This window comes from Thunnus albacares, chromosome 1 (genome assembly GCF_914725855.1).
Source record: "Thunnus albacares chromosome 1, fThuAlb1.1, whole genome shotgun sequence".
Taxonomy (NCBI): Eukaryota; Metazoa; Chordata; class Actinopteri; order Scombriformes; family Scombridae; genus Thunnus; species Thunnus albacares.
The window spans coordinates 36,602,918-37,073,730 of NC_058106.1; the positions used below are offsets into that span (position 1 = coordinate 36,602,918).

At 39.1% G+C, this 470,813-nt stretch overlaps 14 protein-coding genes and 2 long non-coding RNA genes across 34 annotated transcripts; 8 read left to right on the top strand and 8 right to left on the bottom strand.

The window, feature by feature from the left end:
* The first annotated feature begins 35,816 nt into the window (after positions 1-35,816).
* On the top strand, positions 35,817-60,448 carry LOC122987305 (circadian-associated transcriptional repressor-like). 3 transcript variants are annotated; one of them, XM_044359117.1, is made up of 7 exons: positions 35,818-36,112; positions 36,200-36,305; positions 38,923-39,385; positions 42,016-42,091; positions 46,477-46,555; positions 55,503-55,617; positions 57,344-60,448. In XM_044359117.1, the coding sequence occupies exons 3-7, from the start codon at positions 38,963-38,965 to the stop codon at positions 57,767-57,769; spliced, it is 1,119 nt and encodes a 372-aa protein (XP_044215052.1). In that variant the 5' UTR covers positions 35,818-36,112; positions 36,200-36,305; positions 38,923-38,962; the 3' UTR covers positions 57,770-60,448. The 3 variants fall into 3 exon arrangements, with proteins under 3 accessions (XP_044215062.1, XP_044215052.1, XP_044215045.1); XM_044359127.1 differs by lacking the exon at positions 36,200-36,305 and having other exon boundaries at positions 35,817-36,112; positions 57,347-60,448; XM_044359110.1 differs by lacking the exon at positions 36,200-36,305 and having other exon boundaries at positions 35,820-36,112.
* A 108-nt stretch (positions 60,449-60,556) lies between these two features.
* On the bottom strand, positions 60,557-132,052 carry herc1 (HECT and RLD domain containing E3 ubiquitin protein ligase family member 1). Of its 7 annotated transcripts, none has more exons than XM_044357932.1 (79): positions 131,798-132,052; positions 126,242-127,218; positions 125,591-125,686; positions 125,221-125,415; positions 123,712-124,023; positions 123,499-123,595; positions 123,233-123,376; positions 122,544-122,671; positions 122,134-122,278; positions 121,645-121,816; positions 120,516-120,650; positions 118,890-119,055; positions 117,827-117,952; positions 116,394-116,615; positions 115,086-115,238; positions 114,481-114,613; positions 113,875-114,066; positions 112,555-112,779; positions 112,172-112,345; positions 111,968-112,082; positions 111,728-111,848; positions 110,339-110,510; positions 108,953-109,334; positions 106,833-106,953; positions 106,672-106,723; positions 105,548-105,819; positions 104,936-105,154; positions 104,688-104,808; positions 104,251-104,488; positions 103,975-104,147; positions 103,675-103,830; positions 103,473-103,579; positions 103,068-103,178; positions 102,802-102,972; positions 102,410-102,649; positions 101,512-101,595; positions 100,304-100,866; positions 98,923-99,568; positions 98,029-98,302; positions 97,642-97,852; positions 97,347-97,513; positions 94,458-94,574; positions 93,900-94,197; positions 93,229-93,350; positions 92,890-93,116; positions 92,194-92,462; positions 91,894-91,946; positions 91,575-91,775; positions 90,558-90,732; positions 89,733-90,000; positions 88,669-88,882; positions 87,811-88,070; positions 87,593-87,720; positions 86,156-86,292; positions 85,356-85,556; positions 85,075-85,205; positions 84,198-84,415; positions 83,119-83,239; positions 82,540-82,686; positions 82,180-82,281; positions 81,846-82,019; positions 80,173-80,472; positions 80,014-80,079; positions 79,781-79,906; positions 78,319-78,457; positions 77,723-77,904; positions 77,424-77,579; positions 77,049-77,171; positions 76,821-76,923; positions 76,221-76,390; positions 75,977-76,115; positions 74,318-74,487; positions 73,646-73,815; positions 72,951-73,116; positions 72,747-72,823; positions 71,353-71,605; positions 64,867-65,019; positions 63,115-63,420; positions 60,557-61,274 (listed from the first exon to the last, which is right to left on the bottom strand). In XM_044357932.1, exons 2-79 carry the CDS (start codon positions 127,190-127,192, stop codon positions 61,089-61,091), a joined length of 15,030 nt encoding a protein of 5,009 aa, XP_044213867.1. In that variant the 5' UTR covers positions 127,193-127,218; positions 131,798-132,052; the 3' UTR covers positions 60,557-61,088. The 7 variants fall into 7 exon arrangements, with proteins under 7 accessions (XP_044213867.1, XP_044213863.1, XP_044213869.1 ...); XM_044357928.1 differs by having other exon boundaries at positions 98,923-99,544; positions 108,953-109,358; XM_044357934.1 differs by having other exon boundaries at positions 87,811-88,019; positions 97,353-97,513; positions 108,953-109,358.
* Positions 132,053-140,097: 8,045 nt separating this feature from the next.
* Positions 140,098-150,965, bottom strand: dapk2a (death-associated protein kinase 2a). Of its 2 annotated transcripts, none has more exons than XM_044358959.1 (9): positions 150,853-150,965; positions 150,509-150,612; positions 146,917-147,138; positions 145,190-145,328; positions 142,341-142,470; positions 142,159-142,234; positions 141,896-142,048; positions 141,671-141,716; positions 140,098-141,549 (listed from the first exon to the last, which is right to left on the bottom strand). In XM_044358959.1, exons 2-9 carry the CDS (start codon positions 150,568-150,570, stop codon positions 140,893-140,895), a joined length of 1,485 nt encoding a protein of 494 aa, XP_044214894.1. In that variant the 5' UTR covers positions 150,571-150,612; positions 150,853-150,965; the 3' UTR covers positions 140,098-140,892. The 2 variants fall into 2 exon arrangements, with proteins under 2 accessions (XP_044214894.1, XP_044214903.1); XM_044358968.1 differs by having other exon boundaries at positions 150,509-150,643; positions 150,853-150,923.
* A 3,053-nt stretch (positions 150,966-154,018) lies between these two features.
* sh2d7 (SH2 domain containing 7) lies at positions 154,019-161,764 on the top strand. The gene is made up of 7 exons (XM_044357777.1): positions 154,019-154,630; positions 155,581-155,670; positions 155,762-155,927; positions 157,759-157,998; positions 158,622-158,667; positions 160,623-161,365; positions 161,449-161,764. Exons 1-7 carry the CDS (start codon positions 154,479-154,481, stop codon positions 161,491-161,493), a joined length of 1,482 nt encoding a protein of 493 aa, XP_044213712.1. The 5' UTR covers positions 154,019-154,478; the 3' UTR covers positions 161,494-161,764.
* A 2,806-nt stretch (positions 161,765-164,570) lies between these two features.
* Positions 164,571-176,536, top strand: rab11a (RAB11a, member RAS oncogene family). Its single transcript, XM_044359350.1, has 5 exons — positions 164,571-164,736; positions 168,685-168,880; positions 169,025-169,218; positions 169,853-169,933; positions 173,325-176,536. Exons 1-5 carry the CDS (start codon positions 164,697-164,699, stop codon positions 173,459-173,461), a joined length of 648 nt encoding a protein of 215 aa, XP_044215285.1. The 5' UTR covers positions 164,571-164,696; the 3' UTR covers positions 173,462-176,536.
* A 2,348-nt stretch (positions 176,537-178,884) lies between these two features.
* LOC122986866 (multiple epidermal growth factor-like domains protein 11) lies at positions 178,885-351,693 on the bottom strand. 2 transcript variants are annotated; one of them, XM_044358321.1, is made up of 26 exons: positions 350,978-351,693; positions 311,536-311,642; positions 307,452-307,585; positions 306,434-306,535; positions 304,616-304,716; positions 287,240-287,332; positions 245,935-246,181; positions 245,033-245,153; positions 244,268-244,404; positions 238,471-238,683; positions 237,299-237,473; positions 224,848-224,968; positions 219,196-219,359; positions 218,836-218,938; positions 207,673-207,819; positions 204,673-204,807; positions 195,228-195,356; positions 194,638-194,766; positions 191,862-191,990; positions 189,418-189,546; positions 187,381-187,614; positions 186,905-187,023; positions 185,571-185,640; positions 183,585-183,638; positions 180,598-180,819; positions 178,885-179,749 (listed from the first exon to the last, which is right to left on the bottom strand). In XM_044358321.1, the coding sequence occupies exons 3-26, from the start codon at positions 307,565-307,567 to the stop codon at positions 179,544-179,546; spliced, it is 3,396 nt and encodes a 1,131-aa protein (XP_044214256.1). In that variant the 5' UTR covers positions 307,568-307,585; positions 311,536-311,642; positions 350,978-351,693; the 3' UTR covers positions 178,885-179,543. The 2 variants fall into 2 exon arrangements, with proteins under 2 accessions (XP_044214256.1, XP_044214266.1); XM_044358331.1 differs by lacking the exons at positions 183,585-183,638; positions 185,571-185,640; positions 186,905-187,023.
* Positions 212,612-217,347, top strand: LOC122987659. Of its 4 annotated transcripts, XR_006404551.1 has the most exons (7): positions 212,612-212,716; positions 212,894-213,099; positions 214,635-214,693; positions 215,084-215,140; positions 215,266-215,333; positions 216,787-216,852; positions 217,047-217,347. It is a non-coding gene; the product is annotated as an uncharacterized LOC122987659 (long non-coding RNA). The 4 variants fall into 4 exon arrangements; XR_006404547.1 differs by lacking the exon at positions 216,787-216,852; XR_006404548.1 differs by lacking the exons at positions 215,084-215,140; positions 216,787-216,852.
* A 1,610-nt stretch (positions 351,694-353,303) lies between the features above and the next one.
* Positions 353,304-378,924, top strand: dis3l (DIS3 like exosome 3'-5' exoribonuclease). The gene is made up of 18 exons (XM_044358386.1): positions 353,304-353,635; positions 354,469-354,622; positions 358,541-358,669; positions 359,809-359,944; positions 366,078-366,245; positions 367,273-367,351; positions 367,517-367,696; positions 369,012-369,181; positions 369,558-369,719; positions 371,370-371,620; positions 372,193-372,285; positions 372,381-372,669; positions 375,613-375,848; positions 375,930-376,084; positions 376,358-376,536; positions 376,632-376,777; positions 377,197-377,368; positions 378,379-378,924. Exons 1-18 carry the CDS (start codon positions 353,506-353,508, stop codon positions 378,703-378,705), a joined length of 3,156 nt encoding a protein of 1,051 aa, XP_044214321.1. The 5' UTR covers positions 353,304-353,505; the 3' UTR covers positions 378,706-378,924.
* A 644-nt stretch (positions 378,925-379,568) lies between these two features.
* Positions 379,569-386,522, bottom strand: tipin (timeless interacting protein). Of its 3 annotated transcripts, XM_044359163.1 has the most exons (9): positions 386,442-386,522; positions 384,927-385,090; positions 384,714-384,807; positions 383,698-383,773; positions 383,442-383,564; positions 383,297-383,351; positions 383,078-383,196; positions 382,933-383,044; positions 379,569-381,692 (listed from the first exon to the last, which is right to left on the bottom strand). In XM_044359163.1, the coding sequence occupies exons 2-9, from the start codon at positions 385,060-385,062 to the stop codon at positions 381,376-381,378; spliced, it is 1,032 nt and encodes a 343-aa protein (XP_044215098.1). In that variant the 5' UTR covers positions 385,063-385,090; positions 386,442-386,522; the 3' UTR covers positions 379,569-381,375. The 3 variants fall into 3 exon arrangements, with proteins under 3 accessions (XP_044215098.1, XP_044215086.1, XP_044215090.1); XM_044359151.1 differs by having other exon boundaries at positions 382,933-383,196; XM_044359155.1 differs by having other exon boundaries at positions 382,933-383,196; positions 384,927-385,071; positions 386,442-386,513.
* Positions 385,652-391,491, top strand: LOC122987705. Its single transcript, XR_006404568.1, has 3 exons — positions 385,652-386,294; positions 387,927-388,066; positions 391,409-391,491. It is a non-coding gene; the product is annotated as an uncharacterized LOC122987705 (long non-coding RNA).
* lctla (lactase-like a) lies at positions 387,956-400,631 on the bottom strand. The gene is made up of 14 exons (XM_044358855.1): positions 398,862-400,631; positions 398,083-398,243; positions 396,842-396,929; positions 396,395-396,504; positions 396,164-396,292; positions 395,981-396,076; positions 393,524-393,578; positions 393,237-393,398; positions 391,399-391,673; positions 389,884-390,010; positions 389,585-389,784; positions 389,437-389,500; positions 389,238-389,311; positions 387,956-388,038 (listed from the first exon to the last, which is right to left on the bottom strand). The coding sequence occupies exons 1-13, from the start codon at positions 398,986-398,988 to the stop codon at positions 389,238-389,240; spliced, it is 1,668 nt and encodes a 555-aa protein (XP_044214790.1). The 5' UTR covers positions 398,989-400,631; the 3' UTR covers positions 387,956-388,038.
* Positions 400,632-402,405: 1,774 nt separating this feature from the next.
* crybgx (crystallin beta gamma X) lies at positions 402,406-409,494 on the top strand. Its single transcript, XM_044359372.1, has 6 exons — positions 402,406-402,612; positions 403,096-403,144; positions 405,546-405,667; positions 406,597-406,732; positions 407,141-407,280; positions 408,639-409,494. Exons 1-6 carry the CDS (start codon positions 402,569-402,571, stop codon positions 408,769-408,771), a joined length of 624 nt encoding a protein of 207 aa, XP_044215307.1. The 5' UTR covers positions 402,406-402,568; the 3' UTR covers positions 408,772-409,494.
* A 221-nt stretch (positions 409,495-409,715) lies between these two features.
* Positions 409,716-413,982, bottom strand: LOC122987276 (G2/mitotic-specific cyclin-B2-like). 2 transcript variants are annotated; one of them, XM_044359078.1, is made up of 8 exons: positions 413,831-413,982; positions 413,497-413,613; positions 412,223-412,498; positions 411,182-411,340; positions 410,827-411,063; positions 410,226-410,366; positions 410,027-410,137; positions 409,716-409,945 (listed from the first exon to the last, which is right to left on the bottom strand). In XM_044359078.1, the coding sequence occupies exons 1-8, from the start codon at positions 413,855-413,857 to the stop codon at positions 409,835-409,837; spliced, it is 1,179 nt and encodes a 392-aa protein (XP_044215013.1). In that variant the 5' UTR covers positions 413,858-413,982; the 3' UTR covers positions 409,716-409,834. The 2 variants fall into 2 exon arrangements, with proteins under 2 accessions (XP_044215013.1, XP_044215006.1); XM_044359071.1 differs by having other exon boundaries at positions 412,223-412,501.
* A 2,777-nt stretch (positions 413,983-416,759) lies between these two features.
* On the bottom strand, positions 416,760-433,871 carry cars1 (cysteinyl-tRNA synthetase 1). 2 transcript variants are annotated; one of them, XM_044358695.1, is made up of 23 exons: positions 433,755-433,871; positions 431,638-431,868; positions 429,231-429,322; positions 427,945-428,033; positions 427,747-427,843; positions 427,148-427,246; positions 426,521-426,670; positions 425,420-425,560; positions 424,587-424,675; positions 424,369-424,490; positions 422,828-422,940; positions 422,546-422,674; positions 422,257-422,386; positions 421,826-421,929; positions 421,631-421,728; positions 421,301-421,490; positions 420,147-420,215; positions 419,275-419,356; positions 419,071-419,151; positions 418,780-418,847; positions 418,329-418,388; positions 418,105-418,188; positions 416,760-417,693 (listed from the first exon to the last, which is right to left on the bottom strand). In XM_044358695.1, exons 1-23 carry the CDS (start codon positions 433,774-433,776, stop codon positions 417,565-417,567), a joined length of 2,469 nt encoding a protein of 822 aa, XP_044214630.1. In that variant the 5' UTR covers positions 433,777-433,871; the 3' UTR covers positions 416,760-417,564. The 2 variants fall into 2 exon arrangements, with proteins under 2 accessions (XP_044214630.1, XP_044214637.1); XM_044358702.1 differs by lacking the exon at positions 431,638-431,868.
* A 54-nt stretch (positions 433,872-433,925) lies between these two features.
* On the top strand, positions 433,926-452,151 carry pex16 (peroxisomal biogenesis factor 16). Its single transcript, XM_044359176.1, has 11 exons — positions 433,926-434,198; positions 436,353-436,388; positions 436,607-436,683; positions 437,111-437,244; positions 438,254-438,354; positions 438,633-438,713; positions 441,662-441,814; positions 443,745-443,817; positions 447,388-447,507; positions 447,949-448,013; positions 450,883-452,151. Exons 1-11 carry the CDS (start codon positions 434,066-434,068, stop codon positions 450,939-450,941), a joined length of 1,032 nt encoding a protein of 343 aa, XP_044215111.1. The 5' UTR covers positions 433,926-434,065; the 3' UTR covers positions 450,942-452,151.
* A 569-nt stretch (positions 452,152-452,720) lies between these two features.
* Positions 452,721-468,176, bottom strand: arfgap2 (ADP-ribosylation factor GTPase activating protein 2). 2 transcript variants are annotated; one of them, XM_044358865.1, is made up of 17 exons: positions 468,063-468,176; positions 466,002-466,120; positions 464,747-464,819; positions 464,484-464,615; positions 463,563-463,646; positions 462,977-463,082; positions 461,403-461,459; positions 460,740-460,784; positions 458,445-458,497; positions 458,145-458,281; positions 457,917-458,048; positions 457,541-457,669; positions 455,913-456,065; positions 455,691-455,817; positions 455,475-455,562; positions 453,752-453,876; positions 452,721-453,636 (listed from the first exon to the last, which is right to left on the bottom strand). In XM_044358865.1, the coding sequence occupies exons 1-17, from the start codon at positions 468,132-468,134 to the stop codon at positions 453,616-453,618; spliced, it is 1,653 nt and encodes a 550-aa protein (XP_044214800.1). In that variant the 5' UTR covers positions 468,135-468,176; the 3' UTR covers positions 452,721-453,615. The 2 variants fall into 2 exon arrangements, with proteins under 2 accessions (XP_044214800.1, XP_044214811.1); XM_044358876.1 differs by lacking the exon at positions 460,740-460,784 and having other exon boundaries at positions 468,063-468,175.
* Between the last annotated feature and the right edge of the window lie 2,637 nt (positions 468,177-470,813).

A 470,813-nucleotide genomic window follows, 5' to 3' on the forward strand; every position in this document is an offset into this window, starting at 1 on the left:
ACTTACTAGCAGTTTTCAGCATTTACTTGGATTGTAAATCATATTTATTCTATGGTTGTATTATTATGACTGAGTGGTTGTTTTTACTGTTAATGATACATGTGTGTAGTGTGTTTTTACCCATTACAGGATGTAAATCACCTGATTGTTCCCCTCTGGCACAAAAACAAACTGTTTTTTTTTTCTCCTGATTTGGGTGGATCACATTTCTGCCTGGTCACCATAGAGTCAGTACATTTACACCCACACCGAGGCTTGTAAACTGATATAACTGTAAAAACAAAAGTGATAGGGAGACAGCTGTTGTTTTTTGCTGAACTTTGTGCTGCAGGTTTCTTAATATTACAGATAATATTCATGTAAGTATTTGAGCCTGTTGAGTTAATCCATTACCAAATGTGGAGAAAACCTCTTGAACAGACTGGGACGGCTGCTCTGTACCTTGGACTCGTTCTGTCACACTTGGTTGGAGAAGGTAAGTTCATGGAGTAATTTGACAGGTAGAGTGTTTTTTTTCAAATATAAAGGCTTCACACTCCATGTGCACTAAAGGAATAACAGTGTAGATTTTTGTGTTTTCCTTTCTGTCCTTCTTGCTGGTTTCTGTCTATCTATCTGACTACCGATAGATATCACGGTTTGTTTCTGTATCACAAGAAGCCAGCGGCTCCATCTTGTTTCTAATTCTAATGTTGAGTTAGTCATGTTGCATCATGTGATTCTCTGCTTCCTGTTAATCACCTGACACACTGGAAGAAAAGAAAATCTCCAGAAAATAATCCCCCAGAAACATGTCAGCTTAGTTTACTTCCCTAATTTAAAGGCAGTCGGGTTTCAGCACAGTGTGAGAATCAACAAACCTTTTCCCCTTCACTGAAGTCACACTGTCATTGTGTGTTAGTGCAGTTAGTAAGCAGGAAACATCTTAAAAACTCTCTAAGATGATGCATTTATGGACACTCCTGAAAAGCTCTGCAAATAAGAGTCATTTTTATTATCAATTAATCTGGTGAACAAACCAATCATTTGGTCTATAAAATGAAAATTCAGATCACAACTTCCCAATAAAGCCTAAAGTAATGTCTTCAATTTGCTCATGTTGTCCAACAAACAATCCAGAGATATTTATTTTGAAATGATACAGAAAGAGGAAAAGCAGCAAATCCTCACAAATGAGAAGCTGGAACTAGAATGTTTTTGCCATTTTTTACTGATAAATGATTTAAAGCAGCTATAAATTATATTTGTTATATTAACAGTGTATCAAATGTCAGTGTGTAATGTGTTGGTTGTGGCTTGTACTAATGAACCTACAGAGAATTATCAGTGACTCTGCAGCTCCTCTCGGCTTTACGGAGCTTTATAGTGAGTTTCAGCTCATTGTTTATCTGTCCAGCAGCAACTTTACTGTTTTGGTTCACTCTCAGCGCTCTCATAGCATCGCTTTGGGCCGCAGCAGGCAGCTGTTTTCAGAGAAAAAAGCTCTAAAAAGCCACTGTACACTACCTGCTCAGCACCAAACAGCAAACAGACGCAGTTAGCTGTAGACTAGCTGGTGAACATAGTGGAGCATTTAGCAGCTAAAGAGCCAGATATTTCCCTCAGGAGTTGGTAGAGAGCAAAAACAGAAGCTAAAAGAGAGTGAATATTGGACTTACATTCACCAGGTGGACAGAAACACGACTCCAGATGAAAGATAATGTTGTGCCATAACTGCTGGATGTGGAAATAAGCAACTGTTTGCCTACTAGTTCAACATATAACTTAAAGGACCAGTGTGTACGATTTAGTTGGATCTATTGGCAGAAATGGAATATGATATTCATAAGTATGTTTTAATAAGTGTATAATCACCTGAAAATAAGAATCATTGTATTTTCGTTACCTTAGAATGAGCCCTTTATATCTACATAGGGAGATAGGTCCTCCTCCATGGAGATGTTTCTACAGTAGCCCAGAATGGACAAACCAAACACTGGCTCTAGAGAGGGACTTTCATGTTTCTCGCAAATTTTGTGGCCACCATAGGTTCTCCTACATGTTTGGAAGGGGAGGTGAAAGGTATTCAGTTGGTTGCAATCTATAACCTCACCTCTAGATGCCACTAAATCCTACACACTGGTCCTTTAAAATGTGATGATGATATGTTAAAACTTGTTTCTGTTGCCCCCAAGTAGACAAAAAGTCTGTAAATGCATGTTTAACTGGCTCTAATATTTACTGGCAGTCTTTAAGTATTCACAGTGTGATTTTCCGTCTCCAGGCAGTGTTGTTAAGGTGCTCTGTCAGCCTGGTCAGCGGGTCACTTTGCCGTGTACGTATCACTATGAAGACCACGCGCACATCTCTCAGCTGTCTATACAATGGAGGAGCCCAAACAATGAGCTGCTGTGTCACTACATCAAACACAAGGCTTTTGAGAACTGCACCACCGGCTACACCATCACCTACACCCCCGGCAGCATCACGCTCAACATCCAGCGGGTCAGGATGGAAGACTTTGGCACTCATGTTTGTTCTGTGAGCAAACGATTTGAGTTCTCTGACTTCAGCATTGAGCTGGCCATGACGACGGGTGAGTCCAACAGTTGGTTTATGTACTTTAAAGGATAAGGCTGGTGATTTTAAATGTTTTTCTTGTTGTCAACAAATCTCATGTGCAGAGCCAAACCAACAATGAATTGATCTACTTACAAGTAATGCATTTGTATCCAAAACCTGATATATGTTATTCCTCTGTGCCGTAGACCTCTGTTGTTGTCCAAAAACTATTAAAAACACATCAATGAGCCACAGCGCTGCATTGGGTGAAATGTTCCCTCATCATGAAGAGTTTGGTCACGTTAGTTTGTTTAGAAATGGCTCCAAAGACTAATAACAGTGATCTGCTGTACAGGAAGTGATGGAAGAAGTATTCAGATCCTTTACTTCAGTAAAAGTACCAATACAACAATGTAAAAATACTCCATTACAAGTAAAAGTCCTGCATGAAAAATCCTACTACAGTAAAAGTACATAAGTATTATGAGCTTGACGTAGTTAAAGTATTGCAGTAAATGTACATAAGTATTATGAGCTTGATGTAGTTAAAGTATTGCAGTAAAAGTACATAAGTATTATGAGCTTGATGTAGTTAAAGTATTGCAGTAAAAGTAGTGGTTTGGTCCCTCTGACTGATATATTATTATATATGACATCATTAGATTATTAATAGTGAAGCATCAGTGTTAGAGCAGCATGTTACTGTTGTAGCTGCTGGAGGTGGAGCTAGTTTCAACTACTTTATATACAGTTAGCTGGTTTAGTCCAGTGGTTCCCAAGCTAGGGGTGTTCTGATACACAGATCTGTTTTCAGTTTTTCTCTAATCTTTGATTTTTGCTGAAATATTGGATCATTTGAACATTTATTGAAATGAAAGCATGTGAGAAGTTTAGAGGGAAAAATCACTATTTGGTGGAGCTGTTAACAACTCATAGACATGTGAAACGTGACAACGACTACACACTGCTTTTTGTAAGACATCAAAAGCCAAAAAAGGTTGGAAACCACTGGTTTCATCTTTAACAATGTGTTGTATTTTAAAAGCTTGTTATATTATCCATTGTGTCAAATCTTCATCTGAAAAGTAACTAAAGCTGTCAAATAAATGTAGTGGAATAGAAAGTACAATATTTCCCTCTGAAATGTAGTGGAGTGGAAGTATAACGTAGCATCACATGGAAATACTTAGTTACTTTCCATCACTGCGTACAAGGAACTATTAGTCTTTGGAGCCGTTTCTAAACAAACTAACGTGACCAAACTCTTCATAAAGAAGGAACATGTCACCAAGTGTAGTGTTGTGGCTCACTGACGTGTTTTAGATACACACACAATACTTGTTAGTAGATCAGTTCATTGTTGGTTTGGTTCTGCACATGAGATTTGTTGACAATAAGTAAAATATAGAAAACAGCAGAATGATCCTTTAAAGACTGTGTGAGCTGTGACTGTGTGAGCTAACAGGATGTGTTGGTTTCTTTAGAATCTGTCACTTCAGCTCCAACAAGTGGATCCAATCATTCAGGTATGTTTACATGAAGCAGACGTCAGGCTATTTTCTCCTTACTTGTCAGTGTTAAAGGGATATTTCACCACAAATTGAAGTTTTAGTTACTACATCAAACACACAGCAAGTCACTGCCCTTCAGTTAGTTACATGTTGCTCTTTAAAACTTACTGGTGTGATCTCTATTAAATTTCTGCACATTTCTCCAAACAACATTACATTTTATGTTATCTTTCTGGCACAATATAAAATATAAAATAAATATATTAAGTTTAAAGTCATCAGGGACTTTATAGCATTATGCCACTTTAAATTGGAATTTTTCATGAGTTACTGATTAGATTTTATTTGATTTTAATCTAATAGTCTAATTTTATTTGACATTTCCGTCTAAAGCAGCATCCATCGTGTGAGCACAGTCTTTAACTAGAATATTATCACATTTGAAGTAAACTTTATTTCATTATGTGTTAAACTGTTCCTTTAAAGGATCTGGTAGACATTATTTATTATCAAAAAACTGTTCAAAGCTTTACTTTGTATAAACTGGACATAATGTGAACAAAATAAGAGCATTAATGTGTGTCTTTGTCTTTTCAGGTCCCAGCTGGAGACTCATTCTACTCCACACTTTGGTTTTGTGTGTTTATATAGGAGTTAAACAGTGATCAGATATATTTATTCAATGAATGTTGATGCAGCTGCAGACAGAAACACGCTTCAGTTCACTGAACAAAAATATAAATCCACACAGAAGATGCACCTGTCCTGAGCAGAGCACTCAATAAAAATCTGCTATGATATGGGATGTTGTGTTGGGTCTATGACTCGTGTGTGTGTGTGTGTGTGTGTGTGTGTGTGTGTGTGTTTGCACAGCCTCTCACATGTCTGCACACGAGAAGTGCATCATTGTTTCTGCTGTTTTGCTGAATAGAAACATCAGAGGAATTCAAAACACTGCTTCCTATTGGACAGTCTGTGTGTGTGAGTAGGTGTGTGTACATGTGTTTGTGTGTGTGTGGGCGTCTGTTGCCATCTTTGTGAGGACCAATTTCAATTTTAAACCATTGTCATTGTGAGGAATCCAGGTTTGGCTTTTCTATCTATATATAATACTGATATATTTCAATAAGGAGAGCTCAACAGAAAGTATATAATAATATTTATTGATGTTAGTGACAGAGAGATTTTTGGCTATTACACTTTGTTGAATCTTCATAAAGCCTAGGCCTGTATGAAGATAGCAGAGAGATGACAGGAACCCGTGGACTCTAGATGAGCGGAGCCAGCAGGTGGTTGATGGAGAAGGAGATGATGGAGGTCTGGTAGTGATGGGGAGGAGGTGGATTGTGACAGAATTGCAAGAACACTTAAAGAACAGCATCTGGGGACTGATTGGCTCGAGGAACATGGGCAGACAGATTATCGGTCAGGTATGATGATGACAGAATTATGAATGAAGGGATTTTTTCTGTGATGGAGAGGAACAGAACAGGGGTGGAAAAAAGGTAGAATGTGGAGGAAGAGAGCTTCCTTTTTGAACCTTCGGTCTTGGTTGCTGTAACAGTTATTACTCTCCATACTTCCCTTGACGCTGTTCTCTCAAAATGAGTCTACACTGTAAGCGATGGGGGACGAAATCCACCACAGTCCTCATTCTGTGCAAATATACATTTCTACGTTTGACTGAAGCTAAAAGTTGGTCTCTTCTAAAGGTAGAGTCAGTTTAGTACGACATTTTTACCACGAAAAACAACGATAATATGATGATGTATATATAAGTTGATGATCTTCCTCATTCATAAGAGGAGGGTGGATGGAGGCATTAACCCAACAGTGGAGACCGCTGTTCATTTCCTGTTTCCAACCACGAGTCGGGACAGTTAACTACCATCATCCCATAAACTTAACCATGTGGTTATTATTGTAGCCATGACGATGAAGGTAGACTAACTTTAAGGAAGTAGTAACTTTAACCCACACCACACGTTTCATTTTAACCCAAACCAATCTTTCCCTAAACCTAACCAGACCTTCACCACAGCGTCGTCACATCATAAAACATCATTATTGATTAACAGTGATGTGTGATGGTTTTGGAAAACGCAGACAAATGGTGACATCCTGCTGATTACTGCGGATAGAGGCGCCAGATTCTTGAGTCACATGGTCAAACCACGTATTTAATTTAATTTGGAGGACTTGTTGGAAACTCTTTGTTTATGTAAACCTGTGTACTAAAAATCTGTTGTGTGTATGTGTGGTGTTGTTCTTACTTTTTTATGTGAATATCTGTAAAGGTTTTAATCAGGTTTCCATTTATTTATGCAATATCTTCTTACATTATGTTGTTTTGTCTGCTTTTTGTTTGTCTTGTTTGTTTCTTTTAATCATTAACATCAACCTGTCCAGGGACTGCAGATAAAAATGAGCCTTTTGGCTAAATCTGACACATTTATATCATATTGGTGTTAATTAATGTATGTTGTCAGCACAGAAAATCCCTCATATGTGTACAGAGGTTATAATGAGATATTCATACACTGGTTGCAGAAATTAATCCTGGGTTTTCACATGAAATACAAGTGTTTCAGCCACAGTTTCTCTTTTTACAACAAAATCTTCAAGTATTTGTTGACTGTGTTCGGCTGTTACACTTGTCCTGTTGCAGTTTCCCGACTCTTCAAAGTATCGGTACACTGAGTGCCCTCGCTGCACTGGCACCAGCAACATTTCCAGGAATAGATAAAGATTTTCCTAGAAAGACTGCAGGAGGCTTGCAGCTACATAATTGAGCTTCCTGTGGTCCTGATACAATCTACAGATGTCTGGTGACAACCGATGCACAGCTTCATCTCCCCTGAGACACACAAACCAACCTCGCTGTGTTCAACCATCAAACAAAAATAAAAATAAATAAAACAATATATTAAGTGTAGATATAAAAAAAGCAATTATTAATAACTGGGAGATAAATTGAGGAGGATGTTCAGATTTATGGGCTCAAATAAGGGTCAATAAGATTTTGAGAATTTTTAAGCCTGTGTATGAGAAATTCAAGTTTGTAAATATGAAGAAAACATCTGCACGTTGAGTGTGTCTAAATAAACTCGTAGTATATATCAACGTATATCAGCGGTGAGATTATGCTGCTTTTGTGGGCATGTGAGTACAGATTTAAAGCAAAAGACTGTTGTGAAACTCAAGGCGAGCTGAAAATTCTAAAACTAAAACTACATTCAAACGCGATTCACACAGTTTTTTTCACAAGTTTACAAAGATTAATTTACAACCACAGGATTTGACTTTGTGTCTTAACATCATTTCACAAGCTCCAAATCTTTTTGACCCTCACATGAGCCTGTTCTCTCTATGTCTGAGTTTGTAAGACTGTTTATATAAACAAGATGTCACTCTGTATGTGGGAGTTTCATTGTCAATATTCACAAGTGAACAACAATTTTGATCCTTTTGAATTCAAATTCTTTATTATTTAAAGATCCCTTCAGACATGTTTCCTCTGCTTGGAATAACAAATACACTTCACATGTTTTTTCTACAAAAACTCTTCAGTTACCTTGTTAAAAAAAAAAAAAAAAACGTGAAAGGTCCTCTTTAGAGCCAGTTTTTGATTTGTCCGTTCTGGGCTACTGTAGAAACATGGCGGCGCAACATGGCGGGCTCCATGGAAAAGGACCCGCTGCCTCTGTAGATGTAAAGAGCTCATTCTAAGGTAATGAAAACACAAAAATTCTTATTTTCAGGTGATTAAACACAAATTAAAACATACTTATGAATTTTATATTCCATTTCTGCCAAGTACGTTCTGCTAAATGCCACTAAATTCAACACACTGCACCTTTAAATTTCTCTTCAAAATGATAAGGTTCAACATCTTTTCACAAATGTTTGACATTCGGTGTTTCACAACATTACAAATATGATCTGTATCTGTTTTTGTTTTTAATAGCTGCACCCTTATGTCAAGAAACAAATTGCCTAAAAATATTGCTTCATGCAGATTTCAGATTATTCTCATGTTTGAAATATGTTCGTGTTATTTCCCTGAGCAGATTATATACTGATATCATGTATATTTTATAGCTTATGTTTTAGTTTTTTATCCAAACTAATTCGACTATATTTCAAGGGCAGAAACTACAGGCTGTAATACTGAATTATTCCACTTGATGGCGATATTATCAAAACTTAAACCTGTAGAAAACCTGTCAGCGTCTGTGAACCTGAACCAGTCAGCAGACAACCAGTGAAGAAAAGGTTGAGAGTGTAACAAACCTTTTTCACAGCAGACATTTTGACTTGTCATTGTAGAAAAAGCTCAGGTGTTACTAATAACATTTATGACAGCGAGGCAGCAAGTGCAGTACGAGGACTCTGAAACTGAGACAGCTAAATGGGATTCAGCCATCATTAACTGTATTTATTTATTTAGTTTCCTGTTGTAACATGTCAACATGTCTTCTGTGGAAAAGGCCTGAATTAACTGAGCTGCTGTGGTCTGTACCGCAGCATAAAATATAAAAGGAACCAAGTCCTTTAACAAATGCGCTGTTCAGGCACAGCAGATGTCAACAAATTACACAAGGAAATATTTAAAGGAGTAGTCTGACAGGTTGGGAAATATACACATAAATGTCTTTTTGCAGCATGTTAGATGAAAGGATTGAGACCACTCTCATGTATTTACATCAAGTATGGAGTTAGAGTAAGGAGGCGATTAGCCTAGCTTAGCATAAAGACTGGAAACAGGGGGAAACAGGTAGCCAAAGCCTGTCCAAAGTTGAAAAATTAACCAACCAACACAACTCAATTGCAAAATGTTCTCAAAGGGAACATAAGATGCTTTTTGTGATTTTCTATCATTCACATCCTCTTGAATGAGAAACTATTGACTGGTACTGTTTATACAGTTATGATGTCGGATGTTAAACATGGTCAGAGGTTATGTTTGTGCTTCATATCACACACAATCAGTTAAATCAATACTAATATCAAACATATTGATTAATGCAGGTCATGTTTTATTCTTATACAGGGTCAAACTCACAGCAGTGGTATAAACAAGCATCAAGGAGGAATTTTCCAGAAGGACTTTTTCAAGGCAGCTAGCTTTGAAGAATTCTTTACATAAAACACCAACTGCGAGCACAAGGAAAGGTTGATATTGGGAACTGACCTTTGACTATCTGGTTTTCACGTAAAACATACAGAAAATAAAAATGTGATAAAAGCCAAAAAAGCAAAGTAAAAGGTACCACACTGAAATACATATACTGATACTTTGGTATTCTTGTCAAAAATAAGTGTATTTATGACTGCTGTGTGTGAAACTGTGGAGTCATTTTAAAGTTAATATGAAAAAAATACAAACTTATTTTTCCCAAATGATCGCTTTAAGTACCAGTTTTTTCTTTACATGTGTTTTTCCTATGAAGAAAAGATCACATCCTGGATTAAAATGCATTTTGTAAGTTTTTTTGCTGCAGCCTTTAAAATAAAACAGGAGGAAGTTTGTGGTTTAATACTCCCTTTGTGTTACATATTTGAGAAGTTAAGCAGTGAAAAGGGAACACACAGATCAAAACAAATGACAAGAAGAGTGTATCTTGACAAAATTATGGCCGCTGTCACAACGGAGCTGTAAAACCAGTGAGTTCCCTGTGTGATGGAGCTCATGGATCAAGTCTGTTTGTTTCATTTTATCTGCATCTGTAAAACCCACATTGTCAGCGCGGCCCAGAACGCACGATAAACGGCCTTATGTCAACAGCAGGATGTGGGGTTTCCTGAGGACGACCTGGACGGCTGCCAGCGCTGTGAGTGAATCCTGATGTTATATATACAGTGTGTCTGATTCGGCCACGTGAGCAACCTATTTTAGTTCAGTTCAAACCTATGGCACAGCTGGCTGCACGTTCCAGTTCAAATGAGGCAAAGCGAATCGTTTCTGTCCTTAAATCACATTTGTTTTTTTGCTGCAAAAAAAGCTGAAATGAAGAAATGAAGGGATCAAGTTTTTGTTGAGTGTGTTGTGATTTAAAGGAAGTTTTGATCTTTTAAAGGAAAAAAACTCTGTTGAAAGCACATTTTCTCAAGTGCTGTAGTTAAATACTGTTTGAGGAATTTGTACTTTATTGAACTCATTTACATTTTATGGTACTTTATACTTCTACTCCACCACATTTCAGAGGTAATTGTTACACTTTTTACTTCATTTTACATCTCTGACAGCCGTAGTTACTAGTTACATAGAAGGCATTTATCAGCTTATAAAATATCAAGGCCATTTCCACCACTGGAAACAACAAATATACCACCTTAGTGTGTTTTTGTATGAGATAAAAAACTCAGTACTTTAATAATTATGGGAATAATAATAACAATGATAATAAGTCATCATTGTGAAATACTATCTTATAATTATGAGATAATAAGTCAAATTTTGGGGGAAAAAATTACTTATTTTCAAGCGGAAACTGCTATCTCATAACTGTGATCTAATATTGAATATTCATATATATTCATAATTCATAATCATAAAACAAGTTGTAAGTGTGAGATTTCACAATGATGACTTTTTAATCATAATTATGAGGCATTATGAGTTGAAATTATCTCATAATTATAAAATAATATAAATAAAGTCTTAGTATCTGATAATTATGAAACACTGTCATTATGTGACTAAGTCGTAGTAACTAGTAGTGCTAGCTATACTCTGCATCTGCAATAATAATCCAATAATATAGTATATAAATTTCCAATGCAGGACTTTTATTTGTTCACTGTATTATTGATACTTTGACCTAACTGAAGGTTCTGAATATTTGCACCACTGGTCATCCCACCATTAAATATTGAAATATGAGAATTATAACCTCAGGTCATTCTCAAACTCATTGACAGATCTTTACCTCCATTCATTGATTTTTTGGCCACTTGAGGGCAGCAAGAAATGCAGGAAAACATAACACTGACATATATGACGTTATAAAGTTGTGATGGTGAACATGTTAGCGAACAGTTGCTTATTTACTCATCCAGCAGACAAGAGCTGGAACATTAGACCCGTGTTTATCTTTACCTTTTAGCTCTGTTTTTGGTCTCCACCAACTCCTGATCTGGCTCTTTACCTGCTAGTCTCTAACTTCATCTGCTGTTAAGTGCTAAGCAGGTAGCGTACAGTGTATACGGGGGTTTATCAGGGACTTTTTTGCTGAAAACAGTTACTGCTGGGTTGATGAGAGCAGTGAAAATGAACCAAAACAGTAAAGTTGCAACAACGAGCTGAAAGAAGCTACAAAGCCCAGCAGAGCTGAGAGGACCTGAAGAGTTGGGTGATGACTCTTTAATGTGAGTTTGTCACAATAAACAACCCTTTCTATAGTAAACACAATCATCTGATCCATTGTTAATATAAAAACATTGATTGGTGCAGCTTTAAACAAACAGAAACTAGAAAACAACATTTTTGAGTGTTTGGAACATATTGAGCATACTGATGGACAACAGAGAAGTGGATTCATTTGGTTTTAATGGTTTAATTAATGTTTTATTTGTGCTTTTTGTTTCATTTTGTACACTCTGAATCATTTTGTTGCAGTGTGTTAAATAAACTCTGTGTGAATATTTTTGCCCTTCGCTGCACATCAACCTTCCTCCTTAAAATAAAATACAGACTCTTCAGCTGAGGATCCATCAGAGGTTGTTTTCTCTTGTGCATGTTAGGCAGTGTTGGGGGGGTAACGTTAGAGTACTCAGATTACTTTTTTGTTTGATTGTAACATAATGCGTTAGTTTGTAATTGAAGTAATCTGTTATTTAGTTACATTTTGAAATAAGCGATCCATTACTGTTAAAATATTACTATATTTCCCTGCCACAAAAAAACAAAACAAAAAAATCCCTGATGCGTTTGCACTGTTTCTTTTCTGTTTATGCATCTATTCCCACTTCTTAGCTTCTGATTGGTGCGTATTAGTGGAAGGTATCCAATCCTGTTGTTGTGTCAGTGTGAATGTGTAGCTCAGCTGTGTTGGGCACAAAAGTACTCTTTCTCAATACATAACGCTGTAACCTAACAAGTTACTTTTTAATGGCAGTAATGTTGTAATGTAACTAGTTACTTTTGAAAGTAATGTTACCCCCCTCTGGAATAGTCTCCCAATAAGCTTAAGGTCCTTGGATACTGTGGACTCTTAAAAACCAACCTGTTGTTGCCTGACAGGCATTTGGGTAGTATGTGGTATTCTATATTTTAATTTGTCTATTTTGTCTGCTCTCCTTGTATATTTTATCTGGTGTCTTTGTTTTTATTTATTTTTGATTGTATTTGATTTTATTTTCTTTGACTGCGAAGCACTTTGTGACTGATGTCTGTGAAAGGTGCTACATAAATAAACTTTGCTTGCTTGCTTGCTACCCAACACTGATGTTCAGGCTACTGTGTTGAGCAGGACAGCTGTGTTTGTGTTTAAACACTGGAGAGAATGATAATCAGCATGATGACAACATGTAACACAGCATGTCGCTCAGAAGAGGAACAAAGTTCATCTGCGATTTCATATGTTTGATGTTTTTTCTCCAGTTGTTGTGTTGTTGTTTGTGTCCTAAAGCTTGTCCCCGGCGTCACAGTTCTTCCTGCCAGATGTCAGCAGAAATTACTCAGACAAATGACTAATTTAGAAGGTGTGTGTTCATTAATATCCCATTATCCTTCTCTTTCCACCCTTTAATCTTCTGTCATAATGAATAACAATTTCAGCCCATCAGTGTTCTTGGAGACTCTGTAGAAAAGAAATATCATCATGTACATTACACGACTGGTTAAAAAAATAGTGTGGCTCACATAAATGTTGTGACATTCTTAAGTTTTATTGTTAGATGGACTCACCTGCTGTTTGAAGTGTTAAATATTTCAGTACTCACATACAGGACTTCACTGTCGCTCCCACCGAGGGTCCTCAGTTTACATTGACATTGTACAGCTACATGCAAATATACTTGGTGGGCTTTTCTTATTATCAGCAATTCCATGAAAAGACCAAAACCATCAAATAATTGATCTACAAACAAGTATTGCATGTGTATCCAAAGCCTGATATATCTTATTCCTCTGTAGAGCGCCGCTGTGTCCAAAAACTATTACAAACACATCAATGAGTCACATCGCTGCACTGTGACATGTTCCTTCATTATCATGAACACACACACTAGTTTACTTTGATTCAATCCCACACACACACACACACACACACACACACACACACACTGTCCTGCTGCCAAGAAACACTCACTAGAGCAACAAGTCCTTCAAAAGAAACAACAAAATACGTCATCGGTCCATGAACTCTAGAACGACACGTGGAAGTGTTTTCTGATCTTTCGCCTGTATCAGCAGGACGAAACTCAAAAATAAATAAAAATAAATGTGTTTTATGATGTGATAACGCTACGGTTAAAGCTTGGTTAGGTGCAGGGAAACAGTGTGGTTTGGGTTAAAATGATGGTGAGGAAACCTACGTGGTCGTGGTTTAAAGAAAAACAATGTTTGTGGTTGGAAATGGAAAACAAGCAGCAATCTCACGTGTTAAAGTCTGATGTTTTGTTGATCCGTCCGCCTCCTCACCTCTGTACGTGGACTTTGTCGCTCTATGACACGATCACCTGATCGCCTCTTTTTCTCCCATCATAAATACAACAGCCGCTAGAGGGCGCTGTCACTTGGATGTAGTTTTAGTTTATGGATTTTTCAGCTTTGAAAGCTGAACTAGGCTCAACTTTGGCCGCAACGCAACTGGGACGTCATCTGGCAAGGTGCTGCATTGGCCAATCACATACATGCAAGTGCACGCTACATTTCTGCTGTTTACCGCACAATTGTTGCGAAAAAAGATAAAACAGTTGCCACTATGATAATTTTCCTCAGTTGTAAAATCCTGTGTGAGTATTACAACCCACTGCACAATGTTGTAGCGTCTGATAAACCTTTCAATGCATTAATCAGTAACTCCAACTTCCTCGATTGTCTTTTATTGTGTCACCAGAACCTCAAACAACACGCCCCCGCCGTCGCTGCCTCTTGTAATGTTTTAATGCAGGGCTGTTTTCAGTCTGAATGCTGCTTTACTTGGGAGAACAGTCTCCACAAGAGCAACAAATGCAGATTAATCCTCAGCTGGAAATAGTCCCCAACAAATGCACTATTTCCTCCTATTTGAATAACGTTTGCTTAAAACTACAGTGCCCAGCTGTTTTCCATCAATTAAACTAGATATTTGTGCCTTGTTTTTAAGAGTTATGTCTTCATCAAGAACAACTGGGCTTGGAGCTGAGTCTCACAGACAGAGTAGGCAAGTTAGAAAGTATTGAGACAGAAAACAACACATTGTTGTTTTTGGTCTATTCATGGGATTTGTTGACAGTAAGAAATATGAAATGGTGCCATTTTTACCCTTCAACAATAATGACACTGTCATACTAAAACAAATACTGTTACAGTAGCATGAAAGAGACACGTGAGCTTTAGTCAGTGTGGCAATTTCTGCTGTTAGAGGGAAAAACACATGATGTCTTTAAAGAAAAAGAACAGCTTCAGTCAAGCCAAGCAACACGTGCAGCAGTACTGTGTTGTCATTCAACTTCTCTTCACAAGTTGCATTTTCATGTCTCACTATCATATGGATATCCCTGACATTTCTGCAGGGAGTTGATTGTGTGTAGTGGAGAAAAAAGGAAAACATGAGACTAAAGCAACAGAGAGCTGCTTCACCTTCCCTCCGGTCCATTTGTTACTATGGTGAAACGAGGCGGCGAGCAGCAGCAGAGAGGAGAGCGCGCTCAAGGACGCTGTGTATTTAGTCTGAGCTGGCTGAATATCTAGAATAACAAACCTTGTTGGGCTGCTTTGTTATTCTAGATATAGAGAGAAGGCTCTGGGAAAAAATGACATACAGTACAGGTAGACTGGTCCAGCTGCTAAAACTCCAGATATTTTGAAGGACATGTCTCTGTATATCTCTGAATATCTTTGGGTTTTGAAGTGACAACTACCAGCTTGAGGCTGAAGCTTTAAAGTACATTTAAGTACCACTAGATGATCCAATTGACTCCCAGTCAAAAAGCATCAACCTCTCTCTAAAAATACCAAGTCAATCATCTTTTTCAATGAGTTGTTATGGCTCAATCTCTAAATTCAGGCTCTCTAATAAGTGTGCTGGTGGTCATTTTGGAAATTATTGCTCCGTTTATAAGATTTATGTCTGCCGTGTGGGTGTTGATTGACAGCTCTGATTGACAGTTGGCTCACCTGCTGCTCTCCCTGCTGCGCCGGGACTCGCACTGAGTCGGATTACTGTCACAATATTTCACTAAGTTTAATGTAGTTGATTATGATACCTGCCCTGTTAGCTCAGTTTAGCTGCAGCAGCTAACGTTAGCCCAAGTGTGCAGCGCTCGGTTCCGGGCAAGTTAGCGTTAGCTTGGATCTGAAGTAGCGGGACATGTTTCCACCCCACACTGCTTATTTGAAAGCTCCTGGCTCCAGATGGAGAAGATGGTGCCAACCTTGAGTCCTTGAGTTCTGACAATCTGTCTGCTGCTCATTAAAATGCGACTGGAAACATGTTTTACTGTTTCCTTTGATGTGACATAAAGCTGAGCCACAAATCAGACTCAAGGTTAGAGAGACACTGTTCTTCCTATAAGAGGACTAATATATTACTTAATGAGCAGAAAAACATTGCTGACCATTAACATGAACACGGCTGAATTTAAGCTAATGAAAATGTGAAAATTAGAGGATTTACCAATTCTTTGTTCAGATACAAATAAAATTTTCCCAACATTTAAAACTGTTGATGCATCAGTATGCACTGTGGATAAAACTGGAAAAGTTAACAGGAAATTATGACCTTGAGAAGTCAAAAGCCTCAGTGAGTTGATTACAATACCTGCCCTGTTAGCACAGTTTAGCTGCAGCAGCTAACGTTAGCCCAAGTGTGCAGCGCTCGGTGTTCTGGGTAAGTTAGTGTTAGCTTGGATCTGAAGTAGCGGGACACATTTCCACCCCACCCTGCTTATTTGAAAGCTCCTGGCTCCAGATGGAGAAGCGACCGACCATAAACTGCAACACTGGGCTTCAAACTGGCTCCAATGAAACCAACAAGTTACATCACATCTCGCTATGTTCATTTTTATACACAAGCTATGCATGTTTTTAATTGTTCTTCACTAGTCTGAATGGGCCAAAAGGACAAACAAAAAACAAATAAATGAAAAAAAAAAGATGTTTTATTCTATTTTCCATCGAGTATCTTTAAGAGTACTCACTCAAAAAATCTAATTTGAACAATAACAGCATAAAACGTTTTAAGTCTTATATGCTTTACAGGGTCCATTTGGGGCAATCACTCTCCACAGTCTCTCATTTACATCTTGTGCTTTCTAAGCAATGCTGACAGTTTTGATTTTTTAATTTAATCCTTATTTAAGTTAAAGTTATTGTTGGAAACCTCTTTTGCATGGGAGACCTGGCCAATATTTATTCAGATAATTCAAAGTAATTTGTCTTTCTGGAATCAGTGTTCATGTTATTCTGAATAACCACAGTTCACACTATTAACAGTTTTTACAGGAACTATTTCTTTGGTAGAAAGTAGTTCAAGTGAAAAACATCTCCATTGTTTTTATCTCAAAACCTGAAGAAGAAAAACCAAAACGATCTGCTTGGCTTGAAGCTTCTAGAGATTAGTAAGACAATATATTTTGTTGTTATTTGGGTAAACTGACCCTTTAATATGAACCTCGGATGATGGCTGACAATGTTCTTTGTTAGGATATTACGTACTCAAATGAAAATTACATCCTGAAGATTAAATTCTTAACAGCTGATCCTAATCTGATCAAAAAGACTATATTTCTCAGAGGACAATGAGGGAAACAGTAGACAGAAGCAACATTACATCACCAGAGTGTCTCTTCTTCTCTTATCTCATCTGACACATTTCCTGGTCAGGTTCTGACGACATTTTCCTTCTGTAGAGCAGCCAGAGTGCCTGGTCTAACTGGTGGTAATACAAGTAAGTCTGTTATGTAAGAGTATTAGCAGGATTAGCAGTGGTAGTCGTTTCACTAACAGGGTAAGTTATAATAGCAGCAGAACTTTTGAAGGTGATTTGATTGATAAGTTTGTTTTTGCCACTGCAGTCCTTTGTTGAACAGAAAAACCCATAAAAGACACCAGCCGAGCAGTGATCGAGCATTAATCTCGACATGATCCAGAATTTTCCTGGCATTGTCGTGAAGCTTCGATTTATTGCAACAAGAGAAGTCAAGAGTGTCCCGAGCTGATGGATGTGGCGTCAGAAGCTGCACGCCGCCCACGCTGACACACATCCTAAATGACTCCAGCTTTGTTCTCCAGATGGCCAGAACTTGTTTTACTGTTTTAGAGTTCAGAAGTGAATCACATCTCTATAAGATGAGACGAACCTCACAATGATAGGTGTCGTAAGGATTGGCCGAGTGGTGGAAGAAGGACACGTAGAAGCAGGAGCAATCTTCACCCGGTTTGCAGACAAAAGGAGGAGTTCAGACTGACTTTGCTATTTAGAAAAAAATTGAAAATATACTTGTCAAAAGAACTCAAGGAAACTCATCAGTCCACAAAATAAAAACCTAGCCTCGGCCCATGGCTATCAGGTACAAAACACACAGGTCACTGGAACATTAGTAAAATTCTACAGCAAAGAAAAAAACACAGTAAAGTTTCAACCTTCTGTGTTTCTTTATTCTTTCACCACTGTTTAGTTTGGACAAATTGTGATTTGAACAATACGAAACATTCACAAATGTTTAACTGATGGTGATAGATGGTGATCAACATCAGGCCGGAGCGGCTCACTTTGAGCTTCAAAACCGCTCTCCAGAAACCAACAGGTGATGTCACAGTAACTACGTCCATATTTTTATCATGGATGTATAAAGCAATGCATGAAGCAAAAAAAATCGACTTCCGGGTATGAAAGTACCCGGATCTTCCGCATTGTGTCACTTTCGCTGGCCGAGCCGGCTTCTTCCGGTTTCCCTCCGGCTAACTTGAATGCGGATAAAACAATTCAATCATATGGCTCTTCTAGGCTTTTGAACGGATTTAATTCTGATAGCGAGATGAGTCATTTCGCGGGGGTTGTGATGCTCAAATAAATGTACTTGCTGATTTACAGACGTCTCTTTCACAATGTAAGTCTATGGGAAAGTCTTTTTGGGCCAGTGTGCATCACGTGACGTTGTAATTACACGCTTTGGCCGCTATGTCAAATTGGCTTCAAAGCCTGGAGCTCTTCCTGTATCCAGTTCTCTTTATACATCCATGATTTTTATACAGTCTATGGTGCAGTAGTCGTTGTCCTTCTGGCTCTGCCTGCGAGTTCCCACTCAGCTATAAACTTTACATTATGATGACGTCACAGATATTAAAATCACTTTTCTAGGCTTGAGGAAAGTTTTACAAATATAAAACCTTCATGGATTAAAAACTCATAATAGAAAGAGTCATAATTTACCTTATTTGCAGTTCGAAGAGTCCTGTCAACAGTTTTATAAATGTCGGTTGGTGGTCTGTGGTGAAAATGCTTTTTGCATTGTAGGGGTTCTTTTTCCACATTACCTCAAGTGGCCTCTGGGAGAAATTGGCAGGAAGGCTGAGTGGAGGTACCGTATCCATCTCTCTTAGTACATCCATGGGTAATATAAAGTAGAGCCCATGGAGCACAACGAACATTTCAGTAATGTGTACATTATGTCAGTGTAAGCAGCAGGTTAGCATACAAAACTCCCTGTATGCATCATCCTAAATAAGCCTTAGAGGGCTACAATGTAATGTAAGAATGGTGCAGTGGTAAGTTAGCTTAGCCTCACAACTATAACTATAGATCTGTTGTGGCAGCAAGATATAGCTGTAAATAATAAGAGCTAAACTAAAAAGTCACACCTTTGCCCGTCTTTCCCATCTGACTGATGGGATGGCTCCATTAATCAAGTGTGTCCCAATGAGATCTGATATATAGATATACATGATATAAATAAATACATCACACAAGTAGACACATGTATACTTGCAAATACATCAAGTGTGGGGATTGTTGTATACCCTAAAAAATAGGTCTTGTGTTGATACAACAACTGATATTAGCATCTGCTAGCATAGCTTCAGACTGAAAATGAGGCCACCAGTGGCTGATTGATTGGTGGAAAACAAAACAAAAGTGAAAAGTGAAATGAAATGGCAAATTAGTCTGATTATCAGGCTAACAGTCGCTACCACTCCAGGATTATATGAGCAGCTCTGACTGCAGTCACTGTTATTATCGTATTCACTCGTCAAGCTGCAGCAGACACCGTTAAAGTCACCACAAAGTCATGAGGCTGATGGGAAATACTTTGTTTATGTTCATTGTGTCCTTGAGTTCTGACAATCTGTCTGCTGCTCATTGAAATGCGACTGGAAACATGTTTTTTTTTTACTGTTTCCTTTGATGTGACATAACGCTGACTCAAGGTTAAAGAAACACTGTTCTTCCCATAAGAGGACTAATATATTCTTTAATGAGCAGAAAAACATTGCTGACCGTTTACATGAACACGGCTGAATTTATGCTCATGAAAATGTTAAAATTAGAGGATTTACCAGTTCTTTGTTCAGATACAAATAAAATTTTCCCTGTTGATGCATCAGTATTTTGCACTGTGGATAAAACTGGAAAAGTTAACAGGAAATTATAACCTTGAGAAGTCAAAAGCCTGAGAAATAATGGAGTGCTGGACATTTATAAGAACAACAACAACAACGTACTGACTCATAAATAATTCATGAAAATCATTGTAGAGTAACAGACATGACAAGTTCAATTAGGAAAACTGAGTTTACCCTTGAAGAAAGAAAAAGAAAAAAATAAGCGCACTCTTTTTTAACATTAGTATGTGTTATCTGTAAACCATTTTTCATTTATATGGTTAATAAAGGAGATGATGCTGAGATTGACAGGAGTAACGTAGTTTTACAACAGTCGGGCGATTCATCTTGTACCAACAGCTGAGAAGAGAACTCACCAGCTCTGGTTTACCCTCATTTAGCTCATATTATGTGAAAATAAACATTTTAAAAATCACCTTGAAGTTCAGAAGTTTGTGAATTAATCTTGTACTTAACTTGAGTATTTCCATGTGATGCTACTTTATACTTCCACTCCACTACATTTCAGAGGGAAATATTGTACTTTCTACTCCACTACATTTATTTGACAGCTTTAGTTACTTTTCAGATGAAGATTTGACACAATGGATAATATAACAAGCTTTTAAAATACAACACATTGTTAAAGATGAAACCAGTGGTTTCCAACCTTTTTGGCTTTTTGACGTCTTATAAAAAGCAGTGTGTAGTCGGGGTCACATTTCACATGTCTATGAGTTGTTAACAACTCCACCAAATAGTGATTTTTCCCTCTAAACTTCTCACATGCTTTCATTTCAATAAATGTTCAAATGATCCAATATTTCAGCAAAAATCAAAGATTAGAGAAAAAGTCCAAAAATTGAAAACAGATTTGTGTATCAGAACTTTGTTTTTTCTTCTTTCCTCTCCCATTAATCATCTCACGACCCCTCAGATTTATCTGATGACCCTTTGAAGGGGCCTTAACCCCCTAGGTTGGGAACCACTGGACTAAACTAGCTAACTGTATATAAAGTAGTTGAAACTAGCTCCACCTCCAGCAGCTACAACAGTAACATGCTGCTCTAACACTGATGCTTCACTATTAATAATCTAATGATGTCATATACAATAATATATCAGTCAAAGGGACCAAACCACTACTTTTACTGCAATACTTTAACTACATCAAGCTCATAATACTTACGTACTTTTACTGCAATACTTTAACTACATCAAGCTGACAGTTCTTACCCAGTTAGCATATGGAATTGGGCCACTTCAGGCAATGATGAGACACTGCTGACCTTCTTCTGGCCCGGACAAAATGGATGTGAACCTGAAATGGCCCACATGTAAAATAGCAAATATGGCCCAAATGTCCCAAATCAAAAGTTGGCCTTTTTTTGGTAAAGCTGCGATGCCACTTCTGGTTCATCTGGTTTGCTCTTGGTTGACATACGGCTTTCTTGCGGCCCAGATCTGGGAAACAAGGGCGGACCGCCCAAGTGCCATCATTATACGCGGTATGTGGGCTGGATGAAAGGGCCAAAAATGGCGGGTGTGGGCCGGTTCTGGGCCACAGCAATTTTGCTGTCTATGTATGTATTTTTATTTAAGTAGGATTTTTCATGCAAGACTTTTACTTGTAATGGACTATTACTGTTTTTACTTAAATAAAGGATCTTACTACTTCTTCCACCACTGAGCATAACTCAAATGATCTGAATTTACTATTTATAGGCACAGACGTCTTAATTATGTTGCATACTTGCCTGAAAATATTGTAACATGTTGTTAAGTTATTCTATTTAACATGTATGTGCTGATAGAAATGTAGTTATGTTATCACATGAAACGTTTGTGTTTAATTTTGTATTGTTATAATGAAGACAATAAGTAACAAAGTAGTTTTTAGAGATTTAAGAAGAAAAGTAAATATTGTTAGAGTATCTACATTTTTAAATAACCTGCAGCCTCACATTGATATTGATTTATTACTTTTAATAACATCACTGTTTTCAGTGCACCTGCAAATTCTGTACTAATACAAACCTTGTCTTCTTTTTTCTTGTTTTTATCTAAAATTGCAAACACACGTAAACAGAGAAGGTTAACTAAAGGATCCAGGTTGCTGTAAATAATGAGCACGTGTCAGTCAGGCCCCAGATTATGCAACCAGACATTAAGATTAAGATTTCTTTTATTGTCATGTGTGTATTTGACCAATCCTACACACACACTAGGAGCAATGGGCAGCGCTCAGGACCAACACCAGTTATTTTTGCCAGTGCCAATGGTCAAGGGCACTGACAGGAGTATTAATCCTAACATACATGTCTTTCGATGGGAGGGAGAACATACAAACTCCACACACGGGACCTGAGACGGCCGCGGCGTGAACCCGGGACCTTCCTGCTGTGAGGCAACAGTGCAGCCCAGACGTTATTAAGATCATGTCATATGTGGACATTTACTGTTCCTGACATCACGAGACACTGAGAGTCTGAGAAGAGGGAGACAGAGAGAGAGAGAGAGAGAGGAAGGGAGGGAGGGATCAGAGTTACATAACTGTGTTGAAATATATCTGGAGTCACATGTTCAGAGTAAAGGCCTGCAGTGAAACACACACACACACACACACACACACACACACACACACACACTCTGGGATGTTACCAGACAGACATTAAAGATTGCAGTGTGGTTCGGAGCCATGTGAAGGCTGTGGAGGAGAGCTAAACATGTGACCAGGAGAGGGGCGGAGACAGGAAACTAAGCCCCGCCTCCTGCTGGGCGGAGCTCTACTCTGCTGTCCAACACAGTACTGACACAAGTTACTACTGTACTACTGAATACTACTACTGCTACTGCAGTATTACAGTTACTACTGTTCAAGTAAAGAATACTGAATACTACTACTACTACTGCAGTAACAGTTACCACTGTAACTGATAATACTACTACTTCTGCTGTCACTGCAGTAATATTTATACCAATACTAGAACTTCTATGTTGTAGTACTGCCGCTATAGTGCTTGTATCTCTACTACTACAAGCACAGCTACAAGACTAGTTCTACTAAAACTGCCACAGCACTACAGTACTGTATTAGTACCACTATTACTAATAGTATTACTCTTACTACAAGACAATTACAACCAGAACAACAGTACTAGGACTTCTAGTACTTGTACAGTACAGTACTACAACAGTATTAGCACTAATTGTACCACAGGACTAGTAAAATCAATACTACAGTACTAGGACTACTGCTGGACTAGTACAATAACAGTACTAGTAGTTGTAGTACCACAGAACTAATACAACAATAATGCTAGTATTAGTACTATTACAAGTACAACTCCTGCAGGAGTAATACCACAATGCGGCTACTGCTGCTGCTATAGTACTTGTACTACAAGAACTACTACTAGCTACTAATATTAGAGGTACCACAACCACTACTACAACTACTACTGCTTATTACTTGAACTACAGGACTAAAAATATACCAGTACTGCAATAGTACTGGTATATTGTTATCATTACTGCTATTGTTTTCTGCTAACTCAACTTTTAAAGTACTATTGTTTCTGTGACTACCATTACTTCTACTACAAATGTTACTACTGTGGCTGCTACAAGTACTACTGTTGGTAGTACTCTAACTTATTAAATTTTATTAATTCTACTGTTAGTTGACTGATACTACAACTGATACTGATACTACTACTACTACTACTGCTGATACTGCTAATATTCATGACATCATTGAACAGTTTATACCCAGCAAATAGTACAGTTATGGTTATATTTCTTGTCTCTATTCTGATTTTAATTATTCTATTTATTCTTTATATTTGATTCAGTCCATTTAGTTATTGTGCATAATTTAGCCTTCAAGTGTATTTGTCGCTTTTATCTTCCTCACTGTTTTTGTATTTTGATTTATGTGAAGTGGCTGCTGCAACACTTTAATTTAGTACTCTATCAATCTTTTAACTGCTGCTACCTACAACTACCCTGACAGCCAGTACTATCAAATAAACAAGGTTTTTCCTCCAACACAGCTTTATATCATATCATCATCCCAAGAAGCTGACAGAGTAATTAAACAAACATAATGACACTAACATAAAGACAAACTGTTCCTGGCTCAGATCTAGTTCAGTCTGTTCTGTTCTGATCTCTTCTTCATGTGTCTTTTGTAAAAGTCACTGGACGCGAAACCAGAGCTCATTCAGGCTGCGGCTGAACTCAGTGTTCTGACGAGCTACATTTAGCGATACTTGGCACGGTCTCACATGTTGTTGATGACTCATCGATGCTGGTTTATGAAAGCTATGAAAAAGCTTTTGAAACTCTGACTTAGACAAACTACAAAAATGTTGGACGGCCAAGTTAAGAAAACAGGACTGTGTTTCTTTGTTGTTGAGAAGTTGGCAGTGGAGAAGATACTGTAAGAGAGTTTGACCCCACGGCAGATTCTACCAACTCTGATACTATTACTGCCAAACAAGTTTTATAGTGCTTGATGTTGTACCTGAAATGACTTTTTGTGAAAGTTTACAGGAAACTAAGCTGCCTCACAGTAGCAAAATATCTGCTAATACTATAATTATCTTCATAACATGTTTTGGTTGTTAGTAAATGTGTAAACAGTTCCTGAGAATGGGCGGGTCGAGCAGAGGGAGGTGCAGGTGATGATGAGGTCAGTGAGTACATGTGTGAGGTTGCTGCTGCTGCCCAGGAAACAGCTTTTATTATATCGATGGCTGAGGAGCAAAACCTCCTATCTGAAAAATGCATTTTTTTGAGAAAACTAAAAAAAGCTTGTTGTTTTCTTGCAGAATGCTATTTGTTAAGGATACCCAATACATAATACACTGTTTTTGGACTATAATACTATATTATGTGTTAACAATACCGTAATAACCATACAAACATACCGTAAACAACACCACATAATATAGTAATATAGTCTAAAAACAGTGTATTATGTATTGGGTATCCTTAACAAATAGCATTCTGCAAGTTTTCTCAAAAAAGTGCATTTTTCAGATAGGAGGTTTTGCTCTTCGGCCATCGATATGTTTTTAAATTATTTTATCACCTGCTACATTTTTAATGGTTGGGTAATGTAGGGGTGCAAATGCGGCCTGAGGTATCTGTATTTTTAATGTTTTAATGGGTCTTACCATGATTTTATGTTTGCTGAAGGAAAAAGGAGAAAGGTCGTCTTTTAAATACCCAAACGACTCGAAGTAAGAACATTTTATATTTGTTGAATCTATTTTAATCATGTTAACATTGGGCCAGTCTTAATAGTGCTGTTTTTGTGTTTTTACAGGCGGTACTGGCTGCTGTTTATTTTAAGGTTTAAGTTTAGTTTTTAATTAGTGTTCTTATTTATTTATTGCTTTTAGAGTCAGTTTTTAACTCTGTTTTCTGTTTCCTTCTAGTACTGTGGTTGGTGGTCCAGTCACAGGACTAGTTGGGAGTTCACTCACCTGTGATAGTTTGGGGTGTGTGTTGGCACGTTATTTAGTTGGTGTTTCTTCTGGTTGTGGTGTTTTCTGGGGGTTTTTTTGCAGATAGTAAATTCCCAGACCCTCTCGCTGTGGTTTGGTGGACGTCAGGCCGCAGTACGACTGTCTATCAGCTCCCTTCTCTAGCTTTGGTTTAATTGTTTTATAGATTTTTAATTGGTTTTAATAAAAGCACGTTATGGCCTGACCCACACTGACTGTCTTGGTTTCATCATTGAAGCCCCTGCATTTTTACATTTAGAATAAATTAATGTGCACATGTTCACAGTTTTGGACTGCAAGTCTTCTCTAAGATCGATATCACTCTTGTGCATTAACTATGCAGCCATGAGGCAATTAGCTTAGCTTAGCACAAAGACTGGAAGGAGAGGGAAACAGCTAGCCTAGCTCTCAGCAAGAACGTCAACAAGCATACGTCCCAAAATGTCCAACAATTTACAGTCTTGGTATGTCATGTGAAAACAGGACACAGCTCTTGTGTTTCAAAAGTAGATCAACTTATGAGTGAATGTTTTTGATCATGTTTTCCTGCATCATTTGGAGTCTATCAACAGCAGAGTTTGGCAGTAAAGCTTTACTTTAAAATGTAATGGGATTACTTTTTTCAGTAAAGAGTAATGTGAGAGATTACAATGTGAAACTCAATCATTACATACCAGTTACTAACTTCAATAACATTCTGTTACTCAGACAGTTTGGGAGTGGACTTGTTTGTCGTCTTACTATTAGCTTGATGACGGTTGATATCAGTTTGGACAGACTGGTCTTACTGGTAGTTTGATGGAGGGTTGATATCAGTTTGGTATGTGCTAGCTTAGTGCGGGGGTTGGAGGTTTGGAGACATGGTTAGCCTCCACTGAAAGAGGAGAAATGTGTCTCTAGGTAACTCCAGAGTTGTCTTGAGTTGTCATGTATCTTCCATAGCTAATTTACTAATGTTAGCCACTGGTAAGACTACATTCAGGAAATAGCTGGTTTGGTCCACTGTCAGAGGGTTTGAGAGCAAAGCAGCTTCACTGAGAGAATGTTAATGCTAACATTAATGGATGGGTTCACAATTTTTGTCTTAAACTTTTGTCATAGTTTTTGTCAGACTTTTGTCTGTTTTAAAAACAACAATCAGGAGCCCAAATGAACCCAAATGAACAGTGAAACATGTTTTTCTTGCTGTAATCATTCCTCCTGTTCATGCTGACCATTAGAAGATCCCTTCATAATACACTTAAAATGTAAGTGATGGGGGACAAAAATGTATTTAAAAGTATATCTGAAGCTAATATGAAGCTTCCAAATGAGTCAAATCAAGTAGATATTTTTCAACATTACAGTCTACTACAGTTTTTAGTGCCAAAGTCTCTCTTTTTGCTACTATACTTCCACCGCAGCTCAACAAGGAAACACCGTCTGAGGAAACACAAAGAGGGAATTTGATGCTAAAAAGACTGTAAATGTGTCAGATATCCACTTGATATGACTAACTCAGACTTCTGAAGCCTCATATTAGCTTCAGATAAACTTTTAAATACATTTTTGCACAGAATGACTCTGTGGACACACTGTGGATTTTGGCCTCCATCACTTACATTGAAAGCACATTTGAAAGGGATATTTTAATAGCCAGTATGAACAGGAGGAATGATTACAGCGAGGAAAACCTCTTTCTGTATTTATCTGGGCAACTGACTGTTGTTTTAAGACACACTTGAAAAATTGTGAACCTGTCCTTGAAGCTAGCTGTTTATGGTCAGTAAATACCTCCAAACGGTCGGCTGGCTGCTTGTTAAACCACAACGTCTCCTTTTCTTTTTCTACACGTGTTAAACACATAACATGGAACATGTTGATGTGGAGGTTTTGTAATTGATCAAATTACTGTTGAGTCATCAGTAAAGTAATGTGATTACGCATGGTGTGTTCACATGATGGCATCATGTGAACACACCATACTGACAACACTGATGAAGTCACTTTGTCAGGTCACAACTCCCCTGTTGTCGCTTCAAATCCCCCTCAATTACCTTCTCCTCTCATGTTACTGTCATCACATCAAATTCAAAGAGCTTTATTGGCATGACCATAATCAACACAGTATTGCAAAAGCAGTGTATGAATACTGACAATCATTAACAATACATTTCAGAAAAGGGAAAAGTGCAAAGAAAGGAAATGTGTATATAAAGGCCAAATGCAATGATTAACAACTTAGAAAGCTGTGTTTGAAGTGTTTGAAACAACAGATTTAACTTCTTTCCTTTAAATAAAATTGTATCACATTTTAAACATTAGCCAAACATAATACATCACTCATTCACTCATTCACAAAAGCCAACCAGTGGAGGAAGTATTCAGATCCTTTACTTCAGTAGAAATACCAATACAGCAATGTATAATACTTCATTACAAATAAAAGTCCTGCATGAAAAATCCTACAACAGTAAATGTACATAAGTATTATGAGCTTGATGTAGTTAAAGTATTGCAGTAAAAGTAGTGGTTTGGTCCCTCTGACTGATATATTATTATATATGACATCATTAGATAATTAATAGTGAAGCATCAGTGTTAGAGCAGCATGTTACTGTTGTAGCTGCTGGAGGTGGAGCTAGTTTACACTACTTTATATACAGTTAGCTAGTTTAGTCCAGTGGTTCCCAACCTAGGGGTCAGGCCCCTCTAAAGGGTCAGCAGATAAATCTGAGGGGTCGTGAGATGATTAATGGGAGAGGAAAGAAGAAAAAACAAAGTTCTGATACACAAATCTGTTTTCAGTTTTCAGACTTTTGATTTTTGCTGAAATATTGGATCATTTGAACATTTATTGAAATTAAAGCATGTGAGAAGTTTAGAGGGAAAAATCACTATTTGGTGGAGCTGTTAACAACTCATAGACATGTGAAATGTGACCCCGACTACACACTGCTTTTTGTAAGACGTCAAAAAGCCAAAAAAGGTTGGAAACCACTGGTTTCATCTTTAACAATGTGTTGTATTTTAAAAGCTTGTTATATTATCCATTGTGTCAAATCTTCATCTGAAAAGTAAGTAAAGCTGTTAAATAAATGTAGTGGAGTAGAAAGTACAATATTTCCCTCTGAAATGTAGTGGAGTGGAAGTATAAAGTAGCATCACATGGAAATACTCAAGTTAAGTACAAGTACTTCAAAATTGTACATAAATACAGTACTTGAGTAAATGTACTTAGTTACTTTCCACCACTGAAATCAACCAAACCTGCCGACCACCACTGAGGCAGAACACAGCTTTGAGAGACACACACACACACCAACAGTAATACAGTAAGTTTGTGTGTTTGCACTTCAGGGTTAAGCTCCCACACGACTTCACTTAGTGAACATCATTAGACCTGACAAAGCATCGATCACCAGCTTTTCAAAGCCAACGCTGCAGGAGGGCAGCAGCTGAAATCCCTTTTAATTACGGATGAATGGGATTATGTTGTCAGAGCATTTCACCCCCTCAACACACACACATTCACACACATACAAGGCCTGACTCATGCTGAGATTAGTCAGACCAATATATCAATTTGCTGATGTATCAGGCCTTTCATTAAATATCAGATATCAGCTGGTTTTGACCTTTTGCCCAGTCGATGTTAGTCTGATCTGTCTGTAGGCTTCCAGTCTGCAAAATGTGACAGTAATACATTATGGTCTCAGCACTTTATTAATGTAACTGTTAAGTAATGTACTGTACTTTGTTAATTAATTATTGATTATAATGCCTAATATACACCACCATTTATATTGTATAGTTGAGTTGTTTCAGTAATTTATTGTCCTTGAAACCTTTAAATTATTTTGGGAATTAACATGTAAATAATACAGATTTTAACATAATGTTTTGATGCCAAAGAAAATTTATAGAAACTGAAAGAAATGTGAAAAAATATTCACTATTTGCAGCTTCAAACATCAACTAACCCCCCCAAAAAAAGAACATGAATTGTAAAGTGTTCAAAAACTAATCATCTGTAGGTGTCATTTCATCACATATATGACGTGTTTAAAATGCGATTATTACAGTTATGTAGCTAATGCTAATGCTAATGCTAAGAAAGTTAGTTGGCTAACTTTCTTAGCATTAGCTCGCCAGCCAAAATGTTTCAGCTGCTGTTGCAAGAGTTTACACAGCATCACTTCAGCAGTACACAGTGTATTAACAAATTACCTGCCTCAGTGCACTTTTATGATTGAATTAGCTTCAGTGAGGTAGCTAGCTTAAAGGGCTAGTAAAACCGGTGTTTCAGGTAATCTAATCACACATCCTCTCAACTGGAAAACTGGAAATGTGGTCGGAAAAATAGCTGTAGACGTTCTGGTGGGAACACAGGAGATAAATAAATGATTAATTACTGTGTACTGAGACCAAGTTTTATGTATTGATTAACTGGTTTATTCAACAGGAACAGTGAACATTGATAAATATTAAATTAAATGCGGCAGAATTAACTAAAAAGCTTTTTTTCTTTCTTTTTTTTCTATCTGCATTTCACACACCCTAAAAATAAATATATAAAGGGTTATATAAAGAGCTTGTTGAAATAGTTTATAAGCAAACAGAATGACAAAAATAGTATTTTACACATCATTATGCTAATTAATACATAAAACACAGAAACACAATAAACATCATATCATACATACATACTGTATCTTTCTATTTGACTCTTAATTTTAGTTATTTTACTGAACAGTATTGTTTATTGATGTATTCAGCTATGTCTGATACACTTTTACTGCCTTTTGCTGGTTTTGGGTTCCATCAATTCACATATATATCTGAAAATCACTGCGTACATTTACATTTATTATTGGCAGACATGTTTTCTCCAAAGCAACTTACACATGAAGTACAATGCAAGAAAAGTTATCACATGTAATCAGACAACCACATGTGCCTTCACTGTGTATGTGCAATAGTTTTCCACCTGTGATGAACATGTGAAAAATCTTTAACATGTGAAAAACAACATGTGCTTTTGTGAAAGTGATGTAACTGTATTGGTTGAACAGCTCTGTTGTCTTCTCCAGCAGCAGCAGCAGCGATCAGTCAAAGTGATAAATACACACGGCCAGGAATTTTCTCTGACTCATCAGATGACTCAGCTGCACTTAAATATCCACTATAACTGTAGCACGAAGGCTAAGACTAATATCCAGACACCAGCCTTTAACTTGGTTAGAAATCCTCCTGAGATTAACTGTGTAACAACCAAGATGTTTTATTTCTACAGAACACACAGCAGAGCATCAGTATGAAGATTAAACACACACAAGTTCTCCACAAGTGCACAGACCACTGAAATCCAACCCCCCCTTCTGCAAAAACTAAAAAAATAATTAAATGAACCCATTGTTTATTATACCTCAGTGAATAGCTGAATGTAAAGGGCCATTGTTGGAAAATATGTGCAAAGGGTTCAAGATTTCCCTTCTTCCCCGCTTATCCAGTATAATGTTATCACTAACAGGATATGACACACTTGAACAATTGTGGTTTCAGTGGTCTTAAGCTGAGTGGAAGTGCAAGTCATTGCCAGGCAGATGGAGCAGGGTGTGTAGAGGACAACTGATAGGCTCAGTGTGCCGGGGCAGTGAAAAGAGTGTAGATAAGATAGGAAGTGAGAGGCAGGAGGCCACCAAAGAGCAGAGGAATTAACACAAAGCTTTGTTAAGTCCACTGATCATACAAGGGTGTAACTTTGGTTTGTGAAGTGGAGGGAACACAGTAAAGTGGGGGGTCTGGTATATCAGCTGGTTTTGACCTTTTGCCCAGTCGATGTTAGTCTGATCTGTCTGTAGGCTTCCAGTCTGCAAAATGTGGCAGTAATACATTATGGTCTCAGCACTTTATTAATGTAACTGTTAAGTAATGTACTGTACTTTGTTAATTAATTATTGATTATAATGCCTAATATACACCACCATTTATATTGTATAGTGGAGTTGTTTCAGTAATTTATTTTCCTTGAAACCTTTAAATTATTTTGGGAATTAACATGTAAATAATACAGATTTTAACGTAATGTTTTGATGCCAAAGAAAACTTATAGAAACTGAAAGAAATGTGAAAAAATATTCACTATTTGCGGCTTCAAACATCAATTAACCCCCAAAAAAGAACATGAATTGTGACATTTCACATTCTGTAGGTGTCATTTCATCACATATATGACATGTTTAAAATGCGATTATTACAGTTATGTAGCTAATGCTAATGCTAATGCTAATGCTAAGAAAGTTAGCCAACTAACTTTCTTAGCATTAGCTCGCCAGCCAAAATGTTCAGACCTCTACCTATTTATACACCTGTAACACAGAGACAGCACAGCGTGTGACATGTAGTAGAACTTCAAAGGTGATTCTTGCTTTGCACTTTTCATTTATTGCCTATTTTTTACAACCTAACTTTGTGGAAAGGAGAAGGGGAACAACAGGTTATGGAGAGTCCCTTTGGACCCCTGATAGATATAACAGTGGAGCAGAGGAGAGAGACTGAGATAACGATGTAACCAACCTTTTTTTTCTTCCCAAAAACAAATAATTTTTAAAATATTTGTATGAAACAAATATTTGTAGAAAACCCACTATTTGTACTTTGCCGAATAATGTATTTCTATTCAGGCACACCCCTGATATATATATATGCATATAAGGTCTTCCAGTCAGTCAACTCACATTTCCTTTCTTTCTTTTCATCCCCTCTCCAAAGAAAGACATTAAATTTACCTGTGAGCAATTTTTCAAGTGCGCATGTACTATAGAACAGTGTTGGCAGGCCGTCTGTGTCTGCTACTTGTGCGTGTTAATTTTTTTGAGTATATCAGGGCCTTAAAATCAGCAGCTCAACTCACATTCTCAGCCAGAATCTGATAGCTGGCTAAAACAGTTGCCTACTAAGCACGATTTATGCTGTTAAAAAAATTACAGTGGAAATTACACCCCAGGATTCATGTCATCAGTCTCTCACTGAAGCTGTTTGGACACCTTTTACTTCACATTTTGGTAGTTTTTAAGTGTTAACACAGCTAAAATATTTAGATAAACTCAATAATTCATACTATGGTGCAGCTTAAACCAAAGATGCTTTTTCAGCCAGAGAAAAGTTTGGACATTTTAGACATAACTGGTTTATTTGACAAGGGCTGCAACTAAAGATTACTTTCTCAATTGATTGATTAATCATTCAGTGAAATGTTACAAAATAGTGAAAACAATAGAGGCTCCAGTGAACCAATAGTCCAGAATCTTAAGAAATTCAATCGACTGTTAAACAGTGTCGAAGAAAAACAGCAAATTTTCACATTTAAGAAGCTGGAAAAAGAAAATGTTTGGCTTGAAAAATAAGTTACACAATTAATCGGTTAGCAAAATAGTTTACAGTTCATTTTCTGTTGATCAACAAGAATTAAATTAACAGAAAAGAAATAATAATGAGTAGATGAATGAGTAATGAAATAGATAAGAGAGAAAAGAATTGAATAAGATTAGATTTGTTATTTGCATACTTCTCTTGTTCCCACTTTCCTCTCTGCTCTGTTTCTGTTTATTCTCCTGGGGATCAATAAAGTTTTATTTACACTTTCCTCTCTAGATCACAGGTTTAAACCCAAAAAGTGTGCAGGAAAGTTTCAGTATAACACATATGCTTTGAATAGAGAGCACATGCATCCTTTAAAATTAATTTGCTGCTGGAGTCACAGCTGAATAAGTTTCTCTCTCTCTTTTGTTTTGTTTTTATAGTATCGATTAAACAGTTTTAACACTTCCTGCTGCTCTCTCTCGCTTATCGCAGATCATTTGGCAGTGACACAGTTGGCAGTAAAGTCACATACAGGAAATGGGCCGTATCTCTTCAATTCTTTCTCCAGTCAGTTTAAAAACATGCTCAGTGGGCAGATGAGTCCTCACTGTGCTGGTGCAAGGACGAGTTATGAAACAACCTCTTGGCACAGACACCTAAGAGTCCGTCTGTCCGATCAGCAGCCTCCTCGATATTACAGCGTAAATTACATGAAGTCAGAATACAAAACCAGATTCTGTAAAATCCAAACATTTCTCAAATTCTTGATTTCTACAATATCTGTGCATGTTGAAGGTGAGAGAATGATTGTGACACATAAACTACATAACAACAGTGGGTTAATGTTACCCAGAGAGCCAGTGGCTCTCAGACACAAGGTTGTTTTGACCAAGTTTTAGTGTTATTTTCTAATTTTACTGTCGGATTATTTATCCAAACTAAAGCTTGTTATAGTCTACTTGACTCTTTTTGAATTTACATGTCACAGTTTGTTATTGATTGTTAATAACTTGTGTCTTTTGAATGTCATATGCACATTGTTTTGTACAAAAAACCAATAGATTGGTGACAGTTTTTAGCTAAAGCTAGTTGTGTGTAACGTTGGGTCAAAATAATGTTGTATTGGTGCAATATTGATCCAAACTGGGTACAATCTTAAGCCAGTGAGTTTTAGTGTGTATGATTAAAGTTTGTTTGGATTGGGCGAGTAAAACATGCTGCGGTTACAGTTAATAATAATAATAATGATATCTTTATTTGTGTAGCACTTAATGGTTACAAAGTGCTCCACAGAGCGATGGAACATAATAAATAAATTGTTAAGGATAATAATAAGATTAAGGCTCTTTGAGGTTGTGCAGTGCTGCTTTGAGCTAAATGGTAACACATGCTAACAGGCTCTGAATGCTCACATGACAGTTCAAACATACTAATGTTAAGTAGTATGTTTAGCATGTTAGCATGCTAACATTTTCAAGGTTAAACTTTATTGTCGTTATACAATACAGGATTGCACAGTGAAAGCCGAATGTTATTAGATTTTGACCAGATGGTGGCGCTATATGCAAAATGAAGGGATCACCACAGTTATCATGTTTGTCCTGAGGGGATCATGAATGTTTGTGCCAATTTTTGTGCCAGTGTATTTTATAAATGTTGAGATATTTCACAGGATGAGTGAAAACTGTGACCTGCTGGTGGCGCTAGAGGAAGTCTGTAGGATTCCTCCTCTGGGGACCATGAACATCTGTACAAAGGCAAAAAAAGGCAAATCTTAATTGTATTTGTGTGATGGGAGGCAGACGTGCTACATCACACTCTCACTCTTCGCCTCAGTGCATGAAGGAAAATCTATTTTTCTGCATCAGCACTGAACGTTGGCATTGGATGTAAAACGTGAAGCACTGAATCATCCAATATGGACCTAATTCACATGTTTCTGTAATAGGGAGCAGCTGGCCTAAACGTCATTAAAAATGTTTTTTTTTCTCTTTTTCTCTTTTTTTTATAGTTGTTTTCCTTTTTTCTTTCTTCTTTGCCTAATCGTCTCTAACATTGATTGCAGGCTGAAATACATTTCAAATAAAAAATAAAAACATTTCAGAGAGTGTGACGTATATCTAACTTTTTCTTGATGAACAACAGATGACCATTAGACCAGTGACTCTCTGCAGTGTCTTTGCTGGTTGCCTGGCAACCTCACGGTGACAACAAAACTCCAGGAAGTCACTGCTCCTGGGTTTTGTAACTCCTTCTGAAACCACAAATAGCCATTTTTACATTTCTGATAGTTTACGGATTAAACAAACAAATGACAACATGGTCATGACTGAGCTTCAGATGCATCTGTAGTTTAGTTTTTGAACTTTAGACAGAGCCAGGCTAGCTGTTTCCCCCTGTTTCAAGTCTTTATGCTAAGCTAAGCTAATCACCTCGTGGCTCTAGCTCCATACTCAACGCAGAGACATGGAATCAATCTCATCTAATTCTGTGCAAGAATGCGAATATTTCCCAAAAATGTCAAACCATTTCTTTAAAACGTTTGAGTCTAAAGTAATTTCCAGCTGTTAATATCTATGCCTGTTTTTGTTTTGCTTTTCAAAAAAACAAAAACAAAAACATCTTAGACCTGCTTCTAGTTATCTGGGATTATTTTATTGTTGACAATATGATGTTTTATGGCTGGTAGAGTGTAGAAACCTAAAAACTAAAGGTGATGGGACCTTTTTAAACTCACTACTTTAGACTTGCTTTTTTTATATGAATTTTACTATTTTTTAAATGATCTTTGTGGCATTTTATCATTTTATTATAATTTATTAATTGTTTGCTTTTATTCTTAATAATTCTTTATATGTCCTTTATAATTTTATGTAAAGCATTATGTAACTTGTTTTGAAAAGTGCTACGTGCATAAAGGTATACTATTATTATTATTATTATTATTATTATTATCTACTGTAAATGTGTTGAATCAATGACACTGACTCTTCCCGGAGGTCCTTTAACGCAGCATTAATTAGCCCCCTCTCTCGTCACGTGCTGCAGTGCGACTCTGATCCAATGGGAGACTTTAATTGAAAGGACACACGTGGTGACGCGCTACAGTGTTTCGTCACGACCAGAGTGATCACGTGCGTAGCCTACTTTTTTTTTTTTTTTTTCTTTTTTTTTTTGTTCCCATCTTTTATTTATTTTTCCCTCATAAATGTCCGGTTGACGCAGATGTGTGAGGCGGTTTCCTGCTCGTGTGTGTGTGTGACAGTCAGACCGGGGGAGGCGAGGACCGGTGGAAGAGGTTTGTGCCCCGCCCCTCTCGGACACGTTGCCCAGGGAGAGGCTGCACGGGCTGGATGGGACTCCTGCCCTCCTGCGTGTTGCGCGCTGGTTTCACTCCATCATCAGTCCGCTCGGTCCCGTCTGCGCGTCCGCACACGGGTCCACTTCTGGTAAGTGACGGTCGGGTCTGCCGCTCGCACACACCCGCCTCTCTCCCGCTTCTCACTCACTCACCTGGATTATTATTTTTTTGTCAGTATTATGAGAGAGGATCGATCCGTGGAGGTGAGACTCTGCTGCGCAAAAAAAAAGACGGATTTTGGAGGTGATGTTTGCGGCTTCTGCACCGCGCTGAACATGCAGGTCTGGTTCATTTCTGTGGTTGTTAAAAAGAAATCCTCTGCTGCTCAACTTCCTGCATTATTTTTTATTGCATAATTACACTGTGATGGTGCATTTCAGCAGTTGAAAGCTGTGTGTGTGTGTTTCTGGTTTTAATGGGAGTTGAGAAGATTATGCATGAAGCCACAGATCTTGTCGTTGCATCAGCAGTGAGTCTGCATGTGAACTGACAGGCGAAGGGAAACAGGTCCATGTGTTTGGATGTTTTTTCTTACATAATGTTGGACGACCTGCCCATTTGGAAGAGGCAGAGGAAGGTTATTTAATCTACTGGCCTGTATATTCAGTCATTTCAGGAAGCTGTGCAGTAATGTCCGTGAGTGCAGAATTCAGACTCACATGCGGGATGTTTAGGCTTAAATCCAGAGCTGAAGGCAGGAATTTAGAAATACTGAGGTCATGGGTCAACATTTTTACAGTGGAGCCACTTTTTGGACAAATGAAAGTCCGTAAAGTTTTCTGTTAATTCCAGTTTTTTTTTTCACATTTAATCATTAATTTAACTGGATTATATTTGACGGTCTAAATTAGAGCTGAAACGATCAGTCAAAATTAATCTGCAAGTCGTTTATTTAAGAAGAAATGCCAATATTTAACTGGTAACAGCCACTCAAATGTGAATATTTGCTTGTTTTCTTCATCGTCTGTGAGTCTAGTTGTCTTTAATATTTTGGGGATTTGGATGTTTAGTGTTCAGTTTAGGCTCTGGTGAACTGTGATGAACATTTTTCACTATTTTCTCGCATTAAAGAGACCAAATGATTAAATAATCAATCAAGGATATAACTGTCAGGTTAAAGGAGAATGAAAATAATCATGCAGCTAAATGAAAGTCTGGATGTCTCCTCACAACCAGGAAGATACTGTAGTTCTGGTGGAGACATGTAGAATCTCTTAATTTCATTTTATTTATTTATAGCCTACTTTTAGTTAACTTAGGCTCTGCATTAGACTACATTTGAATTTTGCGATCATCTCTCAGCTGTTAAAGCTTGAGTTTAGTCTTTGTTTTGTCTTTTTCTAACAATTCTGTGCTCCAGTTCCCAGAGCCGAGGACTGAAATCCTTTTTATATTCAGACCCAGATGTTCAACTGTCTGAAATGTTTACCGTGATGTAGGTTGAGTCTTTGTTCTAAAAGTGACAACAGGTTCTTAATGCAGGTTGTTCAACCTCTTTAACTATTGATCTCTGTCTTAAATTTCCCTGTGAGCTCCTGAAGCTCTGTTACCCTTCTGACCCATCGGTGCGTCAGTCATTACAATCTCACGCTGTGCTGCCAAACAGTGTTTAAACCCACAAAACCTCATCTTTCCAAAGTCTCCAAAGACACTAAATATGGCAGAATTTTTTTGGGAGATGTGTGTGAAATGTTAGAGCCATAAAAAACAGTCTTGGATTTAAATATTTCACTTGGTGTAAACATCTTAACTTGTAGATTAAATGAAGAGTTGGAACGAGCTGATACACAATATACATACAGTTTATGATACTGTCAAACAGTGCGGAATAAGATGATTTTTCAACTGTAATGCTACTTAATGGGAGAAACACTGGATTTCAAGGGGTTAAAAAGATCAGTTAGGGGTTAGGGTTATGGTTAGGGTTATGGTTAGGGTGGGTTAGGGTTAGGGTGGGTTAGGGTGGGTTAGGGTTAATAACAGTTTTCCATACTGTATATAGTTAAAGTTTTGGTATCGACAACACTCTGTGAGGGATAGAATGATACATTTCTGGACTTATTTCCATCATTGTCCTGCTGTTTTCACAAACTATCAACCACTTAAAGTGTCTGACATGAAGAAATATCACTAAATAAACACTGAAAGGTAGATAATTGAATCTCAAGAAGAAACAATCAATGATGTTTGATGATGATGTTTTAGTTCTTCATTGTTGAGATGATTACAATCAGATATAATCAGGTTCTTGGAGCATCTTTTGTTTTGTTTGGTGCATATAAAGACCACATCCTTGTTTTTAAAAGTCCTCATCCTGGTTCTGATGAACCTGGATACCAGCTACTCTGGACTCTGATAGAAACCAGAATACTGTGGCATGTAAACACCTCATCCAGGTTTCTGATTGTTCTCTCGTTACTTCTTGACATTGTTATGATGTAGAGATGCGACCATCGCTGGACGACATCACGATATTTTTGACCAAATACTTTGATATCGATGTTGCGACAGTATTGTTGGGATGATTAACGGTGCTTTCACAAAATATTTACACAATGAGATTTTTGATAAATAATCAGTAGTAATGTGGATATAATGACTAAGAAAAAGCACCGAACGCTCCCGTCTGAGAAGCTGGAACCAGTTTGATACTTTGACTTAAAAAATATCTCACATGATTATCAGATTCATGAAAACAGTAAAGGGGCGGCTGTGGCTCAGGAGGTAGAGCAGGTCACTGTTGTTTAACACTTTATAGACAAAATAACTAATCATTTGATCAAAAAAAATAATCCAGATTAATTGATAATGAAAAGAATTTTTAGAAAATAGTTTACATTCACACTTTGAAACATCATCTGAACATTTCTGCTGTGTGTTTGGTGTTTTTGGCGGCAGGTCCGTGATGCTCTCTGCTGGCTGATAATCTAGCTTCACCATGTCGACCTCAGACTCGGATTACTCCATTGACTGGCTCGCCAGCGACGAGGACGATTACGACGGTCCAGAGAGATTAACCCCTCAGCACGCAGATGCTCCGCCGGTACCCTCGTCGTCGTCATCATCAACAACCACGTCGTTAAGAGAATCTCCTTCGAGCTGTTTCCGCTCCGGAGCGACCCAGAGGAGGAGGAGTGACTGTAAAGACGGAGGCCGCTGCGGGGACGACGCCGACTCTCCGGCCCCTCTGGAGACCCCGGCGGTCAGTCCAGTTCAGGGATTTACCTCCGTTTGTAAGCAGCAGACGCTTTCTGTGGAGTCAAAGCATCACGCGGTCAGGAAGAGAGCACACAGCGCTGCTCTAGACGAACTCTGTGAAAAGCCTCAACCAGACACTGAAAACGAACTGTTCTCGCACAAGGTGAGAGGTTTTTAAATGATAACACGCAGACACTATCAGAGCTTTCAGGGAGGATTAATGTCTGTCACACTGAAATCTGCTCCTTGAAGCACATTTTTGCCTTGTATTTCTTCTGGTGGTGTAACCTCGTTCCTGTAGAAGACTGAACAACATTTAAACAACTGAACTTCAGATATCTGCCATGTAGGTTAGTTGCAGAAAATGTAGTGATGTAGAGTAAAGCTTTGAAGTCAATCTCAGGATCAGAGAGTGAGATCTTTCTAGAGCTGCTATTTAACATCAGTGTTCTCCTACAGCACACTATGTGGCCAGAAGTATGTGGACAACTGAACTATGGCTGCAACTAACAAAGATTTTCACCAGCGATTAATGTGTTGATTAGTTTCTCAATTAATCGATTGGTTGTTTTGGCTAAAAAATGTCAGAAAATGAACCCAGAGTTCAGTTTACTGTCACAGAGACCTAAAGAAACCAGAAAATGTTCACATCTGAGAATCTGGAATCAAAGAATGTGACTCCAAATGATTAATCAGTTATCAAAATAGTTGGTAATTAAATTAATAGTTGACAACCAATTGATTCATTGAATAAATCATTGCGGCTCTAAACTGAACATGTGATTGATGAGTATTAATCTGCTGCTGTATCAGCCTCCTCCTCCTCCTCTCAGCAGAGATTTTCCACCAGATGTTAGAACCTGCTGATTCAAACGTAGCATTAGTTTGATCCAGTGGAAGAATTTCTTCAACAAGTTAAGGTAGAAGTTATGATTTACTCCTCTCCTGAGCAGGTGTAAGTGATTTTTTTTGGATGGAGGAACAATATTTTGATCAAATTAAAGTATATTATAGTAAAAGTACAGACGGTTCAACTGAACAAAGAAGGGAGGTTAGTGGGAAACCAGCTTGTTATAATGTCAAACTGTGTACTAACTTTACACTCTGTGGAGTTTTCTCATAAACAAACAAAAGTTATTTTTACATCCAGCGTTACTCATCAAAACACTCCGTGTGCATCCGGGAGGTCCTGGAACAAAACTGTTGAGTGAATTTCCTTCCTTATAAAGCATTTGAAAAGCCAACTTAAAAAAAAAAAAAAAAAAAAGTATTTTAAATCCTGTATTGTTTACAACCGTGTTTACTTGCAGTCTTCTTGTTTTCCGCCTTTGTTGGCGCATTTCTGCATTTCTTGGCTCAGTGCAGCCACCTGCGGATCACTGGAACAGTGTGAAACATTTGGCAGGGCTGTGAACTGTGTCTCCTGCATGCATGAGTGTCCTTGTACATGTGCAGAAGACAAACAAAAAGGGAGATGCACTCATAGAAAAACTGCTCCGTTGGGCTATTAGAGCTCATAAACTCCACAGGGAACCTTTCATATTAAAAGCAAAATATGATTGAAAGCTGTAGCAAAAAGATTTACCTCAGCTGGAGCTGATGGTGTCCTTCGATTAATCTGCTGGTTATTTATTTGAGTAATCAATTTAACGTTTTGTCTATAAAATGTCAGGAAATAATAAAAAATTCCTGTTAGAGTTTCTTAGAGCTCAAAGTGACGTCTTCAAATGTCTTGTTTTGTCTGATTTGTTCGATACGACACCAAAAAGCTTCATATTCTCACATTTGAAAAGCTGCAACCAACAAATATTCTGCATTTTTCCTCTTAAAAAATGACTAAAATGATTATTTGATTATTGAAATAGTTGCTGATTAATTTTTTGTCAACTGACTAATCAATTAGAAGCTCTAATCAATTAGAAGCTCTAACCAAAAGTACACAAAAATTGGTGAACATGTACTCATACTTTTGGCCATATAATGTATCTAACAGTACAGAGAAAAACTCTTTGTAGAAGAAGCACAGAAAGCAGGAAATAGACCAGAATGCAATGCAGCGACAAGATCGTTCACACTTTGAGTAAATGGGCACAACTTTAGCTTCTTCTAGATTCTGAAAACTCTTCTGTACTTTAAGAAATCAATAACTGATGTACAGCAGAAGTTCACAGAAGTGGGAGAAACCTGAAAGTACAAACTCTAAATGACAAAGTAGCTTCAGGGAGGCATCGAACATCAGCCTGCCGGTATCAAACAGTGTAAGAGGATCTGATGGTGCCAGTTTTCAGGGTAGTCTGGTGTCACCGGGTCTCACGTTATCCGTCTGAGTGTCACAGTGACGCCGAGGGAAGAAGGCGGCAGCGCGACAGCTCGGCGAGACACGTGTGAAGTCGTCGATTGCTATCAGTTTCTCCATTAGCTTCTGTCAGCTGTTTAATGGCGACTCTCTTATTGAAGCGCCCGCGGACATTTACCTTCAGTGGTAACACGAGACTAATGGCATCAAATGGGAGCGGGTGTAAATGGGTGATCAGTCACTCAGCTGTAAATCAATACGTCCTTGACAAAATGAGAAATTTAAGGTATTCAGAAAGCTGTGAATCAAACTGTTGACACACTCAGACACACGCTGTTCATTACATTTACTGACTTATGTAATCCTGTATGCAGTTTTAGGAACGCCATAAGCAACGCTCTGCTGTGGATAGATACCCTTAAGTGGCTATTAGGAAGCACTTTAGGTGGTGCAGAGCTGATAGCATGAATGTTAACCTCATTATCTGTTCCACACAGTGCATGGAGCTGCAGTGCTACGTCCAGCCTCTGTCGTCCATCCTGCGCGGCCTGAGATCAGGCAGGTACTCCGAACGTAAGTGTCTAATCCCGGATCTCATAATCCCCCCCCCCCCCTCCCTCCTGTAAGGTTGCCGCTCTGCTCTGCAGCTCAGCGGCAGGTTTGTTAATGGACACATTTTGTTCAGATCAAACTGCTAAAGATAAACACATCATGCTGACACAAAGTGGGATGATTATTTCACTGGATGTTCTCCTGAATCAGACTCGCTCAGACTAACACTGAATGTTTTCTAGCAGCCTGGTGTTTGTTGGTTGGTCAGTTAGTCCAATGTTTTGGTCCAGATGATGAATTTTGTCTTAAAAGTTTGTCTTAAAACACTTCTTGTCCTTTTTTGCAAAAGTGTTTATTTGAAGCTAAAATGAGGCTTCAGCTGTCCGGATGAGTCTAATCAAGCAGATATATTTCAAAGTTTGTCTTTTTTGTGCCAAATTCCCTCTTTTTGTTTCTGTTCTTCCACTGCAGCTGAACAGGGAAACACTGTTGAGACACAAACAGGAATTCTTTACTAAAAAGACTGTAAATGTAGAAGATATCCGCTTTATCTACCTTCATATTAGCTTCAGATTGGATTGGATTTTCTCCTCCATTGTAAGTACATTATGAAGGGATCTTCTAATGGTCAGTATGAACAGCGGTTGTAGCTCAGGAGGTAGAGCGGGTTCAATCCTCGGCTCCTCCGGTCCACATGTCGAAGGGTCCTTGGGCAAGAAACTGAACCCCAAATTGCTCCCGATGGCTGCGCCAGCACAGCATATCTCACCGCCATCAGCGAATGGATGAATGTGGCTCGTAATGTAAAAATGCTTTGAGTGGTCGGAAGACTAGAAAGGCTGCAGTCCACTTACCGTCTACAGACACGAGAGTGATATCGATCTTAGAGAAGACTTAGAGTCCAAAACTGTGAACATGTGCACATTCATTTCTTCTAAATGTAAAAGTTTAAAATGCTTCAATGATGAAACCGAGACAGTCAGTGTGGGTCAGGCCATAACGGGCTTTTATTAAAACCAATTAAAAATCTATAAAACAATCAAATCAAAGCTAGAGAAGGGAGCTGATAGACAGTCGTACTGCGGCCTGACGTCCACTAAACCACAGCGAGAGGGTCTGGGAGTTTACTATCTGCAAAAAAACCCCCCAAAAAACACCACAAACAGAAGAAACACCAACTAAATAATGTGCCAACACACACCCCAAACTATCACAGGTGAGTGAACTCCCAACTAGTCCTGTGACTGGACCACCAACCACAGTACTAGAAGGAAACAGAAAACAGAGTTAAAAACTGACTCTAAAAGCAATAAATAAATAAGAACACTAATTAAAAACTAAACTTAAACCTTAAAATAAACGGTAGCCAGTACCGCCTGTAAAAAAAACACAAAAACAGCACTATTAAGACTGGCCCAAAGTTAACATGATTGAAATAGATTCTACAAATATAAAATGTTCTTACTTTGAGTCGTTTGGGTATTTAAAAGACGACCTTTCTCCTTTTTCCTTCAGCAAACATAAAATCATCTTATCATGACCCATTAAAACATTAAAAATACAGATACCTCAGGCTGCATTTGCACCCCTACATTACCCAACCATTAAAAATGTAGCAGGTGATAAAATAATCTAAAAACATATAATAAAAGCTGTTTCCTGGGCAGCAGCAGCAACCTCACACCTGTCCTCACTGACCTCATCACCCGCCCCTTCTCAGGGACTGTTTCCTGTAAACTTCCATAAAATGTCAATTCAGGTACAACATCAAATACTATAAAACTTGTTTGGCAGTAACAGTATCAGCGTTGGTAGAATCTGCCGTGGGGTCAAACTCTCTTACAGTATCTTCTCCACTGCCAACTTCTCAACAACAAAGAAACACAGTCCTGTTTTCTTAACTTGGCCGTCCAACATTTTCATAGTTTGTCTAACAGAGTTTCAAAAGCTTTTTCATAGCTTTCAGAAACCAGCATCGATGAGTCATCGACAACATGTGAGACCGTGCCAAGTATCGCTAAATGTAGCTCGTCAGAACACTGAGTTCAGCCGCAGCCTGAATGAGCTCTGGTTTTGTGTCCAGTGACTTTTACAAAAGACACATGAAGAAGAGATCAGATCAGAACAGACTGAACTAGATCTGATCTTTTTAAGGTATTTTCAGACCTGTTGTAGTTGTTTTTCGCTCTGGTCTGAATCTGTTTTTTCCTCTCGGTTCTGTTTCTTTTTCACACAGAAAACAAATAAAGCGAAAAAATGTCACCTCACAGTGAGTTTCGTGTTTAAGCTTGTCTCTTTATTCCTGCATCGCTCCCCGAGGAGTCTGCACATGTTCGTCTTGGCTGAAGATGTTAAATACTCTATATTTATGTCATAATTATAAAATATCTAATTATATACAGCATTCATCTCTACATGATTAAAGAGTTATGAACATTCTGTGCTGCCAGTGACATTGATATATTCCTTTTGATTCATTTTCTTTTCTCAATTAAGGTGTTCATTTAGAAATAATTAAAACTGAACGTCCACAGTAAAAGACTCAGGGAGGCACAGCACACACTGGCAACTACAGTAGCGGAAGAAAAGGGAAAAAAGGATCAAAGGCCTCACGAGTCATTTAACATCCGTTTTAAACTAAGACCGCTTCAGAGATGAAAGACCGGATCAAAGACGCTCGGTTGTGCACACAGTTTAGGTGAGATATGGACTTAAGAACGGCTGTTTGCTTTTCCTTCCTGCACGCAAACATCACTCTGCCAAATATTAGAGGGATTCAGTCATAAGTAGAGTTTGGGCATCGCTACTTTTTTTTTTGTTGAGAGTATATGATTCACTCACCACAATACCTATAACAATGTGTTCCTCTAAAGGCTTCATCATAAGATATTTTCTCAGTTAAATAATCACTCAAAATGTACCAAACACCACACGGTCATCATTTTATACATATCTTTAATATTACATCAAACCACTGGAGTGAACTCATAGAAAACCATACTTGAGTTCTCTTATTAAATTCTTAATTTAGCGCAATTGTGAAAATTAGAATATTTTTATGTTTGTGACTTTTTAAAGCAACACCTGTAGGTCCAAAAATTAGCGTGCTAACATGTTGAACTAAGATAGTGAACATAAACATTACACCTGCTTAACATCAGCATGTTAGCATTGTCATTGTGAGCATTAGCATGCTAACGTTAGCAGTTAGCTCACAGCCTCACAGAGCCGCCAGCATGTCTGAATACTCTTAGTCTCAAACACTAACGCTAACAGTTAGCATGCTAATGCTCACAACGACAATGCTAACATGCTGATGTTAAGCAGGTGTAATGTTTATGTTCACTGTCTTAGTTCAACATGTTAGCACGCTAATATTTGCTAATTACCACAAAACACAAAGTACAGCGGAGGCTGATGGGAACGTCATTAGTTCAAGATATTTTAGTTTCGTAGTTGAAGGTATTTCATAAACCAAAGTATCTTCATCCAGATGATGGTGCTAGATGAAAATTCAGTTATTAAAATTCATCCTGAGGGGATGAATGATTGTGTGTACTAATGTCATGACAATCTAACAGTTGTTGAGGCATTTCACTAAAAAACACAAATATTAACCTCATGGTGGCGCTAGAGGAAAAGTCAAAGGATCATCAGACTCATTAGGATTCATCCTCTGAGGAACATGAACGTCTGTACAAAATTTCATGGAAATCATCCAATAGTTAAAATATTTTAGTCTGGACCAAAGTGGTGTACTGACCAACTGACAGCTAACACGGCTAAAAATGACTTTTAAATGATTATCAAAACAGTTGCTGATTAGTTTTCTGTCGACCAATCAGCTAGCAGATTCATCGACTAATTGTTGAAAACATATTTTCTCACTCAGCTTGTTCTTATGAGCAGTGATATCCAACATGAACATTTTCTGCTAAAGTTTTGATTTTTGGGGGGATTTCTGAGCTTTTCTCACTGGTTTGAAGTGGGCGGGGCTCAGTACCTTTGCACCAATCAGAGTTTAGCAACATTTGAATCAACTTTTGAGATGTGGTTGAAAGCTTCAGAAAAAGATAGATCCCCCTAAATCTTACACACTGGTCCTTTAAAAGCTTAAGTCAGTGTGCAGAGCCAGTGCACATACATACAGGAGCCTTCCTGAGTGATTAAGAGAAGTATCTGTTGACTGTAAGCGTAAATTGTTTTTCTAATGATGCTGCTGTTGTGTTTTAAGGGAATCAAGCTGCTGCGGTTTGTGGTTTTAGCGTAGTCGAGGCTTTAAAGAATAAAGCTGATGAGCATGACGACACAGCAGAGGTCATAATTGGTACCGTGCTCAGACACAGAGCCACGTGCCTCCTCTCCTCATGCTCAGTGCAGATTTCTCTTTTTTTTTCCTCCTGCAGGTCTCAGCAGTTTCCAGGAGAGCGTCGCGATGGACCGTATCCAGAGAATAATGGGGGTCCTTCAGAATCCAAACATGGGGTAAATACCTTTTTAGAAATACTGCAGTAGTACGTACTCTGCAGTAGAAACAACAGCATGCTAGAAAATCCTCCAGGTTTGCTTTCTTCCTTTTTGTGTGTCTGATCTTTTTTATCCCGAGCAGCCGGATCACATAGTTTAGAGAAATAGTGTCCACATGTCAGATAAAAGCAGTTCGGACCACTGGAGGGCTGATTGAACACAGTCAGGAATGTTTGTAAGATAAAATACTTTTAAGGTGGATGAGAAAAAAAATCTGTTGGTTTTGTTCAGCGGCCACACTTCACTGCATCTGATTGATTATATGCTTACGAAGCTGCTTTTCTTAAACATTTATAGTTGTAAATACAAAATACCTTTAACACATTGCACCTAAGGGACACAGTATGTGTCAAAATTTATGCCCCTTAATCTCAAAACGATTCCCGTTGAACCATAAACACGCTGTAAAAAATCAGACAAACCTGCCCTTTACAAAAACGCCAGTTTCTTAGTGATCTATTACGGATAAGTATCAGTAAATCCGCTTTAAAATCATGGAAAGAACTTAGAACTTGGTTCATAATCATTAAATTTATGACATTTTCTTCAGTAAAAGCCTAGTCGATCTTTTTTTACAAGCAAATGCAGCTTGTAACTCTGGAGCTGATTAACAATCATGTAAACAAACGAAAGCAAAATATTCAGCAAAACAGTCAGAATCAGTGAAAACAGCTTCTGTATGTTGTTTTTTTGGCTATATTCATACATTTTTTTGTCATTATGAAGAACTCAGGAACACATCTGTCGATAAAAAAGGCTCTTTGAGCAACATCAGCTTTGGAGTTTTATCTGGTCTGAGCCAATAAACAATATTTATCACATTAATTGGCTAAACTTCCGAACCGTTCCCCGTTATTTCCTGTTTTACAGTCTTTAAAGTCTCTCTTTTCAAATCTGTCTTAATATAAAAAAATGTGTTATTTATCTTACAAAACATAAAAATCAACAAAAAACAAAATTCCTTCATGTTTCCCTGTTGAGCGGCAGTACATTTGTACTAAAAAGGCTTCAACTGTGGAAGATATCTACTGAATTTGACTAACTTAGTGGCTGAAGCTTCATTTAAGCTTCAGATAAACTAACATTCCTAAACAACAGGAGGGAGAAAGTGATCTTTTATGGTCAGTTTGAACAGGAGGATCATTACAGCGAGCTAAACCTGTTTCAATGTTCATTTGGACGCCTGACTGTTGATTTTAAGACAGACTTGGAAAAAGTGTGAACTCGTCCTTCGAGTCCCAACCTGCTCTGTTTGATGATGAGATGCGAGTAGGTTAACAGGACTGGATCTACTGGTAGCAAAAAGATTCAGTCATCTGAGGTTCTATTTGAAAAAAATATACAGTTAAGCACAAAGTCAAGAGGTTGCAACAAGCTAGTGAAGCTGTAAACAGAACTGTGTTCCCGCACATGCTCAGTAGCGTCGGCCTCACACACAACTACTCTCCAGAGACTGAAAACATGTTCGCTGTTATTAGTCTTTGGAGCCGTTTCTAAACAAACATGTCACCCACGTTTTTAATAGTCTTTGGACGATAACGGAGGTCAACAACACAGAGGATACATACACAATACTTGTTAGTAGATCAGTTCAGTGTTGGTTTGGATCCAAACATGATATTTGTTGACGATAAGAAAAATATAGAAAATCGCAGCCTTATCTTTTTAAGTATTTGGTACCAACTTTCTGTACTTCAGTTTTTTTTTTTCAGTGAGTCTACAAAAGCATCAAAAGGATCGTATATCTCCACCACTTCGGAAAATAAAATAAAACATTAATCTCAAAAGCCTGCAGACCCAAAAATGACTTTTAAGCTTTAACTGTAACAAAAAGGCCATTTTTGTTTTTATTTCAACATGAATAACTGTTAAACATTCATGTATTAAATGTTGTTGAAAGGACCCATTTCACACGTCATATATTCTTCCTGGACTTTCTACGACCTTCAGTAACGTCACAGACATGAAATACGACTCTTGAGTGACTTCAAACAGGTCGAACACAGTTGTTAAGAAGCTGTTTCCAGCCGTTTCAGTCATCTTGTGTTAGTCTTTGATGCCAAATGGGTGGAGTTTGTCTCTCCAGAAAAGTACAATGAACGTCGTGAAGTTTGTTTGACAATCACAGGAAAACATATGAAGGTCATTTAAGACACTTTCCTGTGATTTACAGCGTCTGTGACTCTATCAGCACTGAACAGACGCGGTAAACTGCAGCCACGTGCAGATTAAAACAAATGGGGAAAAACGTTTGGGAAGAGTAAAAGACATCTGACGTCATTAAATTTAATCTTCTGTGACGGCCTGAAGGATTCTGGTGAAACCACAGGATTTTATATATTTTCCCCTGAAGAACATTTTGCAGTTGACCTCCCAAACTCTTCAATTTTACTATTAAATTTCTTTTGTTTTTTTACATTTTGGAAATAAAATGTGTTTCTGAGTCTGACTGACGCTGGATTGATACCAAAATCGATGTCGATACTTAAAATAATAAAAAACTCATGCACAATGATGTATTGACCAATACATTTTTCTACATAAATTTTTTTTTTTTACACAAACAAATGTGATAAAGATATCTGAGTAAAAAGTATTTACACTTGAAAGACAAACTTCAATATCAAAAACGATAATAAAAGAAAATAGAACTGTTTAAGTATAATAAACGTACATTAATTGCAGTAGAAAAGTGTAAATAAAGACAAACACACAATAAACTCAAATAAATTTGAGTGTGAAACTTTATTCTTGTCTTTGGAAATTCCAGTTTGGCAAAAATAATCTTAACTCATTGTCTACTTAATAGCTTTTTCTGGATCTTTCAACAGTATGTCAACTGTTGGATGGCACAAAATTTCCTTCAACAATTCAAAAACAGAAGTCATACTGTTCAGTCCCCCTAATCTAAATAACCCCATCAGTCTCGGTCCCCTGTACACCTACATCAAGCCCACAGCCAGAAATCTCGGAGTACAGTTCGATTCAGGTCTGAGTTTCAAACCACACATTAAACGCACAATATGTAATTTCAGCCGCTAGGGGTCTCAATCAAAACAATAACAAGAGACGGAGTGTGATGACGGTGTGAAGTAGCAAGGGATCATGGGAGTTGTTGTCTTCCCAGCTTCACTGGGATAGGATTACTCCAGTGTTAATCATTCGGGATGTTTTTACCCGCAGAGGTCTCCTCCTCTCCAGAACAAACAGACCCGGTGATTACAGGTAAAAACACTGAATAAAGCTGTTTCACTTAAAAAAATCAGTGTTTCTCCAACGATGTACGGCGACCACCGGACGTCCGGTACGGGCTGTTAGCCGAGCTGCTGCTAACACTTGTTTGGTTTATTTCTCTGATAACTTTAGATCCAGACGTTCGGTCGGTTTCTACCGGGAGCCGAATTATCCGCAGAGGTCTCCTCCTCTCCAGAAACAAATGTACACGCAGATTAAAATCGTTAAAATACTAATTAAAGCTGTTTCACCTAAAAAAAATCAATATTTCTCCGACGATGTTTGGTGACCATCGGACTTCCTGGAGGGGCTGTTAGCCGAGCTGCTGCTAACGTTTGTCCAGTTTATTTCTCTGATAACTTAAGATTCAGACGTCGAATGACTAAAATCTTCTTCTGGCTAAAAGATATAGTTAAAAATGGCTTAAATGTATCATGAAAATGTGGCTTAAAACTGAGTAAAAGTCCATTTATAACAGTTTGTGTGGAACAACCACAACGCCGATGTATTATCTTGTATGTGTGTAAGTTACTCTTTGGTAGACGCCATTGTAGCGGACAAACACAGCGCCGCCGTCTGCATCTTGTGCGTGTTTACTCTTTGGTAGAGGAGGTATGACGCCATTGACATGCGACCAAATGAAACGGTCCGTTACTTTGATTAAATTACAGATTTCTTTGGGTTTGAAAATTGTTGGAAACATTTGGGATAATGTAAGTACACAACTCAACAACATATATAACATAGGTCTAGTTGTTTTTAGACATTTTACTGTGGAATAATTACATATTATACCTTTAACAAAGTTGTCCAGTCCTGCTTCCTCCAAATCGGAACCATTTCCAGAATTAAGCCAATGCTCCACCAGTCCGACCTTGAAAAAAATCATCCACACTTTCATTTTCTCTAGACTAGGTTACTGCAACTTCCTCCTTTCCGGTATAACACAAAAATCCCTGTTCCGCCTCCAACTAGTTCAGAAAGCAGCAACTCGGCTTCTTACTGGTTTTAACAGACAACATCACATCAGCCTGATTCTGGCTTCTCTCCATTGGCTCCCTGTTCGTTTTAGAATTGATTTTTAAGATTTTACAGATCACTTTTAAAGCACATCTGGGTCTGAAGCTCCAAGCTACATAACAGACATGCTGACCCCGTACGAGCCAGCCCGCAGCCTTAGATCCTCAGGTGGACCCTTCTGGCTGTTCCAAAGTCGAGGCTTAAATCTAAAGGTGACCGTGCTTTTGTCCATCAGGACCCCTCGACTTTGGAACAACCTGCCTGAGGAGATGAGGCTCGCAGAATCAGTGACTTCTTTTAAATCCCTTCCTAAAACCCATTTTTACAGTCTTGCTTTTATGTAATGTTGTCTTTCGATCATCTTTCTTTTAAACTTTTTATCATCTCTTTGTCTTTCTTTGCCTTTGGCCGCCATCTTTTTAAGGTCAGATCTGTTATTGTCTTCTGTTTCATGTCTTTGCTTTGCATTTGTCTGTCAAACCACTTTGTTTTTAAAAGGTGCTATATAAATAAGGTTATTATTATTATTATTGTTGTTGTTATTATCTCCTGGTCTTCATCAGTGGTATGTCAGTTTAGTTGCATCATGAGACCTAAGTATGAAACCTGAGTCATGTTTTCATCTCCGGCCACTGATGAAAACCATAAGATGCAGTTGAAAGCCCCAGAAAAAAGCTAGTAAGTAGAAAGTGAACCTTGAGTCAAGATTATTTTGTCAAACCTTATTAAATTTGAATAACAAATATACACAAGTAAACCTTCTCCTTTAAGAAGTTAAGGTCACAATGCAATCTAACTATAAAAGGTAAAAAATAAAAAAAAACAGTGACTGGAAATTCCATGCAGCCGTTTTTTACCTCTTTGTATCCTGATAATATATTTTTAGGCTCAATTATTCCATTATCAGAATCTGTTTTGACCATTAATCAGTCTAACTGCACAAAACGTCCAAAAAAATCACTGCAGAGAAGAATCATTTCAAACACTTCAGCACAAGATGATCCCGAAACTCCACCAACACACTCACGTAGGACTCCAAGTTTCTGTTCCTCTGAAACGAAACATTCGTTAGTCGCAGATTTGATGTGAAACGTTTTGTTCCTGGAAACTGAACTTTTTATAGAGTCACAGCTGAAAAACGATCTGGATGACGCACACTTTTGTAACATAAGGGATGGTTCTTTTGGGGCCAAAGCTGATCTGTCCGCCACATGACAAAGATTCATTCATTCATTCATTCGGTTTGTAAATTATATCCCGCTGACAGACAAACTAACAGGTGAGAGTCATGATCTTTGTGGGAGAAATGAAACATCCCTCCTGGAAACACAAACACGTTGTAAAGTAGGAACATTTATGTGCAAATCTGATCCAAAAACATACATAAATCTGCATTAACGGATATTTTTTTGTCCAGCAGAAACAAGTTATGAACACAACACTGACATTTCATGACCTTTTAAGTTGATATGTTAGCAAACAGTTGCTTATTTCCACATCCAGCAGTTACGGAGCAACATTATCATTCATTTGGAGTCCAATATTCACTCTCTTTTAGCTCTGTTTTTGCTCTCTACCAACTCCTGAGGGAAATATCTGTCTCGTTAGCTGCTAAATGCTCCACTATGTTCACCAGCTAGCCTACAGCTAACTGCGTCTGTTTGCTGTTTGGTGCTGAGCAGGTAGTGTACATTTGCTTGACACAATGAATAAAAGACAATAAAAAAAATCAGGTCAACAGGTTTCCTTTGCTGGCCAAGAATCTGACCCACTTTCTTAAACAAAAACAGAGCACATTCTGTACATTTTTTTTTGTTGCTTTCCGTTTGACACATAAACCTGACATGTGGGCTGTGAAATGAACGTCTATGTTAAACACATCTGAGGCTGGACCACACATGGAGCTCTGCAGCGTAGGTGGCATTAAAATGTGTCTCAATAACATCAGATTTAACACGCATAGGTCCTCCAGTGTTTGGGGGGGGGGGGAAGTATTCGACTCATCCGCCGTCAGAACACATGCAGTGTTTTTATAGGCTCCATTGTTTCCCATTTGGCAGAATGAGTTGCTGAAGTAAGTCAGGAAAATATGGCAACAAATCCAGTCATGTTGGCAGTCAGAGGCCGAGAAGAAAAGAAAAAAAGATATTTACAGCAATAAAGTCAAAGCTGCTTGTGAATACTGAGATATATATTACCTGCTGGGATTCATTCATTTGTTGCTTTCAGAGTGAATACATGGAAAATATCTTTAGTTTGTGTTCTAATGAGTTTAATGTGAAATTTTAAAATTTGTAGCAACAATACATCAAATGTTCTTCCTCTGTTAACATGTGATAGTAGTCTGAATATCTTTGGGTTTTGGACTGTTGGGCAATGTATTGTATTGTATTGATATCGTTATATCATAAGGCAGAAGTGTCTTCTCCTGGTTTTAAAGGCTGTTTTACAGTAAAATTTTGTAATTCTCTGAACTTACCAGACTGTCGTAGCTGTTCTATTATTTGCCCTTTACCTACTTAGTCTTTGTATCCACATTACTGATGATTATTTATCAAAAATCTCATTGTTTAAATATTTCGTGAAAGTACCAATAGTCATCCCTACAATACTGTTGCAACATCGATATTGAGGTATTTGGTAAAAAAGATATCGTAATATTTGATTTTGTCCATATACATTCAATTAATTGGTCGATATGCTCTCGTCTGACTAAATTCTCATTGGTGTTACTTTCATTAGGAGAAAAAATTAAGTCGATTGAGTTGAAGATTATGTACACTTTCAGTCGACCAAGATTTTCTTTGGTTGCCTACATCCCTAGATGTTTGCGTTGTCCACCTCATACTTCAGATCAGATTAGGGCTCAAACGTACAGATGTATCTGAGAAGTTGCCATTTTGAGTAAAGAACAATACTAGAAAAATAAGTTGTTGCTTCTGGTCGACACCATCTTCTCGGTTTGGACCTTCCTGCTACCTCGAGGAACGCTAGCTTACTATGAACACCCAGTGCTACACACTTGGGCTAATGCTAGCTGCTTTAGCTAAATTGTGCTAACAGAGCAGGTATCGTAACCAAGTAACATTGAACTTAGTGAAATATTGCGACAATAGTGTGACTCAGCAGGTGAGCCAACTGTCAATCACAGCTGTCAATCAACACCCAAACAGCAGACATCAAAGCTACTATAAGTCTTCAAATCTTATTAACGGACCAATAATGACCACGAACTCACTTATTAGAGGACCTGAATTTAGAGACTGAAACCATAATGACTCGTTGAAAACAAGTGTTTCTAGAGAGATGTCGGGTCAGTCGGCGGCACTTTAAGGTTCTTCAGCCTCAAGATGTTTTAGTTGTGACTTGCTTTGAAACCAGCGGAAAAAATTCTTAAAAATTCTGTAGCCTTGGTAGCTAAGGTTGTCCCCTCTTTTATTTCAGATCGGATTCAGACTTAAACATGTACGGATGTGTTTTTAGAAGTTTCCATTTTGAGTAAAGAAGGAGAAAAAGAAGTGAAATGCTACTATGATTGTCTGTTGATGTAGCCTCTGGAGTGGAGTTCATCAGGAGGGCGGCCCTTAAAGAGACAGGAGCTAAAACGGCCTCTTTCAGACAGAGGCTGAACTGAGGGGCTGCATAAAGGACCAGTATAAGATAAATAAGGAGTTTATTGAATTATAAATCAGGCAAAGATAATCCATTAGAGCCTCAGAATATAAATACAGACCTGGAAATGTGCAGAATATGTCCCCTTTTGATATATAAATACAGATTATAACCACTTTAAATATAATAAAGTCCAGCACAACAACTAAAATTAAGGACTCAGACATTTCATTACCACAACGTTGAATCACCATCTGTTTGACAGTATTACATGGTGTGTGGTGTGAAGTCATGTAGGGTGTGTGTGTGTGTGTGTGTGTGTGTGATGCTGTCCTGGCTGAAATAGTTGTTTTTTAAATCCAACTCATGGCTGTGAGCAGGTGGGCGGGGCCTCAGCGGGCCGCTCTAGGGCTTACTGCTCTATTTATAGCCTGTGAATGGAAGGAACGAGGGCCTTCCCCCGCTGCCACGTGTGGGCTGCAGCCTGCGTGCGTGCGTGTGTGTGTGTGTGTGTGTGTGTGTAAAGCAGCGCCGCAGCAGCAACTCGCCGCGGTCACATTTCTCATGTGGAACTGAACATGCCCTACTCGCCTTCCTCCGTACATGTCATGTGACCCTCGTATAGATAGCATCACACAGACGGCGAGGAATGCAGATATATAAAAAAAACACATACACACACACACACACACACACACACACACACACAGCACTCGCCCCCTCTCAGGCTTTTTATTTATTCAGTCTTTGTGCTATTTCATGATGTCCACCAATCAGATGAAGCCAGAGTGCTGAATGTGTTGGCAGAGGCTTTATAAGGCTTATGTAATGGCCATTGGCGAGACATCCCTAAGCCATCTGAGCTGCAGGGCGGCTCGTCTCCGACTCTCTGTAATCTGCAGCTGAAAACTCCTCTCCTGTTCAAATGTCAGATCCAGTCTGAAGTCTGAAGCAACACATGACTTCACCCCTCGTCTCCTGTCAGCAGCACGTCACTCTCTCTCATCACCTCGTTCTCTCTGTCTCCCGTCTCCTCTAGCGGACGCTTCCTCAGCATTATACTGAAAATAGAGGAGATGCTTCAGAGCTGGTTCCCCCATATCAAACCAAATCTGACCCAGAGAGACGACAGCACTCCGGCTAAGAAGCAAAAGGTAAATATATGTTGAAAAGTGACAGTAATAAAGATTAAAAATCCTGTTTATGGAGTAATGTGGCGCTGACGGTAAGGAGAGAGAGTCATGAATCAGATTATGTAACAGCATCCTGGAAGAGGACAGTGGAGGCATTAATGTATTTTTATTGGGCAGAGGAACTGGCAAAGATTTCCAACAGCAACAGTTTCACAAGAAGAGTTGGAGGTCAAATAAGGATGGGGGGGGGGGGGAAACCAGAGCGGCCTCGTGCTCGCACACAAGAATGTGTTGACTTCCCCCCCCCCCGATCGATAAATCCACGTTTGGAAACAACCGAACCAAATTTAACCGAGGATCTGGAAGGGATTCTCAGAATAGAAACCTCCCGAAAACCAAATAAATCATCGCTGTCACTCGGATACTTGAGTGAAATGTATTTATTGGCCCCGTAAGAACAAGCTCAGATCGCTGCTGTTCCCAGTTTCAGCTAAAAATGGCTAAAATCTCAGAACCCCAAACCCCCGACGTCCACACTCACAGACTTCGAGGCGTGTTCCCGTTAAGTCTGCGAGGGCTTAGGGCTGTCCCATCGTCAAATTGTAAAGTGCACGAGGGCTCTCTGGCAGACATTTTGAACCCTTTATGTACACCTTATGTAAGTCCGCATTGCTGTCACGGATGCACAAAGAGAACTGGATACAGTGTCGGAGGCCCTATGAAAGTCGCTCAGTGGTGCATGAAGCCAAAAAGCCACTTCCTGAACAGGGGACTATCTTCTCTGACTATATAAACCTCACAATGCCTCCGCTAAGTTTCTTTTATATCGCTGATATAGTACCTGCGTTGTGAAGATGGTGAACTAACGGCTGACAGTTAGTAGTTGACTCCAACGAAGATACACAGACAGCTCTGATGTCATACTATAAGTATTTTTTTTTTTATATATTTCAGAAGTTTAAGACGTCTCCTCTCAGTGTTTGTGCACCGGAGGCTTCAAGTTTCCACATCGCACTTGCGTGAGTCGCATACTGGACCACGATTGGCTCCAAACTAGTTGTGATGTCATAAACGATAGTCTTAAGTAAACGCCTTTCAACCCAGATTTGCGGCGAGCGCAAAGAAACTTTCCTCCTTCAGCAGATGAATGTGAAAAAGAGAGAAGAGGACAACATCCAAAACACATTTTTGAGTGGAGGAGGACTTTAAGTTATTGTTTGTCTTTTTTTTATTTTAAGCAAAATGCCAAAAAATTCTCTAGTAGCGGCTTCTCACATGTGAATATTTGCTAATTTGCCCAGTTTTCTATGGCAGTAGACAAAACATCTTTGTGTTTTTGACTGTCGGTCGGACAAAACAAGTCATCTGAATATGTTCTCTTGGGCTTCAGGGAACAATAGTCAGTATTTCTGTTTATTTTCTGACATTTTATACACGGAAATATCAACTGAATACTAAAGCAAATAATTGTCAGACCTATTGATAATGAAGATAATTGTTACAGTTCTCCTGTGATGGAATAATACGACCTGTTCCTCAGTTTTCTGTGTGCACTTTGATTAAAAACACAACTTTACAACAAAAACGCTCAATATAAACTAAAACTATTAAAGTCAAACTAGATTTTGACTCATATATTGCAAATTTCTAAACATTTGACTCAAATGATTTAAGTAAGCCTGAAGCTTTTGGCTAGTTTTTTGTTTTTGGATGCAGAAGCTGATGAAATCCTTCTTTTCTCCTCCAGCAGCATCATAGCAGCAGTGCCTCCCCTCCTCCATCCTCTCCGGTGTCGCTCTGCTCCTCAGACTCCGCAGCCTCCTCCACCCACCTCAAATGGTTTCACACTTCACCCATCTGCTCCCTGAAAACGCCTGAGTCAGCGCTCGGCCGCTCCGCTGCCGCCCCTGCCCCCACCACCACCACCGCCTCCTCCTCCTCCTCCTCCTCCTCCTCCTCCCCTCTGCCCTCGCGCTGCAGCCGGGAAGTGACCCAGGACAACGCCGTCTCCTCCAGCACCGACTCGCACACGCGCCGCCTCAGCGCCAACCCTCGTCTGAGCCGGGGGCCGCTGCCGTTCAAGATCAGCTCGCCGTGTCTGGAGAGACTGCTGCAGGCGAAGGAGAGCATCATCGCTCCCAGAACTGTGGGAGACGGCGGCTGGTTGTCTTAGCTGCCCGCGGAGCAGCGTGACTGTGTCAGCGGGTGATTTGGGGACAGATCCATGTGAGACAGGATCTCACCTCTCGCAGGCCCCCCACATGGCTTCCATACAGCCCGAAGATACTAAAAAGGCCTTAAAAAGCATGTTTCAAAGTCTTCTAAATCTTTTTTTTTTTTTTTAATCTACAGCTCACTTGGACTTCAGGTGGTCCAGGATGAGCAGGAAGAGTCCGAATGTGAGAGAAATAAAAACGGGGCAGTGGGTTCCAGTGTTTCGATGACAGCTGCTTGTGTCACGAAACACGGACCTCTAGGTTGAGTTTTCACTAGTTGTTTGAGTTGGATGGGTTTAATTTTCTAACAAATCCAAAGGTTAAAAAACAATGTTGGCAGGAGAGAAATACTCCCTCAACGAACGACTGACTTGACTGAACAAATAAGGCGGGAATCATGAGCTCTGGGTCTGACTTCCTCTGAAAACATGTACACGACTGTATTTATGGATCTAACTCTGAATGAATGCACATTACACTTGATAAGGAGACTTGTGGTTTTTTTTTCATACCTGAATACTTTTGACTGTTACCTTGTTTTTGATCTGCTTCAGTTTATAATGATTCCTCTACCTCATGCTGATACCACGTCACAGTTCGACGATCGCCGTCGAGTCAAACGCTGAATCCTAAACTCGTGAACTTTTACAAGAGCTGAGAAAAGTCACTTCTTGCTTTTTAAGGCTGAGTGAATCAATAACATGATTCAATCAATACTATGAATGTGGCAAATGCATCCAAAGTGAGTTTTTGACTAAAATGAGTCTAAAATCATTGATTTAACACGATACAAAGTAATATTTTATTATCGCTCAGCACTAAATAAACCAGTCAGTAACTTTTCTCAGCTCTCAGAAACACTTGATCCCTCAATACAAAGGGTCTCGTTTTTCATTCACTTTAAGTTTTCGTCTTTCACATCCTGCATGTGTGAGTTTCAGACTGGTTTAATTGGTAGGTTCACATTTTTTTCCCCCCAAGTCTGTCTTAAAACAATAATGACATCTGCTGTAGTTGTTCCTCGAGTTCATACTTGCTGCAAAAAAAAAAAAAAAAAAAAATCATGTTTTAAAGCAATTTTAATATTTTCTTATGAGGGAAAAGTTAATTCCAACGTTCAGCTGAAGTTGACGTGAAGCTTCAGAAGTCCAAGTTTGTCTTTTTAGTACAAAAATTCTACTTTTCCACATCGTAGCTCAGCAATGAAACATTTCATGGGAACATTTCAAGGAAACATGAGATTATTTTGCACTAAAAAAAAGACAAACTCTGGAACATAATCACTCGATTCACACACACTCACAACCTCACATCAGCTTCAGCTGAACTTCAGAATGTGTTTTTACTCAGAACGAGGACCATCGCTGACATAGATATTGCTTTAAAAAGCGATTTCTTTGCAGCAAGTACAGACAGGAGGAACACTAATGCTTTTTAAAAGTACAGACTTGAAAATATGTGAACGTACCTTTTTTTAAAGACTTCTTTAACAATAAATACTTGGTCACAGGTGGTGACGGTGCCTGTACACATTTTTAATTTTAACGCTGTTCAACTCCAGAGGAAATTCAGAAACCAGAAACATCTCCTGCCAAAATGTTAAGGTTCAGATTGAATTTTTAAAAAAAAATCTTGTTAAGTTAATCTTAGTAACTTGATGATTTATACATCGAGAGAGTTTTTTGGTCGCTTTTAATAATTCCTCCTCTTCATACTGGCTGTGAAATGATCCTTTACTAACGGCTACAAATCTTTCATTCAGCATGAAAACAGTTTCAGCTGAAAAGTGATCTGGTCTGAAATTTCTGATTCTGTCAGAATGTTTTTTTTGGTCGCCAAAGCTTCAAATCAGTCATCACAGCGAGATCCGTCAGCATCGTTTTTAGACCGACGACCAAAGATTTCACCACATTTCTCTCAACGATTGTCGACTGGGAATCTTCGTCCTGGCAGTCGTGTTGTTTGAATTTTATTGCTGGTGTGTGTTTTTATTTTTCTTCTTAGCAACAAACCTACATGTGACTACCAGGATGATTCACTTCATAGAAGCACAAAGAGAATTTCATTGTAAAAACACCGAACGGTTAGAAGATCCGTGTTTGATCTCCTGAAGCTTCTCTAGAAGACAAGTTTTGCAGATATTTTGTCACTTATTTCTTTACTTTGCGAGGCAGCAGGATTCACAAGATCACGAGAGAATCCATCTCGTCAGAACCACCGGTCGTTCTGTGAGGATTCTCGCATCTCTCACGTATTCCAGCTGCCTCGCAAACTAATACAGCGATAGACAGATGGTTCATCCAATCACCTGCCAAGTATTTTTTTTTTTTTTTTTTTTAAAAGTGCCTGCCCTTCTCCCAACAGGACGACTGACGGCTGCGTCATGTCTCTTATTTCTAGCAGCAGAACAGAAATTAAGATCATCTTCAGGCTGGTATGAAGAGGAGGAATTATTGCAGCAGCTATAAACTCTTTAAACAAAAGTATTGTTTTGAGATAGATGTGAGAAAATCCAAATCCATTGTTTAAAACAGCTTCTTGCCAACATGTACAGTATGAAACACACTGCGTAGACATGTTGAGGTTTTCCTTTATGTACATACTTTTCACAGTTTATTTACGCCCCCCCCCCCCCCCCCCCCCTAAAAAGATGGCCTTTGTGATATTTTGTACTTCTGAAATAAATGTGATGTCTGCTTTCTGAAAGGAAGTGTGTGTCTTGTTTTAAAACAGCAAACCACAAATCAATTATGCAGCATTTATTGTTGTTTTTTGTTTTTTTTTTGTATGCTTTGGGAAACTCGGCATAGGCAATGAAAACAATAAATATGGATATTATGCAAAACATTTTTCCTAATGAAGCATTTTACACAATGTACAATATTCCTTTTTCTTCCTCCATCACCTGCTTGAATATTCTATACACATGTCCAAACAAATAAACATACCTCCATGCAGAAACCCTGAAAATGGGATGTGGAGTAATGGAAAAAAAAATTAACACTAAATGCACTTCTCGTGTGGATTTTCGTGTCATTTAAAAACTGCTAATAAACCACAAGGAGAAATGAAACTTTGTGCTGTTTTAAAGTACATAAAATTAAAGTAAAAAGTGGCCCATCTGCTCAGGAGTTCCCTACAACTGGTGCAGTGATGGCGATGCATCTCTGGGGTTTGTGTGTTTGTGTGTGTGTGTGTGTGTGTGTGTGATAAGACAGTCCGTGCCCGCTCATTCCTGGGACTCAGTCATGTATTCAGAGTGTGGAACTGCCCGCGTCAGTAGTCCGTATCAGAGCCCTCGGCGTTGTCCACGTTACGGGAGAGCATGTAGTTGTCCATGTCGATGGAGCGGCAGTTGTTGATGGCGTAGCGCAGCCTCTCCGCCATGACGGCCTGGCTGGAGTACGGAGGCAGACGCAGCTGGAAGAAACAGGTCTGAGAGGTCGGCAGGCTGTCGTACGGCTGCGGAGAGAAAACGCAGAAAGTCACATTAAGATCCTCCAGATGTGTTTTAACCCTTTCATGCATGAATTATGATAACCAGTCAGGAAGTGTTTTTATTCCTCTTTAGGCATGAAAAAAAAAATTTAACTTTTTCAAGGAGTTTGTCCAACTTAGTGGACGGATGATTAATCATCATTTTCTCCCAACATAAAATCAATACTTGCAGATTTTAACAACTGTATCACTCCTTAGTTGTTACTTGATGTTACAAAATTTTATGTACCTGCAAGGGTCTATTACTATAGAAGGATTGGTGAGATGTTCCTGAGCTGATGAGTGTTTCCAGCCGGCAGTCGGCCATCTTGGTTTTGGGATATTTGTGTTGCACTTACAAAGGCCAATGAATGTCTGGGATGACACACACGAGTCCACTGCGTTGTGTAACTATACCATTAAAACTCGTGCATATATAAGAAAACAGCTTTTGAACAGCTGTCTGCTGCAGTGACCACGATGCATGAAAGGGTTAAATACATGAAAATGCTCTGCTTGGAAAAACACCAGACTGACCCAAATATCAGGTGATGTTTTATTATGAACTTGAAAACATTTGAAGAAGTCGAGGTTTTGTTCACAGGATCAGGGATCCTTTTTGAACGGAGAGAGTAATGGCTGTAACACCGGCTCCAAAGGAGAGAGGTGCATTATGGGTTGTTTGTAGCCTTAATGTTGCTACGCTAGCGGGTTTCTTGCAGTCTTAAAGCCCCTGGAAAGGCAAATCCATGATTGGCTATTAATCATGTAATTTGGGATGTAATGTGCATATAGTAAACACCTAAAAAGTACGAGAACAGCCTTTGACATAGTCTATGTAATTCTTTAGAAAGTTTCTCTCCCTTCCCTTGTTACTGGGTTGCAGTTGTTGGGCTAAACTAGGGAATTTATTACGTAATAAATCCCTGCCCAATCATATTTAGGAGAAAAATGATTGGCGTGGCTATCCGGCCGAGCTGACTTAACAACACTTACTCTCATTTCCTGCATGAGAAAACAATGCAGTGCACTTTTCTTTGCTTTTCGCTAGAATGAGAATTCAAATTAGCCTGATATAGTTTGAAAGTTACTGTGTTAAGCTAACTAGCAGACTTGGGTACATCATCCAAATCTGTATTAATCACTGAGTGGATAAGTAGCCCAAAAGTGTAGCATAGCAATGCTAATGCTAACCGCTTCATGTAAGTGAATGAAAGATGCTAAAACGATTAGCATCATGCTCCAGGAGTCTATAACGAGTCTGTTAGTCGGTTAGTTCAGTTGAACCTGCAGGAGTTTCTGGAGGCTCGTCTAACGTGTTTTTCTGCAGTGGAGGAAATAAATTCGTGACGAGTGAAAACGAACTGAAAGTTTTTAGAGCTTTTGCTCAGAAAACAGCTGCCGTCTGTGGTTGAAAGCAACGCTATGAGAGCGCTGAGAGTGAACCAAAACAGTAAAGTTGCAGCCAGACAGTTAAACAATGAGCTGAAACTCACTATAAAGGAGCTGCAGAGTCACTCATGACATTTTTTCACCTGATAAAATTTCTCTCCATCATTATTTATTCTAACTAACTACCAGAACTGAGCCCTTTAAACGATAACTCCACTTTATTGCAACTTGGGTCTTATTTTTGTACCTTTGAACATTGTTTCTTTCAGTTGTAACAACAGATGTTTCAGTTGAGGACAAATCATTTTACTATTCGACTGTTTTCTCCTCCAGTTAAGTTGCTCTAATCTGTTTACAAGCTGCCTGATTGTCTGACTGCTCGATAACGACTTTGCAGCGTTTCCAGATCCCACATAGATCCTGATTCACTCACCCTGTCCACCTTCATGATCTGAAACCTCTGAGAGATGTCGGCCGTGTTGGCGGGCAGCCTGGAGCGTCCGGAGACGAAGCGCATGAAGAGGACTCTCTCCTCGTTGGAGAACTCCTCCAGAGTCTGCCAGAACCACTGCACCAGGGAGTGCTGCTCGTCCACCTCTCGGTAGCGCACCACCTTCTTCAGCACGTCGCAGCAGATCTCCGGCATGCCGCACACCATCTGCTCCAGCTGCTTGGCCGTCAGCAGGGACAGCAGCGGCACCGGAACGATCCACGACATGCCTTCACGCACCGCCGCCACCTGACAGAGGAGGAGCATCGCTGCGTTTGAGTAAAGAGTCGCTTCACTCTTGCTTACCTCTACAGTAGAATCTACATATATAGTTTCTGTTTTACTTCTCAAAGCTTTGAGATATCTGTCTCCAATATAATGGGAGTGAAAGGAATTTCATGGCATAAACGTGCTCATAAATCCAGTTAATACAGTGTTCCTGTTACTGGATAATCCACAGACCTCACTATGAACACTTTTCATTAAAATTACTTTCTACTGAAGAAATATTTCCTGTAAAACTGCTGATTGTTATTCAGATGAAGGCTGAAACTTCAGACAAATAAAAACGCGGTTGAGCAGCACTAGAGGTGAAGTCTGGTGATCGTCTACGTTATAAATCCAACGAAGAGACTAAAAACCAACAATGAACTCGTCTACTAACAACTACTGTCTGTGCTGTAGACGTCTGTTATCCAAAAACTATTAAAAACACGTTAATGAGTCACACCGCTGCACAAACACACACACTGTGGTCTGTTTTACTTTAGTTTTTTTTTAACTTTATGGGATAAAAGCGTCGGCCAAATGACAAAATATAAATGTAATCCCACCCACACCGTCCTGCAGCCAGAAACACCCAGTTAGAGCAGGGCTGCAGTTAACTGTTGTATTTTCATTATCCATTAATCAGTTCATTGTTTGATCTATAAAATGTTAGAAATGTCCGTCACAGTTTCACAGACTCCGAGGTGACGTCATCAAATGTCTTGTTTTGTCAAAACCCAAAAATATTCAGTTTGTAAGCAAATAAATCAGAAAAACCCATAAAATCATCTTATTGGAGCACAAACAAGAACATTTTTGGAATTTTTGCTTGACAAATGATTAATCACTCAGCAAAAAAAGTTGTAGATTAAATTTCCTGTCGACTAGTATCAATCCACTGCTGAAAATAGTCCCCCCAAAAAATGCACTTTTTACTCCTGTTTGAGTAACGTTTGTCAAATCTACAGAATCCAGCTGTTCTAGGACATTAATTAAACCCTTTTTAAAAAATTAAACTATATATTTGTGAGCTGTTTTTTTAAAGATTTGTCTTCAGTCAGATCTGTTGGGTTTGGAGCTCCAGACAGAGAAAAAAGGTTTTATAGACGGACTAACACATTGTTGGCTTTGGTCTTTTCATGGGTTTTGACGACAATAAGAAAAATATAGAAAGTTATCAGCCTCATCCTTTAAACCAGATGTGTATAAATGACTGGTGACCTTCTACTGAACTAATGAAACCTATTAAACAAGAGGAATAAATGAAACCGGAGAGCAGAACTTTGAAACCTTCTGCTCCGGTCTGATGAACTCAGTGACCTCGTAACATGAGAACAGTGAAATCATCACCTCTGCATCTGCACTGATCTTTAATAATAATCTACACTGAAAAACGCTGCGTCGCTCACATAAAACAGGAAGTCTTACCTGTCGATCTATCTCGTGCAGCCTGTACTCGATCGCTCTTTCCACGTATTCCTTTCTGTTGGAGAAGGTGAGAGGGATGCTGTTTCCTCCCGGGATGATGGGCACCATCTTACCGTCTGCACTCTGCCCGACAAACGAATCCAGAGGAATCATCTGAAAAACAAAAACACGACCGATAATCAATACGACACTGAGATACAGGTGTCTGATAGACGGACCTGTGCTGCTGTTAGAGGACGATTCCCACTGATGGAAAATATGATCTACTAAAAAATAACAACTAACACAGAAATTTAAACATGTGGTAATATTTAATACAATCAATCTGCAACAATTCTGATAATAAAATCACCGTTTTTGTTCGTTTCTACGTAGTTTTTGTGCAGATTTAATGTTTTTCTTTGTCAAACATGATGGTGAACTGAATATTTTGGGAGTTTTGAGCTGCTAAAGACGTCACACTGGGAAATTATAAAAAAATATTTTCATTACTTCAGACATTTTATACACAAAATGATTGATTGAGACACTGATCATCAAAATAATTGTTAGTTGCAGCCTTAAATTCGACATTTAAAGACATTATTCTAGTGCTGATATGTTCTAAATAGTGACAAAATAATCAAAATATAAAAACATTTGTATCATAGAAACAAATGAGTCTTTTGACTGATCGTTAATATAAAATGAGAAAAAGTGCAGCTTTGAAGCTTCTGCACATCTGTATATTCTCATTTTTGATTTATCTGTCGGTTTTCTTCGATTAATCATCGAGTCTATTAAATGTCAGAAAACAGTGAAAAACGTTCATGTGTGTGTTTTCATAAAACTCGTCTATAAAAACGTTCCTTTGAGTGATTCACGTCGCTACTGATCGGTTACAAAAGCTGAAATTTATCTATTCTTTCATTCACTGGCCCGGAGAGCGACGCGAGATCGTAATATCACGGTGAGACATCTGACGGCTCGTCTGGCGGAATTCGAACCAACGCCAGCGGAGAAGCAGAAAAGGCAGACAAGGAGATTCTTTCTCTCTCCCACACTCCCTCCTTTCATGCCAAAGCAGCAGATGCAGCCCCTTCCTCCTCCTCCTCCTCCTCCTCCTCCTCCTCCTCCTCCTCCTCCTCTCCTCCTCCTCCCTCGGCCTGGCTGACAGAGCTGGCCGCGGCCGTGTTGTGGTTCCAAACCCCCTTCTCTCTCCTCTACAAGGCTGGGAGCGGCGCCAAGTCTCCACCAGGCAGGATACGCTGCATCAACAGTGGCCCTGGCATTCCTGCAGGCCGGGGGCTTTACAGTGCAGGGGTTGTGTGAGGTTGTTTGGACAGAAGAAGGGGCTCCGGGATGTGTTAGCTTTCTGCTGCTCGAGCCAGCCTATCTGCGGGGTTCGTGCGGGGTGGGAGGGAGGGGAGGGGAGGGGAGGGGGGGTGTGTGTGGTCTGTGTCGGGGCGGTTTTGTCAGTAATGGTTGGAGCCACAGATGCGAGGTTTTTAATCGGGAGCTGGGAGAAGAACAGAGTGTACCAGAGGAGAGAGGAGAGGCACAGCTGAGCTCTGAGTGCTGGTGTCTGAAAGCTAAACCACAGCCCCCCCAGCAGGACTTACATCAAGCTCTCACAAGGCTTAAAGGAGAACTACAAGATCTTTAGAGCTGCAGCGATCAGGCCGTTAATCGATTAGTCCATCGCCAGAAAATCAACTACTCTGATAGTCGATTAATCGTTTAAGTCACAGCTTCCACCACATCGAAGCTCCAGTAAATTTCAGTACAAAAACTGTATTTCTGTATTAATGGGAGACGTGACACCTTCGTTGTGTAACCATGTTCTTAAAGGACCAGTCTGTAGAGTTTAGTGGCATCTAGTGGTGAGGTTGCAGATTACAGCCGACTGATTACCCCTCCGCTCCCCTTCCAAGAGTTTAGGTGAACCTACGGTGGCTGTGAAAGGCCATTCTGAGCTACTGTAGAAACATGGCGGTGCAACATGGCGGCCTCCGTGGAAGAGGACCCGCTCCTTCTGTAGATATAAAGAGCTCATTCTAAAGTAACAAAGACACGATTCTACACTAATTAAAACATACTTATAAATATTATATTCCATGTCTGCGGAGTCCTGTAATTGTAATTTCATTTCTTTATCTACTTTCTCTTTGGTGTTTTTAATTATGATGTCTAGACCTCTTCAAATGTAAACACTAGACCTGCAGGATGCCTCCGGTGCGAACCACACCATAGGGTATGTGTGTCAAACTCATGGCCCGCGGGACAAATGTGGCCCGCCACATCATTTTATGTGGCCCGCAAGAGAAAAAGGTCTGTTAAAAGTGGGCATTGACCAAAAACTATATTTCCCATGATGCATGCCGATAATGTTACCCACGAAGTGATGGTATCCCGCCGCTAGACTGCGATGAATCCACATCTATGAGATTTTCCCAACAAGTGGAATTGAGAAATATAAATAATGACCCCAAAAAATGTCCAGAAAGAGAAAAACTGATGCAGATGAAAGAAAGACGGGAAGGAGAAAACATGTTTGTGCTCCAAGGAGAAAAACCGGTATTTCTTTTGTGTTATGAGGCGTCTGTGATCAAAGAGAACAATCTACCAAACACGGAGCGACGTCTGCCAAAAAACAGCCTTCAAGAAAAACAACAAATTGTCCAAAAACTAAACAGCAAACTGTGATCGCAGCAGAATTTAATAATAATAATTAGCAACAAGTTATTAATAATAATAACTTGTGTTTGATGTTAGTTTTCTTTATTCTCTTGGATAGTTTGATGGTTGATTGATGGAGTAATGTGGGTTTCATAACCTGACAAATTAAAGAGGTTTGTGTTATAATTACAAAGCAACAAGCAAACATATTTTTTTACACCTATGCAAATATTATATATAATATTTGCAACTTGAATAAGTAATACATTCAGAGTTATTTGACATTAATGAGTAGCTACATTTATTTTACATTACATTTAGTTACATTTAAAAGTTACATCTGGTCGGCTCTGATACCCACAGCAGACCAGACGGTGTGAAAACACATCTTTGGGAGGGGGGGTGGGGGTGGTCAACAGGTATAGATGTTTAGATCTCCTCATGCTCGGGGTGTCGCATGTTGAACGACCTTTTCTTTGCAAAGAAAATAAAACCTCGTCGGCCGGCAGAAATCTCTATTTCCTTCTTCACCAGCAGCGGAGAGTTTCCACTACGGTCCGTCCTGATAGACGACATTAAACTCTACACACTGCACATCAAAAAGTGTCCGAACTGTTGCTGATATCTGTCTGTGTTTCTCAGCCAGTTTAAAGTCTGGATTGAGAGAAACGTTTGGTTCGTTAATGTTAAACGCTGTCAGCTGTAAATAGGCTGAACCGCCAGTAAATCACATGTGTTCACTGCTGGCTGCTGCTGGCCGTCACTGGGTGCGGTGCCGTATGGTATGTGACATCATTTTGAAGTGTGTGTTTTGCTTTGTGACAGTCAGGTCTGGTTATGGGAATGAAAACAGGCTCATGAGGCTGTGAACTGACTGCTTATTACGTTTATAGCTGTTGCACGCATGTGATTCTGATGAGTCGAGCGTTCACATGGCGAGGAGAGGTAAAAAACACGCTGCCCCTCTGTCAAAACAAGACCGGGTCAAAACCTCGTATACGTCTATGATGTGAATTCCTGGATATTTGATGCTCATCTGTGATTTCCTGTAGTGGTCCCAGTGATATCTGTTGTTAAAGTGAGCTGGAGTAGCATCACATGACGAGATTAAACTACGTTTGAGTCAATAAATGCAGTTCTAAGACCGAGATTTTCCACTCATATCTTGGGATGTTTGATTTAATTCTAATTATATTCTAATTATCTGTTAACTCCTCCCGCTCTTACATCTGTTTCGCTCTGCAGATGTCTCTCGTTTTTCACTCTGTATTGAGTGTTTTGACAGATTGATGGTTATTTGGGTGCTTTAACTCTCCCTCCTGCCTCTATGAAATGGTAAATTAAAAGTTTTGACAGCATTTTGGATGCAGATTCAGGAGGTTTATCTCTGCCCGGTTTACTACAGTTAGTCGAATCAAGCGCACCTGCAGAGCAGCCGCCCCTCGCTAAACTGATATAACAGCTACAAGACGTGTTTAAATGCTGCTGTTCATCATTTGTGATGTGAAAACGTCAGAGAAATAAAAAGCTCGCATCCTGGTATTAGTTCAGTCATAAAAATCCAAACGTGCTGCGGAGCGTCTCTCCTGTCAGCCGGCGAGTCGATCACACTGGACGGTCGTCGAGGAGACGCAGAGACGCCGCTACGCGTCTGTTTAAACTGGAGTTTAACCGACTTCTCTGCATTTCACACCGGAGAGCTTCACAGAAACACAGTCGCTCTGTATCGCTGCTGTCCGCCGCTTCCATCATCTCGCATTTTGAAAGAGCAACGACCAATGAGGAAACTCCAACGCTTGTCCTGCCGACCAATGGTGTAACTCCATCTCTCACTCACTCACTCACTCGCTCGCTAACGGACGGCGGCGGCGGCGGTTTCAGGGCTGGTCTGTGGCCGGTGAGCCGTCAGCCAGCCAACTTCTTTATTGTGCTGTTGGAGCCTGAGGTTAATCCTAAATACAGTGTGTGTAATGTAGCTGTGATCAGCAGCAGGGAGGATACGGAGAAGTGGCGGCTGTGTGTAACCGGTATTTACTGCTCAGCCCTCAGGAGGAGGACTGGCACCTATTCAACTTTTATAAGCAATAAAAAGTTTCCAACTTGATGCGTCCAAGGACAAATTAACATTCACCACCGTAAATCCAGTCTGTGTGCAAACTCAGGCCGCTGGCTGTGATGTTTCTCTGTTCTGTAAATGTCTTTAGAACAGATTTCTAATATGTGGCAGCAAGATATTTGTAACTGTTACAATCAAACGACCAGTATTACAGACACTTTATCCCACCCAGATTTACTTCATCTTCTTCTTCCTGATTCATCAGTCTACCTCCCTCCTGTCAGACTGAGTGACGACGTGTAGAAATGAGACTAAATAAATGTGTTCAGTTTATTCTGAGGCGTCTGTTTTAACATCATCAATAGTATGAAGCACCTCCTTCAATCAGGTTTTCAATTTAGTGGAATAACTACAACAAACAGGCATTTCCATCATTTTTTAAACCAATAAACAGTTTCTCAATCATAAATCATAAGACTGAGAGATAGAAACCAGATAAACACTAGTCTAACAACTAAACTAACAACCAGTCACATCACAGAAACTCTTACATGAAGGTTCTTTAGGAACGTAAAGCTCACTTCACAAAATAGACACATCCGGGTTTCTAACGACAGGTAGATGTGAGGAGACGAGTTACAGTTACTTAGTTACTTGAGAGGAGCTGTTGTGGATAAACGTGATAAAAAGAGGCGACGCTTTGACAACTTAAAGCACCTTTTTGGTCTCAAAGTAGTTGAGAGACACTCGAACCGTTAAACCAAAGTCACAAACAACACAGACTGATAATGAAATGTTTATACTTCATATATTCATAAAGGTTTCTGTTAACTGAGCAGAAAACCTGCGACATCAAAGACAGGAAGTAAAAGTTTATCACCTGAAACATCAAATAAAGCAAACAGAGAGCAACCGCTTACAGTCTGACACCAGCAATTAGACCCATCCGCTGGAATAACAGCAAACCGTTCAAGAGAAAGACAACAAACAACAACATGATCAGCTGTTTCCAGCGTCAACATGCTGCTTATTACAACTCTCGGATGATCTGAACGGTCGATGAACACAGCTGACGAGATCTGAGCTTCCTCGTTATAAACATTTAACATTAATGGATTTATACACAAGATTGAAGATTATTGTTAATGTTTGTATAATTGATTTATTTATATAGATTTTCTGTTTGTAGCTCACACAGTTATTGATCATTTTTCAGGTTATTGATCTACTGCTGGCGAATTATAAGCTTAACAGAAATAGTGACTTAATTAAAATTATGATATATATCAATATTAATATAAAAAATATCATGAGAAAATATTTCCAGCTGTGCTACATCACAACTAACGATTAGTTTCATTATCGATTCATCTGCAGAATATTTTCTTGATTAATTGATTAATCGTTTGGTCTAAAAAGTCATGAGAAACGCTCGTCACAGTTTCCTGCAGCACAACGTGACCAACCAACAACAATTTAATATCACATAAGACCAAGAAAAACAACTAATTAACAAATTTAAGAGACTGGAACCATCTAACAGCTTGAAAATGATTCCAGTGATTAAATCGATTAACAAAATACTTGATTTATTTTCTTTTGATCGACTAACGTTGCGTCTTTAATCACAATATATACTGTTATTAAAATATGTAATTATATATATTGTGATTGGGGATTTTATCCACTCTGATGCCTTCCACAAAACAAACTCATAACAACACAAAACTGAAGACATGATCCACATTAACACCTTCATCCAGTTTTCTCACCTCATGGAAATTATCCTCGGTGATGCCGCTGTCTTCAATGTGAAGAATGCTTTTGAGCGTCTGCACATAAAGGAGGTCGACTTCCTCCAGGTCCTCCAGCAGCAGGGGGATGCAGCACAGCTGTTTCCACACCAGCGGCGCCAGGTGCAGGTCCAGAGGTTTCTTGGTACGGATGGCCACGCCCATCAGGATGCCCAGAAACTTAAACTGGAGCATGTGCTCGTCCAGACACGCAGACGGGTTGAAGAGAAACCTAGAAAGATTAAAAGGAGACGTGGAGATATTGAACTGATTTAAACTGGTTTAGATGATGAGTTTAAGATTACGCTCGTCATGTCAGGTTAGCCAATGAGCAGCGCGACGGAGCAGCAGATCCGGCCGATGACAGAGCTGGAGGCAGGTATGACAGGGTTCATATTTCACAGATGAAATGAGCACATAAATGGACATTTTGGAAACTTGGATTTTGCTGCTCGAGTACATGAAGACGTTTTTTCAGATGTTATAATTTTGTTTTACTGCTGCTTTTGGAGGCTCATTCGCTGCTGAATTAACTTTGTCATCCAGCATCACAAGCTGAGACTGATGAGTAATCACTTCCAATAGATGATGAAGATTCAGCAAAGATATTCAAGCATGTTTAACTTTATAAGAAGAAGAAGTTTTGTTCTTGTTTTCTACAGTTTATTTTAAACAACAGAGGATGAAGTTACATCTGCAGCTGCTTCATTTGACTGTTTGTGACTCACTCAATGTTACTAAGATAGAAGAGGCGACTGCAAAAGATACAAGAAGGTTGATGATGTAAGGCTTCAACCCAGGGTGTGAAAAAATGTAATTAATTTAAAATAAAATAAGAAACATTAAACAAATACAGAAAAAAGTCTAAAGAAATGAAAGAACATCTAGTTGGGGGAAGATGAATAAAGACGAAGGCAAAGAACATCAAGTGTCGTCTGTTTGGGGAATAAAAACACTTCTATAGATTCAATCTGCTGTATTATCAGTATCGATCGATGTCATATTGTAAAAGGAACATCATATTGATCCAATATAATCATACTGATGATATTTGACAGATTGTGGAACTGTTCAGTTCTGTTTGAGACTCTTTATAACTGTGACATTAATGACAGAACAACAGTATCTTTGGTTTTATGTCAAATATCTCTTAGTTACTTTAAAGTAGACGTGTCTGATAAGTTGAACTTGTGCTCACACACTTGTTCTTAAATAAATGCTGTTCAGTATCGGTCATCATGGACGGGAGAATATATTGATACTGATTTCAACGTCTCTTCTTGTACCTACAATTGATCCTAAATCTCTCAGAACAGAAGGATATTTAAGGTGGACAGTCAGAGTCGATGCCGACAGGTCGACGTTTTCCTCACCTGTCTCTGTTGTAGCCGACCTCTGCTGTGGCGTTGGGGGAGGGGATGAGCAGGTCAACCACTCCCGTCTCCAACTCCTATAAACACATTTCCAGGAAAATAAAGAAGTTATATCACTGTGTCACAGGACAACCAGTAAACTCCTGGTTTATTTAGAGTAACTCTGACATGTGCACGTTGTGTGCATGACGGATCCGTCCGTACCTGACACATCTCTGTGATGGTATCATCAAAGACGCCCCCTGCGTCGTCGGCTCCCTCTCCCACCAGTTTGACCTTCCAGGCCCTCGAGGGCAGTCGAAGGTCAGACGCATTCAGCTTCACAACCTGACGCGCGATCTGCACGAAGATCGGTTTGCACTTCCGTCCCCTGCAGAGAGCGAAGAGACCCGAAACCAAAAACAGAGAATCGTAAATTTAAAGACAATGACGCAACAAGTCACCCCCCCCCCACCCCCTCCTCCTCCTCCCCCCCGCCTCCATGTTTCCTGCCTGTTTCTATAAACCAGTCTGTTAATGTTTTTTCCATTGTTGGCAGTTTAAAATCCCATTTTAAGACCCTTTAACTTCTGCTTTTGAGTCTACAAATGTTATGAGGACATGATTATATTCTGTCTTTATTATATGATCTGTTTCTGTGATATATAATTATCTATTTAATAATCATATTATTAAATATATTTTATTTAAGATATTTTCATTATCTTTCTATACATATTAGAAACATTTTAGCTCTATTCTGCGTATCATAATCTCCTCTCCTGTTTCAAATAAAGGCATAAAAGCCAAACAAAGTACCTGACTGATGTATTTTCACTGTGACCTTTTGGTTTATTTCAACATGTTTGTCGGAGCCAAACTGGGAAACGTGTAAAAGGTTACAAACACACAGTACTGACCGCGTGGAGATCCGTTTGACGGTGATCTGGGGGCCGTAGTTCTTCCCCTGCACCATGGTTTTGCCGATGGAGCGCACCATGGGCAAAGTGTACACTCTGGGGGCCAACAGGGGCCTCAGCTGGCCCTGGACGATCCCCCAGGTACCAGCGTTGTAGTGGGAGGTGCAGCTCTGCATAAATAAATAAAACTTACCGTCATTACATAACAGAGTGAAACACACTGCTTACATAAAATAATCAAGAGAACTTTGTGCAAATTAGGAGCAAAATCCCTTCAAAACAGTTTGAATCAGCGTTTACGGCCTCAAAAACGTTAAAATTTGACATCTTAAAGTCATCAAGTTACTTTCTCTGACTTTATGAGAAAGGCAGTTTGTTCCCTGCAGTAAAGACAAAGCATGTCATTTGCTGAAGTTTGAGACAAAGTGATATTTTTCTCAAGTCCTGATCTGTATCCTGGACTAAGATTTCAAAGCTAACCCCTGATTAAAACTGGAAAACAGGTTTTTATATTTTACAGTCATTATATAACTTTCACCTTCTGTCTCATGTGCTCTGAAAGCACAAAACACAGTATGCAGCGTTTCCTGTGGCGTCATAATTATTGTAATGGTTACACATTCATCAACACTACCTCAACACTGTGTGTGTGTGTTGCGGCTCTTTGCGTACCTGGTTATTGGGGCTGAGGTTGAGAAGTCTCCATGAGGAGTACATGAGGTCGGAGAAGTGGTAGAGGAGGCGTAGACGAGCCCTCACCGCCTCGATGCTCACCTCTTTCAGCCCGCTGTACTGAGGAGGCACCGCCACGGGCAGACCCAGCTGCAGAGGAACCGACGAGCCTGAGGACCACGAGACGCACAGAGAGAGACGGAAAGATGACGAGAGGGTGAAGGGAGAGGAGGAGGAGGAGGAGGAGGACAGAGAAGGATTAGAAAAGGGACAAGAGGTGAGGGTGGGAGATAGAAATGGTAAAACTCTTGGGTCGCTGCTAGAAGTCACACTGAACACAGAATTCTTGATGTAGAGCGTAAAAACTAATTTATAGAAACAATCAAGGAAAAGTATTTTGTGTACTGTTTGTTGTTGTGTTGTTGTTTGTTTTGATTGTAATGGACTACAGATGCAAATTAGCTTCAAGCTAACTCTGGTGCAGTGCTTCATTTATGCTTAATACTGCACACTGTCCTGTTCAATAAATCAAATCAAATGTAAATAATAAGTAGTATACAGTATCAGAATCACAGATATCATCTTTATTATTCCACACATTCCTCTTCCTTTGCCTACGTTACCCACAATGCAACTCGACTGCTTTGTCTGATCGTGATGTGTTATGCTAGTAGCAGCTAACGTAGCGTGGAGCTGCTAGCCTCCAGCAGAGATGAGGAGCTACAGAGATCTGACTTCTTTCTGACTCCAAACCCTCAGATTTTATTTTATTTTTTTTTTAACTTTTCAAACTTGTAGTTTTTCAACCGACACCTCGGGGACCCTGAGGCGAGCGGGAACGATTATGGCCGATCCCTCCCACTCCAGACATAAACTTCTTGAACCACTCCCCTCCGGCCAGCGGCTGCGGTCCAGACCAAAAACCTCAAGCCACAAGAACAGTTTCTTCCCGACTGCAGCTGGCCTCATCAACAACAAGGCCTGTTTCACATTAACGGTAAATCTTATTATTAATACATCTGAAATGGAGCGTTACATTAATGCAAACTTTGTAGATTTACTATTATTATTTGCACATTTGCACGTTCCTGCTCAGTATTTTCTACATTTGATTCTATTCACTTGTAAGTTCTTTTCACTTAGAACATATTTTACACTTTTTTATTGTCATTTTTATTCTATATTATTGATTTTTGTGTATATTTTGATTGTTAGGCATCACAACACCAGAGCAAATTCCTTGTATGAGCGAACCTACTTGGAAATGAACCCGTTTCTGATTCTGATTCTCCACAACACCTGGAAACACACTTTGATGTGTAAAAATCAGTGAAGTTCCCCTTAAAATTTTATGAGGTATTCACATATTTTTTCTGTTTTACAACTACATGAAAATAGTCTTTCTGGCACGTACTAGTACTGGAACGTGGCAGCTTTGCATGAAATTCCTCAGTGTTTGTTCACCAAACAATGACGGTGCCTCATCTGACAAAAATGTGCCGTTTGTTGCTTTGGTATTTACTGCGCGTCCCAGCGGCACCGCAGGAAATCTGACCTCTGGGATAAAGTGTGTATCCATTAGAAAGCAGCAGCGGCGGCGGCGTGGCGGGAGGCAGGGCAGGGGGGGTGGGGGGCTTTATGTGTGTGTGTGTGTCTAACCTGGTGCTCGAGGCGGCACGGAGGGAGCCGTCCACGCGGCGCTGTGGCAGCGTCCAGCAGAGATCTGGTGGATGTTCTTGCCCTGCAGCACCGTCGCCAGCGTTGGTTCTCTTACATGGTTGGTGTGACCCAGACCCAGCTGCACCGCAAAGATACATTTATAATCAGGACATTTACTGGCCGGATGAGGTTATAAGTAGCATCCTGGCGTCATTAGTGGGGGTTCAGTGTGTCAGCAGGTTACCTGTCCCTCAGAGTTGCTGCCCCAGGTGTAAACGTCTCCTGTGGAGGAGAGAACCAGAGTGTGTTCGGCTCCTACAGCCACATCCTGGATGTGGATCCCTGACAGAGCTGGCACCTGCTGGGGACGGTTGTGGTTCCTGGCTCGGCCCTCTGGCAGGCCAATCAGACGGTCTGCCGCAGGAATGGAAAAAAAAAAGTGAATTATGTGTAAAAAAAACAAAACAAACAAACAATAAAAACCTCTATTGTGAAAATACTGCTATCTTGATCACTGCATGGCTTCTGGGAATGAAGTTGAGGCTGGTTTCTGTTTTTCTGGCCCTAAACTGTGACTTTATGAAACGAAACATGGCCGCTATCCACTCAAAGTGCATGTCATCAAGAGCTCACAATCTCTGAAAATGTTAAAAAGAAATCATTGATGAATCATTTATTAGCTCAGAGTTTATTTGGTTTGTTTGTTTTATTAAGTTGAGAGCCTGCAGCTTTTTGACCTAATTATATATACAGATATTCATCATTACCACTTATGTATCGGGAGCTGTCAAAAAGAAACTATTTCACTTAAAACAACAACAATAAATAAATAAATATTGATTACCTTGGCCGAACGTAAACACTTTGCCATCTTTGGTTAAAGCCACAGAGAACTGTGTCCCACAGGCCACTTTTTTGATGCCGATTCCACACAGAACGTCCACTTTCTAGGGAATCAAAATTCAAAATAAACCTACATTACATTCATTTAAAAAAAAAACTACAGCAGTATAATAGATGAAAGATTCAGTTTTTACAGTTCCAATCACCCAGCAGGCCTCACAGTGCCTACCTGAGGAGAGGACTTGGCTGTGGAATTGCCAAGTCCCAGTTTTCCATAATCTCCATCACCGAAAGCCCAAACCATCATTCCATCAGCAGAGACGACCAGAGTGTGGTTCAAACCACAAGCCACCTGAGGAGAGAGAACGGGCCAACGTAAACACCACGCTGTCTACATTCATCTGTGTTTACTAAGCCTGCAGATATTTAAGCTGTCAAACAAAAAATGAATGCCTCTTTCTGCAGCCTTGAAAGGTTCACTGGTGATTCTGTTTCACCATTAAGAGTCTGCGAGCACTAAATAACGATAGTTTACTTCAATATTCACACTAATCTTTAGATAAATGTCATCTGGTACTTTCTCAGACATGTATTTTTGTCCAACCTGTCCGACTTGGTAGCCCTCCAGCGCGGTGACTTTCTCTGGTAGCTTCTTGTTTGAGGTGTTTCCCAAACCCAGTCGGCCATAATCACCGTTACCAAATGTGAAAAGCTTCCCATCAGCTGTTACCACCGCCGAATGTTTGAACCCACAGGACATCTGGAGAGGAAAAACAGAAAAAATGTTGGCAGAAAGAAAAAAGAAAAGAAAGTATGACTGAACCCAAGCTAATGAAACTGTATATTAGTATTTAAACCCTTTTAACTAGATGATCCATCATCATTTCAATCTGACAGACCGACCTGCACCACTTCCTCTCCTTGCAGGGCTTCGATCTGTCTGGGTCGACGCTGGCGGTCGCTGTTCCCGTGGCCCAGCTTGCCGTAATCCCCGTCTCCCCAACTGAACACCTCGCCGCTCTCCGTCAGAGCCATGGAGTGGCCGTCGCTGCCGCATGATGTCACCAGCTGAGTCACGACAAAACCTGAGAAACAAACGGGACGGACGGACGGACAGTCAGTGAAGGAGTAACTACCACATTTATTCCTTTAAAATCTAGATATCCCACATTGGGTTTCGCCCTCTCGTCAATGCAATAAATTGGAAAAATCATTCATATTTTTTGTGGAGCAACTTTATGAGTAGAATAAGCTCCACTCTGTAGCATCACTGTATGACAGAGAGAGATATTTTGAGCTTGTATCAACTAAATAATTCTGCATCAGGACCTCCAGTACTGATCAAGTTGCTTGTAAAAAAAATCACCTAATTTCCAGGCTGCATCTACAGGTTGTGAAAATTAAAACTGTATTATTTCTGTCTTCTCAACTGATCTAACTGCTTTTAGTTTTATCACAAATATATATACTTGTACAAACAACAGATGATTCAGTTCCACCTTGCAGAGCTGAGATGACGGTGAGGACGTGCAGGTCGTCAGAGTTGCCTTGTCCCAGACGGCCGTAGCTGCCCTCTCCGCAGGCCAACACCGTCCCGTTAGGCTGGATGACGAAGGTGCAGTTCTGACCGCAAACCACCTGGAGGAGGAGGAGGAGGAGGAGGAGGAGGAGGAGGAGGAGGAGAGATGATGACAGGTAGACGAATGAGGGAATAATTAGGAAACAGATGAGGTTAGAGTAAAAGAGGAAACAGATGCAGGAAATGAGGTTGGTCTAGTGGTATATACAGAGTATAAATCATCATCTCATTTTATGACACTGGACAGAAACAAGGATCAGTTGTTAAGCTGGAGAATCCACATGCCAGTGGAAGCACCTGTAGTTTGGTCATAATTATTATTTTAGTATTATTTTAAGTGCTGTTGTTGTATTTTCTTTGAAGTATTTTTGAATTTTCTATTTAAGTCTTACTTAACTGAATGTCTTTGCTCTGCTTAACATGTTTCTTTTCTTTCTTACTGCAAACATATATATCTAATAGTGCTGGAATACGTATATAGTGTAAGAAAGAGATAATAAATACAGTGTTTCCCCTATAATTGCCCAACAGGCCCCAAAAAATATTTTTTTGCTGCGATGATGGAGAAACAAATATATCAAAACTCTGGAGTCAAGAAAAAATAGAGATGGGGAAGAAAGGAGAGGGACAGCTTATTTTTATGCAATAAATGCAGCTAATTAAGTCATCCTCTCCTTGTGACCACTTTGTTTAAGTCTTGAATATACTGAGCAAACAAAAATATATATACACCATCCCATGTGCCTCGTCCCTAAAGGGTTTTTTCAGTGCATATCACCAGGCCTGAAAAAAAATCTAGAGGAAACACTGAAATGTATTCTAAAAAGTATACATGCTGCTTGGAGGCTGTACTTTGGCACAGTGTTGCTTTGCGTTCAATGCTAATGTCGCCATGCTAACATGCTAACCATGCAAATGCAAACCTGCTGATGTTTAGCAGGTGTTATGTTTACTATTTCATCATCTTAGCTTTGCATGTTAGCATGCTAACATTTGCTATAAACCTCCAGACACAAAGTACAGCTGAGGATCATGGGAATGTTATCAGTTTTGTAGGTATTTGGTCATAAACTAAAGTACTGAAACTAAAAAACTGAAACTTTGACCTGATGACGGATCTTGAGGAAAAATCAGGGGCGTCACCAAAAGGATTATAATTTATCCTGAGGGGGGGGGGGGCATGAGTTTGTGTACAACATTTCATGGCAATCCAACCAATAGCTGTTGAGATATTTGGGTTTGGACCAACCGACCAGCTTTACCGTCCCTACAGCCTTGCTGCTAGCATACCTAAAAATAAGAACTACATCTAAATCCTTAACTGTCACGTGATGTAACTGGATGTGATGTGTGTAACAAAGACATGACAATCGTCTGTGTACCTGTTGTGCCTGAGAGAAGGACGGGGCAGTTGTTGGCACCAGGATGTTTCTACCAGCTTCTGCCAGCTGTCCGTGTCGCCCGGCACCCCACAGAAACACATCACACTTCCCTCCGAGGTGCCAGTCCTGGAAACACCCAACACGAGTGACAAACAAGTCAAAAGAAGTGGGTTAAAACAGCAGCAATCACCTCGAGAGTCAGAGTCTGATTGATTCCAGCTAATCTAAATCACCTCTGGTCTGGAGGTGGCCCAGGACATGATCTGTTCATCCATACCAGACGCCCATTTACTGTTGTCCTGGAAAAACACAGTTCAAAACGTTTTATTACACATTACACAGGTGTTCATTACATCATAAATTACAGTTTTACCAGCAGCAGCCTCCCTCACCATGAGCAGAGCCATTTCATCTTTGGGCACGGGCTCCAGGTCAGGAACGGAGAACGACTCGGGGAAGGTGGCGCCTCGAGCGAGAGCCTCGGCAGCTTTGACCGTCGTGGAGAAGCAGTCCAACCAAGCCCACTCGCTGGCGCTCCAGATGGCGGTGCCAGACTCCGGCGGGCAGTGTCGGAGGTGAGGCGGCACGGGGGGACGACACAGGAGCTGGTCCAGGTGGAGACCCACAGCCAGGGAGGCGAGGCACTGCATGTAGGGGCTGTGGACAAGCTGCTCCCCGCAGACGACGTGAGGCTGGAAGTCGAGGAGGAAAGACGACGTTAGAAACAATCAGAACGATGAAACTCAGCCTCAGGTGCTCTAAAACTCTAAAATACAGTTAATGATGATGAATTCTGTCTGTTTTACTTTATTGGTATGATGCCATAATCTTTAATGTTTTATCATATTGTTATTAAACCTTTTTTATTGTTAATCTTTATTTTCATTTTAGTTTTTGGGCTTAACTTTGTAGAGCTGCAACGATTAGTCGATGCCAGTTGCCAACTATTCAATTAATCGCCAACTATTTTGATAACTTATTAATCATTTGGAGTTTTTTTAAGAGGAAAATTTTCAAATTCTCTGATTCGAGCTCCTCAAATGTGATTTTCTTTTCTGTTTCTTTTGTCTTCTGACAGTAAACTAAATATCTTTGGGTTGTGGACTGTTGTTCAGGACAAAACAAGACATTTGAAGATGTAAACTTGGGCTTTGGGGAAACACTGATTGACCTTTTTTTCCATTTTCTGGCATTTTATAGACCAAACAATTAATCTATTAATAGAGAAAATAATAAAATAATCGTTAGTTGCAGCGTTGTAACTTTTGTGAAGCACTTTGGGCTTCATCTTTGCCTGAAAGGTTCTGTACAAATAAAGTTATGATTAATATTATTATAAAATTCTGGATCTTAAACAGGTGCATGAGGACTGGGAGGCTTTCTGGAGTATTCGTGGGTGGAAAATTTGGTCTCCGTGCTTCATCTGTGAACAATGACGCACTAATTCTCCTCTTATAAACAAGCCTACTTTGATTCTGAAACCCTCCGTAGGTCGGATTTGAAAAGACCCGAGGTTAATTAGACTTGATCCAAAATTCGGTCAACCCAAACGGAGCTAAACAGAGAAGATCAACCTCCTCCAATTAACGTCATTATTCCTGCACTTCACAGTTCACACATGAAACACATGATGATTCAGAGCTGATAGAAACTGCAGATCAACTCGAGTCTTTTGGGACTGAAATTGTGCAGATTGGAAGAATTAATTCCTTATTAAGACTTCAGTTTATGAGCGTTGAATAGCGGAGCTTCTTCTGTGTGTCACAGACCACCACGAAGAAACTTTAATATTGTGGGAAACACGCTGCACTGATAGCTCCGAGCACATTTAATTCAACAGAGCAAGGTTTCAATCTAACAGAGATCTTCAGGCGTTGAACAAACTATTTTCTGCTGTCGAAATCAATCAATCTGCTTGATGTTACGTTATGTAAACCTCGCCAGTTATCTGCTGAGCCAAATGTCTCAAATAAAACGTTTTAAGGTGGATTATTTCTCTAAAAACCAAGTACTGTTCTCCTTCGGCTATTTTTAAGATTGTTGAGCACAATAAACGTCTCTGTACCTTCTCGTAGGCGTACTGCTCCTGCAGCATGACAGGAAGTCTCTCCAGGAAAGCCCTCATGCAGGGCGCCATGTTGAGGCCGACTACGCCCTGCTTCTTCAGAGCTGTGCGGCAAGTGGCCAGCACATGGTTGGACGCCATGAACTCTTTGGAGCTGTTCACAACCAGCACATCCTGGATGGATGAACACACACACACACACACACACACACACACACACACACACACACACAGGTGAAGCAGACCAGGGAGTAAATAAATACTCAATTTTATTTTAGTGATGCGGCTAAAAATTGTGGAAAAGTTTGACTCAGGCGAAGGGAAAAGGTCTTACCTTTGACCTGTTGGAGCAGACAGCGACACCCACATCTGGGATCCAGACGATATTCTGGATCGCCCCTGAACCGGCTACTACTGTCTGGACGACTGATCCGTCCTGAACACACACACACACACACACACAGTGACTCCAGTGCAGAGGTATTCAGTGTCACTGTAAACCACACAGTGTTCTGTAGCTGCCAGTAAAGATGAGTATGTAATTAATCATTTGTTCTTTTATTCTTGCACGTCTGTGTATCTCTGTGACTTGTACCTGCAGTATTTACATATATCCTGTGTGGGTGTTTTCACCTCCATCTGTGTGTGTGTGTGTGTGTGTGTGTGTACTTCTTCTTCTTCTTCTTCTTCTTACCCTCAGAGACCAGATGTTCATGAGGCCTCCCACTCCTCCAGATGCCAGAGCCAGACCGTCGGGACTGAAGGCGAGCGTTCTTACTGGAGTGATGTGGCCCTTCAGCTGGAAAACGCACGTCGCTCCACCTTCTGACCACCGGGAGGACTGCAACGTAACCACAGCGACAGTATGTGAAGAGGAAGAATGCAACATGTCTGCTGTGCTATTGTCTGGATGTATGGTGATAACATTTAAGAAGTTATGATAGTTAACTTTATTCATGTAGCACCTTTCATACATAAAATGCAGCTTCAATGTGGTTAACATGTTAAAAAAAAAACAGATCAGACATTTTAAACAAATAAAATATGAGAATATATTTAAAGTAGGAAGGAAGTAAAATAATAAAACAGTAAAATAAATCCAGTTAAATGCAAAACTAACCTAAAAATGTCCCTTTTTTGCATTTTACCCTGTTTATACTGTAACATCATAAAAGAAAAAAGCTCAATAACATCTCACTTCATCAGTTCAGACTTTCATTCAACATGTCGGGTGACAATTAATAGTAACTGTTAACTAAATGAATAAAAGTACCATGAGTTTAGAGTTTGCTTCGTTCTCCCACCATCCCTCTGATTCAGAGGAACAGGATTCTGGGAAGTTGGAGATGACCTGAGGAACGGTCCAGACTGAGACCAGACCGTTCTGGCAGCATCTGAAAAAACACAATGACACATGAAAAGTTTCGACCAAACCAAAAGGAAATACTTCTCTATTTTGGGAAATATGTTGTCAACGTGCCAACGTGTTAAAAAAAAAATGAGAACGTTTCCTTGAGATTTCTTGAGAAATGGTTTGAAAAGCCTGCAGGCTACGACATCTCTTATGTTTCTGGAGCAAATGTGTTTCTGTGTGTGTGTGCTGGAAGTGAAACATCTGTTCTTTTCTTGCCTATAAGTCGCTTTGAGCTAAAAGCACCAAATGAAAATGTAAATGTTGTGGAGATTAGCTGAGAAGTTACTGTCAGGTGTGTAGAAATCTAAACGTGAGTCATTTAACATTTCAAATATGCCTAAACGTGTGGATGTTGACACTAATCTGCTAAAATATTTCAGTCAGTGGTTAAAGGAAGATTTTAGAGTGAGACACTGGATGTTTTAATGTACTGTACGATTATTTTCATCATCAATCAATTCATCGCTTTGTCTCAGAAACATCAGAAAACTGTGAAAATATGTCTTCATACGTCCTGTTTTGTCCGACCAACAGTCCAAAAATCAGTTTACTATCATGTCAAGTCAAGAAGACACATCAAAGTCTCACATTTGAGAACCTGGAACCGGTAAAATTCAGACGTCTGACATTTGACACCAACGATTAATCGACTAATTGTTGCAGCTCTGATTGTCTCTATCGTACAGTTCAGTCACTTTATCTGACATCAGTTAAAGGTATGATTCTGAAAAAACAATATGACGCAAAACAGGAGCTCTTGATGAACAGATAAGCAATCAGTGTCCACAACAAAAGGCAAAAAAGTGAATTAAGTAAAAGCTTCAATCACTTGTCTGATCAGTGTGTGATCAATACATCGGTCGACCCGGCTTTTTAACTTCTGTACCTCGACGAATCAGCGTGCACGTAAAACTCTTTAGTATCACAGAGCGACCTACATGGCCAGCATGCTGAGGGGATTCGGTCCTCGTCCCTGCAGGCTGCACCAGGCCACGCTGTTAACCAGGGAGGGTTGTCTTATACTCTGCAGGCAGTACCAGCCAGAGCCTGAGTCAGAGTGAGAGTCGGGACTGGCCCAAAGCTTCACCGTCTCTTCTTTGGCACAAGTCAGCAAGATCTGACCGGTAGGACTCCACTTCATACTGGTGATTGACTCCTGGAAAAAACAACATGCCAATAAGAATCCACCAATTTAAGGGCAAAACTACTTCTTTATTTGATGCAATTAAGTAAGCAGGTAACTGTAAATCTGTGTCCACATGCAGCACGTCAGTAACCACATTTCTCTCCTCTCTCTGAGCTTATTCTGGAAGTGTGTCTTACAGATTTTAACTGTATGAGTGATAGAAAAACACCGATTTCTGCCTTTTTAAAAAAAATGTCACTTATTTTCACTTCTACAGGCTACTTTGTATTAGTTTCAGTCAGACTTTGGATGGTTTTATGTTAAATAAGAGGAAGCATCGGTCCATGTCATGATCTCAGCTTTCATCCAGCCGCTATGCTGTTACTTTTCCTGTCTGCAGTTCTTTTGTTATACACATGAATACTTGTAGAAAGCCAATTAACAACCTGGTTTCTTGTAAACAATGAAAACAGCATTCTCCTGTAGGAATCTACCTCTGCTTCTCTAATCCTCTACTCAGATAGTTTGCAGAGGCGACTGTCGTCTGGCTCCTTAATACATTGATTGATTTCACGTTATTATCATAATATATTTCTGAAATTTGTCTTGCATCCTAAGGCATACACTGTCTCCAAACAACAAAACAAATACTGGTATATAAACGCAGTGTTTGTGCAGTACTGCTCTACCTTGTGTGCATCAATGACCACAATGGCTCCTTTTTCTAACGGCTCTTTGGATCCAATCAGCAGCTTGCCATCTGCGTAGCCCACAGCGAAAGGCTTGTCTTCACTGTACCAGGCTATGTGCATCACTGCCACTGAGGGAGGATGATAAAAGTTCACTTTGTCACTCACATGAATAATTATCAAAGACATTTAAACTACTGACAATCGCTCAGTTGTGTGAAATTATAAATACAAAAAAAACAGAATAATCACAAATAAAATAAAAACCCTCCTCTTCATACCGTCTTTCCTGTAGCAGTGCTCCAGCTCGGTGCGGTGCATACTGGAGGTGTCCAGCACCTCGATGAGGCCCAGAGATCCGTCCATCCGACCCACCAGCAGCATGTCCATGGGCTCCCCGCACCACAAAGACTCTGCTTCCTCTTCGGGCCAGGCCAGCGCCGACACCCAGTGAGGCTGCACGTCCAGAAGACCCTTACCACCTTAAAAGTAGAGAAGAGGAGATCAGAGTTTATGTAAAGCTGTTTTTATTACACTGAGAATATGTGTTTATTCTGTACACAAATATATAAGCTGATTTAAAATGTACTGAGAGGCAACATCATGTGGTTTGAACTAATTATACAACAATGCCCACAGAGAAATGCTAATGTACAGAGTTTCATTTGCTTGTGCAGTAAAGGATGCATTCATATTGCAGAGGCACAAGAGAAAATGCGCTCATGAAAGCTAATACTAATGTAATTGTGGACTTTCATCCTTGAAGCCATTGAAAGTGGCCAAGGACAGATGGTATGTGCTGCAGGGTGTGTGGTGGGAGGCAGGAAATGATGATTGGACCACATCCAGTCCCAAGGCATATTTATTTTTAATGGGCTATAAAATCTTAATGCCCTCTCATTCATATTCTGTGGACCTCACACACCAGTTATATGAACTGGGGCCACATACACACATTTTATGCTGAAACAGTTTCTCAAAACAACTCTAATGGAGCTCATCATTAACACAAAGTATATATAAAAAAAAAAACTAATAGAATTAAGACCCCGGAGGAGCTGGAAATAATAAATTTTTATACCATTAACTTGCCAGATGTTGACCATTTTTTCCATAGCGGAGGCCAGATATTTTCCAGTGACGCTCCAGGACAGAGGAGACAAGGAAACATCACTGGGGGATCCCAACCCTGACATGCCCTCCTCTGAAGAACCATCACTGATGACAGACGACAGACAAAAAAGCACAAATTAGACAAAAAGAAAACATTAATACATTTTTTTAGCTACTTATGGGGCAGCAGGATAACCTCAAAACACAACATCTGACATATTATCACCTTATAAAGTTGTTATGGGGAATGTGTTAGTTTCCTATTTACACATACAGCTGATGCGGAACAACATTAGCATTAATTTTAATGTACTGTAAGTCAAATATTCACACTCCTCTTGGTTCAGTTTGGCTCCTTAGCTGCTGGATGTTCCCCTTTATTCACCAGCTAGTCGCTAACTTTGTCTGATTTGCCTTTTAGTGTTGGGCAGGTTGCATACAAGGGCTGCAAATAATAATTATTTTCATTATCAATTAATCGATTAGTCCCAACCAAGAGTTCATAACTCAAAGACATTCAGTTTACTGTCATATAACACCAAATAAACCAGCAAATATTCACATTTGAGAAGCTGGAATCAGACAATTTGGACATTTCTTCTTAAAACAGAACTCAAAACAATCTATTGATTACTAAAATAGTTGGGGATTCATTTTCTGTTGATCGACTGCGACTAATTGTTGCAGCTCTTTTGCATTCAGTGGCTTTAACAGCTGCCTGCTGCTGGAAATGAGGTTGATGGGAGCAGAGTTTGTAGGCTGGGAACCAAAGAGCTCCAAGAGGCTTCAAACCTAACAATACGAGACCCCTTTCACATAACAGATAATCATCTGATCTATTGTTTAGAGAAAAATATTGATACTGACCTTTAACAGTCATAAAACATGAATCAGACAGACTATATGTACGGCAGACAGAACAGACTGGCTCCTGTCAGTCCCTCCGGAGTTTTTTGTGATTATTGTGGCCAAAATTATTTGACTTTGAAGTGGCTTTTCTCAAAAACTGTGATACATTTTGCAATGTTTTATGTGGTTTTTGGGGGATAAAATTGCAGGAATTGGGAAAACTACTAACAATGAAGAGTCATATTTAATCACTTCCTTCAATAAAAAGCAACAATAGAAGCAACTATATTTCAGTGCTTATTTATTTTCTTAACATGAGAACCAGAGCTGAATCACAAGCAGCCTGTTGATTTCAACATTTAATGTGGAAAAGTTGCAGTAATTTAGCAAAATAAGATTTCTTGAATTTGCGTTTATTGCGATTGCAAAAACAGAGTTTCCTGGAGGGACTGACTCGTCATTAACTGATAGAGATGCACAACGTTCGATAGCTTTTCTCTTTAAAATGTAACACACTGATGTTTCTGGAGGTTTGTGGTGTTTCAGAAAGTCTTACTCCTTATTGAAGATGCAGGTCTGCTGCAGAGTGTACTGGCTCTTGGTTACATTCCACACTCTGACTGTCCCATCGTTCCCAATAGTAGCCAGCAGGCCTTTCTTACTGCACCAACTACATGTGATGACCTGAGTGAAACAGAGAAAAATTTAATTTAACATGTTTTGAGTTCTAAACAAGCCAACAAACCGCCGTCTTGATCCCCGCTGCCGACTCACCCTGCTCTGGTGAGCCTCTAGCTTGATGAAGGAGCACTTTCGCAGATCGCCCGCCATGTCGGCGAAGGTTTGCGGCCGGCTCTGGTTGTTGTCGCGGTCGTGGGCGGCCAGCGTGCGGACCAGCTGCTGAGCGGCCCACTGACGGTGCTGCGAGGAAAGTCTGGAGGACAGACAGCAGGCCGCCAGAGCGTTGGCCAGTTCCAGAGGGCCTACAGCGGAGGGATTATGGGAAGGATGGGCATACAAATGCGCAATTAGACCTGCTCGACACGGAACACAAGGTGACAAGGTTGCCCCGGTGAGTGAGAGAAGGTGCACAAATGAAAAAAAAGACACACACACACCAAAAACATAAAAAGCACAGAAAAAAAAAACAAAATTTGACCCAAGTGGACAAAGAAACAGTGCAGAGCTACCACAAGTATGAGCCACGTGTGCATGACAGCTACACATAATATATGAATTATGACATGATTATGAACATGAATTATGACTACATGAATTACACAAATACATGCTTATTATAATGAGATGATTAACATTTAAGCCAGCAAAAAAAACAAAAACACATTACAACACATTGCTTTGACATTAAACTTTGTAAAAACACACACTGAATTAAATTAAGCAGTTTAAAGCTGAATCACAACGTATAAAATACATCATTCTGACAAATATTTGAAAGATAAAAGTATTGAAAGTGGCTTCATCAATCAAAAGGTGCCATATATGGTAGTTTAATTCATTTCAAATATCGCATCTCAACGTTGTATCTTACAGAAAACAAGGAAACAAGAAAGAGCAACAATGTTAAACCATCTTATTTCTATCTCCTGCACTCTCTAATATTCTACAAACCTCTTTTCTCCAGATCAGCCTTGTCATGAGCAGGCCTGAGTCTGGCCCCTTTATCTGCCAGCAGGGCCACCAGAGCCTGCGTGACCACAAAATTGGGTGAGGTGACGAGCTTGTTCTCCTCGGCGACGCCGCGCAGAAAGCTGGGCAGGAACTTCCGCTGGATCGGATCGTCAACTGTGGTGAGATTCATGCCTGTGGCTGCTGAGATCAAGTTCTGGAAAATGACGGAAAAATTGATTTAAGGCAGATGTGTTTGTTTTGATAAGCAAACAGCAGCGACAGTAATTAACAGGGAAAATATTAGAAATTATACTTCTAAAAGAAAATTAGTTCACAAATGTATATTATATAAATAAAGGCCTGTTTTTAATGAGGGCCTGTTTCTGTCTTCAGTTAAGATAAATACCAGTATTTTAAAATTTAGAACTTAAAATTTTACACCCATTAATTCTTTATTGAGTTGTCCTGGACTCGATATTATTCCTTTGATCACTCGACATACAAGTATTGAAGTGTTGAAGTGGCTTTAAATTGTATGATACACATCAATGTTTCCATCACTTGGATAGAAACCGACGACCTTCTGCTTGATTACTGATCAAACCTTGTAAACAAATCATCTTAATTGTGATTTTATCTCTATATATTGTATCACAGCTTGTCACAGACCATCAATAAATGCAATTTAAGGCAACAAACAAATATGTGAGTAGCGTTGCACTGGTGTTCATTTTATATTTGAATATTGGATGATTCTTACCGGCTGTGACATTTAAGAAACACCACATGACTTATAGTATGGAGCACAGAATCATAGGTTTCACGTTTTAAGGCAGTTCTGCACTGTTATATAACTAAAACACGATGACACACGATACAACTGACCAGATTTGGGATAATTGCTTAAAAACAAAGATTACAGGACATCCTGGTGGCTTTAAGACATCGACCATCTTACTGGAACATCCCCGGTTTGAGTCCAACAGACAGATACAACAGATCTCAAAATGGAACTATGTGGATCCGTCTTAAGAAGAGCGAGGCAGCTGAGTAACATCGTGTACCTGAGTGCACAGCTGCACCAGCAGCTTGGCGGCGTTGGGACTGTTGGAGGCCAAGCAGCCCACTGCTGTGCTGAGGTAAGCCAAACAGGAGATGGGTTTGCTCGCCTTGGCGGCCCCGCGGGGCCTTTCAGTGTGGCCGGAGCCCGCTGTAGGACTGGTGGAAAGACCGGCTCGGCCCGCTGCCGCCAAGCACATCAGCCTGACCAGAGTCCTGATGTCAGTCAAACCAAGAGACTCCAGACCTGCCGCGAGGCTGCAGCTCGAACCGCTGAGTGAGAGGGAAGGAAAGAGGAGGAGGAGGAGGAGGAAGAGGAGGAGGAAAGATAAATATATATTATCTAACAGATAGCTGCTTCTTTCATCTGCCTGTCAAATGGATTTAAATGTTTGTTTTCATTTAAAGGGTTGAAATGATTAAAATACTTTGGGATTATAACAGCTCACTTTATTCATCATTATTATGTCAGTTTTGGTGAGTTAAAGCTGCTGTATTTAGACTTTTTATGTAATTATGGCATCTTTTAAATTATCATAATGTGATACTTAATATGTAGTGTCAATTGTTTTATCCTATCATGAGGGAGGGGTTGCCAGGGTCGTGAGTTTTCACCACACAGTGGCTTTACATTACAAATAGCTTAATACTGTAGCTAGTGTGTTTGATGAGGCCAATGTTTCCCCTCATGTTAACCTCACACAAAAAAACAAGGAAAAAAGGAAAAAAAGAAAGAAAAACTGCAGGTCATATAGTCCACACACACACACACACACACGGACAGAGGGAGTGTGTAGAAATGTTCTTGCTCTTGTGTTGGTGAAGGTTACCTGACAGACAGCAGGGACAGGGCTCGCATCACCATGGTCCTGGCGAGAAGCACCTGGGCTGCAGCCGTCACCCTCCTCAGCGCCATCACTCGGTCATGTGGGTTCTGCAGGGCTGCGGCCTGCTCCCCGAGGGTCACCCTGCCTGACGAACTCTTATCCACCGAGGTCTGACAGCCTGGAAACAACCACACACTCACTTTACAGCTGTTATATATGATAAAGAATAAAGAGTTGACAGTTTAACTCATGAAGGTTTCTGAAGACTGATGACGACAACTCACAGCTAATATCTGATATTAACTTTGAGCTTAATAATCTAATTGTCATAGAAACCAGGTTAAGTACATGTTTCCATCTGTTTTTATGTTTTTTTATCTGCTGTTTCGTGATGATTTAATGATGTATTGTATGTCATTTATCTAATGACAGAGTTCAACATTACAAGACAGCATTTAGTACATCACAGCATGCACAGACACACTGTTGAAACCAGAATGTTTTTATTATAAATAGTACTGCTCAGTTAAGGAGCTGCAGCTAACAATTATTTTCCTTATTGATTAATCTGCCAGTTATTTCTCATTAATCGTTTAATCGCAATTTACTCACAGCTCAAGATGTTATTATCAAATGTCTTGTTTTGTCCAAAAAATAGTCTAAGGCCCAAAGATATTCAATTTACTACAGTATTAAAACAAGGAAAATCAGCAGTAGTTGTCTGTTTTTCTGTAGTAATAGTAATGTAACAGTTTTCTGGTCAACTAATTGATTAATTGACTATCGTTGTAGTTCTATTATCATCATCACCAGTCATCAGTGAAGAACACAGATCCAGGAGGAAAAGCTCGCAGATGTTTGGATGCCTTTGTTTTGTGTGTAACGGGCAGAAAATGACAAACAGGCATGTCACTGACAGCTTCACTCAAAAAGCTGAAGACAAAACATTCAATGGTTCCAAGGTTACTGGCCCCGGAGATCAGAGGTGTTAAAGGGAAGACAGTGAGATCATGAACCCACCTATCTGCAGCAGGGTCTCCTCCATACTGTTGGTGGCTGTCACCATAGCGACGGAGGCTCCCAGCGGGTCGCTGTCGGGGAACTGGACAGCTTCGGGGACGATCCTGCGCTCGCTCAGACCCAGCGGGCCGGCCAAAAGCTCGAACTCCTCCTCCCCCGTCAGCTTCTCGTCTTCGTCCACATCCAGCATGTCCCAGTCCTCTGTAGCGGGACGGTCAAACACGCATGATTTAAAAACAAACACATAACTTCTGTGTGTCACTGCAAGAAATATTAAATACATCACATGACATTTACAAGGATTCATAATGCATCTTACCTTCATAGACACTGTCCTGCTTTCCCAGGAGGTCAGGAGCCTGTCCTTTATATCTGAATAACATGAACAAGTTTAAATAATAAGATAATATAAAATAGTGCAGAAATAATACAGATCTCAACTACAGTATGTGACGCACCGCCCATACACAGAGGTAGGTGGCAAAAGTTATTATTAATACAGTCAGATAAAGATATATCTGTGTGTATGAGCATATTCTAGCTCTAGTGGTTGTAAGAACCGTCACAGAGAGGAAACATCCATAATGCTTTCTGCTTTCCTTTCTCATGCATTACATACCTCTCCACAATGGGGACTTTAGCCTTGCTTTTGATGGCCAAGTACTTCTCTCTGCAGGCGCCACACAGCAGGTAGTAAGGGTTTCCGCTGCCGCACTCCCCTCCGAACCAGCCGTCTACGTAGGAGCCGTTGCTGCGGTAACCCTGCCGGTTGGCGCTGCGGCCGCAGCCCGGGTGGCTCTTCTTCATGTGTTGATTGAAGTTGGCGACGTTGGCCTCGCACAGCTCGCACACCACCACTTCGTCTCGATCGTCTGTCTCACATACATGCTGTGAGGTGCAGAGAATCACACGCACACACACACATACATACATGAAGACAAACACAGACACACACACACACACAGGACAAAGTTGTCGGGCTTTAGCAATGCAGGAAATGAATCCGTGTGATGGATTATGTTAGAAAAATGAGTTGATGGCAGCTTTGCATTAATGGATTAATTTTCCAGCCACTTATCAACATCCAGAAAAATCACCTCTCTCTTCATGCCAGTTAGATCTATGAGTGAGTGAGTGAGTGAGCTTTCAGGGGAAATGTGCTTGGACGAGTGAGAGCGTTGCATAAACCGGGTTAATGAAGCTGGGATTTCAGCGTGCACATGTGAGTTAAGTGTGAGTGAGAAGTAATGCGCAGCAGGTTAGGCAGCAGAATGGAGATGGCAGCCCTCTGGCCATAGCATAAAGTCACACACACCCATGTTGGCCAGTCCAGTACCTCCGGGATCCACATTCCCAGAATGTCGGTGTCACTGGCAAGGTCCTGTCCAAACATGGCCTCCATCGTCTCCTCGTCCAGGTCCATCTCCAGCTCCTCGTCCAGGTTGAAGTCATAAAGGGCTCCAGGGTCTTGCTGCTGCTGGAGGGATGAGACCTCCCGACGTGACTGGCTGTGGTGGGCCTGCACTGAGCGGTACAGTCCGGCTTAGAGGGAGAGAGAGTGTAAAATGAAGTGAGGAAATGGGAGAGAAATATGCGCTTTGTTTAGACCAAGTGTGAAGAAAAAGTAAAAAAGGTATCTGTGGAATATTCTCACCAGCGCGGGCTAACAGTGTGCGTGCAGCCAGATCAAAACGATGTTTCCTACCGACAGCAGAGCGGCCTCTGAGAGGAGCGCCGCTGGAGGCTGATGCGCTGTCCTGCTCCAGACCCTCCGGACTACAAAGGTACACAAATATAGACTTTATTCATTTTTTTTATACATAGATTTTCCTAATAAACTCTGACTTTGCACACAAGTAAAGAAAAACACATTTGCCCTAAGACTAGATTCCTACATTACTATCTTCATTTAAATGTCCCTCACCCCAAGTACGACATATTCTAGTGTCTGTTCCACCAACTCAAAGGAAGGCCATTAAAATACTTCAACATCCTGCTGACGGTACTTAAAAACTATTCTGGGCTTCTCTCTTTGTTTACTCAGGTCTCTCTCCTGTTCTGCTTCCTGTAGATGAGACTCTGGATCAGATATTTATGTTGCTTTGCTAATGTTTACTTGCTACCAAATGTCAAACCTTCCCACAGAGCCGGAACCAAAGCATCACATTTTACTGAACATATTGTAAGAACAATTTGAACATGTAAGTCTATACTTTGCTCATGTATGATACCAGTAAATTAAGTTACTGGTGGTGAAACTGTGATTGTTTTCATCTTATTTAAGGTTAGGATAACGTATTAACTATTTGAGAGCTCCTCCTCTACCTCTCACTGAAGCCTTCCTCCATTTCTGAAGCGTCAGCACTGGCGATGTCTCCGGGTGAGCACAGATACGAGCTCCTGTCCAGAGATTTGCCTCCAGCGGACGCCGTCGCACCCGGACAGGACGAGTCAGATCCATCGCCGCCGACGCCGACGCCGCTGCCAACGCCGCTGCCGACGCCGCTGCCAACGCCGCTGCCTCTGGTGTGAGGCTCGTCGTGCTCGTCCTCTGTACCTGGATGCTCTATCATCCACATGGCGAGCACCGTGATGTTCTGAGCGTCTGCTTCTCCTCGAGCGCCTGGGGATAAGCAGGAATACACATCAGACCCCTTTAATGAAGATACCACTCATAGTCATATAAAACATTTCTTTGGGGAATAATGACATCCACCTACTGTGTTTATTACACACAAATTCCATGCTACAATAACGTAAACTCACCGTATGTCCTGTACTTTTTCCAAATTTGGTGAGAATAAGAATTAAGCTCAAATACACAGCATTAAAAGAAGCATCTAGGCAAGAACAATCCAGGCAAGCGGCTTGAGAAAGACTGACCAGTTGCCTCCAGAGCTTTGGTGATCTGGCGCAGGGAGAAGCCCATCTCCAGCAGGGGCACAGCGATGGCGGGAGGAGGGGGAGACGTTGACAGCCTGCTGCTGGGGTCTGACAGAGCTGCAGCAAAGATCAACCACTGTGAGTGAAATCTGGCACGTATGTTTGAATATGCCGCTAAAAGCATTTAGAAATATGTTGAGGTTTGTGTGTATCACTGTAAAAAAGGAATATATAATGTAATATTATAATGTGATTTTTCTAATCTATTTATCTATGCCGTCTGTTGTCCCATATGAAGAAAAACGGACGGCAAGATAACTCATATTATTGTGGCTGCTGCATTGCTTCCTGAATTGTATTATAGTGGAGGCGTCTCCACAAACGTAAGAAGAAATTACTACATTTTTGTGAAATATATATATTGGGCTTCGGGGGAAAACGAGCAGAAGTGCAAATTCACACAGTAAAGGCCATGTATCAAAGGACTGACTCATTTTAATATCTCAAACAAAAACACCAAACATTCTCTCGCCTCTTGATTCTGAGAATTTCTCGTGTTTTTCTTTGGTGTGTATGATGAAAAATACAATTATTTTTTAGTTTCTGACAGTTAATCAGACTGAACAAGCTATTTAAAGGTATTAATGTGGGGTTTAGGAGATTACAAAAGACATTTTTTACTGTTTTAGGGTTAGGGCATTAGGGTTAGGGTTAGCGCGTTAGGGTTAGCACGTTAGGGTTAGGGCGTCAGGGTTAGGGCGTCAGGGTTAGGGCGTCAGGGTTAGCGCGTCAGGGTTAGCGCGTTAGGGTTAGGGCGTCAGGGTTAGGTCGTCAGGGTTAGGTCGTCAGGGTTAGCGCGTCAGGGTTAGCGCGTTAGGGTTAGGTCGTCAGGGTTAGCGCGTCAGGGTTAGCGCGTTAGGGTTAGGGCGTCAGGGTTAGGGCGTTAGGGTTAGCGCGTTAGGGTTAGGGCGTCAGGGTTAGGGCGTCAGGGCATTAGGGTTAGGGTTAGCGGGTTAGGGTTAGGACGTCAGGGCATTAGGGTTAGCGTGTTAGGGTTAGGGTTAGCGGGTTAGGGTTAGGGCGTCAGGGTTAGCGCGTTATGGTTAGGGTGTTAGGGTTAGGGCGTTAGGGTTAGGGTTAGCGCGTTAGGGTTAGCGCGTTAGGGTTAGCGCGTTAGGGTTAGCGCGTCAGGGTTAGGGCGTCAGGGTTAGGGCGTCAGGGTTAGGGCGTTAGGGTTAGGGCGTCAGGGTTAGGTCGTCAGGGTTAGCGCGTCAGGGTTAGCGCGTTAGGGTTAGGTCGTCAGGGTTAGCGCGTCAGGGTTAGTGCGTTAGGGTTAGGGCGTTAGGGTTAGCGCGTCAGGGTTAGCGGGTTAGGGCGTCAGGGTTAGGGCGTTAGGGTTAGCGCGTTAGGGTTAGGTCGTCAGGGTTAGCGCGTTAGGGTTAGGGCGTCAGGGTTAGGTCGTCAGGGTTAGCGCGTCAGGGTTAGCGCGTCAGGGTTAGCGCGTTAGGGTTAGGTCGTCAGGGTTAGCGCGTCAGGGTTAGCGCGTTAGGGTTAGGGCGTTAGGGTTAGGTCGTCAGGGTTAGCGCGTCAGGGTTAGGGCGTCAGGGTTAGCGCGTCAGGGTTAGCGCGTTAGGGTTAGCGCGTTAGGGTTAGCGCGTCAGGGTTAGCGCGTTAGGGTTAGGGCGTCAGGGTTAGGTCGTCAGGGTTAGCGCGTCAGGGTTAGCGCGTCAGGGTTAGCGCGTTAGGGTTAGGTCGTCAGGGTTAGCGCGTCAGGGTTAGCGCGTTAGGGTTAGGGCGTTAGGGTTAGGTCGTCAGGGTTAGCGCGTCAGGGTTAGGGCGTCAGGGTTAGGGCGTTAGGGTTAGCGCGTTAGGGTTAGGTCGTCAGGGTTAGCGCGTTAGGGTTAGGGCGTCAGGGTTAGGGCGTCAGGGTTAGGGCGTTAGGGTTAGCGCGTTAGGGTTAGGTCGTCAGGGTTAGCGCGTCAGGGTTAGGGCGTTAGGGTTAGCGCGTTAGGGTTAGGGCGTCAGGGTTAGGGCGTCAGGGTTAGGGCGTTAGGGTTAGCGCGTTAGGGTTAGGTCGTCAGGGTTAGCGCGTTAGGGTTAGGTCGTCAGGGTTAGCGCGTTAGGGTTAGGGCGTCAGGGTTAGGGCGTCAGGGTTAGGGCGTTAGGGTTAGCGCGTTAGGGTTAGGTCGTCAGGGTTAGCGCGTTAGGGTTAGGGCGTCAGGGTTAGGTCGTCAGGGTTAGCGCGTCAGGGTTAGCGCGTTAGGGTTAGGTCGTCAGGGTTAGCGCGTCAGGGTTAGCGCGTTAGGGTTAGGGCGTCAGGGTTAGGGCGTTAGGGTTAGCGCGTTAGGGTTAGGGCGTCAGGGCATTAGGGTTAGGGTTAGCGGGTTAGGGTTAGGACGTCAGGGCATTAGGGTTAGCGTGTTAGGGTTAGGGTTAGCGGGTTAGGGTTAGGGCGTCAGGGTTAGCGCGTTATGGTTAGGGTGTTAGGGTTAGGGCGTCAGGGTCAGGGCGTTAGGGTTAGGGCGTTAGGGTCAGGGCGTTAGGGTTAGCGTGTTAGGGTTAGGGTTAGCGGGTTAGGGCGTCAGGGCGTTAGGGTTAGCGTGTTAGGGTTAGGGTTAGCGGGTTAGGGCGTCAGGGCGTTAGGGTCAGGGCGTTAGGGTTAAGGCGTCAGGGCGTTAGGGTTAGGGTGTTAGGGTTAGGGTGTTAGGGTTAGGATTAGGTCAAATGATTAATTGAGAAAATAACTGACAGATTAATGAAAATAATTGTTAGCTGCAGACCTACATCAGACAAGTGAACAAGCTTAAAACTACTTAATTTCCTTGGTTTTCATGTCTTTTCACCAGCACAACAGCGGTATTTACGTGCATATCAGTGCGGCATACTTACAGGTACCTGTTCTGTTCTGTGGTCTGGTGGGCTGGGAGTCGGGGGACGTGAGGCTCTGCCTGCGGCCGACCTCGTCTGATGGAGATGTTGGCAGAGACGAAACCGGAGGCGTCTGGGCTCGACGTGTGGGAACCAAGGTGGTGGTCGGGTAGCTGGAGAACATTTGCCTGTCACAACACAGAGAGGGGTCAAAATAATCATCTCAATTTAATAAAAAAAAACACAAGGCTAATCATTAACGCCGACTGTGTGTGTGTGTGTGACTGACAATATGTGCAGCCATCTGTTTTCTGACCTGAGGAGGCTGAGAGGCATGACCCCTGGCGACTCCGAGGCAGGGACGGTCTCTGTGTCGGTGACAGGTGTGGTAGCGGTGGTGGTGTCCTCCAGCGAGGAGCTCATGAAGGAAGTGGTGCTGGAGGCGGAGGGGCTGGTGGTGACTGGGGTTTGTGCCAACTGCTCTCCCTCTGTGCCTTCCCCCTCACCCTCTGGTTCACTTCTCAGTCCTAAGAGGGATCAAAAGACAGACTAAGCTGACGAAATGCCGTTTTATCTACAGCATATTGATATAATAGTGATCTTTCTGTAGTTAAGCAGTAATAATGATCAGTGTAGCGCTGAAACAATCAGGCTACTGTCAAATGAATTTATAAAAGCAGATCAAATCTCTGTATTTTCTCACCAGGCTTGGCTTTTCCCCCACTGGGTTCCTCCAGCAGTCCGTTGACGACTAGTTTGTAGATCATGGCCTGCGCCCTCTCCAGGTCTGCCAGGCCTAAGGCCCGCTTGATGGGGGAGCGCATCACCGCCCGCTTCACCATATGGCGCATTAGAAACTGAAGCGCCGCCCGCATCTCCACCTCCTCTTGGCACACTGGCGAGGTGGCAGCTGTGCTCCCACTGGTGCTGGCATTTAGATCAGCGTTGTGCCCGCTGGGTGCTGCTTCCGGTAACACCTTGATGTTAGAAGAGAGAATGAGTTATCATACAGTAAATGTGACAATATGTGACCTGAATGTGGAGCTTTCATCCACATCAGCCAGTCGTTTTGTACACAGATGTCCTCATTATTTAATTTATATAAAAAGTAACATATAAAACTACGATAGGAAGGTGAAAAACAATCACTTTTCATAAAGGAATAGTTTGACATTTTGAGAAATACGCTTTTTGTTGTCCAGAGTTAGATGAGATCAATACCACTCTCACAGGCTCATAGAGACTCATTTAACTCCAGAAATAGTCCTGAACAAGCTAAAAGTAAAATCACAAATTATACGGATTAAACAAAACGTTTTAATAAGAAAACTTCAGAGGTGCTAGTAGACGGACTAGCTGTTTCCACTTGTTTCCAGTTTTTATGCTAAGCTAAGCTAACCAGCTGCTAGCAGTGGCTTAACATTTATTTGATGAGATCGGTATCAATTTTCAATTCAAACTAAAATAGAAAGAGAAGAAGGAATTCGAATAATTCCCGAAATGCTGAACTATTCCTTTAATAGTGTCATCATCCAACTGGAGAACATGTCGGTGTTTAAACTGGTTTTGTGTGAGTAAACCTAGAAAGCTTCAGTACCTTCGGTATCAGGAGCAGCTCAGCGTACTTGCTGCAGCTAAGCAGCGCGCTGAGGGTCTTCATGGCTCCCAGGTAGAGGTAGGACAGCTGCACGGCGTGGATCTCTGATTGGGTGGCGACAGAGGCAGGCGAGGGCTCGTGGTTGCGGGTGCCGTGCTCGTGGCCCTTCTTCCTGTTCCCCTCGGCGGGAGCGTGAGGAGCTGCGGAGAAAAGGGTCTCGCTCCCACCTACCCCACCGCCGACCACAGAGGAGATCTCGCTCTCTGACTTTGAGTTGGGCGCCACGTGTGCTTTGACCTCATCCAGGCTGTGGGACACACGCAGGTCAGAGGTCGTGGTATTCGTAGCCGCTCCGGACGAGGCTCCGACGTTATCCTTCGGTTCGTTACGGTTGTGCCCCTCGTTGTCCGCCTTGTCTTCGTTACCGGTCGGCTCGTGCCCGGTCGAGGCCGCGTTGCGATGCTTCTTGTCGTGGCGACGCGCGCTGAGCTTAGCGGCGGTTTCCTCGTGGATGCTGGTAAGGTAGGTGAGATCCAACAGCAGCGAGGCGGTGAGGCCGCGGAAACGCGCCACGTCGAAGGGCAGCGGCTCACAGGGTTCCAGGTTGTATAGCGGAGTGTCACTAGGTGACCAGAAAGTTGGGAAGCTTTAATAGAAGGGAGTGGAGAGTGAAAAGAGACAAGGGAAGGAAACACAAAGTGAGGGAAAGGGCAGGAGAGAAAGAGCACGGCATGCATGACGAGAGACAAAAAAAAAAAAAGGAATAAAGGAATGTGTGGGTATAGCACAAAACCATGCCGAGTGAGGATTTATCGGGCCGTGCAAAAGAGTAATGGATTAATAATGATGCAAAAGGGCAAGTCAGTAACAGATGTGAAAGCAGCAAATTAGAGCGAAGGGGGAAAAAAAAAAACGGAGGAAGTGATAAAAGCAAGAGGCTAATGCAGAGTGTGTCAAGAGGAATGTGAATATACAGGCAGAAACATTCAGAAATCACATTCAACTCCATCTGTGTTTTCTAAACGCATTTCAATCAGCCATGTGGTCATACCGCTGATGACCGTATGCCTACACGGAAGCACACTTCATATTAGTAACCAGAACAGAACATCATGCATAGCACTGCTGCTGGACCCACATTCATGTGATCTTACTGTTGAGGAAGAACAACAGCTTTCTTTCCCCCATTAAAAAAAAGTTATTTGAAAGTATATTTTTTTTACCCAACAGCAGTGACAGTCAAGATCTTGGCTGATATTAGTAAAATCAAAATAAATTTACTTGCTGACAGTTTAAAATATCTACAAAAACATACCAGTAAATAAGAAATATAACAACATATAAGAAAAGAGGCCACAGCAAAACTTTTTTCCCGCAGTACCTGATGGTGATCTCCGCCTCGTCCCACTGCACCTTCGCCGAGGTGCTGCCTTCCTTCACCACGCCCAGCAGAGTAGCATGCCGCCCGGTCTGCTTGTGCACGCACCGTCCGCCGACGCGGAGTCCCGCGTCCGCCCCGCCGATCACCGCCAGGACCGGCCACACCTCTGTGCAGAGCGTTCTCAGGTGGTGCTCCGACAGCTCCCCCAAACCGTGCTGCCGTCCGTGGCGTCCTCTCTCCTCGTCCGTCCTCGTGGGGGTTTCTTGGCTTTCCCGCTGGGCGTCGTGCTCCTCGCGGCTCTGCACCGAGCGGCTCTTTTTCAGCCTCTGACCGCCGCCGCCGCCGCCAGACGCGCCGGCCGGCTCTCTGAAGCAAGGCTTGATCTTGTGAAGCCGTTCGACCATGGTCTTGTTGATACGTTGAGTCCAGTGGTCCGTGCGGTGTAAGATCCGGATCAGCTGTGTGGTGGCCTCGGCCAGCACCGTGGCCATGGGGCTGCAAACCGGGTCTCCGGGTAGGAGGTCTCGAGGTGTTCCCCGCATCTGCATGTCACAGATCTTAACCTGGAGACATTCAAACATTATCAGAATACAGATTCATGATATGAGCAAACATCCTGTAAACAAGTAAACAACATTAAACTTAAAAAGATATTCTTTATTAGAGATAACAAAGCCTTTATAATACTGAGATAAAGTCAGCTTTACCACACTAGACATAAAAACACTTCCTCGCTCTCATCGCTGGTATTTCTGACTTGAGAGTAAAATGTGCTGCTCAGCCTTCATCACTCAGCAAATAAAAGTCTGGAGGAGGAAGGTGTGTTTGTTTTAAGTATTGTTACTGTACTTCACTGTATTTACAGCATAAGCAACAACACACATTAATCATTATTGACATTTTAAAAAACAGCAATGTAAATGTGCTGAGATTAGCTTAAAAAGTTAATTTGCTCCTGTAGTCCCGAGTGTTTTATCAAAGTGTTCGTTCCAGAGAGAAAGCATGAAAATAAGTAACTGCTGAGTCACTGCTGTTTATATACAATCCAATTAATTCTCCAGAGATACTCTTTAATATGGTAATTTTCTGCTCATCAACAGAAATCTCACTTGCGGTAAAGAAAGTATAAACAACTAAAAGTGCGATGACTCCTCATGTTGCTCTTATGCAAAGTCTGAACAGGCAGCTGGACATTTATGTCGTCTCACCTTCTCTCCTGGGTTGCTGCTGTAGAACATCACACAGGGATATAACTCGGTTGCATCAACGTCCTCAAAGGCTAACTTTGGTTCCTGTGGAGTCACAGAAAAAAAACACAAAAAAAAGCTTTTTGTACCGTTTCTTTTATGGATCGTCTCTGTTCTTTCATTTGGTGTATTTGAATAATAAAGGTTAGATTGAAATTTGAAATCTCACTGAATCAATCAAAGATATTGTGTATGAGTGTGTAACCTGCAGGTGATTTTCAGATGGTGCTGGGTGATAAGTATGAATAATAATAATAATAAGCTTTATTTAAAGAGCACCTTTCATGACATAAAATGCAGCTCAAAGTGCTTCACAAAAGAAATATAAAACATATATACACACATACATATATGTATGCATACATTCATTCACACACATACACATTAAAATGGGATAAATATCAGTTAAGACAGTAAAAGAGTAAAAGACAAAATTCTAGAAGAGGGATAAAATCATAGAGATCATAGTAAAACTAAATGAATTAAAGGTCATAGGAGTAGGTTTTGAGTTGCTTCTTAAAACTGTCAGCTGAGGTTTCCTGTCCGATACGAGGAGGGGAAATGATAAAAGAGAAGAAGAGAAGTGGCTGAATACAACCAACAAAAGACTAATACTGAGTGTTTGCAGCAGGTTAGTGGAGGGAGTTTCTTAAAAGTACCTATTTCTTTTCATTAAAGAATATACATTATACACTATACATATATACTAGAGCTGCAACGATTAGTCGATTAATCCATTATCAGAAAATTAATCGTCAACTATTTTGATAATCAATTACTTGTTTTGAGTCATTTTTTATTGATAGTAAGCTGATAGTAATCTCTGGCTTGTTACGTGCCGTGGAGCCGTCTCTCTCACCTCTCCGTTCTTGCCAAAGGAGATGGTTCTGGCCTCCATGTCCAGGACGCAGGTGATGAAGTCTCCCTGAGTAAAGCTGCTTAGCGTCAGCGTTTGCTCCCCGTTGTGATAGAGGTTGCCGCTGTACGCTCGGTATAACCACATGTCTGACGTGGTGCGGTGGTTGAAGTCGTGCACGGGCCATCGCGAAACGCCCACGCATGTGCCTTCATTGCCTCGGTTCTCCTTCACGATGTAAAACTACGAGGACAAGAAAACGTGAAATGAATCAAAACCTTTGAGTAAAACACTTTCTCATCAATTAATGCTCGTTAATGCAATTAATTCAGCTTTTTTGATTATCTTCAGCCGAGTTTACAAGACTAGATTATCCTTTTCTTTGTGCCACTTACCTTCCACTGGTAGCATCCGGAGGAGATACCAGTGGAGGCCAGGCCGTAGCCTTTACCCCCACTGCCGTGCGTCAGCCCCTGGCCGTTTTCCACCACACAGCACTGAGCCTTCTCCGGGTCAAAGGACACTTCCTGGATGGGAAGGTTCTCGTCCTCCTCCTCTGCCTCTCCCTATATGGATTAAAGAAAACGGGTCAGTCCCTCAAACCAATAATGACGTTAAAGACACGTGAGCGGGAGAGAAGAGTTGTTGGTCGGTTACACACCTGGAGTTTGAGTTCCTGGACTTTTTCTTTAATCTGGTTCGAGTGTTTGGCTTGAGCGATGGGAGCTTCCCACATGCAGTCAGACAGCAGAGAGAAGAGCCGCTCAACCACCTGGAAGACAGTAAATTATATTAACCATAAAAGCAAATTATTAGTCAAAAAAATCCTGTGAAAAGACTAAAACCAACAATGTGTTGATGTGTCTCTCAGCCCAATCGTTTAAAACAGCTCACAAATACTTTAATACTTTCATTTTTAAAAAGGTTCAGTAATTTACTCAGACAGCTGGTCGCTGTAGTTCTAACAAACAGGAGTAAATAGTGTATCTAGGCTTCTGTTTGTTTGTTTTTTTAAAAGGGGAACGCCGCCCTTTAAGACTTGTAAACATCAAACTAACTGGCATACCTGTGTCATTTGGTCATCCTCCATATTGGCCTCGCAGGCAGGCAGCACAGCCTCCAGAACATGAAGAGCCAGAAGACGAGTTCTCAGGTTTCCCACCAGAGGGACCCCTAGAGCCGACAGCAATGGAGTGTGAGAGGCTCATCTGTTGTTTTCCTTTGTTAACACATTTATCTGTGTTGTGTTACATAAACTGGTTGGTTACCTGAGCAGCATTTCTGTGCAGCGATATTGAGCAGCACTTCAGTCCATTTAGGGGAGGCCATCTTGGACTGGATGGCCTTGGAAGACACCACTCTCCTTAAGAAGACCAGGAAGTCTCCGAGGTGCAGCTCAGCCGTGTGCTGCTTACGAAGCAAAGCTGAAAGAACAAAACAAAACTGGTTCCTGATCTTACAAACAACTGTGCATTTGTCTACTTCTCAAATTATTGTTCAGGTTCTTGTTGGGGAAATATGTATTAGCAAACACAGGGGAAGTTCAAAAAGGTGTTTTCCATCATCACCTCTGAGGTCTTTCTTTTCAGAGTCTGCACCGTCCTCGTGTTTGTTGTCCTCTTGGTCTTTCCCGGCAGACAGAAGGCTAACTCCGGCCTGAGACAGCAGATTCTTCAGCTGACTGCAGAGCAGGTCCAGCAGAGATTGGACAACTTTGGGGCTCAGTTTGTCAGCGTATGTGCTGCAAAAGCCAAAGGAGAGACACAGCTGTTAAAGTCATCTTTTCTTTCATGCCTACTCCATCTCTCTCTCTCTATAGTTTTAAACCCTCCTAAATCCCCTACCCGGTGCTGATGGCCAGTATCTGCAGGAGCCGTGTGGAGGCCACCTTCAGGGCGGTGCTGAGCTGGGACACTCCGGGTTTCTGTAGCAGCTGGAGGGGCTGCCCCAGCATGGTCTCTGTGCCGCAGAGCTGGGAGAGCACGTTGAGAAGCCCGCTGGAGATGGCCAGGGAGACGTCCACCGGCTGGTAGCGAACGCTCAGTGCAAACACGGTCACCAGCAGGAGGCGCTGCTGGGCTTCTAGGATGGAGAGAAAGAAACCAGAAGATTTGAGAAATGTGTTTTGCTCAATCGATCGTCTTCTCGTACACACACGAGTAAAATGAAATCCAAAGTTCTTCCACTTGTAGATGAAGCTGTCGACTGAAAATTTAGAGTTAATGTCAGTGGATTTTGTGTCTATGCACTACTATGGATGTTCAGGAGGAGTCTTTATTACCGATGTGGTGCTTGTTTGCCTGCAGCGCTCTCTCCAGTGTGACAGACAGTTGCTGGTAGATCTTATGAACAGCTGTCTGGATTTCCATCTGGAGGCTCCTCTTCGCTGCTTTTACACCATCCTGATATGTTAAAACACAGGTAGAGAGCACAGTAATATGATTATTCTTGTTGCCATCTGACCTGACTGAAAACGTATTAATCTACAAAACCCACAGATGGAAGTACGTGTCGATACCAGCCTCATACCTGATAATGATGCAGCTGCACGCTCTCCCTCTTCAGCCCTCCGGTGCCCACGGTGCCGAGGCCGAAACAACCTGCGAGGAACTGCAACCTGACGGAGGTGAGCAGGGACGAGGACTGGAAGGCACCGCTGGACCGATCTGCGTTCCCGGGCTGGCTGCCCCCCTTCTCCTCCATGCCGGAGATCAGCACCACAATCTGGTGAAGAGCTTCCAACCGCAGCTGTAGAGGTACAAAACAGTCATTCTAACAGGTGAACCTCTCCGACTATCTTCTGGATTTCATGTTTTTTTTGAGAGGGCTGCACGATTGCAAACACTGTGATGCTAATCTCAGATAATCCACTAACAAGAACAAACCTTACTTGCTTGATTGCTTGCTTGAAATACTCAGCAGAGCATCAAACTGGCAGGTGAAAAGTCTCTAATGAATGCACTCTGCAAAGGTTACAGCGCCTTGATGTTTTAGGATTTTTTAAAGTACACATTCATGACCCATTTACATCCTCAGCAGGAACTTGAGGCGCCACATGCTGGGAATCAGAAAGTATTGAGAGATAGACCAACACGTTGCTGGTTTTGGTCTTTTCATGGGATTTGTTAGACAGCCCCTCACCTCTGCCCTGCTCTGTTGCTGTTCCATAGCCAGGATAGTAGCCTGCGGACTGGTGGACATGCTCTCTTCTGGCTCCTTGAAGGCCGGAGCCAGGCCCACGTCGCCGCTGATGAAGCTGACCATGTTGTCGATGAGAGCGTGGATGCCCAGCGAGCGGCTCAGGTCCAGGTCCGACTCTTCGTACGAGTGCGCCGAGCTGTAGCTCCGCTGGCGGCTCAGTTTAGCCCGGAACCAGGACTCGGCCAGGGAGTCCGGCGAGCTGTGAAGTAAGCCTGAGGGAAGGGAGGAGAGGGAGAGAGGGAGCCTTTCAGATGCGTAAACACATAAAAAAAAAAAAAAACTCTACTGATGGATGGACCATGTTGCTTTTAAGTACTTTAGAGCTATGCGGTGCGATGTGATATTACTCCATAAGAGCTCATCTAATGATTAAATGCTGATTCTTCATGCGGACACAAGCCTTCATCAGCCATTATGAATTCATCTATAATGGGCGCACTGAGTTCTCCAATATCCACTGAGGAGGAAATGCTGCAGTTGGAACAGTGAAATGGTAACCAGTGCTGGCATTTCCAACAAACAAAATAACAACTGAAAGCACTGAAGTCAAAGAGTATCAGCACTGATGGTTTCTTTAAACGTGTCAACTGGTAATTCCATGAAATCTCTTCAGTGGGTCAAACCACATTCTTCACGAGGAATGACGTCATCTTTGTGCAAAGTAACAAGCATTCCGAGCAGAAGAATGAACTTTTATATCTTCTACGTTAAGATTTCTTTCTGCTGTTTATGCATTTGCACGCTACACAGAGAGGAGGAATATGAAGTGTCTGAGCTCAAAAACAAGGGCCCTCATCATGTGAGATGAATGGAGGGGGGGGCGGAGGGGGGCGGGCATCACAGTCATGGAGGTTATGAGCTAACAAGAGGAAGAAACATGCCATCGTTTACTTGCTTGGAGCTCCTCTTGTGTTTGGGGCTCAACTGCCCCAAAAGAAGCAAATAAACTATCCACAAAAGGGATCAGAAGACAGAGAGACAAGAGTAACATATGAAAGATGACAAACCAAACAGCTGCATCATCCTTACTCCGCAACGTCACAGTTAGATTTACTGATCTTTACCTCTCTTTTTGTGAGAGAACGCCAAGTCAAGGTCGACGTTTCTCCGTCCACTCTGGAAGAGGAAAACAGAAATCACGTCACCACGCTGTTGGAACTTTATAAACACAAAAATATAAATGTAGTGAAGGATACGTCTATGTTTGGGAGAGTGTGTGTTTTACCAGAGTGTAGCCCTCTTCATCTGACTCGGGCTGGGAGAGATCAGACTCGCTCCTGGACTTCATCAGCCTGTAGCTGGGGCTGCTCTGCACCGAGCGGCTCTCTGCGCTCAGACTCTCACTCCTACGTACACAAACACACCGCAGACACCAGTTAATCATATGTCAGAGCAACAGCTTATAAATACAACTCAACTAAATACATAATGATTTTACCCACTAAGACGCTACATAAAGCAAAAACAATTCCCACTACGCCACTAAAAAGTATAATATAAAGATCTAAACATGATAAATCTGATACTATAAAAAAAATTACAGCAAAGCAAAAGCATTTCATAAACAGTAGAGAACAGAAACCAGACGCTATCAGGTTCATGGTGCTCCGGGGGGGGAATGTGGAGCGTAAATATAGGTCAACGTTTAGATGAAACTTGTTGACACAAGTGAAAAGTAGGTTGAGAACGTCGAGGTTCTTTGTATCAGCAAATTTTTGATGAAACAGCCAAACGCTATAAAAACAGTTACGCCTTCCTCTGCTGCCTGTAGGCGAGAGACGAGGACGGGACGCTAACCTGTGTAACTTAATATCCCAATAAAAAATATAAAGGTTTACAGTAAAGTTTTACTGTTATTACCAGGCCAACAAGGAATTCTGATATATTTTCTGCAGATTTTCTGCAGATTTTAAACCAATAGAGATGCTGCTTGTAGGTTTTTTAGAGGTTACCAGTTATTTATTTATGTATTTGTTTGTTTATGTGTTGTAGTGTTAATTGTTGGGAGATGATTAATGGTTTATTTTTGTTCTCTCTCTGCTCCACATTGAATCTCTTCTGCATTTTAGTGGCCATGTGTCCTGTGCATTTTATGCTGGTCGAGTTTTCCAACAAACACTTTGTTTTGAACTGTTTGTGATGAAATAATAACGATTCTACTAAAAATCTACTGAATATTTCTTTCAGCCTGCTTGAGGTCATTTTAGGTTGTTTTAATGTGTTGTGTATATGTGCTTATTGTTGCTCAAAAACAATCTTTGTTGTCTTAAATGTATATTGTTCATCACATTACAAGCAAAAAAACCATTCTGCTGAATTCTGCAGATTTTCATTCTGGATCACCGATGAAAACTGTAAAAAAATCTGCAGATTATATATTATATTATTATTATAATTCCTGGTTATTACCATCGTTATGACGGTAACCAACAACAAACACAAGAAGAAGAAGAAGAAGAAGAAGCCTCTCCTACAGCACAGATTTTTGTTCATAGGCATCATATTTCCAGTTTTAGAAGATAACTGTAGTGTTAAACTTGTTATATTGGTGTGTATCTTGTTAACCAATTAGTCTTTTTTCCATTATGTACAAGCTCAAATATTAAAGAACAGGTCCAGATTTAAAACATCACTGAAATGCCAACATGAACACTGAAACAGTTTCCTCTTGTCTTTACCAGCCAGATGAATCTGAATATATCTGGCCGGGTGAGCGGGGGGGTGAAAGCAGTGCTCGCCCCGACCTCGTTACCACAATAATATTTATTAATTTGGCAGATGCTTTCATACAAACGTGGTACAATCTAAGCCCTTAAACCCCCCTCAGACTGGGGGGGGGGGGGGGGGGGGTTGTGCTGGGCAGCTTCCAGGTGTGAATGTGTAACTACGCGACTGTTTCCCCTGGAAAAATAAACAAGTCCATCCGACGCTTATATGAGTCTTCAGCAGTCAAGAGTTAGACAAATCATGTGGGCGGCAAAATTCCCTGTTTGTGTTTTCTTCCTAACACAAAGAGGAACTTTAAACTAAAAAAGATTGTATCACTGGAAGATATCAATCTGATTTGCCTAACTCAGACTGCCAAAGCTTCACATTATCCTCGGCTGAACTTTAGAAAGCAGTTTTATACAGAACAAAACAAAAAGGCCGGGGATTATGTCCTCCGTGTCTTCAATTGGATTCTCTTCAGTCTGGGATGTGTTCACGGCCGGTATGGACAAACAAGAACTGTTTTGACGCTCATACGGACATGTGAGTGTTGTTTAAAGATACACTAGAAAAAATGTGAAATCTATCCTTTATATTTTGTCAGAGGAGAAGGATCTGTGCGTCCAGTGCTCTGACCTCGTCATGAAGCTCAGACACTCCTGCGTTCCTGTAGCCGACTGGGTCTGACCCTCCTCCTGGTTCTGCTTGGTCAGTTCTCCCAGTACAGGGCTCACCCCCAACACCAGCAGGGCACAGCGGTGAATCACCGAGTTACAGGCTGCCGTGTACAGGTCTTGACCCTCTGGGAGACCCGTACTTCCCCTCCTCCCCTCCTGAGACAGAATGGCGTCCTCCTCTGTGCCTGCGCCTCCTCCTCCTCCTCCTCCTACTCCTACTCCTCCTCCTCCTCCTCCTCCTACTCCTCCTCCTCCTCCACTCCTGGAAACAGAGCCGGAGCCCAGGCCTGTGCTGCTGCTGCTGGCCCGCTCTCTGTCCCGACTGCGAGCCACCTCCCGCGCTGAGAGGAAACATTGAAAAATTTCTGTGTTGTGCGACAATGCACATACACACACATATATAAAACACACACGCACACACACACACACACACACAAAAGATGCTGGGTTAGAGGACAAGCAACAGCCACATAATGCACCATTAATGTTTATTCAAGTCCAAAACCAAAGCAACACACCAACATTGATCCTAGCGCATTTTAAGCCCCTAATATACAGTTGAATCATCTGTAAAAGAGCTAAGAAGTAACTAAAATGCATCTGTTTCCACCCGCCTGCATGTCAGAAGCCACATTGAGCAAAATCACACGCTAAGAAACTTCCATTAAACTAACTGGTGAACTGCTTCATCCCTGACAACTGCAAGACGTGCAGTTGTCAGCAGTGCTGCTTTGTCATATAGAAATCATTTGGATTGCACTTAGATTTAATGTGCATTTAAATGCTTTAAATAATAATGTAATATTCTGGTACTCTGTGCTTGTTTGTAAAGTGAGATGTGTCTGTTTTTTTTGTAATCTTAACCCAGTGTCTGCACATGTGCTCTTATTTAATGTGTTTTAATTGTGATGTTTGTTGTTGTTGTTGCAGCAATTCTCTTTATCAGAGCCTACTGGGTTTATACTGGGTTTATGGGGGGGGGGGGGGGGGTTAATGGATTTTTATGTATGAATGATTATAAGGATGCTGCTGAGTGCGTCTGGAGAGAAATGCTCTGTAATGCAGCGATGCTGAGCCAAAGAAAAGTTTCCCCAAGGGGACGATAAAGTTTATCTTTACCTCATCTTAAAAAAATATTCAAACCATTTAAACTGCTACACCTCAATTACCTGAATAAACTTGTCTTTTACCAGCACAATACATTCAACAGGTTACAGTGCAAAGCAAAAAATTCATCATTTTCAACCAGTTTAATAACTGAACTCATCAAGCAAAGATGTGGTGATCTGCTGATTTGCACACTGAAAGCATATCGTAGCCAACGACTCCAGGGGGATGTACTCACTTCCAGCCGTCATCACTTCGTGTTCCCTGTCCTCCTCGTCATCGTCTTGTTCCTGATGGCCTTCCTCTCTCTCACGGTCGGCTCTCTCCTCCAGCTCTGCCTCCTCATCGATGGTGCGTGTGAACGAGTGTTCCTGAGGGTCCATGTCCAGAGAGTCCTGATTGTCTGAGATCTGAGTGGGTGTAAACAAATGACATCCATCACATCCAAAAGCCGACCAATTCACACAGGAAGTATCTAATTAGAGAGGGAAACGTTAAAACTATAATATGTAATTATTCCACATTAAAATGTCTAAAAACAACTAGACCTATGTTATATATGTTGTTGAGTTGTGTACTTACATTATCCAAAATGTTTATAACAATGTTCAAACTCAGAGAAATCTGTAATTTAATCAAAGTAACGAACCGTTTCATTTGGTCGCCTGTCAATGGCGTCATACCTCCTCTACCAAAGAGTAAACACGCACAAGATGCATACGGCGGCGCTGTGTTTGTCCGCTACAATGGCGTCTACCAAAGAGTAACTTACACACATACAAGATAATACATCGGCGTTGTGGTTGTTCCACACAAACTGTTATAAATTGACTTTTACTCAGTTTTAAGACACATTTTCATGATAAATTTAAGTCATTTTGAACTATATCTTTTAGCCGGAAGAAGGATTTTAGTCGTTGGACGTCTGAATCTTAAGTTATCAGAGAAATAAACTGGACAAACATTAGCAGCAGCTCGGCTAACAGCCCCTCCAGGAAGTCCGGTGGTCACCGAACATCGCCGGAGAAATATTGATTTTTTTTAGGTGAAACAGCTTTAATTAGTATTTTAAAGATTTTAATCTGCGTGTACATTTGTTTCTGGAGAGGAGGAGACCTCTGCGGATAATTCGGCTCCCGGGAGAAACCGACCGAACGTCTGGATCTAAAGTTATAAGAGAACGAACAAGTGATAGCAGCAGCTCGGCTAACAGCCCGCACCGGACGTCCGGTGGCTGCTGTACATCGGTGAAACAGTTTTATTCAGTGTTTTTACCTGTAATCTCCGGGTCTGTTTGTTCTGGAGAGGAGGAGACCTCTGCAGGTAAAAACATCCTAAACTAAAATAATCCTATCCCGGTGAAGCTGGTTATTTCACAACAAAGACAACAATTCCCAGGATCCCTTGCTACTTCACACCGTCATCACACTCCGTCTCTTGTTATTGTTTTGATTGAGACCCCTAGCGGCTGAAATTACATGTTGTGTGTTTAAGGAACATCGGAAATGTTACAAAACTAGTTTCGGAGCTTTTTAACCACCTGCAAACTACTGAATAATTAGAGATGTCATATAAAGATAAATACATGTGTGTAGATGTGTTTATGTCTGCAATGTAGTTTACTCACCCTCCTCTCACGCGAAGAGGATCTGGTCTGGATGAAATCCATATTCTTACAGGCCAGCAGGCGGTTTCGAACTTTATAAACACTGCGATAGACTTCAGCCAGGGTCTTAGACGGCTGGTACCTGATGGAAAAATGAACACAATGCAGATGTGACATGTGATTTGTAATTCAGGCTGGTATTATGGAACAGTATCAACAGTTTATCCTTCATGTCATATACAGAAGATCATGCTGGATTACCTTCCCTCGCCGCAGGCTTGGCCCTGCAGCCCCGTGTGCTTCAATAAGGCTGCCAACACAAACCTGGACACGGTGTCTAACAGGGACTCATTACTGAGAGACGCATTGTCCCAGTCTGCAACAGAATGCACAGCACAGTCAGTAAAATTCCTCTCTAGAAAAACAGCCAATGTAATTCATTATGTGCTCAGTCCAAAGACAGACCTTTGCTGATGGCGTAGTCTTGCATGTTGATCCAGAGGCTGTTGGCAGGTTCTTTAGTGGAACCCAGAGCCAAAGCCACCAGGACACTCAAGTCAGGATGCAGCGTGCAGTCGAAGGGCTTCTGCTCCTCATTACCAGAAAGTGCCGCCTCCAACAATGAGCTGATGCAAGTGTCTAAAGGACAAAAGTGAACCAGCATTCATCACCTCAGCGAGTCAGTGAAAACAACAAATGAGTAATGGAATAAAAATGAGTCATTAGAAAAAAAAAAAAAACACTTTAATGAGACAGTCCAACTAAACGTCCCGCTGGAATTTTAACAACTGGGATCACTACATCATGTTGATAAAATGTAAACAGTAATCTATCCGTCCTCTGCCTACCCAGCTGTGGGATGTCCATCTCCAAGCCGTTGCTGAAGAGGGGGGTTTTGAGCCAGTAAGCAGTGTCCTGTTCCTCCAGCGAGGTGGGGGCTCCCTGCAGCATCCCGCCGAGGCAACGGCCGACCAGCAGGGCGACCGTCCTCTCCAGGTCGACGAGCCACACCCAGGAGAGCGCCGGCTGCGGCAGGGACATTCCTGAGGCTGGCTCAGCGAAGTCCGAGGTGCCTGGGAATTTAAAAAAAAAAAAAAAGGTTTTGTGTAGTGGAAGAGGGATAGGATCAATTATACTGCTGATTTTGAGGTTTAATGAGGTATTTAGAGCTATTGAAAGTTCTGTTATTTTTGATTTGTACAGTGAAAATGTGATGGATCACGAGAGAAATGTCATATGGTGGACACCTTTAAACAGCGTTAATGGGAACCAGACTCCCAACCTGAGTTACAGCCATGTATTATCTAGAAAACTACAAGATTCCTAAATAACTTGTGTGCTGTACTTTGCAAAAATAATTTAGGTTTTTTTTTTTTAAATGCTTGTTTTTTTTAGTAAAAGTATGTCCCTGTAACAATTTGTCTTTCCTACACAGAAACATGTGCAAAATCAGTTTTATATTAGCATTGCCACATGAAAATAACATTGTTTCAACTCTCATTTGGTAAGTTTGCAAATGCACTAAATTAACACACTAAATTAGGGATGCACGATATTGGATTTTTTGCCGATATCCGATATGCCGATATTTCCAACTCATTGTGGCCGATTGCCGATGCCGATATATGCAAATATTTTTTTTCCAGCTGGCTGAGGAGACTATTACACATGCAGTCATAGATTGTTCTAAGTATGATCAAGAAAGACAATTTATGAAGGAAGAACTCAGGAAGGCTGGAGTTCAGGAGTTCAGCATTAAAACTTTAATGAACCTGCCAAGTGGGAGCAGGCAACATATCAGCCTCTCATAATCAGCAGAAAATTTCGGGCTGATGCCAATATTTCATTTTAGAGCTTATATCGACCGATACCGATGACGTGCTGATAATATTGTGCATCCCTGCACTAAATCTTTGAGTAGAGCCAGTGCAACATACACACCAACTTAGCTTTGATGCATGTTCACTTTACTGTTTAAAAAGAGGACTCGACGCAGATCTAGTCTGGTTTACAGCACATGACATTGTGTAGTAAATGTGTTTAGATATAATAACTACACTAAATATTAATATGCAGCGATAAAGTATACAAAACCCTGGGGAAGCAGGTGTTTAATTAAGAGTGTCAAATATGCAGCACATTTTCAGGTTTTCATGTTTCGTGCTCACCATGAAGAGGCCACTGCAGCTCCTGGTCCTCCAGAGGGGAGGCAGCAGGCAGCAGTCTGTTGAGGCGGTCCAGAGGCGGCAGCAGGTCCAGCAGGTGGCTGAGCAGAGGCCTCGCCACCGACACGGGGAGCAGCAGCAACGAGTTGATGATCTGACACAGCATACTGCCCGCCGCCGACACGTAGATCACATCTGGAGACGACAGAGACATGATCAGCAGTTTACGACTGTAGTAAACAAATGTAGGGAGTTTTCGGCTGTAAAAAGCGAAGTGAAAAACAGAAGAAATATGGGAGAGGGTTGATGGAAATTATGTGGGTCACTTCCCATTACTGTGAGTAAATAATCCTCTTTAATTTACATAATTAACACCTTAAATAATTTCTGTGTTTACTTTTAATAATAGATTTAAACAGCATGCATTAATATTGTTTTCCCATCATGGTCTCAAGCTGCTGCTGCTGACTCTGAGTTGAGGAAAACATAAGTTAAGATTCTAATAAAGATACAATGAAAGTGTTTCATGATGAAAAGGCAAAAGAAAAACAAGCGGAGGAAAAGGTCAAGATAGTGACGCTGCTGAAATGATTAATTGCTCCTCTTCACCTTGCAGCTTCTCTCGTATGCTGCCGTTCCAGGAACTCTCTTTAATCAAAGTGGCTGAGCGGGAGAAAATGTCTGTGGCGTGAGGCAGCAGGAGCTGCAGATGCTTGTGGAGCAGAGCCACGCTGCTGGAGTTCTGGGAAAAACAAGAAGATATTTTAGTACACAGTCAGAGAAAATGTGATTTATATAAATACCCGTGGCCACTAAAAATCCATTCATTTTGTCGAGTGTTATCTTTAAAACAAAAAAAAGCTTTACAACTAGGTTTGGGTTCATGCATCAGTTATTAAACTGCTTCCAGAAAAACAATTTAATTTAATTTTACACCTCATTAACAAGAACATGCGAGTCCTGAAATTAGACATGCAATAAAAATTACATAACCTTATGATATTGAACATCATGACGCATCTGCCTTTCAAGTCTGCTTGATGCATAACTGCATGCATAACATGTAAGACATGTGTATTCCCACCAGTGTCTCAAGGAGACTTTTAAATAACTACATGATGACTTTCTGATTGTGTAAATGCCGTTTCACCAGATTATACAACTCTAATCTATGCAAGAGAGGCTGCACGTCTACAAACACTGAGCGTCCGGACCTCGGTGACAGAGTTGATGTGGCAGTATGCGAGCAGCTGCTTCTGCAGGGAGCAGAGGAGCTGGTGGAGGTGCGCTGGTTGGCTGCTGTCGGAGGAGGACATGCCCTGCTGCAGCTTATCACTGTTCTTCTCCAGCTCACCGAACGCCTGATCCTGCAAAACACAGAGCAAAGAAATCAGATACGGACAATTTACGGGTTCACAGGGATCGCAGGTATAACAGGTATCTTAATTTGTTGATCTAAATGTTCAAATGAAATGAGTAGAACTGCGTCGTAGCCGAAGGGAATTGAGTTCAGGAGAGGTGTTTTTCTATAGCGGAACGTTTCTCAGCACAGTTTGCTCTGGGCTGTCGATTTAATGAAAATTACAGAGGAGCTATTAAACGGATCCAGAATTGCCTCTGACGATGTGATTTTCATGTCCAAATTTAGCAGTTCGTTATAAAATGTTTTGTTTCTCTTGAACCTGGTTTGTCCTTTTTTTTTTTTTTTTAATTTTCACACCTGAAATCACTTTGCAGAACCGATATGTTCCCTTGTAATAACTTTGAATACAGCAGGGCAGCACACACATTCGACTACAAATGATGAGTTTAAGCTAATAAGCTCCAGAGAAGGATTTCTTTGTTCCACCACGGTTCGAAAAAATACTTTAACTCATAAGATACAAATACAATCTTGAAATTTAGACCACACAAATGTATTTCAGAGCTGTGTTGGATTCTTTATTATAGATGGGATTTTTCCATCTGTGATTTTTCCCCAAAACAGAAAACTCAAGAGATAAAGAAAAAAAAAAAGGAGGAAAATCCGAAAGGGGAAAATTCAGCGAGAAAGCGACGAATCCAAAAGATATTACTCAAACGCAGAGAGAGTCTCTCAGTCTAATCATCATTCATTGCTCAGGTCTGCATAATCACACACACACACTTGAAAACAGCCTGTGTGTGTGTGTGTGTGTGTGTGTGTGTGTGTGTGTATGTGTGTGTTAGAGTCAATAAAATGACGTCTAGAGAATGAGGCACAGGAACAAGCCCCTGCCGTGCCAGGAAAAAAGGCAGCAGGTGATAATAACAAAGGATTATGTATGACTCATGCTCTCTCTGCAGTACTTGAATATTGAGAGAAGCAGGAGAGACGATGGAGTGTAACAATCCTGCTTTATACGTTGACTTCGTAACGTCCGCCTTTGTCGATTCTAAATAGATATCATAATGATACCACAACTGATGCTTCGTTATTTAAAACACACACTGAAATCAATAAGAACAAACGTGACGCTCCTCTCACAGAGCCATCGACTTACGGTGTAAAAGCCCAGGTTCCTGAGCAGCGTCTTCATCAGGATCTCAGCCAGGTGGGTGTCAGGGTGGCCGGCTGCGGTGTTGTAGTTGGGGTCCGGGGAGGCTGTGAATCCCGGACCAGAGGAGAGGACCTCCGGGCCGTCAGCGGGAGAGCTGTAACCCAGGAGCGAGGCCACGTGGGTGTGATCCTGCAGACTGGTCAGGATGATGTCTAGCTGCATCCTCTGTGGAGAAAACGCAAACATTTCAATGAGGCTGCTGACAAGACTTAAAGGAAATATGATCCTTTAGCAAAACCAAGTCGCAGCACTGATAGAAAACTTGTTACTTGGTTCTACGTGTTCATACTAGGGAATACTAGGGATTCATGCACAGTAAACAGTATTATCATATAATCATCAATCTTTTCTGATATGCTAGTATACAGTAAAATGACTTCAGACTGTGATCAGCTTGGATTTAGTTTAAAAAAAACAAAACTAAACAGTGAACCGCCATCAAAACCAGTAAAAACACCACAAACAACAGCAGGTGAGATGATGAGATCTCGCTGCAACAGTTAGAAGACATTCAGTGACGTCACTTTGGGCTTTAAGAAAAAGTGTCATTTTACCAATTTCTAACTGATTAATCCAGAAAATAACGAGCAGATTAATAGATACTGAAAATAATCGTTGGTTGTAGCTCTAAAGAGTGTTTAACTATTTCATTAAGGGCAGAATGTTCCACAAGTTGATAACAACCACTCAAAGCTGAACCAGAAATTATTTATTCATTCGATTTACAGAAAATGTGCTATATCGGGATATGAGAATTTGGTCATATCGCACAGCTCTAGTCACAGGTGAAGGCTCAAGACTTTTTAATGCTGGACGTTAAAGCTGACCAACCAGAAACAGAGACTGACTTCTCTGTTGTTGAGATGTGTATTGGGAGGATTCTCTTAAAGCTTCTTGGTCAAAACTTTGTGGCTGGGAGAAACATCAAACACAACCTCTTACACCAACCACACAACCGACCAAACTGAGTGACCCATTAACCAAACTCCTCACGGTGTAAAAGCTGCATCCATCACTGATTGTACTTTTTCAAAATCTTTCAGTCTACAACAACAAATGATGCACCGAGTGATCTATACAAGCCCTCAGTACAGTCATTTACATCAGTGGCTCTTAACCTAATGGTTGTGAGCTAATCTTGATGTGTAATTAGATGTTTTATGGGACATTTAAAACATATTTCTACTACACAAATGCATCCACAGTTCTTACAGTAGAGCAAACGCTCAGTTTTCATCATTTACGCCTCCACTTATAATCAAAAAATAACAGTTCATGGTTCTACATGTGCATCCAGCGACACTGATACTGATATAAGACGGCTGTTGAAAGAGCAGGAAGGAAGCTCTGGCCGTGCATCAGGCAGCATGGAGTACCTGTCCTTTAGAGAGACTCTCCCATCTGTCGGGGCCCTGAGGCAGCAGCGAGTGAAGAAGCTCCATCCTCTCTCTCAGCGGAGGCAGCAGCATGGTCGCCCCCACCGACAGAGTCTCAATCACCGCCTGACGGGACAAACACACACCCACATATTGTCACAGCTTGACCCGATGATGGTGATAACAGCCTACAGGTTCAGCACTTGTTGACATTCGTTGTCTTAATGTCTTCCACACTTATCAAATTAATATGTTTATCAAGGCAGCAGAAAATGAAAAGTACAAGGCATTAAAAACATATTTAGTACAATGCCACAGTAATTAAAAGCATGTTTTTAGACAAAAAGAACAGCAAAGAAGACTACATTTTCTAAATATTTCAATTAATTAAAAGGATATTTATAAAAAAAAAGTAACCAACTTAATCTACAACTATTTTTGTAATCAATTAATCATTTAAATCATTTTTCATGCAAAAATACAAACACTGGTTCCAACTCTGCTTCTTTTTTTATATCATTAATTAAATATCTTTGGAGTTTGGACTGTTGGTCGGACTAAACAAGACATCTGAAGACGTCACTTTGGGAAATTGTGATGAAAAATTTTCACACTTTTTAATATTTTTACACCAAATGATTAATAGTTAAGGAAATTATTGGCTCATTATATTTTAAGTGAAAACTCAGGTTTGCAATTTGAAGACTTATTAAATCAACGTCATTTAAGCTAAAGTTTTGCAAGTTTTTTTCTTATATTTTTAGTTGAAATATGATCCAAACATATCTTAATGTGGAGACGAGTTATCAAAGACTTCCAGAGCTCATTAAACAGTCTGGCAGCAGTACAGAGATTTTCCCTTCTCAAGTGTTTTTTTTTTTAAGCGAGTCTCGCCCTTTTAACCAATCACAGAGGACAGAAGTCGGGGGTGGGAGCTCACAGCTGTCAATCAATACATGAACACGTTGATGCAAGAATAAGCATGTTTTTTTCTTTTTTTCATTGTCGCTTTTGTATGTTACTTTGCTGCAGACAGTTTCCTCTCTCTCTCTCTCTCTCTTACCTCCTGAATCTCATCTGGCACTGAGGAGTCCATCAGTCTGAAGAGCAGGTTCCTCAGTGGCCTGGCCTGCCGACCTAAGATACTGGTGGCCACGCCCCCAGCCAGAGCCAGAGCCAGATGATTGGACAAAAGCCGAAGGCACAGCTTGAGGAAGTTATGATGCTCCCTGCGAATACATAAAAACAGCATATATGTGGGCATAATTATAATTTGACAGTAATCTACAAAGGTGAAAAGGAAGGGACCTCGCACTCTGGCCCGTCGGGATCAGATCATTTTGCTTTTTAAAAATGAGGGATATTTCTTACAAGTGTGGTGTGCTTTTATTTTGAAAGTTTGATTGACATGTGTACTGTCAGGTGTGTAGAGACAATAAGTAACTGCAGCTGGACACAGAAAAATACTCATATATTTGAATGGAGAGTGTGAGTGAACCCACACCTTTTTGAACATTTATTGCTTCCACATAGTTTTAGATACAAACTTCATTTGAACTTTAAATGAGTCACGAGACTTTGACCTACAAATCTTGAATTTACATGTTTTTTCTATCTTTTACTGTTTTTGAGATATTAGAGTGTGAGTTTTAAAGTCTTTTCTTGCTCCTCCTGTGATTTTATAATGAGTGTGTATTGCAGAATGTTTCACAGCACTGAGGGAGTGACATCACCAGGAGCAGTTGGAGAGGAGGATTTTAGAGAACGCTTCTCGTGAAATCTCCTCATAAATCCCATGACTTTGGCCAAATCTTACATTAAAAATCATATTTTAATAGGAAATTTCATGGTGAATCCATTGATACAGGTTTAAAAGTGGTCAGACTTATAGTTTAGACGTCAGAAGCCTCTGTTTGACACAAAGTCCATGCCCAGAGATTGCCTCCCCATTGTTTTACATTGTAAGGGTGATGTGGCACTGCAACTTTCAGGGCTTATAAAATCCAAACCGTTTGAGTTATTACAAAGTTTTTAACAACTTTTTTCAGTATAGTGTCATAAGTCACCTATTAAAGTTTGAAGCCGATACTATTAACACCCTCAGAAGAGATAGCGTTTGTTCAAGGGCCAAAATTGGGGCAAAGTCTTATTTTGAAAGGCTGATTGTGGACTTCCTGTTGGATTTAGGTCAGGGGTGTCAACGTATGATTTGTAGGTCTTGATGAGACGAATAATTGAGTTCTGGTTTGATCTCTCTATGACATTCCTACGGGCCGTGGCGGCCATTTTAGTTACATAAGTGGCACTAGAGAGCACATTTTAGCACGTAATGGGGTTAATTTTTACATTTTATCAAATTTTTCACCAGACCTGATGTGCGTGCCAAATTTGGTGAGTTTTTGAGCATGTTTAGGGGGTCAAATTAAGGGTTTAAGTGGCGTAATAATAAAGAAAGAAACAAACAAACAAACACACGAAAGACAATAGGGTCGTCGCCCTTAGGAGACGACTACTGTAAAACAGCCTTTTGGGCTCGGTCCCTAACAAGTAAGTACAAATAATTTGTCAGTAAGACAGAGCACAGCCAGAAGTACATGAATGTGTTTTATTTTCTCCACAGTCTTCATCACTGTGCTTTATATCGCTGTCACTTGTGCTGATGGTGGCTTTTAGGAGTGAGTGACGTTACCTGGAAGAGGGGAAGGGGAGAGGAGGAACTTCACTGTTGATACCGTCACAGTAGCGCTCAAGGAAGGACCGCAAGTGGGAGAAGGTGCTTTCTTCGAGGTCGACGCAGTAGGGTCTGTGCCAAGCCACCACTTGCCTAGACAGACGTGAGTAAATATTTATATATCAAGTGCTCTAATACTTAAAATGGTAGAAAGAAAATACATCAAGTTCACCCCAAAGAGTCACAGTGATGTTGTTGAAACACATTTTTTCTTAACATTTCATATTTGCATAGACAAAGTTACAGAAGACTTCTGTGCTTCCTTCCTCCAAACTAACACAGAGATGAAGAATCATCCCTTCCCCCCGCCGTCTGCCGGTGTTCGTGCACTGTGTCACGCACACAATTTGTTAACTAAGCAGGAAATTTGACACTAAAAACCACTTCCAACTTAATTCTGGACTGTTAGCATTCTGTGTGGGCTGAATGATGCAGACTTTATTTCCTGTAAACTACAGCTGCATCAATTAGATATGAATATTTTCTGGTTTCTTTAGTGTTCCGGGACAGTAAATGCCAATAGTTTTTCACCATTTTCTGACATTTTATAGGCTAAATGATTATTTTATCAACTTTTACTGAGAAAATGTGCAAATATGGCAATATGGATAAAATCCTGTAGCCTGGTATATGTCATTTTATGCTGTGATATAGATAAATAAAGTGATATAGTAAATTTTCAGGAAAATCATGTGTATCATCTCATGGTATATATCTTTATATCATCATATTGCCCATGAATAAGGAAAGAAACACACACCAGCCCTCTTTTATATAAACAATGCTGGTGTGGTGTAAATCTAACCATGTGAGAATAAGCTGGTTACCAAAACATCTGCATCTGTACGGCAGGTCAGTGCAACGTGATGCTCGCAGTCAACTTTGTAACACAAACATGAAAAAGTCTGCTGTACATTTCACATGCAGTTATTGACCTTTCACTTATGTTACGCAATTCCACAGAAATCCAGAGATGTTGTGACATCACCCTCCCTCCCTCTCTCCCTCCATCCCTCCTCTACAGTACATGAATATCTTCTGAATAAACCCAGGTTATGTCAGTGTATTTACTGTGCTGGTAGCTCACCTGTCTCTGGGCAGGGCTGTCCAGGCCAGGCTGTGGGAAGTGCCGGCTGAGATCTGCTGGATAGCGACTCCATCCAGACCTACCACCTTCTTGGGCTTGGTGATCGGCCCCGTGGAGTTCCCCTGGCCGCACTGACCCATGGAGTTGTTGCCCCATGCGTATACTTCATTGTCTAGATGGTGGTTGAGTAAAGTATTTCAACATTAAACTGAATTATAATGTGTTAGGATTTGCTTCAGAGCTGCTTCAGAGGGTTACGTATTAGCTTAAACAAATTTAGTCTGTGTGTTTGCTATTACATCACGCTACTTGCGTCATGTTTAACAAGCACAAACTCTTGCTGTGTCAGCAAAACCACATTCATACAGTGACTGACAGAAGCAGCAGATCAGATTTAGCATGTAGTATTGAGCATTGATCCCTGACAGCATGCAAATGTCGCTCAATACAGATAAACGTTTAAACAAAAAGAGAGAGACAGTGAGGTACCGTGTGACAGGGCCAGACAGTGACTGTCCCCGATGGAGATGTCCACCACCCTGGTGGTAGCCAGCTCCTCGATTAGTTTAGGTCTGAGCGCCGTGGCCTCAGAGGAACCGCAGCCCAGACAAGCACCACAGCCCCACGCGTACACCTAGAAACCAGTCACATGAATGAATATCAGCAGATGATTTCTGATATTCACAGTCTGTCCTGTTTATCTTGACATCTTTGAGACAAAGCCATGGAAGAAGAACTACCGCGTGTTACGCAACAAGTCCTGACAATAACATACATCACTGTCAATGTCCAATCAGCTGCATAAAATTCCTTTCTCCGGGACAAGCCTCCATTTTTTCCCTCAACAAACAACAGCTTCTGTTCTGTTCTCGGTTAACAACACAGGAATGAAAGCTCACCTGTCCAGTCGAGGTTAAGGCGAGAGACGACTGGCTTCCTGCGCACACTTTTCTGATGAACATTCCTTGAAGAGCTTCCACTACTTTTGGTTTGTAGACCCGATTAGTATCACCATGACCCAGTTTACCTGCAGGACAACACATGGTTATTCTCAGACAGTAGATAAAATACTGTAAAATAAATTCTTAGACACACTACAAATTAAAAGCAAAGATTATGAGGAAATATTTGTAGAAATTCACATATTTTGGATAAGGCTCGTTCAAAATTCGAATTTCAGACAAATAATTCTATTTATAGCATCAGAGCTGCAACAATTAGTCAATTAATCAATAGTCGATCGGCAGGAAATTAATTGCCAACTATTTTGATAATCAATTAATTGCTTCTCTTGTTCCAGCTTCTTAAATGTGAATATTTTCTGATTTCTATGATGCTAAACAGAATATCTTTGGGTTGTGGACTGTTGAATCTGGACAAAACAAGACATTAAAAGGTTGCACTTTCAGCTTTGGGAAACATTTTTCACCGTTTTATAGACCAAACGACTGATAAACTAAAACAGAAAATAATAAAGCGATGATAAGAATTGTTAGCTGCAGCCCTTTATGGCACTAATTGTGATATAAAACATTCAAAATAGATGTTTAGGAACAAAGTAACTCATGGTGTTGAGGGGTTTACACACCATTGTCCCCTCCTCCGAAGGACCACACGGTGCGTCCATCCTTTGACAACGCAATCGTATGAGAGCTACCACAAGACACCTCTCCCACGTTGCTGATGTCTTTAACCAGGGTAGGAATGTTTCGGCTGTTGCTGTCACCGTGACCTGCATTCCCGAACAATGAAAAAAAAAAAAAGGGGTCAGGCTGATTACACAACACGAGTGTAGATTTCCCTTGTCTGAATTAGGAATGGGTTAAGAGAGGATAATTAAGTTAAACAACTTACCTAATCTACCAAAATCTCCTTCACCCCACGTGTAAAGCTCTCCATCCTCGCTGACTGCAGCACTGTGTCTGTAGCCAGCAGACACACACACCACCACCTGACACAAACACACATGTTATCAGACTTTATTGATGCTAGTAAATGCACAAAGCTAAAAGACTTTCTCTTGTCTGATTGCATGATACAGATAAAACACCACATGTCAAGTTGTACCTTTCCCTGTAGCGGCCCCTGGATAAGTTTCGGGTATTTCTGTGTTGAGCTGTTCCCGTGACCCAGTTTGCCGTAATCACCGTCACCCCAGCTAAACACCTCACCCTCCGTGGTGAAAGCCAGCGTGTGGCCATCTGAGCCTTTGGACGACGACACCTTCTTGATGGCGCGGTGGGGTTCAAAGGTCAGCTTCTTGAGCGTCGACTGGTTGTTGGAGTCCCCGAGGCCCAGGCGGCCGTAGCTGCCCTTCCCGCAGGCCCGCACAGAGCCGTCGGAGGAGATGACGAAAGTGCAGTACTGGCCTGCTTCGATCTGCACGGAAATGAAGGAGAGTTATGCGTCTGTGTGTATGAGAGACTGCAGCCTGACTCAGCAGTTTCACAACAATGACGTGCTGCTTGAGTGAGTGAGTGGAAGTCCAACTGGTATCCTACAAACAAAATACTATGATAATGATGCTATGCTACAGTATATCATAAGACAGTATGACATATGACCTATCAGCTGTAAAGGTTATGAGTAGCAGTTAAAGTTAAAGGATATTTCTGGCAATTTTCTATATTTTTCTTATTGACAACCCTGCGTCGGTGTGCTGCAACGCCTGATTTTGTCGGCATACGGCCTGAGACAAACAGTTAACAGAGCTTCGTTAGCTTTTTGCGCTACATTTCACAACCTCTTAACTTTGCTCTACATTGGTAATTTCTTAAAGAAAAGAAAAGAAAGACAGTTATTGGTCTTTGGAGCCGTTTCTATACAAACTGCCGTGACTAAAATCTTAGTGGCGAAGGAACATGTCACCCGGGGCAACGGTGTGGCTCTTTGATATGTTTTTTATAATTGTCAGCCTCATCCTTTAACGATGATTTATGAATTCCAGTAAGATATTCAATATCATACATAAAAAACAGTTTTGTGCAACCTCATTCGACAGAAATGCCCCAAAAGTCACAGTGCACACCTCGATCACCTGAGCTTCCTGATACTGGACAGAAATGTGAAGTGCAGAGGTAAAAAAAAGGATAAACATCAGGTAGGAAAATGATATGAATTATAAGGTGTATTCTATCGTCATAATGCTGTTTTTCTTTCCCTCCTAGCAGAAAAAGAGAAGACATTGCATGAAGGAAATATAAATTAGGATGCTGTCTGTTCCACCATCTTAAAGAGCACTTTAAGAAGAAGAGCACAGCGAGTCTCTGTCTCTATCTGTAACAAACACTGCATGTCACATTACTTTGATCTGCACTTGTACTTTCCCTGTGGGGGAACCAGTGTAATTTGAATTTGAATGCATTATGTCACCATGTTGATGTAACAGCCCTCTTTTATGCTGATCAGTGAAACATTATTTTCCCCCTTAAAAGTCAACAACACATTTGCAAAAACCTAGTTTTTTTTTGAAGCTCATGCCAGTTTTCTCTGCTTTCTATAATGAACGCAGGAGAACAGATGCTTCTTCTCTCTCGACATGAGCAGTCACGGAGCTCTACGGCGGACATCTCTTACCGTCTGAGCGTCGGCGAAGCTGGCGGCCAACTTGGGCTGCAGGATCTTCTCCTGTGTGCCCTCCACAAGTTGGTGGCTGCTGTTACTGCCCCACACGTACACCTCACAGGTTTCAGACACTACAGGCGCCTCGCCGGTCTGAATGCTGTCTGGACTGACACAGGTGCGAGAGTAGTCTGATGCCATGCGACATACCTGGAAGAATAAGATACGGTTAAGGGAATGAATTAGATTCTCAATATTAACCTTTTAGGTGACAAATAACAGCAGTCCTGGAATTTATCAACACATAAAGGAGGTTTGATGAAGGTGTTGTTTACAGTACAACGATACGAAGTCCTAAATGTAAAATACTGCTTAAATGTCTTACTTCCTCAAAAAGACAGAGTGCTGCCTCGTACAATGAGCAGAGGCCATCAGAGGTCCGTGTGGGTTCTCGCCACTGGCTGCGATCTGCTGAAGAGCCCTGCAACAAAAATCAATGTTTAGACCATAAATGGCTTTAAAACCTTATAACAGACCCTAATTAACCACAAAACTTCAGGGAACCAAGACCTTTTTATACCGATTACTATCATATATTTTTAGAAGGTAAGAAAACAAACATACATCTGAGACTGAACCTGAATCCTCAGTGGATTTTCACAAACGTTGATGAGAATTCACTGTGGCAACACTCTAAATAAGTGGCGCAGAATGCAAGTCACGCTTAACCGAGCATCTCTGAAAATGGTTTCAGTTATCACACCTTAAAAGCATACTCCCGACTGTTTCTTTGCATTAAGTTCCTACAATTTCCACTGATTTCCACTGGAAAGAGAAACAACTGTTTGAATGAATACTGTCTGATTTAATGCTTGACAGACGGTGCATGACATTTTAAAAGCCCATTTGAGAGCTAAGAGCAATAAAAAGCGAATGTGTCTTTGACGTAAGCAAAAGGCACGTTTACTGTGATCTGCTTCGCTTATCAAACCACTAAAAGCTCAACCTGCCTCTGTTGTTGTTACTGTTTACTTACCAGAGAGCGTCTCATCTGCATGAGGATGTTCATGAAACAATCATAGCCGATGAGGCCCTCTTGGTTCTGTAGCACCTTACTCTGCTCCATCGTACTGACCACGGCTGATGCAGCCAAGGCCATCTCGATCCACTCCAGCAAGTAGCGCAGGGAACCTCTCTGGGAAGCCAGCCCCAGAAGTAACTCAGAGGCGAGCCGTCGCCCTAAAATATCCGCCCCGGAGTTTGGCATGGTCACTCCCTTCAGAAACGTGGTGACCTGGGCCAGACAGTCCAGGCCCATCGGTGGGATCTTGCTCTCGTTGGCCAGAGAGAGGGGCGGCAGGGAACTAACGACATCGATGGCTGTGTGAATGACATCATTACACAAGTTTATATTGCCGCCGGGACCTCCTCCGGGGCCGGGTGGAGGAGGCATCATCCAGCTCTGCCGCAGCAGAGCGAAAAGGAGGCTGAGGCCCGTGCGAACACCCATCTCGATGAGCGCGTCGGTGCTGGAGCGCGGCCGCTCGCTGACGGAGTGCAGATCAGCCGAGCCCGAGTTGTTCTCCGGGGAGTGCTGCTGCTGCTTGACCTTTCCCTTGTCATGGTACTTGTTGGAAAGCGCGTAGAAGATGCGTTGGAGCACCAGCACGCGTTTGCGTAGGGCAGCTGCGAAGGGGGAGTCAGAGCAGACCATCTTGGCCAAGGCCAACTGGCTGTTGAGCAGAGCATCCAGGTAGTGTTCCTGCTCATCGCTGGAGAGGGATTCACGCTCAAAGTCCGGAAGCTGGGGACCCTTCAGACACAGCACCTGCTGGGGCAGCAGCACAACCTCTTTGTTGGCCAGCAGCTTCGAGTAGAGCACCGTAACTCCCTCCCGTGTGGCTATCGACTCGCTGTCCTCCGTGATCCATGAGCTGTTTAGGTGCTCCAGCCATTTCAGTTTCACCGGGGGGATCATTAAAGCCATGGCATGTCACTCCGGAGCCATCAGTCCTGGAAATATTAATTAGACATGATGTAAAATGTTAATGTCGACCCGTTGTTGTTCTAAAGGGCCACAAAAAATAACTGACAAATCTTTCTAGGAGCTTTCCTTTCCATTGAACACTACTTGTTTTACCAGAAGCCACATTCAAACATACTGTATGTCATAATCATATGACGTAGGTAAAATAAACTAAGATTTTCCTTTAAATAGACCAATATGCTATCAAACCAGTTGAGGTAAACAACTCATTACATTAGACAAAATATAGTCCAGGTTACTGTATCTACACAACCTCTAATGTCCGCTGACTGAATATTTCTGGTTCTATCTGATTTAGTTTGAGACATTTCTTCCGATTCGAATGAGTTTATGGGAACTTGACATGTGATTTATCTTTAACGGCTCATAATATGTTGAGGTCGGTCTTCCCTGAGGATCCCTGCTCATGTTTGTACACAGAAGCAGGATATTTTATACAGTTTATCATCTTGTAAACATACAATCTTAATGTTCCTGTGCTGCTCAAGTTCTCCTTTAACATTTATCAGAAATTGGCGTCACATAAGTGCACGAAGGCAACATCGTCTATACACATGCATCACTGAACTAAAAACACATCATGACAGTTCAGGAAATTTGATTTATTCCATGTAGGAGAAAGTCTGTAAAAGGTTTAGTTATGCACTCGTGTATGGTTACAATCAGAATATCTGACACCTGCACAGGCTGCAAGTCCTCGACCGTAAGAATAAAACTATACAAGGAATTAAAGTAAAAGGAATAATAGATATAAAGTTAACACTTGTGTTTCACATGGAGTTGCTTCTTTGTTGGTGAATTTGATAAATATTAGAGTTTGAGGCAAAGAAAAACCTGGTTAACCTTTCTTTAACTCCTTAAGATCATGAACATGAATCCTGGAAGCAACATTTTGAAAAGAGATATTAACTGATTCATTATAAGTGCTGCTTCTTGAGGTTATAATTTATATTTTATTGATTCTGATTCTCCTTATAAATTGAGAATCTGATTGATATCTGCAGATCATTTGAGTAAGAAAAGAAAGCAAAGACCATCTTAATTTTCATCTGCTTTAGGCAGCTATATAATAACTATACACAATGATTACAGTTCATCACTACTGTCTTTGGTGATGTTTAGCCATACTTTAGAGGACAAACTCCAGGCGCCACACTGTAAACACTACACACGCGTTGACCTGTACTTAACAGGTCAGAGTACTCCGACCTTTGCTTTCAAGGATCGTTAAGCAGGACTAATAAGAACGCTTCTCCATTAAATTAACATTTGAAACCAGTTTCAACATAGAACCGGTTCTCTGTACCCAACCCTGCTGCTCCTGCTGCCTCTGGGTTCATCTTGACAGGAGTGTAAGTCAGAGGTGAAAAATAGGTCAAAATCTCATTCAAACAGGTTTAAAAAAACCACCTGACGTGATGATGGTTCTTCATACCTGAATGAAGGGTGATAATCCGCAAACTCAACAAATTCTGTGGTTCACACTGTTGTGTGTGTGTGTGTGTCTGTCAAAGACCAGTTCATTGAGGACAGCTTGTTCAACTGTGGACAAAAACCGTGTCCCCAATTGGGAAAAAGCTGATTTTTGTGTCAGTGGTTATGGTTAAGGTTATGGTTATGGTTATGGTTAGGTTAAGTCTCCAGGGAATTAATGTAAGAATGAAATGTCCCAAAAAGTGACCCAGAACAACAAATACGCAGACGTACACGCGAAACACTATGTGCAAGTATAAAAGAACAAATGATTAATTACACATTCATCTTACTGGCAGCTACAGAACACTGTGTGGTTCACAGTGACACTGAATACCTCTGCACTGGAGTCACTGTGTGTGTATGTGTGTGTGTGTGTGTGTGTGTGTGTGTGTGTGTGTGTGTGTGTGTGTGTGTGTGTGTGTGTAGGATCCATTAAGATGTTATAAATAATCTACTGGTTACCAAGCATTTAATGCAAAACAATAATGCCTGTAAGTGTATTTCCAGTCGCCTGATTGAATTTTGCGTAATAAAAACCTGAGTGGAAACGCCAGAAATTCAAAAAAAAAAAAAAAAAAAACATTCAAAAATCAAAGGTTTTTATGCTTGGCTGAGGTGGTGTTTCGATAAAAAGAAAATGCGACAAAGTGCAATGGAAACAGATTTAACGAATACACAAGGATGTAAACGAGACATAGTGATTTAGCTCACTCAAGAGACAAAAGGCAGTGGATCCGAGTGGACCAAACCGATGAAAAGTTAGAAAAATTACTACATGAAACAAACTTAAACGCCATAAATACATCCATCTACCAACTGTTTATCTATCTGGTCCAATCATGTATGTGAATTAAGCATTCAAAACAATGCAAACCATCAAAACACCATCACCACCATGAACAAGAGCCTCACACATTTTAAAATCAACAAAAACTTAACATTAAAAATTGATTGCAGAGTTTATATAACCAATCACATGAGCTCCGGCAAAGACTTAATGTGATTAATGTGAATTGCAGCCAATGATCTTACAGCTGGAATAAACACTCCATTCAGACACGACGCCTGCATTTATCTATTCGACTTGTGAGCATTAAGTGAAACCGTGCCTGTGGATTGACAAGACAAGTGATCCGCAGACAAACAGATTGTGGGAGGCTTTGGCAGCCTTGGCGCCATCAGTCTGGTTATATCCTGTTAGGTTCAATGCAATCACATACAATTTCAGACTCAGAGCCTTGTACAGTTTTTTTGCAAATCCTAAGCAAAGTATAGAAACACAAAACAGCAATATTCTTGGCTAAAGCACACAGAAGCTTATTATAACTGTTTTATACTGAGCGAGCGAGCCTGTAAAACAGACTCAGGAGGGGATATTACAACCTGATCGCAGCGTGCATTTTGTCATTGCACTTGTCATTGTCATTTGTCACTGTCTAGCATCATGAGCCAAACATCGAGTCTTGTGCTAGCATTACCTAATCTGTCAGGAATTGTCCTGTCATGGTAACAGACATGATAGAGATTTTTTCCACATACGAAGCCTACATGTGAACTGCAGAACCACATACTTCAATCAAAGTGCACCAACTGACCCAGAACAGGCTGCAACTGATGATTATTTGCATTACCGATTAAATTATTTCCTTTTATTACTCAATTAATTGTTTAGTCTACGAAACGTCAAAAAGAAGTGAAAACCTAGCACCACCACAACTTCCCTAAACCCAAAGTGACGCCCTTCAATATGCTTGTTTAGTAAGACCAACAGTCCAAAACCAAATACAGAAACAGTCAAAAGTTTGGTTTTCTTCATTTTCACTCATTTCTACATTATACAACAACAATCAAAACTATGAAATGTGACATGTGGAATTACATAAATATGTTAACTACATACTTCCTCTGTTATTTCATAGTTACGTCTTCAGTGTTGCTTTATAATGTAGAAAATAATAAAGAGAAACCCTTGAATGAGTAGGTGTGTCCATCCCTCTTACTGGTGCTGTATATTTTAATAACTATCATGTATGACGAGCTGGAACCTGCAAATGTTTGACATTTATGCTGATTTATGTTCTTTCTGTGGACTTATCATTGCAGCTGTATATCAAAGTCATCTTTTCCAATCCTTCAGTGTGTTTTTGTGCAGGTCAAGAGGAACTTTTCTCTTCAGCCTGAGCTAAATAAATATGTTTTGTACTGACACATTGTGCATATTTCCTTTCTTAGTGCCTGTTTTGTCTCATGTTATCGTGAAAGTGAGTGACAGGAGACTCCCTGACCGTGTTGACAATCACACTGATAAGCTTGCAGGCAACACTAAGTTACAGTTGTTTAGATACAGTGTGATTATAGGCGGTTAGCAGCCAGCTAGCGAACTCATCCGTCTCAACCGGCCCGTGCTACCGCTAACACTGTGCTTTCGTTTCTAGCTGAGGGTTATTAGCAAAGAGCTAGCAGATAACATTAGACAGCTAGTACCATGACACAGCTGGCTTGAAAGCAGACTGTGCTGCTGCTGCTGCTAACCTGCTTGCTGTGTCAGGTTTAGAGAGGCAGCTTTCCTTAGATGACCGAGGTGATAATCACCAACAGCTAACCGTTAATTACAAATCACTGACTGCATAACAGGAGACTGACAGACAATTAACTTAAGACATTAAGGCGAGTAACGGTAACGTTAGCCTTTCTAGCTCTTTAGGCAAACCGGGACGTTAATGCTGAATGTTATAATGTTGACAGTTTGTTTTGCAATCAGCCAGAGAGGCAAATAACGCTACTTGTTTACGTTAGCTAACGTAAGCTAACTTTCCTCACGTCACTAGCTAGCGATGCAAAAAGACCTAAACATGGAGGTAACACCCTTATGTGCAGGTATGACAGGGGGCGAATACACAAGATATGCAGTCGTACACGTAAGTATACCTGTGCAGAAAGCCCAGCACCGTATACCGTGAGCTATTTTAGCCAGTATTATGTTGGCTTATCTGCTGTCTCATAGCGGCAAGCTGGTTAGCTTCCTGGCTACACTTTACTAACGTTAGCTGGAATAAAAAGCTCGCTTACCAGAAACTGTCAAAGGCCTCCTCCTCTCTGCGCCGAGCTTACACAAGAGCCTAACTGTGCCTCATTGCACAAACACGAACAGTTCAGTCAATATCCGTACGCTTTGATAACGTTACTGTGAAAGCAGACAGAGCCATGCGTGGATGTCCATGCCTCCGCCCGCCTCTCCCGTACCGTCCGCTGCAGCGAGTCCGAGCAGCAGGCTGCTCCGCTCAGTCCCAACCCCTCAGCGAGCCCCGGCCCCGTGCTGTGACGTCGGAACCTGTCTGTCTATCTGCCTGTCTGTCTATCACCCTGTCTCTCTCTCTTTCTCTCTCTCTGTCTCTGTCTCCTTGTCTGTCTTCCTACCTGTCTGTCTCCCTGTCTGTAAAATTGAAAGAAGTACATAACAAAATTATGCATAATATTCAGCATATCCCACCAACAAAAAGAACCAACAAAACATCTGTTTTATGAATGTCAGTACACATCAGGATTACTTATAAGATTACTTGGACACTCAAACCAAACATTCAGTTAAGCTGGAAGCCAAGGATGTAAAACTATAGTAGAGGGCTGACCAATATATTGAAAACATATCGATATTGTGATATGAGACTAGATATCGTCTTACATTTTGGATATGGTAATATCATGATAAGGCATAAATGTTGTCTTTTCCTGGTTTGAAAGGCTGCATTACGGTAAAGTGATGTAATTCTCTGAACTTACCATACATACTATAATGTCATACTTAGTCATTATATCCACATTACTCATGATTATTTATCATAAATCTCATTGTGTGAATATTTTGCGAAAGCACCGATAATCATACCTACAACACTGTCACGATATCAATATCGAGGTCAAAAATATCATAATATTTGATTTTGTCCACATCGACCAGCACGACTATGAAAACAAAAAACAGGAAGTTCAACACACTGTCGATTTATTAATCTTACTGGGAAAATTTCACATCCATAAATCCAATTACTGGTGGTCTCGACCATCATTTGAACTTTTCATGATTGAATTTAGAAAGTATTTTGAGTATATCCAACTTATAAACACAAAGAAATGTGCACATACACTCAGTATGCTCAATCATTTTTTAAAGATTTTATTGCCTACCTTTTTTATTGAGTTATTTTTTAAATTAATTTTATTATCATTACTTTAAACCCTATGTCCTGTTACCATGATGAATGTATCCACCGATAGAAATTGAAGTCATGCCTGTTATCTTTATTTCATTATGATGCCTCAGTGTTTTTTCTGTTGTCTTAATGTCACATGCTGTAAGTGACGGTTTCTATAAATAAAGAGATGGAGAAAAAAAGTCTCCCTTTCTGTCTGTCTGTCTCTCTCTGTGTCTTTTTTAAATTTTATTTTTCAAGAAATAACAAGACATGACAGGACAAACTGTAGCCTATCATTCATCGGAGGAGGATAGTAAACGTATTTACACAGCAAAAACCACGAGGCAAGGTAGGCAACTACCTGGGGCTCCGATCTAAAAGGGCCCCAAACAGCTATGGATTAATTATGATGTTTAGACATAAAAAATATTGAATTATGTTACCATTCTAGCTCATTTTACCCTGAAATAACCCTGAATTAAGGCCCCCAAAGCACTCGCAGATTCAGATTTTATGATGCACTATTATTGATTAAACTATCCAGCATTATATAAAACAGTTAGCATTAAAAGCTTCACTCTGAACAGACGTTAAGTAAATTAAAGTCTTGTGCTGATAAAACCTCTATTTCACTTCTAAGTAAAAAATTTAAATGCAGGACTTTTGCTTGTTTTTGTTTTCTTGGCTTCAGTTAATGCTATTAAGATGAAAGTTTGGAGTTTGGTTGTGCGTCTGTCTGCGTCTCCGTCTCTCTACCTGTATCTGCCTGCCTGCCTGTCTGTCTGTCTGTCTGCGTCAGCCTGATTACTTCGCTGCCTGTCTATCTGCCTGCATATACTGTCTCTCTCTCTCTCTCCGTACGCTGTGTGTTCATAGCAGAAAGTCAACAGTGGCTCACCCTCACTGTCATTCACGCCCACAAAGACAAAGACGTCCAAAACACATACTGCGATTTTGCACGGTCAGTGGTTTCAGCAATACGTGACCAACACCGCCATCACTGGTAACTGTTATAACACATATAGTGACGCTTTCATTATTGTCATAGTGTTGCAAGATCAATTAAAACGTGACTAAAGACACATTTTTATGGGTCCAAGTTGTCAATAAATGTTCAGCGGTAAAGAATTAATTAGCATTACCTGATCTATCCACAATGGTGTTGTCATGGTAACAGAAATAACAGAGATTTTTTCCCAAGTTTATACATGAACTGTAGAACCACATACTTTAACCAAAATACACCAATTGTCCAAGAATCCCGCATGGATTATATCAAAGTAAGGCTGCAAATAAAGATTATTTTCATTACCAGATTAATCTGTACATTATTTCCTTTGTTAATCAATAAATTGTTCATGGTGTGAATCACAACTTCCTTGTTTTATCCGACCGTCAGTCCAAAGCAATTAAAATATGACAAAAAAAGACACATTTTTACGGGTTGAAGTTTTTAAAAAAAAAAGATGTTTGTTGTCAGCAGGGATGGAAGAACTACTCACATCTGTTACTTCAATAAAAGTAGCAACACCACAGTGAAAAAAATACTCATTACTTTAAATAATCTTACCAGCAAAAGTATATAAGTATTATGTATTTAAAGGATGGACTCACAATGTTTCAAGTGTGTCTTAAAACAACAGTTAGGAGCCCAAATGAACATTAAAACATGTTTTTCTTGCTGTAATAATTCCTCCTGTTCATACTGAGCATTAGAAGATCCCTTCATAATATACTGTATTTACTAATTGTTGGATTTATTTTATTATTATTATCATTATTATTTATAAGGTTTGGTTAATTAATAGAAACACACACAGTGGTGATGTCATGTCATGTGGTGTCTAAAGAGGGTTTTGTGGTTATCTTGTTCTTGCAGACTCACAGAAGCCCAGCCTACTCTGCACTTTATCTCAGAAGCAGATGCTATTTACAGCTTTTTTTTTTGTTTGTTTGTTTGTTTTTAACTATGTTTAGCCTGCAGTTTTTGTTTTTAATAGAAAACTGACAGTAGAGAGCTGACAGGAAAGGAAGAAAGAAAGAGAGAAAGTTGAGGAATGAAATGAAACAAAGGTTCCCAGCTGGACCCGAACGTGAGACGCTGCAGTTACATAGTTCAGAAAACCTCACGGCCAGCAGACATGTTCCAGAATGTATTTAAACTTCATCACCAGTATAATCACTGGTTTCAGTTTCAGTGTGAGTGAGCTCTGGCAGTCACTCTGAAGACATAAACATCCTCACTTTATCAAACACAAACCGGTTTGGATGAGCAGAGGTGGAGATTATTATGGAACAGTTGCTTAAACACCAGTTTGTTAATGATTGCAGTGTTACTGGTGCTTACAGGCAACAGTTTACTGCATTATGTAAAGTTATTACCCAAAAGAGGAAACAGTCCCTGTCAGCAATATTAGAACTTTTCTATTGCTCATGTTTTTTTTGTTTTTTTTTTTTTACTTCCTGTGGTTTTTGTTCTTGTGTTACTCAGTTTTTCAGTTGACTCACATTTTGTTTTTGTTGTTGATCTTTCAGTTTGCAGTTTTTGTCATTTATCTTGATTATATTTCTTTCTTTATTTCTGTTCTTTCTTCATGTAACATTACTTTCCATTAGTTTAGCTGTTTACAAGTTGCAAGTGATGATTTTTAATTATCTGTTAATGCATTAATTTTTTTAATACAAATGCATCAAACATTTGGTAAATAAAGTCAAACATAATAATGACAAATAAGGATAAACATCCATCAAAGCTCAAGGTGACCCTAAATAATAAAAAAAAAACCCCAAATATTTAGAAGATATTTTATTCACAATAATATGAAACAGTCTGATTTCAAATGATAAAAATGCCAACTAGTAAACAACCACTCGATCGATTGGCCTTATAATTTCAGTAGCTTGAAGAGACAGTTTTGCGGGTTGCAGTAAGCCAGAAGAGTCATTTCTGTGTCTGTTTCAGTTCTGTTGGTGTGGACGGAGACCACAGGGAGGAAGTTCCCAACCACTAAGCACAAGTCTCAGCGACACCCTCATGTCACTAGTTGTCTTATCACCATATTTTTTATATCTGTGGGAGAGTGAACCACAGATGACTCCTTGGACTCTCACTTGAAAACAACAAACAATATTTTACACCACTTGACCTCAGTCTCGTTTATTCCTTCATCTCCATTTGTATGTCATGTCCAATAGAAATGCAGTACATCGTGTGGAAATGTCAACATTTTAACACATTTTGAGTCTGAAATGCATTCAGGATGTGGAGAGGCGGTGAAACTGTCACCTCACAGTCATATCTCATTGTTAATATCACAACTCAAGTTAACTTTCATGTCACTTTCCACGTTCATTACTGTAAAGACGAACCTTGCACGTAAGCTGCTTCCTTTAGCATTCAGCAGTGTTCATTTAGTTATTTATGTTTTTATTGGGACCGTGTACAGTGTTAAAGTTAAATGTTAACATTTACAGCTAATTTTGATCTGCAGTCCCTTATAATTAAAACATATAACAGCATAATAACAAACATACACAGGACACATTATACAAGCTACATACAACAGCTCATGTATTCATGAATCTGTTTTTGGCCTCTAAGGGGTAAAAAAAAAAAGATCAAACAAAAAGCTGACAGACACATAACCTTCACATATTATCACATTATATCAATTGTTATGGCTAATATGACAGCAAACAGTTGCTTACTGTCACACACACAGCACAAAAACAACATTATCATCCGCTTTTAGTCTCCGGTCACCTGACAAATATAAGGGACTGTACAGTTATTGTGTAATTTTTCTTTACTTTGCCCTTGACTGAGAAAAAAAAACAATTCACCTTTCCCCCTAATGTTTCAACATAATATAACAGCAATGAGTTGGTACAACAAGATTAAAAATGGGTGTCAAATATTCACCAGCAGGCCTCTGATGAAGCAGATTATTACAGTTTATTTATAGTTTATTACAGTTGGCAGTGGAACCGCTCTAATCAGGTTTTACTACTGGGACAAGCAGAAGTTAATCCTCCTCTGGTTAGGCAACATCTTATTTAAATATGAGCTTTGTACACTGATCACCTTTTTGTTGGCACATAAGCAATGAAACGCCGCCGTGTCATTCACAGATAGTTAAATGTTCTCATAACGGTGTGAAACAGTTTAACAGTCAGCACATGTTCAGTTCAGTAAAACACCTTTAACTGTGCTACTTGGAGTCGTTCCAGGTAGTAAACGGGCTTGATGTTTTATCTATGTAGGTTAAGTGTATTGGATTCATGCTCATATTTGAAGAGTGCATCAATTTTTGTGACTTGATTACATGTTTTTGTGGTGCTAAAATCGCTCTGAAACTGCAGGTGGTGGTTAAATATAGTGAGTGGGAAGTGTAGTGAGGAGTGCAAAATACTTCAAAAGCATAAAAAGATAAAAAAAAAAAATATACATTTAGCCATGATAAGTGCTGCTCAGATCCAGTCTCCCCCCCTTCAAAATGAGCGACCCATAAATAAATATGTGCTCTCAGAATAGTAGTAAGTGTCTACATATGGTGTTGTAGCTCTGCGGGTGTTGATTTCAGGAGGTCTCGGTCGTGTCCCAGCTGGTCATAGTCTCTGATCCGTTCCAGCGTTTCCCTGCAGGCAGCCGCTCTCATCTCTGCCGTCATGACTAACGCCCCCACGGCTGACACACTTGTTAGCTCCATGATTCAGCAGCTGGCCCAGAGTGTCTGCGAGTCGCTTTTTAAGAGCTTTTTAAGAGGCATTTCAAATGAATCATGAGACCATTTTCACCACACACACAAAAAAAAAAGAAAGAAAAAGAAAATGAAAACACTGTCTCATGTAGCTTTTTCTGCACAGACTGTTCAGAAAACTACTGAAACTGCTCAGTTTGTTTACGGCACTGAAGACATTTAAAAATATGTGTTTTTATTCTTGCTGCTTCAGTTGGATGCAAACTAACGTATGTGCAAAGTCTGACACTGAAAGGCTGTTTTCATAATCATCTGCTGAAAGTGGAAAGTTTCTCTGCGCTCCGTGAAAATCTAATTTTGTGCCTTTTGGGTATTTGAGCATGATATGTGACATCACGACTAGCTTGGAAGCCAAACGGTCCAGTATGCAGCTTACACAAGTGTGATGTGGAAACTTGAAACCTCCAGTGCACAAACACTGAGAATGAACTTTACAGTGAAGTTTCAACAACAAGGCAACTCAAAGTGCTTTACAGAGAACATAAAAGGCATCGAGACAGAATATAAAAGCAACACAAGACAACGTAAAGAGACATTTAAATATAGTTAAGTGTTTAAGAAGGAGACATCTGGTGTCCAGCAGTTCAACTGTTTTTCTTTTTTAACCTTTACTTGTTCAGGGGAATTTTCACTATGAGTAATTCTTTTATTTTTCTGGAACGTCTTGATCACATTCACACAGTTATACAATCATATCTGGAAGCTGCCCAGTACAACCACAGTCTGATCTGCTGCCACTGGAGCAGCTAAACTGGAGCGGTTGGGGTTAAGGAGGGTCTTGCTCAAGGTGGTAACGAGGGAGGGGCGATCACTGCTTTCACTTTCCCACCCGGATTTATCCTGCCGGTCTGGAGGATTGAACCAGCAACCCTCCAGTCAAAAGCTTGCTCCTCTAACCTTCAGACCACCACTGACCTTTGAAATTAATGATATTTGCATATTTATAGATTCTGGATTTTTTCATGAGGGAGACACACATTATTGTTCCCAACAGAGTATTTTTTATATCTCTTAATATATATCTGGCAGGTATCTTTAAATCTATTAAATAGTTTAAAAAACCCCTCCAGACATGTTTTTTTTTAGGTTTTTAAAAATACTAATAATTTGTGTCAGATATGTTGATATGATATGTTAAAAAAGTTCAATTACAAAAAATAACATCTACTTCTTCTTCCTCATTGAAAAAAGACACCAGATGTTTCCTCCTTCACTGTAAAGTCCATCTCAGTGGAGGCTTCAAGTCTCCACATCACACATGTTTAAGTTACATACTGGACCATGATTGGCTACAAGCTATGTGATGTCACAAATGATGCTCTTAAGTAAAAGCCTTAAACTGAGATTTAAGGTGCACAAAGAGAACAACATCCAACTGAAGGAACAAGAAGGAAAACTCATTTTTTGAGTGGAGGAAGACTTTAAGGAGTTTGGATATAGTAGCAGTATAAGTAAAGATATTTTATAGCTTTTCATGAGCTGTGAGCACATTAAATGCCTAAAATGATACCAGTTTTGATTTTGCACCGGCAGCCTTCTAGGAAAAATAGCCTTGACTCAGTGATGTGGATTGTATATTGTCAACAAGTCAACAAGTGAAGAATTTCTGTAAACAAACTCATACATTGATTCAGTGGATTCAAATGAACACGGTGCTGATTTTATGTACGTGCTGATACACACATATACTGTACACAGTATCCATGAGACTTCTCAGATAGCATTAATGTTATGGGAACTACAGTCTAGCACAAGTTTACAGAGCAAACAGTATTGTGCAAGCGTGCTTGTGTAAACGTCAGCTGAGGCTGTCGGTATGAATCAATCTGAACTTGACTGGAACTCACGAGTCTTTAATGTCTGAATGAATACTTTCATTAGAAAAATAAAATCAAAATGTGCAACAACTATTGCAACAAGTCTGTGAGCACTTTTGATAGGACACTAACAGTGAGCATTAAAAGGGAACTCAATTGATTTTATACATTAGATTCTGTTTCCAGGTCTCGGGGAGCACTGCTGCATGTGTGTAAAAGGTCGTATAAAGTCTTTCGTGTGTCCAGAGGGAGCTGTGTGAAATCTGATAAATTGCCTCAAGTGCTCAAAGGCTGAAGGCTACAAGTTTGAAAAGTAAAAGAAAATCTGGGGACGTGGAGTTAAAAAGAAGTGAGGTTACCAGACCTCTGTAGCTCCTCATCTCCGCTGGAGGCTAGCAGCTCCAGGCTACATTAGCAAGAGGGGTCTGTGTGCTACACGACAACCCCTGACCTTTGACCCCTAAACCCTAACCCTAACACTAACCATCTCACCACTCATGCCTAAACCTAACCAAGTGGGTGTGTCCTGTAGCATGGATGTATAATAAGAGCTGGATAGGGCGCCACTGCTCAGCCTTGCAGCCAATTTTTCCCAGTGGCCACTCACGGTATCGCAGCGAAAAATCCCCATGTGGCCCAAAAAGGATTTTCCCCGTCGACCGCCATTGTAAAAGAGACGCCTGTAAAACTGTTGACAGGACCCCTCGAACTGCACACAACATCAAATATGACTATTTCTGTTATGAACTTTTGATCCATGGAGGTTTTATGTTTGTAAAACTTTCCTCAAGCCAAGAAAAGCGATTTAAAAATCCGTGACGTCATCACAATGTAAAGTCTATGGGCTGAGCGGGAGCTCGTAGGCCGTACAACACGGAAGCAAACCCAGAAGCTAGAAACTTTTTTTGGTGTATGCACCAGGCGAGCAGTTCCTATAGGACTGAATGGGCGCCATTTTTAGTCCGGTATCCAGCTCTTATAACACATCCATGTCCTGTAGATACTGCAAGACATTAGCCGCTACTAGCATAACACACTCGAATCTCCACACGTCTATATCACCAACACAAATGTTCATACTGACCTATATTCAGTTATTATAGACAAAATGCACAGGAAAAAGTTGTCTTTGTCCAAAACACACAGCACAAAGGACATTATTGACTAAAAAATATACTTCAGTTCTTTAGCTGAGAATTGCGCTGTATGTAAAGACAGATCATTTTCAAAAAATAGAATCATTCTTCTCTGATGTGCAACTGTATTTTTAACAAATATTTGTGTGTATCAATCATCCTTTAGAGCCTGATACGGTCCTACGTATTGCAGCCTCTTGTAAAGGACCTGTACAAGTCACCGTTGTGATTCTGAATGGTTTGTGTATCGCTGATCATTTATCTTTGCTGTCCAGGTTCTGTGAAGTCCAGGTTGATCCCGGACAGCAGCTCTCCTCCACAGGAGCGGTTCAGCAGCTCTTTCAGGGCTTCATTCACGTCGTTGTTGAAGACAGTGGAGAAGTTACAGTTGGGGTAACCTCCACCACCTCCAACCATGGGAGATGAACCCATCACCTCCTGCACCCATTTCAGCTCGTTGCTAAGCTCCTGGCGCAGCGCGTCCAGGTGGTTCTGTCTCTCCTGGTAACGGTTGCCGATGGCGCTGAGGCTGGAGCTGAAGGCCTGCATGTCGTCCTGCAGGCTCCTCTTCATGGCCTCCACTTTGCGGAACTCGTAGCGGATTTGTGAGATGTCGTGACGCACTTCTTCGCTCTCCTCTTTATACCAGGCCTCCTTTTCATTGTATATAGAAACCATGGCGTCGATATCTTCCTGCAGATAGTCATGGGCTGCTGCCAGGCTGGCGAACGAGCTCTCCATCTGGTCAATGTCCTCCACCACCTGGGCGAAGCGTTCAAAGTTTACATAGGTGTTGTTGGGGGGCATGCTCGAGTGGGATTTGATAGTGTACTCCCTCAGGCGCTTCGTCTTCAGCTGGCGCCGCTCCTGTTTCTTCGGCTCTTGGGCTTTATTTTCCTCCTTGTGCTCGTTGGACTTTAGGGTTTAAAGAAGGGAAAGTTAGGAACTGTCAAACATTTAAAACATATGATAATAATACAATAATACAATAGACAAAACAAAAATAAAATAAAATGTAATAAAGTTTTCACTTTACCTTAATCCATGGGTGATTAAGAGCATCTTGAATTGTTAATCTTTTCCTGTAAGAGAAAGAAAAACACCCAAATCATGTTGCGAAACTTTCATAATCACTCATGCATTATGTGATTTTGGTGAGCAGAACAAATTTTAAAAACACAGAGATTACATTTCTTGTACTAACTAGCACAAGTGTGCCCTGAGGACAATGTAATTCAATAAGTTACACTTAAGCTCTTACTTCGTATCCTTCTCCAGCAACTGGCTGATGAATTTCTTGGCCAGCTCACTCGTATGGCAGAAGAACTCTTCATCAAACTCATAATTTATGGCCAAAATGTTCCTCAGGGTGTCTTGTTTGGTCTCCCCCAGGAAAGGTGAAGCACCACTCAGCCTGGAACAAAAAACATTAGAGGAAGTGCTGTTTATCATCCTGTTTGAGGGGAAAGTGTATGATATACATTAAGTGGAATTATGTTCATGTTTTTGTTGTGGTTCACTTGCAGGATGTAGGTGATGACCCCGATGCTCCACATGTCCGCTTCTAATCCCAGCGGCTCGTAGTTGACGATCTCCGGTGCTTGAAAGGAAAACAAACGGCAGGAAAAAAAATGATCATAATTTAAGTAGCAGAAACATTAATAAACTTGAGAAAAAGGAATAAATAACAGATGAACTCGTCTTACCTACGAACTCTGGTGTTCCGAAGATGTTTTTGAACTCAACACCAGCTTCGATCTTGTGAGCGAGACCGAAATCGATCAGTTTGATTCTTGGCAACGGCACATTCTTGTCCAGTAACATTATGTTCTCAGGCTGCAGAAAATACAAAAAAACCAGACATGACATTTACTCTACAGTTACAACATTCATGTTACATAGAAAAAATACAAAGAGGACTTCATACTGTATACATTCAAAAAGTGCAAAACTTTCAATGGGTCCATTATTTTTGCCACTGCACAGACAGAGAGTAGCTATTAGTTTCAGAGTCACTGTGCACCTCATTATTTCTATATCAAACACAGCTAATTGCTCCACCTAGTGGAACAAATCTCACTCATGTATTTTATTGTGTTTGTGTGCTTTCTGTATAAGAAACATTTTGTTCTACAGTCCTCTTCTCCTCCGGCTGCACCTGTCAGAACACGAGAAGAAGAAGAAGAACTCTGTCTAAACTGATACATCCTACTTAAAATGAGGGAAGACTGATCTGATAAATTTACTGAATAAAGGCAACAAGACAACAACACAGAATGACAAAGCCTGAAAAGCTGTTGGTTTAATCCACAGTTTAGTATGTCGAATCCTTTTGATATTATAAGATTTAGTTACAAAAAAAAGAAGCTATACCTTGGAAACATCAGCTGAGAAAACAATCTCCAAGTCCATTTATTAGCTGTTGTGGAGCTTTCAGTCATATTACACAATCTTCACAAGCAGATGAAGTTGTCAGAGAATTGTAGATGTTCAGTGAACGACTGTGTATCTACTATGGGATATTTTAAATGTGTTTCAATGTTCTGTATATGTTTTATGTCATTTCAGTGTGATACAGAAACAGAAAAATCAATCAGAAATCAAGTAAATGTATTTTGTTTTTACAACACAGGCCTGGACAGTCAAGTCAAGTCAATTTTATTTGTATAACCCAATATCACAAATCACTAATTCGCCTCTGGAGGCTTTACATGCTGCACAGCAACACAACATCTTCTGTCCTCAGACCCTCGATTAGATAAGGAAAAATTCCTCCCAAAAAACATATACTGGTAAAACAATGGAGGAAACCAGTATGGTGATTGGGTGTTAAAATGTGGTTATGTTCACTATCTGTCAAACACATCTTATCAATGTAACGTGTATCTTCTACAGGATTCAGGATTCATTCTACAGGAAATTGTTTGCTTTCCTTGTTGCATTTTCTTTGTTTGTTTTGCTGTTGCTGTGTTGCATTCATGTTCAGATGGCAGAGTACATGTAAATTTCACAGTGTAATCTACAACACTTTAATTAAGGGCTTAATTTAAGGGCTGTTCATCCATGTCGGCTTTAAAGCTGAAGGTTCATATAAGATCATGATCGAAAGCTCCAGAACAGTAAATGGATCTTGTGGTGAGATTGTTTTGTCAACTGCTGTTTCCGAGGTAAAGGATGAACTTTGACCCTCAGCCGACATGGACGAGATGTTTGTCAAAATGCTCAGAAAAATGGAAATTTGAACAATATAGGCAACCACCAGCTGCTGAAGAAGACAGTGCAATATGATCAAAAGCTCCAGAACAGCTTTATAAAAGGATCTTGCGATGAGATTTTTTTGTGACTAAGCTTCTGTTAAATTTTTTTTATCTTCTGTTACGGTGAACTAAAAGAAATGAAAAACAAGAAAAATATTGTGTAAAACAAATTTGAACTTGAAGTCACATGACATGTTTTACTGTTTTTTTTTTAAACAGTAAAGCAACAGAAACTGTCACATGTTTGACAGCTGTTTGTTATTTACTGATGTGACCTAAGGATAAGGATCATTATTTACAGCATGTGGTCTCTGCTGATTACATGTCATTCAAACATTTAAACAGCTGGAAGACGTGCAGTCACACACAATCTGCTGAATCATTCTGAACAATAAACTCTGAACTTTAACAAAATGTCACAGTTAAATTTAATGAGTTCATGAGATCTTCAATGTGACTCCGCCATGCTTTAGAAATGTCTCCTACACAGAGCTGCAATGATTAGTTGATTGACAGAACTATTTTCTAGGGGTGTGCCCGAATACAAATACGTTATTCGGCAAAACACAAATAGTGGGTTTTTTTTATGAATATTTGTTTCATACAATATTTTAAAAATTATTTGTTTTCAGGATGAAAAATAAATCATGTCAAATACCAGCATGCAGGTCGGTTACATCGCTATCTCAATGTCTCTCCTCTGCTCCGCTGTGACGTCTATCAGCAGGTCTTAACGAGGGGAGTCACATCCACCTGCTACATGACGCACATTTCCTAATTTGGACATCACTCCTGGGGTTGAGGATGTTCCCCAGAGATAAAGCTGAGCTACTGACACATGCTTCATCTAAAATTAAAAGCGTGATAAAAACAAAAACAGAATTTTTAAGCCTCTTTCCACTTTTATTCAAATACAAATACAAATAATTTTCCTGCCTCAACAAATAGAAATACAAATACTGGGCCCTCTGCACATCCCTACTACTTTCATAATCGATGAATCATTTTGAGTCATTCTTTTAAGAGAAATGCACAAATTCTTATTCCAGCTTCTCATATTTTCTGCTTTCTTTTGTCCTCTGACAGTAAACTGAATATCTTTCGGTTGTGGACTGTTGATCGGGACAAAACCAGTAATTTTAGGTTGCATGTTGGACATTTTATAGACCAAACTCCTAACCAATTAATCAAGAAAATAATCAACAGATAAATGAATCAATAATGATAGTTAATTGTTGCAGCCCTTCTCCTACATGCAGTTAATACAGATTGAGTGTGACATGCTTGTCTGGACAAACCTTGAGATCAAAGTGGGCTATTTTTCTGGAGTGAAGGTAGTTCACCCCCTCCAGGATTTGCTTGATGAACTGAGTGGCTTCTTCCTCGCTCAGAGACTCCTTCTGGGCCAGGAAGTCAAACAGCTCACCTCCAGAGACCCTGCAACACAGACGGTTATCATCCAGCTGCCTGTATTATTATCTGCATAAAAAAATCAGTTGGTTCCATAAATGAGGTGAAAGATGGTCACACCGACTCACAGATGATGTTTTGATATATTACAACATTAAAAACACAGGTTTATGGTCCTTTTATTGTGTGTGTTGGCTCAAAGTGACACTGTAGGGAATTTTGTACTATAAAAGCTAAAGATATGCTCTTAATGTGACTAAACTCAGACTGCTGAAGCTTCATATAAACTGCAGATAAACTTTAGAATTAATTCATAGCTGCAGGAACATTTACTAATGTACAGTATTTGTCAGCAATTCTAACTTCTCCTATGAAAATATTTTTTTTATATTATTACAACTTTTACTGTATTGTCATTCATTATCTGTTTATACAGCAGACTCCACTTATGGCTGCCCACAAGAGGACAAATACATTATTCATGCTTTTATTACCTCTCGGCTAGACTATTGTAATTCTCTGTATGTGGGTGTAGAATGGTCGACTGCAGTTAGTATAAAATTCAGCCGCTTCTCTTCTAACTGGAAAAAGAAAGCGTGATCATGTAACACCACTAGTATCGGCTTCACTCCGCCGGCTTCCTGTTCATCCCAGGATTGATTTTGAGATTTTTATTGCTGGCTTTTAAGGTTTTTAATGGGCTGGTTGCTGCCTTATCTAGCAGTACTGTGCATCATCATACTCCAGTTAGAGCACTGAGGTCGACCAATCAGATGCTCTTGGATGTTCAGAGATTCAGTGACAAAAATAGAGATGAACAAGCCTCTGCAGTGGCTGCTCCTAATCTCTGGAACAGCTTATCTATTCATATAAGAACTGCTCAGAGACCCTAGAAAGTCACTGCCGGAGACCCTCCTCTTCTCGTCAGCATTCAGTTTGAGTTGAGCTTGACTTCATCTTCTATTGTGCCACAATTCTTTTATTATAATTATGTTTATTGTTTTCTTTCATTCCTATTTGTTATTTAGTTTTATATTGATTTATTTTGGTATTTTAAGCCTGTTCAGCACTTTGGTCAACTGTGGTTGTTTTAAATGTACTATATTTTGGCTTGACTTGACATTATAGTGTTATTAAAGGTTTATTACGGTGGCCCTGAAGTGCAAAACACAACGACAAATAGGAAAACACAACAAATGACAAAACACAACAACAAATGACAAAACACGACAACAAAAGAGAAAGCATGACAACATATCAAATAATAAATAATAAACAAATAATGTTGTTGTGTTTTCTGCTTTTGCGGGTGTGTTTTTTTATTTGTTGTTGTGTTTTGTTATTTGTTGTTGTGTTTTTTTATTTGTTGTTGTGTTTTGTTATTTGTTGTTGTGTTTTTTTATTTGTTGTTGTGTTTTTTGATTTGCTGTTGTGTTTTGTTATTTGTCGTTGTGATCTGCGCTTCAGGGCCACCGTAGTTTATTTACTGCTTATAAATGTCAAACTGGGGACTTTAAATAAAGTGTTACCAATAACAACACACACATTATTTAGTCTTTCAGAACTGACAGTGTGAATCAGTGTGTGTCGTGTTGGACAGATTATTCCTACTCACAGCTCCAGGATGAGCACCACGTCGGTGCGGTTCTCGTAGACATCGTGCAGCGTGACGATGTTGGGGTGCTGAATCTGCTGCAGGATGTCCACCTCCCGCTCGATGTCCTCCCGTCGCACTCCTCGGGAGCTGGCCATGCTCTGCCGCTTCTTGATGAACTTGGCAGCGAATTCCAGTCCCGTACTTTTCTCTCTGCATTGCTTTACGATGGCAAACTGCCCGCTGAAACACAAGATACGGAATCACAGAGGTGCAAAGTAAAATCTCTGAGTGACGCTTGAAGTGACAGGGGAATAATAGGATTAGGGTTAGGGTTAGGGTCAGGGTCAGGGTTAGGGTTAGGGTTAGGGTCAGGGTTAGGGTTGGGTTAGGGTTAGGGTCAGGGGTTAGGTTTAGGGTTAGGGTTAGGGTTAGGGTCAGGGCTAGGGTTAGGGTTAGGGCCAGGGTTAGGGTTAGGGCCAGGGTTAGGGTTAGGGTTAGGGTCAGGGTCGGAGTCAGGGTCAGGGTTAGCGTTAGGGTTAGGGCCACGGTTAGGGTCAGGGTAAGGGTTAGGGTCAGGGTTAGGGTCAGGATTAGAGTTAGGGTTAGGGCCAGGGTTAGGGTCAGGGTTCGGGTTAGGGTTAGGGCCAGGGTTAGGGTCAGGGTTAGGGTCAGGGTTAGGGTTAGGGTTAGGGTTAGGGCCAGGGTTAGGGTTAGGGCCAAGGTTAGGGTCAGGGTTAGGGTCAGGATTAGCGTTAGGGTTAGGGCCAGGGTTAGGGTCAGGGTTCGGGTTAGGGTTAGGGCCAGGGTTAGGGTCAGGGTTAGGGTCAGGGTTCGGGTTAGGGTTAGGGCCAGGGTTAGGGTCAGGGTCAGGGTCAGGGTTAGGGTTAGGGTTGTATAGGTTGTACAGTACATTTTTTATTAAAATACAAGACATGTGCAGAACCAAACCAACAATTAACTGATCTACACAAGTATTGTGTGTGTGACCAAAAGCCTGATATATCTTATTTCTCTGTGCTGTAGACCTCTGTTGTTGTCCAAAAACCATTAAAAACATATCAATCAGCTAGGGGTGTGCCCGAATACAAATACATTATTTGGCAAAGCACAAATAGGGGGTTTCATATGAATATTTGTTTCATACAAATATTTTAAAAATTATTTGTTGGGGGTGTTCCCCAGAGATAAAGCTGAGCTACTGACACATTCAAAGTGCTCTCAAGAGACTCTCCATAACCAGTTGTTCCACTTCTCCTTTGCACAAAGTTAGGTTGTAAAAAATAGGCAATAAATGAAAAGTGCAAAGCAATAATCGCCTTTGTGACAGTGTGCTGTCTCTGTGTTATGGGTGCATAAATAGGTAGAGGTCTGTCTGCAGTGAGACGATGAGTAAAGTTTTAGCTCAGTAGTCAGCGCAGTCGTCTATGATCTGGGAGACTCCAGGTCCAGACCTGATGTGGGGACCTCATGAACACTTATTGTAACACTTTAATTTTCTAAAATTAAAAGTGTCATAAAAACAAAAACAGTATTTTTTTAAGCCCCTTTCTACTTTTATTCGAATACAAATACAGATACAAATAATTTTGCTGCCTAAACAAATATAGATACAAATACTGGGATCTCTGCACATCCCTACAATGAGCCAAACCTTCGCTCCAAAGACTACATTTATGGTAGTTTGTTTAGAAGCAGCTCCAAAGACTAATAACAGTGATCACATTTTCAATCTCAGGAGAGTATTTCCTTGCTAGCTTGTTGTGCTATCCAAACCTTTTGACTTTGTCCTGAAGTTCTTTGAGAAATTTACAATGTAGTAGTTAGTTAGTAGTAGTTTAATGAAAATAACCGTCAGTTGCAGGAAAATGGGACGATGATGCAATTACATCGAGTTATTTTGTTATTTGATAAGTTGTCCCGCTCACTGAATGTTGTTCACTCCACAACAACAACTGGTCTGCAGTGCTGCAGTTGGCTTGTGATCCTAGTTTGTCACTCAAATTTTCCCACCACCTCAGTCTATTTATAGTAGCACACACATTCTGCAGCAAACGGCACATGGCACTTCGTCACCGCAGACACTCGCTCGCACTTGCATGTTAAAACACAACAGAGGCAAAGACTCGCATGTAAATTTTCTGGGTTTCACGCTGTATTCAAAATTCAAAGTTTATATGACTCTACAGCTGCATCTATTTTTGTTTCCCGGTTCACATGAAAGGTTTGTAAGCGAACACTCTTCTACTTCCTCATCTGCAGCCGGTCTGAGAGCAGATACAGCTGCTGCTAAAGATAGACGACTCCTTTAAAAAGCAGCATGACATGCAGAACAGTTGTCTCCACCTGACAGCACACTGCAACAAAACTAGGCCTAAAATACATGCTAACTTATTTTTTCTTTATCTTTTATCTATTAGGAATATTTCTATAAACTATGATTTACTTCAACATTTTAAATTACTACTTGAAATTGTGCATACATGCCAGATATCTCCAGTCGAGGAAGCAGCTTTTGCACACAGTGTGACTCCTGTTATAGCAGTGAAAGAGACTTAAAAACACATTTCACAGGTGCTGAACATAGTTAATGACTCAGTGTAATTTCCATAATGTTACAGCACAGCAATAACTGCTTCGTGCAGATACCTGCATGTTGATTAATGCAAATTTCTGTTCTATAAATTGTTTTAATGAATAACATTTTGAAACCAACACTGATATAAAGGTTCAGTTTTTCTTTAATGTGTGAATAAATTAATGTGGTAACAACACGTGTCAATACAGATGATTAATGTTGCCGCACATTTATCAATATCACTGATGTTTGTGCCTGAAGTACAATACTGAAATAGTATGAGAGTTATCTGGAGAAATACCACTAGAGCTGCAACGATTGATTAATCAATTAATCAGCAACTATTTTGACAACTGATTTATTGTTTTGAGTTATTTTTATAAGAAAAAAATACAAAAATTCTCTGATTTAAGCTCCTTTAATGTGAATATTTTCTGGTTTCTTTAGTCCTCAGTGACAGTAAACTGAATATCTTTGGGTCGTGGACAAAACAAAACATTTTAAGTCGCTTCTTTGGTTTTGGGAAACAGTGATCAACATCTTTCACATTAGTTGCAGCTGTAAATAACACTATGAGGCTGTTTCTATGTTTACACGAGTATTTTGAAGTGATTCGTTCATACTGTGTGTCCTTTAACAAAAAAATGTTAAGAAAAACATCAGCTCACTTATAAGACAGATACCAATAATTTTATTTTTTATTCAAATTAAAGAAGAAAAAGGAAAAAAAAAACATAAGAGAAATTTTCCAATATTTGAATCCTGCTTGTTAGTGAAAAACAAAATAAATATAAAATCGTCATGTCCTGTTATTTATTAAATTAGCATAAAACTGACAGACAAGTGCATTCACACAATCTGTTATTTAGATTCTGATTTACAGTAAAGCCCCCAACATAATTCATTAAATTACGTGTAAAACACATGCAAATAATGTGTGCTTTGATACACATAAATTCACCATCCAGAAGTAAATGAGACACTGCATGTATGTGTGTGTGTGTGTGTGTGTGTGTGTGTGTGTGTGTACTGTACCTTCCCAACTCTTCACCAATTTCATAGAAATCTTCAACTTTCTGTTGCTTGAATAAATCCATGGCTGCTGTCACAGTTAGGCTGATAATTCTGCTTCAGTTAACCTGGAACAGCAGACCGCCATTATTTAATCATCTGGAAACAATTCTACAACTTATTAATAACATAATTTCAACATGGCAGTGCTAATAAAAGATAGTCTGTTATAAATTCAAAGTGTCACTGCAGTTTCTTTGGATCTGTTGCCAACCAGACAGCTTAGTTTACTGTAAACGCTGTCCGGAGTGACAAATGTTATTGTAAATGTCACCAGTAGATACATTAGTGAATAGAAAATGTCTTACCATGTTAAAAATACTTGGTGAACAGCATGTCCTCCTCCTGCCCTGCTGCGCTGCGTCCTCAGTGTGGTATACAGGCCAGGAGGGCTCTGCCATGTCCCGACACATTCCTGATCTATCACGGGGAGGGCGTCATGCTGAACCCCATTCAGAAAACTGCTAATTTAATGTGGCATTACAACAACTGTATGAAATCTAAAAACACTTAACTATATGTGTAATGTAGCATCAAGCAGTTAATTTGAATAATCAACATTGATCCCTGTGATACAAAGTGGAAATCTTATTTAAAAATATGAATCTGGTGTATTGATTACATGCAGAATTACACTCTCAAATTGTGGCAACTTAGAAAATACCTTCAACTATGTTAAAAGAGTTATTCTGTACCTTTGCCAATAACTGAGGACATGTTTATTTTGCAATGTTATTAACGGAGTTTGTTGTCACCACACTAACTAGAGGACCCGTGTTGCCTTCTGGCTCGACCATCTGTTCAGCAGCTGCGCTGAAACCGACACCTGTTGAGGCTCTTTAGAGAGCTCCTGAAAGTTTGAAAATCAGTGAATCAATTATTTAATGATTAATTTATCCTTATGATTTTTAAAATAAATCCAATTTTTTTTTTTAATTTTACTCCCTGAAAAACAGTGTAGGTATATTTATAACCTCATAGTGAACCACATATAATCTTCATATGTTTTAACTGATGTATAATCACTTGAAAATAAGAATTGTTACCTTAGAATGAGCCCTTTACATCTACATAAGGAGCAGGTCCTCTTCCACGGAGCCCGCCATGTTGCACCGCCATGTTTCTACTAGGGGTGTGCCCGAATACAAATACATTATTTGGTAAAGCACAAATAGTGGGTTTTATACAAATATTTGTTTCATACAAATATTTTGAAAATTATTTGTTAGGTTGTAAAAAATAGGCAATAAATGAAAAGTGCAAAGCAAGAATCACCTTTGAAGTTCTTCTACATGTTACATGGTGCGCTGTCTCTGTGTTATTTATTATTATTATTATTAGTTTTATACTATTCAGATCTGTAATATTTTCTTTTAATATTCCTTTGTATAGAAAAGATCATCCACCATTCACCAATTGCCATCCAACTTTTAACCATTTAATTCACCTTTGACTACAATAAATTGTTGGGACGTCCATTGGACTCTGTGTCCAACGCCACCACGATCAACACAACTTTTTCACAAACATCACAGATTTTCCATTTACACTTACATCCCTTCTCTTTAAATTAAAGAAACGTAAAATAATGTTATTTCTGTCCCAATCAAGTACAAAATCGCTCTTCTTCAATAAGGTTGTTTGATCAACACCAGCAACTTCATGCTTATATAACCACAACTGAGATTAAGCATCATTCAAAGGAGAGTGATGGCAGTAGATTTTCTGGTTTGTCTGTTGTTACATGCCAAGGAATCTGACAAACTAATGGTTTAGTTTCCATAAAAACAGCTGAAGATATTAATGGATATTAATCGCCACCAAATGATGAATCTTAAGAAATTTTCAAATGGTTGCCGGGCTGCAGAGATAACCAGGATAATGTTTTTTAACCAGCCTTTATTTGTTGTTTGTCCTTCTATGGCGCCAATTTTTTTGTAAACAACACACATGAAAAATGTAATACGTAATTGCCATAAAATGTATGAACACAAGAGAATGAACCCCTTCAATACTGAAAACACCACTAATGTAGCTCCACCTGCAGCCAATACTTTGTATTGTAGATTGTAATGATTGTTGAAGCCATTTTGGTTCAGACTAAAGTATCTCAGTAATTACAGGATGGATTGCCATGAAATTTGTTTCAGACAGTCATGGTCCCCAGAGGATGAATCCTAATGACTATGATGATCCTCTGAGTTTTCATTTGGCACCACATCAGATCAAAGTTTTCACTTTTCAGTGAAATAACTCAACATCTACTGAATGGACTGACACAAAACTTTGTACAGGCGTTCATGGTTCCCAGAGGATGTATCCTACTGACTTTGGTGATCCTCTGACTTTGTTGACTCTGTTTTTGTTGTTGTGTTTTCTAAAATGTTATGGTTCCTGTTTTGTTGTTGTGTTTTGTGGAATGTTGGAAGTTGGAATGAGTGAAGAACATGAAACTTGGCATAATAACTGGAAATAATTTGCATGTGCTTCTCAAGCAATATGAGCCCAATTGGCCGGACGGTGGTTCTGTAATTAATTCAATTTTTGAAAGGCAACACCCCTCACACTGTAAGCCTGATTGACTAAGCTCAATGTGGTCTACAACCATCAGCTCTTGGACCATAAAAGTCCACCATGATGGATATTTTGCTAATTTGCATAAACTGAAAAACAGTAAAATTAATAGAGCTTTTTGTTTTTTGACCCTGTCAACATCAAATTTTGTATATATACAGCATTGTGGGACGGAGATACACATTTCTATCATAAATGAGCAAGATCGGTTGAAAAACATATCTTTGCAAAGGGCGGAGCTTAGCAAATATTACTCATAGCCATACCTCATTAACCATTTGTCTGATCATCATAAATTTTGGAGCATAACTTCAGTCCGGGATTAGGACCGGGTCTACCAAAGCATTTTGAGCCTGACTTATAAGGGGCGCCACAATTGCCACAAACATGTATCTGAAAACCTGGTGGACAGAATTTTACCAAAATATGAAGCGCCATGTTGATCAGTGCAAGTGGGCGTGGCCTAGCACATATTGGCTCATAACTGAAGATGCCTTTGAGAAATACTGATTAAAATCACTGGAGACACATCAAGTTTCATTCAAATCTGATGAAGGGGGGACAAATGGTGAAACTTTGAGTGCGCAATCATTTAAATGCCGCAGGCTTTCTGATGATGAAACAAGTGTGTTATTGGTACCACTCTTTCTGTAAACGGAATTAAAGTAGCTGAAATGAGTTTGCTCACCTTTGTAAAGACTGAAACCCCCTCGTTGATGCTCACAGCTTTAATTTTGGCCATTTGAGCTGTTTCCTTCCGTTGACCACAAAAAGGTTTGAACCCGCAAATTGCCACTTACAGCTATATTTCTTTTTGTTGTTGTGTTTTCAGATTTATTCATGTATTTTTTAAAATGTTGTTGTTGTGTTTTTAGTTTTGTTCTTATGCTTTGTCCAAGGTATTTGTGTTTTGCACCTCAGGGCCACCATACCAATTGAAGGGAGAGTCTTGATAATATGTCTGACTGTGTGAACAGATTTTTGTTTCCACACAGTGATCAATAGAAGTACACACAAACCCATGTCCCTACTTCCCACATCAGCTCCTCCATTTCTTACAAAGTCAAATAACAAGTATATCAAACCAACAAACTTATAAAATGTACTACTGTATGTGACCAAACCGTCGAAGCTGAATCTGGGACAAGGAACACAGATAGTAAAATGAAACAGTCAGTGAGAGGCAAAGGAGTCACAGGTAGATAAACTGAAACAATACCACTTTTCAGATGGAAGAGACGCCCAACGGAAATAGTCAAATGAGGCACCTTTCCTTCCTTTTGAGAGATAAACGTAATTCGAGCAGAGAGCACACATGGTGTGCCAGTGCTCTGTCAGCTCCTGACTAAACGTAGTGAGGATGGAGAAGAAGTCAGGTGTTGACCTGCAGATGGAGACATCAGAAGGAGGCCTGAAGGAGCTGGTGCTGCGGTGGTTCACTGAGACGCAGGCGCCGCTCATCCTGCACAACGGAAACTTCCCGGACTGGTTTCAAGGCTTCGCTGCAAGAAAGTAAGCAACACCAAGATGAGTGTTTGGCATAGGAATCAGGAGAAATAACACTTTTCTTGTGAAAGTTTGCGTCATAAGAGTTGCATTTGTTTTTGGCCCTGTGAGTTTTAGTAGGTTGTTGCATTTTATTTGCCTTTATTTGAATAGATTTCTGCAGCACGCTGTTATGTTTTTCCCAAACTTGTTTACCTGTTAGTTGCAGGGCTGTAGCTACCTATGAAGACACTGAGGTCATGCAGTGGTGGAATATAACTAACTACAATTATTCAAGTACTATACTTTTATTGCAGTATTACCACATATTTATAGATATGACTACTTTTGGGCCAACAAAAAATAAATATAAAATGATTAAGTATGTCCCCAATTTATTCCTAGTAGTGTGGAGTGTTTAGATCTTCAAATATAAAATACAATATAGAATTAAACAGTTAACTGAATGAAACAGGAAAAAATCCAAACAAATTAATAAATAAATACATTTTCTGAAGGGTTGGGGGGGGGTGTGCATTTTTTTAAAATCCTAGCTACGGCCCTGGTTATTTAAATATCTGAAAAACCTCCAATTTGGTGGGAACATTTGTATTAAGTACTGTAGAAAAGTGCAGAATCCTTAAAGACAACAATCAAAAAATCAGGAGTAGTTAAGCAGTCCACTTAAACTGTTTATTCATGCTTTGCACAGACTGCCTACTCCTGATTTTACATTTCTGTTGAGGTAAGGAACAGATGATTTTCAGCTTGACATAAAGGATAAGTGTGCAGGGTGAAAAATCATCAGTTTAATAGGATTGAATGGACGTAGCATTGACTGATCTTTGTTTCCTCTGAGCGTTGGCATAAAAGAGAGATACGAGTTGGAGAGGGGTTTCATAACATGGCAGTGTTATTCTTAAATCTAATTTGCCTGTAAGTCTGTTTAATTGGTTCTGTCTCGCTCTCTGCCCCAGGGATGCGGAAGATCTATTGAGAGATAAAGCTCTGGGCTGTTTTCTCATTCGCCTCAGTGATAAAGCCGTTGGCTACATCCTGTCCTACAAGTGAGACAAATCAAGTCTGTTAAACATTGGTGTATTGTTTCTTCACGGTCTTTCTGATCTGTCTCACTGCCCCTGTGTGTTTCCTCCATAGGGGTCTTGACAGGTGCCGCCATTTTGTTATTACCCAGGACCAAGATGGACTGTTTGTCATATCAGGAGACTGCCAGACTTACCGCACTCTCACAGAGTTGATAGAGCACTACAAGGTCAGCCCCATCCAGCCCTTTGGAGAATACTTGACCTCCAGCTGTAATCAGGTGAGGAGGAGCCTGTTAGCCATGGAGAGGTTTACTTTAAGTCCCCTTAGTTAGCATTAATAATCAATATATAAACAGTTAATAAATGGTGTACAACACACTATAATGTAGCAGATATAAGTGTAAATTCAATAACTCCCTCTGTGGACACCCGTAAGTGGAGGCTGCTGTATAAACGGATGTGACAATATAATAAAACACAGCTGTAATAATATAAAAAATGTCTTCATAGGAGAAGTTATAATTGTTGACAAATACTGTGCATTGATAAACACTTGAAAATGTCCTTATATCTGCTTATAACTACATTATAGTATGTTACAAACCATTTATTGAATGGTTATATACTACTTAGAAATGCTAAATAAGGAGACTTTAAAGAAAGTGTTACTGATGTGGTGACTGGATCCCCCTAACCTTATAATAAATGTGTAGTTTTACATGAAGGAATACTTGTGTTGTGAGTGTTAAACATTAAATGTGGTTTATAGTTTTGTTTTGTTTTGTTTTTTTTCACTGTGGTCGGTCGACTGGTCCATCATTTTTGTTCAGACTGAAATATGATGGATTACTATGACATTTTGTAAAGACAGTCATGGTCCCCATCCTACTGGCACTGGCGATCCCCTGACTTTTCTTTTAGCACCTAGTACAACAGGTTTTACAATTATCCATTAAAATATCTTCACATCTACTCGTTAGATTGGCATAAAATTTTGTACAAACATCTGTGGTCCCCAGACGATTAAATCCTTTGGACTTTGGGTGATTCTTTTAGTGCCACCATGAGGTTGGTTTTGTTTTTTTCTGAAACATCTCAACAACTGGATTGCCATAAAATTTGGTACAAACATTCATTCATTCATGTACCCCACAGATTTATTAATTATAAGACATTTGGTGAAGCCCTGACTGTTGTAGCTGCACCACCAGGTCAAAATTTCACTTTGTCCAATAATTTGGTTTGTATTCAAATACCTGCAAAATCCCATCAGCCTCAACTCACTTTGTATTTAGTGCTAATTAGCAAATGTTAGCATGCTAAAACATCAGCATTTTAAAATGCTAACATGCTAAACTAAGATGGTAAATATGGTAAACATTAAAACATCAGCATGTTAGCGTGCTAACATTAAATTTTTGCTCAAAGCAGTAGCCTACTGTACCTAAGTACAGCCTCACAGAGCTGCTCACAGACTCAGACTTTAATGTTAGTTGGTGTAAAGACTGTTATTTCCCTCCAGTCTCTCTCCTTTTCCTCCTCTCCTCTCTGTACATTCATGAAGTACATTACAAAGCTCAAGTTGAAACCTTTTTTAACTTGCATGGGTGCATATTTGCATTGACCTTGTATGTAATCACACCGTGCGAAAAAATTTCTTTGCATTCTGTCTGAACACACCACAGATAATGCTGTAAAAGTCTGATTTTTATTTGTTAAGTTTGTTTGTTATTAAGTTTTTGATTTGCTTATTTCCAACAGTAATGTGATGATGACATGTCGTCCATCCTGTTGTGTGGATCCATTCTTGTTGCTTTATTTGGACAGTTTGTTTATTTATGCTTTTATAAGACAGACCGATAATTTTAATGACAGTAGGTTTGAATTATAATTTGGTATATTAGTTGCATCAAACAAAAACAAAAACAGCTGCATATTTCTGACATTAATAACATAAAGACACTACAGTCTAAATCTAAAAGCCTTAACTGCTACCACACTGGTTTAATTTGACTGGTGCCTGCATCATTTCCATGTCTCATCTGTTTTCCTTGTTGAAGCCAAAATGTGCTTTAAAGGAATCATAATAACAGTGGTTGTTGTTTTCAGGTAAACACAGGTGAGCTGTATGACGTGGTGAATTACAACGACAAAGAGAAATCAGGAGTGAGTGTTCAAGCTCTGCGAAACCTGTGGGACAAGAAGAATGATCACAGTGACCCGATCAATAATCAAAGGATCCATCAACAAATCGACCCTCTCACGGGGCAGCCACCTGCGCTGCCACCTAAGTCCAAAAGCAGAAAGCTGACAGGAACTGTGTCTGTGGACGCAATGTCCCTCTCTCAGGTGAGACGGAAGGTGGAGCCGACTGATTATCATTTCCTAGAAATACGTTCAACACAGTGTCGTTGGATAATTGTGCTGCATATAAAGACACTAAGAGTTCTTCACTTGTTCATAAAAATGTTTGATTAGATTTAAGGCGAATGTCTGACACGTAACATTACACTAAACTATTAATAGGAAACATTTAAGTTTAATTGCAGGCACATATACAGTATTGTACACTTTCTGTCTGTAATTTCAGATATACAGTAAATTTACCAATAACTTCCAAGAAGTTTCCTGAAAATAACTATATAATATGTTATTTTCAATTGGTAAACTTCCAATCTACAGTCTACAGACAAGCACACAATTCAACATCTATGATAATAGTGGAATAATAAGGGAATATTTATTCTCAGATAGCATATGGAAGTGGGCCACTTCAGGCACTGCTGGTCTACTTCTGGCCCGGACAAAATGGATGTGAGCCTGAAATGGTCCACATGTAAAATAGCAAATATGGCCCAAATGTCCCAAATCAAATGTGATACGGTGTTCTCAGGTATGTGTATTCTGGATGTGGGCCAGTTCTGGTTTATCTGGTTTGTTCTTGGTTGACATATGGTTTGCTTGTGGCCCAGATCTGCGAAACAGGAGTGGACCGCCCAAGTGCCATCATTCCACACGGTATGTGGGCCGGATGAAAGTGCCCCAAGAGTTGGGTGTGGCCCGGATCTGGGCCGCAACAATTTTGCTATCTGGGTTTGGTTTGAAATCAAACTTTTCTTGCAAGGAAATTACCATTTTTTCTTATAATTAGCATCAATTACATTATTCTTTCCAGGACAACTTCTAGGAAATTACAAGGAATTGTAATAATGTAATTATGATCATTGTTGTTCAGTGAGTATTTATGGATGTAGAAACTTCACCACTGTCTTTCAAATATTTTTTTTTATATTTTCAAATATATATCAGCTCACACAAAGAACACATTGCTGACATTGATAGGTGAAGCATTGATTGCAGTTGTATGTTCATTCATAAAGCTCAAACAGCTCTGTGGCAGCATGTGCTAACGTCATTATCACTCTACACTTGAATATTTTAGTTTATCGAGCACTCATGTACGTACATGAAAATCTTCCTTTGTGCTTTGATGTAGTGATTAAACAGTAAGAGTGAAGACAAAAATAATTCAGTCACTCATACAAAGAGATCCACATTCACAAACATTGGACCCATATAAACTGGTTAAAAAATAAGTGATATATAGATATTAATAGTTAACTGAGTGTTCAGTGGTTCAGTGGCAGTCATAAAAAAACTGGTGTTAGACTCTTCTTTCCATTTAGATCAAATAAGCCTACTGGCAAGAAGTGAGCAAGAGGCTACCACCTCATGTTGATGGCCGTTTAGTGTGAAGATTTTAAACTAAAATATTTGTTTCTTGTTTGTCTAATTTGAAAGAGATCTCCCTCGATTTCATAACGGACAGTTTAGGAAAAAAGGGAATCAAAATTGATGCAGCAGAACCAGATTTATGGTCTTTTTTTATTCCACACATTTAAACCCTGGCGCCTACATTACCCACAATGCAACCTGACCACCAACACTCAGAGATTTTGGTGTGTTATGCTAGATGCTAGTTGTGGCTAATGTAGATGTGAGAATGAGCTGCAGCCTCCAGCAGAGATGAGGAGCTACAGAGGTCTGGTCACTTCTTTCTAACTCCAAACCTCCAGTTTTCTTTACTTTTCAAACTTTAGTTTAACTGCCTCTAGTGACATCACTTGAGGCAGTTTTTCAGAAATGTGTATGTGGATGTGTTTATTAAAGTTCCCCTTTAGTAAAGTTACCCTTATTAAATAGTTGCTTCCAAGGTCAAGAATGAACTTTCAGTCTCAACCTTTAAACCAAAGTCCTTCTGGCCTTCGAGCCTTGAGGCCGTAACAACAAGGCTTCATTTTCTTTTGTTTCCATCTTGAATATTTTGTTTTTATTTTTATTGTAATTTTGTATCGTCTACCCTGTCATATGTTGAGTCATTTCACCTATCGTATGATCTTTATATTTGACTTGTTTTGCTTTTTCTTGTTTTACTGTAGAGTAAAAGTAAAAGTCAGCAACTATTTTGACAATCGATTAATCATTTTGAGTCATTTTTTAAGAAAAATATGAAAAAATTCTCTGATTCGAGCTCCTCAAATATGAATATTTTCTGTTATTTAGTCTTTTATGATAGTAAACTGAAGATCTTTGGGTGGTGAACGCAATAAGACATTTGAGTCACTTTGGGTGAAAAGTGAAATCGACATTTTTCACCATTTTCTGACATTTTTGGAACCAGTCGACTAATTGATTAATGAGAAAATAACCAACAGATTACAATAACGAAAATAATTGTTAGTTGCAACCCTATTTTATTATAGTTTTATTTTATTTTAAATTATCGTTTGTTCTATTGTTGCTGTTCTTGTATGGACCCGAGGAAGACTAGTTACCACTTTATGGAAGCTGATGAGGATAACAAATGAAGAGTAAAGTCTTCAAGTGTTTAAATTAATGTAAATTTCAACACCAGCAATGACAAACTGGGCAAACTCCTTCTGCTGAGGAAGACAGTGTGATATGATTGAAAGCTCCTAATGGCCCTTGTGGTGGTGAGCTTGTTTTGTCATCCCTGTTCTCACTGATTTGGTGTTTTGTGTTTCAGGGTGTACCTCCACTCCCAAAAAGAGGCATTCCTCTGGTCTTCACCCTGAGCGGATCTTTGCCCGATACGACATCACATCCAAGCGATGCCCAGAGCGACACAAACAGAGCAGAGAGACTCAGAGGAAACACAAACCCGCTGCTCATGTCTGACAGAAACTCATTTAACACCACAGACACAAAATATCCGGGTGATGTTTGTCCTGTGGGTCACTCGGAGCGGACACAGGTGGAGAGCAGAAGCAAATCTCTACCGAGGCTGGACAACAGCAACATGGAGGAGGAGGAGGAGTACTCCAACCAGCTGAGCAGCCCCTCTGTCACAACACCAACATCTCATTCTCCCTCTCCAGTGAAGAGGGTCACCTGCCACACCTACTCGCTCCATGAGCCCAGGCTGAGCAGCTCCAGGTCAGAGCAGCAGAGTGATGATCACGAGGTGCTGAAGTCCAACCCGCTGTACGACATCTCACAGGCGTCCGTAGGGAGTTCAGCTCAGCAGGGTGATGTCATGTACGCCAAGGTCTCCCAGAGGTCAGCGTCCGCTGCCGCTCTGCCCGACGACACCTACGAGCTGATCCCAGGGGAGGCCGCCGCCATGCAGGGGAACATGTACGAGTCGCTGGAGGACATGAAGACCAAGAAGTCTAAATCCACTTGGGGCAAAAATGTAAGTCACACACTGTGAGCAGAGATATTGATCTAATTGAGAGTAGAAAATATTTAATCTTTTTTCTTATTTTCTCTTTGCAGAATATGAAATGGAAGAAATTCCTGCCTGATTACAAGAAGAAATAAAAGTGACAAAAGGACTCACGTGGATAATTTGTGTTCAGATACAGAACAGACTGATGTTGATGTATGAAACAAAAAGAAATGAGAAGCAAATAGAAACTCGTTTTAAACACTCCATGAATCACACTCTACATACATTTTGTTAGTTTTCCTTCATTTATAATTTTTTGTATGTCTGGATTTGTCAACTAAGCTATTTTTGATTCTTGTTTTTGTGGTACAGTAGTGGTAGCAGTGGTGATATTTTAGTAATTGTATCAGTGGTGGCATTAAAAGTGGAATTTTGTCATTTGTTTATTTTGTCTTTACTGTATCTGCAACGATTAGTCCATTAATTGATAAATTGCAAACTATTAAATTAATCGGCAACTATTTTGATAATCGATTAACTGCTTGGAGTCATTTTTTAAAGAAAAAAAACATACTCTGATTCCAGCTTCTCAAATGTGAATATTTTCTGGATTCTTTAGTCTATATGACAGTAAACTGAATATAAGACATTTGAGGACGTCATCTTCACCATTTTCTGACATTTTATGGACCAAACAACAAATTGATTAAAGGGCGGGCTCACAATTTTTCAAGTCTGTCTTAAAACAACAGTCAGGAGCCCAAATGAATAGTGAAACATGTTCTTCTTGCTGTAATCATTCCTCCTGTTCATACTGACCATTAGAAGATCCCTTCATAATGCACAATGAAAGTGATGGGGACAAAATCCACAGTCCTCCTTCTGTGCAAAAAATTTATTTAAAAGTTTATCTGAAGCTAATATGAAGCTTCAGCGTCCAAATGAGTCAAATCAAGTAGATATCTTTCAACGTTACAGTCTTTTTATTGCCAAAGTTCCTCTTTTTGTTACCATACTTCCACCTGCAGCTCAACAGGGAAACACTGTCCGAGGAAACACAAAGAGGGAATTTGATGCTAAAAAGACCGTAAATGTGTCAGATATCCACTTGATATGACTAACTCACACTGCTGAAGCCTCATATTAGCTTCACATCAACTTTTAAATGACTGTGTGGACACACTGTGGATTTTGGCCTCCATCACTTACATTGAAAACAAATTTGAAGGATCTTTTAACAGCCAGTATGAACAGAAGGAATGATTACAGTGAGGAAAACCTCTTTCACTGTTCATATGGACACCTGACTGTTGTTTTAAGACACACTAGAAGAATTGTGAACCTGTCTAATCTAGAAAATAATTGACAGATTAATCAATAATTAAAATAAATTGAAGCCCTAGTCGTCTCACACATATTTAAATCCTGAGAAATGAAACAAAAAGAAGCCAAAACTCACTGGGAAGCTAGTGTCACTATTCGCAATTATAACTTGTGCTTTTCCTACAAATGTCTGCTGTGAAAAAGTGTATTAGATGGTTTCATGGTCTCATTCAGTCCTATCTGCAGAAGTCGTCCACACATTTCCATCTCTGGTACAAGGAGCTCCAATATATTTAGAATAAACAGCAGAAACATGATATCTGTATTGTCCGTAAAAACTACTGTAGCAATACCACACTACAAAAGTGCTTCACTACAAGTAAAAGTTCTGTATTCATAATGCAAATGTGTCCAAGCAGCTTTTTAGCAGCTTTTTTCTAAAAATGTTTATTGAATTTTGAATTTTCCACACTAGTGCTAATTAATTAATAATTCATAATGACTGTATACATTGTTGTGTTGCTTTTTAAGTCATTGAAAGTGAATTCCACATTAGGAAACAGTGGTCATGTCATTTATACAACCTGAACCAGGAAAGGTGAGTCTGTCCTGATTGGCTGAATGGGTGGTGTAGTGCAGGGAGTTGTGAACACATTCCTCTAACTGCAGGACCGAAATCATCCTAGCAATATGGGCAAATTATACATTTTCTGAATCCTTGCAATCTAGTGAATCTTCAGCTTTTTAAATTATGTGTCTGTGATGTTGGTAGTTGTCACAGTGCCAAAACAAACACCATAATTTAGATGAAAATTGTGGAAAAATGTATGTCTTTGAGACTTTTAATAGCTCAACGGAGCTCTGTTGTGCCAGACAGACTCATGAAAGCTGAGGATGTCCTTTCAAATGATACCAAACATAGTGAAACACAGTGTTCAGTGTGTATTCAGATCCTTTACTTCAGTAAAAGTACCAGAACAGCAATGTAAAAATACTCCATTACAAGTAAATGTCCGGCATGAAAAAAGTGTTTTTTTATTGGTGTATTTATTTGTTTGTTCTGTGATAAAAGGACTGTTCAAGGACCTTTAATTGTTTGTTGGAGATAAATAAAGGACTTTGATATCGTATATAGCATGAATTAGTTCATGTTCACATTTTTTATTGGTCATTCAGGAATACAGAGGCGGAGCAAACTGCATTCAAATGCTGAAAATGCTTTGACTGCAATATGTTTTTATTGTGTTATAAAAACACTCAAAGATTTTGATCGTTACATAAAAATAAACATGTAGATATATAGAATAAGGCCCATTGAGACTGGGAATGCTGGTATTGGGAGTAGAAGAAGTACTCATAATTTCCTGTAGTCCTGCATTCAAGTTTTTACTTAAAAGTGGAGAGTAAAAGAGAGGTGTTATCAGCACAATGTACTTAAATTTACTTAACGTCTGTTCAAGGTGGAGCTTTTAATTTTAACTATTTTATATAATGCTGCATAGTTTCATGAATAATAATGCATCGTATTTAAATAGTTATATTTTGTGAGTAAAATCTGAATCTGCAACATAACTGGTAACATTTATCTGTCAGGTAAATACAGTGGTACAATGTTTTCCTCTGAAGTAGAAGTATACAGTTGCATATTTAATTTTTAAGTGCTTTATTGGGGCCTTTTGTAAGTTATTTTGGGGGTATAATGAGTTAGAATAGTAACATAATACAATGTTGTTCATATCTAAACATCATAATAAATCTATAGCTGTTTAAGGCCCTTTTAGTTGGTTGGGCCCCAGGCAATTTGCCTTATACACTTGAATCTCAATAAAGACGTGTTGCGCAGTTCCTCTTTTTCACCACTAGATGTCGGAGGTCTGTGTGTGCTGCCATCAAGCTGCCACAGAAGAAGAAGAAGAAGAAATTACGGAAGTACGGCTTCCAAACAGATTCCCGTTGGAAGAGGAAAATACAGTATCGCCTCCCTGTCATTAAAACTAATTAAATCTTGGGCTAACCATTACTCAAAAAGACGATGGGCACTAGAGATGACGAATATGATTATTTGTTCAAAGGTAAAAGCTTTTTTCTCCTCATTATTAGCTGTCAGGCGAAACGGGCCAGCTGATTAACTGTCAGGCTATGCTAACTTAGCCGCCGCTAACCTTTGTGCTCTGCTCGGTTTTCACCGAGCTTTCTGGAAAATGTCAGCAGGTTTAATTAATTTCCACGGCACGGAACAACCCTTCTCTAAACATGTGAGCTAAAGATATGTGTTAGTTCATCACCTCATGTTAGTTATCGTTGAACGACCGGGCCTCCTGACCGTTAGCTCGCACTTAGCGTGTTAGCAGTGGGCGCGGAGCAGCTCAGCGGCGGACACACCTAACCGTTAACCGTTAACACGTCATCTTCACGGGGTACCACCGGCCCAGCGGGCAGGACCGATAAAGGATAGGTTCACAGCGGTCCAAGTTTGTCTTTAAACAGCATTCAGGTGTCTATATGAACAGTGAAAGAGGTTTTCCTCGCTGTAATCAAACCTCCTGTTCATACTGGCTATTAAAAGCTCCTCTTCAAATGTGCTTTCAGTATAAATGATGGGGGCCAAAATCCACATTAAAAGTTGATGTGAAGCTTGTATTCAGCTTCAGCAGTCTGAGTTAGTCATATCAAGTGGATATCTGACACATTTACAATATTTTTAGCATCAAATTCCCTCTTTGTGTTTCCTCGGACAGTGTTTCCCTGTTGAGCTGCGGTGGAAGTATAGTAACAAAAAGAGGGACTTTGGCACTAAAAAGACTGTAACGTTGAAAGATATCTACTTGATTTGACTCATTTGGACGCTGAAGCTTCATTTTAGCTTCAGATAAACTTTTAAATACATTTTTGCACAGGAGGAGGACTGTGGATTTTGTCCTCCATCACCTCCATTGTAAGTGCATTATGAAGGGATCTTCTAATGGTCAGTATGAACAGGAGGAATGATGTATTTTAAAAAAACATTGTAATTAAACCTTTATGTTACAATTTAAAACCTCATTAATATTGTAAATATCTTTTGAAAGAGTGTCCTGGCCAAGACAGGCAGCAACTTAACAACGTAAAAACAAGTAATACAGACAGATCAATCACAACCTCTTGTTAGTTAATATAAAATAATGAAATCATGAATAAAATAACAATGAAGAGAAATTAAAAATACAACCTTAAAGGTCCCATATTGTAGAAAGGGAGATTTCCAGTTCTTTTTTGATTATAAAGCTGGTCTAGATGCTATATAAATACTGTGAAAGTATCAAAACGCTCAGTCCAGGGAGAAATGCACACAGCCTGTATTCAGAAACTGTGGACTTCTGTAAGGCTGTGATGTCACAACTATACGCTCAGCATTTGTCTTGGAGGGGTCGCTCGCCCCTCCTGAAAGAAATAAAGTATATTTATTTATGTTATTAACCTAATTTATGTGCACTCGTTTCATGTCAGCTCAGTGTGAGAGTCTCTTCTGTGTCTTACGGTCATTTATGTTCGCACTGGTTTCTCTCCTCTGCTCTGCTCTCTGTGTTTCACTGAGGGCGGGGCTCGGCCCCCCACACACACACACAGGGAGCGGAGCAGAGGAGAGATGGTAGTGGAGGAAACACTGCATAGTTGTTGGATGTCAGGAAGCAAGTTTGTCTTTACACAGCCTTCCAAAGGTTGGTTAACATTATCCTCAGCGGTGGCCATCGCAATTTAGCGGTGAGTTTTACCTAGCTAAAGGCTAGGCTACAATCTGTTACCTGTGGATGGCCTGGGCGAGTGTCTGAAAACAGTTAGCCAATCAGAAGAGAGGAGCATTGAGCATTTTAAGAGAAGCTTAAGAGAGGAGATGATGATATCTTTTTGATATCAAGACTTCAAGTAAAACACCGGAAAAATATAAAATAAGGGACCTTTAATACTAGAATAGGACTGAGAAACAGCAGCAGTCTGAGGCATTAAAAACCTTCCAGCAACCACACTGACGCTGGCAGATGATGCACAGAGTTCCTGCAGATAGAAACCTTCCCAGAGAAACAAGTGACTGTAAATTATGGCAAGAAAATCTGATTTCAATGTTCATTTGGTCAACTGACTCTTGTTTGAAGAAAGAAAAATTGTGAACTCGCCCTTTAACGATACCAAAGTGTATAATATAAATTTAAGGAAGATACAGTGCTGCATGTAGCTACCTGAGTAGGCTAAGTGTTAGATAGTTGTTGATAGCTTGGTTTAGTAAACAATAAGGTTACTGAAATGTCAAAGTAAACAAACTACTGGTGTCTGTCTACATTTTAATATAACTAACATATATACACCTTCTATCTCAGACTGGCAGATTCAGTATCTTCTTTTAAGTTGCTTCTGAAAACTCACTTTTATCGTACTGCTTTCTTGTAATCTTTATTCATGGATTTATTTATATTTGTTTGTAATGATATATATGTGGGGCTGTGTGTGTATTTGGCATTCTATTCTATCCTTTTGTCTTTTTATGTCTGCCATGTCATTTAATGTGATTATTTTGATACGTACTATGTAAATAAACTTTATTATTAATACCTGGGTGTTAGCTATAATGTTAAGATATGTAGAATAACTTGTAATTATCATGTAACACTAGGTAAGATGTAGGGCTGCAACAAATGATTATTTTCATTAACAATTATTTTCTCGATTGATGGATTAGTTGTTCAGTCATACATAAACAATCTGCTGATACTGTAACACACATGTTAAACATTTAGATATCAGCACTGTGATAAACTGCTGAGCTTCTCATCTAACGTGAGCTCAGATTGACTTCAACCCTCCTGCAGGATAAGCTCATATTGATAACGGCTGGAAGTCAATAAATAAATGAGAACTATGAACTGGTTCATAGCAGGACTGCGACTAACGAGTACTTTCATTATTGTTTCCCAATTATTATTTTCTTGACTAATTGTGACGTCTTCAGTTTGCTTGTTTGTCTGACTAACCGTCCAAAACATTAAGATCTAACATTTACCGTCACGTATGACAAAGAAAAACTGCAAATCGTTGCATTTGAGGAGCTTGAAACAAAGAACATTTGGCATTTTTGTTGAATAATAACTGAGATGATTTATTATCAAAATCGTTGCAGCTCTGGTTCTAAGCTGATGAGTCAATCTGGGCAATTAAATTCTCGGAACAAGCCTATTTAAGGAGCTGCCAGGCATTACTCAAAGATGGCATTTTATAAGAACTATGAAAACGAAAATCTAGAGAAAAAAAATGTGTAAATTTGAAATAATAAAAAGTATAAATAAGCACCAGGTATAAAAAATAGATGCATGCGGGTACTGATACTGCTCAGAGCAGTAAGTAGGTGATATTGTCACTAATTGAATGTGACATCAATAATAGAACATTAATGTCATCCATTAATCTGCTGATTAATTTCACAATTAATCAAATCACATCACACATCATTTCCTAAAGCCCAGAGTGAGTCTTCAGCAAATCAACAAGCTGCTTGTTTATCGACCAACAGTCCAAAAAAGATTTTCAAAATAAAAGATATTCAAAACAAAAGATTTTCAAAATAAAAGATGTTCAATTTACGATCACATAGGACAAAGAAAAGAAGCTGGAACCAGAGAATGTCTTGAAAAATGACTTAAAACATTGACATTAATATCCAAATAATTGTTAAAAAAAGTATTAATCAACTAATTTTTTAATCAGATAGCTAATTGTCGCACCTCTAAGTGCAGCAAATTACACACAATATGTCGTACGTAATGTAAATAATGATCATGTGTAGCGATAAAGTTCTCAATGTCAAATTAAGTGATCAGAAAGTGAGATCAGTACATACATGTGTAATATAATAACATGTATGAACAGTAAATAAGCTATAATATCTAACGGGTATCATTTTTTAATGAAATTGATTAGATAGTGGACATTTAAGGAATGTTTTTATAAGACGTGATTGTTGAAGGTGGTGTTTCTTATCTCTGTCTCCTCAGTGGTCCTCATCGGTGACTCAGGCGTGGGGAAGAGTAACCTGCTGTCCCGTTTCACCCGCAATGAGTTCAACCTGGAGAGTAAGAGCACCATCGGAGTCGAGTTCGCCACACGCAGCATCCAGGTGGACGGCAAGACGGTGAAGGCTCAGATCTGGGATACAGCTGGCCAGGAGCGTTACCGCGCCATCACATCAGCGTGAGTGTAGTACAGCCGCAATACACTAATTCACTAATACGTGTCATAAATCACAGTAGAGCTGAAATCTTTAGTCAATTCATTGATCACCGGCTCTGATGAGAATTGTGTGATGATGATGATGAAACGAAACGTTTCCTGCAGGTACTACCGCGGGGCGGTGGGGGCTCTCCTGGTTTACGACATCGCCAAGCATCTAACTTACGAGAACGTGGAGCGCTGGCTGAAGGAGCTGAGAGATCACGCCGACAGCAACATCGTCATCATGCTGGTGGGCAACAAGAGCGACCTGCGTCACCTCCGAGCCGTTCCCACCGACGAGGCCCGGGCTTTCGCTGGTAACATTCAGTTCTGCTTTTATTATTTATCCTTATAATTAATGAGAAAACTTCCCAGCGTCCTGGCAGCGACAATCAGTTACAGAAAAACAACGTAAAACAGATAAATACAAAATCAGAATTAAAAAGAAATGCAATGACAAAACCCATGAATGTCATTTATAATATTTTTAAAAAATATTTCATCTTAAAAACAACTTAAATAACTTGTCAAAACAACTTTAGAGTGTCTAAAACCACAAAACTGACACTTCTCAAAACAAATGTTAAGGTACGGGAAGAAAAGTGAAGGCTGAAAATCAAAAAAACAGACTATAAGAATATAGTAATAAGATATCAAACATAAGAAACATACAAATGATTAGTAGGCCAGTTGATAAATATGAGTTTAAAGAAGCGATTTAAAGGAAAAAGGTGAATCATCAGGTGTTTCTAGTGTCTTGTCGTCTTCAGTAAAGTAAAGAAATTAAATTAATGATTTGTAATAATGCATAGAAGTGATTGTTGTAGTGAGATGTTTTCGTGTAACACACTGTGGTTGAGATGTTTGTGTGCAGCGGGTCAGACCGGCCTGTTATCTGAAGAATGCCACATATTTGATATACGCGCTCTGTTGCTCAACTTTACCCCGCAGAGAAGAACGGTTTATCTTTCCTGGAGACATCGGCTCTGGATTCCACCAACGTTGAGACGGCCTTCCAGACCATTCTGACAGGTGTGTACTCTCTCTCTCTCTTTCTGTGTGTGTGTGTGTGTGTGTGTGTGTGTGTGTGTGTGTGTGTGTGTGTGTGTGTGTGTGTGTGTGTGTGTGTGTGTGTGTGTGTGTGTGTGTGTGTGTAAAAATTGCTGTTAGTAGTGTTGGGTTGATGGACAGTCATCAACCACTGAGGCTTTAGCATCTTAACATCGTCTATCCATCTTATGCGTAGATTAAATTACTCTTATTGGCTTTTTCCTCACAAAGCTTTTATTGCACCTACAGTAAGGCAGTTAGATGTTAGTTAGTTATTAGTTGCCGTCAGAGTTGTTGCCGAAAACGAGCACAGAGACCCGGAGACATGAGAGTAGCTGCAAGCTAACAGCTAGCGATACGCTCATTTACAGCAGAGAGCAGGACGGAGAACAGACGTCTCACTCTGCTACGACTCTGCTGCTGCTGCAGACAGTCAGTTCATAATCGTAGAATCTCTCATTAGAATAATTATCGACTGTTACTGTAAGTGCAATAAAAGCTTTGCGAGTAATTTATCCCCCATTACGATGTTTCACCGTTGACATCGTCACATCCCAACCCGAGTTCTCACAGCAAGACGTGCGCTCATTTATAAGAGCAACTGCTGCCTCGGCTCTAAACACATTAACAAGTTTATTGAGGAAACGATACCCAGGTGTCGTTGTCACAGGTGTCTTTGTTATCAGAGAGCTTTTGGTTTTTATGAGGGTGATTACAGTGAGAGGAAAGTCAGGTGAGTGAACTTGAGTTGCTGGGAGAGATACAAACAGAAACACAGCAGCACTGGATTAACCTCATTACATAATGTAATGTATGAACAGCTTATCTTTGTAGGAGTGGCAAAAAAAAAACAACCTTTTGTTATCAGGAGTGAAGAGATGAACAACTGCAAAGATAATGCTGTTGTATGTTTTTGTGTGCTAATGGTCCTGCTAGTGTCTCTACATTATCTCTGTCCACAGAGTCAGACAGTGAGGTTCAGTGAACTCGACGCCCTCGTTTAGTTCAACTGATTACTGAGTTTAGAAGAAGAAACAGGTTTATTACCAAGAATGCCTTTGTGTTGCAGTGCATAACAATCAAAAAAGCAATGAAAATAGTAAGAACTTATTCTAAGTGAAAAGAGATGTTACAGTTTTAAGAATCTTTACCAGGAAGTGACATTTACTTCTCAAAAACATGTTTTTCTTCTCGTTCTTTGTACGTAAATCTTTAATAAAAAAAGGCCACAAATTTATAGCTTCTTTTTAAAAAGGCTCAGTAATTTCCTAGAACAGCTGGACACTCTTAGTTTTTAGTGAATGTTATTCAACCTGGTTCATTTGTGAAGGACTATTTTCAGCTGTGGATTAATTGGTGCCGGTGAGTCATGCTGCTCTGCTCTGCATGTTTAGAGAGTGTTTGTGGAGAACAGCGGCTTTGACAGAAGGCAGCTATATTAAACTCCAGGAAAAAAAACTAATCACTTATCTTCTGCCTCTTCTCGAAACCGTCTGTGCTTCACGTTCAGGCTTTCCTCCGTCTACACACAATAACTGATGGTGTGTGTGAACTGGAACTTGATGTATTTATAAGTATGTTGAATGTCCAGATATGTTTTTTTGTACCTTTCTGTTAGATTATTTGTAATTAACTAAATTAAAGAAAATGGAAACAAGTGAAATAGCCTAATAATCCAATTTTGATGCTCTAATAAAGTCAGTTTGTTCTATAAAGTTCATTTGTGTTCACATTTAACAGTAAACTCATCACCTGGATCTGAGCTCAGCTGTTAGTCTGACATTCCTGCTTTAATGGTTTTTGATATTTTGCATAATTAGAAAACGTTCACTGTGACTCTTTTGTCATCAACATCACAATCTGCTTCCTGTCAGTCACCGGGCAGCCGCGGAGAGAAACAGAAATCATCTTTACACACGACCTCGTCGTTTGTGAACCGGGACGGCGCTTCGTTTCAAGCTAAATAGAGAGCTGAAGTCATGACGTCACTTCCTGTCTGGCCTCTAGCTCTCATCCAGCGTCTCTTTCATCTGTCTTGCTGAAATAAATGAAGCGTGTTTCCATATTCTCCTCAGAGTGCCCGGCTCCACTCCAGCAGCTGCTGTTAAAGGTTCAGTGTGTAGAATTTAGTGGCTTTATAAGTATGTTATAATTAGTTTATAATCACCTGAAAATAAGAATCGTTGTATTTTCATTACCTTAGAATGAGCCCTTTATATCTACATAGGGAGTGGGTCCCCGTCCATGGAGCCGCCATGTTTCTACAGTAGCCCAGAATGGACAAACCAAACACTGGCTCTAGAGAGGGACTTTCATGTTTGTTGCGAGTTTCGCGGCCACACGCTCGGAAGGGGAGGCTTGCAATCTGCAACCTCACCACTAGATGCCACTAAATCCTACACACTGCACCTTTAAAAGCTCAAACTTTTTTACGATTTTAACAAATTTAAACAACAATTATTTGCTGGTACTTACATCATCAGACTTTGGTTTCGTCCATATTCATAAAATTCCTCAACGCTTTATTTAAAGTCATTTTTCAGTGTTTCTAGTTGAAATCTGTACAGTTAGTCCTCTATATCAGCAGATTAATCACTAAGTAGCGAATACAAGGAATTCAACGTGGTCCAGTAAAGACTGTGTGTGGCAGGGCTGGACTATGAGTTTACATGTTGACATTAAACTATTTGTGTGCAAAGAAGCAGAATATAAATAGAAGTATAAATATAGATGAGTTTTAATAAACTATGTGTATTAACAGGATATATAATGTACAGTTAACACATCCGTTCTCGCTCATGATCTCGTCTCCTTCGTCCAGCTGATATGTGGAGCTTCCAGGGCCGCTAAAAACATAAATACTGAATAAACAACGATATTTGGATGTTTTTGAAAAATTTGCTGTCCTCATCTAAACATATAATGTAGACAAAGACTCTGTTCTAAAGCTGCATCTTTACTTATGAGTACAGTTACAAATGTCAGCAGGATTTAAATAAGATTTTCTTACTTCTGGAACAGAACGCAGAGGTTCAGGTTTGACTTTGGCTCTTTATCAATCGATTAGTTGTTTGATCCATAAAATGTCAAAAAAAACTGTCCTCAAATGTCTCGTTTTGTCCACAACCCAAAGACATTCAGTTTACTGTCATAAAGGACTAAAGAAACCAGAAAATATTCACATTGAAGAGGCTGGAATCAAAGAATTTGCACATTATTTTTCTTAAAAAATGACTCCAAACAATTAATTGATTATGAAAATAGCTGGCAATTAATTTAATAGTTGACAGCTAATCGATTAATCAACTAATCGTGGCAGAAAGAATATAAACGACATGACGTTTCTTCTGGTCTCCTCCGTCTCTCCCCTCAGAGATCTACCGTATCGTCTCCCAGAAGCAGATGTCGGAGCGCCAGGAGAGCGACATGTCACCCAGCAACAACGTGGTCAACATCCAGGTGCAGCCCACCGAGAACAAACCAAAGATGCAGTGCTGTCAGAACATCTAGCCCAGTCCTGGATCTGCTGCTATCCCTCCTCCTCCTCCTCCTCCTCCCTGTCTCCCCCTCCTCTCTCTCTCCACAGTCCTGCCTCCCTCCCTCCCTCCTCCTCCTCCTCCTCCTCCTCCTCCTCCTCCTCTACCCAGCTCCCAGCTGCCTGACTCACCACTCACCCTCCTCCTTCCTCCCCCTCCTCAGAAAATAGACTGCCTCGGTGTACTGTGTGGAGTGGGAGGGACGAGCCACAGCTTCAAGGCTGTGACCCGAACTCTGCACCTACCTGTACCTGCCTCCCCCCCCCCACCCAGCCCCCTCCTCCTCCTCCTCCTCCTCCTCCTCCTCCCCTCCCTACCCCTGGTAAATATACCCCGTTATAAGAAGTCACCGCGTGGGGTGGCCCCCCAAGCAGAGCCCCTCTGTCTTTAGGCTACTGCAGGACAGCAGGCAGCAGGCATTTCATATCACTTTAGATTTCATTACTGTAGATGCGCTGACATGTCACAAAAATGTCTTAATATATGAATGTGATTTGTTTTCTTCTTCTTCTCTTTTTTTTTTTCTTCTTCATACTTTGTGCTCCTGTTGATTTCTCACTTTTTTATGATCTTTCTCTGTATTGTATCATATATCTACTATTAGGTATATATGAATTTAAAGCACATCAAAGTTGCTCTGAAGTGTATTCCTCTATACAAGCTGTCTGTCATTTTTAGGCTTCCCCCCCCTTTCCTCCTCCTCCTCCTCCTCCTCTTCCTCCTCCTCCTCCTCCTCTTCCTCTCCTCCTCTTTAGTGCAATGTACTGTTTGGAAACCATGTGGATGTATCGGGCACAGTGTAGACGCGTGTGCTCCGTCGTCGCGGTAGTGTCATGCCATTCTGATCTGATTGCTGTGAATATGACGCTAGTGAAACGTAGAACCTTTCGCATTTGCAGAGCTTCAGTTTGTGCCGTTGGGAGTGGGGGTGTGGGGGGGGGGGAGGGGGAGGGAGGAGAAAAAAAAGGGCCAGGTGTGAGCTAGCATTAGCATGTAGCGCGCAGCCTCGTGAAGTTGTTGTCGCCGTGTTTACAGCAAGGCGGCGGGTTCGGGGGGGGGGGGGGGGCAGCTTTTCTGCATGTTTTTTTTTTTTTTAAAAGATGGAACTCTGCTGCGCTGCATGTTTTTATCAGGCGAGAGAGACTCGATCTGGACTCTATACGGAACACTATCATTGCCTCCGAGGGGTGTGTGTGTTATATATATATATATATATTTTTTTTTTATAAAGGCTGTCATCATGAAAGCTGAACACGACTCCCGCACGTTCGGATTTTCACATCGCGCTACTTTTAAAGTCTCGGCGCGGCGTCACGCAGAGACGCTGACGCTCACGCTGAGAAGGATGTTCAGATTGAAGTTCAGCGTTAATCCATCGGGCTTTTCCCCCCCAGCTCCAACATTAGGAACACAGTATGCATTCATTATTATAAACATATTTGACTACAACTATGCAGAAACTAGTACATGGCTGTTTGGATTTTTTTTTTTTTTCCTCTTAGTGCACTTCTTATAGCAAATGAAGGAATTTTAAAAAAAAAACAGCAAAGGTAACTGAGGTAGTATTCTCATGTGACATTTCTATGATACTCAATAATATTATAATCAAAAAAAATTATGCTTTGCATGTAACCACAGAACCGTAGTTAAGACGCACTGAGAAAGTAAGAAAAAGTCTTTCACTCACTAAGTTAGATTTCATGAGCGTGAAATTGTCAAAAATCTTGCACTGAACCCTTAATAGTTGCTCTAGTAAACATGCTTTCTTGTCTGGGATTAGATTTTTTTTTTTTTACTGCACATGGAGAATCTGGACCTCCTCTGTCATATTTGACTGTTTCAAAAAAACCAAAATATATAACGTTCAACACTGCAGAACATACGCCGAGTCTCCAAAGTCTTTCCTTTTAAATCCTCAGTATTCCAACTGGCAGGAATAAAAAGGTTTGACGGCGTGTGTTTTGTTCAGCTTTATTAAAAAAAGCCAAACACATTCCTGCTAACGTCTGGTCACAGTGCCTCCTTCACCGCCTCCCATTCACCCGCTAACAACTTAACCACCATAATCCGCCTCCTCCTCCTTAACCAAACACCCAAGCTTCGTCGTCTGCCCCTCCCCCCTCCCCCCTCCTCCCGTCGGGGGAGAAGAGCAGACGTCTGTGTCGTCCCTGTCACATAAAGCCTACGTACACCGAGCTGCCTCTGACTTCAACACAATGCATGGCTTTTCTGTACGACCGCAACGTCAACGTCGTATCCCGCCTTACGTAGCTTACATTGTCTCATTACTGTCCATGAAATCTGCCTGAGGGTCAGGCTTGGCTAGCTAGGAACGACGACATGCTTTATTAACAAGCTAATTCTGTGTCCAGTGCAGCGTGTAAACCGGCAGACGCCTCGCTAACAACCTCCCAGCTAATTAAAAAAAAAAAACTCCAGAGTGTGTAGTCTGTTGACTTTCCAGGTTATAGTTGTGTCAGTGTGTGATGGTGTTAGCGGACATATACAATGCCTGAAGTTGGTGTGTGTGCGTGTGTGTGTGTGTGTGTTTGTATGTATGTGTGTGTGTGTGTGTTTAGAGGCAGAGGGTAGATTGGTAGCTCTGGAGTGTGTGTATGAGCCTGGCTGGCAGTGCCAATGGCGTTTCTTCGAACAGACGGCGCCGCCAGCCGAGCTTCTCCAGACTCACTAGCTGGCAATCCGGACAAGTCGAAGTGATTCCTTTTTATTCTGAAACTATGATTTCTGATCCTGTTTCATGTACCTCCATTGTTCTGTTTGTTTTTTTTTTTTTTTTTAAGAAGTGTGTTTTGATTTCTTTTTTTTTTTTTTTTACATATTTTTATTACAATTCTATAACTGACTGTAATTCCAGTGTAAACGTGTAAGAGTGAAATGATGTCATTTCAATGAATTTGGAGGGTTAAATGTGAGAGGGGGGTCAAAATGAATGGTTTTATGTTTTGTACAGATTGATAAATTGTACAATTGTGTCTATATCTTAAGTTATCAGTTCATCTTAATAAAGCGCACCAGTCATAAACCTTTATATGAGCTTGTATCTTACTTGTAATGTTGGTGATGTCATGCAGCTGACACATGGTTTATATAAACAGTATTTACATATATATATATATATACACACTACCGGTCAAATGTTTTAGAATACCTCAATTTTTATTGAAATTTACAGTTTAATGTCTCAATGTACAAATAATTGGAGATAATAAAAGAAATTACGGAATCTTTTTGTTTAATATTCACAGTCGACACCTTTTGCAGTGTTTCACTCCCAGGTTTCTTTCACCCTTTTGTCCAGTTCATCCCAAACCAGCTCGACGTCTGTACTGGTTCCATGATCTGAAGCAGACTGTCTTTTCTTTTCTTCTAAGATAGTTCTGATGTAGATGTAAACCAGAGGGGGGGACTGTGTGGGACACCGACTCCAGATCTAAGCAAAAGAGCCGCAGACCGTCATGCTTCCTCCTCCGTGATTTACACAGACAGACGGTTTGGAAGTTAAAGTTGGGACACTTGTAGGAATTGTTTGTCCGTTGCTGCAGAAAAGCTGTGAGATGTTTACCCATAACTTCATCCGACGTATAACGCTGGAATTTACAGTGTATTTCAGGTTTTGGTAACCTAAACTTTTTTTTGTTTTTTTACCTCTTGCAGTTCACTGCTCACCTTCACATCCTGTAACGTTAATCACTGGACTTGAACTGCTTAAATTTCAATAAAAATGTGAAAAAAGGGGGGAATTGTTCTAAAACCTTTGACCAGCAGAGTGTTTACTGTATGTTCATTTCGCCAGATCACAGCTCTCAATACCAGAAGCTGCTTCTCTGCATAAAATATTTAAATTATTATTAACAGTAGTGGAAGTTTTTTAGTTAACATTAACTCAATTACAATTTTTAGGTACTTGTACTTAAATTGAGTATTTCCATTTGATGCTACTTTATATTTCTACTCCACTACATTTATCTGACAGTTTTACTTCTCAGATGAAGATTTTACATGAAATAACATAATGATAATCTTATAAATTACACTGTATTATTTAAGATTAAACCACTTGTTACCAAACTTTTGTAGCTTTACAAAAAAACCTCTGTATTTGTGTCTAATAATCTGAGTTGACATTTCTCGTCTTCTTAAATGGTTTTAAATAAATAACTGTTTGAGGCCCAAAGAGTTAAAAAAAACAAACTAATATTTCACAGAAAAAGCAAAGATTAGAGAAAAATTCTGAAAAATGAATCCAAATGTATGTAACTTCTTTCCTCTTGTTAATCATCTCACAACCTCCCAGATTTATTTGTGATTCTTATAAAGTTCTGTAGCAGCAACAATAATAAAATGCTGCTTATGCATTGATTCTTCAGTATTAATTATGTACTTTATTAAAAGTATTTAATGTAAAATGAGTACTTTTATAACTTTATGTATATTTAGCCAATAATAAATTGTAAATTGTAAAATTATACAATTATAAATTGTACTTGTAATGCAGTATTTTTACATTGTGGTATTTCTACTTGTGCGTATTTGTGTAACCAGACATGACACCACTCCCCTGAGCTATGACGACTTTATTAAGCTTAAGAGCTTGAAACAAACAAAAAAACAAAAAACACAAGTAGCACTGGATACATCTACTATAGCTGAAACTATTTTCTGGATCAAAGATGAGAAAATGACATACGAGCAAGATATAAAGTCGGAGCAAAAAAAAAAAAAGGAACAAAAGCAGGAAAACAAATACGTTGAGAAAACAAAGCTGATAACATCTGATTGTCAACATGTCCTGTTATTGCTATTTGCCAAAGTTTTAGAATATTTAAAAAAAACTGGAAAATTAAGCAAAATTTCATCCATTTACGGCTCAATTTCATCTGGATTATAAGAGATAGTTGCCACAAGGAGATGAGAAATATTTCTTTGTTTTTAGGAGCTTTTATGTGAAGTAAATAAAAATTTTTAACTTTCATTGGCCTTTTTTTCCCTCACTATACCAAATACATCACAGCATATCCCTAAAACACATGTTCCAGATGTTTTTGGTTCTCATGTTGAGTCAGTCAGATGACAGTAATTTGCACCAAAGGACATAATAAGGGTTTTTTTCCTGGCTAACTATTAATATCTTGAATAATCTTTGGCATGCATGTGTATTAAGCTCGACACAACAAAAGAAAAAATTCACAATAATAACCACTACAATGTACAGCGAGTGTACATCCGATACACCACTTAGTCTACAGTACATACAAAAAGAGAGAAAATATGGATCCCGTCAGGATCTTTAAATATGTAAACAGGAAATAAGAAACAATGTGTAAAAATACCAGAACTATACAGGTAGTGTAAACCTGACCAGCATTCCTCAGTTCCTTTTTATTTATTTTTTTTGTTTTTTTTGGGAAGGAACATCTTTTTCTTGTACAAGTTTGTTTGCACTGCGAGCAACAATGTTCATATGATGCTTGTTCAGGTGTGAAGTCGGCGTCTCTCTCTCCTCTTTGGCACATTTACAGTTCAACTCCGCTAATTTTACACGAGTAACTCAGTCTCAGTTTTTCTTTTTCCCGTCGTCCTCCAGTTTCCGTCTTCTGACTCAGGATGTATCAAAAATGACAAAGACACCAGCATACCAGAAAAAAAAGGTATACTCGTGCGCGTATGTACGTGTATATTCCCTCTGTTGACGTTTCTGTTGATGAGGGGGAAATTTACAATACGACACAAATATGTAGTATTGACTGGCACGAAACAGCTCGAACAGTTTGGATATAATACAGTGATAAGATATCAAACAGCAGTGCGACGGTGTGAGCACTGCGAGAGGGAGATTCACACACACACACGCAGAAATAAATATTAGTCTCAACAAATCATATCTTTGTCCTCCTCCTGCGCTCATCAATCAAAAACCCTCCAACGTTGTGTCCCAGTTCACAGTTTCCTGTTTCTGGATGAACTGGGTGTGCACTGGGTCCCCCCCCCCCCCCCCCCCCCCCCAAAGGCGTCCAGTCTGTTGGGGTGTCGGGGGTCTAGAGCAGCGAGCTGGTGGGGCTGCCGGGCAGCGGGGGGCTGTGGCTGTGGAAGGTGAGGCTGTGGCTGTGAGACGGGCTCGGGCGTACGGGCAGCAGGTCGTAGTGGCTGGGGATGTGGCTGTTCCTGGGAAGGTCGTACGGGTTCTGAGGGTAACTGGGAACCACCACGCCGCCGGCTCCCTGGACGATACTGATGGTTGGTTCTGGGAGAGAGAGAGAAGAGAGGAAATGACTAAGAGTCTGCAGCCATGCTAGTGTTAGGAAAAGATTTTGACCAGATTAGAGCTGCAACAATTAGTCGAATAACTGATTTTGATGATCGATTAATCGTATAAGAGAACAAGTTCAACTTCTCTGATTCCAGCTTCTCAAATGTGATTTTTTAAAAATGTATTCAGTCTTCTATGATAGTAAAGTAGAAGTAAAGAACATCAAACAGGGGTGCTGAAACCAAAGTCAAAGTTCAAAGCACAAAAAAAAGTTCACACATCCAAATCAGTTAAATTGTTCCTTTTATTCCGTTTTCTCCAAATGCACAGATGTCTCTTCTTCTTCTTCAGTGTGAAATCTATTTATTCTATGACAGTAAACTGAATATCTGTGGATTTATGGACTGTTAGTTGGGACAAAATGACATTTAAGGTGTCAAGTTCAGCTTTGACAAACAGTGATCAACATTTTATGGACCAAACGACTAATCGACTAATTGAGAAAATAATCGACGTAATTGTTATTTGCAGCTGTAGATGGGATGACGGCACTAGAGGAAGAGTCAGGAGAACCAACCCATCCAACAGCTGTAGAGATATTTCAATAAAAAACTAAAAAGTCAGCCTAACGGTAGCGCCAGAGGAAAAGTCAGAGGATCACTTAAGTCAGGAGGGTTCATCCTCTGGAGGCCGTGAACGTTTGTACAAAACTTCATGGCGATCCATCAAATAGTTGCGAGGATATTTCAATCTATTTGTTTATCCCTTTTTTACTCTAATAAAACAGAATGAAAATGAAAATTATAAACAAATACGTCATTTTTGGAAGTGAACAAACGTACCCATGTCGTAGACGTTCTTGGCGGGCGCCGTGGTGGTGGTGGTCGTGGTGATGATGGCGGCGGAGCAGCAGTGCGTCATGTGTTCATGGTGAGCCGGCGATTTCATCTCCACATAGCTGCTCTCCAAGTGTTTGCAGGCCAGAGCGGGCGGGTCGTTGATGGTGGCGTACGGGTTTTCACTGTTGAGGGAGCAGGTGCTGGACAGGGAGCCCTTCATGTAGTCTGACGGAACAAAACCGACACGAACAGAGCAGAAGAATTTATTAACCTGAGTGGTTGAAGAGGTTCTTAACTGTCACTGAACGTCTGCTGGTGATGCTATATGAAAATAATGCTCTGCTACTATTGGATAGAACCTCATATTTCCACTTTCACCTTTTATATCGATTAAAAAATGATATTCTGCTCTATAAAACAACACTATAAACCTTTTGAAATGCTTTTAAAACCTCAGAAAGAAACTGAGAGCAACACAGCGGCTGAACAAAACCGTCCTGCTATTCAGCTCCAATAAAACAATCATGTCTGAAACATTTGCTGCAAAGTAGGAATAAAGAACAGGCTGCTTGGTTATTGCAAGAGTTACCATGGTGACCAATTTCATCCCTGATAAAAAAGGACCGGACAAACGGACGTCATGTCAGGAATTACATTTCAACATGTATGTTAGAGGAGACATTACATCACAGGACAAATAGAAGATGAAAACATGGCAGTAGCAGTTTAAACACACAGCGTTCAGTTTTAGTGGAGGAGAGATTCTCCGGGTGAGTTTTGGGAGTGAAAGCAGGAGGAGAGGATCCCGGCAGAGAGAGGGGGAAACACACAGAGGAGAGGAGTCAGATTCATCCTGCAAAGACACAAACACACCTGTAACACAGAATCACGGAAATCTGTTAAAAATGATATGTTATCACTACAGGGAAGCAGAGCGTTCAGGTTCATACTTGTTGGAGTTTTTCATGCTGCACCTGAAGAAACCACAGACCTGCTGTTCTTCTCATCTCACCCACTTCTCCTCCCGCTGCCTCGTCCGCATGTTGTTTTGTTTTATTTTGGCAGGAATTTTCTCATAAAACAAAGTATCGGACAAATAGAGAGTTTGATCCGATGATGAAAAGTCAGTGAACATGAATGTCAAAGGCGATATTTTACTAAAAAACTAACATGACGCTACAGCAGCGGCTCCATATTTACCATAAACTACTGATGAACTGACGTATTTTATGGACATTTCATATTATATTCAACTCATAACAATAACAGTACAGAACAATTAATAACTGTACAATGAACCCAAATATAAATTCCTGCAGGGAGTTTGGATCAAATTTTTATTGGATTATTTCCAGTTAATCAGAGATTAATTTTCCTTTTTTTATACAATTCTATGTTTGCATTTTTATTACTTTACTCTTATACTACCTACTGTACTGTGCAAAAGTTTCAGGCACTGAAAGTAAAGTGAGAATGCTACAAAAATATTGCTATAAATTGTTTTAATTTATCAATTAACTTCTTATAAAAGTTGAGTAAACAGCAGAAACCTAAATGAAATCAACATTTACTATGAGCAGCTTCGCCTTTAAAACAGCAGCAGTTTTTCATGGTAACTTGCAGGTTGTAGGTTTTTTTTTTATTTTTCTTCTATGGATTTATTATTTAGTGCATCTCAGGTGTTTCTTCATGTTAATCCCAGATTGACTCCATGATGTTGAGATCAGGACTCTGTGGGGGCCGAACCGTCCCATCTGTTGCAGGACTCATCATTCTTCTTCTTCTTTATGACTCTAGCTGTTTGCTTGGGGTCATTGTCATGTCATGAATAAATTTGGGACCAATCAGACGCCTCCCTGATGGTATTGCATAATGGATAAGAATCTAAACATCTTGCACAGTACTGTATATCATATTTAATAGGCTTCTTTTTGACACATTCAGTCATTTTTCACTATATTCTCATCATCACTGCTGCCAGTTTACTGAGGGCTTTTTTTTTTTTTTTTTAGATTTTATGATTTTTATCATCATATTTTGGCGCAGCAGCAGCTTCTGCTACTGTCAGTAGTTGTTGTAAACAGCAGCCTCAGGCTGTTTTCTGCAGCTTTCTGTCCAGCGTCATGTTGTGTTGCAGCTGACAAGTGTGACATCACCTGCTGTAGGCTGTAATATTAGCTCCTCTAACGTCTCTGTGACAGTCACATGACACCTCTCATGTTAGTCGTGGAGCGCTTTGCTTCAGAAAGATGTTTTTTTAGCATCTAACTTAATGTCAAAGCGTTTCCTCTTTATTTCTCTCTGATGGATTCATATTTTCTAATTGCTGTTGTGTTTCTGACAGTTGGAATTGGACTTTTTAGGAATATTTTTGTGAATGAAACTCATCCACAAACACAGCTGAACAGGTCGAGTGACAAAGGTTGAACTCCTCATGAACAGGTGACGTTCATCAGGCTGAAACGAGCGAGAGCTTGTTGAATCTGACTTGGAACAAACCTCACAGAATAAAGTCAGAGAGAGATTTAGAAGAAGCACATGAAACTGTTCTTGCATGAGAGCCGGTGTGTCTGGCAGCCATGAATATATGTACAAAAGCGATGAGGTGACGTGACGTGAGATAAAACCTCCAAATTCTTTCTCTTTGGTGAATGTAATGCACATCCATGGATATTTATGAACACAGAGAGAAGAAAAGAATAACTGATCACAGCCGTAAATCTCTTCTTCATATCTTCAGTGGTTATAACTGCATGAGGCTGCAGTATCTGCACAGTGTGGACGGTCAGGGCCTCCGTTACATGCGACATGCAGCGATCAGCATCCAGCAGGACTTTAAAACACAGAAAAAAACTGAGGGTTCAAGGTTCAAAATGCAAGAGAGACAGTCATTGGTTGAGGGGGGGAGGGCTGTTCGAGCAAGAGGATTGGTCCGGGGGAGTCGGGCGTGTGATGAGGTCACATGGGGCTCAGTCCACCTCACACTGTACCTCTGTAGCGCGGCTCCATGTGGTAACTGTAACGCCGGTCGATGCAGTAAACACCTGAAACCAGAGAGACGTTTATATACCGGTTATTAATATGAAGATTAAAAGGAGAATTCAAGTGTATTCATGAACTACTGTTATGATTATTACCAGTTTGCATATGCATGAACCAGTGAAATGAAGTCATGTGTCCCTGTGTTCAGTTGTTACATGTCAAATATAAATAAAACCATTTTTTGTGTATTTCTATATTAAAATCCCTCTTTTCTCTTCCTTTAAAAAAAAATCACTTTAAGTCAACATAGAGGGGTAATACAGGGGTAAACAAGACAAATAAGTATATCAAAAGAGAAAGAGTAAATAAATGTGAATAAATAAATAAATAAATAAAGTTAATGTTCAAAGAAGGAAATAAATAAACAGTTTTAGTTGCTTTTGAATCGGAGGAGGTCCAAATACATCAATGAATATTTAAATACAGTAAACAAAGGCTTTGTTTATGTGAATTTGCATTTATGTATGTGATATTTGGCAGGAATAAAAAAATGTGATTTATTATTTAAAGAATCCTTTATAATTATTGTTAACAACAGAACAAAAGGCGAAAATAAAAACAGTGTAGATGTTGATAAAATATGTGTGTGAAGTTACAGAAGCAGAATAAGTGAAAGTGTCTTTTTTTTACTTCCTGTAAGATGTTTTCATGTTGGCGTTTAAAACAATGTACACGCCACCCATCATATAAAACCACACGTGACCGTTTGTGGGTCGTAGCGATATCATGGAGTGTGTGATGTCAGAGGGCAAATTTCTACCTCATCATCCTCCTGATCTAACAACAACAGGTGAGGAAGATGTTTGTGGAGGCCAACAGTCCTCTACAGCTCAGTATTGTTCTGTATTTGTCACAAACACCTCTTAATGGTCCAATCAGATTCTATTTATTTTATTTTAATTAACCCTTTAACATCCACCCTTTTTATAGAATTTTCACCTATTTGGCCAAATGGAAAAGCTTATAACAGAAGAACTGTAAGGCCATGATGCATGTATTAGGCTTCATTTGACAAGTGACAGCTTCTAGTTTTGGGAAATGTGTTTGTTTAGCATGTGGCTAAAACACAAACAAAACTACATCAGTTCAAATAAGACTCAAAAAAGTGCCTCCTCGTTATAGTCAGTGAGTCATATTTGAACAACAGTTATTAGGACATGCTTTACGCCAGAACTATGCAGAGCACCATAAACCCTCTACATCTTGTCAACCTGTATAATATTCCAGACCTCTAGGCCTATCCTTATGGGAGCACTGGTGTCCCCGAACCTCTCCAGTTATCTCCAACTGGCCAAATTGTGCCAATTGCTTTTACTCATTACTGCGTGATGCTAAACCGGGTTAAATCCTTCTTGTAACTGCACCATCACTGAGAAATACGTCACAATACAGAAACTAAAGAGACTAACTAACTTCCTGTTAGTGATCCCAGCTCGACTCTGCTTCACTTTCATCCTCATTCTATTATGTTTCATATGAAATGAAGATATTACACCTAGACTACAACTACAACATGTTGTTACCGTATCAGGCTTAAATTGACCTGCTTGACTTCACCAATACTGAAATTCTGCTACACACTCAAATAAATGAAAACTCATAGATTACATAAAAATCCTCATAATTTTTCTTTTCATAACTTTCATTACAGTCAAATACAATAAAATAAAAAAGGAACTTAATTGATCTGCTAATCGTGGAGGTTTAGCTTATTAAAACTGGAAGATGTTTTTAATGTGAGACCAGAATGGACGACATCAGTGAGGAATTTGGCTCGTAGATTTTAAGCCGCTGTTTGTTTCCTTTGGTTCAAACAACAACAAAAACACACATCTGTTTCTGTTTGTCTTAAAGTACATCTGTAAGTGCGTCTGACTGAGGACGTTACAGCTGAAAACAAAGTAAGAGACGAAAGAGCAGAAACTCAGACTGACCGAGCTCACCGAGGTTACAGTAGGCTCCCCACTCCGGAGCGCTGTTCCTGTGTCGCTTCTTCCTCTTCATCTGGGAAAATCAAAGGAAGCCGATAAAACATCAGAAAGCACAGACGCCTTCAAAGAAATCAAAAAATGCATTATATGCTTGTAAATATCAATACAGAGAAAAAAAAAATGCATTTTGTAGATGAAACAGAACATGAAGATTTCATCTGAAAGTATAAACTAATGTGAGATAAATGTGAGTTCTATTTGTTTCCAGGTGCAGGCAGCTGTGTATTTACACTTTCTGGTCACCATTAAAGACTATTTTCCAGGAAGTAAAGCTGTAACACTATAATGAGGCTGCATGATTTAATAAATAGAGTCAAGCTGTAGATGTTAAAAGCTTCATCCAAAGATTTAATCAGGAAAATTTCCTCTTTAGAAAACAGTTCCTGTGAAAACTTTGGTGGATTATCAGGTGAAACCAGGACGTTGTTCCTGTATAAAAATGTTATTTTTGAATGTTTTAGTGTAATTTCTTCCAATTTCACTGTAAGCTCCATAAACAGACATTCAATCACCTCCGTTGTTTTGGAGTGGAGGCAGAAAACCTGAGTAAATAAAACCATTTGAGTTAAATGAGAAAATCTGTTCGTTTTTTAAAAAAAAAGTGAGATATGTAATATCTCTATATAAACTTGACAAAACTTGGCAGCCTTAAATGTGGAATAACTAATTTTTTGGCCACTAGTTTTCAGCAGAAACATGTTATGAACACAACACTGACATATCATCAGCTTGTAAGTTGATATGTTGAAGCAAACAGTTGCTTATTTCCACATCCAGCAGTTATGTAGCAACATTATTGTTCATTTGGAGTCATATTCACTCTCTTTTAGCTCTGTTTTTGCTCTCTACCAACTCCTGAGGGAAATATCTGGCTCTTTAGCTGCTAAATGCTCCACTATGTTCACCAGCTAGTCTACAGCTAACTGTGTTTGCTGTTTGGTGCTGAGCAGGTAGTGTACAGTTGCTTTTTACAGCTTTTTCTCTGAAAACGAGCACTGAGAGTGAAGCGAAACGGTAAAGTTGCAGCTAAACAATGAGCTGAAACTCACTATAAAGCTCCGTGAAGCCGAGAGGAGCTGCAGAGTCGCTGATAATTCTCTGTAGGTTCATCACTACGAGCCACAACCAACACATTACACACCGTCAGCTCAGACATTGTTATAAAAATATCAATTATAGCCGCTTTAATTAACAATAGCTGGTAAAATTTACACTACTGTCTTCTGTTAAAGTGTAACACACAAGCTGCTGCTGAGGAAGAGAGAACTTGGACCCACCTTGGCGGAGCTCCTCTTGTCTGGTTTGGCGTAGTGTGCGGAGTAGGTGCAGGGCCCCAGGGTGCAGTAGCTGGGGTTGGAGAAGCAGCGGCCTACGGAGCTGTTACTGGGAGAAGACTCTGCAGAGGAGAGCAGACCTGTGCACTGCAGCCTTTCTGTCACCACATCACATCACAACACTTTCTCATATCCTGCCCTCCACATATCACCTTCATATATACATGCATGTGCACCTGAAGTGACACTGTCGTCCAAAGCTGCAAATTAAAAATGAAGGAGCTTCAACTGGAACCAAGAGGAGGAAATTCACTGCTGATTTTTCCACATTTTATAGACTAAACGATTCATTGAGAGACAATCGTTAATAAAAGTGAGTTGCAGTCTAGTTCAGGTTGTCCAGTCTGTCGGGACGTGTGCGAGGAGAGAAAAGCACCTGGAGGACAAATGAAAAACATCCAGAGATGCGGACGTCTCACCTGAGAGGGAGTAGTCGGTGGAGTTGATGTGCATGGCGGGCGTGTAGGTGACGTTGGGCACGTGGTGACCTTTCTCTCTCTGCCGATAGCGGAACCAGACCACCAGACCCAGCATGGCCATGATGAGCAGCAGCAGGAAGATGATGCCCAGCACGGCGCCGGCTGACTGGCGCTCCGACGCCAGCGCCGGGCTGATCTTGGTGTACGGGTTCAGTTCCTCCATCATCAGGGCCGCTGAGGAAAACAGTCGACAGGTAAACATGAGAAAATATTTAACACCTGAACTCCTACAACGACCATAAAGTACAGCTACAGCTTACATGAGTCCTCATAGTAAGTTCAAAAAAGTCCTCACGTTTCAAGGTCATTTCTTGAATCTAATGTTGAGAATCACACTAAATTATGATATTTTGCTTCACTGAAATAACTGAAATCTAAAGGGGTTAAACAAAATAACAAACTCTTATTATACTCCTTGTACTATAAAGGCTCACATTCACAAAAATGGATCAAAATCAATGCAGCAGAACCAGAGATATCATCTTTTTTTATTAAACACATTCTTCTTCATTGTCAAAACCTGGCGCCTACATTACCCACAATGCAACTAGACTGTGGACAGTTTAGTTGAACATGTGGGTGTGTAGCCTCCAGTAGAGACGAGGAGCTACGGAGGTCTGCTAACCTCACTTCTTCAACCTCGACCGACCCTGACTCAGATGACATCATCAGTGACATCATCAACTCCCTCTGCAGACCGCAGAAAGGCTTTAAACTACTTTTTTCACATATGCAACATCGCTCCCCAAAAACCTAAAAAACACACTTTGATGTGTAAAAATCGATGGAAGAGACTTCAGCTTTACTACAACACCACTGCAGACACACACAGCTATAAATAATGAGGCCTCATGTCAAATTACAGCATATTTGTCTAATCCCTCATATCACGGTTGGTTAGTTTTAATTCCTTGTTCCCTGTTCCTCATTTAGTCTTGATTATTACACTCATTCTCCTTAAAGTCTCCCTTAAAAATGTGTTTTTCTTCTTGTGCCTTCAGCTGGATGTTTGTTCTTCTTCTCTGTGCAGAATTTATTGTCACGTTCATCTGCTGAAGGAGGAAAGTTTATCTGAGCTCACCTTAAATCTCAGTTTAGCGTGTGCATCTATTCTCTCAGATCATAGACGACTGCGCTGACTACTGAGCTAAAACTTTACTTATCGACTCATTGCAGACAGACCTCTACCTATTTATACACCCATAACACGGAGACAGCACAGCGTGTAACATGTAGTAGAACTTCAAAGGTGATTCTTGCTTTGCACTTTTCATTTATCACTATTTTTTACAACCTAACTTTGTAGAAAGGAGAAGGGGAGCAACAAGTTATGGAGAGTCCCTTTGGACCCCTGATAGAGGAGAGAGACTGAGATAACGATGTAACCGACCTGTGAACTGGTATTTGACATGCTTTTTTTTTTCTTCCCAAAAACAAATAATTTTTAAAATATTTGTATGAAACAAATATTCGTATAAAACCCACTATTTGTGCTTTGCTGAATAATGTATTCGGGCACACCCCCTAGTATCTATGATCATGATTTGTGATATTACAACTAGTTTGGAGCCAATCATGGTCCAGTATGCAAATTACACAAGTGTGATGTGGAAACTTGAAGCCTCCAGTGTACAAACACTGAGAATAGACTTTACAGTGAAGGAGGAAACATCACACAATCCTATTACTATACAGTATTACATGGTAATAAATGACAAACTAGTTTGCTAAAAATACAAGAACAAAAAGTTAAGACAAAAAGTTCTTACAAACTGTAAGATGAAGAACTCCTGCAGACATGTGAGTCCATCAGAGCACTTTTAGCACTTTCATCTTTATAGAAATATCATCTCACGCAGTTTTTCTGTATTTCAGTCTATCTGTTTACTCGTCACCTCCTGTTTTTATCATTCACATGAATCTACATTAAAAGAAAACCAGACGAAGCACCGAACACTCTCATCCATTAGTTCTCACCCTGGTCACAGCGGATGCCTTTGAAGCCGATGCTGCAGTAGCAGGTTCCCGTCACGTAGTCGCAGGTGGCGTTGTTCATACACTCGCACAGCTGCTGGCAGCCGTAACCGAACGTCCCCGCGGGACACTCTGGACACAAGATACACACATATAACAGTTATCACCTGAAAGCTGTTTGATGTCCCCTTGTTTGTGGGTCAAATTTCAGATTATGTGCATTAAATGAATATCATGTGGATGATAAACAGAGTCAGTAGTGCACACACGTTTGTTTTTAGTACAAAAAAATCTAATTTTCATTCTACTGCTACTTCCAGACAAAAGAGACTTTTCTCACCACACAAATTCAATCTCTTAAATGCAGTTTTTTTTTTTTTTACAGCCTCTCATGAGTCTTCTGGCACGAGTCTCTTAGTTGTTCAGGACAAAAACGTTTGGCGAGGCAGCTTTTAGTTTTTATGCTCCGAGAGGATCTGAGAGCAAAGTGCTGATGTCTTAAAGCTGTTTCTATTTTTTTATTGTTTCTAATCTACTTTATTGTTTTTATTATTCCTCTTTTATAATTTATATTTCCCCCTGATTTAGTGTCCAGTTGTTTTTAATTATCTTATTATCAGCTTGTCAGTCACCTTTGAATCACAATAACCTTTATTAAAGGTGCTTTATATATAAAGTTTGATTGACTGACTGTATTTACTTTATATGTGATTGTGAGGAAGCCTGACTATAGTGGCTAGGAAGGCAGCAGGAGGCAGACTCTTGTTGAATGAGTAAAACTGATTTATTCAGTCCAGCGTACCAAAAAAACAAACAAACAAAAAGGTGTCTCAAAAGAATGAAATGAACACAAGCAAAATCAAAGTTAACTTGCTTAACTCAGGATAAAGCAAACTAAGGCATGATCACGTCCTGCTCCCCCTAAACCTACATCTCTCCCCTTAAATAGGCTCCAATCTACCAGGCAGAACCATATTTATTGCAGGGGTGTCCTTTCCCTGAAACCACCTTGCTACTTGTATCAGTCAACATTGTTTACACAAAACACATCCACAACATTAAACCTCAACCTGAGCCAAAACAAGTACAAATCATATCGATACTAAACCAAGCATTTAATGAAATAACATGGTCTAACCCAGTGACATCACTGATGATGTCACCCAGTGTATAAATACAGGAAGTAGTTTGTTTGTAGAGCACATGGTGGGTACGGTAAATAACAAGAAGAATGATTAACTTATGAAATGCAGAAGTTAACCAATAAACAATAACTAAACTTAACAATACTCGTCTGTGTTTTTTACTTTACCCAAAAATGTTGCTGGTATGTGAACTGTGACCAAACATAATGCAAACCACAAACAAACCTGGGGTAGTCTGTGTCTGCAAGTTACAGATTAATGCTGGACAATTAATTACAAACAATTAACAAGCATGGTTAAATGAATAAGCTTTATGGCATTAATGGTGAAAATAGGGTGTGTGGTGTGTTCTCACCCACTTTGTCACAATGATTATTTATTTTTTTAATAATATATAATTGTATACTTACCATTACTACATGTGCAGTGTATTTGTCTACATGTGTGTATATACATATAGTGCTTCTTATTGTATTTATAATATACATAATATTCTAGTGATATTAGATTACTTCTTTTATCTATACTTGAGTGATATATTATTATTACTAGTAACAATTATAATAATATGAGGTCCTTCATATGAATTGCATAAAAACATTTCAGGCATAAAAATATTTCAGTGATTCAATAAAATAGGCAACAAAAATGTGAACAGTCTCGTTAAAAATGAGATTAAAAAGGTCTGAAGATGTTTTTTTAAATTAATTCACTGCAGCTGGATGTCAGATGTTTATGTTCAGGTTGTTCTGCAGGTTTGTTGTTCTGCAAACAACTATGAAGCTGATAAACTATTCAGGGTAAAGTAAAGTAAAGTAGTGATGGAATTTTAACATTGATTGTAAAAGAGACAGGAAGTCAGTGTAAAGAAGCTGCAGTATGGATGTGAATAAAATACTAACAAGTATATAAATGAATGACTTTAATATGTTAAATGTGATTAGATATCCCAATTTTTTATACATATACGTATTTATACATACTCTAACAGTTGAAAGATGTATAATGTTTTATGATATATATTTTCTATATTTCTATCTATAAATCTATATATCTGTTTACATGTGGGATCAATAAAGTTTATCTTATATCAATATTTACAAAATCATGCTAAAAATTTAATTAACGTTTAGTCCATTAAAGTACTTTTTTTAAAATATAATTTTCATTATTGTTGAAATATATGAACAGAACTATGTATGATTGTTCTTTTTTAATTAAATGATTCCAATAAAGACAAATATTGAGTGGGAGTTTTTAACATAATATTCATAACTATGTGCTGAACATGAACACACTCACTGAGTTCACAGCTCTGTCCTATGAAGCCCGTCCTGCAGGAACACTGTCCGCTGATGTGGTCGCAGTCCGCCCCGTTCTGACAGCGACACACCTCGGCGCACTGGGAGCCGTAGAAACCAGTAGGACAGCCTGGTGGGACACGACACACACAACAACTGTTTATGTCTGCGTCATGTGTTCACGACATCTGTCTCCAACATGAGCGAGAAATCTGGAAATGTGTCTGGAAGCAGCTTTTCTGGGATCGGCTAATCTGTTCTGTCTCAGTGGAACCAACACGGATCATCTCTGGAGATTGAACCGAACCCAGTTTTTGCGATTCAGGCGGATTTTAAAGAGTTGAGAAGACTGTTGAGTCTTTGTTTTTCCTCCTTCTTGTTTCTGAGGACGCAGCAACATCGCTACAGCAGACTTCAACAAGTCAACATGATGATCACACAGGTTGTAAACAAACCAGAAATATAGCAAACAAACATTATTCCCCAAACTATCTGTTATAAATATCTGTCTGTCTGGTGAGATGATTTCCCCCATGTGGGTCATGACATCATTAAAACTGTCCAATCAATGAGTTACCTGTCGGTCCGTATGACTACATGTTTACTGCTGTTGGTTCATATGTGTTGGTTCACAGTTAGTGTGAACTTGAACCGGACAAGAACTAAAAACCAACAACGTGTGAATGAACTGAACCTAAAGCTGGTTTTATACAGACTGGACATTAATGGATCAGGCAACAATAATAATACAACATGATAGGAAACAGTTTTATTTCCTCAAACAAGGAGTTTTAGAAGTAAAAACTAAGAAGCTGCTTATTTATTGTCAAACTGTATTTGAAGGGTGTCGCTAAAATCAGTTTCCAAGTCACAAAGGAAAGAAGAATTATGTAATCGCTGTATCCCAATTCCACACTACATACTGACTGTATACAGTATATACTGTATAGTATAGTACTGACTGTATAGTATATACTGTATAATATAGTACTGACTGTATAGTTTACTTTTATTTTGCAGTTAGTAGCTGTACAAGAAATGTGCTTCATTTTATACCAGCAGGAAATTATACAATATGTGTGATGTGCAAAGCCAATCAAACCTGCTACTGCCAGTTAAATCTGACCAAAAGACAGCTCAATGTTTTCTTTTGAAATGTGTCACTATATCACGATTAATTGTGTCCAGCTGTGAGCTCCTCCACTTCCTTTGAGTGGGCTCTTCTAAAGGCTGATTTATGGCAGGTCGCTCCACACTTTTGTTACGTGTCATTCAACAGAAATGAAAGAGTCAGGCAATGTTTTCAATTTATTGACTAATTAAACAAGGATGTTACAAGTTATCAGTAAGGAAGTTCAGTGAAAACTACAGTCTCCATGGCAACGTTAGCAATACTACTCAATCACATTGCATGATAAAATATGTGTCCACAACATAACAAAATTCTCCAGGTGGGCAACATGAAAGTCTTCCATAAATCAGCCGTATGTCACTGACACTGTGGACCCTTCTCAGACAAAACAAGAGCACTGCGCCCCTCACCCAACCTTTTTATTTTGGAAGGAGGTTTGCAGATGAAAACTAGCTGTAAACTGTAAAATCTGAAACATCAAATGGTAGCATTTATGGTTAACACTGTACATGGTCCCTTATAAATAAATACAATTGGCAAACTAAAAAGGTGACGATTCTCAGGAAAGTTCTGGAGTCCAAACTAACTTCTAGTTGTTTTTGTCACCAGCATGCAGCTTCCTCTGTCACCTGTATCTTTGCCTCACGCCAAACTACACTCATCCTTATTGTTCCAACAGCTACAACAGATCATTCATTGTTTTGTCTCCTCTTGCATCGATATTCTTGTTTAAGCCACGACACAGTTACACAACTACAGGTAGTTCAAGGATCAGTGCCACGACTCCAAAGCGTTCTCATATCACTGCGCGGCTGGCCTCACTTCACTGGCTCCCTGTTAAATTTAGGACTGGATACAAAATCCACTTAATTACTTTTAAGGCCTTAAACAAATTGGCACCAACGTATGTCAGTGAATTACAGACATATAGATCCATCAGGCCTCTCAGTCAATAGAACTAGGGCTTCTAGTGGTGCCAGGCTCAAGGATCAGGACCCGTGATGATCAAGTTCTTGCTGTCCTGGCTCTCAGGCCACATAACGGTCTACCTCCGGGGGTCAGAGCAGTGTTTTAAATCTCATCTTCAGACCTTTTCTCAAAGGCATTTTATTGATGCTTCATCCTCCTGATTTGTTTCTCGTTGTTTTTATTTTTCAATAATAAATAATAATAAAGTATCATATTATTTTGTTATTGTATGTTTGCACTTTGTAACCTTGGTTCTTCTTCTTCTTCATGTCGCTCCCTCTGCTCCCCCCTCCAACTCTCCCATGCACCTCCACCTTTGAGTTTTGCATTAGAGTAGAATAACAACACATTCAAAAGACTTTTTAGTGAATATACTTCATCTGGTCACCTTTCCAGTTTGAACAAACTACATACTAAAAAAAACCAGTTTAGAATCAGTGTTGGATCTGGGACACAGCTCTGGTCTTCAGGCTTGTAGTTCTACTATCCGCCACTAGATGGAGGTGAAGGTATGAGCTACTCAAGCAGTGACTCCGGTGCAAAAAGTGAAACTGCATCAATGATCTCACAGCAGCCAGAAAGAGCATCACTGTTTCCCTTTATTGCAACCTTATTCGATCTGTGTGTGCATCTGTGTGCGTGTGTGTGTGTGTGTGTGTGTGTGTGTGACACATACGCTGAGTACAGTAGAGTCCCGTCCATCCAGGGCTGCAGTTACACTCTCCATCTGTAGCGCTGCACTGGGCTCCGTTGTGACAGTTACATGTGTGGATGCAGTCTGGACCCCACGAGCCCTGAGGACACGCTGTCATAAACACACACACACACACAATTAGAGAAACACACACATTAATACACACAATCTCTTCTCAAAACACACCAGCAAACGTCATCCGCCTGAGGGCCGGAGATCAGGACGGTCTGCTCCTTCGTTTGCCTCACCAGTGATTGAGTGATTGTGTTCTGTTCAATGTAAGATGGACAATTATTGTCAGAGCCGATAAAGTAATTGTCTTGAGGTTGTTGTTTTTTTTCTTTCTTTAAGTCGTCTCTGGCTGGTTCATGGTCAGGCACAAGTGAGTAACAAGATGCAGAGAAAATTAATTTCAGTTGGTTCTCCTTTGGAAAGCAAAGACTTGAAGTCGATAATTGCTGAGTTGAGAAAGAGAAAACAGAGAGAGAGAAAGAGAGAGAGAGAGAGAGAGAGAGAGAGAGTGTGTGTGTGTGTGTGTGAAAGAAGAAGAAAGATTATTGGTTATGTCTTACGTTTGGAGCAGTCCTCGCCGATCCATCCAGGGTAGCACTGACAGGAACCGTCGATGGGATTACAAGTGCCGTTGTTGGTGCACAAACACGTCTCAGCACAGGCTTTACCATACTTTCCACTGGGACACACTGTGGAGATGCACACACACACACACATATATAAAGTTAGATAGATAGTCTGTTAAAACATTGAGAAATATAATAAAAACTATGTGGTCCAGATACATTTCCAAGCAAGTATGCAACATAGAAAAGACCTCCTATATAAGGGGAATTAAGATCATTTGCGCAATTTTTTTAAAAACCTGCAATAATTGATTTTTTTTGGCCACTTGGGGGCAGCAATTACATGTTATGAACACAACACTGACATATCATCAGCTTTTAAGTTGATATGTTGAACTCCAGTAGTTACGGAGCAACATTATCATTCATTTGGGGTCGTGTTTCTGTCCACCTGGTGAATGTAAGTCCAATATTCACTCTCTTTTAGCTCTGTTTTTGTTCTCCACCAACTCCTGAGGGAAATATCTGGCTCTTTAGCTGCTAAATGCTCCGCTATGTTTACCAGCTAGTCTACAGCTAACTGTGTCTGTTTGCCGTTTGGTGCTGAGCAGGTAGTGTACAGTGGCTTTTTACAGCTTTTTCTCTGAAAATGAGTGCTAAGAGTGAACCAAAACAGTAAAGTTGCAGCCGGACAGCTAAACAATGAGCTGAAACTCACTTTAAAGCTCCGTAAAGCCGAGAGGAGCTGCAGAGTCGCTGATAATTCTCTGACACACATTACACACTGTCAGCTCATACGCTACTATAAAATATAAAATATCGATTATAGCCACTTTAAGTCCTCATCTCTGCTCGAGACTAGTGGCTCCAGGCTACATTAGCCACTAATAGGATAACACAGCCGAATCGAGTTGTGGGTAATGTAGGTGCCGGGTTCTTAACAAGGAACAAGAATGTGTGGAATAAAAAGATATGTCTGGCTGTCCAAAAAAAACTGTCCATTGTGAGTCTGACAATGTTATAAGAGTGCAAGTCTCAGCTGGTGGAGTAGTCTTATTAGGAAAGAGGAGCTAGAAACAGAGCATATGGAGGAGTGAGGCAAGGACATGTGTGCATGTCACAGATAGCATCCAGAGAGGATCTGCTTTAGAAATATGGTAGAGTGTAGTACTTTGAACTGGAGTATAACCCTGGGTATAACAAATTCACCTGTCAATTATTAGTATCAGTATCTTGATGTCTTTAAAGTGTAACTGCACCCACTGCATAATTATAAAAGAATTATAAAAAGTGGACAAAAAGCTGAAAGGGGGTTGATGTGGATGTGTGAGGCAGGAGATGCTCAGTGACACGCCCTGGCCAGAGACGAATGATGATGATAATAATAATAATAATAATAATAATAATAATAATAATAATAATAACAATAATAATAATAATAATAATAATAATATATGAAGACAGTTTTAGCTTCAGCAGCTAACAGCAGCATTGACCAGCTGCAGAGCTGCGGTCCACAGCTGCTCCACAGCGGGCAGGTTCAGTAACGTTGGAGCTCTGGTTACGCAGCGATCTAACATTTTAAAACATGGTTTTAGCAACTGATAACTGCAGGAACAGACAGCTGGAGAGTTGAAGAGCAACAGGATGAAATGCAAAGAGGATTTCTGCTCTTTTTTGTGTATTTCAACAGTGTTTCCTCCCGCAGACAGTCACAGACGGAGAGATTTCCTCCAGCAGGTCAGTGCTGCTGTTAGCTGCTGAAGCTAAAACTGTGTCGATCAGCATATATTTGAAATGAACGCGGGGTTTGGGGAAGTTAACGTCCCAAAGGGTCGACTCTACGTCAGCGTGTTTCCGCCTTTTCGGGGCTGATTTTATACAGCAGATGACAAGTTGAGCCATTTTCAATCCATGAAATTTTTATAAATTTGGTGTTAATGTCAATATTAACACCAGCACTGATGTGTTTCATCACAGTAGAGTCATATAATTTAATTTGCAGCTCAAAAAACATGTTTAGGTGTGCAGCACCTCTTTAATCTCCGTCAATGTTACTCAATCTATCTTACTCTTACAGCCACTAAAACATTAACAAATGAGTGCCAACCATATTTTATAATTTAATTAGTGTTCAAACAGTAATCAGAGTGGATGGACAGACGAAAATTCTACCAAGAAATGTTGAAAAGAATAAAACAAGCAAATATAATTTGATTAAAATTAAGTGTAAAAAAGTGAAAAATATAATTTAAGGAGAATTAAAAATCTTTTTAATTCAACTTTAATAAAAAAGGAGAAGTTTAATAGCATTTTTTGTGTTTTTTAAACATATTGTGCAGTAAAGTCTGAAATAAATCAACATTACTGACTGTGTCTAATGTGATAAACTCACAGAAAACAAGACAAGGGAGTTAAAAAAGAGAAAAAACTGTTTAAAGTTTCTCTTCCAGATGCCTAAAAAGGGCTGAAAGAAGCTTTATACAAAGTTAGTTTGTTTTGCAGATAATCATTTTAGGGAAATGCACATCCTGTTGCTTAAGGATGTGATATTTCTGCTTTTTTTATATTCAGATTTCACTAAATTTAATGAAATATTGAGACAGATACTGTAGTTTCTGATGAGCCTGATAATATATTAACGTGCTCTGGGGGTTTTTTGATTATTGCCAGTAAACATGAGAGGACATACTGATATTACTGCATGTTATATATCAGCGTGGTGTTTGGTTTCATCTCATATTTATGAAGTTAAAAGACTGCTTATAAAACTTGACATATAGTAACGTCCCCGGTTTTATTCCCTGCAGTAACATCATATTACATTTTAAAGAGCTTAAAGTGTAAAAAGTTATAAATATTATGAGCTGGCATTTAACTTGACCTTAACTCATAACAGCAAATTTTAAAATGTTTAATGGTCCCAGTCTCATTATGCTCCTACTCTCTAGAATTAGGAGTTAGGTTTAAAGTACGTGGTTAATGACTAAAACATTAAGTTTGAATCAGTATTATTATTATTCCCTTTTTAATAAAATAATTATACCTCCTTATTGCATTCCCTTTTTATTGTAATACCTTCTTATCTTATATGTTTTGATCTTACCTTATGTGTTTTATATATGTAATACCTTCTTATCTTATGTGTTTTAATCTTAATTTATGTTTTTTATTGTAATACCTTCTTATCTTATATGTTTTGATCTTACCTTATGTGTTTTATATATGTAATACCTTATCTTACATGTTTTAATCTTAATTTATGTTTTTTATTGTAATACCTTCTTATCTTGCATGTTTTAATCTTACCTTATGTGTTTTATATATGTAATACCTTATCTTACGTGTTTTAATCTTAACTTATATGTTTTATATATGTAATACCTTTTAATCTTACGTGTTTTAATCTTAATTTATATGTTTTTTATTGTAATACCTTCTTATCTTATGTGTTTTAATCTTAACTTATGTGTTTTATATATGTAATACCTTCCTATCTATATGTTTTTGTCATGTATGATCTCATTTGTCTGTTTTTTGCTTTTTATCTTGAAGCACATTGAGTCTATGCTTGCTGTATGAAATATGCTTTATAATTCAATTCAATTCATATTCATCTGTATAGAACCATTACATACAAAAGCAGTTCAAAGTACTTTACATAAAAAAAGAAACAGCAAAAATGTGCAAATAAACACAAACAACATGCATACACATAAAATCACATACAGAAACATGCGCGCAAACAAACAGACGCTGTGTTCATTTAGAAAAAAATGAATGAAAAGGAAGGTTTGCTTTTACAAGAACAGTGTTGCAGTGAGTCTAAGTTCAGCAGGCACACTGTTCCATTCTTCTGGTGCATAAATACTGAATGTCATCTCACCAGACTGTAAAAAGTGCTCCAGGCACATGGAGGAGATTTCCACCCAGTGACTGCAGAGATCTGCTGGGGTTATAAACTGACAGCATGTCTGAGAAGTACTGTGGAGTCAGACCAGCGAGTGCTTTGTAAATCCGAGAGGTAGGATTTTAAAACTGTATTCTGAAAACAACAGCTGGTGATGGATCCAAAGGACTGGAGTTATACGGTTTTTGTCCTGGTTTGGAACTCGTGCAGCTGAGTTCTAGATAAATTGTTATCTATGATTGTGTTGTTCGGGAGACCTCATGAACAGAGAGGTGCAATATAATCCAGCCGGCTCATGATAAATACATGCATGAGTTTCTCAGACTGGGGGAAAAAGAAAAAAAAACCTCTGATTCTGGAAATGTTTCAGAGTTGGAAAAACTTTTGGTGACGCTGTTATAAATAAACTTGACTTTCATAAGGATTTGCGTTGCATAATAACGACAGTGAGATGCAGTGTGTGCTTATAGTCGGCTTCATAAAACATTACAGCCGTATTAAAATTTTATGAATGAGTGATATTTCTTCCTAATGTTAATGTTCAGGCAGGAGTTGGATAAGATAAATACATTAAACACACATGAGCTATGTAGACATTCATTATTCTTACATTACTCGTCTCCACTCATTTGCATTTTACTGTGTTTTCCACCTGTTACGTAAAATCTATTGTCTTCATTAATAGCTTCTGCCTGTCTGTGCTTATAATGGCCATTAGTCACCACACAAACACACTAAAACCCAGAGGGGCTTTCTTTGGTGTGAATCAGTGCAATAAAGATCATTATGAATGCTCTAATGAAGTCTCTACACTTATGTAACAGTTACCAATGTGTGACTAGTGTCTGTAAAGTTTGGATCAAAGTAATAATATACTGTATATACAGGACACATGAATAAAACCAGGAGGATTTAATGAGCATAATTAACAGAGGAGGGACTGTTCAGTAGCTCCCTGGTGATCTATTATCTTAGCACACAATTAATTTTCAGCCTGTGCTGAGGAAACATCTAGACAGCTGTTGGACATTTATTTGACAGCTTTAGTTACTTTTCAGATGAGGATTTGATACAATGGATGATATAACAAGCTTTTAAAATACAACACATTGTTAAAGATGAAACCAGTGGTTTCCAACCTTTTTTGGCTTTTTCACATGTCTATGAGTTGTTAACAGCTCCACCAAATAGTGATTTTTCCCTCTAAACTTCTCACATGCTTTCATTTTAATTAATGTTCAAATGATCCAATATTTCAGCAAAAATCAAAGATTAGAGAAAAAGTCCAAAAACTGAAAACAGATTTGTGTATCAGAACTTTGTTTTTTCTTCTTTCCTCTCCCATTAATCACTGATGCTTCACTATTAATAATCTAATGATGTCATATATAATAATGTATCAGTCAGAGGGACCAAACCACTACTTTTACTGCAATACTTTAACTACATCAAGCTCATAATACTTATGTACTTTTACTGTAGTAGGATTTCAATGCAGGACTTTTACTTGTAATGGAGTATTGTTACATTGTTGTATTGGTACTTTTACTGAAGTAAAGGATGTGAATACTTCTTCCATCACTGGAAAGGGATTCATAAAATTAAGTGTTACCGAAATTGTTGATAGTTGCTCACTCATTAGTATTTTCTACCAATTTATTAAGAATTTTTACAAATTATCAACTACATATGAACCCAAATATAACAAGTAGGCACTTACCAACTAAAGTAACTTAAGGAAGGTTCACAGTTCTTCAAGTGCGTCTTAAAATAACAGTCAGGTGTCCATATGAGCAGTGAAAGAGGTTTTCCTCGCTGTAATCAATCCCCCACTTCATACTGGATATTAAAAGCTCCTTCGAATGTGCTTTAATGTAAGTGATGAGGGCCAAATGCATGCATTTTAGTGCAAAAATGCATTTAAAAGTATATAAAGCTTATATGAGGCTTCAGCAGTCAGAGTTAGTCATATCTAGTGGATATCTGACACATTTACAGTCTTTTTAGCATCAAATTCCCTCTTTGTGTTTCCTCGGACAGTGTTTCCCTGTTGAGCTGCAGGTGGAAGTATAGTAACAAAAAGAGGGACTTTGACACTAAAAAGACTGTAACGTTGAAAGATATCTACTTGATTTGACTCATTTGGACGCTGAAGCTTCATATTAGCTTCAGATAAACTTTTAAATACATTTTTGTCCTCCATCACTTCCATTGTAAGGTCATTATGAAGGAATCTTCTAATGGTCAGTATGAACAGGAGGAATGATTACAGCAAGAAAAACATGTTTTAATGTTCATTTGGGCTCCTGACTGTTGTTTTAGGACAGACTTAAAAGATGATGAACCTGTACTTTATCACTTTTTGCACCACTGAAAATGTCCTAAAAATGAATCATTAAATACCTCAAATTCCCAGGAAATGATTATAAATTTAAAAGACCTGTAAAATAAAGCATTACCAAAATAGAAATTTCTTCATTTAAGTAATGGAAGCTCATTCTGTCTCAGTTAATGGTTCGTTCACAGTGAGATGTTTTCTTTAGAGATGCAGCAGACCATGTGAGAGTTTTCCAGTCAATAACATCATTAGTTTGTACAAAAGGAGAGAACAGGGACGGGAGCAGGACCGGCTCCTCCGGCGGTTAAAAGCCCTCCTGCTGGACATCTGATTTATCAAGCCTCACCCAGTTATGAGCCTGTTAAAAGATGCAGCGGCCAGCAGAATGGCTAATGTAGGACAGGGCAGAACTAAGGCCGTCTTCATGTTTAATGATGATGAATATTTCATGGCACACGCCTCCAGTGTCTCTATTTCGATTTGGCAACGAACCTTGGGCCATCTGCCTTCATCGGAGAGTTAACACCTGTTTAACCTGCAGAGGGGCTAAACCACACTGAAATACTGATGTACAAGAGGAACCCACAAAAAGATTATTCAGATAAAATGAGGTGGTAGACGTTGTATAAAAGGGACGCAGAGCGAGCTCAAGGTTTTTTTATTCTATCGCCTTCAATTCTAATGAAATGTAGACATTGTAGGGCTTCGCTTTGTGCACGGTGCGTCAGATACTTTGAGATATGAGGGTTTTACAAAAGAAAAAGCTGTGTAAATGAAGATGTCAAGAGGATCATTGTGGTGGTTCTATTGTACAGCAGCTGTTCTCTGTCCTGTTTCTAAATAAACAGAGTTGAGTGGCTGCGAAAAGTGTGAGAATGTGAGATAAATCCTCCTTTTTTTTTTGGGAAATTTGGGCATTTGATCAACTTAAAAAACTAAATATGGGTCCCTGTGCACAAAGCGTGCAAAACAGTGATCTTGCAGGTCACGCTATGTGAGATAGGTCTAAAAATATTTCGGTCACAATCTGTTGCAGAGTTTACAGTATCGGTTTGAGGCTGTGCGATGAATGGTTGGTCAATCATAGTGAGCATAGAAAAACAAAATGCAAGTAGTGATGTCATCAACTATTATATATTTAAAAATGCAGCAGAACTAAAAAACTTTGCCCAAAGCTCTGGCATTGTTGTGGTGATTACAGTATCACGTCGGCCATTATGGTAAATGCTAAATGGACTGTACTTGTATAGGTACAGGTAGGTATAGGTATGGGTAGGGTACCATGCTAGGTTCCAACCGGCCCATCAGAGGAATCTTACCATTCACACACATTCATACATTGATGACACAGTCATCAGGAGCAACTTGGGGTTAAGTATCTTGCCCAAGGACACATCGGCATGTGGACTGGAGGAGCCGGGAATCGAACCACCATTAGTGGACAACCCGCTCTACCTCCTGAGCCACAGCCACCCCATATGTTCTGCATCGTTTCATGTCGTATTGTTTCACAGTTTGGTCTCATATGTAGGCAAATAAGTAAAGAATAATTAATTTAGCAGTTTTAAAAAGTTACAAAGTGCTTAACAATAAAAAACATTTTGAACAAAGTAGTGAACAGACAAGATAATAACACAAATTAATTCAATCTAAAACAAAGAAACACATACATAAACGCATAAGTTATATCCTGCTGGTTAGCGACTAACCAGCCGTGAACAGGAAAGGAATAAATGGTTGTGATTCTCTGAGCAGCATGATGTCACCTCTCTGCTCTCTTATCAGACTTACTAACGTTACCAGCAGCTCTGTGTGTGTGTGTGTGTGTGTGTGTGTGTGTGTGTGTGTGTGTGTGTGTGTGTGTGTGTGTGTGAGGCAGTGAGTTAGCCTGATGTTTATACTCGTTGTGGCAGCTGATATATGGAATAAACCTCAGTCTTCCCTGTTACAAGTCCAAGCAGATCCAAGCAGAAAATAAGCTAATTTTGAGCAGAAAAAGTAGTTTTTAACACACAATATATTGTTGTTTTAACATCATATGCCCAACACAGACCTATGTGATTATGTGTACAGCGTAAAAATGATTTGCTGTGTAGTTACTCTGTTAGAGAAGGCAGAGAACACAATCAGGTCTTGAGTTGGATAGATATTAAAAAGGTTTCTTGATGCAGCACTCCACTGATTTTACACATCAAGATCAATTTAATCATCATGAGACGTATTACTCCGCCTGTGAAAACAGTCGTATAAAGTCCTTTGTGTCTCTGCAGTGAGCTCTCTAAAGTCTGACACCGTGTCCGAACTGAATGTGACTCGAGTGAGCGTCAAAATCAGTTTGATTGCTTTGTTTTCTATCGGAGCGTCCCGACCGGCGGTGAGTGACGCAGCTGTCAGACGCCCTGTTTCTGTTCACTTCCTGTAGCTCGTGTTGAAAGCGCTGTAGGACGCGGTGTCACGGATGAGGAACAGTTATCTCTGCTACCTTCTCGTTTCACTACAAAAACCCTAAATCAGGTAGCAGCTGTCTGGAGGGGGATCTGGAAGTGTCTGGTTAAGTCATTTCCAGAAAAGAAGCATCTAAATATCACATTATAAGAAAAAGTACGAACGTAGGACAGCAAATACTCGCCCATCTTTTACCTGAGTGGTTATATATGATCTTGAACGCACCGCTGATGCGTACGTGGTTTGTTTGCATGATGTAACACAAGTGCATGTGTGTGTATATCCTGTATTTTTTTTGTATATCTTATAAGATTCTTATTAGTTTAAATCAGAATTTTAATGTTTTATGCAGTTTTTCTTTTTTTTAATGTCTATTAATCATTATTGAATTACCCCTGTGTGCGTATGTGTGCTATAAAAATGAACTTGCCTTGGTGTATGTAACCCCATTAGAAATCTGTGATGTCATGAAGCAATAGTTAAGCAACCACCAAGAATTTTCCAGCTTGAATCTTTGCTAAAGTTCCAGTATTTAAAGAATTTCTGCACATCTTGAAGGTTTTTTTCATTTCATTTCCATTGACGAAAGGTTTTGCAGCAATTTATATATTTTTTAATGTAAGGACATAGAGTAACAATACATGAAAATAAAAACTTGAACTGTTTTGCCCTTAAAAAAAAAAAAAAAAACAGAGCAGCAGCAAATATTTTCTGTAACTGAAGGACTGAAGGAAGCTGGAACTGACCTTGGTTGCAGAGTGAACCGAAGAAACCGGAGAGACACTCGCAGTGGCCGGTGACATGGTGACACGCCCCGTCGCTGTGGATACACTGAGGACAGGACTGGCTGCAGCGGTGGCCGTAGAAACCGGGCGAACATGCTGCAGAGGACACACACACACACACACACACACTCATTGTTAGAAGGATGTGGGTGAACAGTGTGTGTGTGTGTGTGTGACAGAGAGAGAAAGATCCATGTCAGAGTCGAGGAGGGGAAACTTCTGATTAGTTCTCTGATTAGTTCTTTGATCATTTTAATAATGAATTTCATGGTCCGGTTAGTCCCAATTTAAACCCCTGTCTATATGAAAGCTTAATATCTGCTACCTATATATTTGTGCGTGCATGCACATGCAAAAGTGTGTCCAAGAAGCCCTCCGCCTCCTCCCTCGGGCTGCCCCCTTGTTGGCTGTATCAGCTTTGTTTTGTTTGTCCTTCCACCGCTGATTCCTCCCTCCTACGTCTTCCTCAGGCCTTTAAATTTGTTTTAATTGATGTTCCTCTAAGTGGGAAGACAAGCCGGTGCACGCTGGCCCAATGCTTCTCTCACGTTACAGGATTTTTCCTAATTAAGATAATTACCTAAACCGTGAACCGAGAGCTTTTAAATTCATCAACCTGATGCAAGGGAAGCAAAGGAAAAGTGGTGTGTGTTATATATATACACACATATACATCAATAGAACAAAGCAGGCTTGACTTTCATACATGTTAAACACACTGTGGATCTTCTCCTGAACTGTCCATTATAAATTAACTAAAGATGAAAAATAAACCATGTAGTTGCAGGATAAAAGCTTTAATGTTCACAGATTTGAACTGTACTGTAATTGAGTGAACAGTCAATATAACTTATTGATTAGTCTGGTGTCTATTTGGTTGTTTTCAGTCTTAAATCTTAAATAGTGAAACATGTTTGGCTTTGCAAAGCTAGCAAAACAGAGCAACCAGGAAGTTAATCATATCAAGTGGATATCTGACACATTTACAGTCTTTTTAGCATCAAATTCCCTCTTTGTGTTTCCTCGGACAGTGTTTCCCTGTTGAGCTGCGGTGGAAGTATAGTAACAAAAAGAGGGACTTTGGCACTAAAAAGACTGTAACGTTGAAAGATATCTACTTGATTTGACTCATTTGGACGCTGAAGCTTCAGATAAACTTTTAAATACATTTTTGCACAGACGGAGGACTGTGGTGCAACTGGTCATAGGTCATCATCCATTATCAGACCTCCACAATTAAATATAAAGTAGAGAAGATGCTGACTGGTGCCATTAAAGGCTTTTAAATAACTACAGGAGATCATGTCTCAACAAGATTAATGGTGCGTTCAAGTCAGAGGTCATAAACTGGAAGAGTTTCCTCACAACAAAATGCAAAATGTAAACAATCAACATGGCTGACTGTGAGAAACTTCTCTCCTCACGGCAGGCAGCGTACGACTATCTGCAACGTCAGCAGAGCTTAATGAGAAACATGAACGAAACGGAGGAAGATAGAGAGGTACGAGCCTGTCACAAAATATTAAAATCAATTTTTTTGGGTAGCAATACTGAAGGCAGTGATATTTGGCTTCTTCGAGCTCTGGTTCTATTTGAGTCCAAAATAAATATTTAGAATTGTAAAAAAAAAAAAAGAGAGACAGAAAAGAAAGATAAATATTACAGTCAATATTCTACCAAGTATTAGTAATGTTACATGTTTCTGATATTAGTGAGTGACATAAGAAAACATTGTTCATTGTGTGAGATTTTTATTACTTTAACACCAGTTGAAACGTCTGTGCTCGCTGCCTTATTATGTGCCGTCAGAGCGTCTGCTTCTCAGTGAAGTCGGGATGAAACTTGAGTTTCACAGTCGGAGCTCTGACTTCGAGAGCAGTTCCATCAAACTTTTTCAAGTTGGAGCTCAGAAATTTTCAAGTTCTTCTCGAGTTGTCTGGAATGCATCATACGAGTCTACAGCTTGGATGTATTATAAGAGCTGGATAGGGCGCCGCCGCTCGGCCTTGCAGCCAATTATTCCCAGTGGTTGCTCGCTGTATTGCAGCAGCCAAAAAGCATTTTCCTTTTGACTGTGCTGCATTCATTTGTTGGCTGGAAAGACGATCAAATGTTCTGCTATGATCAAGCTTTCAGTCATAAACCCTCTAAATCCTGCCTGCAGATCTGAAAGGGTCAGAAATCCATCCACACTTGTAGTATAAAGAACAACTTATGAAACCAACATATTTCAGCTTGTGGTCTTCATCAGAGTCAGTATACAACACAACACAAAGAAACAAAACCTCATTTACAAAGGTTAAAAAATACATAAAAGACAACCAATCATATACAAACACATACGTGCTAGCCAATGAGGTAGTCACATGTGTTTTTTGTTTCACACTCATCTCATTTAAATGCTCTTTGTAGTGTGTTGTATACTGACCCTGATGAAGAAGTTGAAACACGTTGATTTCATAATAAACTTGTTCTTTATGCTACTGCTGCCTGAGTCTGTCTTTCTCCATGCACCTTGGATGTAAGTACCAGAAATCCCTGCTCTGCAGATCATAGTATCCTTTTTATATAGACATTAATGTAATTTCTGTTAAAAAGCTTGTCCATAAAAGTGAAGTTATATCAAACTCTATAAATCCTTGTTTCAGCTCAGCGCACATGTACATCGCAGTACATTGAATGTAGACATTAAAGGGGTTTTAGAGAGATCACATTTCCATGTAAAGGAGCATGTAATCCTAATCTGAAAGCAGGAAGATTATTATCTCATTATCTAGAGGATTTCCATTACTGATGCAAGAGCATGTCTGACCGTTATTCACAATGAGTACTTTGATGCTTGAGTGTATTTGACTTTAACATATATGTGGTGATACTATGTTTTGGCCTCATCCTTGCTGCAATAAAGAAACTACAGTATATGAGAGATGAAATGTGTGTGAGCGTATCTGGTTTCTTTACTTCGTCTGCAGTTGGTGCCGCGGTAACCCGGAGCGCACACACAGGCGCCGTCCTCCGGCGAGCACGAGCCTCCGTGTTCGCAGGTGCAGCTGTAGGAGCAGTTGGGTCCCCAGCGTCCCTCCTCACACACGCTGTCACAATGGACACCTGCAGAAAACACACACACACACACACACACACACACACACACACACAGATTTTAGTCTGAGGTAAAGCAGGAGACTTTGTTCTGAGCTACGTGGCTTTAAAGTGAAGTCAAACTGACTTCTCTAACTCCACTCACAAAGTTTCAGATGTGTCACTTCAACTTGAAAAAAGGAGAGAAGAAGAAGTGCAAAAAGTGGCGGATGAGGGAACATTAGAGGATACCGTTTTTAAGCACCTACTCAGAGATGGAGTTAGCGGGGAAGGAAATAGTGTGAAGGAGACGTAAAGAGTGGAGGGAGGTGACAGATAAGAATGACAAAGATACTCTGCAAACTCCTCGATATTCTTCTCCCTGTTAAAGGATAAAGCTGGTGATAGTCTGCATCTTTTTATTGTCAACAAACCCCATGAAAAGAATTAATCTACTAACAAGTATAGTGGATCTTATTCCTCTGTGCTGTAGAGCTCCGTTGTTGTCCGAAAAACTATTAAAAACACATCAATGAGTCACACAGCTGCAGTGGGTGACGTGTTCCTTCATTACTATGAACACACACACACATTCATCCGCTGCTGAAAATAGTCCCCAACAAATGCACTAATGTTAATTTAAAGTCTCTCAGATCAGCTGACCAGTGTCTCCTGGATGTTTCCAGAGCTTGATTTAAAATGAAGGGAGACGGAGCGTAAACTTTGGAATAGTTTTGTCAATCTTGCTTATTTGATATTTAATGTTTTTAATGTTTAATTTTACTGCCAGACTTTGTGCTGAAAACAGACGTCACATAAGTTATTTTATCAACAAGAGCAAACTAAATACTTCCTGCAAACATACTAATACTTAATACTCTCAAACCAAAGCAGGAAAGTCTGCAGCTGTTTATTCTGTATGAAAAGCTTCTTCAGTGCAGCAGCACCTGAAGGCAGCAGGACAGATATGTTGATAAATCTGCAGCCGCGGCACCATTACGCACGGCTGTTCACTGTTATTACCTCCATTAAACCACCCGATGTCACCAGGCTGCTATAAGGTGAACACTCACACCTGTACGCACGTCAGGCTGGTCGGTTATAACTCCGTAATCTGCATTTTTATGCAGGAGACGTCGGGTTATCAGAGCTCCTCACTGCCTCCTTTCCAACTTTCTTTTTAGCAAAAGTAGCGTCTCGTGTTTTATCCTTGAAACACACTGCAGTGCAAACGCTGAATGTAACATTAATTACTAAACTATGTTAACGAGGTGAGATACATTTATGGCTATAACAGTGTCGGCGTCAACAAATTTATTTTTTATTTCTAGTTGTTATATTAACTAACTGATGATGACAAAACCTGCTCCGTCTGTCTTTGGCTGCAGATTTTGGTGATGTGTGTTCATGTCGTGATGCTCAGACGTTTCCTGAAGAAAAGCCATCATGCTTAACTGTGATTGGTTAAAACAAGTAAGGATCCCTTAGATTTGGTTATTAAAGAATTGTGTCCCAGATAAGTTCTGAGCAGGACATTCGACTTCCTGGTGGATAAACTATGTAACACAGAGACAGTTTCTAAATGACCTCGGACACATTTTTTGTTACTTATCAGCCAACACATGCACTGACACTGATATATCTTCCACCTGTTGTCACCAGAAAGAACTGTGCAAACAAATGATGTAATTATTAATTCTCAAATTATTATCTGCTATAATGTATTATCTATGAATATAGCATCTTCCTGAATTGCATTTTATCATTTGTGTGGATTTTACATCATGTTTATTGGTCCCTGCCTTTCTGCTTCAGACACCATTTTCCAGATTTGTGTCTACAGTACACCTACAGTGGCCGGCATGAAGGTGGGGCTAGCCCCTCTCTCACAATGCTTAAGATATGAATACTGATGCTCAGACTGTTAGTGAATTCAATGTAGATCCCATGAAATTGATGACAAGTGGGGCAGACTGTCTGACAGATCAACTGTGAAATATTTCAAATGATGCTATAGTGCGGCTACGGCGCTAGACTTTCTTAGCAAACGCCAGCTAACTTGAGAAAATTAACGAAGAGGATTTCATACTCGTTATGGAATTTTACATCTTTACAGGTTACAAATTGGGTTACATTGGGTCAAACTTGGCTTTGAGGTCACACTGTTCATTCTTCTCCTTGAGACTTCAGCTGTCTGTGATGTTTTGGGGGAGGCGGGAACCTCTCTGATAGAGGGTATATCAGCATTTCCATGGTTACCAAGGTCAGAGGAGGCTTCCCTAAACAACACAGATGGTTGGATGACACAGTCAGATGCTCAAACAGAAACTGCTGAAATTACACGCAACGTGACTTAAACGGTCCCTTGTTTAGAAACTAGTGAACCAATCAGACTAATTTTTCATATTGTAGGCTGATAAAGACGAGGACTCGGACCTTCAGGGAGCAGAACGGAAACTTGGCAGAGTGCTTCCATAAACATTTTCAGCATTAAGACATCAAAAGTCTCATGTGCGCCGTTTCTCCACTGCTGACCATCACTCAAAATATCCACAACAACACTAGTTTGGATGAGAAATTGGAATTAAAATGCCTTAAAACCCACCAGCCAGGGGATATTGTCATCACTCATCAAACTGAGAGAGGATTGCAAAACATGAGAGCAGCATGAGACCATCTGGACAATGGGTGTACTGGTCCAAATTGACAGTTCATACAGGAGCTCAAGTGAGCATCACAACAAACAAGTCACATGTATTAAACTGTGTGGAAAGCGTCTGAGACACAGTCATCTCTCAGGCGGAACAGAGGTTTTCACACAGTGACCCACCTGATCGCTGCAAAGCTGGTTGACAGCTCGCTCTCCCCGCAATTTGTCCTGTCGTTCCCTACGTCTGACTGTGCTGTGAAACTAATGAGGCCATAGGAAAAAAAAGCCTGTAGGAGAAGTCTGATCTGACCACACTGAGCTTCATACTGCTCTGCTCTGTTCAGTAAAAAGGAGGCTTTTACTGAAACCCGTCACTCTGCTGGGAAATTATCATAACAACTCCCATGACGACATCTGAGTCAGAGAGGAACTTTTTCCACCTTGAAGAGGATGAAATCTTTCGCTTCTAATACCACGGGACAGCCTGCGACTCAACTTATTGGCCACGCTGTCCATCGAAAACCAGCTGATTCAGCAGCTACATGACTTCATCCCCAAAGTCATCAAGAAGTTACCCAGAGGAAGAACTGCTGCGGCCTGCCTTTCTCTTCAAGTGAGCCGTCAGCTTCGGTGAATGAAAACATATTTTATGATCCTGCCTTTTGTGGTGCTGGTCTGTATTTTTGCACTGGATTGATTGATATTGATGGTGATGAGCGTCAGTGTGTCCATGCGTATCTATTAAAGTTGTTGTATTAATGGATCTGTATCCCTAAAAAAAAAAGTTGTCTTGTGTGCTTTGTTATGTGGCCTTCGGTGGTGTTGAGCTCTTTGCTGTTCGCTTATGGTCCTGTAGGCTCATTTGTTCTGAGCTTCTCTCTCTCAATCACTCGCTCGCTCTCTGTCACACACACACACACACTTCCTCTGTGTGTGTGTGTGTGTACAAGACCTGCTAGAGGCAAGTTGTTGTTGTTAAAAGTGTTTTGTGGAGTCATTCATGGACCCATGACGTGTTAAAAAAAAAGCACATCTGTAGTGAGAGATAGTACTGTAGTTCTCCTGGTATCTGTTGAAGTGGTTGGCGCCCCACCAATTTTTTTACATATAAAAAAAGCCACTGAATCTGTCGCTGACATTAACATTCAAAACTATGCAAAGTAGCTCATACAGAACCAGTTTTACACAGACGCTTCTTCTGCTTCTGTGAGAGTAAATGGCAAATTTTAGGGCCCTTTTACACCTGAAAGTCCGAACCAAGCTTCATGTTTTTGTTGCATTGTAAACATTTGATCCGGTCAGTTTTGGTTTCTTATTGCACTAAAGAACTTTCCTTCTACATCCTGTCGTCATCACCTATGCAGGCTGCGTCTCCCTATACTTGATATTGATTTGCAGACAACATGTGTCTGATGTATCCTTGTCGTAGCCTTATTACCATTTGAATTAAAGGAGGAAAAATTAATGAACAGATTCATTTCATTGCCAGTATACTATATTATTATATTATTATACTATATATACTAGTTTCTTTATCTTCAGGTGGCTTTGCGCTCCCGTCCTCTCATATCCTCTCTATCTCATCGTCTCTGAAAGATGATTTTTTTTCCAGTTGACTTTTTATAACGTCATCAGAATATATTTCAATTAAAACCTCGGTCTCCTGCTCTCCTCATGTGCTTTTCTGGTCCTATCGGAATTTCCTGTAATCACTCTGAAAGTCTGCTGAACCATCCAAGAAATTGTCAGGATGTAGCATTTATTTTTTGACGCAAGCATACAAACAAAAGGTGACGGGACAGGCTTGACAAGACCAAAAAACAGACGATCCAGCAAACTGAAAAGCAGACCTTAAATACAAACTAAACTAATCAGGGAACAGGGAACAGGTGACTAGACACAAGGGTAGGCTGGGAGTGATTGGCTGAGGGAAACGCAGGACTAACGAGGGTGATGCAGGGCAGGTGAGGGGAGGAGCACATGATCACAGGAAGAGGAAACACAGGAGAAACCAGGAAACCAAAACACACAATACTCTAAGCTACCAGAAACCCAAAAGAACACAAAAAGTCCAAAAACCAAACAGAGGATGTGACAGAAATGTTTTCACACTAGAAAAGAACCAAACCATGGTTCAGTTTGATCCGGACCAAGATCACCTCTTTCTGTCGGTCTGAGGTTCGGCTGTTTGGTCTGGATCGTGATCCGGGGGAAGTTTCACACCTGTAATGTTGGTTCGGATCAAACTGAAAAGCTTGAAAGTCCACATCGAACAAGGTACGTGTGAAAAGACCTTAAGACAAAAATCTTAATTCCCTAAATTCTGCCCGGGACTTTATGCCCTTTAATCATTTGCTGAAGTGTCTTCTTCTTTCATCAGTCTTGCATTTGTGTGTGTGTGTGTGTGTGTGTGTGTGTGTGTGTGTGTGTGTGTGTGTGTGTGTGTGTCCTAAGAGGCAGGAGTCTGTCTACACAAAAACTGGCTTGCAGAACGGATCAGAGCCCTCGCTGCTCGCAGGGGGACGGTCTGGAGACTGCAACGCCCGAGAGACTGACGTTACATTCATTCTTAGTTACACTCACCCACACACACACACACACACACACACACACACACATCTAAATATAGAAACAGACAGACAGCAGGACACACAGACAGAGTAAGTATCGAGTATGTGCAAATACAGTATTTCTCTCTCTCTCTCTCTCTCCGTCTTTCTGCAGCCTGGCGTATCTGCAGCTCATTAGAAACTTCCTTTGACATAGAATATGAGAGAATATGAGAGTGGAGCGCAGGCAGCCATTATTACTCAATTAATAAACTACCTCTGAGCCATAAAGTGAATGAAAATCAGAAGCTCTCTTCCTAAGGCTGTGGAGTTAAAACAAAAGGGAAGATGGAGGAGAAGATACGGAGCAGAAAAAAGGCCAGATGTTAATCCCTTCTATCACCTCACCACATCCTAAAGTTTTTGGAGAGTACGTTGCTACTGGAATAATCATTTCCCATGTGACAGCAGCGTTGAGAGAAAATTCGGAAAGCAGATTTGACACAAATCATATGAATGTTTCTGACCTAATTCAGTTGACGAGACACTTAATGTAGGAGAAGATAGTCTAAAACAAAGGAAAGCAAACACTTGGAAGTAACTTCTTTGTGTCTGGCGCTGCTGCATGTATATAATATATGTAATATGTCTTATTTCTGCTCACAAACAAGTGCTGTGTCAAAGTTTCATTCACTTCTATTAAATCTGAGTATGTACAGTAGTGTGTGCACACTGGGAGATTTATGGGATTTTCTTCCTATCTTTATTCGAGAGCGTGGTTTCTTGATTTCTCTCAAAACTCTGCCCTCATACTCAGACGGTCTCACACAGATTTGCTCTGCTCCTGCTCAAAACTGTACGTCTGCACTCAGATATACTGGTTAAGTCCTCCTGCTTAAACCCTTCATCCTACATCCAGGCTGCTTCTATGAACTCCTGAAACGTCTCCTCTCAGATTTCTGCTCTTGCTTTCGGATTTTCGTGCAAATTTACCAACAGAATGCCGGTTATGGTGAAATGATCACTGCCACCTCGCAGGTGTGTCTGCTTTACTACTTAGAGTGTCCCTTTAATCATGCTCATACACTCCCTCCCTCCAGGGTTTTATTATATTTACTTCCCTTCATTGCACGACTTTTGGAATGAAGGAATGGTTGATATAAACATTAGTTCCCCAATTTTTTTGCACTTCAACAACCTTTTAAAATACTTTTCAAAGTTTCACTGTGCAGTACATCTCTGCATGTTCTGTTACGCAATGCAATGCAATGCAATTCCCACAATGCAATGCACGAAATAAATAATAATAGTGAGACAGCTCGAGGGACATCTCTGATGCACATTTCATATACTTTCCTGTTATTACCAAGTGCATAAATGTCTTTTATACTAACTGTATAAACAGTACAATATACAGTTAATACTGCTTCAGTGCACAGCTGTGCACCACGGGTGTAATCACCCACCTGCTTCCTCTCTGCTTAATTAAACAAATGGTCTTTTTTTTTGGTCATTAGATTCTTTTATTCTTGACATAAAGTTCTCAAAGATTTATTACGCTGTTGGGAGTGAAAGTAGGGAGACAGCACATTTATTAAGGTTCAGGTATCTCCTCTGCAGTGAATTGTGCCTTTTTTTTACGACAGGATGTTCCTTTTTGAAAATGACTGCAATGAACAAAAAGACGAGTCTCATCCATCGACACGTACGTTACACGCTCATATTCATGTTACTTCTCATCATATTTGCAGTCTGTCAAAGTTCTGTCTAATGCTAGCATCCCATAAAATGTTAAGGCACTACAGTGGTATGACTATATGACCACACATTCATTCAAATGTTACATGTGTATCTTCTAAAAACGTGTTTTCCTCGTCCCTTTCCACAGCCATGTCTCTGAGTATGTTTTACAAATACCTAAAATACTAATGAGTCTGATAGTATTATAAACTGCTGCACAGTGTTTAAACACATGTAAATTTATCTTGTAATGTCTCATCTGTACCTGAAGCAACACACCAACACAGCTGTTTTCCATCTGAAGGCCCAGCGGCACAATCTAAAGTTTATTGTTCTCTGTATGTATCTAAATTAGCCTTTCTAGCTCAACAGATCAATATTTGAAAAGAGATACAAGACAGAAACAGCTCAGGTGAATCAAAAAGAAAACAAATCATAATTTTCTCTCTTTGCAATTTCTTGTATAGTTATATTGAGATTAAAATGAATAACAAACGGTCTAATGAAGCCTTATTGTTTTCTGTTTTCACCCACTAGGAGCATAAAGGATCATGGGAAAAGACTCACAGGACTAATCTTCATCCACCGTCATCATCACCCAAACTGTAATTACATGGATTTATCTGTTTCAGATTAGCATATACACACCATGTTTCTTTATTTCTTCAAACCAGACTACTAACCTTTGATCTAAACTTTGATCCAAATATATTAATCAATACATTGAAGTTTCTCATAATATCATTTCATAACTAGTTCTCCCTTCTGGCAAAACACCCTTTACATGTTAATCAGTGTATCAATCATTGCTCATCACGTCTCTACTGATTGACAATTAGTGGGTAAAATAAGCAGAGCTACATCTAGAACATGGCAATTAATACCGCTGCTGATGTTAATAAAAAAAGGTCTCGCCTAAAAAACACGTAAGACACACGTGTCTGAGAGGAAAGCCGAGTTTCACTTGAAAGAGGCTTTATCCACAGGGAACCTTTGAGAAGTTGAATTATTGAAGAGAGCTGGGCTGTCAGAGTCATTCAAGCTTGAATCTCCATCAGTTTTAGAATTATAGGTTTGAGTTTCGGCGTGTGTCACATTGATTAGTTGTCTCAGTTCATGTCATGGTGTCGCCTGAACCGCCTCCCCTCTTCCATCGGTTCGGCCTCAGACTCTTTTGTCTTCTCTCTCTCTCTCGTTCCTGCTTCACCTGCCCTCTAATCTGTGTCCCAGTGCAGCGGCTGGAAGTGGATCACAAAGGTGTGTCCTTCAAAGGACCTAAAGGCCAGACTGCCAGCATTTATTGATGTCCATCACTCACAGCTTCATGGAACACAAACATTTCAATTTTAAACCTGCATTAACTGATTTTTTTGGACACTTGGTGGCATCAGAAACAAGTTATGAACACAACACTGACATATCATCAGATTTTAAGTCGATATGCTGAACTCGCTTATTTCCACATCCAGCAGTTACGGAGCAACATTATCATTAATCTGGAGTCGTGTTTCTGTCCACCTGGTGAATGTAAGTCCAATATTCACTCTCTTTTAGCTCTGTTTTTGTTCTCCACCAACTCCTGAGGGAAATATCTGGCTCTTTAGCTGCTAAATGCTCCGCTATGTTCACCAGCTAGTCTACAGCTAACTGTGTCTGTTTGCCGTTTGGTGCTGAGCAGGTAGTGTACAGCGGCTTTTTAGAGCTTTTTCTCTGAAAACAGCTGCCTGCTGCGACTAAAAACGACGCCATGAGAGCGCTGAGAGTGAACCAGAACGGTAAAGTTGCACGGTAAACGGTAAAGTCTCCGTAAAGCCGAGAGGAGCTGCAGAGTCACTGATAATTCTCTGTAGGTTCATCAGTATGAGCCAAACACATTACACACTGACAGATCATACATCATTATTATAAAAATGTTGATTAAAGCTGCCTTAAGAAATTAGTTTAGATATCCAACCCACTGACTAAGTGATGCACATCTAAAAGTAACCCCCAGTGTTTTTATATTGAGTCTATATTCATAACCTTACTGTATCAATAATGATTGAAGGACCTTTCCAGTTCAATTACAGATATATCAGGTGACACAGGTCAGGTGGTTCTGAGGAGAGAGATGCTCTAATGAAGGTTTGTGTAGATTTAATGGATAGCTGCTTCAGTAACGTTTATGCTCCGCTGATGTCTCATTTTGTGAGTAAATTTGGCTTAAACCTGCATTTTCCAGAACGTTCTTCAATATATAAGCCATGTTATTGTTAAAGCAAGTTCTATTTGAACTGTGTGTACTTGGATTTTACCCAGAAGTTGTTGTTCTTCTGCAGCAATCATTGCTTATCGACTTTGGACTCCGGCAGGCCCGGAGGATAATTCTACTCTTCTGGAAAAATGTGGACTTACCTTTTGAAGGAACGTGGACAAAGGAACTTGCAGCCTGCGTCGCTCTGGAGAGACTGACTTACAATATGTTGTTAAAGTTAGAGACAAGAACTTTTGGAAAATCACATTTTCCTGTCTTGTTTTTTGTTTAGTTGTGTGTTTTTTTGTTTTGGGAGTGGGAATGTAACACTGTACAATGTCTATAACTTAAAAACATAAGAACAATATATGTTTTAAACTACGGTGCATTTGAGCGCTCCTTATCAATCATTTCCTCACTGTGATGCTTCTTTCAAATGATCAATAAAGTATCAAAACGGAGACAACTTTCATTATACACAATTATAGAGTATGATTTGTAATTTTCCACCTTCATGCAGGCACATGAAGGAACATGACATGGACAACTGGTAATAGTGTGAAAGATTAGTGATAAATAAATCCATTTAACTTTGCTTTTAACGCCGGGTTTCAATCATCTACCTCCTGCGACATCTTTTCATTAATTAGTCTGGTTTGTGTAACATGTATATTTAGCTGTGACGGATAATCACAGGAATGCAAATACCTGGTAAATGTGTTGTTTCTTGATTATCTGAGTTGATGAGGATCCACTAAGAATTGATTGGTGCATAATGGATTGTGGGATACTGAGCGCTGCAGGGGACCCATTACTTATCTTTTTCAAAGTTCAGAGCCTTTACAAATTTAACAGCCTTGTCAGCCTTTTATCACCTACTTGGTCGGATTGGTTGGATGCTTGGTGATGTAGTGACCACTCGGAGGGTTAGTTGGTGACCTGTTGTAGCTGGCAAGCTAACCACTAATTCACTAGCTGGCCCAGCCGGGCTAATGCTAGTCTGTTTTCTCTCTGCTGTTGTGTTTACTTCCCTCTGGCATTTTGTTCAGTAAAAGGTTACAATAAAGTTATTCAAGCTACCGAGCTTGCTAACAGTCGGTTATGATATGATATGATTTACTCAGGGATTACAGACATAAAACAAAATCCGAGGGATAACATGTTAAAGTGAAAACATTTCTTTCCAACATGGTCCCAAAAAACATTTGGACCAAAAGTTAGCAAACTTGTTTTCTCGTTAGCTTATCTTGGTCATTAATGGAACAATAACTTCACACAGTTTATTCAAAAGACGTATTTGTAACATCGACTCCTGTCTTGTAACACACTGCAAACTGTTGCTCTTTTGTGGAGAAGTTTTCACTCTGACAGAGGAGATTATATAAGAGTGAATGGTGCAATACAGTTGATAAGCTTTGATAGCTTCCTCTACTTTTAATGGAGTCCTGTTCCCTCAAAAGGTCAGAACTGTCAGGACGGTTTGCTGTTGTTCAAACGCACAAATTTGCAGGTTCACTAGAATTTAACTCAACAAGAAAAATCTGATTTACTGTACTTCACCCCTCTAGCAAATTCACTGATTGGGATTTCTCTGTAATTAATTATATTTGCTGGTGTATCCAAGGTTTTCTAAATGTTTGTTTGTTTGTTTGTTTTTCATGTTTGTACTGTTACCTGTTCTCATTACATTTTATCTGTGCTGAAGTTTTTGGACTTGTTCACCTGATCTGACTGCCTGTCAATTATGAGGTGGTTTATTTGACCTCTAAACCTTGTTGTAAACTGACTGAGACTCCACCACTGTGGTCTCTGTGTCTGCATTTGGAAAATCAATTCAGTGCCAATCGGTCCCGAACTCTGGCTGCACCACTGACCTGTCCAACCTGCGAGACAGCGGCATAAACCGGTCACTGGATCGCAGCCATCGGCGTTGACACAGTCACATCTCTCTCTGCAGTCCAGTCCGTATGATCCCTCCTAACGACAGCAAGAACACACGAGACAAATAAAATATAAATGCAAATAAACTGTGCTGTCTATACGAGGCATTAATGTTCTCATTAATTGTAACATACTAGAGAATTGGTGTTTTATTAACTCAGTTAAAACTAAACAAAGATTAATGAGCCTCCACCTCCTTGAACTCCAGCGCTTTCCTGCATGTGCCCAAGCGGGTGACTGAACAATAAATTCATATTTAAATGAAAGAAATAATGACTGCCCAGACCACTCACAGGACACGGTAAGTCGCAGTATTCGTCCCTCCAGCCCGGGGAGCAGGTGCAGGTTCCGTTGACCGGGTCGCAGGCCGCCCCGTTGGCACACTGACACGTCTGATTGCAGCTCAGTCCCCAGGTACCGCTGGAGCACGGGATGGAGCAGTCCACGCCCTGCCAACCTGGACAGAAACACACAGGCGAGACGGACCATCAGCACATAGCAAGGCTGGAATGCTATTGTGAATATCAGTGAAATTGTAATTCCAGTTTGTTACAATTTTCATAGTTTTGCTCATAATTTACATCGGGTATGATAACATTGTGCTCACCAAACTAGATCTGGAAACGCGATGACATCCAGAGAATAATGTGATTACCTTTTTCAGTTACAGTAGTTTAAGGGATTAAAGTTTGTTACAGCTTGTTTGCCGTCTTCCTGTTAGTTTGATGGAGTATACAGAACATCATCCCTCTAAGATTCCCAGAGATATCCTGTTTGATTTGTTTGATATCCTGTTCTCTTCCTCCTCTCCATCTGTATGCATTCATGTCACATCAATGCATGTCACTAACTTGGCTTCTTCCCCAGAGTTTTTTGTGCTTTCTCATCTCGCAGGAAACCCTGGGTTGCAGGCCGAGCCTTCGCAGTCCTCTTGGCGTCCTTCCCTGGCTGTTGCTACTGCTATTGTTCTTGTTATGATTGTTTGATTGCTGTTATTCTGTCCCCCCCCCACCCCACCCTTTCTTTCTCTCTCTCAACCCAACCGGTCGAGGCAGATGGCCGCCCACCAAGAGCCGGGTTCTGCTTGAGGTTTCTACCCGTTAAAGGGGAGTTTTTCCTTACCGCTGTCGCCAAGTGCTGCTCATGGGGGAATTGTTGGGTCTCTGTAAATTAAAGAGTACGGTCTTGACCTGTTCTAGGTGAAAAGTGCCCTAAGATGACTTTTGTTGTGATTTGGCGCTATATACATAAAAACTGATTGATTGATTTGCAAAGACCAGATCTTCTTATGCTTCTTTCTTTCATGCTTTGCTGATTAATTTCTCACCCTCTTCTGCTACTGTCTCCTGTGGTGTACCCCAAGGCTCCATCTTAGGCCCGATTTTATTTTCATTATGCTTCCACTGGGGCCAGATAGAAGAATAAACATCCATTATTACTGCTACGCTGATGACACACAGCTGTACTTAACTAAGTTAAACATACATTCTTTAGTCTCTGTTAAGTTGTCTTAAGGATGTGAAATGCTGGAATTCCCAGCTAAGAGGTCCTTCTTATGGGTTCCAAATATTTCAATATAGCCAGTTCTCTGTGGTCTCTGTCCTCAAATCTCAGTAGACATGCCAGAAATCTGCGAATATCAAATTAAATATTAAATTAAGAATTTAAAATTAAATAAATTTGGTAATTAGCTATATCTTTTTCCACATTATGTTGATAGCAACAGCAAGACCTTTTCTTTCATGTCTTACATGCTTTTATTACCTCATATCTTGAACACTGCACCTCTCTTTACGTGAGAGTCTTCCAGAGCCTGCAGCTGGTTCAAAATACAACAGCAAGGCTCACATCTTGATTTTACATCTTGCATTTTGCATATAATGGTACGCACCTTAATGTGAACATTTTTGTATTTATTATGTATAATGGGAACATTTTTGTATTATTGTATTTATTGTTATGTATATTTTATTCTCTATTATTGTGCAAACTTGTCTCTTGCACCTGCGTTGTGTAGACAAGCACAGTCCCGCACTGGACTCGACTCACGACCTCGGACATGGGAGGCCAGTGCACCAGCAAGGAGGCTAAAACCCATGAGCACTAGTGTCTGTCACCAGCACGTCTCTTGAGGTGTCGGGGAGTGAGGTTTACTCGCTGCACAGTACTGTACCCGCTGGCTACCGTCACGTTGGTGCCAGCGTCAGTCCTCCGATCCCCTGATCAGTTCTCTTTAGACAAAATCTAAGGGTAATTGAGCTTTTTCCATTAATTTATTTTTGTTTTATTATCTAATTGTATTTTGAACTTCTCTGCAAGGCACACCTGACTCGACATGACTTTTGACAGTATATTGAACTGCATAGTGCTTTAAGTCCAGCCTAGTTTTGTGACTCAGGTGTTTATTCAGACATGAGTCATACATGAACATCTAAAATCACATTTATGCAGCAAGGTGCACTTTGCAGCATCTTATCATACACAAAGTTTTAATATACACTAGTAACACAGCCAACACGTTTGATAACCCTTTACACTCGGATTGAACTTCTCCCTGTTAAGTTTTCCCCTCAGTAGCTTTAAATGAAAAAAAAAAGAAATGAGAGTTTTTACAAGGTGAAGACAGACACCCACTTGGTTTAGCCAAAGCTCTCAGGCCCCTGGCTCCGCGCTCTGCTTCAGATGTCTCTCCACTTAATTACCCATGTTCCCAACGAGGTTCTGTGGCCCATAAATATTTAAAGATGCTGATATTGAGAGATATTAAGGAAGTGAAGTGGAGAACAAAATATGAAACGAGATAAAGTTCTGGAGATTGTTAAGGGAGGAACTTTTACATTTTTTTGGAGGGTCAGGAGTTTTCACAGGTGAGTTTAGAGAAGTGTTTGGGAAGAAAGTAAGCAACTACTACTAAAATAATAATCAAGAATAACCAAAATTTCTCATTTTAAACATGGCAATGAGTCTAAAAATGAGTAAAACATTGTGAAGGTAAAACTGATGACAATAATGATGAGTTATTCCTCCACAGGAAATGAGAAAAGCAAGAGGCAGCAATGGAGGCGAGAAATGTTTGTGGAACTGAGAGCAAAGCTGTTTATAAAAAACCCCAATTTCAGACACCACAGATGAAGCTGCTGAAAAGTCCTGCCAGAAAATACAAAGTGGAAATCAGTCTGCTGAAAGGAAAAAAAATAAAACCACTCCTTAACCACTTAAAAACACCTGTGGGTGTTGTAATCAATAAAAGACGGTGTTATATCACTGTTTGGTGTTTTCAAGTGTAATGGAGTTTTATGGCAAAAAAAGATTTGTAGCATCTGGAGTGTTTACGGTAAATGTGTGAGTTTTGGTGTGAGATCCTCAAAATTGAAGAGCAAAACAAACTCTGAGACGAGTTTTTCCTTCCACAATAGAAGCAAACAGATCTGAAAGCACTGCAGGTACAAGAGAGATTGTGCTTTGAATTACAGCAGCCGATGCTGTATTCATACGTCCAACTTTAAAAGAAATGGTCGACAGGCATTCAGAGAAACACGGCCTATCAAAGCGAAGAAGAGGGAGATGAGGAAAAGTATGTGTTGCAACTCTGGGTCATATGTTTGCTGTGCAGGATTTTATTTTTTTTGACACACCTCTCCATCTCCCTGCTTACTGTGTGTGTCATTGTGTGTGAGCCAGATGAGCTCGACATCCAGCCGTCCTGTGAGCCAAAGGAATGCCGGGTGCTGATGTGCTGATTGGCCGGTTGATAACAGCTCTGCCACACATAAAGCATCTGAATGCCGCATTCGTGACGCATCATTTGCATTGTAATTACGAGCAGCAGAGTTGGGGGGGAAAAAAAATTCACATCCGCCTCCTTGTTGTAATTCTGAGCTGGAAATATCAGAAAATTGTGACAGTAGTGACGGTGAAAACTACAAGTGTCAACAGACCGGCGGTAAAATGGCTAAAAAAGCAGTTACATTTAAATAAAATACAAAAAAAGGTTGTTGCTGCTAGTGCTGCTAGTGCTCATTCTTACCTGTATGACTGTGTGGTTTTTGTACCTCTCTCTTATCTTGCACAAAAGGGGATATACGCTCTTTGTGATTTTTATACTGTTATGATTGTGGATGTCGATGTTAATGGTCCAAAACTTGAGTTGAATGTATGTAAAAATGCTCCCCTGCAAATCAAAATCCAGGGCTTCATCCTTCTTTGAACGCTTCGTTTGCAAAATTACCTCTACTTCCTCTTCGTGATGATGTCAGATTGTTCGCAAATGCCCACAATCAGCCGTCCATTCTAGGGATGTGTATTTGTATTTGTATCTGTATTTGTTGAAGCAGTAAAATTATTTGTATTTTTATTCGAATAAAACTAGAAAGAGGCTTAAAAATCCTGTTTTTGTTTTTATTACGCTTTTAATTTTAGAAAGTTACACTAAGTGTTCATGAATAAACTACCTTACGAAGGAGGTCCGCACATTGGGTCTCAAGCAAATCTTTACTCATCACCTCATTGCAGATACACCCATAACACAGAGACAGCACACCATGTAACGAATAGGAAAGAACCTCAAAGGTGATTCTTGTTTTGCACTTTTCATTTATTGCCTATTTTTTACAACCTAACTTTGTGGTAAGGAGAAGGGGATCAACAGGTTCTGGGGAACACCCTCAACTCCGAGAGTGATGTCCAAATTAGGAAATGTGCATCATGTAGCAGGTGGATGTGACTCCCCTCGTTGAGACCTGCTGACAGACGTAACAGCGGAGCAGAGGAGAGACACTGACATAGCGATATTTGATGTTTGTTTTTTTTTCTTCCCAAATACAAATAATTTTTAAAATATTTGTATGAAGCAAATATTCGTATAAACCCCACTATTTGTGCTTTGCTGAATAACGTATTTGTATTCAGGCACAAACCTAGTCCAATCTGTAGCCTTTGTTGCTGAGGTTGTTTTTAAGGTTTCTCTATATGTTGTCTGCATTGTCCACTCGCATATTTTGGATCTGATTCAGAGCTCAAACATGCATGTTTGTATTTGAGAAGTTTATATTTAGTTTAAAGAACAAGAAAAATAAGTGAAATCCTGCTACTACTGTTTGTTTACAAAATGCTTCCTGAAACTAACCAATCAGAACACAGTGGGCTCATTGTAAATTATGCAAAGATATTCCAGGAGAGCCCCAGAATATAAATATAGACCTGGAAACATGCATGATACGTCCTTTTTAATGTCTGTTCTCTGTTGCACTGTGGCCCATAAGGTAGAAATGACAAGATTGCTGAATTGAACAATATTAACACTAATACAGTAGATGCAGCAAATGTAAAAAGGCTCAATACTTTGTTTGTATCTGGTTTTACTTATAAATAAACTGCTCCAAACAGGTAACACAGCTCAAGTAGCTACTTTAGGCTAATTAAATGGTGTGACTACAAGGTCAGCAATGAAAATGTGTCAAAATCAGAATAACTCTCAACAGATGACGCCAGCCATGAGAGAGACTCTCTCATCTGTGTGGAAGTGTGCTAACCCTGTAATTTTGTAAATATTAAATCTAAATAATTACACTTGCTGAGCACTGTGTATTTAGAGTAGAAGCAGTTTTTTTCTTTTCTAGGAGTGAGATGTGCTTTTTGTTTAACCCATTTTTACCTTGTATAGAAAGCTGTAATTTATCATAGTTATATTTCTGTTCAGGGAAACTCGTTAAGAGATCTTTTGTTTCTTATTTTGTTCATTCGCCAAGTTTTGTCTGTAAAAAACTGCTTTGAACTTCAATTCCAACTGTGCTGGGGGACATAACATATGTTAAAATACATATATGTTACACTAAATAGGGAAATTTCACCACTACATAGATCACCAATATCTCCTGAAATCCCTTCAACATGATAAATAAACAATCTCTAACAGTATAACAGAAGATCACAGAGCTGAACCACACCTTCTCTGCAGATGCAGGAGCCGTCGATGTGCCAGCAGGAGATCTCGTTGTGACAGGAGCACGAGGAGGTGCAGTTGATCCCGTACAGGCCTGCAGGACAGCTGATAGAGCAGTCGTCACCCTGAACACAATGAAACACACAGACAGACAATGAGAGATAACTGAGAATGACAAAGGGCTCATTCACTGATAACCAAAGAGTGAATGTGAATGTGTATATTAGTGTATTGGTGTATATGTGGGAGTGTGAGCGGTACATGTGGGTATATGCACCTGAAACTTGTATGGTGGAAAAATATTTTTACTTTTAATACTTTTTTGCATTTACTGTCGTAATGTTTCTTCTATATAAGCGTAAAAAAGGAAGAAAAGTTATGTTGGTACCTTTCATAATGTTTTTTTCAAACTAGTTCAAGTATTCATTCATATTCTACTAGACAGTCTGAACATCTTCATCATCTTTATGTCCCGGTAATGTGGTTACATTTTCTTTGTGATATAGAGGCTGGTTTGTGGAATTCAAACTTACATATCGTCACCTTCCTAAAATAACGGCCTGAGTCATTTTTTCAGATTTCTCAGAAAACACAACAGGCTTCTATAATACTGCTCAAATGATGTTATGATGACTAATATTATGTTCAAGTGAGATTTTCATGAAATAAAAACACAAAAGCAAAGAGGATCCTTTGTAATTTTTTAGCTGTTAGATTAGAGTATGGTATTCAAATCTTTTCTAATTAGATCATGTAATGTGGAAAAAATTAGACAAAAACTGTAGATTAAATATTGTTTAAAAGGCAGAAAATAGTTAACAGAAAGCCCTGTAATCACTTGTAGCCTTTCCACTCTTTGCTAAATGCTAGCTTCATTAACTTAGCTATTTAGCTGACTAAACAGACTGAATAAAAAGACTAAATAACTACGCAATATGAGGATTTAGTCCCACTCTTGACATGTTCTTGATCTGTTCAGCTGAGGATGTGGGCCATTATTTTAGGAATGTGACGATATTGTCCATCACTCATCATCTTTGTTTATCTTTGTTTATCTTTAATAACACTGATAACTCTTGTTTATTGTAATTCTGTTTATCTTGTCTTGAGTTTTTGGGAGAGGTCCTTGTATCTCTACCTCTCCTGCACAACTGTTTGTTCACTTTGAATTTAGGTATAGCTGAGTTGTTATGACGTCTCCCTTTCTGCCCGCAGTGGTTCAACTGGCCGCTTCCTGCAGGAGCCGGTAGTCAAAAAGGGTTGTTAAGGTAACTGCTACAACCAAGGCTACAACTACCAGTCTGGTCTCATTGTCTCTCTCTCTCTCCTTGGCTCCACACCTCTCCTGGTTTTGGGTTTGTTTTTTCCTGCATTCAACAGCAGCATTGTACACATTTCTCGCTCATTCATACATTCCATTCACTATTGATGCAGTTACTCTCCAAACCTCACGTCTTTTGTAAATAGTTATGTTGTTTTATTTCCCAATAAAACATTTAGTTGATACTTTAACCTGTATCTTGTACTTTAACTGTGACTTGTCTCTCTTATTTGTCACTCACACTGAGCCGGATTGTGACAAACAATAGTTTTTTATATGTGAGTGTCCTTGTGTAAAAAATCAATAATTTTATTTTTTCAAATTGAAATATATTTATTCCAGCAACATAATGCTGCTAACTAACCATAAACAAATAAATTAAATGATTCAGGCCTGCTTGAACTAATAGGGACTGGATTTCTGTCTTGTCTTGTTTAAAGCTATGAACATGTACCTTTGCGGTCATTTCTACACTCTCACTGCAGTTCTTACAAAACTATGTAAGTAACTGTGTGTGTTGAGCTTTCTCTGCCACCATTAACAACATGTCAATGTGACATTTCATGAGGACTGTTCTCCTCATTCACTGTCTGTGGCTCTTTTATTTTTCATGAGACGACCGGCTCGGTTGCGTCACCGCTACAGAAGGTACACCTGACTGTGTACACAGGGTTTGTAGGGTTTGTTAGGACATGACTGACAGAGAGTTTTCACCACTATTTCCCACTTCTGCTGCGCCGCTCCGAGTAAACAGCAGTTCATCTTTAAATTCATTATAAGCCCGTGACTGCAGCAAATTTGATGGCGGCGATGCAGCAAACAAGCACACACATTATAGAGTAGAAAGACTGCAGGGACGCCATCACCGGTGATGGCGTCCCTGCAGAGAAACATGATGTCTGTGCTTGTCCAATCAATAGTGGACATGGTCAGACCAGCTAGATAGACAGTTTGGCATTAGCAGGGTTTGTAACCTTCTTCTGAAGCTGTTAGCATGCTGTGAAAACAAGCTTCACACAACCTGAACCTCCAGCACGCTGTCGCATTGATCAGGACCTTCAACATATACTGTAAACTGTGCTAATTAAAGCTGCCTGCTTCCAACCTGCTGCCTTTAAATTGCTATTAATCTAATATTCACAAAGCGAGCCAAATGTGCAAAGACAGAAGAGAGAAGCCTTATTAAAAAGTTGGGGAATTATAGACTTAAAAAAAACTTTGTTAATAAATAACATGTGTGGACCCAATAAGGAAACTCATTGAATTTCCCAGAGGAAGTAGGAGTCTAACAAGTGACCTCTGGAATAATAAATACGTGTGGATCGATGGATCCTGATATTTATCATGTAATTTTTAATTCAAAGTGGCAGTTTGGAGTTTTATAAGCCTTTTGTTTATATTTTTCTTATCTCAGGTTCAAGATCAGAGCCAATAAATAAATATATAAAGCAGTTAGTTTTTTTTTTCTTACAACAGTGTACAAACAAGATCAGATATGTCAAAGTTTAAATTAAAAAAAAAAAAAGAAACATGACATTTAATCACTATGGGGTAAAAATCCCACTAATTAGCACTCCTCGATGGATTGGAGGAACATGTAATTAGGCCAGCAGGCCATTAGGCTTATAACCCTCTTGCACACTGTGGGCAGTAATGCCAAAAATACATAATTGGGTCCAAAAGTACTTTAAAACAATGAAACCATTTTATTAGGCATCACACACACTCCAAAATTACTCTCTGTATAATCACAATATTATCCATTAAGTCCAATAAAAATTAATTTTCCTCCTCCTGTTTCTCTGTGCTGTAGACTTTTAGCCTGTAGATTAAAAACACATCAGTGAGCCACATTGCTGCACTGGGTGACATGTTCCTTCATTATGAAGAGTTTGGTCACATTAGTTTGTTTAGAAACGGCTCAAAAGACTAATAACAGCGATCACATTTTCTCTCTTTCTGTCTCTGAAGAGTAGTTCTGTGTAAGGCCGCTGAGCATGTGTGGTAATGTTGTTCTCTTTACAAAGCTTTGCTAGCTTGTTGTGCTACATGTCACAACATCTTGACTTTGTACTGAAGTTCTGTGAGAAATTTACAAAATCAAGAGGTTGTGACACGTAGCACAACAAGCTAGCGAAGCTCTGTAAAGAGAACCGCAGAACTACTCTCCGGAGATTGAAAATGTGATCGCTGTTATCAGTCTTTGGAGCCGTTGATGTGTTTTTAATACTTTTTGGACAACAACGGAGGTCTACAGCACAGAAGAATAAGATATATCAGGCTTTGGCTGCACACACAATACTTGTTAGTAGTTCAGTTCCTTGCTGGTTTGGCTCTGCATGAGATTTGTTGACAATAAGAAAAGTATAGAAAATTGTCAGCCTTGTCCAGTAGGGGTCCTGGCAAAGTGCATGCTGGCTCACTGATACACTTTCAACTGGAATAACATCTTGACGTCAGCAGTAGGGCGCCACCTGTGGCTTAAGACGCCGACCATGAACTTCAGCATCACTAGTTTGAGTTCAGTCAAGGACCTTTGTACTCTCTCTACTGTCTGTCTGTAAGAACAGTACAAAAAGCCCCAAAAAATACTTAAAAATGTAATGTAATGTAACACTTGTGCATCACAGACCTGCAATTACTGTTTGTTTTATTAAAACTGTAAGGACAATCTTTCCCTAACCTGAACGGTACCACAGTTGCATTTTAGAGGTAAAATTGTTTTCACCTGACAAAAGCAATTTGTAGTTTGGTGGTTTTTTGGTCCCCTGGTGGCTACAAGACCCTGAACACCAGCTTTGTTTGATTTGTATTTTGTCAGACCACCTCTACTAACTTTTTCTATTGAATTCACTGTTTAGTTTAAAAATCAATAGAATCCTGGGAACAAAGCTTTTAGTCGGGTTAATGAAACTGATTATTATGTTATTTTCTCTCACAAATACTGGTGCCTCTTGTACAGTATATCCATTAAATAACTGTAATATATGGACTCTTGGAAGACAACATGATGAAACAATAAACAATTAATTAATCTAGAAGCTAATCATACACATCTTCAAACAAAGTCCAGAGCTGTCCAACTATAATGACCAGTAGGCTCAGAGATACTGTGACAGTATCTAGAAAGAAGGTTTTGTGGAACATTTTTTGTGGTTTACAGACTGTAATAAAACACTTATTTGGAAGAAAACTCTCTGTAATTCTTTCACTGAAACCAACACAACAATTCTTCATGGTATGACAGATCAGAAATGTGGTCCTGTAAATTTCAAACCTTAGCTCAGAGTTGCACATGTTTACAGATATCGATCCAAACTGTCCAAATTGGTGACAATACCACATATAAATTCTGTTTAAAGCTGGTTTCTTGTCTACACAGTGACACACAGACTACCCGACTGTGAGTTACCATTGCAGCATAAATTCCCTCTAAATCAATAACACTCCGCTGAGAGCAACATCTATCTGAATTTAGCTACTATAAACCAAACAGACATTCATCTATAGCGCTCATCCTACTTTCATCTGCTGAAAATCCCTGATGTTCTCAGTCCAATTATCAAAGTCCCTGTCATCTCCCTGCTCCTAGGTGTCTCATCTCTGCTCTCCGCTAAGTCACTGCAAGATCACTCAGCACACCAAGAGCCTCCACCAGTTATTGCTTCACACACACCAGTCAAAATCCTCACATGCTCACCCTCACACATAACTTTCACGTTAACTCTTGCTCAACTGTTTAAAATTCGAACTTGACCTGCAGCCTCTTAACATCCACCCTTTTTTTTGTGGGAATTTCGCCTATTTGACATACCCAAATGGAAAAGCTTATAACAGAAGAACTGTGAAGCCAAAATACATGTATGAGGCTTCATTTGAAAGGTAACATCTTCTAGTTTCTGGAGATGTGTTTGTTTAGCATGTGGCTAAAACACAGTCAAAACTACATCAGTTCAAATATGCCTCAAAAAACTGTTTTTGGTCTTCATCTATAATGAGTCATATTTGAATAACATGCAAATCACTGCATACCTTCTACATCTTGTCAACCTGTATAAAATTCCAGACCTCTAGGCCAAACCTTATGGGAGCTTTTTAGTTTGTGGGGTCACTGGTGTCTCTGAACCTCTCCAAAATGTCTTCAAGTGGCCAAATTGTGGCAATTACTTTTACTCATTACTGTGTGATGCTAAACCGCTTACAACTGTCTTAAGCGGGTCGCCGGTGACCAGGTGGATGCTAAGAGGTTAAATCTGTTCTCTTGTCTCCATGAAACCTAAGCTCTAACTTTTAATTTATATTCTATGTTAGAGCCATTTGTATCTATGTGTGTGTTAAGGTCATTCCCTGGTTGCTACAGTAGGTGGTGGCGTATTGGACAGCAGCATATGGAAATGCATATGTAGAAGAAGAGGTAATTACTCCTAGCACACAGTTTTTTGACCGCCGTTTAGAGGCTAATCTTTAAGCCTTTTTTTGTTTGTTTGTTTTCATACAAGTTATTGGTGTAAGTGTGTATATAGCAAAGGCTGTATTGGTACACGGTGGTAAATAAATACATCTTAAGCACAAGTCCGCAGATGTTTGATTTACTACATGTAGCCGCTGCATGACAACACGTCAATTACATATCTCGGTAACAGCCCCTCACTGTGGCTTAGGTTTTTTTTTGCTTTGTCGAAATCAAGTCACTACATTCTAAATCCAAGTTTTTAACCTAAATGACCACTATTATATATAGAAATATGTTGTTTGTTCACACTGAAAAGCTTGCAAAAAAAACAAACAAGCAAGCAACACATACAGCAAGTGGAAAATATAACAACTATGGCTGTAGCAAATGATTATTTTCATTATCATCTGCTGATTAATTTCTCAATTAATCAATTAATTGCTTTGTAATAATAAAATATCAGTGAAAAATGCCCATTAAAATTTCCTTGAATCAAAGGTGATGTATTTGTATGTCGTGTTTTGTCCAATCAGCAGTCCAAAACCCAAAGATAATCAGTTTGATATCATGTAAGATAAAGAAACCAGCTAATATTTGGCATTTTTTTCCTGTCAATTGACTAATCGTTGCAACTCTAATCAAAACAATCTGAAACGGCTCTGGGGATATTCTGAGAAAGAAAAAAAAAAAAAGCATTAAATTCTCTAAAATCACTTTTGTTTCCCTTTTGTGACATTTTCATCTTTTTGACATTAACAGCAGCATTTCAAAGTTGCAGTTTGATTGACTCCTATGATTCCCTGATGGTAGAAATAGTTACGTTCAATCTTGTCTTGCTAACAGTTAAAATAGTTCCCAGTCAATATGAGTACATAGTGTGTATTATTAGTAGGGATGTGCAGAGAGCCCAGTATTTGTATTTGTATCTGTATTTGTTGAGACAGCAAAATTATTTGTATTTGTATTTGAATAAAAGTGGAAAGAGGCTTAAAAATCCTGTTCATGTTTTTATTACACTTTTAATTTTATAAAATTAAAGTGTTACAATAAATGTTAATAAATAAACTACCTTACAAAGGAGGCCCCCACACCGGGACTCAAACTGGAGTCTCCCAGATCATAGATAGACGTAACAGTGGAGCAGATAGTGATGTAACCAACCTGCATGCTGGTATTTGACATGTTTTTTTTTTCTTCCCATAAACAAATATTTAAAAAAAAAAAAAATTTATGAAACAAATATTCATAAAAAAACAAAACAAAAAAAAACACTATTTGTGCTTTGGCGTATTTGTATTTGGGCACACCCCTAATTATTAGTATTATTATAAAGTATGTTTGGGTTTTGTACACAGTGAATATGACACATGACAAGCACCAACAGCAGCGCCGCAGTGACACATCAGCAGGGACACACATATTTAACAGGATCACTCAGGCCTGATATGCACAGCAGTCAACTAAATTATGGTAGTTTATGGCAGTTAAATAGGCTGATACAGAAAAAACAGTTTGGAAGTTAGAACATTTTTTAAAACCTTTATTTACTGAAGGCTCTCTCTTTCAGAAAGGCGACGTTAAGACTCACACAATTATACACATTCATACCTGGAAGCAACGGTTTGTTTCACCTTTAAACTGAGGAATCAAGGAAATTACTGAAAACTACCAATTACAAATGACTAAAGTACTGTTAAGCAGCACAGTTCCAGACCTACAAGTAACCACCCACATCTCAGATGTGTTCAGTGATTCAAATAGGTTCATTTACAGCTTTGCAAGCTGGAGAAAAAATGTGTGGATGTTATTTACCTACAGAGCTAGTATAGAGCTACAACCATGAAAAAAGCAACAGAAAAATGGTGACAATGACTCTTAAATAAACATATATTTTGATAATTGTAAAAAATGTTACGTTAATCTTTTAGCACCTGCAACTGCAGCTTCTGCAGCGACAGAAAATCATGTCTGCCAGATCAATACGTCACACTCTACTTACTGGTCAGGTAAAACAACTCAAAAACAGCCACAGAAACTGTTTAATATGAACATGAGACTGAAGGAATGAAGTGAAAGTAAATGTTTAGTTCTGTCTGGTGTTGCTATTTGCACCAAAAAAAAATGATTTGCTCTTGGCTCACGGTCTAACTTTCACCTAATTTCACTGAAAAGTAATCTGTTGCTAACTGTGAAGGATGTTGTTTGGTGTACAGACTGTAAAACCTCCAGAGAGAAAATTGTGATTTTGGGCTATATAAATAAAAACGGACTAGACTTTAAATTACTAAATCTGTGACAATATCCTGATGCTTAAAGCCTTAAACCTCGAGTCGGTTTCACAATGAAAGCTAAACATGTACTCACACACACAAACACACAGAGGCTGAAATTGAGTGTTGGTAATAAATGACAGTGTTAAATTCACTCTCACACACACACTTTAATACTGCTTACATACACAACACTCGGACTGATGTCTACACATCCTCTCTCTCCTTTAGGTTGACCTATATCATGGGGGTTTTGCACCTGCGGTAACCTTTTTTCATTACGAGCCATGTAACTCTACGACTAAACCTGCAGAGTCAACAGCCGCTGATAAATTAACTTCAGCGTGTTGCAGAGCATGTTCTGCACCTGCTGCTGCAAAGCCTCCGCACATTATCTACACATGAAAGAACATCTATCGAATCAGGTACCGGTTTCTTGTTATTGAGAACAAAGATACTGAGCTTCTGGATGAACGAGGAGTATTTGTGTAGAATTTGTTCACAGAGACACATCATCATGTTTTTCTTTGTTTGAATACTATTCTATGTACTTCGAGATAAAATTGATTTATAAAACGTGTTTGTTTCATATTTAATTTCTCGCCGCTGAAGCTTCTGTGTCTGTTCCGCTTTGCTCAGAATAAACCGCTGCAGTAAACCTGGACTTAAAAGGGTGGACCGATGTAGAAGAATATGACATTATCTCTTTGGTTGATTCATTACGTCTTCTGTTCAGCTGGGCTTTAGTCAAAGCCAGCGACTCCTAATCAGAGATATTGTGTTTCTCTTAAAAAAACTGTGCAAAAGAAAGGCAGGTAGTGAAAACGTATAATTTAAACCTGCAGTTACTGATTTTTTGGCCACTGGGGGGCAGCAGAAACAAGGTGTCACCAACCCTTTCAATGATCTGGAAAATTCCTTACACAACTTTATCCTTGATTTTAACTCATGAAGTCCCTAAGAGACATCTACTGAACATCCTGGTGCAGTCATGTGACAATGTGTGAATCTGTGTACCCATGACATCACTTCCAAAATGGCGGTGTGCCTGGTCAGCAAATGTGACAGAACTAGCTAATTTTAAAAAGCTTGTTTTTTTGTTACTAAAGGTAAGTTTCAACCCATTTAACAATTCTGCTGCTTTAATAAGACGTCCTGTATTACATTTAACCTGTTCTGACCACATTTCTTGAACAAATTGATATAAAACAAGTTAGGGAAATATTGTTATTACATATATGTTACATTACAGATCTTTGACACTAGGGGGTAGAATTTCAAAAAAAATCGGAAATGTGTTCCTTGTGGTCCGTTTGACCTGTTTTATATTACCCATAATTTTCCTTTAAGGAGAAATGGGTCCGGGTTCTTATGGGTTAATAAGTTGATGTGTTGAACTTGTTAGCAAACAGTTGCTTATTTCCACATCCAGCAGTTACAGAGCAACATAATCATTCATTTGGAGTCGTGTTTCTGTCCACCTGGTGAATGTAAGTCCAGTATTCACTCTCTTTTAGCTTCTGTTTTTGCTCTCTACCAACTCCTGAGGGAAATATCTGTCTCTTTAGCTGCTAAATGCTCCACTATGTTCACCAGCTAGTCTACAGCTAACTGTGTGTGAACAAGCCTTTATCCACTTAAATTGTCCTAGTAGTAAATGTAAAGTAAAAATTCCATGGAGAAAACATGATTTTGTGTAGAAGAAATATATTCTTTCTGCTTTCCTATTCTGTTAATCATCCTCCAACCCCATAGCAGGTTCCTGACCCTAAAGGTTAGGTAGTAAAGGGTCAGTTCACCCAAATTATAAAAAACAAAACATATTATATCTAGTTGTATCCATCCATGCAGGGTTTTGGTCTTATCTTTCTGAGATTTCTACCTCCATCCCAATACAATGTGTGTGATGCACCCAGGATTGAAAGATCACATTAAAAACATCATCTTTCATGATACAAAGTCCAAATTACTGTGGATGGATATGGTATATCATTGGATCTATTTTCTTCCAAAGAAATAGTCACTATGAAAACTTTACGTTTATGTTGTCATATCTATAAGCAGATTCATGAAAAAGCCTTAGAAGTTTCCAAGAGGCCCACAGAAGGGAAGAATTTAGATTGAACTGGTCCGTTTCCATTATGTAAAAGAAATCTCATGAAACAAACAATTTGCATATAATCAAAGGAGAGGCACAGATGACGCAATGTCCTGTCTCCTGCATTTTCTACTACAACACTTGGACACCCCTGGAAACTATGCCAGACTTCTTTTTATTGATTTTAGCTCCGCCTTTAACACCATCAGGTAATCAAGAAGCGACAGCACCTACAGGTTCCATCACCGTTAATCCATCTGATCCATAACTTCTTCTCCAGCAGATCACAAGCAGTAAGGGTTGACAACTCGCTGTCAACCACCATTATTCTCAGTACCGGCGGTGCTCTAAAGGGTTGCACCATTTCTCTGCACCCTCTATACAAGTGACTGTCAAAGTCCATCCGCCATTACCCTCTACTTCAAATATGCAGATGACATGGCCGCCCTCGCAATGCTCAATGACGCAAATGACTCTCTGCCTATCAGCATTCCCTATACCATGATCTGGGTGAATACTCTTTTCTGATTGGCCGGCAGGTGTGTGTTAAAACCGTATATATTGCACACGTAGTTCGGCTCAAGTTTAATAACTGTTTCTAAATTGATCTGCTACCCAACCTGTAACCATAGCAACATTAAAGAGCACAGCTGTCAAAGCTTACTCATTATGAAGTTTTGAAGAATGGGATGCAGCAGAGGAAAAAGAAATGGAGACCTGAAGAGCTTAAGATGATAGAAGAAGAGAAGGATGAAATTAATATGAAAAAGGCAACAAAGTGGGCTTTTAATATAGTGAAAAACTTTCTCTACCAAACGCTGATTTGGAGACAAACTCTGCAGTTATGCTTAATGACACCTTGCGTGAATTTTATGCCTCGGTTCAGGCTGGCGGCGAGTACAGTGTGGCAAATTGTCATGACAACAGTAAACTTTTATTTTATATTGTTGGCAGATGACCATGTTATAAGCAGGATAATAAACTTGTACATGTGCGTTGAGCGATTTTAAGGAACTTCGCCTCCATGTTGTGCCTTAAAACCATTTAACACACACCTACTCATTGATTATCTCGTACATATCCCATTTTAGCACATGGTGCGACAAACACCTTCAACACCTTAACATTTCAAAAACTAAAGAGCTGCTCTTTAGCCATGAGATGCACCGATACCAATACTTATATCGGATATCAGTCTGATACTGACCCAAATAGCTGGATCTGGTATCAGTGACAATGGGCCGATCTGGTATTGGATACCATTATTTTAAAAAATAACAATTCAGTAAATTTATATCTATGTATTTATTTGTTACATTTTGTTTCCCAGTCTCTTCCATACAGTGAGGCATACAGCTCATTAATTAAACACTGGTATAGGATTGGTACTCGTTATCGACTGATACCTAAAGCCCAGGTATCTGTAACAGGACTGAAAAAGTCGGATCAGTGCATCCCTACTTTAGCCCCCCCGCAAAACAGTGGTCCATCCCCCCAGTCTCACCATTAAAGGACAGAAGGTAGAGGTGGTGGAGTCTTTAGGATACCTTGGCAATAACCTCCACTTCAATCATCATACCATGGACATTTACAAGTGTTGCCATCAGAGACTCACATCCATCCGTAAACTAAACCACCTGTCTGTCCAACCCCATCTTCTCCTGTACCGTAGCATCACTGAGACAGTTCTTCTGTATGCTGCCATCTGTTTTTTTTTTTTCCATATGCTTACTGTTACCAATACAAACAACTCATTTAGCCAGCAAACTCATTGGTATTCCCAACCCCAACTTATCCAATTGTGTCACCTCATCCCTGAATCACAAACACTCACAATCACACATGACCCAGACCCCCCCCCCTCTACCAGCACTCTACCTCCCTTCTTTCTGGCCGTACTCTAGGTATAAACTACCCAGCAAGAGCTCTGTTCCTATAGACATACGAGCTTTAAATAAGTAACTTCCTCTTAAGTTACAAGAAATCCAGTCTGTGTTGTGTAGAGTGTCAATCCACGTCTTCATCTTTGTCTCTGTAATTAAGTTTCCCCAGAATTTTATAGGTTTTACTTGTTTGTGTTTGTACGCACCTACTGTGGAAAATCATTTCCTCCTTGAAGACAAATAAACTATCTGAACACCTGCAACTCCTGAAGATGTAAATCTGAGACGATGCAGTGATTAGACTGATTCTGTAAAACGGACAGCTTTCTCAACATCAGATATGAATCACCGCAGATGAGTGACGATGATGACGATGATGATGATGGTTGTTATTGCATTCATCTCAGAGTAGGTGTCTGTCTATACTTACTATATATCCCGGTGCACACACACAACCTCCAGTGGTGCCGTCACAGTCGGCTCCGTTGGCGCAGGCACACAGCTCTCTGCAGCCCTCGCCGTAGTAACCCGCCGGACAGGTCTCGTTGCAGTAAAGCCCCGCCCATCCCGCTGCACAGGTGCACTCTCCCGACAAAGGGTGACAGCTGAGAGGGAAAAGGCATTGTAAAATTAACCCTCTCATGCATGAATTATTAAATCACAGAGTAATATTTTTTTATTGTTTATTTTTACTCGTAAATATAATGAATATTAATATATTGTATTTTGACATGTGTCCACTGTAGTGGACACCATGCATCAATGGAGTAAAAAGTGATTCATGGAAATCAATATAGGCAAAATATGTAATATATATATAATAATATATATATATTATATATATTTAATAATATATATAGATATCTATATACAATATATATATATATAAGAGCAAATGGTATGAATACACATAGGAACATTAAATAACAATAGAGAGGATATTTGAAAAACATGTCATAGGCCCAATAGGCAGAATGTGCCCTTTGTTGCATGACGTCCACTGCAGTGGACAGAAGAAAAATAGTATTAAAAACTTGATAAAAGTATTTCAAACATCTTATTTAGTTGAAAAATATACTTTTTTACCTGTTTTTTTCTCTGAGAATAAAAGAGTTTAGCAGATATTCCTGAGCTACTTAGTGCATTTCCTCCACTTTACGCCATTTTGAATTTATGATTCAATATCTCAAAATCACTGAGAGAGTCAAAAATGACATTCAGATGGAATTGTAGACAAAACTTTGGGGGTTCAACACCTGGTAGTTGGGACATGGTACTACAACGTAAATGGTTCAAAATGGCTTCCAAATATCCGTCCGCTGTAGTGGACACCATGCATGAAAGGGTTTTAAATATTTATAACTCTAACATACTATCCTTACTACATTTTGATCTAATAGTTTGAGAACAGACACTTTAAGTACTGTTGAAACACGACATAACTGCACAAGACAGTCCTGTGTTTAACTGCATGCAAAATGCTTCACACTGGAATGCAGAGACATCAATCATTTCTGCATCTGGACTCATTGGCAGTGATTCAAACAGAGCTTTCGTCTATACTACGTCACTTTCTTTCTTTCTTGACCAACAACTGAGCACCTGAGCGTGTTTGTCTCTTTGCAGGGGCAGTATTTGTCACAGATGAGTCCGTACAAGCCGGTGGGACAGAAGCGGTCCTGGCAGCTCGGGCCCTTGAAGCCCTCGTTGCACAGGCAGGCACCGTTGATGTGGTAGCACTTGGCGCCGTTCTGGCAGTCACACTTGTGGGCACACTGCGGCCCGTAAGTGCCGACCGGGCACTCGTCCTGGCATCTGGGTTAAAGACAATAAGAAAGCAGCGGTGAGAGGAAGCTTCTCGTCACAGTTAAAAGCTTAGCTGTTCATTCAATTAGCCGTCTTTTGTCCGGGCGTATTTATTCGCTCCTAAAGAAGTACCGACAAACATTAAGAGATAATTGTATTCACAGTGTTTTTTAAACCCATTTTCCATAAATAGTTCCTGTGGAGTTTTGCTTGTTTTGCCAAAGAAGCTATTAAGTTATTATCTGACAATTTTCTGACTTCTGTTTGCTTTCATTCTACTCTAGTTAATGGAAAAATACAACTTCAAAGATAACATATTAAGTAGGAATGCAGTCCTCAGAGATGTCGTTAAATTTGTTTTTGTACAAATAACAGTAAACATTTTTGAGTTAATATGCATGTTTAAGAAGTTATCATCAGACCAAAAAGGGACGACGGAGACCAGACACAAGACTGGTGTCAGCAGTGTCCGAATTATGTACATCCAAGTCCGGTTGGGTTGAAGGTCTCAATATGTCTAATAACTGATTGGATGCAAGCAGACTCTACCAGCTTCATCATCATCATCATCATCATCATCATCATCAGGGGAGAAAATATGTGTTTTAAGGCAGAGTGTTAACTGTGAAGTGTAGGAAAAATGACAAGTATTGCTGCTTTTTTTTAGCAGAGCATCATGCTGCTGCAGATGTTGATGTTTTCTCTCTATTTCGCTCTGTTCAGGTCGACCACATGTCGCATCAGGTCTAATTATCCTTACGTCAGATCTGGTCCGACAGTCCTTAACCTGCACTTAAGCAGCTTTTCCACGGTCTGTTTTGGATCAGGTCCAAAATTTTGGACCTATGACGACCTCTGTCAGTGTCTCTAAATGTAAAATGTCAGACTCATTTTTCCTGGGAGGACAGTTCAGATTTGTCAGTTAAACAAAAAATATGATGATTAATAAAATGTGAAATATGAGTGAAAGTCTGACACTGGCAAACACTGGCACTAGCAAATTAAGCAGAGTGAAATCATCTCAGTCTGTGCAGATAGTTGCTGAAATGTCGAGAAATCAAAGACGCAGCTGAATCAATGAGCTCCCCACTATCAGAAACATGGATAAACCTGGATAAATAACACATCAGATCCCAAATATGATAAAAACTGGGATAACACCCAAAACCAGGATCAATCTCATGATAACTGAAAGCTTGTTTTATTGTTCAAAACATTTAAAATAAGTTTCACATTCTTCACGGTCCGAATTATACTGAAAGGACACATTTAAAATTTGAATAATGGTCAATGATACTACTTTACAATAAGTACAGAGTGATATTATCCAACACTCACTCAGAGCTCTCCATTTTTCCTCCCAGATGACATGTGCTCCACCGTCACGTACGCTCACACCATTATAAGGTCAACAGGCTACACATTATGCTGAGACCCGGTGTGGCGCTCAAGGTTAAAGCTTACAAAGTGGCCATATGGATTATAATGAGCCCCCCCCCCCCCGACTGAACAGATAGAACCGTATTGAATAGAAAATTGTTTCAGCTAAGTGAAAGCCTAAGTTAGGCTGACGTCTCTGCATCATTCTCAACACGTCCCGCGAGATGAAACCATTAAGAAATAGACAAATCACTCAATTAAAACGGCTCAGCGAGGACTTCTGTTTTGTGTCACGTTTAAATCATGCCAACTTCCTCAGGACTCTTATCTCGGCTAATGCCATTAGAACGCCGACCAGGTGGAGGAGAACTCAATCTAGGAATTATTCCATGTAGGCTAATTCACCTGTCTGGGGCCTAAATGAATGGAGGTAATTTGAACCAATTGAGAATAACGATGGAGAGCGAGGGAGAGAGAGAGAGAGAGATGGACAGAGAAAGGAGGAGAGAGGCAGAGAAAGAGAAGGAGCCACCGGAGGGACGTAAGGGGGTTGGAGAAAGTCTTTTTCAACTAATAGACAATGTCAGAGATGATGGAGGCAGTAAAGTAGAAAACAATTTCAAATGGCTCTTGGTAAAAATCTCCCACTTTTGTTGACGGGGGAATGGACAAAGACAGAAGGAGCGTAACAGCAATCCAAGAGCATTAGTTGAGCATTACGGGCAGAGTAGGGAGGAAGAACATTAACACATAACACTGAAAAGTCTTCATGTTCTCTGCACACACTGTACCTCCAGCTCACATGTCGTAAGATATGTCTCTATTTTTAGAACAAATGTGAATTTCAATAGAAGTCTATCAAAATTAAACAAGTCGTCTCTAATATCCAACATATGTTAAGATAAATAAGTAAGTAAGCTTTTATTTATATAGCACACACAGTTACAAAGCGTTTTACAGACACATGCACATGCAAAATTGAAACAGATAGATTAATAAAACAGACAAACACGACATAAGAGAGAAATCAACCAAAATGAAATAAAAACAGGACATGGGAACTAGAAGGGAGGTCTAAAGAAAGACTTCTTTTAAAACAGTCCAAGGATTCGACAGAGTTGGGTCTAAGAATGCAAATGCGCGGTCACCATTTACATTTACATTTTTTCATTTAGCAGATGCTTTTATTCAAAGTGACGTACATATGAGACTGATACAACACAAGCAGGGATCTGGACAGGAGACAAACAACACGAGTAAAACATAAAGCTTAAGTTTGGGACGTAGATGCCAACAGGCGGTGCAACAAGGCAATGATTAGAGTGCATAGAACCATGTTTGTTTATTCTCTACCTACAGTCCATCAAGTGCAGAGGTGTTCGTGAAAGAGCTTGGTCTTTAGTCTTTTCTTAAAGATTGAGAGGGACTCTGCAGATCGAACAGAGTTTGGTAACTCGTTGCACCACCGGGGGGAACTACAGAAGAGAAGAGTCTAGCTGGTGACTTAAGGTCCTGCTGTGGTGGATTGATTGTGTGAGTGGCTTTTGATTTGCTGTTTGTGCGAGTAGATAGAAGGCTGAGATTTGAGGATTGAAGAGGTCGTGAAGTGGAACGGGAGAACAAGGAGCTCAGAAATGTAGCTAGGGGCGAGGTCATGGAGTGCTTTATATAGAATCAACAGGATCTTGTAGTTTATTCTGAATTTTACTGGAAGTCAATGGAGGGACGCAAGAACAGGGGTAATGTGGGAGGTGGTTAGGTATGAAGGTACAAGACCATTTATATAAATATTTGGGGGTAGAAGTTAACTACGACTCTGAAGGTGCAGCAGAAGCTAAAGATTATAGTGTTGAGAAAACTGATTTTACAATCTGCAGCTTAAATCAGTTTAGTTTTAATTTCTGGGTCACGTTTGAGTGAAATCAGCAACTGCGGTTGTAGTAAAATTTAAAATCAATGTATATGAGTGTAAATATGCTGGAAACAGCTTGTACAATACACATCATGTGTCAGTTTTTAAATATGTAGATTGTAAACTCATCCCAGGCTGCTGAAATACACAAATTTCCTAAGAAATTAAGGAGCACATGCCCAGGGTTATCCTTCAAGGCAGATTCACAATTATACAAGTCTTACTTAAAACAACAGTCAGAAGCCAAAATGTTTTTCTTCCTGCCTCATATATATATAAGCTTCAGATACATTTTTAAATGCATGTTTGCACTTAAAGACTGAGGACACATTGTAGATTTTGGCCTCCATCTTTTACATTGAAGGGGATCTTTTAATAGCCAGTATGAAAGGGAGGAATAATTACAGCGAGGAAAACCTGACTGCTGTTTTAAGACATACTTTACAAATTGTGAACTTGTCTTTTAATGCCTCAGTTAAACTGCAGTTAGATCATTTTCTGCAGCGTAATGTTTTAGTGAAACATATATTTTTTGGAGTATCGTTTCAAAAAGAACCAGATCAAATTGTTCAGGGATTTGATTTGATTGCATGAGTCTCCGGAGAACCACAACAACGTGGAGCTGAGGGGGACTGTTAGCCTCCACCTGCACCTCAATCACCTGTGTTGTTAGACCAGGAGGCGGAGAACGAGGGAGAAATGAAAAAAAAATAGACCTGGACCACATACCGTTCCTCCTACTATGATATCACTGTGTTAGCTACTATAAACCACAAGCTAATGAGGTCAAGAGTGGTTTTACTGTATGATGGATGGGGTTAGCTCGACGCCCCGAATCACATTAAACACATTTATTGGATAAATGTGGGTCATTAAAAATATCAAGACATTTTAAAGGGAGAGAAAAGAGAGGCATTTTGGTGTATAAATAGTCTCTTTTATTTGGCATTTAACAAGAGATGAAGAAATATTATTATTATATAATTTATAAAAGGTATTTTGTTATTTAAACGTATCTTTAAGTGAAGATACAGAAGAATTATTCTTGTTTTTTGAAAACTGAAATAGCAGAATCAGCTATTTGGTATTGCAAAAATGGATGAAAGATGGAAAATAAAAGATGAAATATGTATTATCATTATTATTATTATTATTCATTTACTAATTTATGTTTTGCATCCATTAAGATCAAATTTTGTATTTTGAAAACCTATGTTGTATACCTCATATTTATGGTAATTTCTCTTGTAAAGTCACATGACTAGTTGTTGGACGATACAGTATATAAATAAACCGGACACAAGCTTGGACTCCACCCTGATGATGGCAAGATAACTGAATATGTCTGTTGAGTATAGCGTTGTATTATGATTTAATTTTGATGCACAATCTGACAGCAGACATGTGCACTTTGTCATTATTTTTATTTAAGAATTGCTATATTAAAATATCAGAAATGACTAATTTAGTAATCTAAATTTAAATAAGCAGTCAAGCCACCTGGTAACACCTGCAAGTTAGAGAGCCCAGTATTTGTATTTGTATCTGTATTTGTTGAGGCAGCAAAATTATTTGTATTTGTATTCGAATAAAAGTGGAAAGAGGCCTAAAAATACTGTTTTTGTTTTTATTACGCTTTTAATTTTAGAAAATTAAAGTGTAACAATAAGTGTTCATAAGTGTTCCCAAGGGAGCACTTCATTTGTGTCTTTAGTTCAGCTTTATCTCTGGGGAACACCCCCAACTCCGGGAGTGATGTCCAAATGAGGAAATGTGCGTCATGTAGCAGGTGGATGTGACTCCCCTCGTTGAGACCTGCTGATAGACGTAACAGTGGAGCAGAGGAGAGAGACTGAGATAGAGATGTAACCGACCTGCGTGCTGGTATTTAACATGTTTTTTAAATTCTTCCCGAAAAGAAATAATTTCAAAATATTTGTATGAAACAAATATTTGTAAAAAAAAACAAAAACAAACACTTTTTGTGCTTTGCCGAATAACATATTTGTATTCGGGCACACCCCTACAAGCAAACTTACAAAAATAATCGCATTTCATCTGTACTCTCTGTATTTCCCACTAATATAGTCACATAACTTGTTTAGATTTACAGCATCAGTGTTACTTTATTGTCTGTATTAATATTAGTATCAGTATCAGTATCAGTATTTATTACGTACTTCACAGTCATGTTTATCTTTCTCCCTGCTGGTTAATATTTGCAGTTGCAACAAGCTAATTTCCTAAAGGGGTTCAATAAAGTTTTATACAATGTTACAGTTTGCTGTTTTCATACTTCACCTCTCTCCGATGTAGCCGGCGGTGCACTGGCACTGACCGCTGATGTGGTCGCACAGGCCTCCGTTACGACAGGTGCACTCCTGGGAGCAATTAATTCCAAATGATCCGAACGAACACGGCTGAGCGCAGACGGGGCCCTGAGGAGGAAGATTACATGATCATCGTGTTTATATCTACATCAGTTAAATGAATTTGACAACATACCACCGAGTAAACACCGTACGCTTCGCATTAATGAAATTGAGTTTGTCACATTAGAAGTTAGCAGTGAGTTTATTTTCAAAATGTTGACTTCTCAGAAAAACATTTTTTTTTACTGCCCTCATATTTTAGTTTATTCAGGGAATTTCAAAATAAAATAAAAGGATTTTGTGAAAAGCATAATAGTATAATCAAAGCAATTAATCTTCCATTTATGCAGAGTCAGTCATTTGTTTCTAAAACCTGCAATTATGTATTTTCTTTGCTTGTTGTTTGTTTGATACTTGTTAAATTGTAGTCATATTGTGACTCATCTGCCGTTAATCTCACATGAATTTGTTGCTTTCAGCCTGGAAAGATAAAAGTTTGTGGAGGCAAAACAAAAAAAAAAAACATTTTAATATTGAATCTCTATACAGAATATTCATCCCCAGATCCAAACTGATCTCAGCATTGGCTTTAAAGATTCTCTACTGGCTGAACTCCGACAGAAATACACATTATTTGGAGTCGGTTAGTTTGGATGCTGTGTGTGCTGTGTTGCGGATGTGATGCGGGTCGTACCACCCAGCCGGCGGGACAGGAGCACTCCCCTGTGACGTGGTGGCAGGTTCCTCCGTTCTGACAGGGACAACGCTGTTCACACAGGGAGCCGTGTTTACCTGGAGGACAAGGCTCCTCACAGCTGGAGGTAAAAGAGAGAGGCAGGAGTTAACGTACGACCATTTCTAAGAGCATCTTCAGTTCAGTTACGATGCTTTTGTCAGTCAGCTCTTAAGCTAGAAGGACGGGTTCACAATTTATCAAGTCCGTCTTACAGTAAGACAACAGTCAGGTGTCCATATGAACAGTGAAAGAGGTTTTCCTCCTGTTTATACTGGATATTTAAAGATCCCCTTCAAATATGCTTCAAATGTGTCCACACAGTCATTTAAAAGTTGATGTGAAGCTTATATGAGGCTTCATCAGTCTGAGTTAGTCTAATCAAGTGGATATCTGACACATTTACAGTCTTTTTAGCATCAAATTCCCTCTTTGTGTTTCCCTGTTGAGCTGCGGTGGAAGTATAGTAACAAAAAGAGGGACTTTGACACTAACAAGACTGTAACGTTGAAAGATATCTACTTGTTTTGACTCATTTGGACGCTGCGGTTGTTGTTGTAGCCGCTGTGTAAAGCTGCAGACCTGCACATATCATGCACAAGTTGCCAATATCAAAACCATTAAGAACCGTTCAGAGAAACACTTTGAAAATGAGTTGCAGGGTTATGAGTTTCAATTCATCTCCATGGAAACACTTGAGGCCTTAAGTACCATATTTTTTATCCCCTCACAGCCCGGCGCCCTCGCAGCCTTGATGTGATGATGATGAACATGTCAAAATATGTGTGACAAAAAGTCTGCAAAGGACGTTTGCATTCAGCCTTTATTAAGAGGGACACTCAGCAGCATAAACAGCTACTCACAAGGCACCGGTGTATCCGGGCGCACAGAGGCACTCGCCGGTCTGATGGTGGCAGGTGGCGCCGTTGAGGCACTGGCACTCCAGCATGCAGTCCTTGCCGTAGAAGTCGAGGTCACAAGTCTCCTCGCAGCGCCAGCCCTGGTAACCGTCGGTGCAGACGCAGGCTCCGGTTATCGGGTTACATTTGGCCCCGTTCCGGCACTGACAGCGGTTACTGCAGTGGGGACCCCAGTAGTCGCTCTCACAGCCTGAACGGAGAGAAGAGACAGTGAGTCAACGTGTGTGATTTAAAACTGCGTAATCGTCGATATCTGTGTGAGTCATGAGGTCTGAGACTGTGGAGGATTCATGGACTTCTGAAAATGAAATAATCCTCGTGAGAGTGTGAGCATCTCACAGGAGGGGGAGAGGAGGAAAAGGTGAGATGAGCTGAGGTCAGAGAGGAGAAAAGGAAGAAAAGAGGAAGAAAAAAATTAAGTGCAGTGAAGAAAAAGATAAAGAGACGAGAAGAGAGAAGTGGAGAACAGAGGAGGAAAAAGAAGAGAGGCTAACACATTACTTTAAGTCCCTCAATGTAGCATCTATAAGTAGTATATAAACTGTTAATTCATGGTTTATAACACACTATAATGTATTTGTTAGCAGATATAAGTGTTTATTAATGTATTTGCCAACAGCTATAACTCCTCCTGTGGACACACATAAGAGGAAGCTGCTGCCTAAACTGATAGTGATTGAAAATATGGTAAAACACAGTTGTAATAATATAAAATATGTATTAATAGGAGAAGACAAATACTGCACATTAATAAACACTTAAAATCTGCTTCTAACTATATAATAGTGTGTTATATAACATTTACAGTATTACATGTTTATGAGGTGAGGTTTATCCTGATATAAAACATTAAACATTAAGCTTAAACCTGCATTAACTGCTTTTTTGTCCGCTAGTTTTCAGCAGAAACAAGCAACGAATACAACAAATATTCAAATATGAGAAGCTGGAACCAGCAAGTATTTAGACTAGATGTTACTTAAACCTGCAAAAAATGTTTTTTGTCCACTTGTTTTCAGCAGAATCAAGTAGTGAACACAACTCTGACATATCATCAGCTTTTAAGCTAATATGTTGAACTTGTTAGCAAACAGTTGCTTATTTCCACATCCAGCAGTTACGGAGCAACATTATCATTCATTTGGAGTCGTGTTTCTGTCCACCTGGTGAATGTAAGTCCGATATTCACTCTCTTTTAGCTCTGTTTTTGTTCTCCACCAACTCCTGAGGGAAATATCTGGCTCTTCAGGTGCTAAATGCTCCACTATGTTCACCAGCTAGTCTACAGTGTGTACAGTGGCTTTTTAGAGCTTTTTCTCTGAAAATGAGTGCCAAGAGTGAAGCAAAACAGTAAAGTTGCAGCCGGACAGATAAACAATGAGCTGAAACTCACTATAAAGCTCCATAGTGAGCTGCAGAGTCGCTGGTAATTCTCTGTAAGTTCATCACTATGAGCCACGCACAATACACAATGTAATTTGACATATAGTTATTATAAAAATATCGATTATAGGCGCTTCAAAGTAAAGAGATTACTGAAGAGAATAGTAGAGATACAGGTGAGACAACAGACACTGATATCCACAACAATAACTACACAGAGAAAAAATTGGTGTCAGTCTTTCATGAATAGTGGAAGGAATTATTCTGTTGCACTTTTCGGCACCTTGAACACTTCTCTGAGGGGAGTAAATGTGGTCATTCTTCATACTGCCAGCTTTAAATCTCAGTCAGTTGACAGGTGGCTTAAAAATTGTGAACTGCAGTTCCCATAAAGCATCTATCCTGACATCGGTAAACTCTACAACAGCACGTCGATGTTTACCAACCGAGCTGGTCTGTGATCTCTTCATACCAGCAGATAAGTGCAGGCAGGCCAAGTTAACTTTTATTTATGAAGTGATTTAAAAACTATGAACTCACATATGCCGATAACCGAGTTCAGGAGGAGTTTTTAAAGTTTTAGTTAATGAGATGCTTTGGAGAAGAGTAATGCAGAGTCTTGGTGCAGCCTGTTACTGATGTCGGGTTGCTGGTGGAAAAAAAAAAAGGGGATAAACCACATTTTACTTTTTAAAATGAATCGATAACTAAGCTCATTACTGGAGAAAAGTAATTAGTTACTCCATGTTTCATTAATTATGTTATACCATAGCAGAAAGAATATTTCTTACAAGATTTCCAATAAGCGTTGCCTTTCAGTGTGTTATACTTTTATTTATGATATTTTCAACATGACTTAAAAAAGCAGAATAAAACAAGAGAAATCTGTTTTAGATGAATAACAAGCCGCAGAAACTTAAATCAATAATGTCTCTTTTTTTTACTCTGCGGGGGAAAGTTCACTTTACTTTACTTAAAGTTCACTTTACTTTGTGAAGTCCCATCCGTCAGTCTTACATTGAGACCTTGACAGAAGATTAATCAGCAACTATTTTGATAACTGAATAATCATTTCAGTCATTTTTCAAGCAAAAAATACCAAAAACATTGACTAGTTCCAGCGTCTCAGATGTGATGATTTGCTGTTTTTCTCTGTTGGTGGATTGAATATTGTAAGATTTTAGACTGTTAATCAGACAAAACAAGCAAACTGAAGACATTACAGTGGCCTCTGGATAATTGTGAATGCATTTTTTTTATTTATTAACATTTCAGTAGACATGTCAGTAGATTAAATGATGAAAATAGTGATTAATTCCAGCTGTTGACCTTTGCACTGCTAGAAGCATCTGGCAAGTTTTGAGGGACGATCAGAGACGTGATCTGGATCATCCAAACAAAAACAAATAGATTTTAAGGTAACTTTAGTGTGACCAGCTTCCTGTCTGCAGAGCTTATTCTTTATAGTTTGCTCTTACATTTCGATCTGTCACTTCCCTACATGTAAAGTGTCCATTTCTGACACTTAAACAAAATTGAAGCAAACTACTGAACATTAAGTGGAGATAAATTGGATTTCTGTAGAATAACCAACTTTATCATCTAAGCTGATTAGTTGTATTTTTCACATAAAGCTTTCAACTGTGTACCTTTAACTTGCCTAAAAATAAAACACCACCAATGGTTTCAGTACCTCTCATAGCTGCTTCAAGGTGACTGTTAGTAGATCTCTATTCTGGATCTCTTTCATCCCAAAAGTCACTTCAGTCCTCAGTTGGCTGAATTCACTGTCACTGGTGCTGCTCTTATGGTTTTATCCTGCAGTTAAACTCTGTAGGACTAATTGGCCTCAATATGCTTCAGACAAAGTGTTTGTCAGATCGTCCAACAGCATCTAAAACTCCCTTTTCTGACGACAGGGGACAGTCGACAGTTTAACAATCACACTGACTTCAAACAGTAATTAGCAGAGGTGTGAAAGTAGGAAGGGTTTGAACTTGTGAAAGCTCTTTTTTTTTAATATTTGTCACACAACAACTTTTGTCACTTTTTGTGTATAAAACCAAGCACCATGAATGAGGAGAGACTGATTTAGTATTGAACTTCTGTAACGTTGTCGGACTCACAACGGACAGTAGATGCACCAGAGATATCACTGTTTTTATCCCACACATTCTTCTTCCTTGTCAAAACCTGACATCTACATTACCCACAATGCAACTTGACCTCCGACAGTTCAGTTGAAGATTCAGGTGTGTTATGCTAGCAGTGGCTAACGTATCCCAGAGCTGCTAGCTTCTAGCAGAGATGAAAAGCTACAGATGTCTGGCAACCTCACTGCTTTCTAACTCCACACCCCCAAAAGTTTTCAGATGCAATTTATCAGATTTCACACAGCTCCCACTGCAGGCTATATGAACATATGTATTAGAACTCACCAACACCTGTAAACAGACTTTGATGTGTAAAATCGCAGGTCTCTCTTAAACCATTTGTACTAAACTACAGAGTTTTTGGAGAGTGGCTGAGAGGTCAGTGGGATGCAGCCAGGTGGAGGCTATGATGGCTTTGTACCCTTCCTTCAAGCGTGGCAGACATTTTACCTTTAGACATGCTTGGTCAACACGTAAGAACTAGTTTGTTTGAAGCACGCAGAGGCCTTAAGGCAGAATACACCTGCCTGGAAATGCATTAACAGTCAAATTTTACTCCTATATTTATCCCGACGTGATCTAATAACAGCTCAAAACAAAACATCAGCCTGTAGTGTCGACATGCATTATGATGGATGCAGGAACTCACGGAGTCCCATCAGCGTGAAACAGCAGAAACTTAAAGTCATCAAATTCAGCATTTAAATTCTCTAAGCCAGTGTTTTGCAGAATGAAGTGGAACTACCACGGGACAATGGATTATGCTATTTTTCTTATATTCTAATGAACCCTCACTTACAAAAATTAAACCTAAATATTGCCGGGCACAGTTAATTTCAGCCTTTTTAGTCTCTTGTCAAGAGATAAATTAAATGTTTTCTATAACAAATCCTTTCTTTAACCTGTCTCTGACGCTTTATAAACACCGACGACGGTTGATTCAACAGAAATTCAAGGATTTCTAGTCAGAAAATATATCACAGAGCTGTAAGTGGATGAATTGCTGGTATAAATCAGAGCCTGCAGACATTAGATGAAAACAAGTACAATGATGGAACACTTTATTATATATTACATCATGTTAGATAGCATAAATCAAAGCTCTATTATCTTTTTGATATATGCTCACGGGGTGAACTGCACTCCGCAGAAAGGATGTAAAGTACAGAGAGTTTGAGTGCCAACAGCTCTAAAATGAATGCTTTTAAAGGTATACTATGCAGGATTTGTTAGTTGGTTTTTTGTAAAACAGCATTTAAAGTTGACCAGAGCGAGCTGAGAGAGAAAAAGAGAGAGCAGCACCGGCGAGAACAAAGCCGTGAATCAGATAAATAAAACATTATTTTCGGTGATGTTCTAAAGCACAAATAAACACGCCCACACCCCTGCACAACCCTGCCGGAAGGCGCCACATTGCCGGATTTTGTGTGAATGCAGAGCTTCATCCTGTCCTGCCATTTGAAGTTAGTTGCACTCCTACTATAGTAATTACGGCAGCCTGGTCAAAGCTAATAGTCCCTCAAGGCTACCGTAATTACTGCAGTAGCAGGGCAACTAAACTGCCCAATTTTGTTAACTTGCTCAGCTTTCATTGATTTGGTCATTTTCCTTGATTTTTGTGCTTCTTCTGTGGTTAAGTAGGCTGCGTAGTTAAATGGTTTCTTTATTCATCTGTTTTAATTGTGTTTATTGTTGATATATGACCAGGAGTCTGCACAGGGTGTTTTATTTTGAAAACTGACCAGATGCTCAATGCTGTTTCTGTGTCTGACTTCCTGCCCACCTCGATCTGCTCTGTGCTGCTTGACGCGGTTTCCATAAAAAGTAGACGAGGCGCCTATCTTTAGTGCAGCGCAGCGGAGAGCCGCTTCTGGGACGCTTCTGAAACGCACCGTGGCACGCCCAGTGGAATTTAGGGGTAAGCGTTGTTATTGGCTGGGAGATACACACCCACTGCCCAAAGGTCGACGCCCAGAAACATCCCGAACACAGTGAAATACTAAGAAAATACAGGCAGAAGGCAGAGTCTCTGCAGATAAACACACTTCTAGTGGGTCGTAAGTGATGATTGAGAGGGATTATTTTTATATGAGTCTACACATTGTTTATTAAGAAAATCCTGCATATTATACCTTTAAGTTAAAAAGCAAAAACCCTGGAAATGGTGTCGAAACAAGCTAGAGGAGGGATGGGCAAAGTTGTCCAGACTTAGGGAACTTTTCTCCCCCAAATGTGGGTGGTAGTTTCACAGATACTATAGTGTTAAATGTTTCATCAGTACTGTGGTGGACAGAGCTATGAGCAGACAAAGAATAAATTAGACTCACACTCCCGTCCTCTCAATCTTTCCTTAATTTACTCTACACATCTCTCAGTTCCTCCTGTCCTCTCTCTATTTTCTCCTCCTTATGCCTCTGCCTCTCTCTCTCTCTCAAAGAGGGGAGTTCTCTTTATTACTCTTAACTAGTGAGCCAGCATAGTCAAATCCTTTATCCTCTCACTGCCTCAATTATTCAGCAGCAAAGAGTCCAAATCAAGTGACTAATGACTTTGATCAAGAGTAGCTCGCTGGCACTAAGCAGAACTTTCTGTACTAAATTAAGAGCTGCATAATACACTTTGGCAGGGGCCAACTCTTTAAGGAATGTTTCTAGGTTTGTCTTTGGTGTAGTCACTCTTTGCCAATAATAAAATTTGAGCTTGCTCAAGAGGTTTGGCCCTTCAAGATTCAAGATTCAATAACTTTATTGTCCCCAAAGGGCAACAGTTTGTGCAGCAGTAGAACAACACAAGACAACACTGAGCATAGAGTACATCAAAAAAAAGATTTGCAAAAAGGAAATTCATGTAAAGGTATTTAGATAACCTTTTCCTCTCTGAATTTACCAGAAATCACATTCATATACGACTAAATTGCAGCAGCAGAACTGTTTTGCTAGAAACTTGGAGTAAACTTGACTTCTAGGAGACAGAGTTGAGCTCTTTTCTCTCTCATGCCTAAAGGAGAAACACATTTATATTACATTTTTACCCTGGAACTTTATTTCTGTGACAGTCTCCTCCAGAGTTTGTTGTCAAAAGCATGAAATAGTTTGATATTTTGAGAAATACGATTATTTGCTTTCTTAATGAGAATTTGAGGAGAAGATCGATACCATGTGGTAGGTGTGAAGCTAAAGCCAGGAGATGATTAGCTTAGCTTAACAGCTAGCTCTCTTGGATGTGTAAGTAGAAATGGTTTTCTACTGTTTAGTGGGCAGAAATCACTTAACACAGCTTAACTGGTAATGAACCTTGGTTGTGCTGGTCCATTTTGTTGTTTAATGGTGTATGTATGATATAACATGACATCAGATGAAGGTGCTCAGCTTCACCACAGTTCAATAGCTGAAAATGTTTCAGTAAACTTAAAGTTCATCAAAATGTGACGGCTTCATCTTAAAGCTGCCAATTTGCAACCAATAAAAATTAGACACAGAGCCAAAGAGGACATTTTGTATTTTGGACAGCTCCCATTTTTCATAACTAGAAAAAAAACTCTTACCGTTAAAATCTAGCATTATGTTTGCTCTCTCCACCTCTGTTTAAAGTAGGCGACTACAGCTGTATACTTATAAAATGATTTTAAAAAAGTGTGCCTGCGTATTTATGTAATTACTTTTCACTGATTTACAGCAGCTATCTAACATAAGGCAGTAACTAATTTCATTTTGTTTTGCTCTAAGACTTTGATGGGTAAAAATATATTATTTAGTCCGCAGCTGTTCTATGGAACAACCTAAACTCATCACATCGGAGCACATATTCAAAGTGGCCTTGAAACGATGGTTTCTCAGTAATTTATAACCTGATATTAATAGCGAAGGGAGGTCAGAGCATGCAGAACATGCTACCTCGCTGTTGGCATGTATGTATTTGTCCTATGTTGTTACAGTAATGCTGTTTGTTATATGTGGTGGACCATAATGGAAATAAGCCTTTTTTAACTTTTTTGTGATTTAATCCTCAATGATTGTAACTATTTTACGTTTTGGATCATCAAATAAATTAAATGAATCAATGGAAAAGGAAACACACCTGTATTTTTCTGTTAATATTCATGTAAAGTCCTTAAAAAGATGATTAAACTGATTTTGAAACCTTGAGCCGGATTGGCAGGTTCAAAAGGCACTTATGAGATGTTTCCTTTTGAAACCTACGTTCAGAAGAAATGCAAGGTCAGCTTTAGTGGATTATTTTACTGCATGTTTGAAGGCAAAAACACCTTTGATCAGGACAGTAATTAAGAGCATTCACTATAGTCATATGATGGTATGCTCACCAGTGGCGGGGTGGGCGCTTGAATGATTTTCCCAATTCAAAGAGTTTGAGTGTTTTTTCCTTCTTATAACAGGAATTCAATAAATTACAACCTATCTTAACTGAATTGGAAGATTTATAGACGAACCTCCTACACAGAAAGAAAATCGTGGAGATTATATTGTTATGAGGTTATTTGTTTTCAGATGTATTCTATAACATATTAAACCCGACTTTCTATCTAAATTAACTGACCAGCATTTAACATGAACAATAACAACAGGGAATGGGAGTCAAGTGAAGAAAGATGATTATAATTTTGTTTTACAGAATGAAAAAAAGGAAGGAGGTAATCAACACGTATAATCGACTCCAGCAGGAAGAACTCCACATAAAAAACAGACTTTAAGGCTCCGAGGAAGTTAAAATAATCCCTGTTGCACAAGCTAAAGTGCTCCTTAATGAGTCAAAACATGAAACACACCAGGAACACTTCATGCTTCATGACTGATGTCCTCTTTAGTCTAATCTGTTCGCATGGCATCCTGCTTACTGCATACTGTTGCTAAAATCTGCCAGACTTATCAACACCACTCATGTTTATTACGGCTGATGTTGAGTCAGGCTTTCTTGGTCTGTGTGGCGACCCCAGGGCGCCATCTCCCCATGAGTCGTGCTCTTGTCCAGAGCAGTGGTGGAGGAAGTATTGAGATCTTCTACTTAAATAAAAGTAGCAATACTACAATGTAAAAATACTTTATTACAAGTCAAAGTCCTGCATTCAAAATCTACTTAAAGGATATGGCTGTCATGAATCATCCTGCATTTAGGTTAAGTTTTGTTTTTTCTCTCTTTTAGTTCTGCATTTCCTGTTTTATTTTGGTTTCTAACTCTCCTCTCGTTTCAGATCCACTTCCTGCCCTTGTGTGTTTCCCGTTCCTGTCCTCGTCATCATCCCCTAATGTCCTCCACCTGTGTCTCATTACCTTCACTCCCCTTGTGTATTTAGTCTGTGTGACCCCTGCTCCCTGTGCTAGTTCGTCTTCGCCCTTAGTCGCAAGCGTTCCAGCATTATCCTCTTTGTTATAGTCTCTAGTGTTTTTGACCCTGGATCTGCCTTTTTTTGACTCTGCCTCTGCCTAGCCCTTTTTGGTCCTGTTGCCTTCTCTGACTGCCTGCCCGTGTATCAAACCTGCAATTAAAAGACTTGTTTTTTGGAACTACTGTTTGAGTCGTGCATTTGGGTCTAGCCCTGGTGTACCAGACAACCTTGTCAATGGCTGGCAATTTTCTATATATTCCTTATTGTCAACAAATCTCATGTTTGGATCCAAACCAATAACGAACTGATCTACTAACAAGTGTTGTGTGTGTATCCAAAGCCTGATATATCTTATTCCTCTGTGCTGTAGACCTCCGTTGTTGTCCAAAAACTATTAAAAACACGTCAGTGAGCCACACCGCTGCACTGGGTGACATGTTACTTCGTAATGAAGAGTTTGGTCACGTTAGTTTGTTTAGAAACGGCTCCAAAGACTAATAACAGTGATCGCGTTTTCAGTCTCTGGAGAGTAGTTCTGTGTAAGGCAGACATCACTGAGCATGTTTACAGCCTCACCAGCATGTTTTGTGATGCATATCACAAACTCTTGGCTGTACAATATTGTTCAAAGTCAAGAGGTCATTCCCCTCCTCTGCCTTTTGAGCAACAGGATTTGGACATACTTTAGTGAGACTGACTTTGACATTTAGCAATATATTTGCAAAAACATGGCTAAATGTCAAATCACTTTATAAGGCCTGCATTCATGATAGGAGAAAGGAAAAAGTCAGACAAGCCTATTTTCTGCCTAATTCTAAGGTTATTATAACCTTTATCTACTCAGGGGAAACCAATTGAGAGCAACGCTCATTTACAATGGCGCCCTGCAAATACACAACCAAAACAAGTCATATAACAAAAGTGTACAATCAACAAAACATAAATACGACACAAACGCAAGACAATAACTTATAAAATACAAAAAGAATACAAAGAAAAAGACTAATATAAGTATAATTACACATGGATTAAGAAAAACAAGATCATTCATTATATAAAACATCATCAAACAGAATCTTAAAATGTTCTAGGGTTGAAAAATGTTCTAACTTTTGAGAGTCCTGAAGCTTATTCAACCTATGAGGAGTATAATAGGTGAATGCAGTTTTTTCCCAGTTCTGTATTCATAAGGTAATGCATTCTTGTGATCGGGTACAGTATCCCATCTTTCTAAGTCTTACAAGTGATGATAAATAACACGGTAGCTTATTTAGGATGGCTTTATAAATAAAAAAGACAGTGTTGTTCCCTTCGAGTGGTAAGTGATGTCCACCCCACTTTCTCATAGAGGATACAATAATAGTTCTAAAACTGTCACCTGTAATAAATCTAAGAGAGCTGTGATACACAGCGTCAAGGGGCTTGAGGGTACGAGCAACGGCATGCATGTAAATTACATCTGCATAGTTAAGCACTGATAAAAATATTGCCTCTACAATCTGCAGCCCACTGCTAAAAGAGAGGCACAATTTAAATTTAAACTTCTCTGTCAGTTCCTCAACATGAGTTTTAAAGGATAATTTTTCATCTAACCGGATACTGAGGTACTTATAACATGGAACTTTTTAAATTTGACCCTTAGATATTGTACTATTAGTTAAACTTACTGGATTTTTCATGTAGGATCTGGCAAAGAGCAAATAATTAGTCTTATCTGGTTTTAAGTAAAAGTTTAAGTTAAATCAAGGCCTTTTCAATAGCTAAAAAAATCTGTCTTTAAATTAGACAAAGCCTTGTCAATAGAGGCCACCGATGAGTAAATTACTGTGTAACATAAACAGAAGAGGACCTAGTATTGAGCCCTGTGGCATCCCTTTTGTAACTTCAGGGAAGTCAGATTAATGGCCTTCTGCAACTATTGCTTGAGTTCTGCCAGTAAGATATCTGTGAAACCAGTTACATGTATTTGTATCAAAAACCAATTGATCAAAGTTTATCCAAAAGAAGAGTATGATCCACTGTGTCAAATGCTTTAGACGAATCAATGAACAGGGAAATACAACAGTCCTTCCGATCCAGAGAACAGATTATATCATTTACTACCTTACATGCTGCTGTTAAAGTGTTATGTCCACATCAGAAACCAGACTGATGGGGGTTTAAAATGCAATGCTTAGACAGAAAGCAAAGTAATTGATTATTGATGAGCTTTTCTAAGATTTTGGCTACACATGACAGTTTGGAGATTAGGCAGTAGTTACTTGGCTCACTAGTGTTGCCTTCTTTATGCAGAAGCAGTACATGAGCTGCTTTCTACACTTATATAAGGAATATTCCTGGATACAAGAGTGAGATTAAAAATATCTGTTAAAAGATAAACTATAATAGGTGCAGCCGGTAGTAAGAGTCTTGTATTCAAGAGGTCTTCTCCAGTGGCCTTTTTTTTTGATCAATGAGGCCAGGACATCAAAAACCTCCTCAACAGAGAACTGTCTAAGGGAAAATCTTTCCCCAAAAGAGGTATTGCTATTATATCTGCACCCAGCTTTGACTGATGTAAGTGTAGATAGATTTGGATTTTTTCAAACAGGTGACCAGAAGAAATAAAACGACTATTAAAAATATCACAGATTTGTTCTTTCTCATGCTTTTGCCCACGCTACATCTTTTAACCTCAACATCTTTGAGATTTCAGGTATGAACCAAGGATTCGATCTGTTTTTTACCTTGTAATTTCTTAAAGTGAGCATGTTTATTTGCTAAGGAGTTAAAAACGACTGAGAAACGGCTAATTCAGGGTCAAGAAATACCACATAACCTTGTGATAACACTGAGAAATAAACCACGAATAAAAGCCTGCTCAGCAAAATGTTTAAAGTTTCTCTTTACAATAATATGTGATGGAAACTTTTTGGAATCTCTAATGTAGAAAATTGGACAATAATCACTCAAGTGTAGTGCAAACACACCACTGTGGCTGTGAATTTATGTGGTTTGTTCGTTAGGATTATATCTATCAGTGTTGACTTTTCTGGATTTCTGGTGTCTGGCCGAATAGTTGAAGAAATGAGCTGAGTTAAATTTAATTCAATACAATGATTTTTTTAGCCCCTCAGAGGAAGAACTTAACCATTCAAGGTTAAGGTCACCCATGAGCAAAACTTCAGAACCTTCATACTGGGATATAAGATGTACCAGTTTGTCTAAGCAGAGCAGACGGGGAGCGATGGATCCTGATTACCACCACATTATTATTAAAGATATTTAATGCTAGGAATTCAAATTCTTTTGGAAGAGACATAGAGTGCAACACAGACACAGCAAAAGAGTTTCTCACAAAAATAACAGTCCCCTGCCTTGTGGTTTGTTCCACCCTACATGTAAGTAAGTAAGTAAAACTTTATTTATATAGCACCTTTTTTAACACAGGTTACAAAGTGCTTTACAGTGACGTTGGGACACAAAGAAAATAGTACACAAAAACCATGAAAGACACATTCAAGAACACATACAGACATCTCAACATACGAACACAGCGAGCATACAGTCATCACCCAGAGCACATGCTTGAATTTATGAAATGTTATGAGAAAGCCGTTCTAAAAAAAAGTAGGTTTTTAGGTGTTTTTTGAAACAGTCAACAGATTCAGCTGATCTGATGGAAGTGGGGAGATTGTTCCAAAGTCTGGGTGGGGGTTAGGGTTAGGGGGCTAGGGCTAGGGGTTAGGGTTAGGGTTAACAAAAGCACAGTCGCCTTTGGTTTTTAGTTTGGCATGTGGTACGGCCAACAGGTTTTGGTTGGAAGACCTAAGTGACCGCATGGTAGTATACGGGCTTAGTAGCTCAGATATATATGCAGGAGCTAAACCGTGTAAGGCCTTATAAGTGATTAAGAGAATCTTGAAATCGATCCTGAACTTCACTGGCAGCCAATGCGATGAGGCTAAAACAGGAGTGATGTGGGATCTGCGGCAACCAGTCCTAGTTAATAGCCTAGCTGCTTCATTTTGTACAAGCTGAAGACGTGACAAGTCAGCTTGGCTTAGGCAAATGAAAAGGGAGTTATAGTAATCGAGACGGGAAAAAATGAAGGCATGAATGATATGCTCTAGGTCAGAGGCTGACAGTAATGGTCTGATTTTTGCAATGTTCCTAAGTTGGAAAAAAGCAGGATTGAACCATTTTACTGACATGGTGTTCAAATTTCAATTCAGGGTCAAATATATAATGCCAAGATTCCTGGCGTCAGTTTTGACATAGGGGGCAAGTGGGCCAATATGCTGAATGATGCCTTTAGCAGTATTTCAATATTTTCATGTATTGTAACCGTGAATTGCAATGACATCATCCTTACTTTTATCAGACAAGTCAGGTTTCTGTTAGAATTAAAATATCTGGATCAGTTTGTTGGCCCCAGATTCTAATGGAGTCCAGTTTTGGTAACAAGCTTCTCACATTCATGTTGGTTTAATCCAAGACCTCTGCGGTTTAAGAGGAGTTAAAACTTGATTAGTAGTCGCCTGACCCTTGGTCATAAAATGGGGAATTAGCTTTAGATTGCCAGTATTTACATCATGCCGACCATGTCACTAGCAAGTGGTGACACCAACATTGGGGATAAAATTAACCTTAAAGCAGGATGTCCATGAGGTGCACAGACTCCTCTCTGAGAGTATCTGATTGTCATTGATTACAGCCTGAACAACGACCGCAGGGACAGAGTTGTGTTGCTGAATCAGCTGCAGAACAGTGGATGTAATGTTCTTTACGCACGCACCTGGATAGCAGACAGTCCAACCACCGCGCACCGCCACACGTGCCGGACCGTAGAGGTGCTGACAACAAGCACCAAGAGTGGGTGTCACACCTGAATGTTCCCACCTGACCACCCGAGGGACTGGACCTGTCTGACCGCTACTGTTTGGAGGAAGGAGGAAGCTTCCTGAAGCTGACCAATCAGAAGAGATTGGGCTCATCAGGAGGTGGGCCTTAACGAGACAGGAGCTAAAACAACCTGTTTCAGACAGAGGCTGAACTGAGGGGCTGCATAAAGGACCAGTAGAAGATAAATAAGGAGTTTTTAACTGTAAATTATGCAAAGATGTTTCAGTAGAGCCCCAGAATAAAAATGTAGACCTGGAAATGTGCATGATTTGTCCTCTTTAAGAAGAACTGCTGCTGTTATACTGTTACAAATCAAACTGCCAAGTCCTTATACTTTCGGCATAATCAGGTTATAATACATCAGAAGAGTCATATCTTATCTTATTGTTCTCCAACAATATTCAAATTTGTAGTACATGATATGATTACGTACTTATATGAGCATTTCATATGCTTAACGGCCCTATTTTACTATTATATTGCATTGTGTTGTACAGGCCTGTAAAGTGCTTTCGGTGATGTCTGCATAGCTGATTGATGTCGTCATTAAATTGTCTGCTGCACCTACTTTAAATGCTGCTCTCTCTTGTCTCTCCAGCCATTCGTAAAAAAAAAAAAAAAAAAAAAAAAAAAAAAACCTTTTCACTGGGTTTCACTGTACTGCTTTTTTTTCCTGACGCAAGCAGAATGTAATAATATGCAAATGTAATAATCATTCATTAGTCATTATCAGGTGGAAGTCAGCTGGTTGAGTTGTTTTGCTTTTTCACAAAAGTGCTATGTGGCCTGAGCAAAAAATATTTTGATATGCATTTCTGCACTGTAGTTAATTTAGTTTGAAGATACGAGCGTGCTCAGATCAGTTTCTCTACCAGGATATTCTACTGAGTGTGGTCCCCTTGCAGCGCCCTGCTTCACATTTACACAGTTTCAAACATAAATATATGCACAATCTTAATGTCTAATCAACATTAGAGATCTGATGTCTGCAAACTTTCTTTTCCTTATGATTGGCATTGACCGTCAGCATACGCAAACACAGTCCTCCAGTTTCTGTCTGTCTCGCTTTTTTTTGAGCTACAGATGAACAAGATCCAATCTTATAAATCTGTGCTTTAGAGATACTGAAGCCATCATACATGCTTTCACTTTTATATGACTGTAATAGTCTCCTAACCGCCATAAATCAGAAAACAAACCACAGACTGGCTGCTAGATTATTAACAAAAAGTAAGAAAATGGATCATATTTCTCCTCTTTTAATGTTTTTATACTGGCTACCAGTTTGCTACAGATGATTTTACATATTACCTTTAAAGCACTTCATAGCCCCAGACTGTATCTCTGAATGACTCGCCCCTTATCCGTTGGCAGTTCCCACGTCAAGGTGTAAAACTAAAATGGAACAAGCTCTTCCTGTTCAAGCACCTCAGCTGTGGAGTGAACTGCTTGATGAACTCAGTATCCTCTTTTAAATCATTTTTAAAAAAACGTATTTTTATCAAAAAGGTTTATGTAACTTGATTTGTCTTTCATGTGTGCATTTATATCTATATCAGGGCTGCAACCATGAATTAATCTGCAATTTTTTCTGACCAACAGTTCAAAACCTAAAGATTTTTAATTTACTGTCACATATGACACTTCCTCAATCCTCACCTGTGAGAAACTGAAACCAGAGAATATTTGTCCTTTTTGTTTGGAAATGACTTAAATAATTACTTATTAAAATAGTTGCCAGTTAATTTTCTGATGATTAACTAATCATTACAGCTCTAATGTATATGTAGATATATGCAGCATTTTTCTGTGCATAACTTTATGTTGTAAAGCACTTTGTAATCTCTGATTTTTCTGCATAAATAACGAACTTTTATTTAATTATCTATTATAATTATTACATGCATATTGCAGGTGGTGCAACGTCTTGCTGTCTCGCCTTTTTCCACTCACTTAAACGTCTAGAACAAATTAAAAAAAAAAAAAAAAGCAGATAATGTTTCTGACCAGTAAGAAAAAAATACAAAACCTCTGCAGCATTAAATTAATATTGAAAGTATCTCTTCCCCCCCCCCCTGCCCTAAACAACCGCTGACAGCTGCGATGATGAGTGTTTTTTCATTCATCAAAGCTGCTTATGTTCACCAGTGGATGCAGTCACAGGGTTACGGTAATTAACTGTGTGAAATGTGAAAAAAAAAACAAAAAAAAACAAAGCTCAGCATTCAAAACTGTCCATTCACAAGAGCAGGAGAAAAAAAAAATAATCTGAAATTGAATTAGCTGCTTTTGTGCAGCTCTTGACTGTGCTTCATTTTTCGGCTGATTGAATCAGAATTAGAGTGGCGGACAAGTAAGAACACAATACACTCAGGAGAACATTAATTGTTGACTTCCAAAAGGGCCACTAGAGGGCATTTCACACAAAACCTTAATTTTTATTTTTATTTGCTTAAATGAATCACAGCAAGTCTGACTAAGCACATCAGCATGACTCTCTACCTGATAAACAGCACAGACGTCAGTTTAATCTGTAATGATTGATCAAGAAAGAACTCAACTACTGATCTGGATAACTAAAAATTTAGATGACAAAGTCTGTGACAAGATGACTCAGACACATAAGTTATTACTGTGCACTCACAGAAATTAAGTTTTTAAAGCTGCAGCAAGTTATTATTGGACTCTTATTGGGATTTTTCACCCTGAGTTTTGCCTCTCAGGCAGGAAACACACACAAGTCTGCAGACTCTACTCTGGGCTGAAAAAAAAGGGCCTCCACTTCGTCTGCATTTTCAGGTGAAAAGATTATTTAATCTGCTTTTGAATTGATCATCAATCAAAGATAATGCAGTAAAAGACAGTTTCAATAGTGGAGATTGAAATAAAACATTATTTCTTGAGTTTAAAGGCTAATTTGTTTGCATTTGAAATAATAATAATGTTATAATATTATTGATCATAAAGTATCAGGTCTTTATCAAGGAAATTATGGTTGATTTTCCTGTTAGTGCACTATAATGCAGATATTTACTTGTTTTTTTTTTATATACTACCATTACTATGTAAAGCATTTAAGTGAAGAAAATTACATTTCTCTACTTTTCTCTACTTCATCGTGAGCCGTAATACAGTATGATTAGAAAACTGTTTTCCCATAAAGAGGACGCACGCGTCCCACTGAGAGGGTGATCGATGAGCGGCCTGATCAGACGGGAACGAGAGGGGAATACCCTGCCGATGAGGGAGGCAGAGGGATAGTGCTGAGTGGCCGAAAAACACAGCGGCACTCCCGACTGCCACCGGGCCATCTGTTGATCTATGGAGCAGCAACCGCATTCATTTGTCTTGGCTCTGCCCTGCTGATCACATTCTGGGTTTATGGGGGGGGGCACACACTGAGCTACAAGGTGGGGGGGGGGGGTTTATTGGAATTTATTCAGTTTATTGGAGTGAACAACTGGACAAATTAGCAGCAAGCGCAGGGGGAGGATATGAAATATAGTAGGTGAGTATCTTACTCACAAGCAGATACAGAACTCACACACAGTAAAATGTAGGTTCACTTATTGTAGAAGTGGAGATTCTCCCATAAATACACATTTTTATTTTCTTTTTGATAAGACACCATTCACGAAGGGTTTAGAGCAGCAACTAACATTTATTTTCATTATCAATATATTTCCTACATAAATTAATTGATTGTTTGGTCTAAGGTATGTCAGAATATAGAGGAAAATGCTATAGTTGACACTTTCAGAACAACTTTTTTGTCAAACCAACAGTCTGAAACACAGCGATACTCAGTTAACAATCATAGGAGACTGAAAAAACCATCAAATAATCACATTTTAGAAGCAGGAACCAGTGAACGTTGGGCACCTTGCTTAGAAAATTTAAAATATTTTGCTGATTAATTCTCTGTCAATCAACTAATCAATTATTCCTCTTTTAAATGTCTTCTTGAAACATGTTTTTACCGTCAAGCATCACCTGGTTTTAGCTAACGCCTCCATGCCTCTATCTGTTATATTATATGTCTGTTAATGTTGGTTTTTACCTGATTGATTGATTACCTGATCTGTCCAAATGAGGAGTAAAGACTGCAAGTAACAAAAAAGTATCTTCTAGATAAATCTAAGTTCAAAAACACCAACAGGATGTGATTTGCACATGAACTCACATGTCCTCCACCAGTTTGAGCTTCATGCGTAGCTGCAGACACACACAGAGAGAAGAGAGCCCGTCTTCTCTGAACCGAGAGCCACTAAATGGCTCGTTGCACGGATGAATAAATGATCATAAAGTTGTTCTGCATCTGTCATCGAGCTCGCCTTTAAGATTTCACCCCCATCAAGATGCTGTTGGATCGATGCCGCTGTCAGCCAATGAACGCCCTCTCAGCTGCACTCACAGCTTCTGTCAGGCAAAAGCCGATGAACTATCCAGTCAGTAGACACACACACACACACACACACACACACACACACACACACACACACACACACACACAGCCTCTAGCTTAATTCATTCATTTTTAATTCAATGGCATCTTTGTCAAAAACCTGTGGAACAGGGAGGAGAGTGCTGTAGCAATCTGCAAGATACTCATTTTTTTTGACTTTGACGACACCTTTGGCATAAGCAGTCACTGCTTTGGTGTTTTGCATTTACCGCAGGCAGTGGCCCAATATAATCTATTATTAAACGCTGCTCTCATATTTATTCCAAACAAATTGCTATTGTTGCCTCCATAAACACAAAGAGGATAACTTCCTACGCAGCAGAAGAAAGAAGAAAGAGAGTCCTTCTCATGGCTGAACAGCAAAGTAAGGGCTTTCAAAGCAATCTATAGTATTGGTTGACTCATTATTGTATCAGCGGTGGAACGAATGGGTTTTATTTGTATGAAAAATTCCAAATTATTACCTAAAAGCGAAGCAAATCACACCCAGACAGGTTTTTTAACTGGAAAGTCCCACAGGCTCATTGAGAAAGGTCAACGACGGGGACGAATTGTGCTTCTGGAAAGTATACAGTAGTGAAACCGAGGTTCAGTACATTTATATTTCCAACAGCACCCGGCTATTGCCCAGAAACGCACCACTTTATTCAAGGCCACAGTGCTTGCATGAGTAAAACTATTTTCATCAGCACACTGTCAGACAGCCACCGTGCACTCCCTTGACAAATGAGTAAACAATACTTTATAAAAGAAGCCGCAACGGTGTTTTTTCTGAAGTACGCCTCTTTCACCTCCACAACAAACTGATGAAAGTCACCGATTACAAAAAAAAGCTCTGGATGTACAAGTGTGCTGACAACTGTGTGTGAACTGCAGTTAAGTTTTTATACTTCGAAACACCCCCGTCAATAGATAACTATGTCAAGCAAAGCTTGAGTTATTAGGAGACGGCTGACCCATATACAAACACACACGCTTGTGTTTAACTCAGAGCCATTGATTTCCTATTTTCAATTAATAATTGTAATTAGTGGCAGCATATTTCAGGCTGTATGGGACGTGGGTCGATGAGAAGTGGGGGGCAGCGGGGGGGGGGGGGGGGGGGGGGGGGGGGGGGGGGGAAGAGGGGAGGGGGGGGGGGTTTGTGATGGAGGACAGGCCAGATGGATGACACAGTTTACTGCTCACAGGCCTGGAATAAAGTGTCAGTTTATTGTGACATTGACGGACTCGATGACCGTGCGTGCCGTGTCTGCAGCTGTCTGTGCGTCTAGGTGATTTTGTTTTTTTTACAGATTTTCCTTTTAATGAGGCTATTTTCATGTCCAGATAATAAGCCGGGAAAGTCAACACTGCGTTAATCAATGTTAGAAACAGTCATTTTAAGACCTCGGAGGAGGAGGGGGGGACATATCACGTCTGCACTTATTCATTACTTTACTGACTTTGTTGCGCCTCTCTCTTCCTATTGTTTTTTTTTAAGACTAAATAATTGTTGTCATTAGCAGTCGTCAACAGGTTTTGCGGTGGAATGATGCATGAGATGTGACAACCTTTCACTTGATGGTTTTTGTGTGTGTGTGTGTGTGTGTTGGACTCGTTCAGCCGTAGTCCACCTTGCTTTCTTGTGTGGTAATTGCATTTTAATGATCTCACTTTATGCAAACTTGAGGTATAAATTTGAGTTCAGGTCTAATGGCTCTTGGCAGGTGGCTGTCCTCCCACTGACCCACTGACAACTATCTAGAGGTGAGAGGTGCACATCAGACAGCTGACGGCTCCATTTGGTTGAGGTCAGAGGTCAAACCTTCAATCTAGCACAGTTACCGCACAGGAGTCGCCCACTGGACCTGAACGAGGTGACTATCTATGAAAGGGGTGTTCAAATACAAGTCTTACTAAATTTCTATCACATCAAAGGTTCAGTATAAGTGAGTTAAATCATGATATTTCAGTACAATAACTCATATGCAAACAGCATTTCTGTATTGTTGTGTAACTAATAGGGATGTGCAGAGAGTCCAGTATTTGTATCTGTATCTGTATTTGTTGAGGCAGCAAAATTATTGGTATTTGTATTTGAATAAAAGTGGAAAAAGGCCTAAAAATACCGTTTTTGTTTTTATTTACGCTTTTAATTTTAGAAAGTCAGTCAGTAGCTCCCGGAGGGATGTCCAAATTAGGAAATGTGCGTCATGTAGCAGGTGGATGTGACTCCCCTCATTAAGACCTGCTGATAGACGTCACAGCGGAGCAGAGGAGAGACACTGAGATAGAGATGTAACTGACCTGCATGCTGGTATTTGACTTTTTTTTTTCTTCCCGAAAACAAATAATTTTTCAAATATTTGTATGAAACAAATATTTGTCCTTTGCCGAATAACGTATTTGTATTCGGGCACACCCCCTCGTTACCAAGTCCTTAAATTTGGGCACAAAAGGTGTGATGGACAGGCGGAAACACTGGGTATGAGTGTGCAATAGTGAGTTCTTCACTGTATTCGTTGTTGAAAATGTTTGACTTTACTATTATTCTGCCGGAGGCTTCTGCTGGTTCAGTTTTGTGGTTACCTCCATGATTTTTGGGATAATTGAGTTTAAAACTGGCGTGTTTGGTGTCGCACTTCATTATGGACACTGTTTCATTGCTAATAAGCACATACAGTAGGTCTGGTGCTTTCCTCAGGCAAAATAAACGCATATTTTCACTCAACCAGTCATCCTTAAACGCATGTTTTTCACTATATTTCTATTTTGTATCGGCTATTTTACCTTTTCAACCAAAGGACACCAACCTAACTAACTGTAGTGGCCAGCGGGCATGATAGCAATGTGTCAATCAAAAGCGGTCGGGGTCAGGCTGTCGTTGAAATTTTTAAATTATTAAATTGTTGATTAAATTATTAAATTGTTATTCTGTCTGTATCCAGACTGGAGTTAATATTGTCTACATCCAACTGAGTGTAGAGCTGCTGGCTCCCATTGGCTCTTATTCAAAAAGTGTCAACTTCTCTCTAGAAATACTAAGTCAATCATATTTTTCAATGAGTCATTATGGTCTTAATAGCTAAATTGAGGCCCTCTTATAAGTGTGCTGGTGGTCATTTTGGAAATTATTGCTTCCTTAATAAGATTTGAAGACTTAAAGTAGCCTTGATGTCTGCCATGTGGATGTTGATTGACAGCTGTGATTGACAGTTGATCATAAGCTGCAACTGGGCTTCAAACCGGCTTCAACGCAAACCAACGGGTGACCTCGCTACGTCCATCTCTGTATACAATCTAGACTGCATTGTCATTGTGAGCGTGCTGACATTACCGCTGAGCACAAAGCACCGTTGTAACAAAGTGCCGCTGAAGCTCAAGCTTTTATTTGCTATTTGTTCCGTAAGACATTTCCTCTGTGGGATCAGTGAAGTGCCATCTTATTCTAAACCTTGATTCTGAGTCAGTCCATACGCCAGCCTGGAGAGCAGACTGGCTTTAGGTGGATCCTTTAGGAATCAGCACACCAACCTTCCATCTCAGTTGGAAGTTACGCCAGCACTGAGCCCCTTTGAAAAAGGTCAAGAAGGCTTAAAGTGCAAAATTACTGAGGAGGAAGTGGATGAGGAAATAAAGAGACCGAGGAGGCTGCGATTGTGCCCCTCTTCTCTGAGCAAATGTAAAGAGAAGGAAGACAGCCAATGAATAATTCCTGGCCATTTTCAAAGTCAAAGCGAATTCAGACGTGTGGGGAGGAAAATATCTTTTGTGCTGGCCACTTCAGCTGAAAGCCGGCGGTGGACGATAAACAAGTTAGTTTGGAAATTAATCAGAGTGCAGAGAGAGAAACGTTAAGACTGTGGAGGAGAAGGGAGAGGGAGGGGAAGGAGGGAGGGGGCAGGTGGGAAAGCAGCACAGAGTGGGCAACTCGTTATATTCCTTAATGGGTTGTCTGTCATGAGGTTTTGCCAGCGTGGGCTCACGTGGCATTAGAAGGAAAATGGGTAATCAAAAGGTTCCCGAGGTGAGGTGCCAGTCCATTTCCCCTTTCACTCTCAGACACACAAGATTGATGGCGTTCAGGGGGGAGAAGGAAAGGGACTCTCTGGGTTTGATGGGAAAACAGCGGCCTGAAATTTGTTTACTGATAGAGTCTATTTTCTCTAAATCTGTTAAAAGAGCAGCTGAAGCACAAAACTATTCACTTTGACAAAGAAATACAAGTGAGTTGCTTCAATATCAAACTCCCATAAAACAAATCCAATGTCCTATATGTTGATATCATGAGATACACTTGCTGTTTACATAGACATAATCTTACAGCGTCTAATTATACAGGCCATTTTCTCCTCAACCTCAGTGGGTCAATTATTCAATATATAATAAATATAAATAACAACGAGCTGGAACCCTGATGAAACAAGAAAGATGATAGCATCATTCAAAGGGTTTCTTTTTCACATATTTAGTCAATTCTGCTCCTTAAGATTTTCATTAAAAAAGTCAAATTAAACGAGAAAATGCACCGTTTGTAACTGCTGTCTGTATTTGTTTTCTGATCTGACGCCTCTATCAGCAGGACGACATCATTTATTGCTGCCTTCAAAAACTGTTTTCTGATCTGAACACAGCTTTGGTTAAGGTTTGCTTAGGTTTAGGCACCAAAACTAATTGTGTTAAAGCAGCAATAAACGATATTTTTTCACAATAACAATGTATCAAATGGCAATGTGCAAGGTCAAAGGCGTTTGTAGTGGCAAACCTACAATTATCAGCGACTCTGCAGCTCCCCTCGGCTTTATGGAGCGTTATAGCGAGTTTCAGCTCATTGTTTAGCTGTCTGGCGTCGTTTTCAGCCGCAGCAGGCAGCTGTTTTCAGAGAAAAAGCTCTACACAAGCACTGAACACAATCTGATGTTGCTCTGTAACTGCTGGATGTAGAAATAAGCAACTGTTTGCTCACAAGTTCAACATATTAACTTGAAAACACTGAAAACAAGTGGCCAAAAAAGTTAATGCAGGTTTAAGTTTATGGAACAATTGTGTTCATGATTAAAAGAAATCAAAGAATACATTAACCCCAACCTCCTCTGTCTGCGTACTGTGTAGCTCTATAGGAGCTCTCTCAATCAGTTATTGTAGTGTACTTTCTTAACTTTCAAAAAGTGTTTTGTAGCGCTATAAAAGACAAGAGAAATACTATTACAATACATGCATGACTACTCTCCCTTCAGGTGTCTTTTCTATAATTACATCTGTGAATGGTTGCCCATTTTCTTGTTAACCTGGCAGATATATAAAAAAAATTGCCTTGAGCAGGTTACAATGAGTCTAACATCAAAAAAATGTGTGTTGAACACAAGTTTTTGTTTTCCCTTAAAACCGCTTTGTGCATTTTGTTCCAGGAGAGATTAAAAACGGGTCTAATGAATCCATTTATCCCATCATTGGCACTGACACACGGGTGTTTGTGTTGTCTCCAGCTGCAGAGCTTGTTTAAAGCAGTTTATTTCAGTTCTCCTGCTTTGTTTCTCAGCTATGTGACTAGCCTATTTTTTCATGGTTTGCAAACAAGTCACGTTGTCGGGACAAAACAAAGATCATTAAATCGTTAGTCTTTTCACAGTAAACTGTTTTCTGTCCATATCATGACGGGGGGAATGGTTCATAAGATAAGGACAAAGAATTTAAGGAAATTAGTAAGAAATGTAAGAATATGTATGTATTGTGCCAGAAATATCTCCTTCCTCAGGGAACACAAAGTATGAATGAAACAAACGAGCCGCCCCTTTGTATACTGCGGCCAAACATCTCAATCTGTGTGTGTGAGGAGAAAAATTCTACTTGCAGTGCATAGTGATATATATCCTATATATATATGTATATATATATGTGTGTGTGTGAGCAGCACCATGTGTCTGAACTGTGTATGCATGCTGTTTGTTAGGATTATGTTGTTGTCAGGTTACTGCACATCTTTGCAGTCTGGACTTGATTGTGTGAAATACTGGAAATATCCAGTATTTCACACAATAACAGTAAACAATCACAATAGAGGTTTTCTCCCATAGTGAAGGCTGGCAGGTGTTTAAATCAGGCAATTTAAGTCCAACTGAAATTAAACTGTTTTTTTCTGTCTACCAAAAAAGTTAAATTTAAGTTATATATAGTATATAATCTATATTTTAAATTCTTTGATTTCTTGATGGCGCCCCCTAGTTTTATATGATTTTGATTAAATACTGTTCCATCATCCACTTATATAGAAGTCCTTATTTCCATACAGCCAATCAAATCTTTTCATAAAGCGATAACGTGTCGTTCTATCATCGGCAGAGCAGACGGTCACACTGAGCCTGATTGCATCCGGCTACACAACACAAGAGCCACAGACTCTGAACAACAAGCCACATTAGCTTTCCTGCTAAAGTTTCCTTCTTATCTAACTTACAAACATGAAAAAATGTTCCCAAAGACCTTTTTTCTTCATTCTAATACTACAAAACTATTAACAATACATTAAAAAACATGTTGACATTATTTTTGACTGCAAAGATGGATGATTAAATGTGATTTCAGTTGAACTTTAAAACATTAGACTAAAGCTGGATTCTCAATGATATTTATGAAATATTTAAATACATAAAATGATACTGGTGTCTTAACTGTGACTTCAGCCGTAACAGGAATGAGATATGAGATCCACAGACAGAGATACTCAGAAGTCATTGTACTACCGTTTATCTGAAACTACTTTCAAACTTTGTTCAAATGGTTTTGACATATAGTATTGCTCACATCTAGAATTCTGTTGGAATAGGTTGCCTGGATATTCGAAATGAATGAATATCCTATGAATAGCAGTTTTTTTTTTCTTTCTGGCAGTAGTAAATGTCTGTGGAATATTATTATTTAACACAAAAGTAAAACCTCGGTGACATTTGAGCGTTTTGCTTTTCAGCGGACAGACTGTGGCTTAAAATGTGTTGCACGCTGTAATTTAACAAACTGCAGGAAATGCTGAAGGATCATTTTTCTTACCCTCACAACAAGCAGGAAAACACATGCTTCACAGCTCCCTATAGCAGCGGACAGGCATCAGAGCACCAAACAGTGGAGTGCATAGAGCCAATCACCCCTCAGGGGTTGTGGTGAAATTTGATTAAAAAGTTTGTTGGTAAATTAATTTTGACCAAACACAAGGGGCATGCTGATGCGGCTGTAGCCGTTAATTGGACTTGGCAATGGGGCAAGTCCACTCGTCAGCTCTGTGTGTGTAAAGCTGCGTTCGTGTCGAGCAGGACAATCAGTGTCCCTGCGGACTGTGTGTATTATCACCGAGGACCTAAATGAAGTGCCAGGATAAACATCCAGAGGAGGTGCGGCCTTGGCTAATGCACACACTCTCTAATGCCTTTCCGAGTGGAACAAGGACAGCAGTGTGTGATACTGACTGCACAATATATGTAAACACATATATAAAGTAACAACTGGTTATTTTATGTGTATCCCTCCCCAACACACACACACACACACACCTTCCCTTGATCTCCATCGCTCTGCCACTCCATACATCCACACTCTCTCTTTGTAATTATAAATCTCCATGATCCTCTCTATCCCTTCCTCTTCCTCAGCTTCTCATATACAGTAGCGCTCCCTCGACTCTCTGCAGAAACCCGCATCATCATTCCTGCAAAGCTACATTTAATGACTTGCTGAACTCAGTCTTTTGGGTAATGAAGGATACACTTTGTCATAAAATGCTAGTCTCTCTCCTGAATGAGGTTCAGAGCAGGATGAAGCCTGGAGGACGGACCGGCTAATGGCTAGTGACCCCGCAGTATCACTACCCTTCAACACGGACAACAGGTATTAGCTGCTTAATGAACTCGATGCTAATGAAGAGCAGAGGGACTTCAGAGTCATCTATTGCTAGGTGAGCATGCATGATTCTGTGCAAATGACTGTGCTGCAGTGACAGTTCAGAGAAGCGGGGATCAAAACAAAAATACAAGAAGCAGAAGAACAGCAAGATCAGGAGTGAGGAGATCCTGGGAAAAAAACGTCTGTGATTTATTATGTAGTAAACTCATTAGATTCCTCAGTTGTTTTGCTGTTTTAGGACATCAAGTTGTCTTTGCACTGTTTCTTCAGATGCAGCCGACACTCCAGTTAGCATCATAGTATCAGTGTAAAAATGAAAGATTAATTACAGCATGTCAAACTAATGAGGATAGCATGTTTTAGACAAAAGACATAAACACTTCATAGTTTCTTAGAAGCTAATCCCTTTTCAAGCATGGCTGAATTTTTCATGTCCTCTGAGACCATCTAGTTTTCTGTGACATCTCATTAACCTCCCAGCCTAAAGCTACAATGGATTATGGGATTGAGAATGGGCAAATGAATCTACGGGTACATCCCAAGTCCCTTATTTGATCTTTCCTCGCTTGAACCGGAAGTAGTTCTGGTCCACCATCATGAAGGCCGTCCCAAAGCTCTTATTTCTGCTGCTCCTGTTAATTATAGGTCAACAAAAGAACCATAAACGACTTTCTTCGGTTATTAGAAAGATTTTTCTTTTCTGATCTGTTATTTCCCCCGTTAACTTTTATTATGGATAAAATGAAAGTAAAGTTGTCTTTCAGCAAGATAAATAACTACAGATAATTAATGCCTCTGAGCAGGACACAGTATAAATACAGAAAGCAGGTTTTTATTCATGTGCAGGTGTTTGTTAAACAGGTAACAGACTGCAGAGAGGAAACAGCTGCTGGCAGTGATAACTGTGCACCTTTTATTAGTGTCACCACAGTGCACATATGTGCGGACACAAACTCCATCAGAAGTCTCTGCAGCTGTTAAAGCTGACTGACAGCTGTGTCCAGCTGTGATCAGCTGCCGCTGTCACCAGAAACGGACATCGCTTCACATGATGCTTCAGAGGAAAGACCTCTCACTTCTCTAAAAACATGTTTCCTCATTTATTTCCTCATTTCCTCCCCTTGCATCTCTCCATGCATCCTCAGTGGGAGGGACTAAGATGCATGTGAGGGAAACATGGATGCAATTTAAGGGACTTGGGATGCACCCCGAGTAATGTGTCATAATGCTAGTAAAACTGTCAGCAACTGATTTTTTGGCCACTTGGAGGAAGCAGAAATATATCATCACCTTCACATAAAGTTGATATGTTGAACTTGTTAGCAAACAGTTGTTTATTTCCACATCCAGCAGTTACGGAGCAACATTATCATTCATTTGGAGTGTTTCTGTCCACCTGGTGAATGTTAGTCCAATATTCACTCTCTTTTAGCTTCTGTTTTTGCTCTCTACCAACTCCTGAGGGAAATATCTGGCTCTTTAGCTGCTAAATGCTCCACTATGTTCACCAGCTAGTCTACAGCTAACTGTCTGTTTGCTGTTTGGTGCTGAGCAGGTAGTGTACAGTGGCTTTTTAGAGCTTTTTCTCTGAAAACAGCTGCCTGAGTGAACCAAAACAGTAAAGTTGCAGCCAGACAGCTAAACAATGAGCTGAAACTCACTATAAGGAGATAAAGATATCTACATGTTCAACCATAAAAGGCCTACCTTTTTGATTTACAACTCAAATATATGCCAGTTGGACAGGGTGTTTAATGAAATTAAGGTATTTTACTGTAACTGTGTAAGCACTACATCATCAAGGTAGTTTTAAAACATTTGTTTTAGATTATTTTGGGGGCATTTTGCTGTTATATGACAGTAGAGTAGTGGATGTATGTTGCTGTCATATGGTATGCAGGCCACAGGTACTACCCAAAAAATTTAGCTACTCTACGTCTACTCCACATTTACTTGTTTAATTCTAAAGAGTATCTATTAAATTTCAATATATTTAAAAATGTTTATTTTAAATTAACTAAATAATTTTCTTTCAATTAGAAGTGTGACATTATCCCTTTTTGGCTTTGTCAGTTTAACAGCAGACGTCCCACCAAGTCTTGTTTTCAGATTAAAACTCTCCCTTAATTCTTCCGTCAATTTATCAATTCTGTCATTTTAATTTACATACAAATGTAACTATTCCACTAAAGATGCACAGCAATGGCAGAAAACAATAAGACATCATAGAAAAATAGCTAAAGGTACACAAAATTTAAACTTAACTTAGGAAATACACCCAGACTGTGACTGTCACTCTTTAAAGATTGATTGTGTTTGTGCATTCTAGCTGTTTCAAAGCAGAAAAACTCAAACCGCTCTGAGGGAAAATAAATTTTTGGACTCGCAACTCCACCGTTAGTGTGGAAGGATAAATAACAAGACAGAAATATATTCAAAACAAAATTGAAATTTAGTGTGTGTGTGTGTGTGTATGCAGAGACAAAACGCTCAATTTGCTACAATAATGATGCTCTACATTGGGTTTTGGTTTGGTTTGTACCAGTTTGCACCGGCTCAGCTTCTTCACGATCATCTGTGTTTCTTCGTGTTTGCCCTTGCAGACGTTGTGAGAGGTGAGACGTGAGCGTTTGTCTGATCGTCAAAGCGGGGGGACTATAAAGGCGCCAGGTATCTCCTCCCATCTCATAATTAACTCCACTAATGTTTGCTCGCAGTGGTTCCACTTTATCCGTTTTTTTTTATCCATGTGAGTTTCGGTTTTAAGTAAATGTATTATTATAGTAGGTGTGCTGTGAACTTCCTCGTACCAGTGGGTCTTCCGCTGAAGTCCTTGAACCTGGCGACCTTTCAGATAAAAACACTAAATAACAAGGGTGAGTGAGCCCCGGTGTCTAATTGTAATAGAAGTAATCTTCATGAAAGGCCACACTGCAGACTGTTCCCAGGGGTTTTTGTCTCTTATAGCAGCCTATCAGCTCCTACCGGGAGCTTAGTTCCTCCTTTCCTACGGTAAATTGCCTCCAGGCGGCCTCGACTTTGTTCCCTCTTGTCTCCCAATGGAGGGATGACCTTCCCATCTCATTCAGGACTGCATAGTCACTGCCTATGTACCGGTGGGGATTGAAAACTCATCTCTTCAAGAAACATGTCACGTCCAGCTCGGCCCTACCTTCCTCTCACTCCTCCAAATCACACCTCTGTCTCCTCGTCTTACTCCTGTCTTCTTAACCTCTTATACCTGCCACTTATTTCCTCTTATAAGTTATTTATTTGGTACTTCTCACAAACAAGTGTTTTCACCATGTATGAGTAGCCAAAGACAGGAAGTAGCCATGGAGCATATTCCTCTGTGCAATTGATGATTACGTTTTATTCTCTTTTTTATATATATATATATAAAAGTGACCCTAGGATTCTGAGAAACTAAATAAACTAATAAGCTTTAGTGTTGTTGAGCACAGAGCTCAGAGAACATTAAAGTGATTCAAATTTAAAAGAAATAAAATGGCCGTTTTGGTTCATTTAAAAACACTTCTAAAATGAATAGACTCCAGTCAATAATGATACAAGACCTTCAAAAACACAAAGTAAGATGAGGAGTACATAAATAAGTTATAAATATACACACTTCTAATTTAGCCACTTAACTGAAACCTGAACAAAAACTGTTTCAGCAGAAAATACTCTTAACCCCGATGTGTTTTTCTAGACTTTATTTAGAGGCCAAAACCAAAATGTGTTTGTCTGTCTCAATACGTTGTCCGTGGCCCCGAGCCCATAAGATCCTTCTGTAGAAATAAATCATTTAAAAGTACAGACACAGACATATAGTTTAAATTTTGAAAAACTCTCAGTTATTTCCCAAAAAAGCTGATCAGCAGTCTGTAATTTTTAACCCTTTAACATCCACCCTTTTTATAGAATTTTCACCTATTTTTGCATACCCAAATGGAAAAGCTTATAACAGAAGAACTGTAAGGCCATGATGCATGTATTAGGCTTCATTTGACAGGTGACATCTTCTAGTTTCTGGAAATGTGTTTGTTTAGCATGTGGCTACAACACAAACAAAACTACATCAGTTCAAATAAGGCTCAAAAAAAGTGTTTTTGGTCCTCGACTATAATGAGTCATATTTGAATAACAATAATTAGGACATGCTTTATGCCAGAACTATGCAGAACACCATAAACCTTCTACATCTTGTCAACCTGTATAAAATTCCAGACCTCTAGGCCTCTAACCTTATGGGAGCACTGGTGTCCCCGAACCTCTCCAGTTATCTCCAATTGGCCAAATTGTGCCAATTGCTTTTACTCATTACTGTGTGATGCTAAACTGCTTACAACTGGCTTAGCAAACATCACTCAAACAAGAGGAAATAGTGCATTTGTTGGGGACTATTTTTAGCGGCGGAAGAATCCACATTTGGTGCTCCAGTGAGTATTTCTGGCAGCAGGATGGTGTGTGTGTGTGTGTATGGGATTGAATCAAAGTAAACTACAGTGTGTGTGTTCATAGTGATGAAGGGACATGTCACCTCGTGCAGCTGTGTGGCTAATTGACGTGTTTTTAATAGTTTTTGGAAACAACGGCGCTCTACGGCACAGAGGAATAAGAACAATACTTGCAAGTAGGATGACTTCATTGTTGTTTTGTTTTTTTTCATGGGATTTGATGACAAAAAGAAAAAGGCAGAAATATCAGCAGACTCATCCTAATGTCAGTGGATAAAGCCTGTTGAGGCTATAATCTGTGTTTGCGATATAAAATGTATTTATTCTTCCTCACTCACTGGAAAAAGAACAGAGAATAACTAAAATGTAAAATATGAAAAACACGTGATAATCAAACTTGGTGAGGGGGAAAAAAGGGGTTGGGGGGGTTGGGGGGGGCCTTGTAGAGTATCTGAGTGGCAGCGAACCGAAACACATGCAAACACATCAAAAGCTGAAGCTGAGGCAGCAGCGTTGCACTGTGATGGATCTGTATGGATTTTGTTCAACTGAGCTGAAGAGTGGCACCGCGAGATAAGGAGAGAGAGGCACACAAGAGACAAACACAAGAGAGAGAGAAGAGAGAAAACAACAGCTGAGGGAAAAGCACAGGCAGCATTATGTTGTTGCACACCTTGACAGGCTTTCCCTAACATGGATGCCAGCAAGAGAAATCATGTGAAACTTGGCTCTTGTGGGGGACTTAGGCTGCACGAGGAAGAGCTGCAAAGAGAGGCAAATACATCATTCTAGGCGAGTGCAGTCGAGAGTTTACACACAGTTGTAAGAGACGTGTTTATTATGGCAGGATTGAGATTATATTTTGTTTCTGCAGCTGTTTCATTTTGTAAAAGAATGATTGGAGAACACACCTCCCCTTTTTCACATAAAACAGTGTCAAACTTGGTTTATTTAACTAATTAATTGTGTGTCTTATGAAAATATAACAATAACTAAGGGGTTAAAAGTACACATACACCACGCTGTGTGGTGTAATTTTATAAGACTTATGATGTGCTGAAAGAAAAGTAAAATACAATGCAAATTATTACTGTTAAAATGACAAGCATTAAGTAGAAGTGTGTTGAATTATCATTATATTGAAACTTGTGATTGATATATGGGCACAAAGTATGTTAAAGATAATCTCACTCAGTACATTGGATAAAATTGTAAGTGTGTTTGCATTAAACTTCACTTTTTTTAAAAAAAATAACCTCAAGAAAGGATCAAGGAATAAGGGTGTAAAAAAACCTTGAATAGTAATAAAAAATAAAAGAGCATAACTGGATAGAACTGGATATGCCAGGCATAACCAGTTCAGCCCAAAATCTATCTTGGGGATTTTAGGCCTGCAACAGGTGATGTAAAAAAATTATAATGGCGTAATTGGCTAGTATGAAGAGGTTGGACAATAGGTGTGCCCTATATAAGACAAAAGATATAAAAACTGGGGGCCGAGGGTCAGCCATCCTGGTGAACCTTGTGTACACTGTATTGCTCTCCTTTTTTGCATTAAAGTACATTTTGCTGCTCAGAACTCTGACTCCTGATGATTCTTCTTTTTTTGAACATCAAAGAGAAGTTTTGTCCTTGAGTTAATTTAAAACTTTTTCCAACTGAGACCCAACGATCTGACACGTTGCTTGTCCCCTTTTCATCTCAATTAGCCAATTTTGGAAGCTTCTCATTGGATCTTGGACCGCTCTTCTTGGCAGAATTGGTGCAATTCAACCAAATTTTTGGGTCCAAAACCTTAATTTCAGCTTTACTTTGAAATCCCAAAACCACCATGTTTGTTTAGTCCTGCTGGAACACCAAATTGCATCCAGGATTGAACTTTCTAGCTGATGGTTTTGATGTTGTAATCTTCAGCAATGCTCCAGTTCCACTGGCAGCAGAACATGATGCTACCAGCACACCTGACATAGCGTTTAATGCCTCACCTTTTCTCCTCCTAACATACCTCTTGTCATTGTAGCTGAATAACGTCATCTTTGTTTCATCTAACCAGAAAACTCCTCCAGAAGGGTTTTTTTTTCAGAGTAGCCTCTTGTAAAACTCTCTTGACTGAGGACAGAGACGCCTCTGTTCCTGCAGTTTCTAAATCACGACAGATCTGTTTGTTTGTTTGTTTTTGGTGATTCTTGGATTACATTTTTACCCCTCTGGACCAGTTATCTCTCAGCGGTGGGTGACAGTTTGGGTTTTCTTCTTGGCAAAGAGACCATTCTTCCCAGTACTTTGCATTTAACAAACAGCTGTTTGCACTGATGATCTTGGATACCTGAAGTTCGTTTGAGATGGTTCCAGGTGATACTTCTGAGATCTGTACTGAACTCTTCGGACTTTCCCATTGTAATGTTTGTGGCTCAATCTAGTGCAAGCTCTATTTATAAAGTCACAGAGTAATTCCCAGACAGAGTAATGGATGGATATGAACTTTTTTGCTATTAAACGCTGATAAAACTGAGTTATTAGTTGTTAGACCAGCAAAACATAAGCATCAGCATGAGAACCTGAGTGTCAATATTGATTATTTTCTCTTATTTTCAAATGCAGGCCTATTACGTTAAACATATCAGCAGTCATACATATATGTTCAGTTCTATGTTACGTGACAATAAATATTGTCAAAAAGTTTTTGAATTGTACTAGTCCAGGTGATATGTGCCAAATTTGAGGTGATATGTTCACTTTTTCATAAAAGCATGAAACTTGGACAGTTTGGGGCCCTGAACATTTTCAGAAATGGAGCCATCACAAAAACACTTCGTGGTGGCCATGGCGACCAATTTACTTTCCGCCATAACCTAATTATGTATATTGCATAACACAGAAAAAGTGATGTCTACCCCCTATGTTTTGATGGCCAAGGATTACAATAATACCATATACAACATCATGAAACTGTTCAAGTTAATAGTTAATGGTGAATTCATTAATGCTGTGAGGAGGAAATCACAGTATAGGAATACCTAGGCTAGACTTTATAATATCGTGTCTGTTGCATGCATGTTGTGTAAAGTTTTAAAAGCTTGAATGTCCAATATATATATCAATTTGAACATCAATATAGCAGCAAACAAGTATTTGCTATGTAAAGATATAATGGCGCAGAGAATGAAGTCACACTCCCTCTGTGTGTGTTGTTATCCGAGCTTCTATGTCCTTTGTTCAGATAGCCGTACTGAATATACTGAAGTCAGGTATTGATTACATGCAGATGTTGATACAACTACTAGGCTACTTAAATATATATCACATTAAATAGTTAGACATTATGATCTTACAGACCTTTGCTTCAAGAAATTTTCTCTAACTGGACCTCTAGTTGAATACCCCTGCTTTAGAGAAAGTGTTCTTGGTCCAATCCCAAACAAATCCTGGAGCGTTTGTGGTGAGAATGTAAGCCAACCTCAATCAGACTCAAGTGCTAAGTGTACCCTGCAATTTTTGCTTTGCATGCTGGGATGTGATGAGTGAGCGATGTGTGATCAGTGAGCTGGAGAGTGAATCAAGACCTGGACTTTCTTCCTGTGTTTAGGTTCTCGCTCTCGCCTCAGACACTATTGCAGACATAATTGAAATCCCCCCCAAACTTGTCTCTCTGTTTGACCCTTCAAAGGTCATCCATTACAAGAGACACACACAAAAAAAAAACCAAACGTATTCTCTGCTGGCTCAAAAGCTGCACATTGCTCATCGGTAATGGCACGTTAATGTAATGTGCTCGGGCATCGTCCGTTTCCGTGACAACAAATGGAGACCTGTGCCAAATTGATCAGTTCTGGGAAATGCGGACAGAGGATGGAGAATGGGGTTCACAAAGAAAACCTGATTGTTTGTGCTTTCCTGACTCCTTCCGCCCCTTGTGAAGAGAGGTGAGCTACCCATAAACCCTTGTGTTCAGGGGTCATTTCCTATAAGTCGGTTGAAATTGCACTGTCACCTCTATCAAGCCAGGACACGGCTTTTTTTTAAAAAGAGGACAGAGAGTCACATTTTTAGGTGTGTACTGAGGTTATTTGGGGGCAGCTTGAGTTGAAATGGCGTTGCTGCTCTCAGCTGCCCAGATGAAACAAGATAAAAGGTAAACACTTCAGATCGAAAATACCTTCTCCCATCATGCATTTGTGAATATATACACTCACCGGCCACTTCATTAGGTACACCTGTGCAATCTAATGCAATCCAATACAACAGCTCTGCTATAAATTCTACATTTATGAAGCTTATACACTTTCAGTTTTTGCTGACATTATCAGAAAGATGATAATTCTACTTTATGTTTATTATTGAGGTCGTAGTGGGTGGTGGTGGTGGTGTACTGGAATATTTTTGTCCACTCCATTAACATACATGAGGGGGGTAAAATATTAGGAACACTTTTTAATATAAAGCACTCCAGTACACCACCACAACCACCCACTACGACCTCAATAATAAACATAAAGTAGAATTATCACCTTTCTAATAATGTCAGCAAGAACTGAAAGTGATTAGATTGCACAGGTGTACCTGATGAAGTGGCCAGTGAGTGTATATTTATGTATTTTTATTGCTGTCTCTGCTTGTATAGCTGCTTTTATGACTCTTCTGTTTCTCGTGATGGTGAAGTACTTTGTAAACTTTGTTTTTGAATACCTCTGCTGTTATCAATATCATCATATACAGACAATAACTTAACTTACTTAACTTAACAACTTATAAATGTGAATGTTTTTGCCGAGGTTAAAGGGGACCATAGACTGTATAAAAATATGGACGTAGTTACCGTGACGTCACCTGTTGGTTTCTGAAGAGCGGTTTTGAAGCTCAAAGCGAGCCGCTCTGGCCGTTGCCATCTTGGCAGTATGTGACTCTGCCTAACTCCCAGCCAATCAAAAATGGGCAAAGAGGCGGGCCGAATGGCTGAAACAAGCCACCTAGCGGCTGGCGGACCTGTCACTCAAAGCAGCCACATCCTTCATTATGCATAACTTTACGGCTTCATAAAATTTAAACGGGTGAGTTATAAAAAAAATTCACCCCCCGTACAGTTGTCATGAAAGAGGAAATTAGCTATATAGACCAGGCTGTAAACATGTTTATTTCTATTGTAAAGTTGGGCATTTTAACATGGGGGTCTATGGGGATTGACTTGCTTTTGGAGCCTCAAGTGGTCATTCAAGGAACTGCAGTTTTTGGTACTTCCACATTGGCTTCATTTTACAGCCCCAGAAGTTGCCGCTTGCTTGGCAGCAGCAGAAATGAGCCGTTAACATAACATTGACACAGCCAGCAGATATGGAGCAACCTGACAAACGTGAATCCAATATTCGCTCTCCTTTTCCCTCTGGTTTGGTCTCCACCAACTCCTGAGAAAATATTTGGCCCTTTAGCTGCTAAATGATTCACTGTGTTCACCGGCTAGCTGCTAACATTGCCCTTCTGTTGTTTTGTGCTGGGCTGTTAGCGTACAGCGGGTTTAATTAGCTGAAAAACATCTTGAAACAACGTTAACAAGGCTGTTGAGACTGAACCAGAGCAGTAAAGTTGTTTGTCACTACGAGCAATCACTTCACATTACGTTTTGTAATTTGATCTGTTAATATAAAAATATTGATTAGGGAAGCATTACGTTACACAATATGAGCTTTTATAAGCCCTGCAGACTCTTAAAGTGACTCTTCTATTCAACACATCAACATGATTCTGTCTCCTGTGAGCTCTCAGGACAGTAATGAACTGTTGATGTTTCATTTGTTCTCATTGAAAATAATGACATAAAAATACCAATATAACTAAACTAACACAGTTCTGTCACCTCTGAAATTAATAAAAGTCTGAAGGCACAGATGAAATCATTGTTGATCAAAATGAAACACTATAAATCGCTTGTGTAGCAACTCGCGTTTCCTCTGCTGGATTATTTTAAGAATTTCTATCATCTTAAACTGCTTCTTTGCAATGTTCTTTCCCTTCATCTTATCCTTCTTGCTCTTGATTATCTTTCTCATCATAATCACAATCTTTACATGATAATTTTCATCATAATTTGTCCTTATCTACCATTTTCTTTTCTTCTTCTTCTTCTTCTTCATCTACTTTTGAAGCATCTTCCTGAGTCTCCTCTTTTGTCATTGCTGTCTCATCCTCTTCCTCTTGTTGCTTCACCCCACTTCTGTCCGAGCTATTTATAATGCCTGGCAGAGCAACAAAGTCCTTCAACTGGACTGGAGTTTGGAGAGGGAAGGCAGCTCACAGCTTCACCAGATAATCTGGTTAGCTACAGTAGGAGACAACGCAAAAGGACAATCCTGTGGCCTTTTCTGTTCTTCAGTGTCCTTACTCAGAGAGCCCACTTCAAGTTTGAGCCACTTGTTACTTAAAGATTGTGCTTTATATGCATAGGAAGTCATGAGGATGTAGCTTTCAAAAGGGAAGAAACCCACACAGTATAATCTTGTATAAAGCAATCAAATCATTCTTTACAGTATCACATATACCACTAAATGGTTTTGCCAAACATGTGTGCAGTGTTACCACATACGGTAGATATATAGGGAGGTGATTGGGGTGGATTTGCAGCATACAAAGCGAAGGATAAGCCTGTGTTTGGTGGTTTTCCTCCTTGGTACGATTCACTTGTGCAGATCTGAACACTGCAATCATACCCATTAGAGGAGGTGGTCTCAGTCCGCTAACAAACAAATTCTGGGGGGGTTTTGTTTATGGTGGGAGAATAATCTGACCACCATCTGACCCGACTACAAGGCTGCAAATTTGAGCTAAACGGCTCCCGTGGCCAGGTGTGCTTTGTATGCTGGGATGAGCAAAATCAACAGCTGCTAGTCGGAGAATGAAGCGAGGGCAGAGAGGAGCTTCTTCAGGACCTTCTTCCTCCTGCCCCAGAAGCATCCGACCAATAAGCAGAGAGAACGTTCACAACTGGCTTTTAGTGATGCTGTTATGGTGTTCCGCTGTGCTTCTTGAGCGATTGCTTGTAGTTAGGGGACGGGGCCCTTGGTAGTTAGATATCACTGATTGCTCACACACACGAACTAGTTGTTTGCTTTGTTGGCCTCATTAGGAGCAGGGGTGCTGTTCTTCTTGTGTTTGTTAAAAACCACTGAGAACAAGACATAGAGAGTGAGGGGTTATTTTTGTTGTTTTCTTTGTGTTAGTAAGTTTATCTCTGATTTAGGAGTCCTCTTTTGGTTATATTGTTTTTTTTGATTTGCTCAGCACCCACCGGCCCGTCTCCCTCAGTTGGCAGTTTGCCTTTTGTGTATGTGACATCTGTGAATCACCGGCCTTCCTGGCAATAAATGACTATTAACCGAATCAACATTCTGGTTTTATGTTGCTTCCCTTTCCCCTAGTGAGCTGGGTTGTAACAGATGCATTTTGGTTCGCTCTGATTTTTTTCAACTCATCCACTGATTCAGATCACAGCAAACAGACAATAAGTCTGGAAATGCCTTCAGCTACTAAAACACAACCTACAAACTGTAGGTTTAAGTGGCTATAATAGATATTTTTATATCAACAATAGTTCTTCTACATGAAATTAAACGCTTGTCGTAATGAACTGACAAAGATCTTCACTGTGCAGAATGATGTATACGTGCGTAAAGAGAGAGAAGTGATCTGTGACATCACAACTAGCTGTAAAAAGCCACTGTATACTACCTGCTCAGCACCAAACAGTATATAGACACAGTTAGCTGTAGACTAGCTGGCGAACATAGTGGAGCATTTAGCAGCTAAAGAGCCAGATATTTCCCTCAGGAGTTGGTAGAGAGCAAAAACAGAAGCTAAAAGAGAGTGAATATTGGACTTACATTCACCAGGTGGACAGAAACACTGCTGGATGTGGAAATAAACATCTGTTTCAACAGATCAGTTTAAAAGGTGATGATGAGTCAATGTTATGTTCATATTTTGTTTCTGCCAAGTGGATTAAAAATCAGTTAATGCAGGTTTAATGAAGAGGTTTTAACCTACTAATGAACAAGGAGGAGGGTAAAAGCTCAGAGAAAGCTTGTAAGTGGACGTTGACGTTATTTAATTATACATTCTGATCCCTTTCATGCCCAAATATATATTTTATTTGAGTGCTTGGTTTAGAAGTTATTTGATTATTTGCTTTTTTTTTTTTTTTTTTTTGCAGGCAGGTTTGAAGACATCTCATCAACAAATCACAGCTGGACTTCATCTTGTCGGCTCCCCTCGGTGAATAATTGCTAAACTCTTTCCCCATCAGGCCAGTCTGATTCATACCAACTGGAAGAGCCTCCAGTTAACTGATCTGAATTAAGAGAGCAGGTGTTATCCATTAATCAAGATCCAGTGATGTAAGTGTTCTGCCTGAGAGAAATTAAGCCTTTTAAATTCACTCGATACATAACCGCCGCAACTAAACTCTGTTTATTTGCAAAACATCATGAAGAACGCTGTTATCATCCTGAGCTATGAAACAATGTAGGAGACTTTTAAATCTGTTACTGACCACAGGATTGATTTCCTCAGACCAATCAGGTAAGACCACGCATAAAATAAAACACAGTCCGTGTGAGAATAAGCTCAATATCCCCCATGAGATCCCTCCCATGGGGATAATGAGCTTATTTGAGCGGTTCAGGCTCACCGTGCAGCATCTTTATAGCAAAATAACATTCTTGCACAGATAATGAGCAAATGACAAATTCTGTTGTTGGGATGTAAGGAGGCAGAGTCTTTTCATGCTGTGGTGTATTAATCTAACATAGCATATTGGGAAAAGTTTTTTTTATTTTCCAGTCTTCATCAGATTCACCTGTCATACAGCTGCACTATTCTGCAGGTGTGAGACAGACGGAGGAGGGAAAATAAGAGGGAACGATGAATAGATGGATGGAGGCACAAATAAAAGAGTCAGCCGAACTTCCAGAGTGAACTTGACATACTAGATTGAGTTTGTGTTTACCTCCTCTTCTTCCCTTTAACAGGGACATTACTGGGCAGTCAATACTTCATCCTTCTCTTCCCTTTAGCCTAAGTGGTGGTAGATTTACCTAACCCCTTGTCTTCAGTCTCCTGGCCCCCGGACAGCAATAAAAAACTGGTAAACAATGGGGAGGCTAGAGCACTCCAATAACAAAGGGGGGCTAAAGGGGCTTGTGTGACTCATTAAGTGTCAATAGCCCCTTCAAATCCCTCCAACCGCACACACACACACACACACACACACACACACACACACACACACACACACACATACGGTTCATACAAACTGGACTCCCTCAGTACCAGTAAAAGAGTTTGAAGAGTCGAGAAGTGGAACCAGACAGCAGAAATGAGAAAGATATTGAGATGAAATAGCTTCATTTCCAACTTAAAGGTGCAATCAGTGCAATTTTTTTTTTTTTTTACTGTTCCATGTCACAAAACCTGAGTGTGTGTTGGGAGAGTTTGATAGAGCTGCTGATCAGCGACCGTGACTCAGTCATTACTTCACCAGATGCTGAAATGTCTTTTATTTTTAAAACAAAAAACAAAACAAAAAAACTCACTTTCTTTGTTTGGCCTCAAACAAAAAACTCATCCACTTCTACTTTAGCCCATCATCATCTCAGATATGTTTTTTATTATTATTATTATATTCTGATTTTTCTACTCTAGTCAGGTTCAGAAACACTGTCCACACTTCTGCAAACTTATCTTCCAGAAATGATCTTTATATATAAGTATAAAGTAGTATTAGTTTACATTACAACAGCAAATATGTTTTAAATGAAATGTCCAAATTACATTTTTTGTCAACATAATGAGAAAATGTTAATTAAAGTATCTGGCTAGTTGCAAAAATGTTGATATTGAACTTACGAGTAAAATGTCCCTTTTTTTTCTTTTTGGTGCCAAAATATCCTAAATATCATTGACAATAGAGCGTTATTAATCTTATTTATGGTTATGTTTAGACACTGGCAGCACTTGGTTAAGGTCAGGGAAAGATCATGATTTTGGTTTAATAAAGAAAAAGTCCCGTGTTTATTAGCATTTAACCAAAACCTAGATCTTTACACTAAATCCCAGCGACCACTAGAGGGCACTGACAAGAATTATTTTTCAGTTGTCAAACATCCCACTCATATAATCAGTAATAATCAGTCTCATGACATATTTATGACATATATCAGTTACAACCTTTTAAAAATTAAGTTTTTAACCAAGTTTGTTGGTTTAAAACATTTGTTTATATCATATCTTTATGTTAAAATTAATATCGGTGGAAGTGTTCTGTCAAAATTTTCGGCCTGAGGGTCAAAAATGCTCCATTACTCATAATACATGTAATTGTTGTGTCATATATCAGTGGAAGGAAAGCATGAAATGATTGCTGTAGCTACATGTGAGGATTTACATTTTACATGAATGTGAGACAAAGATGAACTAGAATTACAGGGTAATTTTTATTTAGTTTTTTTTACCTTGCAGTAGAATATGCAGGTTGAAGAGATTTTAGATGTGATGTCATCACTCCCAGATATACTTCAGTCTTGCTATATGATCTGATTACATTCGCATTACCTCTTCCAGGGTTTTTCCCACTTTTCACTGTGTCTGCAGCTGAGTTTGTGAAGAAATTTCATGACTGAGGTGAGCTGCTGTAACGTTTACTCACCGCTGGAGCAGTCCAGTCCTCCCCAGCCGGGCTCACACTGGCAGGTATCAGGAGAGACACACCGACCGTGGGCGCACTCCTCAGTGCACAACGCTGAGGAGAAAGAAGAGGACGTCGTGATTAATAACAAACTTTTAATTACATCTAAATAATAAAGTGATTGTGCTGTCTCTCATCTTAAGTTTGATAAATTGCCTCGGGCTGCAACTAACAATGATTTTCATCATTGATTAATCTGTCGATTATTTTTTGGGGGAATTGATTTGTCGTCTATAAAATGTGAAAATGGTGAAAAATGTCGACACCTGTTTCCAAAAGCCCAAGGTGCAACTTAAAATGTCTTGTTTTGTCTCAACCAACAGTCCACAACCCAAAGATATTCAGTTTACTGTCATAGAGGACTAAAGAAACCAGAAAATATTCACATTTAAGAAGCTGGAATCTGAGAATGTTTGCATTTTTCTTAAAAAATAGCTCAAAAATTGATTATCAGAGTAGTTGCCAAGATGCTTTTGATCTCAGGATGCTTTTGCTGTATCAGTGAATAAATCATGCGAGATGAGCAGTAGGACAAACTACAACATAAACAGTGATCAGGTACACTCATCTAGAAACAAAACCTCACAAAATCCAAATAGAAGCAGCACTATTCATCAATACTGTATGTGCATGTGTGTCTTTCCTTTATCAACAGTAATGCAGCATCTTGAATGAGTTATTCAGAACTACGACAGCTCATTACACTTTTTCAAAGACTGATCAGAAACATTTTTCCAGGTTTCTTTAAATCTTTAAAGAGGACCTATTATGCTCATTTCAGCTCTAAATTTTTATTTTTGGACTCCACTAGAGTAGCTCTGCATGATTTAAAGTTCAAAAAACTCCTTATATATCTCATACTGGCGCTTTATGCAGCCCCATATACACAGTTTCTCTTACGCTCCGTTTTAGCTCCTGTCTCTTTAAGGCCCGCCTCCCGATGAGCCCGCTCTGTTCTGATTGGTCAGCTTTACGTATCAGAGTTGTCATTGCAAACCAAACATTTACTGCTTTACTGCTTCAAATTAAAAGTTTTTCAATGACTAACTAATGGGAGACTTTTTATTGTGTGTAATTTACAGGAAGTAAAAACGTGTTCCTCACTGACTTAGCGGAGCTTCGTTAGCGGTGCTAAAAAACGGTCGAAACAACAACATTTGAAGCTATTTGTTCAGCAGATCAGTTAGAAATAACGCAGGGAGGAAGAGTACTAGCCGAAACAGCCTCAGTGAGATGTTTTATGAAGAGCTGCAGACAACCAGCACACCTCCAACAGGTAAACTACTTATTTTACTTTGCTGTGCTGTGTAATGGCGTCGTAGCTTGGCGTAACTACTCTCAGAGCAGAGCAGCGAACTTGCGCGCTGTGCACGTAGCAGATGTCCATATAAAGAAATCCGTCATGAACTGACATCAGCTTGGGCTGAAAGTGGAAAAAACCGTTGGAAACCGAGCATTCAGAGCAGTCTGAAGCTGCTGTTTTTTGCTCACAGGGATTACTGCTACATACGTTTACCTCGATATTTGACACGTCGGCCACTTTTAACATGAACATCTGACATTGTGACATTATATATGTATGTCTGAAAATAAGCATAATACGTCCCCTTTAAGTGCCACAATGCAAAGTATCTTTTTATTTATTTCTCATTGAATGATGTAAATTTTTAGCTACACTTGCAGCGTGGCTCTGGGACGGCAATGTCTGTCAGTCGACCACTTTAGTCCAGATTGAAATATCAACAACTATCGGTGCCTTGAAAGTCTGCAGTAAATTTTCATGATCGCCAGGATAAAGCTGCTACTGACATCTGTGAAAACATTTATTCATGAATAAACTTTACCTCTAGGAGAAATGTATGTGAACATTTTTTGAAATTTTCTTTTCAGTCGACCCATGAGGAACAGATTAATATATGACTGTAGAATATGTTCAGTACTGACGTTTGGCATCTAGACTCTGACCTTGTCACTTCCCACAAGGAAGCACCCAGCTCAGAAAAGTGGTGATAATAACTTCCCCCTTAAAGGAACCTGGACTCAGTCCCTATAGGTGGATGCTGCAGTAGAGATTTTTTTTTATATTTTATTTTATATGAACAGCAGCAGCAAGTGTCAGCACTGACAGCTTAAGTACACCGCCGTAATCAAAAGGGTGCGTTGGATTTATGAGAGGGAGTCTGCTGACAACCTGAACCAGCTCTTAGGCTTGGTTTAATTTCTTTCATGGAGGCATTTTCATTGTGTGTGTGTGTGTGTGTGTGTGTGTGTGTGTATCTATAATATTTGGATCAGCTGGATTGAAAATGGATCAATTCTTGTATGTGTGATTCCAGAAATCACCCTGCACTTGACAATTTATTTAACCATAAACTGTTACAAACAATAATGATGTTTTATGATGTGACAACGCTGTGGTTAAGGTCTGGTTAGGTTTAGGGAAAGATGATTTGAGTTAAAATGATCACTTTGTTAAGGTTAGAGAAACATGTGGTACAGGTTAAAGTTACTACTTCCTTGGAGTTAGGCCATCTTTGTCGCCATGGCTACAGTGATAATCACAGAGTTAAGGTTACAAGACAATTGTAACGCTGTTGGAAACAGGAAGTGAACAGCGGTCTCCTGTTGGGTTAACGCCTCCATCCAACCCTCCTCCTCTGAATGAGGAAATCTGTCAATTTTTATATATATCATCTGAACTGCACCACTTACTACGGCCACTAGATGGCTAGTGCTAGTTTCAAGTCTTCTTCAATGATGTTTTCATGATGTCAATGATTCTTCATGATGATGTTTTTGTATGTTATGGCCCCATTTAGAGGGAAAAAGACGATAAAGCAGCGTATGCTTTAGGGCGTGGCTACTTTGTGACTGACTGATTATGTAACGTAGCCATAGCTAGCCAGATTCACAGAGTACAGGCGTAGCTGCTGCTATTTCACAGCGTGTTTTAGTTCATGAAAGTTAATTGTAACATTTTGGTCTCCTAAAAAAGTCTTGTTCAGTGTTTGGTTGTGATAAAACATCCTCTAAGGAGTCAGATGTTCAGTTTTAGGCCTGTTTTTCACAAGTGAAAATTAGCATTATCACCGTTAACTATAGATTGTAGATGCACCTTGCTAACCAGGCTAGCAGCTAGTGCTATGGTCAACTCAACCCTCTTGTCCAAATAAGGTCACTTCTGGCTCCAAAAATCAAACATGGCGACAGTCCATTCCAAGATGGTGGTCGTCAAATCGCTACACTCGAGACTTCAAAACGGCAGTTCACAAACCAATGAATGACATCACGGTGACTACGTCTATATTTTTTACAGTCTAAGGTTAAGAACTATTGTGTTGTTTTTCTTGGGAGGACAGTCTCAAAAAATAGGTTTACAATGTATTTTCACTTTATTTTATCTTATGTTTAGTAATATTATCAAATAGGTTTTATTTTCCATATTATGTACATGTACATGTTTTTTTGTTCTTTTGTTGTAAAGCACTTTGAGCTGCATTTTTTGAATGAAAAGTGCTGTACAAATAAAGTTATTATTATTATTATTATTATTATTATTATTATTATTATTATTATCATTAATATTATTACTACTACTACTACAAGGGCCTTAATCCCATGCATGGAAAAAGCGTCTTTTGTAAATTTTGCCCTTGTCCCTGTTTCAACTGTTTGTGGTTTGACAAATGAATGCATCAATGAGTCATAGATGAATCTATCAAGAGTACAAATTGTGACCGGCTGTTAATATTTATGTATTCAACGACCCTAAAAAAATCAACTTCACTCAGATACGGTTAGATTCCAGGAGCCAGTCTCCTGATAGGGTGTAAGGCAAATAATCTGAGTCGTATAGCAAACCGATAAAGCAGCTGTGACATCTTCATTTTCACCTTAAGCTTCCTCAACTGGTGTAATATTTCATTATGACATGACCTTACAGCTGAGCGCTGTCACGCACTATCAGAACAAAACAAATGACTCTATCATAGCATAATAAAGGATGCAGTGTTTTCACGGGGCTGCCGTGTCTCACTTTGTCATTATCTTGTGCAGCGATTAGCTCAGAGGCCAGAGGTGGCCATGAGAAGATGTGAGGATGAGGACAAAAGTACAGAGAAAGAATAAAAATAAAGGGAAAATGAAAAGGTGACAGATGAGAACTTAGAGCAATAAAGACATAAAACAGATTAAAGACACACACACTTACACACACATACGCAAATCTATTTCTCTCCATATATCACATTTAACACTAATCTAAAAACATCACTCTCACTGACTTCAAAGAGTAACATGTAAAACTTTAAACCCACAGGGAGAACAGCAAATTGACTTTTAATAATAAAACTTGACTCTTTCACCTTTAATAAATGTGTCATTGCATTATACAGTGAATTTTGAGCGGCTCTTTCTGAGAAACCACCAAAAGGCTTTCATACTGTACAATGCTATGTATAATTATAAATGTGTTATATGTGGTTTACAACCTGCAGATGTATAAAGTATTTCATTCACACATGAACGTTCATGAACGTAATTACCGTGACGTCACCCGTTGGTTTCTGAAGAGTGGTTTTGAAGCTCAAAGCGAGCCGCTCTGGCCGTCGCCATCTTGGCAGTACGTGACTCTGCCTAACTCCCAGCCAATCAAAAATGGGCAAAGAGGCGGGGCCAAATGGCTGAAACAAGCCACCTAGCGGCTGGCGGACCTGTCACTCAAAGCAGCCACGTCCTTCATTATGCATAACTTTACGGCTTAATAAAATTTAAACGGGTGAGTTATAAAAAAATTCACCCCCCATACAGTTGTCATGAAAGGAGAAATTAGCTACAGAGACCAAAACCGTTGTTTGTACCAGGCTGTAAACATGTTTATTTCTGCTGTAAAGTTGGGCATTTTAACATGGAGGTCTACGGGGATTGACTCGCTTTTGGAGCCTCAAGTGGTCGTTCAAGGAACTGCAGTTTTTGGCACTTCCGCATCGGCTTCATTTTTCAGCCCTGTAGGTTGCCGCTTGAGGGGGACCTGTAATGCTTTTCCTTATCTTCAGTCATGTATATAATGTTACAATGTTGGGTTTTCATATTAAATGTGGCCAAAGTGCCAAATAACGAGGCCAACATATGCAGAAGTACAAAAAGCACCAGCTTCAGACTTCTCTGAACGTTCAGTTTCTAAGGGTTTTTCTACTTTCAGTCCAAGCTGATATCGACTTGTGACAGATTTCTTTACATGGTCACCTGCTTCACGCACAGTGAGCCAGTTCCGCTAACATTATAGAATTTTTCCATTGTTTCAGGGGTAGTCACGCTGACCCATTTTTCAATTACACAGCAATGAGGACTGAGGGGCTGCATAAAAGGGCCAATATATGATAAATAAAGAAATAAAAATATAGAGCTGGAAATGAGCATAATAGGTCCCCATCAACTCTTTTGTAAAGTCTCTATCTGTATCACTTTTCATATTGAAGAAGGACACAGAAACACTTGCTTCAATAGAGGTCATTACACAGATAATACATCATCTGGCAGCATCTTGGCAACAGCATCCACAGACGGCTATGACTGTATCAAACCTTAACAACTGAGATATCTCAACCTAATTCAACAGACGTGATGACACTTCCTGTTTCAGTGCTATCAGTATGTTTGACTGTCAGTCTTTGGACTATAAAAAATAAACCTGAGCATCTGAAGGAAGTTTAAACAGGGGAGACATAAAAACTTCCAGAAAGAAAGAACCAGACTGAGATTTTAACTGGACCTTCAAAAATATATTTGTAAAATATCTGCCAACCGGCACCTCAGAAGCTCACATATTTGACCAGGTATTGCAAACAGATGAGGTCTTTTTCTTCGTTTCTTGGTTTTTCTTTAAATGCAAAAACAAGAACACAGTATAAAGGAATATAAATCTGATAGCCAAGAACACACACACACATCCATCCTTCCACATATAGCAGCATGATATTATACAGATTGTATTTCCTAAGCAGTGGTAATTTGTCGATACTCCATGACAAGTAGATTAACACAAGTAAATAAGTATTCACCACAAAATATATCACCAAAGTATATCACCAAATCCAAATGTATACAAGACATAAAAAAATGAAAGACAGCCAAATAAGAATTTCTTCTTCCTACCAAGTTAACAATAATGTAGTGTCAGTGTCATTTCATGCTCTCAAACTGTTTACAACAACAAGAAGCAGTTTTACGAGGTGTTATGTGCAAGTTGCCAGGCAACCGGCGGATAGTGTAAATGGGGTCAGAGTGGCAATCTGTCCAAGCTGTACGCTGCCAAATGCATGCTGGGAAAGGTGGTAATTGTTCTTTCTCCCTGTTAAGAGGGGAGAAAATGATACCTCTTCCTACATCATAATTAATAGACACACACACACACACACACACACACACGAACACATCATTACAATGATTAAAAATACTAATTTAAAAAGAAAACATAGAAACTATAAAAATGGCAACTGAAGCTATCACAATAAAACTCTGTATTGCTTAAAGAGGGCATATCAGGCTTTTTGTGAGTTTTTGTTATAATGTTGGATATCTATGTTCTGGTAGCTGACCAATCAGAACAGAGTAAGCTCATCAGGAGGCGGGGCCTTAAAGAGACAGGAGCTAAAACAGCCTGTTTCAGACAGAGGCTGAACCGAGGGGCCGCATAAAGGACCAGTATGAGATAAATAACTGTAAATCATGCACAGATATTCCAATAGAATAAAAACATAGACCTGGAAATGTGCACGATACGTCCCCTTTTAAAGCAAAACCGTCTTTATTATCATCTGAGGTTTATCAATCATCCCTTCCAGCTCATTTTGTGAGGATCACTTGTGCATCAGAGTATGAATACTGCATCATATATCAGGTAGTGATTGTGCAGGGAGAAGAGTCTTTAGCTCCTCCATCACTGAGATATGATGTGCTGCTTCTCTGGCTCTATGTTTGTGCAACTGAGTCGTCTCGAACTCAGAAACAGACGGCTTTGACTTGCATAAATATGTGCACAAATTAAACATCACATAAATGAAAAAGGAATGTCTCTTTAGTTTCACTGCGTGCACACATGCACCGCAAGTTCATACACACTTACCTAATCCTGCGTCACACACAGTTTTCACAGCACTAGCTGTGTTTTAAGGCTATGGGGCATTGTCTAAAATCAGCAAAGCGCACCAAAAAAAGTGAAGTGCTGAGTTTTGAAAGTTGCAAAGAAGTATGCGGGCAGGAAGGAAAAGAGGGTAGAGTGGATGCAGGAGTTAAGAGCGTCCTCCGTAAAAAACAAGGTTTTATGGGTTGTTGGTGCTTTAGCCACGGAGGGGTCATCCTCTCTAAATTTATGGTGGCAGTGTTTTAACATTTTACAGCTTTTTTCGTGCATTAGGAGAGGAATCCTTGCAGACACATGTACTTGGCACTGCACGCTGAGTTAAGATTTATACTGGTGGAGGGGGAGACCGAGGAAGAGTCGCTGCCTGTATTTGCTCAGAAAAAATACACAGTGCAGGACCGGCGGCGAAATGTGTTTTAGTGTGGTCGAGGTGATGAGTATTTTGTTTGCACTCGTTTTCATGAAGACATTAGAAACACTGTTCAACATTGAAAACATTAAAGAGTTAAATAATTTTGTTCAGTGAGTCTAAACACCTAAATGACAGAATACGTCGCTTGTTTGTGTCTTAAAACAACGAAGAATACGACAGTTCTGCCTCCTCTATGGTTAATGTTTGGTTAGTGAAGCTTAGTGTAAGTTCTCAGCTGATAGGGGCGTTTACTCTTTTACTTAAACCAACCAGATTTTGCCACGATCTCTATCAGCCAATCATATCTCCGCTGTTATACATTAAATCTGTTCTCCTTCCTGTTGTTGTCAGCTGTTCTTTCAGTGCTAATCGTCGTGACCTTCCTCCAGCACATTCACCTCCAGCTTCATCACTTCCGGCGCCAGATCTGAACTCATCAGAATCTGGGTCTCAGCGTTCTCTTCATCCATTACAACCTCCAGTGTTTAGACTCCATCGGTAGGTATCCTCCTTTACTCACGGCTTCACTACCCCCCTTTAAAATAATTACAAATAATTGTTGACTCTAATGAATTCTCTCCTGATTGAACTACTTTGTTAAGGTTAGATTAGAGGACTGTCATGATCAAGGTTAGGGAAATGACTGCTGTTGGTTAAAGGAATAGTTCAACATTTTGGGAAATACGCTTATTTGCTTTCTTGCTACAAGTCATCTCTGTAAATATGAAGCTAAAGTCAGAAGAAGGTTAGTTTAGCTTAGCATAATGACCTTTTGACCTCTGGCCACCGAAGACTGCCTGGTCCTAAATTTTCGAGACTCTCCTCCCAAGAAAAACAACAAAATAGGTCGTAATGTCAGTCGGCCAAACGTAGAGATACATTTCTGGTTTCTAACCACCGTGTCACATCTCCAACCACGAGTTGGGACAGTTTTTTAAATACTGCAACTAAAATCATCTCCTAACCTACAATAACACTGTGATTATTATTGTAGCCATGACATCAAATGTTGTCTAACTTTAAGGAAGTAAAATCTTTAACCCAAACCATCTTTCCCTAAACCTAACCAGACCTTAACCTTAATATTAATACATCATAAAATATCATAATTGTTTAACAGTGATATGTAACAGTTTTGGAAAATACAGACAAATGATGTCCTGCTGTTTACTGCCGATAGAGGCGCAAGATTCTGGAGTCACATGGTCAAAACACGTATTTGGTCGTTAATTCAGGAGGACTAGTTGAAATTCTCACAGTGTGACTGCTGCATCTACAAACCAACCAATCAGAAAACAACATGAAATGACCTGCACAACATTTCTTAAGTACCATTTTTGAATAAAGTAAAAAAAGGGAAAAACACACATGTCCTCGTTAATACAATGACTGAAAGGAAAAGAAGTTTGTTTGGGTGATATTTGTGTAAAATAAATGGCAGTTCAATCACAATATCTTCCCAAATTTTGCTGTAAGTTCACCCTTTAAAGCATTTCTATCACTGTTCTTGAGGAAAGCATTTTTTAAATTGTAGGTGAAAACAGTCTCTGTGCTCCTGCAACCACAAGCTTATAGTTTTATAGGTTTTACATCTATAAACCCAGGATTCAAAGTGGAACTATGTTTACAGAGAGTAATGAAAGTTAACCTGAGCGTTGCAGTGTAAAAAAAACTTCTTCATAAATGTCTCGTTGGGATCTATCCAGCATATTTCTGGAAGGAGAGAGATGAAATGCCTTGCAAATATCGGCCCAGATTTTAATAAGAGAGCCAAAGACACATGCTCTTGTAATCCTAAAGGAGAGTTAATAAATCATTAAACCGGTGCCTAATCCTTTCATCCTGCGGATTGGAGCAGAAACAAGGAGGATTACATCAGCAACGGGTACAACAAGATTAATAGATATCAAATTAAATAATCACTACCTAATTCCAGCTATTGTCTCTGCATGCTAAAGCAGTGCTCAGTGCTCTTGAATCTCTTGATCTGCTGCTGCAGGGAGAATGAGAGTGGAGGTACGAACAGCAGCGCACACCTGGCACCATCCTCTGGTGTCTGATCTCCGTCTATAACTGTCGACAGGCCTGTTCACGACATCTCGGGGCAACCGGGGATGAAAATGAAATTGTTCTGAACAGAAAAAGAAGTTTTAATATTTCTCCGTTTGTGCTCTGGACGTAACATCACGTTCATAAGATCATAATAGTTCTGCACTTTTCTGTGTAAAATGATTACTTTAATAAGAGACTAAGGGAGATATTTACTAAGGTTTTGTGCCTCTTTTGAGGTGCTAAGCAGGATTTCCTGTTTAGAAGCCCAAAATATGGGAGGAGGAAATGTAAATTTATACAAATATCGGCTTCGCCTGCAGCAGACTGACAACTGAAGCAGGAAATTGCGTCCGGAATTTAACAAAGCAGGTTTAAAATCTGCAGCTTTGTTTCTGCAGCGCGAACACACAAACGGACAGAGACACAGTTTTAAAGACACATTACAGAGTAACTTTAGAGGAGCTCAGCAACACAACACAAGACAAAAGAGACAGACACAACCTTTCTGTTTCCCTCAAGTCCGTCCTGCAAATGTTTCCTGACTTTCACAGCAGCTTCGGTCCTGATTCAAGCAGGTAGTTATAGTTATTACGCAGAGTGTTTTATTATCTGTTTACAAAAAAGATCTTGTTAAAGAAATTTAAAAGTCTTACCAAAAACCTCCAACTGATTTTTCATAACTTATTCAATCACTGATCTTCAACCAATGTTCCAATATTCAACAGCAGAAAGCACTTCTGTTTGCCAGACATGCACAACGTGAGTCAAAACAGTCCGGCTTCAGCTCTTACTTGGCGACACTTGATGCAAATCGGATGAACTGCGGCTCATTTGCAGCTGTAGTTAGTAAAAAACACGCTAAATGAAAAAAATTGCGCCCCTGACGGTAATTTGCGACAAGCTTATTAACCCATAAGAACCCGGATCTATTTCTCCTTAAAGGAAAATTATGGGTAATATAAAACAGATCAAATGGACCACAAGGAACACATTTCTTTTTTTTTTAAATTCTACCTTCAGTGTCAAAGATCTGTAATGTCACATATAATGTCACAACGATATTTCCCTAACTTGTTTTATATCAATTTGTTCAAGAAATGTGGTCAGAACAGGTTAAATGTAATTCAGGACATCTTATTAAAGCAGCAGAATTGTTAAATGGGTTGAAACTTACCTTTAATAACACAAAAAACAAGCTTTTTAAAATGAGTTAGTTCTGTCACATTTGCTGACCGGGCACACTGCCATTTTGGAAGTGATGTCATGGGTACACAGATTCACACATTGTCACATGACTGCACCAGGATGTTCGGTAGATGTCACTTAGGGACTTCATGAGTTAAAGTCAAGGATAAATCTGTGTCACCAGGGGTTCTTATGGGTTAAAAGTCCTCGAATGTTTCTGAATGATGAATCACACAAAGGAAATGTATTAATGTGTTGGGGATCTAACCGAACACAAAAACATTATTTAATTATATCTAATTAAAACTATTTGCACCACTGCTTCTAAGTGACTCTGAACAAAAACTACCAGCAGCCAAAGCAGCATGACAGAGTAAAAAAAAAAATTTATATTCCTCCATAGTAAATTTCATCAGTTTTCTCCAGATTTGTTGTTCATTGCAGGAAAAAAGTTTGACTGATGTTGTGAACAGCTTTCTCATTTTTCATCACAGACATTTCATTTATCTGTTTTATACACAACCTCCAGTTTCTGGAAGAAAAATCATGAAATATGGCTCAATGCAATTCAGTCCTGGACCATTAACAGCTTTTATTTAGACTCAGTTTAGTTTACAGTTTAGTTTCTTTCTTTTTTTGGAGCTGTGCATTCTTTATCATTTGATTAATTTCAGTCTATGGTTCAAATATGTTATTTTGCATATTTTCTCCAGTGTTTATCTGAATATAGACATTATTGTGAAGTAAACAGATACAGATAGCTTTCTGTTACACCCCTTCTATGTTTGTTATTTTGCATATTGACACAAAAATACAAATTATATATTAGATATATTGACTGTCAATGTATTTTCTGTGGTGTACTACACTATTTTATACAAGTGAGGATTACTGGATGTATGTTTTTTTTCTGGGACGTGATTACAAATAACATATACATTCCAGCAGTAGTTTATATCAGATTTGCTGTGGAGATGTGACAGCAGAGGTTTCTGTGGGTGGAGGGTGACAGAGAGGTGAAAGGTTGGAGCGGGTTGACAGGTGACGAGGTCACAGACGGGCGAAGCTTCTCGGGTTCAACATTCAGAGAGCAGCGACACAAACAGCACTCAGCATCCAGGAGGAAAAAAAAAAAAAAGAATGAGTTGGACCGAGAATGAAAAAGGAGACAATTGAGGGAGAAATACTGACAAGAGATAAAATGGCCTCAGGCAGTGATGAAAAATAACAAAAGCTTTCCTGCGGCTGCAAGACGGGGAACATCAACTAAAGATGTGCTCAGTTTAGTCACCCTAAAAATTTAAAGCCTACATGTGCTACGTCCTGCAAATAATTACATGTTTATTTAAGAGACACAGACAAAACAGGAAATGAAAAACAGAAGCCTACAAAACAGCAAAGAGGGGGAAAAAAACCCCTCTAATCAAATTAGCAGCCCTGCCTTCTTCCTTCTTTTCTGCATGCGGAAGAGAAACCTTTCAATTAGCTCCTGCTGTGCATATCACACAACAAAAGACCTGTCCGAAGCCATTAACGTTAGCAAACCAGGCAGGCATCTTTTCATGGTAAAAATTGAAGAATTAGCTTCCGGCGTTTGAGCTACTCAACCAGCGGGGGCACCAGACTGCGTGTATGTGTGTGTGTGTGTGTGTGTGTGTGTGTGTGTGTGTGTGTGTGTGTGTGTGTGGTGGAGGTTGTGTCACACAATGGAGTCGATGGGTATTTGTCCGTGTCCCCCCAGAAGAATCTAATAAAGTTGTTTACAAGCAGATGTTGAATAAAGACACACAATGCGCTCCTCTTTAGCCTCCCCCCACCTCCCCAGGCAATCCCATTCACTTCCTCTCTTCAATAAGAAAAGGCAACACAGCGCTATAGAATTTACCATCTAGGGTGGATAATTGATTTCTTTTGCCGGATCGAGGAGGAGTCCACCAGCGTGAGATAAAGAGCAAGCGGGGTAGATGCTCCTCTTCTCCCCCTGCAAATGTCGAAATTGTTTCTGACAAGTTTGAAAGCTGATTTTGTGCTTTTTAAGTTCGACCTTCACACGTATATATTTGCAGCATCTCGCTTTTATTGGCATGTATCTGCTCGCATGTGGATGCTCAGACAGAGGAGGCACACTGAGGAACTTTTAGTATTATTATTAAGATTATTATAAACATTTCCAGTCTGTTTAAGGCTTCGTATGACCGCCTCCCGACCTCCTAACACCACTCCACCCTCAGCATGTGGAATTCAGCAGGTAGTCCAGCTCACTCTGGGCACTAAGGGGATTATTTTTCCCCAGAGATGTTTGGACATATCCATAAATAGCCAACATGTATGAATCTTAGCTGGCTGGAGGCAAAATAAAAGCACAACAGATCTTAGGTGTCCTTTCAATATACGAACTATAGCAACCAAAACACTAATGTTTCCGGTGGAGTCTGTGAAAATAACAGATTTTAATTAGAAAGCCATGTACTCCTCTCTAAAAGGCTGCTCCTTCCCTGTATGAGTGAGCATCATTCACAAATATTACACTATAAACCCAGCAGGTATCAAATTACTCATTTGTGCACACAAATGAACAGAACGTAACATTATTCAGTTTTGTTGATATGTGAGTAAATGTTTAAAGGTGTCTGTCCTCGTTCATCTTCCACATTTACAGTCTTTTTAGCATCAAATTCCCTCTTTGTGTTTCCTCGGAGAGTGTTTCCCTCTTGAGCTGGAAGTATAGTAACAAAAAGAGGAACTTTGGCACTAAAAAGACTAAGGAGTAGGGATGTGCAGAGATCCCAGTATTTGTATTTGTATTTGTATTTGTTGAGGCAGCAAAATTATTTCTATCTGTATTTGTATTCGAATAAAAGTGGAAAGAGGCTTAAAAATCCTGTTTTTGTTTTTATTGCACTTTTAATTTCAGAAAATTATTATGATTACTGAGCTAAACCCATACTAGCCACTAGGGGTGTGCCCGAATACAAATACATTATTCGGCAAAGCACAAATAGTGGGTTTTATACAAATATTTGTTTCATACAAAATGTAATGTGTAGGGAGGAACTTCAAAGGCGATTCTTGCTTTGCACTTTTCATTTATTGCCCATTTTTTACAACCTCACTTTGCTTGTGTCAGTAGCTCAACTTTATCTCTGGGGAACATCCCCAACAAATAATTTTTAAAATATTTGTATGAAATAAATATTTGTATAAAACCCCACTATTTGTGCTTTGCCGAATATTGTATTTGTATTTGTATTCAGGCACACCCCTACTAAGGAGGACTGTGGATTTTGTCCTCCATCACTGACATTGTAAGTGCATTATGAAGGGATCCTCGAATGGTCAGTATGAACAGGAGGAATGATTACAGCAAGAAAAAAAAAAAAAACATGTTTCAATGTTCATTTGGCCACCTGACGAGTTTAAAAGAGACTTGAATAATTATGAACTTTTCCTGTACATAAAACTGTGCAGATACATATTAGTGTTTTGTCTCTCAGACCAAATGGATCCAACCCAGACACCAGAGAATGAAGTTACATTCACTTCATCTGCTGATACGGTGAATGCGGAAAAATATCACAGACATCTTTTGTCTTCATCTCTTTACAGAAATATAAAAGGTCTCTTATACTGGAAAATAAAAGGCAACAGAAGAAGAAGAACTCAATGACCCAAGAAGACAACTCTGTTCTAACATCACATCTCCAGAATAAAGCTGAAATCTTTCCGTTAAGAGAGATATCGTCCACAGTAACTCTATATTAGCAGATGTTTTGTGCTTGCAGCTTTCCTTCTGTTTACGTTTATTTCAAAGCTTTCTGTGGTCAAACTTAAATGGAATCACTTTGTAACAGAGCCGGACTGATCTAACTTTGACAGCTCTAACAGCAGCAGATATAGATATCTGCCTGGGCACAGAGTGAAAAGATAACGACAGAGATTGAATCACTGTTCCACCAGATACACTGCAATTTTAACAAGCCCGCATACTTCTTGTGTATCAAGTGGGGAAAAAAAAAGTTTGAAAATAACAATGCAGATGACAGGAAAAAATGATTTTGTTTGTTGCGGAGACGTTATGCAGAGCTCACGTTCCCCCTGTGGAGGGAATATTTCACATCCACCTGTATTCTGGAGATTGTGCCTGATGATAAACAACAATGGTGGATATGTTTTTATTGCCATTTGATCAAACATGCATTATATAAAAAACACCCTTACTTCACATACATAAGACAAGAGCAATATGTATTAACTTTATTAGATTGTATTAGACACCGTTCACAGTTGTAAAGGACTTTGAAAAGCTACCGTGACCTCCAGCAGCACAAGATAAAGTATTTAACTAGACTACAGTATCAAAGTGGTCATAAGAAACGGTTGTTATATTAAACGCTGATCAAATTTTGGATTACTACTTCTTCTAGAGAGACGACGATGAGATGAGAAATTGCAGCCGTACAAAAAGATTCATCTCACAAGAGAGAAATAAAACCATATTTCTTCACACAAAATATTTTATTTTACTTTTTCTTTTTTTTAAATAATTCCCCTTTCATGTGAAACACTGGATTGTTTCAGGCTGTCTCGCCTTTAAAAAAAATATTTCACCAAAACATTTTGAAGGCAGAAAATCACTTTGGTTGCTGTTCACAGCTCATAACATATTAAACCTGTGACAAAGAACCACACGGGGACTCTTCTTCATTTTGAAGGGACACAGAGGCCCATAGCTAAAGCAGCATAGGCGTTGCTGCCTTGGGGTTTTCATCTGGTTTGTTTTTCAAAGTCTTGCTGGCCCGTCGTGTGCTCCCTCAGGTCAGGCCACCAAACTCTCTGAGCGACGCCTTGAACCCCAACTTGTCTTTTTATCCGGAGGACTGTGTCTGGGCTGGAAGGTGCCATTGTTGCACTTTATTTTAGTGTGAGTTCATATTCGAAGTTTTAGGACTGGAGGTGCTATTGTTGCACATTTTTGAGGGGCTCCGATTTAAATCTATTGGGGCTCCAATCTAAAATCTTGCCTAGGGCACCGACATAATCAGGGCCGGATCATGGCCACTGAGATTCAGCGGTTCTGCTTGGCTGGCACGTCTGGGTATCTCTGACGCAGGTGTCCTAAATAAATGTACCTGTATTTAACCATAGGTAGCATAGCAACAGTTTTCAGCTGTGTTTTCCTTATATTTCAGTTGTCCTTCAAACCATCAACCAACACCATGTTTGCTGTAGTCATTTCTATACTCGTTTCTCTTCCTCCTCTCAGTTGTTTTGCTATATTTTGAGGTAATGTAAGGTGATCTGTATCACTGCTGGACATCATCTTGGTAAAAAAGATGTGTCTTGAGATGCACGTTTCTCTATTCTTGTTGTTTGACTGTGTTTATAATTTGAGAACACATAACATAATATGTTTGTAGGGATGAAACCGGATTTTGGAGAGATGAGAACCGACGCGTTTCGGCTTGTGGCCTTCATCAGGGTCACCATGAACCACATTACAAACATGATGACCCTAATGAAGGCCATGAGCCGAAACGCGTCGGTCAACTAATAAAGTTGTTCTTTATACTACAAGTGTTGCTGGAGTTCTCATCTCTCCAGACTTCTTTCCCTTCTCCATGCACCTTAGAAGTAGGTGAAGTTGTGCCGGAGACTCTGCATGAAACCGGACTTTAAAATCAGAGTTTATAACTCCTGTAATCTGTCATATCCAGTCATCCTTATGATGCATGACAATAAACTCACACCCACTGTTTCAGCTCGTCAGGCTTCACCACTGTCCTATTTCCCAGCATCTATGTACATCAATTCTGATCAATTTTATTATCATTCTTTCCCAGATTGGCACATCCCGTCTATCCTGACTACTTCGTCTGTCCGTATTACCTCATTTACACCTGACATAAGTACCCCGTTCACACTGCGATCTGTATCTAGGTAAATACATGCTGTGTCTCAAATCGCTTCACTTCTGTCCTTACACTTAACGTTTTGAGTGCATAAGTGTGTTCACACTGAGAAGTATGGAAAAATGCAGTGCACTGTGAGAACCCGGATGGTGCACTCAAACGGTCAAAAAGTTGAGTGTGGAACTACGGACACTTCTCGCCCTCAACGGTCGCCATCTTGGCTACGTAGTGGAAGGGGAGGGACCACTTTTCAAACGTTGTAACTACGGTGAACATCGCCACATTATACAAATTTAAGTTATACATGTGTTTTTAGCACTAAGCACCACTATACTGTTGTTGGATACAAGCCATCAGTATGTTTTTTGGGTTAATTTAGCAGTCTGTAATGACTTGGTAGCGCGAACAATAACGTCAATGCTAACGCTAGCTAATGCTAATTTGCAATCGTCATTTCCGTTATATCTGTTACATGAATGAACGACATACAATGACATATGGCAGTTTGTTATAAAGTAGCAGCCACTCTATAACCTTATTTCTAAACCAATCTTCATCTTGTTGTGTGTTACAATAATCATTTTATCACATATTTGTATAAATATCTGTTTAGCTGAACTCATCCAAGTGCTACTTACGAACACACAGGTCTCCGCTTTCATAGAAGCCCGGGCAGCACTGAGAGCGTCGCCTGTACATGGTCCTCACACCTCTCCTGTAGGCTGTCTTATAGCTGATCCTGCACACACACACACACACACACACACATAAATGAAGAAAAGACTGCTTCACCTGCTCATCACCTCCAGTTTTACTTTTAGTGAAGTTAAACTGAACCACTTCAGTAAGGTCAAGATCAAAGTGACACCTCTTCAAGTCTTCTTTTCATTAAAATAGTACATTTAAGTTTAAAAGAGCAATTCACATGTTATCATGTTATTCAGAATATAATAACATACAAAAAAACGTCTTCAAATCATTACACTTCTAAAAAAAGGCGACACACTTAAATATAGAAGAGAGTTTCTCCCACTCACTCAAGGACTATGATGTTTTCTGACATTTCAGCTTAAGATCAATGACTCAGCTCTTAGCTGGAGGAGCTAAACTGGTGGCTATAAAGCTTAATGTGGTCATTAAAGCCGATACGCCGACGGTCGCTCATCAAAATGACCACATCAGATAGAGCTGAATTGCCGTTGTTAGGTAGTAGACTGACTGCCTGTGTCTGAGTTTGACTTACTGTACGAGACGTGAGCTTCAGACTCATCAGTGAGATAAAGAAGAAAGGATCTGATTTTATAGTCCAGACTAGTGCAGGAACAGTTAAGACTTTAAATTTAAAAATTTAAAATGACAATATGTCATTTATCAAGTAAAAAAGCCAAAAGTTTGCTGGTTTCAGCTTCTCAAATGTAAGAATTTGCTACTATTTTGTGGATTAAATGATTAATCTACACTATTCAGGGCTGCAACTAACAATTATTTTCACTATTGATTAATCTGCTGATTATTTTCTAAATGATATCATTATGTCTATAAAATGATACAGTAAAAAATGTCTCTTATAACTTCTTAGAGTCCATGGTGACATCTTTAAATATCTGGTTTTGTCTGATCAACAGTTCAAAACATAAAGAAATTCACTAAGGAGTTTATTTAGAACTTTGTGTATAAGATGATGATCAAACATCACATCTATTACACTGATTGCATTTATCTCCCCTCCCTCTTATTATTTATATTATTTAACCTCGTGCTGCTGCGGACATTATGTTAATGTTACTGAAAGACCCGACATAGTAAACCTGATACCGAGACATTTACAGAAAGGTGACTCTTATTCAAACATGAGTTTCAATAAGCTGTAAGATGTAAAATTGCCAAATAATTTACATAATGAAGCAAACATCTGACAGCAGCGTTTGTGTTGTTGTGGGATCTAAAAGGTTTCTCCATATGTTCGTACCAAGCGGCAACCTCCGGGGCTGTAAAATGAAGCCGATGCGGAAGTGCCAAAAACTGCAGTTCCTCGAACGGCCACTTGAGACTCCAAAAGCGAGTCAATCCCCATAGACCCTCATGTTAAAATGCCCAACTTTACAGCAGAAATAAACATGTTTCTGTAGCTAATTTCCTCTTTCATGACAACTGTACGGGGGGGTGAATTTTTTTATAACTCACCCGTTTAAATTTTATTAAGCCGTAAAGTTCTGCATAATGAAGGACATGGCTGCTTTGAGTGACAGGTCCGCCAGCCACTAGGTGGCTTGTTTCAGCCATTCGGCCCGCCTCTTTGCGCATTTTTGATTGGCTGGGAGTTAGGCAGCGTCACGCACTGCCAAGATGGCGACGGCCGGAGCGGCTCACTTTGAGCTTCAAAACCGCTCTTCAGAAACCAACGGGTGACGTCACGGTAACTACGTCCATATTTTTATACAGTCTATGGTTCGTACCTGTGTCTGGTGCATTTGAACCAGTTGAGGATGTCGGTGCAGCGGGTGTAGTAGACCTGGTCGAACGGATGAGCGTAGGACTCCTGGACAGTCACTGCATAGCTAGACGGACAGGAAACACAACAAAGTGTTAAAAAGATGCTTAGAAAGTTTTATGAAGACCATGTTCTATTTCTAATCTTGAAAAAAAAAAAATATTGTAATTGTGAAATTAACAAAACAGCCTCCTGCACTCCAATATCAAAGCCAAGGTTTTTTCCATTTATTTTCAAGGTCTTGTTGAAAACTTAAAACAGAACGATATTGTTGTGGAGCAGAACAGCTAAACATCACTTATTTTTCTAATGCAGCTATAAAGTCAATAACGTTTTCCTTTTAAAACTGATCATCAGGATGTGAAGTATTGATCCCAGGATAGAAAGCCAAGGCACAACATGTCCTTGCGGTGCTATTTTTTTTAAATATGAAAAATGTTTCAAGTCGATCGATTGTTTCTGAGAACTTTGAAAGCTTTACTTTATTTCCCTAAAAACAAAAAACTTTCAGGGTTTCCAAGAATCCTGACAAACAATAATAAACACCTGACACAGAGTTTGTTCTCAGTGTGTTTCCCTTTGTGCTGAATAAAGGTTACAGAACTGAGTCTAACCTTCAGTAAAAAACTGTCATCAGATCATAATATCCATTTCTACAATTCCTACTGATTACACAGAGAGATTATCGATCACAGCACCTGCACACTCGTGTCGCTCTCATCAGAAAGGACACGGTGCTTTTTACTCAGCGTAGCACTGAGTGGTGAGACCACTCAAGCAGTCACATTAGCATCACTGTGAATTTATGGTTTCAGTATGTCCCCAGGAGTAAACCTTTTCCTTTTTGCTTTTGATTATTGGCAAACCCCCCTCACCCTTGATTTGTGACGGGGAGTCCATTAGTTCACCGCAGCGTTTTTGAGTGGTGTTATTTCATTCTGAATATGGAGAGAAGAGGCTGAATTTTTTTTGTTGGAACTGACCTCTCCCAGTGGCTGCACACGTTGGGGTCGTCCGGGTTGAGGGACGACGCCAGAGAGATGAAGCTGAACAGGTTGAGCCACAGCAGGGCTTGGGGGGAAACCCCACCGGCCCCCATTGTCCTCTTCCCTCCGTCCTTTTGGGAAGCAGAAAGAACAGAGTAGAACAGTAAGATTTCACCTTTAAAAGGCTGCTGTGTGCAGTGAATCAGAAAAAAAAGATATAAATATTACCACTAAAAAATACACTGTCATAAGCTGTAGAGCTACAACAATTAGACAGTTAATTAAAGGATTTTCTGTTTTTCTTATTGTCAACAAATCTCAAATCTTGCACTGATCTACTAACAAGTATCGTGTGTGTATCCAAAGCCTGATATATCTTATTCCTCCGTTGTTGTCCAGAAACTATTAAAAACACATCAGTGAGCCACATTGGGTGACATGTTCCTCGTGCCTGCAGAGCGTGGTTACTTTAGGTTGATTAGAAACGGCTCCAAAGACTGATAACAAGTCAAGTTCAAGTAAAGTTTTCACTCTCTGTAAAGTATTTCTGTGACAGGAAGAGGCCACCGCTCTTCTAGCTTGTTGTGCTACGTGTCAAAAAGTCCTGACTTTGTACTTTATACTTGAAAAAAGCGTCCTCGCACATGCGCGGTGGCCTCTTCCTGTTAAAGAAATACTTTCCAGAGAGTGAAAACGTGGTCGCTGTTATTAGTCTTTGGAGCCGTTTCTAAAGGAACTAAAGTAACCAAACTCTTCATGTCTCACTGACTTATTTTTAATACATTTTGGACAACAACGGAGTTCAACAGCACAGTGGAATAAGATACATCAGGCTTTGTTTTGTTGGTTTGGCTCTGCATGAGATTTGTTGACAATAAGAAAACTCACCTGCCAAATCCTTTAAATTTTAATGACATCTGTATTTATTTGTCTTTAACATTTGCATGCAAACTTAAAGTAGTAAAGTTAAAGTTTAGGTTTAGCATGTGGAAAGAAACAAAAATGTTCAGTATAAAGTTAGTGATATTGCAAAAACCAGTAAAGAAGGAAAAATTACAGTAATTCACAAGAGAGACATCATTGATAAAAAATGAATCAGTGGAACTAATGACAACATTTTTAGAGCAGCAATTTTAAAAACAGTATCAGCAGGTTGTGTTGCTGTCGGTGGGTAATGTCATCATATAAAAAAGCAACAGGATGCAACTCTGCTGTAAAAATAGAGATTTCCACAGGCTGAACGCACGTCATAAGAAAAGAGCGGTGAAAAGTTAAAATGTCTTGTACTTTATGCAAATAAAATAGCAGAGGCCACGGGTGCACCGCTGAGAATGCCAGTCAGCAAACGTGGCTCTGCAAGCAACAACTCAATGTGCCTGACACAACAAATCTTGTTTCCACAGAAATCATTCTCTGCTTTACATAAAGGTTAGCTACGACAGTAAAGGCAGCAGTGGGGAATCATCAGTCTTTACTGAAGCTGTCAATTTTTTTTATTTTTTTTTCCCTCAAAATGGGTAAAACTGCTGAATTTCAATGAGAATTTGAGATGTTGATGTTTGGCTTCACAGATGTTGTTATTGCCACCTTTAAGGCAATAGTGCAAGGGGAGAATTTAAAGCAATGCAGATGGAAATTTCCAACAAAATTATTACCAAAACAGCCCGGACAGAATGAATGTCTCCATTGAGCCGCCTCCATCGTCAAAACATTTTCACAATGAATGTTTCCTGGGAGTGTTGTTGACGGCGACTGTGGGCATGACAGTGACATAAGACTTGACAGGGGACCTATTCCTCACGCCGTCGGGCCATTTCAGCGCCGCACACACTTGACAGCCCCTGGAAAATCACCGTGATGATGAATAAAACCCCTGAGTGACAGACGTGGTACGAGCCAAAACTCTCCCTCCCTCACTGTCCTGTAAAGGGACGACGTCGTGATGTTCGTTTGCGGACGAGCGGCGGAGCGTTCTCGTTAGATATGAGCGAGGCCGTGAGGAGACGCTGTGAGGATGTTTTGTTGTTGTTGTTTTTTTCTTACAGGTTTAAGAGAAGCTATGGGGAGACGGTGGTTATAATTATTCAGGCGAGGCGGCCTTGACGAGATGAATCGACAGTGATGACTGAGGCTTAAACAACTGTATTGACAAAATTGCGATGATGGTAATTATGTGGTAAATGTGGGAGAGACAGACATGTGTGTTGGGTCATTCTTTTGTTATACATCTATTTAGTAGGGATGTGCAGAGAGCCCAGTATTTGTATTTGTATCTGTATTTGTTGAGGCAGCAAAATTATTTGTATTTGTATTCAAATAAAAGTGGAAAGAGGCTTAAAAATACTGTTTTTGTATTTATTACGCTTTTAATTTTAGAAAATTATTTACAATAAGTGTTCATGAATAAAATACCTTACAAAGGAAGTCCCCACACCAGGTCTTGAACTGGAGTCTCCCAGATCATAGACGACTGCACTGACTACTGAGCTAAAATTTTACTTATCGACTCATTGCAGACAGACCTCTACCTCTTTATACTCCCATAACACAGAGACAGTACAGCGTGTAACATGTAGAAGAACTTCAAAGGTGATTCTTGCTTTGCGCTTTTCATTTATTGCCTTTTTTTTTACAACCTAACTTTGTGGAAAGGAGAAGAGGAACAACAGGTTATGGAGAGTCCCTTGAGACTTACCCCTGATAGATGTAACAGTGAAGCAGAGGAGAGAGACTGAGATAACGATGTAACTGACCTGCAAACTGGTATTAAACCCACTATTTGTGCTTTGCCGTATTTGTATTGGGGCATACCCCTACTATTTAGGTGTAAAAAATTGGACAATTTTGTGTAATAAGCCCAATATCAAAATACCAAATATGTATTTCCTACATGAAAAGCGAGAGGATTATTTAACCTCAGCAGGAAAGCAAAATAAAGCTTTTGTGATGAAACCTGAGCAAACACTCAGGACGTCAGATCAGGACACATTTACACTACTGAATGTTTTTATTGAAATTTATCTGATTTAATGTCTCAAGGTACTCAACACATAAACAACTAGAGATTAAAGATAAGAAGAAATCTTTTTGTTTAATCTAAGTCTTTGACTCATCACTGTCTAGACCTTTTGCAGATATAACAGCCGACACACACGTGACGTTCTTCCTACAATGGAAACCAAATATTGTTGGGAAAGTTCTTCCCATTTGACCATCTTGTTCTTTTCTTCTAAGATAGTTCTGACAGCCTGGAGGTTTGTTTTGGATCATTATTTTGCTGGAGGATGAACTCCTGACCAGCTAGCTGTAGACCAGAGGGGACTGCATGGCTCTGCAGGATGCTGTGGTCGCCCTTTTGGTCCAGTGTGCCAGTCACCAATTCTGGATCCAGCAAAAGAGCCGCAGACCATCACACTTCCTCCTCTGTGCTTTATACAGACAGATGGTTTGGAAGTAATCAGCTAAATTTGATGCCTGTAGGAATTATTTGCATCAACTTTCAAGGCTTTATTTGCTTCTATTGCTGCAGAAAAGCTGTGAGTTGATGTAAAAAAAAGTTATTATTTTTCCATTTTTGGTCATCTAAATGTTTTTTTTTCCCTCTGACAGTTTACCTTTGTACCATTTAAGGTTATTCACTGGACTTAAACTGCTTAAATATTAATAAAAACTGGAAAAGTGGAGTTGTTATAATACTTTTTGTATATCGATGGCCGAAGAGCAAAACCTTTTTTGAGAAAACTTGTTGTTTTCTTGCAGAATGCTATTTGTTAAGGATACCCAATACATAATACACTGTTTGTGGTGTTGTTTACAGTATGTTTGTATGGTTATTACAGTATTGTTAACACATAATATAGTAATATAGTCCAAAAACAGTGAATTATGTATTGGGTATCCTTAACAAATAGCATTCTGCAAGAAAACAACAAGTTTTTCTTTAGTTTTGTCCAAAAAAGCGCATTTTTCAGATAAGAAGTTTTGCTCTTCGGCTATCGATATGTTTCATTCTGGAGTGCACAGGACAAACAACGTAATTAAGGAGCAAACATGTTACTTCGAGATACAAACTGTAGCTTACCTTAAGCAAATATGAGTGATGATGAGTGGTAATCTGAGGTGAAACTGAACTGTATCACAAGAAAGACGTCCAGCGGATGAAGACGGTGAGACTGGACCTCAGGATACCTGTGTTTAAGACAGAGAAGAAGAATAAATATATTTATCACTCAGATGGACAGCCATGAACAAGGAGAAGTATGATTTTTACAGCCCTACAGCTCCTGATCAATAACTCTCAGCAATTACACATGGCGCGATGCCGTTGTCTCGTGAGTAAAACGGTGCAGATTTTCAGCTTTACCTTTAATATTGTTGCACTGCAACAACGTCTTAATCATCACCTTCTAGTTAGATGCACCTGAGGACACCAAAACTGCAGCGAATTCACTTCCTCAAATTAATTCAATTTCAGCACATACAGGTAGATGCTTCCATCTGATATTCTCTAGGATTAAACAGAGAGATAATTCAGACCCATCAAACATTCAGTCAGCACTGATTATACCTGAGCTCTGCCATATTTTATCACTGCAGTTCATGGAAAGTAAAAAAGAAATAAAAAAAACAGCTTTGAGGTGGTTAATGTGTGTGTGTTCCAGTGTGTGAATGGTACATTTCTGTTGCATGTGTAGGCTTTTTGTTCAGTGGCTGCTGTTTCTCATAAGCAGCAAGTCACAGCGACAGAAAATCAATAAAAACATTGTTATTGTTAGTCAAACAATATTTCCCCGGCACTGATGAATGTCTCGGCATCGGAGGGGGGGGGGTTCAGCAGGGGGGAAAGCTGTCAGACAGTGAGCTTAACCAGAGCTGCCGAGATGTGATGCAGACACTGGTACGATGGGGTTATGGGGGAAGAGGATGTGATGCATTATAAAGTACTGGTGAAAAAGACAGACATACTCTCAAGCCGAAGTAACTCTATTAAAAATGGACTGACAGGACACAATCAGATCAGAGGTTTCAGTCTGTGGTAAGGATTAAAACTGAGATAGTGTTTTTGCCGACAATTTTTTTGTGAAATCAAATCAGTTCTTTGCACAATTAGGCTGCTTCTGGCAAACATTACGACCCTCCATGTCCGCTCGAATCACTTTCCACAGATTTTTCCATTAATCTTGATGGTTGCACAGTTCCTCAGAGCCTTACTGTTCAGAATCTGGGGATAGTATTTGATCCCTTTTTTTTTTTTTTTACCTCTGAGCCAAACATCGAGTATATTACGAGAACTGCCTCCTTTCACCTTGGTAACTTTGCCAAAATACATTCTCCGTTTTATCCAGTTAAGATGCTGAAATCCTTGTACATGGCTTTACAACATCCAGAATCGATTACTGTAGCGCACTTGTCTCTGGCCTTCCTAAAACAGCAACAACAGGTCTTCAGTTGGTTCAAAACACAGCTGCCAGAGTCCTCACAAGTTGGATCTTACTGTATAACCCGTCCTGATGTCTTTGCATTGGCTGCCTCCTTCTTACTTACTTATATCTTTCTTAAATGAGCAGACTCCTGCGTGTGTCTGCAGTCTTATTACTCCATATTAGGGATGTGCAGAGATCTCAGTATTTGTATTTGTATCTGTATTTGTTGGGGGGGGCAGCAAAAATTATTTGTAAAAAAATCCTGTTTTTGTTTTTATTACACTTTTAATTTTAGAAAATTATTATGATTACCGAGCTAAAACTTTACTCATCGCCTCATTGCAGTCAGACCTATCTATTTGTGTAACAACAGGTTATGGAGAGTCTTTAAGAGCACTTTGCTTATGTCAGTAGCTCAACTTTGTCTCTGGGGAACACCCCCAACAAATAGTTTTTAAAATATTTGTATGAAACAAGCTTTGCCAAATGATGTATTTGTATTCGGGCACAACCCTACTCCGTATACTCCATCACATCCCGTACCTTCTCTTGATGCTGGCTACTTAACTGTTCCTCAATTTAACAAACAATCTTTTGGTGGTAGAGCCTTTGCCCACTGAGCCCCCCCCCCCCCCACCCTCCATTGGAAAAAACTACCACTCTGCACGTTTGCAGGAGGTAAGCCCTGTTGAGACCTTCAAATCTAGGCTGAAAACACATCTTCATCCTCTATGTGCTGTGGCCTCTTCTAATGTCACCAGCTGTCTTCCTCTTTGGCAAGTAGTTACCTCAACTCTCTCTGCTATATGATCTCTATTTTTCAATTCCTAACCTCAGTCCTCTTGTTATATTAACATTATTACCTCTATGTGTGTGTGTGTGTGTGTGTGTGTGTGTGTGTCTAGTTTACAGAGACTCATTGGGTGATGTTCACCTTAAATAAACTGTATTTGAAATTGAAGTATCAGCAGGGAGCTTTTAGATTTGGGATTGTCTTATTCTGAAAGGAGGAATGGAAGTTAAAAAAAACACACACAGTAATCTATATTTCCATTTAGGTGAGGTGAGCTACACTTCATACAGTGTTTTCATCCAAATGCTGCAGAAATTTTTAATTATTTTCCAAAAAAAGAAAATGCTAATCAATGTGGTTTTCCATTATCTACTAGGTTGCAAATATTCAGAAGAGTGTGCAGAAGTTACATTCTTCTGTAACTTGGCTGTAAAACTCAGCATTTCATTGCATATCATTGCATCTTCCCACCTAAAATGATATTTATTGGTGCTATTTGTTTTTTTTTTCTCCTCTGGCCACACATACCCATCAGTGTTTTTGTCTGCTGCATTTTGCTTGGTTTGGTCTGAAATCTGAAATGATGAGCGTCGGAAATAGGCTGATGTGTCTCTCTCTCTTTCTCTCTCTCTCTCTTTCTCAATACACATAATTTCCCAAAACGTTCAGAACCTTTCAGACTATTTTTGGAGATATTTTTGCCTTGATTCATAAGTGAGCAGGTAGAGAGGTGACAGAAGATGAGTGGAGAGAGAGAGGGGGATGTTGTAGTCCCAGTACACAATATGCATCCAGGTCACCACAACACACAGAGTTTGTTCAATCCATCTTGTTCCCATTCATGTACGTTGTATACACAAGTTCTAAAGTAACATCAAACAGGTGGTCACATGTCTAAAACCAAAAACACAAACCTCTACCTTGATGTAAAGTCCTCTTAGACTGAAATCAGGCCATTTAGCACCATTTATTCCTCCCTCTGTCCCTACAACATGATGTCACTGCCACTGTTCATGGTGTCATGGATCAGGGGTCAATAATCAGGTTCAACATGGGCCTGTTTGTTCCAGCGTTGCTCAAAGGTCGAGCCAACTACAGACACAGTGGAGACGTAGGCTTTTCTGTTTTTCAGTATATTTTGTTTGAGTGTTATTTTATTTCATAAGGTAAAACAGATTTTTAAAGGATAATGCTGCTGATTTTCTGTATTTTTCTAGTTGTCAACAAATGTCATGTTGACAATAACAATAAGTTTTTGGACCTACGTTGGTGTCAAAAAACGATTAAACTCTATTAAAATGCATCGTTGCACTGGGTGAAGTATTCCTTTGCCACTGAAACGGCTCCAGAGATTAATAACGACTCGTCTCTGAACAGTTGTTCATTTACAGAGCTTTGCTAGCTTGTTGTGCTACATATCACAACCTCTTGACTTTATACATAAGTTATTTACGATGTACAATGTAGTGCAAAGTCAAGAGGTTGTGATATGTGACACAACAAGCTGGTGAAGCTCTGTAAAAAAAAACACATTCCCACACATGCTCAGTAGCATCTGCTTTACACAGAACTACTCTCCAAAGAGTGAAAATGTGATTGTTGTTATTAGTCTTTGGTGCCATTTCTAAACAAGCTATTGTAGCCATAGTATTTGGGGTGAAGGAACCAGTCACCCAGTGCAGCGGTGCGGCTCATTGACGTGTTTTTAATAGTTTTTGTACAACAACAGAGGTCTACAGCACAGAGGAATAATCTATATCAGGCTTTGGATACACACAGTACTTGTAAGTAGATCAGTTCATTGTTGGTTTGGATCCAAACATGAGATTTGTTGACAATAAGACAAATATATAAAATAATGCCAGTCTTGTCATTTGTAAGTAAAGCCTTTCAGAGTTACAGCAGAATATATTAAGCACTGTGAGACTCGGTTATTGATCAGTTATTCACACAATATAAACAACAGCATGCTTCATTTATGGCTGAATTAAAGTACTGTTACCTTTTCTGTTACACCGGCACATATTTATGTTTGAGACACAGATTATTGATTATTACATTACATGATATGAGGTTATATTTATTGGGATTAACATGAGCCTTGTATTTAAAGCACTGGTAAAACCGTTGCTAGAGATCGTTGCTGAGCTTCATTTTTAATTTTATTTTACAACCTTTCAGAGTGAAAGTTTTCTATTTGCAAACTGTCTGATGTTCTTCTATCAAGGTCTCTCATCACATGCAGTCAATGTGGTTATTCAGACAGAGTTTCTGATCCGTTCTATGTTCTCTCTCAGATTTCATAAGGACTAAAGTGCTCCACTGAAATTGATGTTCAATCAGTTGTCACAAGTGAAGTCTAACCCTGTTACTGAATTACTGCGAAAATTGTCTTTCAAAAGAAACAAAGGTACACTTTTCAATTCAATTTAAAATGTTTTTCAAAGGAGTTAAACTTGAATCAAAATATGTCCTCTTTTAATATTTTGATTTGTGAATCTTAACTGAATCTGTAACTATAAAATTCTGGTCTTGTGTCACGCTTCCTGTTTAGGTCCTATGTGTGTTTCCTTTGTCCCTTCTGTCTCCGTTCCTGCCCTCAACTCTTCATCTCTCTGCTCTGGTCTTTGCCATTTCTCCACCCGTCCACCAGATGCTCCCAAACTTTCCTTCCTGTTTACCAAACCCACCTGCTCACCTGTTCCCTCATCAGCTCCTCACTACTTATACCGGTCTGAATCATCCGTTCCCAGCCAGTCCGTCATAGTTGCTTCGAGGGACTCTTTGGTTCTCGCCAACCTGATCCTGATCCTGATTCTGCCTGTTCCCATCTGTTCTTCTTCGTTTTGTCCCCTGTTCCTCCACCTGTTCCTGCCTGATCCTGTGGTTTAGACCTTCAGCCTGTTTTTGACCTGCCTGCCTGCCTTTACCCCTTTTCGACTTTGTTTTCCTGATTTGGACTGATTCCCTGTTGACTACCTGTAAGCCTGTGTTTTTGATTTCTCATTTAAATGCACAGTATGTAATTTCTGCCAGAACAATAACAAAAGACGTGTGACGTGTGATGACGTTGTGAAGCAGCGTGGGATAATGGGAGTTGTTCCCAGCTTCTTCGGGTTAGGATTACTTCAGTGTTCATCGTTCAGGATGTTTTTACTGGGAGCCGAATTATCCACAGATGTCTCCTCCTAAAAATCAGTGTCTCTCTGACGCTGTTTGGCAAACACAGGACGTAAGGAGGGGCTGCTAGCTGAGCTGCTGCTAGCTGAGCTGTTGCTAACGTTTGCTCAGCTTGTTTCTCTGATAACTTAAGACACAGATGTTCAACATGTTTTACTGGCAGCAGAATCATCCAGAGGTCTCCTCGTCTCCAAAACAAATGTACACAGGGATTAAAACCGTAAAAACACTAAATAAAGCAGTTTCACTTAAAAAATCTGTGTTTCTCCAATGCTGTTCAGCAGAAAGAGGACGTATTAGCTGATCTGCTGCTAACGTTTGCTCAGCTTGTTTCTCTGATAACTTAAGATCCAGATGTCCGATAACTAAAATCCTTCATCCGGTTAAAAGATACAGTTAAAAACGACCAAGATGTAAAAAGTTTATCATAAAAATGTGGCTTAAAACTGTAACTCTTGTGTGCGTATGCTGTTTGGTAGATGCCATTGTAGCAGACAACCTATACTCTTTGGTAGAGGAGGTATGGCGCCACTGACAGGCGACCAAATGAAACGGACCGTTACCTTGATTAAAATTACAGATTTCTCTGGGTTTGAAAATCATTGGAAACATTTGGGATAATGTAAGAACACAACTCCACAAAGCATATAACATAGGTCTAGCTGTTTTTAGACATTTTAATGCAGAATAGTTACATATTATAGTTTTAACCTGCCAGTCTGTGGTGTCTGCCCCGTTCTCATCTGTGACACCTTGGGTATTATTTTGTGTAGCTCAGTGAGAAATAATTCTGGTATAAATTCAGAAAATGATAAAGGGAGCTCTGAAGGCGCTGTATACACGCGTAAGTGAGGCATGAAATACAAACCCAAAACCAAGCATTGGATGGAAATAATGAATTGCAGCTTGAGAGGAGAAAATATTAAAAATGACACACAGGTGCACGGTTTAGGTTTAATTTGCTCAATACAGTCGAACAAATACATCTTTCCCTGTAAAAACGTGCTCCCTGCACAAGCACAGTGTATATATCTATCCCATGAGCTGCTTCCTGTAATGAACACTTAACAAAGGTCATCACCCCCCAACAGTTTAATTAACAGTGTCTAGCCACAGAATGGTCACAACAAGCTCGCTCACTCACATCCACAGCCAGGACCAAATATGTGTCCACACGCAAAGACCAGTAAAGCCATCTGCAACCGTAGAGACCTTCAATATTTGTGGCTCAAAGCTTCATTGACCAGCACGCTCCCCTGTGGCCAATACATAGCTCCAACCGTGGAGTTACAGTTTGCTGACAGCAGAAAGAGACCAGTCGATCTCCTCGATGGTCTCCCGGGGCTCTTTGATAATGTTAACTCAAAAAATGATGCAGCACACAGTTTACTGTAACTGAGACGGGTTAAACGGTCACTCCTGTCAAATACAACCAGATACATGTTAAATGATTCTTAATGGTTCATGGGCTCGGACATATTTGGGTCAACACACCACAGCAACGAGAGAGATGCTTTATGTGTTTCTACAAAAGATTAATGAATTAGTCAAATGATTCATCAAAGAAATATTACAATCCCTCAGATCTTCAGGGGGCACGATTAATAAATCATAAGCAATTTCACTAATCAACACAGTTTAGTTTTCACTTCGGCTGTACGTCTGACTCACACCACCATTGAGCTTCTGTACACACTGAAGCACATGTTATTGCAATCGTGGTTAGTGGAGCATAACCTCGATGACCCATATGAAGCCCCCTCTCTCTCTCTCTCTATCTGCTGTGTCTTTAAGAGCAACGCTCAATTGGCAATGCACCAATCTGTGAAATCACCCTAATCCGCCCATTCACCCTTCATCCTGCCTTGATCAATGGTCACCTACAGGCAAAGGGGGAGCTAAGGATGGAAGGATAGTATTGATGGTCAGGGAGCCAGGTCAATAAATCAATGACTTTAGTCCCTTCTATCTTTAAGACATGCTACTTTTGTTGATGAAGGGGTTTTCACATTCCACTGCAAATGGTTTTCGAATATTAGCTCTCATTAAACTTGGAAAACAGGATCAATGGCAGCCAAGAAATCGCTACAGGTCAAAAAAAAAAACAAAAAACTACGAAGTGTCAACTTAAATGTAATATAAGGCTGACATTATTCTCTATTTTCCTTATTGTCAACTATTCCCGACAATACCCTGTGGTCAGACAGAAAAAAAGACTGAAATATGAAATAAACTGTTCATGTTACCACAAAGTAATCCAACTAGAATGTACACTTGCACGTATTTGACACTGAAGCGACTTCCCGTAGGACGTTGAAGTGTGTTGCAGCTAAACTTGAGCTAAATTCAGCTTTTTCCCCACATGATTATGCTTTTTTTTGTCCCCGGCAACTTTGTGTCTGCACCCCTCATTGAAATAAATGAGAGGGTTGTGTTTTTCATGCAGTGCTGTTGTCTGTCTGAACACAACCTTTTTGACTTCCCTACCATGTCTGTGGCACTCAGCACCAAGCTCATTGTTTCCTACAGTTTCCTACTTTAGATGTATCACATATCTTTAAAAATCCCCTCCAGACATATTTTAAGATATTTCAAAATACTCTGCTTTGAATAATAATTTGAGTCTAATATGTTTTTTTTTTACCACAAAAAAAGTTCAATGATCTCGTTAAAGTCCTTAAAATGACATTTACTCTTACTCTTTAAAGGACCAGTCTGTAGGATTTAGTGGCATCTAGTGGTGAGGTTGCAGATTGCAACCAGCTGAATACACCCCCATCAACCCCCCCCCCCCCCCCCCCCCCCCCCCCCAACTTCCAAGTGTGCCGGAGAACCTACGATGGCCGTGAAAAATGCAAAAGTCCCTCTCTACAGCCAGTGCTTGATTTGTCCATTCTGGGCTACTGTAGAAACATGGCGGTGCAACATGGCGAGCTCCGTGGAAGAGGACCCGCTCCCTCTGTAGATATAAAGGGCTCAGTCTAAGGTAACAAAAACGCAACAATTATTATTTTCAGGTGATAATACACTAATTAAAACATACTTATGAATATTCCATTTCTGCCAATAGATCCCCCTAAATCCTTCACACTGGACCTTTAATGTAAAAATCCAGAGTCTCTGTAAAATCCAAATCATGCTCTGAGTCTTAAACTCAGTTTTAAGGTGAGCACAGAGAAACTTTCCTCCTTCCTTCAGCAGATGAATGTGAAAACAAACTGCACATACATCATTCTGTACAGAGTAGAGAACAACATCCAACTGACGGAACTAGAAGAAAAATAACTTTTTGAGTGATGGGGGACTTTAAATTAAATAAACACATTTTTTTTAAACGCTTGGTTGTTTCCTAATTTCCTAAAATCACTGTAGTTTTTAGCAAACTTAGGTTTTTTGCAAACATCAGTCAAACAGTCACTCAAACAGAAGGAAATAGTGCATTTTTCAGGGACTATTTTCAGTGGCGGATGAATCCACATTTGTGTCACATTTCTAGTGAGTGTTTCTGGCCGCAGGGAGGTGTGTTTGAGACTGAGTCAAAATAAACCACAGTGTGTGTTCATGGTAATGAAGGAACATGTCACCCAGTACAGCCATATGGCTCATTGATGTGTTTTTAATAGTTTATGGACAACAACGGAGGTTTACGGCACAGAGGAATAAGATATATCAGCCTTTGATACACACACAATACAAGTAGATCAATTCACTGTTGTTTTGGTCTTTTCTCGTTTAAAGGGGACGTATCATGTACATTTCTAGATCTATATTTATATTTTGGGGCTTTACTGGAATATCTTTGCATGATTTACAGTTAAAAACTCCTTATTTTTCTTATACTGGTTCTTTATGCAGCCCCTCAGTTCAGCCTCTGTCTCTTAACAGGCCGTTTTAGCTCCTGTCTCTTTAAGGCCCGCCTAATGATGAGCTCACTCTGCTCTGATTGGCCAGTTTCAGGAAGCTTGGCTCCATCTGTGGCTACATCAACAAACCATGAGGGCTACGTCAAAAAACTATAGTAGTATGATTTCACTACTTTTTCCTCATATTTCACTTCTCAAATACATCCGTACATATTCAAGACGAACTCTGATCCGAAATATGGGAGCGGACAACGCAAACAACACATACATAAACCCTTAGCAACAACCTTAGCAACAAAGACAAAGGACTAGTTTGTCACTGACTAGTTTGTCTTCCTTGATACCAGACCAGCCACATGATGAAATGATACTGTACCACATGGTTTTCATAACCATCATAAACCATAACATTGCATCAGTGTATAGTCCATCTACAGTAAGTAGGAGAAGTCACCAGTGGAAACACAGTGGACGACCTTTGCTCCTTAATATCAACAGTAGCCAGAGAAAGTTTTATGGGGAATCAGAAAACTGCTGCCTCTGACTGACTGGGTTGCTTTCTTGGAGCTTTATCACAAGAGACAGACTCAAGCCTGAAATTCAGTGTGGAAAAAAAAAACATATTTCAAGATGCAGCATTAAATACTTTCTAGAAGCTGAATACAGTCCACTCTACCTCCTATAACCCCTCATATTCCATAATATCTTTGACTCCTGGGGCCATTTAACTTGCACTTAATGTATAATTAGCCCCCAGAAAACCCAAGCATTTCCTGTTTTGCAGCTCCTTCTTCGGTATCGGGGACAATGAAGTAATAGCTTTTTAGGAGGAACACGGTGTGCAACAGAGAGCTGAGAAAGCATTTCTGCCTTGCAGGACAGAGAGACCTGATGAGGACAGTGGGAGAGTGAAAAGCATCCATCATCCATGTAAACATGTTAGACTAGTCTCTTTAATTACAGCAGAATCTGATTTTAAAAAGGTAGACCTCCCCCCCCAAATGCAGTGTTAGCAAGATAACTAGTCCCAAGAAAGTGAAGATATTCTGCAAGTTCAGCGATTTAAATGTAAACTACAAACTGAGGAAAGCTGAAAGAGCTGAAGGGACTCGCCTGAGAAGCAACAACACAATTTTTCACTCTTCTTCACATAAACTGTTGCCAACAACATTAACTAATGGTCGTCCAGAAGCAAGATTTCGCCATGTGAATCACCAATCATGTCATGCTCTACCTGAAAGATGGGAGCACTTGGCAGTAAATGGGCTTCCTGCTCTAAGGTTTTTGTGTTACTCTGCTGGATGAAGTGTTTGAAGATGTTTTGAATTGTATGAAAAATAACCCACTGCGTTATGTTCATCAGCCTACGTGCCCTCGATTGTGTTCGTGATTCATCAGTTCTCAGAAGGTCCCATTCAACTAAATTGCTGCTGCCAAACAAAAGCAAATTCACCTTGTTGCACTCGTCAGTCAACATAACAAAACTTTTCTCTCATTGTTATAGAGATTCATGTACTGTACGATGATTCATGTGGGGGAAGGACAGATCCAATAATCCCATAACATCCAAAGAAATTAGAGGTAGATGTTAAAATGATTTAAAGGATCTCAGGCCTGTGCCAGCTATACAAACTGAACTAAAATGTTTTCTTTTTGTGGAAGTAACTCTACTGGGTACAGACAACTGAGGCTGTCTTCATCTGAAAATCATCTGTAGTTGAGTTATAGTTATTGGATTTCATAGCTGATTTAACCACAAACTTTCAAATTGTTTCTCCAGCGATAATGTTCGTCTGCAGATGGGTTCAGTCATGCTGACGGATCTCTTAAAACTTACTAAGCTACTAAAATACCAAAACCCATTTGTGGTTAGTCATTTTTTTTCCCAAAACTTTGCTGGTTCTGGATTCTGAATTATGAGGATTTTCTGCTTGTTTTCATCATTTATGATGTAAATTAAATAATTTTTGGGGTTTTTTGACTGTTGGTCCGACAAAACAACTAATTAAAGGACACCACTTTGGGCTCTAGGAAGTTGTGATGGATGTTTTTAACTCCTTTTTCCACTTTTCATAAGCTAAACAATTAATTGGTTAATTGAGAAAATAATCTGCAGATGAATCAGTAATGAAAATAATCAATAGTTGCAGCCCTACAATCAACTAACAAGACTTAATAAGACAATCAAATGTGGCAAAACAAGCTGAACATCTCTGCTCAAAGCTACAACAACATGTGGAACAAATACTGAATCACTGCTGATTCACAGTTAATTAAGGAGTCTACAGTCATGTTAGCTAAAGACCCACATTTATACAATTACATTTGAGTCTCTTTACTATTATTAATTAGGTAATATAACAATAAAGTTGTCTGCTACAGTTATTTATCTATTCATTTTTGTTTTCATTATTTAACTGTATTATTAATGTCTGTGTTTTTAAATGTGCTCTGTACAGCCTCAACAGTTGACCAAAGTGCTGCACAATAAAGATAACAAAAGCCATGAACAACACAATAAAGACACAAAGACCAACGCAACTCTCATACTGAGTTAAAAGCCAAGGAGTAAAAATGTGTTTTAAGACGGGTTTTAAAAACAGGCAGTGAGGGAGCCGGTCTGACATGCAAAGGCAACTCGCTTACAGAGTTTTGGGGGCTTCAACTGCAAAGTTTCGATCTACGGTAAATAAATTTGACTTGACCCTTCCTGACTCATTTTCCTGTTCTGTCTGCCTATTACCAACTATAAAAAATTAAGTTTCCTTTGATTGCGAAACTTTCATCATGGTCCATTCTTCAGCAAACACTCTGGATTCTTAGTGTTCTTTTTTTATTGAGTCCTTAAACTTACACGAAGAGTAAATCAAAGTAATAAATTTCACATTCTGAGCATGTACAATGTGTAGTGATTACCACGGTTTCCTCTGGAACCACAAGTTGCTCAGTAACCTGAAATTAAAAACCACCACACATTTGTGTCCTTTGTATCACGTTATTTTATATCCTCATGTCAAACCTTCAGGGTCAGTAGGTGGTCTGCACAATATCGAATCAGTAAAACGTGTACAGCATGAACTCTTTTCTGTATGTTGCTTTAAAAGGAAGCCTGTAAAAAGCTGCCATTTTTTTCAAGTTGAAGCAATTAAGTGGAATTGTTTAGGAAAAACACCCCAAAAGTGCAGCTTACAGTAATCTTAGATTTCATAAATAGTACATACTGTTAAACACATTCCATTATTTTTACATTGCTCTTATTGAGTTTCTGCACAGGAACCATATAAGCATATTTAACTGAAAAAAAACTGAAATCCTGCCAACAGACAGCTCTGCTAATTCCAGTTTATACCACAAATCTATCCACTATGATTAGAAAAATAATCCTTTCAATAATTGACCCGCTTTCCCAGATGACATATTGAGCGTGCACAGTATGATGCGTTGCTGGAAAATCTCCAATCTTTCCAAGTATCTTGCAGCATTAATTAATATACAAACTAGTACACATCCTGCAAATGAAAGAATGATCAATGTACAATACTGCATAATGAGTACAAGCTGTATAATGACTGCTGGTTACTTTCCCTTTGAACGTATGCCTGAATGAGGTTGCGGTCTGCAGAGCATAAATAGTTGATGTGGCCTGAGTCTCACACACACACACACACACACACACTAAAGGGGGTTTCTGAAACATGGGTGCCCCAGTTTCTGCTTTTCTATTATGGAGCCTCTCTGAGGACCAAATATACTGAAGTGGACTGAATGAGGCGTGGGCGGGCAAACCCACAAATGAGCTATCTAGACAATGACTGACGACAGTTACTGACATGGTCGACGGGGTTTCTGTGCGCCGCCTTTATCAATCACGACGTGCTGTCGCGACGAGCAAAACTTCATCAAAGTGATGAAATCTCTGAACAAAAAGACAAGACAGCCGCTCAGCTGTTCACACAACGCAAGTCCTGCTTCCTTTGTTAGGCTACTGTATCTAAATCTGAACACACACCCCAGATTTGAAAGGCATTTATGTCTTAAAGTAGTGCTTCTCAACCTGGCGTCCGGGGACCGCCCGAGGGTCTTTGCTAGGGTTCCAGGGGGTCCCAGACCCAGTTCTCCTTAAAGGAAAATTATGGGGAATATAAAACAGACCAAATGGAACACAATATATATATGTCATAATGATATTTCCCTAACTTGTTTTATATCAATTTGTTCAAGAAATGTGGTCAGAACAGGTTAAATGTAATACAGGACGTCTTATTAAAGCATCAGAATTGTTAAATGGGTTGAAACTTACCTTTAGTAACAAAAAAAACAAGCTTTTTAAAATTAGCTAGTTCTGTCACATTTGCTGACCAGGCACACCGCCATTTTGCAAGTGATGTCATGGGTACACAGATTCACACATTGTCACATGACTGCACCAGTCACTTAGGGACTTCATGAGTTAAAGTCAAGGATAAAGCTGTGTAAGGAATTTTCCAGAACATTGAAAGGGTTGGTGACACCTGTGTCACCATGGGTTCTTATGGATTAATTTCACTATTATTTCATTAACTAGAAGTTAGCCCTCGGTCGGCCCTATGGGACGAACAACAATCACCCATTTACCCAATTTAAAAGTCCAACACCTTTTTAAAAACACCCAAGCCATGGGATTTATTAACAAAAAGATACAAAACAACAAGTACACTAAATAAGTGTGACAAACCAGCAGTCCACAATCAAAAAGCTTCTCTCTGCCACAGGAACATGGAACATTTAAGCTCTTCCTCACTGGGCCTCTCATTGTGGACTGATTGTAGATGACCCAACAGATGGGAGAGGAAAGAGAAAAAAATGCACACAGGCAACTAGGATGTGCAGAGAGCCCAGTATTTGTATCCTGTGTTTGTTTTTATAATGCTTTTAATTTAAGAAAATTAAAGATGAAAATTAAAGTGATGTCCAAATTAAGAAATATGCATCATGTAGCAGGTGGATGTGACTCCCCTCATTGAGACCTGCTGATAGACATAACAACAGAGCAGAGGAGAGACACTAGAGATAGTGACTATAACTGACTTGCGTGCTGGTATTTGACATGTTTTTTTTTTCTTCCCAAAAACAAATGATTTTTAAAATATTTGTATGAAACAAATATTCGTAAAAAACAAAACAAAAAAAAACACTATTTGTGCTTTGCCGAATAACGTATTTGTATTCAAGCACACCCCTACAGTCAACACATACAGCCGTAACAAGCCCAATGAGAGAATGTGTAAGAATGACTCACTGTTAATCTACAGAAAAGTCAGTTATGGATTAACTAAATCTTATCAGACTGGGATTCCTGAGACTACATCTTATCAAATATGGATCCGCGGCCTGATGTGCATCAATTTGAGGGTCCTAGACACCAAAAAAGGTTGAGAACTACTGTCTTAAAGTACAGTCACAGAGAAGGAGATGAAGGCAATGAGCTTTTATCGAGGTCTGCGAGAATAAACAACTGATGCAAACTCTCGACACCCCGGCAGGAACTTTTCTCCCGAGAGCACTGCGATGTCAGCTGCGTAATTCATGAGTGAAGCCTGTCAGGAAACCGAGCCGCTGTGAGGTATTTCTGAAGCGCAGGCACAACTCACACAACTCATCCTGTGATTTGTCAGGCTGGGCTGGCCCCCTCCACCCACCTTTCCATTGATTAGGAGCCTAAGTATGGTGCTGATTAAGCACAGAGATTTACAGTTTCAATCAGGAATGTATCCGACTGTATAGCCTTTGTGTAGACTTATATGTTCTGGAACAATAAGACTTTCTACACCTATTATAAAGTACAAGAACATTAAACATGATTTACACCAAATAACTTATGTTGTACGTTATCTGGCGAGCAAATGAAAACCACAGATTTGTACAAACACTTAAAACATCATCAAAAAATTCAATATGATAAAGATTTCAAGGCCAGAAAAAGAGAAATCCCTGACCTTATTTACACCTGGTATTACCATCTGTAACTGGATACATTATTTGGATCCATAAGCCTTTGTATTTACACCTGGTATTAATAGGCGCAAGCAGTTTAGGCGGAGCAGGAAGACAGACAGGGTGAATCCCAAGTCGATGGAAGTACAGAAAGACTTATAGCCACCACTACTACTTGTAGTTTGTAGCTTTTAAAGGACTTCTCAACTTGCTGGGTAGATTTTCTTCTTAAAGAGGACACATATCCTGCACTTTTCCAGGTCTATATTTATACTCTGGGGCTCTACTGGAATATCTTTGCATGATTTATAGTTAAAAACTTCTTATTTATCTTATACTGGCCCTTAATGCAGCCCCTCAGTTCAGCCTCTGTCTGAAACAGGCAGTTTTAGTTCCTGTCTCTTTAAGGCCCCGCCTCCTGATGAGCCCACTTTGTTCTGCCCACTTTCATTGAGACCAGAATCGTGCTGCTGCTTTAATGAAAAGTTACAATATTGATATTAAATGATCGCAGATTAAATCTGTGGAAAAATGACAAATGCTTGAACACTGTAGATTTCCTCTGTTTGCCCTCTGAGAAATGATATCACCCGAGATATCAAAACCGATGGATTATTTTCCAATTTTACATGCAACACTGGGAACAAAAAGCATTTATCTTAAAATTCAGTTGCATTATCTGTCTGGAAAATAAATGTGACCGTGAAAAAACAAAGCTTGTTTGCAAATAGCCCTGGTGAAATTACACACTGGGCATTACGCTGAGAAATAACCGATGGGCAATAATTTCCTGTTTCAGGGTTTAAAAAGACCAAAATGTTTTCCAGCAAACAGCGTGAAGGCCTTGGCCGCCGGGGTCCGAGCAGCGGCAAAGACAAAAACAATGAAGCTCTCTGTCCCACAGTTATGGTGCAAACTTAACTTTCTGTGAGAGCTGGAATCTGTCTGACACAAAGCACACAAGAGCAGATCTGGAAAATAATGAATTACAATATGTTTTGTGACAATAATACAGATGTCAAACAGGATTTATAGGCTTCATGTTGCAGCTTTCAGGTTTATATTTTGTTCTTCTGTTGCAGGTTTACACGTGTTGTCAGTTTATCTTTTCCATAATTATGTGTTTCAGGGCTGCAACTAACAATTATTTTCATTATAGATTAATCCGCTGATTATTTTCTCGGTTAATTGTTTTGTATATAAATTGTCAGAAAAAATTGTGAAAAACACCCGTTATAATAATTTAAAGCCCTAGGTGATGTCTTCAAATGTCTTGTTTTGTCAAAACTCCACAAAGATATTCAGTTTACTATCATGTACGACACAGAAAAAGCTTGAAACCCTCACATTTTAGAAGCTGCAAACCAGTGAATATTTTGCATTTTTGCTTTAAAACACATACAGTATTGGCCTCGCTGACCCGGTTTTAAGATAACAAACTGTAAAATTTGTCTGCTCAGCTGGAATCTGTGGTTGTAATATTGCACACACACACACAGCAGGGTAGATGTGTGCATAAGAAGCACAGATTTAAAGTGCAGAGGGTTTATATGGGGGGTTTATATTTTCACCCACATATAATGTACAGTCCATATTTTCCCAGAGAAAAACAAGATATTGGCCATTTACTGTTATACCTACTGTGATATTTTATTGCAAACATATTGTATCTGCAGCCATCAAACATGATCTTTCACACTAATTAGGCTGAATGTGAAACACAATGAGTCATCTTCCAGTGTTTAGAAAATAATGTTGATTTGCTCCTGCTGTGATTTGAACTTTTTTTTTGTATCTCACATGGCCGGAGGACATGTTTTACTGTTGTTTTCTGTTGTTGTTTTATATATTACACTAATGGTCCCGCATTGCTTATTATTATAAAGAGTTTAAATGCATTTCCAGATTCATCATAACAAAATGAGTCTTTTTTTCCCCCAATTTCACCTAAATCTTCACAGGTGGAATCAATTGTTTTTAGAGCTGCAACGATTAGTCAGTCGACAGAAAATTAATTAACCGATGATCGATAAATCACTTTGAGTCTTTTATTAAGAAAAATGCTAAAATTCTCTGGTTCCGGCTCGTAAATGTGAATATTTTCTGTAGGGCTTCTTGATTAACCTGCAGATTATTTTCTTGATTAATCTTTCAGTCTATGAAATGTTGAAAAACTAAAAAAAAAATTGCATTCACGATTGCCGAGAGGCCACCGTGATGTTTTCAGTTTGCTTGTTCAGTCCCAAACATTCAGATATTCAATTCACTGTCACTTATAACAAAGAGAAACAGCAAATCATCACATATGAGACGCTGGAACCAGGAAATGTTTGATATTTTCACTTGAAAATTCAATTATCAAAATTATTTGCTGGTTAATGGGGATGTGCAGAGATCCCAGTATTTGCATTTGTATCTGTATTTGTTGAGGCAGCAAAATTATTTGTATCTGTATTTGAATAAAAGTGGAAAGAGGCTTAAAAATCCTGTTTTTGTTTTTATTACACTTTTCATTTTAGAAAATTATTATGATTACTGAGCTAAACCCATACTAGCCACACTCATAACACAGAGACAGCACAGCGTGTAACGTGTAGGGAGGAACTTCAAAGGCGATTATTGCTTTGCACTTTTCATTTATTGCCTATTTTTTACAATCTAACTTTGTGGAAAGGAGAAGGGGAACAACAGGTTATGGAGAGTCTTTAAGACCACTTTGCTTGTGTCAGTAGCTCAGCTTTATCTCTGGGGAACACCCCCAACAAATAATTTTTAAAATATTTGTGTGAAACAAATATTTGTATAAAACCCACTATTTCTGCTTTGCTGAATAATGTATTTGTATTCGGGCACACCCCTACTGGTTAATTTTCTGTCAAGCTCTAATTTTCTAGTTTCTTTAGTCCTCTATGATAGTAAACTATTTACATTTTTTGACAACAACCAGTCAATTAATCAAGTAAAAAATTGGCAGATTAATTAATCTCCTATTAACAAGTGATGTTAGGCATCTTATTCAACTGTTAATTAGTCAATTTTCTGGTAAAAAAAAAAAAAAAAAACCCAAAAACACGACTATGGACTTACTGTATCAAGATTATTGAAAAGTACCAATCAGGGGAAGGATACAAAAAAGTTTCCGAGGCACAAAATATCAGTACAGTAAGGCTGACCATAAAAAATATGAAGAATATGTCAAAGCTGTAAATCTGCCTCGAGCAGGCCGTCCTCCAAAACTGTGAGTCTGTGGCTTTGTTCACACCTGGCATTGATATGTGCACAAGCGGACAGCTGTAAAGTGTGAAAACACCCAAGACGCATCGAGGAGGCATTGAGGATCTGAACGTTCGGACCACATTCGGAGGTGGTCTGGGCCACATTCCTTTAGCAGTGTGTCCGGAGCCACACCGAGGGACTGCCTACTCAACTGATGTCCTCTGCATAAGCCGAAGTACGTCCTCATTCACATGCAAACAGCGTCGTACTAAAGAGTGAAACAAGAAGAAGAGGCCACAAGAAGAACAGGCAAAATTGATTCTCCAGCAATATTTCCAGCAGACTGGGCACAGGAAGTGCATTGCTGCCTCCCGCCATTAAAAACAACAACAACAACGCATTCGGTCTTTGCAAACAGAAAATGATGTTTATTTGCATATAGAGCGGGCGGAGTGAGATCTGATCACAAGTGGTCACTCGAGACGCATGTGGAGATGCATTTTAATGCCAGGTGCGTACTTAAAGCCGTCCACTTGTGATCGGATCACCCAAGACGCATGTTAATGTCAAGAAAGAGTGGAACTGGTGAGAGGAGGAGGAACCATCGAGAGACCGTTCACCAGTCGCAGCCAAAACCAGAATGTATTCATGTTTCCTGGAAGTTAATTGGCTAATATTTGGATAATTGTTTAAGTAGTCGTTTGCTGGTCCCGGCCTTTCAAATGTGATTATTTGCTGCTTTCATTTGTCTCATGTGACAATAATCTAAATATCTTTGTGTTTCTGACTGTTTATTGGACAAAATCAATTGATTAAGCAAGAAAATAACCAGCAGATAAGTCAATAATGAAAAGAAGTTTACTGTAAGGCGATGCAAGTTTATTCATATAACACATCGCAGCAACAAGGCAATTCAACGTATTTTACATAAAACATTAAAAGCATCAAGACAAAGTGCAACCGTAGGTCAACGATGCGACTGACCCCGGGTCCGTTTGTGCCTTTACCTCCTACTTCATCTCATTATCACTGCATGTATTTGCACCTTCTAATGGACCTCTTCTCATTCATAAACAGCTCTTTCCTTCAATCTCTTGTCTTGCTTGTCTTGACCTCACTCTCCGCCTGCCAGCAGAAAGGCTCAAGGCTCCTCCGCAGGTCAGCCTCGGATGCTCTGGATCTGCACCAGCGTCCGTGCCCGTAGAGTCTGAGTCACCGCCAAAACTTCCTCCATAAATCACAGGGTTCGATTTGTGGAGTGTTTTTATTCATGAAAATAAATCAGAACCATAGTGAACCTATATAGACTATGAAGCATATTAAGATATTTCTTGCAGCTGTTACAGTTTTTTAAATTTAATTCATCAGGTAGTGTAATATTTTCATTCATCCAGAACCAGAGAAGATATGATTATATATTATGATGCCCCTCAACTCTCCTCTCAGTACTGTGGATGACGCCACTCGGCCAAACGTGCCAACACACTTAATGTCAATCATGCAAGTCACTGTTTAATTTAACTCTATATGCAGCAAACTTCAATACTGAATAGAAAATAATCACAACATGCAATAGCACAATGTGCTGTCATCATCAAAGTAAACAGGCTGCAGTATATTCCTGCTTGTCAGACTAAGAGAGAACATTCTGCTTTGATGACGGACTTCTGTCTTCTCTTTCTGTTTCTCTTGCGGAGGGGTCATCCGCAGCGTGTGGCCTCTCTTTTACCCACATCTCTGCAAATCTCCAAGCAGGGAAGGAGGCGACCTCTGGTCCATTTACTGCACCGTCACGTAGCCGAGACAGTGTTTCATCTCCGTTGTCACACGGGTGCTGACAGTGGGAGTCCATTTCTGATTTTATTGTTGTTTGCACTAATGACTGTTCTCACGTTGCAGCGCTTTACTTAATAGCCTATTTTTATTTTTTAGATATTTTTTATGGTGTATGAGTGAAGCGGCATACATCACTATGATGAAGGGGAAACATTTTTGTCCCCACTGGGGATAAAAATACCTCAGCAGAGGCAGGGATATATAGACCACGGGGGGGGGGGGGGGGGGGGGGAATCCACACCATTGCCCACCCGGCATATCGCACCCTGCATGTTCATCTCATATTCCTGTGGTGAGGTCACTTCTAGATTAACTATAACTGAGCTTTATAGCCATCACATTAAATGTTTGATGCACATCAGCTGAAACACACCGTCCCCATCATGCGGCTTGGTGGCGGCAGTATAACGCTGCGTGGATGCTTCTCTGCAGAAAACCCTGGATGTGCTTATGAAGGTAGAGAGTGACATGAAACCTGCTGCAGTCCACTATTTTATTTTCTATTTTCCTGCAAGACAATGAGCCCCAACATTAAACTAAATCTTCACATGAATGGCTTTAAAATAACATACTTAATGTTCAGATTAAAGTCTGGTTCCAGACCTGAGATTTAAACCCATCAGGTGTTGTTGCTCATTCTGTTTCTGTGTTTGTTTCCACTTGCTGGAGAGCTTTGCAGACAGGATTAAGAATGACAAATATTATCCTCCTACATAGCTAACAAGCTACGCACATGCATGAAGTATAGTGATAGCAAAATGGACACAAAAACGTTGAGTGTGGATGCGATCGGTGTAGCTGTACAGGTTGTTTAAGATGACTGACAGGAATAACAGCTCGTAAATCAGAATATCACTATATTTCTTTAAATATAACATGAAGATGATGTCACATTGAATGAATGAAGTGAAATCAAACAGCATCTCACTCTGATTATCAAGCTAAAGTCAGAGTCCAGACCTCAGAGAACCTGCTTTTCTTTAACTTCACGTTATTTCAAAGAAATGTGTGTTGTTTAAAATACTATTGTTGCAGCTTCTACTTAATAATCTCATGAGAATTAAATTAAAAACTAGCTGCTGGAATTTCAAAAGAGACACTTTCATATACGCTTTAGAGCAAATGTTTTACAAAGAGAATTACTGATAGAAATTTGGTGTTTATAGCTGTACTAATTGATTTTTTGGGCCACTTGTGGGCAGAGTATTGACATATTATCACCTTAGAAAAGCTGATACATTGAACGTGTTAGCTTACTTACAAATCCAGCAACATTACACATTCACAAACAATAGATTTAAATCTACTATGTTTAGTCCCCTTTCAGCTCTGGTTTGGTCTCCACCGACTTGCTCCACTGTTTACCAATCAGATGCTAACTTTATTTGCTGTGCACAGTGGGTTTATCAGAGCTTTTTTGCTGCCTGCCGCTGCTGAAAATGAGGTTAATGAGAGCCGTGAGAGTGAATCAAAACAGTAAAAACAAAACAACGGGCTGCAAGAGGCTAAAACGTTCTGCGGAGCCGAGGGCGACTGCAGAGTCGGGTGATAATTCTCTGTAGCTTTGTGACTGCGAGCTACTCGTTTAACATTGCATACAGTCATCTGATCCATTGTTAATGTAAGAATATTGATTAATGCAGCTTTAAGTCATGAAAGCGCTGCAAGTTTTAACGCCTGAATGAAACTGTATTAATCTTCAAACTATTGGAGTTATAACTCCTGGCAGCTCCGTCTGGACGGACGCCCAGAGTCGTGTTATAAAGTTCACTTCCTCCTCTGAAGGCGGCGCGATCCTCTGTGCTTATTGACAGACAGTAAGAGGAGTTAAGCCAGCAGGCTGCGGGTTAGTGGTGATATTCCCCCGGGTGAGCTGGCAGACATAAGAAGACATATCAGCACTATTTGTAAAAAGTCACACACAGCCCCGCAGAGGACGGTCCACTTGTCATTGAGATAAACTGGCTAATAATTGATCGTCACAGAAATGAAGGAAGGGCACCGGGGTTAAATAAAACCCTTAAGTTATTGTGTGTGTGTGTGTGTGTGTGTGTGTGTGTGTGTGTGTTCTGTGATGGAGAGGCGAGCTGAGCGAGGTTCAGCTCAGCTAGAATGTGGGATTTGTTTAATGGGAAATGCACTTGCTGCATTATAAAACCTCAAATATCAAATATTTCAAAATTTGCTCTCAGTGTTGGTGAAGGATTTTCAATTCAATCTCAATTTTAAATTTATTGAACGAATCTGCTGCCAAAAGCACACGACGGTGTTGAGATGATGTTTAAAAGCAACATGACACTGGAGAGTTTGTTTTAAATATTTTTTAGTGATGATTTGTTTTTAACTGAGCTTCATGTTTCAGTGTCTATCAGCCTCATGGAGTGAGAATTTAGCAGTGGTGGAAGAAGTATTCACATCCTTTACTGCAGTAAAAGCACCAATACAACAATGTAATAATAATCCATTACAAGTAAAAGTCCTGCATGAAAAATCCTACTACAGTAAAAGTACATAAGTATTATGAGCTTGATGTAGTTAAAGCATTGCAGTAAAAGTACATAAGTATTATGAGCTTGATGTAGTTAAAGTATTGCAGTAAAAGTAGTGGTTTGGTCCCTCTGACTGATATATTATTATATATGACATCATTAGATTATTAATAGTGAAGCATCAGTGTTAGAGCAGCATGTTACTGTTGTAGCTGCTGGAGGTGGAGCTAGTTTACACTACTTTATATACAGTTAGCTAGTTTAGTCCAGTGGTTCCCAACCTAGGGGTCGGGCCCCTCCAAAGGGTCAGCAGATAAATCTGAGGGGTCGTGAGATGATTAATGGGAGAGGAAAGAAGAAAAAACAAAGTTCTGATACACAAATCTGTTTTCAGTTTTTGGACTTTTTCTCTAATCTTTGATTTTTGCTGAAATATTGGATCATTTGAACATTTATTGAAATGAAAGCATGTGAGAAGTTTAGAGGGAAAAATCACTATTTGGTGGAGCTGTTAACAACTCATAGACATGTGAAATGTGACCCCGACTACACACTGCTTTTTGTAAGACGTCAAAAGCCAAAAAAGGTTGGAAACCACTGGTTTCATCTTTAACAATGTGTTGTATTTTAAAAGCTTGTTATATTATCCATTGTGTCAAATCTTCATTTGAAAAGTAACTAAAGCTGTCAAATAAATGTAGTGGAGTAGAAAGTACAATATTTCCCTCTGAAATGTAGTGGAGAGGAAGTATAACGTAGCATCACATGGAAATACTCAAGTAAAGTACAATTACCTCATAACTGTACTTAAGTACAGTACTTGAGAAAATGTACTTCATTATTGTCCATATTTTCATTATGAGATATAATGTGTTTTTTATTCTATGTTTGCATACGGCCTGAGGCTGCTGAAAACATTGTCAAACTTAATAATCACTGAATAACAATTCAAAAGGTTCATGTATTACAGTCAAAACTATTGAATTTCCTGTACAATAGCGGAATAGAGAGTGAATAAAAAATTAATCTTCCATTCCCTGCGGGTCTCAAAGGACATCAACAAAACAACGAGCCGCACGGATCAAAGTTCTTTGACACATTTTGCTGTTTGATTAAAGAAGGTATTTTTTTCCTCAACGAACAGTGAACCTATTAAAGCTGCAGGAAACTGAAATATTGAATTTCAACAACTTTTTATTAACATTATCGTGTTTATTTCCTGGTGTCTACACTCAGGAGTCAACAGTTGTTACTAGTTTGATCACAGAAAAGGAAAAGTTGCAGTACTTTGATTGACAGGTCATTATAGAAATCAGTTAGTTCAAGTTGAGAGAACGGCGAGCTGCCAGCCTCACTGTGGTGTTAAGCAATGATCCTTGGAAAGACCTTTTACAGGAAAAGCTATAAATTTGCAGGATTTTTCACCATGAAAATTAGAAACACAAGGTTCATCTCAAACGACTTGAAACAGTGTGAAAGAAAAAGACATTTATATTCAGCACACGTATCAGCCTTTCTAATACAAAACAAACTATGCTGGTAAAAAAAAAAAGATTTACTGCAGGAAACAGCAGCTTAGCTGTTGGACCTTTGTGGAGCTCAGTGACAGGTACGGTTCTGGAAGGATGGGATGGAAAGTGCTGCAAATAACAATTCATTTCTGGTTTGATTGTTGAGTCTGTAAAATGTCAAAAAATAATTTAGAAAAAATGTCATTCACAATTTCTTAGAGGCCACGTTGATGTCTTCAATTTGCTTGATTTGAGTTTTGTTTGACTAAAATCCTCAAGATATTCAGTTTACTGCCACATATGACAATGAAAAACAGGAAATTGTCACATTTGAGAAGCTGAAACCAAAGATAATTTGGTATTTTTGCTTTAAAAAATGACTGAAACAATCATCAAAATAGTTGCAGATTAATTTTCTGACAATCAACTAATCATTAATCATTGCAGCTCTGGAAGGATGGAAATGTTGGTTTGGTCCATCAGTCCTCCATATTGGTCCAGAGTGAAACATCTTGACAAATACTGGAAGAATTACCATGAATTTTTTGTACAGACATCAGCAGATGAGTCCTGAAGACTTTGATGACCTTTCATCTTAGCTGTACGTTGTGTTTGGCGCTAGTTAGCAAACGTTAGCATTAGGGCTGTAGTCAACCAAAGAAAATCTTGGTCGACTAAAATCATACATAATCTTCAACTAATCGATTAGTCGGCAACCCATTGTTGCTAACTTTGGAGCTAACCTCCTTCACTTTTCCAGCATTTGGGGAAACAACAGAGGTGACTTTTTTTTAGCATTTAGCATCCCCAAGCTGTTGATGTAGCACTTTTCTCCTTATGAAAATAACACGGAGATTATTCGACCAATGAGAATTTAGTCGGACGAGAGCATATCGACCAACTAATCGACCAGTCGGCCAGCAGACTACAGCCCTAGTTAGCATGCTGACATGCTAAAACAAGATGTGACCTAAATATGACCTGCTATTGCAACACAAGGAGAACCTTCACCCGCAGGTCCATTAAGTTTGATTCAGCAGTGTTACAGTTTCTATTACAGCTGCAGCTTTGAGCGGAGGCGTTCAGCTTGTTTCCTTCTATTAAGTCATCCTCCTCTTCCTCAAACACACCAGGACACAAAGTGAACGACAGAACTTGTTTCATAATGAAAAGCGGATCTCATTTCTCAGGTGTATTAACACTCCACTGTCTGCATGTAGTTCACTGTTTATTAGAAACAGACAAGACGGTTATGCTGCATACTTGCCTCAAAATGCGACTATATTATTTTATTAATGTGTTGACAGATTTGTATTGTATATGGAGCATTGCTTGGACCTAATGTTTTTATTTGATCATGATAATTGTATTATAGGAAGTAGGTTATAGTCATTTTTTTATGTGGTTGTCTTGATTTCATTTGCATTTAACAGAAAAGTCTCCAGTCTAGACAGAAAAGTCCAAAAAATGATGGAGCTCCTCAAAAATTATGTGATGTTTTGTAGCTTATAACTTAAAATGCTTCACAGATTACATGTAAATACTGTAAATTTCTTTAAAATAAAGTTTCCTGTAGCTTTAATGTTTAAAATACCATCTGTAGATGCTGAATGATACACGTTTCCATGAACACAAACCCAAGATACATTTAAGGATGATTTAAAATGTATTTTCAAACACACAAATCACTCATTAACTTCAGGGGGTAAAAAAGTTAATCCATCACAAAATCCCAGCAAAAACCTTTAATGCTAACAGAGCTTTATCACCCGTCTCCTTATTAAACGGATGCACATCTATGTATCCAAATCCACAAGCATTTAAAACCTCTGAGGACTGTCAGTCATAATTAGTATGTTGTTGCCGCCCCTGCTGCTAACATTAAAGCAAAAGAAAGTAAAATTTATCTCTAAAGGTTCCTTCAGATATTCGCTTTAGAATTCACATCAGAGCACATGAAGGTGTTTTCCGATGCACGGCAGCACACGGCAATCAGCGCTTTCCTTCATTAGACGACTGAAGGTCATCTGTAGCATCTCTAGCTCATATGAAAAATGCTTCGGGCAGATTCTCAGGTGAAATAAGGTGCAGAAACAGCAGTATTTAGGTTCAGGAAAGTTAATTCATGATGCTAATGATTCTGTTGAGAAATCATTCATGAAACCTATATTAATGACTAACGAGTTGCTTATGTTTTTCTTTGCCCACCAGCTGCTGTCCAAGACGTTAATCGTCCTAACCGACCCGACCCAAGGCCGGAGCAGAGCAGGCTCCTGCCCCGCGGGCCCCAATTTACTTTGTGTTAATTGGATCAATTATACATTTGTTTAGTGATATGCATCATTAAAGCCCAATTACAAACTAAAATAGGCTCCTTTTTTTTTTTACCTAAATCTAAACCCCATTGCTAGAAAAATATCAGGTGATTCTGCAAAACCAAAGATGGAATTTTGCTCTTCGTTCCACGTTTCCAGTAAAAATCCAGAAGTGGTCGGACATGTTTTCATCGTCAGCCATAAACTGTTAAATTTTAAGGCCAATCTCTTCTCTTTATTCTTTTAATAGTCATCATGAAGACATGACTGGTCTGTTTTTATTTATTTATTCATTATTTGTTCTCTGTACCATGCTTTTCTCCATATGCGCCATGTTTTTTTTAGGATTTTATCCAAATTGTGTTTATTTTATTCTATATTCTGTCATTTTATGTGTTTTTATTTTATTGTATGTCTCAGTCTCTGTTTTTTTTGTTTTTTTTTAAATGTGCTCAATAAATAAATTGACTTGACTATGTTCAGTAACACAAACCCAACACAGCATTTTAAGTTGGCACTTTCTACAGTATCTGGTATGGTTGTATGGTTAAAGTAGAACTGCAATGATTAGTCGATTAATCAATTAGTTGATTGACAAAAAATGAATTTTTAAAGAAAAAATGAATAAATTCTCAGATTCCAGCTTCTCAAATGTGAATATCTTCTGGTTTATTTAGTCTTCAATATTAGTAAACTAATTATTTTTGGGTTGTGGACAAAACAAGACATTTGAGGACGTTATCTTGGGCTTTGGGAAACAGTGTTTCACATTTTTCACCTATTTAGGACATTTTATGAATCAAATGATTAATCGATAATGAAAATAGTCATTAGTTGCAGCCCTTGGTTAAGGTAAGGTTAAGATGGTGGTTATGGAATATACACTATGGTGAAGGTATTGTTAGGGTTAAACAACTAAAACACTTGAGTTAATATTAAGTAAAAATTGTGGTTACTGTTAATTACGTCAAGTCAAGTGTATGAAAGTCAGTCTCTGCCATGCTGCATAAAAGGACAAACTACTTCCTGCATGGAAGACAAAACGGTGGCAGAGTCCAATGTGTAATACTGGGCAGCAAAATCTACTTTTAACATTTCAGTTGATATCATGCTTATATATCCTCAAACAAATCAGTGTTTAACCACATTATCACAAACTAACTGACATACAGCAAATGCCACGTTGATGTCTTCAATGTTGTTTGTTTTGTCCGACTAAAATCCTTAAAGCCTCTGGAAACGAGCCTTGAAATCATAAAAATGCATATATGATATCAAAGTTGAGTGTCTCATTAAGCATCCACAAAAATCTGAATGAAAAAGAAATAGAAAACCACTTCATTTTCTATTCATTCACTAAAATGTTTTGCTGATATGGAATAAAATACCAAATCTATCAAATAACCCTAACCCTACTTGGTTAGAAAGCTTGACTAATCATAATTCAGTTTACTGCCATATACGACTATGAAAACAAGCAAATTGTCACATTTGAGAAGCTGAACCCAAAGAACGTTTTGCATTTTAGCTTAAAAAAATTACTGAAACAATCATCAAAATAGTTGCAGATTAATTTTCTGTTGATCGACTAATCAATTAATCGTTGGTCAATGGTCAATCAGTCCTCCATTTTGGTCCAAAGTGAAACACCTTGACAAATACTGAAAGAATTACCATGAAATTTTGTACAGACATCAGAGGTTCCCAGAGGACGAGTCCTGTTATACAAAATTATGATTACACTGTGTATGAGTGTTACTATTCTATCTAGATCATGATGAATTGTTCCTGTCTTGTACTGCAACTCTGCAACATCAGCAGACTCATCAGCTAAGGTTAAAGGAAGTTCAGCGTTATGTTTATAAAGAGGAAGGTGTAGAAATTAAAATTCGTTGGAGAAAGGGTGAGACAGGTCATCTGGGGGTCAGTTGGGCAGGAGAACTGAAAACAGACACGACGTTATCTATAAGTCTGTATTTTGATAGATTAAGAAAAGAACTGTAACGCCCACTTAAGGTGTATAAAACCCTGTCATAACCACTTTATTTTCTATTCATTCACTAAAACGTTTTGCTGATATGGAATAAAATACCAAATCTATCAAATAACCCTAACCCTACTTGGTTAGAAAGCTTGACTAATCATAATTCAGTTTACTGCCATATATGACAATGAAAAACAGCAAATTGTCACATTTGAGAAGCTGAAACCAAAGAACATTTGGTATTTTTGCTTAAAAAAATGACTGAAACAATCATCAAAATAGTTGCAGATTAATTTTCTGTCGATTGACTAATCAATTAATCGTTGCAGCTCTAGAAGGATGGTCCTCCAATTTGGTTCAAAGTGAAACACCTTGACGAATATTGGATGAATTACCATGTAATTTTGTACAGACATCAGCGGTTCCCAGAGGATGAATCCTAAAGACTTTGTTGATCCCCTGACCTTCATCTTATTCTGATATATCTCAACATCTGCTGGATAGATTGGCACTAAATATGCTCCCCAGAGAATAACTTCAGTGATCCACTACCCAAGGCTAGATTACTAACCAGGAGCAGAGCAGGAACCTACCCCAATGGGCCCCAATTACTTTGTGTTAATTGGATCAATTATACATTTGTTTAGTGCAATGCATCATTAAAGCCCAATTACAAACAAGAATATGCTCCTTTTTTTTTTAACCTAAATCTCAACCCCCGTATTGTGGTGATTCTGCAAACCTGAGGAAGAGTTTTCCAGTGTAGTAATACTGGTTGGTTTATGGGACTCCAAATGAATTGGGGGAACAAGTGTGAGGGGGGGCACTCAGCAGGAGTCCAGAGGGAACAAGTGTGTTGTGTGGAGGGGGGGGGGGGGGGGGGGGGGGGGGGCACTCAGTAGGAGTCCAAAGCTCATTTTGTCCCTGGACCCCCTAGAGGGTTAATTTGGTCCGACCAACATTTCACCAGAAGTCTGTAAAAGCTGTAGTCAATTTTCAATCTAACTGGTGGTTCAGCAACAGATGTTAAGATTCTGACAAAAAGATAAAAAAAGACACAGATACCTGAGTAGCATCATGTTTTGATTTGGTTTATATCGCTTTATCCAAACCCTTTATAGGCAGAACACATCTCGTTCAGTTTGGTTGGCAGCTGTCGTAGCGTGGTCAGGAACTAACAGAGACTCTACAGACTGTTGATTGTCAGAAAAGAAGAAGAAGGAGGAGGATCGCTTTACTAGGTCTCGCTGTGCTCTGATGGACTTAGTATAATCCACTATAATGCTTAAAGCTCTCAGGGTCTTCTATGAGGGAAGCTGTCAAAGCTGGTTAACTTGAAGTTGAAAACTCAATCTGAAGGCCCGATCCAAGGAGAGGAAGTAACTAAACATCGAAAACTGTGACGGAGAGAGGGTTACTCTGCCAGGAAGCACTTCTCTAACTTGTGGGGTTTTTTTTCTTTCAGAGGACGCTGACAAGTGCTCTCTACATGTTCGGGGGTACAGTCACAATAAATGCAACAGCAGAATTAAATTCTTCCCTCAGTACCAGTGGCTGTGCAGAGTCGCTGGGGTTGATCACTGCTGTAATTTGGTTCCACTCGTCTCCCAGAGCAGGCAAGGTCATTACTTATTACGAGGAACATAATGATTCGGATTGTCCGTCTCCAGGCTCTTGTGTTTAATGAAAGCAGTGGGGAAAAAAAAAATGCCACAAAAAAATCTCACACAAATTCCCAGTTGGCTTCATTTCAGGCTTTTTGGTTACTATGATTACTTTACTGTACTGTTCAGATATGCAACTTGATTTGTAGCCCAGGGACTCCAGCGAGTCCCAGGGTTAGTAGGCAGTCTGAAATAAGTCTGAATTTCTAAAATAAAACTTTTTTTTACTGGTTTGAAAACTGCAGCAGTAACCGATGCTGGTAAATTGGGGTGTTTTGTTTATGTGTTTCAGGCTTGAAGATGCATCGGCTCACACCGAGGAAGGAAATGCAGACCTAATCAATAAAGTAACCACCAAAATACTGAACCGTTGAAAAAGAGCAAAATATTTTTCTTAGTACATGTTTCTACCTATCAAAATAAAAAAAACAATAATATAAACACCAGCACTGCTAAGGACGAACACCAGAGTGAAGCAAAGTTGACAAGAAGAAAAGATGCATTTTCTTATCGCTGTTTCATCCACACTAATATGGATATTTTCCGTTCCGGCCTCTCATCCACATGCAAACAGCATTTTAGGTCCTAAAACACAGACTCTGTGTATCTGCATGGATATGTAAAACAGAGCGTTTGGGAAATGATGATGTCACATCTCATTGTTGCTTTGTGTAATGAACATGCACTTGAAACAACATCTCTCACTGCCCGATCTGTACCGCACATACGCAAGCAGGTCCACCATCTTGGACAGCTAAGTATGGCAACACCACTTGGACAAACAACATTAGAGTTGAGTTTTGTCACTGCCTGATCCGCGTTATCTAATCTGTATGAGGGAGATGTAAACTTCAACATATATTTTGCATATTATTTATTTTTATTACAAAGTAATTTCCTGATTACCTGACAGGTCTTAATAGCTTTTCTGTCCGTTGTTATCTTAGAAATAGAGACAAAGAGTTGTAGTTCAATACAGAACAGATGAATATTAGGTCTAGCCTTATGGATGGATAGGCTAGGGTGAAATAAACCGTTAATCTCTCTAAAGCTGATAATACTCGAAACTCTTCATCTTTGTTGATGTTGTAGTACAGTAGTTATTGAGCAGTGATAGAAGACTGTTAAACTCAACTCTAATGTTGTTTGTCCAAATGGAGTTGCCGTACGTAGCTGATGCAATTCGGGCAGTTACAACAACTATCGCCAAAGGAAAATAAGCTCACTATACACGCTCAGAATGTTCTTCTCTGGTGTTTGATGGTGTGGACTTTATCGCCACCCACTGGTCCTGCGTGCTTGTTTGATCGTCTGCAGTCGTTTTTGCTTTCTCATGTGTACGGAGATATTTTAAAACGAAGGTCATGTGGACAGAATTTTTTTTTTTTATATCCATTTAGAAGAATATCCGTATATGTGTGGTCAAGGCCTGAGTTGATTTGTTAAGTAGAAATTTATCTAAAAAGTCAACAAATGACCTATGTTTGGTATATTCATGTAACGCCTGTTGAGGACAGTTGTTATGTCGCTCACAAGCATAATCAATGGACGTAGATCTATATTTGTTAAATATGTATTATTTAACAAATATCTATATCTGTTAAATATCTATTTTATTTATGGCTCTCATTTAAAACCTGCTTTGTTTTTAGTGTTTCCAGTTTTTAAATGTCTCTTTCTGTCTATTTTTCCACCTATTTTGAAACACATTATAAAGCAATTTTTTGGTATGAAATGAGCTGTTTAAGTAAAGTTTTATTATTATTGGACAAAAATCAACACATAAAGCATGCAAAGCAGGACTTTTCCAACACAGACACCTGAGTTTAGCATCTTCTACATGAGCTGCGTCGCTGAAGAGTGTTATTATATATATTATATATATTATATGTTATTATTAAGTTATTTTACTGAAAGTCGTGCACTGAAACTGTCAATCAACTGACCAGCTGAGATGAAAATGAGTATTATTTACTGCAATCATGAAAATGAGACAAACAAACATGAATGAACAGAAAAACCTTTTACATTTCTCCAAAGAGGAGTTTTAGTTTCACCACACATCATCAAACAGATTACTGTAATGATCAGTTATAATAATATATATAATATTACTGGTTTCAGCTCAGAACAGCCACTCGGGACAATTCAGTCCAGTATGACTCATCTAAAAACACTGTTACCAACTATTAAAACTAGGAAAGGTAGATTGTTAAAGGCCCAGTTCACCCAAATAACAACAACAACAGCAACAAAAACAGACAAATCTCACTTGTCTCTAAGGTTGGATTACCAACGTTGGCACCAACCCAGGAGCCCCAAAGCCTCAAGTCAATGTCACATCATAGGGGTCAATATTATTTGATTAATGGTAAATTACAATATAAACTATGACAGATCCTCCATCTTATGTTGGACGTCTGACACTTGTGTATCAAAATCTAGTTTTAAGACTTGGATTCATATAGTTGTGTTTTATCAAACTGAGCAACCTTTGGTCATAGGATCACTGTCAGTCTGCAACCAACAATTATTTACATTATCAATTAGTGACTGATTGAATATTCAGTGTATTAATGTTGTTTTGTCTGACCAACAGTCACATCTGACAAGCTGGTACCAGAGAATTTATGGCATTTTTGTTGCCATAAATGGCTCAAATGATTAATAAGTTATCAAAATTTTCTGCCAAACAACTAATCAACCAATCATTTCAGGTCCAAAGCACTACAATGTATAGTGGGGATCAATAGGGGCCCCAACAACAAACTTCTCCCCTGGGGCGAAGTTCATAGAATCAGTGTCTGATAATCTGCAGACACTCTGATCAGTTTTCATTGGACCACTACTCTCTACCAAAGATACCACAGAAGTGATATGTTTTGGTGTAATTGGCGTGAACCAATCATCTGCAACCGTGTGGCCTATTTCCCACCTCAGATCTATTCAGAAAATTGATTTTGGTCGACGGCTCTGAAAGGACGCTGATCATTTCTAGAACAGCTGACGCGTTTGACCAATTTGAAGATTGTCGACACGCACGTTTTCTGATCTACCATCTCTATGGTTACAGTTAGGTTGGGTTAGGAATAGATTGTGGTCACGGTTAAAAGAACACAGAGTTGAGTGTTGGTTGCAAACAGGATGCAAAGCCTTGTTGACCCGTCCGTTCACCCCGACCTTAATAGGTTTTGAGAAGCTGTTATGACGTCAAACCACTTCTGCTTTTTCTCCTGCCAGGCAACAGTCATAATCTGTATGACAAGAGGAGGTTGTTGTCAGGTTCATGTGAACAAAGGCTGTTTTAAGGCATTTGAACCGATGCGTAATGGTTGTTTATTCTGGTGAGGACGGATGCAGCAAACACCAGTGACAGACCAGCAGTGCATTCAAGGAGTTTATAATGGTGTCTGATTGATGACACTTCTTTTCTTAATTATTTTCTCAATTAATCGTTTGATCTAGAAAATGTCAGAAAATAGTGGAAAATGGCCACCACATTTTCCAAGAGTTGATATGTTCACATATCTCATTTTGACCAACCAAGAGTAAAATTCAAATATATTCAACTGATTATCATATATGACAAAGAAAACCATAAAATATTCAAATTTGAGAAGCTGGAACCAGCAAATATTTAGACTAGATGTTACTTAGACCTGCAAAAAACGTTTTTTGTCCACTTTTTTCAGCAGAATCAAGTTATGACAAGATGATATATTGAACTTGTTAGCAAACAGTTGCTTATTTCCACATCCAGCAGTTATGGAGCAACACATGAACATCATTCATTTGGAGTTGTGTTTCTGTCCACCTGGTGAATGTAAGTCCAATATTCACTCTCTTTTAGCTCTGTTTTTGTTCTCCACCAACTCCTCAGGGAAGTGTTAGCTTAGCTTAGCTTAGCTTAGCTTAGCTTAGCATAAAGACTGGAAACAAGGAGAAAACTAGTCTGGCTCTGTCCACAGAAAACAAATACATTTATAAATACCTTTGAAACCTCATAAATTAGAACAGTGTGTTATGTTTTTTTAATCGCTACACAAACAGAAATGTATTTATTGGTTGCTGCTTTAATTTTACACCAGGTTTCACTGATAATTCCCAATTTGACACATTGTTATTATAAAAAATATTGATTACAGCCACTTTAAATAAATGACAAAAAATCAATCAAATTATCAAAATTAATTGACTAATTGTTTCGACTCTACACATGTCAGTTATTCATTGTCATATCATCTGTCATAATTCATCCTTCACTCTGTCGGTGCACAATGAGCAAAGCAAGAATTATGGGATGTCTGTAGCTCTCACCACAACAACCTTTGTAAAAAAAAACAAAAACAAAAAAAAAAACGTGACCCCCCCAACATAAGAGTCTCCTCTCCAAGAAAGCTTTAACATTCCCCCCGGCAACACAAGACAAACATCCCGTCCCACTTTCCGAGTGTGTGTGTGTCAACGTCGCGAAAGTCACAACAACCCCCTGAAACCTTGATGGGATTCCATCCTGCATTGCTGCAATGTCACCGCTGTAACTACCGCTCTGTGCTGCGCTGGGCAACAACACGCCGAAGCCTCTGTCTTGTTTTGTGTGTGTGTGTGTGTGTGTGTGTGTAATGTGCTACTCGTCCATTTGCCCTGTAGAAACCATTCATGATGTTTTGTAATGGTCAGCTCCATCATCCTCCTTCCTGTCCACTCCAAAGTACCCACCAGGCAGAACCACTTAAAAGTCTTTCATGTTGCTTTTTTTTTTTTCCTCCTCTTTCTCCTCCGCTTTGCCTTTGTTGCAGGATGAATAAGATGCTGTGAGAGCCGATGGGCTGCTGGCCTTAATGGTCTCTCCCTTTTTACCTCCACCTCATGAGCTATTTGAATTTCATGACTGATGTTTTGCCGTTGCCTCATCTCAAGAATGAGAGAACAGGGCTCAAACTTCTTGACGAAGTCTCTCCATAATTCATAACCAGCCCCCCCCAACCCCCCCTCCCTCAAACACACACACACACACAAAGACACCTTCTCAGCGACCAGACGGTTTTGCTCAGGAGCATCATAAATAAGGCTCAAGATTTTCATCTCTCATTTCTGATGTGATAAACAAAAACGTATGCAGAAATGCAAGTCGCTGGGAGAAAAAAGAAAAAACAGAATGCATGAAACACCTTTTAAAAACTCACAAAGATTACATTGATGAAGATGATGTTTCCCAGTCTTACACTGGGAAGATACTTGATAATGCAGCGTAAGCAGCTCAGGGAAAAAAAACAACTTTCCATGCAAAAGAAGCCGACCACAAGCGTTGGAACTCCGATATAACATGTCCTTGAGAAACAACAGCCAGTGTTCTCCCATTTATCAACACTGATTACGTGTATTGATCTGACAGAACATGGAGGATTCCCAGTTGAAAGGGTTCAGCAGACTGGAAACTGAGCGGCTGCTGCCTCCGAGGATCATGATCTGTCCAGATTGGAAGGGGACGGACATTGTCAGACTCTCACACAGCGTCACCCGTGAGGTCAACGTCTCTGAACATGCTTTATTATCTAGTAAATACACAACGATGTATCGGCGACGTTTTACAGATATTTGGCTGAATTATCTGTGAAGTTTTGTGATATTATTTCAGCAATAGTTCTGTAAAACTAAATAAAAGCTCCGTCTTTCTTTCTGTACTGGCCGCTTTAACGAAGGTAAAGCACATCACAGGTTAGTTTTGAGTCTTCGTTGGACATCTGTGTATAAAATAGAACATCATTTTTTGTGCCTAGGATTGTTTATCTTTTGCAAAATATTGCCTGATGTGCTCCAGGCAGAAATTTTTCTCTCTCTCTCTCCAAAATGAGCATGAATATGAATAGCTTTCTGGAATGAAATAGAAATGGAAAGTCCAGTTTAATGTGCTGGTAGACTGACAAACAGTACTTTCCTGTTTCTACACAGCATTGAAAAAAGCCGAGAGGGACAGTGCACTGCTTGCTCCAGTATTCCTCCTGTATTTCTGCAGCAGATCAGGTGGTTAATGGCTTTGTGTGGACTGTTTTGGTTTTGTATGCATGTGGTGGGGGCGGGGGGCCCACTAGCCTGGAGGAACCATTACTACTGGTGACACACTTCAATCCTCTGCTCTCAACAGCATGTTATTATTTAAGCGGTGATTGGAATTATGTTTACCGTTAACGGGCAAAATCAGGAGCGCAGGAGTGTTGCGGGGGGACGGATTATTAAAAGCAGACGATGTGTTATTTTTCATATAGACTTTTTAATGACTCCCATCACTGCAGCCACAAATAAGTATTGGTAGTTAAAGTACTGAAGGCTGTCCTGATCATAATTAATTCATACTTGATCTTTTTTTTCAAAAGACGTTTCGATTTTTAGTTTTAATATTTTCTTGTCACATAATAAAGAAATCATTTCTATTTTACTGACATGAAGCACCTTAAAGGACATTGAAACATGCTCCTGTTCATACTGACCATTAGAAGATCCCTTCATGATGCACTTACAATGGAACTGATGGAGGACAAAAATGTATTTAAAAGTTTATCTGAAGATAATATGAAGCTTCAGCGTCCAAATGAGTCAAATCAAGCAGATATCTCAACAAGTTCCTCTTTTTGTTACTAAACTTTAGCCACAGACGATGTGAAGATCCTGATAATCATCAAAATACGCTTAAAACTCTTAAAATGCCACTAAAACAAACTGGAATCACTTTAACTTTCATTTTGCGAGGAAACAAATATTTTTTATTGCATCATAGGATACAAATCTTATTTTTTTTTTTTTGTGAAAAACAAACAAGGACAGATTCAGACTCTCACCAACACTCAGCAGGTAATCACAATGAGACAGGAAAGAAATCCATCCATTAATAAAAAGAATCTACTTTATCAACCTGACGTCCAAACATTCACATCCTCAGCCTTCAACCGTGCTGACCGATGACTGGAAAGTCGCCCTCGTGGCAAACGGCAATTCAAAATAAATCAGGAAATCAATACGACTGTATGTTAGTGAGCCGGGCAGCTTTCTCAAGCCACTCATGTGAGAATATTCACAATTATCACGATAATGGAAATTCACCATGATTAAATTATCTTTGAGTGTTTTTAATCTCGATATAAGATAAAATCTTATATCTCCACCGCGGCTCAACAGGGAAACACAAAGAGGGAATTTGATGCTAACAAGACTGCTGAAGCTTCATATTAGCTTCAGATAATCTTTGGGTTTTGTCCTCCATCACTTACATTGAAAGCACATTAGATGATCTAATAACCAGCATGAAGAGCACGAATGATTAAAGCAAACAAAACCTCTTTCAGTGTTCATTTGGGCTCCTGACTGTTGCTTTAAGACACACTTGAAACATTGTGAACTCCTCCTTTAAACTAAATCTCAAATTTGCATTTTTCTTTTTTTTTTTTTTTTAATCTCATGAGTATTGACTATTAAAGTAATATAAATATTTTCCATTGAAACAGAATTATCCTTACCTGGAAGATAACAGGGTTTATTTACATATCAAACAGCACTCTTCTTTCCAGTCAAGCATGGCCTCAACTTACTTCAAGTGCAAGACATGTGCTCCAGAGATTCTCAGACTCAGGTTTAGTCGTTTGAGAGTCTGCAGCCATCTGCCATCAGTCTCATTTACTGCGGGGTTTTTTTTCTCCCCTGAGATAAATGCAGCTTCTTCTTTTTCTTTTTTTTTTTCTTTAACAACCTTTTGTCGCATCTTGCACTTTCGCAGAGTGCAGAACTCACACTTCTGGCAACTTAAGATCCTGAAATGATTCTTCAACTGAACTGTTGACCCTCCATCACAGGCATCAGCAGCTCTCTCTCTCTCTCTCTCACACACACACACAGCATCATCTTAACAAGTAAAACATTTAATTAACGTAAGAGCTCAGGAGTCGTCAAAAGCTGCATTATTATTATTGCGAGGGCACATTTGTGACAAATGTCTCAGTGACATATTGCACAGCACATTCTCCGACTAAAGCAGCGAAGCAAATGGAGCTACTTGAGGAGAGAAACACAGAACAGGAACCTGAACAGCTCTTCTCTCGAGCACTTCCACCTCTCTTCCTCACTGTTTGGGTTCACTTTGAGCTTTACATTCATTCAGAATATTTCCATTAATGTGACATTTTTGAAAACAATCCTCCAAGAGACATGACCTGAAACCTCCTAAACACACTATGTTCAGTATGAGAATCCATGAGCAGACCAGCTGAAGGTTTGCTCAACATCGCCATCTAGTGGCTTCAGTGTGAGACTCCCTGTGTAAAGTCTGCCTGCTGGGACGCCTCAGGGGAATCAATGCTAGTATTACAACAGCAATGATCATCTAATTAACGGCCAAACCTTTTGATCACTGTAGAGTCCAGACTTCTAGCTGGGGAAACTGTGTCAATATAAACCAGCATTTTTCAGTCCTCAGCATCCAGAGTAAAGAACCTCACTGCAGTTTTTTAGTCCAGGTCTGTCCTACAAGTGACTTGATTACAGTTAATTGCATTCACCCGTCGGCCAAGGTCGATTACATCCCGATTAGATGACTGGAATAAAAATCCAGCAGAGCTCTGGCACCTGCAGGACTGCACAGCAGGATGAAGCAATTGATAGTAAAGCAACTTGCTTAAATGAGGAAAATCCCTACAGTGACTGGACGTCAAGAAAGCATATAGTGTAGTTTCATAAAAACTTTTTTTTTTTTTTTTTTGCATTAACAACAGCTATAATTTAAATGACTGATAATCTAATTAGAAGAATCTGGCACGTGCAATAACTGTGATTCCTTCTTAACAGAAAAATATCAATAAGGTTTGCTCAAGTTGCTCAAATTTTTGCACATATAGCTAAAAACTGAATCATGCAGCTAGATTATAAACACATGCAGGTTACTTAAGGTTATAATATGATAAAAGGATTTATTCATCTAGTGCGAATCGACCGGAGTCTTTGCAACTGCAATCCTATAATCAACTTCAGAAGGATAATCTGCAGTAGAGATATTAATATTACAACAGCAAACGTGTTAAAGGGAATACTGGAGGAATATTACGACGTTAAGATTTTTAAAAAGGACAGATATAAGCGCGATGAGGTGATTATAAACTTACTGATGCAAAACCGGGTTTAAGATTGAATGATTATTCCATAGAGATCCTTCTGCTCTTAACTGAATAACTGGTACATTTTTTAGGTAATTAAGAACATGATAGAGTCACCAAAAACAGCTTTAGCGCTTACCTGCAGGATGCGTCCTAAATAAAGTTCATTCTCGTGGACTGCATGCAAAGAGTAAATGTGGTGTTAAAAAAGCGACGCTGACAGCTGACATGGCTGAAAGTGATTAGAGTTTCAAAAAAAACAAAAACATGTGAATGATGAATGTCGCGGTGGAAACATGAGTAAAGTCCTCAGCATCAGTGATGGTGTAGTTGCCAACTTGAGCTCAGTGTCTGTGCTGATGCTGCGCTGCAGCTTCTCTCCACAGCGCAGCCAAAGAGCAGCGGACTCAGCGAGAGGACTCCCCCCCCCAGCACCGCCGCCTTCGGGAGGGGAAACACGCTGTTTTACAAGAAAGTAAAAAAACTGAACATATTCTATTAAAAATAGATACAGTTATTAACACCAATTTGATTGCTGATGTCTGAATATCAATCATAGCTAATTCGTTTTTATGACCAAAGGAGAAAGACTTTTAAAAAACTAGCTGATGAGCATTTAGCTTATCAATTTTTGGCTAGCATGCTAACAGAAAAATGGGCATCTTTTTCACTTGAGCCACCTGTTTATTACTTAATTTATGTCCAAGATTTACTGGTGTTTTTGCCTTTTTTGACTCCACCAGAGACAACAGCTGTAACGGCTTAATTTGAACTTTCTTCTCCCATTACCTCTTTATTTCTGCTCTCTTTTGTTTTGTGCTGGATAGTTAGCCAGTGATGGAAGAAGTATTCAGATCCTTTACTTCAGTAAAAGTACTAATACAACAATGTAAAAATACTCCATTACAAGTAAAAGTCCTGCATGAAAAATCCTACTTAAGTAAAACTGCATAAGTATTATGTATTGTATGTTATCACATTTCACATGTCATGTATTGTATTATATGTAGTATGAAGTATTAGCTATATACATTCTGGTTACTGGTCCTCCATCTTTAATGCTTTATCATGTGTTTTTAAGAAACCAGTGCAGCCAAACCTTCTTACAGCGCTGGCTGGTTTCTATTCTGACAGTGACTCTCTTTCTAAAGCACAGTTGGCCCATGGCTGATGTTTTACTGCTGGACAGATTAATTCTGTTTAACTGGACACAATCTGCTCCTTTCTTTTCAGTGATGGAAGAAGTGTTCAGATCGGATTTACTTCAGTAAAACTACCAATACATCAATGTAAAAATACTCCATTACAAGTAAAAGTCCTAATGAAAAATCCTACTACAATAAAAGTATATTGTATAAGTATTATGAGCTTGATGTAGTTAAAGTATTGCAGTAAAAGTAGTGGTTTGGTCCCTCTGACTGATATATTATTATATATGACATCATTAGATTATTAATAGTGAAGCATCAGTGTTAGAGCAGCATGTTACTGTTGTAGCTGCTGGAGGTGGAGCTAGTTTACACTACTTTATATGCAGTTAGCTAGTTTAGTCCAGTGGTTCCCAACTTAGGGGTCAGGGCCCTCCAAAGGGTCATCAGATAAATCTGAGGGGTCGTGAGATGATTAATGGGAGAGGAAAGAAGAAAAAACAAAGTTCTGATACACAAATCTGTTTTCAGTTTTTGGACTTTTTCTCTAATCTTTAATTTTTGCTGAAATATTGGATCATTTGAACATTTATTGAAATGAAAGCATGTGAGAAGCTTAGAGGGAAAAATCACTATTTGGTGGAGCTGTTAACAACTCATAGACATGTGAAATGTGACCCCGACTACACACTGCTTTTTGTAAGAACCACTGGTTCCATCTTTAACAATGTGTTGTATTTTAAAAGCTTGTTATATTATCCATTGTGTCAAATCTTCATTTGAAAAGTAACTAAAGCTGTCAAATAAATGTAGTGGAGTAGAAAGTACAATATTTCCCTCTGAAATGTAGTGGAGTGGAAGCATCAAATTGAAATACTCAAGTAAAGTACAAGTACCTCAAAATTGTACTTAAGTACAGTACTTGAGTAAATGTACTTTCCACCACTGGATTTTGAGGTTCGTTAACAGAAACTTGTTGAAAATTCAAACCCAGAACAGGGAAGGTAAACTTTATAACAGCATTTCTTTGAATTGTAATGGAGTATTTTTACATCGTTGTATTGGTACTTAATATTTCTTCCACCGCTGTTAAAATCACTGATTATCATTTAGCTTCTGGTATGTTCAGGTTCACTCGGATAGCACGTTAGAACCGTGTTACTTTAACGGCCCTTTATCAGGAGAACCGGAGATATGGTTTGTTTTTGCTCTTAGATGTAGGTGCTACATAAAAAAACATTCATAGCTAATTTCAAGTTCCGGTCTTTCCCACTTTGTAACAGCGTTCAAAAGTGTTTCTGAACGTCCAACACACATAGAAAACTCTATGGTCCAACAGCGCTTGAACGCAATGAGAGAACCAGTCTATGCGTAATGACGTCATCGACTTGTCAAGGACCCTGCCGTACTTCCCTGAAGTTGACCGTTGCTGTTTACAAGTGTATCTTCCCGCGTTATGATAAAACAGCAGGTTAACAAGAACAGACGGATATTTATGACTCGTTCTTGAGTTTAGAAGATGATTAAGACCGAGAGGATCCTGCACCTGAAGAGCTGCCGGGGCCGGAAGGTGCGTGTGGTGCGGGAACATTATCTGCGGGAGAAGGTCCCCTGCTACAGCTCGCTGTGTCAGGCGGACTGCGTGAACGGTAAACAAAAGCGCTGACACACACACACACACACACATTCATTTACTGTTACAAACACACTCCGCAGCTAAAAACATGTCAATAGGTGTTAAATGTTTACTGACGTGACAGTTTGACTTGAGGCAGCCAGGTTAGCTAACGGCAACTATTCATACCGCTACTTAATATCCTGCTGTTTTTAAAGTGACACCATCTCCTTCTCGACAAGTTTATAATTTGTTCCACAGTTAGCCAAGTGTGGTTACAACCTGGAGTTTAACATTATTAAACTAATAAATCAGAATCAATCCCAATCAGTGCAGACAGACTGTGAAGGCAGTTTATTAAAGATCCCCTCCAGACATGTTTTAAGATGTAAAATACGCTACTTTGAATGATAATTTGTGTCTGATAAGGGTTCCACAAAAAAAAGTTCAATTATCTTTTAAAAATCCTTAAAATTGCATCTCCTCCTTCTCCCTAATTAAGAAAAAAAATCCAAAATCTATAAATATGCAAATATATTTCATTTCAGAAATGTAACTGTTGGACACAATAAAGTCTCCTACTTCACTGTAAAGTCTTTTCTCAGTGTTTGTGCACTGAAGTTTCTTTACTTTTGTCATATATGACAAAGAAAACAGCAAATTTTACTCATTCGAGAAGCTGGGACCAGAAAATATTTGGCGTTTTTTTTAAATCAAAATAGTATAATAATAGGAACTAGACTTATGTTAGTTTTGAAGTGAATAAAACAGTAGTATATCAGCCAAAATGACCATGGAAACACCAGTAATGTAAGAGTGAAAGGCAAAAAATGTCACTTTCACCTCATCTACTAACTTCCCAAACAGATGGGAAGCTGTTGCCGGGAGACCTGATCCACTACGTGGTGCCTGATGTCGGGGTGGTGGTCGACTACCTGGAAATCTTGGAGTTAAGAGAGCTGCAGGGCATCGTCTTCACCCAGACCGCCTGCCAGGGCGTGCAGCACAGCAAAGGACGCAGGTACAATCACACTTAACGGGCTGAACATTCACAACATGATATCTTTTTAATCTAGTTTTGTTCTACGGGAGTCATTTAACCTCACACACGGTTGTAAATTATTGTGGCAAAACTAGGGATGTGCTGGTATCTTTCACACATGCGGTGCATCCCTGAAATGTTCAGGAACATTTCCTGCATGGAGTCATGTGTGTGAATGGGAGCGTAACATTTCAGGGAAAATGCCGGTACGGCTGTGTTGTGAATGAAAGCAGCAACGTTGCAGGAACAAGAACGTAAAGGTGATGAAAGACGCTTTCATGTGGAGCGAGCCAACCAATCACAAGACTTGACGTATTGTGAGTTGGGCGGCGTTTTGGTTCGTCTTTTTTTTAACATGGCAGCCGCGTCATGAACTTCTTTATATTACAGCTAAACAGAACATTAAAATATGTTTCTGAAAACATTTGAGGTGAGAAACAGACAATGCAGTAACAGAATATTGATTCATATTTGATCAGGACTTCTTAGTTTGACAGTTTCTTCTTCTTCTTCTTCTTCTTCTTCTTCTTCTTCTTCTTCTTCTGCTAGACTGTCTCTTTATTCAGGCATTGCCATGGCTTGTGTGAAAAGGTGCAAGACAGAAATGTTCCTGAATGTAGCTGCGTGTGTGAATAGTGTAAATCACTAGCAGTGCCTGAAAGGTTTATTATTTTTCATTATAGCCTGATTTATCAGTACCTCATATATTGCAATAGTGTTTGGGGATCTATTTATCTCTCCCACCTTCATCAGCTTTATGTTTTGCAAAAGTTTTGCAGAATTGCTACATGTAGCAGAAGGGCAGCCGCTCTCTTCAATCAGCTCAAACTCCTAATAATTTTTAACATAAACAAATACCAAACCTGTGTTTTTATCTTTAAAATTTTGCATCAGCCTGCTTCACTTTGCTTTTCCTTGTAAAGCATTTTTCCAGCCTAACATTGATGTACACAACTATAACACAAGACCTCCCAGTGTTCTGTACTGGACTCTGTCAGTTCTCTATCAGGAGGCTCAGCTGTGGAAAAGTTACTCACACACTCATGTATACACACACACACACTCACACAAACACACACACACAAACCGTCATTACATTATTTTATTGATTTTGTGCCAAACTTTATATTTGCTTTTTGACTCTATGGTTGCTTGTTTGCTTATTTTTGTGGATTACGTCACTTTTATATTTGCTTATAATGTGTAATGAGGTGAGATTGTTTCCTAAATCTCACCTGCACAATGTGTTTCTTGTTGCTTTGTTTTACTGTACAAATAAATCAATTAAATGAAAATGAAATGAAGAAAGTTTATCCCAGTAATTTATCAGGAACTATGTGTGAACGAGGCTTCTGTTAAATACATTTAAATGACTTCACACCGTGATCACCTTGGATTTAATCCACTGAGCAGTGGACTCTATAATCAATCACATTAAAAAACAGTTTCAACTGTAATGTGTGATAAATGCAATTTCAGCGTACGTTTGTCAGTCAAACGCAGCTCTCTCTCTCTCTCTCTCTCTCTCTCTCTCTCTCTCTCTCTCTCTCTCTCTCAACCTTATGACTGAATACTCATAAACTAGTGACGCTTCAGCAGCTTGATGACTGATGTTAATGTAGAAAGTCATGGCCGGAGTAGTTAGAGCTCAGCAGAAAGCTCCGTAAGGTTAAACATTGAGTTCACGGTGATCACGGTGATGTTTGGCAGTACTGAAACGAGCATACTGGTGTTCACTTGTTTATTTTTCACCAGCAAATACAATCATTTCAGCTTCAGGTGTAAGGAAGACAACTAGATGGACAACAATTATTTATTCTTTAATCTATGAAAGTTAGAAAATAGTAAATTTCTTTTACAAACTTTACAAAAACGTGAGCTGCAGTGAAGGCACCGAGAGTGGCTCACAGTGATGGAGACCTTTTAATTCCTAAAGCTGCTTTTGAATTAAGTCCGTAATGATTACCTGCGTGTAAAGAGTGGGCAGAGGTCAACCTCATTATATCGCAGCTCTGCTGACGAAGCTAAACCAGTTCTGGCCTGTGACATGAAATATGTCTCCCACACAAACACGCAGGAGTGCTTTTCGACAAACTTGATGAATCCTGTAAATAAAGAGTCCCACATGACCTCTGGTTTCATTCCAATTTGTTGTTTTTTTTTTTTTTTTTGATTTCTGCTTATGCTGCCGTTCGCAGATGTTGCATCATTAATATGATGAGGCTTCACTTTTCTGATGATGTTACGTAGTCGGTGGAGCGTAATGATGCTGCTGCTGCTGCTGTCGCCGTGCTGCGTCAGTAACTGCAGCTTTACATTCACTTCAATACACATTTACATCTTACTACACCTGTCTCATAATATACATAGAGACACACTGCTCAGTGCATCATATACTTATCTTATTAAAAGAATAATCCAACCTGCTGCTCTTCTCCTCCACCATATATAACAGTGATCTATATGCAGGTCAGTGCACGTTTTGCTGCATGTATATATTCTTTCAAAGGATATTTATTCATTCCCATTAAACAAAAAAAAAGGAAGTTATTATTGTCAATGATTTATAGTTATTTTTGTTCTGGGATCACAGACATGTTATCTAGTCTAGTCTTTGGTTGGGATGGAAACTGTCTGCTGCAGTGTAGTTTTATTGACACAACCACTGAGGAGGTAAATAAGCCCCTCAACATCTCATCTTATTAATATGCCATATCTGGTTGTGTCCATTTTTAAAAAGTGTAAAAGTGACACAGTGACAACATAAGTCCAGAAACTCACTGCGCCTGGTGCCACTCACCACCCTGTAAAATCAGAATATGCTGTTTTTTATATTGCAGTGTCTGTACGGATTTAACAAACATGTTAATCAGGGAGTTTTAGAGAAGCTGGTAGGTGGATTTAGTTATTGTTGACCTTTGTCACAGCAGACATTCTGACATGTCAAAGCAGGAAAAGCACAGATGCAGTTAATAACATTAATAAATCATTAAGTTTCACCAGTACAGACACTTTAATGGAACTGAACCACCTTTTTTTCCTGCTATGATAAGTCAAAATTACAACCACCAGGGAGGTAAATGTTCCGAAAAATTCCTTTCAGCACCTCAACATATCATCTGATTAATATGCCATATCTGGTTGTGCCCATTTTTAAAAAGTGTAAAAGTGACACAGTGTAAAATCAGAATATGCTGTTTTTACACTTCAGTTTCTGTATGGATTTAACAAACATGTTAATTAGGGAGTTTTAGAGAAGCTGGTAGGTGGATTTTATTATTGTTGACCTTTGTCACAGCAGACATTTTTCACATGTTAAAGCAGGAAAAGCACTGATGCAGTTAATAACATTAATAAACCATTTAGACTCTGGTTAAGAGTGTGATGGTTCACCAGTATGGACACTTGGTTGATGTGTCCTGCTATGACCAGTCAAAGTCAGGGCTGCAACTAACGATTATTTTCTCGATTAATCGATTAGTTGTTTGGTCTATAAAATGGTGTAAAATGTGGATCACTGTTTCCTAAAAGCCCAAGAAGTCATCCTCAGACGTCTTGTTTTGTCCACAACCCAAAGATAAGCTGGAATCAGAGAATTTGGAAATGTTCTTCTTTAAAAAATGACTCAAAACAATTAGTCAATTATGTAATAGTTGTTTCTTTATGCTAAGCTAAGCTAACTGGTTGCTCGCTGTGGCTTGATAATTACCATATAGACATGAGAGTGGTACCAATCTTCCGCTCTAACTCTGCGAGAATGTGATAAACATGTTTCCTAAAATGTCAAACTATTCCTTTAATGCATCTGTTTACCATTTAATCATCTGTATTTATTGTCTCTGTATGATTTGGATCTTCAGAGTGTCTGAGTGTTGTTTCTGTTGTGTCTCCGAACAGGCAATACAACCGTCTGCGAAACCTGCTGAAAGACCCTCGACACGACTGTGTGCTGTTTGCCAATGAATTTCAAGAGTACGCCTACTGTCCGCGAGAGAAGGGGGAGAGTCAGGAGAAGTGGCAGACCAGGTGAGCGGTCGTTACTACGTTACCAACACCCTCCGTGAAACAGTAGGAACGCCTGATTTAAAGGTGCAATCACAACCAGCAGCTCAGGTTTATAGCAGGGACTAGCATGTGTCATGTATAACCTACAGTTTACAGGGTTTCAGTAGCCAAGTTTCCAGTCAAATGTAGCTAAAATTTGAACCAAATTACCAGAAGTAATGCACGTTTTCATCCGCTACCGTCATGTGAATATTAGGATTTGGTCTGTTGAGATAAACAGCTGGTGATGCTAACTTTCCAGTCATTTGCCAGTAAACCACTGGAGAAGAAGAAGAACCTCATACAGTTAAAACAATGTATAAAATGTAAAAAACATGAATTTTCTGTTTGTTCCAGGTATTCATTTCTCCTCGTCGCTCAGTACTGATTTGGTGTTTTTGTCTCTTTAGTGGACGTTTAAGTTACGTGTTTCATGTACGTCATGATTTATTCATATCATACAAATCTGTTTTGTTTGCACTTTGTTGCATTTTGCTTTTATCTATAAATTTCCACTTCAGCCATGTGTAAAAACGTGATACCGTATTTTCTCTAATAGTGGCCGGTATTCAATCCGATAATGGATCTGATTGACGGGAAGCTTAGACAGGACAGACTGGAAACATTTGATTAGTTATGAAAATTGAAATTTTCAGATCAAATAATCAAGCAGTTGTTTCAATAACACCATCAAATCTGAAAAGATCCAGTCACCAACTTCCTGTCTGAGCAAAACTTTACCTCCAATACATGACGAACAGATAATTACTTCCTGCTCAGCACAGTGATTTTAGTTATAATAAAGTTTAGTCGTGATGCTGTTGCTGCAGTGTGTCGTCTCCAGACTGAAGGGTTGAAAGACAGAAGGCTGCATAAACAAGACAGTAAACAGAGCTGTAAATTATTTATGTCTGTGTTCTTTTATAATGTGAAACCTTCATTTCAACTTACAGATAGTGTTGATTTATGTGTCAGAACAGCTAAATACAAAATATATAAGTTTAGGGCTTTAACAGGCAAGCTGTCCACATAACAAGCCGTCTATGTGCACCTTGTACTTGAAGTTGTGAATTTACTGTGTGTGTGTGTGTGTGTGTGTGTGTGTGTGTGTGTGTGTGTAGGTGTGTGTACTCTGCAGCGGTATGGTACTATAACCACCTGGCAGGTATGATGGATGTAGTGATGATCACAGAGGACCAGGACGCCGTGGCTCAATACAGCTGCCTCAACTCTGGAGTGTACGTCATCTCCGTCCAGGTAACGTGACGCACCTGCGCATGACATCATCATCATCTCCATAGCTACCTGAAGACTCAAGATAGAAACACGTCTGGTTGTCGAGGCTCCGGCAGGCCAACAGCTACGAAGTTAAAGTGTCAGCGTTCAGTGTTTAGTTGATTAACGGATTAGTCGATCAACAGAACAATTATCAGCAACTATTTTGATAATCGATTGATCGTTTTAGTACATTTTCAAGCAAAAATTCACTGGTTCCAGCTTCTCAAACGCTCAGTAAACTGAATATCATTGAGTTATGGACAAAACAAGACATTTCTATTTCTAATAAGAGTAATAATCAATAATAATTAAATAACCTTTTGTCATGAGAGAAGCGTGGCTCGTAGTGATGAACCTACAGAGAATTATCAATGACTCTGCAGCTCCTCTCGGCTTTATAGTGAGTTTCAGCTCATTGTTTATCTGTCCAGCTGCAACTTTACTGTTCTGGTTCACTCTCAGCGCTCTCATAGCGTCGTTTTCAGAGAAAAAGCTCTAAAAAGCCGTTGTACACTACCTGCTCAGCACCAAACGGCAAACAGACACAGTTAGCTGTAGACTAGCTGGTGAACATAGTGGAGCATTTAGCAGCTAAAGAGCCAGATATTTCCCTCAGGAGATGGTGGAGACCAAAAACAGAGCTAAAAGAGAGTGAATATTGGACTTACATTCACCAGGTGGACAGAAACACGACTCCACATGAATGATAATGTTGCTCTGTAACTGCTGGATGTGGAAATAAGCAACTGATTGCTAACAAGTTCAACATATCAACTTAAAAGCTGATGATATGTCAGTGTTGTTTTCTCCCAATTTTCTGACGTTTAATTGAGAAAATAATCAAGAAAACAGTTGGCAAGTGAATTGAAAATAATCATTAGTTGCAGCCTGAGACACTTTAATCAGACACACTATTATTAACTCTCTCTATACTTGTTGGGTTGTCACTGATGTTTGCTGCAACTGTCCTCACCTACTCATAAACAACCTATGAATACATTTATACATACAGTTTCATGCAAAAGTTTGGGCATCGCTTGACAAATAACATGTTTTGGTGATTTTTTTTTTTCAATTGAAAAGATGTAAACAGCCTCTCTAGGATGTGGAACATAAAACACAATCATTTCTGCAGACATTCACCTACAGCAGATTAATCTATAATCAAAATAATCTGTAGTTGCAGCTCTACTATAGAAGCTGTGGCAGTGTAATTGTCCTGCTGCTTTGTTCACAAAGGACAATGAGTCCTACGAGATGAGTTCACCCTCAAACACACTTAAAACTAAAGAATCTGCTCTTTAACTTCTTGTTTTATTTCCAATCTGCTGTGTTGGAGTTCAGAACCAGAACAATAAAAACATGTGTTTCCATAGAAATGCCTGCAGACTGCTGTGTGTGTGTGTTTAAGGTATTACATCACTCAATAATAAACACAGAAACCATCACTGCATTTCATCCATCTACTCTGCTTTTGATGTTTTTTAATCAATATGCTATAAGGATATTTTCTGATATCAGTATAAAGCCTGATATGGCAATTATATACAAAATCACTTAATATGGTAAAAGAAATGAACTCTGTTCCACTGTTATGTATTACATGAGACCAAACTCTTCATATGTGTGAAATATAAAATGTCAAAATCTTTTGAAAACTACCCATCACAGTCTTTAAATTGCTTATTTTGTCCAAACAACATTCAAAAACCCCAAAATATTTGATTTTACTGTCACATCAGACAAAAAAACGCAGCGAATCCTCATGACTGAGAAGCTGGAAATAATTTTTACTGGAAAAAGTACTCAATTCATTGATTATCAAATAGTTGCTAATTAATTTCTGTCGATCAACTGATTGACAAATTAACAAATAGTTTCTATTCTAATTTAAAAAAAATACTTACAACAATAAATAAAGATTTTAAAGGATAATTCTGGTTTATTACAATGTTTATTTTTCGGGTTTGTAGGTTTCAATCAGTTATGTCATCACTGACATCTGAGAACGAGGCAACATCACTAAAACAGTCAGACGTTAATAACAGTCAGTTTGTTTTCTTCAGATGGAATAAAACTGAGTTTAGAGATGAAACTGAATGTCTGTAATAATCAACATTTATTGAAGCCTCTTGGCTTTTAGCTCTGCCTGCACATCTTTTATGATCGAATCTACGTTTCCACTTGTAATAATGTTTTTTTAACCTGACTTTATATTTTTTTATTTTCAATTTAATATCGTGCAAAGAAACAAACAAATCCTTCATTTCATAATAAAACTCGGAGCGCACAACCACAGTAGGTGCAGGAGGTCAAAGTCGAAGCATCAGATTTACAAAGTTCACCTTTATTTTCTCTTCCATAAATAATTTAGACTAACCTGCAGGTTTCAGTCAACTTGATGATCACAGTGTTATTGTTACTGATAAGAATAATGGCCAAAACTACAAAAATGAGATTAAAGTTGCAATAAAGAAGAGTTATCCTTATTTATATTTATTATGTAATCATAGAACAATATGATCGAATCACAGTAACGTTGTAAAGGGTCATTACCAAATTCTTAGGTTTACAAATCAAGAACAAAAGATTATAAAACATCTAAAAACTTGTATGAATAATCTATAATGAATCAGTGTTTTTCTCAGATGGTCTTATTTAATTGTTCACCACTTAAATCATTTTCCTGCAGCAGCGTAGCATCGATTTACTCCGAACATTGAAGTGATTTTTATTAACACCTAATTGTCTTGCATCGCTGTGCTCCAATCATGTCGCTCCATTGAGCTGCTTGACAACTAAATATGCTGTCGGAGTAAAGAAGGAAAAAAGTTGTCGGAACAAGTAAAGTTTTGACAAAGTGGCCACAGTATGACTCAGTCACAGATAGCCTGGTGAAACTGTGTAAAATGATGTAAACAGCTTATTCAGATTTTAAAAAAGCAGTAATTTATTTGTCTTGTCTGTTATTATTATTATTATAATTATTATGGAAATCAGTACACAATAAAGGAAATAAGCGAAAAACAGCTGACGGGTGGATTATAAGAGTTACCACCTGACTATCAAGAGATCTTGGTAGCGAGGTGAAAACAGCAGAGTGGAGTTATTAGCATAAGTAGATTTATAATGTAGCCTAGCAAACAAAGAAAAGGATTCTCTACATGTGTTTTTTTGTGTTTGTTTTAGCTGAGAGCTGATAAAAGGATTGATTAGTAAAAAAGCTCAGTGTGTGAAGTGAGCGTATCACAGTTTACAGGCGGGAGAGACGAGTGATGAACTCGTCACCGCCACAGTAGAGTTGTGAAGTGGGAGGAATTATTTTCGTGCATCCAAGGGTTCATGGCGGTAAATTTTCCTGTTAATTCTCTGCATAGAAAAGGTGACGCCACTGAGAATCAGAGTACTTCAAGTCTGAAACTGTCGGTTGAATCATCAGTGCAAAAGATGAGAAACTATGTTAGAAAATGTCTGGTGTTTTGATAAAGACCTTGGACATAAAAAACTGAGACGTTAACTATGTCTTCCTGCGTTCATTTCAATGAAAAAAAAAAAACCTCATCCATTCACAGAGATCTTATATACAAGCCACTAACAGAGATCTGAAACTGGAGATTTACACTTTGTCAAAACCTGATAAAACATTCAGCAGTTTTAAGTAGTTCACTTTCAGATTCTGGGTCACTTTTATAATCATAATAGTTTATTTATACATTTATACTTATCAAACCAGCAGTTACAAAGTGCTTTACAAGACGGACATAAAGGGAACAAAGGACAGAACAACATACCAAACACACACACATTCCCATGTAGATATCAATTAAAAACAAATATAAATAGATCAATAAAGATTATAAGAAAGCCTTATGATAAAAGTGAGTTTTCAGGCGTGAGGAGAAGACACTGAACTTGCATCTTTGATTATCAGGCAAGTCGTTCGATAACAGTGGCGCCCTGTTTCAGTCCTCGTCCTTGCATTAGGAGCAGCCGGGAGGTTTTTCTGCCTGAGGACCTCAAACAGCCTGCAGGTTGATAAGTAGAGTAACTCAGAGATGTAATCAGGGGGCCACGAAGTGCTTTAAACATAATGAGCAGGAACTGGCAGCCAGTGTAAAGACATTAAAAGAAGAGTAATATGGTCTCTTTTCTTAGTTTTAGTTGAATTCAGCAACTTTGGTGCCTTGATTTGTTCCCAATTCCTACGACAAATTGTTTTGAATTTGCTACCGCTCTGACTGGCCTCATCTCCATAGCAACGTCCCCTAAAGGCTCATGGCTTTCATAGTATTTTAGAGCTATTTAGAGCAGTATTTTAAAACTGGTGGCCGTTACATAAACCTACAGTATCCAAGAAACTGCTGTCTGTCTATGTTTAAGAACACTATAGATGTTATTATGCTATTGAAGCATTTTATCTGTTCAATCGTCTCTGTCCACAGAACCAGCTGTCTGTCACCAGGCTGACTGACAGCAGAACTCGACCCTGAATGTGAAACTGCGTTCTTCAAGTGTGTGATGTAGGGATGAAAGATGTTGAAAAAATATCTACATATTGCGATTATTTTGACTGATATTGCAATTGCGATATTAGAGGGAATGATCATTTTTACATCATTATCCTCATTTTCATTGAAAAAACATTAAAATGATTATGGTGTGATGTTTGCAGGGATCTGTACCAAACAGAGATGTATATTGCGCCTCCTGCCATATGAAAACTGCAGTAGGTAATATTGTGATTTCGATTAAATTTTGATAAATTGTTCGGCCCTAGCGTGGTGCCTGGAGCGCCCCCGTAGCTGAATGATAACTGCGTAAGCCACATAACTGTGACGGGATCTTTGTTGTGTGTCATACCCATCTCTCTCCCCTTGTTTCCTGTCTGTCACTTCACTGTCAACTGTGCAGTAATGGCAAAAAAAAAAAAAATGCCAAAAGAAATAATCTTAAAAAAAAGTATGGTGCCTGTATAACAGAATTGAACATAAGTATCTGCATTATCTTATAACTGCGTCATTATCTAACATCTAAGATAAGACCCTGACCCATGATTCCAGTTATTGTTAGGGTTAGGGGTTAGTGTTAGGGTTAGTGTTATGGTAAGGGTTAGGGTTAGTGTTAGGTTTAGGGGTTAGGTTTAGGGTTAGGGTTAGGGGTTAGTGTTAGGGTTAATGTTATGGTTAGGGTTAGGGGTTAGTGTTAGGGTTAATGTTATGGTTAGGGGTTAGTGTTATGGTTAGGGTTAGGGGTTAGTGTTAGGGTTAATGTTATGGTTAGGGGTTAGTGTTAGGGTTAATGTTATGGTTAGGGGTTAGTGTTAGGGTTAATGTTATGGTTAGGGTTAGGGGTTAGGTTTAGGGTTAGTGTTAGGGTTAATGTTAGTGTTAGGGTTAATGTTATGGTTAGGGGTTAGTGTTAGGGTTACGGTTAGGGGTTAGTGTTAGGGTTAGTGTTAGGGTTAATATTATGGTTAGGGGTTAGTGTTAGGGTTAGGGTTAGGGGTTAGTGTTAGGGTTAGTGTTAGGGTTAATGTTAGTGTTAGGGTTAATGTTATGGTTAGGGGTTAGTGTTAGGGTTAGTGTTAGGGTTAATGTTATGGTTAGGGTTAGGGGTTAGTGTTACTGTTACTGTTAGGGTTAGTGTTAGTGTTAGGGTTAATGTTATGGTTAGGGTTAGGGGTTAGTGTTAGGGTTAATGTTATGGTTAGGGTTAGTGTTAGGGTTAGGGGTTAGTGTTAGGGTTAGGGTTAGTGTTAGTGTTAGGGGTTAGTGTTAGGGTTAGGGGTTAGTGTTAGGGTTAGGGGTTAGGTTTAGGGGTAGTGTTAGGGTTAATGTTATGGTTAGGTTTAGGGTTAGGGGTTAGTGTTAGGGTTAGGGGTTAGTGTTAGGGTTAGGGGTTAGTGTTAGGGTTAGGGGTTAGGTTTAGGGGTAGTGTTAGGGTTAATGTTATGGCTAGGTTTAGGGTTAGGGGTTAGGTTTAGGGTTAGGGGTTAGTGTTAGGGTTAATGTTATGGTTAGGGTTAGGGGTTAGGTTTAGGGTTAGGGGTTAGGGTTAGGTTTAGGTTTATCTGTTCCTGAAATATCACCGTCCATGTGTCGTTATTTTCCAGGATTATCTGCAAAACTTCTGGCAGGAGCTGCAGGCAGCCCATGAGCTGTACAGCTCCATTTCCCAGACGCTACAAGAGAAGGAGAGCGTGAGCACGGAGAAGGAGTTCACTGAACATTTGCCAGCTGAAGTCCTGGAGGCTGGTATCAAGTCTGGACGATACACTCAGGTACAGTTCAGTCCATCTCCATAGTTTGTCTCAAAGGAGTCTTTCCAAAGAAAAGCAGTTAATGATGTTAAAAATGAAATTCTGAATGTGTCTGCTCCTTGTTACAGGCAGCCACCAATATAAAAATCAACTTGCAAAGACCTGAAACTTGCTTGAGTTTGTTAACTGAATATAGTGAACATCATGTCTGCATTTATTTTTGTCAAAGTTAATGTTGTCAGTGTGTTGTAATACAGGACAAAGTGGAGGTGCAAATGGATTTGAAAGGTCTACAGTGCATGACCATACAAAGATATAATAACCTTTAAAAATTAATAAAAGCAGACACAACAAGCACTTGATTACATAAATTAAGCAAGTTTCAAGCTTCTGTGATTAAATTTTCATGCCATACAGAAAGTGTGCAATAGTGTCCAAGCTATATTTTCTTCTCATTCTTTACACAATTTGGCCAATTGTTTCTGTCACTTTTTATATGAGCAACACTGTGAACGCCTCCCAGGAGAGACTCTCTGAAAATGTGCGCTCTTATCACCATATTGAAACGATTATCACGTCTCGCTCCCTCTCTATGACGGCTGGCTTTTTACACCGACTTGTGGCTGTTCAGAAAAGCTATAAACACCTCTGTGTGTTCAAACAAAACATCATACAAACAAATTCTTTTATAGCATAACGTGACTCACAGCCACCTTCCAGTTAAGACCCTGGAAAGGTCCATCCAGTGAGCTCTTCTGTTGAAATATATACTGGCCACTTTATACCACAACATGTCATGTTTACGGATTAAATGGACTCTTGCCAGCCCATCAGACATAAGTATTTTCTGTAGCCATGGCACAAATACATCTTCAGAGTCAAGGAGATGTTTAAAGAAGGAAGGAATATTTTGAATAGTATCCAGTCACACATGAATACTCCAATCTCTTACAGTTACCAGCTATAAAACATTTGTCTGTCCAGGGTACACAAGTTGTTAATCTTCCAGGAGTCAAAATAAATCATATTTTTCTCTCCTTTTTATTAGGGTACTCTGAATGTCAACAAGTACCGGTCACAGAATGAAGCTTCAGTCAGGCCGGAGGGTTTCACTAACAAGAGCACAGGTGCAAAACTACAGCGACCATCACGACATTTTCTCCCTGATCACGTTGGGGCAGATCCATCCATCGTTCACTGCAAACAGAACTAACATCTCATATCTGGTGTCTGTATTTGTCTCTTCTTATCTTTGTCTCCTCCTGTCTCTGTTCTTCGTCCGTCTGTTGCAGATCTGAGCAGGGAGGTGTTGGTGTACGGTAATAAGAATCGTAACAGGGCTGTGCACGGCGACACGGTCGTGGTGGAGTTGTTGCCGAAGAGTGAGTGGAAAGGGAAGGTAACAGCGCTGACTGAGGGACAGGGGGAGGAGAAGAGTGGAGAGGACAATGACAGTAAACCCATGCCTACAGGTGGGACTGAACTCTTTGCCTTTTTCCTTGTTTTTTTTGTCTGTTAGTTAATAGAATATCTAAAAAAAACGAATTAACAGATTTCACTACAGTTTTGTGGAAAGTTAGGAGATGGGCCAAGAAAGAACCGATTCATTTTAGGTGCAGATGGAGCCACCATGTGGCCAGTTACAAAGCATTATGTTGGGGTTGTGCGGAGTTGTTGACGTGTTTATTTGTGCCTTAGAACGTAACGGCTGTGAAACAATCAGAAAGTTTTATTTTTCTGATTCTCTGCTTTGTTCTCACTACCGCTGCTCCCTCTCTTCATTCCCTCTTTAGCTCCTCTGCTCTCTTTTTCTCTCATCTTTTTAAAATAAGTCAGTAAGGCGACAACAAAGTCAACAAGTAAACAAGGTTCTTCTTCCTGTGGGCATCTTCGGTCTGGTTGCCGGCTTACATGATTGGCTGCTGCAGCGTGACATCGGGTTGCATTTTGGCAAATGTTGATTCTGGTTCAACTTCTTGCCAGACGGCCGCTGCGGTTCTTTGCTGAATGTAATGCAGTCCCCACTCCTGCAGCCTAAACGCACGACCCCATTCAAATGAATGGGAGGACTGCCGGTTTTATCGTATTGCTGGATTTGGTGTGAATCCGGCCGCTTCCTGGACTGTGAGATGGAGAAACAAATCCATCTCTCTGTGCAGGCTATGTCTGTTTACACCTACACAATGTTTACACTATTTTTTTACAATTTTTTGCAAAATGTTTTTTTCCACTGCTCCTGTATGATGATTTAAGGACTACACACTACACTTTCTGATGAGTCCTCCTCTAGATTGATGATTATAAACATACTTGAACTGTGTATGAAGGCATCTTTTAGTGCCAGAATTTATCTGTGAAGGTTGTCTGACAACCAGGTTGACAGTTCCTCTTGTCTGACAAATATAGGGCTGCAACTAACAATGATTTTCATTATCAATTAATCTGACCATTATTTCCTCGATTAATCGATGAATTGTTTTGTCTGTAAAATGTCAGTATATATTTAAACTTGCCCATTATAATTTCCCACAGACCAAGGTGATGTCTTCAAATGTTTTTTTGTTTTTTAACCAACAGTACAAAACCAAAGACCCAGTATACTATCATATACATACACATTTGAGAAGCTGCAGCCAGCAGATACTTGGTATTTTTGCCTTAAAGAAAGTCTAAAACAATGAACTGATGGTCAAAATAGTTGCTGATTAATTTTCTTGCTCTAGACAAATGTTTCATCAGTGCTCTCTAAATGTCTCTATACTGATGTCTGATTATTAAAACTTGCAGGCCGCGTTGTGGGGATCCTGCAGAGGAACTGGAGGGACTACGTGGTAACTTTCCCTCTCAGGGACGGGACTCAGTCCCAGAGCAGGAATTCCCAGCGTATCCTGGCTGTTCCCTGGGACAATCGCATCCCAAAGATCCGCATCAGCACGCAGCAGGCTGAGGCTCTGCAGGTCTGGTTCGCCTTGTTTTGGCTGCTAATTTATTTACTCAGCAAATGACTCACTTAATTATTAAAAAAGAAGAGAATTAGATCATATCATCAACTGTTCTTATAACTAACTTGATTATTTAATCATTTATGTGGACTGTCAAGGTTGAGTCTCTGTCTCAGCCACTTATATCTAACTTAAAATCTGAATATATCTTAAATTATAAATAATGTAAACATAAAAAACAAAAGGGTAAAATACACAAGACTTAAAGTTCCTGTATGTGTCAGAAGAGCAGAACCATCAGCTAAACATACGTGTTAATGAGGTTACGTAAAACCAGCGTCGGCTAATTTAAGCTACCGTCCCCTTCATCTCCCTCGTCCTCTTCACCCAGGACCACAGAGTAGTGGTGCGCATCGACTCATGGGAAAGCACGTCACTCTATCCGAACGGACACAGTGTGCGGGTTCTGGGTCGGGCTGGAGAGCTTGAGACGGAGATCCAGACTATCCTCATAGAGAACAGCATCAACGTGCCTCCGTTCTCAGATGCACAGGTCAGAGAAGAAACTTCTTCCTCTTACTCATTGAATTCGTCATTTATGTACTTTTATGATGTCAGATGTCTGTCAAACATGGTGAAAGGTCCAAAACCAGAATGATGATGACAATGAGATTTTATTTATGCAGCGTTTATTTGGAGAACTCAAAGGATTTTACATAGAATGATTTAAACAAAATAAAAGTAGACTAAGATAACTAAGATGGTAATAAATAAATGGCAATCAGTGGGTAACATTAACTTATTTTAATTCTCCACTTACAATTGTGACGATGTAATCATAACAATGAAAAGACTAATAAAAAGATGTAATGTTAGCATTTACCTTTCTTCCTCCATATCAGCAACAACGTTATCTATTAGGCTAATCGCTAATGGCAGCAAGTACTAGCCAATCAGAGGCAGTGTAGGGCGGGGCTTTGCTGAATGTGGGTGGGGAAAATAAACGCTTTGTTTACGTAGCCTCCGGAGCCGGAGGAAGCTTCCTGAAGCTGACCAATCAGAACAGAGTGGGCTCATCGGGAGGCGGGCCTTAAAGAGACAGGAGCTAAAACTGCCTGTTTCAGACAGAGGCTGAACTGAGGGGCTGCATAAAGGACCAGTAGAAGATAAATAAAGAGTTTTTAACTGGAAATCATGCAAAGATGTTCCAGTAGCCCCAGAGTAATATATATATATAAATATAGACCTCGAAATGTGCATGATACGTCTCCTTTAAAGCTATGTTTAGTGATTTTTTTTATTTAATTTTTGGCCACTTGGAGGCAAACAAATTATGACAACTTCTGACATATTATTGCTTACAAAGTTGTTTTGGTTAAAAACATCAGCAAACAAACTATTTCAGCAGACACACTGTCATGTTTTTGGTCATGTAACAAGTGTTATTTCAATACCATATCATGTTTAGTATTTTGGGTCTCTACCAACTCTTAAAAAGAATATCTGGCTCATTTGTTGCTAAATATTCCACTTTCTTCACCAGCTAATCGCTGAACCATCCAGTGATTTAAATCCAATTTAAAAGGTTTAAATTGAACTATAAGTCACTAGAAACCAATGCAAAGATTCAACATCTTCTTTAGACCTAAAGGATACACACAATGCATTTTGTAATGCATTCAACAACTTTTTGTTAGGAAGAAAACTCTTCAGTGAACCTTTAAACAGAAATAATGTGGAGACACTGCCACCCGGAGGCCATGAACAGGACTGGTTTTTTTTTAAGTGTCACATGAAGAGTCCATGAGAGTTCAAAGGTGTTTTCTCTTCTTTATGAAGGACATTTACATGATGAGGACTCATTCATTGTTGAATAGTTTTCAATGCTCAGCGTGACGTACACAGAATAATAGAATATCTGTTTCCTCTCCAGTGTGTTTATAGTATATGTTCCCTTTTTTCAAGGATTTTCAAGAGTCGCTTTTTCTTTCCACTCAGATTCATATTGCTATTTTTATTTTTTTAAACAATGCCCTCTGGTGAAAGCAGTGTCTCAACACAGCTCACACAATTGTATCTCATTGTCTCCTTTCAGCCCAAAGCACAGGCCAAATAAATTATGCACACATGTCCCGTCGCTTCGGTTCTAGTGATTGCACCGCTGCTTTAGTGACCTTGTGGCGGTGCCGGTTTTTGTTCTCAGCTGAAAGAGATGCCTGTCAACTCTCCTGAGAAGCCGTGGAAGGTGGATGCCGCTCAGGCGACGGAGCGACGGGACCTCAGGAAGAGTCACCTGGTGTTCAGCATCGACCCGAAGGGCTGCGAGGACGTAGACGACACGCTGTCGGTACGCAGCCTCGCCGGAGGGACGCTGCTGGAGCTGGGGGTCCACATCGCTGACGTCACCCACTTCGTCGCTAAGGGCTCACTCACGGACTTGGAGGCACGTTCGAGGTAGGGGAAATTTCTGTCATGTGGCTAAATCATCGCCTCAAAGTAGTTTACGCTCATCCCAGCATGACGTCAAGAAAAAAATAACACCCGCATACTGAATAGATGCTCCCAAAAAGCTGATTTGTTAAGTACAGTGACGGCGTTTCATCAGGTAATATTCAACATGTGACCATAACCCCCTTATGCTGCACCGAGGTTATGTTGTTGTTTTTATATAGTTTTATTTCTCTGTTTGCTCATTCCCTCACGCTTTTATTATTGTATTTCATATTATTGTTCTTTATGTGCACCTGTGAAACACCTTGTATCTATTTGACTTACATTTTATAGTTTTATTTCTGTCACAGAAGCTAATTAAAATGTTAAACCTCTCGCTGTACTGTAAGGCAAATTAATATGGAGAACATTTATTTATGCGTTTTTACTTATTTATTTCACAGGATTATTAATAATTACTGATGAACTGTGAGTGGCCCCCGTCCTTATGAATATAGACAGTGATGGAAATGCCACGGGATCAAAGCCTCATTTTAATTGTCATGTTTCCTTCTCTTTATTATTCTTATCCTAAGAGCTACGACCTACTACCTGGCAGACCGCAGGTACGACATGCTGCCTGCTGTCCTCAGTTCAGACCTCTGCTCTCTGCTGGGAGGAGTCGACAGGTCGGTGGTAACACACGTCTCTGTATTATGTTTTGGGAGGTGTCTAGTTTGTGGACACACTGAAACAAGCCTGCCTCTTTGTGAATCTGTACCAGGTATGCGATGAGCGTGCTGTGGGAGCTCGACGCACAGACCCTCGCTGTCAACAAGGTGTGGTACGGTCGCACGCTCATCCGCTCCTCCTACCAGCTGCACTATGAGCTGGCTCAGGCCCTGCTCAACGGAGAGCAGGCTGAGGTACCGGAGCTGGCCCGGCTCGGGTCTGAGGAGAAAGACGCTAAGCTAGCTGAGCTCACCCAGGCTCTGGAGAGGCTGACGCACGTAGCCAGACACCTCCGAGCGCACAGGGACAGAGGGGGCGCGCTGGAACTGGAAGGGGTGGAGGTACGAGGGGTTTCCCTTGATTTTTGTTATTTTTACACTGTTGTAATGTCAGATGTCTTTGTTAAAAATGGTCAAAAAGTGCTCCTTGCAATACAGAAGTCAGGGCTTTAGCCTGCTCTGAACGCTCCGTATGTGAAGTTGCTGTTTGCACATGCTCACAAACAGCCGTCTGTTCCGCAGTCGTTGTTGCTAAGGTTGTTGCTAAGGTTGTTCCATGTGTTGCTTGCGTTGTCCACTCGCATATTTCGGATCAGATTCGGGCTCAAACATGTACAAATGGATTTGAGAAGTTTCCATTTGGAGTAAAGAAGGAGAAAAAGAAGTGAAATCCTGCTACTATAGTTTGTTTACGTAGCGTCCGGAGCCAGAGGAAGCTTCCTGAAGCCGACCAATCAGAACAGGAGGCGGGTCTTAAAGAGACAGGAGCTAAAACGGCCTGTTTCAGACAGAGGCTGAACTGAGGGGCTGCATAAAGGACCAGTAGAAGATAAATAAGGAGTTTTTTATACCTCTTGGGAAGGCCTGGAGGGAATTTCATTACATATGGCACAAACGGGCAAAGGTCAAAGATCACTGTGACCTCACAAAACACATTTTTCATACGTTAATTATAACAAAGTTTCACACAAATGTCTAACAGGATAAAATGAAGTGATGACATTTTATTATCCAAAAGGTCAAAGGTCAACTTCACTGTGACATCATAATGTTCTGTGGCCGTTATTCAACACATAACTCAGGAACAGACAGAGATACTGTGACCAGATTTCACATTTGGTCAGATAATGAATTGTTGACACTAATCTCGGGAGCCAACCTTGAAACTGTGGTGATTTTATTAAATTCCTTTCAAAGTCTTCACTACAGATATTATATGAGTCTGGACACACATGGATGTAAACTGTAAGTCTGTAACTGGTATTTCTAGTTTAAATATAAATCATGCAAAGATGTTCCTGTTGAGCCACAGAATAAAAATACAGAGCTGGAAATGTGCAAACGTCCCCTTTAAGTGGTTAAAGATTTTCAATAATATATAATTGAATACATAATACCTATACATATACAAATAATTATAATACATAACTGCCTTCTTCCTCCGTCCTGTTATATGTTGTTCATCTTGTTTCCAGATGTAGCGGTAAGTTAGTGGGTAACTCTACCTGCCGGGATGTTTTGCTGACTGTAAAGTTTTGTGTGGAGGAATAATGGTCTGAAGCTGTTTTTAATGGTTCAGGTTTGGGCCTTTAGTTTCAGAGCAAACAGTCATATTTCAGATAACAGAGTACTTGTAATTTTGTGTTAACAGTTTGTGTTTCCTGTTTGGATGTGACGCTGCTACTGTGCAGAAAACCAGAGTGGAGTAATTTAAAACGTGACACCCAGACCGAAGGCAGAAAGGTTTTAATCTTACACAAGATCAGAAAGTAATTTAGGTTGTAATATAATCACTGAGACTGTGTGAATACGGAGCGCTCCGCTGCAAACCCGCTGACAGTTTTCATATTAGAGTCGTGTGTTTCATTTATTCGTTGGTCATTTATCAAAAACCTGATATGAATTCTCCCTGCTGCTCATCTTCTAAACTGTATTTTACCTTATTTAGATACAGTGTTATATATTGTGTTGTACTACAGTAGATGTCAAAAAAATAACCCATTATTTATTTACCTTACTGGAATAAAAGCATCTTTATTACATTGTTGTTGTAGCTGTGAAAACACTTCCTGTGCTAGTGAGAGTCGATACTGAGAGTTTTAAAATGTATTTTATGAAGACTTTACACAAGATTAACGACACGGCCTGCACTAATCCTGAGTAAAAATCCATAGTCTTAACCGATAAGGCTGCAGTTATTCTATATGTTTTTCTAATTGTCAGGAAATCCAATGAAAAGTCCGAAACCAACAATGTGTTAATTATAATTAAATATTAATAATCTTTGACTTCCTGCTGTTTCTGTGGCTCTCGACCCAACGTCCATCGACCGAAGGGAATCACTGAAGTCATTCTCACATCTATAAAATGTGGCGTGTTGCAGAAAACAGTGAATATATCAGGGACTTTTCTTTGTTTGTTCCACTGTGGGATTTTTTAGGGCGCTATTAAGTGTTTAAACTGTGTGTGTGTGTGTGTGTGTGTGTACTTTCAAAAATAATGCCATGAATCGTTTTATTTATAACGTACATACAAAGTTCAGTAAACAGAAGAAACTTAAACCTAAGAAGATATTTCTTTATGACTCTGGTTGGATGTTCGGGCTCGTTGTCCTGCTGCAGAATACATTTATGACCAATCAGACATATCTCTAATGATAATGCATCACAGATGAGAATCTAAACATCTAAAGTACCTAAAACTTTTGGATATTACCTACAAATTAACACAGAATTCAGACACTCAGATGAAATGGCAGTGGGTAAATATAGTCTGTATGTTTTAAGGTCTTTTTGACGGAAAGATTAGATGGTAAATTTGATGAAAAGAAGGCAAGTTTATTTGTATAGCATATTTCAACAACAAGGCAACTCAAAACAGATTATAAAAGCAACACAAGTGAAAATACATATAAAAACAAGTAAAAAGTGTTAAATTTGGAAATAAAAAGAAGCTAAAAGGGAATAAGACAGATGAAACAAGAGAATAAAAGTTAATTTGTAAAAGTCTTATCCAAAGAAGAAAAATATGTGGATGTTTTGATCTTTTTTCAATAGTTTTCGACAACAACAGAGCTGATAATAATAGATAATAAGATGTATCAAGGTTTGGACACACAGATGATAAAAATGAGCAGACGTATCCTTTAATATCTGCATTAAGAGCTGTTGTGAAGATTAAAGAATTTTGTTTCTTACAACATAAAAGTTCTCTGATCACAGAGCGTTCTTTCTGTCTTTTCACGTCACATGTTTGACTCCCATCGATGTCGCCGTCCCTCCTCAGGTTCGAGCCCAGCTGGACAAGGAGAAGAACATCACAGCCCTGGTCCCCCGTCAGCCCCTGGAGGTCCACGAGACGGTGGCCGAGTGCATGATCTACGCCAACCACTGGGTGGCGCGCAAGATCCAGGAGGCCTTTCCTCATCAGGCTCTGCTGCGGCTCCACCCACAGCCACGGGTGGAGTTCTTCGGCCAGCTGGTGGAGAGCGCCAACGCCAGAGGCTTCACCATTGATACCAGGTGACTGATAGCTTCATTTATTGCACACACACAGGTGGTGAACATATGACTTAGACTGATTGATTAATTGTCTTCCTCCAGTTCCAACAAGGCTTTAGCAGAGTCTCTGGATGCGGCCGTGGACCCGCAGGACCCGCAGGTGAACAGGATGCTGAGGATGATGGCCACCAACGCCATGTCTCAGGCTCTGTACTTCTCCACCGGCGCTCTGCCCCAAGAGATGTTCTACCATTACGGTACGCGAGACGTTCCCCAAACATCAGCTGTTTTATATTGTATTATTCAGTGGAACCTTTCCAGATTTTCAATGCAAAAAAAAAGGATCTTAATTTGTTAAACTGTCATATTTAGAAGCATATGAAACTATCTCATCTCTATGATTTGATTTAATTATTTTAAAATATAATAAGAGTAAAAAATAAGACTATTAATGGTTTTAAATCTGTGCTGTTTTCCTGGTGAATATGTGGAAAAGTGTGTTATTTGTAGGTTGTTTTTCTGTCTTTCAGGTTTGGCTCTGGACTTTTACACACACTTCACGTCTCCCATCCGTCGCTACGCCGACATCGTGGTCCACCGCCTCCTCACGGCGGCCATCGCCATGGACAAAGGGTCGAGCTCCAGCGAAGCGTTAGACAGTAACAGAGAACTGGAAGAAATTTCTCACCACATCAACAGCAGGAACAGGGTCGGTTCTGTACATCTTCAGCACCTGAAGCCAGAACTGTTGTCATGGATGCATAGTGTCTCCTGACCTCTGACCTCCTTGTATCATCTCTCCAGGCAGCCCAGCGCGCCCAGAATTTGTCGGTGCAGTTGTTTCAGTGTCTGTACTTCAAAGACAGAGACCCTCAGACAGACCAGTGCTGCGTGGCCGACGCTCTGATCTACTCCATCCGTGACGACGGCGTGTTGGTGTTTGTCGCACAGTAAGAAACTCTTGACAGATAAAAGTTGTTCACTTTTGGTTGTGGAAGATAAAGCTGGTGATGATTCTGTATTTTTCTTGTCAAATCCAATGAAAAGACCAAAACTAACAATACTTTCTGACTTCCCTTCCTTCCCTGTCTGTTTCGCTCAACACCAAGACAAATGGTTCATACTGAAGCTCACAAATATGTAGTTTCATTTTCAAAAAACTCTCAGTAATCTCCTGAAACAGCTGATTTTGTAGCAAACATTTCTCAAACAGGAGGAAACAGTGCATTCGTTGGGGACTATTTTCAGCGGCGGATGTATAAAGTTAAATGGCCCCTGCAACAGATCGTCGTGTGACAGTATTGCGTTGTTTTCAGACGGTCCTGGTGGTTTGTTGAGTATCTAATGGCTACACCGGTGCTCTCCTCAGGTACGGTGTGAAGGGGCCGGTGTACATGAAGAATCGAGAGGGTCAGGTTGTGGCTGCCGGAGAGGACGGCAGCTGCGAGTGGCAGAGCGGCTCCGTGCGACGATATTCGGACCACATCACCACCACCTCCGGCTGCGGCACCTCCACCTTCAGACTGTTCGACCACATCACTGTGAGTCACAGAGAAGATTTTGACCTGAAACGATATGTTGATGAACACAAATGTTTAAAATGTCTAAAAACAACTAGACCTATGTTATATATGTTGTTGAGTTGTGTACTTACATTATCCCAAATGTTTCCAACAATGTTCAAACTCAGAGAAATCTGTCATTTAATCAAAGTAACGGTCCGTTTCATTTGGTCGCCTGTCGATGGCGTCATACCTCCTCTACCAAAGAGTAAACACGTACAAGATGCATACGGCGGCGCTGTGTTTGTCCGCTACAATGGCGTCTACCAAAGAGTAACTTACACACATACAAGATAATACATCAGTGTTGTGGTTGTTCCACACAAACTGTTATAAATTGACTTTTATTCAGTTTTAAGCCACATTTTCATGATAAATTTAGGTGGTTTTTAACTATATCTTTTAGCCAGAAGAAGGATTTTAGTCATTGGACGTCTGGATCTTAAGTTATCAGAGAAATAAACTGAACAAGTGTTGGCAGCAGCTCAGCTAACAGCCCGTACTGGACGTCCGGTGGTCACCGAACATCGTCGGAGAAACACTGATTTTTTTTTAGGTGAAACAGTTTTATTCAGTGTTTTTACCTGTAATCTCCGGGTCCGTTTGTTCTGGAGAGGAGGAGACCTTTGCGGGTAAAAACATCCTGAATAATGAACACTGGAGTAATCCTATCCCGGTGAAGCTGGTTATTTAACAACAAAGACAACAACTCCCATGATCCCTTGCTACTTCACACCATCATCACACTCCGTCTTTTGTTATTGTTTTGATTGAGACGCCTAGCGGCTGAAATTAAATTACATATTGTGCGTTTAAATGTGAAGATTTCCTGTTTTTCTTTGACTTATAGGATAATGAACTAAATATAAGTCGTTTTTGGCCCTGAAATCTTACATCAGGCATTTTTTTTAACTATTTCTGGGATTTTATAGACAAGATGAATAATTGATAATGAAAGTAATAGTGATGACATCTAACGCTCTCCGCAGGTTCGTATTTCCGTCCAGTCGTCACGTTGCCACGCGGACAGCCTGAACCTGGAGGTGATCAGCAACAAGCCCCACCGGAGTGCCGAGCCCCAGCAGCCCCAGCAGCACCAGGGCCGCAGCCAGCTGGTCCAGGAGGTGGTGCGTCAGGCCGAGGAGGCGTCCCAGCAGGCTCAGGAGAAAGCCGCCCGACGACCCAAACTCTCCAGAGAGGAGAGAGAGTTCTCCCAGAGCAAAAGCCCCAACCTGTACTTACTCCTGGAGGAGATCAGAGAGCTGGCCCTGATGGACCCGAGACTCACCGCACAGGTCTGCGCTTCAACGGCGTGAAGCTGCTGCGACACACACAGAAAAGGCTGCTGGGTCTTTAAATATCAGGGACGACTGTTGTGAAGAAATATCAGTAAACAAATCAACCGTTTTAATGCTCATCAGCAGCTGTTTTTAAAATTATGATGGCAGATTTGTATTTATTTATTATATTTACACTTCCTGTCACGTGAAAGGCCTTAACGAGTCTTTGACGACATTAAACGAGACGAGAAATCAGCTGATTCTGTGGACGTTTTCATTAAGTTGGTCTAAAGATAAAGAGCAAAGACTTATAATGTAGTAACAGAGAAGAAGAACTGGTCTCAGTGATTACAGCGTCGTTCACGTTATGAGGAGGTGATGGTCTTCACTGGTGTTAATGGTGAAAATGGTGAACACACTGGGGAGAGACTAAAAGCTCTCGATGGGGCTGCCTACCCAGTATGCGAAGATCCACCCTAACCCAAACCATCTCTCTCCCCAAACCTAAACCTAACCAATCGGCCTCTTGGGTATCTTCATGGGACTGCAAGGCATGCTGGGTAAACCCTTCCCTCCCACACACACACACACACACACACTGAGATATTAAACGTCTTGTCGCACTGATGTTGTTTAAGAAAACACTTTTTAATTCCCCGATTACACTTAATACATGAATCATGAAGCACAAACTAATAAATTTAACATTAAAATTAACGAAGCACCAAAATCTGATCCAATTAATGAGTCACATCGTCGTCACCTCTGAGGTTAAAGTTCATACTGAGTGTGTCAGATGTCTCGTAGAAACACGAGAGGAAAGATGCAGGAAGATCATTTGGATTTTTATTACAAATATATCAAACATGTAAAAACTATCTGCAGTATTTTTCTGGGAACTGTTGGAGTTTAAGCAGCTTTGATTTGTCGTACATTAAAAAGAAATGTCATATGGTTGGTATTTAGTTTGGTAATTATTATATTTGAGGTTCAGTATATTTAAATACTACTAGTTGAGCTACTTTTAACCCAATTAAACAAATAAATAGCTTTATAATAACTTTTTTCCTTCCACTCTGTCAGCTCTGACAGTGTAGAGACGGTTTTGAAACATTTAGACATTTGTGACGGTAAAAAAAAAAGAAGAAAATATAATTGATTGATTGAAAACAAAGACTCTCCAGGTGTCTGGTCAGTGGTCGGGTGCAGCGGAGACACATGTAAGTCAGTCAAACTATGACTTTAAAACACTGCTGCAGGTTTCAGTTTGAGAAACATAAACTGAAAGCAGGATGAGTCTCCAGAGAGTTTATCTCTTTTCATTATTTGATGTGTTTCTGTCTGAAGATAAATCACCTGATTGAGAAACTTAATGCTCATTAAATGGATCCAGCACTAGTTGCTCAGGTTGGTGCTTCATTAATTGACTTATATAGTTTTGACCTTAATTATGATGAATATATTAAGTGTTATTACAGTTTCTGCTTCTTTGTATGAAAGTAATTGTTGCCACAGAATCTATTTTTGTAACATTGTTTATGTGCTGCGTGAGTGTTTTCTGGTTTGTAATTAAATCTATAAATAAATATGAAACTCGTTAGTTTGAAGTTTTTACTGAATGAAAACAAACAAACATGTTTCTGTTTAAAGACCAGGAACACATTTAACTCTTTAAATCATCTCAGTGTTTAGTAACAAATATTAAAATGGACAGAAAAGTATGTTTTTCCATTTTCACTACAAAATCTAATAGATCTTTAGATGTAAGGAACTATTTTAAATCCACAGAGATAAAGCTGTAAATGCAGGTCACATGATCACAGTCGAAATATATTATTAACGACAGGAAAATTAATTTATTTTTCATATTTTTTCTGTAAAGTCAACTTTAATGAGAGAAAAACATTAATTACAACAAATTCCATTTAAAAAACATCAACAGCGTCCACATTATAATTTTACAGTAATTGTCTTTATGAAACTGTGTAAAGATGAAAACATAAAGTCTGGTTAAAAGTTCCAGGAAATGTTTGTTAGATTATAAATAAACAATCTCAGGATGAAGCTCAGAGGTCAGTTTAACAAACCAAGAAGCTTCTAACAGCGACTAAATGAACAATAACGAGGTTCAGATTCCCTTGATTGACATTTTAAACGAGTCTCTAGTTCCTGATGTTAAAGGTCATGTAGCTGTAAAATTTAAGAATTAGAAAAAAAATTGTGAAATAAAACAAAATTCTGTCAAAAGTAAAACCAGAGAAGCTGCTGACTGAAGTCTGAACTACTGAATGTGTTCAAGAACACGACAGGAAGTGAGGAATATAAAGAGCTGCGTTAGTCGATTTATCAATTAGTTGAAATTAATCTCAAACTATTTTGATATTTGAATCATAAAAATATTCTCCAGTTTCAGCTTCTCGAATGTGAAGATTTGCTGATTTTCTTTGTCACATGTGACAGTAAACTGAAAATCTTCAGGTTTTGGACTGTTGAGAGACATCACTCTGAGAAACTCTGAATTTTTTAACAGTAAATAGACAAAACAATAAATGGATTAATACGGAAATAACTGACAGATTAATAACGATGAAAAGAACCATCAGTTGCAGCTGTAATGATATATTCCAGATGTTCATCTTCATCCATAAACCAGCTGCTGTAGAACATGTTGGTTTGGTCCAAACACGCTGCAGGTTCAGGTTGTTGTTAATCTTCCTCCTCACAGCCGATGCTGGACTGATGGACTGGGCTCGTACTGGTACTGGTACTGGTGCTGGTGCTGGTTCTGGTGCTGGTTCTGGTCTCTGTTGTCTCAGACTGCGTCGGCGGTTCAGAGGGTTCAGAGTCTTTGGGTGAAAGCTGGTCTGGTTGTTGTGTGCTGCTGCTGATTGGCTGCGGGTTGAAACCCTCCTCATCCTCCTCTTCATCCTCCTGCTGATGTTTAGAGTCGTTGACGACGTTTGCAGACGATGAAGGTTCGTCTGCTGACAGAGACGAGTCAGCGGGCCGAGAGTCTGACGGGTCTGATGGAGGATTAAACACATCATCATCATCATCATCATCATTATTATTATTATTATTATTATTATTATTATTATTATTATTATTATTATCATCATCATCATCATCATCATTATCATCATTATCATCATCATCATCATTATTATCATCATCATCATCATCATCATCATTATTATAATAATATTCTGCTGTCAGACGTTTGTTTAATGAATAAAGATTAAAATCTGATTTAACTGCATAAATGATTATATTATTTATAATTATATTCTAGATGCTTCTTATCACTGCACTCCTGATATTTAAAAATGAGACTGAACTGATGAACTGATTAGTTGATAGACGGTTGATCAACAATCAGTTTGATAATTGATTAATTGTTCAAATTCTTTTTTTTAAGCAAAAAAGCCAAAAATTCTGATTCCAGTTTCTCAGGTGTGAAGATTTTCTGTTTTTCTCTGATTTCACTGTAAATGGATTATTTTGGGGTTTGTTGTTAAAGAAAACATGACATCTGAACTAAGGCTGCAAATAACTATTATTCTCATTATCGGTTAATCTGTCCATTATTTTCTCAATTAATCGATTAGTCGTTTGATCTATAAAAGGTCAGAAAATAGTGAAAACTGTTTCCTCAAATGTTTTATTTTGTCCACAACAAATATATTCAGTTTACTGTCATAAAGGACAAAAGAAACCAGAAAATATTCACATTTAAGAAGCTGGAATCAGAGAATTTTAGAAAAAAAATGACTAATTAAACTATTAAATAATAAACAAATTAATCAACTTAATTAGCAGACTAATCACTAATTTATTCACTAATTTAATGAAAAATTAAATTAGGATACAAATCCTCCACACTAGACTCTACAACAACAACAAAAATACAACAAAATTATTCCACAAATAATCACAAATCAACTTTATAATTATTTTAAATTAATTGATCAGTCTGTCTTTAAAACACTTCAGTAGGAAACACTTTAAAGATTCCCTCTGACATCACACCTGTTGTTGTTGTTGTTGTTGTTGTTGTTGTTGTTGTTGTTGTTGTTGTTGTTGTTGTGATTTGCACACTGACTGGACTGATGAGGACGTAATAATTAAAGATGATTGGAAGCAACATCATTGGTTGAATGTTGCTGCATCTTGTTCGTGATTGGCTGAATTTTGCCTTCATCTCTCGTAGGAAACGTCATGATTTGATTATTGTTTAATGATCTTATTGGAGCGTCGTCTCACCTGTTTGCTGCTGCTGGCGGGCGAGCCTCCTCTCCAGAGCTCGCCGTCTGTTCAGCTCCATGCGTTGGCGCTGCTCCTCGGTCAGGGAGGGGGCGGCGGGGGAGGGGGCGGCGGGGGAGGAGGCAGCGGGGGAGGGGGCGGCGGCCGGTGTAGGCGGAGCCGCTGGAGCCGGGGTGGAGTGGATCAGCTCATCCGGGAAACTCCCTCTGCTGAACGGATCCGGATCCCCAAAGATGTTTGATTCAGGAGCCGCTTCTTCTTCACCTGCGACAAAACAGTTTTCATACAACCAATCAGAAACATTTGTATCTCTTTCTTAACACAATAGAAATCAACAGCGTGTTTTATCTCCAACCATCTTTACCCATAAAGTCTTCGTGCGTCAGCGGCATGTCCAGTCGGATCCGTTTCAGACAAGTCTGCCACAGGAAGAGAAAAAGGTCGACAATTACAAACATTGCACTGCAGGAAATAATCAAATGTTATGGAAATATTCATCTTCATCCTACCTGCACTTCCTTCTTGTTGCCGAGTTTCTCCACCTTGTCGATGAAGTCTTCAAACTGCAGTTTGGGGAACAACCTGTGAGCCCAGTTCTCCATCTTCTGCATCAGCAGCCGCAGGTTCTCCGCCTGCTCGAAGCAACACAAACATCAAGGAAACGTTTCAGTGAACGTCTCTGATACCGGGAAGTAAAGGCGATAAGAACTCATCCTCAGTGTCGGCTGTGTTTGATGTGTTGATACGTGTGTAGTCGTGTCTCACCTCGTGGCCTTTGCCTTTAAAATGAACGTCGTCGAACAGCGTCCGCAGAGCTGGAAGTCCTCGTTCTGACGTCAGCCTGAAGACCAGAAACATCACATTATTCTCAATCAGCTGATCCAAAATTAAACCTCATCAATTGATTTTTTGGAGCATTTTCATGCAGTGGAACAAGTTTTAACATAATATTAACCTTGTAGAATAAACATGTCCACAAACAGTTGCTTATTTCCACATCCAGCAGTTACGGAGCAACATTATCATTCATGTGGAGTCGTGTTTCTGTCCACCTGGTGAATGTGAGTCCAATATTCACTCTCTTTTAGCTCTGTTTTTGCTCTCTACCAACTCCTGAGGGAAATATCTGGCTCTTTAGCTGCTAAATGCTCCACTATGTTCACCAGCTAGTCTACAGCTAACTGTTGGTGCTGAGCAGGAAGTGTACAGCGGCTTTTCTGAGCCTTTCCTCTGAAAACAGCTGCCTGCTGTGATTCTTTGTGGGTTTTGTCATTATGAGGAACTCATTTCTCACTACTTATAGTCATTTAACTCTTTATTAATATACAAATATTGATTAAAGGTGCTTTAAGGTCAGACAGCATGAAAGGGAATAAAACCAGTCCAACCAGGATCTCCACTCTAATCAATCCAACATAAAGTAACAATGGAAACTAACCAGTTCAGGCTATAAATGTTGTGGTCTGTGGCATCATCATTCATGTTATATACAAATAAATATCAATTAAATAAAATTACTGAATCCGTCGCTGCTTTATTGAACAATGTGAGCAGCAATTTACAGCCTTTGTATTTGTGTTACTTTGCAATAAATCAAAGTGATGCAGGAAAATGTGACAGATACTCAAAATATGTAAATAATACATTATCTCCAGTGAGAGTAAATATGATCAATGAAATATCCTGAAAACAATAAATCGATACACTTTTACACATTTAACTACCGTTAGTGTCTTAATGGGTTTAAATCCTCTGTCATGATGGGAACTGTGGTAAAATACCTGTTAGAGTCCAGTTTGGGCTGCGGCCTTTTCACTCCTTTCCTTTTAGCAGCAGGAACCTCAGCCAGCTTCGACACGTCGCCCTCTTCCTCACCTTCATCAACCACATCACATGACAACATCACTGTTTACTAGAACTGGTACAAACTGGTCTCCAGTGTTGAATATTCTCTTGACTGATGGTGAATATTGTTTGTCACGACGGCTTCTCACCATTAGCGAAAGGGTCTCCCCCGTCTTCTCCTCCCAGACCCGGGGACTGAGGTGGAGGGAGAGGAGGGAAAGCTTCGTCCTCCATGCCGTCGTAGTCAGAAACGTCGTGCAAACCGTTCTTCTGCTGTTTGACCATGATGTGTTTCTGGAGGAAAGATTCACAACTGTAGCAGCTTTAGAAGCGATAGTTGTTCACATTATTGAGACTGTTTGGCTGAATATGAGCAGTTTGTTTTTCTACGAGCATAAAGTTTATTATAATGCAACTGTTGGTGTTGTTTAAATATGATTATCTGTCATCCTGGTAGCCGGTAGGGCAGTTAACACAACCTCAAACTAGATTTGTTATCAGTAGAGCTGCACAGAATAGTCAATCAATTAGTTGATCAACAGAAGATTAATCGTCATCTGTTTTGATAATTGATTAATTGTTACTTAGAGAACAAGATGACATTTTCGTACGTCTTGTTTTGTCTGATCAACAGTCTGAGATCCAGATATGTTCGGTTTATTTTCACGTATGACACAGAAAAGTTTAGAATCTTCACATTTGAGAAGCTGCAACCAGCAAATATTTGACATTTTTGCTTCAATAAAATTAATAAAACAATTAAAATGGTTGCAGATTAATTTTCTGTCGACCTGCTAATTGATTAATCGTTGCAGCTCTACTTATGTGTCATGAAGTATTTTATTTTGTGGTGTTGCTAGTAAGTAAGTAATTTTCTATGCAAAAATGCCAAAAATTGATTCCAGCTTCTCAAATGTGGTTATTTGCTGGTTTTCTTAACCTTCAGTGATATTAAACTGCATGTTTTAGACTGCTGTTTGATTTTGTAAGTCAACTTCGGCTAAGGAGTACACAATTAATCAGTTCATCAAAAACAATAATGAATAGATTGATCAATAATGAAGATAATTTGTTAATGGCAGCCCTATTTATACATACGTATAAATGCATTTCCATATTTCAGTTTATTATGCTCATATTGGAGTTGATGAATGCAGTTTATTCCCTGGGGATCAATATCGGCCCCCGATATATATTATCGCTCTCTGGCGTCATTCATGACCGGTATCGGCCACGCAAAAACAGATATCGGTCAACCACCGCGTCAGCCACCAGAAGGCGGTAAACTCAACCAAGATGCTGCCAAAACATTAACTGTAATTCTCCTGTTTCATCGCCACACAGATAAGTCGGGATAAAGTGGACAGTCTGGGTGAACAGGACGTTAATGTCCGATGAACTCTGGCCGAACTGACTTTATCTGAGCACCGTTAGAGCTGCAGTCAGAGTTTAAACACCGCGCTGCTGAGTTAAACTAAGCTAAGCTAAGCTAACTGCGAGCTGCTGAGACACTGTAGGTAAGTTAGCGAACATGTCAGCGGACTCCTGTCAGCGAAACAGTCACATAACGACCGAGTCAACTTAAACCAAGAGCCTCTGACGTGATGACAGCTTATAAAATACCAGACTGTTAGTAAAATGAAATGTCATAACCGTTAACTTACTGTCCGGTGGAGCGAAACAACGAGCAGCGCCAAACTACCGACGGATATCCGGTATGGGCGATGGATTCTTTTCAAAATAAAATCCAACAGGCATTAGAGCAAACTGATGAGTGATGGATGTGTGGAAGTTTGATTAAATGCGTTAAAAACTAATACATATTTAATTATTATAATCCAAATATATATAGAGAGCCATAAGAACTGTAAACAAACTACTTCTCAAGAACCAACACAGTTTAAGGCTCAGAGACATGATGGAAGATCTTAAAACGGTGCAAATTATATATAAATTAAAAACAAATGACAACCTGAAAGTATCCAAAAGTTGTTTAAAGTGAGAAAAAGCCTGATTTGATGATTTTAGAGGAATGTTTAAGAAACAAAGGGTCTGGACTGATGTAAAAAAATATATTTTTGTTAAAGGAAGGGAAAAATCACTTTTTAGTGGAGCTGTTAACAACTCATAGACATGTGAAATGTGACCCCGACTACACACTGCTTTTTGTAAGACGTCAAAAGCCAAAAAGGTTAGAAACCACTGGTTTCATCTTTAACAATGTGTTGTATTTTAAAGCTTGTTATATTATCCATTGTGTCAAATCTTCATTTGAAAAGTAACTAAAGCTGTCAAATAAATGTAGTGGAGTAGAAAGTACAATATTTCCCTCTGAAATGTAGTGGAGTGGAAGTATAAAGTAGCATCAAGTGGAAATACAATAGTACAATTACCTCAAAATTGTACCTAAGTACAGTACTTGAGTACTTTCACATCGCTTTTACTCCATTTGCAGTCATATGCAGTTTTAAGGGTGAAAAACTGTACAAAAAGTGTGTTTCCATGACTTTTAGCTCTCCATGAATCCACCTTGTCAGTGGATCAATAAGCAAAATAATTTACATGATCAGAAAACTTTTTTTTTTCACTCAATAATCAGCATCATTTAAGTCTTAAAAATGGATTTAATTGAAGTTTAATGATCCACAGAGAGTACAACACTTTATCTCCATCACTCTTATTTCTTCATTTTTACAAACTTGTTGACATTAAACCGTCTCCTCTCTGCAATAAGCTTGAGTATCCTATAAAACTTAGCTACGTCAGAAACCACACAAGACCAGTTTGTTAGAAAATAGTAATGATAAGAATCATATACCAAGCTCGAATTAATCCCTCAGGAGTTATGACAGGTACTGGCTATTTTGACTTTCTAGTAACAGCCTGAAAAAAAGTGTCTGTTTATTCAAAACAAAACAGCAAGACAGTTAAATCAACAAAATGCTTTGGACAGGATCAAGTTTTACAGCTTTGGAGTCACTCTCAGATTTATTTCTACAGCTTCAAGGCCACTGAGGTCTGATATGGTGAAAACAGAGGATGTGATTGTGTGTGTGTGCATGTGTGTGTGTGTGTATATGTGTGTATATGTGTGTGTGTGTGTGTGTGTGTGTGTGTGTGTGTGTGTGTGTGTGTGTGTGTGTTCTCAGAAGCGTCCACGCAGCAGGAACATGAGGAAGACTGCGCTGAGGAGGATGCAGAGCGTGCACACAGTGGGAACCACTATCTCTGTCACCATCTCCATGTGGCCTATCAGCGGATCTGAAACACACAGGAGATACGTGTAAATGTGAGTAAACACATGTAAATTAGAGCTGCAACAATTAGTTGATTGATCAGTAGATCTAAAATTAACTTTTTTTTATAATCGATTAATTGTTCTGGTTATTTTTCAAGCAGAAATTTCAAACATTTGATGGTTCCAGTTTATTAAATGTGAAAACTTGCTGCTTTCACTTGTCTTACATTTTAGTAAAATTAATATTTTGGGGAAACTCTTTGTGCTCTAGGACATTATGATGATTTAAGACCAATCAATTGATTGATCAAAAATATAATCTGCAGATAATCGTTAGTTGCAGCTCTAATATAAATGTCTCCATGTTTAGTCGCAGCGTCATATCACTGGACAGACAGGGCTCCCATAGACCTTGAAAACATACTGTAGGAAAAGTAACACGTTTTATAGATTTATTAATTAATTTTTCAATGCATTTCATTATTTCCTGCTGTTAGTTACTTCTCAGTGGTGGAAGAAGTACTCACACCATTTACCAAAATAAAAGCAGTAATACCAAAATGTAAAAATACTCCATTACAAGTCTAAATCCTTCATTTACCTACAAAAGTATTATCTCTGTCAGAGTTACATTAATATACAGTATAATTATAATAATATTGTTAATGCACTTGAATGTTTGTTTGTCTTCACATTCATCTGCTGAAGGAGGAAAATTTCTCTGCGCTTTTTTTGTCACAACTAGTTTGGAGCCAATCGCGGTCCAATATTCAACTAATACAGATGTGATGTGAAAAAACATGAAGCCTCCAGAGCACAAACACTTAGAATAGACTTTACACTGATGGAGGAGACATCTGGTGTCCAACAGGAAAACTTTTGAAAGTTAAAAAATATATTTGCATATTGATAAATTCTGAATTTTTAATGAGGTAGAAGGAAAAACACATCAGGCAAAACGAAGTATTTTTATATGTCTTAAAACATGTCTGGAGGGAATCTTTAACTTTATTATAAACACCGTTGGATGGTTTAATCTATAGAAATATATGTGTTGATTGTATGTTTTGTATGTAAAATCTTAACTAGAAACTGTAGGTGTCGAGTAAATGTAGTGGAGTAAAACAGTATTTTCCTCTACGATGAAGTGGAAGTAGAAGTATAAACAGCATAATAGCGCTGATGGGAGAATGATGTTGATCTCAAGTATCAACTCTTGTACCTAAACTTCATCATGCACTGGCCAAGCCTTTTGCATTCCTGCATGTTCCTGATCTCCCTGGGATTTTCTTCTAGCTGGAGGGGCAAAACAAAGAAAAACCCTGTTAGATAGTGAAATCACAACCTCAAGACAGAATTGTCCTTTGTTTGGCCCCACCTGGCTCACCACAGCCCAAACTGTAATGTTGAGTCGTACTAACCTGCAGCCAGGAGCTGGTTACTGGAAGAACAAGTCTCTATGGCTTTCCTCTTCCAGCTCTCCACCTGTAAACACCCAACAAACGGTTAAACAACGTAGTTCTCCTCCAGAAGGGGTTTTAAAGGTGTCAGGTGTTGGTAAGAGTTTACCTCTCTCTGATTGGGGAAGCCATTAGAGCTGATGATGCGTTTGTAGTACTGGACAGAAGCCTTCGGGTAGCGCGGTTTGTTTTTGTTCCTGAAGTCCACGTAGTAGAGTCCGAACCTCTCTGAGTATCCTTCGTCCCACTCGAAGTTGTCGAGGAGAGACCAGGCTGTGTATCCCTTCACGTTCACCCCGTCCTTCAACGCTGCAATACAGACCAGAGAGGACAACACATAATACTCATTTAAAACATGCTAACCATACAAGTCAAATGGCTCTGTTGAGATGTCATCAGTTGTTTCACCTTTGAGCATTTCGTTGATGTAGTCCTTGAAGTACTGCATTCTCCAGTCGTCACAGAGGTCGGTGCAGAGCATCTTCTCCGAAACACCGTTTTCGGTCACATAGATCATGGGGTTTCCGTACTGAGTCTGTCGGGGAGACGTCCAATCACGTTAGACTACATGTTTCTGTCTTCATATCATTATGTGCAAGATATCTCCAGTAGAACCAGTTACATGTTGAACAAATCAAAGGCCTTCAAAATAAAGGTCAACTAAACTTAACTTTTTAACAAAAAAATGTACTTCAGTTTTATCACAGCTAGCTGTCTGCTACATTCTTGTTATTTTTTAATTTCAGACTAATATTTAGAGACTGAATTGAACTTCCACACCGACGACCTTCATCCGTCAGAGGAGGCGACTGCTGACCGTGATTAACTCAAACGTCTCTGCTTTACATTTACATTTAACAGTAATTTTGTTTTAAACCTTTTATAGGAATCATTTAACATTTTGTTTATTTGATATCTTGCCGACAGTTAGACGAGAAGATCGATACTGTTCTCATGTCTGTTGTGTTAAATATGGAGCTGTAGCCAGGAGGCGATTAGCTTAGCTTAGCATAAACAGCTAGCCTCTACAGCTCGCTAATGAATCTTGTTTTTTAAATCTGTTTTATAGGGAGTTACGTGTAATTATCTCTTGGCAAACAACCAACATATGCACATTTTCCCAAATGTCAAACTATTTTAAAAAATGTTTTGATTTTATTTGTTATAAATAACTTTATAAAAGTTGACAAATTAGCCTAAGGTCCACTTACTTCATTTTCAAGCTCAAACTTCCTGAACTTTTTTTGATTGCAACTTAAGCTCATTATTATTGGCAGTATTAATATATTTGCATTAACATTTATAACTCCTGTAGGTAACTGGAAATAACAACAGCTTTTTGTGTTTTTACAGGGTTTCCATACTCACTCATACAATCAGTGTATTGTTGGGTTAAATGTTGAGACAAGAATTTGGGGTTTTATTCTTTTCCTTTTTTTTCGATAACACATGAAAAATATAAATGCAAAAACAACAATTTTTTGAGTCTTGTCGAGTGGCTGCACAGAGGCGATTGGAAGATAAATAAAATGTTGTTTGTCAAGAAAAAGTTTCACTATATAACTCCCTCTAAAACCACAAATGATTATTTTTTACATTTCTGTTTATGTGCAGATTAAACTAACAACGTTGGCAGGCGTATTTTTGAACTTTAGACACAGCCAGGCTAATTATTTCCTCCTGTTTCCAGCCTGTATGCTTAGCTAGGCTAACAGCTGCTAGCTGGAGCTTCATAATACCGTACAGACATGAGAGTGGAATCAGTCTTCTCGTCTAACGCTCAGCAAGAAGGCGAGGGAGTATATTTGCACCAGTTGCATCAGTTACAGTATATACAAACCAATTTTCCCAACAGGAACCTAAAAGGTTTCATCTTGCATTTTATAAATCTGAAATATTTTTATTCAGATTTGTGTTATTTACCTTGACAAAGTTCAACAAGCGTCGGAAGCCCCAGGGAACAGAGTAGAGCCATTCAGAGCCGGGATCGGGCCACTCCGGGTCAACCAGCTCAGCGAGGTCACGATCCGCAAAGTAGCTGTCCCCAAGGCCTGATGGGAAATTCTTCTGGGTGATGTAGCGGGTCGTGAAATGGCCGAGGCCCAGGAAGTCACAAGTACCCTTGATGTAACTCTTCTCCTGAGGCGAGAAGACGGGCAGCCGCGAAGCTCCCAGGCCCTGCTGGCCGCTCTTCCTGCCTAAAGGTGAAAGGTCAACACACTTTGAAGTGAAACTTAAGTATCAGCGGAAAAGATGTATAAAGGCAGCAGCCTCCAGGTGTAATACAGTCACATTTTCATACCCATAATGCAGCAGTTCCCAACCCTTTTTCACCCCTTGTTCTCTATTTATTCAAAGAGGTAAAATTATCCAATAATTCATAAGAAGAAAAGCAAATATTAGAGTCTGAAGAAATAAATATAATTTTTTTGTAGCACAATTTTTTTTCTGCTTTCCTAAACTTTATGGACTTGCAACCTAAAATTGATCTTGCAGAAAACCGCAACTGTAAATCATCACATTTACTTAATGTTGTGAATGGAAGTGAATAAATGGGGTTGTATGATGTCATGGAGACCGCCATCTTCATACACCAACAGACTGCAGTGTTAACAGGCTGATGTCATGTAAACTTATTTATGTAAACTTGTAAACAGTCATGAGAGTAAAGCATCATAATTTTGCATGATGTCTTATAAATTTTGTCCAAAAAATGTAAAAAGCCTCCTCACGCCTGAAAATGTGACGGGTGCATCAGAGGAGAAGCACAAGTTGAATAAAAATGAGAAAACTTCAGCACATTGTTTGGTTTCCAGATAGACTGAAACTTTGTTAACCAATAAACATTTTCTCATCTTTACTCAAGAAGCAAATAGATCAAATTAGATTCAACTTTATTGTCATTGCACGCAGTAGGCTCCAGTACAACCAAATGCAGTTAGCGTCCAACGAAATCGTGCAAAAAAACAGTAGCAATATGAGTAAAACAGACATTTGACATTTGAAACAGCACAATGGAAAGTTATATGGAAGCCAAAAGATGCCACATGTATAATCATCTCATTTTAAGTTCGGTCATGATCATGACAGTAGAAGCACAAAAATAAGTCAATTAATTGATAATTTGATTGACATAAAATTAATCTGCAAATGTTCAAATACTCGTTTCTGTCATTTTTCAAGCAAAAATATATTAAATAAATATTCTCTGATTTTAGACTCTCAAATATGCAATTGAACAATTTCATGTTTGGTTACCCGTATCTTTTTAATTGTTTCCTTAAAACAGTGTCACATGTTAAAGCAACATATTTCAATAGATTTACCTTTACGTTTAACAGTAACTTTGTTTTAAACCCTTTATAGGAATGATTGTTCTCATGTCTGTTGTGTTAAATATGGAGCCAAATGTCAAACTATTTTAAAAAATGTTTTGATTTTATTTGTTATAAATAACTTTATAAAAGTTTACAAATTAACCTAAGGCCCACTTACTTCATTTTCAAGCTCAAACTTCCTGAACTATTTTTTATTACGATTTAGGTTCATTATTATTGGCAGTATTAATATATTTGCATTAACGTTTATAACATTTCAGACTCTCAAATGTGAGGATCTGAGGACATTCGTTACTCAGACAACAGATTGCTTATCAAGAAAACATAAACAGATGATTTTAAGTCTTTGAGCGAATGATGGTGAGGACAGTCTCCCAGTTTCCTAAGATATTACATAAACGGTTGTATGTGATAATAACGTACCGATGTAATCTTTCATAACCTGAGGGTAGTCTCCGTTGAAGATGGGAGTAGCAAACCATCCCAAGTAGAACTGGATGTATCTCTCCGCTGCTTCAATGTCCCTCTGGTTGGTGATGTCCACCGGTTCACCCCAGTCGGCCGTCAGTGAGATTCCAACCAGGCCTGAAAACACACACAGATACTGTTTTGGAATTTGGTCTTTGACTTAAACCACACGAACAAATAAATAAATTGGATTAAAAATGGTACAACTGTAATGATACTGAGCTGTCAGTTTTCCTTTTTACCTTTCTGTTTGCTTCTCCACTGTATGTCGTACGTGTGCCAGACCTTAGCATGTGCCTGTTGCAAAGACAGACAGTTTCACCTTGATGCCTGTTTTTTTTTTTTCATATAGTTTAGGTTATTTAATATTACATGAAATTACACACAACTACAAAAATGTCATAGAAGACACAATAAGGTGATGAGGCAACATCATACCAACAATAAATCCGCACAATAAATACATATATCATGATCAATAAAATCACATCCAAAGTCAAACCTCCAAAAAATGAATTATAGTACACCCATATTTAATTACAAATTAACTAGAATGTCGCCTCCATATTCCCTACAAGTACTGTACTATAAAAGCAGACTAACTGTCCCTCCTTTTCTATGTGTCAATTAGTTCTTGTTAAACATCATTTAATTAGATAAATGCAACATGGAGCACAAACTGGAATACTGCACATTATATGCACTGAAGATGAGATGGAGAGTTTGTTCTTGACCTTGAAAACCGTAGTTGACAGTACAATCTCACCACAAGGACATTTTAGTAGCTGTTCTGTAAGCTTGCGATCGTAGCACATGATCCTCCTCAGCAGTTTGCCCAGTTGTCATTGATTTGTAAATGTTCCATTAAATGGGACACATTATGCTTTTTCTTATTTTCAGTCATATATATATATATAATGTTACAATGTTGGATGTTTATATTAAATATGGCCAAAGTGTGAAATAATGAGGTTAACGTTTGTAGAAATAATTCCTGTGAGCAAAAAGCACCGTCTTCAGACTGTTCTGAACCAAGCAGCAACGTCTGCCACTGAAATATTAAGCCAACGTGGAAATAACAAAAAACTGCAGTTCCTCGAATGGCCACTTGAGGCTCCAAAAGCCCCATAGACCCCCATGTTAAAATGCCCAACTTAACAGCAGAAATAAACATGTTTACAGCCTGGAACAAAAGACAGTTTTGGTCTCTAAAGCTAATTTCTCCATTCATGACAATTGTATGGGGGGTGAATTTTTATATAACTCACCTGTTTAAATTTTATTAAGGCTTAAAGTTATGCATAATCAAGGGCGTGGCTGCTTTGAGTGACAAGTTGGTACCATCGAAAGCACGTCACTACCATGGCGACAGTGTTGGTTAGGTAACCATGGTGTAACCCCAGATTCACAGAGTTTAGGCGTAGGCATAGCCATCACTATTTCATTACGTTTTCAGTTCATGAAAGTTAATTGTAACATTTTGGTCACCTAAAAAAGTCTTGTAGAGTTTTTGGTTGTACTAAAAGACCCTCTAAGGAGTCAGATGTTCCATTTTCTCCAGTAAGTACATTTTAATTGTTTTAAACCTGTTTTTCGCTAGCAAAAATTAGCATTGGCATTAGCATTATTACAGTTAACCATAGACTGTAAATGCACCATGCTAACCCAGCTAGCAGTTAGTGTTAGGGCCAGCTCCACCCTCTTGTCCAAATATGGTCACTTCTGTCTCCAAAAATCCAAGATGGCAATGGTCAAAATGCAAACGCAGGGGTTCACAAACCAATGGATGACGTCATGGCGGCCACATCCATTACTTTCTATAGTCTATACCCTGAAATCTCAATTTCCAACGTTTTTTCCTACTTTCAGCTCGGGCTGATGTCGGCTTGTGATGGATTTCTCTATATGGTCATCTGCTCCACTAGTCACGCCGAGCCATGACTCGAGTTGAAACATCATCATTCTGGCTGTTTCTGCTTGTACTGTTCCTCCTTTTATTATTTCTAACTGATCCTCTCAACAAAGAGCTCCAAATATCTCCATTTCTGGTTGTTTCACCGGTTTTTAGCACCGCTAACGAAGCTCCGCTAATTCGGTGAGGAACATGTTTCATTTCCTGTAAATTCTTCAATAATAAAAGTCTCCTGTTGTTTAGTAATTTAAAAGCTTTTGATTTGAAGCAGTGAAGCAGGAATTGTCGGGTTTACATCAGTGGTAACTTAACACGATTCTGATACGGCTGCCCCTCGGCAGGCTTCTGGAAAGCTGGCCAATCAGAACAAAGTGGTCTCATCGGGAGGGGGGCCTTAAAGAGACAGGAACTAAGACTTCCTGTTTGAGACAGAGGCTGAACCAAGGGACTGTATAAAGGGCCAATATGAGATAAATACAGAGTTTTTTCAACTGTGAATCAAGCAAAGCTACTCTAGTAGAGTCCAAAAATAAAATAGGTCCCTTTTAAGTGAAAATGTTAAATTTGAACAACTACAATTCCATCAAAGTTGGACATACGCCATCTGCCGAGGAAGATCATGTGACACCTACTAAAAGTGCAAGATTGATTGACTGTTAATTTAATTATCAACACCATTTAACATGTAGTGAAACTGGGAATCCTGGATTATCTGGGTCAGTTTCCTGTATTTCCCAGTTAGTATCCCAGCCTCAGTGGACACAGAGCGTCATCTCTTCAGTCTTACCTTGATGATGTTGTGAGCAACTTTGTAAGCTCCCGTTCCCTTCAACTTCATTCCGGGTGCATGTTCTCCTGTTTCAAATCCATCCACAGCAATGGACTGAAAACACAAGACACAACACTCTCTGATATACAAGTCAAAAACCACAAGACCATGAACGCACCATTTCTAATCAACTCTACATACCCACGGGTTGTTGAAAGTGATCCAGTATTTCACTCTGTTTCCAAATCTTTCAAAGCATAAGTTGGCAAAGTCGTTGAAGTAGTTCACCATGCTGACGTTCTGCCAGCCACCGTATTTCTCCTGTAAGACCTGGACAGTCCGAGATTAAACTCGTATTAGTTTCCTCAATGCAGCTTCCAGTCAGCGCATAAAAATTCAAAACAAAACTTTATATGTGGGTTAAGTTTTCACCTGCGGTAAATCCCAGTGGTACAGAGTTACGATGGGTGTGATCTTGTTGGACAGCAGCATGTTAATCAGGTCGTCGTAATATTTGATTCCTTTCTCGTTGATGTGGTCACCTGAAAAGATTTGCCAGTGAATCATGAAATGAATATCAATATCCACTATCAAGAAATTTTGCATTATTACAATTAAGCCTGCAACTGATTATTTTGTTTACTGATTCATCTATCACTTAGTCTACACAATGTAAAAAATGTCTGAGTCCAACCTAAAACACTAAAATAATGATGCAATTCTCATATTTTAAAAGCTTGAAGCAAATGCTGGCAACTGACTAATTCATCAAAACAAATCAGATCAAAAATGTAAAAAAAACAACAACATAGTAAACAATTATAGTCCAAAAACACTGAAATTCTGCTACAAAACAAAAATGGTTGTGTGTTTTGTTACCTTTCATTCCGCTGGGTAAAATCCTTGGCCAGGAAATGGAGAAACGATAATGATTCAACTTCATGTCCTTCATCAAGGTGATATCATCCTTAAAAACAAACAGCAGGAAATATTTTGAAAATCATGTATTGATCCAATCGATGGTAAAGACAAAACAGAATACTTCCCTACGAAGCCAAAAACACTGCAACAACGTATTTGGCCAACTGCAATCAGATTTATTTAACATCTATTTTACCAAATAAAGATTATTATGGTGTAGAAATGTGTAATATTTGAGCTCTTATTCCATCTCTACACTCCACTTCCCTTTTTCTCATTGAGAAAAAAGGTCATGTAAAAAAGGTATTGTCTGCTACTTGTCCTACATGAAACATCCCATCATAGGAGGTAATCGACCTGCCATTTGGCTGTGACACAGATATCATTTATACAGATGCTGTTAATAATGATGGATACTCCTTGATCTGACATTTACAACGTAAATCAGTTGCTACGGCTGTCAAGATGCCACACAGACGGCACTCCTGATGTCCGATTATAAGTAATAAAGAGGAAACAACCGTTTGTTTTCTTGTAATAATGGATTGATTAAGGGTTGAGATAACAAAGCTTGTTTTCATGAGATAAGAAATAATTAACTCGTGATCTAAAGATAACGGCATTTAGCAGGACTAGTTTATCTGTAAAGAACAGATAAACTAGTCCTGCTAAAGGCTGAGTAGCTGGTAGTTTTGTTGGGGAGGTTAAAGTTAAAGTTTTATAAGTTTTACAACTTATTTACTGTAGCTGTTACTATTTCAAACCTTTAAAGTTTAAACTCATGCTGTAAAGTCAAACATTATTCAAACCTGCAGACGTTCACTTTAAATTCTTGTGGAGAATTTTGGGAAAATGTAGCAATTTTATTGAATGGTCCGGCCATGTTGGATTTAACTATTTCACTCATATAGTTTCACTGAAAAGCTGCAATAAGGTGATACAATATATATATATATATATATATATATATATATATATATATATGAGAAGATGATTTTTCTATTTTTTACTTGATTAGAAATAAAAGGGTAAAAATTAATGTTAAGGGGTTTGATGACAAACATTAAACAGATATAAAGACTTCATATATTCCTCTAATTTTGGTTGCAGGATAAGAAATCACATTAAAACTTAATTTCAGGATAATATATTTCAGTTTATCAGCATTTATCAGGCTCTGTTTTTCTTCTGTAAGTCACCTTGAATTTATAGTAGCCCTCGCACGAGGAGTCTCCCGTGTCATTTGAGTATATTTTTCCCTTTTTGTGGGAGAACGTATCCCAGATGCTCATTCCTTTCCCGTCTATGTTCCACGCTCCTTCGGTCTGATAGGCGGAGCTGCCGGCTCCCCACGAGAAACCTGCACGAGAAAAACAAAGTAAATACACACACGACAAAACTTTACATTCAAAGACATCAACTAAGAAATCACAACAGACATTCTCACAGTTTTCTGGCATTAAATAGATATTTTATTAATCAGTAATTAGAATAATCATTAGTTGTGGCACTAATATTCAATGACCTTACTGTAAAGCTTTTAGCAATTTTTACTTGATTTGCACCAATGTACATCCTATATTACAGTATATTACTATTATTATACAGTTTACATCACAGTCCCATCTTTAGTCTCTACCCTCAATTTATTATTTTATTGTACTTTACATTTTTTTGTATATTATTCAGTCTATTTTATTTTATTTATTGGTCTCAGTAGCTGCTGTAACAATTTCCCTTTGGGATTAATAAAGTAATCTATCTATCTGTTAGATTATTTTGTTATCTGCATGCTTTTTTCAACAAGAATGAATTTTAAACTCAACTTTTACTTCTTTTAGAGCGCTCAGAAAAATCTACAATTCCATGACAACTCGGCATCTGCTGACAAAGATCATCAAACTGATGCTTTTCAAGCTATCTGAGAGAGTTTATTTTGATATTTGTGGACTGTTTTCATGTTAAAACCGTGTTGTACCAGTCGGGAAGGTGCCATAGTAGAAAGACGTTCTCTCGTTCTTCGTCCAGTCGAAGTCCTCACTGGCTGCCACGCACAGCACCAGTGCAAGCACATGGTACGGCCTCAGGACGCACCACTGCAGCATTTTGATCTTTGTCAAGGAGCTCACTGTCTTCAGTTACACCTGATGAACAATTAATTGAAACACTGATCTCAAACAGGAATATTCAGAAGTTAAAAAACCTGTAAAAGTAGCTGCTCCTGTCAGTCTGAAACAAATCCCAAAGCCTGAAGTCTGCTCTTAACCTGACAAGTTGAGTTGAAAAGTCACAATAAAGCAAAGGTTCAGAAACTCACGCCAAGGTGTCAGGTGTCCACAGGTTTTGAGTAAAACCATCCTAACTCAAACCCCAAAAAACCTCAGGATTCATTTGTTTAAACATCCACTTAAAAAAACACGCAGTCACTGTCAGACCTCATGGATATAAAAGGAAGAATCTAGTTTCATTTCAGCCAGCTGTAAGACACACTGACACAAAACGCTACCAGAGACAGAAAATAAGCCAGCTTGTCCAGCACGGTCAGGATGAGCGACATTTCAAGCTGTTGTAAATCTTCAGTGATGCAAAAAGGTAACCAAGATTAAAAACCTAAAAGTGTGTGAAAAGTTTTCCTGCGAGTCCTTCCTGCCAAAAGCCTGTCCCCCCTTCTATCATCTGCCCCCCTTTTGCTCAGTCTCCGTCTCAGCCCCGGCCGCCTCACTCAGAACCACATATAGATGTCTGACCTGCTGCACACGTCCTGCATTTGTCTCCGCTGGAAACTGCTCCAAAATGCAAGAAACGTCCCCAAGCTTCTGGACCTGGTTAACGCTCACCAGTGTCACCAGCTGGTTCGGTGCCAATGTTACAGAAACAAAACACAGTGAAGCATCCAGGACATTTTCTGCTATTCATCAGCCCACATACAGCAACAACCCCCACCCCCTCCTCCCCCCCTCTCCTACACGCACACACACACACACACCAAATACCCCTCCATTTGAAATCAGTGAAGTGTGAGGGTAAATTTGCTGGTGCAAACAGATCTTTTGGAACAAGGAGGGATTTTGACACTGTAAGCAAAGTTAATGTGAGTGAGCCTGATTCATTCGCAGCTTGGTGTCATAACACTTTAACATGGCTTTATACTGTAGAAACTGTGTTGTATTAGTGCACAACAGTAGAGAAAATATTCACACTGAAGGCGAGAGAACATGTGTAGAGTTACAGACTAGTAGAAATAAAAAAAAAAAAGATGAAACTATTCTGGAAACAAGCGCGTCCATCTTCCACTCGACAACGGGTGGACACAATAACAGAAACACCATCCAATACGATAGCCATAAAAATATACTGTATACGTTACCTCTGTGATGTTTAAAATGTAGAGTTTTTTGTTGGTAAATGTGTCAGAAGAGATTTGAGGTGCTGGAAACTGTTTCTGTGTTCTTTGTCCCTGAGAGTTGACAAAAAAGAAACAAGATTTTTCATTAAATTGTAATTTAAAAATATATGAATTGATAAAAAAAAAGAGTTTCACCGGCACACAATGTATGAACCACAAATACATTTATTTATATCTGTTTCAATGAATTTGGATTTTAGAGTAAGGCTGCAATTAATGATTATTTTCATTAGTGATTAATCTGTCGATTATTTTCTCAATTAATCAATTAATCAGGTTTCCCAAAGTACAATGTGACGTTTTCAAATGTTTTATCCACAACACAAAGATGTTCACTTTACTGTCATAAAGACTAAAAAAAACAGAAAATATTCACATTTAAAAAGCTGGAATCAGAGAATTTGGACTTTCTTTCTTTAAAAAATGATGATTAATTGATTATCAGAATAGTTGGTGATTAATTTAATAGTTGGCAACTAATCAATTAATTGACTTATTGTCAGCTGCAGTAGAAGAATGAAAGATTGAATATAACATATATCATACAGTATAAGTCATAATTAAAGTTCACATACATTAATGCACTAAAATAACAAATTATAACAGAACCTTTATATTAGTAGATAAAAGTAAAGGAAACAACAAAAGTGACGTCACAGCCTGATTCGTCATTTTGTTTATAAAATATCAGAAATAGTAAACAATGCATAGTCATAATTAATGTTTTGTGCAACCAACAGTCCAAAACTCAAAGATATTCAGTTGTTATCATGTATGACAAAGAAAACCATCAAATCCTCGCTGATGAGAAGCTGGAAACATCAGATTTTTGGTATTTTCCGTAAAAAAATACAATTATTTGATTATCAAAATAGCTGCTGATTCATTTTCTGTCGAACCGATCGCGTTTCTACCGATTTATCTATTTTATCAATTTGATTTAATCCTGTTTCTTATACGCACTCGGTACTAGTTGCAAACAGTTTTTAGGGAGTTTTTCCAAAAGCAAACTGAGACGATTTTCTAATTTTTGGGCTATAAATTAAATGTACTCGACTTGACTTCACTCTCAAAGAATATTTCATTAAACAGTATGTGGGCTTTGTAAATATCTACAACATTAAAGCTGGAATGCGAGACTTTTGTCTCCCCCTTCTGGCAGAGAGAGTAATTACAAAAACACTGTCGACACATGTTTACGTCATGTAGCCTACTCTGTTGCTACTGTTGCAGCTATAAAATGGTGGATAAATTGTTTTGAGCATCACACAACCCCCCCCTCCGCGAAATGACTCATTTCACTATCAGAATTTCATCCGTTCGGTTTAGAGGACGTCTGGAAGAGCTGCACGATTAAAATGATTTTATCCTCCATTTAAGTTAGCAGAGAGCTAACTGGAAGTCTCTGGGTGCGCATTCAAACAGCCAGAGAGCGGGAATGTCCTGCTCTGACATGAGATTACTGTGAAATACAGAGAGATTTATCTGGTGGTGAAAGGCTTAATCAGCATTGTGTGAGTTCATTCGTTAATCTAACGTACGCTCGTTTATATATAAAAGTTCCGCGCTGCAGGTTTAAGATTTAAATTGAAATCAGACCATCAGGTGTTGGTCACCAGTTACACAAATAATGTGCAGCAGTGGAAACAATCACAATAGTGATGTCCAATTTGTATGTTCAGGTTCACAGAGGTGAAACCAGCCATTCGTTTCCATAGTGGAAGCCCCCCCCCCGCTTGTCAGTGCAGCCCCCCACCCCCACCTCCCCCCCTCAGGGTCACGACCTCTTCAGTGAATACAGTGTGCTGGAGCTCGCCGCGCACAAAGCATGAATACAACCAGTATCATAAGGTGCATTGTTTACAGACTATTGTTGTAAAAAAATGCTGAATTGTTCAAAGCCAAAACTGTTGGCACTGCACTCTCCGTCCACACATTTACATGTTAGTGTGCAGTTTGTGTTTGTGTGTGTGTGTGTGTGTGTGTGTGTGCAGAAAACTGTGTTCTCTCTGCTTGTTGTGTTTGTATTTGTATGCACACACCTATTTCAATTGCATGTGTATGTATGTGTTTTGTGCACTGCATGCGGTTGCAGTGTTTGCAGCGGATGTGTATGCGTGTAGAGAGAAGACAACATGAGCGTGGCTGTGCGTTTAGCATATCAATGGCGTCCAGGGCCCCGAGGACTGTTGCAGAACCACTCTGAGCTTTCTAGTACCTGTCGGCTCACCTCACCTTGCTGTATTTAAGGGGCTTTCTTGTGGCGTCGCAGAGCTGACATGAACATCTTTACTAAGGTCCCAGGATTAGCCCAACAAACCAGGTATGTTGAGAGTGCCGTGCACCAGCCGGGGCTCACAGGGTCAGGGGTGTGGAGGTGGGTGGGCCCGTGGCTCCACATCCCACCTCCTGCTCGTTCTCCTGCTCTGTTCTCTGTGACGCCTCCAACGCCAGTTTCCCAAAATCATCTGGACAGTGATGATGTTTATAGGAGACATGCACACATACATCTCAGGTGCAAGATGATGGTTTTAATTTGAGAGACTGAAGCACTGAAATACTTCTAAATCAGTATCATTCCTAATCTGTCGGGAATAGAAATGAAAAAAAATGTTTTTGTTGACCAAAATGACGTAATGAAATTCTCAGAAGCTTCAATTACACTTCCACACATGATTTAAATATCAGCATTAATTGGAGAATTCGTTTTTTATTAAGTTTCTTTGTGGTTTCTATCTTCTGTCTTAGTTATTGAGTGGTGTGTTTGGGGTATAAGTATTCATTAAAAATGCTTCTATATCTACAGCAAGCTGGGGTCTGTGCTCCAACGTGCCTTCTACGGGTCCAGTGGGAGGGTGAGTCAAATAATTGAGTAGAGCTACGTTTTTGTTTTTTTTTTTCTGAACGGATGATATCGACTGTGTGGAACTGAATTGTGAATCAATATCAAGGGTAAAGCAGCAAAACAAGTTAGTGGTATATAAATGTAATTTCTACAAAAATGTCATGATAGTAAAACAGTCACAACAAGGAATTTAATTTAATTATTTAAAGCAGATTTAATCAAGGATTCAAGGACTATTTGTCACAATTAGTGTAACAGTGGAGGAAGCAGAGGTATTTGTTTATTATGTACATCCATTTGATGATACTTCTAGTCCGCTACAGTTCAGATGAAAATATTATTTCTGCTCTGTTTCATTTACCTCACAGGTTTATTACTTTTCAGATTAAGATTTTACATTAAGAAAATTATTATAGTCTTATAAATATTCAGTCTGGTTTTCGTTCTAATTTTTCTACGACTACTGCCATTGTAACATTTACCAATGATGTATTGTCATCGTAGACAATTTACAGGTGGAATTTTTATTGATTTAACTAAGGCTTTTGATTTAATTGACCATTATCTTCTTGATAAACTTTATGCTACTGGTATCTCTTAACAGGCGTTATTTCGGTATATTATTTTTGTTTATTTCATCACAATCAATCAGATTATTTAACTGTTGAAAAGGGTGTACCTCAGGGATCTATTTTAGGACCTTTACTTTTCTCTATTTTTATTAATGATCTTCCAAAAAATTTGTGCTAATTCTTCTGTTCAGTTATATGCAGACGACACGATTATATACACACCTGACTCTGATATAACTAAAATTCAAGGCCCTCTGTAATCAGAATCTTTTTTTGTTCAAAAGTATTTTTTTTTTAAATAAGAATCTCATTTTAAACAAGCAGAAGTCTTGTAGCTTGTCATTTGGTACTAGTGATAATCTTAGTTAAGATAATCTTAGATAATCTGAGTTAATTTTACCGATGGGTCTCCACTTATTAAAGTTGATAAATGTAAATACTTTGGACTTTGGATTGATTCAGAATTTTCTTTTAGGCCTTATTGATTTTATTAGAAATAAAAGAAACGCTAGTCTCAGATAACTGTATTGTTTAATTAAAGGTAAAGTCAGCGATTCTAATCCATTACGCTTTTTTTCAAATTCTGCGAAATTCTGTTCTGTTTGTGCGCTGAAAAAAAATCTGGTGTCCATACACAGTCCAGGCTGTAAATGTAAATATGGTGGCTCGGAGTGAGAAGTGTTGAGACCACAGAGAGGCTGAGAGTGTAGATAAACTGTTGTGCTCACATTAATAATGTGTGAGAGGAACAGAAGTGACTCTACAGCTGACGCATCACTCTAGAATCCGCCATATTTAGTGTTTATTTCAAATATAAACACTCTCTCTCCAGAATCACTGACTCTACCTTTAATGTTTGTTACCTTTCATGCTATGTGCCTGACGACCCCCCTGAAAACGAGATGACGCATCTCAAGGGGTTTATCATCTTATTAGATTTTGAAATAAAAAACTCAGCACAGTGTTAAAGATTAAATCAGGGTTTTCTAACCTTTTTGGCTTGTTTAACTGGGGCTCCTTGCCACATTTCAGATGTCTATGAATTGTTAACAGTTCAACCAAATAGTATTTTACACTCTAAACGTCTCACATGGTTTCATTTAAATGCCTGTTTGAGGCCCAAAGAGGTGAAATTATCAAGTATTTCACAATAAAAAGCAAAAATTCTGTCCAAAGATGACTACAAATTTACACTCAAATTAATCTTGTGACCTTTTGGAGAGCTAACCCCTAGGTTGGGAACCACTGGAGTAAACTAGGTACCAGCTCAAAGGTCTGTTTAATATCTTACTGTAGTTATTGGCATAAATAATAAAGATCTAAAGAATTAAGACCAGAAAAAATGGATAGAAAAAGGCTCCACGTTTAAAAGAATACTGAAAACTAGAGTTGTGTGAACAAAACAAAACAAAAAAAAGCTTCATGCATGGGGGGGCCCACAGGAAAGGCTGGATCCGCCACGGGTCAGACCTCCTTCAAATCCTAGAAAGTGTAAAACTTCTACTCGTGGTGCAAATAAATGTAAAAAGACAGAGGATAGTGTGCATATCTAAGCCTAGATGGTTATAGGTGCAGGACAAAAAGCAGCTACTGAAGAAAAGGAGAGACTTTCTGCACACTGAAATCTGCAAGCGTCACGGTTTTTATTGCAGCATTTCGACCTGATGAAGGTCTTACAGGGTGAAATGTTGCAATAAAAACTTGGGAGCCTGCAAATTTCAGTGTGTGTACAGCCTTTTTTCTGTTAATGCAAATGAATGTAACATTTGTACATCAGAGTATGAGTAGTAAAATGAAAGCAAGCTCTTTATATTTGTTATTTTTCCTCTGATATCTCAGGTGACCCTTTTCGAGCAGCGGAACTTCGCCGGCAGACGGCTGGAACTGAGTTCTGACTGCCCCAGGCTCAGTGACAAGAACTTCCCAGAGAGATGCAACTCTGTGCAGGTTGAGAGCGGAGCGTAAGTCAACACCACCACCTAAAGCGGACGACAAGTCACTGCAACACACTCTGGGTGTCCAAAACAGAGAAGAAATTTGCAGGCTCCCAAGTTTTTAATGCAACATGAAGGGTGTAAAAGTAGATATAATTAATTATTCCAGACTTTAAACCCAGATTGGTGTAGATGGGATTCTGCTCTGCTGTTACAGCTAATAAGGAGGTTTTGCTTATGTATCTTTGAGCAGAATGAACTCTGAATTACTTTACATGAAGTTATTTAATTAGGTGATTTGTTGATGAAATAATGTCTCGACATCAAGGTCAAAACTGGATTAAATGTCAAGGTTCAAGGTTGCTTTTATAATAGTTTTAAAGAAAAAGCTGCACAGAAAACAGACATATAACACTTAATAAGAAAAATAAAATCCGCATATAATTTGCAAACACTGGTCTAAACATAAATAACAACACTAACTTGGAGTTGGAAAAACTTATTGTTAAAATGTGCAGGAATTATATAACTATTATTTTACCAGAACTTCAGTGACTCACACTGACTCAACATTGATATGCTGTTTAAAAAAAGGTTTTATGTAACCTTTGATGTCCAAAAAATGTCTCTTTTTCAACCAAATTTTGCCCAGTTTGAACTAGAAATCATTCGACCTACAACTCATCAAATCAACACTGGATTTTTATTCATATTTCAGACAGAAATTGTGTCTAATTGTGGAAATTCAAGTTTTGAATCATTATGATTTCTTCTGTCTACCAAACTCTGTCCACCAAACAGTGTTTATTGGGAATTGAACTTAAATTCAGCTGAAATTTGGGAGTTTGGCTGCAAAATGTTGCTTTGTTTTCTGCTCTTTTAGTCCCTGCTGGTCTTTTTTCCTGCATCTGTATTTGTATCTCTTCTCTCTCCTCACTTTCTCTGCTCTTTTAAAGATGGATCGGTTACGAGCATGAGAACTTCCGGGGTCGCCAGTACCTGTGGGACATGTCCGACCGCGGCGAGTACAACTGCTACGACAAGTGGTGTGCTCAGGTGGACCACATCGCCTCTGTCCGCGCTGTCAAACAGGTGAAACACACACATAAGTTACATTCAGTCAGTCAGTACAGGCGCAGATCAACATGCAAACACTGTTATGCGTCATGCAAAGCTCAAATCATGCAAAAATTAACTTCTACAAGTCTGCAAACCTGTTTTATTTGACATTTTAAGGGTGCAAACTTTGTGTAAACTGTGTAAAATCTGTCACACAAAAGTGTAGATTGTAAAGTTTTTAATTTCCCAGTAACAGAGCTGTGCCCTGAGACTCTAGAATAATAGTTAAAAAGAGGGTTTGTGTGAAAATGTCGGCTTAAAATCAGAATTACATCAACAGAAAGCAGTTTAACTGTACACACCCAGAAACAATCTCACCCATCAACACGCGCTGACTAGAGGTGTATCTGTATATTTCTGTGTTTTTTGGGTTTTTTTCAGGACAATAACCCTGGCAAAGCTCAGCTGTTTGAGCGAGCCGGCTACTCCGGTAAGAAGATGGAGATCCAGGACGACATCCCCAACCTGATGAGCCGTTACAGCCTCAACAGAGTCGCCTCCATCCGCGTTCTCGGGGGAGCGTAAGTGCAACATCTCATCCGGTTTCTATCACTGTTAATACACTGTCAATCAGTCATAAAGGCTTAGAATTATCACATTAAACTGCACTAAACCATACATGTGGTTTATAACAGGAGCTGTATATCTAGTTTCCTGGTTATCCTTCCTACACAGTAACATTACTGCTGCATGTTTGGCTGTTTTTTACTACTTTGGCTTCACAATATTGACAATCACATGGATTCGTGGTATTATTAAACCTCATCATTGTACTTTTATCAGCTGTAATTACTATAAAAATGTACTCCAATGGGCATTTGTGGAGTCCTAAAATGCAATATATGTTCATTGTTGTCATTCAAACGGGCCGTTTTAAAAATCTTTTGGGACAAGTCTCAAATTCCAAGTTGAGAAAAAAATCTTACCAGAAGGGGGCCATTGCAACCATTTAGTGGCTGTTCTGGAGCTTTCCATGATGGACTTTGCTCAGCTGTTAGAGAATTAAAGATGTTCAAATGTCAGTTTTTTCCAAGGACTTTAAGGACTTTTCGACATAAAACCTGAGATTCAAAGTTCATTCTTGAACTTCATCAGTTGATGAAGATCATGAGATATGATCAAAAGATCCAGAACAGCTACTAAATGATGCTTGCCAGATTTTTCCAAGATCAAGAATGAACTTAAAAGCTAAAATTGCAAGTCAATGACACAGCAAATCATTTTTTTCTCTTTTGAACAGAACTGAGATCAATACCTCCGATGCATACTGTAGCCCTAATAACACACAGCCTGTCTGTGCATTTTTATTTCCTGTTCCAGGATTTTACCACGTCAAACTTCACACTTAAACGTAGTCAGTCGATGATTTGTTAATGTTTAACAGGGGGGGGGGTTGGCTTAAAGAGAGCAGCCCACGACTACACGCTGCTACTTATCACTTTGATCATGAAGAATTGAGTATTTATAGAATAGTTTAAAGAATGTAGATCCAAGACGAAACAGACAGAAGGGTGGGACTGAGAGAAAAAGGCACAATTACAAATCTGTCTACTTCAGCACCACGGACAGCGCCAGAGATTCATCAATACACAGCACAGTTTGGCTGCTGATATTTCAGAGCCGTGATCTTAGATTCTAACCTGCACAAACAGTCAGATAAAGGATCAATGAGTCAGGCAGACTAGACTAACGTACCTCATAGATGTCATGTCGCCTGCTGAATGTAAACTGCAACTAATGATTATTATACCTATCAATTAATCAGCCAGTTTCTTTGTTTAATTAATCATTTAGTGTCTAAAATGTCAAAAACAGCCATCATGAATCAATTTGTTTTAATCAACAGTTTGCATTTGACTGATCTAAACTTTGTTTGCAGGTGGGTGGTTTATCAGGAACCAAACTACAGAGGACCTCACTACGTCCTGGAGAAGCGTGATTACAATAACTTCTCTGACTGGGGCAGCCAGAACAGCACCGTGGGCTCCATGCGCAGAGTCCGCTTCAACTAGACACCAACACAACCTCCGATCTACAAACTCCTGTCAGCACAACTTCCTTCCTTCAACGTCACACTCATGAAACCTGTCAGCTTTACACACAAAACCTATTTTAGTAATAAACTGTTAAAAAAGAAACGCTTTGAGTTTTTATTGTTTGAAGTCGTCACTATTCTAAAAGGATTCAGGTTGTAAATTTAAGGAATTCTGATGCTTTTGGTCAATGAAATGTTAAATATTCTGCAAGTGGTCAAAACATAGTCTAGTTATAACACCAGTTAAGTGGAGATTTATGCATCATTAAAGTAAAACCACTCATGTACAAAAGTTGCAACTTAAAACAAATGTACTGATTTATGAATAGCTGGTGCAAAATTACTCAAGGCTGCTTCAAAATGGTTTGTTACAAGTCAAAGCTGTCAAAGACAAAGAATTTACTATATTGCAAGCTAATTAAAACATTTTATTTCACTTTATGAACAAACATTTTTCCAAAAAAAAAAAAAAAAAAAAATCCCAAGTTTCATGAATCCACAACATGCAAGTGCAATTACGCACAAAAAATGGACACATTAAAATGCATCAAGTACAAGAGATACAACCAAAGTACAGAACATTTGTCAGGTGTGAAAGAAAGACAAACAGAATAAAGAAAGGCATGAGGTAGACTGACTAAAGCTCAATAAACCAGTTGGTTAACAGGTTATTTCAAGCAAAAGTCTAATAAAGATTTAAAATAAATATAAATAACTTAAACCTCAAGATTCTTGCTTCATAGAAATTTGTTTTAAACAACCTCTGATTAGAAGCTGTGCAATTCAGACTTGATTGACTGTAGTTTAGATGAAGTGGATGAAAATCTGGCGTACCGCAAAGATATTTGGTGACACATTGATGATAAAGCAAAATGTATATAGTGTCCAAAAAAAAACAAAAAACCAAACAACAACCTCAGATCAAAAATATAAAGACATTTTTATTAAAAACTAGTGAAGTTTCTCCACAGGTCATGAATCTAAAATAAAGTGCAAGTGAAATGTCCAGACAAAAAAAAAAAAAAAAAAAAAAGTTCATCTCAAGGGTTGTTGAGTAGAGCAGCCGCCATGTTCTGGATGATCGCAGACTTCAGCTGAGGAATGAGGCTGATTTTCATCAGCCTGCTGCTGGAGTACTTGTTCTTGACAGCCTGCAGAGAAACAGATTTATTTAAAAACTTGTGCTTCACACATTTACATTAGATATTGTGCTTTTTAATCAGACGACTCACCTGGAACTTTGTTTTCCCCTCGTTTACGATCACAACGTTTTTGGCGATGTGCTGCATGATCGGCCTCAGGTGGGCCTCGTCGTAAGTGGAGTAGTGCTGCTGTGTAGGAGACTGACAAGAAAGCACAGACCAGTTTAAAAAGCAGTTAAGGAAACTTCTTCATATATTAAACTGGTCGCTTCAATTCCAACAAACTCACCCACGGCAGCCCTTCCAGCAGCCGTTGAGAGAGGCACAAGGAAGCAGCGGCGATCTCAGAGGGACGATAGTGCACCATGTCGTAGTCGATGAGGGTCAACTCCATCAGATACTTGGCCAGCGTGTGTCTCTCTACATCAGACTGAGACAAACATCCAGGACATTACAAAAACATTAAACTGTCCCATATATACTTGTGTGTGTACACATTAATGTGCAGTAAAAAGACAGTCAGGGATACAATTATCAGTCCAAGCAAATTAAATTTCAGTACAACTTTCCAACTATTGTTAGAAAAGAGCAGCCAACAGATCTGACTGTTAGTATGATTTTTTATTAGAAAGAGCATTGTTTGTGTGGTCAAATGAGTTGTGTGCAAACTCTTCATTGAAAGACTAATTATGGAAATTTGAGTGCATTTTGTTGGCAGATCAGTTTAATATTGTGAAGGAAAAACTAATGAACTGTTCAGATAGAAAGGTGATTGGTGCTTATTGCAGTTTGGGCTTACCGACAACCACAGTTGCTACAATCTTGATAAATCTGGTTTAAACATGAAGAAATAGTTTTCATCTTTACATCTTGTTCATGCAAAAACTCACATTAGCCACTTTGGAAGCCCGTCTGAGGAAGTGTAACGGGAGAGGACGTCCCAGCTGAAAGTTGAGGCTCCTCAGAACCAGCTGCTCCATCTCCAGAATCTGAGACTTTGTAAACGCGTTGTCTGTGATGTAGGCGAAGTCTCCGACCTCTGGAGCGTACATCTCCTCGTACTTGCAGGCCACCAGCATGGCAGTCACACCAACGAGCTGCAGCTTTCTACGAGAGACCGGCTGGACCTGCAGCGCAGCAGGATGGTTTTTACACAGCTCAAAAAAAAAAAAAAAAAAAAACATAAAAAAAAAAAAAAAAAAAAAAAAAAAAAAAAAAAAAAAACACGATTCAGGCGGTTTTTACCTGCAGAAAACGATCCAGGATGGCAACTGTCAGGTACAGAGTCTCCTGCAGCAGCTGGAACCTGGAGTGAACCTGAACCATCCAGTCGATCAGAAGAGCTCGCATGCGGTCAGTGATTTCATAACCCTGCATGTAGTTGGCGCGTACAGCCTGCTGCACCTGCAGAGACAGACGAGGTTGTAACAGCTACAAAAAGTCTGCACAGCCTGATGAAACTGCAGGTTTTTGAAGTGTAAAGACATAAATAAACAGACTTGTTCTATCTTTAATGTGATCTTCAAACTAACAAAAATCCAGAGGATATGTCTGCACGACCAGCACAACTAATACTTTGTGGAGGCACCTTTTGCATTTATTACAGCAGCAAGTCTTTGTGAATAAGTTTCTATTAACTTTGCACATCTAGACTTTGGAATTTTATCCCAGTCTTCTTTGCGAAAAAGTTAAAAGTTCCTTCAAATTGCGATGAATCTCTGTGCTGCTCTCTTTAGTCAATCCACATGTTTAAATGGGACTGAGGTTTGGGTCATTTCCAAGACTGATTTCTTTTCTGAAGCCACGTCTTGGTCGACTTGGATGTTTACTTTAGATCATTGTTATTCGGAGCCATTCATTATCCCGTCTGTCTTGACAAAAGCCTCTGATCCAGCTGAGGAGCAGCCCCAAAGTGTGATGCTTCTACCACGCTGTTCCTTGGATGATGAGCTCTATCGGCTTTGCACCAAACATCTTTAAGAATTAAGGCCGAAAAGTTCAACCTTCGTTTTGTCAGACAATGAAACATTTTCCAACATTGTTTGTGGTGACTGAAAGCATAATTTAGACAGTCTTGGATGTTCCCTTTTGCCACATAACTATTTGTTTTTTCCCCCCTCTGGATTTTTGTTTGTTGGAAGATCACATTAAAGATGGAACAACTGACACTTGTTATTTCTGTCTTTACATTTCAAAAAACCTGCAGCTTCATAAGGCTGTGTAGACGTTTTATATCCACTGTACAAGACAGAGCAGAGCGTTTAGCTGAGTGGGGGGATTAATTACCTCCAGGACACGTAGATAGTTATAAATATCTTTGACATATTCTGAGCAGAGCTGCGGCATGTCAGCGTCCTGCTCGTCTACGTCCTGCACGGTGAGCAGCGCCTCAGAGAAAGCCTGGCACAGTTCATCCTCCTTCATCGACACGTCAGCTGACTCCTCTGAAACCGGAGGGAGAGGATCCGCGGGCACCTCGACCCGGACTACTGGATGCACCGGCTGGGTCGGTTTTGCTTTTTGGGCACAAGATGGTTTGGCTGATTCTTTGGCTGCTCCCTTCTTCTGGAAGAAAAAAAAAAGAAAAGTCAATGTTTTATTCAGAAGCAGGCTTTTGTTGAGATTTGGGTTGTAGGGTTTGTTAGATTAGTTTCATTATCAATCAGACAATCATTTTGATTTAATGCATTGTTTAGTTTATGCAATGACACAAAAACAGGGAGAAAAATCACCATGACAACCTCCAAGAGCCCAAGATTCAGTTTGCAGTGATAGATGAGAAAGAAAGGCTACAAAACTTCACGTTTGAGAGGCTTAAACGAGACAATTTTTGCTTGAAAAACTTCTTAAACTATAAATTGATTATCAAAAATGGTCCACAATTGTTCTCATGATGGGAAACACAAGTAGAATTACTTCAGCAATCTTCCTCTACATGGTTAGACATGAACACTAGCAGATTGTTGCTTACTGTGCATCATTTCAAAATCATGGGCGTTAATCTGCTGCCATCTACTCCTCCAGTTTCTGCATTTCTACCAGATGATGAAACCCGGCTGCTGTAACATCCAGATTCCCCGTCATGTGATCAACTGAAAGACCGAACCAATACCAACAGCCCCAAACTAGAAGTATACAGACAGGGTTGTCCACATATTTCAGCCTATTGTGAATCTTGGCGTGTGATTCAGTGCTAAATGCAGGTGCAGCATATTTGAAGGAGGAACTTTGGCACTAAAAAGACTAACGTTGAAAGATATCTACTTGATTTGACTCATTTGGACGCTGAAGCTTCATATTAGCTTCAGATAATCTTTTAAATACATTTTTGCACAAAAGGAGGACTGTGGATTTTGTCCTCCATAACTTCCATTGTAAGGTCATTATGAAGGGATCGTCTAATGGTCAGTATGAACAGGAGGAATGATTACAGCAAGAAAAACATGTTTCACTGTTCATTTGGGCTCCTGACAGACTTGATGAATTGTGAACCTGTCCTTTAAGGGGGTATAAAACATGACCTGTTAGTGAACCAAACTGTTTCTCTCTCATAATGTTACCTTTGTGTTGTTGACTGCTGCTGCAGTAAAGTTAGTAATCTCTCCAAGAGCAGCTCTCCTCGGACCTGCTGTGGTGGTTTTACCCATCTTTACTGGGTTGTTTCTGGCTGGGAGCCGCTGAAAAGAGAAGGACATTCAATTCAAAAACTTGAGAAGCTAAAAGCCGCCTGATACACAGAGCTGCCTTTAATATCTGCATAAAGACACAAGGGAACAAGTTAGCTCCAAGCTACAAAGATGGTGTTAGCTAACGGTGTTAGCCGGCGAAGCTAACAGCAGCCGCTTCACTACGAACTAAACACAGAAAAACAGCTAAATAAAGTCATGTACTCACCACAGCACGAGCTTCCACAGACGACATATTTAACGTCGGCAACGAGGCCAAACTGTGACTTCAGGAAACGATTTTATTTCACCACCAACCAGCTCGATTTACCGACCAGATCCGTGAACACCGATTTCTGCAGGTAAACAACAGCGAGCCGAGCAGCTTTCAAATAGCGCTCCGGCGAATCTGATTGGATGAAGCTTTGAAAGGACGCTCCTGATTGGCTGACTACACACACAGTGGCCAAAGGTAAAGGTGAAAGTACATAAGTATTATGAGCTTGATGTAGTTAAAGTATTGCAGTAAAAGTAGTGGTTTGGTCCCTCTGACTGACATATTATTATATATGACATCATTAGATTATTAATAGTGAAGCATCAGTGTTAGAGCAGCATGTTACTGTTGTAGCTGCTGGAGGTGGAGCTAGTTTACACTACTTTATATATAGTTGGCTAGTTTAGTCCAGTGGTTCCCAACCTAGGGGTCGGGCCCCTCTAAAGGGTCAGCAGATAAATCTGAGGGGTCGTGAGATGATTAATGGGAGAGGAAAGAAGAAAAAACAAAGTTCTGATACACAAATCTTTTTTCAGTTTTTGGACTTTTTCTCTAATCTTTGATTTTTGTGTGTGAAATATCGTACAATTGGAATATTTATTAAATTAAACCATGTGAGAAGCTGAAACATGTGAGCTGAAATACACACTGATTTTATACAAAGGTTTTAAGGTTTAATTCTCTTTCATATTTTATATCATATATTTTTTTAATGAAAATGTTTAAACCAAAAAGTAACTGGTAACTAAAGCTGTAAATAAAAAGCAAATAAATGTAGTGGAGTAGAAAGTACAATATTTCCCTCTGAAATGTAGTGGCGTGGAAGTATAAAGTAGCATCACATGGAAATACTCAAGTAAAGTACAAGTACCTCAAAACTGCACTTAAGTACAGTACTTGAGTAAATGTACTTAGTTACTTTCCACCACTCATTATGTTAATAGAGGTGATTTTTTTTCAGTAATACACATGTTGTTGATTGATGATCAGTGATATTCAGCATCAGCACAAACTGCTTGTTAGAGCTAAATTACCAAACAATTAATAATAAAGGAAATAATATATTTTCTGTGTTGACATTTAGGTAAACAAGTAAAATAAGGGTCTGTGCTCTTTAACTGTCAAACATGGCAGCAACTTCTTCATATACAGTATGTTGAAGTAGTACGTAGTATGCAGCAGCTTTAAAAAATGAATGTTGGATGTTTTTTCAGGGAAATTAGTTTTTGCAAACATCTAAAATTTAAATAATAGACATGACGTCATTGTGAACGAGACAAGTGCAGGATGTCAGGATTTGTGTTTGCTAGGATGGAGACGGATGGATGGATTTACAGTTTGTTTGTTTTTTAAACTAAAAGTAAATTAATAAACCGGATGTTAAACTGTGCAATCCTGATGAAATTATACGATCCTGAAGGTTCTCTCATCAGCTGAGGCTGCGGCACCAACTTTTAGGCTTCAATTAATAAAACAAAATCAAATACTTACAAACATTCAATTCTTATATATTTTAATATCTATTTTTCCACTAATTATAGTGATGTAATATGTCACATCAAAGCCAACATCTGTAAATATGAAGCAGGTGTTTTTAAAATGCAAAAGTTACATTTTCCATTAAATAATCCCTAAACCCACAGCTCACTGTTTCCTATCAATTTAAGAGAGAAAAACACATAATAATTCATATAATCACACAGAATAACAGGAGAAACACACCCGTCATTTATATGTTTATATCTAAATACTTCCAGAAGGAAAACAGACCGAACAGAATTTCTAAATATATAATTTGTAATTAAATTTGCAGCTTGAATGTCTTTTATTTGCGTAATAAACACTTATCGGTCTAACCAGAGATAATCACATCCTACGGTGGCGTCAGTGATGCGTCTATATTCTCTACGTAAGGCTGCCACATTACTATGAAAGGTTCTGTATCCTTTTTTTTAAGGCTGCATGTGATCTTTCCACAACTGTTCGTATCAGTGAGGAGAAGGGAATCAGATCTCTGTTGGTTCCTATTTTAAAAAGAAAGAGACGCTGCAGTAATGAGATTATTATTATAAGTCTCATATTATAAGTTGACAAAGATGGACAAGCGGTGGCGCTTACTGCTGATTTATTGAAGCATCTTTTCTATCTGATAAAAGTCGCTGAAGTCGCATCTTTACATAACCATGAAATTGCAAAACACAAACAGTACAAAAATACACAAGCCTAATGGACGGCTGAATAATATAAAGCACTAAAGTTATATTTTCCCTGTATAATAAGAAAACAGCTGCCCAGATTTTAAGGACAAGTCTGCTGATATTCTGTGTTTTCCTTATTGTCAACAACTCTCATGAATAGAGACAAACACACATCATCCTGCTGCCGGAAATACTCATTAGAGCATTAATGCGGATTCATCCACCGCTGAAAATAGTCCCCAACTAACGCACTGTTTCCTTCAGTTTGAGTGACGTTTGCGAAAAACTACAAAGACCAGCTGCTTTTATGAAATTACATACTTTTTTTTTTTTTTTAAAGAAACTATATTTATATGAGAGCTGTTTTTAAAGGTTTACATCTTCAGTAGGAACCACCGGACCTGAGGATGAGGAGACACAGACACGTTGTTGGTCTTTTCATGGGATTTGTTGACACCATAAAAAAAGAAAAAACTACAGTCCTGTCCTTTAATATTGTAAAAAATCCATTAAATTGGCCAAAGATGGAACTGAAATAAGGAAAAACACTTCAGATTGATGCAAATATGTGAACAAACGTATCATTGATCCTCTCACTGACGGTCGACTAGATCCAATTATGACGTCATCAATCAGTTCTCAATCAATCTGTTCAGACATTCCTAACTGAAGGTGTTTTTTTAAAATACAAATTCATGAACCTTTTTATTAAGTTAAGCCAAAAGAACAGCTGTATAAAGCCACACTGTTCTAGAAATAATTAAAAAAAAAGCTCTATAAGCGAGGAAGCTGTGGCGGGAAAAGTAAAGACAGTATTGGTCCAACACTGATTTTTATTTAAAAAGTTCAGCCAATTCAGATCTAGAAATGTAGATACGGACAAGGTGACAAATTAAAGGAGAAATCTGAATAAATGTTTGGAGAAATGCTTTTTTCCAAATATGAAAATGGTGACAGTGAAAGCTCCACCACCATCAAAACACACAAAATGAAGGAATATTTTTGTAAAAATGGTGTTTTTTTATCTATGACATGGTGGAAAAACACCTTATTAAGACATTTTATGTTTTTCCTTTAAGTTGTCACCCATCTATATGTTGTGTCTTTTAATTTTTTATGGTTAATATGTTAAATCATACAGTAAAAAAAAAAATGTATTTAATCCTTTAAATGACTGGCAGTGCTACAGAGTTCCAGTAGAAACACCATCAGTGTATAAAACATTTGCAGTCAGTTGGAGCTGCGCTGTCACATCATTAAAACCTCATTTCATTTACTGTCTTGCTGCTGTTGCGGAGAGACGATGAGATACAAACAGAATTAGTTAAAAAGATTTTGGTTATGTTTTTGTCCAATTTTTTTTACCGTATAGTTTTTCTGACCAGAAACAGATATACAGGAGACAAACTGGCCTTTAACATTTATTCTGTTGGTATTCTGCAGAGGCGGGTTCTTGGGATCGTTTTTTTTTTTAGTAAACACACATAATCAGTTGCCGTTCTGGTTCATCTCCAGATACTCGTTGTGTAATTTTTCTTGGGTCTCGTAGAGTTTTCGCAGCTTCTTGGCTTGACCTTTGCTGATCTCCTTCCCTTCAGCGTCGTGAGTGGGGAAACCCTGTGAACAGTCGACGAGGACGAAGAACAAGATGATTTAACATGAGAATATTACAGACATCTTGTAAAAAACAAACATTAAATATAAATGCATAATAATGAAGAGTGTTCTCTTAACTAGTAGCATAAATAAAAGCTTTTAGTGACACATCAAACTTTGCAAGAACGACATTGATGAAGGAAACTTTCTCCCTTTAAAATGAACTTTCACAGCCGCTGGTGCAGCAAACTGGCTCTGTGTTAATTACTGTGTTAATTACTACTGTATAAACTGTCAGTGTTATGTCTGTAAATACATAAATGTAAGGTTTCCTATGGTTTTACATTACAATGATCTACATGCGGCTTTATCAATGTACAGACTGATGGTTTCAGGGCTTCAATTAACACGTAAAATAAGAAAATTTGTTACCGTTTCATCAAATTTGGAATATTTGTCAGTTTCTGCGCGAAACATCTCACATGGAGGGATCTTCATTTTTGCAAGTTTAGCCATCTGAAACAGAAAAAAAACAAGTAAGGTAAGTATGTTAATAGTCAGAGAAACAAAAAACAGGATGAAACTTCTCTTCATGGAAACATCTGGAAATGGATTTAATGTAAATAAACTTTAACTAAAATGTTCATCTGACTGACCTCTTGTTCTTGTTTCTTCTTGGCGGCTTCTTCCTTCTTCCTTTTCTTCTCATCTTCCATCTGTGGAAGAAGAAAATGATAGTGAACAAAGAACCTTTATGTTAGAAATTTCAGATCCATTTACAACAACATTAAACTCTTACTGGAGTGATGTGTGAAAAAACAAACAAACTGGGATTTCAGAGTTTTTCTGTCTGTGTTAAAACGAACCTAAAGTTTATTTCTTCTGGTCTGAACGACAGCAGAAAGGTTTAATCTGTTGTGCTTTTGTCCAGAGATCATAAACAGTCACACAGAACAACAGATGGCTTCTTTATTTAGCAGAGTTACTGGTTTCTACAACTTAAACTGTGCTGTAAGTTTACATTCATGCAGGTAAGATAAACTAAATAATGCTCGTCACCATCAGTCCAGACTTTATTTCATTCTGCAAACTATAATGTTCTTTTACCATCTTCTTCTCCTCTTTCTCCTTCAGTAATGTCTCCTTGTCCACCAGTTTGACCACCGTTGGCAGGCCTGTAAGGACCATAAAGCAGTTCTTCAGTTTTATTGTGTTGTTGTTACTCCGTCGATCCTTTACTTTAATGTTTAAATCACATCTTGGATGAAAGAGCTGCTTGTACATGACAATAACAAGCACTTGCTGTTATAAACCATTTATTAACTGTTTATATGCTGCTTATAAAAGCTTCATAATGGGGTTAGATGACAGAATATTGTAGTTTTGAAGCTCCGTTACCTTCATGATCTTCCAGTCGGACGCCCAGCTCCGGTAACGTATCATCACGGACGACGTCACAGAGCTGCAGCAGCTCCAACACTGGATCAGATTTTAAAAAAAAGGACTTTAATTCACCTTGAAGACGAACTTAGAACCTGATTCAATGCTGGAGTTAAACTTCCAGGAGACATAGAAGGAGATCAGAATAACCGTCGTCCTCACCTTTCTGCTCTCTGGCGATTTTTCGGACTCCCTCTCTGAAGTCCGACAGCACCGTGAGGTACGGCATCACCGTGCTCTCCAGCTGGAAACACAGCAGCAGCAATATGTTAATACTTTTAATTAAATAGCAGCAGCTTGAAAATGTAAATGTGTTTTTTTTTGGACATGATGTTCAGTTGGAGGAAATCCTGAAAAGCTGGAGGACAAACAGCTCACTACACTGAACTAAACTGCAGCTTTTTAACTAAAAATAAATTAATAAATAGTATATTAGTGTTGTGACATATGTTTGAGACTAGGGCTGCAAGTTTTGATTATTCTTATTATCAATTAATCTGCCAATTAATCAATTAAAAAAAAAATATATATATATGTCAGAAAATGGTGAAAAAATGTCCTTCACAGCATCCTGGAGTCCAGAGTCATTCACTCATGTGTCTCATTTTGTCCAACCAACAGTCCAAAACCCCAAAATATTACATTTACACTAATGCAAAACCAACAAATGCAACAAATTCTCACATCTGAGAGCCTTAAACTAGCAGATGTTTTGCATTTTTGCTTGAAAAGTTACTTAATTGATAGCTTGATTGTCAAAATATTTAAAAATTCTAATTTATCAACTAGTCAATTATTGGACTGATAGCTGCAGCTCTATTTGAGACAAAGTATAGTGAACTTAAGACTGATTCCTCAGTAAAATAATAACAATAATAATAATAATAATAATAATAATAATAATAATAATAATAATAATAATAATAATAATAAAAATAATAATAATAATAATAATAATAAGCAGCACATTTCTCATGATAATCAAATGTCAGATATGTCTCCACCAACAAGAAAGAAAACACTTCTTTACTCACATCGATGTTCTGACTTTGTCCTCCTACTGGGAAACCAACAGGCTCTGATCCTTCGATGGCACCAAATATCTAGACAATAAAAGTAAAATATTCAGTGGATTTGACAGGAAACATTTAATCCTCTACTGTCAGATGAAACTGTGTTTGTTATTTAGACACTTGATGATGTAGTTTATTAATGTGAGATTCAAGCTAACAAGCATCTGAACTGGATCAACATTAAAAAAATGTTTCTTACAACTACAAACTAAAACTACTGACGTTATGTTCAACACTGTCTGTGTATTAAATGAATACAGTTTAATCTTTGAACAATGTTCGGCCAAGATTACTCACAATTTTTACAGTGACAGAAAACAAAACACAATCAAACATTTTAAAACCCTGATTACAACTCTTATATTAAATAAAAAACAGTGAAAACCTGTGAAAAACAAGTTTGTATATTAAGTTGAGACTTAATGCAATTAAAAGACCAAAAGCTACAATGTGTTAGTTCTTCTCTCAATATTTCCTACTGAAGATGTAAACTGTAGTTTAAGGTAACACTTTATTTTACATTTTTCATTTTATATTAATTTCATGAGTAATTTGCAGGTATTTAATGGTGAATTTTTAGGACATTTTACAATAAAGATGGTGCAATTTGGTACAAAGTATAAGAAAAAAAAAGTTACATTGGTTTAGTTGGTAATTCATCATATTTGGGTTTATATGTAGCTGAAATTCTTAATAAATTAGACTACTGACAATTCATTAAGTGCATTAAGTGAAGAACATACTTAGTTTTCCATGTGTAGTTTGGTGTGTCAAACGATGTATTAGCATATTATGATATCAGCAACGTACAAACCCAAAAATAATGAGTGAGGACTCACCAACTACAGCAACTTAACACTTTTTCTTGTTATTTGTACCAAATTGCACGACCTTATCTGTAAAATATCCTGAAAATTAACCGTTAAATACTTGAAAATTACTCCAGAAAAGAGTCTGGTCACTGTAGTTTTGAAGCAAACGTTACTCAAACAGAACAAAAAAAATGCAGTTAAATTAAATTTGCTGTTAATGATCAACTGAAACGAATCATATTTAGAGGGAGATGTGCGACAGGATGATGAAAGCAGCAACAGCAGCAGGAACAACGTGCTCACCTTCAACATGTTGGTGAGATACACGGCGATACTCTCCATCAGCATTCGGTTGGGTCTCAGCTTGGCGCTCTTCCTGCTGGCGATGTAGGTGTTGCTCTGGCCGACCAGCACTCTCATCTCCTCCATGGCGGTGCGAGTATCCATGTTGTCACACAGAGCCTCGTGGACGGCAGACTTCCTGTCGTAGAAACTAGATAACACACACACACGCGTAACCTTTAAGCTTTAAAGTCATGTTTGTTTTAACTGCTTCAAATGCAGCGTTACTGCCACACTGAGCATGTGTGGAAATGATTGTTTTTATTTATTATTATTGTTGTTTCCACTTACCCGTTGTTCAGCTCCACCTCTGCTGCCTCCCACTTCTCAAACTGACCGGTGATGTCAGTGGGAGCGCGCAGGATGTCTTTCACATTCAGGAAGAACTCCTGTTACATGAAAAAAAAAAAAACACACATCAATACAAAACACCGTATTAATATAAACGTCTTAATTAAGAGGCTCGTTTGTCCCGTTTTCACCTACGTTCATGAACTTCTCGTACTGGACGGCTGACTCCATCGTGTTGGAAGAGTAGTCCAGGGTGTCTTTCCAGGAATGCATCAGGAAAGCCAGACGGAGCTGACGAGCTGCAGGAGGACGAACAGAACTGCTAAAAACATCTCAGATCGAATCTAAAACAGATCAAATTTAACTCTACATCCAACAGTGAGCTGTGCTTTAACTGCTACAAGACAGAAGAAGAAGAAGAACGACTTAAAAGTCCAATTAAAATCATCAGTTTCATAGTTTATTAAACTGATTTTAGTTTCTTTGTGCAAGAGATGATGATAAAACATTTATTACAGTGGTCTTAGTTTAACTGACCCTCGGTTTAGATGGTTCATAGAACCGTTTTCATAAATCGATCAGGTGTTTATAACATTAATGACGTGAAGCAGATCCAGATGTGTTACCTGTGTTCTTTGCCAAGGCGTCCTTAATGGTGATGAAGTTCTTCAGAGACTTTGACATCTTGCATCCTGCGATCGTCAGGTGTCCGGTGTGCAGGAAGTAACGGACCCAGAAATCATTTTCAAAGAAAGCCTGTAAACCAGAGGTGTCTTTTAAATCATTCCAGTTAATCTGATTAAACTACAGGTTGAATGTTTTGTGTCTGAGTGTTTTTATGACTTGCTGCATCCATGTTTCACATGTTTAAAGTAAATCTTTTCAGTAACTGACGGACAGTTTTTGCTCTCGTACCTCAGACTGAGCCAACTCGTTGTCGTGATGGGGGAACCGCAGATCAAAGCCGCCGCCGTGGATGTCCATGGACTCTCCCAAGATGGAGCCAGCCATGGCTGAACATTCAATATGCCAGCCAGGCCTTCCCTGTTACAACATCAAAAGAGTCCTTCAGTTTTCTGCTTTCAGGGGAAAAACCTCCGTCTAGTCAACCTTTGTGGAGGTTATGATCTTTACAAGTTATACTGGATATTATATAAACTACAATAAGAGACTCATCGAGACATTCAGAGCTCTCACCTTCCCCCACGGAGACTCCCAGGAAGGCTCTCCGGGTTTGGAGGCTTTCCACAAGGCAAAGTCATTCTGGGACTTTTTCTCACTTAATCTGTCAGCAGAGATGCTCAGATCCCCTACAGAGCCGGACGAGATGAAGGAAAGGTAAATAAAAATAAAAATAATAAGACGATCATAAAGGCCGACATGACTGTAACTGACAGTTTTAACTGGAGCTGCAACGATCAGTCGATCAATAGAAAATTATACGCCAACTATTTTGATAATTGATTAAAATACTGTAATTCTCTGATTGCAGCTTCTTAAATATAAACTGAATATCGTTGGGTTGTGAACTGCTGGTCGGGAACATTTTCTGACTTTTTATTGACCAAACGACTTATCAATTAATCAAGAAAATAACTGACAGATTATTAGAAAATAATTATGCAGCCCTACTTTTAACTGCACTCAGTAATAGTTATAAAATGTTAAGAAAAATAGTGTTTAAGCTACAAAGACAGAAACTAGAACTATTGTTTTTTATTGTTTTCTTTTGCTGATGTCGGCATAATTGTGCACACTTTTGTTAATGTTCATGTTTAATGTGTTAAAAGTTTAAAATTCAATTTAAAAAAAAAAGTTACAAAGAGAAATCTGTCTTCAGCATTCAAGTTAAAGCTGGATTTAACTCCAGTTCTATGAGTACATGTGTGAACTGGTCCCAGTTGCTACTGGTGCAGCTATAAAATGGTGGATAAATTTGTTTGTTTTGTTTCAGAATGAATCAGAATTTGATCCATTCAGTCAGATTAATATTTGGAAAGTGTAGAAGAGCCGCACGATTAAATGATTTTATCCCTCAAATTAGCAGAGGGCTAAACAGGAAGTTAGCCGGCTCAGTCCACAGATGTATCATAAGAGCTGGATACCGGACTAAACATGGCGCCGGTTCAGTCCTATAGGAACTGCTCTGCTGTCGTATACGCCCCCCAAAAAAGTTTCTCGCTTCCAGGTTTGCTTCCATGTTGTGCGGCCTGCTGAATATGCGCAGTAGTGTCTACGCTCGGCCCGTGGACTTTACATTGTGATGACGTCACGGATTTTAAAAATGTTTTCTCGGCTCGAGGAAAGTTTAACAAACATAAAACCTCCATGGATCAAGAGTTCATAATATAAAGAGTCATAATTGACCTTGTTTGCAGTTCATGGCGTCCAGTTTTACAGGCGCCTCTTTTACAACGGCGGTCTACGGGGAAAAAGCTTTTCTTGCTGCAGTACCACGAGTGACCACTGGGAAAACTTGGCTGCAAGGCTGAGCGGCGGCTCCCTATCCAGCTCTTATTATACATCCATGGCTCGGCTAGTGGAAGTCTTTGGGGTGCGCATGCTCTATTGGCACGCTTCAGCTCTGGCAAACCAGCCGTTGACGTAGCGGTGCGCCAGCGTGGGAACGTTGCCACAGACACTAGAAACTAAAGGTTTAAATCCTACATAAAGGGTTTGAAAACGTCTGACTGTGGCGACTCCTGGTGGTGGGATCACAGAAGACAACAACATCGTACCTTCTCCTTCCTGTAAAGCTTTCTGATCTCCGACTGCCTCCGGCACCAGTTTGGCGTACGAGTGCTGCGGACTGGCGTCAAACTTTAAGGTGTTAAAGTAAACAGAACCGTTTGATTCATACCTGAAAAACATCAGCAAACCATGAACACTGTTAACTGACAATCCATGTGTAATAAAATATAAATATAACATAAATCACTGGCTGCCTTTTTCTTACCCATAACCATTTGAGACAATCTTCTCCACAAAGTCCACAATCTCAGGCACGTATTCGCTGACTCGAGTGAGGACGTCAGGAGGAAGAACCTGGAGGCCATAAAGATCAATATACATCAACAGAGAAGTAAAGAGAAGTCAAATCTACTTTAACACTGATCATCTTTACTTTTTTCTACATTATTATGGTTTAAATCTGTAAATTAGAGAGTCAGAGTCAGTTTATTATCAGTATATTATTCCTGTTCTTTCAGAATAAATGCTGTCGTAGCAGAATGATCATATGATGTGATGTTCATACTGTACAAGTGTGATGTTTAGGTGTCTGTATACTTTTGGCCATAAAGTGTATGAGGCAGGAGAGCAAGAGATGAAGACTTCTGATGAAACACAGACTTGTGAAAACTGATAAGAGACATTTCGTGTCTGAACAGGAGCTTTGTAAATAGTAGGGATGTGCAGAGAGCTCAGTATTTGTATTTGTTGAGGCAGCAAAGTTATTTGTATTTGTACTCGAATAAAAAAAAGTGGAATGAGGCTTAAAAAATCCTGTTTTCGTTTTTATTACGCTTTTAATTTTAGAAAATTAAAGATGAAAATTAAAGTGATGTCCAGATTAGAAAATTAAGAAATGTGCGTCATGTAGCAGGTGGATGTGACTCCCCTCACTGAGACCTGCTGATAGACGTAACAGAGCAGAGGAGAGACACTGACATAGTGACTATAACTGACTTTTTTCTTCCCAAAAACAAATAATTTTTAAAATATGTGTCCGATGAACGTATTTGTATTCGAGCACACCCCTTGTAGCTAGTTTGTGTTTGTTCGACCTACGTTCAGAGCGTCCATGTCTTTGTGATATTCTCCCTCCCAGTATTTCGGGAGAATAGAGAAGATGGAGTTCTCTGTGACTTGACTTCCAAACTGTTTGTCCAACCAATCAGCCAACAAGTCCTTCGAATTCTCCAACAGCACCTTAGAAGAGAAAGAGATAATTAAAATTAAATCAATATCTTTATAACTAATAAACTTATGTATCAGCATTCATTGTATTGTTTATTTATTCATGTCATTACATTTATTTAATTGTTTACCAATTAAAATCTATTTAATCTATGTAGGAAATATAAATCAGTGCATTAAAAGAATAATGAAATAAGAAAAGATAAAAATAAAAAGAGATAAATCATTTTTCATATTGTGGATTTCACTGTTTATGCTGAAAACTTAGTTCTTCTGTTTATTACAAATAAACTGTAAATATTAAAGGCTTCATTTTCTAAGTAAAAGGCAGGTTTTCCTGCAAAGAGCTTCCTGCTGCATGAATTCAATATAAATTTAATATTTTGTTACATTGATCAACACCGTTACGTAGCGAGAGTTTATTAATTTACTATATTTTAATTGGCCAGTTAGTTATTAGTTATTTATTGTCCCGCCCACCAGGACTTTATTTTTATTTATTTATTTACATACTTCATTTTATTGTCATCGTGGCATTTCATACATTTTACTTATGTTATATAACTCATGTTATGATGACATTTTTTTAATGATATACATAAATCATGTGTGTGGGTGTGTCACCCAGTGATACAATAAATTAAAATAATAAATAAATAAATCATGACAATTATACAGAACTGACTTTGATTATACAATGTTGTATTAATTCTGAATTCATAGAAAAACGTACACTGCAGTGATTAAACATGTCAAACAACATAATGTCTTACAAACAAACCTAAAAATTAATACATAAATATTTACCATGAAAATTCCCTAGAAACTCATCTTAAATGTACAAACGATACAATACCAACAATATACGTTTAAAATTGGGAAAAAAAGAGAATTAAAAAGGATGACAAGTATTTCCCTACTTTCCAAAGAGCAGGAAGATTTACAGTGAACAGCACGTCCGCTCGGTCTTACCTGAGCCAGAGGTTGAATCACTTCATCCGCTGCTTTGCTGGCTATCGCTGCCTGCAGGGGCTGCAGGGCGGCGGTGACGGCGGCGTCCAGCCTTTCCAGCATCTGCTTCTTGTCTGGATCTGTAGTCGAAGCCAAACTGACCTGAAAAGGCTGCAAACAGCAGAAAAACAACATATAGAAAACCTTCAGACAACCTGCTGTTTCTAAGCAGAGCTGCACAGTTTTAGGCTGATCTGATGTTCACAGGCAGCATCTGACCAATCACAGCAGGTTAACTGGTCTCTGCTTCCCAAACAGCTGATCTGAGATACTGTATTGAAAAGTCAGCAGAGCAACGTTGTGGCTGCTGGAAAGAGTTTTTACTTCACCTGCTGGTGTAATAATGTAACTGGACACTGCTGCTGCCTTATTATCATCATTAATAAAACCACTTTTGTTTTTCCAGACTTAATGGTTTTATGTGATTTTTTCACATTCACAACAACATTTATTTACATGTTTAATATGTAAATAAGTGTAATATGGAAGAGAATGCAGTTTACAGTGTTGTAATTGAGGTAAATCTCTCTCTCTCTCTCCTCTGCTCACAGCTCCAGTAGTTTATTATCACTGCGTGTTTGTACTCACTCCTCTGGCACTCAGGACATCCTGCAGTATTTGAGCAGCTTGTGGCTTCTTCTCCTTGTACTGGTCCAGCAGGTAGTTCTGCCGAGCTCGTTTAATGATCTGAACAGAAGAAAAACCAACATGAAGCACAAACAGACAAATACGAATAATCAGCAACAGTGAACATGTTGCTGTTTACTAAAAAAAAAAAACTAATTACTGAGTCATTATCATAATTACTACTTAATATAAGTGGAGTTTTCTGCCATCTGATTCAGGGATTAGTTTCTAAGCAACCAGTGTTATTTGGATTATGACTGTAGTCTATATATGTCTGAGCCAATTAACCAATTAAAACATCATATCCTGCATGTTTCATTCTATCACAGATGCCTGAATACTTTCAACAAGTCCTCTTGTATTAAACAAATAATTTTTGATGTGAAGACTCTTGTGGTTTTTTAATTAATCGTATTATTTTATTTTATCTTAAGGAGACAAATGCAAAAAGGCAAAAAGGAGATCAATCATTTCCAGAGAAAATGTTTTATATTGAGGCCCAATGTAGAAAATAATGTAATTACTCAAATTTATAAGCTTTAGTTATAGATAAAACTCACTTTGTCGTCTATGTCTGTGATGTTCATGCAGTACAGGACGTCATACTTGAAGTAATCTCTCAGTATCCTTCGCAGGATATCAAAAGAGATGTATGATCTGGAAAAAAAGAGGCAAATCATAAAACAATATTGTAATTAAAAAGGTAGAAACATCAGAATAATACAATATGAAGCTTTTTATCATCATCATCTGTTTACCTGGCGTGTCCCATGTGTGAGGCATCGTATACTGTTGGTCCACAGCAGTACCACGTTACTTTATTCCCTTTCTGGGGAACAAACACCTCCTGAAACATGAAGACAGATGATAATATAAGATAATGAGCTGATCAGAGAGTAAATCAAGCGTGTGATGCAGGTCTGGATTCATTGTTCTTTCAGTGTAAGTTGATGCTTCTCATTGATTCTTGTCAGTAAAGCTGCTTCATCTCCGTCTCATTTGGTGACTAAACATCGAGGATCTTTTATAAAGAAGATGACTACAGAAGAAAGATTTAATCTTTCATTTGAGGGTATTTCAATAATTTCTCATAAATAAAAACAAGGTTTCTGCAGCGTTCAACAAATAAAATCTATTTTAGGAGCTTTTTAATACCACATATAACACAATTTAATACTTTCTTTCATGGTCGTACCAGTCAAATATGATGGAAAACCAGCAGGGATCATAAAACCTACAATTATTTATTAACTACATTAAATTTATTGTTTGTCTGTACTTCCCAGCTGTGTATAACAATAATTCCTAGTGACATAATTAATTCATTAACTTGACCTGGACACAGATAAGTGGCAGAACCCTGAAGGATGGATTATCTAGTTACAACATAATCAATTCATTTAAGTTTTTGTTGAAAACTTGCCCAGTGACAGTAACAGAAACTCCACAAAAAATGTATTTGACAGCTTCCTGCAGCCTGATTCACCGTCTCACTTGTAGTTTATAGATGTAAAAAGTCTCCCGACAGCCGCAAACACACAAATAAAGTTTATAACCAGCAAGAAGGAGGAAATAATGAAGACCTTTGTACATGAAATAAATAAGTCAATAATTCTCAACACTTTAAGACCTGCAGATACCCTGAAAAGACTCTGGGTTGTCTAAGATAAATATATTTTATTATATAAGTCATATAAATCTTCAAAGGAACAGATGCAGGACACAACTTTTCATACTCTGACGTTGAAGATGTTTCCTGTCACTATCTCTGTCTGTCTTTATCTTATAAGGAAGTGATAAACTTTATTTGTTCTTCATGCAGGGAATCATCATTGATAGTTTTACATAGTGAATCAAAGCCTATTAAAGGAAGAATATCTGATAAACAAGTGAGACATTTTAATAATTAAACAGTCTAGATATGAAACAACCTTATTAAAACGGGACAAATAAACATCCAGAGGATTTATTAACTTATCAAGACAAGTTCGGATGATTAAAAAGGACACAAACACCGACGTGGAGCCGACGTCTTCCCGCCTACCTTGGATCTGGTCAGACTGTTGTAGAGTCGCAGTCGGGGAACGTCTGTTCCTGCTGGTGGAGACCACGGAGGCTGAACCCGCTTTCCTTTCACTGAAGTCAAAGTTACAAACACAAACATTTAGAAAAAGAGAACGTTAAACTTCAATTGACATTAAATATTATATTTTAGTCCTGTGATTAAAACGTTCTTCTATCTGCTTCATAAAAACACAAGAATTTAAAGCTGCTACGTGTCGGATTATTCGACACATAGAGGCTGTAAATTCAGTACATGTTTAATATATAATATATATTAATGTTTAATATATTAGTTTGACTTCAGCAAGTGAATAAGCAGAAAAGTGCTGCTGACTGACTGTAATGTAATTAAAGCATTAAAACAAAGCTGATATGTGTGTGAATTAATGTCCCGTTGCATCAGTAACACATCATCACTGTGATCTAGTGATGCAACTATTGTTTATTTTCATTATCAATGAATCTTTTGGTTTATAAAATGTCAGATCATAGTGAAGAATCACCTTTTTGTAATTTTCCAGAAATGGTTTTGTCAAACTAACAGTTTAAACCCTGAAGACAGCAGAGCTGCAACTAACCGTTAATCTGACAAATATTCTCACAAGTCATCGTTTTGACTATAAAATATCAGGAAATAGTTATAATTTCCCACAGTCCAAGCTGACGTCTTTATATGTTTTGTTTCATCAGATCAACAAACTAAAAGACAAAGAAAAGCATCAAATCCTCGTGTTTGAGAAGCAGAAAATCTGCTGCAGTTTTACTTAGAAACTAAAATGATGATTAAAATAGTTCTTCTGTTGATCAGCTATGTGCTGCACTGAGTTCTGTAATAACAATCAATATGTGCAACAAGGGGAAACATATCTGAACAGAGAATTCACCTGGTTGTTTATTAACAGCCTGTTTAAATGTTTAAATTTCATTTTAATTTGGTTGTTTTTTATTTTCAGTTTGACTTAGTTGCATCTAGTTTGATCTGTTTCTAGTTGAATATTTTTCATTCATGTTTATATAAAGTTTAATGATTCAACAGTTACAACCTGTTCAGATTAAACAGAAGAAAAGAGACAAACAGTAACTAATGTAGGAAAATATTAAAATACTTTATGTATTATATACTTTAGTTATTCATTTGTTTTAACCTGCATCTGAAATGAATGTAAAACTTCAGAGGAAATCCTGACATGATCATGCAGAAAAAAGAAGAAGAAAAAGAAGAAGAAAAAGAAGAAGAAGAAGAAGGTGACTGTAGTGATGAATGTTTTCAAAGTTGTGAATTAAAATGTCGTAAACACGTCGCTGAATAGGAGAAAAATGAAATAATTTTAAATTTTCCCAATTAAATTACTACGATGTTACAGTTAGTTTAATGTTTATCATTATTCATATTTGCAGTAAAACCTGCTTTCAGTCTGAAATGTGAGTAAATGAAGCTGCTGAACATGTTAACAGGAAACTGTTCATTTATTTTATCCTTCAGTCAGACACAAGTGACGAGAAGAAACTAAACATGTTCAGTTCAGAAATATACAGAAACACACACAGAGAGCATGCACAAGCATCAGGGCTGAGTATCGTTTAATACCAGTACCAACACCAGTAACAACACCAGCACCCTTAAACTGATACAGAAACCAACAGAACCTTTTTTTTCTACTTCTTTCAATAACTCCATCAAATACACCACGCTCCACTTCACCGCTTCACAGCTGCTGCGCTCGTCGGCCAATCACACGTCGCGTTAAATCAAAGAACGCTTGAGGTGATTGGCTGCGAGCAAAACCATACAGATAGTCATTTTTTTCTAAATCTGTGTACAAAAAAGGACTTAATGCAGGTATGGTTTGACTGGAGAAGTTTCAATACTACTTGGTACTGGATTATTTCCATCTATACCTTAAAAAAGGTTTGGAGCAGCGATACTCAGCCCAACAAACACCAACAAGAACAGCAAATAATACTGAAATGTTTTTACACACATGCAGTGAAACCTTGTGAGAAATTACATCTAATTTCCAGCAAAACGTCTTTAGTCGTTCTGATCTCACGTCTTCTTTGGGCAGGTGTCTCTTTAAAGCAACATGTGCGGTTTATAGCAGCTGCTGTCATATTGTTTGAACAGTGATAACGTAACTCTCCTCAGCAAACAGCTGAAGGCACCGCAGAGCTCTGCTGTGACTGAAATCTAACACTGAATTCATTCAAATACCTGCAGAAGAGTTCATGCATGTGAGTGTTTGCAGAGAAGGGGGGGGGGGGGGGGGGCAGGTTATAAGAAACGTTCCCGCCTTATAAAGACCTCAGACTGCCTCGACTTCCAGGCTGGTAGATTTTTGGAACCACGGACACGTCTAGCCTGTTCATGCCTTCGACTGTCTACTCACTGCTGCTGTCTGGGATGAGGTCCTGCTGCTGAAGGGCTGCTATGTGTCTGTACCAGCGCAGAGCGTGGACATGTTGCGGATCTGGGGGCCTGCGGAGGAGCTTAAAGGCTTTCTGGTCGGCCTGGGAGGGGCTGAACCCAGCCAGGTAGCTGCGTGAGGTTAGGTAGTCATTCAGGGCCGCTGCCAGCGCGGCTTCCTCACTTATCTGTAGCAAGAAGCCATACTCAAAGGCTGCAGAAACAATGAGACGCAAATAATTACCGACACTAACACTAACAACAGTTTATCCTGGACAGGTGGGAGAGATCAGTGACGACTGAGTCCAGCACACTTCCAACTCTAATTATGTAACAAAACATCAAGTTTAAACTAAGCAGTCGATGCCACACAAACTCCTGGTGTCCCAACTGAACAGACATTTATCTTTAATGCAACAGAATACAGAAACTTGCTGCTCAGTGTCTCATTTTGATCTTCAGAGAGGAACAGATGGTTGGTGTGCCACAGACTCATGTAACACTGCGGGCAGGAGGGAGTGAAAGGAGAAGTGGTTTCATCTATTAACTACAGTACAGATGATGCAACAAGTGTCTGTGAACAACAATAAGAGCAAACATCACATCATTTTAGTGACGAGCGTAAGCTGACGAGGCAGAGTTAACACCGTCTCCACGGCGATGGATGTACGTGGATGTAAATGTCAGCCTGCAGATGCTCGTTGTGAGGTTAAGAGACGATATGATGGATGAAGAAATGACTCTAAATGTGACGTGAAAATACAAACACGGGTAAATAAAAACAACATGATGATTAATAAGTAAATTAACAAATCAATCAGTTCAAGCCCCAAAATAAAAATTGTCTATCCATGTATAGACAGAGGAGGTGCCAACACACACACACACACACACACACACACACACATACACACACACACACACACACACACACACACCAAGGAATAAGAATGAAACTGAAATGGTTTAACAATTTCCAACCACACCCATCCGATGTCAAAAAGAAACTTAAATTTTTTTCTCCTTTCATGTTTGTATGACCGATTTAAGACTAACAGTGAAAGTGACACAAACACACAAAAAAAGCAGCAAGTAGAGATTTGCTCCAAAATATATTCATGAATGTGTCTCTTGAGTGTATATTATGTAGTGTACATGAATAAAATAGAAACAATATTCAACTAAAAACAGATCAAAACTAGATGCAACTAAGCCAAACTGAAAATTAAAATGAAATGTCTATTTTAAAACATCCCACAAACAAATTACAGTCTCAATAAATGTTCTGAAATTTCTCTGGAAACATCGGCTGTCAATCATGATGCAACATCACATCAGCCCAGATGTCAAGACAAACGTTATAACCTGTTCAAGCTGCAGGAGTTCAGCTCCAGTCATGTAAACAGAATAAAGTTTGCTGAAATATCGGATCATTTGAACATTTATTGAAATGAAACAATGAGAGAAGTTTAGAGAGAAAACTGGTTTCATCTTTAACAATGTGTCGTATTTTAAAGAAGCTTTGTTATATTATCTATTGTGTCAAATCTTCATCTGAAAAGTAACTAAAGCTGTTAAATAAATGTAGTGGAGTAGAAAGTACAATATTTCTCTCTGAAATGTAGTGGAGTGGAAGTATAAAATAGCATTAAATGGAAATTAAGTTAAGTACAAATACCTCAAAATTATACTTAAACACAGTACTTGAGTAAATGTAACGGTTACTTTCCTCCATTGCTAAATAAAATGCTGTTTGCTTACATATATATGAAGATACTGAAGATATATTAAAAAGTCTCATTTCAGTTCAGTCCAGAAGTTAATTGTGTGTCTTTACCGACACATTACGCTTCATTAAATAAATATAATGTATCTATATATTAAATAGCCGGGGTTTAAAGGGGGTTTGACGTCTCACTGACTGCAGCTCAGCGGCTCGTCTGCAGGCTTTGGACCACAGATTCAGATATTAACGAGCTAACAAGGCTAATGTTAGCTTACAGGCTGTGACAGTTCATCAAAACACATTAAACAGTGCAGTTACCGCCATGAAACGAGCCTAAGATTTAAAGTGGAAAAAACAAACATTATTCAATGTACCTTGCTCTCCTGAGGTCGACATTGTCACTGGTGCTGCTGGATGGTTGGCTGCTGATGCAACAATAACGTGTCCGGAAGGAGAAACCGTGACATATATGCCAACAGTAGGAACCGGAACCAATGTGTTTGAGCCTGAGCGCAAAGGGGGACTTAAATAACTGTCGGGCTCATCCGCGCGGAAGTTTGTTTTTTGTTATGAAGAGCAGTTGAAAGAAGTTAGCTTTGCACCAAAACTCACTGACTTTTCTAAACAGCTGATGTATTCTTCAACCAGCGGCTGAATGAAGCGTGTGTATTAAGTTGAAGCGGACATGTCTCATATAAAAGAGTACACCGACAGACTGAAGCGTCTTTATGAGCGCTACACCGACTATGTGAGGAGAAACCCGGCGGCTACGGCTCAGCTGGAGAGCACGGTGCGGACCCTGTCCTACCTGATCGCAGGTGAGTGACACCTGAAGGGGTTTATCTAAGCACTTAGCACTTATTTTTTATTCATAAAAATATTAATATTAAATGGACCCACGCGCCCTCTCTTTGGCCTTACGATCCAACATCTTTTTTATTTTTTGCTCATTTGTGATTATTGGGTTCTCATCATCCGTCACTTCCCACTTTGGTCTCTCGGGTCTGTAGAAGTAATATCGGAATAAATTATCAGCTCCACCGGAAGCCATTTTTTCCTAGGATGTTGACGGAACGACTCCCCCCACCTACTCTGCCTCTGATTGGCTGGTGCTCGTCGCCGCCGGGGGGGGGGGGGGTTGGTTGAGGAGTGATGGATGAAGTTGAGTCATTTATTTATGTCGTGGCAGAAAGTTACACTATGGATAAATAAAAGTATGAATAAATAAAATTATAAATAGATAAATGAATGTGTGAATAAATAAATATACAAATGTGTAAATATATAATAAATAAATATACAGATACATTTACATATTTAATGATTTATGTATTTATGGTGACAATTAAACATTAAATTACATAATTATATATTTATTCATTCATTGAAGCATTTAATTATATAATTATTTATTTGTATATTTAGTTTTGGCACTTAAAACCCTCCATAGAAAAGAACCTACGTATTTTTTAACTCAAGTACTGTACTCAAGTGGAATTTCAATGGCGGGATCATTTTCCACCCACACCCAGGGGAGTTACACCCAACGTCAAATAGAAACTTAATTTTATTTTTACCATCCACCAATTTACCATCCACCAGTAAGAATGAAAATGAAACAAACACAGAAACAGCAAGTAGAGATAAGCTCCAAAAAATAACTTGTGAATGTGTCTGTTAGTGTACTTTATGTAGTATACATGAACAATATACAAATAATATTAAACTAAAAACAAATGAAACTAGATGCAACTAAGTCAAATTGAAAATAAAAACAACCAAATTAAAAATGTAAATGAAAAAAACAAAGTATAGAAATGAAATCTGTGTACATATATTTTTTTTTTAAACATCCCACCAACAAATTACAGTCTCAGTAAACTTTCTTAACTCTCTCTGGAAACATCTCCTGTCAATCATGATGTAATATTACATCAGCCCAGATGTGAAGACGACCGTTAGAACCCGTTCAAGCTGAGCTGCGAGAGTTCAGCTCGATTCATGTAAACATAATGAAATATTCATCCAGGATGTCAAAGATGATTATATCAGCATTTTATTCTCATGATGTTACACAACAAGGTCAAACTGAGGCTACGAATGAACTAAAACAAGTCTGTCATCATCAGGCACAGTGTTTCACAGCACAGACTGTTGATGCTACTTTATACTTCCACTCCACTTCAAGTCAAGTTTATTCACAGAAGACATTTAAGAACAACAGGAGTCGACCAAAGTGCTTTACAGAAGACTGTAAAATGACAGTTAAATAATTAAAACAGAACAAAATAAATCAATAAGTAACTGTTATAGATGTATAGGGGAGTAACGGTGCCCAAAAGTCACTGTTCTGTATGTTCTCGGTTTTGGGGTCACAGTTTGATATGTTATTGGTAGAAAAAAAAGATTTTGATCCTATATCTTGAAAAATATAAACATCAACAATGGCTCATTGGCCAAAACTATAACTGAAACAGTTTAGTTGCTGCAGTAGAAAAGGAAAACAACCTTTCTGTTTCTTGCAAGGAGTGAACTTTAACTACATCAAGCTCATAATACTTATGTACTTTTACTGCAATACTTTAACTACATCAAGCTCATAATACTTATGTACTTTTACTGCAATACTTTAACTACATCAAGCTCATAATACTTATGTACTTTTACTGCAATACTTTAACTACAACAAGCTCATAATACTTATGTACTTTTACTGCAATACTTTAACTACATCAAGCTCATAATACTTATGTACTTTTACTGCAATACTTTAACTACATCAAGCTCATAATACTTATGTACTTTTACTGCAATACTTTAACTACATCAAGCTCATAATACTTATGTACTTTTACTGCAATACTTTAACTACATCAAGCTCATAATACTTATGTACTTTTACTGCAACACTTTAACTACATCAAGCTGATTGACATAATGAATTACAACGTGTCGTGACTCTTGTTTTGCAGGGCGATTTGCAGATTCCCATGAAATATCTGAACTAGGTAAGTAAAGGTCAAAGGTCAATGCAGCTGCTCAGTTCTTCTTTGCATTGACACCTGAGGAAATAATAAGAATGATTGATTAGTTCTAAAATGTTTAAAATCAGTTGATTCATTCGTTAGTTGATGGACAGAAAAATTTGCCAGCTGCAATTTTTTATAATTGATCATTAAATTTAAATTAATGATGAAGTTGAAATTGTTTGTTTTTTTGTTTCCAGTGTACTCTGCCTCCAATCTCCTGGTGCTGTTCAATGACAGCATTCTGCGCAAAGGCCTGAGATGTGCCCTACATGTGGTGAGCACCGCTGATAGTTTATCCATAAACACACATAAAGATATAAATACTGGTTTTATAAAGGATGGTGGCTGATGGTGTTTGGATTGTGCAGGGAGATTACTCTCAGGAGTGATAATGACTGAGAGGAAGACTGAAGTGAGAGTTTTATTCTGATAAGACTTGGATCGAGATTTTTTTTGTTACCATTTCAGCAAACTGTGTCTTGTAGACGTGGTTACTTTCTCTTATTTAAACAAATGCAACCAATCAAAGATTTAAAAAATGCAGTTGTTCCTTTATTCCTTGAAGAAATAAGCTGCAGCTGTAGCTTGAAGAATTAAAATAATAAGCAGTATTATAGTGTCAGTGTGGTGTCGTGTTGTTCCCGTGCTGTTAACTGAAAGTGAAAGTGTTCACAGCGTTCCTGCTCCGTGTGTTTGTTCAGTCTCTCTCTCAGCAGAGGCTCCTGACCTGGCTGTCTGTGTTGGAGTACGTGGAGGTTTTCCTGGAGATGGGAGCCTGTAAGCTGTGGGGTGAAGTCGGCCGCTGGATCGTCATCGGACTCATTCAGATCTTTAAGTACGGCTTCATCCTCCTCCTGTGACTTCTCAGCCACACTAACGTTGTGGCGTTGTGGCGTTGTGGGGATGTGGGTCGGTCCAACACTTTAGTCCAGAATAAACTTCTCTTTATTTAATATTATTTCATGTTTCCCTCCTGATGAATTCTAGTAACTGACTTTTCATCAAACATCATCAACAGGTCAAAACTGCTCTAATACTTTAGTTTATGAGAAAAACTTGATACTGTTTTACATGATGGTGCAACATTCATGCCTATAAAAGCTGCTCACTGGACAGATACGCAGAAAAAGCCTGTTTTTGCCCGTATATATGAATTTTATCAAATATTTTGTTGATATGGCTCCTCTAGAGCTCAAACACTCAGAGAGACATTTCAGATCGTTTGTACTTACTTAGTCAGGCCTTTTTATTCCCTAAAGGAACATCGATGAAAACCCTCCATCCTCTCGGCTCTTTTGCTTTTTGATTTTTGTGATGCTCAGAAAAATGTTCTCCTCGTTTTACAGCTGCTCCTTTTTTCTAATGATTGTGTATGTGAAGAAGTGTACGGCCCACACACAACTAATAACACTCCCATCAGCCTCAGCTCTACTGAAGGTTTAATGTAAATAAACAAATGTTAGCATGCTAACATGCTAAGATGGTGAACCTGCTAAACATCAGCATGTTAGCAATGTCGTTGAGATATTAGCATGTAGCTCTATGTACAACCTCACAGAGCTGCTAGCATGACTGTACACACTTAAAACAACCATTTATTTAATTTTTCAAACTTATGTTATTTAAAATTAAAAACAATCTGACTGGTTTTAGATTGACATGTTCAACTCTCACATATGAGTGTAATGTTCAGGTGTCCATATACTTTTGGCCATGTAGGGGAGGTGTTTTTTACTGTGTAATAACGTGTTGAAGTAATATGAATAATATAATAAACAGAAGAAGAAGAAATCTCGGACGCTCTCCGTCCTCTGACCTGATTCTCTTCTCGCTTTGATCAACAGGGCCATTTTTCGCATCGTGCTTCTTCTGTGGTACAAATCCGGTATCCAGACTTCACCTCCCATAATCCCTCTGGACAGAGGTGCAGACTTCGGCGGTGAAGGTCAGTGATTGGCTCTTTTCTCTCACCATCTCGTCACTTCCTGTCAGAGAACAGACTAAAATGTTTGTCCTTGATCTTCGATTAGAAATAACAAGTTTTTGCTTCTTTTTCGTCAATAACAGCAGGAAATACAGGCCGGAAAGAATTTAAATGTTTTAGGTCTTCAATCGAACCATTAATCTGGCTTTAAACTCCAGAAAAATACAAAATCTCTGCTCTCACTTTGTGCACTGAGCAGGTGATATGTGTAGCAGATGTTTATTCTCTTTTCTCCACAGATGAAGGTAACGAGGAGCAGCAAGACGACACCTGCTTCGTGGGTCAGAGGTCAGGACGAGTCGTCAGGCCGCTGGGCAGCGGTAAGACCAGTTTTTTCATTTTTTCATTCTTTTTTTTTTTTTTCGTTTGTTGTAGCTGATTAAAATTGAAATTTAAGAAGCTTCGGAGTGAAAATTAGAGCTTATTAAGCATCTGTGAGACTGAGCTGCAACACGGAAATATCTGATTTCTGACAAAACAAAAGCCCACTTACAAGAAAGCTTGTTTACCAGAGAGGAAAGGAAAAACTCCCTTGATGCAGGTTGCAGCCAGGTCACATGTTCAGTAAGCTGTTACATTCAGTTTCATGTTTACCACACGTCCTTTCACTCCTTTAAAGAATAAAACATTTCCCTTCCTGCCTGAATCCTGTATCCGTTTCTTCAATAACATTGTTATTGAAGTGAAGCATTATTGCTTAATAACAACCAAACATAAACTTTTACACATTTAAAGGTTCGATCTATTCAATGTTACACTTCTACCCATCCGCTACTTTACATAAAACATAAAAGGCATCAAGACAAAATGTAACAGAAACACAAGACATTATAAAAAGACACATTTAAATACATTAAAAGGAGTTAAATGGTGTCGTTGTAGCTGAAATGTCACACAGGTCACTGAAGGACAAGAGAAGGACACAGAACAAAGGTTATACTGTACAAACATATTTACAGTTAAGTCATAATCGCTACAAACATCCATCCTCCAGCTTCCTGCTTGTTCATTCACTTCCTGTCATTCAGTAATCTCCATGGCTACAAGCAGCAGACAAGCGTGCAGGATGTTTTCTGCAAATGCTTTTTATAAAACACACAGTCGTTTAAAAAAAGTACATCATGCTCTTTAAATAAATACACTTCTACACTGGTTTAATGATCATCAAAGTGATTCATACAATCATTTCTCCAACAATAGAAAATAAAAAATAAGCTAAAATTGATGAAGACGGAGAAAACAGCGCAAGATATCAATCAAACACCTCAAATGCAAACAGAAAAGTCTTCAGCTGTGATTTTAAAGAGCTGCAGTTTGTTTCTTAATATGTGAAGCATAAAAATCCTGCAGACCAGGGTGCTTTCAGTAAATAACCAAAGTACAGAAATACACATCACAAACCGGCTCGATGAGAGTGACAAAGACTGGAAGCAAGTCAAGTTCAGGTGCCGATTATTGATTTTATTGTAAACTAAAACAAACATAACTATATACAAAAGGCGTGAGGCGTGGAGAGTAACTGCATCAGTTCTGAATATAATGTGCGGATGAGAGAGATGTGGATCCAAGGAGAGAGAGAGAGAGAGAGAGAGAGAGAGAGAGAGAGAGAGAGAGAGAGAGAGAGAGAGAGAGAGAGAGAGAGATGTCCCGGCATGACCCTTAATAACCCTCCCTGACCGCCAGCTACTGCAGGAAGTGACCAGTTAAACCACAGCAGGCAGGAGGGGAGACGTCGTAACATACAGCAAATAAAGTATTTACTTTTACTTTGAAATTATCACATTAAATATAATAAAAAACAAGCAGAAAACAGTAGATGTGTTCTGTGACCTTCAGTCTTTGGTTTAAACACAATAACACATTTGTTTCTGCCAAAGTTAAAGCAGCTTAGTTGTTTGACAGACATCACAGCTTTTTTTTTCAGTTTTGAAGTAGTTTCTTGGAAAAAGGTGACGTCACATATTTACATTAACCAATCAGAGATGAATCAGAATCTGATGACATTTGTCACCAGATTCTGATTCATCTCATGTCTGGTGTTTAACAGCCACAGAAAAACACACTGATCACGTCCAAACAGCAGACATACAGAGTAAGAGACCAGCTGGTGAATAAAACGCTTTTATCCAAAGAATTAGAGACTCAAAACAGCCTTGATGTAAATTCTCAAGTAGCTGACAAGGTCCAAGTGCAATGAGAAGAATGTTACACAGAAAGGCTTTTTATTGTTGTTGTTGTTGTTTTAAGTAAAGGAAGAAATGACACACAGTACACATGTGCATAAGAAATAACATTAACAACAAGTAAAGTATTGCATCAATCAACAAAGTGGTAAAAAGTTAAAGGGGCTCAAGTGTTGGTGAAGCTAAAGATAAGTTTCTTAAAGCCAAAACATAAATAAAATGAGTGAATATTTGTCTCAATAAGACTTTATAAGATAATAATGTTGTTGTGTTTACAGCTTGTTTCTGCTGCCACCAAGTGGTTAAAAATCAGTCAATGCAGGTTTTAAATTATTATTAAAATTACACTCAGAATAGAAAAAAGTTTCACACTCTTTGCTGTTTATTTTCCTTTTTCACAGATAATATTTTGACTTGTCTTATTAGTAAATAACAGGTGTAAATAATGACACCAGTGATGGTGTTGTACTCCCTGGCTGACTGGAACCGAACCGTCATTAATGTTGTTGGTAACATCTGCGCCTAGTAAACATGTAAAAACGTCTGCTCTGAAAAGGGCTTATTAGAAATAAAAAAGTTTAACTATTCCAGCTGTTTTTGGGTTTTAATTATATTGCAGCCAGTCAGGAAAAGCAGCCAAACACCAGAGCAGAACTTGATCTTTGCACCGTGTTTATTTTGGATCTTTTGAGCTGCAAAAAGTTCAACAACCTGATAAAACGACTTTATTTGTCCTCAAGGAGCCGATTGATTTAACACAAGATAAAAACACAAAGCACATGAACACAAGATATAAATATAAAAACATCAAATGAATACAACTAATTCAAACTATTTAAAACAAACGGTTTTAATATAAATATGTAAATAATGTAAAATCTTGAGGTGTCGACAATCCTGAAAAGATTTGTGAAGTTTTCCTCTCAGAGTTCAGATGGCGGAGGAGATCCAGGATGATCTTCCATGTCAGACTCTGTATTATCTGTCACTGTGGTAAACTTCTCCACTTCTTCTTCTTCTTCTTCTTCTTCTTCTTCTTCTCTCTGTCTCCTCTCTCTCTCTCTCTCTGTGTGACACTGCTGCAGCTCCCTCCCTGCAGGCGCGGCTGTGGGGAGCACCGAGTCAGAGGAAGAGGAGAAACAGCTTAAAGGAAGAGAAGCTCCACAGCAAACCGACACAGCTGGGGCTCCAGGAGACCATCGCAGAGTCTGTGTACATCGGACGGCCACTTGTTCACCGTATCCTTCCATCATAGTCACACCAGTATATCAAAGGCCGAGGAGCAAAACCTCCGATCTGAAAAATGCACTTTTTCTTGCAGAATACTGTTTGTTAAGGATCAACAATACATAATACACTGTTTTTAGACTATATTACTATATTATGTGGTATTGTTTATGGTATGTTTGTATGGTTATTACGGTATTGTTAACACATAATATAGTAATATAGTCCAAAAACATTGTATTTTGTATTGTTGATCCTTAACAAATAGCATTCTGCAAGAAAACAACAAGTTGTTTTTTTTTAGTTTTCTCAAAAAAGTGCATTTCTCAGACAGGAGGTTTTGCTCTTCAGCCATCGATATCCGGTTTATTATTACATAAACTAGAAAGCACCTCTGCTCAGGTTTACACAATCCTCTAAATGTGTTATTTTAATAATAGAAAATATATAGAAGTTTAAAATCAGCATCTGGTTCAGGATGAAAAAAAAATGTTTAAACATCAAAACTCAGCCGATGGATTTCCACTAAATTTCACTAAAGATCTTTAAAGTTTTTTATGGTATTTTGCCAATAAAACTAACAAATAAACAGACAAAGCAACAGAGGAGAGTAACAGCTAATAGCTTTCTTCTCAGAAGTGAAAAAAAAATCCAGGAAGACGGAGATTAAAGCAATCATCAGGTCAAAATGTCAAATTATTCCAAGAATTTAGTTTGACATTCTCACCAGCGCTGTGTGTTTACTGCCAATTAGCGAATTAATTATACATTATAGCTGCCAAACAACAACATGCCAACATTATTAATACCGTGAGCATGTTGATGTGACATTTAACTCAAGTGCAGCTGTGACTCTGTTTACATGGAATCTGGTATCTGATCAACCAGAACAGTAATAAACACTACATGATATTTATTAAACGAGGGTTTATGAGACTTTAAATCTCAGAATTAGAATCAAGTTTTATTGGCTGAATATGTTTCCGCCTACAAGGAATTTGATTCTGGTTTCAATGTGATTAAACAAAACATTTGTTTAAAAAGATACACAAGGACAACAAAGCTAAGAAAGGTAATTGAACATAAAAATATATCACTGTTATGTGCAAGCAAGTGGATGAAAAAATAGAAACATAAATATAGAAAGAAGAAGTGGACAATGTTAATGAACAGATGAGACTCTGTGATCAGGATACAAATAGTGCAAATATGTGTAAAAGTGCTGAGTTACTTAATATATATACAGTAGGTGGTTATATACAGTATAAACAGCCTGCTAATATATACAGTAATGAATGATATGTCTACATTTTTTTAAACTAAAATGAATATATATACATTTTAATTGATCCTATTTTATTATTGCTACTTATTTATATTGTAAATCTTTATGACGTGTTTTGCTTTTATGCCTGAATTGTGCCATAAAATACAGTTTATTATTATCATCATCATTGGTCTTTATCACCACCTGTTTAGGTGGAACCGCACTGAATGAGGTTTGTGTGCATTAATAATGTTGAACTCTAGATGGCAAACTGTTCCCTGCTGGAGCTTTGTGTTGCTCCGTCTGTTAAATGGATTCTTTCTTGTGTGCTGTATGTATGAGTGGCGAGAGGAAAATGTGAACAGCCCTACAAAAAAAAAAAAAAAAAAAGATGCTCTTGTTCACTTTTCTGCAACCAAATCCCTTAAAAAATGAAGCTATGACCTTCTGAATGTCATATGATGTCATGCAAACATTTTCACAGAGATATTTAAAACCTTAAAAACATAAAACTACAAGTTACAACTCGGAGGTGATTCTTTTTGTCGTTTTTTTTTTTTTTTTCTTAGATCTCTTTAGTTTTTTATTGTGCTGCAGTTCTACAGTCAGTCTGCTGAAAAACTTTTCTGTTAGACGGTTTTTTATCCTGATCAGAAACCTGATCGTGGCTGCAGTGTTCTGCCTCGGACTGTGTGGGAAACAGTCCTGGAAGCCGTGGCTCGTCTCTGGACTCCTTGAACTCTCCAGGTAATATTCTTCTCTCAGTTCATTGAAACGATAAATTAGATTTAATAAAGCCATGTCTGATTATCTCTCGATAACAAAAAAATGAAGGATAGTAATTATTATTACTTATATAGCAAAAGAAATGTGTTTAGTTCTCACAAATTTTTACCATTTTTGAAGATTTGGAAAACTTTCAGTTGTGAGGATTATTAGATTTATCTAATCTTTGTCTCAAAACAGTCAGGTCTGTTCTTTATGGTTTTCTTCTCTTTATGAGACAACATAATGTCATTTTTGCTTCCATATTTTTCCTCATTATAGTAATTTATTGTTTCTAGTTTATTTTTTCCTCATTTTTTTTAAAAGAATCTGAGTGTTTCTGTTCAGGAACTTTGTGGAAATATTGGCCACATGTATATCGCCTTCTTTGTGTCTCCAGAGTTAGAGCAGTAGTAGTTCATTTATTGTTGTTTGTATTTTTAATTGTTAATTTTTAACTTGCGCTCCTACACATAAGTTTTGATTTATTTGTGTGTGGATGCTGGGATCTGTTCTGATGATTTGATATCTCTGGAAGATGAAATATGTTCTATTCATACACAAACAAAAAGAGAATAAGTTATAAAATTACAAATTTATGTTTAAAAATTAAAAGATAAAAGACAGATTTTGGAAGAAAATGAAAGTAATTCATTAATTTGGTGTCAGGTAGGTGTTTTCTTAGACAGAAGATTTAATTTAATAAATCTTTTCACAACATTTCTTACATTTTCCAAATCAGCCAAACACATCATAGAAGATTTAACAGCAGTGTCAAAATCACAAGCTGCTTACTTTGTGTTGAGGTATTCACCCGAGGCTAAATGTCAGCGCTCATTCAAGATCTCGTTTAAGTTGTTTGTGAAGAATCTGAGTCATCCAGGTCAAGGTGATCCACCGAGGGTTCAATCGAGGACTTCTCGGTTGTAAATACTTGAAGATGTTTTGCTTCTCGTCCAACAGGCTTCTTCAGTTCTGACCGACTGGTGGGAAGTTCAGGTGTTTAACCTCTGTGGGGTCGTTGTCAAGGTCATTGACAGTTGGTTCGTTAGTGCTCCTGGCTGTTAAAGTAGTTGGAGTCATCTGAGGCCAAGTGTAAACGACAGTCGTTGGAGTTGTCCCGTGTGGCCAGATGTGAATGGTTGGGGGATTGTAGTTGGGGCATAAGCGGTGTCGTAGACCTCCTCCTCCTCCTCTTTTTGTTGAGGGAAGGTTTCTCTACTTTGACATAGACGGCCTCCTTCACTCCTCTTCAAACCATCTGTCCAAATATGTTTGTGTTGTCCTCAAAATATCCGATGTTGCAGTAAAATATCTGCTAGTAGAAACTACAGCAGCTTGTTATGGTTGTGGCAGTACTTGGCTATGGTTAAGGAAAGATTGTGGTCTTGGTTTAATACAGAAGAAAGTCTAAGAAAGTCAACATAATCGGTGAAGCAATTTTATGGAATTATGCATAATATGTCCAAGGAGGGTTGAATTGAGGGCAACTGGACTTCTTGGTTGTAGATACTTGAAGACGTTTCGCCTCTCATCCAAAGAGCTTCTTCAGTTCTGACTGACTGGTGAGAGGTCCAGGTGTTTAACCTCCTGTGGGGTCGATATCAAGGTCTTTGATACTTGGTTCGTTAGTGCTCCTGGCTGTTCTAACGACAGTCGTTAAAGTCGTTGGAGTTGTCACATGAGGCCAAATGTGAATGGTTGTTAAGTTGGGGGATAAGTGGTGTCGTAGACCTCCTCTTCTGATGAGGGAAGGTTTCTCTACTTTGACGTAGATGGCCTCCTTCACTCTTCTTCAAACCATCTGTCCACCCCGTCCAAAATATGTCAGTCTTGTCCTTGAAAGAGAGTTTTTCAGGTGCAGGTAAACTGCTGAGTCTTGACCCAAGTTGAGCCATGCATGAGTTTAATGGTTGTTTCGTTTCTCCGATATAAGAGTCTGTGCGTTCCTCTCTGCGTTGGACTACATACACTAGATTGCTTTCCTTATTTTCGGGTATGCGGTCTTTCAGGTGGACTAGTTTCTGTGTCAGTGTGTTAGTGGGTTTGAGAAACACAGGCTGAGTTTTTCAGATACTCCAGACACGTATGGAATGACGACGTTGTTGTGTGTATTCTTCTTCTCTTCACCACCCGCCGTGTTGGTGTTCTTCTTGGATCTTGTGGCTGTTTTCACAAAGGCCCAGTCAGAGTATCCGCAAGCTTTAAGCGCCTCCTTCAGGGTGTTTGTGCTCCTTCTCTTGGACCTGGACACCTGTTGTACATTATCAGCTTGGCGGTGCAGGACTCTGATAAGTCCTAGTTTATGCTCCAGTGGGTTGTGAGAGTCAAAGAGTAAATACTGGTCTTTGTGTGTGTTTGGGGCTTTGAGGCTCCTGTCCTCTTTCTTACCTTCTGCACCCTTACACCACTAGTGGAGCTCTTAGATCCTCCACTCAGGGCTTTCTAAGTGAACCTCGTACACATTTTAAGACCCGGGGGGATCGTGCCTTCCAGTCAGCAGCCCCTAAGCTCTGGAAGAGTCCTCCAACAAGTTTAAGGTCCTTGGATAATGTAGACTCCTTTAAAAAGCAGCTAAAAACCCATTTGTTCAGACAGGCAGTTGGGTAACATGTGATATTTTATATCTTAATTTGTCCATTTTATCTTCTCTCCTTGTATATTTTATCTGGTGTCTTTGCTTTTTTATTTATTCTGATTTTATTTTATTTTATTTTTATTTCACTTAATTTAATTTAATTTAATTTAATTTAATTTAATTTAATTTAATTTAATTTAATTTAATTTAATTTTATTTTATTTTATTTTATTTTATTTCACTCAATTTAATTTAATTTTAATTTCATTTCATTTCATTTCATTTCATTTCATTTTTTTCACTTAATTTAATTTAATTTAATTTAATTTTTATTTCACTTAATTTTATTTTATTTTATTTCTTTGACTGTGAAGCACTTTGTAACTTGCTTTCTTGCTCTTGAGTGTATCTTTAATGTGTTCTGTGAAGGTTTTCACTTCCTGGGTTTTAATTTTGACCCACGTGTGTCGTCCTCATATCTAAACTAGTGGCTCGGTGCTGGTTCTCTGAACGAGTTCAGGGTTCTGCTTCTTCCATATAGAGGTGGGAGATACTGGTGAGATCATGGCACAGTCATGCTTTGGTCTGTAAAATCCCCCGTTGCACTGGAAATAGGAGTTTTGTCGTGTAGCAGTGGTTTTGAGGTCACATCATAGGTCAATGTGGTCTCATCCGGGTCCAGTTTCAGTCCTGGAACCTTGCTCACAGAGTGTTACTGGGATGTTAGATACATGTCTGGCAGTGTTGTGAGTAACTGTTGTAAACCTGTACATGCATCAGATGTTTGTTTTTAAGATTTCTATCAGACTTGAACAAGTGAACGTTGAGAGACCATGAAAACCTGAAGCACAGATAAGACGTATCACCGGAGGATCTCCTTCTCCTCTTTTGTGCTTCTGCAGAAACATTTTAACAGTTTAAAAAAGAAAGCGTCTTAAGATGAAGTGAAATGATGTTTGTCTGTTTTCCTGCAGCTTTGCGGTGCTCAGTGATAAAAAATTTCAAAATCGATGGGAGAGAGCAGAGATGAGGAGGAGAACTTTTCTTCTGCTGTACTACCTTCTTCGCTCACCTTTCTACGACAGATACTCCGAGTAAGTATCTGTGGAATAACTAATAATAACTATTACTCCAACTGACCAGAGACTTTAGCAAAGACTTTACCAAAACCACCACTTCTGTGTTTATCAGAGAGACGCTGGTTATCATTAATAATAATTAGTCAATTATAATTTCAATTAATTAATTATTTAGTCAGAAAATTGTGGAGAAAAGCTCATAAAAGTGATGTTTCATCTTGTTAAAATGTTGGTTTTATTTTATTTAAGTTTTGCTTTAAAAACGACGTAAACAATTAAAATATTATCAAAATTGTTTGGCGATTTTAATTTTATGTTGATCGATCAGCAAATCTTTTCAGCCCAACATGAAATACATCACTCTGTTTTTCAAGAATTAATGCTTTTATAAATATTTTATAATAAACGCTCAGTTGTTGGAGGATTAAATTGTGATTGTGTTTTGTTCATCTGCAGGGAAAAGATCCTCTTCCTGCTCAGACTTCTGGCTGATCACGTTCCAGGAATCGGCCTCGTTGCACGTAAGTATCCACGTCTGCTTCATGATGCTGAGATCCAGGTTTGAGCTTTTTAAAGCCGCTGAGAAAGATGGTTTCTCTATAACATTAAATATGTATTACACACTCCTAACAGCAACAACAACACTCCTAAACTCAGTGTATCTGCTTCATCAGGACCGTGTGGGTGTTGCTTGATCATATCTAATCAACAGTAGTCTGGAAACATAAGAAAACAAACCTGCAGCTGTTATCAGATTTAGACTCAAACATCGTTAATCCTGTTTGGTGCGCAGACGTATGTGATGACACCTTCTTACAACTCAGAGCCTCTGACTCATTTCAAACCAGTGAGAAGAGCAAGAAACACACACAACAAAGAAATCTCTCATGAAATACGGTCTGAACTTTGGCAGAAAGGATCCCATCACTCACAGTGAGGCCTTTAAAGGAATAAAATGTGTTTTATTCTTTCTTTTGGACGTAGTTGTAAGTAGTTGTAATAGATGTTGGAAGCAGAAAAGGTGTCGACCCTTTTATTCTAGTAATGTTTTCTTAAAATAACTGTAATTACATAATTAAACATTAAAATTAGAAATACAAGTTTTCTTAAAATAATTGCTTAATTTAAACCCAATTAAATATTCATTTATTATTGGAAACTTTATCCCTTATACATGTTGAATTGTATGTTTGCCAGTCGACAAATTTAACATGGTTTGAATGTCTAAGTTACACTAGCTTAGCATTTAACTTAATTAGCTAAAAATGTGTCAATTTTCACTGTAATTAGCACCAAATTATTCCAGGAAACTTTGTTGAAAACGTTCCTTGCATAGGAAATTATTAATAAATAATTACTGATAATAAGAAAGGTTTCCAAAACATTCACAGTAAACATGTTTTGTTGTCAGCACCATGAATTCAGAGAATAAATTCATTAAGGAATAAGGTCAGAGCGGCCATTATGTAGCGACACAGAGAGGATTCCTTCATACAAGAAGCGTGAAAACGAGTTTCTCCTCCCTGCAGAAAATAGGCCACAATGCAAAGCAGCAATAAATCAGGTTATCTCTGAGTCAGAGGCTCTTTAACACATCGTAAAATAATTCCTGCAGCTAAGTGATGTGGAACAGTCGATCTAAAGTGACACTTTTGAAAAACAGAAAAACACAATCTTCAAATACGAATGGAAAATAAAACACTGTTTCTCAGTTCAATACATTCTGGAGTTTTGCTGCTTCAGCATTTCTTTAAACTTGTATTAGCGTTAGCTTATGGTGGCTAATGTTAGGAAACTTTAGATACAGTAGATACTGTTGTGTAATATTACTGAGTCAGTCTAGTCTGTCTTAAAACAACAGTCAGGAGCCCTAATCAACATAAAACATGTTTTTCTTGCTGTAATCATTCCTCCTGTTCATACTGACCATTAGAAGATCCCTTCATAATCCCTTACAATGGAAGTGATGGGGGACAAAATCCACAGTCCTCCTTCTGTGCAAAAATGTATTTAAAAGTTTATCTGAAGCTAATATGAAGCTTCAGCGTCCAAATGAGTCAAATCAAGTAGATATCTTTCAACGTTACAGTCTTTTTAGTGCCAAAGTCCCTCTTTCTGTCACTATACTTCCACCGCAGCTCAAACACTGTCAGAGGAAACACAAAGAGGGAATTTGATGCTAAAAAGACTGTAAATGTGTCAGATATCCACTTGATATGACTAACTCAGACTGCTGAAGCTGAATATAAGCTTCACATCAACTTTTAAATACATTTTTGCACAAAAACAAGAAGTCCAGATTTTGTCCCTCATCACTTACATTAGCACAGATCTTTTAATAATAGCCAGTATGAAGAGGAGGAATTACTACAGAGAGCAAAACCTGTTTCAATCTTCATTTGGGAACCTGACTTTTGTTTTAAGACACACTTGAAAAATTGTGAACTTATCCTTTTAATTTACTCACAGCAGACTTGTGCATACAAGTCTGTTTTATTAATTCATCTGTTTAACATACAACATATCAACTTTTAAATGCATTTTTGCAATAAATGACAAGCTTATATACAGTTAGCTAGTTTAGTCCAGTGGTTCCCAACCTAGGGGTTGGGCCCCTCTAAAGGGTCAGCAGATAAATCTGAGGGGTGGTGAGATGATTAATGGGAGAGGAAAGAAGAAAAAACAAAGTTCTGATACACAAATCTGTTTTCAGTTTTTGGACTTTTTCTCTAATCTTTGATTTTTGCTGAAATATTGGATCATTTGAACATTTATTGAAATGAAAGCATGTGAGAAGTTTAGAGGGAAAAATCACTATTTGGTGGAGCTGTTAACAACTCATAGACATGTGAAATGTGACCCCGACTACACACTGCTTTTTGTAAGACGTCAAAAAGCCAAAAAGGTTGGAAACCACTGGTTTCATCTTTAACAATGTGTTGTATTTTAAAAACTTGTTATATTATCCATTGTGTCAAATCTTCATCTGAAAAGTAACTAAAGCTGTTAAATAAATGTAGTGGAGTAGAAAGTATAATATAAAGTATATAATATATAAAGTAGCATCACATGGAAATACTCAAGTAAAGTATTTAGTTACTTTCCACCACTGCCGTTTATTCTCTCTAATTATAATGTCTAATTATTGTTCAGTCAAGGTTTAATAATATAATAATGGCCCAAATATAATTTATAACAGTGAGAATGAATTTAATGAACACAATCCCAACAATTTATTGGGTCACACATGCATTAATAGAAATAAAGCCAATTTCTTCTCACTTACACCAATCAATTCCAATCTGTTTTATCTAATTATTGTTTTTTATTAATCATTATTATCAGTTGGTATCACTTTAATGCTGAGTCTGATCCTGTTTGTGTGTTCAGGCCCTCTCATGGACTACCTCCCCTCCTGGCAGAAGATCTACTTCTACAACTGGGGATAAAAACCTGCCGGACGTCATCACAATCTTTTGACGTTTGCGAGTCAACAGAGGAAAAAAAACAAACTGACAGGCCGTTACGGCGGGCCGTATTCCCCCCCCCCCACCACAGATCACATACAAGGATTTGGAGATGATCGCCACTTCCAGCCAACAGCGAACGCCTTTATATTAATATAAACTGATTTAAGATGTAAGAAATAACTATTTTGGTAACACTTTCAGCAAACTGATTCATGTATATTTTTATGGGGTCTGTCTTTTCTCTTGTCTGGTTTGAGGAAACATCTGCCGCCGTCGTGTCTACACAGTGACAGTTTATATGATTTGTGGCAGAATGTGAGTTCTGTTATTCTATAATTTCATTCCAGTCTTGCCAAGCCCCTCGTTATGTCAGCAGATAAGCTGCAGGGTGACTATAAAAAAAAGACAAAGCTGTGAGTTGTGAGAAATCTCAACAACAATACATCCACACCAGCAGGCATCCCACCTGTTGCAGAAAAGAGGCTGCGACAACCAGTGGAAGCACATTAAAACATCATGAAAACTTGTGAGACAGCAAAAACAGGTTTGTGTCAGGGTGTGTATGTGTGCTGGAGTCAAAGACAAGAACATAACTGAGGTTTTCAATCTTTATTAACATACTGAATAAGTTTCTTTTTGTAGCCTACAAATAAATAGTTTTCATCCTTTCAAGTCCACACGTTTTGTTTGTTTGTTTCTTTTTTTTTTATGTGGAGGTTTTTATTTATGGGTGGGACATACACAGGCATGGCCACTCTAGGAAAACAAAACAAAAAAAAAATATGACACTCTCTCATCTATCAGAGAAAATTATACAAACCGGTTTTCCCAGAACTCCCATCATCTACTTGGGAGAGTTCATTGAATAATAACTCGTTGAATGTCAAGTCTGCCGGAACACAAGGTGAAGACGCTGACAGACAGACAGACGAGGTGTGTGTGTGTGTGTGTGTGTGAGATCCATGTAAGCTGCAACACCAAGCTAAACACGTCGGTATGATTGTTATTACAGAAGTTCATACGAGACACATTTTTATTGTTTATTTGCATGCTGTCTGGTCCTGAAGTGTCATTTTTCAGCTAAACTGTGTTAGAGAAATATTTAAAAAAAAAAAAAGGTCCTCATCCCAGTGACTTATACTGGGAGATAAATCACAACCATGGATGTGTTAGAAGAGCTGGATACGCTTAAAAAAAACAAAAAAAAAAACGTCTCTAGCTTCCGTGTTGTGCGGCCTTGTGATGATGTCAAGGATGTTTTATTTATAAGCTTGAGGAAAGTTTTACACATTTAAAACCTTCATGGATCAAAAAAAATCATAATAGAAAGAGTCATAATTCAGCTTGTTTGCAGTCAACAGTTTTACTACGGTGGTCTACGGGGAAAAAAGCTGTTTTGGGGCCGCAGGTGGATTTTTCCGCTGCAATACCGCAAGTGACCACTAGGTTAAAAACTGTGCAGCGGCGCCATATCCAGTTCATTATACATCCACGGTCACAACCCTTTATGATGAGCCTTGAATGTCAGGATTATTATTATTCGATCAACCGATACGTCTGAAACAGAAAAGATAATAATATAAAACTGCCGACAGCGTTAACCTAAAACATCTTCTCGAGGCAGACTTCAGATTCAACCGGCGCAAACGTCAAAGTGAGTTTATCATCGAAGGGTCAGAAAATAAGAGATGCATAGTCAACACGGTGTTGTTTTACGAGCTAGGAGTTAGCATTTCTATCTGAATATCAATATCAGACTTTTTTTTTTTTTTACAAGTGCAGTTTGCTTTAATTTGGATTCTCTAATTCCTCTGAACTGTTCTGTTTGTTGAAGCCTCCACTGCTGCTGCTGCTGCTGCTGCTGCTGCTGCTGCTGTTTGGCGGCAAATTGGAGGCTGTGCTTCCTATTTTTAACTATTTTTTTTAAAGGATAAATAGCAGCTGGGACATCAAATATTTAATACTTTCTCCCCGTAGACAGAAATGTTTAACTCCAAACTCATAAATAGTCTGAATTGGTCGAGACAGTCGGCTGTCAGTAGTTGATGTAAATGAATAAGTGAGTGAGCAGCGGTGAACTGAACACTGAATGCAAACACGGTGGATTCTTCTTCAAATTAACACTTAAAAGTTGAAAATATATACTGAACTTTTTTTTTTTTAATATAACAATTAAACAAAAACAAAAAAAAAGACATAAGCATTAAGTATTTGAGAATCAAAAAAACAACACTTTGATTTATGTATAAGGAATAAAATATAGTAGAATTAACTTTGAAAATCTAAGACCAAAAAAAAAAAAAAAATTCCCCGACTGTAAATTACAACAAAACTCTTGGTTTAGAAAAAAAACACTACATCCTCCCGATGGTTTCCTTTAAGAAAATAAAACTCAAGAGTCTGCTAATGAGAATGAGAGAAGGAAAATATTGTCTCACTCCTGTAAAATTGTCTCTAAAAGAAGACAGGCGGCGAGAAGGACGATTTCTTTCTTTCCCCTCCCCTCCATGCTGATCCTCTCTCCGCTGCTTCCCGTCTCTCCCCGTCTCGTCTCTTCCTGCCCCACGTGTCAGTCAGGAGGCTGGTCGGCTCTACACAGGCGTCAGTTAGTGTGTGTGTCTTCCCCCCCCGCAGGGTCGGTGCTCGTCTCTGTTCAGTAGGAACCGTAACGATCCTGAGGAAACACGAGAAAGTGTCAAAACATTTCAAGTCAAACAGCTGCTGAGCTCGAGGATGACACATGACGCATGACGCCACCGCCGCTGATGATGCTGATGATGATGTCTCACCTGGATCGTGTTCATGACGCCGTTAGCGAGGACAGCCATCTTTCCCGCCACGGTCTTCACTCCTTGTTTGAACTGTGCGATGTCCGGACCGGAGGGGAGCACGCTGTCGAAGCCTGAAGCCCGAGCTGACGGGGAGGAGAAGAAGAAGAGTTACAGCAGGTCAAAGAGGCTGGAGAGTATAAAAACTATAAAATCATTTTTTTTACAGGTGTCTGATGTTGTGGTATAATTTTACAAGACTTATGATGTGCTGAGACAAAACGCAATGCAAATGATTATTGATAAAATGATAAGCGTAAGGTAGAAGTGTGCTGATTTAGTATCATGTGGTATGTATACCTCACAAGAACTTGTATGTTAAAGATAATCACACTCAGAGTGCTGGATAAAGTTGTAAGTGTGTTTGTATTAAACTAGGACAGATCAAAAATCAGGGTGTAAAATGGAAAGAATAAACTTAAAAATAAATAAATACATAAAGCCAGAAGAGAATTTGGAAATAATAGTGTAAAATAAACTTGAACAGCTTTTAAAAGATAAAAGACCAGATCTGGACAAAGTAAACATGTCCAAAACCTATTTTTAGGACTTTGGGTCTGCAACAGGTTTGTTCCATTTGTTGTTGTTTTTTTTGCTTATTTTTACATTTTAGTTCTGGCTGTTTCAGTGGAGTTGTGATGTTGTGTTGGATGGAAGAAGTTTGTTTTTCTGTAAATGTTAAAAATTATAAATCAATCACAGTATTTGGTTTATTATTTATATCAAATATAATCATTTTGTATTTTGATTTCAGCATGTAACCCGTTTTCAGGTCTCTGCCGCAAAAGATCTCAGTGAGATAACAGTTGTTGGAGTACCATAAATAATTGTTGTAATTAATGTAATATCTACTCTTTTTAATGTTTTTTTTTTTAATTTGAACTTAATCTAAATTTAATTTATTGTAAATCTGTTTCTTTTTTGTAAACCTGACTGAGTGATTCCAGTGTTCATGCACCTTTAATCTGTGCAAACAGCAATAAAGTCTGTTTAGATTTCCTGAATAAATAAAGTTTAATAATAATAATAAATTGGGAAATTTAAAGATGAAACCTCTATTTTATTAGTATATGAAGTATTCTAAAAAGTTGAGGATAAGGGTGAATATTATTAAATATTTTTGTTATGTTTGCAAATCTCATGAAAAGCCCAAAACCAACAATGAACTGATCTACTAACAAAGTCTGAAATATCTTCTTCCTCTGTGCTGTAGACTGTTGTTGTTTCCAAAAAACTATTAAAAACACATCAGTGAGTCACAACGAAGCACTGATGACATGTTCCTTCATCACCATCAACACACACACACACACACCCCTTCCTACTGCCAGAAACACTCACTAAAGCAACAAAGGTGGATTCATCCGCCGCAGAAAATAGTCCCCAACAAACACACTGCTTCCTTCTGACTGAGAAACATTTTTTGCTAAAAACTACAATGTTCAGCTGTTTTAGGAAATCAAAAAGTCTTTTATAACATTAAACTACAGATCTGTGATTTGATGGGCTCGGGTTATCACCTGGTTCTGGACTTTTCCTTTAAACTAAGCTTTTTGCTACTTTTGTTTTTTCACATTTTATTAATTTTCACCACAACTGAACAACTGAAATAACATTTAAATTAAAATAATTTATTTCTTTAAGTTTTCTTTTAATTTCTCTCACAATCACACACACGTCTCACCTTTATGGTCCCCGCCTTCTCCGAACAGGTCAGCAGAGCTGATGGAGGTGCTTCCAGACATTCCCTCCAGTCTCGTCTTCGCCTCATACTGCCAGAATAAGAAAGTCAACACTCGGGTTATAACACGACAGTTTTTCACAAATAAGATCTCTTTCCAGGATCCATCTCTCGGAAGTGGTTCTAGTGTTTAGTTATTGTTTTAAAGCGGTTTCTCACCTCGGCGCTGCTCTCTCGACCGAAGAACATGTCTGAGGAAATGGCCTTTGCGTTAGCGAACTTCTGCCGGGCCTCGCTGGACTCCGACACCGGAGCAGAAACATCAGCTTTCCTTCTGCTGGGAAGTCTGGATGAAACACAACAGCACACATCACAACCGTCACAACTTTATTTTGATTTTTTTAAGAATAAAAGACATCAGACAGGAAGTCATCACCATACCTCTCTCCTATTGGCTGAATACTAGAGATGGTGACCTCCTCTTTGGGGTCGTCTTTCTCCAGAGCCCAGGAGGTGGTGAAGGAGGCGGTCCCTCCATCAGTGTCCCACCGGGATCCAAAACTGTCTCCCACTGTAAACGGGTTGTCCTTATACCTGGAAACCACAGAGGACAGACGTCGCTGCTTTAATATCTGTGAACTCGGCTTCTTCTACTCTAGAATATAAAAACAGCCGAACAGCTTCACTGATCTCAGCTGGTTGAAGCAGATAAATGATGTAACACGTGCATATTTACATCAAAGCAGAACATTAATCCCACAATTAATGTAGCTTGTTACTCAGTTTCAATGTCTTCTGTCAGGTTTTTGGAAGCGGTCGAAATTATGTTTGTTTATTGTTCTTGATGGTTTGACAAGTTTGAATTTATTTCCTTCGCAGCAGAAAAAAAAAACACATCATTCCATGATTTAGCAGTTTTGTTTGATGTGTTTGAATGTTTGATTATGCAGCAACTTTTCTTTAAAAATTGTGATCCAATCTGCGATGTTTTATGTTCTATTATTGCAGTAAAATTGTGGGAATTGGGGAAAAATTGCAAACAAAAGGAAAATAATGTGATATTTTGAAAACTACTACCAATGACGAGTTATATGCTATCACTTCCTTGGATAAAAAACATATACAACCATATTTCAGTGCTATTTTAATGTAATTTAATGTATTTTACTGTATTTTCTGAACATTTGTTAGCAGGTGAAATTTGTCCATCATCACCTGAATGTGCTGCGATGAATCCAAGAGTCATATGCTATCACTTCCTTGGATAAAAAGCATAACGTATATCACAGAAACGACTATATTTGTGCTAATTTTTTTTTAAATGTATTTTCTGAACATGAGAGCCATGAGCTCAAAGACATATATAGAAGACAATACTGTACTTGAGTTCAGCCTTTCCATTAGAGTTTCATTTACAAAGTGTCCATTTTTATGTTGGAGGTAGATCATGTCCATCTTTATGTCAACTTGTATTCTTCTGACTAACTGAATCAAACCTCATTTAGGAACATTTGATAATTGTTTTGCTCTGTGGCGTCATTTTTGTTTGCAGGTGAGATTTATCTATCTTCCACCTGAACATGCTGCGATGACATAAAATCACCACGACATGAAATGTGACAACTGGTCCAAATCACAAGCGGTCTGTTGATTTGGACGTTTCATGTGGAAAAGTTGTGGTCGTTTAGCAAAAATTGCAATCTCTCGCAAATATCGCAGAGATTTCTTGATTTTGTGTTTAATTATTGTGATCGCAACGGTTTCCTGGTGAGACTGAAGAACAAGTTAGACGAGGCTTCAGAAACTCCTGCAGGTCCTCACTAGACTCACTAGAAACAGACTGGAAGAAACTCACTAGCTTAGCAACATTAATGCTACAAACAACCCATAATGCAACACTCGCTGTAGGAGTCATGTTACTTCCTCTGTTCTAAAAGAATATCTGATGTTGTGAACATGTAACCGTCTTCTCCTTGAATATAAGACGACTCTTTCTGTTTCACATGTAATTTTCATATATTCAGGCCAATAAGGTAAGTAGATTTCATTTGAAGGAGTGTTTCACATACTTCGGGGGTCCAGAGGTGAAACCCGGCTCGTCAAACATGTCCAGTTTGGAGCGAGACGAGCTCTTTGCTCCCACAGGAGTTTCCTGCTCGATCACCTGCATCTCTGACATCACCGAGTGAGACACAGCGCTGAAACAGGAAGCACACACACACAAGTTTAGAGACACAACAAACACTTTTATAACGATCAAACGCCTCAACTTTAATATGATAAGGAACTGTCACATATAAAGAATCCTGTATTAAGAGAACTGTAATTGTGCCAAATAACGAGACCTGATAACATGCGGTAACTGTTTGAGGTCATCAGAGGTTCACAGGAAGACAATCCTCTTAGAATAACAACAACAACCGGATGTTCCTGTCGTGACGTTACCTCCTGTTTCCGAAGCCCATGCCCAGTCTCTCGGCCTGCTCCCTCTTCTTGCCCTCCATGTTCTGAAGCTTCTTATCTTCCATCTTCCTGTCGATCTCCAGCTCTTTGTAGGCCAAACGCATCGAGGCCACACTGGTGGAGAAAGAAAGATGAACAAGTCTTGAATATTACACTCTTTCGTATATTTCTAGTATAAGAGAGATAAAATCATTTATTTGGATGACGTACATGGATTCCTCGGCTTGTTTCTTGGCCTCGGCAGCCTGCTCCTCTCTCAGCTTCTCGGCCACTTGCGCCTGTTTCTCCACCTCTGAGAAACTCTTACTGCTCACCTTCTGGGCACCGAGACCTTTCTTTGCACCGAGCTGCATGAGGAGAAAATGTAGAATACAGATTAGTTACACCTGTTCATTTCCTGTTTAATGGCTTCATGCTGTCCATCTGTTGTTCCAGGTGAGCCTAAATGAGCATCAAGTAAAACAGCTTCCAAGATAAAAGGTTTGTAGTTTGGTGAAAAATATGACTTACTCCCTTTTTGGCAGCCATGGGCTTCTTTTTTCCAATGATGGAAGGTTTCACATCTGTAACACAAACATACATCTGTTAATAAACTGCAAGTTTTATTTTTCCAACCTACCAGAACAATTTTTAAATTGCAGACCTGCAAAACCAAGCAAGAAAAAAAAACAACACACCAGCTCAAGACAAAAACAAGTTAATATTGATAAAAAGGCTGAATGCAGAGATTCAGCACTGAGAGGAAAAACGTGGCTTTTTTAAATTGTGAATTCTCAAACTGCAACCCGTCAAATCATTACAGGCACGAAGCAAGGCGCTCAGTTAAAGTGGCGACCTCAAAGATCTGCGTTTCATTCTCTTTGGCGGCACCATGTGGCGTTAAGCAGTAATAGCAGGTGTGTTTTTGGACCTCACTCGACATCGCTACCGTCACGGTAGTACGAGCCAAGCGGCAACCTCCGGGGCCGTAAAATGAAGCCAATGCGGAAGTGCCAAAAACTGCAGTTCCTTGAATGGCCACCTGAGGCTCCAAAAGCGAGTCAATCCCCATAGACCCCCATGTTAAAATGTCCAACTTTACAGCAGAAATAAACATGTTTACAGTCTGGTACAAAAAACGGTTTTGGTCTCTTCAGCTACTTTCTCCTTTCGTGACAACTGTGGGGGGAGGGGGGAGTTTTATTAAGCCGCTTCAAAACCGCTCCTCAGAAACCAACGAGTGACGTCACGGTAACAACGTCCATATTTTTATACAGTCTATGAGTGCGAGCGAACTGAAGAGCGAGTCTGTTGCGTTAGCTCCGCCTACTCTCTCTGGCGGATAGACCACCGGCTGATGGGAAACGCGTCACCAACTGCGCCGCTTGTGATTTGAATGCATGGCGGGAAAGTCGCCACTGACACCTGGTTCGTAATAATCATAATACTAGGGCTGTAGTCAACCGAAGAAAATCTTGGTCAACTGAAATCGTACGTCGGGGAGGAGGGAAGGGGGTTGTAACGGGACAGAGTGCAAAGTGAACTCACATTTCTCCGTTTTGTCTCTTCAGGTTAAGCTAACCTATTGTTGCTAACTTTGAAGCTAACCCCCTTCACTTTTCCAGCACTTGGGGAAACAACAGACGTGACTTTTTAGCATTTATTAACTGACACACTGTAGTCTGTACTATACATTTACTGCCAGACTGACAACTTACCGCTAACCTTTTCCTCTTCTCCGCTCGCATATTTAGCGTTATTTTTGGCATTAAAAATATCTTTTGGCCTGGCGGGGTTTCGTTGATATTATAACAGGAGAAACGCTGATACAGTAAACGTTGAGTACAGTTAGACCCGACAGTCTCCATCAGGTTGGGCGAGTTCAAAGTTGTGGAAACAGCGGGGGTGTTTTGAATACACCCCCTTTTTCACAGGTAATTTGTTAGTCTGTCCCTCCCACCGCAGGAAATAATGGATTACTCCTGGAAGGCTACTGATGTAGCACTTTTCTCCTTATGAAAGTAACACGGAGATTATTCGACCAATGAGAATTTAGTCGGACAAGAGCATATAGTACAACTAGTCGACCAGCAGACTACAGCCCTACATAATACTGCAAATGTAAAAGCTTTCATCAGCAGGTCATAGGTTCAGTCACCACTGTGTGACTTAACAGACATTTATTTAAATGAGATTATATCTTTCAGGATGTGTAAGCCGCCGGTGCACCGCAGCATTTAAAACTGATCTTTTGACCTCACCACTGACTAAACTGCTTCACACCTTCTGCACGACAGCAAAGACAAAAACTCTCATGACACCGATGTTAGTCAGTCGGTTTGATCTCAGAAGAATGTTTGTCATGATTAAATTAACAAATTGAGAGAAGGGCTAGGAACTGAAACTACTGACGCTTTAGGAAACTATTCATGTTTCAGGATGCCAGACTCGAAGTATACCATTGTTAGACTCAAACCTTTGATCCCATTCGCCAGTTCCCTTCCAAGTTATGATGCCATAATGTCAACATGTTTCATCAGAAGCGCTAGCAGCAAAAATACCAGTACTCATCCCCGCTGATTACCTGGAGGAGGTATGTACTTTGACTGCTTTTACACAATGCAGTGGCCTTGGTTAAACCAGCATTCAGCGTGTCAAAGAGTTGAACAGCAGGCGCTCACCAGAAATAGTACCAGAAAAATTCCATTGCGTGATAAGAGAGGTGAGAACGGGAGGCGGCTGATGAGGTGTCAATCAAGCAACACAACCATGCGTCTGAGGCAGAACCAGCCAGCGCAAAACAGCAACTATACCCGCTCTAATCACCTTGAAGTGTCCATCCTTCCTGTGATGACAAACGCATGGAGTCCTCTACAGGACAGGACAGACCAGCAACACCATCATATCCCAAAAACACACACAAAAAAAGCAGATTTCACATGAGAAAAATGCTCTTTTTAAATAAGCTTTGAGCCCGATTAAGACTAACAAATACCCTGCTGGATGGATCTGTGTCACCAGGATTGAGCATCTTGCAAATAAAAAGTGAGATTTATTATTTTCACAGGTGTAGAGAAGAAGAAAACTATGAACTATGCTTCCCAGGCCTTCGTGATTGTTCATCAGATCATTTTGACCTCAGTCCTCTGCGGGTGAAAAGTTGTCAATCATGTCAACAATGAATAAAAGAAAAAATTATTAATAAGCAAGGAGTGGAGCAGGTTCTTTTTAATTACAACACTGCAGCTGCAAACAATTTAGTCCGTGTAACTATACAAAAGATCCAATGATCTAAAAATAGAAAAGAGAAGAGAGAGATATGAAGTTGCAGAGCAGGACTGAGTCAAGTATGTTCCCAGTTGAATAAGCAAAAATGTCAAACATGAGAAAGGAAATTGGCGATGACAGTGCTGAGGTTATGAAAGAGCCGGGCTTGTGACGCTCGCTGCCTTTCGCTCACGGAGGCCTGATTAAAGAGAACAGACTCACCGATGGAGGCTTTGGGTGATGTGCTCAGACCGTCGATGCTCGGCCCTTCCTCCGGCTCTGCAAACAAAAAAGATTATAGATGAAACAGCTGAAATAACACAAGAACATACTCCCACAGATCATCCAAATCAAGTGTCACATCCAGCTGATAATTAAATATAGTCTAGAGTTACAGGACAGGTGAATCTTTATTTTCAAAGACAGTGGAGTCGATTCAACTCGCTGAATGTTTGAAAGTGATTTATGGTGACACTTTCAGCAGGTTGTGGAATCACAAGAGATTAAAAACAAGAATCTGTGCAGCAGAAACGTTACAAAGACTCGTTTTTATCATTTAAGAAACATAGCAAGAGTCAGACTCTTCCTTACTTTAGTAGATGCACAAGAAACTCACTCATGCCTTTATTATATATATATAGATTGTTGTAATGCATTTTATACTGGTTTACCAAATAAAACCATTGATCGGCTGCAACTCGTTAGGAAAAAAGGGAACGTTTTACACCAGTATTAGCGTCATCGCACTGGCTACCTGTAACACTGAGGATAGATTTTAAAGTTCTTTTTATTTGTTTTTAAAGCCCAAAAAAGGTCTCTAGCAGCTTCATATCTCTCAGATTGATCGTCAGAATACGTGCCAAACCGTTCGCTTAACGCCGGCTTGTTAAATGTGCCACAAACAAAATGCAAAAAAAAGTTATGATGAGGAAGCTTTTTGCAGCTACGCACCAAAGATCTGAAACTCCCTCCACATATTAGACAAGAAGCAGCTCAAAACGTATTTTTACTGTTATCAGCTGTTTTTTGTATTTTTAACTACCTGTTTTATCTTCCGTATCTCATGCTTTTACCTCTTTTTATCTTCTTACGTCTTTTACTCACCGTATTTTTTATTGTTTACTGTATTTCTTTCTTTTAATATTCTTAAATATCTGTTTGTTTGTTTCCCTTTCTGTAAAGCACTTTGAGCTGCATTTTATGTTATGAAAGATGCTAATAAATAAAATTTATTATTAGGTCAACCCCCCCCCCAAAAATACTGGATCCTACATTTCCCATGATGCAACAGACAGCATCTTTTCATTAGACGAGGGCTGCAACTAATGATTATTCTTATTATCGATTAACTGTTTTGTCTATAAGATGTTAAAAAATAAATAAAATAAAAAATGTCCGTCCTGAGTTCTTATTCTCATGGTGACGTCTTCAAATGTCTTGTTTGGTTTTGATCAACAGTCAAACATCCAAAGAAATTCAGTTTACACTCATTAAGACACAGAAAAGGTTAAAACCTTCACATTTAAAAAGCAGCAACCATCAAATATTTGTCATTTATGCTTTAAAAAAAAGCCAAATAAAACTCAACACCCACAATTTGTAAACCAGGCTTTCTGATCTAAATGACATCACTATGACATCATTATTTTCTCAGACTTAAGGCTCCGTCCAGTCTCATTAAAGACACGATACTGTTGTTAGAGGCTCAGTAATACTCCTCAGGATGAGTGAACTGACCCTTTAAAATGAGTCAGACAGGTTAGATTATGATGTTCAGACTGATATGTTGTACTAACGGTTGTCATCTTGGCTTTTGGCCGTTGTGTCCGTCAGCTGTGGGACGACGGCGGCTCCGTTCTGCTCCGGCTCGGAGGGCGGCGCCATGCTCCAGTCGTTAGCAGGCTGAAAACCATCAAAAAAAATCAAGTTCTTTATATGTTCAGATTACTTACAAAGCCACATATGTTTCTATCATTTTATATTTTAGAATTCCCCAAAAGCTTCAGATTCAACAATTAATATTGTTCTGATTTTTCAACAATGTTTTACAGGCTGCATTTTTATATATTTGAGGTTTATTAAACATATTTTGTTATATTTGTGTTGTTGTTTATAGTGTCACTGATACCAATTCTATTTCTATTTTCAAATATATATTTTATTATTAGAAAAATGTTCTTTTTCAAGTTCAAATCAGTTCAGATCATGTGATTCTTATCAAAAATGTTTTTTAATGTTATAAATTAACATTAGATCAGATACAGTTATCAGATTGTTTTTTTAACTCCAACCAACCAAAATATTCATGTTCCTGATGAGGAGAAACTACATTTATTATAATAAACTTATTTATTAAAAAGGTAGCAGCAGGACAGAACATACCTGTGTATGTTCTGCAAAGAAGTCTGTCTCTTTCTTCTCAGGAGCAGCGGGAGTTCCTGCCGCCGCGGAGGAGTCGATCCACAGCTGCAATGAGGAAAATGTTTGTTATTATTAAAAGCATTCAAGCTATTTCATTAAAAAACAAACACACACAGGTAACAAACAAGTTCACAGGTTATTTTTTTGGCATATTGCCTGCGATGTGATTAGTACACACCCTGTGGACTCTGATCTGGATGCTAACATGGTTCAGACACTGATTATTGCTTTACCACTCTTATGTAATATGTCAATAAGCCACAGGACACCGCTGAACACGACTGTCGTATCTCTGAGATACTAAATTACATAAAAATTATTCAACCAATAAATCAGATTGCGAGCAGATATCAGGTAACAGACTATAAGAGCTGTTAAGACACATAATATCTGAGAATAATTAGTTTTATATGTAATATTTTAGAGCAGATAAGTTGCCTCTCGGTTTATATAAACCTCCAGAGCTGACTGTATGTGTTCCCAATTTTTTTTTTAGGATTATTTCAGGGCTTTCGTGCTTTATTTGACAGACACAGAGAGGATAACGGGGGGGGGGAGGGAGGGGATGTGTGTGTGTAATAAAGATACAGGTATCTTAGTACGTGCACACGTTGTACTGAACATTACAGGGTCAAGTGAGGGTTCATCAAGTGTAGCTGATTATACTGATGTGTTATTTCTCCAGAGAGGAGAAGCCGAATTAAAATCATTTAAGACTGAAAATGTATTTATTAGAGCTGAAAGTGCAGTTTTATGATGATTGGAAGCACGCAATAAACAAAAAAAAAGGCAACAGCACTAAAGTTTGATCCACAAACCTGTCAGTCCACTACAATGAAAACGTCTCATCCCCCGAGCTGTTTCTACTTGACTGATACTCACATCTGTGCCATATTTGGACAACGCGGTATTCGCTTGCTGCCGGATCTTCTCTCTGTACATCTGGGCCGCGCGACTGTTATACTTGGCGTTGGTGTCGTTTGTGGAGCAGCCGTGCTGGCGGAAGAACGCCGTCTTCAGACAAGGAGGAGAAGGAGGAAGTTATTGCATCACATCAGAAAACCACAGAGATTAACCAAACCTTAACTTTAACCCATAAATACTGTTTTTAATTCAGTTCAGGCCTCAGCTCTGTTCTGACTTACCGCGTTGGCGTTGCCTCCGACCTGCATACATCTGAGCTGAAACCAGTTCCAGTTTGAGTCTAACTCAGTGGATCTGAAGGAGGGGGGAAAAAGGAAAGTCAGCAATCTCCAGTATGACAAGTAAACCTGAGCGTTGCACTACTGGTCACTGTGTCATTCACAAGGAAAAACTCTACGCTGCTCAAACGCCACGTTCCTCTAATCTCTGCTGGTAGCACACATGCATCTGCTGTACCCGGCAATTAGAGAGACTGTTTTTTTCTCTCTCAGGCTGCTCAACCACTCACTAAAACAAGAAGTACGAACCATAATAATGACTCAGAATTAAAAAAAACAGTGAAAGTGGAAGTGCATGATACTGGTCGGCAGTCTAAAAAGAATCTGAGTCTAAAAATCTTAATTAAATCACTGATAAACCAACACGTCTTCATCAGGGTATGAGGTGCCATGACGACAGGTGTCCAATTTAAAACTCTTCCAGGTGGTCATGTGATTAGGTCACATGGTGTGTTAATTCTGCCCCTTGAAGAGACCACATAATAAGAGACATAACAATAAGAACAACAAAAACACACGCAAACATAAACTATAACAACCTCACATGTGTGAAGGCAGAAAGGAAAAGAGTCGATATTCAATCACAAATCAATAGTGTGTAATTTAAGGACAATCTGACAGTGATAAACACTAGTGTGAGTTAACTCTAATAGTGTCCTACAATGTGAAAATACCCTCAATAGTCAAAAAACAAGCTGTCAAAGCTCATAATTACAACAACAATAGTATTCAGTACTAACAGGAAGGTGTGATGATGGTTCAACAGTGTAGTATGAACATCACAGTATAGAACAGCAGCACAGTGTTCCTCATGAAACACAGTGTAGAAGTCTATTTCCTTGTTTAGGTCTAGAAAGGAAGTGGCCCTGACTTTATCAATCCAAAAAGTCTCCCGTTGAAGGAGACGTTTGTCGCCTCCACCTGCATTATTCAGAGTGACCTCGATGGCCGTGGCGTTCAAAGTGAGGTTGTGTTGGTCCTAATATCCCACAGCTTACGTTTTTTTTTTTTTTATAACTTACAGAGTGCCTCAGATCCTTTCTAGACCGCCAATCGAAACCACAAACAACCAACACTATTGTTTTTTTCCCCGGTGCAGCACACACCCATTGTTTTTTTCTCTTCATGATAATGACTGTTGAAAGCTATGAGTTATTATTATTATTGTTGTTGTTGTTGTTGTTGTTGTGAAGCCCACCTGATGAAGCTGAGGTGCACGCCCAGGGAGCGGTGGATGCCAGAGCAGTCGATGCACAGGAACACACCGTATGGAATACTTGCCCAGCTGGGGTTCTTGGCCGCGCAGTCAAAACATGCCTGTAAAGAAACAAAAAGTCCATGTGAAGCACTATGAGATACTATAAGCACGCAACATCGGAATGGTAATTACACTGCTGTGAAGCAGCATGACGAACATGCGACAACAACATGTCTGAGACGTGATGATGTATGTGCCTGTTCTAGCACCCTTATGCAAAACCAACCTACTTTATTTCATAAAGGAAAATGTGAGCAAATAGTAAAAATATCATTTTATAGAGACCATGAAGACGTGTTCAGACGTCTTGTTTTGTCCGACCAACAGTCAAAAATACAAAGACATTGAGTTTAATATGATGTATGATACAGAAAAGCTTCATATTCTCATATTTGAGAAGCTGCAACCAGCAAATATTTGTCTCTTTAGTCCTTAAAAAATGACTAAATAGTTGCCAATTCATTTTGCATCGATTGACTAATTGATAAATCACTGAAGCTCTGACAGAGATGCTTAATCTAAAGATTGATATATTCTTATGATTTACATGCAGTCACTTGCATGAATGACTCAGCTGGCATGTAAAAAATGTGGAAGTGAACAGAGGAAACAATAAATACATTAAACACCATTAGTCAGGAACACTATACCAGTAAAAATGTCTGAATATTGACAATAACAGTGAGTTAATCTATCTTCAACCATTTCGATAATCAATTCATCATTGCAGTCATTTGTCAAACAAAAACGGGCAAATCTGCTCTTGTTACAGCTTCTTCAATGTGAGGATTTAATACTTTTTTTTACATTATCTTTTGAATCTTGAACCAACAATCAAAACCAGACATTTGTAGGGCATCATGGACAAGAGATTGAAAACAGGAACAAGAAAGTGAAGGACTCATTACATCATTCTGGGTTTTTCTTACAGACTTTAGTGTCAAACAAAAGGCTGCCGGTCTAATTCACACTGTGTCATACAGACCAGAATCACAATCTGTTTATTAGACAAGTATGAAGCATATAAAGAATGTGTCTTTGCATTTACTCCGACAATCACAACATAGAAGAATAAAAAATGGAACAAAAGATAATAATAGTAATGACTTGAAATGGGATATAACACTTGAAATGAAATATGGACTCTACTATGGACAAAGAAATAAAGTGCATGACATATAAGAAGGTGACGAGTGCAAAAATTAAACGTGACATGTGCAATAAATAACTAAATTATGTAACAGTGTGTGTGTGTGTGTGTGTATATGTGTGTATATGTAGATTTGTTGCTGTTGTTTATTTGACTTTATTTTTTCTCTGAAGTGTGTGTTCTGTGTCTGGTTGGCACACTTCTGTTCATATAGGTTCTCTGAAAGAAAACCTCATAAAAAAGTAAATAAAAACATATGTATGTAACAGTGCAATACAATATACACTGTAAAGTCCAGTTTGATTAAATATATGTGGAAAAATCATTTACTATAAGGTTTCTTTGAGGCCAACACAGTAAAAAAAGGAAAATTAAACACTAAACATATTATAAATCTGAATATAAAACTCAACATAAGGCAGCAACCCTGTCAGATCTCATCAACACCAAACACTGTTAGCATGAGCGACACATACAGATAAACGTTTCCACTTCACATGTAGCTGTAACATTGAAGTATTTTATGTGTTTATCTTATAAACATGTAGAGTTTAACGACACTCATTTAACCAATAAACACATCATCCTTCTAGTTCGGTTTAGCTTTAGCGGTGAGCCGCCTCGGCGTACACAAATCGTATACGTGGCCTTTATGTTTGACCGGTTTACCAGCAGGCTAGTAGCCTTTAGCTCCTGTTAGCTGAACGACTGTGTAGCCGAGTTAAGCTAAACTGAGCTAAGCTAAGCTAGGAGACAGTTCCGGACAAATGAAGCCAACGGGACGGCTGCCAGTAAAATCCCCCGTTAACAGAAACATACACACGGACGGCGGCGGCGTCTTATTCCGTTACCTTGTTTGTAGGGATGGATCTTAGCCTCTTGAAAATGGTCAGAATTTCAGTCTTATTTGGTTCCGTAGCCATCTTGCCACTCTGACAATTTCCATATGCTGACGTCACTACGGGTCCTCCCGTGCCCAAAAGAAAAAAAAAAAAGAAAAAAGCGATATATCCTGGAGGAAAACGTGGACTTTGCGGATATTTGTTCCTTTTGTAATCACCAGAAATAATGTGCTGTCATTCATAAATTACATTTCTTAATCAGTTCATCAGAAAGTTCAAACTTGGTAGTGGTCTCCAGTATTAGCATAAAGCGCCCCCCATATCATCTGAAATGTTTGTAAGTGGCCTTTTGCATCATATGTCAGCTATTTCATGGTCAGACAGCTTTAAAGGCTTTTCAGCCATTGAGTTGTTGCTTCAGTTTTTTCCCATTGAAGTGTAATAAGCGATAATTGCTCTAGTTGGATAATTGCTGGTTGTGCAAACGTGAAAAAAACACAATGAACATTTGACTATGAACTCAAGCTTGCAGAATGACTTGTCGTGTCTATTAAAACATTTTTTTTCTTAATTATCACTTACACACCGTATTCAATTAAGTGACATAGTCTACACTTATTGGCTTATCCTATTCAACTGCTAAACCAATCGACATTAAGCCCTTAATAGGATCAAATTAGTTAAGGCTGTATCTTGAGTATCCAGGAGTCTCTCAAGAAAAACAGTCATTATGGATTCCAATGAAAAGGGCGGGATACTCTAAATACTACAGTACTTCTCCTACCACCCTAACCCTACTCTAAACAAGACTAAAGTCAGGTAGTTGAGGCAGTTTTCAAGAATCAGAATTAGAAATAGAAACAGGTTTAATGGCAAGTAGGTTTGCACATACAAAGAATTTACTTATGGTGCAGAACAAGCAGAATATACACAAAAGTCAAGTAATCATAAATAATATATAACAGAAATGTACAATAAGAATATATAAAAACATGATCATCTGCAAAATCATCCCTTTCCATATTATCCATATATTATCTTAATCTTGATGGCTTAATTTTTTTACTTGTATGCAATTATTATATTGAATAAACACCAGTAACACTGTCTGCTTTTAATTACTAGATATTTTTATCATGGTCCCTTATCTACAAGCGTAATTTCCCAACTTTTACATTTTTTATATGGAACGATAAACACATAATATAACAATATTGCATAAACATTTTTTAAAATCCTGTTTACAAAACTATATTAAACTGGTGGATCGATTATTTAACAGGGATGGCACTTTATTTGCTTATGAAGAGTCTCTTCACCAGTAAAAAAAACCCACCTTTCCTTCACGTCTGGGGATTAAGCAGAGATTTTCAGTGCAATCCCTTCCGGTATGCTGCTTAGGCAACAACCAGTTAAGGGTTAATCTTACCCTTTACCCCACTGCACACTGCTTTTCTCTGTGACTTACTTCTTTTGTGTCTTTTTTCCCATTTAGACTGGTGAGCTACAGGAGAAATAACACAAAAGAGACTGAATGCATTCGTACAAGGAACATAGACTCCAACATTAAATATCACAAACATCAAATATGAAGACAAGATGTGCAGCACCTGTGTCAAACATCCAACTACTCCTTATACCCTATAAAAATAAGAAAAATAAAATAAATAAAAATAAAAGAGAAGAGAGAAAAAAGATGAACATGATACAATTATTATCATGTGTTTCATCCAGTACCCAGTGTAGAGACTGTGCTGTTGTTGTTGTTGTTTTATTATTGTTGTTTTATTCTTGTCATTACAATAAATGGAATAAAATGAAAAAATTGTGAATAATATATTCCTTAAAATGTTTTTGCTCTTATGCAATCATTATCTACTCGCAACCAAAATTGAGGAACCTTCTTTTCAACCTTTTTTTTTTTAGTTCAGCAAAGATACACCTAAAAAATCAAGGAATATGCTGACATAAATCATTCCTTTTGTTGTAGATCATGAGAGACTGTAGTTCATTTATGTTAATATGGCCTTTTTGTGAGAGTTTTTTAAAATAACTTTGGTGCAAATTCTCAGTTCAGAGTTCTCAGCTGTATGTTTCTAATTGGCTGAATTTCATATTCAAAAATACACACACTAAAAATCATTGGTTTAAATTTTACCCAGTTTGGATCAATACACCGTAGATACAATACTGGATTAATGTTACCTGGGAGCCACCCAAGACAAAAGGTCATTTTGAGGCAGTTTTAGTGTTATTTTTTATTTTACTGTTTATCCAAACTAAACATCGTTTTGTACAAGATGTGGTGCAAAATAACAAATCGCTACTGAGGAAAGTTAACCCAATGTTGTATTGGTGCTATATTGACCCAAACTGGATAAAAAAATTGAAACCAGTGATTTTTAGTGTGCAAATTTACAAGTATAATGCCTAAATTCATGGTATTAACAATGGAGGAGTACTTTTATTTTAAATACTTTTAAGTACATTAAGTACATGCAGGACTTCAAAGGTGCAATATTTAGGAATTATGTAAGAATTTTAATTTAAAACATTCAAAAATTAACTAAAATTATCAACAGAATATGAAGAAATAACAGTTTTGACATTATGTCAAAGACGTCTCTGTATTGTGTTGCAGAGATATCTATTAAAGTTAGCATGCTAACCAGCTAGCCCCGGCCGATCCTGTCTTGTAATACCATTTTGTACCTCAAGAGGTGACAGTGAGTCACTGTAGCGTCCAGTCTGCCCTCAGTC

Bases quoted from the DNA above. Each gene is read 5' to 3' on its own strand.
- LOC122987305 (XM_044359117.1), top strand. From the start codon at position 38,963: ATGTCGACCTCAGACTCGGATTACTCCATTGACTGGCTCGCCAGCGAC. The intron at 42,092-46,476 runs GTAAGTGTCTAA...TTCCTCCTGCAG, and splicing joins ATCAGGCAGGTACTCCGAAC to GTCTCAGCAGTTTCCAGGAG. The intron at 46,556-55,502 runs GTAAATACCTTT...CGTCTCCTCTAG, and splicing joins CTTCAGAATCCAAACATGGG to CGGACGCTTCCTCAGCATTA.
- herc1 (XM_044357900.1), bottom strand. From the start codon at position 127,192: ATGGCTTTAATGATCCCCCCGGTGAAACTGAAATGGCTGGAGCACCTA. The intron at 88,883-89,732 runs GTACACGATGTT...GTCATTTTCCAG, and splicing joins TGGTGCAGCTGTGCACTCAG to AACTTGATCTCAGCAGCCAC. The intron at 82,687-83,118 runs GTACTTTTATTC...GTTACGTTGCAG, and splicing joins AAGCAAACTCTAAACTCATG to TCCTCCCGGTGGTCAGAAGG.
- dapk2a (XM_044358959.1), bottom strand. From the start codon at position 150,570: ATGGATTTATTCAAGCAACAGAAAGTTGAAGATTTCTATGAAATTGGT. The intron at 147,139-150,508 runs GTACAGTACACA...CTTGTGTTTCAG, and splicing joins ATTGGTGAAGAGTTGGGAAG to CGGGCAGTTTGCCATCGTAA. The intron at 142,471-145,189 runs GTTTGTCCAGAC...TATTTTCTGCAG, and splicing joins TAGCCCACTTTGATCTCAAG to CCTGAGAACATAATGTTACT.
- sh2d7 (XM_044357777.1), top strand. From the start codon at position 154,479: ATGGAGAAGAAGTCAGGTGTTGACCTGCAGATGGAGACATCAGAAGGA. The intron at 154,631-155,580 runs GTAAGCAACACC...TCTCTGCCCCAG, and splicing joins CAAGGCTTCGCTGCAAGAAA to GGATGCGGAAGATCTATTGA. The intron at 158,668-160,622 runs GTATGTGGGCCG...TATGATTGAAAG, and splicing joins AAGTGCCATCATTCCACACG to CTCCTAATGGCCCTTGTGGT.
- rab11a (XM_044359350.1), top strand. From the start codon at position 164,697: ATGGGCACTAGAGATGACGAATATGATTATTTGTTCAAAG. The intron at 169,219-169,852 runs GTAACATTCAGT...TTTACCCCGCAG, and splicing joins CGAGGCCCGGGCTTTCGCTG to AGAAGAACGGTTTATCTTTC. The intron at 169,934-173,324 runs GTGTGTACTCTC...CTCTCCCCTCAG, and splicing joins CTTCCAGACCATTCTGACAG to AGATCTACCGTATCGTCTCC.
- LOC122986866 (XM_044358321.1), bottom strand. From the start codon at position 307,567: ATGGGGGCCGGTGGGGTTTCCCCCCAAGCCCTGCTGTGGCTCAACCTG. The intron at 244,405-245,032 runs GTACGACCCGCA...CTTCCTCCTCAG, and splicing joins CCTGTCCCGCCGGCTGGGTG to GGCCCCGTCTGCGCTCAGCC. The intron at 180,820-183,584 runs GTACAGTGTGAG...TTGTTCCGTCAG, and splicing joins CATGGAGCCGCGCTACAGAG to ACTACATGAAGGGCTCCCTG.
- dis3l (XM_044358386.1), top strand. From the start codon at position 353,506: ATGATTAAGACCGAGAGGATCCTGCACCTGAAGAGCTGCCGGGGCCGG. The intron at 359,945-366,077 runs GTAACGTGACGC...GTTATTTTCCAG, and splicing joins TGTACGTCATCTCCGTCCAG to GATTATCTGCAAAACTTCTG. The intron at 367,697-369,011 runs GTGGGACTGAAC...TAAAACTTGCAG, and splicing joins CAGTAAACCCATGCCTACAG to GCCGCGTTGTGGGGATCCTG.
- tipin (XM_044359151.1), bottom strand. From the start codon at position 385,062: ATGGTCAAACAGCAGAAGAACGGTTTGCACGACGTTTCTGACTACGAC. The intron at 383,565-383,697 runs GTGAGACACGAC...TGCTTCGAGCAG, and splicing joins TTAAAGGCAAAGGCCACGAG to GCGGAGAACCTGCGGCTGCT. The intron at 381,693-382,932 runs GTGAGACGACGC...ATCCTCCATCAG, and splicing joins CCGCCAGCAGCAGCAAACAG to ACCCGTCAGACTCTCGGCCC.
- lctla (XM_044358855.1), bottom strand. From the start codon at position 398,988: ATGCTGCAGTGGTGCGTCCTGAGGCCGTACCATGTGCTTGCACTGGTG. The intron at 396,930-398,082 runs GTGACTTACAGA...TTTGTTTTTAAG, and splicing joins AGGGCTACTATAAATTCAAG to GATGATATCACCTTGATGAA. The intron at 391,674-393,236 runs GTACGTTATTAT...TTTCACCTTTAG, and splicing joins GGTTATGAAAGATTACATCG to GCAGGAAGAGCGGCCAGCAG.
- crybgx (XM_044359372.1), top strand. From the start codon at position 402,569: ATGAACATCTTTACTAAGGTCCCAGGATTAGCCCAACAAACCAG. The intron at 402,613-403,095 runs GTATGTTGAGAG...CTATATCTACAG, and splicing joins GGATTAGCCCAACAAACCAG to CAAGCTGGGGTCTGTGCTCC. The intron at 403,145-405,545 runs GTGAGTCAAATA...CTGATATCTCAG, and splicing joins TCTACGGGTCCAGTGGGAGG to GTGACCCTTTTCGAGCAGCG.
- LOC122987276 (XM_044359071.1), bottom strand. From the start codon at position 413,857: ATGTCGTCTGTGGAAGCTCGTGCTGTG. The intron at 413,614-413,830 runs GTGAGTACATGA...TTCTCTTTTCAG, and splicing joins CTGTGGAAGCTCGTGCTGTG to CGGCTCCCAGCCAGAAACAA. The intron at 410,367-410,826 runs GTGAGTTTTTGC...TGTTTGTCTCAG, and splicing joins GGGCTTCCAAAGTGGCTAAT to TCTGATGTAGAGAGACACAC.
- cars1 (XM_044358695.1), bottom strand. From the start codon at position 433,776: ATGTCGACCTCAGGAGAGCAAG. The intron at 419,357-420,146 runs GTGAGTAAAGAA...CTGTGTTTCCAG, and splicing joins GACAAAGTCAGAACATCGAT to CTGGAGAGCACGGTGATGCC. The intron at 419,152-419,274 runs GTGAGGACGACG...AATCTGATCCAG, and splicing joins AATCGCCAGAGAGCAGAAAG to TGTTGGAGCTGCTGCAGCTC.
- pex16 (XM_044359176.1), top strand. From the start codon at position 434,066: ATGTCTCATATAAAAGAGTACACCGACAGACTGAAGCGTCTTTATGAG. The intron at 438,714-441,661 runs GTAAGACCAGTT...ACACTGCTGCAG, and splicing joins CGTCAGGCCGCTGGGCAGCG to CTCCCTCCCTGCAGGCGCGG. The intron at 443,818-447,387 runs GTAATATTCTTC...GTTTTCCTGCAG, and splicing joins GGACTCCTTGAACTCTCCAG to CTTTGCGGTGCTCAGTGATA.
- arfgap2 (XM_044358865.1), bottom strand. From the start codon at position 468,134: ATGGCTACGGAACCAAATAAGACTGAAATTCTGACCATTTTCAAGAGG. The intron at 463,647-464,483 runs GTGAGTATCAGT...TCCTCATTGCAG, and splicing joins TGTCCAAATATGGCACAGAT to CTGTGGATCGACTCCTCCGC. The intron at 455,563-455,690 runs GTGAGAAACCGC...TTATTCTGGCAG, and splicing joins GTCGAGAGAGCAGCGCCGAG to TATGAGGCGAAGACGAGACT.